General features: G+C 40.6%; 1 protein-coding gene and 1 long non-coding RNA gene across 9 annotated transcripts; one reads left to right on the top strand and one right to left on the bottom strand.

Annotated features, from left to right (window-relative positions):
- The first annotated feature begins 162,200 nt into the window (after positions 1-162,200).
- Positions 162,201-528,354, top strand: nol4lb (nucleolar protein 4-like b). 5 transcript variants are annotated; one of them, XM_072556794.1, is made up of 13 exons: positions 162,240-162,257; positions 163,399-164,275; positions 225,670-225,825; positions 263,746-263,857; positions 263,966-264,075; positions 294,507-294,648; positions 394,884-395,173; positions 429,093-429,209; positions 454,449-454,631; positions 472,591-472,782; positions 494,550-494,669; positions 509,715-509,904; positions 522,790-528,354. In XM_072556794.1, exons 2-13 carry the CDS (start codon positions 163,991-163,993, stop codon positions 522,987-522,989), a joined length of 2,097 nt encoding a protein of 698 aa, XP_072412895.1. In that variant the 5' UTR covers positions 162,240-162,257; positions 163,399-163,990; the 3' UTR covers positions 522,990-528,354. The 5 variants fall into 5 exon arrangements, with proteins under 5 accessions (XP_072412897.1, XP_072412895.1, XP_072412891.1 ...); XM_072556790.1 differs by lacking the exon at positions 162,240-162,257 and adding an exon at positions 484,392-484,550 and having other exon boundaries at positions 522,790-528,353; XM_072556796.1 differs by lacking the exons at positions 429,093-429,209; positions 522,790-528,354 and adding an exon at positions 484,392-484,550 and having other exon boundaries at positions 162,201-162,257; positions 509,715-509,936.
- On the bottom strand, positions 257,264-285,011 carry LOC140463091 (uncharacterized). Of its 4 annotated transcripts, XR_011954609.1 has the most exons (3): positions 284,772-285,011; positions 259,497-259,583; positions 257,264-258,718 (listed from the first exon to the last, which is right to left on the bottom strand). It is a non-coding gene; the product is annotated as an uncharacterized lncRNA (long non-coding RNA). The 4 variants fall into 4 exon arrangements; XR_011954607.1 differs by lacking the exon at positions 259,497-259,583; XR_011954610.1 differs by lacking the exons at positions 259,497-259,583; positions 284,772-285,011 and adding an exon at positions 265,521-265,811.
- Positions 528,355-558,390: the final 30,036 nt, after the last annotated feature.

Raw genomic sequence — 558,390 nt, 5'->3', positions numbered from 1 at the left:
AGTGTTTGGAGCACCTACTGATGAGTACATCACTGCCACATCTCCACACACAAATTCAAACAGGAACAGCAAGCAGGTTTGATGGAAACTGCAACAATGCAGTTGGGACCATGCTGCCTCTGGCACGTGAGCATCTGGTTGCTTCCATGCACAGATTAGCAGCTGCCATGAAGAACCACTTCCAGCTCCCTCAGTGTCTGCAGTTGCTTAGCACTAACTAACTGCACAGCAACAAGGCGATGAGGGATCTTGAACTCTTTCCCCACAAGGAGAAAGGATGATGGCAGTAGGCAGCTGCTGGAGGAGGAACCATATATATATAGGCCCCTCAGAAATTTTCCCTAGGACACCACAGAGATGCTGGGCCTTCCACCAACACCCTGCCTGCCACCCTCAGCCCAGCGGGAGCTGTTGCCTCTCACTTGGGTAGTGTGCTGGAAATCAAGCCCGGTTATGCCTGGAGTCATCACAAAAGTTAAACATTTTTAAAAATATACAGAATTCTTTCATTTAGCTGACTTTCAGACCCAAGTTGACAGAAAGCATGAATGAGATTTTTTGCACTCAACAAGAATATTACAAGTAAATAGACTGTATCTAAAAGGAGGCAAAAGTGAGGACTGCAGATGCTGGAAACCAGAGTTTAGATCAGAGTGGTGCTGGAAAAGCACAGCAGGTCAGGCAGCATCCGAGGAGCAGGAAAATCGACGTTTCAGGCAAAAACCCTTCATCAGGAATAGAGGCAGGAAGCCTCCAGGGTGGAGAGATAAAATGTATCTACAAGGAGACAATTATGAACCACTGACAAATAACTATACTCATTAAAACTCTAACCCCGGCACAGAGACAAACAAGAAAAGAAACATGGATGTTTTGGTGCAGAGGGAGAGACCAGGAAAGCAGTTCAGTGTGTCCTGCAGAGATGATACTTGCATATGAAATAATTACTTCTAAGTGTACTTTCTTCAGATATTTTCACTGATTTGTAGAAAGCACAGAGTCACTGGTTCACACTTATGAAAGGTCACTGACTAATTAATTAAAAGTCATAGCTGATAGCAACTGCTAAAGAAAAATAACTTGTTGTCTTCATGCTTAAAATAGGTTTTGCTGCAGAGAACAGACACAGCTCCTGAGCTGGTGGAGATCTGCAAACTTCTTTCTACCTTGTCCACAGCCCCAAGCTGATCAGCTACTGAAAACAACATAGTTGTTGACAGACAAAAGGCCTTTGCCATTGAGAACTCGTCACTAGGCTACAGACCAAGCAGCTTATTGTTACTGATTGAATGTCCAACTGTGGACACCCTTGCCTCTAACTTATCCACACCTTCTGCAACTACTGTGTGAACCAGTAGCAGTATAAACAGTACCTTTTTAAAATTCATTCATGGGACATGGGCATCCCTGGGTAAGCAAGCATTTACGGCCCATCCCTAGTTACCCTTGAGAAGATAGTAGTGAGCTGCCTTCTTGAACTGCTGCAAACCAATGAGTTGTAGGTAGACCCAAAATGCCTTTAGGGAGAGAATTGCAGAATTTTGACCCAACAAAAGTGAATGAATGGTGATATCTTTCCAAATCAGGATGGTGAGTGGGTTGGAGGTAAACTTGCAGATGGTGGTGTTTCCATGTATTTGCTGTCCTTTCCTTCTAGGTAGAAGTGGTTGTGGATTTTGGAAGTGCTGTCTAAGAATCTTTGACAAATTTGTGGAGGGCATCTTGTAAACATTGCTGCTAATGAGGATCACTGGTGGAGTAGCTGAATATATATGGATGTGGTGTCAATCAAGCAGACTACTTTGTCCTGGATGGTGTCAAACCTCTTGGAGAGTTATTGGAGCTGCACCCATCCAGGCAAGTGGGGAGAATTCCATCACGGTCCTGACTTACACCATGTAGATGGTAGATAGGCTTTGGGGAGTCAGGTGGTGAGTTACTCACTGCAGTATTCCTAGACTTTGACCTGCTTTTATAGCCATTGATGCTGCATTCCTGATGTTGCCTGGTGTGGTCAAGAGTACTTTGGGCCAGCATTTATACTACACATAGTAAAATAATCCCTAGACAGCATGTCTTTCACCAGTACTATATGGCTGTCTGTGTCATGCTGTTGTCTTTTAAGGATTTCTCATTGTTCGAAAGTGAAGCCCTCTCTCCAGGCGTGGTCACAACTGTTTTCAGCTCCATTTTGTACTTGTTATTTACAGCATGATGAAACGAAACAGTGGTTAATCCTCATGCAATGAGCCTTGAGCTCATTCTCTTACCCTTCATGAACCTCCAAAATGTGCACATCCCTTTCTTAGTAACCTTCCCCTTTAACTCCTTTATCTTTGAGGTTCCCCACGTTCCCAATCAACCCATCTATTTAAACCTTCATGCCCCACTTTATCCCCCCAGCCCCAGATGTGTCAAATTAACATCAGTTATAGTAGTGCATTGTCCTCCCATTGAACCAATTACCTCTTTCCCTTCTGTGCTGTATTTGCATCCACTCTCCTTATATTTTGAGTTGTCTCCGTTTCACAATTGGTTTCCTTTTGCATCCAAGCAGACCAGCTCCAATCCACGCAACTAAGATCTCCAGCTTCCCTCTGCAGCAGTAGCTACTGATAACCCCTTCTTGACTTTTAATTCCCCAGAATTAACCTACTTAGAGGTCCAGTTCCTTAAATGCAGAGGTAAGGACCACCTGACCCTAACCATTCCAAGCAGAAGACTGACTGTAGCAAAGTTCCTGGACTGATATTGAATGATGTCCTTGACCTACTGTGCCAGGACCTTCTGACTGAAGGGTGCCTCCCTTGTCTTGACTGAGGATTATCTCTCAGACTATGAGAAATGGCAAGACAATTGAAGTACATGCACTGTGTTTGCCATGATGCCGATATGTGATTGACATGGCACAGTGCTATATAGAAACATGTCTGCCCCCTTAACTGACCACTGCTCACAACTCTGACAAACTGCCTGTCTCTGTGTCTGCAATATATATCAAATCAAGACAGAAACCCTTTGAGTGTTTAAGCTCTGGCTTAGGAGGCAAAGTACAAAAACAGTCAGGCATGCCAGGGCAAGTTAGGGCTGTTGTAAACACCAAAGTCAGCACAATGTGTGTGAACAATAAGAGACCAGTTGAGGATCCGAGAGGTGTAACTTGGTTCAATCTATGAGATCGGTGCCTCTCCCCATGCACAAATGTCCTGGCTGCAGAATTGCCATGAAAGGTGCCAATGCATGCCAAGTTGCAGCAATGAAGAACTGAATTACAGTATACATGCATTGGAGATGTGCTATGATGATGGGGTCAGACTTGTATGTGTTGGATGATGCTAATGTTTGTAGACAGGGGTGCTTGCAGTCACTGCACATGGATCATGCAGTGAGATGTGGAGTAGTCCGAAGTGCATGGTAAAATAAGGCTGTCAGCATGGCTTTGTCAGGAGAGGTCATGTCTGACAAATCTGTTCGAATTCATTGAGGAGGTAACAAGCAAGTTAGACAAGGGAGACCCCTTGGATATGATCCATTTGAATTTCCAGAAGGCTTTTGACAAGGTACTGCACTGAAGGCTGCTAATTTAGGGAAGAGCACGTGGTGTCACAGGCAAGGTACTGACATGGATAGAGGATTAGCTGACTGGCAGAAGGCAAGGTTTTTCAGGATGGCAGCAGATGACTATTGGTGGTCCTGCAGCGGTCAGTGTTGGTGCCACAACTGTTTATTACATTAATGAATATTTGTACATTAATGATCAGGACAAAGGAACTAAGTGCATTGTTGTAAGTTTGCAGATGAGACAAAAGTAGATGAGGGACAGGTAGCATTTAGGAGGTGGGGAGGCTGCAGAAGGGCTTCTACAGGCTAGAAGAGTCGACAAAGAACTGGCAGATGGAATACAATGTGGGAAAATGTGAAATTATGCATTTTACTTGGAAGAAAAGAGGCATAGACTGTTTTCTAAATGGGGAAAGGCTTCAGAAGTTTGAAGCACAGAGGATTTTGCTGGAGATCCAAATTCTGGATTCTCTTTAGGTTCAGTTGGTAGTTAGGAAGGACAATGCAGTGTTAGTGTTCATTTGAAGTGCACTAGAAGGCAACAGCAGGGACATATTGCTGAGGCTGTATGAGGCTCTGGTCAGACCTTTGGTATAATATGAGCAGTTTTCGCTCCCCTATCTAAGGAAGGATCTGCTGGCCTTTGAGCAGGTCCAGAGAAGGTTTAAAAATTGATCTCAGGGTTGAAGGGTTTGTTATATAAGGAGCAGTTAAGGACTGTGGGTCTGTACTTGATGGAGTTTAGAATGATGAGAGGGGGGTCTAATTGAAGCTTACAGAATACTGAAAGAGCTAAAATGTTTCCATTAGTAGAAGATACTATGAGGGCATGGCCTCAGATTGAAGGGATGACCCTTTAGAACTGAGATGAGACAGAATTTCTTCAATCAGACGGTGTTTCACCTGTGGAACTCATTGCCACAGAAGGCTACAGAGGCCAAGTCATTGAGTGTATTTAGGACAGCGGTAAATGGATTCTTGATTAGTAAGGAGATCAAAGGTTATGGAAAGAAGGCAGGAGAATGAGGTTTCAAAACATATCATTATGTTTCGAAATTGAAAGTGAAATTGAACCCAGGTCCCTGGCACTGTGAGGCCACAGTGCTAGCTATTGAGCCACTGAACTGCCCTGAAGGGGAAGGTGCATCTTAATGAGGTAAGATTAGCTAATAATGAGATGTTAATGCATGCTAACACATGCAAATTGTAATCTTTTTCCTCACTAACGAAACTCTCATCACACACACTTGCATGGAAAAGTGATATTTTGCTCTCAACATCGATAAGCTCCTCAATGGACATTTCATGGAATTTTCCCTACATTTTCACCATTGACCACATCATTCAGGGCCAGGAAGATTCCAATGTATATGTTTTGACTTACCTGCTTGTCTCTGACAAGACAGATTTAAATGTATTAAAACATCATCAACATTATGTAAATAATACAGATATACATTGTTTCATCAGTGGTTAGCTGTTAGGATTTGAGCTTTCGGATAATTGTTAGTCACACAACAGGAGCTATCCCATTCCAGTAATCTACTAATTGGATAACAATACCATCTGGTTTCTTATTTTCAGGAATAAACTGACCTACCTGATGTAACAGTGATAAGCAATCAGAGACATTGCAATATTGTTTCATGCATCCTGGAAATACTCAGGCAGATAAAAGCTTATGGCAATGCTCGCTTTCACAACCAGAGGCACTGTTATTTTTACTTTGCTCTGAAGGTGCAATGGTGGCTGAAGTAGATAGCAGATTTCAATGAATACATCCATACTGACGCTGAGATTTCTTGCATACTCTTCTTCATGAGGCTCATATACGTGCATTGATTCCTTATCTTCTGAGGCTCTTGCGGCTCTTCCACTTCCTATTTTCACCACTAAGTTCTTTTTTGTCCCTCCTAGTCTTCCTTTTTGTGTTTTGTCCCAAGAGAATGTCTACAACTGTGCTCTGGGAGCAAGCATTTTGGGAAGAATCCTAGAAGTTATGGCAGATCCCTTTAGCATGCACCTCCCTGTGTAGACTTCAGCCACATTCAGCAATTTCTGAAAATTATGTGAAACACTTCTGCAATTGCTGTAAGTCTGCAGAAATAACACTGCAACTTTATTTATTTCATTTAGCAAAGTCAATTTCAAAAATGAAGTGACTGTCTCTTTACTTGCTGAGTTTGTGATTAATCTACTACTTAATAGGAGACCTGCTCCTTGGTAAGGTGTCACTGTCTGTGTGTCTCTAAAAGTGTATAATGGGTTTCGATGGAGTATTGGATGGCAAGAAAGTAGTTCATGATCTCTTTGGTGGGATGCAACTATGGTTTTTTTTGTGGTGAGGTCTCCCCTGGAAAGCTTGCCAGTACAGTCGCTGTTATATTATGTTTCTCTATATTCTATCACTCACATTGTTGGTCGAACCTCCACGCGGTTCTCACCAGTAACGTCGGCAGGTGAGAGTACTTGTCTTTGAGCAGGTCTGGTTCATTCCATTGCAGGCTAATACAAACATAGAAAAATATGAGACAGTTGTTGACCCATGTGCATCGTAGGTATTATTATTAGTGGTCTGTTTAACAAAAATAGCAGACAGTGTCAGTCTTCCTGAATCAAAGTGGGACCGGATTAAAAATCACCCCACAGGAATGCTAGTGGTGGTATCCTGCACAAAGTGTAATAGCTACACTAGTAAAGTGACAACTGTCTCAATACAGACAAATAACATGAGACACTTTTGCCTTTGTTTGACCCTAAGACTATGATCCAGGCCGGTTGGCGTAGGGATTAGGACAGAGGGTGATGTGACTTCTATTCCAAGTCGTCTCGAAAGTGAAGACCCCAAGCGGCAGATTTTAGTACACTAACAATTTACAATAGCACATTTTGTGAGAGGGATCATTTTAGCCAGGGGAAAAAAGAAAATTCTGATACACCTGAGGAACCTGGAATAATTACACTGTCTTACGAGAAGGATAAGGATTGGGAAATAGTTGGGCAGTATCCACTAGACAGGTTGTTTTGTGACTTTCATAAGTCTCTTTTTCCTAATATGGGAATGTTTAGTAAGCATATAAAGAGTGTGCATAGTTTTAAGAGAATAATTGTTGGATGTTCAAAGTGTAATAAAAAAGATGACTTTCATGCAATTTCATGTCATTACCCTAAATGTAATGGTATGAGGTGTAGAAGTTGGATTGGTTACATTTGATTGTTCTCTATGTGAGGCGGAATTTACCACTAAGATAGGTCTTGGACAGTATGTTCAGCAAAGGCATGCTGAGGTATGCAATAAGAAGCGGAGAGGGACAGTGGTGCATGAAAAGACAAGACATGGAATTTGGTCAAGTGAAGAGATCACATTGTTGCAAGAGTTGGAGATTAATAAAATGATTGCTACCGAATTAAAAAGTAAGACCCCACACAGTGGCTCAGTGGTTAGCACTGCTGCCTCACAGCACCAGGGACCTGGGTTCGATTCCAGCCTCGGGCGACTGTGTGGAGTTTGCACATTCTCCCCGTGTCTATGTGGATTTCCTCCGGGTGCTCCAGTTTCCTCCCACAATCCAAAGATGTGCAGGTTAGGTGAATTGGCCATGCTGAATTGCCTATAGTCTTCATGGATATGTAGGTTAGGTGCATTAGTCAGGGGCAAATATAGAGTAACAGGGGAATGGATCTAGATGGGTTACTCTTCGGGGGTCCGTGTGGACTTGCTGGGCCGAAGAGCCTGTTTCCACATTTAGGGATTCAAATTCTAATAATCAGATATTAGATAAGCAGAGAGCATTGGTGAAAAAGCAGGGTTTAGTAATATGGGTCCCTAGTGATTCTCAGGTTGTGGAGGATGAAGAGGAGGATGGAAATTATGAAATACGTAGTAGGTTAAGTATAGATATAAGTAATAAAAAGGTAGAATGTAATTTTTCAATATCTGTGCATAAAGTTCCCTGAGCATAGGATGGTTGAGGAATTGTTAGATCAGGCCAAAGAATGTGTAGAAGGTAATAAAGGTAAGGGTTTAGTTAGTCAGGGATTGGATTGGATTATCAAGGCTATTGTGGCATTGTGGAACTGTAAAGAAGAGAGGAGAAACCAAGGTGAGTTGACTGGGCAACAGAAAGACAGGAAAGGGAAAGGTGATAGGTCAAATAGTAAGGCTTAGAAGCGTTTTGCTGCAAAATAGTCCCTGTTTAGGCAAACTGAGAATTTGTATAAGGTGAAAGGGATGAAATTAGCCCGACTTGATGGGGGCACCAGCAGCAAGTTTATGTCCTCACAATGGCATGGAGTTAGAAAGGGTGTTTAAGCAGAAGTTATCTAAATGAAATAATAAGGATAGCCTCACTAAACTTATGTCTTATACAGGGATAACGATAGTTGTTGGCCTGATGAAGCTAGTCGAGAATGAGAACATGGAGCGTGCTTTACAGACTATTGATCTGAAAACAGCAGCTGGTCTGGATGACATGGTATTTCATGATAAACTATTGATCCATAAAAATGACGTATCTTGGTTACCAAGGTTATTTTCTCTGTGAGTGAGGACTGGTGTAGTTCCATCGGTATTGAAGAATAGTAGAACCATGTTAATCCTGAAGTTTGAGAATGAAGAGGAATATTGATAATTGAAGGCCAATAACAAGAGGCCCGATTCTACTCTGGATTTTTATCAAGATTATTGCAAGAAAATTGAGTGAAGCAGTGGAATTAAATGGAAGGCAAAAGGGTTTTCTTGCACACACCTCGGAATATAATGAGAATATCGTGATTCTTAATAATATGACGCGAGGAATGAAGAGGAAAAAGTGGGATTTGGCAGTGGTTTTTATTTATTTGGCCAAGGCCTTTGACTCTGTGGGGCAGAGGTTGCTTTTTAAGGCCTAGTTCTTTCAAAGAATTTTATTCAGCTGATAATGGATCTTTATACAAATAATTTTACTGTGATTGAGGGTCATAACTGCAAAACAGTTGCAAAACAGTTGTAAAACAGCAATTCATATTGCTAGGGACGTTAAGCAGGGGGATTCACTGTCCCTGATAATGTTTAATATAGCTTTGGATCCTCTTATAAGTGCACTTGAGGGACAGCATTCAGGCACTTTTATTAATTTTAAGGAGGAATTGTTGCATTGTGCTGTCTTAGCTTTTGTGGATGACATTGCCATGTTGAGGAATGACTAAGAATTTGAAGTTGGTTTTAGATTAGATTTAGATTCTCTACAGTGTGGAAACAGGCTCTTCGGTCCGCCAAGTACACACTGGCCCTCCGAAGTGTAACCTACCTAGACCCATTTCCCTCTGACAAATGCAACCAATACTATGGGCAATTTAGCCTGGTGAATTAACCTAACCTGCACATCTTTGGACTGTGGGAGGAAACCCACGCAGACACGGGGAAAAAGTGCAAACTCCATACAGACAGTCGCCCAAGGCTGGAATCGAACCTGGGACTCTGGTGCTGTGAGGCAGCAGTGCTAACCACTGAGCCACCATGCCACTCCTACCAGTCCACACCGACCCTCCGAAGAGTAACCCACCCAGACCCATTTCCCATTGAGAGGTTTTGTGGAAGTTCAGAACTGTTGATTAACATCAAGAAGAGAAGAGGATTCTTTCTTTCACACTGAAGTAAAACATTTCTATATAATCAGGTGGAAAATCGGAAGATGGAGGAGAGTGAAATACAATTTATAATGCCAGGGGATTAAGAAAAATGTTTGGGGACTCAGATTGATCCATGGATCTGGATTGATGGTGCAAATGTTGAAGGCAAGCTGAGGAGTTGGTCAGAGAATTTAAATCAAGCAGCTTTATGCCCACTGCAGAAGGTGGGCGTCTTTAGGTCGTATTCTATTCCTAGAATTTTCTTTTTGGTTTTATTGGAGGCTTGACAGACCCTCTTGAGGAGTTTGGATTCCTTTAATTGAGGTTTTATTAAAACAACTTTCCATCTTCCATAGTCAATAAGAGATGGGATTTTGTATGCCTGGAATAGGGATGGAGGGCTAGGAATTCCCTGCTTGGAGGTCCAAATTCCGATTGTGATGATGAAACAGCGTGTAGCACTCGAAAGATCAGGAAGATCATTGGATAAAATTGTACATGCCTCATTCCAGTTTAGTAAGGAAGATAACCTCAAGGATATCAAGGCATTTATTAGGTTGAAAGTCCTTCGAGAGATCTACCTGCCTGAAGATGATTGGGAACAACTTGATGGTGAGTCAGATTAAGTTTGTGAATACGTGGAGATGGTGCCCAGTGCTTGCTATAAGAACTGGAGAGAGGTGGGATTTCATAATGCCGAGTAATGTCAGGGTTTGGGGATACAGTATTTTAAAAATGATAAGATCTCAAATATGTGGCTAAGATATATGGCCCATATAAAGTCCTCCAAACTGGTCTGAATTATGTTATTGCGGTATAATTTATACCCAATGAGAACTACTCTCACACATTGACAATCCTTGCTGAATAAGTAGTGTAGGAAATGTAGTGATCCATTGGAGACACTTCCTCATACCTCTGGGTGGTGCCATGGCATTAAAAACATCCAGATTAAGCAGCATAACAGAATTTTGGAGAAGTTATATAAATTTGTTAAGAAATTTGGTTGGATTACATATGTGGAGCCTCATATAGGGACTGGAAGTTAGCCTGATCTTACAGTAGGATAAAAGGCTGGCACAACATCAAGGGCTGAAGCACCTGTACTGTGCTGTACTGTTCTATATTCTATGTTCTATATAAAGGATGGGACAAGAAGACTTTGGAAACCTGATCTGATTTTTCAAAAGGGATCTGAAGTAATAATTGAAGATGTTACAATTCGGTTTGAGAATGAATACAATGCCTTGGAGAAGGCTGAGAAGATCTTCAACAGACATTCAACAAATGTTCTCCACATATGCTAATACCCACCAAAAATAACATCCATTACAACCAACACCAGTGTGTACCCATGCACCATGCATCCCAATTTTTGAGGCAAAATGGCATTTCTGGACTGAAGGAAACAAGTGCAGTGGAGCTGAATTTCAAAGCAATCATCTGAATTTATTGTATAACAAACATTGGGTTTAAAAATATTTTTAAGTTCAGAGTATATATCTTGAGTTTTTAACCACTTTCAATGGGGATTAATTGCAGAGCAGACAGTATAATAGATTTGAATTCCTAGTTTATCAGCAACTTGAAACAAAGAGAAAACAAATCTATAATGTTTAATGTGTTTTTTTTTGTTGTGGAGGGGTTGGGGGAAAGTTCTCCAATGTAATTTTGCAATAATGACCATTCATCAAGAAACATATTCCCTACACCCTGTTAGGCAGATAATAAACTCTTCCCTTTTTGATTGCTTAATTGGCTTTCTGGAAACATAAACATGGGCTCTGATGAGAAGCAATATAGTAAACCCACTCTTCCACCCCACCCCACCCCATCACCCTTCACCTCTGTATTCTATTTATATTCCGCCCACCATCCTGTATGAAAACATAATTAAACATTTAAAGGAGATATTTTATACTTTATCAATCGACAAAAAAAACAAATCAGTAGTGTTATGCAGGGGACATAACCTCTGCTGTTAATGTTAGTAGAAGATATATTTATATATCAAACAATGAGTTCAGAAGGATTGAATTAATAAGCTACAACTGTCAAGATTCTCTGTACTGAAGGAGTTAAGTTAATAAATGCTTTATAAGTTTTTCCTTCCTCTTCATTGTTTTCCTTCCTCTTTCTACTCAATTTATCTTATGTTATTTGTGATTTTACCTCCAGTTAGCATTAGTATTCTTTGTGGAACAGTCTTTCTACAATAATTGTAAATGTAGTTAATATATTTTCATACTAGAATCATAATGCAGAGTTTACTACGTTAGCAGCTATATTTTTCACCTAAAGGAAATAAATCAGCCAATTATCTAACATAAAATCTGAAAGATGACAGATAAATTAATTATATTTATTATATTCTAACAAAACCATTTTAATCATAATTAACATTTATCCCAAACGTAAACCTGCAATTGAAATAAATTCTTGACCTAATAGCATAGCTATAAAATTCTGATGATTAATAGATACCCTTTTAAAACTTAAATTCAATATCATAAATTTATCTGTTGAATTTAACAGGCATTATTATATGGTTTCCCTTTTATCCTGTGAATATTTGCACATAATGCCACAGTTAGGTAATTTCACAGTCTATTCAATGATTGGACTACAGCACTAATTGAACATAATATTGAAATTACAGAATTGTTTTATAACATACCTTACAGTTTCTCCCAGAACTTTCCTCAAATAAGGAGACCAAACCTGCATATAATTCTCCAGATGTGATCTCATAAGACCCTTGTACTAATACATGCAGGAGCCTCCTTGCTCCTGTACTCAAATCCTCATGTTAAGAAGACCAGCATACCAATTGCCTTCTTTAGGGTCAAACTGTGACCAGTTCCTGACTGAAAGCAAAATGACAGGTATGTGCATGTAAACATATCAATTAGGAACAGGAATAAGCCATCTGGCCCCTCAATAAAACACGGCTGATCTGATTATGCCAAATTCCTACCTCACCCTGTTAACCCTTCAACCTCTTGCTTGTCAAAAATCTATCTTAAAAATATTCCGAAGATTTTATTTCCATTGCATTTAGAAGAAGAGTTCGGGAGACTCTCAACCCTTTGAATGAAAAATATTTCATGTCATTTTTGTCTTCAGTGGGTGAATGTTATTTTTCAACAGTGACCCTTAGTTCTAGAATTTATCACAAGAGGAAACAAACTCTCCAAACACACTCTGTCAAGAACTTGTCATTTCAATTGAGCCACCTCTTATTGATCTAAACCTCAGACATAAGCCAGACGTGATCAATCTCTCTTTGTGAAGCAATTTGCCCATTCTAGGTATTAGTAATATGTATGGGCCAAAAGCAGCAGGTGGGACTAGTTTAGTTTGGGATTATGTTCGCCATGGACTGGTTGGACCAAAGGGTCTGTTTCTGTGCTGTATGACTCTATAAATATCTCAGCATTTTAATAAATAAATTAGTTTTAAATAGAGAGTGAAGGCCAATATGCCATTGTGTAACCATAAACAAGATTCAGTATCTTTTGTAATATTTCATCTCCCATGACTTGCTTTTGTTTTCATATTTTTGCTTGTTTCTCATAAAGGTATAAGGTAAAAACAAGGACTGCAGATGCTGGAAACCAGATTCTAGATGAGAGTGGTGCTGGAAATGCGCAGCAGTTCAGGCAGCATCCGAGGAGCAAGAAAATTGATGTTTCGGGCAAAAGCCCTTCATCAGGAATAGAGGCAGAGTGCCTGCAGGATGGAGAGATAAATGAGAGGGGGGTGGGGGTGGGGAGAAAGTAGCATAGAGTAAGAGCTTCAGGGCAGAGGAAATGACTCCCTGAGATCCTCCTCTCTCTACAAGAATCTTGGGGAGTCCCTCTCCCACTGCAACTCCAGGTCATTTCCTCTGCCCTGAAGCTCTTACTCTATGCTACTTTTTCTCCACCCCCATCCTCCTCTCATTTATCTCTCCACCCTGTAGGCACCCTGCCTCTATTCCTGATGAAGGGCTTTTGCCCAAAACGTCGATTTTTCTGCTCCTCAGATGCTGCCTGAACTGCTGAGGTCTTCCAGCACCACTCTAAATTAGAATCTCATGAAGGTATGACTTTTGTTTGGGCTACAACTGTGCAGGTGTCCACCTGCAACCACATCAAGTGGTCATTCTTCATGTCTGAACGTAGACTGACAATTAGTACTGTATTTGACTGAATAGAAGCACAGCTAACTTTGATCCTACAAATTCCTTTGGATAACAATCAAGAAGAGGAGCCTCTCAAAATTTTCTCCTCCAACTCAAGGGTCCTGAGACAATCGCAGTGGTTCAATTACTGCCCAGTTAGCCCGCACAGACTAAGCATTAAATTTGGGGCTTTTATGGTCAATTGTCTTCAGCTACATGTTGCTTAATCCCACTTTACATTGGAATGGGTAGATGGAGAAAATGGACATTATTTAATGGAAGTAACAGAGATCTCAGACACTGGCTGGAGTACCAGCAAGAACTTTTTGAGAAAGGCCTGTCAAAGTAATTGCCAATTAGGTACAACAAGTGTCGATGTGTGGCAGGAAATAGTAACATTGGATATGGTAATTTGTTGTTTCCTGACAGGATACATGTACAGAGGTAATTGTTTGGCAAGGTCAGAGTTTATGAAATGGCTTAAAATTGACAAGTGTTCCACTGACAATTTATATTTTGTTCTGTCGTGTGCACTCTGATCATTTTCAACAGGATAGAATAAATGAAATGCTTGTGTATTCATTCTTTTAGCTGGCTATGCACAAGTGCTGGAAGACACTGGTTACTTATGTCTGGCCCTTACAAGCAAAAATTGTTCTGAGCAGATATATCTTACAGAAGCATGTTTGGAGAGAGCTGTTGAATAGTCCAACTGTTATACTTTTCTCTGAGAACTTTTTAGTGAATTTGCTTATGTTCATGTCATATTTGCTATTTTTAGGACTAACGTTCATGCCATTTATTTCTCAATAATTAAAGATTCACCTGCTGGACCATTTAGTAAGAACACATGAACTTACAAAATTGGAGTAGATGCAGACTATTTGGACCCTCAGCCCTGATTTGCCATTCAATAAGATTATGGTGAATTTTTAGATTAAATTAGATTACCTACAATATGGAAACAGGCGGCCCTTCGGCCTAACACGTCCACACTGACCTTCCGAAGAGCAACTCACCCAGACCCATCTCCCTCTGACTAATGCACCTAACACTATGGGCAATTTAGCATGGCTAATCCACCTGATCTACACATCTTTGGATTGTGGGAGGAAATCAGAGCACCTGAAGAAACCCACAAAGACACAGGGAGAACGTGCAAATTCCACGCAGGAAGTCGTCTGAGGCTGGAATCAAACCCGTGTCCCACCCACCATGCTGCAAACAAACACATTTGTTTGTGTTTCAAATTCCACGTTACCATCTGTACTCGACAACCTTTGATTCCCTTATCTAACACAAACCTATCTTGTTTTGTCTTGAAAAAAATGGAATGACCCTGCCTTCTGAGGCAGAAAGTTCCAAAGTCTCACATCCTGCTGAAAGAAAAAAATTCTGTTCATGTCTGACTGGAAGGCGCAAATTTAAAACAATGCCCTCTAGTTCTGAACTGATACGCAAGAGGAAACATCCACCTTGTCAAGACTATTCAGGATCTTATACACTTCAACTAAGTCACCCCTCACTCTTATAAATTCCAGTGGAAGCAAGCCCAGCCTGTCTATCCTCACAAGGTAAAAACAATGACTGCAGATGCTGGAAACCAGATTTTGGATTAGTGGTGCTGGAAGAGCACAGCAGTTCAGGCAGCATCCGAGGAGCAGTAAAATCAACGTTTTGGGCAAAAGCCCTTCATCAGGAATAAAGGCAGAGAGCCTGAACCCTCACAACGCGCAGCCCTCCCAACCTCACCATCAAGCCAGCAGATAAAGGAGGCGCAGTGGTAGTCTGGCGCACTGACCTCTACACTGCTGAAGCCAAATGCCAACTCGAGGACACATTTTCCTACCGCCCCCTCGACCATGACCCCACCCCATCACCAAACCATCATCTCCCAGACCATACAGAACCTCATCACCTCAGGAGATCTCCCACCCACAGCTTCCAACCTCATAATCCGGGAAACCCGCACTGCCCTCTTTCCAAGATCCACAAGCCTGACCACCCTGGCTGACCCATTGTCTCAGCATGCTCCTGCCCCACTGAACTCATCTCTACCTACCTCAACACTGTCCTATCCCCCCTAATCCAGGAACTCCCCACATACGTGTGAGACACCACCCACGCCCTCCACCTCCTCCAAGATTTCCTTTTCCCTGGCCCCCAATGCTTCATGGATAACCAATCCCTCTATACCTCCATCCGCCATGACCAGGGCCTCCAAGCCCTCCGTTTTTTCCTCTCCCGATGTCCCCAACTGTACCCTTCCACCAACACTCTCAATCATTTGGCTGAACTGGTCCTCACCCTTAACAATTTCTCCTTCGAATTCTCCCACTTCCTCCAGACCAAAGGGGTAGCCATTGGCACATGTATGGGCACCAGCTATGCTGTTTCTTTGTTGGCTACGTAGAACAGTCGATCTTCCGTAATTACACCGGCACCACTCCCCACCTCTTCCTCCGCTACATTGATGACTGCATTGGCGCCACCCCGTGCTCCTGTGAGGAGGTTGAGCAATTCATCAACTTCACTAACACATTCCACCCTAACCTTAAATTTACCTGGACCATCTCTGACACCTTCCTCCCCTTCCTGGACCTCTCCATCTCCATTAATGACAACCGACTTGACACTGACATTTTTTACAAACCCACAGACTCCCACAGCTACCTGGATTACGCCTCTTCCTACCCTACCTCTGGCAAAAATGCCATCCCGTATTCCCAATTCCTCCGCCTCCGCCGTATCTGCTCCCAGGAGGACCAGTTCCACCACAGAATACACCAGGTGGCCTCCTTTTTTAGAGATCACAATTTCCCTTCCCATGTGGTTAAAGATGCCCTCCAACGCATCTCGTCCACATTCCGCACCTCCGCCCTCAGACCCCACCCCTCCAACCGTAACAAGGATAGAACCCCCTCGGTGCTCACCTTCCACCCCACCAACCTTCGCATAAACCAAATCATCCGACAATATTTCCGCCACCTCCAAAAAGACCCCACCACCAGGGATATATTTCCCTCCCCACCCCTTTCCACCTTCCGCAAAGACCGTTCCCTCCATGACTACCTGGTCAGGTCCACACACCCCTTCAACCCACCCTCCCATCCTGGCACCTTCCCCTGCCATCGCAGGAACTGTAAAACCTGCGCCCACACCTCCTCCCTCACCTCCATCCAAGGGCCGAAAGGAGCCTTCCACATCCATCAAAGCTTTACCTGCACATCCACTAATATCATTTATTGTATCTGTTGTTCCCGATGCGGTCTCCTCTACATAGGAGAGACTGGACGCCTCCTAGCAGAGCGCTTTAGGGAACATCTCTGGGACACCCGCACCAATCAACCACACTGACCTGTGGCCCAACATTTCAACTCCCCCCTCCCACTCTGCCGAGGACATGGAGGTCCTGGGCGTCCTTCACTGCCACTCCCTCATCACCAGACGCCTGGAGGAAGAACGCCTCATCTTTCGCCTCAGAACACTTCAACCCCAGGGCATCAATGTGGACTTCAATAGTTTCCTCATTTCCCCTTCCCCCACCTCAACCTAGTTCCAAACTTCCAGCTCAGCACTGTCCCCATGACGTGTCCTGCCTGCCTATCTTCCTTTCCACCTATCCACCCCACCCTCCTCCCTGACCTATCACCTTCATCCCCTCCCCCACTCATCTATTGTACTCTATGCTACTTTCTCCCCACCCCACCCTCCTCTAGTTTATCTCTCCAAGCTTCAGGCTCACTGCCTTTATTCCTGATAAAGGGCTTTTGCCCGAAACGTCAATTTTACTGCTCCTCGGATGCTGCCTGAACTGCTGTGCTCTTCCACCACCACTAATCCAAAAAATGTCTATCCTCACAAGACAACCCGCTTATTGCAGGTATCAAATTAGTATCAAACTGAACCAGGAAATGTAAGATTGTAATGGGTAATTTACCTGAACCTAGATGACCACCCCTCCCCCACCCCAAGTATCTATTTCATTTGAGGAATCTGTTGAAGTTTAGTAAATAATTAACCAGGAAATTTAGATGATTAAAACCTACGGCTTCAGGGCTGATGGCAGAGGATTGGATGACTGCCAACATTACACCATTGCTTAAAATGGGAGAAAGGGATATTATAGGCCAGTTAGCTCAATTTCAGTTTTATGCAAATTATTGGAATTAAATCTATGGGATATGGGGCCCAAAACTGCACACAATACTCCAAAAAGGTCTGACCAGAGTCTTATAAAGTCTTAGAAGTACATCCCTGTTTTTATATTCAAGTACTCTCAAAATAAATGCCAACATTGCATTTGCCTTCCTAACTACTGACTCAACCCACAAGTTTACCTTGAGAGAATCTGAACTAGAACTCTCAAGTTTCTTTGCACTTAAGACTTCTGAATTTTCTCCCCATTTAGAAAATAGTCCATGCCTCTATTCTTCTCACCAAAGTGCATGACCTCACACTTTCCCACATTGTACTCCATCTGCTACTTCATTGCCCACACTCGTAATCCGACCAAATCCTTTTGCAGCCTCCTTGCCTCCTCAAGCTATCTATCCCTCTAGCTATCTTTGTATCATCTGCAAACTTAGCCAGAATGCCGTCAGTTCCTTCATCTAGTTCATTAATGTATAAAGTGAAAAGTTGTTGTCCCAGCACTGAGGCCTGCGGAACACCTCTTGTCACTAGCTGCCATCCTGAGAAAGACCCTTTCATCCACACTGTCTGCTTTCTGCCAGACAGTCAAGTTTCTATCCATGTTAGCACCTTGTCTCTGACACCATGGGCCCTTATCTTACTCAGTAGCCTCATTTGCAGTACCTTAAAGGCCTTCTTGAAGTCCAAATAGATAACATCCATTGGCTCTCCTTGATCTAACATGCTTGTTACTTCCTCAAAGAATTATAGTAGATTTGTCAGGTATGACCTCCTCTTGATGAAACCAGGCTGATTTTGCCCTATTTTACACTTCCAAGTATTCAGAACTCTGATCCTTCACAATGGATTCCAGGATCTCACCCACGATTGAGGTTAGGCTAATTGGTCTGTAATTTTCTATCTTTTTCTTTACTCCCTTTTTAAACGGCGATTTTCCAGTTCTTTGAGAACTTCTCTGACTCTAGCGATTCCTGAAAGATAACCACTAATGCCTCCACTATCCCTTAAGTTATCTCCCTTAGAACCCTGGGGAGTAGTCCATCCACCTTCAGGTCATTCAGTTTTTCCATCACCTTCTCCTTGGTGATGGCCATTATACTCAGCTCTGCCCCCTCGCTCTCTTGAATTTTTGGCCTATTGCTCGTGTCTTCTACTGTGAAGACTGATACATTGTAATTATTCATTTCCTCAGTCATTTCCTTGCTCCCCACTATTATCTCTCCAGCATAATCTTTCAGTGGTCCAATGTCCACTTTTGCTTTTCTTTTGCTCTTTATATATCTTAAGAAACTCTTACAGTCTTCCATGCATGGGATGTGAGCACCACTCACTAAACTAGTGTTTATTAACCATCCTTAATAACTCTGGAGAAGGTGGTAGTAATTTCCTTCTTGAACTTTTGCAGTGCTTGGAGTGTACAGATAGCCATGGTGCTACTAGGAAGGAAGTCCCAGGATTTTAACCCAGTGACAATGGTGGAAAATAGGTACAGTTCCAAGTCAGGATGGTGTGTGACATGGAGGGAACATGCTTGTGGTGGTGTTGCTATGGATCTGCTGCTCTTGTTCCTCTATGTGGTAGAGGTCATCTGGAGGATACTCTCGAAGGAGGTTTTCTGTGTTATTTTAGTGCATCTTGAAGATGATACATATTGTTGTTACTGTACATTTCTGATAAAGGGACTGAACATTGTAGGTTATATATAGGCTATCAATCAAGCAGATACTTTGTGCTGGATAGTGTCAAATTTCTTGAGTATTGCTAGAGCTATATTTATCAAATAACTGGAAGGTATTACATCATGTTCCTCATTTTTGCCTGTGGATGATGCTCAGGTGGTGGGGAGACATCAGGTGAGTAAACACCACAGAATTCTTAGCTTTTGACCTGCTCTTGAAGCTACAATATTTATTTGATTAATCCAGTTTATCTTTTGGTCAATGTTACCCAGAGGGGATTCAGCAATGGTAATACTAGTGAATGTCAATGGATGGTTTTTAGATTCTTTCTTGTTAAAGGTGGTCATTGCCTATGTTTTGTGTGACATGAATGTTACTTACCACTTATCAGCTCAAGCTTAGACGTTGACCAGGTCATATTTTATACGGATATGGAATTTTATATGATATTTCAACAAATAGTGTCGAAGATTGTGCAATCATCATAAACATCCTCACTTCAGATCTCAAAATGCAAAGGTGATCATTGAAGAAGCAACTGAAGATGGTTCAGCTGAGGACACTGCGATGAGAAACTCCTACAGTGATGTCCTGGAGCTGAGATGATTGACCTCCAACATTCACAACCATCTTTCTTTATGCTTTATGATTCCAACCAGTGGAGGGATTTACCCCTGAATCCTATTGAATCCAGTTTTGCTAGGGTTCCTTGATGACATACTTGGCTAAATATTAATGGCAGTGTTAATGCAAGTGCCACTTGATAGCAAAGTCAATGACACCTTCCATCATTTTAGTGATGATTGACAATATACTGATGGGATGGTAATCGTCAAGGTTGGATTTCTTCTGCTTGTTTTGCACAGGACATACTTGGACAATTATCCACATTGCACACATTGTAGCTATATTACAAAAGGGTTAGGAGCACAGCTAGTTCCAGAATGCAAGGCTTTAGTACTGTTGTCAGGGCCCATAGGCTTTGCAATATTCAGTGCTGTCAGCAATTTCGTGTTATTCTGTGGAATGAATTGAATTGGCCAAAGACTGACATCTGTAGCAACTGAGAAATTAGGAGAAATCCAAAATGAATTATCCAGTTGGCACCTCTTGAATTAGGTTTGCTCAATGAGCTGGAAGGTTCATTTCCAGACATTTCATTACCCTACTAGGTAATATATTCAGTGGGCCTCAGGTGAAACAATGCTGAAAATTCCTGCTCTCTATTTATATGTTTGGGTTTCTTTGGGTTGGTGATGTCATCTTCTGTGGTGATGTTATTTCCTGTGGTGAAGTCACTTCCTGTTCCTTTTCTCAGGGGGTGATAGATGGGGTCTAACTCGATGTGTTTGTTGATAGAGTTCCGGTTGGAATGCCATGCTTCTAGGAATTCTCATGCGTGTTTTTGTTTGGCTTGTCCTAGGACGGATGTATTGTCCCAATTGAAGTGGTGTCCTTCCTCATCTGTATGAAAGGATACTAGTGAGAGAGGGTCATGTCTTTTTGTGGCAAGTTGGTGTTCATGTATCCTGGTGGCTAGTTTTCTGCCTGTTTGTCCAATGTAGTGTTTGTTACAGCCCTTGCACGGTATTTTGTAAATTACTTTCGTTTTGCTTGTTGTCTGTATAGGGTCCTTCAAGTTCATTAGCTGCTATTTTAGTGTGTTGGTAGGTTTGTGGACTACCATGATGCCAAGGGGTCTGAGTAGTCTGGCAGTCATTTCTGAGATGTCTTTGATATATGGGAGAGTGGTTAGGGTTTCTGGACATATTTTGTCTGCTTGTTTGGGTTTGTTGCTGAGAAATCGAAGAGCTGTGTTCATTGGGTACCCATTCTTTTTGAATACAGGGTATAGGTGATTTTCCTCTGCTCTGCATAGTTCTTCTGTGTTGTAGTGTATGTTGGCTCATTGAAATAATGTCCTGATGCAGCTTCATTTGTGGATGTTGGGATGATTGCTTCTGTAGTTCAATATTTGGTCTGAATGTGTTGTTTTCCTGTAGACACTGGTTTGAAGTTCTCCATTGGCTGTTCGCTCTACTGTGACATCTAGGAATGGCAGTTTGTTGTTGGTTTCCTCCTCTTTAGTGAATTTTATGCCAGTGAGGGTATTATTGATGGTCTTGAAGGTTTCCTCTAACCTGTTTCATTTAGTGATGACAAAGGTGTCATCCACGTAGCAGACCCAAAGTGCACCTCTGACTGAAGGTGGATGCAAATGAATCAGCCTTGACTTCTGTAATGACATGCTGGGCTCCCCCATCATTGAAGATAGAGATATTTGTGGAACCTTCCCCTCCTATTTCATTGTCTACTGCAATTCGTAACTGGGCGTGGCACGACTGAAGAGCTGATCCTTTGAATGTGGGATCACTTAGCCATGTCTATTACTTGCTGCTTCCACTGCTTTGGCATGCAAGTCATCCTGTTTTGTAAATTCATCGGGTTGACACCTCGTTTTTAGGTATTCCTTGCATGGAACTGATGTCCTGGCTTGTTGGAAATTGTAGTGTGGGAGATGCTAGACCATGAGGTTACAGATTGTGGTGGAATAAAATACAGCTGCTACCAATGGCTTGCAGCATTTCGTGGATGTCCAGTTTTGAACTGCTAGGTCTATTTGATGTCTGTTCTTTTTAAGAGGACAATACTACACAGTACAGTGAAGGAAACCCTTAGTGTGAAGACGTCCATGAAATAGGACTGAGAAGTGATTTAATTTTTATTTTGACATAAACTTTTTATGATATTGTGATTCAAAAGGATCAATATGACTCTTACAAAAAGATACTGAGGCTGGAGAAAACAATTCAGAGACATGATTAAGGGCAGCCTTAGGTTTTAGAACACAAATTTTGAAGGCACGATAAGTTACCTGAATCTATTCTCACTGAGAAAGCAAAGATTATAGAGGCATTTACTAAAATTTTACAGGAATCAAGGAATCCGTTAACTGGATCTCTAAAATTTGCGCAAAATTATGATAGGAAAATCTAAATTTAGCATAAGCAATAACTTAATGACACAAGTCATCAATTTCTGGTGCAGCAAATGTCTTTTCAGGGAAGTAATGTAAAAAGTAATGGGGAGAATTCATCAGAGGTAAGGAACAATTATTCAGTTAGAGAGAAGAAATTTCGTGAGAGAAGCTGAATGTAAAAATCAGCCGCACAGCCCATTGTCTTTCAGAATATTCTCCTATTAAGTAAACAGACTGTCACCATACTTTATTAAAATATTATAGATTACATATGTAGAACATATGCATATTCTATATAAACAGCCAAACCATAGTAAAATAGTTGTATTCGATAAATTGCTTACAGGTATCCTCTGTTTTAAAACAGAAACCCTCTAGACAAATGATAACCATTTGCTCTTCATTCACAGTCACAAAGAGGGTTTGATGCATGTATTTAGGCAGGAATGAAGTCTTTCCACCGTCCATTTCATATTTTCTAATCACCCTTTTCAGAGCTGTTATTACACTCCTCTGGAGCAGGTGGGACTTGAACCTGATCTCCTTACTCACAGGCATGGACACCGCCATTGCACCACAAGAACATGCTCCCCTCAGCCACTTATTCCTTCCTTTATATCCAAAAGTCCACTCACACACAACTGAACTATTTTTTCCCATTACCAAATCGCCTATGGTCATTTTCTTAACCTATTAAACACCAACAGTGATCACCAATGTTTCCAACTGAATAATTTGCAGAGCCAGCTAAAGGCAATGCAAACCCTAAAAAAGTGAGGAGGAGGTGAGGAGTGGAGAATACCATTCATTCTTCTTTTATTTTTCCTAAACAACTTGTCCAGCGATGCTATCGTACATATCTGGAACTTGTATCCAGGTCTCCTTATCACTGTGCCACAAGAACCCAACCCCATTTCATCCTTTTTTCTCTTTTTCTTTTTTTTTATATTTAACTTTACCAGAATGCCAGGCATCCCATTATTCCTAATCTAGACTAGTGGTTGCTGCTACCTGTCTCTTACTGTTTTTAAACTGTTGTTTCAGTAGAGAGGGAGCACTCTTCTGGTGTAGTGGTAGTGTCCCTATCCCTGGCCTTGGAGGCCTGGGTTCAAGCCTGACATGCCCTAGAGGTGTGTAATGACACCTCTGAACAAGTTGATCCAAGATATCTAAGTAACTGAAGATAGTTGTGGTTCTCTACCTCCGAGCCAGGAACTGGGTTCAACTCCCACTTGCTCCAGTCGCGTGGTATATTATCTCTGACCAAGTTGGTTTGGAGAATACATAGTTTAAGTGGAGGAAGGGCTCTTGTAATGCAGTGGTAGTATTCCCATCTGTGGGCTAGAAAGCCTGGGATCAAGTCCCACCTGCTCCAAATGTGTGTAGTAAAATCTCTGAACAGATTGATTGGAAAATACTGTATCTAGTTTAAGTAGACCTTCCAGAGATTCCTTTCACATTTATGTTTTTAGCAGCTTTTATTTTGCGTGCTGTTGATCAGAAGATAGTAACATTTTATACTACAACAAACAACGCATTAAAGAGTAGTAAAAGTTAAATAAAGAGGAGTGTCTGCCTCATAATTATTTTTAGATCACCTATAGTGTGGAAACAGGCCCTTCAGGTCCACACTGACCCTCCGAAGAGCAACCCACCCAGACACATTCCCCTACTACTGCACCTAGCATATGGGGAATTTAGCATGGTCAATTCACTTGAATTGCACATCTTTGGGAGGAAACCAGAACACCCGGAGGAAACCCACGCAGACACAGGGAGAACATGCAAACTCCACACAGACAGTCACCCAAGGCTGGAATCAAACCCAGGTCCCTGGCGCTGCGAGGCAGCAATGCTAACGACTGAGCCACTGTGCCGCCCCAGTTCACAATAATGTTCCAACTTGAATTAAAGTTTCTTCTGTTGTTTTTAATTAGTGCTTTATCTTTGTAAGTATGTTATTTAACTTGTCAGAAGTATATGAAATATTATCAATAAAAAATAGGATCAATTTGATCTGCCTGCCTCCTCACCCTCAATTTGTTACTGAGTGGAATATCAGGAAGGACTGGTGATTGTTTAGAGCATCAGCAGCATGGTTGCAGCATGTTCATATTGCCACTATGCTAGACACCATATTAACAGGTATAATTTGAGTATCAACAGTTACTGCCTCTTTAAAATTCAAATGTCAGATGCCATCAGGACCCTGGTGTGATTTTAATACACCATCATGCATTGAAGGCCCACTACCAGCCTTACCAGAGAACTGTGAAACCATTGGGGTACAGGACCAAAGGAGGTGCTAGGATGTTATTGAGTTTTGTGTTTGATTGATTCTTTTGTGGTCCAAGAGCAGCAGGAATTCTTCTGCAACCCCACTTTAAAAAGGCCTCTCCTCTTCTGGCTCAGGCTTTGCTCTCTCTGAATAGACTTGGCTGTTTGCCGCCATTTCCTGATGTACTTAGATGACTGGAACTGTTGCCCCAGAACCCCATAAACCCACCTTAAAATTCAGATTTCTGACCCAAAAGATCAGTTCCACTAGGTTCCTGAGGAAGTTAGATATTGTATGTTAGTTAAGCCTGGAGTTAAACCTGTCCAGATCGAACACCAATAAGAGAGCCTGACACATATTCCACTGTCCAAGAATGAAGACTCACTGTGACTGACCAAAGGAGTTTATTTTTAGGAAATAATACCTCTTTTAACTAACTATAATAGATGGAAACGATCAAGAATTAGAAGCAAGTGATTCATTAGAACAATGTATTTGAGTATTACTCAGCCAGAATTGCAAAAAATAGGCGTAAAAGCACACCAGAAGTCTAAAATATCTGATTGTCTAATTTGTAAAGTACAATTGAACACTCCTTTAAATTCTGGTGGAAAGAGTCCTCCAAATTGTTCCCACTGATAATTCGTGGGCAGGTTTTAACGTGGGTGAATCCGGCCCTCACTAAGTTGAAAATGATGCATTTATTAAGCATTCAGCCATTTCAGGCAGGCACCTGCAAAACTTAAAGGAATAGTATCTATGATGTCAGCACAACATAGGTGGTCGTATATTGAAAATCACTCCTTTGCTGCCTGAAGTATAAAATTCATCCAATTCTTTTTGCTAATGTGCCCTGTTCTAATGAGAATAAAGGTTCACACACACTCCAAAAGTCCCACAAGAAACAAAACACAAGGAATTCTGTGCAAGAATAAGTGGCATAAATCGACCAACTGCTCCACAAATGCTCCATGTAATTTTCACTGACCATTTGCAACAGATTTCATGACAAATTGATTAATTTTTATCTATTAGGAAAGAGCTTACTTTAAACAGTTGCTATAAATAATGAATAAAAGAAATGATAACGGAGAACAGAATAGCAGTTTTGTGGCCTGCCGTGCTCAATTGCACCATTCTGCTTGTCAGTTTAATGGATGTTTTCCTTACAAATACCAAGAAAGCAGTAACCCACATCCCTTCACTTTTGTGTAGAGAGAGAGACCTGTTTTTCCTGTTGTCAATCAATGTCCTTAGGTTGTGGCTAATCAAGATAGAACAGTAGAATCTTTGGAAATAACTGGTTCAACTAAAATGGGGTAAGTAGACTGGTTTACGACTTCCTGTTTCACAATGCAAGGCCAATATCATTTCACAGATCTCTCAGCAATGATTCACTGGCATTAGATTGTTGTATACAATTCCCAGTATAAAAATCACAAATGTTTTCTTCATAAAACTGGTTGAAGAAATGTTGAGAATAGCGCTTTCATGTTGTTAGTGCTTAACTGTCATTATACTTAAGTGCTATCATTTTGTTTTGAACTGTTTAAGTACTTTTGGCTGTTTGTTCTGCCTTAGGGGAGTACCCAAACTAACCATCTTCAGCTGCTTCATCATGACTTTCCCACCATCATACAGTCAGAAAGAGGAATTGTTGCCGATGACCGTACTATGTTCAGCAAGATTCTTGAAAGGGTTCAGAAAAGATTTACAAAGATGTTGCCAGGGTTGGAGGATCTGAGCTACAGGGAGAGGCTGAACAGGCTGGGGCTGTTTTCTCTGGAGCGTCGGAGGCTGAGGGGTGACCTTATAGAGGTTTACAAAATTATGAGGGGCATGGATAGGATTAATAGACAAAGTCTTTTCCCTGGAGTCGGGGAGTCCAGAATTAGAGGGCATACGTTTAGGGTGAGAGGGGAAAGATATAAAAGAGACCTAAGGGGCAACTTTTTCACGCAGAGGGTAGTACGTGTATGGAATGAGCTGCCAGAGGATGTGGTGGAGGCTGGTACAATTGCAACATTTAAAAGGCATTTGGATGTGTATATGCATAGAAAGGGTTTGGAGGGATATGGGCCGGGTTCTGGCAGGTGGGACTAGATTGGTTAGGATATCTGGTCGGCATGGACGGGTTGGACCAAAGGGTCTGTTTCCATACTGTACACCTCTATGACTCTATGATATACTGAAACAGTCCATGTGCAAATTAAGCAAGACCTGGTCAATATCAAGGCTGGGGCTTACAAATAGTATGTAATATTTGTGCCACACAAGTGGCTGACAATGAACATTCAACAACAGAGAATCTAACATCGCCCTTGACATTCAATGGTATTACCATCACTGAATCCCCACTATCAATGTTCTGGGCGTATTTCCATTGACCAAAAATCACACAGCAAGCAACTCAGCTCCTGAGTCCTTAAACCTTTCCATCATCTAAAAGGCACAAGTTGGGAATGTAATGGAATGCATCCTACTTGCCACGATGAATACAGTTCTATAACACTGACCAACCAGAAAAAAGCAGCCAGCTTGATTGGCATCACGTCCACATTCCCTCCCTTCACCTTGCGCACAGTAACAGCAGTCTGTATGCATTGTATATATTCACCAAAGCACCTTAGACATCATCTTCTAAACCCACAACTGCTTCAATTTAGAAGGACAAAAGCAGCAAATACATGGAAACACTACTTATCTGCAAATTCCTGTCCAGGCCAATCCCCGTCCTGACTCAGAAATATACATCATTCCTTAAGTGTCATTTGGTCAAAACCTTGGAACTCCCTTTCTCATAGCATTGTGAGTATACTGACATCAACTTTACTGCAGCAATTCAAGAAAGCAGCTCATGCCGAGTTTCTTAAGCACAATTAGGGATGGAGAATAAACTAGCAGAGCTCATTTTAATAACTTTGAGAGGCAGTTATTTGAAGAGGTATAGCGGTAATGTCTCTGGACTAGTAATTCAGACCCTTGGCTAATGTTCTCAGGAAACACAATACCACCATGGCAGATGACGAAATTTAAATTCAATAAAAACTGGAATTAAAATCTGGCCTAATCTATAACCATTGTAAATTATTGTAAAACTAAAATCTGGTTTATTCATGCCCTTTAAAGAAGGAAATCTGCCATCCTTACCTGGTCTGGTTTACATGTGATTCCAGACTCCTAGCACTGTGATTGCCTCTTAACTGCCCTTTGAACAATTAGGAAAGATGATAAATGCTGGTCAGCTAACAATACCCACATCCCATGAACGAATAATGAAAAAAAAATCCACAAAGGTAGAAGAGAGAGGGTAACTTGCTCAGGGTCATTTCTAAGCTATTATTATCTCACTCAACTGGTTTTATTTGAGTTTATCTGACGTGCCGGTGTGTCAGCCATGCCAAATGATTTTCATACAACTAATTGAAAACTCAAACTATACTTGCTAGATTTAGTACAGTAGGGGTTGAGAGTTTTGGCAAGTTTGTTTTGGTATTGTTAAGGCCAAAATATTGGAAACCTTTAATTGTAAAATGCAAAATCGGCTTCAAAGCTTAATATATCATTCCATATGAAGAGAACAAACCCAATGAAAAATTATTTTTAGTTGCACCTGTTCCTGGACATTTGATTCTGTGATATTTGCTAACATGATAACCCTCGCTCGTAATTTGTAACCATTATTGTATTTATCTTATAAAGGTTGAATTCCCTCTATGAATTTACTTTACTAATTGGACAGGGTAGACTTGATATTAAATAATCTATAAACTTCACGAGGATGAACTTATCCCATTGCCTCTGAGAAATAAAAAATAGACAATTCATGATAAACGGGAACAGACAATGCCAGTAACACTCAAAAACCAAGCAGCATCTGGTGAAGAGCTGCAACACAACCATTGTCTTATTTTACAACTTCCAGCATTTTTTTACTCCTGTTTGAAATTTACAGCATCGTTTCACATAATTTTCTTGACAGTTTTAGTTATGGTTGCTTCAGTTAAGTGAAATTGGAGTAAGAATCTAAGCATTAAAGTGAAAACAAATTAACCTTATTAATACAGTTACACCTGCACCTTTATCCACAGCTTCAAGACAGTTGTGGCCATGACATTGATCTTTGTTGCTGCATAAAACGGACAGTCGTGAAACAGTACCTTATTTCAAACCCATCTGATTTTCCTTTCCATTGACACCAACTGGATTTGGTTTAAAATGGGCTTCCAATTTTTGGTCTTATTGCCAAAGGCCATTTCACTCCTATGTTACTCCTTTTAAACTTTTATGATAAGAAGTAAAACAAAATCTTTTTACAGAAATGGTATCATAACTCAATTTTGAAATATAAAAGCTTAATTTGATTCAGTTTACCCAGCCATTCCCACAAATATGGGGGGAGCTGCATGCACTAATTTATAAATCACTGGCCTACAGAGGGAACAACCCACCTTAGCCTCAACAGTGAATTCTGTTTTAGTTATGGTCAATTGATAGATTATTTCAATCTGAATTTCAATATAAGTTTGCAGATAACACAAAGAAGGATGGAGAGGCAGGTGGTATGGAGGAATTGGGGAGGCTGCAGAACGAGTTAGGCAGGATAGGAGTCTGAGCTGAAAATGTGTTGCTGGAAAAGCGCAGCAGGTCAGGCAGCATCCAAGGAACAGGAGAATCGACGTTTCGGGCATAAGCCCTTCTTCAGGAAGGGCTTATGCCCGAAACGTCGATTCTCCTGTTCCTTGGATGCTGCCTGACCTGCTGCGCTTTTCCAGCAACACATTTTCAGCTCTGATCTCCAGCGTTTGCAGTCCTCACTTTCTCCTCGAGGATAGGAGTCTGGGCAAAGACATTGCAGATGAAATACAATATGGGAAAGTGTGAGGCTATGTACTTTAGGAGGAAGAGTGGAGACATAATGCATGTTAGTTGGTAGTTAAGAAGACAAAGTCATTTCAAGCAGGCCATATAAGACTCCGGTCAGACCGTATTTGGATTAGGGTGAGCAGTTCTAGGCTGTATATCTAAAGAAGGATATTCTGGTCTTGGAGGAGGTCCAATGGAGGTTTACAAGAATGATCCTGAGATGAAGGGCTTGTTATATGAGGAGCGGTTGAGGATTATGGTTCCATATTTGATGAAGTTCATTGAAACTGAGATGCCTGGATAAAGTAGACATGGAGAAGATGTTTCCACTAGGACGAGAGACTAGGACATGACGGCACAGCCTTGGTGTGAAGGGATGACCCTTTAGAACTGAAATGAGGATGAATTTCTTCAGCCAGACGGTGGTTAATCTGTGGAACACATTGCCAAAGAAGACTGTGAAGGCTGAGTCATTGAGTGCATTTAGGACAGAGTTAGATAGGTTCTAGATTGGTATGGGGATTAAGGGTTACAGGGAGAAGCCAAGGCAATGAGAAACATATTAACCATGGTCAAACGGCAGAGTACACTCCATAGCCTAATTCTTCTCCTTTACTTTATAGGCTTTTGATGTTTTTAATACATATAAAATTTACCTCGTTTGAATGTCCTATTTCTGTGCTGAGACTTCCAGGTATAAACTTTTAAGAATCACTATGATTCTCCAGAAACAGGAACTGTTGTTAGTGAACATTGCCACTGTTGAGAGGAGTGAGAAGGGAGAGCTTAGGAACTGTTAGCAGCTGCAGAGTTCATCCACTGACACAGGTAGAGAGAGCGTGAAACATACATGGGCAGCACAGCAACTGCATTATGCACTTACAACAATAACATGCAAACTGCACTTTCTTATTTTTTTTTCAGATTGACCACAGCAGTGGGGGATATCAATTCTTCATTCTTGGTGATTTCAGGTAGATCCAGGAGGACTGGCAACTCTAACACATACACAGGCACTGGAGGTTGGAGGTTGGTAATTTAGACAGAATTTCACACTTTATTCCAATTAAAGATGACAGAAAACTATTATTTTGGGGTGGAAAGAGAAACTCAATGGTAGCATCCAGCTCTTAATTTTACAAAATTATGCCACGTTCCTTCACGGAAAACTACAGACTTAATTTAGAGGGGAGCACTGTTGGAGCCTGCTGGAGCAAACAAGATAGTGGCCAGGCCGGGAGAATTGTGTGCAGACCATATTTCCAAGTCCCCATGGTGGCAACATTGTCTTGCATTTAGTGTCAAGAGTGGTCCAACACTGGAAACTCACCCACTGGTTTTATAAAAGCAAGGAAGCTCATTAATGAGCCAAGAACCATCCAGCAAACGCTGCTGACATTTCCGGTGGCCTACCAGGTGGGGTCTCTCATTCACAGGTACTGAATTCAGGTGCCAATCCAAGACCCAGAATTAGAAAGGGGACTAAGCTAAAAATGAGTCCTGGCAACCACTACCACCCACTGTTCATCAGTAATGTAACCCATGACATCATCCCATCTGCCATATCCCTCTTTGGTTCTTAGCAAAAACCCCCTTTAAATAAGGCCGAAGTGTATTACAAACACCAGCAATAGCTTGCAGCAGTACTGTTTACATTGAAGATCTGCTACCTCTGATTGGTTGGGAGGATTTCTACTCTACTTGGGCCTTCTTTCATTTTGGAGACCTTATGTTATCTAAGTAATAGCTGCTTACCTTGTAAAGTTGAGCCTCGCACAGAAAAGTGATTCAGAGTTCTCCAACCATCAGGAGCACTGGAACGAAATGAAATGAAATGAAGATGAGGGATTAATGCAAATAGAAAGAGAAATTGATAGATATAGAAATGACTGATGCTGCATCTGGAATATGAGCAGCTATTATTTTGGTTATTCACAGCCTACGGTGCTTCAACAAAGCCAAAATTTGGGAATCTGCAACATTCTGTGCCAATTGATCTTGGTACCCACCCATCACAACTTTTCTCACTGGTATTCTGGAACTGTCCATCATCTGTACTTCTCTCTATTCTCCCAGGTTGCTTGCAGTAGTAGAGAACAATCTATTACGATTCTGGCTATTGAGGGAGTGCAGCGTAGGTTCACGAGGTCAATTCCTGGAATGGCGGGACTACCTTACGCTGAAAGACTGGAGCAACTGGGCTTGTATATCCTTGAGTTTAGAAGACTGAGAGGGGATCTGATTGAGACATATAAGATTATGAAAGGATTGGACACTCTGGCAGCAGGAAACATGTTTCCGCTGATGGGTGAGTGCCGAACCGGACGACACAGCTTAAAAATACAGGGTAGACCATTTAGGACAGAGATGAGGAGAAACTTCTTCACCCAGAGAATGGTGGCTGTGTGGAATGCTCTGCCTCAGAGGGCAGTGGAGGCCCAGTCTCTGGATTCATTTAAGAAAGAGTTGAATAGAGCTCTCAAGGATAGTGGAATCAAGGGTTATGGAGATAAGGCAGGAACAGGATACTGATTAAGGATGATCAGCCGTTATCATATTGAATGGTGGTGCAGGCTCGAAGGGCAGAATGGCCTACTCCTGCACCTATTGTCTATTGTCTATTGTCTAAAGACTCCAGACCAATCCAGAAGAACTGACAATTCTTCTGATTTTATATTCAGAGTCCAGGGGTTAGCCTTTATAATTCCTTTGTAGGGCCCATATTGTTAAGATTAGAAAAGGAGCAAACAGAACTTACTTCCCTTGTTTACAATGAAACCTGCATTTATACCTCACATTGTTGTAATTGAAAGGTCCCAGTTGAAGAGAGAAGATGCTGTTAGGAAATTTCTAATTAATTATGGCTGATGATTTTTACAGTTTTGGGAGTAAAAATTTGTTTGTGGTGCCATTTTAAAGCACAGTATGACAGCATCCCTTGCTGCCTCATGAAAAGATAATACTGTTGGCCATTATCCATGAAACCCACATGGGCTTTCCTGGATAATGGGGCACTGCGCTGTCTGTTCTGGGGAATCAAGGGAGTCTGAATAGCGCTGTTTGACCAAAAGTTTAGTCCTTAGTTTTCAAGGAGTTTTCAACCTTCTTATTCCTCTTGTCAATATCACCTTGCACTTCCCTACTTTGAAATTAAATTGTAAATTTCATATCCATTTACCACTAACAAATTAGTTCAAAATCTTTTGTTTTTGTCAGGTTTGATATTGTTTATAATTTATTTTGATTAAATGTAAATTGCTGATTCTTCTTCAAGGCTCACAATAGTTATTCGAGGGTATTTTAACACCTATGGAGGGAAGCTGGCATTCCACCTTCTGCAGCGCTCCAATTAGAGGTGTTGTCTATTTTAACACCCAGACCTCATTAACATTCCACTAGTCAGTTCCTGCTCAAAACAGGGGTGCAGTACAGTTGGTTAGCAATGAGCCATTGAAGGTTGGGCAGCCTGGAGACTGCCATACCTGCAGCTAGAGAAAATAAAAAGTAAGGCTTGCATTTATATAGTTTTTCATGACCTCAGGATGCCTTGATGCACTTTACACTCAACTTAGTATTATTTTGAATAATACTATTAATGTATTAATGTAGAAATGTCTATTAATGTAGAAAACATGGCAACAAACATGTGCATGGTAAATTCCCATATATAGCAAGGTGATAATGACTAGATGTAATGCTTTTTGTGATATTAACTGAGAGACAAATATTGACCAGGACTTTGGAGATTACTCCCCAAAATAATTCATAAGAACACAATGGGATCTTTACAGCCACCTAAGAAGGCAACCAAGGCAACTTGGTTTAATATCTCCTCCAAAGATAACACTTCCAACAGTAAAGCATTCCCTCAGTATTGTACTTCCGCAGCTTGGTTTTTAATATATGTTCAAGGCTTAAAATGGGAACCCACAGCCTTCCAGATAAGAAGCATGTACAACAGCTAAGCCATGGCTGATGTGTTTAACATAAAGTGTGGAATGTTTGGGTGGGGGTTTTGTGAAATAATGACATGGCACAGCACAGCACCCAACAAAGGCTTTGTTTTGGCTCCTAAAGTAGAACTCCTCATGAGTCTGCAAAGGTAAATTTTAAATCTACAGGACAGAACTTCACTGGATAGTTATTAGATTCTGAGTAGAATGTTCATAATGAAGAAGACTATCTAAACTGTAATGGAGCACAAGGGCATATGCTGTAGAAGAACAAGTAAGCCCAATGGCCCCGTCTGCTCTAACATTCAGTAAAAAAGATGAAGACTGATCTTTTACCTCAACTCAACTTTCTTCCCCATATTCCTTGATTAAGTGTGCAAAATCTATCAATCTCAGCTGTAAATATACTCAACTGAACATCCACAGTTCTCTTGAGTATAGAAATCCTCCAATTTGTCTTGGAGTGAAGATGTTTTTCCTCATCTTAGTTCTAAATGGTTGACCTTTGTACTGAAACTCTGGCCCCTCCAGCCAAGGGAAGCTGCCTCTGAATATCTATCCTGTGACACCATTTGGAATTTTACATGTTTCAATGAGATTACTTCAAATTCTTCTGACTTCTTCATTGAACAGCACTGTGGATCTTCTACACTGACACGAAAGGAAAAGGGAGCCTAGCAAAGTAACCCAGAACACTACAGTGAGCTTGTTATTTTCACTGTGCACCTGTTCATTTAGATACCTCACACATCACAGCAATTCCTTCAAGTCAAATGTTTCAATCATTTTGTCAGCGCTTGAACATTATGCAAAATTATTCATTTTACTTAATTTTTTAAAGAGTCGTTAATGAGACTCTCTTTTTAAATATAAAACAAGAACCATCATATTATTACTGCTATTTCCAAAATAATTTGAACCGTTCTTACACTTACACAAATTACTTTAATAAAGAAAAGCAACCTTTTTTGCTATTAGTTAGAAATAACAGATAGTTTGGAAATGAACTAAGACGTAGTATTCACTTCATTTCTATTAAAGGAATATACCAATATTATGAACAACTGCATCCTCTTTAAATGCATAATTTGAATGTTTTCTTCCCTTTTAAACCTCTCCTTTCACTAATGTTCCATGGGAACCAGTAAACTGCTTACAGCGTTTAGCAAAATGTGCCATGATCAATAATTCAACTCAATAATGACTGTAAAATTAAAGTAAAATAACATACATAAAAATAACATAAAGTTACACATAGTTCATAGTTCTTACATCTACATAAAGGATAGTAGCTATTGACAATCTAGATTTAACCAACGTACCCTACTTTCAACAGGTTTGTGTCCATGATCCCAACAGTACCTAACCTGTTTTCACACATGGAGCCAATGTATCTTCATCAGATTATCAGGAGTAAAGACAACAATTCCAGAACTATTCCCGTTATTACATAGAGAATAAAACATTAATACATAGAAATTGCTCTGGCACTGCAAATGAACCTGAATTGGATAAATTCAAAATCTTTTAACTTTTTAAGGTATTAATTTCAGTACCCTTTCAAGCAGTTTGAACTCAACTAGCCTTACTTTCACTTTGCCTTTTTTTAATCATAATTTATTTATATTATGCTCTGAATAGACATTGTTCACTACTAGGCTACATGTTGGAGTGTTAGTGTCAGTGCAGAAGGTGCCACTTTGGGTGCAAAAGGACATTCTAAAGGATAACACATGCATACAATTCCAGGAGCAGATTATTGCAGATGCTGGAAGCTGTACTGAAAACAACAAATGCTGGAAATCACAGCGAGTCAGGCAGCATCCATGGAGTGAGAGCAAGCTAACGTTTTGAGTCTAGATGACTATTCATCAGAGCTGAAGTGAAGTGTGGAGGGGGTAGCATTTATGCTATAGTTGGATAGTGCAGCGGTGGGGAATAGCACAGAGCGATGAGTATATAGTGCTGGAAGAAAAATGATGTTGTTATTTCACATTAATTGATCAGAATGTGAGAATGGCAATGGTGTATCTAACTGCTAGATTTGAAAGATCAGACAGTGGGGTGGGTTTGATTGGAAAGAGGATATGATGACAGAGAATGTAACAAGTAAAGCTAAAAATAATGCAAAATGAAGAAATATCTCATTTTCAGACTAGGTGCTTTACAGCCTTCTGAATTTCATTACCTTCAAATTGTGAACCAACTCCCATTCCTTTCTCTTCTGGTTTACTTGTTACATTCTCTGTCACCACGTGCTCTCTCCCCTCCCCTCACCACAGTGGGACTGCCTGTTCTTTCAAGTCTAGCAGTTACACACACCATTGTTCTGTCATTCTCATGTTCTGATCAGTTAATCTGAACTATCAACATATTTTCACCCCCACCACTCTACACCCTACTACCATTCCCCAACTATAGCATAAATGCTGCCCCCTCCACACTTCACTTCAGCTCTGATGAAGAGTCATCTAGACTCGAAATGTTAGCTTGCTGTCTCTCCATGGATGCTGCCTGACATGCTGTGTTTGTTGTTTTCCATAGAATTCCACTTTGATGAGGATGTTAATGTAAGCATGTATGCCATAATTATACAGAAAATGCAGCTTGTGAAGTCAGTCACTTGTAACATTGCCATTTTGAATCTCAACACTCCAGCCTATCTCCTAATATAAATGGGTGCAGCTGAATACATGTTCAACAACAAAAGGATCTCAGCCCTCTCAACGGTATTAAAATAACGATCAGTTACTTTCAGATCAGTTGCTGATTGATTTCTAGTGGCCATTCCTGAGTTTATAATTTGTAGCATGTTAGGAAGATTAAAAAGAGATGACACAAAGGAGAATAGGAGGAGGGAGGAAAAGAGAGAAGGATCCTCAGTATGAGGCTTTATCCTGCTGGCTCTTTAAGGATAGTTCTATTTCTTCAACCACAACAAGGAACAGTGTGTGTAAAATCTTCCTTTTTAAACAAAGGCGATTCTCACTGAAATTTGACACATGACAATAATATAAAAAATCAGAATAGAAGTCAACTATATATGACCCCTTTGAGCCTGCTGCACTATTCAGTATGTTTGTGGCTGACCTCTGCCTCAAATTCACTTTCCCGACAAATTCTTTAAGTTCTTTGATTATCTGAGAAACCAAAAATCTGTCTATACCAGCTTGGATATATTGAACAATAAAATACTCTTGAGTACAGAATACCAAATGAATTCCCAGTCCTAAACAAATTCTGGAATTGTGGGCTTGTTCCCTAGATTCCTCAGCTAATGGAAACCATCTTTCAGCATTTACCCAATGAAGCCCTTTCAGAATCTTTTCGGTTTCAATCATTTCCCATTCTTCCAAACTCCAAAGATTACAATTAACTGAAACTCTCAGCTGTTAACACCAGATTTACAGTCTAGAATAGAGTGAGAAGAGATTGCCAGTGACTGCAAACATGATCATAATCATTACATTCTCCACACTGGGAGCAGGGGACATCCTCAAATTGTCTCAGCTCAGAAACAATTCTAAATAAGAGAGATTACTGTCACTCTTTATGCGAGGAAAGCAAAATGCACTGCATTCTCTACAGCCAGAGAGAAGCAGGGAAAGTATGCATTTCACCAGGATGGCAGGTTGACAGGGGCTGGCTACACATGGCTTTGGAGGAGTTATATCTAAACACAGAGATGCAATAGCGAATAACTTTCCTCCAAATCTGCAATTTGGTCATGATCAGCACATTACACAAGTTTAAACTCCACCCCAGTCAGCCACTCCCTCAGTACTGAGTCACCATCTCAAACCAGAGTGTGGCCGATAGATGACAAAAGTTATCCACAGTTCATTTGGCTTATGGCTCCAGTACACAACTCAAGTATGTACAGTATGTACAACATGCCTATACCAAGTCATGCTGTTATATAAAATATCATTGAACAGACAACTGGATTGCTTTGGCAATACATTTGCAATCTGGACCACTCTGGAAATGTTACAGTATTTGGTAGATGTTGATTCATCATGCTTTTGGTATTTATAGTGCCACTGAACCTTATTCACTAAGAATCCCAAATCTTACCGTCAATATGTCATTTGTGATCATAGTGTTCTCTTGCTACAATACTCTAATAAAATGCACCACAAAACAAACATTCCAAACTTTATTGTGCAAACTATACAAAATTTTCTAGTGTGTCCCCAAAGTGCCCATCTTCTGGGTGTCTTTTCCTGTTCTTGTGTCTGTATACAATACTACCCCTGCAAAAGAACTGCTGGAAGACTGCTGACTGTGGACAAGAGAGGCTGCAGAGAGTCTTGTTCAATGACCTCTTGTAGCACTGCCCCTAAATTAGCCAACTTCAGACAGCTTTGGTCCAGTTTTGGTCCCCACACCTCAGGAAGGACATACTGGCACTGGAGCGTGTCCAGCAGTGATTCACACGGATGATCCCTGGAATGAATATGAGGAACGGTTGAGGATCCTGGGATTGTATTCATTGGAGTTTAGAAGATTAAGGGGAGATCTAATAGACACTTACAAGATAATACATGGCTTGGAAAGGGTGGACGCTAGGAAATTGTTTCTGTTAGGCGAGGAGACTAGGACCCGTGGACACAGCCTTAGAATTAGAGGGGGTAAATTCAGAACAGAAATGCGGAGATATTTCTTCAGCCAGAGAGTGGTGGGCCTGTGGAATTCATTGCCGCAGAGTGCAGTGAAGGCTGGGACGCGAAATATCTTCAAGGCAGAAATTGATAAATTCTTGATGTCACAAGGAATTAAGGGCTATGGGGAGAACGCTGGTAAGTGGAGTTGAAATGCCCATCAGCCATGATTGAATGGCGGAGTGCACTCGATGGGCCAAATGGCCTTACTTCCACTCCTATGTCTTATGGTCTTATAGCTCCACCTCAGAACTAACAACGGTTTTCATGATTTGGAGATGCCGGAGTCGGACTGGAGTGTACAAAGTTAAAAATCAAACAACACCAGGTTATAGTCCAACAGGTTTAATTGGAAGCACGCTAGCTTTCGGAGCGACGCTCCTTCATCAGGTGATAGTGGAGGGCTCGATCGTAACACAGAATTTATAGCAAAAATTTACAGTGTGATGTAACTGAAATTATACATTGAAAAATTGATTGTCTGTTAAGCCTTTTGTCTGTTAGAATACAGTGATAGTTTCACTTCTTTCATGTGTAAATCACAAAACCTTTTTTTTAAAGTTGCATTCTCAGGTTAGCTGTTAACAATGGTTATAGCTAGACAATATGTCTAACATATTGTTATGATCGAGCCCTCCACTATCACCTGATGAAGGAGCGTCGCTCCGAAAGCTAGTGTGCTTCCAATTAAACCTGTTGGACTATAACCTGATGTTGTGTGATTTTTAATAACGGTTTTGACTGCCTGGTGGACAGGCAGCAACTACAGCATTTTCAGTGTGGCAATGAAGGAAGGATGAATGGTTTGCACTCTACGGAACATCTGCTAATACTTCAGGCAGTACATTTACAATATTTCAGGGCTGAGAGCAGATTGTTAAATACAATGAGACCGTGCCATTTGAGTACTGACATTGGCAGCCACAACCAGAGCCTGCACGGCATTAAACTATGCTTATAAACTTCAAAAAAGGATCATTAAGCTCCTTGAGGAACTTTTTTAATGGAGGGAAAGAAGTCAATTTTCAAAGCTGATATCATCAAGCCCAAATAGTCCAGTGCATATTCATTTAGTACTCACTTTTCGGGTTTAAAATAAGCAGAATTTCAAGTTTTCTTGTGTTGAAGAGCCCCGTGAATTGGGGCACTTTGTGCTGGATATATGCTTCAATTCACATTTGGTGAGTGCAGGGTGAGGGGAGTATGGAATACTCCTCCTGCAATATGTGAGAAATAAAGGACATTATGCAGGAAGCATGTCCATTTGCAGCTCCTGATTTGCCACATGGAATGCCTGGAGCTGCAGATGGACTCACTTTCGAAGATCCACAAGCCTGAGAATGTCATGAATAACATATTTAGCAAGTTGATCAAATCACCAGTAATGGCCTACACTGTCAGAGAAGGATTGGATGGTGAACAGGAAGATGGGTAAGCCTGGATAGGCAGTACAGGAGTTGCCTGTAGCCGTTTCCCTCTCAAACATACATACCATTTTGGATATTGGTGGGGGATGGCCTCTCAGGGGAAATCAGCAGTAGGAGCCAGATCGGTGGCACTACAACTGGATCTGTTGTACAGCAGGGAGGTCAAAGAGTAGGTGAGGATAGTGGTAGGCGACTCTACAGTCAGGATCACAGGCATTTCTGTGGCTGCAAGCGAGACTCCAGAATGGTGTGTTGCCTCCATGGTTTCAGAATCAAGGATATCTGAGTGGGCACAGGATATTCTGAAGGTGGAGGGTGAGCAGCCAGAGGCTGTGGTCCATATTGGTCCCAACGGTACAGGCAGAAAGAGAGATGAGATCCTGCCTGTAGCCATTTCCCTCTCATACATACATACCATTTTGGATATTGGTGGGGGATGGCCTCTCAGGGGAAATCAGCAGTAGGAGCCGAATCGGTGGCAAATGGAGTTCAGGAAGTTTGGTAGGAAGTTAAAATATAGAGCCTCCAGGATTGTAATTTCTTGATTACTTCCTCTACCACATGTCAGTGAGGCTAGGAATAGCAAGATAGTACAGTTAGACATTTGGCTAAAGAGCTAGTGTCGAAGGAAGGGCTCCAGGTATGCAGATAGAACATAGAACATAGAACATAGAACAATACAGCACAGAACAGGCCCTTCGGCCCACGATGTTGTGCCGAACTTCTAACCTAGATTAAGCACCCATCCATGTACCTATCCAAATGCCGCTTAAAGGTCGCCAATGATTCTGACTCTACCACTCCCACGGGCAGCGCATTCCATGCCCCCACCACTCTCTGGGTAAAGAACCCACCCCTGACATCTCCCCTATACCTTCCACCCTTCACCTTAAATTTATGTCTCCTTGTAACACTCTGTTGTACCCGGGGAAAACGTTTCTGACTTTGGGATATCTTCTGGGGACTTGTACAAGAAGGATAGGTTGCACCTAAACAGCAGGGGCACCAACATCCTGGCAGAGAGATTTGCTAGTGCCACTCAGGAAGGTTTAAATTAGTGTGGTGGGGATGGGTAGGTGGAGGAGACCAGAACAGCAGGTCAGCAATTAATATGACCAAGAAGTAGTCTGAGAATAAAGCCAGTAGGACTATGTGAAAGTACAGACAGGGGGAAGTTATTGAACATTGTGGGACAGGCCGTCTGAAGTATTTTTGTTCTAATGTAAAGATTATGACAGGCAAGGCAGATGAACTTCGTGCTTGGATTAATACATATAACAATGATATTGTAACTACTACAGAGACTTGGTTGAGAGACGGGCAAGACTGGTAGGATTTAGATGTTTCAGGTGTGATAGAGGAGAATGTAAAAAAGGTGGGGGTGTTGCATTACTGATAGGAGAATATATATGGATGGAGGGATCATCCAACAAGGTCATATGGACGGAGCTCAGGAATAGGAAAGATGCAGTAACTTTGATGGTGTTTTACTACAGGCATCCCAATAGCCAGCAGGAGATAGAGGAACAGATATGTCGACAGATTATGAATAAATGTGAAAACAACAGTGTGATTTTTAACTTCCTCTATATTGACTGGGATTCACTTAGTGCCAGGAGCTTAGGTGGGGAAGAATATGTCCAGGATGGTTTTTGAAACAACGTGTAAATAATCCAACTGAGGAAGGGACCACACTAGACTGGTATTGGAAAATAGGCTTGACCAGCTGGTTGGAAGTTCAGTGGGGGAGCATTTTGGGACTATGACCATAATTCTGTAAGTTTTAAGTTACTTATGATAAGGATTAGAGTAGTCCTGGGTGAAAGTACTAAATTGAGGAAGGCGAACTACTACAATATCAGGCAGGAACTGGGGAATGTAGACTATGGCAGCTTTTTGAGGGTAAATCCACAACTGACATATAGGAATCTTGACCAGAGTTCAGGACAAAGCATCTTCCTGTGAAACTGAAGGATAAAGATGGCAAAATTCTTGAACCTTGGATGACAAAAGAAATTAACAGCTTAGTCAAAAAGAAAAAGGAGGCATATGTGAAATATAGGAAACTGAAAACAGACAGAGCCCATGAAGAATACAAAGGCAGCAAGAAAGAACTCAAACAATTATAAGGCTAAAAAGAGGCCATGAAACATCTTTGGCAAACAGGGTTTTGATGTCATTTGGTTGAAGGGTCCCAAAGCGGAAGATGAGACGTTTTCCTCCAGTCGGCCGGTAGTTTGGATTTGGTGGTGGAGGAGGCCCAGGACTTGCATGTCCTTGGCAGAGTTGAAGGGGGAGTTAAAGTGGTCCACCATAGGGCGGTAGGGTTGCTTGGTGTGTGTGTCCCCAAGATGTTCTCTAAAACGTTCCATGAGTTGGCGTCCTGTGCCTCATCTCCCCTCCCCCCCATCTCAACTCAGATCCGACCCTCCAACTTGAACTGTCCCACCTGTCCAGCTTCTTTCCCACCTATCTGTTCCACCCTCTGCTCTGACCTATCACCATCACCCCCCACCTGCATCTACCTATTGCCTTCCCAGCTACCTCCTCCCAGCCCCACCACCCCCCTCCTATTTATCTCTCAGTCTGACAGCTCCCTTCCAACACCACTACCCTCTGCCATACACCCCCTCCCCCCCAACCTCACCCCACCCAAAACATTCCTGATAAAGAGCTTATGCCCGAATCGTCAATTCTCCCACTCCTTGGATGCTGCCTGACCTGCTGTGCTCTCCCAGCGCCACAGTTTTCAATAAATGATTTGGAGGAGAATGTAACCAGCCTGATTAGTAACTTTGCGGATGACACAAAGATTAGGAGAGTTACGATAGTGTGGAGAATTACCAGATGACACAGCAGCATATAGATACGTTGGAGATTTGGGCAGAGAAATGGTAGATAGAGGTTTAATCCAAATAAATGTGAGATGATGCATTTTGGAAGCTCTAGTGCAAGAGGGTGTTTTTAGTAAATGGCAGAATTGTTAGCAGCATCAACATACAGAGGGATCTAGGCAGACAGTTCCACACATCCCTAAAAGTGGCAACACATGTGGATAAGGTAGCGAAGAAGCATGCTTGCCTTTGTCAGTTGGGGGACAGAGAATAAAAATTGGCAAATCATGCTGCAGCTGTATAGAAATTTAGTTACTGGATTAGTGGTGCTGGAAGAGCACAACAGTTCAGGCAGCATCCAAGGAGCAGCGAAATCGACGTTTCGGGCAAAAGCCCTACATTTTGAACATTCTGCACCATTCTGGTCATCACACTGCAAAAAAAGATGTGGAAGCTTTGGAAAGGATACAGAAACAGTTTGCCAGAATGTTGTTTGGTTAGGAGGGCATTAGCCAAGAGAAGAGGTTAGACAAACTTGGTTTGTTTTCACTTGAACATCAAAGGATGAAGATTGACCTGATAGAAGTTTACAAAACTATAACAGGCATGGATGGAATGGATAGTCAGAGTATTTTTCCCAGGGTCGAAATGTTAATTTTTATGGGCCATAGTAAAAAGGGATAAATTTAAAGGAGATGAGAGAAATACTTTTATTGTGCAGAGAGTTGAAAGTGCCCGGAATGCACTGGCAAAAAAGGTAGTATACATGGGTATAATAGCAATGTTTTAGAGCATCTTGACAGATAGATGAATAGGCAGGGAATAGATGGATATGACTGTGTACAGGCAAAAGGTTTTTAGTTTAGAAAGGCATCAGGTATTTGTTCAGTCTTGGTGGGCTGAAGGGCCTGTTCCTGTGCTGTACTGTTCTCTGTTCAAAAGAGAAGGTGTGTAATTGGATGGAAGACAGGAGAGATTAAATGATAAACAGGATAATGTTGCAGAGTACAGGAAGCAGGAGTTCCAGTGCAAAGTAAAAGCATTTGGTAATGGGCCAGGTAATGAAGCAGAAGATAAACCTTGAAGTATAACCATGAAGTATAAATTCATGTCTGAGGAAATGGGGTGCAGGTTATCACCTGAAATTTTCTATATCAATGTTGAGTTTGGAAGGCTGAAAAGTGTTGAATTAAAAAATAGGATATGCCTTGACTTTGAACAGCGTAGGAGGCTGAGATCAGTGTGGGAATGAGGTGGAGAATTAAAATGACAGGCGACCGGAAGTTTGGGGTCACACTTGCAAACTGAAATGATATGTGCTGCAAATATGCCATACCATTTGTGTTTGATCTCCTGAGTGTAGTGGAGACCACAAAATGAGCAATGAACAATTTACAATACTTGCAAAAATACAAGTAATCCTATTTCACCTGAAAGGAGTTTTTAAAATAATTCATTCAGGGGATATAGGCTTTGCAGGCTGGGCCAGCAGTTATTGCCCAACCCTAATTGCCCTTGAGGAGATGACAATGAGCTGCCTTCTTAAACCACTGCTGTCCATTTAGTGTGGGTACACATCCAATGCTGTTCAGAGGGAAATCCAGAATTTTCATTGGCAAGGCAATAGCAGAGTGGTATAGTCAGTGGTTACTTGCCACTTTTCAGCCCAAACCTGGACATTGTTCTGGTCTTGCTGCATTTGGGCATGGACTGCTTTAGTATTTGAGGAGTTGTGAATCATACTGTACATTATGTATCATCAGTGAACATCCTTATTTCTGATCTTTTAATGGAGGGAAGGTCATTGATGAAGCAGTTGGAGATGGTTCAGTTGAGGAAAATACCTTGAGGAACTCCTGTAGTGATATCCTCGAGCTGAAATGACTGATCTCCAATAACTACAGCCATCTTCCTTTGTATTAGGTATGACTCCAACCAGCAGAGAATCTTTGCTCAATTCCCATTGACTCTAGCTTTACTATGGATCCTTGGTGACACATTCAGTGAAACACAGCTCTTGATATCATGAGCAGTTACTTTCATCTCATCTCTGAAATTCAGTTCTTTTGTCCTTGTTTAAACCAAGGATCTGATGAGGTTAGGAGATGAATGGCCCTGAAGGACCCCAAACTGGGTGTCAGTTAAGTAAATGTAGCTTGATAGCACAAATGGCACATTTCATTATTTTAGATTTTTTTTTTAGATTACTTACAGTGTGGAAACAGGCCCTTCGGCCTAACAAGTCCACACTGCCCCGCCGAAGCGTAACCCACCCATACCCCTATATCTACACCTACATCTACATCTACATCTACCCCTTACCTAACACTACGGGCAATTTAGCATGGCCAATTCACCTGATCTGCACATCTTTACTAATCATCTGTATTAGATAGATGGGATGTTAATTGATAGGTTGGATTTGTAATGTTTTGCATCCAGGATATACCTGGACAATTTCCACATTGCCAGGTAGATGCCATTGTTACAGCTGTTCTGGAACAGTTTGGTAGGAGCACAACAAGTTTTGGAGTACTTGTCTTCAGTACCATTTCTGAAATTTTGTCAGGTCCCAATGCCTTCATATTATTAGTGTCTGCAGCCATTACTTAATTTCATGTGGAGTGAATCAAGTTGGTTAAAGACTGGTATCTGTGATGGTGCATCACAGGTGGAGATCAAGATGAACCATCTACTTTGCACTTCTGGCCAAAGATTGTCACAAATACTTCAGCATTATATTTTGCATTGATATGTTGGGCTCCTCCCATCACTGAGAATGAACATATTTGTAGAACCTCTATCTCTAATAAGGTGATTTGGTCACAATCATTTACAACTGGATGTGGCAGGATAACAGAAATTAGATCTGATTCATTGATTGTGGAATCATTTACCTTTGTCTATCATTTGTTGTCCATGCTTTTTTGCACACAAGTAGTCATGTGTTGCAGCTTCAACAGTTTGATGCCCCTTTTTTAGATATCCCAATACTGTTATTGGCATGCTCTCCTACACCTTTCATTGAGCTGGGGTTGATTCCCCAGCTTGATGGTAATGACAGGATTTGGAGTGTTGGATATCGAGAAAGGAAAAGTTATCTCCTACACTAGCTTTGAGAAGGACTGTGTAGTGACTGTAAGGAGGTCAGCTAGGTGGACTTCATAGAATATTAGTTTCCTGATTGGGGCAGTTAATCTGGTCCAATTAGGGAGCTCTGGCTAATAGATATAAACATGAGTGCCAGAGGTTGTGTTCATTCTGAAAACTGTCTCTGAGGTAGTTGGATCAGTGTCAATGACTCTTCACATGTAAATAAAGGCTCACTTCGTGGGTGGCACGGTGGCACAGTGGTTAGCACTGCTACCTCACAGCACCAGAGACTCGGGTTCAATTCCCGCCTCAGGTGACTGACTATGTGGAGTTTGCACATTCTCCCCGTGTCTGAGTGGCTTTCCTCCGGGTGCTCCGCTTTCCTCCCACAGACCAAAAATGTGCAGGTTAGGTGAATTGGCCATGCCAAATTGCCCATAGTGTTAGGTGAAGGGATAAATGTAGGGGAATGGGTCTGGGTGGGTTGCGCAGGAAAATCGACGTTTCAGGCAAAAGCCCCTGATGAAGTGCTTTTTCCCGAAACATTGATTTACCTCCTCCTCGGATGCTACCTGACCTGCTGTGCTTTTTCAGCACCACTCTAATCTTGACTCTAATCTCCAGCATTTGCAGCACCCACTTCTGCTGAGGAGAATATGGGCCAAGTGCAGGGAAATGTGGTTAGTGTAGATATACATTTTGGTCAGCATGGACCAGTTTGGGCCAAAGGGCCGGTCTCCATGCTGTAGGATTCGATGACCCTGTGACTCTACAACCAAGGACTCTGATCTCTGCATTACATACATTTCCCTTGCCATCTTGATGACACTTCTTTAAGTCTGCTTCCATTCTCTATTCCATTCTCACAGTTTCTGTATCTTTGTTCTATCCATTTTGATGATGTTCCTCCTGTAGTTCTGAAATGCCTTATTTTCTCAATCAACAATTGTTTCCACATTCACAACATGGTCAATTCATGTTCATTCCTTTTCCGATACTTCTTCATTCTTCTCTGTCCCAAAAACATGATAGGGTTAACTTGGTCTACATCTTCCACCTCACTGGCCTCCACATTCAACGTATTATCCTCTGCCATTTTGAGCATCTCCAGCTTGACGCACCACCAAACACATCTTTGCATCTCCTTCACTTTCAACATTCCAAAAGCTGCCTTCCTCCATGATAACCTCATCCACTCCTAATCACACTCAGCAACCAATCTGTAATAATTCCACAAAGACTGCTATCCTGTCACCAAATCATCCTATAGTTACACGTGGAGAGTCTTTGCCACTAATCCAGTTTCCTTAGAACCATCTCTCAGAGTGAACAGAACCTCTGACACTCCTGTTTATATCTGCCAGCCAGTGCTCCCTGATTGGACCAGATTATTAGCCCCAATCAGGGAACTCATATTCTATGAGATCCACCTGGCTGATCTCACTGCAATCATTACACCTGTGCCCCTCTGAGTCCAATGTCATAGGCTGATTCTTCTTTTTGTAGCTCCTCCTGGGGCTCAGAGAAATGCATTCTCCTCTTCAGGTGGCAAAGGCATCAATCCACCTGTCCATCTTCAATGTTTGATGAAGAGTGAGAACCCATAGGTTCTGGAGCACTCAAAATGCTGTCAAGGAGTTGGTCATGTTTTGCTCCCACAATATTTGTGAGTTTGTAACTTTCATATGGTCCAAGCTGCGCCTCTCTGAATTTGGACCCCACTCTGGACACTGCATTTACACCTTCAGGGATTCCCTTGATCCCAGCTGCCTGCACCTCCTTTTTTCTGGTCAAAGCCTCAATATCTTTTGTCATCCAGGGTTCCTTTTTCCTGCCAATCTTGCCTCCACCCCCACAGGAACATAGAGACCTTGAACTCTAGCTATCTCACTTTTAAAGGCCTCCCACTTGTCAGAGGTCCCTTTGCCTGCGAACAAACTACTTCATTCAACCCATGCAAGCTCCTGTCTAATTCCATCAAAATTCATCTTGCCCTAATTTAGAACTTGAACCCATGCACCAGCGTTGTCCCTCTCCATAACTATTTTAGAATTAATAAAATTATGGTCACTGGTCCCAATGTGCTCCCCCACTGTCACCTCCATCACATTCCCAGCCCTATTTCCCAAGAACAGTTCAAGTTTTGCCCCTTCCCGAGTAGGACTCTTTATCTCCTGGGTGAAAAAACTTTCCTGAATGCACTTAACAAATTTCACCCCATCTAATCCCTTAACACTCTGGCAATCCCAGTCTATGTTCGAATAATTAAAATCCCCTTCTATGACAAACCTATTGCTCTTGCAAGTCTCCCTAGTCTCCTTGCATATTTGTTCCTCTAATTCTTGTTGACTATTTGGGAGCCTATAGTACAACCCTAATAACATGGAGCGGCATGGTGGCTCAGTGGTCAGCACTGCTGTCTCGCAGCGCCTGGGTTTGATTCCAACCTCGGGTGACTGTCTGCGTGGAGTTTTCACATTCTCCCTGTGTCTGCGTGGGTTTCCTCTGGGTGCACCGGTTTCCTCCCACAGTCCAAAGATGGGCAGGTCAGGTGAATTAGCCAAGCTAAATTGCCCATAGTATTAGGTGCATTAGTCAGAGGGAAATGGGTCTGGCTGGGTTACTCTTCAGAGGGTCAGTACGGACGTGTTGGGCCAAAGGGCCTGTTTCCACACTGTAGGGAATCTAATCAACATAACTGTCTCCTTCTTATTTCTTAGCTCCACCTACAAAGCCTCACTGGATTATCTTTCAGTTATTTCATCTCTGACTACTGCTTACCTTAATCAAAACTCCCAGTGCCCTCCTTCCGTCAAGTCTGTTCTGTCTAAAACATCTCTACCCTGGCACATTAAACTGCCATGAGTATCCTGTTATGCGTACTGGCTAGTTTAACATGGTGGCACTTTCTCAAGTTGTTACTGCTTCTCAGCATTTGCAGCTCCCTCAGCACTACCTTATGGTCCTTATGGTCAAACCCTAAACCTAACCTCATTGGTGATACTCTCCAGGTTATTTCCAGAGCTGAGTGCTAGTGAGAGTAAGAAAAGGGGGATATGGCAGATGAATATGTGGCTAAAGAACTGGGATGCAGGGGGAAGGGATTCAGATTTTTAGATCATTGGGACCTTTTCTGGGGCAGAGGAGGCCTGTTCAAGAGGGACAGGTTGCACCCGAACCGGAGGGGGACCAATATCACGTCGGCCAGGTTTGCTAGTGCTGCAAGGGAGAGTTTAAACTAAAAAAGAAAATGCTGGAAAATCTCAGCAGGTCTGGCAGCATCTGTAAGGAGAGAAAAGAGTTAGACTTGAAACATCAGCTCTTTTCTCTCCTTACAGATGCTGCCAGACCTGCTGAGATTTTCCAGCATTTTCTCTTTTGGTTTCAGATTCCAGCATCCGCAGTAATTTGCTTTTATAGAGAGTTTAAACTAGATTGGCAGGGGGGTGGGATCCTCAACAGCAGGGAGACAAGTGAGAAGATGGAGATACAGTAATCAGAAATAGTATGTTGAAGAGACAGATCAGGCTGGACAACGACAGGGACAAGGAATACCTGTTGGATTAAATTGCATTTATGTCAATGCAAGAGAGCTGACAAGTAAGGCCGATAAACTCAGGGATTGGATAGATACATAGGACTGTGATATGATAGCCATTACAGAAACATGGCTAAGGGAGGTCCCCCTCCAGTTCGGGTGCAACCTGTCCCTCTTGAACAGGCCTCCTCTGCCCCAGAAAAGGTCCCAATGATCTAAAAATCTGAATCCCTTCCCCCTGCATCCCAGTTCTTTAGCCACATATTCATCTGCCATATCCCCCTTTTCTTACTCTCACTAGCACGCAGCACTGGAAATAACCTGGAGATTATCACCAATGAGGTTAGGTTTAGGGTTTGACCATAAGGACCATAAGGTAGTGCTGAGGGAGCTGCAAATGCTGAGAAGCAGTAACAACTTGAGAAAGTGCCACCATGTTAAACTAGCCAGTACGCATAACAGGATACTCATGGTTGCTTGTGAAGTGGGAACTTTATTTGAAATATGAAAATAAAAGCAGTTTGTGAACTGAAATCTTTTGCAACACATACCTGCAATAAAATCAACCCACAGTATGGCTTACACATAGGAAAATGAGCTGTTTTTTTTAGATTACTTACAGTGTGGAAACAGGCCCTTTGGCCCAACAAGTCCACACTGACCCACCGAAGCGCAACCCACCCAGACCCATTGCCCTACATTTACCCCTGCACCTAACACTATGGGCAATTTAGCATGGCCAATTCACCTAACCTGCACAGTTTTGGACTATGGGAGGAAACTGGAGCACCCGGAGGAAACCCACGCAGACACAGGGAGAATGTGCAAACTCCACACAGCCTGAGGCGGGAATTGAACCCGGGTCTCTGGCACTGTGAGGCAGCAGTGCTAACCACTGTGCCACCGTGCCGCCCACAAATGCATTTATAATCGTAAAGAATCTTAACGCAGCTCTAACACAGGGAAAGGATTACAGGGATTTAACTGTATTAAACTACAACATATTTCATTTTTAAGTGAAAGAGGAACTTGGGAAGAAACTGTGTAGCCCTCAAGAATGGGCCTGGGAATTAGGACACATAATGGCCTTGCACCTGTTTCATTCACTGTAGGCAGGCAGTAAACAAACATAATGCCATCTGCATATGACCATGATTGCAGCATGTTAATGGATAATGCTGTTGAATAGCTATAGTAGGAGTAGGCCATTCAGCCCTTTGAGAATACTCCATTGTTCAATATGATCATGGTGATCATCCAAATTAATATCTTCTTCCTGCTTTCTTCTCATATCCTTTAACCACTTTAGTCCTAAGAACCATAATTACATCTTTCTAAAACGTCTTTATTGTTTTGGCGGCAACAGTTTCCTGTAGCAAAGAATTCCATAGGCTAATCACTTCCTAGGTGAAGAAATCTTACCTCATCTCTGTCCTCTAAGGTCTACCCTTTATCCTTAGGCTATGACCCCTGGTTCTGGACTGTACCATGTCTAGCCATTTTAGAATGTTATAAGTTTCTATGATTTTCCTCCCTTATTCTTCTAAACTCCAGTAGATGTGGTTCTAATCCATCCAGTTTCTCTCTGTATACCAGTCCTGCCATCTCAGGAATGTCTGGTGAACGTGCTTTGCACGTACTCCTCAGATAAGGAAACCAAAAATGCGCACAGTCCTGCAAGTGTGGTCTTAACAATGCCCCGTATAGTTGCAGAAAGACATCCATGCACCTGTACTCAAATCTTCTTGCTATAAAAGCCAACATATGGTTTTCCTTCTTCAGCATATGTTACAAATGCATGCTTAATTTCAGTGACTGGTGTACAAAGCCACTGAAGTCTTATTGCATTTACTCTTTTCCCAATCTATCTCCATTCGGGCAATAATCTGCCCACCTGATTTTCCTACCAAAATGAATAATTTCACATTTGTCCAATATTATATTGCATCTGTCATGTATTTGCTCACTTACTTAACATGTCCAAATTTCACTGAAGCTTCTCTGTATCCTTGTCGCAGTATACCATTCCATGCAGCTTTAAGTCATCTGCAAAGTTGGGAATGTGACACGCAGTTTCTTATTCTAAGTCACTTGTGAATAGCTGATCCCTACATCACTAGTCATGGCCTACCACTCAGAGAAAGACTGTCCATTCATGCTCGTTGTTTCTCGTTTGCCATTAGTTTCAATCCATTTCATTACACAACCTCAGGTCCCATGCGTTTTAATTTTACATACAAGTCTCTTATATGGGACCTTATCAAAAGCCTTCTGACAATCCAAGTAAACCACATTCACTGGCTCCCCTTATCCATTCTCCCAGTTACATCCTCAAAAGAATCCAGCAGATTTGTCAAGCGTGACTTCCCCATTGTATAGCCATGCTGACTCTGTCCAATCTTATCGTTACCTTCCAAGTGCTTTACTATTACATCTTTTATAATTCACTCATATTTTTCCTATCACAATGTCAATAATTTACTGTTTCCTCTCTGCCTCCCTTCTTAAACAGTGGGGTTACATTAGCTATCCTCCGCAAATTGTTCCAGAGTCCATTGAAGCTTGGATGAAGATCACCAATCTATCTATTATTCCTGATTGAATAAGGCAACACTGTAGATACAACTCACAATGTATTCCAGTGATATTTTTTTAAACTTGAAGATTTTCTTACACAGTTTCCTTGGTTTCAAGCAGTATCCACTTTCTCCATTTTTAATCCACAAACCAAAACAAAGTGATCTTTTCATGCCTCCATGCCTACAGAGATAAAATGCCTTTTCAAAAAATGTGTTTCATCAAAACTTTGTGACACATAATCAGCAAAACATGAGACATACATCCATCCATTCTCATTCAGCCCTTATACATCTATTCAGAGCAGGCAGTTCATCAGCTCCAATCAGATTTATGGGTCCAGGACTCTATTACATCTCCTGACTGCTTAATTCACACAGTCCCTTGGCACACTACCTGAGGGTTAAAATGCCCTCCTACTTACTATGTATCTAAATAAAAGGAAGAATTAACGATGTGTTGAATGTTCTGTGTTACCTCATTGTTCTCTATAATAAAGTGCATATGAGTTGGTGATTTTTTAATGAGTAAATCCCATATTGTTTATAATATCAACAATTAGCATACTAGGTTCCGAGGATAAAGAGGACGTGGTCTTCTTTTTCTTCAATTGAAAAGTGAGGCTTCATTTTATTAATGCTCAGGCTTCCTCTTGTATCAAAACTTTACTTTCATCTACTCTTTCCTGAATCACCTGTTTTAAAGCTAATTTGAAACACCTTTTCAGTTTGTCCTTGAGCTATTTTGGCCCTACAATCTTGTAAAGCATTTGGGCAACCCATATTTAATCTTTTCATTTAAAAACAATTTGACCTTGATGCAGCCTTAATTGGCTTCTGAGAGACACCTTATAAGTTACATTTCATTTTCTCATATTAGGTGCTAACAGAAAACTAGCTGTAATATTATCCTAAGGAGACATGGGAGAAGCATTCAGATGGACATACATACAGCACTCCAAAAAAAAACTTATTGGAAAGCAGAGATCTGGAATTATCATCACTAAGCCAAAACAAAGCTTTGTACTTCTAACTTTCAAATAGTGACTTGAGACCCAAGAAAGTTTGAATCAGTTTTACTTACTGTTCCTGAGTGCTATGAATACATACTTCTTAATGGGACTGAAACTTATTTAATTTGCATCTGACATTGCATTGATTATCTTAGTCTGCCCTTGTTAATAAACGTAAAAGAAGGAAATTACAATTATATTTCATTGGCAATTATGGGTGTCTAATGTATAGTTGCTCCAAAAGTAAATATTGTGCCTGCAAAATTAATCTGGTTTTAGAATAAGATACTTTATCATAAAGCCAAAATTTGTTGGAACTTTTTTGATATGTAACAGCAACAGGATCTAGTTTGTTATTTTGATGCTCTGTAATAGTTTTTTTTACACAATTTGCCACTGTTTTTTCTTAATACATTTACCTTTTCAAAAGTGAAGCCTAAATAGATTCTTTATAATCTTAGCAAGAGCAATTGGCTTATTAACGTACTGTTGATTAACGGCAGAAATGCGCATCTAACAATGTTAACTTCATAGCACAGGCTTCAATTTTGTTTGGCAGAAGGCCCCTTGAATTGCTGCTAGCAGCAGAGTTTGTTCCATACACCACTGAGATAGGGATCTGACCTGCTCCATTTACACCAGCGGCACATCGCAGCAGCACTGATAACAAATATTTTGCTGTTCAGGAAATATATAGGCATGTTAAAAATTGCAGAAGCACATTTTTGTCATAATATGCTCGTGCTACTGTACTTGAAGCCATATACCAGATCCCAGATTGGGCCTCCAGTTCAGTTAATATAATCAAACATAGTTAAACAAATCAATCATAGCTTGATGGACTGGCTGTATCTTTGTTGCGTTACAAGCAACAGAATGAAACATCTTATATTGAGAAGCTCCTGTGTTTGTAAGATATTAAAGAGAATAAATTGAAAATGTGCATGTATACTGATGGATACTATAACCTGATCTTTGTTTGGTCTGTTTCATTTAGCTGGTCTTTTTATAAGTAATGTTGGCCAGCTGTGCAAGATTCCTGAAGAAGGGATTATGCCTGAAATGTCGATTGTCCTGCTCCTTGGATGCTGCCTGACCTGCTGCGCTTTTCCAGCAACACATTTTTCAGCTGTGCAACAAAAAGACTCAATCCCTACTCTCTCCTTATCCCATCGACATCCTGAAATGATTAGGGTAATTATAAAGGATCTTATCTTGGCAACTCAGTTCCAGTTAGCATGTTCTGGGGGCTGATAATGAGTGTGTGTGATATATTCAAACTGTAAAGGACAGTGAAAAAGTGGACTTGGTCAAATTATAAACTCACAAGTTTGTAACAAATTCTACATGTATGAGCTTGTGAACGTATTTTACCAGCTGTTTTGGGTTGTACCTTTTAAGAAGGTATTGCAACAAAATTGGGGAATACAAATGCTTTGTTGCATGGTATGTAAACAACTAAATATTTGTGTGCTTATCACAGATTTTTCAATTTATCTGTCAGTAGATGCGTTAAAAAAAGCAGAGAATCCTTTCTGATAGCCACATTCATACAGTAATCCTAAGTACAACTTCAGGACAATGGAACCTAAACAACACCAGAACTAAGGGGATATTGTGGAGCTCAGAAATGGATTGCAACAGTCACATGAAACTCATGTCTGCAGGTGATAGACTTAACTGGGTTTCATAACAAAATACATTTCTAAAAAATCAAATGAATAATGTCAGAAATCTGTAAGCCAGTCCACAGCTATAAAGAGAAAATAACAAGTATTTTTGTATACCAGTTTCACCAAAGTAACAGCAATGGACAGAGAGAAGTTGGAAAAAAAAGAGATGGAAATAAATACATGCTAGGGATCTGTAGTTTTTATTGATGTCCAAAGAAAGATTATTGCCAGAGATTTTATAAACTTCATTGATATTTTAATACTATAAATACACTAATATTGAACTGATATTGGGTTCAAACTGGAACAAAAGTGCTTATTATGAAATTCCTTCCTTAGCAGAATTTGTTTTGCAGTCTAAGGTAAGAGATGGGACTGGAAAAGTATGATTTTGTCACCAGAAGGAAGGTCAGCTTTTGTTTAGGTTCACACATAGTTCAGCTCATTAAGTATATATGCATTGGATTGGCAGGGAGCCATTGGCTCAACACACAACTCATTGGTGTTCCAGGGCCACACCTAAAGAGTGGGAAAATTATTGTGGTCAGAGGCATTTCTGTTGCTGCCATTCTCCAGAACAAGGTGACCTTTTCTAACCTGTGAGAAAACAACTGTCAATTCCAATGATATCTCCAACCAGACCTGGATGCCCAACGTGGCTCCAATGTTCCAAAAGAATGAACAATCTACTGTGCTCCATCAGTGCCACTGTATACTTATTGCTATGTCATTAATATCTGGGACATTCCATGGACTAAAATATGAAAAAAAAACTGACTTAAAATGGCTGCTGTATACACCTAACCCGATTGAGCAAAGCTCGTGAACCCAAGAATAAACAAAATCCAATTTGGATTGAAATTAACATGTCATCAATTATCTCTATCTCCTGCATTCACATGTTTATCTTCAGTTTGATTTGCATCTTCTCAAAATTTCACATATTGGAATAAACAACTTGGAATTAACAGCATATTATCCAACTTGAAAAAAAAAGCCAGACACATGAATACACAAGGAATTGTGTTTCAGGCAGCAGTTCTTGGGGATGAGCAGAGGCATTTGTTACAGCAAAATTGAGAGACTCCTTCTTTGCCTGTTTCTCCCTGTTTCCCTCAGTCTCTCTCAAAGACATTGTCTAATAATAAAGCAAATTGGAAAACCATTTACTCACAAGGAACTCAAACACATCTAATGATTTTGCTACAGATGAAGATAATAGCCATCAATTAAATGACCACAATAATTAGCTCCTTCATTTTGACTAGTACTATGTTTTAATTGAAGTGTGATATAACTATGTGCTAAAAAGGATGAAGGTCTTTGTTGCAGTCAAAACAAGGGACCTATTCACTCCTTTGCATCTGGTTGTAATAAGCGACATTCACTTTGGTGGACAATCGATCTAGATACACTCAGAGTCACAATCTGGTGCACATATTATCGAGTGCACCCACAGCCGAGGGTGCACAGCTCTGTCATTGTAACAGCTGATGTCATTGACCTTTAAAAGAGTGCTGAAAACAAGCCCCCTGCTGTCGGGGAATGTAGAGGCAACCAGAAGAACATCTGGCAGAGTTCCCACTATCCTCAGTCTAGAGCTAAAGGTGGAGAAATCTATCCGAGTTCTGTCTGATGTGGTTCTGGTACACCAGTATATGACTACATCCATGGAATGGATGTCAGCCACCATGAAGAACCTGGTACTGCAAAGCAGCCAGCATCTTCCAGATCTGTGCTCAAACCTTGACTCATCACTAGAGTCAGTGATGCATTGGCTAGATGAGAGAGGATCAAGATATTTTGACCTGCTTCCAGCCATTCTCCAGAAGGTCAGATGGATGTCATTGGAGGAGGAGCAATAGTGAGGCACTGAGAGATTTTCATCCCAAGACATTCAAACGGTCCCGACTGCTACACAATCCCTCTGCCAGTGATCCCAGTGCTTATAGGAGGCTGCACTGACAATGGTGCCTCTACAACTATGCGGAAAACCCCAGTGGTTCATGACCCTTAAATTCTCAGACCATCAACCCCCAACCCTTCAACATAGTCATGACAGCTAGTCATGTGCAGGAGCCAGAAGGCTCCCAACTCAGCTGTGGGATTCAGTTAGGTGTATTGTAGGAAGAAAAGGCTTAAGGACCACTGAAATCTAACAGTGGGCCACTGGTATGCATGCAACTCAGATATGGAAGTTTCTTAATTGCACTTCAATATTGTGCCTCAATGTTTGATTGGGCTGTTGTTTGTTGCAATGATTGTATTTATTGAAAGTTGGCATGTGAACTAAACTTTTTCACCGACTTGATGTGAACCTGTCTTTGCTACACTTTTTGTGACTCTATCTGATGCCTTCTTGGAGGAATTTCATCTCGGGAACACTCAGCCTCAGGAATGACACGTGATGTTGCAATTCTGCAACTGTCTTACAATTCTGAAAGAACCCCATACTCTGGCAGGATTGTTGGTGCAGAGCCCCCTATGTGCCGCATATGGCTTTAAACTCATGGCAACCTAATCAGACATGCACAAAGACCTTTGCTTAAGGGTCAGAAAGTAACATTCATGGGACAAACCAGAGCAATGAAACAAAACATGAAAGCTAATCAATTTTGAATGAACTTAGGTCTTGCAAGCATATCATACAGGAGTTTGTTATGGCCATAAGAACGGTTCATGGCTCCTCTCTTTTTTTTATATCCCATCAGCATGTCATACAAATATTTCCTTACCTTTTTAGCATGCTTCAATTAATTTTAGCTCACCAGATCATCAACTAAGTACGGGCAATTCCAAAGGTTCGTTAGATTGGAGTTTTAATAGCCACTTAGAGTCATAGAGTCATAGAGATGTACAGCATGGAAACAGACCCAACCCGTCCATGCCGACCAGATATCCCAACCCAGTCTAGTCCCACCTGCCAGCACCCGACCCATATCCCTCCAAACCCTTCCTATTCACATACCCATCCAAATGCCTCTTAAATGTTGCAATTGTACCAGCCTCCATCACATCCTCTGGCAGCTCATTCCATATACGTACCACCCTCTGCGTGAAAAAGTTGCCCCTTAGGTCTCTTTTATATCTTTCCCCTCTCACCCTAAACCTATGCGCTCTAGATCTGGACTCCCCAATCCCAGGGAAAAGACTTTGCCTATTTATCCTATCCATACCCCTCATAATTTTGTAAACCTCTCTAAGGTCACCCCTCAGCCTCCGACGCTCCTGGGAAAACAGCCCCAGCCTGTTCAGCCTCTCCCTGTAGCTCAGATCCACCAACCCTGGCAACATCCTTATAAATCTTTTCTGAACCCTTTCAAGTTTCACAACATCTTACCAATAGGAAGGAGACCAGAATTGCACACAATATTCCAACAATGGCCTAACCAATGTCCTGTACAGCCACAACATGACCTCCCAACTCCTGTACTCAATACTCTGACCAATAAAGGAAAGCATACCAAACGCCTTCTTCACTATCCTATCTACCTGCGATTCCACTTTCAAGGAGCTATGAACCTGCACTCCAAGGTCTCTTTGTTCAGCAACACTCCCTAGGACCTTACCATCAAGTGTATAAGTCCTGCTAAGATTTGCTTTCCCAAAATGCAGCACCTAACATTTAGCTAAATTAAATTCCATCTGCCACTTCTCAGACCATTGCCCCATCTGGTCCAGATCCTGTTGTAATCTGAGGTAACCGTCTTCGCTGTCCACTATACCTCTGATTTTGGTGTCATCTGCAAACTTACTAACTGTACCTCCTGCTCGCATCCAAATCATTTATGTAAATGACAAAAAGTAGAGGGCCTAGCACCGATTCTTGTGGCACTCCACTGGTCACAGACCTCCAGTCTGAAAAACAACCCTCCACCACCACCCTCTGTCTTCTACCTTTGAGCCAGTTCTGTATCCAAATGGCTAGTTCTCCCTGTATTCCATGAGATCTAACCTTGCTAAGCAGTCTCCCATGGGGAACCTTGTCGAATGCCTGACTGAAGTCAATATAGATCACATCTACCACTCTGCCCTCATCAATCTTCTTTGTTACTTCATCAAAAAACTCAATCACATTTGTGAGACATGATTTCCTACGCACAAAGCCATGTTGACTATCCCGAATCAGTCCTTGCCTTTCCAAATACATGTACATCCTGTCCCTCAGGATTCCCTCCAACAACTTGCCCAACACCGAGGTCAGGCTCACCGGTCTATAGTTCCCTGGCTTGTCCTTACCACCCTTCTTAAACAGTGGCACCACATTTGCCAACCCCCAGTCTTCCGGCACCTCACCTGTGATTATCGATGATACAAATATCTCAGCAAGAGGCCCAGCAATCACCTCTCTAGCTTCCCACAGAGTTCTCTGGTCCACCTGATCAGGTCCTGGGGAATTATCCACCTTTAAACGTTTCAAGACATCCAGCACTTCCTCCTCTGTAATCTGGACATTTTGCAAGATGTCACCATCTATTTCCCTCCAGTCTATATCTTCCATATCCTTTTCCACAGTAAATACTGATGCAAAATATTCATTTAGTATCTCCCCCATTTTCTATGGCTCCACACAAAGGTCGCCTTGCTGATATTTGAGGGGACCTATTCTCTCCCTAGTTACGCTTTTGTCCTTAATATATTTGTAAAAACCCTTTGGATTCTTCTTAATTCTATTTGCCAAAGCTATCTCATGTCCCTGTTTTGCCCTCCTGATTTCCCTCTTAAGTATACTCCTACTTTCTTTATACTCTTTTAAGAATTCACTCAATCTATCCTGTCTGTACTTGACATATGCTTCCTTGTTTTTCTTAACCAAACCCTCAATTTCTTTAGTCATCCAGCATTCCCTATACCTACCAGCCTTCCCTTTCACCCTGACAGGAATATACTTTCTCTGGATTCTTGTTATCTCATTTCTGAAGGCTTCCCATTTTCCAGCCGTCCCTTTACCTGCAAACATCTGCCTCCAATCAGCTTTTGAAAGTTCTTGCCTAATACCGTCCAATTTAGAACTTCAACTTTTAGATCTGGTCTGTCCTTTTCCATCACTATTTTAAAACGAATAGAATTATGGTCACTGGCCCTAAAGTGCCCCCCCACTGACAGTTCAGTCACCTGCCCTGCCTTATTTCCCAAGAGTAGGTCAAGTTTTGCACCTTCTCTAGTAGGTACATCCACATACCGAATGAGAGAATTGTCTTGTACACACTTAAGAAATTCCTCTCCATCTAAACCTTTAACACTATGGCAGTCCCAGTCGATGTTTGGAAAGTTAAAATCCCCTACCATAACCACCATATTATTCTTACAGATAGCTGAGGTCTCCTTACAAGTTTGTTTCTCAATTTCCCTCTGACTATTGGGGGGTCTATAATACAATCCTAATAAGATGATCATCCCTTTCTTATTTCTCAGTTCCACCCAAATAACTTCCCTCGATGAATTTCCAGGAATATCCTCCCTTAGCACAGCCGTAATGCTATCCCTTCTCGACAATGCCACTCCCCCTGCTCTTTTGCCTCCCTTTCAATCCTTTCTGTAGCATTTGTGTCCTGGAACTTTCAGCTGCCAGTCCTGCCCATCCCTGAGCCATGTTTCCGTAATTGCTATGATATCTCAGTCCCATGTTCCTAACCATGCCCTGAGTTCTAATATTTCAAACTTCAAACACACACATGCACAAATCACACAATGAGCTGAAAAAGAAGGTTGGGGATACGAGGAGGAGTACCTGTTAAAGCAGATATAATTTACAGTCACTTCGGAGTATTTGAGTAGTGAGAGTTGCGATTGCTTAGCTGTTGACTAGTTTCCTCGGATTGGCAAAACTGAACTCCAATTCGATGTCCTGAAGTTCTTCACTACTCATTGTTGTTATGGAAAGTTTCCTTTTCACTTGGTATTTTCGGAGCTTAGGTTCAAAGAGTGAAAGGTTGGTAAGGAGAGTGTTTTCCAGATCTTATCCATAAATCCATTTTACTTTGTCTCTCTTTTGCCGCACAGACTGTTGATAAACATCCACCTGTACATTTGTGAGTCTACTCTCCGTTTTCCCAAGCTGAAAACTCTACAAACCAACCTTCATTTGAATATATAAATTCATTTCAATGCATAACTTCCAGAAAGTTGTGAATCAACCAGAAGGAATGTATTTGAGTTTCAGTGCTGTTTCATAACTATATTTTCTCACTTCTTAGCATGCTTGAATTAATTTTAGTTAAGGGGTCAATTGATAGGGGACATAGGTTCAAGGGGTGTGTGGCAGAGGAGGGGGAGTTTAAATGAGGTATGTGAGTCAAACATTTCAAACAAAGGGTATTGAGTGCCTGAAACATGCTGCCAGAAGAGGTGGTGGAAGCAGACAGCAGAACAGCATTCAAGAAACACTTAGATGAATACATGAATAGGAAAGGAATAGAGGGATAAGTGAAGACAGTTTTCGTATGGAAGGGCAAAATGTGTTGGCACAGGCTTGGATGGTTGAAGAGCCTGTTCCTGTGCTGAATTGTTCTTTTCTTTAAATATTAAATTTGGCTCAACCAAGACAGGTGTTCATTGCAGCTATTTCAGTTCAGTAATTGTCTTATTCAAACCCATCTTTAGTCCATGAAAGTCTTAGATATTAAACGCTGAGTATGCATTGTCACCCATCAGTCAGCCCTGCTGCTGACAAAAGAGAGCAAGCCAATAGGGCCCAATGTGAGGTCTAAGGAAAACTGGCACATGTTTGCTGGCTATATCTCTGATGATCACAAACTAGCTGTACAATGAGGGAACAAAATCATTTTCTGTTGATAAATCCTTCTGGTGACCCCAAGAAGGTTTAAGCATCACATGTGTGTAGTCAGTGGACATTTGACCCTGGGGGAACCTGCCAAGGCCTCTCTTTTCTGCGGCTGTCGGAATATGCTATAAAAGTTCCCAGTTGAGTTTTGGAATGACCCACTCGCACAGAAGTTCAATGCCACATTTTATTTCCATGGACACAGACATGGCATTGCCTCCCTAACCCTACAGACATGGTTCATAGAGTCATAGAGGTGTATGGCATGGAAACAGACCCTTCAGTCCAACTTGTCCATGCCAACCAGATATTCTACATTGATCTAGTTCCACTTGCCAGCACTTGGCCCATATCCATCTAAACCCTTCCTATGGATACACCCATCCAGATGCCTTTTAAATGCCTTCATGCAGAAGCTGGCGTATTTGTCTAACTGCTGCCTATAACATATGTATTTGCTTTCAACATTGCTTCTCACCCCTACAATATTTGAATCATAGAGTCATAGAGAGTCATACAGCATAGAAACAGGCACGTTAATGTTTGCTTGCCCCAGCTGTTGCCTTGGCTCCCATCATCATGTGCAGCAAGTCCCTCCCAGACTTTGATCCCTGGATCTCTGGACCGTGTTGCCGCTGCATCTGGACCACTCTCCACTGATTCCTTCACAAGTGAGCCACAGCTAGTGGAACTGCTGAACTTGTTGCCCTAAAATATTGTACTATTCTCGTAATTGTGAAAATATTGCAAGGTTTATTTAGCTTGCTTCTTCCAGAAAACAGTTCCACCAGTCTATAGAATATGTGTCCTTGTATGACTTACTCCTACATTTGGCCAAGCCCTTGGCCGACATGAACCACACCATAGCCAAGCAATTGTGGAGGAACATAGGCTAAGTCTGAACTCTGTATGCAGACATATGCTTGGAAACTGGATCCCTGAATCACACATTGGAATTCATGTATGCACTGCATCTTTCACTCAGATCCAGAGAGCCTGAAGCATGGAGAGATAAGCTAGAGGAGGGTGGGGGTGGGGAGAAAGTAGCATAGAGTACAATAGGTGAGTGGGGGAGGGGGTGAAGGTGATAGGTCGGGGGCGGGGGAACGGTGGAATGGATAGGTGGAAAAGAAGATAGGCAGGTAGGACAAGTCATGGGGACAGTGCTGAGCTGGAAGTTTGGAACTATCTTGAGATACCAGCCTTGTAACCGTGTCTTGCCTTGACATCATCCACAATCTATCATTTCCCTTAGCAGCCAGGATAACCCACCCAAGACAACTGAGGATCCCATATGGATACAGAACCCACCTTTATCAAGACCACATGCCCCAACACACTTTGACACCCTTGTGGACTTGCCCAAAACTCACATACCTCGTGCATTATTCCCTTAGAGTTGCCAGCTGTTGATATGACATTGTCTGCAGGTATCTCTAATAACTTCCTGTCTCTAATTGCTCCACCTAGTTAAACAGTCTTTTTAGAATCTTCTTCATCATTTCACTACAAAAACACAAGCATTCAAGAAATTGTAAATAAAACTTTTATGTGAAGCAGCCCTCTGATTTTTCTCTCTGAATTTTGAGAAATCATCTTTGCACTTTTTTTTTATTGCCTGCAAGATTCCAGAATAATCCTGGAGACTTGGAAACACTTTTCACTTCTCATGCCTTCCCTGGTCACAATATGTCACTTGGCCAGGCCACAACCAAGATTTGACCTCCTTTAGATTGCCTCTGTACTCCATTTATTTATTTATTGACTAATTTGTTGTCAAATGTATTCAATGTAAAATACCATTCTTCTCCATCCTAAGAACCTAGAACTCACATCCTGCTGCATAGCCCACTGCAGTGACCCAAGGTCTTGTTCCAACCATCATCCAACTTCTGTCCACTCTTCAAACCCAATGAAAAGTGAGTACCATTGCCATGCATAGGCGCCATATACATTAACTTAAAATAAGATTTAAAAATAAAACAAGATAACTTAAAGAAAATCCAAGTTCTCCTTCTCCGCTGCTCCAGATCCAATCCAGGCTTCCTAGCCCATGCCAAGCCATAGCCAGATTCTCATCCAGGCTATACAAGCCCATGCCATGCTGCTGTTAGGGCCCCACTCCAGGCTACAACTGCCCACGCCATACTGCTACCAGAGGCCCATTCCGTGCAGAAGTGAGAGTCATGTTCCAGGCTTCACTGGTTAAAATTGTAGCCACACTGCCTCCGAAGATGCCCCATTGCCACTCTGGAATCCATCATTGCAACTTTCCTAAAGAAGAGCTCTGTTTATCAGTTTCAATGAAACTTAAATGAAACATAAAAGAAGGGTAAAAACGAAAAATAAAAAGCGGATGAAGAGGACAAGCCCAGGCACAGAAGCTGCCAACTCCGCCACCATTTTAGACTGAAAATGCTGCCTGACCAGTTCTTTGCTTCAGTACTCTTCCATCTTCAAACATCTCTCCCAGGAAATATACCATCTCTAGAAAGAAATCCAGAAAAGACATACATTTCTCTTGGTTGAGTTTAGACTGTATAAATTGTCCCCTTCTCACTGTCAGGGAAGGCTTCACATGTATCCCACATGAGTTATAGAGTTTTCTTATGGACTGCCCACAACTGATCTGAATTAACCTTGATGAATACTAAATAAACACTGATGTGGAGGTGCCAGTGTTGGACTGGGCTGGTTAAAAATCACACAACACCAGGTTATGGTCCAACAGGCTATTTGGAAGTACAAGCGTTTAGTGCGCTACTCCTTCATCAGGTAGCTAGTGGAGCAGCATCATAGGACACAGAATTTCAAGCAAAAGATCATAATGCCATATATTTGATGCAATATATGGAAAAAACATAGATTGCTGTTAAGTCTTTCATTTTTTAGAATAGGTTGCAGGTTTCAAATCATTAAAAGTAAATCCCAGAACTTCTTTCAAGTCACATTCCTGAGATAACTTAAGGTTTTATAAAAAAAGGTGACATCTCAGCTCAGACAATGCATTAAAGGTGTGAGGTTAGAGTCTGTCTATATTCCAAACTTGAGTCAGACTGGTTCTAGTTCCAAAGCAGGAATTTATAAAATGTCACATGGATTGACTGCCTACAGATTGTGTGCTTTTTGAACAAAATAGAATGTATTTGCAAATACAATTCTGCACATGCAAATTCACTCCGTAGACTTATATGTCTGTGCGTGCATACGAGGGAAAGAGAGAGTGTGTGTGCATGTGTGTGTGTGTGAGTGAGAGAGGGAGATAATATGAGTGTATGTGCATGTGTGTGCTTTAGAGTGTGTACGTGAGTGTGATGGAGTACGTGTGTGTGTGCCTGAGAGACAGCATGTGTATGAGAGCGAGTCTGCGTGAGCGTGTGAGTATGTATGCTTGTGTGTGTGTGTATGTGAGACTGTATAGTGTATTGGGGTCACCTGAAATGTGACATGAACCAACGGTCCCAGTTGAGGCCATCCTCATGGGTACCAAACTTAGTTATCAGCCTCTGCTCAGGCCAGTCTGTGTTGTTGCGTATCTCAAAGTCCGCCTTGGAGGATGGTCACCCGAAAATCCGAGGCCAAATGTCCCTAACTGCTGAAGTGTTCCCTGACTGGGAGTGAACATCCCTGTCTGGTTGTGCGGTGTCCATTCATCCGTTGTCGTAGCATCTGCTTTGTCTCGCCAATATACCATGCCTCGGAGTATCCCTGTCTGCAGTGCATGAGATAGTCAACATTGGCTGAATCACATGAGTCCCTGCCGTGTCCATGGTGGGCATTCAGGGACATTTGGCCTTGGATCTTTGGGTGACCATCCTCAAGGCAGACTTCAGAATACACAGAGTGGCCAAGAAGAGGCTGATAGCCAAGTTTGGTAAGCATGAGGATGGCCTCAACCGGTACTTTGGGTTCATGTCATACTACAGGTGACCCCACTTCACTATATACTCTCAGACACACACTCACACAGAAACACACATACACACAGCCCTTACAGACTCACGCAGACCTTCTCTCAAACACACACTCTCTCTCACTCTGACACGTCTTGCAGTGGTTGCCATGACAGGGTTGTACGGTTGTACGGTCGATATTGTCCTGAAAGCTGGCAGTTTGTTGCGAACAATGGTCTGTTTAAGGTTTGGCAGTTGTTTAAAGGTGAGAAGTTCTTGGCAAGGTGCTCATCCTCATTGATAATGTTTTCTCCTGTCCAGCTAAATACTGGACAACGAAGGGTACCCGATCGGTCGTATCCCATGTCTGTCTCCTGAAGAGGGCATTATAGTTTCTCACTGTGGCACATTGGAACTGGCGATCGATGAGCTCAGCATTGTATCCTCTCTTATGAGGGCATCCTTCGGCACCTTCAGGTGTCCATTGCGTTTTTCCTCATCTGAACAGGTCCTGTGTATGTATAGGGCTTGTCTGTAGGGGATGGCTGTTTTCATATGAGCGGAAGACCGGGAAGTGCGGCATTGTGAGGTTTTGTAGGTTTGTGGTAGAGTGAGGTACTGAGGTACCCATCCTTGATGGAGATATGTGTGTCCAAGAATGAGACAGATACTAAAGAGTAGTCCATGGCAAGTCTGATGATGGGATATAAACTTCTTGATATCACTGTGTAGTTGTTTCAGTGATTGCTCACTATGGGTCCAGAGGAAAAAAATGTTGTCAATATATCTGTTGTGTAGTGCTGATTGGAGATCCTGTGCAACAAAGAAGTCTTGTTCGAACTTGTGCATGAAAATGTTCGCATATTGGGTACAAATTTGGTCACCATGGCTGTTCCATGTGCCACGGTGAAGAACTGGTTGTCAAAGGTGAGGACATTGTGGTCGAAGATGAAGTGGATGAGTTGTAGAATAGTGCTTGAAGAATAGCAGTTGTTGGTATTGAGTTCTGTGACTGGTGCAGTGATGCCATCATCGTTGGGAATGCTGGTGTAGAGTGCCAAAACGTCCAAATCTGCAGTGTTGTGATGGAAGCTGGGGTTCCCCTGTACAATGGGTTTCAAGATGCCCTTGACATAGCCAGAGAGGTTCTCACACTAGGTTCCTGTGCCTGACATGATGGGGCATCCAGTTGTGTTGACTTTGTGTATCTTCGGAAGATAGTACAAGTTCCCTACACGAGAATTACGTGGGATGAGAGTGCATAGGCAACTCTGAAGGACTGGATCAAAAGTCTTGATCAATCTGTTTACTTCATGGGCACGTTCTTTGGTTGGATTTGTGGTTAGTTGCCCGTAGTGTTCCTGGTTGTTCAATCTGTTCTATTCTGAATGACGATGGCTTCTCCTTTGCCTGCTGGTTTGATGACAATGTTGCGATTGGTTTTGAGAGCATGGATGCGTTACATTGTGATCGGGTGATGTTTTGCTCTACCTTGTGAGTGCGGCTGATTAATCTAGCATTTACACATTTCCTGTCTGTTTGAGCAGACAGGAGGAACGCAACGAACACCTGAAGATGCTGAAGGACACCCTCATGAGAACAGGATACGATGGTCAACTCATCGATCGCCAGTTTTGATGTGCTACAACGAGAAACTGTAATGACCTCCTCAGGAGACAGACACGAGATACGACCGATCAGGCACCCTTCATTGTCCAGTACTTCCTGGGAGCGGAGAAACTATGCCACGTTCTTCGCAGCCTGCAACATATTATCAATGAGGAGGAACACCTCACCAAGACCTTTCCAACACATCCACTGCTCACCTTTAAACAAATGCCAAATCTTAAACAGACCATTGTTCATAGCAAACTGCTCAGCCTTCAGGACAACATCAACCACAACACCGTACAACCCTGTCATGGCAACTACTGCAAGACATGTCAGAGTGTCAAGGTGGATACTACTATTACTTGTGGGGACACCACCCAACATGCATGTGGCAGGTACTAGTGATTCAGCCAATGTTGTCAAACTCATACGCTGCAATCAAGGATGCCCTGAGGCATGGTACATTGGCGAGTCAATGCAGACACTACAGCAATGGATGAATGGACACCACACAACAATCACCAGACAGGGATGTTCCCTCCCAGTCAAGGAACACTTCAGCAGTCAGAGACATTTGGCCTTGGATCTTCGAGTGACCATCATCCAAGGCAGACTTCAAAATACACAACAGCATAGAGTGGCCAAGCAGAGGCTAATAGCCAAGTTTGGTATTCATGAGGATGGCTTCAACTGGGATCTTGGGTTCATGTCACACTATAGGTGACCCCACTACTCTAGACACACACACACACACACATTCACACACAAGCACACATATCACACACTCATGCAGACCCTCTCCCATACACATGCTCTCTCTCTGACCATTGTGCACATCCTCTCACAGGCATATATTCAAACACACTCACGCACACACTCGTACACACAAACACACTTACACACACACACATAAGTCTATGGTGTGAATTTGCATTTGTAGAATTGTACTTGCAGATACATTCTATTTTGTTCAAAAAGCACATGATCCGCTGCTGGCATTTTATAAATTGGTTTGCTTTTTGGGTTTTGTTGTTTATTATCTTTGATAGCTTTATAGGTTTGTTAACTGTAGTAGGTTTAGTTTATTTAGTTTTTATGTTGGACGGATCTTGTGACATGAAGGCTCGGCGATTTTGGTTCGAGTTCCTCCTCCCTGGAATTTAAATGTTACAGCAGAAGGTTCTGACTCATGACTTGATTAAGGGGTGTACCTGGAACATCAAGGGGTGTCACTCACCAATTAAGAGGAAAAAGGTACTTTTGAGTCTTAGAAAGGAGAAGGTGGCTGGTTTGTTACAGGAGACACACTTGGATGATAGGGAGCATCTGAAACTATGGCAGAATGGCTTTGATCGGGTTTACTTTTCATCTTTTAATACCAAAAGTAGGGGAGTGGCTATATTGGTCAGGAGGAATCTCCCATTTAAGTTACTAGAGTGTGTTAAAGATACACATGTGAGGTTTGTAATTCTCAAAGCTTTGATAAATGGGGAAGAATATGGTGATTTAAATGTTTATTGCCCTCTGGCCCATTCCCTCAAATTTCTGGTAGATACATTCTCTAGACTGATCAGTCTCGAGTCCTAGTATATCATTATAGGGGGAGATTTTAACTGTCTCATGGATTCCACAATAGACAGGTTGCCCAAAGGTCCCCCCGATACCCTCTGTACAAACTAAACAATTGGTGGATCTGTGTGTGGAGTTAGGGTTGGAAGACATCTGGAGGAGTCTCCACCCGACAGGCAGGGATTTTATGTTTTTTTCCAATCCACACAGAGGTCACACCAGGATTGATTTTTCTGACCCCCCCCAAGGCAACCCTGGACTTGGAGGTATCTTGTACGATTGGTAATATTACACAATCTCTGATTACACTCCAGTGTACCTGTTAAGATTAAGGATGCTATAGTGGGTGTTCCTAGACATTAATTCAGGCTCGGTTAGTAGCCTATCCGTCCTTTAGGAAACTGCCAAAGCCTATGCCGGGGGTTAGTTATTTCCTACTCTGCCAGTAGGAAGCAGCAGAAGGGTGAGCAGCAGCATCTCCTTGAAGCACGGTTGAAGGCAACCGAGAAGGTTTACTTTGACAGGCTCTCGTTGGCTAAGCTACAGAGGATTACGGTGCTGCGGTCTGCATTGAATTCTGTGCTCACGCAGACAGCAAAGCAAAGGTTATATGAGCATGGTGACAAGCTAGGCAAATACTTCGCATATCTCACTAGGAAAAGGAGTACCCCTCAAGCCATTACGGCAATTAGGGAAGGGTCTGGGAACCTAACATGTGATGCTAAAGAGATTAATGTGGCATTTCAGAGATTTTAATCTAAATTATACCAATCTGAGGGCTGTGAGGAGGGGTATGAATCTGATATAGAGAGGAGGGTGCTCAGTGCTAAGAGTATACTTTCTGTCAGCAATTTATGTCATCAATTGACACTTCCCATTTGCTCACAGTGGGAAACAGGCTACCCGCTCTTTCACATCATGCAATTCTGGCAGGATGCCTGAGGCTTATTCAAATGGGAATGGACCTCTTAAAGAAAGGCTGTTACACAGCTAGAAGAAGGACAGTGCAGCAGAATGAATTGCCATGTTGCCACTAGGTCTTCTCATTGCTTCCTGAGGCCTTGATGGAAGAGATCGGGGAAGGACCAAGGAGACCGCAACACCCAGAAAAATTCAAATACCAGGCAGGCCTGAACTGAAGTGCTTGGAAGACGTCAGCATCAGCAACATCATCCCCAGAACAGTGGTTCAATGTAGAAAGAGGTTTATTGAGCTCCTCAGAGATACAAGGATGCGTGCAGCTTCTCATCACTCCATCTCCATTCATAACAGCCACTAACATTCGTCAGAGGAGGCGCACATTGAACATGTACTGAGCATCTTTATTCACCCTGCCACATTGAATGTGTCAGTACCCATTTAAGTCCTCAAAGCAGGCACATGCTATTATATTTATATTACTACCCTCTGACTCACATTATCTTTGTGTTAGTAATCTCCAGAATATAATTTGCTAAATTATTATGTAGATTTTGTGAAACTTCTTTTACATAAATGAGAGTTGAGATCACTGACTATGATATTTATTTCGCCTCATATTGACATTTTACCAAGTGAATAATTTGGTCAAGTCAAATACTGAGTTCACTGACATTTGTGATAACATAGCTTTAGTTAATAACAGAGGAATTGGCAATAAAGTTATGATTTAATTTAATTGACACATTATTTTGGAACCTGCATTTCCTCTGGCACTCCTCTCATCTCAAAATTCTGCCTGTTTATGCACTTCTGGTCTTTTCATCAGAAATTGTCCACAAAAAATAAACCTTTATCTGGTCAGAACACAGTAGAAATATAATTTCTACATTTAGGCAATTAGTAATAATAATTAGATTAGATTAGATTAGATTGCTTACAGTGTGGAAACAGGCCCTTCGGCCCAACAAGTCCACACCGCCCCGCCGAAGCGCAACCCACCTATACCCCTACATTTACCCCTTACCTAACACTATGTGCCATTTAACATGGCCAATTCACCTAACCTGCACATCTTTGGACTGTGGGAGGAAACCGGAGCACCCGGAGGAAACCCACGCAGACACGGGGAGAACGTGCAAACTCCACACAGTCAGTCACCTGAGGTGGGAATTGAACCCAGGTCTTTGGCGCTGTGAGGCAGCAGTGCTAACCACTGTGCCACTGTGGGGTTGTCTCCAAATCATACTGCCTCAACGAGGTACTGGAAACAGCTTACCCAGGCATGCAGTAGCTGGAAATAGCTTACCCAGGCAGGCATTAGCTGGATATAGCTTACCCAGGCAGGCAGTAGCTGGAAATAGCTTACCCAGGCAGGCAGTAGTTTGACAGGATTTCAAGACAGAAGTTCTTGCATCTTCTGAACTCAACTTTTTTCTTCACCTTCATCCTAGTTGCCACAGAATTGTAGTAAAAATAGTTAGGAATGTTTGCCATTATCTTTATGAAGAAACTATATCTAAACAGTGATATTGTTGTATTAATTAAATTGGAATTCATGCATCATTTTACTATTATTGAACATTATTTTTCAATACGTTTGTTCCCTTGAAAATCTTAAATACTCAAAATCATTTCTAGGTCATTTTCAATCCAATCTTTAGAATCCCTTGTCTTTAGAATCCCTCATAATTATAGTTCCTCATCATTTATCCCATCATTCACTTTTTATCTGTACTAGACAAGGATATCTAAGGTCCACTATTGTACAACATACTCAAATAATGTGACTAGTTGTTAATTATTATTATTGAATATTTGCACAGCAAACCGAATGACCTCAATGCAAAGGATTCATGAATAGTCATTGTAAATATCAGGAAGACCAAACTAAGTATAGCATGGATTGATACAAAGTAAAGCAGCCTCTACTTTATGTCAGTCTTAGCCTTTAAATATTGCTGCTGTTTTTATGAATAAAACCATACAATATCAAAACTGTTGACAAGACTAGCAGATATCAAAAGTGTCCCATAATAAGTTTTTTTAAGCTTGCCCTTAAAAAGAGTTGAGTCTCTGCCATAAATATCTGTCGGGCATGGTTTATATCACAACAGGTTAAGTTAGGCACAAGCAGCAAATAAGTGAGCTCCTGACAGGAAGTAGTTATCACATTGCTCTGATGACTATAACATGTTCTTAAATAATGGATTAGGTCTTTTATTCAACAAACATATAAATGATCCTTACATTTACTTTAACAGAAACAAACTATGATTGAAATTATAGTTTGAAATTATTTGAAATTAATTGGAATTATGAAGTCTGATATAATGTACAACTGCAAATTTATTTCTCTTTTGTTATTTAGGAGAGTTAATATTTTAAAATATTACTTATGTTGAAATATTGCACAAATGAACTTAAAGACCATATTACATTTTTGGAAGCATATGACATTTCAAGGCTAAATTGTTTTGTGCTGTTACTGTCATCCAGAAATGTGGTTTCATTTCAACAATTTGTTTTCCTGATTGATTTTGCCACCAAATTCTTTGATGCTAATTTTTGATTTTATTGCACTGGTATTTGTTATTTCAGAATCCATGAAGAAGAAACATCATGAGAATGAGTTTCTTACAATTAAAATCATTTGGTTAGACTGCGAAAGGGTAGAAGGAAGGGATTATTCTGATAGAGAATTCTGGTTTAAAAAAGGCAGCATTAATATGGCAGGAATTTTTTTTGTACCCATATCATATTTTTAAAAAATATTAACTGGTTGCATATTACCCCCACAATGGTAAGAATGAAATTATATCTAAGAATTCCTAAACCCAGCAAAATTTGGAAATTATTCTGATGTCTTTGGTATATATCCTCACAAGTCCTGACATGCAATTTTCACTTATTAATATAACCTTTCCTTAAATTGCGTTTTCTTTGTGGTTCTGAAATCTGCTATGAGCAATACAAATCAATTGAAACAGACTACAAAACCATGCTATTGCTTTATACCTTCGGTCTTCATATGTCAAGCTTGATAACGTGTTCATTGTGTTCAAACAATGATACAGTAAAATCAATCTTGTGACTGTATATTCATAGTTATTTTGCAATATGCTTTTGAAAGTTTTCAGCTACATATGTAGGAAGATATTCAACTTGTTTTATTTATTTAAGTTTGTAAGTCACTATCTGTGAATGAGCTAACCACTATCATTGTTTTCTGAACTTGAAACAACAGAAACTTAAAACTTTAAACAGATAAGTAATCAGAAACAAGGTGTAACTCCTTTCAAACATCACAACAAATGAAATTAAACAATTAATGCAGTGTCTCTACAAATGGGAATATACTATAGAAGGTGACAATCTAAGTGACTAACTGAAAAAAATTAAAACACATTACTTAAGTCGCCAATCAGTTAATGAATGAATCTCATGCATTTACAATGCATGAATGTATGTTTCTGGTGTAGAAAAACATATTTTGTCTCATGAGGGGGTGTTTTTGTCTCTTTATTTACATCTTCCTAGATCTATTTCTTTTTCCTTGTTTCACTCTCCCTGTTTCTTCCCCTGCAGGCACACACAGCCTGACAGTTAAAGAAAGTAAACACTGTTGAATAAAACCCTGGCAGTTATTCAATCTGCTGAAAACAAAGCTTTGTTACTGATTTCCGGTCCCCCATACAAAAGCATAACCTGAAACAGAATCTAGTGGACAGGTATATTCATGCAATTTGTTCAGCCACCCTTAATTCTTAACACAAAAACAGTGGAATGAGTTTCAGTGGGTGGGGTGAAGAAATTAAACTTCTGAAGAACTGGAGAATTTATACATAACTACTGACTATTCCTTTATCTTAGTTAGAACCATTCATTGTTTCTCTATCAAGCTCCTAATTTTTAAATATAAGGCAATTAATACTTTGCTACATTAATGATCATTTGTGAATAATTGAGCAAAGCAACTGATGGAGTGGGAGAGTGGAGGAATGTGATTCTGAAGTTATCTAACAGGAAAGATAGCAGAGTAAGAGTTAATGAAGTAGAAACTGATAGATAAGCCCAAACTTACAACTTTTCTCTTCTGTTTCCCTCTTGCCCATAAACAAAAGTGGAATTGGTAAAAATCTGTTGTGGATTTTTGACTGAAACAAATTAAAATTGCCACGCAGTTTAATTAAATGGCACATTTAATTTCCAACTTTGTGACCATGGTTCCCTGAATAATGGAATGAAGGTTGTTTTCTCTTTTTACTGTTACGATTTTGTTTGAGACATTTTGTATGGTTGAGTGGTCTAGAAGACAAGGGACCATAAATATAAAGTTAATTGCAAGCTATTTAGAGTGGAGAACAAGAGAACCAATTTTAACCAAAGCTTGTGAAGCTTTGAAATACACTACTGGAGTTAGTGCTAAAAAAGATCTACTTGAAACTAACTTAGATGGTCACAGCTCCTCCTGAATACCACAGTACATTGTAAAACTGTCTTCAATTGTTGCTCCTCAATCAACCTTAATATCTGCACCCACTTCCCATGACTCCTTTTCTTGTAAGTGTGAGAGATATAAAACATTTCCTTTCAACTCCTCTCCAGCAAGGTCTCAAACAGTCCTTCCAGGTGAAGCTGCAATTTATGTACACTTCTTTGAATTTAGTATCATGTACTTGTTGCTCACAATGTGAGCTTCATTACACTGGTTTACTACATTCCACTATACCTCCTGCAGGTAAAGGATACCAGCAAAGTACAGGATATTACACCTCTGCTCTAAATAAGTTACTGAACCTGTATGACAGTGAAATAGAATCATGTAGAACTGGAGCCTGGGTTTGTAAGACTTCAGATAAGATGTCCTTTCTTACCATCCCCTCGAGATAGTTATGTTTAATAACACCTGTGCCTTTTCACTCACATGTAGATCTCACATTACGACACTTACAATGGCTTGTCATTTTAATTCTCCACCTTGGTCTCACATGCCCAGCCAAGTCCTTGACCTGTGTAATGTTACAAGTAAGCTTAATACAATTATAAGGAACAACACTTCATATTTCAATTACACATTACACAGCATTTATGGTGAGGTGCTGGTGGTGTTGAGGGGGTGGGGGTTGCTCTGGGAGTTAGGTTAACTGCAGATAGTTGATTTTGTGTCAGCTTCACTGGCAGAGTACAACTTCACATTTGGATCTTCACTTTGGATAATCTGACAGAAAGTGTATACAAACTACTATGTTCTGAATTCTACTAATATCATTATGAAAAATCACAAAGAATATCAATCTACACCTGGCTAATCTTGAGCAATTTGTCACAGTGGTTTCAGGGATGAGGAACTTTAATTATGAAGATAGTTTGGAGAGTTAAAAATGTTTATTGTAGAGAAAGAGGAAAGGTGAGCACTTGGTTAACAGAGATTTGATAGCAATACTCAAAATCATGAGAGAGCTGAACCGGGTAGATAGGAAGTAACTCATGAAACAATAGAAAATAAGACAGCACAGATTTAACGTAATTGGTTAAAGAAGCAAAAACAATGTAGGAAACGCTTTTCATACAGAGAATGGTTAAGATCTGGAATGAACCATTTAAAAATATGTTGGAGAACACTTAGTTGAAGCATTCAAAAATGAATTAGATTGTAATCTGAAAAGGAAGAATACGTAGAGTGATGGGAGGAGGCAGGAGTGAATTGGTCATTCAGGGAGCCAGAGTAGATACAATGGCCAAATGTCCCCATTCTGTGCTGTAACATTTCTGTAATTCTGTCATTATTGTAACAACAATCCTGCACCAGGCTGGATTCCAAAGTAAAAAGATACATTCCTGCTGCCATTGATCCTAAGTTGCAGAAGAATGAGCAAGTCAGCAGTAATTCTGTAATCAAAACTAGAACTCAAGAGAAACACCTGGCATAAAGTGAAAATGATCCTGGAAAAATCAAATGGCTTTTGAAATCAATTGATGGACTAATATTCAAAAAGAGACATTTGGAATTCGACAACTGAAAAATTATCCCTCTTAAATAAATTACTGTGTGTCATTAATTAACCTCTAAAAATTGAAAGAGGGCTTCATTTGATCTCGGCTGAAGGATATTAATTATTCAAAGACAATTGAGTTAAACTCACTCCATTTCCAAATGAAACAGGAAATTTTTCTGATCACTTGAGAATAGAAAAATAAGGAGGATTGACATATGTCAAACATACAGCCCTAGTTCAGTGAACTTGTCTTCGGAACTTTCTACTTTAAAAAGGAACTGGTTCTTCAACCTACTTCAATGGTACAAGAAAATAGGTTACTTTTCCACCACTATGGCAGAATTAGTTATTAGAGGACTCTCAGAACATTAGTGATGTAGCTAAACAGTACCTCCAACTGCTTTTCCTCATTACAAAGATCTTTTCAGAGTTTTTTTTAATCTCTGGACGGGAGAAGGTTCTTTCAGCTCTGGCCCATCAGGACATCCGAGAGAGTTTGGATTCCGAGTGACTTCTGCTTCAGCAGGAGAGTCCTAGCTCCAGTTCATGGCTGATGTGGTGGAGGCAAATTTGGGCTCCTGGCAACGTCTGCGAGTTTGGGCCCAATACGAGACATGGCTGCATTGGTGAGATGGACTTATGGTGATGGCCGAGTCAAGTTTGGGCTGGTGCAGTGCCTGATGGTGTCTGCATTGGTGAGAACTCGTAGCGGTGGGGGCATCAATGGGGGCAAGATAACGCTGAGGAGTGGCAACATTCCTTTCAGCAGTGGTGGCACAGTGAGGGGTTTCGTGCCTGGCCACAAGGCCCATGGTCCATGGCAGAGCACTTAATAAGAGGGACTGTAAAATTGAACACTTTTTCTTTATTTATTCACTTTTCTGCCTTTATGTTTTGTTTTAATTTATTTTTCTGTGTTTTAAGATGACCACTGGAGAGGGGGACACTGGGACACTATACAACACTACACCATCACTACCTTTTGTAACAAAATACACATGTCAATAAATAAATAAAATGAAAGATCAGCTTGAATTTACATGTGGTGGATAATATGTCACCAAAGATAAGCATTCACATCAGTCCAAAAGTGGTTCAAGTCTGAAGTCAGTTAAACTCAGGTCAATGTGTGAGGGACCCTCTAATCAACCATAAAACATGGATACAACCCTCCAGCTATCACCATGGAAATCAGACATATTTCCCATTATCAGGCAGGCACATTCCTCCATCCATTCAACTGATAGTAATTGATTGGCAGAAGGAGAAGAAAATTAAGAAAATAAAATTTTCTGAACCATTGTTTACTGATTAATAACAATTGACCAAACACAGAAGCAAGAAATTCTTCTTACAATTAAAAAAATATATACTTATTCAGAAGGGGCCTAAATTAACAAATGGTCTCCACACTTCTGTAATTCTATTCTAAATATGAAAGAATGCAGAGAAAGAAACTACTATTAAATTCACTAAGCCAGTTTAATCCAGGCACTCTACTTTGGGCAAACCCTACCTCAATGCTTCATTTTTAAATCATGATGTCTAAATTTCTTCCTTTAAAAATAAAAGCATTCTTTTTGATTTGATAATTGCGAAGCAAAAGTGATTTATTTTCTGTTTTAAAGGACATTTTAACTTTGACTTAATCAGGGCACCATGACTTCAAAAATCGTGTATAGCAGAATACTTGCTCTTCTTTAAATAGTGCCATAATTGCCTCAGCAGTCAGATTGAGCCTTATTTTAATGCTATTATCTGAAAGACAGCAGGACCGATTTCAGTCTCTCTGACCATGCAAGTGGGACACTTGTGGTGTCAAAATTGCAGTGTTGGATTTACTGTCCTATTTGCGCTTGCTCCCAAACCATCATTACATGTTTCAGAGTTTTCCTGGATGGTCATGTCAATCAGGACTGATATTTACATAGGGCCCAATCCAATTTTAATGGTTGACTGTGTACAATGGATCCTGCTCTGAATGAAAACTGATGGCCAACAGGAAATGTAGTAAAAGCAATGACTGCAGATGCTGGAAACCAGATTCTGGATTAGTGGTGCTGGAAGAGCACAGCAGTTCAGGCAGCATCCAACGAGCAGTGAAATCGACGTTTCGGGCAAAAGCCCTTCATCAGGAATTTATTCTGCTCGTTGGATGCTGCCTGAACTGCTGTGCTCTTCCAGCACCACTAATCCAACAGGAAATGTAGTCTAGGATAAGAGCAAGTATGAGCAAATGTTTACACCCTTTGCCCAGCCCTCAACAATCAGATCTCCCCTTGAAATAAAATTTCTGCCAGTGAGACTAGCTTCCAGAATACTCAGTATTGCAGTGCGGCATCTATTTAGGATTGGCAGCTCCTAGATGTATGTTAATGAGACCTAACTCTCTCAAGGTATGAAGCAGATGGCCCACTGTTCTTAGCTTAAATCAGAATCCACAACTTTCTGGTGTAGAGGCAAGAGTGTTTATGAACAAAGCTAAGCTAATATTGTGCTTTCAACTAAAATCCAGAAACTTAGCAGCAACTCTTTTTCTGTTTCTGTGAAGTTAATACAGTGATAGAGCCATAGAAATGTACACATGGAAACAGACCCTTCGGTCCAACTCGTCCATGCCAACCAGATATCCCAACCTAATCTAGTCCTACTTGCCAGCACACGGCCCATATCCCTCCAAACCCCTCCTATTCATATACCCATCCAAATGCCTTTTAAATGTTGCAATTGTACCAGCCTCCACCACTTCCTCAGGCAACTCATTCTATACACGTACCACCCTCTGTGTGAAAAAGTTGCCCCGAGGTCTCTTTTATATCTTTGCCCTCTCATCCTAAACCTATGTCCTCTAGTTCTAGACTCCCCAACCCCAGGGAAAAGACTTTGTCTACTTATCCTATCCATGCCCCTCATAATTTTGTAAACCTCTATAAGGTCACCCCTCAGCCTCCGACGCTCCAGGGAAATCTTTTCTGAACCTTTTTAAGTAGTTTGCGTTTATGTGGTATCTTTAATACAATAAAGAAAAGTTATAAAATACAATATCAAACAGGTGGGTTTTAAGTAGGCTTTAGAGGCTACAGAATGGTATAAGATGCAAAAATAATTCCAGCATGTAAAACTACATAGTTAGAAGTCCATAGATGATAAAATGGGGATGGAGCAATTCATAAAAGATTGGTGTTGAAGAACAGTGAATTTGCATGGAAATTTAAAGCTAGAAATTGAAGAATCTAAGGGAGTACAGATCCTACAAATTGTTCATATGAATTGTTACAGTAATGCTATATGTACATTATACATAACTGCCAGCGCTTATAACAATCCGAGAGGAAGTTGCTATAACAGCAGAGGGCGCTAACTGACAAGTCAAAATTGCAGCTCCAACATTTGTCGGAAACCCTCATTTAGTTCCATATTCATGGATGGTACGGTGCCATTGATTTATTAAGCCAATGAAGATTATATATATTTCAGTTACTTTTCTCTAAAAATACAATATGAAAATCCGAAAAACAAGCATTGTTACTTTGCTTTGTAGTTTCTTCATAATTTCCAATTTTAATATGCAGTATTTTGTATCTCTTCTTGTGTAATTGACCACTTTCCAGCTGAGAGGGCAGCTAGTTAGTCTGCTCTTGGGTTTCTGCCAAACACTGCTCTGAATCCAGCTGCTCAGAGGTTGATTCATGTTCCAAATTTTACTCACACTCTCCTTTCTGGGGAATATCTGATCTTTTTTTTTGTGCCTCACACTGGCGTTAAGTAAGAGTAGGGTCTCATCACATGGCAAATTTAGATGGATGTGATTTTTTAATACGATTAGACCAAGGACTAAACGCTTTAGTTGTGAGGAGAAATTAGTAAAAGCAGTTTCACCAGAACAGAGCTCTGATTGAAATATTCAAAATTATGTGTCATGATAATAAGGAAAATAAGCTATTTTCACTGATTTTCATTATTTTCAGCTGATGGGAGAATAATTAGAAATACAATTTTTTTGAAAAAATCATCTAAAGATGAAGGCAAGATTAATAAAAGAAATTCAGATAACTTTTATTCAATGGGATCCCTTACCAGGATTGGTGCTGGAAGCAGAATTATAGCTTCTTTCTTTAAAAAAATCTAATACATATTCAAACAAAAAGAAAGTAGAAAGGAAGGGGAGGGGTCTTTCTGTTCCTGGCACAACAACAGTATTAGTGTATTTTATCCCGCACATTTGGCACTGCAGGGGAATCTTCCCTGGGGTTTCCATTGTCCTAGTATTTACATATTACTGATGTACTAGGCTCCATTTGCAACACATGCTGGGATTGCAGAAATCTGGGATTTCCTGAGCCGGAGTAGTAATACTGGGATACACTTTAAAGTGGGTACGAAGATTTACTGATTCTAAGAAAAGGTAACAGCCTAGCAAGGTTTCATTTTAATCCATTCGAGTATGTGTGTTTGGGAGCAGGTGTAGAAACTAAAAACAGCAAAATTGACAGCATACCTGGAAGCCAGCGTCTGGATTCCAGTTCAGTTTGATAGGATTGTATACAATCAGTTTGGGTACGAGCTTGTCAATCACCATATTGTAATTGCTCTGTAAGAGTGATATTTTGGTGAATCACAGAATTGGTACAGTGCAGAAAGAGACTATTCGACCAAGCATGTCTGCACTAGCTTCCAAATGAGCATTATTATTGAAAGTTGTTCTCCTGACTTTTCCCTATAATCTTACACATTCAAATAATCATCTGATGCCTCTTGAATGCCTCCATTGAACCTGCCTTCACAACCTTGGTGTCATATTTAGGTACTGACAACATATCTGCATCATTGTAAAGACTGCCTATTTTCACCTTTCTTAAATTGCCTGAATCCATACTTGCCTGTATCTACTGCTGAATTACACCGGCACCACTCCCCACCTCTTCCTACGCTACATTGATGATTGCATTGGTGCCACCTTGTGCTCCCGCGAGGAGGTTGAGCAATTCATCAACTTCACCAGCACATTCCACCCTGACCTTAAATTTACCTGGACCATCTCTGACACCTCCTTCCCCTTCCTGGACCTCTCCATCTCCATTAATGACGACCGACTTGACACTGACATTTTTTACAAACCCACCGACTCCCACAGCTACCTGGATTACACCTCTTCCCACCCTACATCTTGCAAAAATGCCATCCCGTTTTCCCAATTCCTCCGCCTCTGCCAGATCTGCTCCCAGGAGGACCAGTTCCACCACAGAACACACCAGATGGCCTCCTTCTTTAGAGACTGCAATTTCCCTTCCCACGTGGTTAAAGATGCCCTCCGACGCATCTCGTCCACATCCCACACCTCCGCCTTCAGACCCCACCCCTCCAACCGTAACAAGGACAGAACGCCCCTGGTGCTCACCTTCCACCCTACCAACCTTCGCATAAACCAAATCACCCGATGACATTTCTGCCACCTCCAAACAGACCCCACCACCAGGGATATATTTCCCTCCCCACCCCTTTCCGCCTTCCGCAAAGACCGTTCCCTCCGCGACTACCTGGTCAGGTCCACGCCCCCAAACAACCCACCCTCCAATCCTGGCACTTTCCCCTGCCACCGCAGGAACTGTAAAACCTGCGCCCACTCCTCCTCCCTCACCTCTATCCAAGGCCCTAAAGGAGCCTTCCACATCCATCAAAGTTTTACTTGCACATCCACTAATATCATTTATTGTATCCGTTGCTCCCGATGTGGTCTCCTCTACATTAGGGAGACTGGGCGCCTCCTAGCAGAGCGCTTTAGGGAACATCTCCGGGACACCCACACCAATCAACCACACTGCCCCGTGGCCCAACATTTCAACTCCCCCTCCCACTCTGCCGAGGACATGGAGGTCCTGGGCCTCCTTCACCGCCGCTCCCTCACCACCAGACGCCTGGAGGAAGAACGCCTCATCTTCCGCCTCGGAACACTGCAACCCGAGGGCATCAATGTGGACTTCAACAGGTTCCTCATTTCCCCTTCCCCCACCTCACCCTAGTTCTAAACTTCCAGCTCAGTAACTGTCCCCATAACTTGTCCGGACTTGTCCTACCTGCCTATCTTCTTTTCCACCTATCCACTCCACCCTCTCCTCCTTAACCTATCACCTTCATCCCCTCCCCCACTCACCCATTGTACTCTATGCTACTTTCTCCCCACCCCCACCCTCCTCTAGCTTATCTCTCCACGCTTCAGGCTCACTGCCTTTATTCCTGATGAAGGGCTTTTGCCCGAAACATCGATTTCGAAGCTACTTGGATGCTGCCTGAACTGCTGTGCTCTTCCAGCACCACTAATCCAGAATCTGGTTCCCAGCATCTGCAGTCATTGTTTTTACCTCGTTGATTTTAACCCTACTGCGAAGCCTCTTGCAAGGATGCCTGCCTTGAAGAAGTTTTCCTCCTCTCTCTGCTGAATCCCTCACTCTAGTCTCTAGTATTATTCAAATTGGAAGAGATTCCAGAGCTCTGAGATGCAAGGAAATCTGGGTGTATTAGTGCATGAATCACAGAAGGTTAGAATTAAGGTACAATAAGCAATCAGGAAAGCTAATAGAATGCTAAATGAAAAGATAACAAGAACTGCAGATGCTGAAAATCAGAAACTAAACCAGAAATTGCTGGAAAATCTCAGCAGGTCTGGTAGCATCTGTGGAGAGAAAGCAGAATTAACGTTTTGGGTCCAGTGGCCCTTCTTCATTAATGATGGTAGCGAGGAAAAGGATGGTATATATGCTGAAGATGGGGTGAAGGAGAGGGGGAAGGAGTGAACAGTAGGTGGAGAGGGAGCCAGAGAGAGAGAGAGAGAAAAGCAGTTGGACAGACAAATGACTTAAGAGCTGCTAATGGTGACCATTAATGGGGACCATTAATGTATTGTTTGTGGTAGCAACCCTCGTGATGACCACATCTGGTATATAGGGGTTGGAGTAAGGACATGGGAGAAGGTGTTTAGGCCCTAACAATATTGAACTTGATATTGAATCCAGGCTGTTGCAGGGTTCCTAAGGAGAAAATTAGGTGTTCTTCCAGCTTGTGCTGAGTTTCACTGGAGCATTGCCGCAAGCCTGAGACAGAGATGTTGGCCATTTCTGCACACATAACCTAAGTGATCTGCAAAGCAGTCACCTAGTCTGATCTTCACTTCCCTGCTTTATCTACTGTATTTGCTGCTTACAATGCAGCCCTCTCTACTTTGGGGAGATGAAGTGCAGACAGGAATGTAGAGTTAAGGCTAAAATCAGATCAACCATGATCTATTGAATGGAGGAACAGGCTCAAAGGGATAAGTGGCCACTCTTGTTCCTTATTCATATGTTCATGTTGTACATTTGTGTAAGTATTGTGGACTGTCACTTTAAAACTCACTTTAAAACTCTGATCATATGACATAATGATTGGCTGATTTGGGCCGACATCTCCCTCTAACCTTATAGAGTGAACGCCTCCATAATAAAACGTCTGCTGTTTAGCACGTTGGCTTCCTAGTTCTTCGTAGAACTTAACAGTTTGTATGTATTTGTTTGTAATATAAATATGAGGTGAAGTTGTAGACTTTTCATTTTGATGCAATTGGGTGTTGCCTGTATGGCCAAGGCTAAAGTTTCTGCCAACCTATCAAAGGCACCCAGAGTCTGCACAGTGATATTTAGCATGAGTGTGGAGTCATTGTATTGGAATTTACGACAGTCTATAGCACTAGCGTCTCTATCTATGGGAAACAACAATTTCCCAGTAGCCTGTGACAATACCTCCCTTGCATTTGATGTGGCTGCTTCAACCTCTGTGCAATCATGGAGATTTCACTTTAGAAGCTTGTTGGTATACTGCATATTGACTGTTGCTGTCTCGTAATCCTGTTCTTCATCAATTGCCCCCAGGTACAAGCATTCATGTCCACCTAGGTTTGAGAGAACTGTGCCATCTAACATGGAATCTCCACAGCTGATCCTGATTAGAGTTTCTGCTCTGGCTCATTTATGATGTGTGAGTCACTGAATGTTTTCTGTCCCCATTAAAGTGTGCGGTGTTACAAGACCTGGGGTAGCATGCTAGAAATTGAGCCCAGAGTCATCAAAATGATGTACCTACTAGAGAATGTTCAAAACTTGACCTACTCTTAGGAAATAGGGTAGTGCAAATGACTGACCTGTCAGTGGGGGAGCACTGGGTAAGCAACCATAATTCTTTTAGTCTTAAAATAATAATGGTAAAGGATAGACAGGATCCAAAAGTTGAAGCTCTAAATTGGAGGAAGGCCAATTTTGATGTTATTAGGCAAGAACTTTCAAAAGTTGATTAGGAGTAGAGGTTTGCGTGTAAAGGGACAACTGGAAAATGGTAAGCCTTTAAAAGTTAGATAACGAGAGTCCAGAGATGTATATCCCTGTTAAGGTGAAAGGCAAAGCTGGTAGATGTAGGGAATGCTGGATGACTAGAGAAATTGAGGGTTTGGTTAAGAAAAAGAAGGAAGCATATGTCAGGTACAGACAGCAGAGATTGAATGAATCCTTAGAAGAGTATAAAGACAATAGAAGTATACTTAAGAGAGAAATCAGGAGGACGAAAAGGGGACATGAGATAGCTTTGGCAAACAGGGTTAAGGAGAATCCAAAGGGATTCCACAAATGCATTAAGGACAAAAGGGTAACTAGGGAGAGAATTGGGCCTGTCAAAGATCAGCAATACAGCCTATGTATGGAACCGCAGGAGGTGAGAGAAGATACTAAATGAGTATTTTGCTTCAGTGTTTACTGTGGCGAGGACATGGAAGATATAGAATGAGGGGAAAGAGATGGTGACATCTTGAAAAATGTCCATAATATAGAGGAGGAGGTGTTGGATGTTGTAAAACGCATAAAAGTGGATGAATCATCAGGACCTGATCAGGTGTACCCTAGAACTCTGTGGGAAGCTAGGGGAGTGATTGCTGGGCCCCTTTCTGAGATACTTGTATCAATAGTCACAGGTGAGGAGCTGCAAGACTGGAGGTTGGCTAACATAGTGCTGCTATTTAAGAAAGGTGGTGAGGAAAAGCTAGGGAACTATCGCCTGTCATTAATGGTGGGCAAGTTGTTGAAGGGAGTCCTGAGGGACAGGATTTAAATGTATTTGGAAAGGCAAGGACTGATTAGGGATAGTCAACATGGCTTTGTGCGTGGGAAGTCATGTCTCACTAACTTGATTGAGTTTTTTGAAGAATTAACAAAGAGGATTGATGAGGGCAGAGTGGTGGACGTGATCTATATGGACTTCAGTAAGGCATTCAACAAGGCTCCCCATGGGAGACTAGTTAGCAAGGTTAGATCTCATGGAGTACAGGGAGAACTAGCCATTTGGATACAGAACTAGCTTGAAGCTGGAAGACTGAGAGTAGTGATGGAGAGTTGCCTTTCTGGAGGTCTGTGACCAATGGTGTGCCACAAGGATCGGTGCAGGGTCCACTGCTTTTTGTCATTTATATAAATGATCTGGATGTGAACATAGGAGGTATAGTTAGTTAGCTTGCAGATGACACCAAACTTGGAGGTGTAGTGAACAGCGAAGAAGGTAATTTCAGAGTACAACAGGATCTTGGTCAGATGGGCCAATGGGCTGAGGTGTGGCAGATGGAGCTTAATTTAGATATATTTGAGGTGCTGAATCAGAGGCAGGAATTATACACTTAATGGTAAGGTCCTAGGGAGTGTTGCTGAACAAAGAGATCTTGGAGTACAGGTTGATAGTTCCTTGAAAGTGGAGTCTCACATAGATAGGATAGTGAAGAAGGAGTTTGGTATGTTTTCCTTTATTGGTTAGAGCATTGGGTATAGGAGTTAGGAGATCATGTTGCAGCTGTATAGGAATTTGGTTAGGCCACTTTTGAAATATTGTGTACAATTCTGGTCTCCCTCCTAACGGAATGATGTTGTGAAACTTGAAAGGGTTCAGAAAAAATTTACAAAGGTGTTGTCAGGGTTGGAGGATTTGAACTATAGGGAGAGTTTGAAAAGGCTAGGGCTGCTTTCCCTAGAGCATCAGAGGCTGAGAGGTTACCTTATAGAGGTTTATAAAATCATGAGGGGCATGGATAGGGATAAATAGACAGGGTCTTTTCCCTGAAGTGAGGGAACTCAGAACTGGAAGGCATAGGTTTAAGTTGAGAGAGGAAAAATTTAAAAGGGACCTAAGAGGCAACTTTTTCGTGCAGAGGATGGTGCAGATATGAAATGAGCTGTCAGAGGAATTAGTGGAGGCTGGTACAATTATACCATTTAAAAGGCATCTGGATGGGTATATGGATAAAAAGAGTTTGGAGGGATTTGGGCCAAGTGCTGACTAGATTAGATTAGGATATCTAGTCGGTATAGACGAGTGGACCAAAGAGTCTCTTTCTGTGCTGTACATCTCTATGACTCTATGACTCTAATTCCAGCCTCTGATGACTGTCTGTGTTGAGTTTGCACATGAAAGTCAGTTTTTTTTTCAAACACAAAGTTCCCAATGTACCTGACTGTCAGACCTAGATTGATGTAAACACAACCAGATTTCTGTACTGAACAGAAATCACTATTTTGTAGAATCATAGAATTCCTACGAAGTGAAAGCAAGCCATTTGGCTATCCAGTCAACATGAACCCTCCAAACAGCATCCCACACAATTCCTGTAACCCTGGATTTCCCAGAGCTAACCTACCTAGCCTGCACATCTGTGGGTACTATGGGCAATTTAGTATACCAATCCACTTAACCTGCACATCTTTGGACAGTCACCCAAGGTTGGAATCAAACCCAGGTACCTGGTGCTGTGAGGCAGCAGTGCTAACCACTAAGCCACCATGCCACCCTTTATTACAAGTAATTAGATTCTGCCAACAGATAAATAGTTTCAAAGCATCACGATATGACATTACTAATTAAAACTCTAATTCTCTTACAAACATTCACATTTACACAGACACAGACAAATAGACAAGGTAATATGGGTTATGGATAGAGGGGGAAAAGAACTGGAAGTAGTCTTTGTTCCCAGGTACTGATGATCATTATGACTTATCTGCTGGAGAATGCATTGCTTCAATTATCTTCCTCCTGATGCTTCCATTGTTTGGTAAGAGGCACAGGTGGCTGGTGCCCCTATAAAATGTTTCTGTTTTATCAGTTGGAAATCACAGTCTACAACAACTGTTCAGGGAAAGTAAACCAGTTTCCTTCATGATTTGGAGATGCCGGTGTTGGACTGGAGTGTACAAAGTTAAAAATCACACAACAACAGGTCATAGTCCAACAGGTTTAATTGGAAGCACTAGCTTTCGGAGCGACGCTCCTTCATCAGGTGATAGTGGAGGGCTCGATCGTAACACAGAATTTATAGCAAAAATTTACAGTGTGATGTAACTGAAATTATACCTTGAAAAATACCTTGATTGTCTGTTGAGTCTTTCATCTGTTCAAAGTGAAACTATCATGGTATTCGAACAGATGAAAGACTCAATCAAGGTATTTTTCAATGTATAATTTCAGTTACATCACACTGTAAATTTTTGCTATAAATTCTGTGCCTTAGAATTGTTTCCTCCACTATCACCCGATGAAGCAGCAGCGCTCCGAAAGCTAGTGCTTCCAATTAAACCTGTTGGACTATAACCTGGTGTTGTGTGATTTTTAACTTGGTTTCCTTCAGGTTTACAGTGAGTTTGGACTGCACAGAATACCAAGAGCTGTCCTGAGCTCGGGAAGAAATGAACATTTCTCAATGTCTATAACTTGTTCCCAGCTCCACACTGTTCAGTTACCTGAGAACTAATCACACAGTTGTTGAGAAACAAAGTTGCCACTGTCATTTATAACTTTGCATGAATCCAGAGACAAATCAACTATTTGTTGTAAGCAAAAGCTGCATCTGTACATCGTAGCTCCAAATAATCTACAACTCAAATTTTAATTATTGCTTCTTCAAACTGTTATTTATGCTGCTTGCCATGGGTGTCAGGCTACTTACTTTTGAAACACTGGTTTCATACATGTCTTTCTCATTTCAGTCCCCAGTTTTTACAAACATAATATAAAAAGATACAGTTCTTATAGCAGATCCGTATTGATGTATAGCTTGAATGTACTTTGACATTTTCTGTCTCTGACAGCCAGACACACCATATTTCTATCAATCTCTAGTGTTTTGTCCCCTGCATATATGTGTCATGTGATTTGTGGATGACCCTCTTCATTTTTCTCTCTTGCCCTGGTGGTACAGTACACTTTTCTCCTATAACTCAGGGAAACAATTGGTGTGGGTGTTTATGAGGACAGGCATGACGTTAGATCATGATGACAGGCAGCAGTAAATGGATAGGTGTAGACCTGAGCATAGAAGAATTAAGGTGTTTGCAGCTTCAAGGTGAGTGGTTGTGAGGAGTGATGTGATGGAGTAGGCTTGAGAAGGTAGAATGAGGGTAGGGTAATTCACACACTAGGCTCAACTCGCCATGGCACTTATATTTCCTAACATGCTCAGGATGCTAAATTACCTTCTGCATTGAACCCTGGAACATAGCACTACGTTCTTGCTGCTAACCTCCTTTGCTACATGTAATCATGCCTCCTTAGTCTCAACTGCGGCTTCTTACTCCCACTGCTCGAGAAGGGTATCTCACTCAGCACATCTGAAAATGCATCATTGAAATGGGGAAAGACCATTGTCCCTCTGGACTTTATTCCTCCAGTTCCAGGCATCTGACAGTCACCTCCATTCCTTCAAGTTGTATTTTTGCAATATCCATCTAAATACTAGAGTTGAGATTGCATCTTATGATTTAACATCACAGCAACTCTTACTGATCAGACAGAAATCTGAAAGTAAAAGGATATTGTGGTGTTAAACTAAAATGTCACTGATATATGTGCTGAACCAATGTAATAACACCCCTGATTAATTAAACAAAAAAAAATTCACTTCTATGAAACAATGGTAGAATGTTAGAAAATCCAAAATTGATGAAAGCGATGACTGACATCATTGAAGTGTAAGTTTTGACTATAATTCTGATGGCTGTAATTTTTAAAATATATATACATTTATTGAAAAGTTTTTTTACAAAAAAGACAACAAGTTATTAAAGTACAAAAGTACAGAAAAGCAGAAATAGTACCACAATATTACAGTAATGTTAACAATAAATTACTCTTCGAGATACAATCATCTCATATTTACTTAACTTAACCCAAGTTAAAATAAACTCAAATTAAATGAAATAATATTAAATTAAGTTACAATCCAATAAAATTAAATTACTTTATATTACACTACGTTACATCACTCCACTTGTTGCACCTCCACCGAAGCTCCCATCCACAGGAGCAACAGTTATTGTACCCATATTTACTAGGTGTCCTCCCCCGGGGTCCCTGGACCACCATATACGGCCCTAGTGGATACATAAAGACCCTAATCAGTCTCGCCGATAGGTCCATGTCTATGTAATTTACAAATGGCTGCCATGTCTTCTATAATTGCTCTGTTCCATGGGGCACCATATTTATTAGATAATCTTGGGGGACGTGCCCCATCACAAGTCTGCGCAAGACCTGGAGGTTTTTCTGACATCCAGTTCATTAGAATGTTCTTCCTCGCACAGTGTGTAAGAATGTTAAATAACCTCTTCCCGTGCTTACCCAGAGAGGGCAGATTCAGTAATCCCAAAAGAAGGGAGACTGGATTCTCCTTAACTTCAATTATGATCACCGTAAAGTTAATGTGCATTGCTGCAACTTTTAAAGACACACATAGGGTAGAATTTTCATCCCAAGGTGCATTGACAAATTTTTTCACTACCAGGCAACAGGAATCTTCCTTCCCCCGGGCTTCTTGGGATAACTGCTGCTCAGCCCACTCAGGTTATGAGGATGAGGGCTGGAGGGCAATAGCCAATTAGACCATTTAAAATGCCAACTGAGGGAACTGCTTACATGCTGATTGCCTTTTCTAAACACTCTAATGCAGTTGGAAACCATAGATAGAATGGTGGTGCTTTCTGACGATCACAGGGGCAAGCCATCAGCCACCCAGTAAAGCAGCCTAGCATGGACCCTCTTCGTTGCAAGGGTCCGAACCGTAACCACGGGCCATCTGTAAAGGGATTGCCCTGCCGCCATGATATCCTAGGAGGTATGTTTATTGTATTATTGACAAACCTTCAGAGGTCAGCTTTATTTTGAGGCCACCTAGAACATTAGGTGCTTATATTGACCACCCTCTATCCTTAACTGGACAGGCCTCTGAGGGTGCAACCTTCCAAAGTGCCTTCACGACCAAACCTGAGTTCCCAAACCAGAATTCAACCAGTGCCAAGCTCAGGGCCTTGGGATTCAACTTCAGACCATAGCATTGGCCAGAATACAAATCATTAGACATCTCACAGCATCCAGGACATGCATCTAATATGCAGATAATGGGTGCCCATCAAGGCTTCTGGTGCAATGGTGCAGTATAAAGTCTCCTGAACTGCTATCACATACCCATCAGAAAACTCAGTGCAGTGTGAAATAGGCACATTTGGGTTATAATTCATAAGAAAAAGACCAAAATTTTGCCTGGAATTCTGAGTCAATAGTGAGCTGCAACTCACTTGGTCATAAAGGGGTGGCCCAGATAATACATTGACAGACTTGTTGAAGCCAATTCCTCAAAAACACAGGTAATATTCATGGAATTTCTTGATATAAAAATGGAATTTGATACTTTCAATCATTTTAAAATAATTTTCCTACACATATGCTAGTTTCTTGGAATGATGATTTGCACACTCACTTTGAATCTCACTGAAAAACACAGATTTGTAAATTGCTTTAAAGTAAAACTTGTATTTACATGAGGAAATTAAATGGAAAGTTAATAGTAATAATGAAAATGTCTAAACAAATGTTGGTTTGTACTCTGTTTCTTAAGAGTAGATTCTGACATTGTCTACTCCCCTAATCTGTTTTATTCAATCTATTTTCCATGTTTTTCCATTAAAGAAAATTTTGCAAATTTAATTACTTCTTTTCCCAAATCATATTAAGTCACCTTTCATAGTCTGCACATAAAACAATCAGAATATAAATTCTTGAACAACAGGAATGTATTTTACTAGTGCAGCTTTCAAGAATATGACGTATTCTTGATCTACGTATTTGTATATTTGAATACTATTGCAAAAGATCAGGATGGAGAATGCTATCTAATTAAAATGCTATCTAAATGTAAGCATGTCTGTGTGAAATCCATTTCTCTAATTTTAATATCTTGATGTGAGAGTTAACATGTTTTGAAAAACTGGATTTTATCCTATAATAATACTATTTGGTAGAATATGAAGCACTTATATCTAAATATTTTAATATTATAAGGAACTGGGGAGCTGAATTAAGCTACTTCATATCTATTTTTAGGATGTAAAGTGATCTCCACAGGGCCCAAAATGTCAGGCATGGAGCACTCCAAACTTCTGAAGAGCAATAGCACTACAATTATTTCAGATCCATCCAGGACATTGGTTTGTGCAAAGGCAGTCAGCCATTAATCCAAAACCTGCTTCAGGTGTGTGTACAGGATGCCTCTTGCAACTCAAGTTTATCTTAATATGATGGATGATGTAGTTCTCTTCAGAAGTTTGGAGTGCTCCATGCCTGACATTTTGGGCCCTATGGAGATCACTTTACGTCCTAAAAATAGATATGAAGTAGCTTAATTCAGCTCCCCAGTTCCTTATGATATTAAAATATTTAGATATAAGTGCTTCATATTCTACCAAATAGTATAAATAAACTCTAAACATTGCATAATCTACAAAAAAAACCTAGCGTCATCATTCTGCTTGGATGATGCTCAAGCTCCTGGATTCAACCCACCCAGTAACTCTTTAAAGATGTTAAATTTTATGAAAAGTTAAGCTGGATGATTGTGAAAAAACTGAAACATTGAACAATCATGAGCACACATTCACAATGACGATATAACTATAGATCATATTCTAGTAAGAAATACTGAAAATATGATTAATAGAACACTGAACACAATTGTGTATTTACCTTAATGAGCTCCTTCATAAGTTTAGTGTTCATTTTAGAAAAATAGTTGAGGATTTTGGGGAAAGAACAAGGTATTTAGAATTAATTGAACATGTTTTAAAGAGCCGACAGACATTTTCTCATTTGTTCAAGGATATAGGTATCACTAGCTAGGCAGTATTTATTGCCCATCTCTAATTGCCCAGAGGGCAGGTAAGAGTCAACTACATTGTTGTAAGTTTGGAGTCCAATGTACAGCAGACCAGGTGAGGACGGTAGATTTCCTTCCCTAATGGATATTAGCGAATCAAATGAGTTTTCGTAACAATCAACAATGGTGTCAATTGGACTCTTCATTTCAGATTTTAAAAAAAAATTCAAATTCACTATCTGTGCTGTGGGGTGGCATGATGGCTCAGTGGTAAGCACTGCTGCCTCACAGCGTCAGCCGCGTTCAATTCCAGCCTTGGGTGACTGTGTGGAGTTTGCACATTGTGTCTGTGTGGGTTTCCTCCAAGTGCTCCGGTTTCCTCCCACAATCCAAAGATGTGCAGGTTAGGTGAATTGGCTATGCTAAATTGCCCAAAGTGTTCAGGGGTGTGTAGGTTAGGTGTATTAGTCAGGGGTAAAATGTAGTGGACTGGGTTTAGGTGGGATGCTCTTCAGAGAGTCAGTGTGGACTTGTTGGGCTGAAGGACCTGTTTCCACACTGTAATGATTCTATGAATTCAGTCATGATACGATTCAAATCTGGGTCCCCAGAACATTACCTGAGTCTCTGGATTAATAGTCTAATAGTAATACCACTAGGCCATTGCCTCCCCATGTGATGAGCAAAATGGCCTCCTTCTCTGCTGTACAACTCTATAGTCATTTTTTGTGCATTTATTTCATACTTCATTACCTATTACTCCAGATCCAAGAATGTAAGTGAATATTATGTATTATCCACCCTTTTACACTTCCATTCCTTGTGACTTAATTTTCTGATGAATTTATTATAATTTGGAAAAAATTTTAAGTTTGCTTTCAAAATATTCAATTTTCACATCATCAAATATATTTGTTTTATAGTGTCCTCTGGCATCAAATGCTGGATTGAAGAGATTTGGAATTTAAACACATGTATATATATTTTTAGATAGCTTTAAAAGGAATATTTTTACTCAATCTCAATCTAATGCTAGAATGTTCAAGGCAGGTTACCTCAGGTGCAAATCATACACAAAGCCAAAATGTCTATTTCACAACAATGTACTTGCAGCAACAATTACCTTGTTGGTTAATTAGAACATATCTACTCAATTGCTTTGTCCTCAAACTTAAAGTTTACAGGCAGTCCCGGTTTGTGAACAAGTTCCGTTCTTGAGTCTGTTTGCAAGTGGATTTGTACACGAGTCAGAAGACAATGCAGGATAATATAAAATTGCCATTCATTGGTACTGGAAGAATTTGTATATTGGATCTTTAAAATTATACCTCTGAACGGGATTGCAATCATAAATATGAGCATTTGTAAGTTGGACGTTCATTAATCAGGGACTGCCATATGTGTTAATATATACCTTTTCAATGACATAGCATGAAATTAAATTGGTAATTATGTGATTAATTCCTTTTTTTGTATTAATTTGTGCTGCACATGCCCACACTGAGTGAACATTGTAAAATTCAGGGGTGCAGACAGTTACATGAGTGCTACATTTAACTGTTCCAAAAATATTGGTCATATTCCATTCAACCTAACAATAGGAGTGGAGTCTGTTGCAACAATTCCAATTGGTTGCTCAGGATAGGTCAGGAGTCACTAAAGAGAAGTTCAAAGGTAATGGACAGTGAGAGAAGAAAATGGTATCTGAGAGAAAAAACAGACTTCATGTTAGGCACGGATGCTTTAACTGTTCTGCCAAAGCAACTGAACTACACATGTTATGTAGATGGGGCTCAGGGAAAACAAGAGTAGTTGGAAACCTCTGTGTATTGATGGCTCAGGCAAGTCTTGGGAACTGTGATGGGAAAAGAAAAAGCCTGCACACAACTAATAGTTCGGCAACATTCTATGTAATGAACACTCAGGGAAGAGCTTGGGGCTGTGGAGAGCTTGAAAGAAACCATGTGTGTAGTTAATAGTTCATTACAGCAGAGACTGTATCCCTCCAACCTCAGTTGAACAATTGCCAAAATGTTTAAACTTTTTTTTAACCCAAACATGATTATGCTGAATAACAATTTGAAGAATGGATTTAAAATATTTGCACCATGCTATATATTGAACTTCAAGCCATCACCAACAGTTGCATTTCAATTTGGCTGTTCCCTCATTGTTCAAGAAGAAAATCATAACTAAAAGATACCTCAAAAATGTGATAATAATCTCATCACATTTAATTATTATTGCAGAAGTAGAACTACAATTTCAGCAACAATTTGTTAATTGAAGTTGTACGTATTAAGTGAAATGTATAAATGTGTGAAATTTAATCTAGCAAATATATATATCAGACATCTTCAATATGCATCTTCAATAGTCCACTGAAAAATATTGATGGAATAGATTTTATCTTATATTTACCACGCAGCAAATAATAAAGGAAGCCTTTTGTGGTAAACATATTTGTACAAATATATATTTCTATTGCATATTTTTAATAGGCATCAGCTGCATTTTTAAATTTCTAGATTACAGCAGTGGCTATTTTTACAGTGGTGATTAACTGCTTTGAGAGACATCCAGTGTTTGTGAAAGTTGCTAAATAAATAAAAGCATTTTTAAAAAAATTTTGACCACTTGTTACAGAAAGATTAGAACCATGCAAAAGATATAAATTAATAGGATGCTTCCAGTCATGTGCTGGTATTCTTACGATAAAAGGCATGAAATAATTACTTAACTAGAAATGATTAAGGGAGGATCAGAACAGATGTGTTCAAAGTTTTTTGAGAGGCTAAACAGTGTAAGATTATTTCCACTATTGATAACAAGGGGAAAGAAATGTTAATGGCATAAAGGGGAATGTTCACAGAATTATTTTCACACCAAGTCATTATTAGATGGAATATATTACTGCAAGTGATTATTGAAATCATGCCAGTCTTAGTATGCTAAAGGAAAATCCATCCTCAATATGGAAAGATCTTCAAGAGTCTGAGGAAAAGCACAAATGTAGGATTAAAGTAAATGGCACTATTTAGAGTTAGTATGGATACAGACATGGTAGACTATCTACAATGATACTCCACTGAATCTTTGATTCATGCAAATCTCTGATATAAATCAAAAAGTGGTGCAGTGATGTGTGACTAAATCGCTGTAAAATTTCAGTCTGAAATAAAATCCAACAGCACTCAGATTTCTGGCGCCATTGCTATTGCAACAACAAAAAAAGAAATTGTTGGAGAAATTTGGTGTTCTGTGAGGAGAAAGCTGAATTAAGGTTTGGGTTTGATGATCCTTCTGCATGAGCCATCTCCTGGACCAATATTGTCGGGCTGGAGACTAGAATGTATGGTTAGAGAAAATTGCTGAGGTTAAGGGTTTTAGAGCATTTTGTTACAAAGATAAGAATTGTAATTTTGGCTCAAGCATAGGGAGAGTCACTGAAGCTGATGAAGACAGAGGGTTTTAGAACCAAGGCTGGAAGAATATATAATTTCACTTCTACAACATAAAATAAAAATACTTTATCTAGTTGCCTAGTTGATCATTTAAACTCATTATTTTATCAAGTTTTAAATAAAAAGATCTATCAACTAGTTTTCTTAAGAAACACAATTTTGGCTTCATTATCCGAACAGGACTGATTCAATAAAAGTGCAATAATTGGTTAAACAAGCAGGAATAGAAAATCACAAATGCTTGTCCCTCTAAATATCCTCAAATCACATACATCCATAATTTTCAGGAAAAGAGAGAAAAAAATTCTCTGTGAAGACTGGTTTTCTAAAAAGAATTATATTGTTTATCCATTCCATGCCTTCAAGAATAATCCATTAAAGTGTAGGATATTCCAGAGTTTGTTGTGCTGATGTTCTGGCATATGTGGTCAAGTTAATAATGAGGCGTGGCTGTCTCTGATGTCTTGCAAACACAGCTTGTTCAGGAAATACAATTTTGAGATGTTCTTTCAATCATTTGTCCAAAAGAACAAGTAGGTCTCACCCTAGATGTGTAGACAGTGTCTTTTTCAGAAATTAGAGTGTTCAGCTGTATGGATTGTTGATTATAAGTTTCCCTTCAACCCATCTTGTTCTTCGCAGGCTTTCCTCGAATTGAAACAGATAAAGCAAGAATCTCTCCAAGCCAGTCAATGTTCAAATAACAAGTAGTTATCAATCGTGTGATTTCTATGAAGCCTTGTTGAAAAAAACCTCTAATGTCCATAGTGAGCTTTCAATGATCTCTTTAAAATGAATCACTTCGGTGTTCACACAAAGTTTAAATAAATTCCTTATTCTTCAAAAAGGTACACCCTCCAAGCAATATTCAATATAATGCTTATCTGTAACAGAGGAAGCCAGGCTTTCAGCTTTGGTGCAGTTAACAGACATTTTCTTCTTCCTTTCCTTCCAGAATAAAATTTTTCTGTAACTAAACTCTTAAGCACAAACTCAATCTTGAGGAATGGTCTTGATGACCCAATTCAGATGCCAGATGCCCGCATTTAGAATTCTCACATTATGGATACATGGTATGACACCACACCGGAACATCAACATACTGTGCACAAAATGGTGGGGCTTGACTTTGAATTTTAATGTCCACACAATTTCTTTTGTTTCAAAAATACCTTTGTTAACATACACAATCATGAAAGCATTTCAGTTCTACATAATAGCATTTGAAGAAATAAACAAACACTGGAGTTTGACTCTATCCAGCAAAAAACCCAAAGCTTGTACAAGACTATAATTACATACATTTGAGTTACTAGGAGGGTCCAATAGCTGAATGGACCCATATATAACTTCAGCAGGAAGACCATAGATGGTGGCCTTTCCCCACTATGCCTTGGTGGCAGCTGCCCTAAGTTTTAATGCATCCCTTAGCACGTACTCCTGCACCTTGGAATGTGCCAGTCAGCAACACTTGGTCTAGACCAAAGACTGTCTTTTACCGAGTTAAATGTTCCTCCAGGCTGATGTTTGTCTTGGTGTGTGTCCCAGGGAACAGAGTCTTGCATCACAGAGCTGCTCAGGATGAACTTTGACAAAAACCACTGCATCTTTTTCTAGACTTCCTTTGCAAAGACACATTCTAGAAGGTGTGTGACAGTCTCAATCTCCCACAGCCACTTTGAGGAGAGCATGGAGTAGCGCAAAGAATCTGAGTGTACATGAAGGGTCTCAGAGGTAGTGTCCTTCTCACCACCATCTTAGCAATGTCCTGATGCTTGTTGGAAAGTTCTAGTGATGAGACATTTTGCCAAATGACTTTGACAGTCTGCTCAGGGAACCACGTGATAGGATCCATCCTCTCCTTTTCCAGCAGTGTCTTGAGGATGCTATATGCTGACCAGTTCCTGATGGACTTAATGCCCACACAATAAATTCAAAATCCCTGTTGTAATGAAACAATGTGTGGCAGGTAGTCAGGGGAGACAGGAAAACAAGGTGAATCACTTCGGGGCATTGTTAACTGGTCTTGTCAATGCAGCAATGAGGCAATGCTTCATCATTTGAGGGCCATTATTCAGATGAGATTTTAAATGGAGACACTGCCTGTTAAGTGGTATGTTAAATATCCTGTGGAACTAATTTACAAAACAATTGGTCAAGATTCCTCTTTATTTACTAATAGGAATGAGTTTAGAATAAAGAGACATGTCACATGTTATGCATTTACAAATTTTGAGAGGTTAACCTCAATCAAGTGCAATTTTCTTAGTCAACTTTGAACTTATAACATGTATTTGTGACACTGCATTTTCAACACTACCATTGAATGCAACACTCACTATGCTGACATGTACAAATACTGCATCCTGTCCTATATAAAATATCATCATAATATTCAACTATAAGTGTTCTTAGAACTGCAATAATCATTATTGTAGAAACACAAAGGGTTTCATTATTAGGTCCTGCTAGGGGTCAGAGCAGAATTGATGATAAGAGGAATCAAAATACCTGCAAAGTTCCCTGGCTCCCTCCCTTTACCCATACACTGATATAGGATTGGTGGAGATGCAGGAAGACTATCTGCCCACATGTGATGATTACCTACCCTTAAGATTAAAAGCTATATTGAGAACGATTAAAGGGGGCTGACAGGGATTTTCCAGTCCACCTCTACGTTCCCATAAGCAGTGGAAACTGGGTTTGCTGACCGGAGGTGGATTTCTGGTGACAGACTGAAGAGCCAATGGTCTGGGGGTGGGGGCTGCTACCTAGGTGCAGCAGCAGCTGTGGGGCACTTTGTAAAAAGGGTCGTTCACTTTGCCCCACTCACAACATACATGCAATTTAGCTTTTAAAAGGTTAGAGACAAAGTACCCCCATTTTGAAATATCGTCTACTTCACTTATTATACGTTGCAGACTGACACTCCTTTTTAAGTGGGAAAGTCTCTGCCTGGCTTTCCTGGTTTGACAGCTCAACTACTCTTCTTACTTAGATGGTAAGCCTGCTTTTTGACTATTATTGGTCACCATCAGGAAAATTTCTTGTTTTCTGACTGTTTTCAAATTGTTTGGATTTATGCCCACATTTCAGCCAAATAGAGGAGTTCAGAAGCTTGCAGAAAAATACCTGCTCAAAATGTCAATAAAGTACCCTCAAGTATTTTCAGATTTTCTTTCAAAACAGTTTTCACAGTAGTAATGAGAGGTGTGCTGTTATTCAGCTCTTGTAAATCTCCATGCCCTCTAACTCGCTTGCAATAATCAGATTCTCAACCATCACACTATACAGCACACTCAGCATTTTCCAAAGCCGGTACTGCTGTATAAGACTTTTTGACTGATAATAGAATGCAGAATGTATGGCAGGTCATGAAATACTGATTGTTCTTGCTCATAATGCTGCTTTCTACACCCAGAGCAAGGTCAGTATATCACTTTCAGTATCATCCTGCATGTTGTTGCTGAAATGCTGTTACACATATTTTTCCCTAATCATGTCTCAGTGTCATTGAAACAACTGTCCCAGGCATGTCAATGGTCCATGGAAGCACCTTCAGTAAGACGTAATGGCTGGCATTGTAGCAGAAGCTGGTTTATTGAAGAAATCAGGCTGTAGTCACATGTCTTCAGTTTGGGGAGATGTGCAGACACTGAGATTTTATGCTAGCAATTTATTAAAAGGTCTCATATGATTTGTGGCTCTGATGTCCCACTGTGAAGCCACTATCGCACAGTTTCAGTTCTCCTAAAACAGTGGGGGTCCCGCACATCATCACAAAAGTTGCAAGCCAATTCCACAAAGGAGCTAATTGCTCCATTAAGTGCCCACTAATTGCAGTCATTTTTGCTGGCTAGATAGCTAGAATTCCAAGTCTAAGAAAAGTGTGTAAAGAAGGAAACAGCTCCTGGCCCTGGCTTTACATTAGTCAATCGTATTTTCCTTACGCAGCACAAATACTTCCAAAGCCACCTGGATGGCACCAAAAATGAGTATTAGCACCTGAGAACATTTTCTGCAATGCTTATTCTGTATGATTAATAACAACTTGCACAGTTAGTTTGTCAGATAAGACCATAAGACCACAAGAAATAGGGACAGGAGTAGGCATTTGGCCCTTTGAGTTTATTCCGCCATTCAATTTGATCATGGCTGAACCGAACTTCCTCACACCCACTTTCTTGCCCTTTCTCCAACTTCTGATACCCCTTCATTTTTGATTCAGTGATCAAGAGTCTATCTCAGCCTTAAATATATACAAGGACTCTGCTTCCACAGCTGTCTGCAGCACACAGTTCCAAAGACTCATAGCTGACAGTCCCTTTGGTGTCCCTTTATTCTGAGACTATGGCCTCTGGTCCTTGCCTTTCCCATGACTAGAAATTCCTCTCAGTATTTACTCTGTCAAGCCCCTTAAGCATCTTACATATTTCAAGGAGATATTTTCAAAGTAGAATTCCAGTCTCTATTGTCTTGAGTATATATTTTTAGTGTTGTCATGCTTCATCAGTACTGATGAACTCATGACTAACAGTGTACTTTAAAGACTGAATTAACTTGTACCAAATAATTGAAGTTGTACTTAAGCAATTAGTAGTTAAAATTTTAAATATCATCACCTTCACGTTTATGGCTCTTTTATTTACAAGTCTCATCTATGACTCTGTCCAAGCGTTCTTACTTCTCTTTCCCCAATTTTCTTCCTTTGCATCTTTTTTCCTTCAGGCAATGTCTCACACTGAATGCACCATAATTGTTGGCAGTCCTCCAGTATCTTTCATGAATAACCATTCTTCATGCATGACCCTGGATAGTGAACTTTCATAGACAGGAGGAATACCATAGACAGGTCTGATCTGTCCTTACTCAATGCTGACAAAAATTCAATGCGACTGGGGCTACTGATAAGTAATTGAGAACAAGAGTTTATTTTTCCCCTCCCTTGCCTGGGGGCATTGAAAAATAGTATATTTAGTGCCAGCCTGGATCAGCGATTAAAGTTGGGTTCTCCCTAATTTACATTATTCTGTACCTCAGAACATTGTGTTCTGAGCAATCAGAAAAGATTCTTTTTTTTGTTTTGCACAAAGCTGAAAAGCTGTTTCCTTTCCCCTGCTGCAGAAACATTTCAATTATTGAATGTGAACCCATTGATGCTCAAGTCTACTTAGCGTGTATTTACATCACAGTGGTAGTGTCACTTTGCACTAAAATACTGTACTTAGTTAGTGTCATGTGAATCTAGACTCAGGGCTGATTTGACTCTACATGAAAGAGAATAATACTGTGTCTTCCATACACGAAAGTGTCTTCCAGAAAATAAAACTATGCTTTTCTGGAGTCAAGATCGAATCTGATTCCAGATTTACACTATAAATTCAGCATTGATGTTAAACCTATGAGCTGTCACTACAGCTGTAGAGTAAAAACAATGACTGCAGATGCTGGAAACCAGATTCTGGATTAGTGGTGCTGGAAGAGCACAGCAGTTCAGGCAGCATCCAAGGAGCAGTAAAATCGACAGTTCAGGCGAAAGCCCTTCATCAGGAATAAAGGCAGAGAGCCTAAAGGGTGGAGAGATAAGCTGGAGGAGGGTGGGGGTGGGGAGAAAGTAGCATAGAGTACAATAGGTGAGTGGGGGAGGGGATGAAGGTGATAGGTCAGAGAGGAGGGTGGAGTGGATAGGTGGAAAAGGAGATAGGCAGGTAGGACAAGTCATGGGGACAGTGCTGAGCTGGAAGTTTAGAACTAGGGTGAGGTGGGGGAAGGGGAAATGAGGAAACTGTTGAAGTCTACATTGATGCCCTGGGGTTGAAGTGTTCCAAGGCGGAAGATGAGGCGTTCTTCCTCCAGGTGTCTGGTGGTGAGGGAGTGGCGGTGAAGGAGGCCCAGGACCTCCATGTCCTCGGCAGAATGGGAGGGGGGAGTTGAAATGTTGGGCCGCGGGGTGGTGTGGTTGATTGGTGCGGGTGTCCTGGAGATGTTCCCTAAAGTGTTCTGCTAGGAGGCGTCCAGTCTCCCCAATGTAGAGGAGACCGCATCGGGAGCAACGGATACAATATATGATATTGGTGGATGTGCAAGTAAAACTTTGATGGATGTGGAAGACTCCTTTAGGGCCTTGGATGGAGGTGAGGGAGGAGGTGTGGGCGCAGGTTTTGCAATTCCTGCGGTGGCAGGGGAAGGTACCAGGATGGGAGGGTGGGTTGTAGGGGGGGTGTGGACCTGACCAGGTAGTCATGGAGGGAACGGTCTTTGCGGGAGGCACCTCTGCACTCAGCCCCCACCCCACCAACTGTAACAAGGACAGAACGCCCCTGGTGCTCACCTTCCACCCTACCAACCTTTGCATAAACCAAATCATCCACCAACATTTCTGCCACCTCCAAAAAGACTCCACCACCAGGGATATATTTCCCTCCCCACCCCTTTCCGCCTTCCGCAAAGACCGTTCCCTCCGTTGCTACCTGGTCAGGTCCACGCCTCCTTACAACCCACCCTTTCATCCTGGCACCTTCCCCTGCCACTGCAGGAATTGCAAAACCTGTGCCCACACCTCCTCCCTCACCTCCATCCAAGGCCCTAAAGGAGTCTTCCACATCCATCAAGGTTTTACCTGCACATCCACCAATATCATTTATTGTATCTGTTGCTCCCGATGCAGTCTCCTCTATATTGGGGAGACTGGACACCTCCTAGCAGAACGCTTTAGGGAACATCTCCGGGACACCTGCACCAATCAACCACACCACCCTGCGGCCCAACATTTCAACTCCCCCCTCCCATTCTGCCGAGGACATGGAGGTCCTGGGCCTCCTTCACCGCCGCTCCCTCACCACCAGACGCCTGGAGGAAGAACGCCTCATCTTCCGCCTTGGAACACTTCAACCCCAGGGCATCAATGTGGACTTCAACAATTTCCTCATTTCCCCTTCCCCCACCTCACCCTAGTTCCAAATTTCCAGCTCAGCACTGACCCCATGACTTGTCCTACCTGCCTATCTTCTTTTCCACCTATCCACTCCATCCTCCTCCCTGACCTATCACCTTCATCCCCCCCCCACTCACCTATTGTACTGTATGCTACTTTCTCCCCACCCCCACCCTCCTCCAGCTTATCTCTCCACCCTTCAGGCTCTCTGCCTTTACTACAGCTGCAGAGTAAATTCAACAGTTAAAATCCGAAGTCCTTCAAAACAAAAGACATTCAATTAAGTCATTTTTATTATACGTATGAGATGTGCAGCATCTCTAGAGATTCACAGCAATTCTGAATTGAAAAAAAAGACTATATAGTGCTTCTATATTTATAGCCAACGAAAAATGTTTGAAGTCTGGCCATTCTTGTCGGAAATGTAGCAGTCAATCTATTCCAAGGAAGCTTCCACAAACAGCAATGACCTGATAATCTAATTTTTTGATTTTGATTGAGAGATAAAGAATGATCAAGCCACTAGATACAACTTCTGTATTCTTGCTCAAAGTAATGCCCTGGGATCTTAAGAGAGGTTGGATGGGACCTTAGTTTTAATGCCTCATCTGAAGGATGGAACCTCTGACAGTATAATCCATTAGTACAACACAACAGGGTTAGATTTGATTTTTGTTCTAGGACTGAAGTCTGAAGTAGGACTTGAACCCTGACACTTGCTGCATTGAGAAACATCAGGCTTATGTTAACGAATAGCGTAAAATAGCATGCTCTGATTTTTTTTTAACACACCATATAATTTGTCCAAATATTACGAGGGAAGGAGTATTAAATGCCTTGACAACTTGGAAGTTCTCTGTGACTGCTTGTTTTCACATCTGAACATCTGATGTACAAAATAGGTGTAGGACTAGAACATTTGGTCCCTCAAGCCTACTCTGACATTCAATTATATAATAGCCAAACTGAGTTTCAAATTCCACATTTTCATCTACCCTCGTAAGACTTGATTCCTTTGCCTAACAAGAATCTATCCATCCTGGTCTTAAAACTTTCTAATGACCTCGACCTCCACTGCCTTCCAAGTCACACAATCCTCTGAAGGGAAAACACATTCTCCTCATCTGAAAGATGACCCCTAATCTTAGTTCTGGACTGCCTCACAAGGGGGAACACCCTTTTCACATCCACCATGTCGAAACCATTCAGGATCTTATACGTTTCAATCAAGACACTGTCTTGTAAACCTCAGTGGAAACAAGCCTAGCCTGTCCAAGCTATCCACAAAGACAACTTGCTTAGTCCAGGTATACTTCCACTGAACTGCCTAAAACATAGTAACATCCTTCCTAAAATAAGGAGATTAAAACTGCACTCGACATCTCAAACAAAAATACAAAAACACAGCAGATGTTAGAAATCTGAAACAAAAAGAGAAATTGATGGACAAACTCAGGAGGTCTATTAGTATCTGGTTTTGAAGAAGGGTGACTGAACCTGAAACATTATCTCTGCTTTTTCTCCATAGATGCTGCTAGACCTGCAAATTTCACCAGCAATTTCTATCCCAATGTTTGAAATGTCACACCAATGATCTACAGAACTGAAGCATAATATTCTTACCCCAATGCTCAATTTCTTTCATAATAAAGGATAGCATCCCATTAGCCTTCTTGATTGTGTGCTGTACTAACTTTTAGTGACTCATACACTAAAACACCTAAATCCCTCTCATGGTTAAATGCAGTTTCTCTTGGAAATGTCATGCACGCTTGCTAATGTGCATCAATGGTGTAAGGAGTGATGTTCAAAGTGTGCTGATAAGCAGACTACTTTGTCCTGGATGTTGTTGAAGCTTTTGAGTGTTGTTGGAGAGGCCTTCATCCAGGCATTCCATCTTACTCCTGACTCATGCTTTATATATGGTCAAAACACTGGAGGAGTCAAGGAGGGATTCAGCTATCTGCTGCAGAATTCTCAACCTCTCATCTGCTCTTTTTGTCAAGGTTTTATATGGTTGGTCTTTTTAGATTAGATTAGATTACTTACAGTGTGGAAATAGGCCCTTCGGCCCAACAAGTCCACACCGCCCCGCCGAAGCACAACCCACCCATACCCCTAACCTAACACTACAGGCAATTTGGCATGGCCAATTCACCTAACCTGCACATCTTGTTAAGTTTCTGTTCAATGTTTCCTCCCAGGATGTTCATAAAATTTTTCAATAATACCAGAGTTTGGGTTTTCAGCCAATGTGACATTCTTACAAAAGCCAGAATAATTTCCTTTCATATCTATTTAATTGATTTTTCATATTGTTTTAGATTTACTGAATTTTGTCTTTTTTGACAGTGTTGTTTAATATTGCATTCTGCCATTCTTTTATCCACTCATCAAAATTTTAAGTGTTGTTTAATCATTAAAATATGCAGAACACTAAATTAATATAGTGCTAATGTGTTAATGTAGCACATATCAATAGAAGTATTTTGTTGGTTAGAAGTTTCAAATCATAACATTTCTATTTGATATCAATACCATATGTGTTGGAAGATACATGTTGTATAAGTGCCATACAATGATTACTTCTAACACAAGAGGATCAAGCCATCTCCCAATATCATTCAATCATAGAATCCCAACAGTGTGGAAGCAGGCCATTCAGTCCATTGAATGCACACTGACCCTCCAAAGAGCATCCCACTCAGAGCTACCAACCCATCCTATCCCTGCAAAACTCCATTTTCCATTCCTAAGCTATCTAGCCTGCATATCTCTGGACACTATGGGCAATTTAGCGTGGTCAATTCACCTAACCTGCACATCTTTGGACTATGGGAGGAAACCAGAGCACCCAGAGGAAACCCACACAGACACAGGGAGAATGTGCAAACACCACACAGACACTTGCCTGAGGCTAGAATTGATTCTGGATCTCTGGCTCTAAGAGATAGTAGTTCTGACTATTGAGCCTTGGTATTCAATGGCATCACTATCATAAAATTTTCTACTGTCAACATTCTTGGAGATCACCATTGACCCAAAACTTAACTGGATCAGTCTACAAGAACAGATTATGTAAGATATATCTATATATGGGTCTTAATTACCACAAGCCTGACAGGTTCTAAATTCACCTACAATATTTCAATTGTCATTGCAGACAGTGACTTCAGGTAGTTCCCTTTAAACTGGTGTTGCCCTAGGATTCCTCAACATTGACATGAATATCACAAAGCCCCATGGCATTAGGTCAAACATAGGTGAAGAGAACTCCTGTTGATTACCACCTACTGCAACCACCAGACCCAGCTGATGAATCAGCACTCCTCCATGTTGAAAACCACTTGGAGGAAACACTGAGGTGGCACGGGCACATACAGAATGTACTCTGGATGGGGGACTTTAATGACCATCATTAACAGTGCCATGGTAGCACCACTAGTCAGGGAACCAACAAGAGGGAAACATCTACTTAACCTATCCTTACCAATCTACTTGTCACGTATGCATTTGTCCATGACAGTATCGATGGGAGTGACTATTGCACAGTCCTTATCAAAACCTTGACAAAATCCTGTCTTAACCCTTCTTCATGTTGTGTAGCACTATCACCATGCTAGTTGGGACAGAATTCAAATAGACGAAAACTGGGCATCCATGAGTTACTGTGGGCTATCAGTAGCAACAGAATTGAGTCTAACCTGAAAGTGTACCTCTTGATCCAACATATCCTCGGTTTTACCAATACCATTCTGCTGGGAGATCAATTCTGATTCTCTTAAAATGTAGGAGGGAGTGCCAAGAGGGGCCCAGATCTACATAAAAATAAGGTGTCAACCTGGTGAAGTTACAAAACAGGGCTGTTTGTATGCCAAAATGCAGATGCAATAGACAGGGCTAAGTGATCCCACAGTCAGTGGTTCAGATCTAATCTCTGCAGTCCTGCCACATCTAGTCATGAAGGTTGATTGACAGTTAACAACTGACAGGAGGTGGAAGCCTCACTAATATCCCTAGTACAACAGGAAAGGTTGAAGCATTTTCAATAATCTTCACCCAAATTTGCCAAGTGTCAATTCTCCTTGGCCTTCTCCTAATGTCCGATCATCACAGATGTCAATCTTCAGACAATTCAATTTGATTAATTCCCTATCAAAAATCAAGTGAACACACTGGATGCTGCAAAGAGTACGAATCCTGGCTATATTCCAGCAATAGTAATGAATACTTTTGCTCTAGAAGTTACCACACTCCTAGCCATTTGTTCCAGTAAAGATATACCACTGGCATCTACCCAACAATATGGAAAACTGCCAAGTTATTCTGTACACAAAAAACAGGATAAATCCAACTCAGCTGATTTCCATCCTATCAGTACTCTTTACTATCCGAAAAGTGGTAACACGGCTAATCAACAGTGCTGTCAAAAATATCTAATACATTGCATCAGTTGTATGACACTTTGAACTTTTACTTATAAATGTTTGTCCTATGTACCTGCCCCACTAGCTATCTGATGAAGGAGCAGCGCTCCGAAAGCTTGTACTTTCAAAACCTTATTAGAATTAGAATCCCTACAGTGTGAAAACAGGCCTTTCGGCCCAACAAGTCCACACCGAACCTCCGAAGAAAAACCCGCCCAGACTCATTCCCCCACCCTATACTTATCTCTGACTAATGCATCTGACCTACACATCCCTGAACACTATAGGCAATTTAGCATAGCCAATTCACCTAACCTGCACATCTTTGGATTGTGGGAGGATACTGGAGCACCCAGTGGAAACCCACGCAGACACTGAGAGAATGTGCAAACTCCGCACAGTCAGTCACTCGAGGCTGGAATCAAACCCAGGTCCCTGGCACTGTGAGGCAGCAGTGCTAACCACTGAGCCACCAGAAACCTGTTGGACTATAACCTGGCGTTGTGTGACTTTTAATATTGTCCACCCCAGTCCAAAACTAGCACCTCCACCTCAAAAAAAACCTGTTCATTGATGCCCAATTTGAGTTTTTCCAGGGCCACAGGGTTCCCGAACATATCCTTGGTTCAAACATGGACAAAAGAGCTGAATTCTAGAGTGAGGTGAAAGTGGCTGTCTTTGACATCAAGGCAGCATTTGACTGAGTGTAGCATCAAGAAACCCGAAAAAAAATGGTGTAAATGGGAATCAGGGGAAAACTCTCTGCTGCTGAAGTCATACCGAACACAAAGGAAGATAGTTATTGGAGGTCCATCATCTCAACTCCAGGATCTGTCTGCAGGACTTCCTTAAGATAGTGTCTTATGCTCAACTACCTTCAGCTGTTTCATTAGTGACCTTCCCTCTGTCATAGGTCAGAAATGGGAATGTTTGCTGATCACTGAACAACATTCAGAACTATTTGCAACACTTCAGATATTGAAGAAATCCATGCCCATATGCAGCATGTCAATGGTACCTTTGGAACTAAGGATGGCATCTGTCAGGTGAGATGATGTTTCAGCTGAATGAAGAGCCCACTTTTGGATGCAGAGGTTTCACCACAGTGGGAGTATAATGCTGCAAGAGAAAATGAAATTTGCAGCTCCAGGATCACATTCATCTCCACCCTCTGCCACCGCTATTCTACTTAATGTTGTTATGGTTTGAAGTGGATCAGGAACTGCCAAGCTAAGATGTTAACAATTTTCTCTTCACAGGAAGTGGTGGCAATGACAGGCTTTAAGGTGACTTTGAGCATACTCTTACAACTTTTCCTTTGGTGCCCTCTCAGTGTTGACCAATTAACAGCAGGGATGAGAAACTGCTGAGGGAGGCAGTTTTTGGATATCCTGCATAATGCCTTGTCCATTGGAACTGGTCCTAAAGGAACAGAGCTTCGATGCTAGTACATGCAGCTTCATGGAAAATACTCATGACTTCCCTTGGTCCACAGGATTGAACATAGGAATTCCAGAGGGAAACATTCAAGGATCTTAATGCAATGTTAGTAGATAGTCCAGATTTCTCTATGGCAGAGAAGGGTGGTTTACACATCAGCCTTGTAGGCCAGGACCTTTATCGCCTTCCACAGATCCTTGTGTCAAAGGCACATTTTCATAGCCTAAAGAAGGCACAGTTGACTTTGTGCTGGACTTCATTGCTGATGGTAGCCCCTTAGGAGAAGTGGCTTCTGAGATAGGGAAAGTGCTGCACATGTTCCAGAGCTACCCTGACTGCACAAATAGTGTGGGAATGTTCACCTGTCCTGGAGAAAACTGGGGGGACGGCTTTTGGTTTGGTGATTTTTAAGAATATACTAAACATTATATATGAAGTGGTAAAAGGTTGAGCATCCTTTTCATGACTTGTGCTGAATGAACCATCATGTAACAGTCATGCAAAAACTGAGGACTGTAGACATCCATGCCAATGAATTTTACTTTTGCCTGGAAGCATCCAAGATTGACAATCTTTCTGTCCAGATGATATTGGATGCTGACACCAGGAACTCGGTCATTTCAGATGAGATGGATGGTGATGTTCAGGTAGATGATAAACAATCACAAATTCTTGTTTGACTCTGATCTGGTTTTAAAAAGAAGTTCATTACAGATCCTCCTCTCAGGACCATGACAAACATATGGTCATACCCAAGTCTCAGAATGGTGTCAATCTTCATTGGACAAACAAAATCAAAATGCTGGAGGACAATCCATATCGATTCATAATTTATTGAATCTAATGTCTTAGTCAGGTTCATACAGGTGAGGAACATTTCTAGATTTTTCTGCAAATAATTTTGCTATATACATCATGTCCATGATGCCCTAGGATGGTAAGAAGTCATACTGGATTTATAGAACAAACTCCTTAGCAACAAGACAAAAGCAGTTCAGGAGGTTTCAGGCCAAAATCTTGCTTGGGAACTCCCTCAACAGATTTCATGGTCAAATTTATCCCTCTTCTTGCAGATCATCACAGTGGTCACATTTTTGAAATTCCTGGAGTGTCCCCTTCATCTCAAAGATGGAGAAGGAGTTGATGGATTTATGATGCAGGATGATAGCATGGTGGACCTTACAAGATATACCTTCTGGCCCATGAGCTTTGTTGATTGACATCTGTTAGATAGTCTGCTTAAACTCATCAATGGTTAATGGATCACTGAGGGAATCTTCCACTGGTGTTGTGGGACATTCTGTTTCCTCCAACATGGTATGCATATTATGTCTAACAGCAAGTATGCAATAAACATTTATGAGACATGCTCACGATATCACCACTCTAAGATCTAACCCGATGGTATAAATGTCTCAGTCTCCATCCTATTGGTACAACTAGCAGCATGACGCAGTAGGGAAGCTGCTACAGTTTGTAACTGAACTGCTCAATGCTAGACCAGACATGGAAGTGCCTGTGATTCTAATATATATGTAGACATCAGTAGTTGTAATAACCATCCTCTGGATATTTCAGTACTACACGATTCTAACTATTATGTTATGTGGGTGGCAAGGTGGCACAGTGGTTAGCACTGCTGCCTCACACTGCCAGAGACCCGGGTTCAATTCCTGCCTCAGGCGACTGACTGTGTGGAGTTTGCACATTCTCCCCATATCTGTGTGGGTTTCCTCCGGGTGCTCCGGTTTCCTCCCACAGTCCAAAGATGTGCAGGTTAGGTGAATTGGCCATGTTGCCCGTAGTGTTAGACGAAGGGGTAAATGTAGGGGAATGGGTGTGGATGGGTTGCGCTTCAGTGGGTCGGTGTGGACTGTTGGGCCAAAGGGCCTGTTTCCACACTGCAAGTAATCTAATCTAAAAAAGGAACTAATTTAAGTATAACCCAGCAAACCATGTTGAAGGCAAAAAAAAGACCATGTCACTTACCTGTGACATTTTGTGGTGGCAGAACTGATCGGGTTGAACAGCCACTTATAAAGAATCAACTCTCAGATCTCAAATATTACAGCAGAATGGCCCCCCATTTCGAAGGAGTTTGAAATTCTCTATCCAAAGAATGGTACAGTCATTCTTGAGGATTTAGGCACCATACTGTGAATGAAGCAGATTTTGTCTGGTCAAATATAGCCCATAGGTCATCTTGGCAGCCAGGAAGAAGTTGCAAATGACATGTCTGACTCCAGAAGCTTTAATCTAATACACCTTTTCCACACCAATTGTTCTTCATGTCACAAATGCATCATTGGATGTCAGCCTTCATTTGGTGGTCTTTTACTAGATATATGAGTGACAGTGCCAGGTAATGTTGGCTGTGTTATGTTACGGTGGCGAACCCTTCTGTTACTTAAACCAAACACCCAGAAAAACTCACCAAGTCTCATAACCTGTTAAAATACGAGTGACAGAGAACTCCCAAACTCCACTATTTAAAGAAAATAATATGAATTTATCCTTTAAATCAAGAAGTTAACATTAAACAACTATTCACAACTCTAAACCCCCTTTCTCTTAACTGGTTAACACCTGCCTCCAACTCTATAATAATATGCTGTTCCAATAAGACACTTATTTAAATTACATCAACTTAATTTCAAAACCATATAGCGGTTGCAGTCTTCGGTGTCTTTCTTCTTCCAGCTGAAGATCTCCTTGAGTTGTCTTCTTTCTTTTTACTGTGAAGATGTTTCATATGAAAGGGTACCTTTAATAGACAGTATTTCAATGTCTTGGGCCTCTCTCTCTCTGAGGTTATGTAAACTTTTGCTATAAATTCTGTGTCTTATGATCTTATACTCTACAGCTACCCATTTGGGGTTACAAACACAGAAACTTCTTTCACTTTCTCTGATAAAGGTACCTGTCAATAAACATCCAGGTTATTTGTGATGTAAGTGGCTTGTCCAATGTTCTCATACCGTCCTCCAATCTTGGTATTGGCTATGAGTCTGATTTTATTACATCATTGACCTTCTAACAGTCCACACAAAATCGTTGAGTCCCGTCAGGTTTGGGAACTAATGTGATTGGCGAACTCCACTCACTCTGACTAGGTTTAATGATACCTTTGTTCAGTATTGCATCCACTTCCTTCTGGACTTGTGTGGCTTTGAAAGGATGAAATCTGTAGGGGTATTATTTTGTCAGGACAGCATTCCCTACTGCCACGTCATGCCCAATAGTATTAGTCCTCTCCATCTTATTCCTGCATATGTCCTCATACTATTGCAACAAACCTTTCAACTGGGTTCTTTGCTCCTGAGACAAATAGTTCATTAACCTATCCCACTTCTCAAGGACTTCCTCATTGTTTAATGTATTTTGAGGCACATTAAATGCCATGACATCTGGATTTGATTCCTCACTCTGCATGGCAGTAATTAATACCTGTTTCTCCAGTTTCCTGTTTCTATTATAAAAAGGTTTCAACATATTCACATGACATACTCAATACACTTTTTTTCTATCCAGCATATTTACCAGATAGTTTACCCGACTTAGCTTTTTCTCAACTTGATAGGGACGAGTAAACCTGGCTTTGAAGGGATCTCCTATCCACTAGTAACAATACTAAAACGTCATCCCCAAGGGAAAACATCTGAATTTCAGAGTTTTTATCTGCCACCTACTTCATTCTATGCCGTGCCCTCTTCAGGTGCTGTTTAGCTAACTCACCTAACCCATTTAAACTCTCCCTCACCTCAGATACATATTCCACGTGTGAGATCTCCGATTTTGGTCCTGTCAATTTTTCTTTAATTAATTTCAAAGGTCCTGTCACTTCATGTCTGAATATTAACTCAAAGGGAGTAAACTGAGTAGATTCATTTGGGGCATCTCTAATGGCAAATAATACGAATGGGATACCTTTATCCCAATCATTCGGGTAATCCTGACAGTATCCTCTTAACATGGCCTTCAGGGTCTGATGCCACCTTTCCAAAGCTCCCTGGGATTCAGGATGATATGCACTTGACTTAAAGTGCGGTGTGCCTAAGCTATCCATGACTTCAATAAACAGCCTCACAGTAAAATTAGACCCTTGGTCTGACTGAATCTCTCTGGATAGCCCATACCACACAATGAAAGCTAAAAACTCCTCCACCATCCTCTTTGCCTTCATACTTTCTAATGGCATTGCCTCTGGAAATCTGGTAGACACAGCCATTATGGTTAGCAAGTACTGGTTCTGACTTTTAGTTTTTGGGAGGTGTCCTACACAACCTGCATGAAAGATTCTTTGAATGCGACAAAGGTGTTGGTTTTATTACTGCCTGTGGCTTACCTACCATTTGGCATGTAGGACATGTACAGCAAAATTTTACCACATCCTTGTGCAGTCAAAGCCAATAGAAGTGCTTTTGTACCTTAGCGTGAGTCTTCCTTACACCTAGGTAGCTGCCTACAGGTAGTTCATGTGCTACCAGTAACACTTCCTGTCTGTATGCCACCGGCAACACAAGCTGGTGCACTTCTGCCCATTTCTCCTCTGCATGGTCTCCATTTTCACCTTAGGATTCTATCTTTAAGATAACTCTCAGGAATACCTTCTGATTCCTTTTCTGAGTATGCATCAATATATATATCTGTTATTATCTCGTCCTTTCTGTTGTAAGTCCATGAGCCATTCAGGACTAAACACTTTTGCCTGATCCTCTGCTTGTTCAGGTTTTCCTGCACCATTACATCAAACAGGCTGTCCGCTAACAACCTCAACTCCTTTGTCTTTCTCTTTAGGTTTTGCTTCGTGCTGTGACTTATGATAATGGGATCTTGTTACTACACAATCTGGAAAATTTTCAGGGTATTTTTCTTTTAACTCCTCAATTCCCTGGTCTTCCTTTGGCTCCTCAACAAGGGGTGTCACTCCCACCTTGAATCCTACTAAATCATTCCCAAGAACAAACTGTATTCCTCGAATTAAGTCTCTGTCAATCACTCTCACTGTTACTTCCCCAGTCTTGATTTGGCTCTTTAACCTGATCTTACACAGGGGAAGAGATCAATCTGAGACTGGTACAGTTGAGAACAGACTCAAGTCAAACAGTCAGGGCAGGCAGGGAGAAGGTAGGACTAATAAATTAAACTGCATTTATTTCAATGAAAAGGGCCTAACAGGGAAGGCAGATGAACTCAGGGCATGGTTAGGAACATGGGACTGGGATATCATAGCAATTATAGAAACATGGCTCAGGAATGCGCAGGACTGGAAGCTTAATGCTACAGGAAGGATAGAAAGTGAGGCAAGAGAGGAGGGGGAGTGGCATTTTTGATAAGGGACAGCATTACAGCTGTGCTGAGGGAGGATATTCCCCGAAATACATCCAGGGAAGTTATTTGGGTGGAACTGAGAAATAAGAAAGAGGTGATAATCTTATTGGGATTGTATTATAGACTTCCTAATAGTCAGAGGGAAATTGAGAAACAAACTTGTAAGGAGATCTCAGCTATTGTAAAAATAATAGGGTGGTTATGGTAGGGGATTTTAACTTTCCAAATATAGACTGGGATTGCCATAGTGTTAAAGGTTGAGATGGAGAGGAATTTGTTAAGTGCGTACAAGACAATTCTCTGATTCAGTATGCGGATGTACCTACTAGAGAAGGTGCAAAGCTTGACCTACTCTTGGAAAATAAGGCAGGGCAGGTGACCGAGATGTCAGTGGGAGGGCACTTTGGGGCCAGTGATCATAATTCTATTAGTTTTAAAATAGTGATGGAAAAGAATAGACCTGATCTAAAAGTTGAAGTTCTAAATTGGAGAAAGGGCCAATTTTGACGGTATTAGGCACGAACTTTTGAAAGCTGATTGGAGGCAGATGTTCTCAGGTAAAGGGACAGCTGGAAAATGGGAAGCCTTCAGAAATGAGATAATGAAAATCCAGAAAAGATATATTCCTGTCAGGGTGAAAGGAAAGACTTCAAAGTTTGGGAGAAGATTTGTAGCTCAGGTGCTTGTTGTTGTGGTTCTGTTCGCCGAGCTGGGAATTTGTGTTGCAGACATTTCGTCCCCTGTTTAGGTGACATCCTCAGTGCTTGGGAGCCTCCTGTGAAGCACTTCTGTGATGTTTCCTCCGGCATTTATAGTGATTTGTCTCTGCCGCTTCCGGTTGTCAGTTCCAGCTATCTGCTGCAGTGGCCGGTATATTGGGTCCAGGTCAATGTGCTTGTTGATTGAATTAGTGGATGAGTGCCATGCCTCTAGGAATTCCCTGGCTGTTCTCTGTTTGGCTTGTCAGATAATAGTAGTGTTGTCCCAGTCGAACTCATGTTGCTTGTCATCTGAGTGTGTGGCTCCGAAGGATAGCTGGTCATGTCGTTTTGTGGCTAGTTGGTGTTCGTGTATACGGATCGTTAGCTGTCTTCCTGTTTGTCCGATGTAGTGTTTTGTGCAGTCCTTGCATGGGATTTTGTACACTACATTAGTTTTGCTCATGTTTGGTATCTGGTCCTTCGTCCTGGTGAGTTGTTGTCTGAGAGTGGCTGTTGGTTTGTGTGCTGTTATGAGTCCTAGTGGTCGCAGTAGTCTGGCTGTCAGTTCAGAAATGTTTTTGATGTATGGTAGTGTGGCTAGTCTTTTGGATTGTGGCATGTCCTCATTCTATTGTCTTTCCCTTAGGCATCTGTTGATGAAATTGCGGGGGTATCCGTTTTTGGCGAATACGTTGTGTTCTTCCTCTTTTTGCAGTTCTGGTGTACTGCAGTGTGTTGTGGCCCTTTTGAACAGAGTCTTGATGCAACTTCTTTTGTGTGTGTTGGGGTGGTTGCTTTCGTAGTTTAGGACTTGGTCTGTGTGTGTGGCTCTCCTGTATACCTTTGTGGTGAATTCTCCGTTCGGTGTTCTCTGTACCATCACGTCTAGGAATGGGAGTTGGTTGTCCTTTTCTTCCTCTCTAGTGAATCAGATTCCTGTGAGTGTGGCATTGATGATCCAGTGTGTGTTTTCTATTTCTGTGTTTTTAATGATTACAAAGGTGTCATCTACATATCTGACCCAGAGTTTGGGTTGAATTTGCGGTAAGACTGTTTGCTCTAACCTTTGCATTACTGCTTCTGCTATGAGTCCAGAGATGTGTGAGCCCATTGGTGTGCCGTTGATTTGTTCATATATTTGGTTGTTGAATGTGAAGTGTGTTGTGAGGCACAGGTCCAGTAGTTTGAGTATGCAGTCTTTGTTGATAGGTTCCCAGTCTTGTTGTCTGTTCTGTATGTCCAGCAGGGGTTGACTATTGTTTCTCTGGCTAGGGTTTTGTCAATAGAGGTGAACAGTGCCGTTAGATCGAATGTTTCTTCCTTGTCTATGTGTATGTTTCTGATGATGTCCAAGAATTCCTGTGTTGATTGTATAGATTGTCTGGATCTGGTGATCAGGTGTTTCAGTTTCTGCTGTAGTTCTTTAGCCAGTTTGTGTGATGATGTCCCTGGTAGTGATACTATGGGTCTGAGTGGGATGTCTGGTTTGTGCACTTTGGGTAGTCCATAGAATCTGGGGGTGTTGTTGCTTTCAGATTTCATTCTCTGTCCGTTTTTTTGCTAGTATGATTATGTTCTTATCGTTTCTTAGTGCTTTTAGTGCTTCCCTCTCCTTGGCATTGAGGTTATGTGTTTGTCTTTTCCTTGTTATCAGGGGTACGATACTTTGTCTCACTGTTTGTTGGATCTCTTCTGTCAGTCCATTGTTTCTGAGTGTGCATTCTAGTGCTGCTAGGAAGTTTGCTGTCTTGGCATCCCTGTGGTTGTAGTTGAGTCCCTCGGCCAGTATTGTTCTTTCCATGTCTGTGAGCTGTCTGTGGGAGAGGTTTCTAACCCACGAGTGTGTTGTGGTGTCCTCTCTATTGTGTGTTAGTTTGGCCATTTTTCTTTTAGTGCCTTTTTTTGTGGTGTGTGGTCCTGTTCTGTACTATGGTGATGGCCTGTTCTATGGTCTGGGTCCATTCCTGATTGGTGGTTTTTGAAATTAACGATTTTTGGTGCGCAATTTCGTGTCTGTATTTGTGTAGTCTGTTGTGTGCGTCTGTAATCATTATCTGGATCATCCTGAATCCATTCTGTCTGGCTGTGTCCCTGGTTTGTGGGTTGTTGACTGGTGGTCTGTATCTGACACATGGTGGAGGGATTCGATTCTTTCGGCATTCGTGCAGGAACCGGAGTTGTTCGTATGTGGCGCTCAGGCGGTTGGCACAGGATTCCCATTTCCTGGCTTGTCTTATGTTTGGGAGAAGATTTGTAGCTCGATGCTCGTCGTTGTGGTTTTGTTCGCCGAGCTGAGTAGCCACACACTCAGATGACAAGCAACATGATTTCGACTGGGACAACACTACTATTATTGGACAAGCCAAACAGAGAACAGCCAGGGAACTCCTAGAGGCATGGCACTCATCCACTGATTCAATCAATAAGCACATTGACCTGGACCCAATATACCAGCCACTGCAGTGGACAGCTGGAACTGACAACCAGAAGCGGCAGAGACAAATCACTGTAAATGCCGGAGGAAACATCACGGAAGCACTTCACAGGAGGCTCCCAAGCACTGAGGATGTCATCTAGACAGGGGACGAAACGTCTGCAACACAAATTCCCAGCTCGGCGAACAGAACCATCACAAAGGAAAGACTGGTAGGTATAGGGAATGCTGGATGATTAAAGAAATTGAGGGTTTGGTTAAGAAAAAGAAGGAAGCATATGTAAGGTATAGACAGGATAGACGAGTGAATCCTTAGAAGAATATAAAGGCAGTAGGAGTATACTTAAGAGGGAAATCAGGAGGGCAAAAAGGGGACATGAGATAGCTTTGGCAAATAGAATTAAGGGGAATCCAAAGGGTCTTTACAAATACATTAAGGACAAAAGGGTAACTAGGGAGAGAATTGGGCCCCTCAAAGATCAGCAAGGCGGCCTTTGTGTGGAGCCACACAAAATGGGGGAGATACTAAATGAGTATTTTGCATTAGTATTTACTGTGGAAAAGGATATGGAAGATATAGACTGTAGGGAAATAGATGGTGACATCTTGCAAAATGTCCAGATTACATAGGAGGAAGTGCTGGATGTCTTGAAATGGGTAACGGTGGATAAATCCCCAGGACCTGATCAGGAGTACCCGAGAACTCTGTGGGAACTCTGTGGGAAGTGATTGCTGGGCCTCTGCTGAGATATTTGTATCATCGATAGTCTCAGGTGAGGTGCCGGAAGACTGGAGGCTGGCTAATGTGGTGCCACTGTTTAAAAAGGGCGGTAAGGACAAGCCAGGGAACTACAGACCGGTGAGACTGACCTCGGTGGTGGGCAAGAGGAAATCCTGAGGGACAGGATGTACATGTATTTGGAAAGGCAACGACTGATTAGGGATAGTCAACATGTCTTTGTGTATGGGAAATCATGTCTCACAAACTTGATTGAGTTTTTTGAAGAAGTAATAAAGAGGATTGATGAGGGCAGAGCAGTAGATGTGATCTATATGGACTTCAGTAAGGCGTTCGACAAGGTTCCCCATGGGAGACTGATTAGCAAGGTTAGATCTCATGGAATACAGGGAGAACTAGACATTTGGATACAGAATTGGCTCAAAGGTAGAAGACAGAGGGTGGTGGTGGAGGGTTGTTTTTCAGACTGGAGGCCTGTGATCAGTGGAGTGCCACAAGGATCGGTGCTGGGTCCTCTACTTTTTGTCTTTAACATAAATGATTGGGATGCGAGCAGAAGAGGTACAGTTAGAAAGTTTGCAGATGACACCAAAATTGGAGGTGTGGTAGACAGTGAAGAGGGTTACTTCAGATTACAACAGGATCTTGATCAGATAGGCCAATGGGCTGAGAAGTGGCAGATGGAATTTAATTTAGCTAAATGCAAGGTGCTGCATTTTGGGAAAGCAAATCTTAGCAGGAGTTGTACACTTAATGGTAAGGTCCTAGGTAGAGTTTTTGAACAAAGAGACCTTGGAGTGCAGGTTCATAGCTCCTTGAAAGTGGAGTCGCAGGTAGACAGGATAGTGAAGAAGGCGTTTGGCATGCTTTCCTTTATTGGTCAGAGTATTGAGTACAGGAGTTGGGAGGTCATGTTGTGGCTGTACAGGACATTGGTTAGGCCACAGTTGGAATATTGCGTGCAATTCTGGTCTCCTCCCTCTCGGAAAGATGTTGTGAAACTTGAAAGGGTTCAGAAAAGATTTACAAGGAAGTTGCCAGGGTTGGAGAATTGAGCTATAAGGAGAGGCTGAACAGGCTGGGACTGTTTTCCCTGGAGCGTCGGAGGCTGAGGGTGACCTTATAGAGGTTTACAAAATTATGAGTGGTATGGATAGGGTAAATAGGCAAAGTCTTTTCCCTGGGGTCGGGGAGTCCAGCACGAGAAGGCATAGGTTTAGGGTGAGAGGGGAAAGATATAAAAGAAACCTAAGGGGCAACCTTTTCACACAGAGGGTGGTATGTGTATGGAATGAACTGCCAGAGGAAGTGGTGGAGGCTGGTACAATTGCAACATTTAAGAGGTATCTGGATGGGTATATGAATAGGAAGGGTTTAGAAGGATATGGGCCGGGTGCTGGCAGGTTGGGATATCTAGTTGGCATGGACAAGTTGGACCGAAGGGTCTGTTTCCATGCTGTACATCTCTATGACTCTATGAATGCTAAATTTCTGTCCATCTAGTCCAAAAAATACCATTCTCTCTAGTATCATGTCAGAAAGAGTATAGATACGTTCATCTCTTATTATTAGAGACTGACTAGAACCTTTATCTATTAAAATTATAACTTCTTTCCCTTCTCTCCTTGTTCTTCCAGAGTAAACTTTACCCACAGAGGAAAAATCTTTTATCAAGATCAGGCTCTAACTCAATACCCAGCCACTGCTTAGGTTGCGCACTCTCCTACAACTTCTTGAATTTTTTGGGATTTGCTTTGCTACTTTCACTAATACCACTGGCTTAGCCTCTTTCACCACATCTTTTCCCACAGTGCCTTTCTTCAATGACCAGCACTGTGACTTTACATGTCCCACCTTACCATAGTGGAACACCTGAGGCCTTTCACCTCCTTTTTACCCTCTTGGACTTCTTTTTCTACCTGTGGTAAACTATTACCGGTGTGCTCTACTCTTTGTTTAATAGTGTAGGATCTCCACTTCTCCCAGTTTCTATCCCTCACAGGATGAAATTCTTGCTGGAAGCTAAATTTTACCTTATGTACCAATGCATATTCATTTGCCATCTCTGCGGCTCTTCTCACTTCTTGAACTTTCTGTTCATCCACACGAATTCTTATCATCTCGGGAAGTGAGTTTTTAAACTCCTCCAGCAGAATAATCTCTCTTAGAGCCTCATAGGTCTTATCTATTTCTAAGGCTACAACCATCTATCAAAATTACTTGTTTAATTCTTTCAAAGTCAACCTAAGTCAGACTTCTCTCCTTTATGCTTCTGAACCTCTGTCTATACGCTTCTGGTACCAATTCATAAGCACTCAAAATAGCCTGTTTGACATCTGTATAATCTCTTGACCCCTCATCTGACAGCGCTGCAAATATCTCACTAGCTCTGTCTTCCAGCTTAGTCTGAACTAGCATTACCCACAAGTTCTCTGACCATCCATCTGCCTAGCCCATTTTTCACATGAAATAAAGAAGGCTTCGACATCTTTCTCATCAAAATGTGGCAATGCTTTAACATATTTGTATACATCACTACCTTGTCTCTTCATCTCCATCCTATTAATTTGACTTTCCTTACTAATTCGCAACTTCTGAAGTTCAAATTCTCTCTATCTTTCTCTTTCTTCTCTCTCTTTGCTCAGCTTTGAACCTTCTCTACCTTTCATTTTCCTCTCTCTCTCTCTCTCTCTTTCTTTCTTCTCTCTCCCTTTCTTGCTCTCTTCTTTCTCTCTTTCTTCTCTCGTGGCACCTCTTTCCCTTTCTTTATCTTCTAACTCAATTTGCCTCAATTGCAATTTAAGTTTTCTAACTTTGCTGCACTTGTCTGTTTCTCTGATACACCTAAATGATTGAAAAACTCCATTACAATTTCAGCTTTCCTTTTGAACCTTGGTTAAATCCAATTATAACCTACTAGCGGATTCTAAAAGTATGTCCTTCCTCTCTCTTTCTAACCTTTCTTCGCAAATTTGGGCAGCATCTTCAAACCCCAGCACCTCTTTAGCAATATTAAGAGCCATTTCCCTCACTTTTCATTTAACCAACCACAAGTAACTGAAATTAAACAAATTGTCTCATCTATGTTTTATTTAAAGATCTAGGACACTAATTGGCAAGTGTTTAAATCTGCTGGGATCTTTCATACATCCAAATCTGTTCAAATCTGTCCACATCTCAGACTGGATCTGTCTAAACTTGTCCAAATCTCGGACCTGAACTGTTCCGACATGGCGGTGAACCCTTCCGTTAATTTAACCAAACACCCAGAAAAACTCACCTCGTCTCATAATCTGTTGAAATATTAGTGACAGAGAACACCCAAATTCCCCTATTTAAAGAAAATAATATCAAATTATTCTTTAAATTGAGAAGTGAACATTAAACAATAACTATTCACAACTCTAAGCCCCTCTTTCTCATAACTGTTCAATACCTGCCTCCAAATCTATAACAATATATAGTTCCAATAAGACACCTATTCAAATTACTTCAACTTAATTTCAAAACCATACAGCAGCTGTCATCTTCGGTGTCTTTCTTCTTCTCACTGAAGATCTCCCTAGGTCATCTTCTCTCTTTTTACTGTGAAGACGTTTCATATGAAAAGGTACCTTTGATAGAGAATGTTTCAATGTCTTGGGTCTCTCTCTCTCTCTCTCGATGGCAGTTGCTCTGACTGAGTTTCAAAATGCCTGCCTTTTTTATATTCCCAACATCAGACCATCTCATTGGTTTGATGTAGGTAAAACAATAAATTCAAACTCAATGGGTTATAGTATCCTGGGGCATAACTTAAATTGATTGGTTAAATTCAAATTGTTGTCAAAACAGCAACCAACTCTATTTCACAGCCAAATGTTACATATTTTTAATTTTCCAGTACACTCTGAGACTGCTCTTGTAAGCTGTCAGTGCAGAACAGCACTCACTCTCAAAAGTACAGTACACGCCTTCAACTTCATAACAGCTGCTTATCTCCGCTTGCGAAAATTGTGGATGTGGGTATCATTGGCATCAAACCAGATCCTGGTTTTATGATAGTGAAAAACATCATGGTCAAGACAGTGGACTTGAGTTGCTCCCAGTATGCCTGGATGGAGATAGTATCAGTGATGTACACCTCCTCCATTGCATATGCAGCATACCTATTTAACATCCAGACTTGGATGGATGAGTTGCAAGTAACATTTGTGATACACAGGTGCCAGATTATGACCATCTCCTACATGAAAGAACCCCATGACACTCAAATGGCATAACCATCACTGAATCCCCCACTATCAACATCGTGGAGGTTACTGTTGACCAGAAACTCATTTGGACCAGCCATAAAGAAGTACACCAGCTACAAGAGCAGATCAAAGGCTAGGATTTTCTGTGTGAAAAAAATCAGCTTCTGTCTCTCAAATCTTCAAGCCACAAGTAAGACGTATGTTGGAATACTACCCACTTGTCTGGAGGTGCTGCTCCAACAACACTGAAGTAGTTTGACATCATCCAGGACAAAGCTACCCACTTGATTATCACTCCATACACCATCTTCAACATTCAATCCCTTTACCACTGATGCACATTGGCAACAATGTGCACCAGCTGCAGATGCACTGCAGTAACTCACCAAGACTCCTCTGACAGCACCTTTCAAAACTTTAGAAGAAGGGCAATAAGTGCATAGGAACACCACCCATCCAAATTACATAATATCCTGATTTCCAGTTATATTGGTTTTCCTTCATTGTTGCTAGTCAAAGTCTTGGACTCTCCCACCTATAACACTGTGGGTGTTTCAATCTCCAAAGTACTGCAGTCATTCAAGAAATTAGCTCACCAGCACCTTCTCAAGGACAATTGGGAATGGCATTCAATGTTGGCCTAATCAGCAGCACCCAATTCCTGTGAACAAACAAGAATTTTTATTTCTAAAGACAGCACAAACAAGGGAAGGCTAGCTTAGTCTGTAAACAGAGCCATGTCCCACAGGCTGGACACTGACATAAATGTTCATTAAAACATTTAAAAACACACCATTGTATTTTGCATAATAAAAGAAATATCCCAACTCCCCTGTAACCATCAGTGTGAAACAATGACTGCAGATGCTGAAAACCAAATACTGGATTAGTGGTGCTGGAAGAGCACAGCAGTTCAGGCAGCATCCAACGAGCAGCGAAATCGATGTTTCGGGCAAAAGCCCTTCATCAGGAATTCCTGATGAAGGGCTTTTGCCCGAAACGTCGATTTCGCTGCTCGTTGGATGCTGCCTGAACTGCTGTGCTCTTCCAGCACCATCAGTGTGAGTCAACCATAGAATAAATAGAACGCCCTCCCCCCTCCTATTGTGGGGGAGTCCAAAACTAGAGGTGAGAGGGAAAAGACTTAAAAGGGATCAAGAGGCCACTACAACAACAACATTTAAAAGGCATCTGGATGGGTACACGGAGTAGGAAGGGTTTAAAGAGATACACGCCAAATGCTGGCAAATGGGACTAGATTTATTTAGGATATCTGATCAGCATGGGCCAATCGAACAAAGGGTCTGTTTGCATGATGTATATCTCCATGACTCTGTTAACACAGTTAAAAATCACACAACACCAGGTAATAGTCTAACAGGTTTATTTGGAAACACTAGCTTTCGGACTGCTATTCCTTCATTAGGTAGCTGTGAAGCAGGATCATAAGTCACAGAATTAATAGCAAAAGATTACAGTGTCATACAGCTAAAATGATATATTGAACAAACTTAGATTGCTGTTAAGTCTTTCATCTTTTAGGATGGGTTGCAGGTTTCAGTTCATTAATATGTCAATCTATTAGCATAGTACTACATTCATAACCACCACAGATAATGTTTCTGGTCCCAGAGAACTAACTTTACACTTGTGGAATGTCAAATTTATCATAATCAGCTGCCATGTTTTATGATATTTAAATTTGTTTATGATATTTCAGTTCCTAGTGCAATCCCATACATATCAATTATTTCTCTTACAGCAAAGGATATTAAAGTATATTTTATTTGCATTGATGAAAATACTTCAATGTAATTGGCTGCCTATCCTGTTTCATGACCTCACTGTTGTTTGACACTTGGAGATTTCCATGGCTTGGTGCTAGATTCAAGCTAACATCAGAAAAAGACAAATCCTTCCAACATAGATTGCTGGAAGTGTATGCTATACAGCTTCCTTCATGGTCAGTAGTGAGCACCATTGCTTTGCTACAGACCACCAATTCCTAGCCTTAAATTTATTGGGCAACACATCTACCAATTTCCACCATCTGGTTGCTGGTTTGTGTTATCCCAAAATCCACAAATGATGTCTGGATACATGGCAATGAAAGTTCCATTGTCCACTTCTAAGCTTGTAGCAAATCCAGAGTCCGATATAATGACATGAATGCTCAGATCCATAGGAAAATTTTGATATTAAACTGATTTGGCAGACAAGATGACAGGGACAGACATAAACTTTTTCATGGAACATAACCCGCATTGTTCTTTCTGAGGATTTAGTTTGTGTTAGAAATTAGGTACTGCAGCCTGAAAAGGTTAAGTACAGCCCCAGTTTTAGATGCTGCCAGTTTTAGATGCTGCCAGCACTCAGGTACATAGAGTACTGGAGACACTGAAGCAGCACAAAGATGAATCATGAGATTATGTAGTGCTGTAACTCTTGCACAGGTTATTAGAAAAGGGAGGCATTGTTGTAGTAGGTACCAGAATCAGAAACATTGGTGATGGTTGAACTGTGAGGAAAAATTCAAATGTACAACTCAGGAAAAAATATGTGCAACTGAAGGAAGTATCGTAGAAGCATAAACAGAAATTTCTGCACAAACTCAGCAAATCTGACAAAATCTGTGGAAAGAAAGCAGCGTTAAAGTTTCAAATCCAGTCACCCTTCTTCAGAACTTTTTTTGTTTTCGTTTCAAATTTCCAACATCTGTAGTTCTTTGTTTTATTACAGTACAGGCAGCCACCAAGTAGATAAAAGTTTAAACTGAGTTTCTCTATTTAGGCATGAGAAAGATTGGAAAGGCAAAGGGTTAATTTTGTGAAGATATTTTCTATGAGCAATTGTTGAATGATTCCTGAAACTGTTTAAAGTGTCTGCATTGTTGAATCCTGTCATTCAGCAACATCATAAATAAAATTTGTGATGATATTCACTGCCCTTCTGTTCCAACACATCAAAGTTGATTCATCTTTCAAAAACAAGATTTTGGAGCACACAACAAAATATAATGGGGGTTAAATTGATCTAAGGCAAAAAACATATAAACAAGAAATTTTAGTAAGTATTTTTATTCTGTTGATTTCAATCTTCTTTCGCTAACTTCAGTTTTGTTTGACAAACAAGGGGCACAGTTTTATCAGTGGCACATCATTTCCATGGTGGAATCAAAGGTGTGTGCTAATTCCAATGTATTGTTTTTACCTATTATCCATGCAATTAAAATTAACATTTAAAAAGTCAGTTCATGCATGGAAACCATATGGTATTGTTTGCTGGGGATGACTTTCAGAGGTGAAATAATGTCAGCCGACAAATACAAGTGATAACAAGCCTCATACAGGGGAGCTTCATATCATGGCCAAACTTTTCCTGGTCAACTCTATAGCCGGTAATATAAGAGATATTGAAAGCATAGAGCATCAAGATATTGGGGCAGAACAGTGGCTCAGTGGTTAGCATAGCTTCCTCCCATCACCAGGGACTCAGGTTTGATTCTAGCTTCAGGCGATGTCTGTGTGGTGTTTGCATATTCTCCGTGTCTGTCTAGGCCTCCTCCCACAATCCAAAGATGTGCAAGTTGGGTGGATTGGCTATGCTAAATTGTCCATAGTGTCCAGGGATATGCAGGCTTGGTGGATTGGCTATGGGAAATTCCTGGCTGGTGGTGAGAAGGGCACTGTCTGTGAGATCCTAATATACTTTCAGACACTCTGCATCACCGCACACTACCCTTGAAGCCGCTGTGGGTGGATTGAGACTGTCACACGTCCTGCTGGAATGTACCTTTGCAAAGGAAGTCTGGAGAAATGGTTTTTGTGGAGGTTTGTCCTTGTTGCAGGACTCTGATTTATGGTCTGTTCCCCGGGATGCATACTAAGACAAACATCGATTGTGCCTGGGATACCATCAACCATATATGGTGAAAGATGTTCTACAGTCTACCCTGTAACCTGTTGCTGTTCCAGAACAAGTTGCTGACCTCGACCAAGTGTTGTGCACTGGCACATTCCAAGGTCCAGGACCATATGCGGAGGGACACACTAAAGCTTGGGGCAGTTGCTGCCACTGTCTAAGGTCTTCCTCCCAAAGTTAAATGGGGGTCTGTGAAGTTTTTGGATTCTCACAATACCTCAAATAATTGTAGATAATATGTTGTATAAATAAGAAATACCTTTTGGTTGCTGGAACTGTCGGAAGAGTCAAACTCCAATGTTTGTTCTCAATATGCAAAAACTATGCAGAACTAAACTGCTCTAGTGACGATGTATGTATATATAGATATTAGTTATGACTAAAGTGGAGATGGCTTGGGTGACTATAGTGATGTAGGCTTAGGGAATATGCCAGACCTGTGCCACATACAGCAATATTGATAGTCTCTCACACCTGATGACCAAACCTTTATGCCCAAAGGAGAGAGAGCAGTGCTCCCATCTGCCCAGTTTCTGCTTTACCTTGGCAATACACCCTGCCCAGAGCAAGGACTTGACCTTGGCCAAGTGTTAGAGACTGGCATATTCCAAGATCCAGGATTACGTGCTGAGGGAGGCGTTGAAGCTTGTGGCAGCTGCCACCAAAACGCAGTGGGGAAAGACTACTGTTTAAGGTCTTTCTGCTAAAGTACAATGGGAGTCTGTTCAGTTCAGACCCTCTCAGTGCCTCAAATGTATGTAAATATTGTCCTGCATAACTAAGAAATGCTTTGGTTAGTTTTTGCAACTTCAGGTAATGCCAAATTCCAATGTTTGTTCTTCGTGTGCAAAAACTTTACAAAACTGCTTCAGTAACTGTGTAAAATTTTTTTTAGTAAAGTATGTTTTTGCAATAATAAAAATCTGTTCTTATCAGTTTAATATCAAAAAATATATAAGTAGTGTCCTGCACAAATAAGAAATGTCTTTGGCCTTTGCAACTGCAGGGGATGTCAGATCCAACATTTGTGTTTCTTGACATGCAAAGAGTGCATAGAACTACTCCAGTACCTGTATATGTACATAAAGGTTTTTATGAATAAAGTATATTTTTGCAATATAAAACAATGTAACATGAAAAAATTTTTGCAGAAATACTAATAGCATGAAAATGTATGGAATCATCATCTAATGATTTTCACTTGATTGTGTTTGTGGAAATGTGATGTTAATTTTTTGCTTTATACATATTTTAATATAATTTATTTTTGAGTTTGGATTTTTAAATTTAAACTAGAGACATACTAGGTTTCTGTGTGTCAAAAAGGGTGTAATGATTAACTTGTAAGTATTTCTGAAGCCATGGTGATTTTGAAAAGAAAATAGTGAGAGAGAGACTTCCGGGAGAGTAATGGATTTTTGTTTACATTGGGAGAATTTTACAAACAAACAAAGTGAACTGCTGTGCATTAGACTCCAGATTAGCAGAGATAGGCATTAGAAGTTAAGGATTTTTTTTTGTTTGATCATGGGATATATCCATTACATGCAAAAGAAAGTTTTTTTTTAGTTTCAATTTGGCAGTTCTGCAGGGTTCTTGGCTGAAGTTGAATGTCAAGAGGACTTTCTCCTCCCTGAAGTTGAATGTGTGAAGCAGTTGTACAGAAAAGAAGAAGATGATTTACAATTGTTAAAAATAGCTGAGCTCAATGCAAGGAATTTAGCGGAATTTCAAGTCCTGAAGTTTTTGGTTAAAACTCTCAATGGATTATTTGAAGGTTAGAAAGTTTAAGCTCAGTGTATGAAGGCTCCAAGAAAAGGTTATCAGATCCTCAAGAATTGGAGTTAAAGCCACAATTTAATTAAATCATATTGGACAATAGATAAAGGAATGCTTTCTGGTGTGATTACTGTAAAGGGGTGCTTTTAAGATTAAATGGTTTATATTTTTATGATGTGTTTCAAAATCTTTCAACATTTGCTGTATGTAAATGGTTGCAGAAAAGTGTGAGCTAGTTCACTTCAGAAGAAGTAACAGGAATGCAGAGTACTGGGCTAATGGTAAAATTCTTGGCAGCTTGGATGAACAGAGAAATTTTGGTGTCCAGGTGCATAAATCCCTGAAAGTTGCCACCAGGTTGATAGGGTTGTTAAGAAGGTATATGGTGTGTTGGCATTTATTGGTAAAGGGATTGAGTTTCGGAGCCACGTGGTCACGTTTCAGCTGTACAAGATACTGGTAAGGCCACACCTAAAGTATTGCGTACAGTTCTGGTAACCACATTATAGGAAGGATGTGGAAACTTTGGAAAGGGTTCAGAGGAGATTTACTAGGATGTTGCCTGGTATGGAAGGAAAGTCTTATGAGGAAAGGCTGAGGGAACTGAGGCTGTTTCATTGGAGAGAAGAAGGTTGAGAGGTGACTTAATCGAGATGTATAAGATAGTCAGAGGGTTAGATAGGATGGACAGTGAAAGCCTTTTTCCTCGGATGGTGAAGGCTAACACGAGGGGACATCGTTTTAGGACAGATTTAGGGGTAGTTTCTTTACTCAGAGAGTAGTACAGGCATAAAATGACCTGCCTGCAACAGTGGTAGACTTGCCGATGTTAAGGACATTTAAATGGGCATTGGACAAATAGATGGATAATAATGGAATGGTGTAGTTTAGATGGGCATCAGATTAATTTCACAGGTCGGCGCAACATTAAGGGCTGCAGAGCCTGTACTACGCTGTAACGTTCTATGTTCTATATGCTAAAACCAAATCTACAACATTGCATGCTTATGTTTCAATGAGAACCAATGTCTCATTAGAACCAAAATAAAATCTATCAAGACAAATTTCATTCTGGGATCTGACTCATCCAGAATTAACATCAGCTAGTATCATAACAAGATTTCAATGGCGCACCCTATACTGGAGAGTAGAATTATTGACAGAAACCTATGGAGTTCTGTTTTTAATTATTCACATACTGACTCCACAAATTTGTGTCAGTTTCAAAGGAGCAACAATGGAAAATGCTGACAGTTTTACCATTAATACAGTTATAAAATTCTAACCAGAAGCTCTTGTGCACAGAATACATCCTTGTCATAGAGTTATAGAGATGTACAGCATGGAAACAGACCCTTCGGTCAAACTCATCCATGCTGACCAGATATCCTAAATTAATCAAGTCCATTTGCCAGCACTTGGCCCATTTTCCAATAAACCTTTTCTATTCAAGTTGGACTCTGAAAGCAAGATTCAGTTATGAATGGTTGTAATATTGACCTCTGACTTTCTGCTTCATACTTCTGCTTAGACACATATATCCATTACTGTTGTTTGGTGCTCTGTTTTGTACCAAGTGTAGCTTTGTCAAACTCACTTTTAAATCATTTGGGATGCATGTCCTTGCTCTACTTGTGAGAATGAAATTGTCAGGATTAGAATGAGGATTTGCTCTAAAATAACTCCACAAACGCTAGTATCCCATCACCAAGTCACCCTTTATTTACACATGGACACTCCTTAACACTTAGCCAGCTCTCTTAGAGCCAACTCTCAGAGATAACAGGATATCTGACACTTTGGTTTTTTTTTTGACTCTCCTGTTTTTATTTTCCTTTTTTAAAAATTTTTCTGAATTTTTAATTACTCCCACATTACCGCCTAACTGCGGTAGTGCTTATTTTTTTCCCTAGCACCCATGTTGTGTGTGTGCAGGTGTGAGACACTGTGAAAGACACAAGGTGTACAAGTCTTTATTCAGTTTCCACCACCAGGAAGAAAAGAAACACCCAAGTGGCCAGTGACAGGGCAATGCTACACTTCTGTTTTTTTTTCTTTTTTTTTTCTTTTTCTTTTTTTTTCTTTGTGGAGGTCCTGGGGAGGGGCCCCAAGGCAAGTCCCAGGCAGCAGCAGTGAGGTAGGCCCCAAGCAGCAACAGGGACAGTCCCCTTCAAGGAGGAGAGTCCTTGCACGTGCACGTACACACACCACACAGTCACACAGCGATCCAATTCCCAAGATAGGCAAAACACTCTAGTGGCCAGTGACAAGCAGTGGCCCTTCACATCAAAGGGCAATGCTACACTTCTGCTTTTATCTGTCAGCCAGTGGTCCCTGATTGGACCAGTTTATCAGCCCCAATCAAGGAACTCATAATCTATGAGATCAACATGGCTGACTTTGTTACAATCACTACATACCCCTTGGAGGTTACCACTAAAAGAAATGACTAACTTAAGAGCAGAAAGTGTGAAAACACACAGTCAGCCTAACTGAATCTCGACTGAAAATAAAGCTGAATGTTACATTTGGAGACCATTTGTTAGAATCAGTTCTGACATAAGTGCTGCTATCCAGCATATTAATTGTAATAAAAAGAAAAGAAATGCACAGCAGGTCAGCAGTAACAGACAGATTATATTGTTCTGGGGTTTTTCTGCTTCATCAGTATAGATTTTAGATACCAATCATTTAAAATTTCCATTTTAATCATAATTGATTTCAGATATCCATCATTTACTATTTCCCCTTTTCTATTTTATCACCTAATGTCTTGTCAGTCTTTTCTAGTTTCAGATCCTGGTGGGTCTGCTGTGTTTTTCTAGCCCTTTCTGTTTCTAATTCAGATTTCCAACATTCACATTGTTATCTGACTTACAGAGTTGTTCATTTCTAAGGGTGTGATGAGAGGTTTTATCAGGTACATTTTCGGAGGGAGTATCCCAATGATAAACTAAAATATCCTGAGGTGAAGATGAGTCATTTTTAAAATTTGTGTTTATGGTGTATAGAAGTGAAGAAGCTCTCTTTATGTTAAATTGGTTGCCTTTGCTGTGTCATTACAATCTTTGCTTGCATACTTTCTGCAGAGAACAGAGGCTGTTTTACGGGTTATTTTTTAAAATTTGTTTATATAAATGTTATTCTAAAAGACAGTTCCAAATTGTAAAACTGTTGTATACATATTAGAAAAAAAGTTTAACATATTAATTATTTGCTTGCTAATTTTGAAAGAGAGCAGTATTAACTCTTAATGGTAGTTTTAATAGTAATCCATATAAAACACATAATGCATTAATTGTCATTCTGGTTCAGGAAGAGATGAACTATCCAATAAGTATTTCACAGGGGTTCCATTATTATATATTAATGCCTCTCAGTAATGGGCTAGTTTCTGAATTTCAAATGATGGGTTGTTGCAGAAATGATTTAACACAGTATCAAATGGGAAGACTGCTAGGGAATTCATTTGTCTGAACTATTAGAGATGGCATGGACTGTCTTCTACTCCTAATACTGATGTGCACACTGTCCCATCTGAAATTTGGAAATTCAAGTACATAACATAAAACAACAGCATTTTTAAGGAAAATTTTGAATTTAAACAATATAAATTATTCAAGATAACTTTTCCAGTAATGGCCAACAAATTCCTTAAATGTGGCAGATTTTATTTTAGAGGGCAACCGATCATTCAAATTTATGCCTATGTTAATAAAACATTATCATCCACTGATCAGCAACATAATGCTAAAGTTCTGCTTGCAAGTATTATTACCTACTGACCTGATGAGGCTGCAATAGAATAATTGTGAGGTACTTTTCTCACCTATTCCAGTATTTTCAAGCAATTTTATACAAGTGTTTAAAGTGCTACCAAACCTGACCCTGAAACATAGATGATAGTTCATATTTTCACTTTACCGCAGTCTTAACAACACAATAGAAATTTAGCTTGCAGAGGCTGACATGGAATATTTAGAAAACATTTTTTCCATACTGGAACAATCCAAACTGAGGAACTGAAATTCTCAGTTTGTAAGCATGTTGAGTTTTAGCAGTTTCTAATTCTCAGCAAATGGGAATATATGATAAAAAGACGTGTTGAAGATCATATAGAATAGAATAGAATATCCTTTGTAGTCACATGTACTCCATTGTAGAAGTACAGTGAAAAGCTTTTACAATATCTGTCTCTTATGGTGCCATCTTAAGTACAAGTACCGAGGTAAAAATCAGGGATACAAAAGAGGAATACAATATATTTGCATTACTTTACAGAGCTTAAAAAATAAGTTAGAAATAAGATATCATTAAAAGATTGACATTACAGTCAGGTAAAAAATTTCAAATAAACATTACATTGCAGCAGCTCAGTGTGGGGCCTCTGCACGAAGTCTGACCACCTGTGCCAGACCCCAGTCCAACAGCTGTCCCTGCTCCGCTCCAAGCCTATGACCACTCTGTACCAGCACTCAGCTGCTCCAAGGTACGTTCCAAAGCAAATTGGACTTCCTTAATTGAAGAGGTCATCAGAATTCTGTATTTGCTCTCATGGATGAGCAGGCAGTAAAGATAATACTAGAGATGGGCAACACGATTATAATGACTGCATGGAGGTTAAGAGACAAGAGGAATAATGCACCATGGTCACAGTCACAGAGAATATCGTTACTGACTTTATCTATAGCTGCTTTAGTTCTCTGCATGGAGTGCACTATAAGTGGATGTTTTATTTATTTACTGATGAGAACACTTATTGCTGTTCTTTTGTTGTCCTTGATGAAGATTCAAACAGAGAGTTATTGAAAAGGTGGGCATAAATCTGAGATGTGCCAAAGCTTCATTGGAAAAGAAAGTGAGATTGAAGGTTGGGCAGTGCTTAACAAGAATAGAGAGAACATGCTGTGTTTTTTGGAGGAAATGCATGACAATAGTAGATTTGAAGGGGACGATAACTGATGGCAGGGGTATTTTTTACAATGTCATTTAGAATGGTGCCAGAAAGAATGCTATGTGGGCAAAAGTCTTGTTTGGCTGGATTGTACATGTACAGTAAAGATTTGATATTCTGTATTTTTATTTGTTCTTGGGAGATGGGTATTGCTGACTAAGCCAGCATTTGCTGTTCATCCTTATTGCCTGGACGGTAGTTGAGTGTCAGCGACATTACTGGTAGACTAGACCAGATAAGGATGCCAGAGTTTCATCTTTAGAGAACATTAAATGAAGCAGATGGGTTTTATGATAATGGTTACATGGCTGTCATTAGGCTAGCTTTTCAACATTGCATTTAAATTTCACTATCTGGCTTCACGGGATTCAAACCCATGTCCCCAGCTGAGAAGCTGAAGTGATGCATCCAGTGATAGTTATGGCTGTGCTGGAGAGAAAGGCCCAGATACGATCATAGTATTCTGGAGTGTCATGCACATCTGCACTCCATCGCTACAGATATTGGCCCTCAAAACCAAATCCAGGGCAAGATATGGGAGAAGGAGTCTTGGCCATGGTTCAGGTGCCATATCTTCACATAGAAACAGGGCAGTGCAAGGAAGCATGCAGCTTAAGGAGGACGCACCCCAAATCCCTTGGTAGTGTAAACTCAAGAGACTGCAGAGGTGGATGGGCTCTCCACATCCACCCTTCCAATCATTAGAGGTTCAGGCTGGGAGAGACCATTTTTCCTCAAGCAAGAACCCTCAGCATCTCTGGACCATTCAGACAAAATCATCCCCACAGTTGCCCCACTAAACTTTCATAGTCAATGCATTCCACTTTGGAGCAGGCTCCCTCCAATCTGTGCCATAGGAGAGCTCATTGAGTTGTGCAGGAGGAGAATGGAAGAAAGGTTACATAAGGGGCATATGGAGCCCACAGCTGACATTTATGTTCCCAGTTTGAGTTTGTGATAAAGGATTATTTTCCATCATTCCTGTGATTGTCCATGTCTCTATGTAGGGCTTAGATAATTTGTTGCACCCTGCAGCATCACTCCTTGGTCCCAAGGATGTGCTGTGGTAGAGGATAAACAATAACATCATGTGGGAGCAGAGTTAGCAATGTATGCGCAGGACACTGGCTCAATTCAACACCTTAGACCCTCACCCTTCAACACTGATTACTGCTCAGCTGGCTGCTTCAATGGGAGTGTCTGTCTCAGGCAGTGATGGTGTTAGGAAGGTGCAAAACTGTATACAGCGAGGTTCAATGTTGCATGGTAGCCAGGGAAAACAAAGCTTGCTACCTTGTGTCATTAATATTTCATGTGTGTGATGCCAGTGTTCTTCTCCAGCGAATGTCCAATGACCAGTTATGGATGCACTTCTTTACCCCTCCCATTGCAAGTGCTTTTATTCAGGATGTCCTCCTGGAATTGCACAATTACTGTGTGCATCATAAGGGAAATGGTTACAAGCTGTTTTCTGCCATTGCCTTTCAGCCCGAGTGTTAACCTGTCACTGAGAGCACCAAATCATCCTTTCGGGGTTCCCACTCTGACAACGTCATAGTTTTCACACTTTTTCATGTCATCAACAAAGACAACCCGCTTCACATTCACCCTGGCAAACCCACCTGCCCTTCCCTCTTAACATCAATAAACAATGGTAATGGGACGACAATGAAATATTCCCCTTGGTCAACATGACCGGCCAGCCCCAGACAATACAAGTATAAACTCCTGACTGGTGGCCACACATATCCCCCAACAATGGCACACTTCACCAACACCCCACCTGGCCCCCATGGAGGTGAAGAACTGACCATGACCTGCTTCTTGAAGTACAAAGGCACAAACCCACTGTGCAAAGCTACCCTGACCAAATGGCTGTCATGATGAATGCCTGGCTGGAATGGGAAGCTGTCTTGACTAACTGCAATGGATTCTCCATGAAGTCAATGTAGATAACTCCCTTAAGACTTTCAGACATGTCCCACTGCTTGCTATAGATGATTTGAGCTTGGTGCAAATACTCCAGCCACGTAGTACAAGAGGTAGCCTGGCATTGCTCACTGATGTATGTGAAGATGTAAGTGCCCTTGACTGAGTACTGCTACACAGCACGGCTGCCTGCCTTATGTGACCGTATCAACTGTTATTGGAAGGCACTGGAGAGCAAAAGTTATAGTCATAAAGCCTTCGGTCCAACTAGCCCACGGTGACCATGTTCCCAAACTAAACTAGTTCCACCTGCCTGCACCTGGCCCATATCCCTTCAAATCTTTCCTATTCATGTACTTATCCAAAAGTTTTTTAAACAGTATAACTGTATCTGTATTCACCACTTCCTCTAGCAGTTCATTTCACACTCTAAACACTCTGTTAAAAGTTGCCCCTTACATCCTTTTTAAATCTTTATCTCTCACCTTAAAAATATACCCCCAAGTTTTGAACACCACCCTCCCCCGCACCCCCCGCCCAACTTAGGGAAAAGACCTTTGCGATTTACCTTATCTATGCTCCTTTATGATTTTATAAACCTCTGTAAGGTCACCTCTCAACCTCCTATGCTCCAGTGAAAAAAGTCCCAGCTTATTTTTATAACTCAAACCTTCCATTCCCTGAAATACCCTGAATAATTTTTTCAAACCGTCTCCAGTTCAATAATAATTTTCCTATAAGAGGAACTGCCACAGTACTCCAGAAGAGGCCTCGCACCAGTAGACTAAGTGAATGCATGGGAGCAGCATGGGAGCAGCACTTGTAGGCAGCTTGACCTACACTATGGATTGTGTGGCCTCTTCCTGTGCTACTACTATACCCAATGCAGTGTGTACTGCTGGCTGCTGTGTGCCCTGCTTCGTATGTGTGAAATAGCAGTGTGAAATGCTAGAACATTGTGTAGCTGTCAGAATAGTGGCACTAGGTCCCTAAAAGCTGGGCATCAGTGCTCATGACAAAAGGATGTGTGAAAGGGGCCTCAGGAATCATGTTCTGTTCCCCAGTTTGGTCAGGGGCAACAAGGAGGTCAACTAGAGCAAGCAGCGAGCTGAACTTACTAGATCCCCACTATGATTTCCCTGTCGAGATTTCCTGATGGCTAGTTTTACGGCCTACTTTATAAAATTGCAACCTGTGGTGAACTGCCTTGTTGACAAATCGTTTTGCAAGCAATCAAGGGTGCCAATTGAGAACTTGCCACTCCCTCGTGAGAATAGGGATGTTGCAGCAGGATGTAACTATATCAAGACAACCCTCTTGACCAATTCAACCACATATCCCATATAGCTCACATCATTCATCTGCTTCCATGATAGTGCACAACACCACTAATTGGGTGAATTGGTACTACTTTCATTTTTCATGGGTCAAAATCTTGTGGGTTTAAATCCCACACCAGTACTGTAAAAATTAAGTACTAAAAGAATGCTACATTGTTGGAGAAGATTTAAAGTATTATTCACATGGATATTGAAGGCGACATGGTAAAATTGAAGAATAGAAGCAAATTTTGCCCTGGCACAGTATACATTTTCTTGTTTACCTGCATTATAGCAGGTATTATCACCACAGCTTTCAACTTTGCTTGGGTATAAAATGGGCAGCAGTAGACCAACTTCCCATCATATATCTCTCCTGAATATTTTTAATGTGTTTAACAGGTAACTTAATTTACACCGACTCCCAAGTGAAAAGTTCAACCCCATAGTGATGTGTTTTGAGATAAAATGATTTACTATTTGCACAATTTTACATCTACAGTAGGTCACATTCTTGCTATGCATCATATTTTTGAATTAATAGATTCAATAGCTATATCTCAGTTAAAATTTAACTTTGGTTTATATTAATTTATTTTGTGACATAATCTTAATTCTAAAAATAGGCAACCTATTTTTAATAATTTAATACCTAAAGTAGGCAATAGAAGAAGCATCCTGCTATTTTGTGTAACATATAAAACCTCTCTACTTGCCATTTGATATAGGATGTAGATATTCCTTAGCTTTCATATTAGCTGTGACTAAACCTGAAGCTCAATTTATTCATAATAATTAAAGACTATTTTATTGGGAGAAGTTTGACAATTTGTATACACACACAGTATTGGCAATTCAGCTATGGAGGTTACTGGTCCTTTTAGGATGTTCCATGTTAGGATTAATGGATGGAAAATCATGTGCACGCTGGTGAATTTGCAATAGTAAATAGCTAAAGTTCCTGATATCCATATAAGCCAATTCTCTAAGCTCGTAGCACAATTTTCTAAAATGTATCCTATGGTTTACTTCTATTTTGTTTTTAGCACTGTTTCTTCATGTAAAATTTAAAAAAACATTGTCAATATGTGTAATCATATTTACATTCTTATAACGGAACTTACATAAAACTTTTAAAGAAATGGACATTGAGCAGGAAATAATGGGATTCAGAAGTGATCAAAGCAAGTGCTTTAATAACAAGTGGTTCCTACTGTTTAGGCTCAGGATAGTGAGCTATGTGTCTCTTCCATATTTCAGCATACCACCTGAATTATTGTCCTTGGGTTCTGGATGGTGATTTTTGAGAAGTAGCACATACCCCAGTTCCTGTGATACATGTGTGAAATTTATGGACCTTGATACCAGCAATGATCAACTCTACTGTTAAGGATAAAATTAATGTCATTTTATGCTCACTCGAACCCCAGAGGGTCTTAATGGGGAGATAAGAGAATCAGAAAGAATTTCAAGCTATGCTTATCTAAATGCAATTATGGTGACTCCAGAAAATTATACTGAGCAGAATTACATTGCAAAATCATACCATCCAGCAGTAGGTCAAACTAACTCATCTTGTGATGAAACTCACATCATAATGCGGGGAAAGCACATGGTGAATTTTGTTGCGCAATGGCAGAATAGCCACATCAAAGTATCAGTAATCAACAATGATATTGATGCTTGACCTATGCAAACCATTTATCCCGTCCAAAGGATCAGAATCATCAGGTGGCCTCATTTTCATCATGATTCAAGTTTCATATTGAAAATTAAGACTAAGCACGCTTTTACTTTTTTGATTCATGTTAAGTTTCTGAGCTGCTTGAATTAGCCCGAGGATGTTTTCTGTTGAGGAAAACTGTTAGTAGGTCAATTAAATACAGAAAATCCTTTGTATATCAAATAAGAAAGTTTGGAGTAATACATTAATTCTGAAATAGTAAACAGGACTATTATTCAAGAGAGACAGATTTCATATACTCCATCAATTAAAGAAATGGAAATGATATTTCCCAAATATAAGGAACATAGCCACTGTCAATAAGGCACAATATTTGGCTTTTATGACTTACATAATGTAGATGAAATCCATATTTCTAGCTCAAAATTTCAAACAGAACATACCGTGTATTGTTTTAATTAAATAAGATGGGTGGTACAGTAGCATAGTGATTATGTTACCGTACTCCTAATCCAGATGTCTTAAATAATGTCTTAAATAATGAGTTGAGAGTGTGGTGTTGGAAAAGCACAGCCAGTCAGGCAGCATCCGAGGAGCAGACAAATCGACATTTTGGGCATAAGTCCTTCAACAGGAATGAGGCTTGTGGATCAGGGGGCTGAGAGATAAATGGGACAGGGTGGAGCTTTGGGGGTGGGGGAGGGGAGCTAACTGAAAGTGAAATAGGTAGATGAAGGTGGGGGAGAAAGTGATTAAGCAGAGAGGAGGGTGGAGTGGATAGATGGGAAAGGCAATGGACAGATCAAGAGGGCGGTGCTGAATTTGAGGCTTTGCACTGGGATAATGTCGGGGGAGGGGAGCTGAGGAAACTGGTGAAATCCACATTAATCCTGTGTGGTTGCAGGGTCCCAAGGCGGAAGATGAGGCGTTCTTCCTCCAGGTGTCGGGTGGTTCGGGTTTGTCAATGGATGAGGCCCAGGATCTGCATGTCCTCGGTGGAGTGGGAGGGGAAGATGAAGTGTCCAGCCACGGGGCAGTGTGGTTGATTGGTGCAGACATGATCTCTGAAATGATCCACAAATTGGCATCCACACTGTAGAGGAGACCAGATTGGGTGCAACAGATACAGTAGATGACATTGGTGGAGGTGGAGGTAAATTTCTATTGGATGTGGAAGGATCCTTTGGGGCTTTGGACAGAGGTGAGAGGGGAGATGTCAGCACAGGTTTTGCACTTCCTGCGGTGGCAGGGCAAAGTGCCGGGAGTGGGGTGTGGCTGGTGGTGGGGTGTGGATCTGACGAGGGAGTTGAAGAGGGAGTCTCTCCAGAACGCTGATAGGGGTGGGGAGAAAATATATCCCTAGTTGGGGAGTCTATTTGTAGATGGGAGAAATGGCGGAGGATGATGCGATGAGTACAGAGATTGGTGGGGTGAAGGGTGAGGACTAGAGGAGGTCTGTTCTTGTTGCGTTGGGAGGGGTGGGGTTCAAGGGCAGAGGTGCAGGAAGTGGAAGAGATGTGCTGGAGGCATCATCACCCATGTGAGAGGGGAAATTGTGATCTTTGAAGAAGGAGGCCATTTGGGATTCTCTAAGGTGGAATTGGTCATCTTGGGAACAGATGCGGTGGAAGCGGTGAAATTGGGAACAAGGGATGGCGTTTTTACAGGAGGTAGAGTGGGAGGAGATGTAGTCCAGGTAGCAGTGGGAGTTGGTGGGTTTGTAGTCGATGTCCATGGTTAGTCAGTTGCCGGAGATGGAGCTGGAGAAGTCCAGGAAGGGCAAGGAGATGCCTGAGATGGTCCAGGTGAATTTGAGGTCAGGGTGAAAGGTGTTAGTCAAGTTGATGAACTGTTCAACCTCCTCGTGGGAGCACGAACTGACACTGATAACAATGGGCGATGCTGCTGGTGCAACTGTGGATGATGGCCTGTTCCACGTACCTGACAAAGAGGCAGGCATAGCTGTGGCCCACATAACTGCCCATGGCTACCCCTTTGGTTTGGATGAAGTGGGAGGATTGGAAGGAGAAGTTATTAAAGGTGAGGACCAGTTCAGCCAGGCGGATGAGGGTGTCAGCAGAAGGGTACTGGTTGGGACAGCATGAGAGGAACAAACAGAGGGCTTGGAGGCCTTCGTTGTGGCAGACAGATGTATACAGGGACTGGATGTCCATGGTGAAGATAAGGCTTAAGGGGACGGGGAAACGAAAGTCTTGGAGGAGGTGGAGGGTGTGTGGTGTCCTGAATGTAGGTGGAAGTTCCTGCACTTAAGGGGACAGGACAGTGTCAAGGTATGCAGAGATGAGTTCAGTGGTACAGGAGCAGGCTGAGACAATGGGTCGACCAGGGAAATCAGGTTTGTGGATCTTTGGTAGCAGGTAGAATCGGGTGGTACTGGGTTCGCAGACGATGAGGTTGGAGGCCAACTTGTTGATTGTTTCAGAGAACACCTCTGGGACACCCGCACCAACCAACCCCACGGTCCTGTGGTTGAACATTTCAACGGCATTCCCCCCGCCCCCTACCAAGGGCAGGAAGGTCCTGGGCCTCCTCCATCAACAAACTCAAACCACCCGATGCTTGGAGGAAGAACGCCTCATCTTCCACCTTGGGACCCTGCAACCACATGGGATTAATGTGGATTTCACCAATTTCCTCAGTTCCCCATCCCCTGCATTACCCCAGACCCAAGCTTCAAACTCAGCACCACCCTCTTGACCTGTCCATCGCCTTTCCCATCTTTTTGCTTCACCATCCTCTCTGACCTTCTCCCCCACATTCACCTACCTATTGCATTCCCAACTACATTCCCCCCAGCCCCACCCCCTCCCATTTATCTCTCAGCCCCCCAGCCAATAAGCCTCATTCCTGATGAAGGGCTTTTGCCTGAAATGTCAATTCTCCTGCTCCTCGGATGCTGCCTGACCAGCTGTACTTTTCCAGCACCACTTTCCTCTACTCAGATCTCCAGCATTTGCAATCCACACTTTCTCCTAGTCTTAAATAATGATCCAGATATGAGTTCTAATCCAATCTTTGGCAGCTGGGGATTTAAATTTGATTAATTAAATTAATCTGGGATAAAAATGAATATTAGTAATGGTAACTGTAAAACGATCAGATTCTCATAAAAACCGATCTGGTCTACTCATGCCATTTAGGGAAGGGAATCTGCCTTTCCTACCTAGTCTACTTAATAAATGACTTTAGACACAGACAATGCGGCTGACTTTTCATTGCGCTCAAATGGTCAAGAAAGCTATTCAGTTGCATTAACTCACTGTGAAAAATTTAAAGAGGAGTAAAATCAGATGGCCAACCCAATATCAACACATGCACTAGACATGAAAAAAGCACTCTCAATCTTGTTGGCACTGCAAAGTCCTCCTCTCTAACTTCTCAGGAGATCTGCTAAGATTGGGAGAGCAGTCCCATAAAGTAATCATGCAACAGCCTGAATTGGTCATACTTGCTGAATCATACATTTCAGCTAATATCCCTAATGCCTCCTTCAACCTCCTTGAATTTAGCCCAATCGACCAGTCTAATGATAATCATGATTGCCAGTTGTTGGAAAATCCCATCTAGTTCACTAATGCCCTTTAGGGAAAGAAACTGCCTTCCTTATCTGGTCTGGCCTACATGTGACTCCAGATGCACAGCAATGTGGTTAACACTCCACTGCCCTCTAGGCAATTAAGGATGGGTAATAAATGGTGGCCAGTGATGCCCACATCCTGTGAATGATGCTGTAAACATGACATGTGTACAGCCTATACAGCCCTGTACCTGGGGGAAATCCAGGTCCATTTCCAAAGCCCACTGCCCAGGCTGCAGCAATGATCTCGTCACAGGCAAATCCAGATGAAGTGGTGTGGTCTGGCACAAATTGCTTTAACAACAGCCTTGATACATTTCTGGATTGGAGTTTGTGAGTTCCCACAAAGATCCCCAGTGGATCCTTGTAAGCAGTCAGTTGCATGAAGGTTTAGCGCAGCTGTCACCACAATAACCACTGGGATAGGATGGCCACCCACTCCTTTAGATAACAGGTCCCACTCCAATAGTTGGTATAGCTCACTGATGATGTCCTGGGACATCCTCAGTCTGTAGCAACACTGCACCTTGCTCACTTGGAGGAAACAGCATTGAGGATGATTGACTCTGCGTTTCCTATATACCATCTACACTGTGAGAGGACCTTCAGCTGCAGCTTCCTCGTGTGTAAGTCATTAGGCAGCCACTGAAGGTTGCTGCTGAGGTTGGGCTTGCTAATGCATCTGTTACTCCTCAATTTATCTGTGCCTTCATTGACCTCTTTCAATTGTGACTTCATTTTCCAAATTTACACCCTGAATCCCAGTTGTACAGCTTAGTCATGCCAACAATCATGCTGCATAGTCCCTTCCAACAAAGCCAGATTGAAGGTAACCAATGATTAACTCCCCTTCCACATACAGTAATTCATGTCCTCCAATCCTTACCACTCTTTATATTATTGACTTTACATCCTTCACAATTCTCTCTTCTGCATCCAAGAATGCTGCCTCTACAAAACGTAAATTGTGTTCACTAACTCCTCACCCCAGCAGTGGCTCTTGATAAATACCTTAATTTTCACTGAGCTGATCTCACACAGGACTGATTGTGGTCCACCCCCAACTAGCTTCAATGGACAGCCTGGACTGATGGGGGATGGGCGTCTGACTAATCTCTTTGCATTTCTCAGAATGACTTACCAAGAATTCCCTGACCGATTGCACTGGACCAATAGAACTACTTGTAATAATTCAGATCTCCTGACTCTGACTGCTGATCATGTTTGAGTCCCTGGACAATCTTGGATAATGCCTTTGGCTTACTGTGCTGGAACTGCCTAATTAAATGTTACGTCCCAAGGTCTGCCTTGGAGGATGGTCACCCGAAGATCAGAGGCCAAATGTCCCTGACCTCTAAGGTGGACTTCGGGACATGCAACAATGCAGAGTGGCCAAGCAGAGGCTGATAGCCAAGTTGGGTACTCATGAACATAGCTGAAAATGTGTTGCTGGAAAAGTGCAGCAGGTCAGGCAGCATCCAAGGAACAGGAGAATCGACGTTTCGGGCATAAGCCCTTCTTCAGGAATGAGGAAAGTGTGTCCAGCAGGCTAAGATAAAAGGTAGGGAGGAGGAACTTGGGGGAGGGGCGTTGGAAATGCGGCAGGTGGAAGGAGGTCAAGGTGAGGGTGATAGGCTGGAGTGGGGTGGGGGGCGGAGAGGTCAGGAAGAAGATTGCAGGTTAGGAAGGCGGTGCTGAGTTCGAGGGATTTGACTGAGACAAGATGGGGGGAGGGGAAATGAGGAAACTGGAGAAATCTGAGTTCATCCCTTGTGGTTGGAGGGTTCCTAGGTGGAAGATGAGGCGCCCTTCCTCCAACCGTCGTGTTGCTATGGTCTGGCGATGGAGGAATCCAAGGACCCGCATGTCCTTGGTGGAGTGGGAGGGAGAGTTGAAGTGTTGAGCTACGGGGTGGTTGAATTGGTTGGTCCGGGTGTCCCAGAGGTGTTCTCTGAAACGTTCCGCAAGTAGGCGGCCTGTCTCCCCAATATAGAGGAGGCCACATCGGGTGCAGCGGATGCAATAGATGATGTGTGTGGAGGTGCAGGTGAATTTGTGGCGGATATGGAAGTATCCCTTAGGGCCTTGGAGGGAAGTAAGGGGGGAGGTATGGGCGCAAGTTTTGCATTTCTTGTGGTTGCAGGAGAAGGTGCCGGGAGTAGAGGTTGGGTTGGTAGGGGGTGTTGACCTGACAAGGGAGTCACGGAGGGAGTGGTCTTTTCGGAACGCTGATATGGGAGGGAAGGGAAATATATCCCTGGTGGTGGGCTCCATTTGGAGGTGGCGGAAATGACGGCGGATTTACGCTGTACATGGAGGTTGGTGGGGTAGTAGGTAAGGACCAGTGGGGTTCTGTCCTGGTGGCGATTGGAGGGGCGGGGCTCAAGGGCGGAGGAGCGGGAAGTGGAAGAGATGCGGTGGAAGCAGCATCAACCACGTCTGGGGGGAAATTGCTGTCCTTGAAGAAGGAGGCCATCTGGGTTGTACGGTTTTGGAACTGGTCCTCCTGGGAGCAGATGCGGCGGAGACGAAGGAATTGGGAATAGGGATGGCGTTTTTACAGGGGGCAGAGTGGGAGGAGATGTAGTCTAGGTAGCTGTGGGAGTCGGTCGGTTTATAATAAATGTCCGTGTTGATTCGGTTGCCCGAGATAGAAATGGAGAGGTCTAGGAAGGGGAGGTAGGAGCCTGAGATGGTCCAGGTGAATTTGAGGTCGGGGTGGAAGGTGTTGGGGGTAAAGTGGATGAACTGTTCAACCTCCTTGTGGGAGCACGAGACAGCGCCGATACAGTCATCGATGTAGCGGAGGAAAAGGTGGAGGATGGTGCCAGTGTAGCTGCGGAAGATGGACTGTTCCACATATCCTAAGAAGAGGCAGGCATAGCTGGGGTCCATGCGGGTGCCCATGGCTACTCCTTTGGTTTGGAGGAAGTGAGAGGATTGGAAAGAGAAGTTGTTCAGTCAGTCGAAGGAGGGTGTCAGTGGAAGGGTACTGGTTGGGTCGGCGGGAAAGGAAGAACCGGAGGGCTTTGAGTCCTTCGTGATGGGGGATGGAGGTGTACAGGTACTGGATGTCCATAGTAAAGATAAGGTGTTGGGGACCGGGGAAGCGAAAATCGTGGAGGGCGTGGGTGGTGTCCTGAACGTCGGTGGGGAGTTCTTGGACTAAGGGGGACAGGACTGTGTCGAGGTATGCAGAGATGAGTTCGATGGGGCAGGAGCAGGCTGAGACAATGGGTCGGCCGGGGCAGTCAGGTTTGTGGATTTTGGGCAGGAGGTAGAAACGGGCAGTGCGGGGTTGTGGGACTATGAGGTTGGAGGCGGTGGATGAGAGATCCCCTGAGGTGATTAGGTTATGGATGGTCTGGGAGATGATGGTTTGATGGTGGGAGGTGGGGTCATGGTTAAGGGGGCAGTAGGAGGAGGTGTCTGCGATCTGGCGTTTAGCCTCAGCGGTGTAAAGGTCAGTGCGCCAAACTACTACCGCGCCTCCCTTGTCTGCTGGTTTGATAGTGAGGTTGGGGTTGGAACAGAGGGAGTGGAGGGCTGCACGTTCCGAGGGTGAGAGGTTGGAGTGGGTGAGAGGGGTGGAGAAGTTGAGGTGGTTAATGTCGTGGTGGCAGTTGGCTAATAAGAGTTCGAGGGCGGGTAAGAGGCCAGCACGGGGTGTCCAGGTGGATGGGGTGTGTTGGAGGTGGGAGAAGGGGTCGTCACAGGGTGGGCGAGAGTCTTGGTTGAAGAAATAGGCGCGGAGGTGAAGGCGGCGGAAGAATTGTTCCATGTCACGCTGCGTGTTGAACTCGTTAATCCGAGAGCGTAGGGGAATGAAGGTCAGGCCTCTGCTGAGGACTGATCTTTCATCCTCAGAGAGAGGTAGTTCTGGAGGGATGATGAAAACATGGCATGGCTGGGAGCTAGGAACTGGTGTGGGGCTGGAGCTGGGAGTGGGGCGGGGTTGGGCGTGGGGACGGGGACGGAGATCGGCGTTGGGGCGGAGTTGGGTGTAGTGACGGAGATCGCCGTGGGGGCGGGGTTAGGCATGGTGACAGGGATCGGCGTGGGGGTGGAGTTAAATGTGGTGACGGAGATCGGCATGGGGGCGGAGACACATGCGGCGTTGTGGTCGTGCAGGTTAGTGATGTCACTGGGGGCGGAAGTGGCTGCGGCGACAGCAAACCAGGGGGCGGAAGTGGCTGTGGCGACGACAGAGACAGTGTTATTCCCGATAGCCGTGGAGGCCGCGAATCTGTCGGCGATGGTCTTCCTGGCGATCGTGGAGGTGGTTGTCTGGGCGGCGATCGCGGAGGCTGCGAGGTCGGTGGGGGCGGAAGTGACGTCATGGTCCGCAGCGGCGGTTGTTGCTGGAACAGTTGAGGAATCCAAAGTGTGGGGGTAAGTACATGAAAGTTTTTGGTACTTACTGTCTTTAATTTCCGATCTGGCTAGGAAGAAATGTTTGTTTAGTGTATGGATTCTTCTGTGGATGAAGAACAGTAGAGGACCTTTACAGGTCTGTGAGAGTGTTGTCCTGAGCTGGGGTAGGGCTGATGCAGGGAATGTAGGTAGCGGCGCATGGCTGCAAGCGTGGAGCGGAGGATCTGGAGGGAGGTCTGTTGCTGGAGGCTTCGGATTTGTTGGAGGTACAGGTTGTCCTGGTTGGGTCCAAATTTTGTTGGTTGGAACGTAGTCCGGAGTCCGTGTGGGATCAGCCGGTTCCGTAGGCAGGTGCTGAGGAAGGAGATGTGGCTGTAGTAGCGAGTCTGTTTGAGAACGTGGCTGAAGAGCTTCTGTGCAGAGGAGATGACCTGAGGTGTGCAGTGACAGAGGGACTCATTGAAATCCTTGTAGAGGGAGGAAGAGAGCTTCTTCAAGGAAGGCATCCTTGTAAGAGGATTCGCAGTCGGTTAAAATCTTCGAGGAGAAAGTGAGGACTGCATATGCTGGAGATCAGAGCTGAAAATGTGTTGCTGGAAAAGCGCAGCAGGTCAGGCAGCATCCAAGGAACAGCAGAATCGACCTTTCGGGCATAAGCCCTTCAGTCCATCTTCCGCAGCTACACTGGCACCACCCCCCACCTTTTCCTCCGCTACATCGATGACTGTATTGGCGCTGCCTCATGCTCCCATGAGGAGGTTGAACAGTTCATCCACTTTACCAACACCTTCCACCCCGACCTCAAATTCACTTGGACCGTCTCAGGCTCCTCCCTCCCCTTCCTAGACCTTTCCATTTCTATCTCTGGCGACCGAATCAACACGGACATTTATTATAAAACGACCGACTCCCACAGCTACCTAGACTACACCTCCTCCCATCCTGCCCCTATAAAAACGCCATCCCTATTCCCAATTCCTTCGTCTCCGCCGCATCTGCTCCCAGGAGGACCAGTTCCAAAACCGTACAACCCAGATGGCCTCCTTCTTCAAGGACCGCAATTTCCCCCCAGACGTGGTCGACGATACCCTCCACCATATCTCCTCCACTTCACGGCCCTCCGCCCTTGAGCCCCGCCCCTCCAATCGCCACCAGGACAGAACCCCATTGGTCCTCACCTACCACCCCACCAACCTCCATGTACAGCGTATCATCCGCCGTCATTTCCGCCACCTCCAAATGGACCCCACCACCAGGGATATATTTCCCTTCCCTCCCCTATCAGCGTTCCGAAAAGACCACTCCCTCCGTGACTCCCTCGTCAGGTCCACATCCCCCATCAACCAAACCTCCACTCCCGGCACCTTCCCCTGCAACCACAAGAAATGCAAAACTTGCGCCCACACTTCCCCCCTTACTTCCCTCCAAGGCCCCAAGGGATCCTTCCATATTTGCCACAAATTCACCTGCACCTCCACACACATCATCTATTGCATCCGCTGCACCCGATGTGGCCTCCTCTGTATTGGGGAGACAGGCCGCCTTCTTGCGGAACGTTTCAGAGAACACCTCTGGGACACCCAGACCAACCAACACAACCACCCCGTAGCTCAACACTTCAACTCCCCCTCCCACTCCACCAAGGACATGCAGGTCCTTGGATTCCTCCATCGCCAGACCATAGCAACACGACGGTTGGAGGAAGAGCGCCTCATCTTCCACCTAGGAACCCTCCAACCACAAGGGATGAACTCAGATTTCTCCAGTTTCCTCATTTCCCCTCCCCCCACCTTGTCTCAGTCAAATCCCTCGAACTCAGCACTGCCTTCCTAACCTGCAATCTTCTTCCTGACCTCTCCGCCCCCACCCCACTCCGGCCTATCACCCTCACCTTGACCTCCTTCCACCTATCGCATTTCCAACGTCCCTCCCCCAAGTTCCTCCTCCCTACCTTTTATCTTAGCCTGCTGGACACACTTTCCTCATTCCTGAAGAAGGGCTTATGCCTGAAACGTCGATTCTCCTGTTCCTTGGATGCTGCCTAACCTGCTGCGCTTTTCCAGCAACACATTTTCAGCTCTGATCTCCAGCATCTGCAGTCCTCACTTCCTACTCATGAACATAGAATATATAGAACATAGAACATTACAGCGCAGTACAGGCCCTTCGGCCCTCGATGTTGTGCCGTCCTGTCATACCAATCTGAAGCCCATCCCACCTACACTATTCCATGTACGTCCATATGCTTGTCCAATGACGATTTAAATGCATTTAAAGTTGGCGAATCTACTACCGATGCAGGCAAAGCATTCCATACCCTTACTATTCTCTGAGTAAAGAAACTACCTCTGACATCTGTCTTATACCTATCTCCCCTCACTTTAAAGTTGTGTCCCCTCATGTTTACCGTCCCCATACTTGGAAAAAGGCTCTCCCTGTCCACCCTATCTAACTCTCTGATTATCTTGTATGTCTCTATTAAGTCACCTCTCAACCTTCTTCTCTCTAATGAGAACAGCCTCAAGGCCCTCAGCCTTTCCTTGTAAGACGTTCCTTCCATACCAGGCAACATCCTAGTATATCACCTCTGCACCCTTTCCAAAGCTTCCACATCCCTCTTATAATGCGATGACCAGAACTGTACACAATACTCCAAGTGCGGCCACACCAGAGCTTTGTACAGCTGCAGCATAACCTCCTGGTTCCGGAACTCAATCCCTCTATTAATAAAGACCAAAACACTATATGCCTTTTTAACAACCCTCTCAATCTGGGTTGCAACTTTCAGGGATCTGTGTACATGGACACTGAGATCTCTCTGCTCATCTGCACTCCCAAGAATCCTACCATTAGCCCAGTACTTTGCATTCTGATTATTCCGGCCAAAGTGTATCACCTCACACTTGTCCACATTAAACTCCATTTGCCACCTCTCAGCCCAGCTCTGCATCATATCTATGTTTCTCTGCAACCTGCTACATCCTTTGTCACTATCCACAACTCCATCGACCTTAGTGTCGTCTGCAAATTTACTGACCCACCCTTCTAAGCCCTCATCCAGGTCATTTACAAAAATGACGAACAACAGTGGACCCAATACCGACCCTTGCGGTATGCCGCTAGTAACTGGATACCAAGATGAACATATTCCATCAACTACAACCCTCTGTTTTCTTTCAGCAAGTCAATTACTGATCCAAACTGCTATGTCTCCCACAATCTCATTCCTCCGCATTTTGTATAATAGCCTACTGTGGGGAACCTTATCGAATGCCTTGCTGAAATCCATATCCACCACATCAACCGGTTTACTCTCATCTACCTGTTTGGTCACTTTGTCAAAAAAGTCAATAAGATTCGTTAGGCATGACCTACCCTTCACAAAACCGTGCTGACTGTCCCTGATCAGATTATTCTTTTCTAGATGGTTATAAATCCTATCTCTTATAACCTTTTCCAATGCTTTATGAACAACTGAAGTGAGACTCACTGGTCTGTAATTACCAGGGTTGTCTCTACTACCCTTTTTGAACAAGGGAACCACATTTGCTATCCTCCAATCCTCAGGCACTATTCCTGTAGACAATGATGATTTGAAGATCAATGCCAAAAGCTTGTCAATCTCTTCCCATGCTTCCCAGAGGATCCAAGAATAGATCCCATCCGGCCCAGGGGACTTGTCTATTTTCACACTCTGCAGTATTTCTAATACCTCTTTCTTGTGAACCTCAATCTCTTCTAGTCTAGATGCAAGTATCTCTGTATCTTCCTCGCCAACATTTTCATTTTCTATAGTAAACACTGTCGAAAAATATTTATTTAGTGCTTCCACTATCTCCTCTGACTCCACACACAACTTCCCACTATTATCCTTGATTGGCCCTAATTTAACTCTTGTCACTCTTTTATTCCTGACATACCTATAGAAAGCCTTAGGGTTAACCCTGATCCTTTCCGCCAACAACTTCTCATGTCTCCTCCTGGATCTTCTGAGCTCCCTTTTTAGGTCTTTCCTAACTTCCTTGTAACCCTCAAGCGCCCGAGCTGAGTTTTCACATTTTGTCCTAACATAAGCCTTCTTCTTCTTCTTGACCAGGGATTCCACTTCCTTAGTAAACCACGGCTCACGCGTTCTATATCTTCCTCCCTGCCTGACAGGTACATACTTATCTAGGACACACAGGAGCTTTTCCTTGAATAAGCTCTACATTTTTAATGTGCTCATCCCCTGCAGTTTCCTTCCCCATTCTACGCTTTCTAAATCTTTCCTAATTGCATCGTAATTTCCCTTCCCCCAGCTGTAACTCTTGCTCGGTGGAGTACACCTACCCCTTTCCATCACTAAAGTAAACCTGACAGAATTGTGATCGCTGTCTCCAAAGTGCTCACCTACTTCCAAATCTAACACCTGGCCAGGCTCGTTACCCAGTACTAAATTTAAAGTGGCTTCGCCCCTTGTAGGCCTATCTACATACTGTGTCAGGAAGCCCTCCTGCACACACTGGACAAAAACTGACCCATCTATAGTAATCGTACTGTAGTGATCCCAATCAATATTTGGATAGTTGAAGTCCCCCATGACAACTACCCTGCCTCTCTCACTCCTATCGAGAATCATCTTTGCTATCCTTTCCTCTGCATCTCTGGGACTATTCGGAGGCCTATAGAAAACTCCCAGCATGGTGACTTCTCCTTTCCTGTTTCTAACCTCAGCCCATATTACCTCAGTTAACAAGTCCCCAAACATCCTTTCTACAACTGTAATATTGTCCCTGATCAACAATGCCACACCTACCCCTCTTTTACCATCTTCTCTGTTCTTACTGAAACATCTGAATCACAGAACCTGCAACAGCCATTCCTGTCCCTGCTCTATCCATGTCTCCGTAATGGCCACAACATCGAAGTCCCAGGTACCAACCCACGGTGCCAGTTCATCCACTTTATTTTGGATGTTCCTCGTGTTGAAGTACACACACTTCAAACCAGGTTCTCGCTTGCTAGTGTCAGATACTTGATTTGGAAACTCCCTACTCTCATCCTCTTCTGTACCTGTCCTACAATTTTGGTTCCCATCCCCCTGCTGTATTAGTTTAAATCCACCTTAATAGTTTTAGTGAATTTCCCACCCAGGATATTGGTACCCCTTGGTTTAGATGAAGACCATCCTGCTTGTAGAGGTCCCACCTACCCCAGAAAGAGCTCCAATTATCCAAAAACCCAAAACCCTCCCTCCTGCACCTTCCCTGTAGCCACGTGTTCAACTCCTTTCTCTCCCTATTCCTCACCTCACTAGCACATGGCACGGGCAGCAAACCAGAGAAAACAACTGTTTGTCTTAGCTCTAAGCTTCCATCCTAGCTCCCTGAATTTCTGCCTCAGGTCCCCATCTCTCTTCCGACCTATGTCGTTGGTGCCAATGCGGACACTACTTGGGGCTGCTCTCCCTGCCCCCGAAGGATCCCAAAAACACGATCAGAGACATCACAGACCCTGGCACCCGGGAGGCAACACACCAACCGTGAGTCTCTCTCGTCCTCACAGAACCTCCTATTTGTCCCCCTAACTATCCAGTCCCCAATAACTACTGCTCTGCTCCTCTTCCCCCTTCCCTTCTGAGCAGCAGGTGCCCCACTGCTTTCCCCTGGTCAGTCATCCCCCCCCAAAAGTACCCAAAACGGTACACTTATTGTTGAGGGGAATGGCCACAGGGGATCCCTGCACTGCCTGCTGGTTCCCTTTCTGTCCCCTAACTGTCACCCATCTGTCTTTTTCTTTTATCTGGGGAGTGACTACCTCTCTGTAAGTCCTGTCAATAACCCCCTCTGCCTCCCGAATGACTGAAGTTCATCCAACTCCAGCTCCAGTTCCCTAACACAGTTTTCGAGGAGCTGGTGTTGGGTGCACTTCCCACAGATGTAGTCAGAAGGGACACTAGTGGTGACCCTTACTTTCCACATTCTGCAGGAGGAACATTCCACTGCCATACACTCCATTCCCACTGTTCTAACTCCCAAAGTGACTACTAAAAAAAAGGATTAGGAAATAAACTATTTACCTTACCTTGTCAATCTGGCTCCCACACCTTTTTTTTAGGTTAGAGGAGGAGGCTGGGTGGGAGACACTAACCGAATAGTGTCTCGGGTAACGCAACCACAACCTGTTCTACTTACCCTTCCCAGAAGTCCTTTGCTCGCTCCTCCCTTGCTAGCCTGAAGGTAAGAAGTTTAAATATACTTATCGGCCTTCCCAACATTCACCTCAGACCAACGTCACCTCCTCCCGGCTCTCGCTGCTCCGAAGTGTCCGAAGATGGCCTCAACTGGGACCTTGGGTTCATGTCAAACTACAGGTGACCTCACTACACTATATACTCACACACATGCGCACATGTACACACACAAGCACACAAACGCGCATACACACTCCTACATACTCACACACTCACGTAGACCCGCTCTCACCTACATGCTTTCTCTCAGACACACACACACATACACACCATATACTCATACCCACACCCTCTCACAGGCTTATACTCCATCACACTCATACACACACTCTACCAAGCATGCACACATGCAAACACACTCTCACACGCTCTCTCTCTCTCTCTCTCACACACACACAGATATACATATTAGTCTTTGGGGTGAATTAGTATTTGCAGCATTGTAATTGACGATGCATTCTATTTTGTTCAAGAAGTACACATTCTGCAGGCAATAACTGCAAGCAGTCAATCTGTGTAACATTTTATAAATTCCTACTTTGGAAATAGAACCAGTCTGACTCAAGATTGGGATACACACCAACTCTAACCTTACTCTTTAAAGCATTGTCTGAGCTGAGATTTCACCTTTTTTTATAAAACCTTAAGTTATCTCGAGAATGTGACAGGAACGGAGGTCTGGGAGTTATATATTAATGAACAGAAACCTGCAATGCATTCTAAAAGATTAAAGACTTAACAGCAATCTAGGTTTGTTCAATATATCGTTTCAGCTGCCTGACACTGAGATCTTTTACTATAAATTCTGTGTCTTATGATCCTGCTTCACATCTACCTAATGAAGAAGCAGTGCTCTGAAAGCTAGTACTTCCAAATAAATTTGTTGGACTATAACATGGTGTTTGATTCTTAACTTTGTCCACCCAGTCCAACATTGGCACCTCCACATCATTGATATAAATGACAAACATAAGAGGATCCAGAACTGCTCACTATAAAACACTGCTGGTGTCAGGCCTCCAGTTCAAAACGCAACCCTGCACAACCACTCTCTGCCTCCTGCCATTAAGCCAATTAGGTATCCAATTGGCAAGCTCACCTTGAACCCTGTGTGATCTAACTTTACTAATTAGTCTACCATGCGGATACTTGTCAAAGGCTTCACTAAAATCCAAATAAACAATGTCTATTGCTCTGCCATCATCAATCTTTTTCCTCAAGAAACTCAATCAAGCGTGTGAGACATGATTTTCCTCACACAAAACCATGCTGACTATCCCTAATCAATTCTTGCCTTCCTTATGTCCATAAATCCTATCTTTTACAATCACCTCCAACAATTTACCCACAACTGAAGTCAGACTCACAGGTTTACAGTTCCTTGGTTTCTCCTTACAACCTTTATTAAACAAAGGTACAACATTAGTCACCCTCCAGTCAACAGGCACCTCACCTGTAGATATAGATGGATGCAAATATTTCTGCAAGGGATCTCGCAATTTCCTCCCTTTTTTCCCACAACCTCTGGGAGACATTAGATCAGGTGCTGGAGATTTATCCACCTTTATATTCTGTAAGGCCCCCGAACTTCCTCTTCTGTGATGTGAACTGTTTTTAAAACACCAAAGTTTATTTCTCTGTATTCTCCAGGCTCCATTTCTTTCTCTAAAGCCCAGAACATTGAGCTGCCAGTCTTGTCCATCTCTCAGCCATTTAGATAAGGAAAGTTTCTGTCATAGCTATGATGTCCCAATCCCACATTCTTAAACATGAGTTCATTAGCCTTACCTGCAAGAGCCATTGTATTGACTTCATTGTGGGGAAACAAAATGAATCAGTGATATATATAGATAGATAGTCTTGCTTTTGCAATCGGTTGGACAAATTATCACACATTTGAGAAAAATGAGATTCGAAGACTCTAAGGTGCTGAGATGACAATTAGTCAATTCGCTGCTCATTACTCTTGATGTCATTTAATGCACTTTCTAGTTGATCAGCGGAGGCAACTGTGGTAACTTTGGAAACGAAAGTCAGTCCAACTGTACTACATACGCAGCAAAAGGTTTATACATATGTACTGAAATTGAAAGAAATAACCCGTTTTGAATTTTAACAGATTCGCTGAAAACAGAGTTGGACTGATTGTTATTAGTGAAAAAAAAATGAAGGTATATTAGTGTGAAAAGCAGCATGGAGCAGAGGTATCCTGGGGCATCAGTTGCTCCATTGCTGTCCCCTGAGCAAGGCTCCTTGCAGGAGCCCTGGAGTCCTGCTTGAGATCTAATTTGAACAGAAGATGAACTCTATTTAAGTGATTTCTTGTCACTCAAAATGGCGCTGGATTGTGGTGACACAACACTTTTAACTGTTACTTCCTCGATATATGTGACAATAAAACAAAAATAATAAAATCCTTCAATATCTTTCACAGATTAATCAGTCACTGCCCTAATGCCTTTATAGGTGCATGATTGAAAGATCCCACATAAGTTACCAGTCACTCCCTGAAAGGAGTCAATTGCTTAGACATTTAGTGCTGCAGTGACTCTCATAGACACCGAGGAGGGTGCCTCACACTCCTGAAGCCTTCAGATCCCACTTTAACAACTTGCATAATTGCCTCACAGTGTCCTGGAGTATAAGGAACATGTGTTGACACTGCGCCTTGTTTGTCTTCAGGAAATGGAGTTAGGCAAAAATCTCTATTCCCCACTGTGACCCCTGCAGCTACAATCGCTTCCTGAGCTGGATTTATCTCAGACCCTGTCGCAGCTCACTGCTGCTCCTGGGCTTGCCATCAGTCCTGTACCTCCTCCCTCTGCCTTCACCTTCTTGGCAAGGCAGCCATGCAATCCCACTCCTCCAGCAGCTGTGTAAATCATATTTCTTGTTATGATCTGCATTAAGAACATTAGAAGTGGAAGAAATTTGCAGCTGTGGTATCAATTATTGGTAGCATACCCTCTAGATGAATGCTGCACACGTACCTCCACACAGTGAGACATGCTGCATCCCAATAATGAGGGCTGTGTCATCTCCAGCCTCAGCATGTGCACTGACCCAGTGAAGGTGGTGCACCAGCTGAGTGACAAGCACATTACACCAAGTAAAGACTTCCTGCTGCACTCTGACCCCGCTTTCCATCTCATTTCAGTCTTCAGTGTTCTACTGTCCAGTAGATCTGGAGCCTGTGCTTTCAAGCATCAAATTGACACTCACACCGTCTTCCCTGGGTGTTGTTCCAGCCATTTACAAGTTTCACTGAGCATCTAAATAACAGCAATGCCAGGTAATATGGTGAACACTGTCAGGACTGAGTTCCACTAAGTCATCAGGTTATCACACCTTCGAGAGTCTGCATGTCCCCTTTTGCCAAGCATTACTCAGACCACCCATGTGGAAACTTGCCACATTGAACTTCGCCTCTAACTTTTTCCTTACCCTCAAGCCCCATAATTACATCTGGCTGATATCGACTGTGATCACTACCAATAATACAGCCGTATAGCCCACTATGTCCTCTGATACTGTACTAATGCTCATAACTTGACGTTCACCCATCACTGCCCTTGTCCCCACATCAACACATGCCTCTGCTTCTGACCCCAGCCTTGATTGCCCAAACCCTTTATGTAAAGAGCCCACCCCATTCCTGTGGACAGATAATTATTGACAAGCACAAAAGCAGCTTGACAGTATGTCTCCACAAAATAGCATGTCAATACTGCAGCACTGATAGCCTTTACTTATAGCCTCTGGAGGAAAAACCATTCACTAACAGGCATAGCATGGTATGGCACACTGATGTGACTATGCAGAAAGCTGCTAAGTGAATGAGCAGTAAGACAGTAAGCAAACAGCCTTTGAGATGCAGCCTAGTACAATGTGAGCTAGTTGTCTACTTCTGCATGCAAAATAACCTTGCAGAAGCCTTTCAATGCTAGATACTGGTGCACCCTGAAATACAGGTATCAACTTCCTACGCATCCTACAAGTGGATTGGAGAGGTGCCTTGGGGAACTTCCTGAGGAGTTGGCATTTGTCAGTTGCCAATGTTAGTGGACAAAATGTTAGTGGTGACTATGGGTCATTCTCTGAGATTCTGCTGTGCAGTGACCAACTTGGAGGTTATTTGCAGTCAGTGGTGAGCTGAGATCCCTACATAATCACTCTAACTTCCATGTCAAGATTTCTCAGACTAGTTTGCGTGCCATGGGTAGTATGATTGAAAGCTGCATATTAATGAGGGAAGAGCTGCAGTTGATCAGTTTGTTAACAAGCAACAAAGTCTTTAGCTGTAACTCATCACTGCGCAGTTAGAATCTTGCCTTGATGCCTGGAACCTAGCCAAAAGATGCTGTGAATTGTTCCTGATGTTACAATAGGTCTACTTGGACTTCCCTAGTGATTTTGCCACATTTCTCACCATTGTTCAGGCTCCTATAAATTCTATCTAATACATCTCAATTCTAATCATACATGACTTCTTGATATTACTTGTTAATACAGTAACACAGAGCTACAACTTCCTTTGCGTTTATGGGGATGCATTTACAAACATCAGATACATTTGCATATTGCCATTAACAGTGTCAATACAGGTGTAATTTCAGGTGCAATTTCCCATCCGTGATAAGGCTCAGTCTAAATGAACAAACAGAATTTTATAAATATAAAATACTCAATGGCAATCATGTAACCTATTGATTGTTGTAACAACCTACCTGGTTCAATAATGTCATTTAGGCAAGGCACTCTGCCTTGTTTACCTGGCCTATCTATGACTCCGCATCCACAGTATTGTGTTTGGCTCTTTACTGGGCAATTAGGGATGGACAATAAATGTTGACTGGCGAGTGACACCTGCAGTGATTATAACGTAGTCAGCAAGATCGACCTAAGTTCTCTAGGCAGAAGTGAGGACTGCAGATGCTGGAAACCAGAGTTTAGATTAAAGTGGTGCTGGAAAGGCTCAGCAGGTCAGGCAGCTTCCGAGGAGCAGGAAAATTGACATTTCGAGCAAAAGCCCTTCTGTTAACCTGGTCCAATCAGGGAGCCCTGGCTGACAAAAATAAACAGGAGTGTCTTCAGGGAGAGGTGGGCGCCTCAGGGAGTGGAGTGTATTATTTCCCCCTGCAACTCTACTTTGATTTAAACTCTGCCCTCCCCTTCACAGTTTAATCACACAGCATTGCCCTTTGAGAAGGGCACTGCTTGTCACTGGCCACTTGGGTGTTTCCTTTCTTCCTGGAGGTGGAATATAAATAATTATTTACATACTTGTTGTTTTTCACTGTGTCCGACACACAAGACATGGATGCTGGGGAAAAATGAGCACTACTGCTATCAGGTGGTAGTGTAGGGGAAAGAAGAAGAAAAAAGAACAGGAGTGTCAGACATCCTGTTCATTCTGAGAGCTGGCACTGAGGGAGCTAAAAAAAGGTGTATTCAGGGAGAGGTGGGCACTGCAGGGAGTGGACTATTTTAATTCCCCCAAGATTAGAGTGGTGCTGGAAAAGCACAGCAGGTCAGGCAGCATCCAAGGAGCAGGGAAAATCGACGTTTTGGGCAAAAGCCCTTCATAAGGGCTTTTCCAGCACTGCTCTAATCTTGACTCTAATCTCCAGCATCTGCAGTACCCACTCCCACCCTGTTTAGGCAGTAGTATGGGGAGAAAAAAGAAAAAAAACACAGGCGTGTCAGAGATTCTGTTCACTCTGAGAGCTGGCACTGAGGAAGCCAGACCAGTGTCAAGTACTATACGTATGTAAATAAAGGGTGATTTGGTGATGGATACCAGCCTCTGTGGAGTTATTTCAACACCAACATCCCATCAACAAATAAAAAGAAATAATTGAAAGTTTCTATTGTCAGACTACAATGTTACATTTCCCTGTTAAAATATATTTTCAAAGCTATTGAATTATTTATAATCACCATCTGAACTGTAAGAATACAACACATCATGAACTCAATTCCAGGATCTTTTTTATCTGCATATTGTAAATAGTCCTATGTCTGCACACATTTCCTGTCTACAAATTTGTACATCTGTTGTCACTTATTTGTCATAGTTCTGTCACAACACCTTCCTTCTTCATAAATTCCTACATTCACGTGAGCATTGAAAACTATCGATGTAGATTTTCCATCCTGTAATTCTACTCTCCTACCAATGGTGACACTGGAGTGCTTAAGACTTGCATCTCCAGCTCTTCAGCCTACAATACCAAGGAAAATTGTAGCTCCAATCACTTCTACTGATCAAATTGACAATGGATTTTCTTCTTGACTATAAATAACATAAAATCTATGTTTACACAAAGAAAATAGATAGAATATTTGTAAGAATAAAAAAAATTTGCATTCTCTGCACCAATTATTTCAAGTCCTCTACTATCACCGCTTTGCTGAAAAGCCATCCCGGTCCTGACTCCTTATATTTCCTGCATTATGAAAAATTAATATTTAATATTACTTGAGAACTTATGTTTTGATGGATTGAAGGAAATAGATTTTTTCAGTTGGTATGGATACCTAAGTTTTTTTAATGGACATTTTGGACTTTGGAATTTTGTTTTAACAATGAAACTTAGAAACAACATGGTTCCAGCTAATTGCTGGACTTGTTTGATGGAGGTTCCCCATTCAGAGTTTATGACTAGGAGAGGGTTCCTTTCTGTTTGAATTATGTTTTGTATGCAGCTGGAGATTTGGTTTTCAGTTGGGGCAAAATCTGCCTTTTTGAAATACCCTACTGTGAATTCAGTGTCAAATTTGATTGTCCTCTTGAGACTTTCTCCCCATGTCTGCATGGGTTTCCATTGGATGCACTTGTTTCTTCCCACAATCTAAACATGTGCAGGTTTGGTGGATTGTCCATGCTAAATTGTCCCATATTGTCCAGGGATATGCAGGCTAGGGAGATTAGCCTCTCGATATAGCGTTTCCTGAATATGCTGTATCTGCCAAGATCCCAGAGATGACTGCACATGCTTAGCAGGCTGTCTATGTGTGCCAGAAAGCCAGGTCAACTGACATCTGAACATGCCAAACTTTCACCTTTCTTACTTAACAAAATAACCATTATTGGTTTGAGCTGTTTCTTTTTCTTTAAAGTTAATCTCTGCAAAGTGATAAAGCTCTTCTTTTTCTCTTTTAATTGGTGTGGGTTATTTATCAAGGTAAATATTTATACTTCACATTACAAATTATAAATCAATAGTTTTGTGATTTTAAAAGAAACATTTTTTTGTTGTATCTTTTTATACCAAGTCAACTCTAGAGGAAGCATTTGACTGACAATATTAGTATTGATGAAGGCACGAAAAGTAACATTAGCAAATTTGCTGATGACACAAAGCTGGGTGGCAGGGTGAAATGTGAGGAGGATGTTATGAGAATACAGGGTGACTTGGACAGGCTATGAGTGGACGGATGCATGACAGATGCAGTTTAATGTTGATAAATGTGTGGTTATCTACTTTTGTGGCAAGAACAGGAAGGCAGATTACTATCTAAAAGGAGTCACGTTAGGTAAAGAGGAAGTACAATGAGACCTAGGTGTTCTTCTACATCAGTCAATGAAAGCAAACATGCAGGTACAGTAGGCAGTGAAGAAAGCTAATAGCATGCTGGCCTTCATAACAAGTGGAATTGAGTATAGAAGCAAAGAGGTCCTTCTGCAGCTGTACAGGGCCCTGGTGAGACTGCACCTGGAATACTGTGTGCCGTTTTGGTCTCCAAATTTGAGGAAAGATATTCTGGCTATTGAGGGAGTGCAGCATCAGTTCATAAGGTCAACTCCCGAAATGGCGGGACTAGCTTATGCTGAAAGATTCGAGCCACTGGGCTCGTCTACACTTGAGTTTAGAAGGTTAAGAGGGGATCTGATTGAGACGTATAAGATTACTAAAGGATTGGACACTCTGGAGGCAGGAAGCATGCTTCCGCTGATGGGTGAGTCCAGAACCAGAGGACACAGTTTAAAAATAAAGGGTAGGCCATTTAGAACAGAGTTGAGGAGAAAATTCTTCACCCAGAGAGTAGTGAATATATGGAATGCTCTACCCCAGAAGGTAGTGGAGGCCAAGTCTCTGGATACTTTCAAGAAAGAGATGGATAGAGCTCTTAAAGATAGTGGTTATGGTGATAAGGCAGGAAAAGGATATTGACTGTGGATGATCAGCCAGGATCATAATGAATGGTGGTGCTGTCTCAAAGGACCGAATGGCCTAGTCCTGTACCTATTGTCTATTGACCATATTGGGGTCTGGGTAAACAATGTAAATTTACATTGTGACTCACAGAGTAGTGGAAATGAACTGTGACATATTGAAGCAGAATAAGGCTGTTCGGCCTATTGAGTTGCTCTGCTATTCGATCATGACTAACTAGAGAGTACACTTCTTCCAACTCAGTCGTAACATAAAACTGGAGGCTGTCAGCACAATAATATGCTGACAACATGTAATTGGAACTGGGGTAATGACAATTAAAAGAGGATTGATGCCATGTTTCTTGTGTGCTGCTGAACCAAAATGTCTATGACAGTTGCTAAGACATTTCTGGAGATGAAAGATTTATCCTTGAGTGATTTACAAGGAATTGATAAGGTTAGGTTATTAGAATTGCTAAAAAAGCAGTTAGAATTAAAAGCAGGGGCTAAGAAAGCACTCACAATTGTGATAATAGCACAGAATTTGAATTTAAAACAATGAAAAGGTAATTTCAAATCAATTTAGATGGTAGTTCAGTAGAGCCAGCTAGAATCCAATTGAAGATACAGAAGCTTGAACTAGAAAAGTAAATGAGAAAACTTGAATACAATTAAGAATTGAGAAAACCGGAAGATAGAAGAGTGGAGGCAGAAAACAAAAGAAACAAAAAGGAAAATAAAAGACATTTTACAAAGATGGAATTCCTGTGTGGAGTTTGCACTTTCTCCCCATGTCTGCATGGGTTTCCATTGGGTGTACTGGTTTTTTTCTCACAGTCTAAAGATGTGCAGATTAAGTGAATTGTCCATGCTAAACTGTTGCATTTTGTCCAGGGATATGCAGGCAAGGAAGGTTAGCCATGGTAAATGTGGGGCTATCGATATAGGGTCAAGAATTGGGTCTGAGCGGGATGCTCTTTGGAACGTAGATGCAGACTATATGGGCCAAGTAGCTTCTTTCCATATTGTAGGGATTCTATGAAATGGAATTGCAAAGAGAAAGAATAGGAAAATTAAACAATCAGAAGAGAGAAAAGGCTTGACAAAGAGCATACCATCTTAGAAAGCTGGAATGGAGAAAAAAAAATGCCTCAGAGACTTTAAGGAATGCTCCAGCAGGGATCTCAATCAAAGACCAGTGAGTAGATGTTTACAGTTTTGCAAACTCTTCCAAACTTTGATGAAAGGAACATAGAAGAACTTTTCATATTGCTTGAAGAAATAGTGAAACCAATGAAGTGTCTTAAATGCGCAATCTCTTATCCTGAGACTGTGGTGGTCTCAGACTTTCCCAAAAGGATAAACAACTTTCCACATCTTTCACTGTCATAACCCAAAAAAAGTTTTATATTTTCAGAAGGTTTGCCTCTCATTCTTCAAAATTCCACAGAGCATACATATATACTGATCACAAACCCTTAGACTTTGTGAAAAAAAATTTAAAAATGGTAGACAGTATAGAGTTTGTTATTACAACTTTATCAAATAAATATTGTCCATACTGTGAGGAAGAACAATGTAATTGCTGATGCTTTGCCAGGAATATAACTTAATTCGAATTATCCATATTTCAAGAAGAAAACAGCGTTTACTTGCAATGGGTGAATGAGAATGAGTGAGTACTTATTTCCTAATACACTTTTCAAATATATATATACATCTTATTTTGTTACACTTTGGAAGGAAATGCATTTGAAAATAGTGTTACTTTGGACATTAGAACTTATGTTAACAGGGAGGAACTTCTCCAAAATTTCATGATTTCAGCTGTTGCTGGGTATGTCTGCTGGAGATCACCTAGCTGGTGTTTATGACTGGGAGAGAATTAGGTTTTTTTTGTTTGAATAGTGCTTTGCATGCAGTTGGAGATGGGTTGGCTTTCAGTTAGGGGAAAGCCTACTGAGCAAAAAACTGCCCAACTTGCCTTTCTGAAACACTCTTGCTGGTAGCCAAGTGTGAAACCTGATTGTCTTCTTGATGCTTGCCTGGAAGATTTCTCCTTACTGTTTTCCTGAGTAAGCTGCAGCTGTGAATATCTCAGAAAAAAAATGCACACCTAGTGCTTTGCCTATATGTGACAGAATGCCAGAATGGCAGCCATCTGAACATTCCATACTTTGTCCTTTATTTCTTCAAGAAATAACCATTATTGACCAAGGTGTTTATTTTCCCAAAGTTAATCTCTACAGAGAAACAAATCCATTTTCCCCTTTACTTGAAATATGCATGTTGGCTTATTTTGAGGTGTTAACATTGTGTGTCAACTAGTGTTGTGTCTTCATGAAATAAGTTTTGTTTTACAATGTCATAGAGTCATAAAGCACGGAAACAGACCATTCAGTCCAACCAGTCCATGCCAAACATAATCCCCAAAGAAACTAGTCCCACCTGTCTGCTCCTGGCCCATATCCCGCCAAACTTTTTCTATTCATGTACATATCCAAATGTATTTTAAACAATGAAAGTATGCCCACATCCACCACTTCCTCAGGAAGTTAATTCCACATATGAATCACCCTCAAAAGAATTGCCCATCATGTCTTTTTCCTCTCTCCTTAAAAATGTACTTGCTAATCATGAAATTCTCCATCCTAGGGAAAAGACAACTACCATTAACCCTAAAAACCCTTCATTAAAAAAGGTCATTGGACCTGAAACATTAATTCTGCTTCCTCTCCACAGATGCTACCAGACCTGCTGAGTTTTCCCAGAAATTTCTGTTTTTGTGTCAACAACATTAAGTTTATTAAATAAACTTGGTTGATGGATCTTTTTATTCTAAATCTACTATAGAGGAAACACACTATAGGCCAAATGGGGAACTGAGTAAAACAATTAAATTTACACTGTCACCCATGCAGAAGTGAGACTAGAGAAAGCTAGTGTATACCTTCCATCTTGGTCATAACAATTGTTACAGGAATCATTCAAGTAGAGAATAAATGACAAACTCTTGCACAGTTTTATTAATTGGGTATGTGTGGGGCATTAATTCAAAATTTGAACATTATTCAGAATGGCATGGTCGAGATACATGTAATATGGAAACTGCATCTTGTGATTTTAAAGTATGATAGCATTCTAGGATTCAGTACATACAGCAATTACTCCTGGGAATAATTGCAAGGCAATAAACTAAACAAGATGTTCATCCTGTCCACACAAATTGCTAGCATATAGCTTAACTAGCTCATGGTTGACATCTGATCCCGGAGATTAGATTATTTCCCTGAGTTCATTTGAGGTTATCTTTTTAAAAACATATATAGTGTATAGTTCATGTTGTGGAGTAGTTTTGTTTTGTTTGGTTCATTATCTTATCTATTAACAGCTTCTCGATGCCAACACATACTGCCAGCCTGCTGCACATGTGATGATGCCTGAAGAAAACAAACGGTTGTGGCACAATTGCTGAAAATTTATCAATAAATCATTTCTAACTGACGATCAGGACAGAATTAAAACACATGTTAATGGCCAAAAGTAAAATGGACATAAAATAAGGTAACAAATGTCACACTTTATTAGTAAATTCATCAACATATCTGTTGCGATCAGCAGAATTTCTGTTAACATTTCTAAAAGTAAAACTCACGTAGAATAGGACATGCTAACGTACAAAGGATACCGTATAATGTAATATTAGACTTAAACAAAGTTGGGACTAGAAACATTATTAGGAAATAGTTGTCAATATGTTGACTCTGCGGGGATCCAGTCCACTCTCGTGCGTTTGATCATTTAATTATTTTCTCGTGAGAGTGACAGCTATACCGCGCGGGCAACTTCAGTTCTACAAATAAGCTTCTGACAAAACACTACTCAAAGCATGTTAGAACTATGGATTTGCACTCAGCTAATGTTTACGGCAATGCAGCCATGGCAACAGACGAACGGTCATTTCCAGGTTAGTTGGATGTTCTATTTACTAGGAGAAGCAGAGTCTAAACTGCCTATCCTACTTGTCCACGTAATCTATCAATGATCATCATTGCTGTGTCCGCTAAAACCTAGTAACAACATCTTAAATATAGCTTTAAATAAGAAATGCAATTATAATAATTTTTAAAGAGTCAACACTTCCGATTTCTCTAATTCACTTCAAATTTGTTAATTTTAAATGAATTGTTTAGGCTCGTTTTCCTACTTACAATATATTTAATGAACAGAAACGTCTACAATAACTTTTTAAATTAATAAAAACACAGACTGAAAATTTGCCTCTGAAGTGCTATATGGCAAATTCATATTTAATTAGGACACTGAATTACATAGATTCTCACACTTAGACCGAATTTTTATATTTTCAAACCAAAGATTTGAGAAATGGAAGTGTGACAAGAGAGGTTGTAAACCCTGAATGTGTGTTCTGGATCATATTTTGTCATTAACATGTACAATCAGCTGGAATGATGAGCATTAAATTGTCCATATTCTTAAATTAGTAGATTCAAGAGGAAAGAACAGAGAGTATATCTTTCAAATGCATATCTAAATCTAAAAATATTCCTAGCACATCTATCAGTGTCGTCCATACAATACTTACTTCCAGAGGGCATACTAACGATGCTCTACACGGGTTTAACAAAAAAAATGCAATTTTAAATTCTATATTCTAAACTAAAGGCAATGTGCTTTGTTGCAGACTAGAGGTGCAGTGCGCAGTAAGAAGAGCCTAAACCCTGAGGACTGGCCCCTCTTGCTCCATTCTCAGCCTGCGCAGGCGCACTCCACCGCATTCCTAAATGGGACATCTGGCCGTGACATCATTGATTGGCCGTCACCCGAGAAACTTTTGTCACTGCGTCCAATCAGGTCAGCGGGTGAGAAAAGGAAGAGGAAAGGGGGTTGGACCAGGAACAGAGACCCCTCTGGAGGCGCATTTCCAACAGTGTACCATCACCTAGAGCGGTTCATCCGGACCCTAGGGCCAGCCCCCAACCTCTCAAATCCAGCCTATCCAACCTGCAACAAGCTGTAGTTCACTACTAGATTCGCTGCTTCAATCGCAGTGACCATGCCCGGCCATCAGATTTATTGATCCGGACGATCTCTGTAAGCTTGTGTTGCAATTTTATTTAGGGGGCGGTGAGGAGATTCTCCGCGACAAAAAAAACCACCGAAGCGCTCACTCACTGAGCCCATTTTCTCTCCTTTTTTTTTGAAAGGGGTATTTTTACGAAGGTGTAAAGATCCTCCACGCCCCCCCCCCTCCCCTTCCCCAACCTCCTTTCTACATGGCGAACAAAGCGATCGATTGGGAGTGCAGCGGGGATCGCGACATGTACGGTCACTTTCAGGACTGGTGTCTGAGGACCTACGGGGATTCGGGTAAAACAAAGACGGTCACTCGGAAAAAATACGACCGGATTGTGCAGCTCCTGAGCGGAGTAGAGCTCAGCTCGGTCGATAATGCCAAATTCAAATTTTGGGTGAAATCGAAGGGATTCCAGCTGGGGATGGGCGATCAGAAAAAGGGTGCTGCCGGAAAACCAGCGGTGTACGTACCAGTAAAAACAACGGTTAGTCTCCAGAGTGGGAAATTTATTTATTTATATCTGGTCAATAAATGTTTTGTCTGTCTTAAAGTCTGATAGTTACTGTGCTGTGTTAATTTTACATTTGAGGCGGCCCTCTCTCCGGCTGTCACGTACTGATTTGCATGACTGCTTAATGTTGAACACCTGGCCACTGTCTCCGGGTAAAAATAAGGTAAATGAAAGGTCGTTCCAAATTTTAGAACCCGACATCTGATCTTAAATTATTGTTGGATCGTTTCGGAAGAAAACAAATAGTTGTTATGAACTCCGAATGAAGATGAAATCTATAGCTCGATATGTTAATTGAACTGCAAAATAATATTGCAAAATAAAAAGAACTGCGGATGCTGGAAATCAGAAACGAAAACAGAAATTGATGGAAAAGCTCAGCAGTTCTGGCAGCATCTGTGGAGAGAAATCACAGTTAACATTTCGGTCCAGTGACCCTCAGAATGATATTGCAAGTTTGTTTGAGTTTCCAAAATTACGTCCTTGCCGGCATAGAACAGAATCTATTTGTAAGAGGAATTAAGTTGTGATTCGTCAATTTCCTTTTGTTTTTTGGGAGGGTCTGCGAAACAACTGATAAAAATTTATTCGGGATGCAAAACAAAATGAAGAGCACTGAGCTGTTCTGGAATACTATTCTGCAGTGATGTGCTGTCGCGATGCCTTCTGGCACACATCGACTGTTTCCTGCTCTCTGTACCCGTCAGTCTGTATTTTTCTCTATCTCTCTACTAGTTTATTTCTATAATGCTTTTATATACATTTCCCTCGTGTTTATTTTTATGTTTGACCGTCTCCCCCTGTCTCTGTTCCATCTTCGCCTCGTTTTTGTTATTATTCAGTGCCATCTTAAGTGGCATGGTTTATGACTAGTCTCCACCTCACTGTCTGACATATAGTACTCGTGTCAGTTAGATCTTCCGTTTTCTTATTTGGGAGAAGACGGGATCCTTTCGCTTTATGTAAAACGAGCGGCAGTTTCATAAGAGGAACACGAGGGGGATTTAAAAGTCAATCATATTGATCTTTAAAAATAGTGCCCAACCATGTTGTTAATTTCCATTCTGTTTCGTTGTTTCGTCTTGTTTTAATTAACCCCACCCCCTCCTATTTATTCAGCATTTTCCATGGCTTGCAGTAGTCACTAATGAGTCTGCATTAGCATTGTCCTGGCCAGGTACATTGCACTTCGATGAGCGGTGCAAAACACCTAGTTGATTAGTTCATTATAATTAGTTAAATGAGCCAGTCCTCGGAGAGCAGAACAGTGGAAACCACAAGTGAAAAACAGAAATACGCCTGGGACTAAAACGAATTAATAGGGGAAATTTGGAACCAAATCTCAATGGTTTTGTTTCTGAATTGATATTTTTGTTTATCGAGGTATAAACATTATCGACACATAATGGATATATGTAGGTACATTGATTTAACGCTAACCTTTTGCTTATTTCAAAAGTAATCACGAAATAGGTAACAGACAGTATAGAAGTCAGGTTGCGGTACATTGATGTACTTCGTTGCTTGGCAACAAGCTCTTGCGTCCCAGCTCATGATTCTGCAGGAGGCCAAATGGATAGTGACAAATTGTGCACTTCATTATTATAGAAGGCTATCTTAAATAAGTGTTATTTCGGCTGGAAGTATATACACTTTTTAAAAAGTTAGGTTTTATGCGCAAGCAGTTATTAAATATTGACAATAGAAATGAACCATGCGAACAGTGTGCTGGTGTTTGCTCTTTGACAGATGTTATTGTGTCTTTGCTGTTAAGTACTTAAACGTACCGATTCAGTTTGGTTGTCTGAAGTCAAGTAGATTTCCGGGGATCTTTTGCATAGTTTACAAATTAGATCAGTGATCTACAGGCTCGAAAACGGTTAGTTTTGTTTCCGAGCTGATACGTTCAAGCTTTAGCGCTCAGAGCTACTGTTTTGAGAGTTGGAGGCAGTGTGTGATAAGCTGAGGGAAAAAAAAATGTTTGGTGTAAGGGGCTAGTATCCTATCTGAAGCAGAAGCGAGGCACTAACATCTCGCAATGATCTTGTCACGGAATTAGATTTTATATGCAGACATCGATTTAGATTCAACAGTTGAGTTAAGAAGACTACTTAATTAAGAGGATAAGTTAAAGGAAAACACTTTCCTGCAGAGGTAAGACATGGACACTTTAGTGTGACTGAATGAGTCAAGTTCCGCACCTATTATATAGGATTGGGGATTTTTACTGCTGTTTAGAGGATCTCTATCCAGGGTTCCATTGGTTTTATAACATCAAGCGCCAAATGTCATTTAAAAAAAAATATATGCTGGGATTTGGGAGTGTTTCCAGAACGTTAGGAATGTGACTGCGTGATCCCTCCATTTATAATTAGACCCATTGCTTAACGACCACCAAAAAGTCTAATGCAGTAAGCACACAAATTTCACTAACTTTTCAGTTGCTATGAGAAATGGGAATCAGTGGCCTTCATCATGCCAAATCCAACTCAGCTAGTACCTGAGCAACAACTTTGTACCAACACATTCAGTTATCCTACATTTTTATTTATATGTCGGCTAAGTAAATACTGTATACAGAAAGATTTGAGGTCACGCTGTCAGCGCGTTTTTTTTTCTATCACTGATTCACACATCTCTCATGATTATGTAATGCATCTATTTGATTCGACAAAGATAAAATCGACGTTTACACTAAACTATATTTATCGCAACATACTGTCTCGATTTGTATACGAATCTGTCCAAATAACACTAAGGCGATTTTGAATACAGAGATAAAATTATATTCGTACACCTCTTTTGAAATCCTGACATGCACAATATATGGAACTATTGCTCGGAGCTGCTCTTTGCACAGCTCCACATTGCATGCTGTGGGATTACAGCTCGCCTACCAGGATCCTACTTCTCATCTAGACACTGGCGTTACCATAGAGACACTCATTACCTGTCTGCTGGCAGAGCGGACCCAGGCACTCGGCTCCAGTCGCTTTTTCAGGAATTAACTTTAATGGGAGTCTTGCGATCATGTTTTTTTTCCCCTTCCACAGCGCGCTCTTTACGGTTGTGCACAGGACAAATGACCCAATGTGGCTAATTAAACAAATACGAAGGAGCGACAATAGGAGCACCCAAACACAGCAGTAGGACAAATTTGACTGCCACAACTCGTCGAGGCCCTTACATTCCACAATAGTCACCAAAAAATAATCAATTTGGCCCAATTAACCCGACAGAATGACATGACAAGTGGACAAAAAGCAAGTCTGCTCGGGTGGGGGGAAAAACAATATAAAAATAAATATTCTTTATGAATCATACATAAACGAAATGAAACCGTATACATAGAAAACGGAAATTCCAGAACAGTAAGTAAAAATTGGAATTATAATCGTGCATTATTTAAAAACTCACATTCAAAAGGCCAACTTTCCTCTCCACGTTTCCGGGCACAGCGACTCTTCCAGGTTGATGAGAAATTAATTTTTCGTCAATGGTCATATTGAAAGTCCAAACAGGACCTGGGCCTAAATAGACAAAAAAAAAACAAATTCAGGAAAAGTCAACTTTAAAAATATATTCATCAGCTATTCAGACAACGGAGGCGAAACAAGACTGCAAGATAACATTTCAGGTTTAAGAATGTTTCAGGATGCATACTCCCGTCTTTTGTTGAGTGGTATTTCGTAGAGTGCTCTGCAAAATTTACTAAATATATGAAGGGCAGAAATAATAGTTTGAAAGAAGTAACAAACTCCAAGACTGATAGAATTAAACACGCCAGATTTTGAAGAACGCAGGGAAACAGAAAAAAACTCCATGGACGTGTTAAGTTGTCTCTGGGAACCCCTCCTGGGACGGTGTGGTGCCTCTCATCCCGCAGTTCCTTACTTAATATCGCCATTCCAGTATCAGAAAAAAAATAAAAACAAAAGTAGAGTATGTATCACCTTAAATAGATATGACAAAACATAATGGAGGCTTCAAATGTTCATAATAAAACAGGAAATGCTGTATATTCTCATCAGGCCTGGTAATATCTATGTAGAGAAACAAGTTACCATTTGGAAGATGTCATGTCTGACTCCAAACATTACCTTTGTTTCTCCACAGGTGAGGCAGACCTGCTGTGTTTCTCCAACATTTTCTGAAAAAATATGAATACGTAATAGATGTTTTGCAAGTGAAAGGTGGAAAGATGAGAAGAATGAAAGAGAAGGTCTGTGAAAAGGTGAAACGAAAGAGAGATCAAATAACAGAAAACATCTTGTAAAGCCAAAGTGCCAAGTAAAGAAATAAAAGATGTCTGTAGAAAGGTGTGAATGGGAGGATAGCTACTGTCTGAATGGAGTGGGGTGGGGTAGAATGAAGCCAGAGAGAAAGAACAAAATCGGTTAGAAATAACAAACTAAATTGTTGAACATCTCTGTTGAGTCCAGAAATGATGATTTGCTATTCCTCAAGTTTGAATTGAGGTTCATTTGAAACAGGCCAAGGGCAGAAAGATGAGAGCAGAAACAAGGTAGACATTATTTTTCTCAATTTCTGGCCTTGGCCTTCAGCAATGTTCCAGTAAGATAAACAAACACAAGCTTGAATAACAGCATTTCAGAACAGTACCGGAATCACTGTTTAAAAATAAAGGACCTCCTATTTAAGACAGAGATGAGGAAAATTTTTAAAACTTTATTGAATGTTGGAGCAGGCTCAAGTGGCTGAGTGGCCTAGTCCTACTTTTAATTCATACCTGTCTTTTGACTAAGCACTTAGCCTTCAAGAGTCAATACAAACAATTTTAGATCATAATCTCTGTCCCCACTTCATTTTGTGGTTTTATTTGTGCTGGTTTGTTTTTCTCTTTTTTTTTCCTTTTAATAATTCATTTACTCTGCATTTATATGGATGGTGTCTAGTACCATCTGTGGAGAGAGAAACAGAGTCAGTGTTTCAAGTCGAACTGAAGGAAGCTGGGGAGGTGATGGGTTTTATGTTATTGAAAAAGAGAGAAGGAAGAGCAAGTAGAACAGATGGTAGCAGTGCCCAAAGCAAAAAGCAAAGGGAATGCTAATGGTACTGGAGAAGAGACGTAGAGATACAGTTTCTTCAATTCTGAAGAAGTCATATTGGACAAGAAATGTTAACTTTGTCTCTCACCAGATGCTACCAGATCTGTAGCATTTCTCCAGCATCCTGTTTTTACTTCTGTTCACACATCCTCTCTTTTCTGCTTCTTCGCACTCTCTACTGTCACTTACTCAAAACCAATTACAAGTCTAACTTTGCTCATTCTCTGATCAATTGAGAAGGTCACAGACCTGAGGCATTAACGCTGTTTTTTATTCCATGGATTCTGTCAGACCTGCTGAGTATTTTTGGCATTTTGTTTTTTTTTTGTCAGATACCTTTTGTTTAGATTAGATTAGATTACTTACAGTGTGGAAACAGGCCCTTCGGCCCAACAAGTCCACACCGCCCCGCCGATGCGCAACCCACCCATATCCCTACGTCTACCCCTTACCTACACTACAGACAATTTAGGATGGCCAATTCACCTGACCTGCACATCTTTGGCCTGTGGGAGGAAACCGGAGCACCCGGAGGAAACCCGCGCAGACACAGGGAGAATGTGCAAACTCCACACAGTCAGTCGCCTGAGGCGGGAATTGAACCCGGGTCTCTGGCGCTGTGAGGCAGCAGTGCTAACCACTGTGCCACCGTGCCGCCCACAAATCCTGGTTTAAAATCCTGGTTCTTCATTTAAAGAAAATGCATCAACCTGGAATTAGTATGATATTCCTTTGTAGCAGTTTTAGGAGACATTTAACCCATTCATATGGTTAGTCATTGCATTACGTTAAACATTGAGGAAAACAATCTCATAGCTTTAAGCATTTGTTTGTGATACCAACAGTCATTTTCAGCTTACACAGCCCTCCTCTTGTAAATTATAAAACAATGATGCTTCTTACTTTATTTCTGAGATTGTATCATTTGGATTATTACTTTAATTTAAAATAAAGTTATAAAGTTGTAGAGATGTACAGCACGGGAGCAGACACTTCGGTCCAACTCATCCATGCCGACCAGATATTCTAACCTAATTTAGTCCTACCTGCCAGCACCTGGCCCATATCCTTCTAAACCTATCCTATTCAAACACCTATCCAGATGCCTTTTAAATGTTGCAATTGTATTAGCCTCCACCACGTCCTCTGGCAGCTCGTTCCATACACGTATACACCCTGCGTGAAAAAGTTGCCCCTTAGGTCTCTTTTATATTTTTCCCCTCTCAACCTAAACGTATGCCCTCTGGTTCTGGACTTCCCCTCCCCCCCAGGGAAAATACTTTATCTATTTATCCTATCCATGCCCCTCATGATTTTATAAACCTCTATAAGGTCACCCCTCAGCTCCAGGGAAAACAGCCCCAGCCTGTTCAATCTCTTCCTATAGCTCAAATCCTCCAACCCTGGCAACATCCTTGTAATCTTTTCTGAACCCTTTCAAGTTTCACAACATCCTTCCAATAGGAAGGAGACCAGAATTGCATGCAATATTCCAACAGTGGCTAACCAATGTCCTGTACAGCCGCAACATGACTGCCCAACTCGTGTACTGATACTCTGACCAATAAAGGAGAGCATACCAAATGCCGCCTTCTCTATCCGATCTACCTGCGATTCTACTTCCAAGGAACTATGAACCCGCACTCCAAGGTCTCTGTTCAGCAACACTCCCTAGGACCTTACCATTAAATGTATAAGTCCTGCTAAGATTTACTTTCCCAAAAGGCACCCCTCAAATTTATCTAAATTAAATTCCATCTGCCACTTCTCAGCCCATTGGCCCATCTGATCAAGATCCCGTTGTAATCTGAGGTAACCTTCTTCACTGTCCACGACACCTTCAATTTTAGTGTCATCTGCAAACTTATTAATGTTTAATGTTAAATGTTTAAATATTCAAAATCAAGGAAAATTATTGTGAGCCAGATATTAGCTTCTCTGGGATTTGAGTAATATCAAGTGATATGGTTGAACTACCTATTTCACCTGGTGCAAAGTATTTGAGTGGATTTAAACACATAATGACATGAAATAGCAAGGTCAATGCAAAAAATGTCCAGAAGGTCATAAAGTGACCTGTGTGAGAGAGAAACAGCAGATAAATGGGAGCAGTGGTTGTAACCTGCAATGGTGAAGTTTATACTGTGCCAGGAAGATTCATCATCAGCAACTTTCTGTTGTAAGACAGTAGACAAGTATAAAATCAAATTTGTTGTGTATGGGGTACCTTCTCAGCAATTTTGTTGGTAGCTGAAGAAGACAATTTGTGAGTGGCAGATCCTGCCATAATTTTTTTTATTCATTCATGGGCCAGCATTTATTGCATATCCCGAAATGCTGTTAGTGCAAGAGTTGTTTGCTAGCTATTTCAAAGGGCAATTAACAGTGAACAACATTGCTGTGGATTTGGAGTTACATGCATCAGACCAGGTTAGGATGGCAGTTCTCCTTCTCTAAAAGACATCAGTAAACCAGCTGGGCTTTTACAACAATTACTAAATAGTTAGCATAAGGTTTTACATTTGCCATGGTGGTTTTCAGATCTGTATGCAAGAACATTACCTGGATTACTAATCTAACAATACCACCATGCCATCAACTCCACTAGTTCCCACAGGTGTCATTGAGGGTTATTGTTCTGATGTGTCCGTTGTCAAGCTGATGTCATCACAGATTGTCACAGTGGAACACGGAGATGATGTTGTCATTTTTTTTGTTGTGACCCAGGAGCAAGAGTAGATCTTTAGGACCTTCATATCATAGTTGGAAGAACTTTTAAAGGATAAGATGGACTGCAGCAGTTCAAGAAGGCAGCTCACCACCACCTTCTCAAAGGCAATTAAAGATGGGCAATAAAATGCTGGCCAGCCAGTGATGCCCACATTCCACAAAAAATGAATTAAAAAAAAGACTCTACACGCTGGAAATCAGAAACAAAAACAGAAATTGCTGGAAAAACTCAGTAGGTCTGAAAGCACCTATGGAGACACAGCAAAGTTAATGTTTTAGATCCAGTTCTGAAGAAGGGTCACTGGACCGAAACATTAACTCAGCTTTGACTCCACAGATGATGAGAGACCTCCTGAGTATTTCCAGCATTGTCTATTTTTGCTCTTGAAGATCCCAGCTAACTCACTACACAATCGTACAGTTGGAGAGTCACACAGCACAGAAGAGGGCCTTAAGCCCATTGAGTTTGCAATAACTTAGCTTGCACTAATCCCACTTTGCAGCATTTGGTCCATAGCCATTAAGTGCTCATCTGTTTACTTTTTAAAGATTGTGCGCATTCATTCCTCTACTACCGTCCCAGGCAATGCATTCCAGATTCCCACCACCCTCTGGATTAAAAATGCTTTCCTCCGATCCCTTCAAAACCTCCTGCCCTTCACCCTAAAATTATACCCCCTTGCTATTAGCTCTTCAACTAAGGGGAACAGCTACTTTGTATCCACTTTGCCCATGCCCTTCATAATCTTGTACACCTGTTAGATCGCCCTCAGTGTTCTCTGCTCCAAAGAAAACAGCCTAAGCCTCTGCCTGTAAAATGTTCCATCTCAAGCAACACCTTAGTGAATCTCCTCTGTACCAAATGCAATCACAATCTTCCTACAGCGAGATGACCAGAACTGGACATGGTACTCCAGCAGTGGCCTAACCAAAGTTTTGGACAGCTTCAACATAGCAATCCTGCTCTTATAATCAAATCCACGACTAATAAAGCCAAGTTTCCCATATGTCTTCTTAACTACCCTATTAATCTATGCTGTCATCTTCAGGGATCTGTGAATAAGCACCCCAACATCTCTCTATTCTACTGAGTTCCCTAGTCTCCTACCATTCATTAAGTATTGCCTTGTCTTGTTATGTCAAAATTGCATCACCTCACATTTTTCAGGGTTAACTTCCATCTGCCTCTGATCTACCCATTTGCCAACAAGAGCTGGAGTATGTCTTACTGCAACTGTACAAGGTGCTGATGAAACCATATATGGAATACTGTGAGCAGCTTTGATCCTCTTGTGTAAGGAAAGACATCATTTCATTGGAGGCAGTTCAGAGAAGGTTCACTGGGATGATCCCCAAAATGGAGGAATTGTCTTATCAGCAGAGGCTAAACAAGTTGGGAAGTTTAAAAGAATGAAAGGTGAACTCGTGAAAACATATCGGATTCTTAGGGGCTTAAAAGGGTAAATGCTGAGAGGATGTTTCCTCTCATGGGAGAGTCTGGGACTGGCGGGATAATCAAAAAAAAGGATGCCAATTTGAAAGTGAAATGAAGAGAAATTTCTTCTCTCCAAGGGTAGAGAGACTTTGGAACTCCATGCCATAGAGAGCTGTGGGGGCAGAGTCCGTGTACATATTTAAGGCTGAAATAGATAGATTGTTAATTAGGAGGGGAGTCGAGGATTATAAAGAAAATGCAAGAAAGTGGATGTGAGGAATGTTGAATCAGCCATGAACCTGTTGAATGATAGACAGATCTGATCCAATTTCTTAGATCTTGCGACCAGCCCACCTAAATCTTCCTGTAACCTAACACCACCTTCCTCACTAGCAACCATTGGGCCAATTTTCATATTAGCTACAAATAAACATATCATCCCCCTTTATCACAAAGAATAAGGGACCCAGCACTGATCTCTGGATTCTGGCCTCCACTTACACAAAAGCCTCCTATCACTGCTAATTATTTCCTCCCAGTCAGCTAATTTTCCCAATTTGCCAAGTTATCCTGGATCCCATGTGTAATCAGTTTCCCATTGTCAGAGACGTTGCTCAAATCCACATAAACTGCACTAGCCTCATCTACATATCTGATCACCTAGAAACATAGGGCCATAGAGATGTACAGCATGGAAACAGACTCTTCGGTCCAACCTGTCCATGCCGACCAGATATCCCAACCCAATCTAGTCCCACCTGCCAGCACCTAGCCCATATCCCTCCAAATCCTTCCTACTCATATACCCATCCAAATGCCTTTGAAATGTTGCAATTATACCAGACTCCACCACTTCCTCTGGCAGCTCATTCCATACACATACCACCCTCTGTGTGAAAAAGTTGCCCCTTAGGTCCCTTTCATATCTTTCCCCTCTCACCCTAAATCTATGCCCTCTAGTTCTGGACTCCCCAACCCCAGGGAAAAGACTTTGTCTATTTATCCTATCCTTGCCCCTCATGATTTTGTAAACCTCTATAAGGTCACCCCTCAGCCTCCGACACTCCAGGGAAAACAGCCCCAGCTCCTATCAAATTCATTAAACATGACTTCCCGCTGACAAACCTATGTTGACTATTCCTGGTCAAACCTTGCCTCTCCAACTGGGGATTCATTCTTTCCTTCAAATTTTCTCCAACAGTTTCTGTCCCATTTGACTCACTGGTCTGTCATTCCCTGGTTTATCTCTACCACAATTTTTAAAAAGTGGAACTACTTTAGCTATCCTTTAGTCTTCTGGGACCCCCTCCCTGTAGCTAGATAGGATTTTAAAAGTTGAGTCAGAGTCGCTGTAAAATCCTCTTTTGTCTTATACAGCAGCCTGGGATGTATCGCATCCTGATCTGGGGAATTGTCCACTTTAAGGCTGCCAAAACCTCCAATTCCTCCTCCCTCACTATGTAATCTGCTGAAAAACCTCACAGTCCCTCCTCCTACATCCTCCTCCTCCCAAATGAAGACAGATGTGAAGTACTTATTAATACCTTGCCAATGTCATTTGGTTCCATAGATTGCTCCCTTGGTCCTTAATTGGTCCTACTCTTACCCTGGTTATCCTCTTCCCTTTAATACGTTTATAGATAACTAGGGATTCTCCCTTTCCTTCGTGTCCTTCTTTGTTCACCAAATTGCTTTCTTAAGATTTCCCCTGCAAAACCTATATTTCATTAGGGCTCCCATTGATTGGCTCCCTTTGTACCTGCTAAAAGGATCTCTTTGCTTTCTTATCCAGTCCTGAATATTTTGAAGCATCGAGCGTTCTCTGAACTTCTGGCTTGTACATTTCACCCTTAAGGGAGCTCCATTTCCTTTTGAACACCAGTGTAGATTCTGCTGTAGATTTTCCCACAGGAAGCTGTTCCCAGTCTACTTTGGTCAGATCCTGACTTATTTTACATAAAATCTGCCTAACCCGAATCCAAAAATTTTTTTTGTAGACCAACGATTTCCTTTTCCATATGGACACTATCAATAAAATGTTCCCCCAGTGCCAACTTGAACACCCTATTTGGCTTCATTCCCTAGAATTATGTCCAGCTCTGTACCATCTCTTGTTGGACCTTCTGCACATTGACATAAAAGGATTTCCTGAACACACTTCAAGAAATCCATTCCCTCGAAACACTTTACATTATGAATATCCCAAATAATGTTGGGAATTTGAAAACCCCAATATAATTATCCTATTATTATAATTTTTATACGCTTCAGTATATTGTTTACATATCTGCTGCTCTGTTGTCTGCTGACTTTTTGGAGACCAACAATATACTGTCAGCAATGTGAATGCCACCATTTGTTCCCAAACTCTACTCGCAAAGCCTTGTTTAAAGATCCTTCCAAGATACCATCCCTTCTTACTGCAGTAATTGACTCCTTAATTAATAATGCAACAACACCTCCTCTTTTACACCCTTCCCTGTCTTGCCTGAAGATCCTGCACCTTGAACTCCTGCCTCTCCCTGAACCACATCTTCATGATGGCAATACTATCATCATTTTACAGGACAATCCACACCCTTAATTCATCTGTTTTACCTATAATACTTATTGCATCAAAGTAATCCAATCTTGCCTTATTCCCTTGAAACTGAACATGGCTGAGGTCTCTCTATCTTGCTGTCTTTACTATAGTACAGTGTGGCTCTGTTGTATTAACACTCTGTGTCATACCCATCCTTCCGCCTCTACTGTTGAACCAGTGGCATAGGCAGCATGGTGGCTCAGTGGTTAGCACTGCTACCTGACAGCACCAGGGGTTTGATTCCAGTTTCAGGCAACTGTTGGTGTGGAGGTTGTATGTTCTCCCCATGTCTGTGTGGGTTTACTCTGAGTGGTCCGATTTCCTCCGACAGTCCAAAGATGTACACGTTAAGTGGATTAGCTGTGCTAAATTGCCCATAGTGTCCAGGGATGTGTAGTTTAGGTGGATTACCCATGGGAAATGGAGAGTTACAGGGATAGGGTAGGGGGTGGTTCTGGGTGGAATGCTCTTTTGAGGGTCAGTGTGTGCTTGGTGGGCTGAATGGCCTTCATCCACGCAGTAGGGATTCTATAATGAAAACCTACCTGCAAGGATGTTGGTCCCATACTGCTTCAGGTGCAGACCATTCCACTTGTACAGGTCATACTTTCCCCTGAAACGGTCCCAGTGATCCAGGATTCTAAAACCCTCACCCTTACACCAACTCTTGACCAACATGTTTATCTGCACTATTCTCTTACTTCGCTAGAATGTGACACTAGAGATTACAACTTTTGAGGTCCTGTTTTTTAAGCCACTGCCTAAATCCCTGAATTCTTGTTGCAAGACGTCATCCTTCATTTTATCTTTATCATTGGTACCAGCACATATTATGACTTCTGTCTTATCTCACTCCCACTTGGGATGCCCTGTAGCTCTTCAGTGACATTTCTGATCCTGGCCCTGGAAGGCAACACATCCTCTTGGAGTCACTTTTGCCATCGTAGAAATGCCTGTCTGTTCCCCTAACTGTTCCTATCACGAACACTCCTGCTTTCTTCTCCCTATACTCCTGTACAATAGGCTGTTTGTGGTGCCAGAAGGTTGACTCTGGCCAGAGTCCCTTGAGGAGCATGCCTAATCAGTTTCCAAAATGGAAAACTATTTTGTGAGTGGGACCTCAGGGGAATCCTACATTTTCTGCCTGTTTCTCTTGGACTATTCCTTTCTTTCATCCTTGAGGTGCAGTGTAACCACCTTTCAAAATGTGTTATCCATGTAACTCAGGAGAAAGTGAGGACTGCAGATGTTGGAGCTCAGAGTCGAGGAATTCCTGATGGAGGGCTTATGTCTGAAACGTCGATTCTCCTGCTCTTCAGATGTTGCCTGGCCTGCAGTGCCTTTCCAGCACTACAAATGTAACTCTCTGCCTCACATATGCTAATTCTTAAGTATGTGACTATCTTCCATGCAGCAAACATGCCCAAATTAGCAAATGAATAATTAATGAATTCCAACATTCTCAGCGCTTTGCATTCATTACTTCATTCTTCCACGAAATGCCCAGCATAACTTTCCACACACTGAAGTTGCTGAACTTCTCTTCTTGATAGCTGCAAAAGTTATTCATGTTTCAAAGTCATCCAAAAAGTGTAGGATATACAGGCTTCATAAATCAACATGTGGAACATAGAGGAAAGTGAGGACTGCAGATGTTGGAGATCAGATTCGAATGCTGATGAAGGGTTTGTGCCTGAAACGTCGATTCTCCGGCTCCTCGGATGCTGCCTGACCTGCTGTGCTTTTCCAGCACCACAGTCTTGAATCTGGATCATAGCGTCAGCTTGATATTTTTTCATACATGTCGCACAAGCTCACCAAAGGTGGGAGCTGCTTCTTCAATGCGTTTATCAAATTCTGCATCAAGAATTCTGCATCAAATTCTGCATCCATCACATGTGGACGCTAAATAGTGTAATCTGCTAATTTGCCAAGTCCAGACACGTAGAACTAATTTAGTTTGGGATTATGGTCAGCATGGACTAGTTAGACTGAAGGGTCTGTTTATTGCTGTACGACTGTATGACTCCATTTCCAGCAAGGTATTGTCGACTGCGATCAGGGATGGAGGTGTCACACCTGCACCATGACTACAATTTTCTTGATGCCTACAATCAGGGAGAAGAAACTTACAGGCATGGGAGAGTCAATGCATGAGTCTTTTAGCTGATTGCTTAGTGAGCAGAAAGGCACCAGGCAAGAATGGTATTTTGGCTGAACTATTCATGAACCAAGTGAACAGTTCTATTGGCATATCTATTGGTCTTCCCTTCTCTGGTCAAAGAGAGGATTAATTTTATAGGGTACTAATGATGCAAAATCAGAATATTATATTACAATGAAGGCAACAAAGGAGTGCCATTAGGAAGACCACCACTATAGTCACATTGAAAAGGTTCCATCTACTTGCAGGTCAAGTGCATCTATAAACACTGCAGTTTCCATGCTGGCAGTTTGCTGGCATATGCAAGCTACAAGAGAAGTGTAAATAACAGAACATATCTCTTTGGCTTACATTTGCAGATCTCACTAACATATTCAAGATTGTTAGCAGAACAGGACTGTATGAGATTTTGTGAAAAATTTGGCTGTTCATCAAAACACCAGTTTCATCCATTTTTTTCATGACAACATGCACTATTCTGTACAATTTGATAGCAGCATTTCAAACAGTTTCAAGACAAAAAAAAGACAAAAACAGGCTGTTCCTGAGCCACTTTATTTTTCTACATGTTCCTAATTTTTGCATTCTGTCCAGTTAAAAAAGGGGTTTATCTGCATACTAGATCAGATGGACAAGCTCTACATACCATCCAAAGTGACAGTGGAGACAAAAATACAGCATGGCTTGATCAGAGAACTTCTCCACACTGGTAATGCTGCTGTATTTGCTCACATGGAGTCAGGAAGATTATAAATACCCAACTGAAAGACGAGGTGCTGATCCTTAAGTTTTACTAGAATAGTGTATTAGGCTGAGGTTAGAATAGGAGTGGAAGCAAGAATTTAAATGGGAAGTTACAAAATGCTCAGGGACACTCTTATGTGTGACCTTGTTCAGTAAAATGATCACCCAGTCTGCATTTGTTCTCTCCTTTATAGTAGAATCTGTAGAGTTAGCAGTGAATTTATTGTCCTAAATTCAAGTAAGTACAAGTAAATCTTTTTATCATTAGGAAGGAACACCTGGATGCTAGGAGGTGAGGTGTTGAATAAACAAGTGATGCATTGCTTGTGCTTGCAAGAAAAGGTGGGTTGATGGATGAGTGAACCAGGGAATTGTGGAGAGAACGGCCCATTTGGAATGCTGGAATGGGAGGAGAAAATATGTTTGGTGGTAGCTTTGCATTGGAGCTGGCATAAATGATGAATGATGTTGGGGTTGGTGAATGAATGATAGGAAAAGAGGAATCTTTTATGGTCTGGGAGCATGGGGATCGAAGAGGGCAGAATATATGAAATAGAACGTACATGATTGAGTTGCCTGTAAACCATGTTTCCAATGAAAAACATTTTTTTGTTTAAGGGAAATAGTAGACATATTGAAGTACTGGCATAGAAAATATAATGAAAAGAACATGAAAAGAATATGGCAAAATCTGGGAGCGTCCTTCCAGGAAGTTGGATGGGAGGAAGTGTAAATAAGTTAATTGTGGGAATCATCGGCCATTACGCCAGATATTGATCAGCACCCTATATTCTGAACAGGAGATAAGTAAGTTTTGGAAGATGGTGATGGACAATTTGAAGTTGAGGGAGGGGTAAAAATTTGGAGCAAAGTGAGTGTTATCTTTTGTGATTTGGTAGAAAAGCAACTATATCTAAATATAAGTGTAAATAGTGATGTAAAGTTACTCAGACTGGAACAAAGAATTTCCATATAATTCACAAAAAGGCAGGCATAACTAGGACCTTTTCAGTTTCCCATAGCAACGCCAGTTATTTAGGGCAAGTGAATAGAGTCAAAGGAGATGTAGTTCAACTTAAGAACAACTTCAGCAATGAGGAACAGGGTCATTCAGGAAGAACCGGAGGGCACAAAAACTGTCCCAGTGAGGGCTAGTGGTATGGGGGACTGGATTCCTGTGGTGAAAAGGAATCAGATTAGGACAATTTAAACTAGGCAGCATGGTGGCTCAGCTGTTAGCACTGTTGCCTCATAGCTCTGAGGCCCCAGGTTCAATTCCACCCTCAGGTGACTGTGTGTGTGTAAAACTTGCACATTCCCCCTGTATCTGTGTGGGGATTCTCCGGTTTCCTCCCACAGTCCAAAGATGTGCAGGTTAGGTGGATTGACCACGCTGAATTGCCCATAGTGTCAGGGATGTGTAAGTTAGATGGATTAGCCATGGGAAATGCAAAGCTACAGGGATAGGGTCGGGCAGTGAGTATGGGTGGGAAGCTCTTTGGAGAGTCAGTGTGGACGTGTTGGGCCGAAGGGCACGTTGCACACTGTTGGGATTCTATGATAGAAATTGGAAAAGTAGCAGGGATCCAAGGATAAGAGAAGAGAAAGTTGAGCTGAGACAGGAATAAATTCGATGGGGAAAAGTGATCTGAAATTATATATCAACCACAGCATGAGTCAAATGATGCCAAAATGTACTTAGTGAGACATCAATGTCTAACTGGATTTTAAGGAGTCTAAAAATATTGAAAAATGACATATTAAAAGAGTTTTTTTTAGATTAGATTACTTACAGTGTGGAAACAGGCCCTTCGGCCCAACAAGTCCACACCGCCCATGCCGAAGCGTAACCCACCCATACCCCTACATCTACATCTACCCCTTACCTAACACTACGGGCAATTTAGCATGGCCAATTCACCTGACCTGCACATCTTTGGACTGTGGGAGGAAACCGGAGCACCCGGAGGAAACCCACGCAGACACGGGGAGAACGTGCAAACTCCACACAGTCAGTCGCCTGAGGCGGGAATTGAACCCGGGTCTCCGGCGCTGTGAGGCAGCAGTGCTAACCATTGTGCCACCGTGCCGCCCACAAGTTGATAAGTCCTTGGTAGTGTAATGCTGGTCTGTCAACTCCATGTCATGGACCACGGATGCACGTTTGAGATAACAATTATATATGATAGCAATCATAGCAAAACCTACTTTTCAATATTTGTAGACAACATTTCCAAATATTTCCCTGGGCCAGCTTGGAGAAAAGAAATGTAATTTGCAAGTGAGCTTCAGGATGGATAAGTATGAGGTAATATATTTTGGTGGGAAGAATAAAGTGCACAGAAGTTAGTTTTTAACATAAATGTCTAAATGGGATATAGAAGCAGAGAGAGCCAGGGGGATAGATACTTACATTGTTAATAGCCTTACAAACCTGCATTGTTACTATTTTTAAAAAAATGGACACCAGGGTTCATTCCTAGGCAGAAATAGAAAGCAGAGAGATTGTGCTAAACCTCCACAGAAGATTAGTTAGCCCGTACTTGAAATATTGTGAACAGTCTTGTCTCAAGATTATAAAATAAGGTGTAGGCACACTAGGGGAGGGGTAAATTAAACATATTTATTAGTATGATACCTGAGGTGAGAAATTATACATAACAGGAAAGATTGAACTGACTGGGATTCAACTCTCAAAGAGAAGGCCATATTATTTGAAAGAAATCTTTTAAGATACCGAAAGGATTTGATAGAGCAGAAGTAGAGAAATGCTTCCACTTGCATGGGTGATCAAAATCGGAGGATATAAATATAAGCTAGTCACTAGTACCAATAGGGAATTGAAGAGGAGCATATTTATCCTGCAATTAATGAGAATGTGGAACTTGCTATCACAAGAAATGAATGAATCAAATAACATGGATGTTTAGTATGTATTTAAGAGGGAAATCAGGAGGGCAAAAATGAGACAAGAGATAGTTTTAGCAAATAATTTAAGGAGAATCCAAAAAGATTCTACAAATACATTAAGGCCAAAAGATTAACTAGGGAGAGAAAAGGGCCCTTTAAAGATCAACAAGGCCGTCTATTTGTGGAACCAAAGAAGATGGTATAGATACTAAACAAATATTTTGTGTTAGAACTTACTGTGGAGAAGGACCTGGAAACTAGGGAACTTGGAGATATAAATAGTCATGTCTTGAAATATTACAGAGGAAGAGGCAGTACTGAAGGTCTTAAAACACATAAAGATAGATAAATCTCAGGGACCTGATCAAGTGCATCCTAAAACTTTTGTTGCAAGCTTGAGAAGAGATTGCTGGGCCCTTGATGTGACATTTGCATCACTGACAGCCATGGGTGAGGTACCAGAAGATGGTGGTTAATTTGATGCCATTATTTTAAAAAGGTGTAAGGAAAACCAGGGAACTGTAGACTGGTGAGTCTTACGTCAGTGTGGGTGAGTTATTGGAGAGGGTTCTGAGAGACAGGATTTACATGCATTTGGAAAGCCAAAGACTGATTAGGGATAGTCAACATGGCCTTTGTGTGTGGAAATTCTTTCTCACGAATGGTTGAGTTTTTTGAAGAGGCAACAAAAGAGATTGATGGAGGCACAGTGGTGGGCATTATCAATATGGATTTCAGCAAGGCATTAAACAAGGATCTGCATTGTAGACAGGTTAGCAAAATTAGACCACATGGAATCCAGATGATGAAGCTAGCCAATTGGATACAAAATTGGCTTGAAGGTAGGAGACAGAGGGTGGTGGTGGAGGCTTGTGACCAGCAATGTGCCACACAGATCGGCGCTGGGTCCACTGCTATTTGACATTTATATAAATGATTTGGATATCAATATAGGAGAGATAGTTAGTAAGCTTACAGATGACACCAAAATTGGTTGTATAGTGGATAGTGAAAAAGATTATCGCAGAGTACAATAGGACCTTGGCAGATGGGCAAATAGGCCGAGAAGTGATAGATGGAGTTTAATTTAGATAAACGTGAGGCGCTGCATTTTGGTAAGGCAAACAGGGCAAGACTTATACAATTAATGGTAGGGCCCTGGGGAGTGTTGCTGAACAAAGAGGCCGAGAGGTGCAGGTGCATAGTTCCTTGAAAATGGAGTCGCAGGTGGACAGGTTGGTGAGGAAGAGGTTTGGCATGCTTGCCTCACTGGTCAGAATATTGAGTATAAGAGTTGGGATGTCATGTTGCAGCTGTACAAGACACTGGTGAGGCCACTTTAAGAATATTACATTCAATTTTGGTCTCCTTGCTGTAGGAAAGGTATTGTTAAACTTGAAAGGGTTCTGAAAATATTTTCAAGGATGTTGGTGGGATTGAAGGGTTTGAGTTCCAGAGAGAGGCTAGGGCTTTTTACCCTGGAATGTCAGAGGCTGAGGGGTAACCTTTCAGAGGTTTATTAAAATCATGAGATGCATGGATAGGGTGACTAGTGAAGGTCTTTTTCCCAGGAAAATGGGGGTCCAACACTAAAGGGCATTGTTTTATGATGAGGGAGAAAGATTTAAAAGGGTTTTAAGGGGAACATTTTTCATGCAGAGGGTGGTTCATATATGGAATGAGCTACCAGAGGTGGTGGTGCCGGTGGGTTCAATTACAACATTCAAAAGGCATCTGGATGGGTTCATGAATAGGAGAGGTTTAGAGCACGAGGGGCTAAATGCTGGCAGATGGGACTAGATCAGTTTAGGATATCTGGTTGGTGTGCACAAAAGTTGGACTGAAGGATGTGTTTCTATGCTGTATATCTCTATATTTAAAGGGAAGTTAGATAAGTATGTGGGGGCAAATGAATAAATCAATAGGTTTGACGAAGCAGGGTGGGAGGAGGTTTATCTGGAGCCTAGCATTAAATCATACGTGAATCTTCGAAGGGAAGGGAAGCCAAGAGATATGTTTCTGTGCTGTAACACTATTTAAGAACTACATTTCAAATTGGAGACTGGACAATCTGTTCTTTATTAGATTTAAGATTTTCAGTGGCATTTGGGCTGTTCTTTTACTATTTTGGGTTTTTAATTGTGTCTGTGTAGAGATTTGTACATGAGCTAATGTATACAGACCACTACAGCTTAAAGATGCCTCTTTGGTCTGCTCTCAAAGCCACATTATGTGAGAAGCCTTAAGTTCACATTTGATATTGATATAATTTTTCATTATATTTTAAGCTGCTATTAATCATTCAAATCAAATGTCAGCCACAGCTTTTATTTGGCATTTACCAAATTGTTGACTCATACTTGTTGCCAGAATCAATGCTAACAATGTTGTAATTTCTCTGTAATACATTTTCACATTTAAAACAGCAATTTAGTAAACATAGACCACTTCAGTCTTTACCAATACAGTAATTATTAAATCATACATGGATCTTTTAAGGGAAGGTAAGAAGCGCAGGTATTTTCCTAGCAGGAAGGAAAATCACAGGTCAGAACATTCTGTATTACTCTGGCAGACATCCTTGACAAAGGTTTAAAGCAAAACCGGAGAGATCAACTAATAAGGTCATTGTTCAGGAGTGGTATTTGAGACAAGGGAATCTTAAGAAAGTGAGAAAATGATGTAGGAGCTAGGTTATTTGAACTGAAATATTCTCTCAATGTTACCAATTTTTAAGTACAAACTCAAACATAACTCAGGAGTGTCATACTTACCTTGATAACTGCTATCTTTATAAATAGAAAAAAATCAGAGTGCAGAGTTTCTGATCATGGAGACCAACCACAATTTCAGCTTGTCAAACTGGCACCAGCACATATGACATTTCCTGAGGCAGGGACCTGTTAAATTTGTTTCTTTTTTCTTTTGGAGTGCTATCAAGTATTTTAAAAATGTCTTTGAGTTATTTGTATTCCCTGACAGTTCCAAAACTCCCTGGCTGAATGAAATAGTTGACATCTGGCGATGTGTACAAAATATCACAATGGAGGATCTATGAATTTGTACACTACTAAAGCTTGCCAAACGCTCAATGTGGTAAAGTGAGGTCATTGCAGCTGCTTGTGTTGGAGGTGATAGGGATGAAGAAAGGAAGATAATGGCCTAGATTTCATTGCCAAATGGCAAAATTTAATGCCCACATCCTCATTAATACGTAAATTACTCAGCTAACTGTGACAAGGACGCAATAGCTCATGAATAGCAAATCAACACAGGTTATTGGATGATTTGCACTGCTTGGCGGTTAGCCCCACAAAACTCAACCTCAACCTTACTTGAGTTCCAAAAATTCCTGCATTTTCGAATTAAACTTGGCCTAGAAAGTTGAAAGTAGTAATTAAAGAACCCCCTTTTTTTAAGTGATGAGGTTAATGTTCCTGAAATGCTTTTCAAAAAAGAGATAAATGGAGAACTTTGGGGAGGGAGGAGTTGAATCAGTCACTCCATTCTCAGCTTAAAAAAAAGTACTCATGATCAAAGTCTATAACTTTACAAAACCATAAGAACCTAACTGTTTAAACCTAAGCTTATGAAGCTGGGAAATATGTGCATGTAATCATGAAATAACAATTAGATTAGATTCCCTACAGTGTGGAAACAGGCTCTTCGGCCCAACAAGTCCTCACTGACCCTCCGACGAGTAACCCATCCAGAACCATTCCCTTCCGACTAATGCACCTAACACTATGGGCAATTAAGAATGGCCAATTCACCTGACCTGTACATTTTTGGACTGTGGGAGGAAATCGGAGCACCTGGAGGAAACCCACGAGGACATGGGGAGAATGTGCAAACTCTCTACATACAAATATTATTTTCAGTCCTACAAATGTTAAATTACATTGCACAGTATTAGAGGCTGCATGTCACAGTTTTGGATATTTCATAAGCATGTATTCCTATTTTACAATCTTACACAGACAGACAAAGTAAACAATCAACCCTTGGTTACAACATCTGAATATCCTTACATTTTAATATAACAGCCATTTATCTGTAAGATGAAACAGACAACAGTTTTACCTGTTGCAAATATCTATTTCATAATTCATGTTTCAGAATCGAATTTTTTAGTTTTTGGAAATAAAGTTTTAACTGTAGATAAATGGGTTGGGGCATCTGAATGGGAAACTGATGAGTATTCTTAAATATTTTTTAAAAATTTATTTGTGGGGTGTGGCCAACATTTATTGCCCTTCTCTAGTTGCCCATGAGGAGGTGGTGGTGAGCTGCCTTCCTGAACTGCGGCAGTCCACCTGTTGGGGGTTCACCCATAATGCCCTTGGGAAGGGAATTCCAGCAGTGAAGGAACAACAATATATTTGCAAGTCAGGATGTTGAGTGGCATGGAGGGGAACTTAAAGGTTGTAGTGTTCCCATGTATCTGTTGTCATTGTCTTTCTAGATAGAAGTGATTGTGAGTTTGGAAGTTGCTGTCTGCGGATCTTTGGTGAACGTCTGCAGTGTATCTTGTAGGCAGTACACACTGTAGCTACTGAGAGTCAGTGATGGAGAGAGTGGATGCTTGTGGATGTAGTGCCAATCAAGTAGGCTACTTTGTCCTGGATGGTGTCAAGCTTCTTGAGTGTTGTTGGGCTGCACTCATCCAGGCACGTGGGGGATATTCAATCACATTCCTGACTTGTGCATTGTAGATAGTAGACAGGTTTTGGGGAGTCAGGAGGTGAATTATGTACTGCAGTATTCCTAGTCTCTGATCTGCTCTTGTAGCTACTGTGTTTATATGCTGAGTCCTATGAGTTTCTGGTCAATGATAACCCCCAGGATGTTGATAGTTGGGGATTCAGTGATGGTACCACCATTGAAAGAGCATTGGTTAGATTGTCTCTTATTAGTGATGGTGATAGCCTGGCATTTGTGTGGCATGACTGTTACTTGCCACTTGTCAGCCTAAGGCTGTATATTGTTACATTTGAACATGGAGAAAGTGAGGATTGCAGATGCAGGAGGAGATCAGAGCTTAAAAATTTGTTGCTGGAAAAGCACAGCAGGTCAGGCAGCATCAAAGGAGAAGGAGAATCGACGTTTCGGGCATAAGCCCTTCTTCAGGAATGAGGAGAGTGTGCCAAGCAGGCTAAGATAAAAGGTAGGGAGGAGGGACTTGGGGGAGGGGCGTTGGGAATGCGATAGGTGGAAGGAGGTTAAGGTGAGGGTGATAGGCCAGAGAGGGGTGGGGGCGGAGAGGACGGGAAGAAGATTGCAGGCAAGAAGGCAGTGCTGAGTCTGAGGGCTGGGACTGAGAAAAGGTGGGGGGAGGGGAAGTGAGGAAGCTGGAGAAATCAGCATTCATCCCCTGTGGCTGGAGGGTTCCTAGGCGGAAGATGAGTCGCTCTTCCTCCAGGCGTTGTGTTGCCATGGTCTGGCGATGGAGGAGGCCAAGGACCTGCATGTCCTTGGCGGAGTGGGAGGGGGAGTTAAAGTGTTCAGCCACGGGGCGGTTGGGTTGGTTGGTGCGGGTGTCCCAGAGGTGTTGTCTGAAACATTCCGCAAATAGGCGGCCCGTCTCCCCAATGTATAGGAGGCCACATCGGGTGCACCCGCACCAACCAACCCAACCGCCCTTAAACAGTAAAACTGTTTTCCTTGTAAATGGTGTCATCAGACCCCTTCAATCCAACTGCATCAGAGCAGCCTCAATTTAAAGTCTCATATGAAAAATGGTGCTTCCAGCAGTGTAACACTGAAGTTTCAGCTTTGACTTTTGTGCTCAAGTCCTGGAGTGACTTGAATCCACAATCTTCTGACTCAGAGGTGAGAGTGTTTTAAACTGAGCCACAGTTGACAGTAAATTAGTAACAGTATTAATGTTTGTTAGTTTCATTATCAAGGTTAAGGATATGCAAACGGGGGACTTTGATTGATTATATATTTTAGCTTGTATGAAGAGATATTTTCCAATTGGAGTGAGTCTACTTTTGGGTCAGAAGGTCTGAGTTCAAGTCTTACCTCTCCCAGCCATAGAGTCGTAGAGATGTACAGTGTGGAAACAGACCCTTCGGTCCAACCCGTCCATATCGGCCAGATTTCTCAACCCAATCTCGTCCCACCTGCCAGCACGCAGCCGATATCCCTCCAAACCCTTCCTATTCATATACCCATCCAAATGCCTTTTAAATGTTGCAATTGTACTAGCCTCCACCACTTCCTCTGGCAGCTCATTCCATACACATACTACCCTCTGTGTGAAACAGTTGCCCCTTAGGTCCCTTTTATATCTTTCCCCTTTCACCCGAAACCTATGCCCTCTAGTTCTGGACTCCCCGACTCCAGGGAAAAGACTTTATCTATCCATGCCCCTCATGATTTTGTAAACCTCTATGAGGTCACCCCTCGGCCCCTGATTTTCTGGGGAAAACAGCCCCAGCCTGTTCAGCCTCTCCCTAAAGCTCAAATCCTCCAACCCTGGCAACATCCTTGTGAATTTTTTCTGAACCCTTTCACGTTTCACAACATCTTTCAGATAGGAAGGAGACCAGAATTGCCTAAGTGGCCAAAGCAATGTCCTGTACAGCTGCAACATGACATCCCAACTCCTGTACTCAATACTCTGACCAATAATGGAAAGCATACCAAACGCCTTCGTCACTATCCTATCTTCCTGCGACTCCACTTTCAAGGAGCTATGAACTTGCACTTCAAGGTCTCTTTGTTCAGCAACACTTTCTAGGACCTTACTATTAAGTGTATAAGTCCTGCTAAGATTTGCTTTCCTAAAATGCAGCACCTCACCCCGTATTATCATATTTCTAAACAGGTCGATTAAAAATAATAGACATACGTCTATGATACTGAAGATTGCTCAGGGAGGAGGCAAACATTTATAATGTTGCATTCTCTAAATAAATCTAATATTATGTTAAATATTGGTTTGTGGTTTCTGACTGCTTAATCTGACTTCAGAATAAATTAGTATGGTTGGAGAATGGATGCTTAAAACTGAAGAATGGATGAAAAAAAAACAGACGGATGATTGTCGTCTCAGTTAACTTTGTGAAGAATGCCTGAAAACAAGTGTAAATTGTCAGGGTATGATGACCCATTGAATTTGAATGCTATGATTATGACCTGTAAAAAATGAAGCAGATATACAGACACAAGTTATGTTCTTGTCAGAGATAAAACAAGTATAGCCTTGACATTTCCAACAAAATGTAAAATCAGAAGCCAAATATTTTGTGGGTTGAATGTTGTTATATTTGGTTTTGGTATGTCAACTTTGTTTGAGATTACTAGCTGTCACCAAATGAGTCTTAATAAGAAGAGGCTCTTACCTTAAATAAGATGTAGTTTATTGTATTTTTGCAATCAGGAACAAGTTGTAACTTCTACATTATTACCAAAGTTATTGGATGACCTCGGATTTCCTCTTTGCTTTAAAAGATCCTTAGATTTGTCATTTATACATCTGTATAAGTGGTAACTTCTACATCCAGATAAACAATCTGATAACACACGTGTATGTGTGTTATAACACCTTGTATCAAGCTTAAAATTAGTGATCTGTCCATTGACACAAACAGGTGTTGTAAAGCTCAGGTCAGTTGGATCACCACTTTCTCCAAGAAAAGCACAGGGTATATTTTTTAATGGTGGTGGCTCTACCACATTAATATCTTTGCATGAGTCATTTGACATTTGACATTTTCCCATTTTCAATGAGCAAATTGATAATTTCATACCTTTCATGGCAAATAAACAATGTTGGTCCTTTTCCATTACTTTGCCAAATAAAGCCTGGTGCTTGCAATCTTACAAATTCTTTCCCCTGAATCTTATCTTGTCCCCAGTCTCAATGACCGCCTGTCATTGATGTTATTCTGTGATTATAAAGATTTTCTCTATCAAGATTGACTCAGGTAGATTACAATGTAGCCTTTACTTATTTCTATTTAATTATTTCTAGATATCCTTTGCAATGACTTAGGGTATATCAGAATCTAATGATCATAGTACAGTTCACATTGAGATATTTATCAACAGAATATTCATAAATAACATAAATTCACAATGTAATATAAAAGTTTGTGTAATCATCGATGAAGCACAGAAATACAGAAAGTAGGAGCAGGAGTAGGCCATTTGGCTCTTTGAGCCTGCTCCACTGTTCAATATGATCATGGATGATCAGCCAATTTAGTACCCTGTTCCCTCTTTACCCCCATACCCTTTGATCTCTTAGCCCTAAAACCTATACCTAATTCCTTCTTGAAAGCATTCAATCTTTTGACATCAACAATTTTGTGTAGCAGAGAATTCGACAGGCTCACCCCTCTCTAGGTGAAGTAACTTCTCCTCATCTCAGACCTTAGACTGTGATCCCGAGTTCTGCACACCCAATCTTTGAGAATATCCTTCCTGTTTTTATCCTGTCCAGTCCCAATAGCACTTTATAGGTTTCGATGAGATCTCCTCCTCATTCTTCTAACATCCAGTGAATACAGTGCTAACCAATTCAGTCTCTCTTTATACATCAGTCCCGCCATCCCATCAAGCAGTCTGGTAAAATTTTACTGTATTCTTTCCTTAGCTTGAATATGCTTCCTCAGATAAAGAGACACAAACTGTACACAATATTCCAGGCGTGATCTCAGTTCGGTCTCTACTCCTGCACTCAATCCTCTCACTATGAAGGCCGGTGTATCATTTGCTGCCTTCACTGCCTGCTGCTCCTGTAAGTTTATTTTCAGTGCTGGTGTACAAGGACACCCAGGTCTCATTGCATGTCCCCCTTTTCCAATCTATCAACAATCTGCCTTCTTCTTTTTGCTACCAAAGTGGATAACCTTATTTTTATCCATATTTATACTTTATCTGCCATGCATTTGCAACTCACTCAACTCATCAAAATCAACTGAAGCATCTCTGCATCCTCCTCACAGATCACTCTTCCATCCAGATTGTGTTGTTTGCAAACTTGGAAACATCACATTCAATTTTCTCATTTAACTCATTTATTTATATTGTGAATAGCTGGGACCCAAATATTGACCCCTGTGGTCCCCCATTAGTCACTGCTTGCCACTCAAAAAAGTCAATTTGTTTCAACTCTGTTTTATGTCTGCCAATCAGTTCTCTATCTATGTCATAAACAACAATGCAATCATGGTTATAAAATAATGCAAGACATAGATAAAGTGGATAGGAAGTTCCAATGCCTAGAGCAGAGAGATCAATAACTGTGATACATAGATTTAAAATAACTGGTAGAATGATTAGAGGCAACTTAAGAAATGCTTTTGCCCAGAGGGTGGGACATGGAGGGTTCTGCAACTCACTGACTCATTGGATGATGAATGCAGAAATCCCATCTCGCCTTTTAAAAAAATACATAAATACACACTTAGCATTATGACCCACTATAAACCAAAAGCTGGAAAAGTATGATGAGGCTGGTAAACTGATTCTCAGCTGGCAGAGACATCAGAGACTGCATTTGGTCTCCTTCTATATTGTAACCTTTCTATATTTCTATAATTACAGTTCTACAGATACTGTTCCCACTACCTCATCATTTATATCTTTCCGATGCTCTGATTGTATTGAGCATTAATAATAGTGTTCCATAAAGATACTTCACTTCTTTTTCTGATATTGTCTAAAGGTACATAGAATGCTAAAGATTCAAAGTAAAGCATTCTTACATTTCACTGACTTAAATCTGCGGAGATGAAGGCATGATTGCAATGACATTGGGAAGGTGAAGGCTTAGTGGTCTTATCGCTAGCCTATTAATCCAGACACCCAGTAATGTTCTGGGAACCTGGGTTTGAATCCTGGCATGGCAGATGGGAGAAGCTGAATTCAATAAAAATTTGAAATTAGAAATCTAATGGTGACCATGAACCCATTGTTCATTGTCAGGAAAAGCCTATCTGATTCACTAACGTCCTTTAGGAAAAGACACTGCCTTCCTTAACTGGTCTACCTACATATATGATTCCAGACCCCCAAAAATGTAGCTGACTCTCAATTGTCCTCAAGGCAATTGGGGATGGACAATGAATGAGGAGAAAGTGAGGACTGCAGATGCTGGAGATCAGAGCTTAAAAATGTGTTGCTGGAAAAGCGCAGCAGGTCAGGCAGCATCAAAGAACAGGAGAATCGACGTTTCGGGCATAAGCCCTTCCTATTCCTTTGATGCTGCCTGACCTGCTGCTTTTTTCCAGCAACACATTTTTAAGCTAAGATGGACAATGAATGCCTGCTTAGCAAGCATCACCCAGATCCTGTGAAGGAATTTAAAAACAACTACCCTCAATCCCATACTCCTTAATTTTTCATGCTAATTTCTTATTTGGGACCTTACTGAAAGTCTTCTGAAAGTCGAAGTAAACCACATCCACTGGCTTCCTCCAACCAACATACTAGTTACATCCTCAAAAAATTTCAATAAAATTGTCAAACATTTCGTAACTGTCCAACACTGTCCAAACTTGTTACTGTTTTCCAAGAGCTCTTTTAGACCTTTTATAATGGACTCTAGCATTTTCTCCACGTTATTGATGTCAGGATAGGCAGCCTATAATTCCCTGTTTTCTCTTTACCTCCTTTTTCAAATAGTGGGCTACTATTCCATATTCTATAGAATATTGAAAGACAACCACCAATGTATCCACTATTTGCAGGACTGCTTAAATACTTTGGGACGTAGATTAAGTCCTGGAGATTTATTAGCTTTTGATCCCATTTTCCTTTAACTGTGATTTTCTTCAGTTCCTTCCACTCACGAAACCTGTGTATTCTCCAACATTTTTGTTATGTTATTTGCGTCCTCTTTTGTAAAGACAGAACCAAAGTAAATACTTAGCTTGTCTACCATATCTTTTTAACCCATTGTAACATCCCTTAATTTGAATTGTAATTTATCTGAACAAATCATTTTCTTTTTAAAAAAAATCATTCGTGGGATGTGGATGTCACAGACTGGGCCAGCATTTATTTCCCATCCCTAGCTGCCCAGAGTTAAGAGTCAACCACCATTGCTGTGGGTCTGGAGTGAAATGTAGGCCATACCAGGAAAGGCTGGCAGTGAACTAGAGAAGATTTTCCTGACAATTGACAATAGATTCACAGTCATCATTAGACTCTTAATTCTTGATATTTATTGATATCAAATTCCACCATCTTCTGTGGCAGGTTTTGAACCTAGGTCCCCCAGAACATTACCCGGGTCTCAGTGATCACTCCAGCTGAACCTTCCAGCTCAGCAAACAAACTTACATCCATAACTCCACTGAACCACTGCCTCCCTTTCACCACAGCCTTTGAAGTTTTATAACCCATTTCTATGTCCCCACAAGCCTGCTCTCATACTGTATTGTCTCCCTCTCAATCAGTTCCTTTGTCCTCTTTTGCAGAAATCTAAATTGTTCTAAATCTTCAGGTCTGCTGCTGGTTTTGACCAATTTGTAAGTCACTTCCTTGGATCTAAAAGTATGCCTATTTCCCTTCTAAGCTATGGTCAGGCCACCTTTCCTGTTTTATTGTTGTGCCAGACAGGAGTGAACAAGTGTTGTAGTTCCTTCATGCACTCTTTCAATGTTTGCCATTGTCTATCCAGTGTTACCCTTTAAGTAACTTTCTAGTCTCAGAACCAACTACATCACTCTCCATCTTAATGAATTCTACCATGTTATTGTCACTCTTTCCCAAGACACCCATGTAGCTTGACTCCCAATCATTCCTTTCTGATTATCCAATCTAGGATGGCCTATTTTCTAGCTTCCTCAACATATTGACCAGAAAATTATCCTGTACGTACTGGAGGAATTCCTCCTCTACAATATTGTTACTGATTACCCAATCTACATGCAGATTAAAGTCACCATAACTACAGCTATACTTTTATTGCATGCTTATTATCTAATTTCTTGCTTAATGCCTCCCCTAACATTTCCACTACAATTTGGTGGTAATGGTTCAGAAGTTGTGGAATTCTATCCATAGCCCCCACTAGTGTTTTCTGCCCTTTGGTATTTTCAAGCTCTAACAATACAGATTCCACTTCCTTCCTCACTAGTGCATTAATTTCTTCTTTAACCATCAATGCTACCACACTTCCTTTTCCTTTTTGTCTATCCTTCTGAAAAACTTAAAACCCTTCGAAACTCTGTTCCTACACCTGGCCAATGTGCAGCCATGTTTTCAAAATCCTAACTATACCATACTCGTTAATATCTTTTTGCATGACTAATCATACTTTTTTTGCGAATTCTCTTTGCATTATAACAGAAGGCAATAAGGATTATCTTGTTTTAATATTTTTAGTCCCATTTACATTATTTTGCATTGTGGCCCTGTTTGAATCTCATTCTTGAAGTCTTTACCTATCACTTTTCTTAGTTCCCAATCTGATTTTTTTTTGTTTTTGCCCTTGTTTCTCTCTTCTGTTTCTCTGTTTAGGTTTTCATCCCCGGGTCAACTTAGTTTAAACCCTTCCAAACCACACTAGCAAATACTCCTCTGGGACATCAGTTCTGGTCCTTCCCAGGTGTAACTCATGCAGCTTATAAATGCCCCAGGAATATGAAACCCTCTCCAGCCACGTAGTCATCTGATATACGGTACTATTTTCACTCTGACTAGCATGTAGCACTGGCAGCAATCCTGAGAACAACACCTTTTGAGGTCTTGCTTTCTAATTTGCTTTATACTCTATTTATTCTGCTTTAATTACCTCATATTTATTATCTACATTGTTGATACTGATGTGTACCAGGACTTCTGGTTGTTCATGGTCCCATTGTAGAATGTCCTGTAGTAGCGCTGAAATATCCTTGACCCTAGCACCCAGAAGGCATATGCTACCCTGGAGTTTCATCTGTGGTCAAAAAAAATCTATCTATTCCCCTTGAGGTTGAATCCTTTATTACAATAGTATTCCCATGCTTGTTCCTCCCCTCCCATGCAGTAAAGCCAACAATGATGCAATTAATTTGGTTGTTGCTACCTTTCTCTGAGGACATTTCCCCCAACAGTATCCAAAGTAGTAATTCTGTTTTGGAGGGAATAGTCACAGGGGATTCCTGCACTGATTGCCTAGTTCTCTCATTCTGCTTGGTGGCCATCAATTTTCTCCCTTGCTGTGGTGTCTCAGCATGCTGAGCGACCATCTCTCAGTATGTGCTATCCATGATACTCCAAGCCTTGTGGATGCTCTACAGTGTCCCCAGCTGCTGCTCCAGCTCCAAAACTCAGGCTTCCAGGAACTGCAGCTAGAGATACTTCCAGCATACATTCTGGTCCTGGACACCAAAACTGTGCCCGACTTCCCACTTAGCGAAAGAGCAGCACACTTATACTTGACTTCTCCTTCCATGACTTACCCTTTTAATTAAACCCTTAGGTTGCACTTAAAATCAAATGATATTAATTACACTAGTGCTCTTCTTCTCTGGGCCTCTGCATTATTGGCCTTATAAGCTTGAAGTGGTAAAACTGGTCTCAATACTTACTTGACCTTACTCACCCAGTCAGCTGCTTTGTCTTTCCCCCTGTCACCTTTTGACACCCTTCCCAGACTGCTCCATTGCAGTGTTGACTGTGGGACACTCATCCCAGAATGCTTCACTGTGATGCTACTGAAGGACACATTTTCTGGACCGCTTCACTGCGATCAGTTGTGGGGCACTCTTCATAAAGCTCAACAAGCTCATGAAAATGTAAAACTTTTTAATTACCATTGTTAGAGCCAATAAAATTAATGTTATGTTTAAATGTATAGAGGACTCTCAGGCCAAATCCCTCCCACTTGTATATCACTTTGCCACCTGTGGTGGAACTGGACAGGACAAACCCAGGAACAGTAATGAGGTGTCTGGGATATTGTCTGTAAGGTATTATTCCATGAGTATAGCCATGGCAGTTGTTGCTTATCTCATCTGTGAGACAACTCTCCCAATTTTGACGCAAGCCCCCTAACGTCTGTAAGGAAAACTTTGGAGTGTGGGCAGGGCTATTTTTAGCATTGTTGCTTCCAGTGTCTAGATTGATGCTGTCTTGTCAAATCAGTTTCATTCCTTTTATTAGACTTAATAATAGTTTCATCCAACTAAGTGGCTTGCAAGGGTATTTCAGGGGGCATTCAAGACTGAATATCATTGCTGTGGATCTGGAATCACATCTAGGTTTGGAGTCATACGTATATCATGACAGGTGAGAACGGCAGATTTCCTTCACGATCCAGATATATTTTACAACAAAGGATTAATTGTCATTTTATATTAGATTTTAATTTCAGGTGTGTTAACTAAATTCAGGTTTCACCATCTACCACAGTGGGATTTGAATCTGTGTTACAAATTCTCAGAATAACTGTCTACCATATTCTGGTCTTTAGCAATCTCGGGGGAATGTAGATGCCTGCTTTGAGTGCCTCATGGTAGTTATCACATGATAATGGCAAGCCAGGAAGCATATTAATGTGATATTACATTCCTATTCCAAATCTTTTACATACAAGAGAACAAAAGATGTGGCAATAATCCCTGACTAACTGAAACTCAAGATTAGAGTGGTGCTGGAAAAGCACAGCAGGTCAGGCAGCATCCGAGGAGCAGGAAAATCGACATTTTGGGCAAAGCCCTTCATCCTGATGAAGGGCTTTTGCCTGAAATGTCGATTTTCCTGCTCCTCGGATGCTGCCTGACCTGCTGTGCTTTTCCAGCACCACTCTAATATTGACTCTGATCTCCAGCATCTGCAGTCCTCACTTTCGCCTAAATGAAACTCACCTTCACCCCACTAAGGACCGCTTCTCTTTCACTTTCCCATGTGGCAATTTGTTTGAAGCACATGCACTATGTTTGCCATGTGAACTGCTGGCATATGCCATAGGTTAGGTGTTGACATACCACACAGTGCAAGTCCACCCCATTGACTGTTCGGTGCTCCCCACTGACGCCTACCACTCCCTCTGCTCTAAAAGGAAATGCAAGCTACAGATGCTGCCAGCCTGTAACGAAGCACTGAGAATCTTTGTGCTAAAGAAACAATGTGATCCAGACAGAGCTGACCATCACATTGATACCCTCACTAAGTTACAGCTCAGGAAATGTTCCATCAATTTTCTTGGGGAAAGGGAAAGGAGAATTTAATAATATGATAAACATGGTAAGTTAGGGCTTTAATAAGATGCAAATGCATGAAAATAAGATAGTTGCTGCTCAGTAATAATATTCTGAAGCTACCATGCAAACAAAAAAAATTCTGTTTCAAGATTCATTCTCTCAGTATTTTCTTATCTTTCTCACTATTGCTCCTGCCAGATTAAGGAGAAGACTATTCTGCCCATTGTCCTTGCATTGTGCTAGTCTCTTATTGGTATGTATGTGAGTTATTTAACTGAGTGATGTTCCTTCATCATCATCTTCTCAGGAGAGTGTTGTTTCCATACCACTTGTTGTTGCCATGGTAGTTGTTTCTCATTGATTTTCACTGCCACCTCTGCCTTTCAATTTGACTAGAGATAGTGTGGAGATGATGCATGGTGTTGAATTTCCCAATTCTTTATGAAGCAGCTGAATTCTTCTCTTGTGAACTTGGCACTGCTCTCACTCATCACAATATCTGGAATGCTAAACAACTGACCTGTACTTTAAGGCATTCTACAATTCCCCTTGTCGGTGTTGAAGACAGCGGGTCTATCTCTTAGTTGTCAGATTATCAGTTTGTGAGACAAGATTATCAGTTCTTGTGAGTGAGAAAGTCTACTCCCAGTTTCATCTGTGATCTGCCTGGAATGTGTCATTAATGGCTATCTAGATTGCGCAGCTTGGTACTCATTATGACTACACTGGCTGATATGGTACAGCTCATGTTTGGTCATTAAATTGCATCTCTTGCCTTCCTTGGATTTGATTTAATTCCTCAGTGGCTTGCATACGTGTGCTTTCGAATCCCCCCTCAACCCCTTCGGAATAATGACTTTATTTTCTATTAGCAGCCACCTTCAGCTGCTAATTCATCTCTGTAAACCTAATGTGCTCTCATGACTATAGAAATGTCCTTTATCCTTTCATCGCTAAATCGATGAATGTTTGGGAAATTTGCTTCATGTTGGAAAGTTTGATCGAGATAAGCAAAGCACTTAGCTATAAAATTAAATGCATCTCATGGATTGAACAGAACATGTTAAGCAGCTATTTCATGGTGGAATTGAAAGATTTCATACTTGGTCCAATCATTTGCCACTTCCTTCATAGGGAGTGCTGCTCCTGACAACATATCAGCGATATGATTATTTCCCTTGTTTGTCTGTCATATCACATACATAGTTTCTCTATAACAGGAATAGCATTTTTTGCAGATACTTTGGAGACTCAAATGTCACTTTATCTTTTCTAAGTGGTATCGAGAGAAATATACAGAAGCAAACACAACAGACAAGTATGTTTTCTCGATCTGAGCACAGCCACATTCTGTTTGCATTAACACTCTGGATGCAAAAGTAACAGGTTAGGTTAAAAAAAAATGAAAGAACTGCAGATGCTGGAAATCAGAAACTAAAACAGAAATTGATGGAAAATCTCAGCAGATCTGGCAGTATATGTTGAGAAAAATCAGAGTTCCATAAGACATAGGAGCAGAAATTAGGCCATTCAGCTCATCAAATCTGCTCCACCATTAAATCATGGCTGATAAGTTTCTCAACCTCATTCTCCCGCTTTCTCCCCAAAATCCTTGGTTCCTTTGACAATCAAGAACCTATGTACCTCTGTCTTAAATATACGTAATGATCTAGCCTCCACAGTCTTCTATGGCAATGAATTGCATAAATTCACCACTTTCTGGCTGAAAAAGTTTCTCCTTATCTCCATTCTAAGGCTGTGCCCTTGGGTCCTAGTCTCTTCTGCCAATGGAAACATCTTCCCAACGTCCACTCTATCCAGTTAACATTCCAGGTCCAGTGACTCCTCTTCACAACAGGTCAGGGTTGCTCCAAGTACTGTTTTGCTAGCATCACATTGTGGTCTTAACTTACATCTTCCATTGTGTCCCTATTTTTATTGATTAGCAAATAAGAATATCACTTTCTCATGTTATCTGTGTTGATACTCCTGTAGAGCCACAAAAATGTGAAATTGTATGCACAACGATCTATATCTCCTGAACTACACCCAGAACCTTGTTTAAAAAAAAACTGCTGCTTTCACCCAGATACATTTTATAGTAATCGTCACTTCCAGGGTAATGAAAATGTTTGCCTGTGGAAGTTATAGGAAAGTTCCTTCTTGGCATTGGGTAGTGAGATATCTTCAGAATTTTATCTACATCCTTTAGGTCAATGTATACTGTCAGCCTTCCAGGTTTTTTCACTGCTACCATGCTTTCAATCTTTACTGTAGGAATTGTCACTGTATTAATCACTCCTTTCTTTTCCAGCTCTATTATCTTGTCTTCCAGGCTGACCTTGAAGGCAGATTGAACTTTCCTCTCCAGATGCTGAATTGGTCTTACACTCTCATCTTCTTCAGGAAGACTCGCTAAATCTGTAAACACTTAATTGTATTTCCCTAGGATCTGTTCAAGTTAATGGTTTAGTGTGCTGCAATACATTGCAAATCTCTTTTGGTATATTGAGGGTTACCAGACCAAGTTTAGGACATTTCTCTTGGTTAGAATGAGTGACTTTTGCCTGTTTGTCTATGATCTGGAACTCCAGATCTTCAATCATATTGCAATGAGCTCTTGAAATGATTCTTCCTCCTGGCACACACATGTATGCTGCCACCATATAGCTTCAATCCTACCATTGTGGACTTAATTTTTGGATCAGCGTTGAGCTACTTTACACAGGTCTTGAGGTCATAAGGCTGTTTGAAGTGTCAATATGCTCCTTCTGCATTCATCATTCAACAATTTCAAACCATTTATTATGAATCGACCTGACTGAATCAACCTGCCATTTGGTATAGAGTGATTTGTCAGAACATTTGGCTGATATATCTCCAGTGGTTGCCTGAGCAAACTTGATGTGTTTCCTTCTGGCCAAACATTTGTGTGCAAAATGATTTAGCTTCTTCAGTGAGAACTCTGTCTTCCCTTCATTTGTGTATATTCTCTGCAGTATTTGTAACATATTCTTTGTCTGTGATCATTTTGCCCTTTCAGCATGAAATGTCTATCAGCAAAATGGAAGGCCTGGTCTTTTCTGACATAAATATGCACTAGTTGCTGATTTACAATCTAAGCACTTATGCACATGCTGATCACTTTCCTGAAATTACATTTCTCCTCTCTGTGCTTTTATCATGCAACCTCATTCGTAGTATAACACTGTCTTTATTTAGTTCACTTAATTTAGATAAATTTCACTGAATTTGGAAAACAGTGTGAATGCAGTCAGATATTTCTTATTGTACTCTCTTATCTTGAATCCTAATACTTGACATATATCATTCACATTATACATTTATTTGGGACTCAAAATTTCTGCTGTTTCTTTTGTTCCTTGCACAGATTTAGGAATCTTACAAATCACTTTCTAGCAGTCTCTTCCAACAGTGGTAAAACTCTAGCTCTTTATAACTATTCCAACTTGTTGCAATCTCATGGTTTTGCTACTGAGTGGAAAAACCACCAGTTGTTTCACATCACTTTTCATTTTGACTGGGGTGCGAGAGGATTGTTTGCAGTTACTGTGTCTTACCCAGTGCTTTCAGCTATACTGGTTTCTCTGTTCCTTCTTCTGTGGCTTCCTGTCACTTTTAGAATCTTTACCAGCTCAAAACATTTCAATGTTTTGCTCATAGTGTCTGTGTTTCAATATAGCTGTTTGACACTTAATCTCATGTCCTTTCTTCCACTATGTTTCAACATCAGAACAAAATCTAGTTTGCATTTTGTCTATATTGAATTAGTTGTAAGATGGATGCTTGCAACAAGTGTTGCAGGTAGATGTCACATGGCTACAGCAAACCAGGAGACACAGTAGTACAGTATTGCATTTCTATCGGAAACACCATGTTGCTGTTAACCTGAATTTCTGGATTAGATTAGATTAGATTAGATTACTTACAGTGTGGAAACAGGCCCTTCGGCCCAACAAGTCCACACCGCCCCGCCGAAGCGTAACCCACCCATACCCCTACCCCTACATCTACCCCTTACCTAACACTACGGGCAATTTAGCATGGCCAATTCACCTAACCTGCACATCTTTGGACTGTGGGAGGAAACCGGAGCACCCGGAGGAAACCCACGCAGACACGGGGAGAACGTGCAAACTCCACACAGTCAGTCGCCTGAGGCGGGAATTGAACCCGGGTCTCAGGCGCTGTAAGGCAGCAGTGCTGACCACTGTGCCACCGTGCCGCCCACTAGGAGAAAGTGAGGACTGCAGATGCTGGAGATCAGAGTCAAAAAGTGTGGTGCTAAAAAGCACAACCGGCCAGGCAGCATCTGAGGAGCAGGAGTGTCGATGTTTCAAGCATAAACACTTCATCAGAAAAGTGGGGGTGGGGAGTGGAGGCAAGGGGGCTGGGAAATGAATGGGAGGGAGGTTGAGCTGAGGGGGGAAGGTAGATAAGAATGTGATAGGTGGATAAAGGTGGGGGGATGATGGAGATAGGGTGGAGCAGATAGGGGGGAAGAAAGATGGACAGGTAGGACAGTTCAAGAGGGTGGTACCGAGTTGGAGGATTGGATCTGGGATAAGGCGGAGGAAGGGGAGATGAGGAAACTGGTGAAATTGACATTGATTCCCAAGGCAGATGAGACGTTATCCCTCCAGTTGTCAGATGGCTAGGATTTACTGGTGGAGGAGGCCCAGGACTTGCACATCCTTGGCAGAATAGGAGGGGGAGTTAAGTGTTCGACCACAGGGCAATGGGGTTTTTTGGTGTAGGTGTCCTGGCGATGTTCTCTGAAATGTTCCACAAATTGGCGTCCTGTCTCCCCAGTGTAGAGGAGACAATGTTAAGAGCAACCGACACAGTAGATGAGGTGTTCGGAGGTGCGGACTTGGACTACTCCTCCTCCCACCGCCTCCCCCACCCCCCCCAACCCCCCCCCCCCCCCCCCCCCAACTTTGTAAAATGCTATGCCTTAATCCCAGTTCCTCTACCTGTGCTGCAATTGCTCCCAAGAACACCAACACAAATAGGCAGGAGGCTGGAAGAACACAGCAAGCCAGGAGGCATCAGGAGATGCAGAAATTGATGATTCGGGTGTAACACTTCTTTCGCACTGGGGGTTGCTGTGGGTCGAGCTGCAGATAAAGGGGGAGATGAAAGCAGGGTGGTTACGTAGGGATAGATGAAGACAGGTAGAGCAGACGACCTAGTTAATCAATGGGAGGAGTTAATTCGGTTGGTGGCAGGGAGCAGCGGACGGGAAAGGGTGTGGCTGGGAAAGGAGTTGGGGAATGGGAAGGGAGGTTATTTGAAATTGGAGAACTCAACATTGAGTCATCCGACTTGTAGGATGCCCAGGTTGAAGACAGGGTGTTGTTCCTCCAATTGGAGCTGTAGTTTGTTTTGGCAATGGACGAGGCCAAGGATGGTCATGTCGGAAAGGGAGTGGTGGGCAGATTGAAATGGCCGGTGACTGGAAAGTCCAGTTGGCCCCTGCAGGCCCAGCTGCGATGCTTGGTGAGCTGTTCCCTGAGTTTATGTTTGATCTCCCTAATGTCGAGAAGACCATATTAGAAGCACCTGATGCAGTAAACGAGATTGGAAGGGAGGTAGGTGAATCTTTATTTCATCTAGAAGGACTGTCTGGAGCCCTGGATGGAGGTAAGGGTGGTGGTGTACCGGCAAATTTTGCATTGGTTCTGATTGCAAGGGAAGGTACATGGGGATTTGGTGGCGGTGGCAGCATGAACCAAGGACTGTCGGAGGGACCGTTTCTTGCGGAATGCAGTGAGGGGTGGGGAGGAGAAAATGTGGGGGTCTATTTGGATTTGGCGGATGTGTTTGAGGATGATGCGTTGGATGCAGAGACTAATGGGTGGTAGGTGAGGACAAGGGGACTCTGTCTTTATTGTGTTGGGAGGGGTGGTTTAGAGTGGTGGATTGGGGAATGGAGGTGGTGCGGCAGAGGGCTGTCTGGATGATGGAAGGAGGAAAGGCACGTTGTTCAAAATAGATGGACAGCTGGGATGCTCGCAAGTGGAATGTCTCCTTGTCCGAGCAGATGTGGCGGTGGTGGAGGAACTAAGAGAATGGGATGGAGTTCTTGCAGGATACTGGGTGGGAGGAGGTGTAGTCCAGGTAGTTATGGGAGCCTGTAGGTTTGTAGTAGACATCCGTCTGGAGGCTGTCGCTGCAGATGGAAATGCTGAGGTCAAGAAAGGATTGAAAGGTGTCCGAGATGGACCAAGCGAATTTGAGGGCGGGGTGGAAGTTGTGGGCAAAGTCGATGAACTTGCTCAGTTCAGCCTGGGTGCAAGACGCTGCACCGATGCAGTCGTCGATGTAATGGTGGAAGAGTTGGGATACAGTGCCTGTGTAGGTGCTGAAGAGAGATTGCTCAATATAGCCATTCCACTCATGATCATCCCAGATGTCCTCCTATTTTGAACAACGTGCCTTTCCTCCTTCCATCATCCAGACAGCCTTCTACCGCAGTACCTCCATTTCCCACTCCACCACTCTAAACCTCCCCTCCCAAAGCAATAAAGACAGAATCCCCTTGTCCTCACTTCTGCTAACTCCAAATGGACCCCACCATCAAGAACATTTTCCCCTCCCCACTCCTCTCTGCCTTTCGCAAGGACCGTTCCCTCCAACACTCCTTGGTTCACACCACCCCCTCCACCAAAACCCCCAGGTACCTTCCCCTACAACCAGAAAAGATGCAAAACTTGCCAGTAAGCCACCCCCATCACCTCCATCCAGGGCTCCAAACAGTCCTTCCAGGTGAGATAAAGGTTCATCTGCCTCTCTCCCAACTTAGTTTACTGCATCAGGTGCTCCTGATATTGTCTTCTCTACATCAGGGAGACCAAACATAAACTCAGGGAACAGCTCACCAAGCATTGCAGCTGGGCCTGCAGGGGCTGACTGGACCTCCCAGTCACCAGCCATTTCAATCTGCCCACCGCTCCCTTTCCGACATGACCATCCTTGGCCTCGTCCACTGCCAAAACAAACTACAGATACTATTGGAAGAACAACACCTTATCTTCCACCTGGGCATCCTACAGCTCCGAGGACTCAACATTGAGTTCTCCAATTTCAAATAAACCCACTCCCCATCCCCCAACTTCCTTCCCAGCCCTTTCCCTTCCCTTGTATTGTTCCCTGCCACCAACCGGATTCATTCCTTCCATTGATTAATTAGGTTGTACCCTCTACTTGTCTTCACCTATCCCCACCATCACCCTGTCCCCACCTGCCCCTTTATCTGCAGCTCCCACCACACCCACCCCCAGTTCAGAAGAAGAGTTACACCCGAAACTTTGACTTCTGCAAGTCTTAAAGCTTCCTGGCTTGGTGTGTTCTTCCAGCCTCCTGCCTGTCTACTTTGGATTCTATAATCTGCAGTTTTTCTAACTCTACCCAGGAAGACCATTTCCACTCCTGAACATCCCAGATGGCCTTCTACTTCAAGGACCGCAATTTCCTCTACCATGTGGTCGACAATGCCCTCAAATGCATTTCCTCCACTTCCTGCACCTCTGCCCTTGAACCCTAGCCCTCCAAATGCAACAAGGTCAGAACCCCGCCGCCCCCCCCCACCATACCAATTTCTGGATACAACACATCATCCTCCGCCATTTCCATCACCTACAGTCGGACCCCACCACCAGAAATATTTTCCTCCCCACCCCTTTCAGCATTCCGCATTCCGCACTCCGCACAGACCATTCCCTCCGCAACTCCACTGCACGGACCAACATTAGGTCCACGGCACCAACAACCCACCCTCCACTCCCAGCACCTTCCCCTGCCACTGCAAGAGGTGTAAAACCTGTGCCTACACCTCCCATCTCACCTCCATCCATAGCCCAAAAGGATCCTTCCATATCTAGCAAAGATTTTCCTGCACATCCAAACACCTCATCTACTCTGTCCATTGCTCTCAATGTGGAATGTTTCACAGAACATCTCCGGGACACATGTACCAAACAACCCCACCGCCCTGTGGCCAAACACTTCAACTCCCCCTCCCACTCCGCCAAGGACATGCAAGTCCTGGGCCTCCTCCACTGCGAAATCCTAGCCACCTAATGACTGGAGGAAGAACACCTCATTTTTCGCCTTGAGACCCTCCCGCTAAAAGGAATCGATGTTGATTTCACCAGTTCCTTCATCTCCCCTTCCCACAACTTACCCCAGATCCAACCCTCCATCTTGGCAACCCCTCTCTACCTGTCCATCTTCCTTCCCACTATACACTCCACCCTCCAATCTGACCTATCACCATCACCACCCTCACCTTTATCCATCTATCGCATTCCTAGCTACCTTCTACCCCAGCCCCACTCCTTTCCATTTATTTCTCAGCCCCCTTGGGCCCACCCCACATTCCTGATGAAGAGCTTATGCACAAAATGTGGATTCTTCTGCTTCTTTTTCCCCTCTGGATTACAAGTCCAGTGATATTACCATTATACCACCACCTCCGTAAATACAAAACAACTAGATAACAGCATCCGTCTCCCACAATATGACTTGCACATAATTCAACACCATATTAATAATAACATAAGAGTGAATAATACTTTGAATTTTGCAGTGATGCTATAATAAATCGAAGGTAAAGCCTGAACCATCTCTTAAATGAAGCAGACTCTGTGAAAGAGTCATTGTGCTTCATTGGACTGTCGGGTGCCCTATTTTGGATGCTTTAAACAATTTTTCACATAATACATTCGGAAATAAGTGTTTCAAATTAAAGTTAGTTCACAGTTTTAAGATCCCTGGACCAAACTAAGCAGCTGCTGAGACAAAGGGTGCATTCAGTAGGTGAATTATTTTGATGAAAATAATGGACAAGGGTATGGGGAAAGCAGGAGATTGGCACTAGGTAAGGGATGCTTGTTTGATGAGCACATGCTTTCAGAATGAGCCGAATGTGTGCTTCTGTGTAACATATTAATAAGCCGGGCAGTACACGTAATCCATGTCCAGGACACTACCTACTTCATTGAATTCTCATGAACTCCAATCAGACATTCATATCTATAGTCGGGGGAATATTTTGGGTCGGCTTCAGAGAATGCATTTTTAGGGGTTGTTTGGGGTGATGGCGAGAGCCAACTCCTCGGGCTATCAGGCACTCATGGCTATAGGGTGAAATCGAGAGAAAGCTGTGAACTTGGGGAGAGAAGAACTGAGCCAATCCGAAAAAAGGTCTGACTTCTACATTTAAATATGAGTTTGCTATTTAACACTTACGCAGAGAGTACTTTAGAGAACGTTTTAAGGAGATAATTTTGGCTGCATTATGTTGTTCAATACGTGTATTCTATATAACAAACTGACTTTTTATACATTGATCTCGTTACACCAGAATGTTCTGTCATTTCCACTTGCTGGGAGATTGGAGAATGGATATATGGGGAAAGATAGAGGGGGTTATTTTCATTGCCTTAGCTAGTTAGCAATGGGACTGAAATTAACGTCTCATTTTTGCTCACGCTTTGCCTGTTCTTGTGTTGTAAGAGATGTTACATGTGGAATATTTACGTCCAGAACCTACGACGAAATTAGACCTTTAGAAGGTTACGCAGTATTAATGGAGGGCGTACACTTTACACATTCCAACCACTGCAAGTCGGCATAAGGTAAAAAAGCAGCTGAACCAGCTCTCCTTTAAAGGAACCGCTGAAGGGAGCTTGGGAAGCATTTGAAAGGAGTTCTACAGCTTGCCCCAGGAGAAATCTTCCCAGCTGCTTGCAGTTCCTTTACCAACCTCCTCCCCTCCCCCAACTCCGCACTGCTTTCTCGCATCCTTTCTTAAAACTCATTATCCGCCCTCTCCGAATTAAAATTTAACGGAGTGTTGGATAAGTATTTACGGCTAGCTGTGCAGAAATGAAATGAAATGATCCCGAACTATTAAATTAATTCGGACGTCCCAGTAAAAGCAATCGGCTAGGCAGAACATTCACACGTCCCGCAAGATATCTTGATATCTAAATGTTGTCTGCGATAATCAGTTCATGAAAGTGAGGATGCATTGTTTCATTTCCTGTTAATGAACACTGCTGGTTAATTCTGGCATGGCAGAAATGTAGAATTTGACTGATCATTGCCACTGAACCCAAAAGAGTATCCAAAGTAAATCTAAAATAGCTATCACATTTTACAAAATAGACAGGGAGGAGGCTGGAAGAACACAGCAGGCCAGGCAGCATCGGGAGGTGCAGAAGTCGACGGGTTACACCCGAAACATCGACTTCTGCACCTCCCGATGCTGCCTGGGCCTGCTGTGTTCTTCCAGTTTCCTGCCTGTCTATTTTGGATTCCAGCATCTGCAGTTTTTTTTGTCGCCATCCCTTTTTACAAAATTGACACCAGATTCAAACTGGAGTAACCTAAGTGTAATGTTGATGTCAAGCGAACTGCTTAAGATTGATTCTATTAAGAGTATTTTAAAAGCTATAGACATAATTCACCTCAGCTGGCTGCACGGCTGCTATGCAGGGATGCACAACATTGGTTGAGGTTGTCGTGAGGCGTTCTCCTTCTCAACCTTTCCCCTTGCCTGAACTGTGGTGCCCATCTAGGCGAAAGTGAGGACTGCAGATGCTGGAGATCAGAGTCCAAAGTGTGGTGCTGGAAAAGTACAGCAGGTCAGGCAGCATCTGAGGAACAGGAGAATCCACGTTTAGGCAGGAGCCCTTCATCAGGTAGTTAAACCATTACCAACTACCTCTCTCTAATAAGAGAGCACTGTATGGTGACTTTTTAAAAGTTTAACAGCTGCCTGAATAAAAAGTTTTGATAGGCCCCTACAAATAAAGCATGACCAATATTTAATAGCAATATATAAGTTCTACTAAAAGATTCTGCTGTTCAGCTGAAACATTTGGGGCAATTACAATTAATATATGTTCTAAAAACTAAACAAAACAATTCCACAATTAGAATAATGTTTGGATAACTATCCACAAGTGTGAGGTGATGTATTTTGGGAGGTTAAAAAGGCAAGTATACAGTAAATAGTGGCAGCCTTAGGAGTATTGATATACAGTGGGATTTTTGAGTACAAGTCCATAGCTCTCTGAAAGTGCATAAAGTCGTAAAGAAGGCATATGACATGCTTGTCTTCATTGGTCAGGACAATGAATATAAAAATGGGCAAGTCAGTTGTAGCTATAAAAATACTTCAGTTATGCCACATTTAGAGTATTGAGTGTAGTTCTGGTCACCACACAATAAGAAGCATGTGAAAGCTTTGGAGAGAGTGCAGAAGAGGTTAACCAGGATGTTGCTTGGATTGGCATGAATTAGCTATAAGAAGAGGTTGGACAAATTTTCATTGACTTTGCTAGAGATTCGGAGGCCGAGCGGCGACCTGATGGAAGTGTATAAAATTATGAGCTATTTTTGAGGTTGGATAGTCAAGAGTCTTTTTTTCAAGGGTAGAAATGCCAAATACTAGTAGGCATAGGTTTAAAGTTGGAGGGGAAAAGTTTAAAGGAGATGTGCAAGGCATGTTTTTCTACAGAGGATGATTGGTGCCTGGAAAGGTAGTAGAAGCAGATACGATCGTAACACTTAAGAAGTATTCAGACAGACATGAACAGGGAAAGAACAGAGGGATATGGGCCATTTGCAGGCAATTGAGATTAGTTTAGAATGGCATAATTGACACCGAAATGGTGGGTCGAAGGGCCTGTCCCTGTGCTGTACTGTTCTATGTCCTTGTTCTATTACTGAAAAGGGACTTCATTTAGTGTATCAGGATTGGGGTGCGTACATAAATGAGCAGCATGCACTCACTCCCTGTGTATGAAGTCAAACTGACCTTTGAGAACACAGCTGTGATTACTTGATTGTCTTGGTGACAGGTGTCTAGTTTGTAGAAACTGCAAAATTGGCATGGATTACAAAACAGATTCAGCATGAAATCAATCAAAAATATTGCACTTAAAACTCCCAATATGATAATATCCCCAAAAGAAAATAAGCTTTTTACATTCATAAATAGATGAAAAGAAACAAATTTCTACCTGACAGCTCTTACTGTGCAGGGATGATTGTGTTTTCTTGTATCAACATCTTCTATAGTTTTAGTCAGTTGTAGCTGAGATGTCAGCGGGCCTGTATAAACATTTTACCTATATATTAGTGTATTAAAATCTTACCTCTGCGCACACTTTATTTCAGTTTTTCAATATAAAAATTCCTAAATTCACATTCATGATTGAATTTGCTCAGAGAAATTAATCACACCTCTTCCCAATGGAGATGTTCCAGCACCACGCATGGATGCAGCTTGTTATTGCAGTAAGACACCTTTAAATAGACAGTTTTAATCATAAACATGGCCTGGTAATTTCAAATAAAACTTTTAAAATATTAAAAGGGGGCTGAATTGTATTGAATCATACAGCACAGAAGGAGGGCATTCGGCCTTTTGTGGTTTTGTGGACACTCTGAAAGTTACACTCAATTAGTTTCATGCCCCTGCTCTTGTCCCATTCACCTACTTTGTCTCTTTTACAAGTATATTGTTACTACTGAATGAGGAGTGATCGGGGCTCCCCTCTATTGTTGAACTCCCACTTATTCAGTTGCAGCAATGCTTTTTAACTTCTGTTTTAGCATATATCACACTTCAAATATATGTCACTCTGCGCAAATCAAAAAAGAGCCATGATTATTGACTTTCCTTTATCACAAGCACTGAATATTTCTTCTTGTATACTTCATCTTACATTGTGGTTAATGTTAAGAGGCCTGTAAACCACTTGCAGTAGTGAATTTCTTTCACTTATTATTTCTCATCTCCAAACATTACTGATCCTTCATCCTGATTGCTAGAACCAAGGTCATCTCTAACTATTTCATCAATGATATCCTTGATTAACCATACTATCCTTCCACCTATACCGAGCTTCGTCTTCTTCTTAATATTTAGGACCCGACTCCTGTCATTCCTGGCATGTTTTCATAATGGTTATCAGTTCATATTTATTTAACTCAAAAGTGCTATCAATTTGTTTACTACATGAATGCTACGTGCATTCAGATTCAGATATAGAGTCCTTACTTTTGTCTTTTTGTTCTCTTTCTAATATCTAATTTAGATTGGTGGTGTATTCTGAGGTTTATTTTCCTTATTCTTTCTGCCACTCTCTGACCTTCATTTCCGATAATTCTATTTGGCTCACTTGACTCTTCCCTTCAATTTCCAGCTTGATTTCTTACTTCTTACTTGTTTAAAACCCTTTCTACTGCCTTAGTTATACAGTTCGCTAGAACATATATCCCAGCATGATTCAGGTCAGACGATTCCAACAGTACAACTCCAAATTTCCCCAGTATTGATGCCACTGCCTCTGCACTGTGAGATCCAAAAGGGTTAATTTGTTCTGCTGACCTGTAAGAAATTGGATGCCCCAGTGGTAGGATGATATCTTTCTCTGTCTTGCAGGTAGAATGTAAAAAAAAATTACATTGTCATCTCCTATTCAGAATCAATAGGAATATGGTAATTAAAAATCTGACTCCACCCTGCAGTTTAAAAAAAAATGATTTACACCAGATGTTGCCATTAAGGAATGATCTAAATTACATTGTTTCTGGAAATGGTCAAGTCACTGCATTGTGTCTTGAGTGCCATGTGACTATGGGGGAGCGGCTGGGGGTTGTCTTGTGGGCATTACTTACTGTGATGTCAAAAATTTGTATAAAGAAGAACTGGTCCCTTTGTTCAGAGATATCTCTTGACATGGCTTTTGCAAACATTGCAAAGTGGGTTAACGGTTCCTCTAAAGCTTGTACTTGCTTAATACATGTTCACAGAAGTTGGCATATTGCAGTTGCATCAAGTGTGTAAGAATCTCAATAAAAAGAACTTAACAAATGGAACCCACTTTTCCCACACCTGTCTTTCAGCCACATATTTATTTAACTGTTCTTATGAGCCCTCTGCTAATTGCAACCCAGCTCAATGGGACCTATCTCACCATTGTCTGCCAATACACTATTAGAATTTGTTAACCTTATCAATCACAAAATTAACTGTTACTTTTAATGACAATTTTGTTGTGTTTATTAAATGCTGATATCACTTACAAGTTAAAGTTATTTACTTTTAAAATGCATTTAGGGGATGTAGGCTTTCTTGGATGGTCAAACATTGTTGCCCATCTCTAACCTTAAGAACTTGGTGGTGAACTGCCTTCTTGAACCACTGAAATCCAAATGGTAGAGAAATACCATTTGGGTAAGTTTTGAGATAAGACCAATGGGAGAGGATTCTGGGATTTGGGAGCATTGAGAAGAGAGACTTGTGTTGCAAACATCGGTGATGATTCTGGGATTAGGATATAATTGAAGTGTGATTTTTGGAATTTGTGATTATTGAGGGAGAATTCCTGGATCTGGAAGTGAGTGTCAAGATTCAGCATAATTTAACAGCACAGTGACTTTGTGGTTAGTACTAATCCTCACAGCACCAGGGATCTTGGTTCACATATGTTTTTGATAAGGGGCTGAATCCACTACTTTTCATCATTTATATAAATGATTTGGATGTGAGCATAAGAGGTATCGTTAGTAACTTTGTAGATGACACCAAAATTGGAGGTATAATGGATAGTGAAGAAGGTTACCTCAGATTACAACGGGATCTTGATCAGATGGGCCAATGGGCTGAGAAGTGGCAGATGGAGTTTAATTCAGATAAATGTGGGGTGCTGCATTTTGGAAAAGCAAATCTTAGCAGGACTTATACATTTAATGATAAGGTCCGTGGGAGTGTTGCTGAACAAAGAGACCTTGGACTGCAGGTTCATACATCCTTGAAAGTGGAGTCGCAGGTAGATAGGATAGTGAAGAGGGCATTTGGTATGCTTTCCTTTATTGATCAGAGTATTGAGTACAGGCATTGGGAGGTTATGCTGCCGCTGTACAGGACATTGATTAGGCCACTGTTGGAATATTGCATACAATTTGGGTTTTCTTCCTATTGGAAGGATGTTGTGAAACTTGAAAGGGTTCATAAAAGATTCACAAGGATGTTGCTAGGGTTGGAGGATTTGAGCTATAGGGAGAGTTTGAATAAGTTAGGGCTGTTTTCCCTGGAGTGTCGAAGGCTGAGGAGGTTTATAAAATCATGAGGCGTATGGATAGGATAAATAGACAAAGTCTTTTCCCTGGGGTGGGGGAGTCCAGAACTAGAGGGCATAGGTTTAAGGTGAGAGGGGAAAGATATAAAAGAGACCTAAGGGACAACTTTTTCATTCAGAGGGTGGTACGTGTATGGAATGAGCTGCCAGAGGAAGTGGTGGAGGCTAGTACAGTTGCAACATTTAAAAGGTATCTGGATGGGTATATGAATAGGAAAGATTTGGAGGGATATAGGCCGGATGTTGGCAGGTGGGACTAGATTGGTTTGAAATATCTGGTCGACATGGACAAGTTGGAATGAAGGTCTGTTTCCATGCTGTACATCTCTATGACAGCATTACGGCTGTACATAGGGAAGATTTTCCTGGGAATGCATCCAGGGAAGTTATTTGGGTCGGACTCAGAACTAAGAAAGGGACAATCACCTTATTGAGATTGCATTATAGACGCCCCAATACTCAGCGGGAAACTGAGAACAGATTTGTGAGGAGATCTCAGCTATCTGTAAGAGTAATACGGTAGTTAAGGTAAAGAATTTTAATTTTCCAAATATATATTAGGACTGCCAAAGAATTAAGGATTTAGATGGAGAGGAATTTGTTAATTGTGTACAATGAAAAAAAAAGTCAAAACAACAGCAGTTTTAAAAGGGAGAAAAGGAAGCACATGCTGAGTTCAGTGCAGAAGAGAGAGAGAGAGAGAGAAAACTGACACCATAGTGAATCTGCACAGTTACTGCCTTTGCTGTTTGAATTCATGTATCGCTCGACATCGGAGTGCGTCTGGGAAAATTAACAAACAGTGAAACTCATAACTGATACAACTGAGACGTGTATAGTTTTAAGTGTGGACTACAGAAAGTTTGCAGTAGTGAGTAGAGTATTGATATGTTTTTGGAGATATGTCTCTTGATTAAATTTAAAATATAAGCTATGACTATTAATTTAACCTGGAGCAGTGTTTTGTAGAGGAATAAGATGGTGTTATTTTCTGGATATGCACTTCTTGTCAGAGTCACACAGAGATGAGTTAACTCCAGGAAAGGTAAGAGAGGTAGTCAGTTCGTGCTGGAGTCTTCTGTGGGTATCCCCATTTCAAACAAGTATGCTGTTTTGGAAAATGGAGAGGGTGATCAATTCACAGCTGAACGTAGCATGAACAGCCAAGTTTCTGATATTGAGACTGGCTCTAATGTAATGAGGGGTTTGTCAGGTTTCAAGAGATCAATTGGGTTAGGGGACTCGCTAGTCGAGGTACAGACAGACGTTTCTGTGGCTAGCAGCAAAATATCAGAATGGTGTGTTGCTTCCCTGGTGCCAGGATCAAGGATGTCTCAGAGAGGGTGCAGAATGTTTCAAGGGGGAGAGAGGCCAGAAAGAGGTCATAGTCCACATTGGAACCAACGACATAGGAAGGGAAAAGGTTGAGATTCTGAAGGGAGATTACAGAGAGTTAGGCAGGAATTTAAAAAGGTCCTTGAGAGTAGTAATATCTGGATTACTCCTGGTGCTACGAGCTAGTGAAGACAAGAATAGGAGGATAGAGCAGATGAATGCATGGCTGAGGAGCTGATGTATGGGCGAAGGATTCACATTTTTGGATCATTGCAATCTCTTTTGGGTAGAAGTGACCTGTACAAGAAGGACAGATTGCACCTAAATTGGAAAGGGATGAATATTCTGGCAGGGAGATTTACCAGAGCTGCTCGGGAGGATTTAAACGAGTAAGAGAGGGGGGGGGAAAGGGAGATAGTGAGGAAAGAGATCAATCTGAAACTGATACAGTTGAGAACAGAAGCGAGTCAAATAGTCAGGGCAAGCAGGGACAAGGTAGGACTAATAAATTAAACTGCATTTATTTCAATGCAAGGGACCTAACAGGGAAGGCAGATGAACTCAGGGCATGGTTAGGAACATGGGACTGGGATATCATTAGCAATTACAGAAACATGGCTCAGGGATGGGCAGGACTGGTAGCTTAGTGTCCCAGGATACAAATGCTACAGTTAGGATAGAAAGTGAGGCAAGAGAGGAGAGGGAGTGGCATTTTTGATAAGGAATAGCATTACAGCTGTGCTGAGGAAGGATATTCCTGGAAATACATCCAGGGAAGTTATTTGAGTGGAACTGAGAAATAAGAAAGGAATAACCACCTTATTGGGATTGTATTATAGTCCCCTTAATAGTCAGAGGGAAATTGAGAAACAAATTTGTAAGGAGATCTCAGCTATCTGTAAGAATAATAGAGGGGTTATGGTAGGGGATTTTAACTTTCCAAACATAGACTGGGACTGCCATAGTGTTAAGGGTTTAGATGGAGAGGAATTTGTTAAGTGTGTACAAGAAAATTTGCTGATTCAGTATGTGGATGTACCTACTAGAGAAGGTGCAAAACTTGACCTACTCTTGGGAAATAAGGCAGGGCAGGTGACTGAGGTGTCAGTGGGGGGGGGGGGGGGGGCATTTTGGGGCAGGGACCATAATTCAAGTTGTTTTAAAATAGTGCTGGAAAAGGATAGACCAGATCAAAAAGTTGAAGTTCTAAATTGGAGAAACACCAATTTTGATGGGGGGTATTAGGCAAGAACTTTCAAAAGCTAGTTGGATCAGATGTTCGCAGGTAAAGGGAGGCTGGAAAATGAGGAGCCTTCAGATATGAGATAATGAGAATTCAGAGAAAGTATATTCCTGTTAGGGTGAAAGGAAAGGCTACTAGGTATAGGGAATGCTGGATGACTAAAGAAATTGAGGGTTTGGATAAGAAAAAGAAGGAAACATATTTAAGGTATAGATAGGAGAGATCGAGTGAATCCTTACAAGAGTATAAAGGCAGTAGGAGTATACTTAAGAGGGAAATCAGGAGGGTAAAAAGGGGACATGAGATAGCTTTGGCAAATAGAATTAAGGAGAATCCAAAGGGGTTTTACAAATACGTTAAGGACAAAATGGTAACTAGGGAGAAAATAGGGCCCTTCAAAGATCAGCAAGGCAGCCTTTGTGTAGAGCTGCAGAAAATGGGGGAGATACTAAATGAGTATTTTGAATCAGTATTTACTGTGGCAAAGGATATGGAAGATATAGAATGTAGGGAAATAGATGGTGACACCTTGAAAAATGTCCATATTACAGAGGAGGAAGTAATAGATGCCTAGTAACGTATAAAGGTGGATAAATTCCCCAGGACCTGATCAGGTATATCCGAGAACTCTGTGCGAAGCTAGAGGAGTGATTGCTGGGCCTCTTGCTGAGATATCTGTTTCATCTATAGTCACAGGTGAGGTGCTGGAAGACTGGAGGTTGGCTAACATGGTGCCACTGTTTAAGAAGGGTGGTAAGGACAAGCCAGGGAACTATAGACCAGTGAGCCTGATGTCAGTGGTGGGCAAGTTGTTGGAGGGAATCCTGAGGGACAGGACAAATATGTATTTGGAAAGGCAAGGACTGATTAGGGATAGTCAACATGTCTTTGTGCTTGGGAAATCATGTCTCACAAACTGGATTGAGATTTTTGAAGAAGTAACAAAGAGGATTGATGAGTGCAGAGCGGTATATGTGATCTAGATGGACTTCAGTAAGGCGTTCAACAAGGTTCCCCATGGGACACTGGTTAGCAAGGTTAGATCTCAGGAAATACAGGGAGAACTAGCCATTTGGATGCAGAACTGGCTCAAAGGTAGAAGACAGAGGGTGGTGATGGAGGGTTGTTTTTCAGACTAGAGGCCTGTGACCAGTGGAGTGCCACAAGGATCGGTGCTGGGTCGTCTACTTTTCGTTAATTATATAAATGATTTGGATGTGAGCATAAGAGATATGGTTAGTAAATATGCAGATGACACCAAACTTGGAGGTGTAGTGGACAGCGAAGAGGGTTACCTTTGATTACAACAGGATCTTGATCAGATGGGCTAATGGACTGAGAAGTGGCAGATGGAGTTTAATTCAGATAAATGTAAGGTGCTGCATTTTGGGAAAGCAAAGCTTAGCAGGACTTATATACTTAATGGTCTTAGGGAGTGTTGCTGAACAAAGAGACCTTGGAGTGCAGGTTCATAGCTCCTTGAAAGTGGAGTCGCAGGTAGATAGGATAGTGAAGAAGACGTTTGGTATGCTTTCCATTATTGGTCAGAGTATTGGGTACAGGAGTTGGGAGGTCATGCGGCAGCTGTACAGGACATTGATTCGGCCACTGTTGGAATATTGCATGCAATTCTGGTCTCCTTCCTATTGGAAGGATGTTGTGAAATTTGAAAGGGTTCAGAAAAGATTTACAAGGATGTTGCCAGGGTTGGAGGATTTGAGCTATAAGGAGGGGCTGAACAGGCTGGGGCTGTTTTCCCTGTAGCCTCGGAGGTTGAGGGGTGACCTTATCGAGATTTACAAAATTATGAGGGGCATGGATAGGATTAATAGACAGCGTCTTTTCCCTGGGGTGGGGGAGTCCAGAACTAGAGGGCATAGATTTATGGTGAGAGGGGAAAGATATAAAAGAGACCTAAGGGGCAGTTTTTTCATGCAGAGGGTGGTATGTGTATGGAATGAGTTGCCAGAGGAAATGGTGGAGGCTGGTACAGTTACAACATTTAAGAGGCATTTGGATGGGTATATGAATAGGAAGGGTTTGGAGGGATATGGGCCAGGTGCTGGCAGGTGTAACTAAATTGGGTTGGGATATCTGGTCGTCATGAACGGGTTGGATCGAAGGATCTATGTTCTGTGCTGTACATGTCAATTACATTATGACTCTAAGAAAATTTTCTGATTCAGTCAGTGGGTTTACCTACTAGAGAAGGTGCAAAACTTGACCTACCCTTGGGAAATAAGGCAGAGCAGGTGACTGAGGTGTCAGTGGGAGAGCACTTTGGGGCCAGTGAACATAACTCTAATAGTCTTAAAATAGTAATGGCGAAGGACAGACTGGATCTAAAAGTTGAAGTTCTATGTTGGAGGAAGGCCAATTTTGATGTTTTTAGGCAAGAACTTTAAAAAGTTGATTGGGGGCAGATGTTCACAGGTAACGGGACGACTGGAAAATGGGAAGCCTTTAAAAATGAGGCAACAAGAGTCCAGAGACAGTATATTCCTGTTGGGGTGAAAGGCAAGGCTGGTAGGTGTAGGGAATACTGGATGACTAGAGAAATTGAGGTTTGGTTAAGAAAAAGAAGGAAGCATATGTCAGATACAGACAACAGAGATCGTGTGATTCCTTGTAAGAGTATAAAAGCAGTAGAAGTATATTTAAGAGGGAAATCAGGAGGATAAAAAGGGAGCATGAGAAGGCTTTGGCAAACAGGGTTAAGGAGAATCCAAACAAATTCCACAAGTATATTAAGGACAAATGGGTAACTCGGGAGAGAACTGAGTCCCTCAAAGATTAGCAAGGCAGCCTATGTGGGGAAAGAGATGGTGACATCTTGAAAAATGTCCATATAACACAGGTGGTGATGCTGGATGTCTTAAACGCATAAAAGTGGATAAATCACCAGGACCTGATCAGGTGTACCCTAGAACTCTGTGAGAAGTTAGAGAGATGATTGCTGAGTCCCTTGCTGAGATATATGCATCATTGATAGTCACAGGCGAGGTGCTGGAAGACTGGAAGTTGGCTAATATGGTGCCAATATTTAGGAAAGGTGGTAAGGAAAAGTTAGGGAACTATAGACCAGTGAATCTGACATCGGTGATGAGCAAGTTGTTGGAGGGAATCCTGAGGGACAGGACAAAGATGTATTTGGAAAGGCAAGGACTGATTAGGGACAGTCAGCATGGCTCTGTGCATGGGAAATCATGTCTCATGAACTTGATTGAGTTTTTTGAAGAAGTAACAAAGAGGATTGATGAGGGCAGAGCAGTGGACATGATCTATATGGACTTCCGTAAGGCATTCAACAAGTTTGCTCATGGTAGCCTGGTTGGCAAGGCTAGATCTCATGCAACACAGGGAGAACTAGCCATTTGGATACAGAACTGGCTTGAAGTTGGAAGACAGAGGATGGTGGTGGTGGAGGGTTGCCTTTCAGACTGGAGGCCTGTGACCAGTGGTGTGTCACAAGGATCGGTGCTGGGTCCTCTGGTTTATGTCATTTATATAAATGATTTGCATGTGAATGTAGGAGGTATAGTTAGTTAGTTTGCAGATGACACCAAAATTGGAGGTGTACTGGACAGCACAGAAGGACAGCATTGTACTTCAGAGTACAATGGGATCTTGATCAGATGGAGTTTAATTTAGATAAAAATGAGGTGCTGTTTTGGAAAGGCAAATCTGAGCAGGACTTAAGGTCCTGGGGAATGTTGTTGAACAAAGAGACCTTGGAGTGCAGGTTCATAGTTTCTTGAAAGTGGAATCTCAGGAAGATAGGATAGTGAAGAAGGCATTTGGTATGCTTTCCTTTATTGGTCAGAGTATTGAGTATAGGAGTTGGGAGGTCATATTGCAACTCTACAGGACATTGCTTAGGCCACTTTTGGAATATTGCGTGCAATTCTGGTCTCCCTCCTATCAGAAGGATGTTGTGAAAATTGAAAAAGGTTCAGAAAAGATTTCCAAGGATGTTGCCAGCGTTGGAGATTTGAGCTTTAGGGAGAGGCTGACTAGGGTGGGACTGTGTTCCCTGGAGTCTTGGAGGCTGAGGGGGGTGACCTTTTAGAGGTTTATAAAATCATGAGGGGCATGGATAAGATAAATAGACAAGGTCAAGATTTGAGTGGCGCTGGAAAGGCACAGCAGGTCAGGTGGCATCCAAGGAGCAGGAGCTGGCAAAAGCCCTTCATCAGGATTGAGGCTGGGAGCCTTAGGGGTGGAGAGATAAATTGGAGGGGGGTGGGGCTGGGGAGAAGGTGACTGCACTCTCAGCTACCTTCTCCCCAGCCTCACCATCCTTCCATTTATCTCTCTACCCCTAAGGCTTCCAGCCTTATTCCTGATGAAAGGCTTTTGCCCGAAACATCGATTTGCTCCTCGGATGCTGTTGACCTGCTGAGCTGTTACAGCACCACTCTAATCTTGACTCTAATCTCTAGCATCTGCAGTACCCACTTTTGCCTGAATAATTAAGGTCTTTTCTCTGGGGTGGGAGAGTTCAGAACTAGAAAGCACGGGTTTAAGTTGAGAGGGGAAACATTTAAAAGGGACCTAAGGGGCAACATTTTTGCACAGAGGGTGGTGCATGTATGGAATGAGCTGCCAGAGGAAGTGATGGAAGATGGTACAATTACAACATTTAAAAGGCATCTGGATGGGTAGTTGAATAGGAAGGGTTTAGAGGGATTTGGGCCCAGTGCTGACTAATGGGACTAGATTAGGCTAGGATATCTGGTTGGCATGGACGAGTGGACCGAAGGATCTGTTTCCATGCTGCACATCTCTATGACTCTCTGACTCTAATTTCAGCCTCTAACAACTGTATGTGTGGAGTTTGCACATTCTCCCTTGTCTATATGGGTTTTCTCCCACAGTCCAAAGATGTGCAGGTTAGGTGGATTGGCCATGTTAAGTTGCCCATGTTGTCCATGTTATGTTGTCCAGGGTTGTGCAGGATCGATAGAAATGCAGGGTTACATGTATAGGGTTGGGGGCGGTGGGGGGATGCTGGGCCTGGCTGGGAGGCTGTTGGACAGTTGATGTGGACTTGATGGACCAAATGACCTATTTCTATATGGTAAGGATTCTATGATAATTGAAGAGGGAGCACTGGAGTATTGTGGAGCAAACAGTCTAGCAGTATTTGACTACAATCAAACAAAATGACAAGTCTAACAACCTGTGAGAGAGGGGAACCAATAGGATGGGTCTAGAAGTACTGGTGGCCTTTTATGAACTATTGGGTGCAAACTCATCATCATCCTTCCTAACTCATCAACATTGCCTTTGGGTTTCCTGCTATTTCTTCCATCATTTGTCAGTGTTTACTTTCTTATTGTTAACAAGGCCGAAAACTTATGTTAGATTCTTTAAAAGTATTGGACAGAAAATCATAAGCTAGTCTACAAAAGATCCTGATATGCACATTTTTCACAAACACTTCTAGCAGATATTGCTGTGTGTTGGACATAACGGAGAATTACATTTTTAATAAATGAAAGAAATACCTAACATATCTGAATATACTTTGACTTTTTTCAAAGATACTTTGGCACACCTATCAAATCTTTTTGGTGTGGAGATTGTATGGTGGGAAATTACGCAAAATGTTATGCTCAGATATAACATTACTGAAAGTTCTCATCAGCGGCTTTCTGGTATTAATATCTGGGTGAGGCCCATACCTTTGAAACATGCTAAGGCCTTAAAGTAAAATTTTAAAATAAATGTATTAAAAAGACAAAGTAAATGTTTTTGTACTATTTAAATATTCTTCATTTTCTTTAAAATCGTTTGTTTAGATGTATAAAATTTCAATTACTTCGAAATAAAAATGGAAGCCAGGAGCTTTACGAAATTATCATTAGGGGTGATTTAATTGGTGCATCAATATACTGTCTTGGGAAAAGTTTACGCACACTTTACTCATTTTCAAATACTGACATAAAGCTATTCATTATAATGTGCTGGCATATGTTTTATTTTGATCTCAAATCATAATAATGCAAAACTGCTTTATGTTTGTCATACAGGCACTTGGAAAGAATCTACTTTTGCATTTAGTTTTCTCCAGTCTCCTGGATCTCCAATCTTGTCCTCTTGCATGCTCTCTTAGTAAGGACTTCTATTATGGCACTTGTAGTCCAAAGTTCTTTATTTTCTTTAAAGCAGTTAGATGACATATTTACACAACAAATATCAGCAAATCTGTTGTTATTTTAAAATATGGTTATTTCAAGCATTTCTTTGTTTACACTTGAATGTTGTTTGATTTGATATTTTTAGATGCTTTCAAAATTACATGTTTTTGCATATGAATTCTATAGTCCCCAACAAAATCAAAATTTAAAAGTCAGTAGTCAGATGATCCAAATAAATATTTTGGCAAAGTTAGTGTTCTGTTGCAGGAAGTAAAATTTGTTTAGAAGATCATTTATAATCTGTTACTTGTGCAAATTGCAGCTTGAATTCTTGCTTAAATTGTGAATCTTTAACTATTAGAAACATTGATAGATTTAATTGTTCTATCTCAGAATATTGACAATATTGTCAAAACCACTGAATGTATATCTATATTTTTTATTATCTCTTAAAGAACAAGATTTTCCAATTCCCTATTTATTAATTTTGGCACAGAATGATTGCAGCACAGAGGAAGGCACTTTGGTCTGTAGTGTCTGTGTTGGCTCCCTGAAGGAACAGTTGTCACTCACTGCCATCTTCCCATGGTCCTGCACATTGTTCCTTTTCAGAAAATAATCAAATTTCCTCCAATGCCTGAATTGAACCTGTGATCATCACACTTTCAAGTAGTGCATTCCATGTCCTAACCACTTTTTTCTGTGTGAATTTCTGCTTTTCTCATGTCACTGGTGATTTAGTTGGTAATGACCTGACACCTGCACTCTCTTTCTCTTTATCCTCTCACCAGTGGGAACAGTTTTTCCCTATCTAATGTGTTGAGCCCCTCATGATTTTGAATAACTCTATCAAATGTCCTCTCAATCTTCTCTTCAAGGGAAACCATTTCAGCTTCTCTAATCTATCTACGTAACCAAAGTTCATCATTCATGAAACTATTCTTATGTATCTTTTTTGCCACCTCTTCAATGCCTTTTTGTTTATCCTCAAGTGTACACTCAAGTCTAGATGTACTCCAGTTGAAGCTAAACCAGAGTTCTATAACATAACTTTATAAACTATAGTTTGCAGTTCTGTGCTTGTAACTTTAATAGTCTGTCTTGAAGTTCTAATACTTCTCAGAACCAATAAATTCTGCTTCTAAGAAAATAAGCATTTTAAGATGTCATTAAAATTTTAACAGTCATAAGAAAATAATAGCACTGATCATATGCAGGTAAATGTGCCCCACTGCCTTATCAATAACAATAAGATGAATGTTTGATCCACAGCTGTTGATCAGAACACCAGGAATAGTTCTTGCTTTTCTTTTGAATTATGCCTTGGGATCTGAATTGGTAAAAGCAGGCCATGATTTGATCTCATCTAAAATAGAGCACCAGTGGAAATGCAAGATCCTGTAGGTACTGAGCATGGGTGTCAGTACAGATGAAATGCCAAATCCTGGAGTAGGGCTTGAAGCCACAACATTGAGTTAGATAGAGAGAATGTTGCCAATTGATGCAAACCAGTACTTATAAAGGGACACTACTGTCAGTTTTGTGAATGCTCATATTCAGCGGCCCCAAGGTTCCCTCTCTCCTCAATTTGAATATATGATTGAAAAATAAAAGTGGTGACTATATTTCAAACATACTCGATTGACTGTAAAACTATTTAGGTCATGAACGGTGCTATTTAAATGTATGTCTACTTATGGTATAGTACAATGTATCATACACATTGTTCGGTTAGGCTGTTTAAGGCTGTAATTAATTGAAGGTCGACAATTAAGCATGAAGCTGCTGGGGAGGGGTATAAATTAGAAATTATTTAAGCGAAAAATAGTGACTGATGTGATTGATGAGCCATTAAATTCGCAATCCTGCAATTTCTTAGTCTGATACATTTTACATATGAAAATTGTCATTTACATAAACTCAGGCTAAATTTGAATTAATAGCACACTAAAATATATATCTACCTTCAGTCCATATTAACAAAATGTTTTTAAATGATTTAAAATAATGAAAAAATTCAATTCTGTTCCCATTGATCCATCATATTTAACTTGTATCAAATACATATCACATGAAACATTTGAAATACTCTGCACGAAACTCAACATAGCTACAATTATTTCGGAGACAAAATGAGTAAATCACATGCTGGAGATGTGATTAACTTCTATGTTGTTGGCAACATAGTATATTTATGTTATGCATTAGCCAACTAATGTGTGGCTTAGGTAGCACCGGAAAACAAAATGTGATGATTTAAAAATTAAACGTGAATTAATGTATTCGAGGTTCTAATAGATTTGAAGTTAAATATTTACTGTTCGCGCCTGAAATTTCGGCCAATGAAAATGGTTACAGCAAATTAGAAGACATCCTCTGTGCCAAATGGCTGCACAATGAGATAAACAGTACTCAAGGTAGAGTCGTAAAGTCATAGAGACGTACAGCATGGAAACAGACCCTTCGGCCCAAACCGTCCATGCGGACCAGATATCCCAACCCAATCTAGTTACCTGTCAGCACCTGGCCCATGTCCCTCCAAATCTTTCCTATTCATATACCCATCCAAATATCTCCTTAAATGTTGCAGTTGTACCAGCCTCCACCACATCGTCTGGCAGCTCATTCCATACACGTACCACCCTCTGTGTGAAAAAGTTGCCCCTTAGGTCTCTTTTATATCTTTCCCCTCTCACCATAAACCTATGCCGTCTAGTTCTGGACTCCCCGACCCCAGGGAAAACACTTTGTCTATTTATCCTATCCATGCCCCTCATAATTTTGTAAACCTCTAGAAGGTCACCCCTCAGCCTCCGACGCTCCAGGGAAAACAGCCCCAGCCTGTTCAGGCTCTCCCAAAAGCTCAAATCCTCCTACCCTGGCAACATCCTTGTAAATCTTTTCTGAACCCTTTCAAGTTTTACAACATCTTTCCGATAGGAAAGAGACCAGAATTGCAAGCAGTATTCCGACAGTGGCCTAACCAATGTCCTGTACAGCCGCAACATGACCTCCCAACTCCTGTACTCAATACTCTGACCAATAAAGGAAAGCATACCAAACGCCGCCTTCACTATCCTATCTACCTGCAACTCCACTTTCAAGGAGCTATGAACCTGCTCTCCAAGGTCTCCCCGCTCAGCAACAGTCCCCAGGACCCAAATATTAAGTGTATAAGTCCTGCTAAGATTTGCTTTCCACCTTGCACTTATCTGAATTAAACTCCACCTGCCACTTCTCAGCCCATTGGCTCATCTGGTCCAGATCCTGTTGTAATCTGAGGTAACGCTCTTTGCTGTCCACTACACCTCCAATTTTGGTGTCATCTGCAAACTTACTAACTGTACCTCTTATGCTCGCATCCAAATCATTTATGTAAATGACAAAAAGTAGAGGACCCAGCAGCGATCCTTGTGGCACTCCACTGATCACAGGCCTCCAGTCTGAAAAACAACCCTCCACCATCACCCTCTGTCTTCTACCTTTGAGCCAATTCTGTATCCAAATGGCTAGTTCTCCCTGTATTCCATGAGATCTAACTTTGCTAATCAGTCTCCCATGGGGAACCTTGTCGAACGCCTAACTGAAGTCCATATAGATCACATCTACTGCTCTGCCCTCATCAATCTTCTTTGTTACTTCAAAAAACTCAATCAAGTTTGTGAGACATGATTTTCTACACACAAAGCCATGTTGACTATCCCTAATCAGTCTTTGCCTTTCCAAATATATGTATATCCTGTCCCTCAGGATTCCCTCTGACAACTTGCCCATCACTAACATCAGGCTCACCAGTCTATAGTTCCCTGGCTTGTCTTTACCGCCCTTCTTAAACAGTGGCAACACTTTTGCCAACTTCCAGTCTTCCGGCACCTCACCTGTGACTATCAATGATACAAATATCTAAGCAAGAGGCCCAGCAATCACTTCTCTAGCTTCCCACAGAGTTCTCGGGTACACCTGATCAGGTCCTGGGATTTATCCACCTTTAACCATTTCAAGACATCCAGCACTTCATCCTCTGTAATCTGGACATTTTGCAAGATGTCACCATCTATTTCCCTCCAGTCTATATCTTCCATATCCTTTTCCACAGTAAATACTGATGCAAAATATTCATTTAGTAATCTCCCATTTTCTGTGGCTCCACACAAAAGCTGCCTTGCTGATCTTTGAGGGGCCCTATTCTCTCCCTAGTTACCCTTTTGTCCTTAATATATTTGTAAAAGCCTTTTGGATTCTCCTTAATTTTATTTACTTAGAAATCTTGTTTTTACTTTCGATGGAAATTTACTGAAGGCGCAAATTAGATTGCAATGTAGTCTTTGTACATTCTATCTCCGTCTTGCTGCAATCTGCATTTGATATTTTAAAAAAAACAAAACTGTGGATGCTGGAAATGCGAAACAAAGCAGAAAGTACAAGAAGTTGTTCGTGAGAAGAGTTGAGTCACGAGTAGAAAAGTTAGCTCTTTTTCCGCTACTGTGGCTGCCAGACCTGTCGAGTTTCTCTGGCATTTTCTGTTGTTACCACAATCTGAACGGTAAAACGAGTGTCTGCTTGGTTTGTGATAACTGTTACTAACTAGCTGAATACACACATCCAGCTATGGTGGTGCAGTGTAAGATATTTCTGAAATGATTACTGCTGGTGAATGTTGTAATGTCCTTTCACAGACTGGAGATGGAGTCACAGCTAAAGAAAGCATCTCTCTGAAACGTGTGGCTGTGGTGGAGGATTTTTTCGACATCATTTATTCTATGCACGTGGAAACAGGAACGGAGACTGCGAAGACGGCAAAACACGCCGGACAGAAGCGGACTTACAAAGCGGTGAGCAAACCCTTCAAGAATTATTGTATTCAAATGAATGTTCCCGTAGTCCCGCAGATGCAGTTCTGGGTTATTTTACTCATTTTATATATTGTTTGCTACATTATTGCAGTATACCTGAAAGGAATCAAGCGTTTAATGGCTTTGAAACATTCCCGAACACTATATGATTTCTAAATAAAAACCGAAAGAACGGTGGATACTGTAAACTAGAAACAAAGAAGTTGTTGGAAAAGATCTGGCAACGTCGGTGAAGAGAAATCAGAGTTAACGTTTTGTGACTTTTCCTCAGAACTATATAATTTATGTCGCATTTGGTAACATTAATATTGAAACCTTATTGTCATAATTAACTACAAAACCAATTTAAACATTTTCATATTAGCTTTATTCAAACTGTGCGCCTAGTCAGATGTACTGACTTGAGGCAGGACGTCACGTCAGCTCTGATGAAGAGTCATCTAGAGTTAGCTCCAGGGATGCTGCCTGACCCAGCAATTTTTCTGTTATCAGTACAGATTCCAGCATCTGTAGTAATTTGCTCCTCCTTTCCCACTTAGAAGGCGGGAGAGAAACTACATTGCCACGAATGTCTTGATATATGCACTGTTGCTGTTCCTTTAAAATACACCAATCTGAGCAACAAATACGAAAGCGCTTCTTGTTATAATACAAACTAAAATAATTGAATTTCTTCACACCATATTCAGAGTCTATCCTATCATTGATTCGGAGTTTAGCATTTTATGAACAGAAATTACATTACGTTGTAAAATTGCTGGCTGAGCTGGTAGATTTGTCCTCCGATGTTTTGTCACCATATTAAGTAATATCATTAGTAAACCTTAGATGAATATAGATTTGGATCCCATTTACTGATCTCTCAGAAACAGAACCGAAAATGATATCACGTACCACAATAAACCAAGACACACAAATAGCAAGCGGGACAGAACACTTAAGCTTCACCAGACTCTCACTGATGATGTTACCTAGCATGGTGAGGAAACATCTGAGAACAAATCTACCAGCTCAGCAAGCAAATTTACAACCTGATCCACAACCTGAGTTACAAATCTTCTCCAAAATTGCAGAAATCACATTAGTTAAAGTCCTGCCATTCGTGGATGTTTTTTTTTCCTGGAAACCCAGCCAATACTGAATTCACAGAAGGTGAATGTATTTTATAACAGAAGTTGGTTGAATAGGTTCTGACAACCCAACATTTTATGTATAGTAGATAACAGAAGATAAAATTCAATGGATTTTCTACTGAGAAATAGTGTGGTAAATGAGTAATGTATAATCGACAATCATAAGGCTGTCTGGCAGAAGGCTAGAGGTAAGGTTGGATGTTTACTGGAAGGTGGAGAGTATGGGAGAGGTGTAGATGTTGACATAGCAATAAATTTTTTATAAATGTATGTTTTGACGGATTTGCCTTTTGTTTTGTAGTTTGTAAAGTTCTAGATGCGAAGCAAAACCAGTGTTAGCCACTCTGCTTTCCATGCTTTTTAAAATTATAGTTGCTTTTTTCCCCAATTGTTCAGCTACTTTCATGGGGCCAGCCATAGTCTATGCTGAATGTGGCTGCAACCCCTTCTCGCTCATACTCATTCACAATCTAACAGGACTGCACTATACAGTATACCTAATCTCTGGAAATCATTACAATGAGGTAGGGCCCACGTGCAAAATGGCAGCAGTTGCGTGGTATGCACTCAGTGCTGGAAGTACAGTTTCAGCGCATCATCAACACATCTTATGGCTGAATCGTACTTTTCCTGGCTAAGTTCAAGTTGTGTCAAGTTTTTTGGAGGGCTTGATGCCACAAACCATCTAACTAAACTCGCCTCACAAATTACCTACAACGCTTCTATGGTTTCTTTCTTATTTGTCTTCAGCCCCAACTTACCATGTGCCATTCCTAGAAATAACTCGCCACCTTGGATATTCTGGCATTAACTGGCATCCCTGGCACCTATGCCATCTTTAAAAGTCCACTGTGCACCTGGTAAAGCACTGTTTGTCCGGGGCCACCTTGCACAGTTACTGACATTTGCCCTGGACATGGCAGAAGGAGAAACTGGCATCCCACTTTACAGGCTGGGTCCTGAAGATTATGCTGGACAGGATGCTGCTATCTCAGGACTTCCTTCTCCCTCCAACAACAGCATGCCATGATCCTTCCAGCCTGGTTCAAGTCTGTCACGCGTGGTAAAACAGTCTCATCTGTTTTAGGAATGCCCAGCATTGTAGGAAGAAGGTAAATGACCCCCACTCCTCTAGTATATGTTCAACCATCTTGTCTCTGCTTTGTCATACTTACTATCTCTCCCACTGCATTCCCACCAAGATTCATTATCTACCACTCTCACTATTCCCTTTAACATCTTTCCAATTGCTCTCTCTCAACCCAATCTATGACACTACTCACTCAGTATGTCCTCTGTGCTACCCCTTCACTCATTCAGGACACCTCATCACATGCACCACCAGTAATTGGTGTGGCACCCTGTTGCATCTCCAGTAATACTGCCGCACTGTCATTCCATGAGGAAAAAAGCCCACATTAGGGGAGAAAGACAGTCAAGATGGGTGGTGTGCTGCTCATCACTTGGCTCCTGGGGAAGCTGATCCTGATTCTGACACTCTAATGAGGCCTGGACTACTATTAGAGGATGCTTTTAACTTACTGTCTGGGAACCTGTGAACACAAGCTATTTCTCTGATGGAGGCCTGCTGACAATTATGACAAGTTTTTTGGTTTTGTGTTTCCACTAAATGGCATGGCAAGACAGCAGTAATATGAGCGTGGTGTTTTGCGTTGAGAGGGCAATGTGCAAAACACCAAGGGAAGACCTGGATGAGATATAGCTCAAGCTGTTGAGAGAGGTAAAGGAAGAAATATCAGGGGTCCTGGCAGTAATTTTCAAATCCTCTCTGACCACAGGTGAGGTGCCAGAGAACTGGAGGACTTCTAATGATGTCCCATTATTAAAAATTGAAGGGAGGGACAACCCAAGAAATTATAGGACAGTAAGTATAAATTTAGTACTGGGGAAGTTACTTGAAAAAAGAACTGAGTAACAGAATACATCTGCACTTGGAGAAGTGTGGATAGTCATCAAGCATTTGTTAAGGCAAAGTCAAACTTTATAAATTTGATTAAATTATTTGAGGAGATAACAAGGGCTGTTGATGTGGGTAATGCATTTGATGTATTTGACGTGATCTGGTCTATCATGGCAAACCAGTTAATAAGATAAGTGCCTATGGTATCCAAAGTGAACTGGCATGTTGGCCAAAACTGGCTGAGAGGCAAGAGTAGTGGACGATGATGGAGAGAGATTTCTGTGACAAGAAGTCTGTTTCCAGTGGAATTCTGCAGGCCTTTGTGCTGTATCCCTTCTGTTTGTAGTGTCCATTAGTTACTTGGACTTAATTGTAGAGGGTATGAGGGTGACATGAAAATTGGTGGGATGGTCGATAGTGAGGAAGATAGGCATTATGTGCAGGACGATATTGATAGATTGGTCAGTTGGGCAGAACAATGATAAATGGTATTCAATCCACAAAAGTGTGAGACATTACACAAGGCAGGGACCACACGGTGAATTATCTTGGTGTGCATACCCACAGATCTCTGAAGGTAGCAAAGCAGTTAGGCAAGGTACTTAAGAAGACCTATTAGCTGAGGTGCAGGATAGATGAGCAAGTAGATCAGTAGGTAGCCAGAGGATTGGGGAATCTTTAAAAACCAGCAGAGCATAACTAAAAAAGGAATAGTGGGGAATATGAAATATGAGTGAGCTAGCTAGTAATATAAAAGAAGATTGCAAGAGCTTTTGTTAGCTATCTAAACAGTAATCAGGAAAATTTGCATAATTTTTCATAATGGAAGACACCAGTAAATACCAGTACTTCATCTTGAAGGGGTAGAGATGAGTAGTGGCCATCTCTAAGGAAGCTGAAAGGTTTGAAGATGGTTAAAACACCTGGACCACAGAGTTGTCCAGCATGGAAACAGACCCTTTGGTCCAATTTGTTCATGCTGACCAGATATCCAAAATTAATTTAGTCTCATTTCCCAGTATTTGTTCCATATTCCTCAAACCCCTTCCTATTCAAATAGCCATATGGATGCCTTTTAAATGTTATAATTGTACCAGCCTCCACCACTTCCTCTCTGGCAGCTCATTCCATACTTAATACCACTCTCTGCATGAATAAGTTGCCCCTGAGGTCACATTTAAATCTTTCCCCCCCCCTCACCTTCAATCTAAGCCTTCTAGTTTTAGACTGCTCTCCCTTGGGAGAAAGGCCTTAGCTATTTACCTATCCATGCCACTCATGATTTTATAAACCTTCTTAAGAACATAAGAAATGGGAGCATGAGTAGACCACCTGGCCCATCAAACCTGCTTTACCATTCCATAAGATCATGGCTGATCTTTTTGTGGACTCTGCGACATTCACCTACCTGCTCACAATAACATTTAATTTCTTTACTATTCAAAAATCTATCTACCTTTGCCTTAAAAAATTCAACAAGGTAGCCTCAACTGCTTCTCTGGGGAGGGAATTCCACGAATTCACAACACTTTTGGTGAAGAAGTTCCTCTCAACTCAATCCTGAATCTGCTCCCCCTTATGTTGAGACTACACTCCTGAACCCTAGTTTCACCCACCAGTGGAAACAACCTTACTGCTTCGATCTTATCTATTCCCTTCATAATTATGTGTTTCTATAAGATCACCCCTCATTCTTCTAAATTTCAATAAGCACAGTCCCAGTCTCCTCAATCTCTCCCGGTAAGTCAATTGGGAAGTAGTGACCATAATACAATAAGCTTCAATCTGCAATTTGAGAGGGAAAGGGTACAATCGGAAGTGACAATATTTCTGTTGAATAAAGGGAACTATGGAGCTATGAGGGAGGAGCTGGCCAAAGTTCAATGGTGCAATACCTTAGCAGGGATGACAGTGGAGGAACAATGGCAGATATTTCTATGTATAATGCAGAAGATGCTGGATCAGTTCATTCCAAAAAGGAAGAAAGATCCTAGGAGGAGGTATGGGTGGCCATGGCTGACGAGGGAAGTTAAGAAACATTTAAAGTTAAAAGAGAAAAAGTACAACATGGCAAAGGTAAGTGGGAAAACGGAGGACTGGGAAGCTTTTAAAGAACAACAGAGGATTACGAAGAAGGAAATATGCAGAGAAAAAATGAGGTACGAAGGTAAACTGGCCAAAAATATAAAGGAGGATAGTAAAAGCTTTTTTAGGTATGTGAAAGGCAAAAAAATGGTTAAGACTAAAATTGGGCTCTTGAAGACAGAAACAGGGGAACAAAGAAATGGCAGAAAAATTAATTGGTACTTCAGATCTGTGTTCACTGGGGAAGACACAAGCAATCTCCCTGAGGTAACAGTGGCTGAAGGACCTGAACTTAAGGGAATTTATATTTGCCAGGAATTGGTGTTGGAGAGACTGTTAGGTCTGAAGGTTGATAAGTCCCCGGGGCCTGATGGTACTGAAGGAGGTGGCTCGAGAAATCGTGGATGCGTTGGTGAGTATTTTCCAGAGTTCGATAGATTCGGGATCAGTTCCTGCGGATTGGAGGGTGGCTAATGATGTCCCACTTTTTAAGAAAGGTGGGAGAGAGAAAGCAGGAAATTATAGGCCAGTCAGTCTGACCTCAGTGGTGGGAAAGATGCTGGAGTCTATTATAAAGGATGAAATTACGACACACCTGGATAGTAGTAACAGGACAGGTCAGAGTCAGCATGGATTTATGAAGGGGAAATCATGCTCGACTAATCTTCTGGAATTTTTTGAGGATGTAACTCTGAAGATGGATGAGGGAGATCCAGTAGATGTAGTGTACCTGGACTTTCAGAAAGCTTTTGATAAAGTCCCACATAGGAGGTTAGTGAGCAAAATTAGGGCGCATGGCATTGGGGGCAAAGTACTAACTTGGATTGAAAGTTGGTTGGCTGATAGGAAACAAAGAGTAGTGATAAACGGCTCTATTTCGGAATGGCAGGCAGTGACCAGCGGGGTAGCGCAGGAATCAGTGCTGGGACCGCAGCTTTTTACAATATATGTTAATGATATAGAAGATGGTATTAGTAATAACATTAGCAAATTTGCTGATGATACTAAGCTGAGTGGCAGGGTGAAATGTGAGGAGGATGTTAGGAGATTACAGGGTGACCTGGATAGGTTAGGTGAGTGGTCAGATGCATGGCAGATGCAGTTTAATGTGGATATAATGTGTTATAATGTGGATCCACTTTGTTGGCAAGAACAGGAAGGCAGATTACTACCTAAATGGAATTAATTTAGGTAAAGGGGCAGTACAAAGAGATCTGGGTGTTCTTGTACACCAGTCAATGAAGGTAAGCATGCAGGTATAGCAGGTAGTGAAGAAGGCTAATAGTGTGCTGGCCTTCATAACAAGAGGGATTGAGTATAGAAGCAAAGAGGCTCTTCTGCAGCTGTACAGGGCCCTGGTGAGACCACACCTGGAGTACTGTGTGCAGTTCTGGTCTCCAAATTTGAGGAAGGACATTCTGGCTATTGAGGGAGTGCAGCGTAGGTTCACAAGGTCAATTCCTGGAATGGCGGGACTACCTTACGCTGAAAGACTGGAGCGACTGGGCTTGTATACCCTTGAGGAGAAAGTGAGGACTGCAGATGCTGGAGATCAGAGCTGAAAATGTGTTGCTGGAAAAGCGCAGCAGGTCAGACGGCATCCAAGGAGCAGGAGAATCAACGTTTGGGCCCCTCCCCCAAGTCCCTCCTCCCTACCTTTTATCTTAGCCTGCTTGGCACACTTTCCTCATTCCTGAAGAAGGGCTCATACCTGAAATGTCGATTCTCCTGCTCCTTGGATGCTGCCTGATCTGCTGCACTTTTCCAGAAACACATTTTCAGCTTGTATACCCTTGAGTTTAGAAGACTGAGAGGGGATATGATTGAGACATATAAGATTATTAAAGGGTTGGACACTCTGGAGGCAGGAAACATGTTTCAGCTGATGGGTGAGTGCGAACCAGAGGACACAGCTTAAAAATATGGGGTAGACCATTTAGGACAGAGATGAGGAGAAACTTCTTCACCCAGAGAATGGTGGCTGTGTGGAATGCTCTCCCCCAGAGGGCAGTGGAGGCCCAGGCTCTGGATTCATTTAAGAAAGAATTGGGCAGAGCGCTCAAGGATAGTGGAATCAAGGGTTATGGAGATAAGGCAGGAACAGGATACTGATTAAGGATGATCAGCCATGATTATATCGAATGGTGGTGTAGGCTCTAAGGGTAGAATGGCCTACTCCTGCACCTATTGTCTATTGTCTATCTATTATCTATTGTCTCTCAATTACGGAATCAACCCAGTGGACCTCCTCTGCCACCCTGCAAATATATCCTTTCTCAAATAAGGAGATCAAAACTGTACTTCAAATGTGCCCTTACCAGAAGCCTAAATAGTTGGTGCACAACCTCTCTATTTGTAAGCTCCATTCCACTAGCAATGAGGACGGTCTTCAATTTGCCACCTTAATTACATGCTGCACATTCAAACCAACATTTTGTGACTCATGCACAAGGACACTCAGGTTCCCCTGCACAGTAGCATGCTGCTAGGTCACCCCACAGCCTCCAATACTCCAGGGAAAATAGTCCCAGTCTATTCAGTCTCTCCCTGTAGCCCATACCCTCCAACACTGGCAACATTCTTGTAAATCTTTTCTGCATCCTTTCATGTTTAACAAGGTATTTGCTAAAGCAGAGAGACCAGAATTGAATGCAGTATTCCAAAGGTGGCCTAACCAATGCCTGTACAGTTGCAACATGACATTCCAACTCCTATACTCAATGCACTGACCAATAGTACAAGATAAAATAGGGTAAGTCAGCACGGCTTCGAGAAGGGATAGTCATGCCTGAAGGAGGTAACAAGCAAATCAGACAAGAGAGAGCCAGTGGATGTGATCTATTTGGATTTCCAGAAGACCTTTGACAAGGTGCTGCATAAGAGGCTGCTGAATAAGTTAAGAGCCCATGATGTTTGAGGCATGGTACTGGCATGGACAGAGGGTTGACTGATTGGCAGAAGGCAGATAATATGGCTAAAGGGGTCTTTTTCAGGATGGCAGCCAGTGACTAGTGGAGTTCTACAGGTTAGGACCAGAAATATTTACATTATATATTAGCTATCTTGACAAAGGAACTGAGGGCATTGTTGCTAAGTTTGCAGATGACACAAAGATTGGTGGAGGGGCAGGTCATGTTGAGGAAGCAGGGAGGCTGCAGAAGAACTTGGATAGGCTAGGAGAGTGGGAAAGAAGTGGCAGATAGAATACAAAATGGGAAAACGTGAGGCTTTGTATTTTAGTAGAAAGAATAGAGGCATAGACTATTTTTTTAAATTGGGAGAGGCTTTGGAAATCTGAAGCACAAAGGGAATTAGAAGTCCTAGTTCAGATTCTCTTCAGGTTAACACATGCACTTTCAGTTGGTAGTTGGAAAGGTAAATGCACTGTTAGCATTCGTTTCAAGACGGTTAGAATACAAAAGCAGAAATGTAGTGCTAAGTCTGTATATGGCTGTACTCAGACTGTATTTGGAATAATCAGAGCAGTTTGGGCCCTATATCAAAGCAAGTATGAACTTGCTTCAGAGGGTGTCCAGAGGAGGTTTACAAGAATGATCCTGGGGATGAAGGGCTTGTCATATGGGGAGCAGTTGAGGTCTCTGGGTCTGTACTTGATGGATTTTAGAAGGGTAATGAAGGATCTGATTGAAACTTACAGGATACTGAGAGACAAAACTTGACCTACTCTTGGGAAATAAGGCAGGGCAAGTAACTGAGGTGTCAGTGGGCCAGCCACCATAATTCTATTAGTTTTAAAATAGTGATGGAAAAGGAGAGACCAGATCTAAAAGTTGACGTTCTAAATTGGAGGATGGATAATTTTGATGGTATTAGGCGGGAATTTTCAAAAGCTGATTGGGGGCAGACGTTCGCAGACAGACGGCTGGAAAATGGGAAGCCTTCAGAAATGGGATGACGAGATCCAAAGACAGTATGTTCCTGTTAGGCTGAAAGGAAAGACTGGTAGGTGTAGGGAATGTTGGATGTCACAAAGCTAGTCCCTTTTTTCGAAAAGCTGTTCCTTTTCTCAAGGATACTGTGTCCTTGGTTTTTCTCAGAGGGGTCATAAACCAGCTCCCGGCTCAGAGGTGACTAAGCTTCATACAGAGACTAATGGGTATTGAGAGGCTTTTTTGTTTATATGTAAACACATGAGACTTCAGACCAAAGTGGTCATGTTTTAGAAGTGACCTGTACAATGAAAGAAGAGTGGTCAGCTCTCTAGCTGAGCAGTTCAGTCCAGAACTAGTTAGGAGTTCAGCTGTGGACTGTGTGAACAGGCTGCAAAAACTCTCTCCTTCTGCCCTTCTAATGTCAACCTGTAAGCATTTGTTCCATTTTTACTGTTTTTTTAAGGAGGTTTGCTTATTAGGACTGTTGTGTGCATTCAGAACTGCATAATTAAGTCTAGTTTGGATAGAATGAGTTCTGTAGGGATTCTTTGTGTTTCATAGTGTAAATTTGTGAATACATTTTTGTCTATTTTAAAACCTGGTAGTCAACGTAGCTAACTTACTCCAGGTAATTTTCACAGTACACTCACCGAAACAAATTGCAAAGTTATGGTCTGGGCCGCCTGCTTAAGAATGTTTTCAATGGTCTGGCCTAGTCCATAACAGATTGGGGGCGCTTTGCAGGATTTCAAACAGCGAATGATAGTTGCTAGTGTCTGTATTTTGGGTGTTGCTTTGGTTGGGTAGACAAAGCTTGGGATAGTAATAGCTCTTTCAGTCACCAAACATTTTCTGGAAGTGGAGGCGTTGACCTTGGAAGGTTTGCAAAATGTGAATAAGACCAAGCTGCAGGAATTAGTGGACACGCTGCAATTAGAGCTGCCTGCTTCTGTGAGGAAAGGAGAGATCATTGCAGCAGTAGCTCAGTATTTAAACTTGCTGGAGAAACCATAAGAATCTGTAGAGATAGAAAGAATTCAATTGGAAATCAAGCAGCTTGAGTTAGAGGCAAGAGATCAGGAAAGGGCAACAGAAATGAAACAGTTTGAGTTATGATTAAAATCAGAAGATGGGAAAAAGAGAAAGCAGAAGAGAGGGAAAAAGAGCAACAGAAGAGAAAGAGAGAGCAGCAGAAGAGAGAGAAAAAGTGTGTGTTTGAACTTCAGAAACTGACACTTAAAAAGGAAAGTCAGCCTTAAAAGGCTGGAGATAAAGGCTGAAGGTAACTTTAATGAGGGAGAGTGAGGAGGAGCAAGCCCCTGGTATTCAGGACCCTAGTGAGAAACTGTTTAAGTATGTTCTAGCATTGCCTAAATTCGATGAGAAGGATGTGGAGGCCTTTTTCATCTCATTTGAAAAGGTAGCTAAACAAATGCAGTGGCCAGTGACAATGTTGATTTTGTTGATCCAAACAAAACTTGGAGGTAGGGCTAGTGAGGTATTCACATCATTATCAGAGGAGGTATCTGGGAGTGTGAGGAAGTGAAAAAAGCCATTTTAAGTGCATATGAGCTTGTACCAGAACTCTATAGACAATGTCTCAGGAATCTAAAGAGGAACCCAGGCCAAACCTACATTGAGTTCGAAACGATCAAACAGAGTCAAACCTGTGATGCCCTTAGTGAGGTAATTATTTTGGAGGAATTCAAAAATTCACTACCTGAAGTAGTATGAACTCATGTGAAAGAGCACAGAGTTAAAACAGCAAGGTTAGCAGCTGAAGTGGCTGCTGATCATGAGCTGGTCCATAAAACTTGGTGTGGCTTCCAGAATCAATTTCAATCCATGAGGGATAGAAACTGGGGCAAAGAGGCGTCCTCACGTGGAAAGGGAAAGATAGATCTCAGTGAAGATCATAAGGATAACTTACCACAGGGTAAAAAAGAAACCCTCGAGGGGGACAAAGAAGTTAAAAAGCTCCAGTGTTTTCATTGTAATAAAGTGGGCCACACAAAATCACAGTGTTGGTGGGCTTGGAGAAAGCCAGATATAGGAAATCTGGACAAGCCTGGGAGTTTTGTTAGAGTAGTAACAAAAAGCACAAGGGAAGTTAGACAATTGCCTCAGAGTGTACAAGATGATCAGAGGTTGATTAAGGAGTAAGTGCCAGACCTGCTTAAAAAATATACATGCAAGGGTAAAGTTTATTCACATAGGCCAGGAATAGCAGATAAAGAGGTTACAATATTAAGGGACACAGGATCCTCTCAGTCTGTGATGCTGAAGGATGAGGAGATATGTACTCGAAGGACTATTGCCAGAAAAGGTACTCATAACAGGAATTCATGGTGAGACAAAAAGTACTCAGTTATGTAAAATGAGGTCAGAAAGTCCAGAGAGGAGTGGAGAATTTGTGGTAGGAGTACTAGACAAACTCTCAGCTCCAGGAATACAATTTGTCCTTGTAAATGATATAGCTGATTCACCGGTAGGCATGCTGCCTACTCTAGTTGAAAAACCAATGGAGACGCAGGCAACTGAAGAAATGAAAGATGTTTGTCCAGCAATTTTTCCAGATTGTGTGATCACAAGATCACAGAGGCACAAGGTGAAGCAGGAGAGATCAAAAAGCACAGATAAGGAAGCTGACATAGCTTTGTCCGAGAATTTTTTTGATCAGATAAGTGGGACAGAGCAGGAGCAACTAGGTAAACATGCAAGTATCTTTAGTTCTGCTGAGCTGATTGAGTTACAGCAAAAAGATGAGAAGTTAAAGCAGTTGTATCAAAAGGCATATATAGAGAATGAGAGTGAGTGCATCCCTTTGTATTATTACTTAACAAATGATGTCTTAATGAGGAAATGGAGACCATCATTCAAGTGGATGAGAAATAGGCAGAAGTTCATCAACTTGCTTTGCCAGTAGGGTGTAGAAAGGAGGTGATGCGAGTGGCACATGAGCTACCACTTGAAGGTCATTTATAAGTGAGGAAAACACAGGCTAAAATGCAAAGGCATTTTTACTGGCCTGGACTACACAAGGATGTAGTTAAATTTTGCCAGATGTTTCATACATGTCAGCTAATGGGAAAACCACAGGCAGTAATAAAACCTTCACCTTTTATACCTATTCCAGCATTTAGTAAACTTTTCACAAGAGTCTTGACTGTGTAGGTGCCCTACCTCAAACAAAAACTGGGAATAGGTATTTATTAACAATAATGAATGTGTCGACTAGATTTCAGAGGCATTCCCATTATGCAATATCACAGCTAAAAGGGTTGGAGAAGAATTACTTACATTTTTTATTAGATACAGACTACCAACAGAGATCCAGTCAGATCAAGAATCAAATCACATCCAAACTATTCAAGTTTATGGATAACTTGGGAATAAAGCAATTCAAATCTACTGCGTACCATTCAGAATCTCAGGGAGCGCTAGAGAGATGGCATCGAACACTGAAGACCATGTTGAGGTCTTACGGTCAGGATTATCCAGATGATTGGGATAAGGGAGTTCCGTTTGTACTGTTTGCGATCAGAGATGCACCGAATGGATCGACTAAATTCAGTCCATTTAAATTAATTTTTAGCCATGAAGTAAGAGGACCGTTAAAATTGATTAAGGAGAAATAATAAGTCAGAATTCAGAGACCACCTATTTGGACTATGTGTCAAATTTTAGAGAACAATTAAATAGAGCTGGAGAGTTGGTGAGACAGCATTTAAAAGTATCACAACATACAATGAAACAGGAAGCAGATAAGAAATCACAAATTTGCAATTGAGGATAATGTATTTGTTTTATGATTTGGAGATGCCGGTGTTGGACTGGGGTGTATAAAGTTAAAAATCACACAACACCAGGTTATAGTCCTACAGATTTAATTGGAAGCACTAGCTTTCGGAGCGCCGCTCCTTCATCAGGTGGTTGTGGAGGACACAATTGTAAGGCACAGAATTTATAGCAAAAATTTATAATGTGATGTAACTGAAATTATAAATTGAAAAATACCTTGATTGTCTATTGATTCTTTCATCTGTTCGAATACCATGATAGTTTCACTTCTTTCATGTGTAAATCACAAAACTTTTTTTTTAAAGTTGCATGCTCAGGTTAACTGTAACAATTGGTGTTAGCTAGACAATATGTTGAAGGTGTTAGCCCCCTGTGTTCATGCCATGATGTTTAGATTGATTGATTCTCATCTAAAAAATGAGATAACAGCGTTTTACATGAATTCATGCAGTTTTTGAGCAAAGTACAATGTAACTCTGCAAGTACAAATTCACCCCACAAACGTATATGCATATGTGTGCATGTGGGTCTTTGTGTGTGTGTGTGTGTGTGTCTGTCTGTCTGGGTTGGGGGGTTGAGTGTGAGAGAGTGTATATGTGTGTGTGTGTGTGTATGTGAGTGCAGAAGTGTCTTAAGTCTGTGAGAGGGTGCATGTATGAGTGTGGGAGTGTGCTTCCAATTAAACCTGTTGGACAATAACCTGGTGTTGTGTGATTTGTATTTGTTTTACTTCCAGTAACAGGTGTGCCTTTAAAAGCAAGATTTAGTGGACTGTATCAAATTGAGAGGAAACTGAGTGAGGTGAACTACTTGATAAGAACTCCAGACAGGAAGAAATCTCACAGAATGTGTCATGTGAATATGCTCAAAAGGTATTTTGATAGGGAAGGAAAGCAAGAGGAGAAGGTGTTAATGATTACAGCACAGAAGGAAGAACCAAGTTCAGAGGATTCTGAATTGGACATTCCTCAAATCAAGTTGGACAGTGAGCAAGTTGTCAAACATTGGGATGAATTATTGAGTTACCTTCCACAAGAAAATTGAAATGACCTGAAAAAGTTATTACTATGATATGGGGAGATATGCAGAAATAAACAGGGAAATACTAACCAAATGTACATGATGTAGATATAGGAGATGCTGTTCCGACTAATCAACACCCTTATAGGAATAACCCTCTAAAGCTGGCACAGGTTCAGAAGGAGATAGAACACTTGCCATAAGATGGCATAAATCGAAGTGAGTTACAGTGACTGGAGCCCACCCATAGTCGTGGTGCCAAAGCTAGATGGTACCCAACTGTTATGTGTGGGTGTTGGAGGCTGAGGGATGATTTTATAGAGGTATATAAAATCATGAGGGGCATGGATAGGATAAACAGACAAAGTCTTTTCCCTGGGGTGGGGGAGTCCAGAACTAGAGGGCATAGGTTTAGGGTGAGAGGGGAAAGATATAAAAGAGACCTAAGGTGCAACTTTTTCACGCAGCGTGTGGTACGTATATGGAATGAACTGCCAGAGGAAGTGGTGGAGGCTGGCACAATTGCAACATTTCGAGTCCTAGAGATGTACAGCATGGAAACAGACCCCTCAGTCCAACCCGTCCATGCCGACCAGATATCACAACCCAAACTAGTTCCACCTGCCAGTACCCAGCCCATATCCCTCCAAACCCTTCCTATTCATATACATGTCCAAATGCCTCTTAAATGTTGCAATTGTACCAGCCTCCACCACATCCTCTGGCAGCTCATTCCATACACATACCACCCTCTGCGTGAAAACGTTGTCTCTTAGGTCTCTTTTATATCTTTCCCCTCTCACCCTAAACCTATGCCCTCTAGTTCTGGACTCCCCCACCCCAGGGAAAAGACGCTGTCTATTTATCCTATCCATGCCCCTCATAATTTTGTAAACCTCTATAAGGTCACCCCTCAGCTTCTGACGCTCCAGGGAAAACAGCCCCAGCTTGTTCAGCCTCTCCGTATAGCTCAGATCCTCCAACCCTGGCAACATCCTTGTAAATCTTTTCTGAACCATTTCAAGTTTCACAACATCTTTCCGATAGGAAGGAGACCAGAATTGCACACAATATTCCAACACTGGCCTAACCAATGTCCTGTGCAGCTGCAACATGACCTCCCAACTCCTGTACTCAATACTCTGACCAAATGCCTTCTTCACTATCCTATCTACCTGCGACTCCACTTTCAAGGAGCTATGAACCTGCAGTCCAAGGTCTCTTTGTTCAGCAACACTCCCTAGGACCTTACCATAAAGTGTATAAATCCTGCTAAGATTTGTTTTCCTAAGATGCAGCACCTCGCATTTATCTGAATTAAACTCCATCTGCCACTTCTCAGCCCATTGGCCCATCTGATCCAGATCCTGTTGTAATCTGAGGTAACCTTCTTTGCTGTCCACTACACCTCCAATTTTGGTGTCATCTGCAAACTTACTAACTGTAACTTAAAAGGCATTTGGATGGGTTTTTTAATAGGAAGGATTTGGAGGGATATTGTCCAGGTGCTGGCAGGTGGGACTGGATTGCGTTGGGATATCTGGTCGGCATGGATGAGTTGGACCGAAGAGTCTGTTTCTGTGCTGTACATCTCTATGATTTTATGATTATCTCAAAATCAATGCCGTTAAAAAGACTGATGCTTATCCAATTCCACGGTTGGAGGACAATGTTGAAATAATGGGACAAGCAACTGACATTTCTAAGTTGGGCTTGCTCAGAGGCTACTGGCAAGTACCTCGGTTAGAGAGAGCAAAGGCAATTTCGGATTTTGTAACACCAAATGGACTACATCAGTTCAAAGTCATGCCATTTGGTATGACTTCAGAGACTGTGTTGTTTATACTGATGACCTGGTGATTTTTAGTCACTCCTGGAAAGAACATTTACAGTATTTATCAAATTCGTTCAATCGACTTCAGAAGGCAGGCTTGCTGGTAAACCTAGCTAAAAGTGAATTTGCCAAAGCCCAAGTCACCTTCCTGGGCCATGTTATTGGACACAGACACAGGCTGTGAAAAATGAAAGTAATTGTGGCATTTCCCACACTGTCGATGAAAAAAAGCAGTACGATTCCTGGGATTGAGTGGATTTTACTGAACGTTTCTGCAGAACTTTAGCAGTGTGGCTGCTCCACTCACCGAATTGTTAAAAAAGGGCAAGAAGTTTCAGTGGACAGCGGACTGTCAAAAAGCATTTGACAGCCTAAAAACTGTGTTAACCACTGCCCAGTATTAGCCACACCGGATTACATGAAGCCCTTTAATGTGGCTATCGATGCCAGTGATGCAGGTGTCGGTGCAGTGCTCCTACAGGAGGATGACAAGGGGAAAGAAAGACCCATTGGGTATTTTTCCAGGAAGTTGAACATTCATCAACAGAATTATTCAACGGTGGAGAAAAAGACTTTGAGCTTAGTGTTGGCATTACAACACTTCCATGTTTATATTACCAGCAATGCATCTGAGACAATCATGTACACTGATCAAAACCCACTGGCATTTGGGAAAATTTAAGGACAAAATTGTCAGACTGTGGAGCTTCTTGTTGTAGCCGTACAATTTGATAATTGTGCATGTGGCAGGTCACGAAAACATTATTGCTATTATCAAGACTCGGATGAGATACGGAGGCATTCCGTGGCGGGTATGCCACGGCCTGAATTCTCATGTGGTTGTGCATGTTTGCATGTGTATAGTTAGTATAGTGCAGATGTGTGTTTTAGACTACTAACCAGTTTGTTTTTGAAGGGTTTTTAAAAATGAAGCCATCTTTTGATATTGATGGTTTTGTTTTCAAGCGGGGAGGTGTCACAAAGCTCATCCCTTTTTTCTAAAAGCTGTTCGTTTTCTGAAGGATATTGTATCCTTGGTTTGTTTTCAGAGGGGTCATAAACCAGTTCTCGCCTCAGAGGTGACTAGTTTTGGTACAGAGATTAAAGGGTATTGAGAGGCCTTTTTGTTTTTATGTAAACAGGTGAGACTTCAGGTTAAAGTGGTCACTTTTTAGAAGTGACCTGTATAATGAAAGAGGAGTGGTCAGCTATCTAGCTGAGCAGTTCAGGCCAGAACTAGTTAGGAGTTCAGCTGTGGACTGTGTGAACCGGCTGCAAAAACTCTCTCTTCTTCTGCCCTTGTAAATTCAACCTGTAAGCATTTGTTCCATTTTACTGTTTTTTTAGGCGGTTTGCTTATTAGGATTGTTGTATATATTTGGAACAGCATAATTAAGTCTAGTTTGGATAGACTGAGTTCTGAAGGGGTTCTTTGTTCCGTTCTTTGCGTTTCACTGCGTAATTTTGTGAATAAAGTTTTGTCTGTTTTTAAAACCTGGTAGTCAACCTAGCTAACTTACTCTGGGTAATTTTCACTGTACACTTACCAAAACAAATTGTAAAGTTACGGTCTGGGCTGCCTACTTAAGAATGTTTTGAGTGGTCTGGCATCGTCCATAACACTGGATGACTAGAGTAATTGAGGGTTTGGTTAAGAAAAAGAAAGAAGCATTATGTCAGGTATAGACAGGATAGATTGAGTGAATCCTTCAAAGAGTATAAAGGCAATAGGAGTATACTTAAGAGAGAGATCAGGAGGGAAAAAGGGGGACATGAGATAGCTTTGGCAAATAGAGTTAAAGAGAATCCAAAAGATTTTTACAAATACATTAAGGACAAATGAGTAACTAGGGAGAGAATAGGGCCCATCAAAGATCTGCAAGGCGTCATTTGTGTGAAGCTGCATGAGATGGGGTAGATACTAAACAAGTATTTTGCATCAGTGTTTACTGTGGAGAAGGACATGCAAGATATAGAATGTAGGGAAGTAGATGGTGACATCTTGAAAAATGTCCATATGACACAAAAGGAAGTGCTGGATGCCTAGAAATGTATAAAAGTGGATAAGTCCCCAGGACCCAATCAGGTGTAACCTAGAATTCTGCTGGAAGCTAGGGAAGTGATTGCTAGGTCCCTTGTTGAGAATTTTGTATCATTGATAGTTACAGGTGAGGTGGCAGAAGACTGGAGGTTGGCTAACGTGGTGCCACTATTTAAGAACAGTGGTCAGGACAAGCCAGGACCGGTGAGCCTGACATCGGTGGTGGGTAAGTTGTAGGAGGGAATCCTGAGGGACAGGATGTACATGTATTTGGAAAGGCAAGACTAATTAAGGATAGTCAGCATGGCTTTGTGCATGGGAAATCACGTCTCATGGATTTGATTGAGTTTTTTGAAGAAGTAACAAAGAGGATTGATGAGAGCAGTGCTGTAGACGTGATCTATATGGACTTTAGTAAGGCATTTGACAAGGTTCCCCATGGGAGACTAGTTAGCAAAGTTAGATCTCATGGAATACAGGGAGAACTAGCCATTTGGATACAGAATTGGCTCAAAGATAGAAGACAGAGGTAGTAGTGAAGGGTTGTTTTTCAAACTGGAGGCCTGTGACCAGTGGAGTGCCACAAGGATTGGTGCTGGGTCCACTACTTTTCATCATTTATATATAAATGATTTGGTTGCGAGCATAAGAGGTATAGTTAGTAAATATGCAGATGACACTAAATTTGGAGGTGTAGTGGACAGTGAAGAAGGTTACCACAGATTACAAAGGAATCTTGATCAGAATGGGCCAATGGGCTGAGAAGTGGCAGATGAAGTTTAATTTAGATAAATGTGAGGTGCTGTACTTTGGGAAAGCAAATCATCGCAGGACTTATACACCTATCGGTAAGGTGCTAGGGAGTGTTGCTGAACAAAGAGACCTTGGAGTGCAGGTTCATAGCACCTTGGAACGAGATTTATTGGTAGATAGGATAGTGAAAAGGCATTTGGTATGCTTTCCTTTATTGGTCAGACTATTGAGTGCAGGAGTTGGGAGGTCATGTTGCAGCTGTACAGGACTTGATTAGGTCACTTTTGTAATATTGCATGTAATTCTAGTCTCCTTCCTATCAGAAAGATGTTACCACCAGTGCCACATGCTAGTGTGGCAAGGAATAGAATGTTGGGCAAAAGAATGCATGGCTAAAGAACTGGTGCAGAGGGCAGGGTTTCAGGTTCTTGGATTATTGGGACCTCTTCTGGGACAAGGGTAACCTGTAAAAGAGGGATGAGTTGCGCCTAAACTGGAGGGGAACCAATATCCTCACAGGGAGGTTCGCTAGTGCTACTTGGGAGGGTTTAAACTAGAGTGACGGGGGAGGTGGGGGGGCGGGGAGGGTTGGGAACCAGAGCAGCAGTTCAGTAAGTGGAGAAATTGAGGGAAAGGTACATGTTAGGACTGTAAATCAGAAAGAAAGGACAGGCAGAGACAAGTAAAGAAAGGTACATGTTAGGACTGTAAATCAGAAAGAAAGGACAGGCAGAGACAAGTAAATGAACATGATGGGCTGAAGTGTGTTTATTTCAATGCAAATATTATAGCTAAGGCAGTTGAGCTTAAAGCCTAGGTCAGGACATGGGACGATGAAGTTGTAGACATTACAGAAACTTGGTTGAGGGGGGACAGGGCTGGCTGCTCAACGTTCCAAGGTTTCGTTGTTTTAGATGAGATAGAAAGGAGGGTAAAACAAGTGGAGGAGTTATATTACTAATTAGGGAGAATGTTAAGTCTGTACTCGGGGAGGACATATTGAAGCACCCATTCACTGAGGCAATATGGGTAGAGCTCAAAAATAATATGTGTGCAATCAGATGGGTATAATATGATAGGATTATACTATAGGCTCCCAACTGCCTCTAAGACATTGTGGAACAAATATATAAGCAGATTATGGAAATATGCAATAAAAACATAGAGTTGTTATAGTGGCTGACTTTAACTTCTCCAGTATTGATAGGGACTCTCTTAGAGCAAGAGGCTTAGAAGAGGCAGAATTTGTTCAGAGCATCCAAGACAGTTTCTTGAAACAGTATGTGGATAGTCCAACTGGAGGAGGGGCCAGACTGGATTTTGTATTGGCTAATGAACCTGGCCGAGTGTTTTGAAAATGGTGATCATAACACCTTAAGTTCAAAGACAGCTATGAATAAGGCTAAGTCAGGACCTTGCGAGAAGATATTAAATTGGAGGAGAGCAAATTACATAAGTATTAGACAGGGGCTGGGAGTGTTAATTGGGAGGAGCTGTTATTAGGCAAGTCCATATTTGACATTGTTTGAAGACTTACTGATGAGAGTTCAGGACTGACGTGTACCAGTGAGGAGGTAGGACAAGGATGGCTTGTTAAGGGATTCTTGGATAACGAGGAAGGTTGTGAATTTAGTCAAAAGGGAAAAAGAAGTATATATAACATTTAGGAAGCTAAAACCAGACATGGCCAATGAGCAATATAAAGAAAGTCCTCAAGTAGGGAATTCGGAGAGCAAGAATGGTCCATGAAATGACCTTGGCAAGTAGGGTTAAAGAGAATCCAAGGCATTCTATACTTAGTTTAAAAACAAGAGAATAACTAGGAGAAGGTAGAAGGTAGAACTACTCAAGGATAAAGGAAGGAACTTGAGCTTGGAGGCAGAAGATTGGGGTGAGTACTTTGCATCAGTATTCACCCAGGAGAAGGATATTGAGGACAGAGAAATTTGTGTGGAGCATGCTAATATGCTAGGGCATTTTGAGATCAAGATAGAAGTGTGTTGGGTCTCTTGAAGATTGTTAAGATGAATACAACCCCCGGGCCCAGGTTATTGAGAGAGAGAAAAGAGGAGACTGCTGGGGCCTTGACCAAGATCTTTGTGTCTTCGTCAGCCACCGGAGTGGTCCTAGAGGACTGGCAAGCAGCTAAATATTGTTTCTCTTTTCACTAAGGGAAGTAGGGATAATTCAGGAAAGTTTAGATTTTGACTCTTGCATCTTGTTGCATTTGGCAGCACTTGGCCCATATCCTTCTAAACTCTTCCTATTCATATACCCATCCAGATGCCTTTTAAGTGTTGTAATTATACCAGCCTTCACTACTTCCTCTGGCACCTCAATCCATACATGTACCGTCCTCTGCTTGAAAATGTTGCCTCTTAGGTCCCTTTTAAATCTTTCCCATCTCACCTTAAACCTATGCCCTCTAGTTCTGGACTCCCCCACCCCAGGGAAAAGACCTTGTCTATTTACCCTATCCATGCCCCTCATGATTTTATAAACCTCTGTAAGGTCACCCTCAGATTCCAACACTCTAGGGAAAACAGCTCCAACCTATTCAGCCTCTCCCTATAGCTCAAACCCTCCAACTTTGGCAATATCCTTGTAAATCTTTTCTGAACCCTTTCATTTTCACAACATCCTTCTTATAAGAGGGAGACCAGAATTGCACACAATATTCCAAAAGTGGCCTAAGCAACGTCCTGTAGAGCTGCAACATGACCTCCCAACTCCTATACTCAATGCCCTGTCAATAAAGGAAAGCATACTAAATGCCGTCTTCACTATCCTATTTACCTGCGATTCTACTTTCAAGGAGCTATGAACCTGCACCCCAAGGTCTCTTTGTTCAGCAACACTCCCTAGGACCTTACCATTAAGTGTATACGTCCTGCTCTGATTTGCTTTTCCAAAATACAGCACCTTGCATTTGTCTAAAATAAACTCCATCTGCCTCTCCTTGGCCCATCTGAACAAGAACCCATTGTAATCTGAGGTAACCTTCTTTGCTGTCCACTACACCTCCAATTTTGGTATCATCTGCAAACTTACTAACTATACCTCCTATGTTTACATCCAAATATTGCATTTTGGGAGATCAAATGTTAAGGAAAAATATATCCAGTTAATGACAGCACCCTGAACAGCATTGATGCATGGAAGTATCTTGGGTTTCAAGTCCATAGCTCCCTGAAAGTGGCCGTGTAAGTAGACAAGGTTCTAAAGAAGGCATGTGGCATGCTTGCGTTTATTGGTCGGGGAATTGAGTACAAGAGTGAGGATCCATCTTGCAAATGTTTTTGACTTAAAACGTACTTAAAACATACTTAAAACATTGCATTCAAATCTGTTCACCACATTACTGGAAGGATGTGGAGGCTTTGGAGGGGGTGCAGAGAGGTATACCAGGATGTTAGGAGAAAGTGAAGGCTGCAGATGCTGGAGATCAGAGTTGAGAGTGCAGTGCTGGATAAGCACAGCAGGTCAGGCAGCATCTGAGGAACAGGGGAATCGACATTTCGGGCATAAGCCCTTCATCAGGAATGTTTTAGCCCTGATGAAGGGCTTATACCTGAAACGTCAATTCTCCTGCTCCTCGGATGCAGGCTGGCCTGCTGTGCTTATCCAGCACCACACTCTATACCAGGATGTTGCCTGGATTAGAGGGCATAAGCTAAAAAGAGAGGCTGGAAAAACTCTAGTTGCTTTCTCTGGACTAGCGGAGGCAGAGGGCAGACTTGATAGAAATTTATAAAATTATGAGATGCATAAATAGGGTTGACAATCTGAACCTTTTTCCCAGAGTTGAAATGACTAATGCTAGGGGGAAAGTTCAAAGGAGACGTAAGGGGCAAGTTTCCCACACAGATGGTAGAAGTCTGGAACCTGCTGTCAGGGGCGATGGTGGAAGCAAATACGATAAGGGCATTTAAGGGATTTTCATACAATCTCATGAATATACAAGGAATGGAAGGACATGGACCAAGGGCAGGCAGAAAGGATTAGTTTAATTTGGTGTCATGTTTGGCACAACATTGTGGGCTAGCGGGCCAGTTCCTGTGCTGTACAATTCTGTGTTCTACAAGGGTTAAGAAATATGTCAGCTGTGATCAAATGGCGGAGCAGACTCAATGCTCCAATGCCTTATGGTCTTAAGTCGCTATGTTGGAACTGTATAAAATGTAGGTAAGGCCACAACTTGAATACTGCATGTTCTGGTCACTACATTATAAGAAGGAGAATGCAGAGGAGATTGACCAGGGTGTTGCCTGAGCTGGAAATATTGGATAGGGTGGGGTTGTTTACTTGGAGCCGCAAAAGCTGAGAGGGTACCAGATAGAAATGAATAAAATTAATGGAAGTGTTTAGAAAGACACTTCTTCCATTGGTGGAGGGGGGGTCAATACAAGGAAGCACAGAATTAAGGTAAGAGGTAGAAAGCTTAGAGGACAGTTGGGGAGAAATGTTTTCACTTAGAGGGTGGTGAGAGACTAGAGCTCACTGCCTGAAAGGGTAGTTGAGTCAGAATCTCTCACAATATGTAATCAGTATTTTGATAATAGTATGCACTGCTAAAAAATGGGATTTGTCTTGTCAGATTTTTGATGATTCAATGAATGACAAGACATTAGGAAATTCAGAGGAACAAGGGGTGTTGGAATGCTTGTCCACAGATTCCTAACGGTGCAGGACAGATTAATTGAGTAGTTAAAAAGGAATACAGAATGCTTCCCTTTATCAGATGTGGCACTTATTATAAAAGCAGGGAGGTCATGTTGGAGCTGTACAGACTTTGCTTAAGCCACAGCTGGAGTACTGTGTGCAGTTCTGACATTACAGAAAGGATGTGATTGCACAGGAGGGGCTGCAAAGGAGATTCACCAGGATGTTGCCTGGAATGGAGCATTTCAGCTTTGAAGAGAGGCTAGATAAGCTCAGATTGTTCTTCTCCGGAGCAGAGAAGGCTGAAGCGTTTAAATGAGGGGCATAGACAGTAAATAGAAAACAGCTATTCCCCTTAGCTGAAGGGTCAATTTAAGGGACATAATTTTAAAGACAGGAAGCTTAGATGCAATTTGAGGGAAAATGATTTCACTAAGACAGGAGGGTAGTGAGGCAGGAAACCTCAGCCTTTTAGAAAACACTTGGATAAGCACTTGAGTATAATAACAAGGCTATGGGCCTAGTGTGAGAAAGTGGGACTAGTGTAGGTATTAGCATATCTTTAGTGATAAATACCTAATGGACGAAAAGGCTCTTCTGTACTGTATAATTCTATGACTGGCATGGACATGATGGGCTAAATAAACATCTGTGTGTCTCAGGTTCTGAAAGGCAATTTCGTTCAAGATTTAAGTGTTTCATTAAAAGTCACTAGCTTTCAATTCATTGGCTGGATTAGGAAAAAAAAAGAATTAATGCAGATCTTTCAATCAAACTTTGGGGATAGGTGGATGTAATTGCGCGAACAATTGAAACACCTGCAATATTATATCCTAATTAAGCTTTAAAGGTAAGAATCTCAGAACAAAAAAAAATCTATTGATAGCTTTGAGGGTTTTTACTATTTGGAAGGAAGCTTGATTTAATTTATCCTGGAAAATAATGTAAATCAGAATTAAACTTGAAGTTAATCAAATGAAGGTATCTTTTTCAGTAAAATGCTACTGTTTGCCTCTTTGTTTTTCACAAATTTGCTTAACCACATGCTTTCCATATGCTATTTTGCCCAATTGCTCACTTATTTGCTTTTTCCAGGAACACAACAAAATGCAGGAAATGTCTAAAAATTGAAAAAAAAGGGCCTCAAAAAAAGACCGGGCAGAAACTTATAGGGTCTGAGCAATGTGAGCTATAATGAGATGTGTGGCAAAATTGATCGACAAATGCAGTGAGGTCCATCTTGACATCGGGAGCAACACGTAATACCTGTTATGACTTTCACAAGTGTCATGGTAACATTCACATTGGCAGCAGCAATATGCCGTTTGACGGGGAATAACATTTGTTAAACGCCTTGTTAGCATCAAACTTGCTCATGAACACCCCACCTCCCATCTTATCAAACTTGCCAAACAGCTAGATATCAGGAAAACTTGACAAATAATTCGGAGCGAGCGCCTGGCAGACTCAGCTCACTGCTTGCTCTGAACAAGCTCCATGTTGAAAACAGGGCACTTATTTAGAAGTAGAAGATAGAAACAGAGTAGCCATTCAGTCCTTGAGCCTGCTCTCCTATTCATTAAAATTGTGGCTAATCATCCAACTCAACAGTCTGTTCCAGCTTTTCCCCGCTATCCTTTGATCTCTTCAGCCCCAAGTGCTATATCCAACTCCTTCTTGAAATCATACAATGTTCTGACTTCAACTGCTTATTTCCACTATCTCACCACTCTCTGGTGAAGAAATTTCTCCTCCTCTCAATCCCAAATGATTTACCCCAAATCCTTAAGACTGTGACCACTGGTTTTGGTCAACATCTCAGGACATGCTCATGGCTACCCACGACGATAGATAGTGACAACGCCAGCCTTTAAAAACCCTCATGGTACATCTCTGATCTATCTACAGGATGCTTCTACATTTCAATGTCGCATCTCAGCCTGCTGCAGCAACTATCATTTGTATACTGCTGCAAGGACACTGTGCTTATAACGATGTTATTCTTGTTCCTGTTCAGATGTGGTACAGCAAACTTGTATAGTTTCTCCACACCCCAGAAATGATCTTAACGCTTCAGGAATCTAACATTTTCTCTCCTGGACCATTTCTCCAGCTACCTATTCATCTGCTCTGTCTTTCTATCTTGCATGCAGCCTTGAGCCCACTGAATGGTCCTCTGGCTAGCAATGGCTGCTACTGTCCAAAGGCACTACTTGCTCTCACCAATCTTTCTCAGCTCTCACTGGGGCCTTTCTGAATGGCTCCACTACCTAAAGACCACACTTATCTGATTGTAAGGACACATGTGTATTCTTCTGTGCTTACTGTCCAGTCGCAGCATCAGTAGTGGGCCCCTTTTCTGGCCGTACTGTTGAGTCTGCCAAATTGCCAGTCCTCTGACTGATTGACAAGATGCAGCTCAGGGTCCTACTGACCACCAATGCAGGGGTTTTTTTGCCTTTTGGCCTGGTAGCAAAACAGCCACCACCAACAGTAAACATGGGGCTCCAGATGCTTTTTCTTGGATGATGTCATACTACTTAGATGTTGTTATATTTATATAAGCAAGTTGAGGGTATTCCATCACATTGTTGACTTGTGCTTGCGGCTGCTGGACAGACTTTGGGGATTCAAAAGACACATTGCTTGCTGCAGAGTGAGAAGCATCTCACCAACTTTTGTAGCTACCAGCATTCATATGGCTGGGTCCAATTCAGTTTCTGGCCAAGGTAATCTCGAGATGTTCTTGATGAAGGATTCATTAACAGCAATGCATTTGAACATCAAAGGGAGATGTTTAGATTCTCTCTTGTTGGAAACGGTCATAGCCCAACCAAACCTGACTCTTGTCGAGATCTTATATTTAAAGACAATTATGAAATAATGGGGCAAACCATATTGTGTTGTTATGAAATCAGACTCATCATGGCAGAACAAGAGACACTATGATTTGCTTATTGGAATCAAATTAAGAAAAGGAAATGAAGTAACTCCCACATAATGAATATGAAAAATTATGGTATCATGAACTTTGGCAGCTATGTATTGGCACATGTTTAAGCTTAAGGAGAAATAATTGAATATTTGTGTTTTGAGGAAAGTTCACTGAACCCACAATGTTAATTCTGATTTTTCTCCACAGATGCTGCCAGAGCATTCAGAGCAATTTGTATTTTTGTTTGTAATTGAATATTCCCCTTACTAAACTAACAACGGATCTGATTTCCAAGTGGAGTAAGCATGTTCTGAATTAGGAGCAAGAAAAATTCATAAAAGTCTTAGTTGCAAAATCTGCAAGTATTTTAACAGTTTTTATCAAAATATTAGAAAGAATGCAATCTATTAACATAACAAATACTAAGCGTGTATTTTGGTTTTCATCAGGTAGTTGGATTCTAAAATAACTTTCTTGGCACTTCATCATGAAGTAATTGTGCCTAAATTTTCACTTATCCTTCAATACAAAAGTTTCCGATAATATGTATCTACATTACCATTGGCCATGCATGAAAGAAAGAATAATAGAATAGGTTAAATATGAAATGTGGCAGCCAATTTTTGAATCGCAAATAGCAACAATACATTTAATGACTGGATATCTGTTTCTGGGATGTTAATTGAGAGATAAATATTAGCTGCACAAAACTCCTCTAGGTCGTCTTTGTAATAATGGCAGGGGAATTTATAAACCTACCTGAAGGAGCAGATGGAGCCTTAGTTTCATGGTTCAATTATGTCAGCCTTGATTTTTGTGCACAAGTCCTGGGCTGAGACTTAAAAAAAAATTCTGATCTGATTGCACTGAAAACATATTAACTGAGCTGTAGTTTACACTGTCTTTGTGTGCCTCTTTCACATAAGGAGCAGTGTATCTTAACATTACAACTGCAGTTAACATTATCTTTTGTTTAAAAAAAAGCAACAAAATGCTCACTTTCCAACATCTCTCTTAACCCTTATATGGCCTGTGTTGTAAGATTGCTCGTCTGACATGTAGTATTGAATGATTCAAAACTTCCTTCAGTTAAGTATAGATAAGACTGAAGCCATCAGCCTAGGCCTTCCAGTAAGAACACTGGTGAATCCTATCAATGTTCATCATTAAATATATTAAGTTATATACTAATGCCAGATGTCTGCATATGCACAGCAAAACTGTTGTCCAATTTGACCTGCTCCTCCACAAGCTTTGTGATACTGGTATCTCAGGGAAAGATTTGGAATTGAAATACATATAGTGGTGTGAATTTCCAATATTTATCCAACATACGCTCACTAAATAAGCTTGGAAAATCTTCTTCATTCAAATGTGATTGGAATTTTAGTCAGCATTGAAGTCATAAATTACTTTCAAAGGACTTCCATGGCACTGAAAATTAACTTTTACAAGTGTGAAGCCTCATCACTTGACATTTCATTTTGTTTAAATCTCTGCTATTAACAGAAAATAAATTTGTGGGTAGCACGGTGGCGCAGTGGTTAGCACTGCTGCCTCACAGTGCCAGAGACCCGGGTTCAATTCCCGCCTCAGGCGACTGTGTGGAGTTTGCACATTCTCCCCGTGTCTGCGTGGGTTTCCTCCAGGGTGCTCCGGTTTCCTCCCACAGTCCAAAAATGTGCAGATTAGGTGAATTGGCCATGCTAAATTGCCCATAGCGTTAGGTGCAGGGGTAAATGTAGGGGAATGGGTCTGGGTGGGTGCGCTTCAGCGGGTCCGTGTGGACTTGTTGGGCTGAAGGGCCTGTTTCCACACTGTAAGTAATCTAAGTAAAATGAAAATAAAGTTTCCAATCTTTTACCTCTTCTTATTTTATCTCTCTTTCCATCTATTTCATTTACTGTACACTATTTACAATTGTATAAATATTATATGTGTGACTCACTGAGACTTTTACAATTCAATTGCCTGAGAAGATACGCGATTGTCCCACTCAGACTGGTCCCAGATCCCCTGTAGAAGGAACTGTTTCAAATTCCTAATGGCCAGAAGTTGCCATTTAAAGGCACAAAAGTCTGGGCAGTTGTTAAGTGCAACTCACGCTAACATCTTCATTCACCACTGAAAGCAAAATCTTCACCATTATCTTCAATTCTTGTCACAACATCTATACTGTTGCTGCAAATTTCATCCCTTTCTCAGATCCACTCATCAATCGCTCAGGTCCTAGGCGACTTACATCAGCCCCAAGTCCAATTCTCATCTTCCTATTAAATCCTTTTATAGCCTCATCCAACCTCACCTTTGTGACTCAAATCAACCAACCTGTCAGGCCTCTAAAAGCTGCATAGTATGAAATTTCCTTCCTAAGATATACCACTTCTCTATCTGCACTTCCTCTTTTTAAGATCCTCCTTAAAATTCACCTCTTTCACCAAGACTTTGGTCTCCCTTCCAATATTTCTTTATCTTCTTCAGTGTTCACTTTTGGCTGATAAACATCCCATAGCACTTCATAGTTATCTAAAATAATGACACCGTATAAGTGCAAATTGTTATCGTAACATCAACTATATTTGAATGAGTTAAATAAGGTTAACAATTTTACATTAGTATCAAAATGAGATTAACCAAATAACCAAGTATTTGATCCATTGATATTGCTATTCTTCATAGGCTTAGCTATGTACATTTACAACCCTTTGTATGAAAGGGTTATCCTCATCTCAGTCCTAAATGATTGGCCCCTTATCTTGAGACTGAGTCCCTGTGTTCTACATTCCCCAATCTGTGGAAACAACTTTTCAACTTTCTGGTGAATCTCTTCTTTATCCCCTCCAGTGTAATCATGTCCTTTCTAAAGTGTTGCAACCAGAAATGCACAATACTCCATTGTGGCCCACCCAATGTTATATAAAGCTTCATAATAACTTCCAAGCCTTTGGATTCAATGCCTTGACTATTCAAGGCAAGTATCCTATATACTTTCTTCACCACTTTATCTAGCTATCCTGTTGCCTTCAAGGGTCTATGGACATGTACAGCAAGACCTTTCTAATCATCTGTACTTCCAAGGGTTCTACTGTTCAATGTGCAGTCCCTTACCTTGTTAGTCCTCCCACAATGCATATCTCTTCACAACTTTCAGGATTAAATAGCTATGTAGCTACAGCGGTCCAAAAGGTGCAATTCATTTTATTGATGCTACTAGGTACATTCTTGTAATTTAATAATTATTTGTTTAACTATTTTCAAAGGTCTTGCCGCAACATTTAAAGGGATAGAGCATTAACCCATATAAATATGTTGAACTAGCGAATAAATTAATTTACTTTGTTAAAATTGGTTATGTATGTGTAATTTATTATTGCAGTCAACCAGTGAACTGCATGGCTTCTGAAAGTCTGTTAGGTATGTTTGCAAGGCATTTGCCAAAAGTCTGCATTGCTGAATATGTTGGAGGCTCATTGGCTTCAAGCCGGAGTAATGGCAGCTGGAGTAATGTTCACGTGTTTAATAATTGCACAGAATTACCACTCAAATAGCCCTAACAGACTGCTGTAGTTCTTTATTGCACACCTTTGTTGTACAGTATGCTCTCCCTGGTCCCTCTATTTTGAGTGTCAAACAATAAGCAATTATGAAATCTTCTGGCTCTCTACTTCAAAGTTACCTGTCAGCACTCACCAAGTCAACTAACACTGGGAATGACTGTTGGCGCAATTTATTTTTATCATTTTTCACAGTTTTTGACTCATATATTCAGGGGTATACCTCGCAAAATAATTTACTTCTATATAGTTGCAAATTGTCTGCCCTCCCTTAGCTGTGGAATTATTGGTTTATACTTCTACAGGGAATATGTGAACAATATTTTCATGCATGCAGATTAATATAAAATATCTTGGGTAAGGAATAACTATTCCCATAGGTAAAGGAGTTTTATGTATACTTGAAATCAAAGGTCTATGTTGGTCTGGTTGGTATTTTAAGTCAGAATGGCACTAATATGGTATCCTCCGCACTGATCAGCCACAGGATGGTGCCTAAAATATTTGAGTTCAGACTCTAAATGTTAGTCATTATCTATATTTCACTAACTATAATTTTGAATTATTTTCCTTCCCAATTCTAATTAACTAATATAATTCAGGCTATCTACTTTAAATTTCCTCCAGTTCTAACCTGCTGGTTTTGGAGGATTGTAATTTATGAGCACCTAAGTGAAATTAGTAGATGTTTAGGGATTGTCAGGTGCTTTGCCCTTTTTGTTTTCATCAACATCCATTTAAATCAAAGTCATGAAAACCATTAATGAGCCTCAACAGATATTCTTCAAAGAGAAGTACTATAAATGCTGGAAATTTGACATAAAAACAGTAATGTTGTACACAGTCAGTAGATATGCCAATATGTGTGAAGAGTAGATATTTAAAGTTTCAGGTGATTGCTACCATCAGCACTAGAAAAAAAGAACAACAATTTATTCTTATATAGCATCTCTAATATATTCAAAAAATCCAAAGCATTTCAGAAGAACATTTTAACCAAAGGATAACCCTGTGCTATATAAGGACATGCCATGACAGAGGTTCAAAAGGTTGGTCAAAAAAAGTAGATCTGAGGAATATCTTACAGGAGAAAATTGAAGTAGAAAGGTGGATGGAAAGATGGAGGAAAAAGGAATTCTAGAGCTTATGGCCAAGGCAATTGAAGGGAAGGCCACCATTGGTGGAATAATTATAAAATCAAACAGACATGAGATTAGAATGAAAGAATCATAGATATCTCAGAGCATAGTGGGCTTGGTGAAGATTACAGAGATAGAGAGAAGCATGGTCAGTCAGGAATTTTAAAGTCAACGTGAGAATTTTAAAGTCAAGGTGTTGCTTAACAAGGAGTCAGTGGAGGTCAGCAAGCATGGGTTGTTAGGAGAATGGGGTTTCTTGCAAGTTAAGACATAGTTAAGGCAAGTTAAGCACAATTTTGCATGACCTCAAGTTGAGGGAGACCAGATAGAAGAGAAATGGAATAGTTAGAGGTTGAGACCTTTTCCAATTCAGGTGAGGGCTTATTAACCTGAATTGCTAACGGTCTAATCTTTCTTGTTGAATGTCAAGACTGCTTTTAATCATGCTAGTATAAGCATGATGATTAGGAGGGAGGAATTTGATGGGTGTTATAAAGCAAAGGTTGAACCCCCACTCTGAGAACTAAAACCAAAACATCCAAAGAGGAGCGCCTCGCCCTATAATCTATAAAAAGAATATGAAAAGTGGTGTAACCTGCTTCTCAGCAACTTCTAGTGATTAAATAAAATAAATCCCTGACACCCATTTTAAAATCAATAAATAACAATTTATTTATCTAACTCTGACAGTGAAGAAATGAACTAAACTAGTAACACACCAAATAAATCCCTTCCATCTACTAACTAATCCTGAATTAAGCAAGATTCTAATGGTAGGTTGCTTCAATAACTACAAGTCTCACTCATACACAAAAGAAAAATAGAATTTAGTCTTGAAATTATAGCCAGGTTACATGTCTTCTGGAATTTTCAGTGCCTTCTTCCATTGTTTTTCTGTCAAGTGTGCCTCCTCTGATTCTTCTGTCAGCAATGCAGTTTTCCGTTGTTTCTTCATAGTTAGTACCATTATTTGGATGATGCTTTCTCTAATACTTAGATGACTGTAAGAGTCAATTTCTCTCTTGACAGCTGAGAGCTGTTAACTCTGGATGGCACTGGAATCTTTGACCAACTGTCTCCTTTTTTATACCTTTGATGACAAATCAATTTCTTACAGTAGCATTGGTCCTTTGTTGTCAAAACCATCAGATTTAAATTTAAAGGTGTTTGGAATCTATGGGCCTGATTCACATTGATTGGCTAAATTCAAAAGACTATTATCTTGGTAAAAATGCTACTTGGCATGCTAACTGAATGGTCTTTCAATACAAATGTTTTAATTTGGGTACTCTCTGTGCATCTGCAAATGGTCCAGCTGCTGCTGCTCACCGAAATTTTAAATCTTTAAGCCCTGAAATAACACAATCTTTTAAAGGGTCCATGCCATGCTGCTGCCATGCCAACCTCCCTCCCACCCCCCAGCATTTTACAAACACCACATTCTAATTTCCTTCTTGCCAATTCACAATTACTCCACCCAACTTTGCAACAATATGTGCGGTTTGGTCCATAAACTGAAGGCTGTCAAGAGCTGTGGAGCAGTAGAAACAGTGTGAAACATTGCTCCTTTCTTTTTCCACTATGCTAATATTTCAATCAGTTCTGAAATTAAAAGGTTGCAGCAACACGAAACACATTTGAATCACACTAAACCACACTGTAAACAGAACAATCATATATTCTACTGCATGGAGCACAAATTTTGCTTTTTTTATATAACACTTATAACAGAGTAAAATGTGCTAAGCTTCCCTTGTTATATGCCTTACAGAAAAAAAGGTACACTACAATAAACATCTCACTACATCAATGCATATAGTATAAATCCTGGGTTGGAAAAGAGGTCCACAAGAATCTATATCCTGTTACAAAATAGTCCTTTATGAAGCTGGCAGCAAAGCAGTCACATTGTTCTTTGCATCAACTCATCACTTGCACATCCAACTTTTGCAGGCCCTGCATCATTATCCTGTGTTTCACTGTATGCTTTCATATCTATATCACTATATATTTTTGTCTATATCTGAAACAATACTTGCCTTAAAAGGGAATAATTATTGCTTTTCAGATGCATGTTGCTGACTACATAGTTCCTCGTGATCTGTGAAAAAGGAAAATGTAAAGTACATTGATAACATTCTCCACTTGCATTTGTATTACCATTGCAAACCTGTTAAGTACAGATGCATTAATGTAACATTTGTTTTCTTGAAAATTAATGGTCGCTTCTGGAAGGGTGCACTGTTATGACCCTTATACAGTTTGCAGATTTAGTTATGAAAATAAGTGTGGTTAGAATAGGTTGACCTAACACTTGAGAAACTTCTTTCAGACTTCCTAATAGCAGCAGAGTGTAAGTCAGAGTTCTTCAATATTTTCCACACATTATTATAACTTGATAACCTGAGTGTTAATCTGATTTTCTTATTTCATAATTGATGTGATAACTATACTATTAAAAGAAGATTCTCAACTTGGATTATAAATTATTGGTGCATCAGAAATCTCTAACATCTATATGCAAATAAGTTAAAGCTATGCATTTTTATATTAAGATACCTGCTTTCTTACAAATTATGTGGTTAATCAAAGCATTAATTTTATTATTTTTTAAAATCCTGTCATGGGATGGAGATGTCTTCAGAAAGGCCAATAGTTGTTGCCCATCCCTAACTACCCTTGAGGTTATTTGTACAATGAAAGAAACAAATAAGTCAGTTTTTACACATCAACTTATGATGATTCAGTTTCTTGATAGAACAATCAGAGCTAGTATTTAACTTTCAGGTTTTTATATAAATTGACAATAAAAAGAATCTATCTTTTTGCAGTACATTTTCTTCAAACTCAAGATTTCTGTAAATATAATGAACACTAACATTGAAATAAAAACAAAGAACTGCGGATACTGTAAACCAGAAACAAAAACAGAAGTTGCTGGAAAAGCCCAGGAGGTCTCGCAGCATCTGTGAAGAGAAATCACAGAGTTAACGTTTCGGGTCTGATGATGCTTTCTCACAACTGCAACGTTAATACAAACGTTGAAATAATTGGATCCTATATAAAATGTTTGCTTAGTTGAAACAACATTTAATCAATATCTATCAATGAAAGTAACAATGCTATTTAGCATTCATTTTTATTAATCATTTGGTTCTGAACTTAACAAATGAGAACTTGTTTTATATATCAGTAAAACAAAAGCATAACCTTTGAAGATTATCAGCATGTATATGGCTTAAAGTAGTTGATTTAAAGATGACAATGACTGCATTTGTTCTGAATGGAAGATTTGAAACAGTCTTCAAATTCCAGATCAGTGTCAAGCAAAGCTGTTCCAGAGCCCTATAATATTTAAAACTCACCTAAAATATTAACTGTTCTCTGAGCAGTCTGTGGAGAGAAAGCAGAGTTAATGTTGTGGGTATAGTAATCCTTTCTTTAGAATGCATTCTCAGTTCTAAAGAAGAGTCACTGGACCCAAAATGTCAACTCTGCTTTCTCTCAACAGATGCCAGACCTGCTGAATTTTTCTAGAGATGTAAAGTCTAATTGTTGGTATCTAAATTTTCAAATCAGCTGGTCATTGTAAGCCTTTTAATGTTTAGGATTTTTGTCTCCACGTGTAAATTATTTACATGGTTACAAGAATGCTAAGGTCAAGGCTTTGGTTATGCTTTGTCATTTTAAACACAGGAGATTTATGATTGATGCCAAGTCTGATGTTGGACAGGACTAGATTCTCCAAATAAATTGCTTTTGAAACACTGAAATCTAAATGAATCTTTCATTTGCTGAGGGCAAACAAGCAGAACTTTAATGTTTTGATAGGTAGGGCTATTTTTCTTTCTACATACTCAAACATTCTATTTTACTACATTTCATTATGCAAATACAGTTAAATGACCCTTATTATGAAGAGCATGTGGTGCATAAAATATTGCTTTGCACTGGTCGGTTTGTATTCTTATTCATGCATTGTAACTTTATTTCCCCCACACAGAGATTAGGAAATACTTGCCATGGGAAACAATGAAGGAAATCAAGTGGTCTTTTAAAAAAATGTCCAGAAATAATTGCCCAGACTTTCCAGTGATCAGACAGTCGTTTTAGCAGAAAAGTGTACTTGGGCAAGGGGACCCTGAGGAATCCCCAGCACAGCAAACTCCAAGGGAATTGCCTTGGAAACTGAGGATTCTATTCGGCTATTTCCCGATGCCTAGAACCCTTTGAAAAAAATTCAATGTAAAATCAGGGAATTCTGCTGCAGGTAAGTAAGTAGTCTCCTAGGAAAAGGTAGACGATTTAAAAAGCTTGTCTAACCCTTCAGTGAGTATTAAACTGACCCCCAAGTCACTACACTTCTTCTAGACCCTTTGTATTCCCCAGACACGATTACTACCGCCCCCACCCCCGTACCCTCAGGACACAACAAACTCCTCCCTGAGTTTCTCTTCCCCTGCTGTTGGACCGAAACCCATCACGGAGGACCCGATTCACGTTCCCCCGCCCTATGATGCTGGCCCTTTGATTCAGAATATGGCAAATGGCTGCTGTGAAAAAGGCAGAGTGGTTTACCTTCCAACTGTTAGTCTGCGCCATAAGGGACCTCTGGATTTGTATTTCTGGAGGAGCCCTGATCGGAAACTTATGTCAGAAATTGGGAACTCTTCCGCTATATGAAAAAAGAACAGAGTGGCAATCTACGTCTGATCTCCACTCCTCGGGAAATCTGGCTCACGACAAATTGTTTAACAAAGTTTAAACATTTTGGTTTTCAATTGTTAAATGCTTGTTAATTATATCTTGATGTATCGTTGAAATAAAAACTGTATTTAAAAGATCTCAAATTTATCTAGGGAAGATTTTGGAATGTCGATGTGCTGTTATCGTGATGCAAACCAAAATGTTACGCGTGCCATTGCAATTACTAGTTTATGATGTTGAAATCAGGTTTATAAGTCTGCTGCAAAAGCACAAATCAAGTTCTTTATGTGGGATGAGGCGAGTTCCAATTAAGGAGAATAACTCTCCAGTTGTAAAATCAATAAAATGCTGCATAGCTGTACTAGAATTATCGAGTTCAGTGCTAGCAATAATGGGGAAAAGTCATTCATGAACTCTACAAACGGATTGAAACTTTGCCACCATTTGTCAGATGAGCATCAGGGCAGAGTTCCACTCTGCTACATAATTTATTTGTTCAAATTATTTTGATATTGTTAAATGGTTCTCTCCATGAAATGTCACTCTCTCGTTCCCATGTCCAACCTTTTTAATCTCCAAAATCCTTAAATTTATTATCTCCTGTAAATCTAGAAACTTCACACTTGAAACCCTCTGATCATATTTTTGACTGCACCTGCCACATTTCTTTAAAGGGCTCGTGAAAGTCATAAATATCAAAATAATATGACCACATGGTCTCTCCTTAACCTTCTCCACCTGCCTGCCACATTTAAAATGTTGACCATACTATTCTCTTTCCGTGCCTGTTCCATATCATTCAATAGGGTGGAACTGCTCTCCTGGTTCTATTGTTACCTTTTTGATCAAAGTTAGTGGATCAAGTGCAGTGGCTTCTTTTTGCACTCCTGCGTAGTCAGTTGCCTTTGGTGTCCCCTGAGGATCTATCTTTGCCGCTTTCATATTTCTGATCTACATGCTATCCTTTGGTGATATCACCCAAAAACAGACCACCAGTTTCACAGTGTGTACTGACAAAACCTGGCTCTGCCTCACCGCCACCTCTCTCCAATCCATCATTGCCAATAAATAGGAAGATTGCTCAATGTATTTTACATCTGACATCCAATCCTGGATGAACAGAAAACTCCTCCAATGTAATATTGAAATAAATTGTCTTTGGTGCAAACTCCATTCCCTAGATATCAGCTCCAGCTCTCACTATCACTAAGCAGCAGACTTTCATCTGCACAACATTAGACACACCCCTGCCACAGGCTATCTGCTGCTTATCCATTCCTTTGTTACCCTCTTGACCTTCCACATGCTAGCTTCTATAAATTTAAAATCATCTAAATCTTTACTGCCCATGTCTTTATTTGTACCAAGACCCATTCCCATCAACTGTGAGTCCAGTGACCCTTCAGTAGAACACCCGCTGAGTTTCTCCAGCACTTTTTGTTTTTGTCACGTAACTTCATAGTCATAGACTCATATAGCACAGAAACAGACACAATGTTCCAACTTGTCCATACTGACCAGAAATCACAATCAGACCTAGTACTATTTGCCAGCATTTGGCCCATATCTCTCTAAATGCTTCATAATCATATGTCCATCTAGATGCCTTTTAAATGTTGTAATTGTACTTGCCTCCAAAACTTCCTCTGGCAGCTCGTTCCATTAACACACAATCCTCTGTGTGAAGAAGTTCCCCCTCAGGTCCTTTTAAAATCTTTCCCCTCTCACTTTAAAGGTATACCCTCTAGTGTTGGTCTCCCCCACACTAGGAAAAGGACCTTGGCTATTCACCCTATTCATGATTTTTGCTGTTTGAAAATATGATAAACATAAAATATAAAATGTACAGATCGTGCATTTGAAGTAGCCAATTACTTTGCTTTCAATAAACATCACTTTCACTCATAATATTTTGTGAAGTTGAAATTATTTATCATTTCATAGTTTTTTTTCAGTATTCTGCTTCAGTTCTCAAACATTATTGGAATTGGCATCAACAAAGCAATATTTTCAACCAAGTTTCTACGAACAATGAACAAAATTATTTTAAACCTTGCAATAATCATGTAAGAATATCTGCAACTCAGCTATAATTGCTTATATTTAAAGTGATTTCACTGAGTGAACCTGAACAATAAATCATATGGTGTAGTAATAAATTGTTTAAATCATTCCAAGATGTATTTGGTTTCTGTAGCAACCAGTGAAATCTTTAACTGCAGCAACAATTTTATTTTAATCTACAAACACTAACACCCAATGGTTACACAGACCTAGTGTTGAAATGGCAGGTGTTTAATAAGCGTGAAGAAAGGTTCCTTGTCTGTCCAGCACTATTTTATGCCTTCAATTACAGATTGCCTTTGTAAATCAAATAGTAGTTTCATTCTAACTAAAATATTCTCCATTTCTCAAAACCAGATTGCTGAGACATATGCATTTCTCCCAAGAGAAGCAGTGACCAGGTTTTTGATGAGCTGCACAGAATGTCAAAAACGAATGCACATAAACCCGAATGGTGTGGACTCAAAAGGTAAATGCTGGATATTTATTGAACATTTTTTTTAATGGAATAGTTAACTTTCTTTCTGCCATGTGTAAAAGATAAATAATAATGCAGTTTATTTTATACATTTTTCAGAAAATGAAAGACCTTCCTCACTGGCTGGCGTGATAGATTATAATATGCCCATTACTGCCACATACTTGAAGCAGATGAAACTCCAGTTTATGAGTACACCTCATCACCTGGTAAGTTTGACAAATAATGATGACAATTCATACTACTTTTAGTTATATTAATAATTTAAATGGTTTAATTGAAAAACATCCATTTAATACAACGTTTTATAATTACCTTGGATAAATTTGAAATATTGTCACAAAGAACCGTCTATGGTTTCTTTGGGCCAATTAAAAACTACGTGCCTGCATAATTTTGTATGGAAAGTATGCCAAAATGGTTTACATTCATGTTTTCTTTGTTGAGTGAATAACATATTTACAGACAGGATTAAACAATTACACTTTTACTGTTTTAGCATTTTATTGATTGCTGTGATGATTTAAAAAAAATAAATAATATTTAATTTACCAGTCCATTGTATTAAAAATAAACATGGAAAACTGGAAAGCCTTTCTTGTATTAGTATGACAAAAAAAATGCATAAACATTTTTTCCACTAGTAGGAAAGTCTAGGAACTGAGACCACAGCCTCAGTCAGAGTGAAGGGATGACTCTTTAGAATAGCGATGAGGAAGAATTAATTCAGCTGGAGAGTGGTGAATGTGTGGAATTCATTGTCACAGAAGGATATGAATGCCAACAGATTCAATGTATTTAAGACAGAGATAGATATATTCTTGATTAGTAAGCGGATCCAAGGTTCCAGGAAGAAGGCAGAGAATGATGTTGAAAAACATATCAGCCATGATCAAATGGTGGAGCAGACTTGATGATGTGAATGGCCTAATTCTGCTCCTATATCTTATGGCCTGATGACTGGTCTTCCTCTTTTGTTTTGTTCTTGCTATACAACTATTGCCCAATTTCAAATGTAATATTCCCAGAGGCCTGGGAGCAGGTCAAAGGGGTAAAGGGAAATATAGAGGAGCTTTAAGCCAGGAGCAAATAAGTTATGTCATAGAAGAGGCAAGAAATATTAAAAACAAAATACACTTGTATGTTTATCTAATAAAGTTCATGTTTCATAGCAGCTGAATAACAAGGTATTTTTGCATTTTCACACGGTATAGTTTGAGATAAGTTATTTATTATATATAAAATCAGGTAGTTGTTTGAGTCAAGCTTGCCCTCTTGTGTTTAAGATTTGTAATTAGTGCATTTATTTTAAAACAATATACATTTCAATTGTTCATAGAAATTTTTACACTTATTTCTTGATAATTTTGGCAAATTTCTGCTTGAAATGTATTTTAAAAAGTTGTGAAATACAATGCACATCTCAATGCTGTCAGTTGAAGTCACTTAACCAGAATTTCAAACAAAATTAAATAATTGTACAACAATGATTACCTTGGCAATTTTTAGACAGCTTTACAATCTTTTCTAAAGTGGTTCGTGATTCCTATGGCCTCAGCAGCACACAAAGTCACTATATTTGCTATTATTATGGAAGTTAAGGCATAATTCAATTGATAAAATAACAAAGAACATTTGGAAGAACATGACATACCTCTATATACAGTAAGTCCCTATTTTCAGTTGTCTCATTTTGCAGCATTTTCCTGTCACATTGCAGATATAATAGGAAAGGATCAATGTGTACACTTAACATTGGAACTTTTGCTTGATCATTATTTAACACCAGGGCTGACTTTGTTTTGGAATGGGCTTTTGTGCTGCCTCAAACACACGCAAAAGCTTGATTCTCTTAATAATCTCTTGCCTGGCCAATTTTCTTTCTCCCTTTTCTTTCATCCTGACCATCCCACACCCCCCTGCTTGATAGTTATATTACGATCAATGTACGATCATGTCTAGGAAGCAAAAGAAACAGAAATAAAGCTAGAATTAAAAACAAGTGATATGAGAGAAAGAAACAACTAAAGATGTATTAAAATTTAATAATAACTAAATTCTAATAAATTCAATTTAAAATGGAGACTCTCCACACTTATGAAATTAAAGTTTGAAACTATATATTGTATGTATCTATGTCATTAAAAATTCACTTCTATCTTAATGTATCATTTTAACTTATTTTGGGTGTATTTACTTGTTACATTCTGCAATTTCATGTCCTTTGTGTTTATGGAAACGTATCAATGGTTCAGTTAGTTCAGTTGGTTGGAGGGCTGTATAGTGATGCCAACAGCACACGTTCAATAGGACTGAGATGAGGAGAAATTTCTTCACTCAGAGGATTGCGAATTTTTGAAATTCAGTACTCTGGAGAATTTCGTTGAGTTCAGTAATTGAATACATTAAAGATAGAGATCAATAGATTTACAGATATTAAAAACAGTAAATGATATGGGGCTTGTGTAGAAAATGGCAATGAGGTAGACCCAAGTTTATCTCAGCTAGAATGGAAACCAAACCCTGTTAAGGGTGTTAATCAGATCCATGTGCTAGCTTTCTAGCTAACTAAACTAACTTGCACCCAATTATCAAGCAAACTTATTAAAGTATACAATGGAACAGTTACCAATGAAACTCGATGCAAATTCAAGAAACATCGCTTTATCTTTTATTACTCTATAGCCTTCTGGGCTCAATATTGAGTTCAACAACTTTATATTGCAACATCTGCCTCCATCTTGTTCTATGTTTTCTTCTGGCTTATTTATTTCTTTATCCCTTCATGCTGTATTCATGTATTTTATATGGCTTCTATATACAGATTCTGGATACAACTTTTATTTCTTTACTATATCATTACCATTCTCTGACTGTAACATCGTGAAGTTTTTCATTAGTTAATGTTTCAGCACCTCCACCCGAACAGACTTGTATTTTTCTTCTATTTTCTCCCACCTTATACTAACTTAACATCTCTTATGTTTCTGTCTGTCTTCAGTTTTGGTGAAAAATCATTAATTTGAAATGTTAGTTCAGTTTCTCTTTACGGACGTTGCTTGATCTGCTCAGTATTTTCAGCATTTTTTTTTTGTTTTTATTTCAGCATATGTATCTTGTAATGACCACTGACCCAGATGCAGTACAGTAAGGGAAATTTGGAATGTCTTTAAAATGTCTGTGGAATTTGTAATTATTTGTGAGAACTCTTGAGAAGGATCAGTGCATGTATCAATTTTAAAGGGATTAATTATAATTTTCTTGGATAATTAATACTTACCCTTACAACCTGGATCTGGAAGCAGAACCAAAGAAAGTTAACATGCAAAAACCATGTGTCTGGCAAACATAAACAGAAGCTGCACACAGAAAAGAAAGCTACAAGCAGAGAAGCTAGGGCAGAGGACGGGGAAGCAGGAAATGGTGAAAGCTATCAATCCAAAATGCAGACATTGAAGAGAAAGTAGTCAGAGACAGAAAGAGGAGCACAGAATGTTCCTATGTTTTTGTGTTTGGTCAAGAAGAAGACATGATCTGTTCAAAGTAGTGTGCAACTGGCAAAAAACGAATAAAACTTTGATAGCTTCATGAATAGCGCAGAAATGCAAATGTGTGTGCTTGCCTGGCCAGAAAGTGAACATAACTGTTATTAGTTTAAAAAAAAATCTTTGGAACATTGCACTATAAGGATTGAAATAACCTGAAAAATATTAGGTTTATAGAACTGTATCTCTCTGATGATAATTGTGTCCATGTAAATGAAAAAGTGAACAAAGGACCCTTTACCTACCCTGCATGAATAAAGAAAACACAAAAGAGAAACTATTTAGCTCATAAAGCTCCATTTCTGTGGAAGTAGCAGGAGCAAATCCTGGAGTTGAGTCCAGCAAGGGGAAGCGAGTCCTGGAGCGGAGGTCTACAAGAAGAAGCTGGTCCCCGTGCAGAGGCTGGCACAGGGAAGAGAGTGACAGAGAAACTTGAAGCAGCTGAGAGCTGGTGCAGAGTGCACTGGAGGCTTGGAGCGAAGCAGGAATGGGCTGGGGTCTGGCGCAGGCAGTCAGACCATGTGTGGAAGCCCCTGTAATGTTTATTTGTGATTTGTTTATCTGACAGTAGTACCTATTCCTATAACAATGTCTTATTTCTAACTTATACGATGAATCATTGTAAAGTAATGAAACTATTTTTCTTTTTTATTCCTCTTTTTGTGTCCAAGATTTGTACCTAGGTACTTGTACCTAGGATGGCCACAGCAGGTGAAATTGTAAAACTTTTCACTGTCCTCCTGTACTTTTGTACTTGAGTGCACGTGACAATAAGGGATATTCTAGGATGTAGGTTTGCTTGCTGAGCTGTAGGTTTGATATCCAGACGTTTCGTTACCTGGCTAGGTAACATCATCAGTGGCGACCTCCAAGTGAAGCGAAGCTGTTGTTTCCTGCTTTCTATTTATATCTTTCTCCTGGATGGGGTTCCTGGGGTTTGTGGTGATGTCATTTCCTGTTCGTTTTCTGAGGGATTGATAGATGGCATCTAGGTCTATGTGTTTTGATTATGGCGTTGTGGTTGGAGCGCCAGGCCTCTAGGAATACTCTGGCATGCCTTTGTTCAGCGTGTCCCAGGATAGATGTGTTGTCCCAGTCGAAATGGTGGTTTTTTTTCATCCGTGTGTAGGGCTACGAGGAAGAGAGGGTCGTGTCTTTTTGTGGCTAGCTGGTGTTCGTGTATCCTGATGGCTAACTTTCTTCCTGTTTGTCCTACGTAGTGTTTGTGGCAGTCCTTGCAAGGAATTTTGTAGGTGACATTGGTTTTGTCCATGGGATGTACTGGGTCTTTTAAGTTTGTTAGTTACAATGCGCAGTGCGCAAAAAATACAATGCGCAGATTCCTCAAGAACAAACCACGACAAGCAGACCAAACACAGCCAGAAACCCTAACCACTTTTCCATACATCAAAGAAGTTTCAGAAATGACAGCCAGACTACTAAGACCCCTCTGAATCATAGTAGCACACAAACCCACCAACACTCTCAAACAAAAACTAACAAACTTAAAAGACCCAGTACATCCCATGGACAAAACCAACGTCATCTACAAAATTCCTTGCAAAGACTGCCACAAACACTACATAGGACAAACAGGAAGAAAGTTAGCCACCAGGATACACGAACACCAGCTAGCCACAAAATGACACAACCCTCTCTCAGTGTAGCCCTACACACGGATGAAAAAAGCCACCATTTCGACTGGGACAACACATCTATCCGGGGACAGGCTAAGCAAAGGCATGCCAGAGAATTCCTAGAGGCCTGGCACTCCAACCACGACGCCATAAACATAGACCTAGATGCCATCTATCAACCCCTCAGAAAACAAACAGGAAATGATATCACCACAAACCCAGGAACCCCATCTAGGAGAAAGATATAAATAGAAAACAGGAGACAACAGCTTCGCTTCACTCTGAGGTCGCCACTGATGATGTTACCTAGCCAGGTAACAAAACGCCTGGAAATCAAACCTACAGCTCAGCGAGCAAACCTACACACTAAATCTCAACCTGAGCTACAAACCTTCACAAACCTTGCAAAGGATATTCTAATTCTAATGTACTTGGGAGTTTCATGTGATGTACCTTTGTTCCAGCAAAAACTCTCCCAGTAAGATGGCAGTGGAGTAGGGTTTCTGAGCCCACAGCTCACCCACTCGGTCTGCTTTTCCTTTTGTTCTTTTTTCTCCTCTTCTATGTTTAATCTTTTATTTTATTTACTTCTCTGTTGAAGAACTTGGTTGTGGTGACAGCATCAACTGTGGTCAGTAAGTGAGCCCTGCACGGACTCATTACTGTGGACGAGGTGAGTTTGAGATCCTGGCAGCTTTTATATCAACGAGGCAGTCCTAGTGCTGAATCATGGCTGCTGTGGTGGAGGCGGGTGTGAATTCCTAGTGGCATCCATCTCCAGCTCAGATTCATGGAGGTGGTGGCAGAGGTGAGTTTGGGCCCAGTATGGAACCCGGTGGTATTGGCGAGGTAGGCCTGAAGCAAACTCTTTGTGTCAGTGGAGGAGAGTTTGGGCTGGAGCAGTACCTGGTGGCATTGGTGGCGTCTGCATTGGCAAGGTCCAGCGAGGACTCATAGTGGCAATGGCATCAGTGGAGGTGAGATGGTGCTGAAGACACAACTTGCATTCCAATGAAATCATCATGGCAAAAGGGGGCTTGTGCCTGGCCACCAGGCCCATGGCCCATCGTGGAGCATTTAATAAGGAGGAGCATTTAATAAGAAAGATGAACACTTTTATTTTTCTGCCTTTATATTCTATGTTTTGATTTATTTTTCTGTATTTTAAGATGGCACTAGAGAGTGACTACACTTCACAACATTTTTCACTGTATTTTGTGACAAAATACGCAAGATAATAAATAAATCAAATCAATTATACCAATCTACCTTTCTATTTAAAATATATTTTGCCTGTTAATTCATGTTTGATTTGTACTGGTGCTGATTTGTGTTAAAGTCTACAATACAAAGAACCCTGTTGGTAATTTCTACATATGCAGGTCATTCAGTAAATTTGAATATTTTGATTTACGCGATAAGTTTATCCTGTGTGAAATGTAACAAAAATTGGGGTTAGATCTGGGATATGAACCCAGAGATTGAAGTTCAAGAAATTTTTCAGAATTTAAACAAGATTTCACATTTGGTGTTGCTATATTGAACTAGGAAATTGACATGAATATCTTTGAAACTCAAGCCTTTGCTGAAAGGAAAGTTCTGACTCAGAGTTGTGAATAGTTGCAAAAAGATGATTCACAGGCTGTAGTAGAGCTCGTGGGGATTAATGTGTGATTGGGGGCTAAAAGGGTCTGTATCCTTGAAGTCTTGGTAGGTATTTGAAGTTCGAGGAGGAAAGGATCAAATCTGTCAGTGCCCAACTGCAACTGGCCAGAATTAAAAAGGGTAAAACTAAGCAAGCTTAACTTAGAGAGAAATTATCAAGAGAGGAAACATGTCAAAATGGAACGTTAGTTCGGATTTCACAAACTTAAGGTACTGAGGGGATATGAAGCTTCCTCAAAGAGAAATTTTCTTAATTTTGATTTAATTAGCAACTTCTACTACCTCATTTTAGTGAGAATGGACTGGGAATATACTGTGTCCTTCAAGAAATTCACCACAAATCTGAATTTGTGTAAAGAACAGTGGGCTATGCTTCGATAAATTATTTTAGAAAGGAAGGCTTTGGATTTATCTCAGCAGAGCACTTGTGTGATTATGTGAAAGTAAAAACTGCAGTACCGAATGCATCTGAGTTGATGCCAGAGGCCCACAGACAGAAATTTAGAAGCTTGATAAAGAGAACATGTCTGACCCATTTTGCTTCTGAAAGAGGGTCATATCAGGTTTGAATGGTTAACTCTGTTCTTCTCACCACAGATGCTCCTGAGTTTCTCCAGCATTTTCTATGTTTGTTTCAGACTTTCAACATCCATAGTATTTTGTTTTTACTTGATGACTTTACTTACATGCTTTACTGCTGATTTCTGTGACACTGGCAAACTTTCAGTTTTCTTATAACTTTCCCCTGACTGTAGTAGAAATGTGGATTACAGAATGATTACCATGGCTTCTATTGATTAGATTTCTTTTCAGGCAAATGATCTGCATGACACTAATAGCATTTCCCTTCGGTCTTCAGTAGATATATTAGTGTGTTTTGTCTCTTTACACCAGCTGCAATCACATACTTCTCTTTTCCATCTTGTCCACCTATCACAAGGATCTCCTGATTAGCAGTGATCGCTCCAAATGTCCTGTCTTGTGTTATTATGACTCACTTTGTGTTGATTTTCTATTGATTTGATACTAATGACAGTCTTAAACAAATGAAACCTTTGGAGCAGTTCTGAACACTAACTCATAACATGAGCAACCTGTTGTAGATTGTGGGGTTATTTTGAAAGAAACATAAAAATGTTGAGCCTATTGATCATAGGAATCATTACCTAGCTTAACACATTGCAAACGTATTTGCAACGTGTCTTCAGAATCTGTATACTTGTAGCATTCAGTGCTAGATTATATGGGGACTGACTTCATTCCTAGAAATATTTTCAACATTTCTGACAAACAGTGGATCACTGTCAGGCACCATCACCTCTGGCAACCCACAAGTAGGAAGTCAACTTTTCAAATTTGCAAAAGTTTTTTCACTTGTGGTATAAACTCAGCATTTATCCACCTGCTGTACATATCCACCAAAATAAGGAATTCTGTCATCTATTTCAAAGAAATCAACAAATACTTATTTGCATGATTTCCTTGTGTTGGACCAATGAACTTTGGATGCATTATTTCTCATTCTAGAGACATACTTTTCAATAATTCTTCAATATCTCTGCCTAATTTTGGATACCAAAACCAGTTTCTTGCTACCACTTTCATACAGACAATCCCTGTGTGCTTTTGATGTTGTTTCCCCAACAATCTTTCACTAGAATTTGGTGGAATACTATAAATAAACCCCAGCGGTTACAGCATTGATAAACACCATTCATTTCTATGTGTGAGATAGTGCTGTTGTTTCTCATCACGCTGTTCAGGCCATCCATTCATGAAATAATTGAGCATTTCACTGAGCACTACATCCCTGGGACCTTCTTAACTAATTTCTCTGGAAAACAATGGCATGTCATTTATATATGGAAAGTAATGTACGAGTTACAAGCTAAGAACGAATCAGTCTTCATAGAAAATCTCAAGTGCATCCACATTATAATGACCTACCGACTAAATTTCTGATTATTAACATTGTACCAAGGAGTCATTAAAATCAAATCCACTTCTGAAGTCATGTTACTGCGAGATCGTAGCCTGTCTTTGAACCAAATATGAATTTAAGGACTTGGTGGTTAATTAACAAAGTGAATTTTCTATCATACAGGTAGTTGAAGAATTTTGTAATACCACCTGAATGCGGCACAGTGGCTCAGTGATTAGCACTGCTACCTCATAGCACCAGGGACCCAGGTTTGATTCCACCTTCAGATGACTGTGTGAAGTTTGCACATTCTCCCCATATCTGCAGGAACTTCCTCTGGATTTTTCCCACAAAGTGAAATTAGGTGGATTGGCCATGCTAAATTGCCCGTACTATTCAGGGATGTACACGTTGGGTGGATTAGCCTTGGGGAATGCAGGGTTACAGAGATAGGAAGAAAACTGGGTCTGGGTCTGGGTCTGGGTGGAATGCTCTTCAGAGGGTCAGTATGGCCTGCTTCAATACTGTAGGGATTTTATGTTCTGTGATGATTATGTTTCTGTCTCACCTTGAGTGACATCACTCTGGCTTCATTGATGAACGTGAAGCAGAAACAACAGGTCTTTCAATCCACACAATCTTCTATTACGATCTTGAATAACATAGGGGAGTGGTGATGGCCTAGTGGTATCACTGTTGGACTGTTAGTCCAGAGATCTAGGTAATGTTATAGGGACCTGGATTCAAATCCCGCCATGGTGATGGTAGAATTTGAATTTAATAAAAAAAAACTCTGGACTTAAGAGCTTAATGATGACCATGAAACCATTGTTGATTGTCAGAATGACCTTTAGAGAAGGAAATTGTCATCCTTACCTGGTCTGGCCCACATGTGACTCCAGATCCACAGCAATATGGTTGACTCTTAACAATTAAGGATGGGCAATAAATGCTGGCTCAGCCTAATCAGTCCTTGCCTTTCCAAATTTGTGTAAATCCTGTCCTTCAGGATTCCCTCCAAAAACTTGCCCACCACTGACATCAGGCTCACCAGTCTATAGTTCCCCAGATTGTCGTTACCACCTTTCTGAAATAATGATACCATGTTAACCAACCTTACCTGTGACTATCAATGATACAAATTTCTCAGCAAGGGACCCAGCAATTACTTCCCTAGCTTCCCACAGAGTTCTAGGGTACACCTGATCAGGTTTTGGCGATTTATCCACCTTTATGCATTTCAAGACTTCCAGCACCACCTCCTCTGTCATATGGACATTTTTCAAGATGTCACATAAATGCAAGGTGCTGCATTTTGGGAAAGCAAAGCTTAGCAGGACTTATACACTTAATGGTAAGGTCCTAGGGAGTGCTTTTGAACAAAGAGACCTTGGAGTGCAGGTTCATAACTCCTTGAAAGCAGAGTCACAGGTAGATAGGATAGTGAAGAACGTGTTTGGTGTGCTTTCTTTTATTGGTCAGAATATTGAGTCCAGGGGTTGGGAGATCATGTTGTGTCTGTACAGGACATTGGTTAGGCCATTGTTGGAATATTGCATGCAATTCTGGTCTCTTTCCTCTTGGAAAGATGTTGTGAAACTTGAAAGGGTTCAGAAAAGATTTACAAGGATATTGCCAGGTTGGGGGATTTGAGCTGTAGGGAGAGGCCGAACAGGCTGGGGCTGTTTTCTCTGGAGCATTGGAGGTTGAAGGGTGACCATATAGAGGTTTACAAAATCATGAGGGGCATGGATAGGATAAATAGTCAAAGTCTTTTCCTTGGGGTGGGGGAGTCCAGAACTAGAGGGCATAGGTTTAGGGTGAGAGGGAAAAGATATAAAAGAGACCTAAGGGGCAACTTTCTCACACAGAGGATGGTATTGCAACATTTAAGAGGCATTTGGATGGGTATATGAATAGGAAGGGTTTGGAGGGATATGGGCCAGGTGCTGGCAGGTGGGACAGAATTGGGTTGGGATATCTGATTGGCATGGACGGGTTGGACCGAAGGGTCGGTTTCCATGCTGTACATCTCTATGACCCTATTTCCCCACATTCTATATCTTCCAGATCATTCTCCACAGTAAACACTGATGCAAAACACTCATTTAGTATCTCCCGCGGCTCCACACAAAGGCTGTCTTGTTGATCTTTGAGGGGCCCTATTTGTTCCCTAGTTATCCTTTTGTCCTTAATGTATTTGTAAAAACCCTTTAGATACTCCTTAACCCTATATGCCAAAGCTATCTCATGTCCCCTTTTTCCCCTGCTGATTTCCCTCTTGAGTGTACTCCTACTGTCTTTATACTCTTCCAAGGATTCACCTAATCTCTCCTGTCTATACCTGACATATGCTTCCTTCTTTTTCTTAAGCAAACCTTCAATTTCTCTAGTTATCCAGCATTCCCTACACCTGTCATCCTTTCCTTTCATCCGAACAGGAATATACTATCACTAGACTCTCGTTATCTCACTTGTGAAGGCTTCTCATTTTCCAGCTGTCCCTTTACCTGGGAACATCTGCCCCCAATCAGCTTTTGAAAGTTCTTGCCTAAAACCGTCAAAATTAGCCTTCCTCCAATTTAGAACTTCAACTTTTAGATCTGCTCTATCCTTTTCCATCACTATTTTAAAACTACTTGAAATATGGTCGCTGGCCCCAAAGTGCTACCCCACTGACACCTCAGTCACCTGCCCTGCCTTATTTCCCAAGACTAGGTCAAGTTTAGCACCTTCTCTAGTAGGTACATCCACATACTGAATTAGAAAATTTTCTTGTATACACTTAACAAATTCCTTTCCATTTAAATCCTTAACACTATGGCAGTCCCAGTCTATGTTTGGAAAGTTAAAATTCCCTACAATAACCACCCTATTTTTCTTACAGATAACTGAAATCTCCTTACAAATTTGTTTCTCAATTTCCCTCTGACTATTCGGGGGTCTATAATACAATCCCAGTAAGGTGATCATCACTTACTTATTTCTCATTCCCACCCAAATAACTTCCCTGGATGTATTTCTGGGAATATCCTCCCTAAATACAGCTGTAATGCTACCTCGTATCAAAAATGTGGCTCCCCCTCCTCTCTTGCCTCCCTTTCTATCCCTCCCGTAACATTTGCATCCTGGGACATAAAGCTGCCAGTCCTATCCATCCCTGGGCCATGTTTCTGTAATTGCTTTGATATCCCAGTCCCATGTTCCTAACCATGCTCTGAGTTCATCTGTCTTCCCTGCAAGACCCTTTGCATTGAAGTAAATGCAGTTTAATTTATCAGTCCTACCTTGTTCTCTACTTTGTTCCTGTCTGCCCTGACTGTTTGACTCGCTTCTTTTCTCAACTGTTCCAGTGTAGGATTGATCTCTTTCCTCATTACTTCCCTGCCCCCTGACCCATGGTCCACCCCCACCACGCCCACCCCCCAAATAGCTTAAATCCTCCTGAGCAGCTCTAGCAAATCTCCCTGCAGGTATATTGGTCTCCTTCCAATTCAGGTGCAATCCATCCTTCTTGTACAGGTCGCTTCTACCCCAGAAGAGATGCCAATGATCCAAAAGTGTGAATTGTTCTCCCATACACCAGCTCCACAGCCATGCATTCATCTGCTCTATCCTCCTATTCCTACCCTTACTAGCTTCTAGCACCAGGAGTTACCCAGATATTACTACCATCAAGGACCTCCTTTTTAAATTCCTGCCTAACTTTCTATATTCTCCCTTCAGAATCTCATCCTTTTCCCTTCCCATGTCTAAGGTTCCAATGTGTACAATGACCTCCTGCTGGTCCCTCTCCCCTTTGAGAACATTCTGCACCCTCTCTGAGATATCCTTGATTCTGGCACCAGGGAGGCAACACACCATTCTAAATTTTCGCTGTATTCATGGCTTTGTGCATGGGAAATCATGTCTCACGAACCTGATTGAGTTTTTTGAAAAAGTAACAGAGGATCGGTGAGGGCAGAGCGGTGGACGTGATCTATTATCAGTAAGGCATTTGACAATGTTCCCCGTGGGAGACTGGTTAGCAAGGTTGGATCTCATGGAATATGGGGAGAACTAGCCATTTGGATACAGAACTGGATCAAAGGTAGAAGACAGAGGGTGGTGGTGGAGGGTTGTTTTTCAGACTGGAGGCCTGTGACCAGTGGTGTGCCACAAGGATCGGCGCTGGATCCACTACTTTTCATCATTTATATAAATGATTTGGATAAGAACTTAGGAGATATAGTTAGTAAGTTTTCAATGACACCAAAATTGAAAGTGTAGTGGACAGCGAGGAAGTTTACTTCAGATTACTGTGGGATCTTGATCAAATGGGCCAATGGGCTGAGGTGTGGCAGATGGAGTTTAATTTAGATAAATGTGAGGTGCTGCATTTGGGAAAGCAAATCTTAGCAGGACTTATACACTTAATGGTAAGGTCTTAGGGAGCATTGCCTAACGAAGGGACCTTGGAGTGCAAGTTCAGAGCTCCTTGAAAGTAGATTCACAGGTAGGTGGGATAGTGAAGAAGGTGTTTGCTATGCTTTCCTTTATTGGTCAGAGCATTGAGTATAGGAGTTAGGAGGTTATGTTGTGGCTGTACGACGTTAGTTCAGTCACTTTTGGAATACTGCATGCAATTCTGGTCTCCTTCCTATTGGAAGGATGTTGTGAAACTTGAAAGGGTTCAGAAAAGATTTACAAGGATGTTGCCAGGGTTGGAGGATTTGAGCTATGGGGAGAGGTCGAATAGGCTGTTTTCCCTGGACCGTCGAAGGCTATGGAGTGACCTCATAGGCTTTATAAAATCATAAGGGGCATGGATAGTATAAATAGACAAAGTATGTTCTCTGGGATTGGGGAGTCCAGAATTGGAAGGCATAGGTTTAGGGTGAGAGGGGAAAGATATAAAAGGGATCTAAGGGGCAACTTTTCCATGCAAAGAGTGGTGCGTGTTTGGAATGAGCTGCCGGAGGAAGTGATGAAGGCTGGTACAATTGCAACATTTAAAAGGCATTTGGATGGGCATATGAATAGGAAGGTTTTAGAGAGATATGGGCCAAGTGCTGGCAAGTGGGACTACATTAGGTTAAGATATCTGATCGGCATGGACTAGGGTTTGTTTTCGTGATGTACATCTCTATGACTCTGTGACCCTATGATGCTTTCATCCTGTAAATGAAAAAACACAACTCCAGTGGTGAGATATCTCACACTAAAACCAGTTATTTCTTGGGATCAGAGTGCTATCGTTAGTCAGTATTTTCTTCACATTTAAATGCCTTTTGGCAGTCTAGAGGCACATCCAAGCTATTTCATCTTTGAACAGTTGGTACAGTATGTTAGCTAAGTCCGGTTGAAGTTAAGATGAAATCAAATCATCCCTGTGAATGTTGTAATTTATTCTTTAGTCACCAGTCTCTTTGCTTTCAAAGTAGACTCATCTTTATCCTGTGTTAGATGGATATCTTCATCTATTTGGTGAGGAGGTCATACTTTTGAAGCTGATTTTGCATTATACTCATGGATTTCACTCCCTTCCCTTATTGTCATTTCTCTGTGGTGTTTTGGAATAGAAAAGACTCTCACTCTCTGTTTACTTGGTCACACTGTTGCAAATGTCGGTAAGGGGTAGATGCAGGGGTATGGGTGGGTTGCGCTTCGGCGGGGCAGTGTGGACTTGTTGGGCCGAAGGGCCTGTTTCCACACTGTAAGTAATCTAATCTAATCTAATCTAATCTAAAAACCACTGTTCACAACTCTCAACTGAACTGCAATCATACTTTAAGGTTCTTATGGCACAGTGGTAACATCCCTATCTCTGAACCAGAAGGACTCAATATAGAAAGATGTAGGCAAAGGGGTTCAAGCTGAATTGAAAGTGGCTGCTAATGAAATCAATGCAGCATTCAGCCAAGTATTGCATCAAGGTGACTGAGTAAAATTGAAGTTAGTGGGAATAAGGAGGAAAGCTCTCCAAAGCCTGGAGCCATATTTAAAATATGGGAAGATGGTTGTGGTTGCTGGAAGCCTATCACTTGAGCCGAAAGACATTGCTCAGGAGGTCGTCAGAACAATGTCCTAGGCCTATTCATTTTTAACTGTTTCACCAATGAACTTCCTTCCATCATATGGGAATGTGCAGCAATTATTGCAAAGTGTTCAGTTTCATTCAGCATTTCTCAAATAATAAAGCATTTCTGCATGCAGCAGGACCAGGACTACATTTACGCTTGGGCTATTAAGTGGCACATAAAATTGACACCACATAAATGCCAGGTGCCAATCATTTTCAAGAGGGAACCTTGAAAGACAAGGAGTCAAGGGTTCTGGGGTGCAGATAGAAAATGTAGATGACACCACAACAAGATCAGTTGTGGTGGAATAGATTTGTGAAATCGAATGGTGGAATAGATTTGAAAATTCAAATAGTCTAGTCCTGCTCCAAAGTTCTGTATTCCTAACAGGCTCACTTTAACATTCAACAACATTATGGTAATTGAATTCTCTACAGTCACATCCTCGGGATCACCATTCAGCACACACTCAACTGGACCAGGCAAGACATGTGACTATGAGAGTTGAAAAGTGTGGCGCTGGAAAAGCACAGCAGGTCAGGCAACATCCAAAGTTCAGGAAAATCAATGTTTCGGGCATAAGCCCTGTATCAGGATTGTGGGGGGGAGGGGGGAGGGGACTGAGAGATAAATGGGGGGGGGGGGTTGTGGGCTTGGGACTGGGGGAAGTTAGCTGGGAGGGCGATAGGTATATTGCAGGTGGGGGGGGGGTGATGGTGATAGGTCGGAGTAGAGTGGACAGGTGGGAAGAAAGATGGACAGGTAGGACAGTTCAAGAGGGCGGTTCCAAGTTGGAGGATTGGATCTGGGATGAGATGGTGGGAGGGGAGTTGACGAAACTGGTGAATCGTTGTTGCTGCCATGTGGTTGGAGTGTCCTAAGGTGGAAGATGAGGCGTTCTTCCTCCAGGTGTCGAGTAGCTAGATTTTGGCGGTGGAAGAGGCCCAGGATTTGGATGTCCTTGGCGGAATGGGAAGGGGAGTTGAAGTGTTCAGCCACAGGGTGGTGGGGTTGCTTGGTGAATGTGTCCCGGAGATGTTCTCAGAAACGTTCCGCGTGTTGGCATCCTATCTTCCCAATGTAGAGGAGGCCACATCAAGAGCAATGGACACAGTAGATGAGGTGTTTGCACGTGCAGGAAAATCTCTGCCAGATGTGGAAGGTTTCTTTGGGCCCTTGGATGGAGCTGTGGGCTTAGGCTTTACCAAGGGAAGGTGCCGGGAGTAGAGGGTGGGTTGGTGGGGGGGTGGGGGCGTGGACCTAACAAGGGAGTAACATAGGGGCTCTGTGAAATGCTGATAGGGGCGGGGAGGGAAATATGTCTCTCATGGTGGGGTCTGACTGTAGGTGGCAGAAATGGCAGAGGATGATGTGCTGTATCTGGAGATTGGTGGGGTGGAAGTTGAGGACTCAGGGGATTCTATCCTTGTCAGGGCAGAGGAGACAACCTGGGGGGTGCAGTGAGAGAGAGAGACTCACTGCGAGTCAAAGGATACGGCAGGATATAGATCAGTTCCAGTTATGGACGGAGAAATGGCAGATGGAGTTTAATCCGGGTAAGTGTGAAGTCATAGAAGTTTCGCACAGAAACAGACCCTTCGGTCCACTTGTCCATGCCAACCCATATATACTAAATTAATCCAGTTCCATTTGCCAGCACTTGGCCTATATACCTCTAAACCCTTCCTATTCTTGTACCTATCCAGACGCCTCTTAAAAGGTTGTAATGGTATCAGCCTCCACCACCTTCACTGGCTGCTCATTCCATACATGCACCACCCTCTGCATGAAAATGTTGCCCCTCAGGTCCTTTTTAAATCTTTCCTGTCTCACCTATGCCCTTTCATTTTAGACTCCCCTACCTTGATGAAAATATCTTGACTATTTACCCGATATTTTATAAACCTCTGTAAAGATACGCCTCAGCTTCTGACACTCCAGGGAAAATAATCCCAGTTTATTCAGCCTCTTCCTATAGCTCAAACACTTCAACTATGGCAACATCCTTGTAAATCTTTTCTGCACCCTTTCATGTTTCACAGCATCTTTCCTATGGCAGGGAGACCAAACTGAATGCAGTATTCCAAAAGTGGCCTAACCAATGTCATGAGGTAAAAACAATGACTGCAGATGCTGGAAAGCAAATACTGGATTAGTGGAGCTGGAAGAGCACAGCAGTTCAGGCAGCATCCAACGAGCAGCGAAATCGACGTTTTGGGCAGGGCATCAATGTGGACTTCAACAGCTTCCTCATTTCCCCTTCCCCCACCTCATCCTAGTTTCAAACTTCCAGCTCAGCACTGTCTCCTTGACTTGTCCGGACTTGTCGAACCTGCCTATCTCCTTTTCCACCTATCCACTCTACCCTCTCCTCCTTGACCTATCACCTTCATCTCCTCCCCCACTCACCCATTGTACTCTATGCTACTCTCTCCCCACCCCCACCCTCCTCTAGCTTATCTCTCCATGCTTCAGGCTCACTGCCTTTATTCCTGATGAAGGGCTTTTGCCCGAAACGTCGATTTCGCTGCTCGTTGGATGCTGCCTGAACTGCTGTGCTCTTCCAGCACCACTAATCCAGTATAACCAATGTCATGTACAGCCGCAACATGACCTCCCAACTCCTAAACTCAATACACTGACCAATAAAGGCAAACACCTTCTTCACTACCCTGTGGGCGGCACGGTGGCACAGTGGTTAGCACTGCTGCCTCACAGCGCCGGAGACCCGGGTTCATTTCCCGCCTCAGGCGACTAACTGTGTGGAGTTTGCACGTTCTCCCCGTGTCTGCGTGGGTTTCCTCCGGGTGCTCCGGTTTCCTCCCACAGTCACAAAGATGTGCAGGTCAGGTGAATTGGCTATGCTAAATTGCCCGTAGTGTTAGGTAAGGGGTAGATGTAGATGTAGGGGTATGGGTGGGTTACGCTTCGGCGGGGCGGTGTGGACTTGTTGGGCCGAAGGGCCTGTTTCCACACTGTAAGTAATCTAATCTAATCTGTCTATCTGCGACTCCTCTTTCAATGAACTATGAACCAGCAATCCAAGGTCTCTTTGTTCAGGAACACTTGCCTTACCCTGCCATTAAGTGTACAAGTCCTGCCCTGATTTGCCTTTCCAAAATGCAGCACCTCACATTTGTCTCAATTAAACTCCCATCTGCCACTACTCAGCCCATTTGCTCATCTGATCAAGATCCCGCTGTAATCTGAGCTAACCCTCTTTGCTGCATTACACCACCAATTTTGCTGTCATCTGCAAACTTACTAACCATACCTCTTATATTCTTATCCAACTCATTTATATAAATGACAAAAAGCAGTGGACCCGATGCCAATTCATGTGGCACATCATTGGTCACAGGCTTCCTGTCTGAAAAGCAACCCTACACCACCACCTTGTGTCTCCTACCTTCGAGCTAATCTTGTGTCCAATGGCTAGCCCTCCCTGTATTCTATGTGATCTAACCTTGCTAACCAGTCTACCATGCAGAACCTTGTCGAACGCCTTGGTGAAGTGCATGCAGACAATGTCTACGACTCTGCCCTCATCAATCAACTTCGTCACTTCTTCAAAAACTCAATCAAGTTAGTGGGACATGATTTCCAATGCACAAAGCCATGTCGGCTATCCCCAATAAGTCCTTGCCTTTCCAAATACATGTAAATTCTATCCTTCATAATCCCCTCCAACAACTTGCTCACCACTGATGTCAGACTCATCAGATTATAGTTCCCTCACTTTTCCTTACCATCCTTTTTAAATAATGGCACCATGTTATCCAACCTCCAATCTTCTAGCATCTCACCTGTGCCTATCGATGATACAAATATCTCTGCAAGGACCCCAGCAATCACTTCCCTAGCTCCCCATAAATTCTAGCAAACACCTGATCAGGTCCAGGGAGTTATCCACTTTTATGCATTTTCTGGACTTCAAGAAGGCATGAAAGGCTAGTGAAATGACAGTCTCATGTCAAATGTAATTTAATGCACAGAAGTATGAGCTGATACATTTTAGTAAGAAAAATACGAGGGCATGTGAAATAAAAGATACATTTCTAAAAGACTGCAGAAGGAGAGGAGCCCAAGGGTCTGTGTGCACAAATCATTGAGGATGGAAGGACACATTAAGAATGTTATTAATAAAGTATAAGGAATCCATAAGATCATAAGAAACAGGAACAGGAGTAGGCTGTTTGGCCTATCAGGTCTGCTCTGCTTTTCAGCAGAACCTTAGCTGATCTGACATTTTTCATGTTTGTTTTCCTGAAATCCTTGATTCCCTTACTGAACAAGGACTCTACCTCCACAGCTGTCTGTGGCAATGAGTTCTAAAGACTCTCAATCCTTTGAGAGAACAAATTCCTCTTCATCTCAGTCTTAAATTGGCACCCCTTAAATGACGAGACTATGCCCTTTTGTCCTAATCTCTCCCCTGAGGGGAAACATCCTCTCAGTATTTATCCTGTCAAGCCCCTTAAGAATTAAATGTTTCTCAATGAGATCACCCCTTATTCTTCGAAATTCCACTGAATAGAGTCCCAAACCTTATGCTTAACTTTTACACATAAGACGATACCTTCATTCCAGGGATCATCCTCGTGAACCTTCTCTGAACTGCTGCCAATGAGATAATAACTTGCCCTTAAATAAGGGGATCAAAACTGCTCACAGTAGTCCACTCGTAAACACTGAACTTTACTAGTAGGGTGTAGAATACAAAGGCAAGGAATTATGATGAACCTTTTATAATACAGTTTAGGTCTCAATTGGAATATTGTGTCCATTTCTGGGTATCACCCTTCAGAAAGAATGAGGAGAGGGAGTGTGGAAAGGTTTATCATAATAAAATAAATAAATAAAGAACTTCTGTTGTATGGATAGACAAGAGAAAGTGGGCATCCAAACCAAGTGGGGCCTGGACAGAGAGTCAAGAATCAGATTTGAAATATATGGTAAACGATTCAAAGAAGACAATTTTTTTTATAGAGTATATGGTTAAGATGTGGACTGTACTGCCTGAGAGCTTGGTAGAGGAACATTCAATCATAATGTTCAAAACAAAATTGATAAAGATCTGAAAAGTAAAACAAAATTGCCTCAGGTAAGGACAGCGAAATGGGACTAGTGGAATTGCAGTTGAAAAGAGCAAGGTAGCACAGTCGTGGTTGGCCAGATGGCCTTTTGTGTTGTTATCATTCTATAATAACTTTATGTTTATAATGTATTGAACTGTATTACTTTCATGCTGGAAGAAATTTTATCCCCCAAAATAACATGTTACTGTTAAATGTGCATATTAAGTTTTAAATTATCAGCCTTTTTTCTTTCCTTGCAACTTTTTTATGTTGCCACATTACTGAATTTTTAATGTAAGTGAAAAAGCTCTTGTAGAAAAGTAAAAATGTCTGTACAGTACTTTGAAAACAGTAAACTTGATTGTTGTTGGTGTACATTTTTCTATATGCCAAACATCAAATGTAAACTAATTTCACACATCTAACCATTTTTAATGAGTTTGCCTGGTTCTACTCCTAACTTTTCTTCTGTAAATCCTTCTGCCTATGGTTAAACAATATTACGATATAAACTATATTTTATTGTGTACAACCAATATGAAAGCTACAATCAGAAAATAGGGTTTTTGGAAAATAGGGTTTTGGAAACTGCAGAAAATTTGCTGTTTTGCCTAGTTTAGATACATTAATTCAGACTGTACATAGCAAAAATAGCAAATTTCATTTTGAGAAGAAAAGCATTAAAGTAACAACTTCGTCTGGCATCGTACCCTAAAGACACGTATAAAAAAAAGTGAGATGATTTTGTTTTACTTTTTTTTTAGTGGTGGTGGTGATGGAAGTCCTGGGGAGGGGCCCCAAGGCAAGCCCCAGGCAGCAACAGGGAGGCAGGCCCCAAGCAGCAACAGGAACAGTCCTCGCACAGTCACAGAAATGGTCCAATTTCTCCAGAAGGGAAGGAAACACTCGAGTGGATGATTTTGTTTTAATTCCCCATTGATCTTTGCCCATTGGTTCTGACCTGCCCCTAATCCTTTATTGCCTGCTGGAGACTTACCTGCTTCCCGTCCCTGTGCGGCCGAGTGGCAGGTCAACCAATCCCTGACAATTCGACGGTCCACCCTCTTCCACCGGTTGCTAAGGCCGAGCTCCCCATCTCGAGTTGCTATGGGCGCGGCCCCTCCTCCGGTTGCTAAGGGCTATGCCCCGCCCCTCTCCGGGCTGCCCCTTGCTCCGAGACCGCCAGACTGCGAGCTATGGTGGCCAGTGGCTGCCAAATGAGCCGCGCCGTACGGCTGAGTGCGTGACGTCAACGCCCGCCTTCATCCCAATCCCCATCCCCATCTGTCAGCTCGGGTTTTCGGTTCGGTTTTACTCGGCTCGGCTCGGCTCCGTCTGTCGCCAGCTTCTTCCCACTCTTCATTCCCCCCCGCCCCCACGACAACCTCCACGATCACCAATCTGCCTTCACCAGGATCCCTCCGCTCGGGACGTCCTCACATCCATTCCCACCACCACCACCCCCCCTCCTTTTACAAACCCGCCAGGGAGCCGCCGACCGTCCCGTCCCCCTCCGTCCACCACCTACAACACCCTCCCTGTCCCCCCCCACCCCCCGACTCCCCTTACCACCAACCCCAACACTTCAGAGCTCAGCCAGCGGCGCATTAGGTGAGTGCCTGCGCAGGGCGATCTTCAGGGAGAAGTGGAGTAAGTGGGAGCAGCTTCGGATCTGCCAGTGTGTTGTGAGGGAGGGAGAAGGAGAGGGAGCCCTGGACTAGACTTGGCTTTAAAATGCAATGACCTGATCCATTTTGTCTAAGAAGCGCATGCTTGGCCGAAATAAAAGCTTACTTATTAAATGGCATTCTTGTCTGCATTGGAGATCGCGAGGAAGTCTGATTGCTTGACAAAAATCCGATCGATTCAAAGAAAATGCTGTGTATTTTTGTAAAACTATCCTTTGCTTTCTTTTTTTTTGTTTTATACCCTATGATTATGTCTAAACACGATTTTTTTCTTTCATTTTGATCCGCTCAAATTAAATCCTTCATAGTTTAATTAACGAAATAAAGAAGGGATCAGCCCTTCGTTCTACCTCTTCATTTCTATCCTTACAGCAAAGCCTAAGCATATATTTAAATTATTTTTGCCTTTCATTATCACAGCGTAAAGGCCGGCTTTTGCAGGAGTCATGATTAGATTATTCCGTGTTATCTACAATTCCCTTTAAAAAGTTACTCTTCTCCAATGATTCTGTCGCGTTTACCGAAAAGAAAACGGTACAGATCGATCAAACTGCTGCAGCCTCATCAATCCATTACTGAATATTCATTTTATAAATTGATTTCTTGCCCACTGTCTTTTCCAAATCAAGCCCATCGCAGGGTTTGTTAAATATATCGTCTACATGACATTGTGCAGTATAATGCTACATCAACTTTTACACTGGCCGCCCAGACAGAAAGCTACTGTAATTTATACATGTGGTTTTGCAAGTGCACGCTGTAATGGTAATTTGTAGTGTACTGTATGAGTTTTTTGGGAAATGTGTGACTGATTTGATATTGGAAAATTGGGAAAGGGATTTTGTTTCAGGAAGATAAATTAGTTTACAATTTGGGCTGAAAGCAACTATAATATTAAACTAGGAAATAACTTCCACACATATTGAATTGCTTCTTGTTCTTAGTTGCAGTGCAGAGTTAACATTGGATTCCGTCTGAGAATTCTCAAACATCTAACAATTTAATGTTACAGAATTTTTCTTCTTCCAACAGTTTTTTTTTCTCTGTGAAAACTATTTGCAGAATAGATTTGTTGCTTGTTCTATAATTTGGTTTCACTTCACAAGCAAAATATTATGAGATGTATACAGTCTCTAACGTAAATAGAATGCTTTTAGAATTATATTGTGTTTATGCTTTATTTGTGAGGTTGAGATTTTTGGGAAAGTACTTATTGTTGCTTGTTACGAAATAGAGAGGGAGTACCCTGCTTTTTGCAAGCCTTTAATGCAGAAAGGAAACTTGTATTCATGTAGTTGTACTATCATGTCGCTCAGGACATTTCTATACATTTCGCATCTATTGATTTATTGATGTCACATGTACCAAGATCTAGTGAAAAGTGTTGTTTACATTCTATACAAGCAGATCGTACCACACAAAGTGCATCAGGGTAGCAGATTGGAGTACAGAATACAGTGTTACAGCTGCAGAGAAGGTGCAGAAAGAGAGATCAGAACTAACATTTGAAAGGTCTGTTCAAAAGTCTCACAACAGTGGGGAAGAAGCTGTTCCTGAATCTATTCATATGCACATTCAAACTTTTATATCTTCTGCCTGATGGAAGAGGATGGAAGAGAGTATAACTGGGGTAGGAGGAGTCTTTGATTATGTTGGTTGCTTTCCTGAGACAGCAGAAAGTATGGATGGAGTCAATGGATGGAAGGCTGGATTGCATGATGAACTGGGCTGTGGTGACGATTCTTTGTAGTTTCTTGCAGTCTTGGGAAGAGTAGATTCAATATCATTGCAGTGATGCATCCAGATAGGATGCTTTCTATGGTACATCTATAAAAGTTGGTAAGAGTCCTTGTGGACATGCTAAATTTCTTTTATCTCCTGAGGAAGTAGAGACGTTGTTATACTTTCTTGACTGTCGCATCCATGTGAGTGGGCCAGGACAGATTGTTGGTGATCATCATTCCCATGAACTTGACGCTGTCACGTATCTCCACCTCAGCACCATTGATTTAGATAGGGGCATGCCCTTCACTCTGCCTCCTGAAGTAAATGACCAGTTCCTTCATTTTGCTGATGTTGATGGAGAGATTGAGTACTTAGCGGTATAAATATAACAATCTCTTTGAACATAAGATTCTAAGTTTCAGTTATTCTAATCTGGTGGTGCAGTTATACAAACAGCTTTTTTAAAAGAAAGGCTTCTGAGTTGAACTTTTTCTTGTTAGAGTTGCGTGACTACAGATTGGTCCAGAACTTGGTAGCATGCTGCTTGCATATCTTTATTATCTTATAAATTAGTTGTGATACTTTTTTCTCCTTTGCACTGAATTTTGCTAGATGTCTCACGAGGGAAGATCCAGGCTAATTTATCAGGAAACCAGTGTGAAAGGCCAAGGCCAATACTACAAGACATCACCAGGTCAAAATAAACAGGACAGACATAGAGCAATGTGAACAGTTAGTGGGTTAGTGAAATAAAGCTTCAGTTTTAAAATTGTAGATTATGAGAGGAAGTAACACAGAGGAATGTGCACTAATAGGTTACATAATACAAAGGTCATTTTCTATTTTGCCTCTCTGAATAAACTACTAAAACTGTGACTTTTTTATGATAACTTAGACTACCACAGTTGATTAAGTAATATAGCTGTAGAAACAAAAAAGCACACCTTTGATCACTAAGTAGTTGAAAATTAGAGTCACAGTGGAAATATGAGTTTTTCACAGAACTCTATTACAGTGCAATAGAAATGAATGGATGAAATAAAATGATTGTAACTGGCCCTTAAACTGAATTTGCTGTGTTCAGATTTGTTTTTGTACTGGTAGGCTGTATTTAAATATTATTAACTTGCACTGAGACTAAGAAATAAATCACTTGAACAGCTTATACACTGCACAGTGCAATCTTGTTATCACCTACTTGTTATTAATCAGTCAGCATTCATTTTCATTGTGATAGAATGGAAATTGTTTTTACTGTTTGTAATTTACATCTTACTGGAGAGGAAATATTTAAGTCAGGTTAATATATAGGCTGATCTACAAAATCCATGCTTGTCTTTTATATATCCATAATCTTCTACGTAACCATTAATATATAGCCATCTATGGTAAGGACTGTTGCTCAAAGATTGGAACATAGTCAGTCTTGATATTGCAGTACCAGAAATTAACAGAATAATGGTTGTTTAGACAGTTATTTTTCAATATGAGAGTTGGTATATTGAATATGGTACCTCATTGAATGCTGTTGAGAAAGTTTAACTAGAGTTATTCAGGAAAAAAAAGCAGCATGTATGTTCTCCGAGGATCTCAAAGTGCTTGCAACTAAAGAAAAAGGAGAGGAAGTCATGAATTTATATAGTGCTTTTCACAACAACATGATGTGCCGACTGTTTTATAGCCAAGGAAGTACTGAATTGTCATCGCTGTTGCAATGTAGGAAACATGGGGGTCACTTCATGCTCAGCAAGTTTGTACAAAGCAGCAAAATGATACTGAGCAAATAATTTGTCTTTTTGATGTTCTCTGATCCTTTAACAGTTTGCAACTTCTTGACCCTAACTATCTCATTCTTAGAACCCTTGCCCAATTTGTCTGCACATTCACACCCCATCAGGATAGTCTGTGGTGTACACTTCTTCACTGAATTGTGGCTCACCTAGTCCTCATCCACCACCATTCCCATTTGCCTGATACAAGTTGTTCTCACATTGAACAACTTCTCTTCACTTACTTACTCCACTTAAAAGTTTATAGGAAGCTGCAAGAGTCCAAGCTATTTGTATGTTTTAATGGGATATATGGTCATTTTTTTTTGTCCCTGCTCACCTTCCTCACTATTTTTTCCAGGACTTGCCCTGAACTGGAAAATTTAATCAACCTTGTTTCCAAATTCCATCCTCTTCTCACCTTCACAGGGTCATCTCCAGACTTTGTTTCTATTCCATGATTTCTCTTTCTCCATTTTTGGGGAACAGCTATCAATTTGAATTCACCATAATCCAAGCAATTCCTATAGTTACCATGATACATTTTCTCACACTGTATTTCCTGGAAGAACTCTATTCCATGTTGTCATTTTCCTTGTCTCTGTCACACCTATGATGGAATGCAATCTTTTAATACTTCTGATATGTCTTCCTTTTTTCTCAAGCAGAAATTCACCCCCCCCACCCCCACCCCCACCCCCACCCAATATGATTAACAAGGCTCTGACTGTCTCCGTTCCTTTTCATACATTTTGTTGTCAACACTTCCCTACTCTCCTAGAACTATAATAGGGCAGCAATTCGTCATCTGCATTCAGCAGATGATTGTCCACCATATTGGTCACTTCCAGCATGATGCGACTATCTTCTCTTCCACATTCAGCATTTTGAAAGGAATATGATGTCCATGATATCCTGATCTATTTCTCAATCGCCCCCATCTACCCCCAACTCATTCTTCCCCTTCTCTTCAGCACGGTGGCACAGTGGTTAGCACTGCTGCCTCACAGCGCCAGAAACCCGGGTTCAATTCCCACCTCAGGCGACTGACTGTGTGGAGTTTGCACGTTCTCCTCGTGGCTGTGTGGGTTTCCTCTGGGTGCTCCGGTTTCCTCCCACAGTCCAAAGATGTGCAGGTCAGGTGAATTGGCCATGCTAAATTGCCCGTAGTATTAGGTAAGGGGTAAATGTAGGGGTGGGTTGCGCTTCGGCGGGTCGATGTGGATTTGTTGGGCCGAAGGGCCTGTTTCCACACTGTAAGTAATCTAATCTAATCTAATCTAAAAACCTTTGCAAGCACAAGATACACAGAGACTGTAGCATGTTTTATCCTTCTGTCACACTAATCTTTGCCTTACCTTGCTGCTTTTGTCCTTACTGGTTTTGTCGTCATGCCTCTTTTCACTGATGGACAACAGATCTTCTTGAATCTGCCACTCTCACTTCTGCAGGCATGCTTTATTGTTTCTTTTTTATTTATCCATTACCACTCCCTTTGCCTCTGCAACATACTTTTTTTTGGTTAATCTCTCCTGCCTTCCAGCTTATCACAAATTATCTCTTTTGTTCTCCTTTTACTTCTATTACCTAAATCTCTAATTTATCCTATCCTTGATGATAGATCATCAACCTGAAAATTAACTCGGGTTCTCTCTTGATACATGCTGTCTGGCCTGCTGTCCGTTTTCTGCTTTTATTTTAGCTTTTATTCACCCACTGCATGAAACGTCTAATTAATTTCCTATTATCTTGAGGGAGAACTGAGTGGAGCACCTATGCTTTGCACTAGTGTTCAAGGAAACATAAAGAATAAATATGAGGGTATGCTGTCATGAACTTTTAAAATTAGGACAAAGGAAGTGTTGGAGTAGGCCAGCTACTTGTTTTTCTGTTATAGGACACTGATGATGTGAGAGACCAGAAGAAGGAAAAATTCAAGGATAACCCTCAAAATAAGATGGGTGCTTGAATTGAATCGTTCACAGAAGTAACTTAACAAGCCACAGAACATAAGGGAGCTGTAGAATAATTCAAGCAATCCTAATAATTTCAAGAATTCCTGTTATGTTAATTCTGCCCCGAATTATATTGAGTTTTGGACTGATTCTGAATGAAAAGTTAAGAGCAGTGGTAATCTGACAAGCAGTGTAAGGAGGAGTTTTCTTTCACAGTTTTGATGTCAAGAATGCATTCGCTAGCTGTGACTGGGACGAGACTGTTGTTAATGATACATAATGAATTGGGATGTTTGCATACATGCACTAGTATCTGCAAACCATGCATCTGCTTACAGATAATGTTTTGAGATTGTGTAAGCATGTTAGCAGAGCATATTTCCTTCCCTAAAGGACATTAGTGAACTAGATTGGTTTTTCCTGACAATTGGCAATAGTTTCATGGTCATCGTTAGACTATTAATCCCAGATTTTTTATTGACTTCATATGCCCCCATCTGCCGTGGTGGATTTCCAACCCAGGTCCCCAGGACATTACCTGGATCTGTGGATTAATAGTCTAGTGATAGTACCACGAGACCATCACCTCCCCTGTAATTAGCAGTAAATGTCAATTAGCAGATAGTATATTTTATTAGAGGAAGTCTGTAGTATGTTGACATGCTGAGGAAATTGATATACTGTGAGATTTTTTTGAATGTCTTCAGTATGCTAAAATATTTAATGAGTTACCTGATCGAACAACCTTTTAAGTAATTTCAATAAGGATAGTACAGTTATTTTTCTTTTCTTCACTATGCTTTCTTTAATGGATTTGAATCTTAGTCAGTTATTAAGTATTACTTCCTTTGGATTTAAGTAATGGTTTATGAGTCCAGCAGGGCATTGCCAGATGTGAAAAAAGTTTGGATGTTCTTTGTAAATGGCCCAAGTCTTGTAAACTTAAATCTTCCTAGGCAGTCCCTTACAATTGAGGATGAATTGCTTCCACTTTGGTTTGATGGGTCCTGAGATGGCTGGTAAGTCCACTGCATGACCTGAGGACTGCCACGTGCAAGCAGATAAGGAGTGTGTGCTATCTTGCACCCCTGACTTCTCCTTTGTGTGTCGCTGAAGAAGTCTCTCAATGTTTTTAGTGCTTTCCGAAATGAATCTTTTCAGCCTTGGTTGTTTATAACTCAAAGCTCCTGTAAATTGGTGAGGATGCTTGATCCGTTCATTGATGTTTTGAGGACGTTTCTGCTGTCCTCCTGTGAGTCTCCTGCTGTAACAGAGCTCTGAGGTGAACAGTTGTTTCAAGATGTCCAGCATGTGAACAAAGCTGTTTTTGAATGATTATCATCTCAATGCTAATTAATTTCATCATCTATGTCTGCCTTTATCTAGATTAAGCTGCCAAATTACTGAAAATGACTTACGTTTTCCAGGATTTTGGCATAATCCTAATGCATGGAGGCAGTAAATCAGGGAGAGGAAGATGAGAGGGTAGTTCTGTACTGTTAGAAACTGGCTCGAAGATGTCCTTCGTTTTAATGTTCAGTGGACGATATTCAGCAGATCTCAACTATTTTAAACAATCAACTCAATCCCAAACAGTGACAGGAACTTCTTTATTTTCTTCGTTTTCTGTATTTTTCTTTCTTTTGGGACTGTTGAGCATTCAGTCTAGTGGAAGTGAAGAATCATAAGCATTGCAAAGTTTTGTCAAGTGTTGCATTTGTAGGATATGCACTGCTGAATTTTCCTTTTTATTTTGAAGTGATTTTCTTGCATTTGTGAGGTGAGCTTTCTCGCACCTGGTTCAAAAGCTGGAACAATGACAATTGTAGTTTATAGATTGGAGTGAGCCAGCCTTGGAATGCAAATCCATAAGTATGGTTACAAGCCAATCATCTTAATTGTTACATTCTCTCCTTAGTAATGAAAAACTTTTAAGATTTCATTTTGCGTAACTATTGTGAATTTTGCTGCCTTGAAAATGGGTCTTGTGATATACACTTACATATAGCCATTGTATTACCATAGCAACCTAAGCATAAATACCACTAGAACAGATCAAATGCATAATTTATATGAAGATTCTTGAAGTCTTTCTAACCTGTCTCCAGAGAGGTTTGTTCTCAGAACACTAATGTCTGTCATCATTTACATAGAAAAAGGGGTAATGGTGGCAATAAGTAAACCAGTTGAATCCTCTATGTTGTAAGCTGTAAGGTACCTTTAGGATTCGTTGAATGATTGAAACTGCAGCCATTTAAAAATTGCACTTTTGAAATGTATATATTATACCAGTTTCTTGAAATGTCCTTTGAGATGTCTGAGGTCATAAGACATTTAAGAGACATGAGAATGTCTAGCTTGGTACTATTTGTATATTAATCTTACCCTTGAGAACATATTTCTTCTCAACAAATATGATTAAGTAATATTACATAGGAAGATTCTTTTTTTAAAGTTCTAATCTTGTAATATTACATTTTTCAATGTGAATGGAATTTTGAGAGTTAAGGAGGGGTAATGAAAGACTTAGCCAAGGTATTTAAGCCAGCAAATTGCTTTGACATTGTTTGGAAATATTTTGTTGAAACGCTGTAGGGAATGTAAAGTACTTGCAAGTAAATGTATTTTTTTAAAACAGTGAGATCAATATGTTGAGTATTTATAGGCAGAGCTGTAATTAGTAAACATGCAGATACACAGAAAGTAGAATGAATAGTTAGCCTATTGCCTCCCTGAACAGCCTACATCTATGAGCTAACATCTGTGTGGGTATGGTGTTTGCTAACCTGCCTATCTTTAAGCCTATTGAGTATTTTAATGGCCTGTTTCTACCGCTGCCACAATAATATATGTGGCTTAGAAAGGTGGAAAGAAGGAGCCAGCCCACTCTTTGTCCTACTTAGTCCCAGAACATCTCCTTTACCCTCCCTTAAGTTGATAATTGCTCCCCTACCAAAAGATCTGACTAATCTGCAAATCAGGCGTCTATGGATTTTCTTCCTTGAGACAACATTTGGTTTGGTCCCCTGCTGGGACTACTCAGCTACTAGCCAATCAGATTGACTGGCAGTGCTTGAGGACAGATTTCCATTCCCTGATGGGCGGGAGTTTCAATTGCTATGTGACAACTATTCCTAAAGTCAGTCACTCAGGACCAACTTTTCTAATGGGAGCATGGGCAGTGTTGTCTGTCCCCTTGTAAGATTCACCTACTATTCTCGGCAGCTTATAGAAGCAGTTTTTTAACTACAAGTAGATTACAGAAGCACTGATTTCAATCTCCTCCCACTTTCTGAGGCACTTTGTCCCTTACTTCCCACCCAGCCCCATACTTAAGTGACATTTCGCATTCTTGATGAATAGCTTATGACAAATCCCAATGCTATATTGTTCAAGAAACCAGATTATTTGTGCTAGCAGGACTTTTACAGAGTAGTATGTGAATCTACATACTCATGGCTGCCTTTTCACCCAATGTACATTTTCAGATACTGTTTCTGCCTGGCCATGCCATTGAGTGCTGACAACATTTAGTGAATTATAAGTGAATTTAATTACTAGATGTTGGTTGTCATGAGTGAATTTTCTCTTGCAGGATGAAAGTTCAGTGAGCAGCGATGATTTTGATATGAGTGACGCCACATGGATTTCAGCTGACCAGTGTATGAACTCTGATTTAAGCCCCAGTCAAGAAGAAAGAATGCACAGTCCACAGAATCTGCATAACCAGGAATATGGTAAGTGTAAAATTAAATAATAAAATCAAGCAAGAAACTAGGATTATTGCGAAACATTTTTGTGGTTATTTAATATGGATACTGCCTTGTGTATGAAAAGAAGAAACAAAACTTGCAATTTTATAGTCTTTGCAGGGCTTTTCAAAGCGCTTCTCAAGCAATTAGTTATTTCAAAGCGCAGTCACTGTTGTAGTGTTGGGAAATACAGCAGCCAATTTGTACACTGCAAGGCTCCAAATATAGTATTATGTTATTTGATTAGATAGTCTGTTCTTATAATTTTGACTGTTGGACAAATGCTATCCGGGATACTGAGAAAATTCTCTTCTGTTTTCTCAGTGGTTCCACACAATCTTGAGAGAAGATGAGGCATCAGTTTAATATTTTATCCATAAAGTGTACCTTCACACTTCCCCTGTACTACATTGAAATGTCAGTCTGGAATACTGGTACTCAAATCTTTGAAAGCTATGACTATTTGACGCAAAGGCAGGAATGCTGTTGTTGTGGTTCTGTTCGCCGAGCTGGGAATTTGTCTTGCAAAAGTTTTGTCCCCTGTCTAGGTGACATCCTCAGTGCTTGGGAGCCTCCTGTGAAGCACTTCTGTGCTGTTTCCTCCGGCATTTATAGTGGCCTGTCTCTGCCGCTTCCGGTTGTCAGTTCGAGCTGTCCGTTGTAGTGGCCGGTATATTGGGTGCAGGTCGATGTGTTTCTTGATAGAGTCTGTGGATGAGTGCCATGCCTGTAGGAATTCCCTGGCTGTTCTCTGTTTGGCTTGCCCTATAATGGTAGTGTTGTCCCAGTCGAATTCATGTTGATTGTCGTCTGTGTGTGTGGCTACTAAGGATAGCTGGTCGTGTCGTTTCGTGGCTAGTTGGTGTTCGTGTGTACGGATCGTTAACTGTCTTCCTGTTTGTCCGATGTAGTGTTTTCTGCAGTCCTTGCATGGGATTTTGTACACTACATTAGTTTTGCTCATGTTGGGTATCGGGTCTCTCGTTCTGGTGAGTTGTTGTCTGAGCGTGGCTGTTGGTTTGTGTGCTGTTGTGAGTCCTAGTGGTTGCAGTAGTCTGGCTGTCAGTTCAGAAATGCTCCTGATGTATGGTAGTGTGGCTAGTCCTTTGGGTTGTGGCATGTCCTCGTTCCGTTGTCTCTCCCTTAGGCATCTGTTGATGAAATTGCGAGGGTATCCGTTTTTGGCGAATACTTTGTATAGGTGTTCCTCTTTCTCTTTTTGTAGTTCTGGTGTGCTGCAGTGTGTTGTGGCCCTTTTGAATAGTGTCCTGATGCAACTTTGTTTGTGTGTGTTGGGGTGGTTGCTTTCATAGTTTAGGACTTGGTCTGTGTGTGGCTTTCCTGTAAACCTTTGTGGTGAATTCTCCGTTTGGTGTTCTCTGTACCATCACGTCTAGGAATGGGAGTTGGTTGTCCTTTTCTTCCTCTCTAGTGAATCGGATTCCTGTGAGTGTGGCGTTGTTGATCTGGTGTGTGTTCTCTATTTCTGTGTTTTTAATTATTACAAAGGTGTCATCCATGTATCTGACCCAGAGTTTGGGTTGAATTTGTGATAAGACTGTTTGTTCTAACCTTTGCATTACTGCTTCTGCTATGAGTCCAGAGATCGGTGAGCCCATGGGTATTCCGTTGATTTGTTCGTATATTTGGTTGTTGAATGTGAAGTGTGTTGTGAGGCACAAGTCCAGTAGTTTAAGTATGCCGTCTTTGTTGATGCTGTCACTGGACCATGGCTAATATAAAATAAATTCTGTTGCATTCAAATATTTCTTTTTTTTATCCTCTACCTCTGCTACCTTGCTCAAGATACTGGACTTTTTTTGTTGAAAAATATATTAGAATTAACTCACCGTGTGAAGGAAAAATGATCAGTTTTTTTAATCCTCTTTCCTTTTTGTAGACATTTCTTAAAACATGACACATGGTTAATTGAATTTGAAACATATTTTCTGTAGTTTTATAAGTACATTTCTAAAGGAAGCAGGGTTCTTGTAAGCAAAGATTTTTTTTGAGGGATGTAGGAATATTTTCAAATGAAAATATTGTTACTTACTGAGCCAGATAAAATGTTGAAACTTTACAGTGGCTTTAGACCTCTTCAAGAAGTTCACAAACCCACACATTCTAGTTGTCTAATGATTGACTCAGCACTGCCTTCTTGTGTGATGTTAAGTCTGATCTCCTTGGGAGAGATTGGCTCCAGGATTAGAAACATAGAAACATAGAAGATAGGAGTAGGAGGAGGCCTTCAGCCCTTTGAGCCTCCTCTGCCATTCATCTAACTCAGTTGCTTAATCCTGCTTTCTCCACGTAACCTTTGATCCCATTCACTCCAAGTGCTCTTGAATGCATTCAATGTTTTGGCATCAACTACTTCCTGTGGTGATGAAATCCACAGGCTTACCACTCTTTGGGTGAAGAAATGTCTCCCCCTCTCTGTCCTAAATGGTCCACTCAGAATCCTCAGATCCTCTGATGCGGCCCGATTGGGAACATCCTCCCTGCATCTGCCTTGTCTAGTTCTGTTAGAATTTTATAAATCTCTATGACATCCCCCCCCCTTTCTTGATATACTTGATAATCTTTTACGTAACCAAGACCAGTTAAGGATACTTGAGTCCTTTTGAATGGTTTATTGTCAAGCCTACTTCAATCATGGTGAAATAACTCCACAGAAGTTAGTATCCTGTCACCAACTCACCTTGTATTTATATGTGGAAAGTCCTTCACACTGGTCCATCTCTCTCAGAGCCAACTCTGAGTGTCTGAATGTTTTGCTCCTGCACCATTTGAGAAATTGTGGCCTTCATATTGTCCAAGTACTTGACCAAAGCTGTTACTCCTACTTGTACTTTATATGTCACTGGTCCTGATCTTGCAATGACCAAGCTTGCCCTTGCAGGTCCATTTCCCTGATCCCTACACCAAACCTTATCTCCTACAGTAAACAGTCTCTCTCGCTTGGTGGAGTTCACTCCACCGCACCCCACCCCATGAGTGTTGATCCTGTAATCAAATGGGAACCAGGACATTTTGGTATCTAGCAAAGCTGTAAGCAATTTCTTTAAGCCTGCCTTCAAAGTTGGATTGGTGTTTATGCTGGGCCATTGGAAGATGGATGGCGTGGAGCTGTCCTTTTATGTTGAATCCCATTTGACTTTAGGGATTACTGAAATTCCTTGCAAGTAAATGATGGCCTGTTGGCCTGTTATCTGTGACCGAAACTTCCAGACATGCATGTAATGCAAAAGATATGCGCAATGTTTTCAGCTGTTCTTCCCATGTTTGATGAAGGAACTATATGCATGTCCAACCACTTTGAGTGGGCATATAAAATGACTAAGAACATTGAGTCCATACAACAACCTGCATAGTTGATGTGTAACCAAGTTCAGGATTTACTGGCCATTCCCACGAATGTGGGGTGCTGCTGGCAGTAATTTTTGTCCTTGTTGGCATTCTGGGCACTGCCAACACAGCTGTGTCTGCATCCTGTGTCAGTCATAACTTCTTGCCAATATCCTCATTTTGGAGAGCCTGGGATGACTCTGATGTACTTCAGCCAGAACCTTTGCTTGGGAGACTCACTCTTGCTTCCTATAATAATATGTTGTCCACTACTGTGTTTTGGTCTCTCTGGGTACAAAAAGTTTCAATTTTGGTTGTGACAGCCCTATAATTTTCCCCATCACCCTCCATAGTCATATACTGTCAGCTGTGACTGGAAGTGTGTCCAGAAAATTTAAAGGCATTCTAGATTCTTGCAGTGATGGCACTCCTGGCAATTATCTGCCAGCAGGAGGCAGCTCAATGCATTGGCATTCACTACTTGGTCTCTCAGATGTTGTTCCAATTTATAGTTGTACACATTTTAATATTAGAGCCCACCACTGAATTTGGTCTGAAGCTATGGGTGGCATTGCCTTGTCCTCTTTAAGTACACCTAGTAGAGGTTTGTGGTCTGTTATTATTGCAAATTTGTGTTCATAAAGGTATTGGTGGAACTTCCTGACTCCAGATAGGACCACCAAACCTTTCTTTTCTATCTGGGTATATTTACACTCTGCATTAGTCATAGCCATGGATGCATATGTTACTGGGGATTCTTCTCCATTGGGCCACAATGAGCCAACACTACCCAATGCTGTATTAGATGGCATCGCATGTCAATGCCAGATCTCGCTTGGGATCATAATGTGCCAAACTCCTTAAAGGATCATAGCTGTTACTTCATTTCCCTGAAAGTTATGGCTTGATTACACAACCATTTCGAAGGCTGACCCTTTTTTAAAGAGTTGACACAAAAGATGTCAGGATTGAGGCCAAGTTATGTATGAAAGGAGCTTGGAAAGTAAGGCAGACCTTACCGGAATGTCACATAGTCTCTCTGTACTCACTGTAAACAAGGTTTTGGGATTTGCATTTTAATCCTCTTCAAAGAGCTGACTCCATTTCCTATCTCTGCTAGCATCAATGAATGGAAATGGCTTTTGACACATTGCCCCCTCTCCCTTGCTGAAAGTATTCCTGACACAAATCAGTCAGGCAGACATCTTAGATTTGTCAACAGCCACCATTTTATATCAGCACAGCTTTGTCATTGAGTTTATAAATAAGGAAAAGCAAGAGAGACTGGCAACATCAATACAGTTTGAAAATATTTAATATTGAACACGCACACAGAATCACACATGAACAGACATTCACAGACACACACAATCTCACACACACAGAGATACAAACACCTTCAAAGAGCTGTCTCCATTTCCTATCTTGCAAGGGAATTCATGTTTTGACGATGCATTCATGCAGGACAGTAAATGGCTTTTGAGACTTTCCCCATTGTGACAGAAATTCAGCCCCAATCTGAAACTTGAAGATATGTAACAGAACAGAAATGAACCAGCAGCTTTCTGTGTTCCTGCTCCCAGTGTAACATTTGACCGTTTCGTTTATCTTGTCTTCAGTCTAACACCTAACAAGGATCACTTCACAGATCCAATAACAGATCCCCAGGAGTGAGTTACAGACTGGAATCTAATTGAAGGGTTTATGGTTTATATACAGAATAACAGATCCCTAGGAGTGAGGGACAGACTGGAATCTAATCGAGGGGTTTAGGGTTTATATTAAGCATATCAGCTACCCGGGCGGCACGGTGGCACTGCTGCCTCACAGCGCCAGAGACCCGGGTTCAAATCCCGCCTCGGGCAACTGTCTGTGTGGAGTTTGCACATTCTCCCTGTGTCTGCATGGGTTTCCTCCGGACGCACCAGTTTTCTCCCACAGTCTAAAGATGTGCAGGCTAGGTGAGTTGGCCATGCTAAATTGCCTGTAGTGTTAGGTGAAGGGGTAAATGTGAGGGAATGGGTCTGGGTGGGTTGCTGTTCAGAGGGTCAATGTGGACTTGTTGGGCCGAAGGGCCTGTTTCCACACTATACGTAATCTAATCTAATCTAAAAAAAAACTTTCCATGAGCTGGTGAATTATTATGAAAGACCTGAGCTCCAGTGCAGGTATGGGAGGTAGGGCACCTTTGATTGCCCACACTTCATCTTCCAACAGATGTAACCTCATCTTGTCAACTCTGTAGCTCAAATAGGTAATTGAGGTGCCAGGAACATACATTTTCCCTTCTTTGGCAATTTGGGCTGGACCTTGCAAAATGGGGCAGCATGGTGGCTCAGTGATTAGCACTGCTGCCTCACAGTGCCAGAGACCTGGGTTCAATTCCCGCCTTGGACAACTGTCTATGTGGAGTTTGCACATTCTCCCCGTGTCACCGTGGGTTTCCTCCGGGTGCTCCGGTTTCCTCCCGCAGTCCAAAGGTGTGCAGGTTAGGTGAATTGGCCAAGCTAAATTGCCCATAGTACTAGGTGCATTAGTCAGGAGTAAATGTAGGGGAATGGGACTGGGTGGATTGCTCTTCAGAAGGTCGGTGTGGACCTGTTGGGCCGTAAGGCCTGTTTCCACACTGAACGGAATCTAATCTAATTTAAAATGTTCTTCGTTGTCCCCTAAAACATTGCACAAGCTGACGATACCCCAAATGACGGTCTTGTATAAACTCTTATGGATATTAAATGTGGCATACGTCTGGGAATCCTCATCTAACCGCAGTTGCAAGTACGTATTGCTTGTGTCCATCTTTGTGACGGACAGCTACGCCCTGTTCAGCTTTGCATATAAACACTCTGTGAGGGATTTGGTAATTATCCAGCTGTGAAAAGCAATTTACCATTTGTTTAAAATCCCCACAATGGCAAACTGATCCATTGTGCTTCAAAATTGGTACAACCGGTGCTGCCCATTCTGGAAACTGGATTGGTTTGATTCCTTCGCTTTTCAATTTCTGCCTCTACTTTTGCCCATAAGGCATATGGCACTGGGCAGGCCTTGCAGAATTGTGGAATTGCTTTCTGGTCAACATGCCAGGTGGCCTAATCTCTTCTGATAATCCCTCGACCTTCCTGAAAGATTTTCAGGTACTCAATTAGCACTATACTCAGGAAGCCATTTTCTTTTTTTTAATAGATATTTTTATTGAAAATTTAATGTGTTTTACAAGTTTACAAAAGAAAAATAAAAATAAAAAAAACTCAAGTATAAACATTGATATACAATTATATCTTAAATAAATAATAACCAAAATCTATCAAACGGAAAAAAAAAGAAATATCGAGAGAAAAAAAATCAAAACTCAAGTAACTACTCATCTAGCTTACAACTAACCAGAGTATATGGTTATCTCTTACATTATTCAAGAGAGAAAAAAAAGGCACGGTGGCACAGTGGTTAGCACTGCTGCCTCACAGCGCCAGAGACCCGGGTTCAATTCCCGCCTCAGGCGACTGACTGTGTGGAGTTTGCACGTTCTCCCAGTGTCTGCGTGGGTTTCCTCCGGGTGCTCCGGTTTCCTCCCACAGTCCAAAGATGTGCAGGTCAGGTGAATTGGCCATGCTAAATTGCCCGTAGTGTTAGGTAAGGTGTAGATGTAGGGGTATGGGTGGGTTGCGCTTCAGCAGGGCGGTGTGGACTTGTTGGGCCGAAGGGCCTGTTTCCACACTGTAAGTAATCTAATCTAATCTAATAACACAGAAATTGAGTAGTGAAATACATGCTCAGAATGTGTTAACATCAGATCACAACAAAACCCGTATTTGTGCGGGATTCCTCTCCCAAGGCGCCCGGACCAGCCAGGTCCACCATCTCAATTAAATAAAAGCCCTTGTTAGGATGACCAAAATATCTGTATTTGTGTAATTCAAGAAGGGCTGCCATATTTTATGGAATAATTCGGTTTTTTTGGGTGCACCATATTTGTAAGGAAGTCAGGGGGAATATATTCCAGAATTATTCTGTTGTAGGTCCACTAATTGTCAGAAGGCCAGTTGTTTTTCATCTGCCCCAATGTTATATGCCCAGGAAAAAAAATGCATTCTTTCCATATACTGGGCAAGGGTTGAATAACTCAAACTTCCCAAATAACAGCACGATGCCAGAACTGCATACCCAAACTCAAAGATGATTGTCGCACGCGAGTTTCTTCAGGAGGGTGCTTTACTCTCAGCCCCATTGAAATAACTCCACAGAGACCAGTAGCAGTTACCAAGTTACCCTTTATTTTGACATGAGAAGGTCCTTGACACTGGTCCACTCCCTCACAGCCAGCTCTGAGTGTCTGAATGTCTAACACTCTTCTTTTTATATCTGTAGGCCTAATTGGGGCTGTTAATTTTGACCAATCGGGGAACTTATTCTATGAGGTCCACCTGGTTGACCTAATTACAATGACTATACATGGGAGCCCAAGGTGCTGGACTGTGGTAATATGTTAGTAGCCTCTACCTTTACATCAGATAACTTTGCTATAATGGGGAAATTATTGTGGTACTGAATGGGGAGTAGAAAATGTATCATTTCTGTGCTAGTAAGCTACTTGCTTAAAATCAGAGTAACTGTGCATTTGTTCTTCTTGACTTGCACATGGCTGTGTGTGTAGCTGGTATATCAGTTGCAGGATTAATCCAGAGACCCAGGCAATGGTCTAGGGAGCCAGGTTCAGATCCTCCACCCTACCCACTTCCCCAGCAGACCTGACTATCTGAATTTCTTGTCACCTTGGCACCCTACACCATCTATGTTTTGGAAGGAGCCCTAATTGGAATCTTCTGCCAGAAATGCACAACTCTTTCATTTTGTAAACAAAACTGAGGAAAGTGGCAATCTATGTGTGATTTCCACTCCTTTTAAAATCCAGTCCATTGTATTCTCAGTAAGAGCATGTGCATTTCATAACAAAGAGAAATTACAACCATGAAGGTTTTTCAAGTTATATTTTTTCATGTGTCTATGAAATAAATAAAATTCATAATTTGTTAATATTACCAACACTGGCATATCAAATTGGGACATTAGACCATTTTATTTTGTGTTGGTGAGATTTTAAAGTGATTGTTACTCAGGGAAATCCATGCAGTGAAGAGGAAATGCAATGAGAGACTAGGAATGCTAGTCACTTCCTGTTTAATGAATAGCCTCTTTAACTACTAGGAGTTCAAATGTGAAATATCATTAAAAATGTTCAGCAGCGAATTTCTTATGCATTTTGATTTGTAGTGGACTATTTTGAAAAGTACTATTTAATGTTTATCATTTCTATATTTTGTCAGATTGAGGTATAATTGAAGTTATGCAATCAAAATAGAAATCGCATTCAATTTTTTTCAAAACATATCACAATGAGAGATACAATATTAAATAAAAATAGAAATATTCTTAATGTCTCTAGGCACTCACATTCAAAAGCTAATATAAATGATCAGGATTTTCTGTCTATTACCTGTTACATTATGACCAGTATATTACATATTTGGGTCCTGTAGCAGATACTTGAAGGCCGAGCGTGTAGGTTCAGTTTTTTTCCATAGTCTCAGTGCATGCTAAATGTGATAGCAGTTCATCCATTATTGTATTAGACTAATTTACTGAAAAATTAATCACCTAATTGGCATGACGTTAAAATTATTACATGCTCATTGAATTTGAAAAAAGAGGCCTATTTACCTACAGCCATGCAAAATTTCCTCAAAATGTGAGAACATCTTTTGTCTTTATCCCAAACATTCTGAATCAATTGCCTGATTTTGATTGCTCTATGTCTACAATAGTCTTCAAGTATTTGCTTAAGAACATACTTTATTGATTTATTTACTCCTCTCTCACCAAGACTTTCCTTTATTTTAATTATTTACATGATTATGAAATGTGTTTTGCTTCTTTTATTCTCTTGGTGAATTTGATGAAACAGTTACTGGTGTACAATTGTTCAGAGGACATCTACATTATGAAAAGACTTCCATTCGACCAGGTAGTTGTTCAATTCTACCAGCCAAGGCCAGTAGTGCAGACATTGTAGAATAAAGTACTGAGGCAAAAGTATTCCTAGGAATCAAGGTTAGCTCTGTATATCATGTAACATGTTTTATTCTGTATATTGTGTATTATAAACTTGCTCCCTTGGAATAAAAATGAAAAACCCTGAAAATAATCAGCAAATCCGTCTGCACCTGCCATGAGAGAGAAACCTTCACAGTTTAGATACAGATTGTTCATCAGGAAAATGACACATTTGATGTTTTTTTTCCCAGATACTATAGACTTGCCATATATTTACAGTATTATTCCAGACAAATAGGCAATGTATTAAATGAATATCATTAGAGAATGAAAAATAATAATTTATAAATGTAAAATACGAAACCTGAAACAGTGGCACAACATGACTTATTTTCAAATTTTTCTGAACACTTGAAATATTTAAACAGTTTTAGGTGTGTTTTGCCAATATGAATATAAGAAAATAAATTCAAGGTTTTTGTTTAGAAATAAAGAATGATTTACTGATCAGGTATTTAGTTGATCAAAATCTGAAGGAAGTAAGATTTATTAGACTTGATTATATTATCTATAGCTTTGCTGCAATCCACTAACAATAAATTGTGACTTTTTTTCAATTGTATGAAGTAAAATTAAAACATAAAAGCTGAACTAGACCAATCAGCTCCTGGAGTCTGCACGAATGTTCAGTTTGATTATATATGGTTTTTGCCTAAACAACATCTACCTTTCTTTTTCCCTTCCCCTATACCCATGGTTACCAAAATCTACCAATTTCGGTCCTGAAAATTTTATTTAGATTTTGGAACAGAGTTCCAAGTTTCTACTACTGTTAATGTGAAAAGATACTTCTAACTGGTTTCATAACAACTTTTAAAATATAGTTCGTGTGTGGATTGCACTTCCTGAGGAAGTGGTGAATGTGGACACAGTAACAACATTTAAAAGATACTTGGATTAGTACATGTATAGGGAAGGTTTGGAGGAACTTGAGCCAGGAGCAGGCAGGTGGGACGTGTTTAGTTTGGGACTATGTTCAGTATGGACTGGTTAGACTGAAGGGTCTGTTTCTGTGTTCTATCATTCCATGAATCTGTGCACCATCCTTTGATCGTAGGATGTGGTTATCAAATTCCTTAGTTTTAAATAGATTAGATCATAATGAATCCTTCTAAAGTCAAGGAAGTGCAAGACAATTTTGTGCAACCTAATGTCACAATATAGCCCTTTAAGCTCCGGTGTCTTTCTGATGAATCTGTACTTAATGCTTGTTAGAGGCAATATCTTCCTCAATTTTCGTGTTGAAAACTGAACACAATCCTCCAGGTGGAATCTGAGCCAGGCCTTGTTAAAACAAAAGCATTGTTTCTTCACTTTTAAAAAAATTCTTATTCTGTTTATAAAGGTTGTTATTTCATCAGTTTTTTCTGTATATGTGCTCTAGTTTTAAGTGATTTGAAACATGGATGCCTAAATCTCTTTGCTCTTCCACAGCTCCTAACACTTTAAAATTGAACATTCCAATTTTATCTGTTTCAGAATCAAAGTGGATGACCTAACATTTCTGTATTCTGAACTTTTTCTTATCCTAGTTTTATTCACTCACTTAGTCTTTAACTTTTTACTTCCATTGACATTTTACTCTGTGTTCTAACTCATTGCTATCTGTAAAAGGGAAACTCAACTCTCTATTCTTTCATTTCATTCATTAACATATATATAATAAAATGTTCTATCCTTGTACAGATCCTTAAGGAAAACACAAGGATGATACAAAGAATCTGCAGAGGGATATAGACAGATTAAGTATTTAGTTAAAAACTTGGCAGATGAAATATCATCTGGAGATACACAAGGTTGTGTACTTTAGCAAGAAGAATAGAGGAACTGACTTTTATTTAAATGGAGAAAGACTGCAGAAATCTACAGAATGGAAGGATTTGGGAGTCCTCGTCTGTGAATCACAACAAAACTAGCATGCTAGCTTAGCAGGTAATAGGGAAAGCAAGAGGAATATTGGCCTTTATTTCAAAGGGTATAAAAGAACATAAAATAGGGAGGTCTTGCTAAAACTATAAAACTATAAATTAATATAAGTTTAATGTCCAATATTAATTAAATTGGACAATGTGCTAGTCAGTCTATCGCTAAAATACTATGAACAGTTTTGGGCTCTTTATCTAAGGATGTATAAACTGGCATTGGAGGCAGTCCACAAAAGGTTCACTAGGCTAAAGCAGCTATAGAGAGACTGACTAATGAAGAGAGGTTGAGGCATAGACTTAATGGGCTTATACTCTTATAGTCTAAAGCCACAAATCACATCCTGTCAACGAGAGAAGTAATCTTTTTATCCCTAAATATTTTACCTCCCAATCAATTATTGACTCATTCCATTAGCATTACTTTTGTGTTACCTAGCTAACCTTTGTGTTCTTTTGATAATCTGTTAGGCAGGACCAAATCAGATACCTTCTGAAAGTCTACTTAGATGACATGCATAAGTGCTATCCTAACCTTTATGTAATATGAGTATTGCTGTCAGGACCAGTATTTGCTGCCTGCCCCTATTTGTCCTTCAATAGGCGGTGGTAAGCTGCTTTCTTAACTACTGCTGCCTCTGAGGTATTATTGCACCCAGATTGCTGTTCGGGAGTTCCAGGGTTGTTGACTCACCAAAAATGAAGGAGCAACAATATAATTTCAAGTCAGAATACTGTGTGGCTTGGAGGAGAGCTTGCATTTGGTGTTCACAGCCATCTACTGGCTTTATTGTTCTAGGTGGTAGAGGTTGGTGATAGGTGTTTTTGAGGGAGGCTTGGTGAGTTGCTGCAGTGCATTTTGTAGATGGTACATGCTGCTGTCATTTTGAATTAGTAATAGCAAGTGCTTTTAGTCTTCAGTACTACACCTAGGCGTTGTCAGAGCTCTCAGCCTTATAGTATCCAGTGAGTTCAATCATGTTTTGATATTTCTTGAAGTGAAGCAAAGTGTCTGAAGACTCGCATCTGTGATGGTTAGATATCAGGAGGACCCTGAAACAGATCATCTAATGGGCACTTCTGGCTGAAAATGGTTACAAATTTATCATCTTTGTTACTTATATTAACACATTGGACTATGCCATCATTGGGTAGACATCTGTTCATAAATCTCCCACTCTTTGTTTTATTGTTTACTATCACTCATTGGGGTGGCAGGACTGCAGAGTATTGATCTGATCCATTGGCTGTGGGATCACTTAGTTCTGTAAAAGCTCCTTCTACAGATTAGCATTCATATAGTCCCTTATTGTAGCTTCGGCAATTGGTACCTTTTTATATATCTAATGTTGCACTTGACATACTGTCCTGCACTCATAAATTGGACCAGAGCTGATCCCCTGCATGTTAGCAATAGTACTTTGAATGATATACTGGCTGTATATACTGGTCTGATATACTGGTCTCAGAACTCATAGTTGCTCAGTTTTATGCTGCTGGATCTGGTTCTGATCTTTGCTATTTCTACCAGGCCTTTTATGAACAGATGCTTCTGTGACACATGGGTTGTTGAGGTGAAATAAAGTAAATTATCCCCATTATTTGTTCTCTCACCACCTGGCAGGTATATCCTTAAGGATTCTGGAAGCTCAGTCAGCAGATGTGTTACTAAGTCATTCTTCTTCATCGATGTTGAATCCCCTAACCTAAGAGCATATTCTGTGTTTCTATTACTGTCAATGTTTTTCCAAGTGATTCAGGTGTACTGTTACATCAGCTAAAGAAGGGCATTAGGTGCCATCAGCAGGTTTATTTCTCTGTGTTTGACCTGATGCCATATGGCTTGACGGAGTGTGGAAGCAATGTTGAGGCTTCTTAGGTCATTATCTTCCAAAAGTATAACATTGTCCTGCCACTTCTGGTGGAACTCAACTCTCCTGATGGTGAGCCAGGACATCCCCAGAGATAATGATGGAGGAATCTGGACATTGACTATGTCGGTCTGTTGTTTGGTTGACCTGTAGGAGACTTCTCTCAATTTTGATATGTTCCCTGCTGTTAGTGAGGAAGATTTTGCAGCACCGGTTGGTCAGGTTTTATTATTGAAGCTGTTGTCCTGGGTTAGTCCATTAGTTGTATTCTTCATCCACTTTACTCAGCTGAGTAAACTCATGCCGTCTTAGAGGGAAGTTCAGCATCAACCATGTTCCTATGCTTGTTACCTTGTGAAAACTTTCAACTGGATTAATCAGACATGCCCTATCCTTCACAAATCATTACTGTCTTTGCTGTTTGTATAAATGTTCATTCATGCTGTCTCTGATGATAGACCTAGCAGTACTCTCACAATTGATGTTAAACTGGTAGTTACCATAGGCTGTATTTTCACATGGGCTTTGGGTCCCTGATTTTGGTACAAAATACTTGCTGCAGGAAAGACCAGCTTGGCAATCTTCCAGGGGATAAACTCCTGCTTGACTCTGAGCTTGTACTCCCAAGATAGGGAGCAAGACTTTCGATATTCTGGGCCCAATCGGAGGGTTAGCAGCTATGAAGCATTAGCAATGCAACCTGGAAAGGTAGGCGCTGGTGAGGGAGGTTGGGCACCCTCCATGACTTGTGCAGCAGTGCAGGAGTTAACAAAATTGAAGCCAGACAGTCCATCAGAATGGAGGAAAACCTGACTGCACTGAATCAGGATAGGCTATAGTGATGAGCCGTTATTATTGAGGCCCTGACTTGGAACTTCTGATTCCAAATGGTCCCCTAACCCTGCCATCTTCCATTAAACTGGCTGTTGCTTCAGTTAGCAGGAAGATGGTTTACTGACAGTAAAATGCAATAAGGCTTCAAAATAATCTTGATTTAGGATTTTGATCTCCCTAATGATCTGCCTGCTCCCATGATACAGGCAGCTTATCCTCTTCCCAACACAAAACTGGTCAGTTTCCCTTACAGCAAGACTGTGTCAAGGAGCTAACCCGATGTGACACCCCTCCCCCCTCCATATCTCATTGCCTCCATCACCCCATCAACTCCATGCCAACAAGAAGAGGAACAACACTAACAGTACCAGCAACAGCAGGCACAACATCAACACAAGCATGCCTTCCCTTCAGTCATATGCTACTCCGCAGGACAGAAAGAATTGTCCCAGACGTCTACCTCCAGGGAAGTGCAACCTCTGCCGCAAAGTCAACAGTCAGAGGATCAGCTCTTTCAACATGTGTATGGACTAGTGCTTTAGGAGTCTTAGGCTTCAATGACAAATCAATTCTAATATTGCAGATTTCTGGTAAAAGATCTTCTTCCCATTGGACCGGATGGACATGCGTAACTAGTCATACAGTCATCCAGCCCAAAATGGCTGCCACTTGAGGGCTATCTACCCACTCCAATACCCCAACCTTTCTAACATGACTACTCCTCCCTGAGATTGTGTGATGCCTTCTCTCAGAAGGAGAAAAAGAAGAGAGAGAGCTGTTCAAATGGCTTGCGTGGAGAGGAGAGAAAGAAGGTAACTGTGAAGCATGGATGTGAGATGGCAATAGAATGAAGGTGTACATGAACATTTGCTGTCCAGGTATGGGTATGAAGAGGTGCCCAGAGAGGAAGGAATGTTGTGTTAGAAAGAAAAATGGAAATATAGGAACAGGGGTTTGGCCTAATATCTGGCACTTTGAGCCTCCTCCACCCTTCAATGTGATCATAACTGTTCATCCAACTCACTGCCCTGTTCTAGCTATAGGAACATAGAAAAACTATCTGAGGAGCTTTGTGCAGAAGAACGCTGAGAAGGTCAGAGTATGAGGCTTAGTACCCGAAAGTGTTGTGCACTCCTGAAGCCTCTTGGTGCACCATTTTGAGACTGGAGGTACCACAATTCTGCTCCTGACTTCCTCAGTCTTTTCCATGCACACTTTCTTGATATAAGAAGCTGTTCTCTTCCTCCCATCCCTGGAAAAGATCACTCCTCAGAATTTGTATCCTCTGCAGTTGGAGTTTTCCCAGGTCTCCTCTCCATTCTGTGGTAGCACTAAACTTAGGAATCTATTTTCTGTCGAGCCTTTTTGACCTATGTTGGGATATCTTGAGTTAGAAATCCTTCAACAGATTTGGTATATCATCCTGCTCATCCACTCTGATTGTTCAGGAAAACTGGAAGTAGGATACTAATACTGTAGTGCATTTGGAGTGCTACAGAAAATCTGCCCAAGTATTATATAGGTTCTCAACAGACTTCAGGATCTGATATTTGCCAGGAATTAAGACTTAAAAATTCTACTCGTGCCTCTATTTAGAAATCCAACAATCTCCTTCGCCTTTTTGTCAGCCATCTCAATTTCTCCAGTCACTTTCAAGTTTTGTGTATTTAGCCACTTAGATCTATCCTGCGTTTCTTTAAAATTATGCAATTTTGTTTACATTTCCTCTTCTTATTATTTCTATCGGAATATATTTCTCACATTTAACTTGATCTGCCATGGGTCTTCCCATTGCATTCATCTGTCTATATTCTTGAGTCTTTTACTATTAATTTTATTGTTTATTTCATTTCAGAGTGTCATCCTTTTGAATTATTCCCTGAAGCCTAAGTCCAGGTTAATAACATTGGATCTATCAAAAGCAGCAGTGGTTCTGATGGTAAAGCCTGGGAGAAACCACTTTATGCTGAAAAACAAAGTCTAACACTGCTCAGTGCTTTTCATCCCTCATGCAGTTTCATAACCACAGTACCACAACCCTTTTAATCTAATGGACTTCAAGCCTATTATGTGATTCATTATCAAAAGCCAATGGAAGTTTATGCATATATAAACTACACTCGCCTTCCAGTTGTTTCAGCGACAAGCTCAATCAAGTTACTCAACTTTCCTTTATCCAATCAGTCCATGCTGGCTTGGCTGTTGTTTATGAAGTCATTTTATTTCCAAGTAACAATTCATTTTGTATCTAATCATAGCTGTTCAAAGTTTTCCATCACTGGCCTATAGTCACTGGATTTATCCACATCCTCTCCATCACTACAACAATGGTGGATAAGTCCAGAGATTGGAAGTCCTATTCCCAAACATGGCACCTACCATTTTTACAGGAACTGGAAATGATAGTGGGGTCACATTTCATGCATTTCTGGAGGCAGCCTGCCTGTAGAAATCAACAGTTACCTCCACATCTTTTAATTTTGGTGGCACAGGTGTCTGAAGAATAATATGCTTTGACTAGACTGGTAAGAACAAATCTGAACATCATGGATTTGTTTGAATAGTCAGGCTATCCTGTAGGAAAAGTATTGCTATCGTCCCAGGACATCTATGAGAGGGATAAGGAACTCTTTGAGAAGAGGTAGGATGCCCAGTGGAATTACAAATTTTATGCATAATTGTTTATACATTTTTTATGCACACACCGCCTAACAAGTTCATTGAAGCTGTCAAAAATGCCTGTCAAAAGTTAATAAGAACAGAAAATGCTGGAGTAACTCATTAGGCCTTTTAGCATCTATGGAAAGAGAAACATAGTTGCCATTTCCAGTCCAATATGATTTCTTCAGAGTCATATTGGTCTTGAAGTGCCACACTTGCTGAAATTCTCCAACACTTCCTGTTTTTATTTCAGATTTCCAGTATTTGGCTTTTATAAAAGTGTCAAGAGGAACTGCCGAAAGCAGCTTTCAAGGGGAGCTAACAAACTGCTGAGGTATTTAGAGGACCTGCCCTTTAAACATTTGGGAAAAAATGTTTGGCCTGTCTCTTTAAAAAAATATCCTGCTTTTCTGTTTCACTCAGTTGGACTCCGTTGCCAGATTAATGCTGCATGCCTGCTTTCTCGTCCAATTGGGTACCTGCCATTTCTGTGTGAGATTGACAGCTATAAGTAGCTATATGTCCTTTTGAAATGGGGCGTGAAGTCCTGCTTTGTTTGTTGTAAGGGTTGTAGAAATTTAAATGTAGTAGATGGCTTTCTATGACAGAGCTTTTTTTAAAAATGTCTGCAAAAGACACAGGATTTTGCAATATTTCATTTCAGAAAGGGTCTTGAGATCTGCTTATGGTGAATACTGGGTGAGTTGGTCTGGTAGATGTAAATGGTATACGTTGGCATGGATTGTAATAACTTGGCATTAACTTGACTAAGCTGTTTTAAACGGCCTTTGTTTGAGCAGAGGGACATAATTTAACATAGACGATATGCAGGGTGATGGGGTGGGTAGAAGGGCATAGGTTCAATTGGAGGGTACAAGGGGTTATGGTGGGTGAGCAGAGGGGCTTTGGTTGGCGTGGCAGTTATGAGGGGCTACGGGGAAAGAGGGGCACAGATTGGAATTAAGTATGATTATAGAGGTTGATCGAGAAGCAAATGTGGGCATTAGGTTATGCAGGGTTATCTACATGAGTGGAGGGACAGAAGTTAGCATAGAGCATATGAGGGGTACATGGTACATGAGGACGAGTTTAGCATGGAGGGCATGTGGAGTCTTTCAGAATGGGAGGGAGATGTATTGAGGGAGACTTTCTATCTTTGCACCCATTCTGGTGTTTCCCAGCCAGTCTCCCAGGAAATCCCGACATCCTGGAATGAAAACCCCAGCCTTGCGGCAAAGAGTCGTACAGCGTGGGAATAGACTCTTATTCAACCAGTCCATACTAACCAAAATCCCAAACTAAACGTGTCCCATATCCCTCCAAACCTCTAATCCATGTACTTATCTCAATGTCTTTTAAACATTGTAACTGTACCTGCATCCAGCACTTCCTCTGGAAGTTCATTCCACACACGAACCACTCCATAAAAAAAAATGTCCTTATGTCTTTAAATTCTCCTAGGGAAAAGACACTGGGTCAAAGGCTGGCAAATGGTACTAGATTTATTTAGGATATCCGGTTGACATGGGCAAGTTGGACTGAAGGGTCTGTTTCTGTGCTGTATATATCTATGACTCTGTCTATACTCCTCATGATTTTAGAAACCATTATAAAGCCACTCTCAACCTTGTCCCCTCCAGTGAAAAATGTCCCATCCTATCCATGCCTCTCTTTATAACTCAAACTTTCCATTTCTAGCACTGGCACTTGTTCCCAGGTCAGGTTTGCAGAGAAAGTGTCCTATCCATGTTCCTGAACTGAGAGTAAAAATGAAGTTGTAACTTTTTCACTTTTCTAGTCCTCTGGCACTGTTCCTTACGGTGTTTTAGAAGATTGAGGACAGAGCCTCCATGTTTGTACTCCTAGCAGATTCCATCTCAACTTTGACTGCTGCCAATCGATTTTTATCCTATCCAATTTCTCTACTACTCCTTTCTTTACTATGATATTGGTGGCAACTGTTTTCTTGGAGGAGATAGATTTAAAGTGCTCATTTATTGCCTTCCATAAGGTCCTTAATTACCTCATTCTTCCTTTTGCACTCATTTTTGCGATGTATGTGATCGGAATGCCAGAAATCCATTGCCAATCCTCACATTTCCATGGAAGAAAAAAGAAAAAATTGTAATTACATAGTTAATCATGAATTCAAGGTGTCCCAAACAGTTGGAGACAAATATAGATGCAGTTATAATATATGGAAAGTATATTGTATTACATCAAATTCCAACAAACCAGTATCAAAGAAATCTATACCATTTGTTTATGAAATAAAAAGGGTGAATGTCATCATAACTCCTCCTTCTAAAAATATTTTTAAAAACTATCACTTAAAATTATACAGTGCTTCTCTTTTATTGTGTCTTTCATTTTATACTGAATGCATAGGAGCCAACATTAATGAACGTTAAAGCAAAAGAAAAAGTGGAAATGTCATTAATGACACTCGTTATTTAAAATGAAGTGCATATGAAGAGTGCAATGTTACTGTATTAAGTAAAATCTACCATTTTCTCAGTGTGGGTGATGCTGACAAGGATGTGTTTATTGACCATTCCTAATTGCTCTAATCAGCTCCAACAGCACTTTGGTGAGCATATGTGACAGCCAACTTGAGTACAGCAATGTCTTCCTGTAGGAGAAATGACCAGTTAATTTTTATTTGAGTGAAGTATGTGGACCAATTGGAATAATTATTTAGTGCTTTTCAAATAGTGAGATGAAATTCTCTGATATCCACCTGAATAGAAAGTCCTGACAGTATAGCCCTCTCTCAATATTGCACTCCAATGTCAGTCTGTATTATGAGAGACTACCTTCTACCTCTGAAGCAAGAGAGTGACTAATAAAGCCAATGTGACACAGTAAAAATTGGGCTTTGCATTTCATGATGAGTTTTAAACGTGATGCTTAGCATGCCTGAATCCTGGTTGGCAGATTAACTATTAACTGTAATATTTAACTGGTTTTAATGGATGAATAAACAGAAAATTATATTCCTGACAGAACATAGGCGTAGTCATCACATATGCCCTTCAAACGCCTGAAACGTCGATTCTCCTGCTCCTTGGATGCTGCCTGACCTGCTGTACTTTTCCAGCAACACATTTTTCAGCTCTGATCTCCAGCATCTGCAATCCTCACTTTCTCTTAGTCATCACATACAGAACCACAGACTTAACTCAACACAACTTAATCGATTACACTTAAGAACACAATGTAAAGGCACAAACCTGGGAAGTTTCACATGGAGTGGGGTAATAAAGACTCAGATCCATGATTATGATAAATAAATTTCCAGTGTCAACTGTGCCATTGGTGAGAAACACAATCAATGTTAGGCTGAGGGAGGTTCGAGGTTCACTTCAGATTGCAGTCATGGATCTCCTAGTGGCTGATTTTTAAAAAAAGGCTGTTTAGCCCTGTTATCTCAGTTATATAACAGTGAATGGCCAATTAGACCTAATTAAATGGGTATAACAAAATAAGTGTTTATTTGTAATATTAAAAATTGTACTGGGAAATTGAAAAAATTTAACAGCACGACCAGATAAGCTCCTCTTGATATTTGGCTGAGTGTTATGTTGCCAAGACACCGGGCGATGCTCTTGCACTTGCATAAATAATGCCAAGAAATCTTTTGTAGCTATACGAGCACTAAAAGGTAGCTGAATTTCACATTCGAAAGATAGTATTTCCAATATTGTAACATTTCTTCGGCCCTTTAATGAAGTGTCAGCCTAAATTATGTGAAGTTTAACATTCCATGTTTGTTCAGGTAAGTCATCTTTTACAATTGTTCTTCAATTCCATTTTCTGCTGAACTACCTCAGCAATAAAGGATTTCCAGAAATAACTTGATTTTGGAGGAGATCACACTATTTGAACTGTTCAAGATTTAATTAAATTCATTTTTTTAAAGAATTTTTGTTCATTATTTGGTGTCATATTGAATTACCATGAATATGGGATACCAATATGACACAACATGTGAAGTATTTTGGAAGCAGCACTAAAGGGATTATGGCACTTCAGTCAATCAATCTGCTTCACTATGCATCAGGTCAAGACCTAACTCTAGTCTTACATTACAAACATTTAGTGAGAATTGGAAACTGCCATGTTCCAGCTTGCAGGGTGAAAACACTCTATGATTGATGTTGGTTTGTTATTGCAATGTTAATGTTGCATCTTTTTCTTGAATTAATTTACTTTGGACTATCATTGCAAACCAGGCTTTAGTTGCTATTCTAAATTTTACTGTGCAGTGTACATTATAATAGAGATTATCCGCTAAAATTTATTGCCGCAACCCAGTTAAATATTTGATGTCATTCCCAGGGAAGTATAGATTTGAATGAAGTAATGTGTGAACTGGAAAAGCCAAATCAGATTCTAAAATAAACTGTTTGGGTCCAGAGTTTAATCTGACAATATTACTTGACTGTGGTTGGTTCATTTAATTTTTCAACGTGTAATTTTTCGAGATTGTTAAGACAATGTGCTTGAATTTGATGAAGGTCAAATTAAGAAGTGTTAGAAAATCAGCCTGGACTAGATTTTCCCAAAAGTTGGCTGCTTTGGAGAGTTTCATGGACTACTTCTCTCCATAAAATCCAGTGAGTTTTCTTGTGAAATTTTATGCTGCTCATTTAATTATCTTTGTAACACATCAACATGGCATTGCTCTCATGTAATCTGGAATTCATCATCAGTGCAAGTGCACACCATTGCTGGGACGTTTTGGGTTTCCCACCACCAATGCCATATTTAAAGCATAACTGTTCAAATGATACAAACCAGAAATTTCCTTTAATAGTTCTAGTATGAAATGCTTACAGAAAGGTGGAGGTTCTGATGAAGGGCTTTTGCCCAAAATGTTGATTTTCCTGCTCCTCGGATGCTGCGTGGTCTGGTTTCCAGCATCTGTAGTCCTTGTTTTTACCTATCAGAGCTCAAAATGTTAACTGTCTTTTTCTCTCCACAGAAACTGCCAAACATAATGAGTTTCTCCAGCATTTTCTGTATTTGTTTAAGAAATTCTCCAGTCTTGACACATTGAGATTGTATCATTTTAGGAAAAAATGTATTCAATGAATAAACCGAATTTCACCAGTCCTTTTATGTTCATAGCTTCAATACTGTTCATAGCTAAATTGGATCACAGAAGTATATATTATGATTACTGTTTTAAATAAGAATGAAATGATACTTTAAACTATTTTGAGAAATGTAAGGCCACCTCTACGGAAAGACATTTTGCAAATATCAGGGTACATGTTTCTGGTCTCTGCTGTTTTGTTCACATACTTAAATTTGTATGTTTAATTTCTACATGAATGCTATTTCTATCTGTTTTAACTTAAAACCACTATCCCCAAATGTTTTTACTGTCAAATATTAACCAGATTCTTTAATCTTGGAAAAACAATGCTGTCTGCAGATTTTATTCTCGGTTGAGAATTTATAGGTTAGCGTCTTCGGCAATCCTTCAGGGTTGAAGGGTGACTTTCTTCAACTCAAGGGGCATGAGTTCTGCAACGGCTGAATAGTCCAATCTTGGAGCCATGGCCTCTGCCACAGATGGGGCAGGTGATGTTTGATCAGTCAGCTGTGTGAGGGATGCATTAGATTCTGCGAGCGATCTCCACTGCTTGATCTTGGTTTCTGAAAGTTGTATTTGGTGACACTTGAAGTAGTTGTTGGCTTCATGGATACTTCTTCTCCAGTTTGTCCATTCTTGGGCAAGTGATTCCCACAAGATGGTGGGGATGTTGTATTTGCCTATGTAGTCTTTCAAGGTGTCCTTGTCATATTTCCTCTGCCCTCTGATGATTGCTTACCATACAGAGCTTGGAGTAAAGCACTTTAGGGAATCCTACATTGGGCCTACAGACAATGTGGCCTGCCCATCGCAGCTGGTCATGCATAACCACTGTCTCGATACTGGGCATATTGTCCTGGGAGAAGACACTCACATTGATATGCCTATTCTGCTAGTGGATGTACAGGATTTTGTGAAGGCAATGCTAATGATAACTCTGCAGTGGTTAGAGGTGTTTGCTGTACAGGATCCATGTTTCTGATCTTACAAAAGGGTGGGGACCATGGCTGCTATGTAGGCCATGAGCTTAGTGCTAGCTTTGAGGTCACTGTTCCTCAGACATCCAAAGACTGTTCTGTTGCATTGAAGTCAATGTTGGATTTCGTAATCAAGTTTGCTTGCCCCGAGGTATGGATAATGATCTGTGTTGTCCAGTGGCTCACTGTGTACTTTGATGATCAGGAATGTATTGTGACAGGAGCAGGCTAATAAGAATCTTTGTTTTCCGGATGTTCAGTCTGAGATCCTTGATGATGGTTTGTAGCTCAGCCTCTTGAGTGTGCCTGGCATTGACTGCAGTTCTGGTCTGAAGGCATCGAAGGTTGAACAATTTCCCATTCATCCTGTAGGTAAGCTCCAATCTGGCAGGGAATTTCATGTAAATGGGATGGAGTGTTGTGACAAAGAAGATGGAGAATAACATTGGAGAGGGATAAGGAACATTGGAGAAATTGTACAGTCCTGCTTGACCCCAGATTGCACTTGTACTTAGTCTGTGGTTGTTCCATTGATGAGGATCACAGTTTGCATGTCACTATGAAGCAGATGGAGAACCATGACTAATTTCTAGGGGCAGCCAAATTTGTGCTGGATATCACACAATTCCTCACAGTTGACAGTTGAAGGTTTTTGTGAGATCAAAGAAGGCCATGTACAGAGGTTGATGCTGTCCCTGCAATTTTCTTGAATTTGTTGTGCAAGAAAAATATGTCAGTTGTGCCTCTACATTGAGAGTTAATATTGTTGCACCAGAGATCCTGGGCCATGATGGTAGTGTGACATTCAGCTCTCTCATTCTTGGAGTTGTTCAGAAGGGTCCTGATGTTCCAGATCCCAAAATTAATTTGGAAGAATGATGAGGGTTTGGCTGGAAGATGTATGTACATGGAATCATTGATTAAGGGGTGGCCATTGCACACCAACCATCACATGGTCCCAATGAAGCGAGATCTTCACCCAATGGCAGGAAAATCCTAGGTCACTGGAGAACAGGATCTGCTGTGGGATGGGAATCTTAACAAATATTCATCTTGCACCAATCACTACCATGGTGGAGTGGAAGGTGAACTCCATGAAGGTGACAACCAGCACTGTCTGGATGTTGGAATGGTCCCAGGCCACTCTCCAGCCTGATCTCCAGTGGCAGCAGTTTAACAATCGCTGAGTGCACTGGGGATGTCGGTCTCATTGGGTTGAGAGATGTGTGTTGCTGGAGATTTGTCCTAAGCTGACTTTGTCTGTCAGATCTGACCTTGCCATGTCTCAGTATAATGATCCAACACTGCTGTGTCTCAGTGACAGGGTTTCCTTTCCACATCCAGCGCAGGAAATAGCAGAGAGCTCACCTTGGTAGTTACAGTGCTGAGCTGCAGGCTTGCAGGTCCAAGAATGAGATCTTGCAGGCCGACTAGTGAGCCAACAGTGCAAACTCCAGCCACACAATTTAGACAAATAATAAATATGCATGTCACAGTGCCTAAGCACGAGCAGCCGGAAGGTATGCAGGCCTGGTGGGAGAGGGCATAGCTTTGCTGGGTGGCTAGAGGGGCATAAATTGACAGTAATATCAGGGACTCATAGGTGGTAGGAACATGGTAGCCTGCAGGACTTGAGTGCTGAAAGGGAAATAGGTTGGCTGCAGGCTATGCAAGATTATGGGAAGTGCTTGGGAAGGATAAGGTAGCCTGGTTTTGCACTGATATGGCTTGGATTCTGTGTTGGAGAATGAGCAGTTGTGAGGGATGAGCCCTGGAGGGGATGTTTTTCAAATAAAGAATTTATGTATGTTAAAAGAGCACTGAGATAGTCCTGTTCCATAACCTACCTCTGCTCCACTGATTGCTGTGCCAGCCTCTAAGGTCTTGCCAGGGTGGCAGGCCCAACTCCCATTTCAGCCCTCCATCCATGGAACATCCAGGATACCTTTTCCTGAGTCTGGTTTGCAGAGTAAGCAATTGTCCCAGCGTTGTTGACCAGGCAGCAAAATGTCAGGCTGGTTACCATTTCCACGATCTGAGCTGGAAATTAGGAGCAAGCAGAACCATCAAGACACGATGGAGTGCTTGTAGCTGAGATATAAAGTCTAGAATTCTAATGGAAGATTTTAATCAGAATAGATTATATTGTTATATAGAGACAAAGAGCAGAACATTGAACAGTAATTTATGAGACTAGTAAGCATGCCTCAGTTGTATATTGTTGGAACCAATCTTGAAATTTTCATGCAACTTCAAAAGAAGAGATGGAGGATTTTGCTTTGGTTCATTTCAACATGAAATTTCAACATGCCATTTCAACATTGTTTCTCTCAATCATTACGAGTATATAGCAATTTTAGGAGAAGGCAGGCAGACAAGGAACATCTGGTAATGGCACATCCAGTTTAAATATATGCTTTAACTGAATAGGAAAAGGAAAAAAAATGGAAAAATCTAAGAATGTCTGTCTTTCTTAGATTTTTCCATTTTTTTTTCCTTTTCCTATTCAGTTAAAGCATATATTTAATCTGGATGTGCCATTACCAGATGCTCCTTTCTACTGCTTTGTCATAGCTTTTTCTGAACTCTGCTGCTAAAGCCAGCAGAGCTTTCAACTTAAATACAGTTTGGAAAAGAGCTTTTCAATTACAATAATTATTTTGGATAAAGCACATGAGGTAGATAAGTTATCAAAACTAACAATGCTTCATCATTTCAGCTTCATCACTTCTGATGCTTACAGGTTTTGGATACTGAAGTCACTTTGGATATTTTTGTTAATTTTCCTTATGTATATTCAGTGTACTAATGCAAAATATTTCAAAAGTAAGCCAAAAAGTCCCAGCTGTTAAAAATGTGCTTTCTTGGATTCACTGTACCATGTTTTGTAATTTATTTTAATTGGCATATTTTTATTATTAACAGCAAATTGTGTTAAATTTATTGTGAACATTATTTTTGTAGTTAAAATCAGTATTTATTTTTCATATTGCCTAGAGTGATATTATTTTAGAATGTTGTATATTACCCAGGCTATTTGACTTAACCGTCAAAAGCAATTACCAGACTAATAATAATAAAACCCATAGGGCCCATACAATATTCATAAAATGAATCCAGCTGTTACTTTTGTAGTATCCTAGGCAAAGACTAAAAATATGTTTTCTTTGAATATGTTCTTCCTCTATTCTCAGTCAATTATCATTTAGGATAAATGTACTAAAAGATTGGGAAATATGCTTGGCAGTTTAAAATAAAAATGGTAAGTGCTGGAAGCAGCTGTAATGTATTAAGTTATAAATGAAACATAACCCACATAATTAGAATTATAAGCCTAATTACTAAATTAAAGTCAGGAGAAAAATTAAAGATGATGAAATGGACTGCCGCATATTGCAGTTTCGTTGGACATTTCTTTTAAAAATATCACTAAATAATGTCAGCAAAATGCACATTGAAGCACTAAATTAATGTTTCAATGTCCTGTACTTCTGGATTAATGACAGAAAATCTTAACCTTGACATTAGACCTTTAAATAAATTTCACAAACTAGAAACTATTGTGGGAACATTGTTCGAGGACTAAATTGAATAAGACAATTTCTGTAAAGATAGATTTTGTTGCCATTATTCTTCTGAATATAGGGAACTTGTGCACTGCTGTATAAATTAAAACAAGAAATGTAGTAAGCTGCCAAGTAACACAAAAGTCTATTTGTTCGTATCAAGGTTGTGAGTGTAATATTTCAATGGCTTATACATTCTTCACAAATACTATCTGGGGAGTGATTGTGGAGGAGAATTTATGTGTCAAACTGAATCTTTCCTACTGGCAACAGAGAGAACTGGAATTCTTGAGACAGGAGTTTTCATGTAGAAAAGGCATCAAAGGATTTACTAAAATATGAAATGTAGTTTGTATTTTCCTGGATTAAGGTTTGCTACTGTTCAATTGTACAACTGCCTGTGGACTTCACCTGACTCACAGGGCAGGAAATGTTTGGCACCAAATGAATTGACTTAGATTTGTTTTCTTCTTTCTGAAGTAAGGTGAAGAGTTCAGAGCTGAAATAGCCATATGTATGCTTAAATTAGTGTGAATGAAACAAAGATAAAAATGTGCACCCTTGTTATGGTGGTGAATAGATGTCCAATAGTTGTGCCCGACCGGCTGTTTTTGATTAGTAAGGTACACATGCAAATATTATGACAAGGTTTTGAGAAAGTATTTAATACAACAGTGATTTAGCTTTTCTTTCTATCCTACAGCAATGGAAATTGTTTCTATTTTTACAGTTAAATTGCAAGTCAGTTAAAGTAAGACCCCAAAAATGGTCACATAAAGAGATAGACAATAACTAAATGGAGTTGACCAGTATGGAAATATTGCTAATTCTGATTACATATATTGAAACCCAGAATGTAAAAGTTCAAGAAACTTAAGCTGTAAAGAAGAAAATCTGCTTTTGTTATCCTCATTATCATGTAGATAGATACATCTTAATTTTATTATTGCTAATCCAAATCTTGACTGTTGGTAGCATATTCTATTTAGCATAAATTTACTCCCTTTATAAACACATTCCATAGGACTTGAAGTGTGAAATCTCCACCACATAACTCAATTACAACAGGTAGCTGCAGGATCTTTCCACTATAATTCTACACAATTATTGTTTTATTTCGCAGAATCCCTACAGTGTGGAAACAGGCCATTTGGCCCACACCAACCCTCCGAAGGGTAACCAATCCAGACCCATTCCCCTATCTCTATTACTCTATATTTCCCCTGACTTATTCACCTAACCTACACAACCCTGAACACTATGGGGCAATTTAGCTAACCTGCACATCTTTGGATTGTCGGAGGAAACCGGAGCACCTGGAGGAAACTCATGCAGACATAGGAAGAATGTACAAACTTCACACAGACAGTCAAGAGAACAAAGAAAAATACAGCACAGGAACAGGCCCTTCGGCCCTTCAAGCCTGTGCCAATCCAGATCCTCTTTCTAAACTTGTTGCCTATTTTCTAATGATCTGTATCCCTCTATTCCCTGCCCATTCATGTATATGTTTAGATACATCTTAAACAAAGCTATCGTGCCTTCCTGTACCACCTCTGCTGGCAACGCGTTCCAGGCACCTACCACCCTCTGCATAAAGAACTCTCCATGTATATCTCCCTTAAACTTCCCCCCTCACTTGAATTTGTGACTGCTAGTAATTGGGAAAAGGCTTCTTGATATCTACCCTGTCTATACCTCTCATGATTTTGTAGACCTCAATCAGGTCCCCCCTCAACCTCCGTTTCTCTAATGAAAATAACCCTTATCTACTCAACCTCTCTTCATAGCAAGTTCCCTCCATACCAGACAGCATTCTGGTGAACCTCCTCTGCACCCTCTCCAAAGCATCCATATCCTTTTGATCGCCCGAGGCTGCAATCGAACCCAGGTCCCTTGTGCTGTGAGGCAGCAGTGTGCACTGAACCACTGTGCTGTTCAGAAAGGTAAAAACAATGACTGCAGATGCTGGAAACCAGATTCTGGATTAGTGGTGCTGGAAGAGCACAGCAGTTCAGGCAGCATCCAAGTAGCTTCGAAATCAACGTTTCGGGCAAAAGCTGCTGTTCAGCACACTGAACCGCTGTGCTGTCCCAAAACACCATTTCTGTTTTATTTGAAAGCAGACTTACACTGTGAATTGCCAATTTATCTGAAGCAGAATTGCATTTTACTGTAGTTTTTAAACAAAATTGTGATCTGTGGTTCAATCTGTTTCTTTTTCAAAGAACATTTCAAATAATTTTATAACACTCTTACATCTCATAGCATTGATAATTTGAAAAATTATTGTATTAAAACTTCATTGCCAATATTATCTAATAAGCGTATAGGCTAAGGATTGCTTAATGTATTTGTATCACAGTCCTCTTTCTGTGAATTTCCAAGGTATTTGTTTGTTTATTTTAATGAACAAACGGTATTATTAAAATGATGATAAGTATGTCAAATGAAGTTGGGGTGGCACGGTGGTTCAATGGTTAGCACTGCTGCCTCACAGCGCCAGGGACCTAGGTTTGATTCTAGTCTCGGGCAATGGTCTGTGTGGAATTTGCATATTTTCCCTGTGTCTGTGTGGGTTTCCTCTGGGTGCTCCAGTTTCCTCCCACAGTCCAAAGATCTGACGGTCAGGTGAATGGGCCATGCTAAGTTGCCCATAATATTAGGTACATTAGTCAGAGGGAAATGGATCTGGGTGGGTTACTCTTTGGAAGGTGGTGTGGACTTGTTGGGCCAAATGGCCTGTTTCCACGCTGAAGGGAATCTAATACAAAATTTAAATATTGGATCACAAACATTGAAAATAGTGTTTGGCTTTAACTATTTACTTTGGACCTTAACTCCATAATGTAGTGATTCTTTGGAAAATTGTTTTCTTTTAGACCTTTTTCTCCCCAGCATTATGTTCACTAGGATCATCATATATTTGTCTTGAACACATGCACTTTGTTGTTAGCCTGCTTGACTAGTAATATCGGCAAATACTTCACATTAAACTCCCCCGGACGCTATATCGGTGAGGCCCTGATATGGAATAGCAACCTCGTAAGTACTATTCTGCAGTAATTGAGACATCTAATTTAAAAGCAGAGATCTTTAGCTGGTTAATATTTCCCACGTTAGAGTTGGTAATGTTTGTGTAACCAGGACATATATTTTAGCTACAATTATTGAACATGTACTTCGAGAACAGATTTGCAGGTTCTGTATCGACAAAGTTAACAGTAAGAAGACACTGAAATATTGGTCTGTTGTTTTAATTGTAAGGCAGCCAGCTGCTCACTTCTTTGTTTGAGATGCAATGAACAAGTATTCCACCCAGCTTCCATTGATTTTATCATCACATGTAGACTTCTACCTTCCACTCTTGAAAGTCAGCTCAGCAAAGAATTGCTGTTCGTGTGTAAGTAGAATGATAAGGACTGCTGATAATATTTTGGCCAAGCAGGATGGGAAATGTAACATCCTGAGTACACCCAAACTGAATGGTTGTGCCTCTGAGGTCAAAGAACAAAGCATCACGAAGATCTTAACAGCATGATCTAACGCAATGAGGCAATGACTCTGGAATGATGCCCAGCCTTTAACATACTGAAGATAGTACCAACATATGGCTGTTTTATGAGTCACAGTGCGTTGAACTTTCAAAAGGTCAAAAATCAGTACAGAGTCTTGAAAGTTTTCAGCCCTTTCAGTGTGTTAAAAGTAAATTGTTATATTGTGATAATAAGATGGTCACTTTTAATGTTTTAAAAATTTCATAGTAATATTCAGAGTTTACAGTGCTGAAAGTAAATCATCTGCGTATGTTCTGGAAATTATGAGCATAGTGTCTGCAATTCCTATGCATTAAAACTAGTAGTTAGCAAACAGTTGGCAGATGTGTGTTATTTTCTCCTGCAGTATTGAGGTGTGTCAGTGACTTTGTGCTTACATATAGCCATACAGCTGTTCTGAAAACATATACAAGTTAAAATCAACAGGATCTTCAGTTTTGGAATAAATAAAAAACCTTGTCCTAGCAATGATGCTCTGTGTTTGTCAACCCTTTATGTAATATGCTGCAGAGTTCAGTTTTCAAGGATTTATAAAGAATTTAAATTACTTAATAATTAATATGATTTGGAAGTGCAGGAGTTGGACTGGGGTGTACAAAGTTAAAAATCACACAACACCGGGCTATAGTCCAACAGGATTATTTGGAAGCACTACCTTTTGGAGTGCTGCACCTTCATCAGGGTATTGTGGAGTATAAGATGTGGATAATAAGATCTTATACTGTACAACCACCTGATCAAGGAGCAGCACTCTAAAAGCTAATGCATCCAAATAGACCTGTTAGTCTATAACCCAGTTTTTATGATTTTTAACTTAATACTTAACATTCATCAAATTATTTGACATTGACTTCTGATTTTACACACACTTTTCTCTGAGCGTGATACTGCAGCAAAAGATTTAATTGCTTTCTACCAGGGCTTGCAGAGATTAACCATCCAGACAAAAAAAAACTACACCTGCCAATTTTTTCTGGCCAACCTTCAGTTGATGGATCCTGCAAAACTACTTGGGTGCAAGAAGCTTTGGAGGGAAGAACACAGAATAACTGCACAGAAAACATGCTTTCTTTTTACAGTTCTGAGGGTAGGTATGCATGGCTTCAGCTTGGTATGATAGTGAATTGGTATGGTGGCAGTTGTGTGGGATGGCATGTGGTAAGTCAGCAAGGTTGCTGCTAATATGTGGCAAGGTGGTTGCTGGATAGGCTGATGGTTAGCAGATGGTTGAGATGGGTAGCCAAGTTAAGTCAGTAGCAGCTTCACATCAGGAGCTATTTGGGTCAGCTCGAGGGAAGAATTGGGGATGGATGGGATTTCGGTCAGGTTGATGATTTGAGTCAGGCGGTCAGGGAAGGGAGTTGGAAGGTCACTGGAGTTGTGTGGTGGAGTCTAATCAGGTTGTTGGGGCGTGACGTTGAAGGGTAATTGTGCACCAGTTGGTAAGTCGAGGTGTCAAGTTGGAGACAATTTCAGAGAGTCCCTCTGTTCAGACGTTTAGAGTTTCTATGCAATTCCCAGTGAATCTGTACATCAGGACATCTGAAGGGCCCTAATGTGTATCTCTGGTCATAGCTGCAGCTACTCAAACCAGAAATCTGGGCCCTTGAAATATTCAGCACATGATTTGAGACAATCATCTAACTTAACTTTTGTACTTTAAAAATACCATGGTTTTCAGATAGGACAGTGTCATGACAGTCACCTCTAATTTCCCAAAATATAACTAGCAAAAGGCAATGAGTTTTATTTCAGGACAGTTTGGACAGATTTCAGTACATCCCAGGCAAGAAAATGTTCCTGTGGGAGGGAAATTTCAGTTAGAAACTAAATTCACAAAGTTACCAGTGCATTAGTAACAATTCGGTGCACAACTGTGAGTGTGGATAGATAATATGTTAAAAATTTATTGTCACTGTTATGTGCAATATTTTTGAAGAAACTTCAATACGATGCAGACCCTACAATTTCTCATTGCTAGCTCCCAATAAATGTTTTGTTGATGCTTCCCATGTATAAAAGCCACCCTCTTAATCAGACTTTGTTTTATAAACTACAGCTAATTAGGAGGCACTTGACTTCAAGCGGCCATGCGAATATTACATACTGCACTATCTTTATTGGTATCTCCAAACATTGTCATCAAATAAACCCAACTTTGTAAACTTTTAACTCCCATTCACTGTCTTCAAATTGATCCTGTAAGTTTATTTCCTGCTTCAAATTGATCCTGTAAGTTTATTTCCTGCTGCTGGAACTGAACTACATTGAGTTCAGTTGCTAAGAATCAATTTAATTCAAGGTAATCAATTTAATTGGCATTTATGCAACATACATCTAATCATTTGAAATAGTCCTACCCCACAAGGACAAACTGGATGCTAGTTCTGCCACTTCATTGTGTTGCCTGTTGCTATGAAATAGCAACATGTTAGTTACAGGAGATAATGAAGGAAATTGCAAGACATGCTCAAAATGTCAGAAACATTGGAGATTAGATTGCAAGTAATATTGTGCAGAGACTCTGCACTTCAGATAAAGAATATCATGACCAATTAATGCTATGCTATTAATCTAGGAAGTCCAAACAATCAATTGGAGTATTTCAGGAATTTGAAAACTGAGTGAAATAAATTTAAGAGGAAAGTGGAAAAATATGGAGCCTGGGTCCAGAATTGATGTAAAAAATACTGTAAAGCTGGGCAGAATGTGCTACATCATCCTGATCTGCTGTGCTGTGCAAAATTGGAGCTTTCAGCTAGACAATGTGCCCAATGCTGAGTAACTGGGGAAACAGGAGCAGTCTTCAGAGAAGGAAGAGGAGCTGAGGACATTGTGGAGAAGAAAGCTTTCCTTGTCCATGACCGAGCTCAGCTACATCAGGTGTTACAAGTCAAATAGGACCCGATTGATACCCGGTTCCAGGAAATGAGAGCTGGATGCAGCAGACCATCAGAGGGTGTAATTTTGCTGTTGGACAAGGTTTTTGGAGGCAATTTACATTTTAGAGGCAACCTACTGCCACCGACCATTTGTTTGTATTTGCTCTTGGTGTCCAAATTCTTGCCTCTATATAATGTGATTTTTTTTAGATTAGAGTAGATTAGATTAGATTACTTACAGTGTGGAAACAGGCCCTTCGGCCCAACAAGTCCACACCGCCCCGCCGAAGCGCAACCCACCCATACCCCTACATCTACCCCTTACCTAACACTACGGGCAATTTAGCATGGCCAATTCACCTAACCTGCACATCTTTGGAGTGTGGGAGGAAACCGGAGCACCCGGAGGAAACCCACGCAGACATGGGGAGAATGTGCAAACTCCACACAGAGAGTCACCTGAGGCGGGAATTGAACCCGGGTCTCTGGTGCTGTGAGGCAGCAGTGCTAACCACTGTGCCACCGTGCCGCCCATGGACAATGACAAAATGCAGGTGTTCAATGTTGTATGGTTACAGAACAGCAGTGACTTAGAGAGGGTGTATGGATGGGATATAGCTAAGGACAGGTAAACTGTGTGGCCTGGTGGTTAAACAATGAGTAGAATGAGAGAATAGAGTTGTATATGTGAAGGAGTGTCAGCCATGCTAGCCATAGTGTGGGTGCTGTGCCATTACATTGCTGGTAAGAAACAATGCCAGACTGCTAAAGCTCATCTTATGTGCACAGCAGCCTTTCAAAATTGCATGAGCACAAAGGATGCTGGTTTGTTGGCAGATTTTATGGTGAGTGGGCAAGTTCTGAAAACAGTGTGGTAGGTGGAGGTGAAATTGGATTTTCAGGACGTTGTTAGGGTGAGGTGAGTTTGGTAAGATGCAGTGAGAAACCTCAACTAGTTTCAAAGAAATGCTCCAAAACTCAACTCACAATTTGCCAGAAACATAAGATTCAATCCACCTTCTTTTAGATTCACTGATTTAACACCAGAATTTCAATCCGTCAAACCTGTGACATTTTACGTTTAAATTTTTTTTGAGCATACTGAAATATGCATCTAATATGTAAAGCCTTTCCTCTATGCTCCCCACTATGTCCCTCCCCCAAAATTCCAGGTCATAGTTTGAAAACAGTTCTTGCTGAGATTTGATAATGCAGCTATGGGTACTTGCTGAATTTCCAATGATTGCTGAGCCACGATAGTGACTTGCTTTCAAAAAATATTTACATTGATTATAAAGCATTCAGGACATTTTGGACACTCAGAAGTTGTGAAAGGCGCTATATAAATGCAATTTTCTTAGTTGACTACTTGTAATTTAGTTGACTACTTGTAATACAGTTACGTGTAGCATGGAGCAGTAGAAGGGAAACCCAGCTGCTTAAAAATGTTAAATTTGTCTTTACTTTGTGGCAAACCACATTCTTATAATCAGTATTCACTTCCTTTTTTCTGTTTTAGTAAGTGACCGTCATTCTCTGTAATGTTTTGATCTGACTACTTAATTCCTACAATGTGCTTACTGGATAGCAATCCATGTCTGTGAATTTTATTAAAAGGCAGTAGCTGGATGAAGTCATCAAGACCAGTCTAATGCTTTTATTAAGAGTTGGGACTAATCAAAAGTTCTGGACATTTCCTTCTATATGTTTCACAGAAAAGGTTTGCTTCCAGCCTCGGGAGTTTGCACATTCTCCCCGTGTCTGCATGGGTTTCCTCCGCGTGCTCCGGTTTCCTCCCACAGTCCAAAGATGTGTGGACCAGGTGAATTGGCCATGCTAAATTGCCCATAGTGTTAGCTACATTTGTCAGAGGGAAATGGGTCTGGGTGGATTACTCTTCAGAGGATCGGTGTGGACTGGTTGGATTTAAGGGCCTGTTTCCACACTATAGGGAATCTAATCTAATCTAAATATAGGAACATCATAAGTGGAAACAGTCTTCCATTTTATCTATTATACAGCATTGTAATTGTATGCAATACTGTGATTAGGATCAAAATACTGAGTATTAATGACTGCTACTTGTATTAATCTGTAGTTGACCTCTGTATGTGAGTGGTGGCAGAAAAAGAGCAAATAGTGCAAAGAATGGAAATTGGAGCCAATTTTTCATATTACCCAGCCTAAATTGCCTCTGAGGAGATGGCAGTGATGGGCTTTCTTGAGCTACTGAAGTTCATGTGGTGTAGAACCGTTGCAGTGCCATAAGGCAGGGTTCAAGCATTTTGACCTAACAGCAGTGAGCTTATTTCTAGGCTAGGATAGTGCATTATTCCTTTGTAATTCCTTCATGGGATGTGCATTCTGTTTATAGTTGAAGGGGAATTGCAGCTCATGGTATTCCCAAACACCTCTTGCCCTAGCTTTTCTAGGTAGAGGTCAAGGGTTTTGAAGATATAGTTGAAGGACTTTTTGTCTTGGATGATATTAAGCTTTTAGTATGCTTTTTGAAGCTACGCCCATCCAGGAAAGTGAAGACTATTTCATTGCATTACCACTGTTACTTGTAGGATTTGGAGAGTCAGTAGATGCATTACTTGCTGCAGACTTCATAACCTGATCTGGTGTTGTATAACTGAGGTTGTAATTAGATTAGAATAGATTACTTACAGTGTGGAAACAGGCCCTTCGGCCCAACAAGTCCACACCGCCCCGCCGAAGCGCAACCCACCCATACCCCTACATCTACCCCTTACCTACACTACGGACAATTTAGGATGGCCAATTCACCTGACCTGCACGTCTTTGGACTGTGGGAGGAAACCGGACCACCCGGAGGAAACCCACGCAGACACGGGGAGAACGTGCAAACTCCACACAGTCAGTCGCCTGAGGCGGGATAACTTCTTGCTGTTGTATCGTTGAGGAGTATATTATCTCTCTTAAGTTCCATTACTCCACTAGTCGCAACATATATTAAAAAAACATACACACTTTGTTTTTGAAATAAGTGTGCCACATTTCAAATTAAGGCAAAATGTGTCTACAGAGGGCATGTACATGTGCAATGGTTATTAAGTTGTGGAATAGCTCATGAGACATTCAAGACACAGCATTGGTACAGAGAACCAAATAGCCACATACGAGCCATAATGATTACTGTGGTTAGAAAATTCCTGCAATGTGGTGAAGTTAGAATATTCTGGCATGCCACTGTTGTTATTTGAGTGGTAAAACAGATCAAACTGATGATACAGCTGAATTTTGCATCAATGACTTGTTTAATGCATCTGTTAACTAATATTGTGTACGTTCTCTACAGTAGTCTAATAAAAGTAAACAGTATAAATATTGAGGACAATAACATCCTTTCGTATGTGTTCCTAAAGCTAATGCTGCAGCATTGCAACTGCTGCCAAAGAGAGGTGCTTTCCACTTCCACTTTTGCTAAGATAATGGTAGTACTGTGCGTTATGTTTGGAAGTACTTTGTAGAGCGGTTCCCAACAAAAACGGAGGGAACAGGATTTAGGGACCCAATTTTGCATGAGATATAATATAGCACTTCAGTAATATGTGGTTGAAAGGTTCCATTTCCTCTTTTGAAGGACATTACTAAGTTCATCAAAGGAAACTATCTGCATCTATAGACATGTTTCTCACGCAGCCTGCCACCAGGAAGCAACTTGGGTTTTCTTCCCTTTGCTAACTGTACTATGTAATGTAAATTCTACATTAGCTGAAGGGTACCAATGCTATTGATTGTTTAAAGTAAAGGCATGATTGCTGTAGATTTAATATTTAGCAGCTACAATGTTCTTCAATGGTCTGTGGAATTTGCTGTGATTGGTGTGCCCATTTGACTACAGTATAACCTCTCTTTAACCTACATGCATGTTTTGTGTGTTTATATTGTGGGTAGAGATTTGAATTTTCGGTTTAACATCTGCATAAGTATAGCACACACAGTAGTTAAGAGTGTTAAACTTATGTACTTATGAATTTACGAATTAGAATTTCTACCATTAGTTATGGTTGTAGAATGTCCTGTCTGTGCTCGTAAAATAGTCAGTTTTATATAATTGTAGAATCATTTACACGTTTGCAGAATTTGCAGCTGCATTGTTGACAATTCTGACAATTATAACCTGTGGAGAGATGATAAGGCAGCTTGTAAGATATGCAAGGGGTTCAAACTAGCTAACTAACTAGTACTGTTTTATATCCACAAATGGCTTTAGGTTTTCTGAACTTAGCTGCTCACCCACCATTTTGACTTTGGAATGTTAAAATTTCTGAAATGTGAGAAATTAATCTTTTGTTTTCTAAATGAATACCCCTGTAATTATAGCCTTTGGACATTAGTCTGAATGTTTTATTGTTGGGGTAGGGCTTCTGACTGCTGCTCCAATTTTGCCAGGATCATGATCAACTTTTCAGTTTAATTTTGTTAGCAATGCAGTGCAGGCTTCTGGCTGGAACCACAATTCCAAAAGGGCTGACTGCTGGGGAGGAAAGTCTAGTGATCAGAGGTGGGAAGGAAGATGATACTGAATGGCCCATTGCAGTTCCCATTACATCAATGCAGGATCAGAAGAGTACGAGCCAAAATTAAACAAGACTCTGAGAAAGAATAAGAACTGCTGTTAAAGTTGCCTTCGCTGAAGTCTTTAAAAAAAGTGTTGTGTCTGAGGACAGGAAGGGCTACCCAATAGATAGCTGTATAAACCTTTTAGCTTTTTAACTGCATGCCAAGGTCTACTACTATTGTTATTTATTTGGCTTTTTCCCTGCTTAGGTCGGATGGGTGTGGGGGAAATCTTAGTGAATCTGCCTGATCTTCCACGACAATATTTACTACCATATAGTAAAAGTACACATCAAGAACCTTCCCCTTTCTCTGATTCTGTTCTATTGATGATTTATTATTTTATAACATTTTTGAATATTTTCTGCTGAGTTAAGTCTAGTTTCCAACCAAAAGGCACATAGGTGTGAAATCCTGTAGCTAAAATCAAACAAAGATGTGAGTGCCAACAGATGTGGAAGCTAATGCTTATGGAGTACACATAGAAGGTTATACAGCACTACATAGCATTTTCTTTTACATTTTACTATTTTTATACATACATATCCGAAAGTTTTATAGAGTAAATTGTACTTAGAGACATGATAAGGTCTCATATTTTGGGATGGGTGTTTAATTAGCTTACTAACTATTATAAAACAATAGATTTTTATCACAAACAGACAAATTGCTGAGGAAACTTAGCAAGTCTGGCAGCAGCTGTGGAAAGAAAGCAGAGGTATTGTTTCAAGGCAAGTGACTTTTCATCAGAACAGATTTTTATCCCTTATGTAATTTTTTATTCAGATTTTTGACATTGCATTTTAGCTGTTCCACAATAGAGTGCAATAATTTGACAGAAGAAATGTGCAGCCTATGTACAACTGCTAAAGATTCCCAATTAATACTAAAGCTTGTTAAGAGCTGGAAAATAATGTTAATGTGAGAAGTGTTTTGAAGATTCATGTGATTAACGATAGTTCTTTCATGGATTAGGTATGAACAATGTTTGGGTAAGTATGAGAAAATGATAACAATTATTCAGTAAGTAGGAACTGAGACAGTAGAAATTTACTGTAACTTCATCTTTATTATTTTTAACAGATTCAAAAATGCCAGTTCCACTCCAATGACAAATTATGCACGTGCATTCACATTCCACTTCATGCCTGATAAGGATAAATAATCAATTCTAATAACTTTAAGGTTATACAAAAAATTACAAGATTTACAAGGATCTTACTGGGAATGGAGGGCTTGAGTTATAAGGAGAAGTTGGATAGGCTGAGATCTTTTTTGCCAGAGCGTAGGAGGCTGAGGGGTGACATTTATTGAGGTTTAAAAAAAATCATGAGAGGCATAGATAAGGTGAATAGCCAAGATAATTTCTCCAGGATAGGGAGCCCATAACTAGAGGGCATAGGTTTAAAGTGAAAAGGAAAAGTTTTGAAAGGGACCTGAAGGGCAACGTTTTCACAAAGTGGTGATGCGTATATGGAATGAGCTGCCAGAGGAAGTGGTAGAGGCAAGTAAAATTACAATATTTAAAAGACACTTGGACATGTACGTGGATAGGCTTAGAGAGGTATGAGCTAAATGCAGGCAAATGGGACAAGTTCAGTTTTGGAAACCTGGTCGGCATGGAGGAGGAGTTGGGCCAAAGGGTCTGTTTCCATGCTGTATGACTCTAAAACATAGACATTAATCAGATTACATTGAATAATTCTTTTTCTGCTATGATTATTGTGTATTTGGTAAATCATTTAGTCTTTTGTTTAAGACACAAACCCAGTCTCTGGAAATTAATTATTCACAAAGTCTGTGATTGGTTATTCATGTCAAAGTGTGGCACTGGAAAAGCGCAGCAGGTCAGGCAGCATCCAAGGAGCAGGAGAATCGACGTTTTGGGCATAAGCACTTCTTCAGAAATGTGGGGGATAGCGATGGATGGGAAAGGGGGCTGAGAGGTAAATAGAGTGGGGCTGGGGAGAAGGTAGCATGGAAGATGATAAGTAGATGCGGGTGGGGCTGATAGGTGGAATGGGAAGGTGGAGCAGATAGGTGGGCAGGAAGTTGGACAGGTAGGACAGTTCAAGAGGGCGGTGCCAAGTTGGCTCTGGGATGGGGTGGGATGGGGGGAGGGAGATGAGGAAACTGGTGAAATCAGTGTTGATGCAGTGTGGTTGGAGGGTCCCAAAGGGGAGGTGAGGCGTTCTTCCTCCAGTCGTCGGATGACTTGGATTTGGCAGTGGAGGAGTCCCAGGACTGGAATGTCCTTGGTAGACTGAGAGGAGGAGTTGAAGTGGTTGGCCATAGGGTGATGGGGTTGTTTGGTGTGTGTGTCCCAGAGATGTTCCCTGAAACAATCTGCAAGTTGGCATTCTGTCTCCCCGATGTAGAGGAGACCACATTAAGAGCAATGGACACAAAAGATGAGAAGTTTGCATTTGCAGGAAAATCTCTGCTGGATGTGGAAGGATCCTTTGGGCAGAGGTGGAGGGCCAGGTGTGGGCACAGGTTATACACCTTTTGCAGCAGCAAGGGAAGGTGTCAGGAGTGGAGGGTGGGTTGGTCGGGGTGTGGACCTAATGAGGAAATTTGGAGGGAATGGTCTGTGTGGAATGCTGATAGTGATGGGGAGGGAAATTTATCTCTGGTCGTGGCGTCTGATTGTAGGTGATGGAAATGGTGGTGGATAATATGCTGTATGCGGAGATTAGTCGGGTGGAAGGTAAGGACCGGGGTGGGGGGGGGGTCTATCCATACTGCAGTTGAAGGGGTGGATTCAAGGTCCGAGGTGCAAGAAGTGGAGAAGAGGCACTGGAGGGCATTGTTGACCACGTGGGAGGGAAAATTGCAGTCCTTGAAATAGGTGGCTGTCTGGAATGTCCTGGAGTGGACTTGCTCCACCTGGGAACAGAAACCGAAGAGGCGAAGGAACTGGGAGTAAGGGATAGTGCTTTTACATGACAGTTGGTGGGAGGAGGTCAAGTAGAGGTAGCTGTGGGAGTCTGTGGATTTGAAGTAGATGTCTGTATTGAGTCAGTCGCTTGGACTGAGAGGTTCAGGAAGGGGAAGAAGGTGTCTGAGATAGTCCAGGTGAACTTGAGGTCAGGGTGGAAAGTGTTCATGACGTTGATGAACTGTTCAACCTCCATGTGGGAGCACAAGGTGCCACCGATACAGTCATCAATGTAATGGAGGAAAAGGCGGGAAATGGTGCCAGTGTAACTGTGGAAAGTGGACTGTTCCACATATCTGAGAAAGGGCAAGCATAGCTGGGGCCCATGTGGGTGCCTGTGGCTACCCCTTTGGTCTGAAGGAAGTGGGAGGATTTGAAGGAGAAGTTATGGAAGGTGAGGACCAGTTCCACCAATGTGTCTGGTTAGGAACCATTGGAGTAACTATTGGGGATCATCAGTGAGTTTAATATTCCTGTGTGTTGAATACAGAATATAGAAAGGCAGATTTGATTCGGCTGTCTTTTACATGTTGTAATAGCATCAATCAGCTTTGTATCATTGTTGAATAGGTTTTGTTTCTATAATACCTCAATAATTTTGTTGTATAGAAAAGGTGTTTAAGGACTTTTTATTCTGAACATAATATAGATAAAGTATACAATTGCCCATGTTGGTAACTGAGTAAAACATTTAAACGTATGCAGTGATCAATGGAGTAATGGAACTAGAGAAACAATGTACACCACCAACTTTAATCATAACATAAAATTGGGACATATGTGGGAAAACCCAAAGTCGGAACCATATAATTGGGAGTGAAGTATAATAATTGAAAAATATGAGTTTCGATTTTAATGCTTTTACATGTATTTGTAGTCTGCAGATGTAGAATCCTCAATTTCTATTCACCATATGTATGGAATCTAGACATATATGAGTACATCTACTACTAACAGCATGTCGAGATCTGATGAAAAATAGGCAATCTACCATAGCCAACACAAGGATTCAGAAAAGTCAATGATTATTATATTATAAATCAATGAAGGCTGTTTTGACATCTGTCCTCTAACTCATTGTTCCAAGTATTGAAATAGTTTTAGATGCTATGACCAGGAAATAGAAATTGATGAATATAACAGAATTAATCATGAATATTAAAGTTCCTTTTAATACTTTTTGTCTTGATGTTGGCTCCAATGTTTTCATACTTAATAGTCAAAATTATCTTATTTATTTATTGCCTTCAACGAAAGGACTTGTCCTACTTACTCCTGAAGCCTACCTTGTTGATTTTGCTTTACCAGGAGAAAGTTATCTTTCATAATACAGTGTGGTTAGAGTTCCAAAGAGTAAATTGGAACCAAATGTATCTCTCACATTTCAATCAAGAAGCATAACCTTTAGCTTTCTGAAAAAAAGTTGCATTGTATTTACTGCATCATGGCAATTTGCATGAATAACATGTCTATGAAATGCTCCTTTATTGCACTTGTATACAGTAAATCCTGACAAAGTCACTAAGGACATGCAATTGTCACTTGAATGTTTTGAGAAACAATACAGTTAAGCGATGCCAAGCAAATATCTTCCTGAGGTTTCTTGACAAATAGGAACACATTTAAAAATGTTGTTAGGTTCTGTAAAATTTACTGGAAACAGCAAATACTAAATCATTGTACCCGCTAAAATGAAATATTTTACATTGTTAAATTCCTACATTGGTAAATGAAATAACTTTTAAAACAGAGTAAGTTTAAAAATATGAAAAAAAACTGCAATTTGTTACTTTCAATATACCTTCCCATTGGTGATCCTGCTCCCTGATGTGCCTGAAAGCTACAGACTTTCCTTGACCCTCCAAGTTATGGCCCTTCTTTACTCCTTGACCTCTGGCTGCAGCCTCTTCCCACCCTAACCACTGGGTTGCAACTTTGCAGACTGTCACAGGAGTTCCGACTGGAATTTTACACTGCTTAGAGAATTACTTGCCTGCAGTCTGACTTCTGTCCTTCTCGGGAACAGGGCCTTGTTGTCTTGAAGTGCCAACTCACTATCTGTATGAATTACTGTTCATGATGAAGCTTGCTGCTACCATTCTCTTTTAATGTAGGAAATGGCATTGTTTGCTTGGTTGAAATAGTTTTACAATTCATTGGAGTATTCTTCCTTGTTAAGTGTTTCTTTTGTCATGTTCTTAATTTTCAGCACTTCCCTGCTGCTGACTTTTCTGTATGAGCAGGTAACTTTAAGCTCAGTCTGACAATCTTACATCACTGCTTACCGTGTGTGATAAGCATTGCAATCAAATCTGGACTGTTGCCTGCAATTATTTGGGCAAGCCTAGTCACTACACTACATGAACAGCTGCTCAAAATGAAAGGTGCTGCTGCCATCCTCTGTAAGTGTAAGAAACTCTAGGGCCTGCTTGGTCTAGCGTAGTAGAGAAAAACAATTTTCTGATCTAACCAAAAGAATCTCTTGTAATTAACAGAGACAGTTTATTGCATTGTGTAACAAAGCTTTTCACTGTGCCTTGGTACACGTCACAATAAATTCAATTCAATTCAACTAGTTATGGGTTACGTTGCTGTAATAGATATTGTTACAGAAACTTTGAGGAAAACTAGATGCTAGGCCCATTTCCTTCGAGATCCAAATCTATTCTACCCATAAGTTAAACATGGCATTATCATGTTGAGTGGTACTGATGGCAGTCTTTGGTATTAACCCTTTCAGACCCTGTCAAACTCATATACAAGTCCCAGTACCACCAAGAGCTGTCAGATAGCCAGCTGTTCTTTCGTCCTAGCACTGCCACTGTTGTTACTGCAACTGGCCTGCATCAGAGGGTCGTGATGTGGCTAATTCCATTCAGGCTCACTCAGGCCATTCATGCAGGCCCTAGCAAGGTGTGGGATGCCTGGATAAGGATGCAATGACAACAGCAGGGTGTTCCTTTAATCTTGCTCCCAGCAATTCATGACCATCAAGCTCACCTCTCCCCTCAAGACCTCAAGGGGACTGCCAGAATATATTACCAGCCTTCCTGTTTGATGAAGTGCCCACCTTGAGGCAGGAAGGAGCCCTTAAACTGTCATCAATTAATCACTTAACTGCCTTAATTCGAATAATGTACAGAATGACTCTGTGCTACCTTTCCCTGTGGTGGTGATGAGAAGCTGACGTGCATATTGATTTCCTATTGTCCCACCCAGTTTTATGCCCCTCCTTCACTCCTGTCTTCAAGCCGACTTCCTGGGGCCCATAAACGTCCAACCATAACCCCTCAATCATACTTAATTACTTAAAACACATGTCCTTTCAACTAATCTTAACTGTTGAGAAATACTTCCATAGCCTACATGGCAGAAATATGCCATTGAGGTATAATTTTGGGAGCTGTCCCATCTTTGGGTTTCGCAATTGTAAAATGGTCACCAGCCCCCACTCAAGTGGGAACATGCAACACTGCTTGCCAAATTAAGCACTCAAAATCTGGCCAATAGTGCCACTAGCGTAAAACACTCAACATAAAATGTGAAAGGGAACCTTACTGGTATGTAAATAGTGAGAAGTAGTGGTGAGAAGTAGGGTGAAACCTTTTAGAGACACAGGGTGATATATGTTTAGATGCGCTGGATAAAGCTAGAATACCCGATGAGTATTATACTCTGCCTCACAGTTTAGCAAAGAAGCTGCTGATAAAATATTGTCAGAAGGGACAGGGTGGATAAGTTAACGGGAAAAAAATTAGTAAATGCTGTGTGCTGGATAGACTGGCTGTATTTAGAAGGGGTAAGACATTGAGTTAAATGTCTTTCCACATTGCTGAAGAAAGTGGGAATGGAGATTTTTTGAAAGGAGGACTTGCCATGATCTTCCAGTTTTTCCTAGATATAGGATAGCTTTCAGAGAATTAGAGAACAACAATGCAACGGATATTCCTAATAATTGCAAACTCAGATTTCTCCAGTTTCCTCATTTCCCCTCACCCCACCTTGTCTCAGTCAAATCCCTCGAACTCAGCACCGCCTTCCTAATCTGCAATCTTCTTCTTGACCTCTCCGCCCCCACCCCCACTCCAGCCTAGCACCCTCACCTTAATCTCCTTCCACCTATCGCATTTCCAACGCCCCTCCCCAAGTCCCTCCTCCCTACCTTTTATCTTAGCCTGCTGGACACACTTTCCTCATTCCTGAAGAAGGGCTCATACCCGAAACGTCGATTCTCCTGCTCCTTGGATGCTTCCCAACCTGCACTTTTCCAGCAACACATTTTCAGCTCTGATCTCCAGCATCTGCAGTCCTCACTTTCTCCTCACGAATTTGTAACAGGCAGATTAGGTTTGACTAATATCGTTACATTTTGTAATGTAACATGTAATGATGAAAATGGGATGCATGTTGGATAGATGGATTTTATGGAAACATTTGTCAAAGTGTACCATATGAAAGACTGGTATTTGTAGTGTGCATTAATGTTCTAAATATGAATATAGGAAATGTAATCAGGTTTGCAGGAGACAAAAATTGGTAGTGTGGTAAATATTGAAAAGACAAGCTTTAGAATGTAGGACAATATAGATGGGTGGGTCAGGTGGGCAGAACAGTGGAAAATGGAATTTAGTCCAGGAAAGTGTGAAGTGATGCATTTTGGGAGGGCTCACAAGACAAGGGAATGTTCAAGTGAATGTGTCCTTTTGGCTTGGAATCTCAAATGCAGGGTAAAATTTCAAAACATGCTGATAATACCAAACTTGGAGGTAAAGAGATGCTGAAGATAATTTAAATTGGCTGCAACAGGACATAAGCTTGCAGAATGGATATTCAAATGGAAGATGGAATTTAATAGAGAAGTATGAGATGTTGCAAGGTAGCTAGGATTTGAAGAGAAGATATAGATTTTATGACTCAGTTCTACGGAGCCTACATGGATGGGAGGACCTTGGTCCATTGGCACAAATCCTTGAAGGGGGCAGAGCAATGTCAAGTGAATAACTAACAAAGCTAATGCAGTCTTGGGTCTTAGAATTAGAGCTACTGAATTGTGTAAATAAATTAAAGCTGTTCTGATTAGCTGGTGGTACAAGGATTAGGACACAGATTTAAGATTTTGGGCAAGATTTGTCAGTGGATGTGAGGAGACATTTTTTGCAGTGAGTAGTAATAACTGGGAACTTGTTTTCTACAAGTTTCCTAGTTTGTAGAAGCAAAGTTAATTAATAATGTCAAAAAAAGATTAGTTGACCACCTCAGGCAAATAAACGTGCAAGGCTACAGAGATAAAGCACAGAATGGGACTAATGGATTGGTCTGCAGAGGAGCCCCACATGGACTAGTGGGCCAAATAGCTTCCTATGCTTTATGGCTATGACTCTATACTTTGTGATTGGGAATGCAATCATGCAGTTAGGGAACTTCCAGCTTAGATTGCTTTTGTGAGTACAAAAGACATCTGATGCTCCTTTGTAATCTATAGAAATAACTGAACACCCTCTTTTTCAAGAGGTTTTTAGCTTCTGTTACCCATGGAACAGATTGAAGCCCACACTGCACAGACTCATATAAACTTCCCACTTAAAATGGCACTGATGTTCCTAAATTTTTTTTAAAAAACTGCTTGCAATTATACAGCACCTTGCACAACCTTAGGATATGTAAAAGGTTTATAGTCAATGAAATGATTTTGGAAATGTAGTCATTATGGCAATGTACATAATAGAACCCAGATTCTATACTAAAAAGGGATTTTGCCAGAAACAGCAGACTGTTTTGTCAGTCCAGTACAATGGAGCTAGCTACATCATTGGGATTAATGGAGTTCTAACGTGACAGATCTGTGTTTGAGACTGTTACCTCTTAATTAAACTGAGGCGAGGGCACTTGAAATCAGCCCTTTTTGTGGTTACAGTATCAAATAAAAGAAATATAGATACACATGAAACACTGTCTCTTATTTATCATTTAAATGCACACATCAGGTACAACCATACTGTTTGCTTTTGAACATTGCAACAAAATTAAGTCAGTCAACCCAATGCATTACAAGTCATTGACTGACCTAAAGCTATTCATCCAGTTTTTAATTTTCTATCTAGTTTTTCCAGACCATTTGTCCCACTTCTAAGAATGTTAGCTCTTGCTGGAATATGGCTTTACATATGCCTGTTACCCACTCTGTCCTCACTCAGTTAAATATTTGTCATGTTTGAAACTAAGCTATTTAACCATTAAATATTCCGACAAAGCTCTTTTGATAGCCATACACAAGATCCGTTCACCAAGTAAGTTGAAGCAAGATGTTTGTCCATTTTTTGACTGCCTGATTTAGGGACTATAGAGAAGTATTTTTTCTGCCAAGGTTATAACTATTCAGCATAAATGGGAATCCCATTGTAGTGTGCTCTTGTGACCATTACCTCTGGGCCAGCAGGCCTGGGTTCAACCCCACTTGCTCCAGTAGCATGTAATAACAACCCTGAACAAGCTGATTAGAAAATATCTGGAGACCAAATTATGGGGATCATAAGATTTCAGTGACTGTATCCTTACCTCTGAGTTAATAGCATTTCTGAACAGGTTGATTATAAAATATTTTGAGATCAGATTGTTTGGAATCTTCTGGGTTTAAGAGCTGAGTCATTGAAAGGAATATTTTGGTCATTCTTTTAGAATTAGTTATAATAGAATCCCTGCAGTGTGAAAACAGGCCATTCAGCCCAACAAGTCCACAATGATCCGCTGAAGAGCATCTCACCCAGTTCCCTACTCTGTCCCTATAACCTTGCATTTCCAATGGCTCAACCACATAGGTTGCACATTCCTGGACACTATGGGCAATTTAGCATAGCCAATCCATCTAACATGTATATTTTTGGATTGTGGGAGGAAAGCAGAGCACCCAAAGGAAACCCACACAGGTGCGGGAAGAATGTACAATCATCACATAGACAGTCACTCGTAGGTGGAATCGAACCTGGGTCCCTGCCCTGTGAGGGAGCAGTGCAAACTGCTGACCCACCATGCTACTATGTGCACCTTTCATACTGCAGTTAAAAACAGTTGCTAAAATGTATGTGAGGATAACAGTATTTTATCCCTTGGGAGATACTGTTGCTCAAGCTGCAACATTTTGGCATTTCCATTTGGAATCAAGTGCAAATTATAATTTTCACAAAATTCATGATGGGTTATCTGATTGGTCAAGTCTTAGCCAGGCTATTATATGAATCATCTCTTAGTGATTGAGCAGTTCATGCTGAACATTGGTATTATGAACCTTACTGGAGCAATTTATCCTGTTTCGTAAAGATATGCCAGTGAATACAAGTGCAGAATTTATAATGGATTCTAAGAAACCATTCCACCCTCCTATTTAAAGAAATGACCGTGGAAATTGAATTGTTGAACTGAACATCTACAAGGATTTAACTGAATCAAAATTATTTTTTAAAAAAATCATAATTCTATAATTAATGATCCTGAATTCTATTGGATAAGGCATAATTCAACTGGTTGCAATCAAAGGGCAGGCTGTAAGTCAATTCAAATACATCAGGATTTACTTATTAATTCAGTTTAAGATTTAAAAACGCATATCTATTTTAGTTAGGCAGGGACTATTGAGGCCTGGGCAACTTCAGATTTTAACTATAGTCCCATTTTCTCTTTGGAAGTATGTATTCGCAATGTGAGATAGATGGACTGGAACCTCTGGGGATGTGGAGATCACAACTGGTATAAATCCTTTTATATAAACACTGCCCACATGGTGTTCACCTGTTTTTCTTGCCTCGATATCTTGGATCACCGAAACCTACTCTGACATTTTAGCTTTCCTTGCTTCTTCTCAGTTTATCTTCCTTAACTTTTCACATACTCTTAGTGTTCTGTGTATATATTTTATTTATCTTATTATGCTGTTTGTCTTTTAAGCATCTTTTGTTCCCCATTCAAGCTCATTGCAGATAATTTGGGGTTTTTTTTTCCCTATTCTTTGTTCTATTCATTTTGAATTTTGACAACTTCTTCTGTTATTTCTCAGTCCTGTGGAAGATCTTGCTGCAACAGTCAATTTTGATTTTTCAATGATTGCTACCTGACTTATTGAATATTTCTAGAATTTTCAGTTTCACTTTCTGATGTTGCACATTTCCAAAGATATACTTTCTTATTTGTTTTCTGCATATCAGAAATTGGAAAAAATGATAACATCACTGTATTCTAAATTACTTTTATTAAATCAAAACATGGCCATACAATAGAGTCATAGAGATGTACAGCATGGAAACAGACCCTTCGGTCCAACCTGTCCATGCCGATCAGATATCCCAACCCAATCTAGTCCCACCTGCCAGTACCCGGCCCATATCCCTCCAAACCCTCAACCAGCACCGCTAAAAACTTATCTCATTGCTTTTTGGTGGGACCTTGCAGTTCATCCATTAATCTTGTGTTATAATAGTAATACCATTCCAAAGTACTTCTTTGCAGTAAAGTGCTTTGGGATGGCTCGGAACTATGAAAAGCACTAACTTCTTAAACTTCATATATGTGTTACTTGGCACATTTCTGTCATGTCAACTTGGTCACTCAGTTGAGCCCCATTTGATGAACAGTTATGATTTACTGGAATTGCATCCTTTCTTGTTTACACATCCATGTCATGCACATTCATCTTCTAGATGTTGTTTTGTCTTTTCTTAAAATTTAGGTGATAGCCAATGGGTTTTCAGTCAATTGTGTTTTTTCCCACTCTGTGCTTCATCGCATCACAGGGGTCCAGTGTAACATGACATAAACTTAGGTAAAGAGTCATTCCACTCAGGGGAGGAGGGAGAATGAGAAAGCTGGTCAGAGGGATGAAAAAAGATCATGTTGGATTGCTTTGTTCCCTTAATCAGAGGGCAGGTCTTGTGCAACAAAACACTGCTGAGGAAAAGAACCCCACAACACCAGGTTATAGTCCAACAGGTTTAATTGGAAGCACACTAGCTTTTGGAGTGTCGCTCCTTCAGGTGGTGAAGGAGCGACGCTCTGAAAGCTGGAGTGCTTCCATTTAAACCTGTTGGACTATAACCTGGTGTTGTATGATTTTTAACTTTGTACACCCCAGTCCAACACCAGCATCTCCAAATCATGAGGAAAAGAATGTAAGCATGTTACGTACAGTGCTTTACCTCTATTTCAGAACATCTTCATGGAAAAAAAACAAGAAATATAAATGCAGGAAATTTGAAGTATAAACACAAAATTGAGGAAATATACACTAGGCCTGGCAGTAATGGTGAAGAGAGAAGCAAAGTTAATGCTTCATGTCTAAGACCTTTCATCACAGGACAAACAATCAACTAGATTTTACTGGGGCATTGGTATCCTTTATGACAGGTCATAAAAACAGGGATAACCACACCTTAGTCATTTGAGGGCCCCAACTGTTATTTAATGTTCATTTTGCAGTTAATGAGCTGCCTTTGGGGCTTCAGTCCTTTTAAAGAATGTGATCCTGCTTTGAAGAGGTGGTGGATGATCGGGCGTATAGAACGGTGGCTGTTGCTTGAACTGTATCCAGTTAAAATACTTCAGAAGTAGGTGAATGGGGCCAAGGGTTGGGGTCAGGAAATGGGCAGAATAGTGTCAGACCAGGCAACCAATGTTCTTTGGTGACTTTGAGTTCCTGGTCTACTTGTTGCAAAATGATGGCCTGTGCTAAGAGGGCACCTCCAGATGGATGTTCCTCCCTCTCCTCTACCTGCAATAGCAGATTGCAGCTCTTTCCAGAGTGGAGGATCTCCTAATGGCTCTCCAACTGCAGGAGCTTACCCTCTGACTACGAATTGGCCAGCCCAGGTGGAATCGGGTCAAATGAGTACTCCCAACATTGTGCATGGTTGGGGACCTATGTTTGACCCCAATGTCAGTGCCCTAACCCAAAATAGAAAATCCTGTTCAATGTATTATTTTAATATCCATAAACTTTTGTTAGGAAAGGATATCAAGCGATATGGATGCAAGATGGGGAAATGGAGTAGTGGGGGTCTAGATTAGGGTGTTGCTGGGAAAGCACAGCAGGTCAGGCAGCATCTGAGGAGCAGGAAAATCGATGTGTCGGGCAAAAGCCCTTCATCAGGACTGAAGGCAGGGAGCCTCCAGGGTGGAGAGATAAATGGGAGGGTGGTGGGGGTGTGGAGAAGGTAGCAAAGAGTACAGTTGGTGGATGGGGGTGGGGATTGAGGTAATAGGTCAGAGGGAAGGGTGGAGCGGATGGGTGGGAAGGAAGATTGGCAGGTAGGACAGGTCATGAGGATGGTGCTGAGCTGGAAGGTTGGAACTAGGGTAAGGTGGGGGAAAGGGAAATGAGGAAACTGGTGAAGTCCACATTGATGCCCTAGGGTTGAAATGTTCTGAGGCGGAAGATGAGGCGTTCTTCATCCAGGCGTCGGGTGGTGAGTGACCAGCAGTGGAGGAGGCTGAGGACCTGCATGTCCTTGGCAAAGTGGGAGGGGAAGTTGAAATGTTGGGTCATGGGGTGGTGGGGTTGGTTGGTCCGGGTGTCCTGGATGTGTTCCCTAAAGCGCTCTGCGAGAAGGCGTCCATTCTCCCCAGTGTAGAGGAGACCACATTGGGAGCAACGGATACAATAAATGACATCTGTGGATGTGCAGGTGAAACTTTGATGGATGTGGAAGGCTCCTTTGGGGCCTTGGATGGAGGTGAGGGGGGGAGGTGAGGGCGCAGTTTTGCAATTCCAGTGGTGGCAGGGTGCGTTGTAGGGGGGTGTGGACCTGATCAGGTAGTCATGGAGTTCCTGGAATAGGGGGGATAGGACAGTATCGAGGTAGGTAGAGATGAGTTTGGTGAGGCAGGAGCATGGTGAGACAGTGGGTTGGCCAGTGTGGTCAAGCTTGTGGATCTTGGGAAGGAGGTAGAATCGGGCGGTGCAGGGTTCCCGGATTACAAGGTTGGAAGCTGTGGGTGGGAGTTCTTGATTTTCCTGCTCCTTGGTTGCTGCCTGACCTGCTGTGCTTTTCCAGCACTACTCTAATCTAGACTCTGATTTCCAGCATCTGCAATCCTCACTTTTGCCCAAATGGAGTAGTGGTACAAACTAAGAGAATGGCAGAAAAATATTGAGGGACTGCATATCTACTCACATTCTTATATTCCTTTGTCATTGACTCAAGTCTGCAATTCCCTGACTCTTCCGCTCTATATAATAAACTATGGGTATATGTTAGCTTTTCAGAACGTTGAACTGTATCATTTTGGTAGATTTATAATGGTGTCATGTTTTCCTCTGGTTGTCTGTACACTAAGGTTTTGCTTCCTCACATTTTTATTTGTAAAATTTTTGATTTCCACTACTAGAAATTGAAGTCTTCTAACTTTGTTCCACAACACCAACTATTTGAGTTTTGCAAGCAGAGGGAGGCAAGGTAGATTTGCATGCACCTTTCACAAATTGCTTGCCTGCAGTTGCCCTTACCCCCAAGACAAGGCCATGACAGACACTGGGAAAAAGATAACTTCCTAGACTCTGCCCTCCTGCCAGCAGCAACTAAGGTCATCTGGAGCAATGAATGTTTATGCCTTATTCCAAGCTTCATGGGGGTGGGGGATTGTGAGGGTTTGTCAATAACATCAGTCAGCCTGCAATACACACATCTATCAAATAGTCACTGCATTGTTTGTCAATTCAAACATGGTCATCAATTTACTTATAGGCAAACTTACAACAGAATGAGAGAATGCTTGTTTTTTTGCACATTAAATGAGCCTCTGAATGTCAGATATTATTCGTAGTTTCCATTTGGCGATTTGAATTCTGCAAACAATGCTGTGTCTTCACAAATTGTAAGGAGTTCCACCTTAATGTGGAGATGATCAGTGACCTATAGCACTGGATGACTTTAATCCATGCCAATTTTCCAGGCTATGCCTATCCTGTTTGATGAAGAAAGCTGATCAGAAGAATAGATCCCACGATATGAAATTACCCACTTGCAACAGTAGTATAATTGTAAGGAGTAAAGATAAATAAAAAATAAATCTACTTGAAGCAGCACCTGTAGATTTATTGTCTATCATAAAGAGTTTTCCATTGAGAGAGGCCAGGAAATAGATGGAGCATCAAGAAACCAATTTGAAAGTAAATATAGCAAAAAATCCTGACATAGAAAACATAGCAAATAGAAGCAGGAATACGTCATTTGGCCCTTTAAACCTCACTCTAAAATTTAGTAAAATCATGGCTGAAATGATTGGAATCCACACTTCTGTCTGTTTCCCCCATTACCTTTGACTCCATTGTCTACCAAAATATGCAACTTTGCCTTGAATAAAGTCAGTGAGATAGATTCTACTGCTTTCTAGGAAAGGAAATTCCACAGATTAATGACACTCGGCGAGGGTGGGGGGAGTGGGGGGGTGGTGGTGGAATTCTCCTCATCTCTGCCTTAAAGTGATGTCATCTTTTTAGACTGTTGCCAAGTTCTAATCTCCCCCATAAGATGAAACCTCATCCCAGTATCCACCCTGTCAAATTCCACCCTATCAAATACTGTATGTTGCAGTAAGATCACCTCTCATTTTAATAAAGCCCAACTTATTCAATCCTCTTCAAAATAAACCGTTCAACGCAGGAATGAGTCAAATGAACGTTCTATGATATGCTTCTAATACAGTTATATATTCTTTTCAAATAAGGAGACTATAACTTTACACTGGTACTTTAACTGTGGTCCCAGCAGTACAGATTTAGTAAAACTTACCTATTTTTATACTCTGTTTCTTTTGCAATAAATATTCCAATGCCTTCCCAAACATATGCAACCCAACCTTCTGTGATTCATGTATCGGGAGACTCCGATTCCTCTGCACCACCAAGTTCAGCAACCTCTGTCAATTTAAATAGTATATTACTTTTCTTTCTGCAAATTTCCTAGAAGATACCACCATTGAAATAGCTTTGGAGACAGAACGAGTTGTACACCAAACTCTTACACACAATGGGTTTTCCACTTCAGTGCTCCTATTGAGCAACTAAGGCACTTATTTGCTGACAATTAAAAGTAATAAAAGCTGTAATCATTTGCTGGAAGTGCAAATGTTTTCAACATGCTTTCCTAGTGTATATTGGTTGCACTAAGGTGGAAAGTATCAGTCAAGAACTCCACTCAATGTGAGCAAGCCCCCAGTATTCTGAATAGTTATATTCACATGTTCAATGTAACAGTGAAGGTTACAACAGATGTAGGTGATTCAGCCTGTCTTCACAAATATTGTTCTCTGTCGAGATTGTGTTGCTACAGAAGTACAGCAGGTTAGGCAGCATCTGAGGAGCAGGAGATTCGACATTTCAGGCATAAACCCTTCTCCTCCTCTCTCTACAAAGATCTGCAGCCCTCACTCCCTCTTAATATTGTTCTCTGTACGCATTCGACAAATATAGATACTCAAAACTCTCTGGCACAATTGAAATAAAGTGTCATGAGCTTAAGTCCCTAAAGGTGGTACATACACCTGTCCAAAGCACAGGATTAATGTTCTTGATAGTCTATGATGCATGTTTCATGGATTTTAAGCCAGTGTTTCTGCAGACGTGACAATACTAGCTGAAGGGAATCTTGCTCTGCACTTACTTGTACTACTTCATAAACTGGAATTTTCCAGTCAGCAGGAGGTCTCCATAGTGCAGATGAAAAACAGCCAGTTAAATTAGTGCTTCAATTCAACCTACTACAAAATCACTTGTTGAGTCATAACTGCAACTACTGTCCATGCTGTGGAGGACTTACCCCTCCACAGTCAAAGCAGGGAACTGTGGCCTTTTAATCTCTTTTATTACTTGATCTCTATTGGGGCATCCAACGAGTAACTCCTAGAAGGTCCCCCATATGCTCCCAGCCTTGTGAACCCATTCGCCATCATTAGCCAATACTGAAAAAGTGATTGCCAGGTGACTATTCCTATTTCGTTAAGGGTTTGGTCCCTGAATTTGATCCTGAAAAATTGAAAATTTGTGTCAATGTGCTTGAACTCTGAAGCTGGTCTTCATTTTTATTCTTTTGCATTATATTAAGAGCAATACCTCACCTATGAACACCGCATAGAGTCATAGAGTCACATGGAACAATAGAGGTCCTTCAGCCAATTGAGTCTGTGTCGACCTATCTTTCCCAAAATACTCCGGATGCTGGAGAACACAAACTGAAATTCAATTGGTCTGGCACCATCTGTGGTGAGAACACACAATTAATGTTTTGGATCCAGTGATCCTTCAGTTCTGGAGACCATCTGTAAGTTTCTCTCCAAGCCAGGTGCCATCCTGAAACATATTGCTGTTCCTTTAGTATGGTTGGGACACAATCCTGAAACTCCCTCCCTAACAGCATTGTGGATCTATCTACGCCAGATGCATTGCCATTGTTTTAGAAGGTAGCGCATCACCACCTAAGCATGGGCAACAAACAGCCAGTAATACCAATATCCCATGAATGAAAAAAGACCTGTCTGCTGAACTTGAGTGCATGCTGCTTCAAGCAGATTTGGATACCTGTCACCTTTGCAGACCTTATCAGGTCATTGAATCTTTTCCAACATGGGATGCAGATCTTCCTGGTCAGTCTTCTACTGCTGACTGGATTTCATTTTCAGAATGCCGAGCACACCATCTCTCTCTTCTTAGCACTTGCTTCCATTAACACCTCACAGAGACATATTAGAACCTCCCAAATATAAACTTACTCTCAAAAGTAAAATACCACAGTTGCTGGAAATAGAAGAAAATGTTGGTGACATTCAGCATGGCAGACAGCATCAGGAGGGAGTGGAAAGTATTTTGCTGAGCAGGTACCCATTGACATAACTCCACAGAGGCCAGTATTCCGTCACCAAGTCACCATGTGGAGAGTCCTTGACACTGATCTAACTCAGAGCCAGCTGCTCTTATCTGTCAGCTGGGGCTCCCTGAATGGGGCTGTAAATCTGGTCCAGTCAGAAAACTGATATTCTATGAGGTCAACCAGGCTGACTTTGTTACAATCACTACATCCATAATTTACATTTCAGTGCTATAATAAATACAGATTAAAGATTGGTTACATGCAGCAGATCTGTTAGAATCTATTTAAAAAATAATAAGTTAACATTTTGAGGCTATATCTTTAATGACAACTCAAAATAGAAGGAAACAAAGAATTCCTATAAATGGATGATCAAAGCATAGAGGGCTGGGTTAAAAATGAGCATGTAAAAATACAAGGTAAGTTGATTGTAGTTGCAGAGAAAATGTTGAAGAAAAAATAGCCAGCAAAGAAGTTTCATATAAAGTGGTTCAAAGTGATGGGTGATGCACTGCTCACTTGCAAGAAAATAAGATGAGGTGCTTCATATTGTAGAATTGTGAATCAGAGCATGTTAGAAATAAGGTAGTGATGTGGTGTCATGAAGGCATAGCTTAAGTAGAGGATTTTGATATTTTTGAAAGCAGTGAAAAAAAACTAGCGTGGCATAGAATTCAAAAAAGGGGAATTGCAGGGTTACGAACACAGCACTGCAATCGTGTAGCAGAGGAAGCAGGAACAGCACATCTGGTTGCTGTAGCAATACCATAAAGAGTGCAAACAAGGTCTTGGGATATATTCCAGAGAAATGGTTTATTATTTACCTCATGCATGGAACGTAGGCTGTGTCAGCAATGCCAGCACTTTTGGCCTTCCTAATTGCCTTGGAAAAATGAATCACCTTGAGTTGTTGCATTTAACACAGTGAAGATATTCGTAGAATAGAAGTCAGAAAAAAATAAGACAGATTTATGCAGAACCCTTGTTGGATCACATATGGAGTGCTGTTCAAATCCAACCACATTCCACCCCCTACCCCCCCACCCCACCCCCACCCCCACCCCCATCATTGCACAAGTGTTTTAGAAGCAACATGGGAGCAAGATGAAAAAAATTACAAGGGTGATAACAGAACTGAGAGGAATGGTTCAACAGAGTGAGACTTCTTACTTGAAAAACGAGGGGAGTGAGAAGGGACATGACTCAGGTGTTTATGAAGTACTTCAATATTGTAGGCAGAGTGGGAACCTTAGTATAAGATAGTCATTAAAAATAAGTTGAGGAAAAACTTCTTTATTCAGAGTGGTAAAAATGAGGAACTTTTCACATGGAGTGGTTGAGGCAGTTAGATAGGTACAGTTAAGAGGAAGCTCAATAAGTGCATGAAGAGGAAGTATCGAAGAACATACTGATTGAATGCGATAATGTCAGGTCATAGAAGACTTGTGGGACTAAGTAGCTTGTTGCTATACATAATTTTGCTAACAACGGTGATTCAAATAATTCACCTTTTTTGTGCTATGTTTCCATCTATGATTTTACCAGGGCTGAATATGTGTTAGATTCAAATCTGTTGAAATGTAGGCTAACTACGAATAGATAAATGCAGTAAAATCATAAAGCTGTCCATATTTGCAGTTGCTATCTCAATTTCTGCTACAATATTTCCTCTAAATTCACCATATTCACGATCTTGCCTAACTTCTATATAATCTGTCATTCATATTCATCGCCTCACCTTTCCCATGTTCTCTGTAATCCTGTGAACTCAGTTACAGGGGGTGGTGGAAGATAGCTGGGAAGGTAATAAATAGATGCAGGTGAGGAATGACAGTGAGGGGAGGGTGGAGTGGATTGGTGGAAAGGAAGATGGACAGGTAAGACAGTTTAAGAGGACAGTGCTGAGTTCAAGGATTGGATCTGGGATGAGGTAGGGGGAGGGGTGGTACAGAGATTAGGAAACTAGTGAAGTCGATGCTGATGCCATGTGGTTGAAGGGTTCCAAGGCAGAAGATGAGGCATTCTTGAGGTGGCCCAGGACTTGCATGTCTTTGGTGGAGAGGGACATGCCCTTTGGTCTGAAGAAATTGGGTGATTGAAAGAAGATATTGTTGAGGGTGAAGCCCAGTTCCACCAGTTGAATTAATGTGTCGATGAAGGGGTACTGATTCGGTGGGTGGGAGAGGAAGAAAGTTAGTAAGTTTGCAGATGACATCAAAATTGGAGGTATAGTGGACAGCAAAGAAAGTTACATCAGATTACAATGGGATCTTGATCAGATGGGCCAGTTGGCTGAGATGTGGCAGATGAAGTTTAATTCCGATAAATGTGAGATGCTGCATTTTGGGAAGCAAACTTTAGCAAGACTTATACACTTGATGGTAAGGTCCTCGAGAGTGTTGCTGAACAAAGAGACCTTGGAGTGCAGTTTTTAAGCTCCTTGAAAGTGGAGTCGCAGGTAGATAGGATAGTGAAGAAGGCGTTTAGTATGCTTCTGTTTATTGGTCAGAGTATTGAGTACAGGAGTTGGGAGGTCATGTTGGAAGGATGTTGTGAAACTTGAAAGGATTGAGAAAAGATTTACAAGGATGCTGCCAGGGTTGGAAGATTTGATCTATAAGGAGAGGTTGAATAGGCTAGGGCTGTTTTCCCTGGAGTGTCAGAGGCAGAGGGGTGACCTTATAGAGGTTTATAAAATCATGAGGGGCATGGATAGGATAAATAGTCAAAGTCTTTTACCTGGGGTGGGGGAATCCAGAACTAGAGGGCATAGGTTTAGGGTGAGAGGGGAAAGATATAAAAAGACCTAAGGGGCAACTTTTTCATGTAGAAAATGGAACGTGTATGGAATGAGCTGCCAGCGGAAGTATTGGAGGCTGGTACAATTGCAACATTTAAAAGACATTTGGATAGGTATATGAATAGGAAAGGTTTGGAGGGATATTGGCCGGGTGCTGGCAGGTGGGACACATAGGGTTGGGATATCTGGTCAGCATGGACGGGTTGGACCGAAGGATCTGTTTTCATGCTGTATATCTCTATGACTGCAACAAGGATATAACTTCCCTGGTCATCACCTTCCACCCCACTAGTCCCCGGACACATTGCATTATTCTCTACCATTTCTGCTACCCACAATCAGATCCCACCACCAGATATATTTCCCTCCACATCCCTATCTGTGTTCTGCAGAAATCATTCCCTCCATTACTCCCTCATTCGGTCCACGCCCTCCCACCAACCCACCCTCCATACCTGACATTTTCCCTTGCCGCCACAAGAGGTGTAAAACCTGCAGCCACACCTCCGTCCAAGGCCCCAAAGGATCTTTTCACATCCAGCAGAGATTTTCCTGCATATCCAAATACCTCATCCACTGTGTTCGTTGCTGTTGATGTGGTCTCTTCTACATTGGGGAGATAGGATGCCAATTTGCAAAACATTTCAGGGAACATCTCTGGGACATCCACACCAAACAACCCCACCACCCTGTGGCCGACCACTTCAACTCCCACTTCGCCCAGGATGTGCAAGTCTTGGGCCTCCTCCATCGCCAAATCCAAGCCACATGATGAATGGAGGAAGAATGCCTCATCTTTTGCGTTGGGACTGTTCAACCACATGGCATCAATATTGACTTCACTAGTTTCCTAATCTCCCCTCCCCCCACCTCATCCCAAATCCAACCCTCTAACTCAAAACCGCCCTCATGATTGTTCACTTGTCTAACTTCATTCCCACCTATCTGCTCCACCCTCCACTCGGACCTATCACTATCATCCCCACCTGCATCTACCTGACATCTTCCCACTACTTTTCCCCCGCCACCCCCACCCTCCTATTTATCTCTCACCCTCCTACTTATCTCTCAGCGCCCCACACACACACACACACACCTGCTATGCTTTTCCAGCACCACATTTTTCAATTCACTTCTCTGAAATCATATTAGTTCATTAAATGGCTCTCCTTACATACTACCCTTCTCCCTTTCCAGACTAATTTCACCAATGCCTCCCTCCACCAATCCATACCATCCTCAACTATGGCTATTTATCCTTCAAAAACTGTTGCTCCATCTGCAAGTTCCCTGAATCCCTATAATCAGATTTTGAACTCCCAGATTTGCCCTAACTGAAGCCACAATTGATGTTCCTTTAATTGTGCCATAGTTTGTAATCTCCCCTTAACTTATCTGCAGCTTGGAACATGCTTGATTATATAATCCTATACCAGTACCTACACAATTTTTCATTATCTAACATGATGGTATTACTCTTGCTTGTTTTGACTGACTTATGGCAGCACAGCCAAAATGTTTCAAACAATGTTAAGTCCCCTCTCTATCTCTGGACACCTCTCCAGTGCTCTAGTTCCACCCTGCCCAACCTAGTACTCAAGCCTCCAGTGTGTTCTCACTAGACTACTTGATGCCTGTGCATTTACTTTTTTTGGGCCTTGACTCTGGAAATTATTCTGTAAATCTCTTTGACTCTCCAGCTTGCACTGCTCCTTTAGAATTGTTGAAAACTACCAGTTTTACGAGCCTGTCCTAGCCTCTCTTTCTTTGGCTCAGTATCCGTTACATTTTCCTTGTACTTTGGTGAAGTCCTCTCGGGTGTTTTCCTTTGATTAAAAGCTTTATACACGCAGATGATGTGTCAATTGCAATTGGTAGTAAAAATGGAAGATGCATACATAATTTTGCAAAGAACAGTGATTCAAATAATTCACCTTTTATCTCCAATTTCTGCTCACTTTTTTCTTTTTCATCATTCTTATAATGATGGTAATTAGAGATATTTTAATAATTAGCTAGGTTCAAAAAAGTCATAATAAAAAATTTTGTCAAAGTCCCGCTTTGTTTCAGAAATAATGGCTAACTGAGGTTTTGGTATTGAGCAGTACAGTATCTAACAATATATCACATTATTGAAACATTTATCTTACCATCCAAAGTTAGCTTATGCTGTCATGAATATCTTGATTGTGAAATGAGAGGATGATTTGTACTAAATCAAAAATCCAGCAGAACCATGGGTGTTATGTAATCATTAAAATCCAGTAGCCCAGTTTTTAGTTTGCATTTCTTATTGAAGTGTTCACATCAAAACCTTGTAATTCGTTCCTTTTGGACCCTGTCAGAATTTTAAAGTTATTTTATTATTGTTTTGCAGCTGTTACATGCAAATCTAAGACAATAAAGATTGGTTAATTGAGATTTTGATTCCAGTGACTAGAACACTGCCCTGCAATTTTAATTATGTTGAACCTTGCCATCATATTTCCTACCCCTCATGAAATAAATCCATTAACTAGAGCACAGTTTTGTTTAAAAGCTTTCATTATTCATAATTTATATTTAAATTTGATTGAATATTAACATTTCCACAGTAGGAGTAACTGCACTCAATATACAAAGGGTAACCCATAATTTATTTTGCAATCAGAGATTTGCTTTGGAGGCCAGATATCATAAAACTGTTTATCTCTCTCAAAGTGAAATGAAAAAAAAATCAAATTATCAGGTACATTTTGCCCTTTAAATTTAAGTTCAAAAATGGAATGACTGAAATCTTTGTGAGAACTATTTTAATTGTGTATATTAGAAGAGGAACATCTGTATGACTGTTTCAGTGTTAGGAATAGTCAGGGACTTAGTAACATATTAACATTCCATGTAGGAAGGCACATTGTTTGCTATTTAAGAGCTAAAACTAAAGCTGTTTGTTCCAACAATTAAAAATAGTCGCAGCTCTGATACAGCAACATTTGGGACAATGATATCCCTTCAGTCATTGTATGTACATGTAGCAATGCACTCATTTATGACCCTGAAGCTAAGCACTGGTTGACACTCTTGTTACATCAATGTTTCAACAACAAGAACTTATATATCATTTTTAACATATTAAAGGATTCTATTAGTATTGTAACACAAAATATGACTGAGGCACATAAGATGGTGTTAGGTTTGATGACCAAATTACTTGGCCCAGGAGTTAGGATTTAAAGAGTATCTTAAAGAAGGAAAACAACTTCGACTGGGATGGAGATTTAAGGTAGGGATTCAGAGCTTAGGTCCGAGCAACTGAAGATGCAGCTTTTAGAGGTGGAATGATTAAAATCAAGGATTCTGAAGTGGCCAAAATTAGAAAACCTTTCATTTCTCAAAGAGTTGTTGGGGCTCAGCGAGATTCCAAGGATAGCCCATGGAGGAATTTGAAAACAAGAATGAAAATTCTAAAATTAAGACTTTACTAGATTGGATGCCAGTGTAGTTCAAGTAGTGCTGGGGCAATATGTGGATGGGATTTGACATATGTTAAGACTTGGGCAGCAGAATTTTGGGATGACTTGAAGCTGAGGGAGGGCGGAAGAGCATTTTGGCAGTTTTTAGCTGGATATTTAAATGGAATGTCTTGCAAAAGAAAATAATTTGAAATTGAGAAAAATGACAGCTTGTTGATGTGAAAAGAAAACAAAAAGCTTGTTTTCTAACCACAAAGTGAGCAATCAGAAGGTATAGGAAACGTAGGTAAATTTATGAACATAAGGATTGGAGTGGTCCACGGTTGTTCTTGGCAGAGCATATGGCAGCACTTCCACTTTGTGCTTACTGGACATATTGCTGTCATTAAGACAAACTACTCTAAGAAAGAGAGAAGTTACATTTATTTAGCATCTTTCATGATGCCAGGATGTTCCAAAGTGCTTTACAAATAATTAAATGCTCTTAAAGGTTAGTGTGCTGCAATGTAGAAAAATACTGCAGCTACATTGTGTAGCATAAGGTTCTACAAACACCAATCAAATAAATGACTAAATAATCTGATTTGCTCATATTTGTTGAGAGATAAATGTTAGATAATGCACTAGGTGAACTCTCTCTCTCTGTCCTTGAAATGGTGCCGCGAGATCTGTTCCATCCAGCGAATCGAGCAGATGGGAGCTGAAAATGAGAGTTCTGTTGACAATGCAGCAGTCCCTCATTAATGCACCAGAGTGTCAGACTGGATTTACGTTTAAGTTTCTCAAGTCCAGTTTCACCCCAAAGCTATCTGACTAGTAACAAGAAAGCTATTGCTAAGGAAAACCAAAAGTGCTCTCTGTACTTTGTACACTAATATCTATAGTATTTGCAAAACAGTTTTGTTTCAATAGCAGATATGGTATAAATATATATGGTGGCCTGATCTGGCACTAAAACATAGCTGAAACCCTTTATAGAAGTAAGTCACACTCTGCTTACCTTTCAGCTGGATTCTTTATTACTAATTTACAGCTGAATGTTTAATGCCTTTTTGCTGCTGAAGTTGCTTCATACAACCACTGAAACTGTTTTGTAAATGCAGTTTTGATTCAAAACCTTCCCTCTAAGTCACAGATTTGAAATGGAGTAAGCTACTATCAAGCTGGATTTAATGTGCTTATATATGCTGCAGTGTGGTGCAACTCTGAATCGTGCCCACAAATTGCCTTTCTAGCAATCCTGATATTGTCCATGTTACAGAGGAGACACAGAGTGGAGTTTAATCACATTCCCCAGAGGGAAGGTCGATGTCTGCACAGTCTCCTGGTGAGTAGATTAATGCCGAGATTAACAGAGATGTAGAAGCAGATCAGTTCCCATTTCTTTGGCTAGACAATGCTGCATTTTGTATATGTGCATGTGTGTGTAGGAGGGGTGAGGGTTGGAGGCAAAGCAGGAGGTGGAGGTCTGGAAAAAACAGATAAATTGAATTAATACATAAAAATAAAAAAAAGTAAAAGATGTGAATATTCAACTTTAAAAGACATATTTGATCTGTTAGCAGTTAATTAAAAGGGACCATTATTGGAGCATTCAGGCTGACTAAGCTCTCTTCGTATTTGCAGCAAAGGTCCTTTCCTTTAATCTTTAATTACTGGTGCTGAACAGACCTACTTTAATTATCATAAACACAAGTTCGTGGGTTCATTGGCAGTTAAGGAGTTCAAATTCTGTGTATTAGACCTGAAGCAATTTTCATCCATTGGAACTATGATGGGGATTTGAAGGCATTGAGCAGCTCTGCTTAAATCTTATTATTCTGTGTAGTGTTCAGTTCAGAATAACAATCTGGGAATGAATCCAGAATATTAAAACATCAATAAGCAAAGTAAACAACACTCTATAGTAACATGAAATTTGAAGATGCATTGCCATTAAGCAGTCAGGGTCTCAAACATATGTATACCTTGCCCCACTGAATCTTGAAGATAAGGGAATAGCTAAATTGGAGGGCACAAAAAAATCCTACCTTTTTATATCTTATTATCTACATGGGTTCGATTCATAGATGACTGAAAAATGTTGGGTTACCATCTTCTGCATAATATCGTGTGCAGAGGTAAACAACTCTGTCTATATAGTTTAAAATTACATACAAATTCAACTGCAGTCATAATCAATTTCCTCTTAATGAGGACAGTCTCAAACTCAACTTGATGTACAGAACAGATTAAACACCTTTAACTAGCGTGAACAGATTCAGACCTAATGCAGAATGAGCAAACTGTAAATGTGATGCAAATTAAGTAATTTGTGTAAATAGTGTATACTAAACATTTCCAAAGTACACTACATAATTTACAGATCATGCATACAGCATTGATAGATGAGAAATATTGAAATGGCAAGTTCTGTTACTTGCATAATAGTAGATTCTTGCAGTAAGAGCCATATTAAATAATATGCTCTATCCTGATGTCTGGATAGATTGGCACAAGGTAAACAGCTGTATTGATTATATTCACAAAGTTTTCTGTCTATGGGCAAATATTATAAATAGTTAAGTGAAATCATACAATGGTTACAGCATAGAAAGAGGTCCTTCAGCTTCTGAGTTGAGAGCAACTGAGTTGGTCCTACTCTCCCACTCTGTCAGGCAGTGCATTCCAGATCCTAACTTGGAGGTGTTTGCATTTTTACTTAGGCTGACTGGCATTTAGAAATATATACGATCAAGGCCCATTGTAGAGATTTGTTCAAAAAAAACAAGCCTGAAGCCTCAGTGCATTACTGAGGGAATGCTGCACTTGATGGACTTGCTGTCTTTCTGATGAGACATCACATCCAAAATTCCAACTTCTGTTTAGATTAGATTCCCTACAGTGTGGAAACAGGTCCTTCGGCCCAACAAGTCCACACCGACCCTCCAAAGAGTAACCCACCCAGACTCTCTGACTACAGGCAATTTAGTATGGCCAGTTCACCTGACCTGCACATCTTTGGACTGTGGGAGGAAACCTGAGCACCCGGAGGAAACCCACGCAGACACGGGGAGAATGTGCAAACTCCACAGACAGTTGCCCGAGGCTGGAATCGAACCTGGGACCCTGGTGCTGTGAGGCAGCAGTGCTAGCCACCGTGCCACCCCTGTCTTGGGTAAATGTGAAAAAAATGCATTACGTTATTCAGGACAAAGGGCTTCTGATGTCCTGGCTAAGCAACATAACTAAAACAACTTTATCTCCTATTTGTCAATTCAAATCTTGTGTAAAATTTGGCTTGTATTACTACTGTGGGTACAGTTCGGATGTATACTGGTGTTGCTGTCTATATATTTTAAATATTCCTCAGAATTCCTTAGCCTGCAACGACCAAACAAAAACAAATTTGAAAGGTGTATTTAAACCAAGTGATAGTTTTTGTTGACAAGTTTTTGTTGGTAAATAGTTTAATTTACCAAGCCTGAAGTTAGAGTCATAGCACAGAAACAAACTCTTTCATCCAACTTGTTCATGCCAATCAGACATCCCAATCTGTCCTAGTTCTGTTTGCCAGCCTTTGGCCCATATTCGCTTAAACCCTTCCTATTCATATACTCATATAGATGTCTTTTAAATCTTGTGCCCGCCTCTACCAGTTCCTCTGGGAGCTTGTTCCATACACTCACTACCATCTGCTTGAGAATGTTATTCCTGAGGTCCTTTTCAATCTTTCCCCTCACCTTAAACCTATGCCATCTAGTTTTGGACACCCCCACACTAGGGAAAAGACCTTAACCCTATCTATGTGCCTTATGATTTTATAAACCTCTCTAAGGTCATCCCTCAGTCTCTGACCCACCTATTCAGCCTCTCCCTATAACCCAAACCCTCCAGTGCCAGCAACATTCTTGTAAATCTTTTCTGCACCCTCTCAAGTTTAACAACCTCCTTCCTTTGGAAGAGCAACCAGAATTGTACGCAATATTCTAAAAGTGGCTCACCAATGTCCTGTACAGCCACAATATGATGTCCCAACTCCTATACTTAGTGTTCTGACCAGTGAAGGCAAGCATGCCAAACGGTTTCTTCAGCAACCTGTCTACCTGCACCTCTAGGTCTCTTAGTTCGGCATTGCAACCTACCCAGGGTCCTTCCATTAAGTCCTGGCCTGGTTTGCCTTACCAAAGTTTTGTACTGTAATTCAGGCCAGAGCTCTTGCTGTGGCTTAGCTATCATCTCATCTAGAAGTTTGGCTAAATGCTGCAAAATGCAAAATCTCTGACCATTTGAAAATATTTCACTATAAAATACCTACTCTGTCAGATCACAAAATTTGAAATGCCTATCCAGACCAGATTTGTTGGTCATTTTGCAGTCGTCAAATACTGTTCAATAGAAACCTTTTTTTATTGAGAAGCAAGCTATTTTGCAGCAGTTTAGAAACTGTTTCACTACAGATCAGCTCTTAGTGAATATGTAAGATTGTTGTCAGTGTCTACATTAAGGTACATTCTGTAAAAGGTATATTTACATTATAGAATAGGACTTTATTAGCTAGCAGTCTGAATATGGTAATGTTTTGTAACTTTCTAATAATAATAATTTGCCAAAGCAATCTCCTCAATGGAGAAAAACCCTGCAATACACACTGCAAAGTGATATGATCAGAAGAATAGGTCACTTCCCTCTAATCCCATTCCTCATTTAACTGGAATGGTTGTTTTGAAAAGAACACGCTTTTACATGCTGCAAAATAACAGATAATGAGATAGATTTTCTTAGACCATTAAAAAGATGAGAATAGTTTTTAATTGTACTTAATCCAGTCAATGTGAAGGAATAAAATGGTTAGATTTTCACACATATTCAATGTTCAAATGCATACAGATCACAGAGACAGACAGATGAATCCTGAAGAATTGAAGCGGTATACAGTTGTTGAACGTTGCTGACTTGGCTTCTCATTGAATTTAGTGATTCTGGAGCTTTCAGCTGATAAATCTGTTGCTTTTGTCATGAGGTGGTTTAAAGTTGAAGTCAGGCAATTTATCAATTCTTCTGGAGACAACATTCTTTAAAGTCTCTAAGGCACCCAGGCAATCAAAATCAACAGGCAGGTTTTGAAAACGTGAGAGCTGAATGCAGAGAAAGAAAAATAACCCCCTCCCCTCCCCAGGACTTCTTGCATCAGTGTCTCAGTTGCTTGCCCTGTTTTGCAGAGAAAGCAAGTACATAAATACACAAAGAATTGTCTTGTCACGTAACCTCCCTCCAACTGCCCAGTGATCCAAATGCAGTCATGGCTAGCATTTTTAAATTGTGAATTGATCATGGCTGAAAATTTCTTAGCCAGGGCCCCATTTTCTGAGTGATTAAGTCTAGTAGTTTGTCTACACCCAGTTGATTGTTTCAACACTATAATGGGATAAGAGGTGAATCTCCCATTCATGTCTTTATAAGTCACGGTTCCTGGTCCAGCCTTTCAGACAGGTTGGCTTTAGTTTTAATTGGTTTTTGGGATGCAGAAGGTACAGCAATGAAAATTTGTAGCCACCTTTGACTATTTGTGTTTGAAAAAAATTGAATTGGGGTTTCAATTTTTTAGTGCACTCTGAATTTTATATTTACAAGCATGACTTAATAATAACTGCATATTCCCTAAAATAAAGTGCTTTTTCTTTGCTGTGTCCCATATATGGTTATGTAAAGAATATAATTTATAAGGCTAATGAATTTTTACATAGAATTACACCTTTGGCTCAGTGGTCTATGTCAATATATTTGCTCTACTGTGAGCCTCTACTTCAGTCAATATTATTTACATAGCCCTTGTTCCTTTGTCCCTGATGTAATTTCTGACTGTCCATCAGTACATCTATGTTCCACACTGTAATTACTCTAAGGCTAATGATGTTTTTCTTGCAATATTTGGTTATAAATTGGACAAAAAGGCTGGATTTGTGGGCAAGAATTCTGTCTTCTGGATACATTTACTACACTTACATCAGAATGTTAAATCATGCTGAATATATTGATCTTCCTAAATGAAAATACATTGTTCTAGAAGTGAAGCAGAAGGTGGAATCTTACCAGGCTTTAAATGCTTAGGGCTGTGGTGAGATGTGAAGCACAATCAGGTGAGATGTTAGATGAGGCCCATCTTGGTATTGAGATCATTGAGTCACATCTTGTATGCATGGTGATATTCTTGCCGGGGGTGCTGTGTTCCCAATTTATGCTCCATATTGCTCAGTAAATGCTTCGTTAATAGGCCAACACACAACTGTTTGCCATCTTGTCAATCTTGCCATACAAATTAACCATCAGCAAATTCAACAGGAAAAAACAAAATGGGTTCTTGTCAGGTTCAACTCATCACTTTCTCAAACACTGGGCACCAGCATCATGGACTCGCTCCATGGGCAGCAGCCACACATTGACATCCAATGTGTGACAGTCTCTATGAACCTTTGTGGACTCTTCTGCACTTCAAAGCTGCACATTGAGCTGCACCAGCATTATATTGCTACAGCAAGGATACTTTTGCACTCACGAACATGCACCTAACTCCTGGACCAGACCAAGCTGTATTTCTGGTGCCTCTCTCATTCTGTGCCTAGCAGTATACTCACAGCACCCCAGCCTTGCAATTCCTTGTTTTGCCTTTTTGTGCATTGCAACCTTAGCCAGAGATTCAGGGTTCTATTATTATTGTCTTGCCATTCCATTTAGCACAGACACAAAGCTAGAAATCTTTCCACGGTTGTCAGCGTTCAAGGGAATACCTTTGCTCAGGGGATCCCAGATCCTTTGCTGAAAGGGGTGAGGAACTGAATGACGGGTAGCATACCACCTGTCTTGATTCTTTCTGTCCTATTGTGGGTTGTTTTCCTCCTGGAATGAGAGAAATGCAGGTATTATTGGAGATGAAAGCGGCTTAGAATTATAAACTTAAAAGCAAAATGATGTAATAGCAAAAAAGAAAGATTGATTCAGATGGAGGCCAGATCTGTCACAAAAGTCAACTAACAGCTGAAACATGAATATGCCCTTTTCTCTCTCAGGTGGCTGATCTGCTTTGTATTTCCCATATTTTCTGCTTTTTATTACAACATTGTTGCTTGACAGAGTAAGATTCAATTCAAGTAAGGAACTTTTCATTTTGGTAGTTTATTTTGCTGGTTTCTGGCTAACTGGTACAAGCAAAAACTGCACTTATTTTGCACTTTTGGTTTCATGTTATTTGACTTCTGATCCTACTGGTGGAAGTTCATTGGCAAGGCACCTAGCCCCAAATTATACATTTATTAGGAAAGAGCTGAGAGTAAGGCAACATAGGATCTGGTTTTAATTTTTATCCATTACTTATTGGTGAGGCTATCTGCGGGGAATGTGTATGTTGTATTTAATGAAGTTTTATTCATTTTATGCTACTGACTTTGTCAAGGCAGGTTAGGTTAGCTGTGGGATTATGTTGCAAACAAGACAGCTTTTTAGCTTTAATTGTTAAGCGATCGATTTATATTTGACAGCAGGCTTACTGGTACAGTACTGCAATAAGGAAAAAAAAATCTATTCACTGACACTTATTTCATAACCCTTTTTGTCAGCAATGAGTGAAGTGTACTGATATCTCTCTAATGGTAATGAAATGAACCTGGAAATATTTCCTTTTCAGTGAAAGCTATGTAGAACATGGCTGTTTTGACCTAGCAGTGGTCTATTTAGGACCCTTTTTGACTTTTACAAAATATGAAAGTTAGTTTGCATGCTGTAATTGTTTTAAGGATAATGTCACTCCAAGTGGAAACAGTATAAACAAATCACGATATTTGTATAATTTCAACTCTGTTACAATCTTGAATGAAATATTTTCCCTTGAGTCTAATTTGTTTGCCAAGTATTTAGTGCATAAATGGGTAAATAATTAAGTTTAGGTCTGAAATGGCTACCCATGATATTTGGTGTGATAATTAAACAGATCTCTACATGGCATCAAAACTTCTAATAAAAACCTTCACAAGGATGCAGCGTTAATATTAATGCTGTGTATTAACATTAAATGCAGCATATCAAGCAGATAAGCCTAGCTTCTATAGAAGTAAGTACATCATCCTGGCTTGGAAATATATCACTGTTCCTTCAGTGTTGTTGGGACAAAATCCTGGTGGTCCTTTCCAACTGCATTGTCTACCTACAGCAGATGGACTGCAGAATTCAAGGAGGCAGCTCACCAACCTCTTCTCAAAAGCAAGTAGGAACGGCTAATAAATGCCTCACGAGCTACTGACACCTATATCCCACAAATAAATAAAAGATGTGTATGGTATAAAAGTCAACATGTGATGGTGAATCTATGTAATACCTGAATAAATCCACACTGTTGCCTTACATAAATATTCTGAATAGAAGTTGGAATGGATAACACCAATACAATGAATCCTAGTATCGTCACGTTGATTGTGCAATAAGTCAGTAGACAAACCAGGTCCGTTCATCATTTGCAAGACAGCCTGACAACACTACCACTAGAATTATGCAAAATTGTGTGTACTTTGGACTACACAGGTAGAGCAAGGAGTTTGATGCAATAGAAAGGGCAAAATGCCGATTCTTTATTATGCACTTTATGCAAGGAGGCACAGATATTACAAAACATGGACAAACTGAAATCATTTTCATTGGATCAGAAGAGATTATAGTTTGATTAAGCAGAAGTGTTGAAAATTGTGAAAGGATGGAACAGAATATGGAAGTAGATTTTTTCCAGCAGTTGAGTAGTCTAAAATGAGAAGACAATTTTTAAAAAAGATTTTAGGGAAGAGAGAAGAAACATTTTTACACAGCCGTGACAGTAACAGTAATCAATTGAAACAGAGAGCGTTTAATTATTAAAGAATAGTCTAGTTGATGAAAAACAAAAGATGCGAAGAGATATGGGAATTGGATGGGCATGTGGGATTAAGACAATAATTCTTAATCTATAAGGGAATAGTTCTGAAGGGCTCCGTATTCATGTAACATTGGCTGCGCCCATTGTACTGATGTGACAGTCTGTGTGCAGTGACAATAAATTCTGCCTTAGCTTTTGAAGGGAGCAAAACTCCAAAATTACTTATAGTAATTTTGCCTGACTTATACTTATTTCTATCATGCAATAAACCTCCTTATCATTAAAGAACAGGGTCTCTTTGGAAGATATACTAAATTGGTGTATCCTCTACTACTAACCTGTAAAATAGGGTTGATAATAATGAGGAAATATTGGGGAAATCCATTCTGACACCAAGTAAGAGTGTCCATAAGAGGCAATAAGCTGCATGCACTATATGGGGTATGCACTATATGCAGTCACTAGAGTCTGGATAGCAGAAATAGTGGCTCTTGTTGAAAGATTTACTTTTTAAAAAATACATGTTAAGTGAAATTGCTTGTCCTGTGATTCCAATCTGATTATTATTTGTTATTTAAAAAGTCTGACAGTCTTTTAGAGCAACCTCTTTTGGATGGGTTTTATTTTGTACAAGTGAAATTCAGATTTGACAAAAATTTCCTCTTTTTAATGAAGAACTGTAAAATGTTTGATTTTCTCTGTTATCAATAGCCTGCTAATGAAGCTGCAAAAATGTGAGGTACATTGTGGCAGTGTAGAGATTATATGATGGAATAGTACAGTGGTTACGACAGTTAAAATATTGCAATGCACTAACAATTAGTGGCTATAAAATGTGCAAGAATGTATTGCTAATTAGGGGTATGGCAGTGTAGTGGTTAAAAGGGGTAGAGATCTGTAGTAGTTACAGTGGCTTTTATTGTTTCATAGTTAGAACAAATATGATAATCTTCTGGTTTTAAAGTGGTGCCAAATAAATTGTCTCTGGACCAGTATTCCAGAAATGGAATTAATTGTCTTGAAAACATACTTAAGAAGTTGAAGTCACCAATAATAACTTGTATTTATATAGCAGCTTTAATGTAATGATAGTTTCAAGGTGCTTCATCAGAGCTTTCTGAAACAAAGTATATGACAGTGAACCACATGAAATGTTTAGTTAGATGACCAAAAGCCTGAATTGCATTTATATTGTACTTTTCACACCCATTGGACATTTTAAAGTGACGTATAACCACTGAAGTTATTTTCAAAGTGTAGTCATCTTTGTGAAATAGGAAACAAGAAAGCCATTTTATGCTGAGTAAGCTCCCACAAGCAATAATATGGTAATGACCAGATAATCTGTTTTTGTGTTGTTGTTTGTCTTGGCCATTAATGATCCCACATTGTGGGTAACTCCTTGCTCTTCTTAGAAAAAATGCCAAGAGATCATTACATTCACCCAAGCAGACAGATGTAACTTCAGTATTTCATCTGAAATGTAACACCTCTGACAGTGCAGTGCTCCCTCAATACTGCACAGGAATGTCAATCTTGATTTTTATTTGTGGTTGTTCCCTGAAGTGGGACTTAAATCTGGAATCTTGTGATTTATGCTACAAACTGAGTCATGGCTGACATTCTTAGTCAAAAAGGTGAGTTAAGAAGAAGTCAAACTCATGAGCTCCATGTCTGCTGTTGACGTAAGTAAATGTCAACTCCATTATGTAGGGAAAGGGAAATAAGAGAAGTTACAGAGTGATTGAGGACTACTTGTGCCAGATTTCTATGCATTGCATAGAGCCACTAAATCTTCATTTTCGGGTAGTTTTGGCAGGCAGTTTCCAAGCAGATGTTTTTATAATTGCCACTACTTTATCAGCATTGCCAGAGGTTTCCCTAACCAAAGTAAGAATTCCAAATCTGGGTGATTCATGTTTCTTAACAAGGAGAAAGTGAGGACTGCAGATGGTGGAGATCAGAATCAAGAGTGTGGTGCTGGAAACGCACACAAGTCAGGCAGCATCAGAGGAGCAGGAAGTGCTTATGCCCGAAACATCATTTCTCCTGCTTGTTGGATGCTGCCTGACCTGCTGTGCGTTTCCAGCACCACACACTCAATTCTGATTCAGATACATGCATATTGAAGCCCACTGAAGGCCTCCAAATTGTCAAAGCATTAAACATGAAATGTAATTTTGTTGGAAAGTCACACCTTTGATCTGGTTTTGGACTTCATGCCCTTCTTTGGAACTACACTGTGGTTTCTGATGGGTGCTCCTGTTGAATCTGTCGTCAGCAATGGATATTCATCTTGAATATTTTAAATGATCCCATTCACTGGGTTTAGAACAGATTAGTGAATGAATCAAAATGTTGGATGGTAGTCCCATCCCACCGTATCAATGCCATCAAAAATAACTTTCCAGATTTTTCAGCACATACACTTCCTGATAGGGAATAAGGTACATTTGGTGTATGTTGACCCAAAATGCCTTTTAGAGAGCGAGTTGAAGGAGAGTTCAAGGGGCAGGATACCCCTAAGAATTGTGATAAAGGTATCTAGGATTTTGGCTGAGAGGAGTGAGTTTATGATTATTTTTGTGTATCTGTGTGAGTGTGGTGGATTGTCACTTTAAAAGTCTGATCATGTGATTATTTTAGAAGGAAACCGGTTAATCTAACACTATTGTCTGTGGAGCAGTTGCCTCCTTAATTAAGTTTCTGATGTTGCTAAACACTTAGGCCTCCTCGTCTTTGTTGAAATGTAACAATTATGACTATGTTAGGCTGTTGTTTGACTAGGCAGTGAATAACTCTCCCAATTTTGGCACAAGTTCTCAGGTGTTAATGAGGCAGACTTTGATCACCTGGGCTGCGTTTGAGCAGTTCTGTGCCAAGGTCAGTGCCAAGTGTCTGTCTGGTTTTATTCTTATTATGCTTTGTCATAGTGCTATGATACAACTCAGTGACTTGCTAACCCATTGAGAGAGCATTTAAGAGTCAGCCATGTTACTATGTCTGTAGAGTCATGTAGAAGCTAGATCGGGTAAAGGTTTTCTGATTGATTGAATGATGGTGGTGCCAATTTGACAATAATGGCTACCATTCTTGTTAATAGCTTTTAATTCCAGATTCAATTTTTCAAATAAATTTAAATGCTCAAGATTTCAGTATCTCCAGGTCCTTAGTTCTGGTCTTCAGGTTTCCAGGGGGTCTTGTTGCACATTGTTGTGTCTCTATCAGAAGCTCTGATTTCATGTCCCAATTGCCCCTGGAGAAGTGTGATTCCATGCATGAACATGTTGATTAAAAATACTTTTTAGTTGCCAGTTCAATAGGTTAACCACTATGCTACTACTATTCCCTGTCAAATCAGTTTAAATACAAGTTTGAAAAGCTGTTCTGATTTGCTGTAAGGTATGAAAATAAATGTAAATTTTGAAATCAGCATTCTGAGAAAGAAGGAAATGTGTGCCAGACTATACTATAGAGCTTAAATTAATGCAATTTTACTGATTTAGGAACTAAAAAAACAAAGTGGAGATATTGTACGAGGTTGTACAATATTTTCTTCCATTCTTTGCTAGCTGTGTCTTGTCTTACTTACAGTGGCTAGCAGGCTATGAGCTCATGTATGAGCATTACACATTTATATGACCAGTCATAACTCGGAAATTTTGAAGGGAGAAGGTCAGTAATCCAGATTGAAAATCATCACCGAGGAAAGACCCGAGGCCTAGTCTGACAGCCAAGGACATTTTTCACTGTTAGTTCTTCAGACCTTCTTATTGGCTGAGCTGAGGACAGAAGCACTGTTACTATGGCAACGCCTGCTCTACTGCAGGCATGAAGACTTGCTTTTGCTGTCTTGCAGAGGGATAAACCAACTTAATCCCAGGGTGCAGAGTCAGTGAAAAGGTTGGACCACCCCTGAGGGACATTGTGGCAAGTGCAGTGAAGGAATTAGCAACTGCAACCACTGATGTTAAGGGCAAGCGAAGGAAATCACTATGTTGTCAGCATGTCTGGAGTTGAATAAAAAATGAGACTATTACAAGTCTAGCCACTATACTTTGGAACAGCTTTTCAGACAGTAGGAAACAGAGTGACTTAGGCATTTTGTTTCATATATTGATACTTACAAATAAAAAAAATTGTAGAAATAAACAAAAATAAATAAAGATTGAACTATCTATATGCATTTGCTGATTGATTAAAATATTTTGTAGTGTTCCCAGCCCAAAATCATTTTTGATGACAAAACAAGAATGGAAATGTATCTATTATAATGTTAATAATTATACAAAGGAATGAGAAAATTGTAACACATTTCTGTCTTGAAAAATATGTGTTGCAAAAGCTTTTTTATTATTTATTTTACAGTGCAAAAATACTACCGTAGTCCTATAAAGGGTAAATTATGCAAAACTGCTTCTGCATCAATGAATAAATAAACAGCTTGCAGAATAGAGTGGGAGGACCATAAGGCATGACAGGTTTCTTAATAATGTCCTACAAGCATTTGGTTTATCATGCTAAAATAAATAGATATCTGCAATGAATTATAACATTGTCATTATTTAATTGTTCTAGTATAATGGTGGGATTCCATTGGAGTCCTGGCCTGTGACATTAAAAGGTCTCTTAAGACTTGGTCTGAATACAATTTCAATATATCGGTCTCTCATCAGAACCCATGAGCACTTGCTCCTAGCACAGTGTGCAGGTGTCTATAAGGCATTCTGCAAGTGATAGATTATCTCTCATGGGTACTGTCTCCGGGTCTTAGCACTCAGAGCAATTTGCAAGCAGAGTTCCCTCTGAACAACATGCATTGCAGACAATACCCACACACTTCTGGCATGATAAAGACTCTCGTATGTCAAAGTGACATTTAGCTTCCACTGGAGTCTGACATACATTGTCAAACTAGGCAGTTGGGGAGGGGAAGTGGGAGTGTTATGGAGCAAACAAGTTTGACAGTTGTTTTGTACCATTTTCTATTAGAATTCTAATGAAAATTTCACAGCGGGCATCTGGGTCAACTGTTTAACTCAGCTCAATTAAAATTAATATTTCAAACCTTAGTGGGAAAAGGAGTAGAAGGAAGTATTTAAGCTCAGTTGACCAGAGAAAAAAATTTGCAGTTTAGAATTTGGCACTGTGCCTACTCACTTGAGAATGACACAGCTTTCCGGTTGTGGATTTTCATCTTTGCCTTAGAGGAATTAGACTAGGTTTAGTTCTTCTGCTTGAATGAATCTTCTACTCTAATAAGTTGTTGGCATAACTATAAATGAATGTATGGGTATTCTACTTCACTTCCATATCAACACCTTCTGGTGCGTAATGTACTATAACATTCCCTCCTATAGTTTTTTTTCTGTTGTTCTGTTACAAGACTGTTCATCAGATCATTAACAACAAAGTATTTTTAAAAACCACAATGCAATAGCATACTTCCTGCTTAAGTAAACTGCTGGATAATTTATTAGGGGAACATCCAGTGTGGTTGCCCATCAAAATTAAGGTTCCTGTTTTTCAGTTCTTTTTAAGCTAGAGCATTTCAAAATAGATTGGGGAGATGATTTTAGCTTACTTACCTGAGGAAAGGGAGCACAGAGATGATTAAAATTGACCAGTGGATTTGTCACATTGACATTGTACACCATTCCTGTTGTCCCCTTCTTTTCTAATCTGCTTTTTTTAGCAGATGACAAAGACAGTCTTGAAATGAGCAGGTTTAGGCCTACACACATTAATAAGCCCTGATTGTAACTTTGAACAGATATCTGATGTGTGAAGTTATTAATCGTAAAGTCAGGATCTGGGATCAGGAAAGTAATTTTTATTTTACTTTTCTTATGGAACCAGATGTACTTTGCTACACCAGATGCCTCCACATTCTACCCCCATAGTAAACCTCACACAAGACCCATCCAAAGCCCATTCTCTGATCTACCTTTTTGTCAGTGAGATTTTTTTGGTGCTGGACATTGCTCTCTTGCCATTCAAAAATTTACTTCATTCACCAATCAGCTGCTATTTCTTGTTTGTCCAGGTGGTAAGCTGACTGGTAGCGATGCAGATGAGGTCCAAGGGTAATAGAATATTTACAGCACAGCGGGAGACCTTTTGGCCCATTGTATTTGTATTGACTCTCTGCAACAGCAACACACCAGGCCTCACCCCATTCCTTTGGTATTCCATCTGTTTTTTTTATATGAATAATTGGCCAATTCTCTTTAGAAAGCCTCAAATTAATCTGCTCCCCCTCCCCATCATACTCTTAGTCAGAACTCTGAGATCTTTAACATTAGCTACATTAAAGAAAAGCTTTCCCCTATTTGTGCTTGCTTCTTTTCCCCGTCAATTTAAATTTTCCCTTGAGGATTGTCTCCGTAACCATTGTGTCCAGATGCCTCATGATTATGAACATTTCTACCAAATTTCCTTGTTATTTATTCTTCTCTAAGATGAGCTTTGTAATTTATCCATGCCTCTGCTTACAATGTTCAGGATCTTGTATGCCTTATTAATCACTCTCTCAACCTTTAAGAGGTTGTGCAACATACACCCCCAGGTTTCTTTTTCCTTGCATCCTCTTTAGAATTGTTTTATCATTTTATATTGCATCTCTTCTTCATTCTTATGGCCCAGTGACTCAGTGAGGCACTGCTGCCTCACAGCACCAGGGTCCCTGGTTCAATTCCAGCCTTGGGTGACTGAGTTTGCACATTCTCCCCGTGTCTGCCTGGGTTTCCTCTGGGTGCTCCAGTTTCCTCCCACAGTCCAAAGGTGTGCAAGTCCGGTGAATTGGCCATGCTAAATTGCCCATAGTGTTAGGTGCATTAGTAAGTGGGAAATGGTCTGCGTGGATTATTCTTCGGAGGGTTAGTTTGGACTGATTGGGCTGAAGGGCCTGTTGCCACACTGTAGGGAATCTAAAAAAATCAATCAGTCATACCTCCCTGCAATATTTTTCATCTGCCACTTGTCTACTTGTGAACTGCTTGAGGACTATTCTCCTCACAATTCACAATATTTCCAAATTGTGCCCTGTGTACCCAAGTCCTAGATAGTAGATAAAGCAGCAACACTGACCACTGAGGAACCTTCTCCAGACAGAAATACCATTTATTTCAACTTTGTTTCCTGTCACTCAGCCAATTTCTTTTCTATGCTGTTACTGTCCCTTTTATGTTATGATCTGTGCCTCTGTTGACAAACGTGTTGTTTGGAAGTTTATAAAATGATGAAGTTATATATAAGACAACTTTTGAAAGTTGTCATATCCATCACATTACTCTCATTAACCATATCTGTTACGTGGTCAAAAAACTCAAGTAAGTAAATTAAACACTGTTTTCCTTTAACAAATGCTTGATGGATTTGATCCACATTTGTTCATATTTTGTTCCAAGTTATAATTTTTATAAGCTTTCCCCATCACCAAAGTTAAACTGAATGGTATGTAATCATTATGTTTTTCTGTGCCCCTTTTTAGAAATGGATGTAACATTTTGAAATAATCCAGTCCTCTGGCATAATCATTATATCCAAGAAACAAAGACGATTATGGCCAGTGCTTCCATGGTCTCCATTTTTAGTTCCTTCAGTATGCGTGGGTGTGTCTCATATAGTCGACCTGGCTACTTAAGGGCTTAAGGGTGAGAAGGTTAACTTAGAACTTGCCTACCATTGACTTAATCAAGAATGGGGTTGGAAAATGTGACAGAAGGGATTTAAGAAGACACTAGTCTCTCCAGCTGGCATCTTGCCACGAAATAATAGTCATCCCACAACCAGCAGCGCCGCCACCACAACGTAAGCCTTAGGTTCTGTGGTAATAAATAAGGATGATGGGGATCTCTGATACTTGAAGTCAAAAGCGGGAATATGGGATATTAAGAAGACATATGGAACACTTGCTTTCATCAGTCGTGGCATAGAGTATAAGAGGTAGGAGGTAATGTTGGAGTTGTACAGACCATTGATCAGGCCACAACTGGAGTACTGTGTGCAATTCTGATCACCTCATTACAGGAAGGAAGTGATAGCACCAGAGGGAATACAGAGGAGGTTAATTAAGATGTTGCCTGGAATGGAGAAATTGAGCTATTAGGAGAGACTACACAGGCTTGGATTGTTTTCCTTGGAGCAGAGAAGATTGAGGGGGAAGCATGATTGAAGCGGATAAGATTATGATCAATATGGACAGGATGAATAGAGAGCAGCTGTTCCCCTTGGTTGCACGGTCAATCATGAGAGGGCATAGTTTTAGGGCAAGGAGCAGGAGATTCAGAGGGGATTTGGGAAAAAGTTTTTTCACTCAGGTGACGGGAATCTGGAATGGACTGCCTGGGAAGGCAGTGGAGGCCAGAAATCTTACAATCTTTAAAAAATATTTGGAGGAGTACTTCTGATATCATAACATTCAAGGAAATGGGACAAGTGCAGGATATTGGGATTAGCTGTGGTAGCTATGTCAGTGCAGGCTTGTTGGGCTGAAGGATCTTTGATGCATGAATCTTTGAATTTAGAAGCTTGTGCTTGCTGTTGATACAGGAAATATATGCTATTTGTACTGTTTCCGTTTTACAGATCTTTTTATGTTTCTCAGCATTACTTATAATTACTGTGTTTTCATTTTAAGTTTTGCATGGTGGTGTAGTAGTGGTCACTGGATCAGTATTCCAGGAGATCAAGCTAATGCTCTGGGGATGTAGCTTCAAATCCCACCCCATCAGCTAGTGGAATTTGAACTCGATTAATAAAAGCTATGATGTAAAAGTAGCCTTGGTGATTGTGATTATGACGGTTGTCATCAATTCAAGCTGCCTGGTTAAAATTACTTCAGTTATGAGGATAAATGGGAGAAGTTGAGACTTTACCTTGGAGAGGAGAAGACTGAGATTACCTGAGTATCGAAGAAGAGTCATGGGGCCTGAAACATAACTTGTTTTCTCCACAGATGCAGCCAGATCTGTTTAGTTTCTTCAGAACTGTTTTTATTTCAAATCTTCCTCTCATTTTGAATTCATAACTTTTTTCTGCTAGAATTACAACGTTGTCCCCTAACTCAGCCACTGGGTTCATACGTCCTTTTTGTTTTGACTTTTGTTTGTTTTAATATTTGAAGTCTCATCGTGAATATGTGCTTAGAGGCAGGAACTCTTAAAGTAGGATCAGACTCATGTGATGTCCTCTCTGAATTCCTTCTAGCACTCATTGTGTGATAGTGACTAGTCTTGGCTCATAAATTTCCATGATAACCCAGCTGCAAATAGGACCCAGCAATGTGCAATGAGCAGCAGCACATAGGCAAATATCTGTTCTGCACAATGCTTTGTTTTGATATCACTAACATGTTTTTTTTCCAAATTACTGGTTTTAAATTGAAACTGCTTCTACAAGCAAATAATTTCCATGATAACCAGTTGTGATTAAGAGCTAGCTGCTTCATAACATAAAGTATTACATTTTATTGCAATCTAGTTGATGTATTGTACTGAGATTTCCAGAAGGCATTTGATAAAGTGCAATATCAAAGGTTATTGCAGAAAGTAAAAACACGTGGGTGGCATATTGACATGCATAGAAGATTGGTTGTCTAACAGGAAGTGGAGGGTAAGAATAAATGGCTCTTTTTCAGGCTGGCAGGATGTCACAGGCAGTGTGTCATTTAGGTCATGCTGGTGATGACAACTCTTTATAATTTATATAAATGATTTGGTGAAGGGACGAAAGGTATAGTGGCTAAATTTGCTGATGACAGAAAGATAGGCAGCAAAGTAATTTGTGAAGAGGGCATAACAAGTTTACAAAGACATACTATGGGAAATTGTGCAATTGTCCACTTTGCAGGAAGAATAATAAAGAAGCATATTATCTAAATCATTACAGCTTGCAAAGTTCTGATGTACAGCAAGCTCTAGGTGACCAAGTGCATGAATCACAGAAGGTTAATACATAGGTACAGCATGTAATCAAGAAAGCAAACAGAATGTTTGGTTTATTGTGAGGGCAACTGAAGGCAGGAAGGGCAGGTTATGCTTGAGTTATACAGTGCATTAATGAAACAACTCTAGAGTACTGTATTCAGAACTTATCACCATATTTATGGAAGAATGTTAATACATTAGAAGCAATTAAGAGAAGATTTACAAGACTAATACCTGGAATGAGCAGACTGTGTTATGAGGAAAGGTGACACGGGCTAAGCTTGATCCATTTGGAGTTTAGGAAAACCAGGGTGACTTATTTGAAACATATATAAGGTACTGAGGAGACTTGACCTGGTGGATATGGAAAGCATATTTCATCTTGTGGTGGAGTCTAGACTCAGGGTCATTTTTAAAAAAAATTAAGTGATCATCCATTTAAGACAGGGATAAGGAAAATAGTTTTCTCTCAGATTATTGTCAAGCTTTGGAATTCCCTTCGTCAACTAACAGTGGATGCAGAATCTTTAATTTTTTTTTCTGACAGAAGTAGATTAAAAAAAAGGAATGAATGATTAGTGGAGATATGCAGGAATGTAGAGTTGAGGTTAAAATCAGATCAACCGTGGTCTTCACATTTTCTCATCAACTTGTTCATAGATGTTATTCCACACCTCTGGGGCAGATGGGCTTGAACCCAGGTCTCAGGGAATTAAGGAGGATGCAAGAACAGAATTTGAGGAGATAGAATGTGAAGTTCTTGAGTAGATTGATGTTAGAAGCAAGGAGGTATTGGAGGTTCTGACGGATTTAAAAGTGGACAAATCTTCAAACCATGAGTTATATCTTAGGCTGTTGTGGGAGATGAGGGAGGATGCTGCCTGACCTGATGTGTCTTTCCAGTACCACACTCTTGGCAGTAGGATCTCCCGCATCTGCAGTCTTCACTTTCTCTTAGGAAGTTACAGGGTCCCAGACCCAAAATTTTAATTCCTCTCTGCCACAGTCGAGGTGCCAAAGGATTGGAGGCCAGCTAATGTGGTTCCACTTTACAAGAAGGATGGTAGAGTTAGTCCAAGGAACTTTCGACCAGTGAATTTAACATCAGTGGTCGAGAAACTGTTGGAGAAAATCTTGAAAGAGAAAAATAATCTCCATTTAGAGAGGCAGTGTTTGATCAGGAATAGTCAGTATGGCTTTGTCAGAGTGAGGTCATACCTAGCAAATCTGGTGGATGTTTTTGAGGAAGGGACCAAGTGTTTGGTTGAGAGTTGAGCAGTTGATGTAATTTTTATGTATTAAGCAAGGCCTTTGACAAGGTCCCATATGGAAAAGTAATAAGTATGGTCAAAGCTCATGGGATCCAGAGTAACTTGCCAAGATGGATAAATGAATCCAAAATTGCCTTAGTTTTAGGAGACAGAAAATGATGGTGGCAGACTGTATTTGTGTAACTGGACCACTGTTTTGTGGTGTACCACAGTGCTCAGTGCTGGGTCTCTTTTATATTTGTGATATTCATAAATGATGAAGATGAGAGGGATGATAAATAAGTTTGTGGATGCTATGAAGACAGGTTTGGTGGTTGACAGTGAGAAGGAAGTTATTTGGATACAGGAATATGTGGATGTTTTGCTCAGATGGGCAGATCAGTTGCAAATTGATAAATATGAGGTGATGCACTTTCGAAGAAGGAATAAGACGAGGAAGTACCTCAATGAATGAAAAGACACTAGGAAGCTTGGAGGAACAGAGGGATCTTGGGGTGCTTGACCACTGATCTCTGAGGGTGGCAGGATAGGTTAATAGGTTAAAGAAGGCATACTTGCCTTTATCACTCATGGCATAGATTATAAGAGCAGGGAGGTCATGTTGGAGCTGCATAGAACTTTGGTTAGGTCACAGCTGGAATACTGTATGCAGTTCTGATCACCATACTATAGGAAGGATGTGATTGCACCTCGTCTGTTACTGCATAATTCTATGATTCTGCTACCTCAGAGTGCACCACAGAGCCATAGGTTTATTGAATGGCAGAGCAGAGCAATACCCTATTCTTTTGCTTTGTTCTTATGTTTATACCTGCAGTTCTGGAGCTTATTAATTTTTGAATAAATATATTTTAATCATATTGAAATTGGCAATTATGAGAATTGCACTGTATTTATCATCTACTGAAATTATTGTCAAATATTGATTCTAATTTTTTATGGGGTTGTACGAATTTTCAGACTGAGATGTCTAATGCAGGCAAAATATTGCAAATGCCGGAAATCTGAAATAAAAACAGACAATGTTGGAGAAACTCAACAGGTCTGGCAGCATCTGTGGAGAGAGAAACAAAACTAATGTTCCATGTCCTAAATGATTTCTTCGTGTTCCAAAGAAGAATCCTATCACATAATGCCTGACATTGGGCAGTAAAGCTTAGAGAACTAGGAAGAAATTATCTTGATTAGAGATTATTTTTACAAACTGGCTTTAATATGTCAATGTTTGAGCTGCTGGTAGAACTTATCCCTATCTGCCTCATAAATTGGGCCTGTTTCTGTTTTACATGCATTTGAATTAAAATCATGTGTGCATAATTTTTTGAACAATGTCGCCAGGAGGAGAAACTTGCAGTCAACACTCAGCATTTTGGAAAATTGGCCCTATTGTGTTCAAAGTTTGTGAGAAGATTTGTAGCTTGGGTGCTCGTTGTTGTGGTTCTGTTCGCCGAGCTGGGAATTTGTGTTGTAGACGTTTCGTCCCCTGTCTAGGTGACATCCTCAGTGCTTGGGAGCCTCCTATGAAGCGCTTCTGTGATGTTTCCTCCGGCATTTATAGTGGTTTGTCTCTGCCGCTTCTGGTTGTCAGTTCCAGCTGTCCGCTGCAGTGGCCGATGTATTGGGTCCAGGTCGATGTGCTTGTTGATTGAATCAGTGGATGAGTGCCATGCCTCTAGGAATTCCCTGGCTGTTCTCTATTTGGCTTGTCCTATAATAGTAGTGTTGTCCCAGTCGAACTCATGTTGCTTGTCATCTGCGTGTGTGGCAACTGGTCGTGTCGTTTCGTGGTTAGTTGGTGTTCATGGATACAGATCGTTAGCTGTTCTCCTGTTTGTCCTATGTAGTGTTTTGTGCAGTCCTTGCATGGGGTTTTTGTACACTACGTTGGTTCTGCTCATACTGGGTATCGGATCCTTTATCCTGATGAGTTGTTGTCTGAGAGTGGCTGTTGGTTTGTGTGCTGTTATGAGTCCTAGTGGTCGTAGTAGTCTGGCTGTCAGTTCAGAAATGTTCTTGATGTATGGTAACGTGGCTAGTCATTTGGGTTGTGGCATGTCCTCATTCCGTTGTCTTTCCCTTAGGCATCTGTTGATGAAATTGCGGGGGTATCGTTTTTGGCGAATATGTTGTAGAGGTGTTCTTCTTCCTCTTTTTGCAGTTTTGGTGTGCTGCACTGTGTTGTGGCCCTTTTGAACATTGTCTTGAGGCAACTTCTTTTGTGTGTGTTGGGGTGGTTGCTTTCATAGTTCAGGACTTGGTCTGTGTGTGTGGCTTTCCTGTACACCTTTGTAGTGAATTCTCCATTCGGTGTTCTCTGTACCATCACGTCTAGGAATGGGAGTTGGTTGTCCTTTTCTTCCTCTCTAGTGAATCGGATTCCTGTGAGTGTGGCGTTGATGATCCGGTTTGTGTTCTCTATTTCTGTGTTTTTAATGATTACAAAGGTGTCATCCACATATCTGACCCAGAGTTTGGGTTGAATTTGCAGTAAGACTGCACACACACTGGATCATCAACCCCACACTCACAGGAATCCGATTCACTAGAGAGGAAGAGAAGGACAACCAACTCCCATTCCTAGACGTGATGGTACAGAGAACACCGAACGGAGAATTCACCACAAAGGTGTACAGGAAAGCCACACACACAGACCAAGTCCTGAACTACGAAAGCAACCACCCCAACACACACAAAAGAAGTTGCATCAAGATACTGTTCAAAAGGGCCACAACACACTGCAGCACACCAGAACTGCAAAAAGAGGATGAAGAACACCTCTACAACGTATTCACCAAAAACGGATACCCCCGCAATTTCATCAACAGATGCCTAAGGGAAAGACAACGGAATGAGGACATGCCACAACCCAAAGGACTAGCCACGTTACCATACATCAAGAACATTTCTGAACTGACAGCCAGACTACTACGACCACTAGGACTCATAACAGCACACAAACCAACAGCCACTCTCAGACAACAACTCACCAGGACGAAGGACCCGATACCCAGCAAGAGCAAAACCAATGTAGTGTACAAAATCCCATGCAAGGACTGCACAAAACACTATATAGGACAAACAGGAAGACAGCTAACGTTCCGTATCCATGAATACCAACTAGCCAAGAAACGACACGACCAGCTATCCTTAGTAGCCACACACACAGATGACACGCAACATGAGTTGAACTGGGACAACACTACTATTATAGGACAAGCCAAACAGAGAACAGCTAGGGAATTCCTAGAGGCATGGCATTCAATCCACAGATTCTATCAACAAACACATCGACCTGGACCCAATATACCGGCCACTGCAGCGGACAGCTGGAACTGACAACCAGAAGCGGCAGAGACAAACCACTATAAATGCCGGAGGAAACATCACAGAAGCGCTTCACAGGAGGCTCCCAAGCACTGAGGATGTCATCTAGACAAGGGACGAAACGTCTGCAACACAAATTCCCAGCTCGGCGAACAGAACCACAACATTGGCCCTATTATTTTTATTAAATGAGCAGAGGAAATATTTCCAAGCAAATGTGCTGTGGAATGATCTACTACTCTGTTTGAAACTGGCTAATGGGAAGGAAACAGGAGAATTAATTTCAGTGCCTGAGCTAAGCTGATCCACTGAGGACATTTACTGATTTACCAGGCACCTAGCCTCACATAAGGGAGTATACCTACCACATGTATCTGACTATCTTGCATTTGGTTTCAGATATAACTGCAAGACAATGTGGCAATGCATCTGGTCATAAATAGTATAAAAGTGGTAAAAGGAGTAGGGCCAATGAGAAACCAGAAAGAGAACTTATGGCCTAGAGGCAGTGGACACAGCTGAGGTGTTAAATGAATACTTTGCATCTGTGAAAGAGGGAGATGGTACTGAAAGTTGACAAAAGTTGACCTGATGAGATGCATCCAAAGATTTTGAAAGAAGTGAGAGTGGACTTTGTAGGTACTCTGGCCATAACCTGTCAGCCTTCCCTCAACTTGGAGGTGTCAGAAAACTGAAAAATAGCGAACATTGTGGCCTTTTTCAAGAAAGGTTGTAAGAACTAGCCGTGCAATTTCAGAAAAGTCAGTTTAATTTCCGTGTTGGGGGAAGCTTCTAAAAACAATGATTAGGGATAGATTAGTAGTCACATGGAAAAAGAGTTAATTGGGAAGAGTCAGCATTGATTTTCAAAGGGCAAATTGTTTTTAACTAATTTGATGGAGCATTTTGAAGAGTGACCAGATGGCTTGATGAGAGTCGCGCTGTTGATGTAGTGTACATGGACTTCCAGACGTGTTTGATACAATGCCCCAGTGTGAAGTGTCACAATGTTGGTCTTTTTACAAGGTTACTATGCCCTTCGGTTTTTTTATCCCCCAGAGAGGAGCTAATGGGCCAGGCTCCAACTAGACTAGGTTTGAAAGGTTTATTGGGGCCCTTTTTGTTTACTCCTAATAAATAATGCCTTCGACATAAGGCTTTCATGTCTTAAAAAATACAGTATAATCCAAGGGCAGTGGCCAGCTAGCTCGCGCACTCCCTCTCTCACTCTTTTCGGAACAACATCATGAAGTCAGGAAGGTCTGTCTGCTTTCTATTTCTGTTCTGTGTGTTTCATTCTGTAATTTTGTAAATAAATTCTATTTGTTTAAAACCTAGCAGTCCGCTCAGCTAATTCACTCTGGGAATATCCGCTATACACTTACCCAAAACAAATAGCAAAGTTACGGTCTGGACTACCTGCTTAAAAATGTTCTGAGGTGTCTGGCATGGTCCATAACAGAAGAATGTTATGAATTATGAGATAAAAGGTACTGTAGCGATTTGGCTGAATGATAGGTAACATAGTGATTAATGCATATTTTTCAGGCTGGACAAAGGTTTATTGTCAAATTCCCCAGGGTTGGTATTGGGGTCGTAGGAAGAATTGTAAACTGATCTCCAAAAAAACTTAGACAATTTGAAGAAGTAGGCAGATAGAAGTGGGAATTCTCTGGGGTTCAATGCAGAGAATGTCTGGTGATGCATTTTGGTAGGAAGAACATTCAAAGACAGTATAAAATAGGGTGTACAATTCTAAAAGGAGTGCAAAAGCAGAGGGACCTGGGTGTATATGTGCACAGATTATTGGAAGTCACAGAACATGTTGAGAAAGCAATTAATAAAGAAAGCAGTATCCCCAACTTTATTAATAAGGGCCATAGCATAGAAAAGTAAGGAGGTGATAAGCTTGCAGAAGATGCTCGTTAGACCTCAACTGGAGTATTCTATATAGTTCTAGGCACGACAGTATAGGAAGGATGTGAAAGCATTGAAGAGAGTGTAGAAGCGATTTACAGGAGTGATTCCAGGGTTGAGAAATTTTAGTTTTGAGGATAGATTGAAAACTTTGTGACTGTTGGAGAGGAGGAGGCTAGGAAGAGATCTGATAGAGGTTTTCAAAAACATGAGCAAGCTTGACAGAATAGATTGTGAGAAGCTGTTCCCACTCCTAAAAGGGTCAAGAATCAAAAGACACAGGTTTGAAGTGATTTGCAGAATGCGATTCGAAATAAAAAGCATTTTTTATGTAACAAGTATTAAGGAAATGGAATGCACTGCATAGGAACATGTGGAGGAGGTAAGTTTACTTGAGGTATTCAAAAGAGTATTTGATGATTATTTGAATAGAAATAATGTGCAAAGGTATGGAGGGGGCGATCAGGAAATTGGCAATAAGTAATAATGTGCATTTGAGCTAGTACAGATATGATTGGCTGACGGTCCTTCTGCACTATAAAACTTGTGATTTTCATTAGACAAGCAACAGGAAATTGGAAAGTTGGCTAATCTGAAGTGATAGGAGAAATTGAGGACTGCAGATGCTGGAGATCAGAGCTGAAAAATGTGTTGCTGGAAAAGCGCAGCAGATCAGGCAGCATCCAAGGAGCAGGAGAATCGGCTTTTTGGGCATGAGCCCTTCTTCAGGAATTCGGGCTCATGCCCGAAACGTCGATTCTCCTGCTTCTTGGATGATGCCTGACATGCTGTGCTTTTCCAGCAACACATTTTTCAGCTCTAATCTGAAGTGAAACTGTTGTCCAATTTTTATGCAAAAGAAATCTTGCTTACGGTTTAAATAATATAAATTGTTCATACTCTAGTTTCTAATGATTACATTGATGTAAAACTGTGAAGATTATAACACTGTATTCATTATTTTAATGTAACATGGCCCATTTCACAGCAGCTGTCCTTGTTTTTACTGTAGTATCATCTATTAATTCTTCATTACCACTGTCAGGAGGGAGGTATTATCAGGACCCATGCACATAGTGACATTGAATTAGCTCAGAATATAGCCAAAATCTTTCATGTACAACCTAATATTCATTTTTTTGCATTACACTGATGTAGTATTTTCCTACAAGCTGGCTGTTCTAAACTACATTTCAATTTTACATGTACTAAATACAGGACAGCAGTAGTAAAGTACATATTTAGAAATATTGTCCAACTGATTTTATATAGCTTTCCACTTACTGGTGGGCATTTAGTTTTGAATAATATCTTTTGAGGAAGCTAATTGTATTTTAGAGCAATGAACACAGTTACATCATGAGCAGTGGTTCATAGAACATAGAAAAATACAGCGCAGTACAGGCCCTTCAGCCCTCGATGTTGCGCCGACTGAAGCCTACCTAACCTACACTAGCCCAATAACATCCATATGCTTGTCCAATGCCCGCTTAAATGACCATAAAGAGGGAGAGTCCACCACTGCTACTGGCAGGGCATTCCATGAACTCACAACCCGCTGAGTAAAAAATCTACCCCTAACATCTGTCCTATACCTACCACCCCTTAATTTAAAGCTGTGTCCCCTAGTAACAGCTGACTCCATACGCGGAAAAAGGTTCTCACTGTCAACCTTATCTAAACCCCTAATCATCTTGTACACCTCTATCAAATCTCCCCTAAACCTTCTTTTCTCCAATGAGAAAAGTCCCAAGTGCCTCAGCCTTTCTTCATACGATCTTCCTACCATGCCAGGCAACATCCTGGTAAACCTCCTCTGCACCCTTTCCAGTGCCTCCACATCCTTCCTGTAGTATGGCGACCAAAACTGCACACAATACTCCAGATGAGGCCGCACCAGAGTCTTATTTTGGATAAAATGAACTGAAGTTCGTTGTGGTTCATCTATTTCTCTGTCCTCTGTAACTGGTGTCTTAACTAAATTTAGGAGAAAGTGAGAACTGCAGATGCTGGAGATCAGAATCAAAAAGTGTGGTGCTGGAAAAGCACAGCTGGTCAGGCAACATTTGAGGAGTAGGAGAGTTGACATTTCAAGCATAAGCTCTTCTTCAGAACGAGATCTGTATGACTCCGTTTCATTAATAAATGATTAATGTACCAGATTTCTATCTAGAAGGACAAAGGTAGCAGACATGTGGGAGTATCACCACCCTTCCAAGCCACACACTTTTGTGACTTGAAACTGTATCATTAGTTTCTCTTTATTGTCACTAGCTCAAAACCCTGAACTTTCCTAATGGCATTGTGGATGCACATGTACCATCTGGACTGCAGTAAGTATAAGAAAGTGACTCGGCACCACCTTTTCAGGAACATAGGAACAGGAAATGCCACTCAGCCTATTGAGCCTGCTCCACCATTTAGTATGATCATGGTTGGTTGTATATTTCAGTTCATTTTATCCAAAATATGCAGTACACTTTGTCATTGGAATTCGAAATCGATGAATCTCTATTTTAATCATACTCAAAGACTGAGCCTCTATAGGCTTCTGTGCTGGACAATTCCAAAGATTCACAGCATTCTGAGTAAATGTATTGCTCCTCATCTCTGTCCTAAATGTCGACACCCATATTTTTGAGTGTGTCCCCTGGTTGAGCGATAGGTGGAAGGAGGTTAAGGTGAGGGTGATAGGCCAGAGAGGTCGGGAAGAAGATTGCAGGTCAAGAAGGCGGTGCTGAGTCCGAGGGTTGGGACTGAGATAAGGTGGGGAGAGGGGAAATGAGGAAGCTGGAGAAATCTGCATTCATCCCTTGTGGTTGGAGGGTTCCTAGGCGGAAGATGAGGCGCTCTTCCTCCAGGCGTCATGTTGTCATGGTCTGTCTCATCACCTCCTCAAAGAACTCAATAAGATTTGTGAGGCATGACCTGCCCCTCTCAAAGCCATGCTAACTGCCTTTAATCACACTATTCTTTTCTAAAGTCATGAATCCTATTCCTCAGAATTACTTCCAAAACCTTGCTGACCACAGAGATAAGACTTATCTACAGAACATGAATCACAAGAAGCTAGGATCCAAGTTAAGCTGGTAATAAGGAAAACAAGTAGAATGTTCGTCTTTATTTCAAGCTGAATGCTATGTAAAATTAGGCAAGCTTTGCTAAAACTATAAAGGCAGTAGTCAGATTACAGCTGAAATACTGGGAAATGTTTTGAGCTCCTTATCCAAGGGAAGATATGCACAGTTATATCACTGTTCTGCAGATGTTGGTCTGGTGGTCTTCACGGTTGATGGGAAAGATGTTCCCAATGACTGGGGAGTCCAGAACCTGGGGTTACAGTTTAATGATACACGGTAGATCGTTTATGATTGAGATGAAGAGACAATTCTTCACCCAGAGAGTGGTGAACCAGTGGAATTCTCTGCCACAGAAAGCAGTTGAGGCCAAACCATTAAATCTTTTCAAGAAGAAGTTTGGTATGAAATAAATCATATTTGGTATGAAATAAATCAAATAGTATCAGGAAAAAGGAGGTACAGGGTACTGAGTTGGATGATCAACTAACGGTCATATTGAATGGTGAAGCAGGCTTGAAGTGCCTACTCCTGTTCCTATTTTCTATGTTTTTATGACAGGACGGAGTTTACCGTTGCTGTTTCCAGTGCTTAATCAACACTAGGTTGTCTATTGGTTTCATTCCTTTTTGGAGATGTTTTTGCAGTTGATATAACTGAATGGCTTGCAAAGCATTTCAGAGCATCTGAAGAGCAGGTGAAATGATGAAGGGCTTATGCCTGAAACATCGATTCTCCTGCTCCTCGGATGATGCCTGACCTGCTGTGCTTTTTCAGCACCACACTCTCAACTCTGACCTCCGTCATCTGCAGTCCTCACTTTCTTCTATGCCATTTCAGAGAGCAATAAAGAGTCGACCACATTGCCATAGCTCTGGGGTCACATACAGACCAGACAAACTGAGGTTGCCAGATTTTCTTCCCTAAAAGACATTCATGAAATCCAAGGGATTTTTACAATAATCAGCAATGGTTTCACAGTCATCATTAGACTTTTAATTTCAGATTTTCTTAAATACAGATTCCACCATTTGCCATGATGGGATTTAAATCAGGGTTCAACACCAATTACCACCAATGCCATTGCCTGCTCCTCCTCCTATGGAAGGCTATACCAAAAGCTTGCTGAAAATCCAAGTATGTGTCATTGGCTCCCCTTTTTCAATTTTATTTGTAACTTTCTGAAAAAACTCCACCAAATTTGTCATGCTGACTATACCCAACCAAACCAATATTATCCAAGTGTCCATTTATCACATCCTTTCACATGGATTATAGCTGTCAAAAAGCTGAAAGAGATGTGCAATAAATACTAACCTGGTCAGATAGGCCAAGACAAACTTCCAGGTGTCAATCAGACTTACCTCGAGATGGAGATCCTGTTTATGTAGAAAAGTTGCATGCAGTCAAGTTAAAATCCAAATTGCCAGCTCAACCTACAAAATACACTCCAGATAATATTGAGATCAAAGCTTCCTGCTCTACATCGCATTATGGTACAATTCCACTGTACCAAAATGGACAATAATGTCTTGATAGCCTTGTTAAGAAAAATGAAGCTTTGATGAGTGATGTGACTTTCTACTATTTATTATTATCAACATAGACTGCATTTTTGTTATCTCACATTATTCTTAAAGTATAGAGCATTTTGAAAATTTCTCTTTTTTTGTGAGTTATGAATCTAATATCTGTTGGCTGTTAGCTAAATCTATTTTACCTTATGAATGTATAGTGAGACATGAGGCCATTTATTATATTGTATATTTGTTTTATGTTTCTAAGCATTTAAATAAAGTTTTCAGAATGTTACAAAACAGTGTTGAAAGCATATCAAATGTAAGTGGCCTCTTGATTTAATGAACAATGTTAATTACATTGAAAGTGTTCATTAGATGTGCTGTAGTGCTATGCTACCCAAACATACAAAGCAACATTCTTGGCAAAAGTCCCAGTGGCACACTTATTCAATTTGTTGGATTTGCCAATGACTGCATAAATTAAGAAGCCTTGTAATTTGTTATGTTTCAGAATAGTTTTCTGATACATAGTAGTTCATATCGCCATAAGATATGGATTTAAGGTGGGATTGACTAACTAAATGGTTTTGCATAGAATTTGACAGAGTCTATAAAATAGAAACATGGGATCCCGCTGATTATATCAGTAGTATGTTCAAGTTTGTGCTCCTCTGTGAGAGTCTTTTGCTCGAATTACATCTTCCAACTCTATCCCCATAAACTTCACCCTCAATTATTCATCAAGTATCTTCTTAAATGTTTCAATAATATCCATGTGACAGCATGTCCAACATTCTTAGCTCTCTCTGTGCAAAGCAATTCCTCTGATTTCCTTTATTTAATGCTTTCACAATTATCATATATTTGTGCCCATTGTTTTATACTTGTCCACAGATGTCCACTTGTTTTCTGTATTTATCTAGTCAAATCCAAAGAAAACCCAGTTTGTTCAACCTTTGCTGGTTGTACATCTTCTGAATTGTGGTTTCATTCCTATAAATCTTTGCTGCATCTTCTTTTGTGCCTTATCAATAATGGTAGGGGATTTCAACTTTCCAAACATAGCCTGAGACAGTTATAAGATTAATGGTTTGGTGGAGGAATTTTTTAAGCGTGTACAAGAAAGCTTTCTTCTTCAATGCAGGTGTACCTACTAGAGAAGGAGAAATATTTGACCTTCTGTTGGGAAATAAGGCAGAACAAGTGACTAAGGTGTCAGTGGGGGGGCACTTTGGGGCAAGTGATCATAATTCTATTAGTCTTAAAGTAGTGATGGAAAACGATAGAACTGATCAAAAAGTTGAAGTTCTAAATTGGAGTCAGACCCCATTTTGATGGTATTAGACAAGAACGTTTAAAAGTTGATTGGAGGAGGCTATTTGCAGGTAAACGGATGGTTAGGAAGCCTTTAAAAATAAGATTACAAGAGTTCAGAAACAGTTTGTTCCTGTTAGTGTGAAGGGCAAGGTTGGCAGGTGTAAAGAATGCTGAATACCTAGAGAAATTGAGGCTCTAGTCAAGAAAAAGAAGGCAGCTTATGTCAGGTATCAGCAGCTGAGATTGAGTGAATCTCTAGAGGAGTATAAAGGCAGTAGGAATATTCTTCAGAGGGAAATCAGGAGGGCAAAAGGGGATGTAAGATGATTTTGGTAAATGGACTTAAGGAGAATTCAAAGAGATTACATAAGTATATTAAGAGTACATTAAGCAAAAGAGTAACTAGGCAGAGAATAGGGGCCCTCAAAGATCAATGTGTGGTGACATAGGAGCTGGGTGAGATACTAAACAAATATTTCATGGCAGTATTTACTGTGGAGAAGAATATAGCCGCTAGGGAACTTAGGGAAATAAATAGTGATGACTTGAAAAGAGTTCATATTACAGAAGAGGAGGTGCTGGAGATCTTAAAGGTACATAAACTCCCAGGACCTGATCAGAACTTTGTGGGAAGCTAGGGAAGACACTGCTGGGCCCCTTGCTGAGATAGTTATATAATCAATAGCCGCAAGTGAGGTGTCAGAAGACTGGAGGTTGACTAATGTGATGCCAGTACTTAAGAAAGACCATAAGGAGTAGCCAAGGACCTAAAGACCGGTGAACCTTACAATCAATGGGAGTATGTTGTTGGAGGGACTCAGAGGGGCAGGATTTACAAATGTTTGGAGAGGCAAAGACTGATTAGGGATAGTCACCATGGTTTTGTGCATGAGAAATTGTATCTCTCTTACTTGATTTAAGTTTTTTTGAAGAGCTGACAAAGAAGATTATTGAAGGCTGAGTGATCAATGTCTATATGGACTTCAGCAAAGCGTTTGATGAGGTTCCATATGGTAGACTGGTTAGTAAGGTTAGATCACATGGGATTCAAGAGCACTGGCCAACTGGATAAAAAATGGTTTGAAGTAGGAGACAGAGAGTGATTGAAGAGGGTTGCTTTTCAGACTGGAGGCCTGTGACAAGCGGTGCACCAGGCTGGGTTCACTGCTTTTCATCATTTGTAGAAGTGATTTGGATATCAGTATGGGAGGCATGGTTAGTAAGTTTGCAGATGACACTGTTATGGACTAGACAAAAGCCCCTCAAAATATATTAAAAAGATAAGCCTAGACCTTAACGTTTTCTTATTTTAAAGGTAAATATAAGGTTTTGCATTCCAGATGCAATTCAATAGGTCAAACTACTCAACTTTAAGCAAAACACACTTTATTTTTGCACTGCTGTTAAAATACAGACAAAATAAAAAGAAAAGAGTTGACTTAATGATAAGTCTAATGAAACATTTAACAAAATGATATATATTAACTATTACTAATTAACTGTTCCAATGTAGTAACACCCCATAAACACACCCTTGGCAAAGGTAAATTCAGTAAGATAGACTGTCTCACATGCAATTCTAACAGTGGGAAAAGAACCCTAGCTATTAGCTGTAACAAAGAGATGAATAAGAGCATTCCCAACCAGCTTCAAGACCCCAGCAACTGTTGAAAGCTAAAACAAAAAAGTGCTAATTCTGTGGGAGCTTGACCCCATCCATTTAGGCTGATTTTATTGGTCCAACTTTAAAAAGGCCTCCCAAACTTTATTAGCTTTGAACAGATCGCTCTGTACCTTTGTCTCAACCTTTCTTCATAAAAGAAACCAGGACAAAATACATCTCTTAAAGCCATTGTATCATCACAACACCAAAGTAGGTGGTATAGTGAATATTAAAGAAGATTATGTCAGAGTGCAAGAGACCTTGATCAGATGGGCCAATTGTCTGAGGAGTGGCAGATGAAGTTTAATTTTGAGAAATGTGAGGTGATGCATTTTGGTAAAGCTAACCAGGATATAACTTATACAGTTAAGTCGTGCCCTAGGGAGGGAGTAATGATGAGAAAAGTAACCTAGGGGTTCAGGTGAAGTCATTCTTTGAAAGTGAAGTCACAGGTGGACAGGGTGGTGAATAAGGTGTTTGGCATGCTTGCCTTCATTGGTCAGAACATTAGAGTATAGGAGTTTGGACATCATCTTGCAGCTGTACAGGATATTAGTGAGGCCACTTCTATACTACATACAATTCTGGCTGTCCTACTATAGGAAGGATGTTGTTAAACTTGAGAGGGTGCAAAAGAAAGATTTACAGGAGTGTTGCTGGGATTGAAGCATTTGAGTTATCAGGAGAGGCTAAATAATGTGGGGCTTTTCTCCCCCATCAGAAACTGAGGGGTGATCTTATACACTTTTTTTAAATCATGAGGGGCATAGATAGGATGAGTGCCAAGGTTCTTTTCCTGGAGTGGGAAGTCCAAACCGAAAGGGCATAAGTTTATGGTAAGAGGGGCAAATTTTAAAAACATCCTAAGTGGTAACTTTTTCATGCAGAGGATGGTATGTGTATGGAACGAGCTGCCAGAAGAAGTGGTGGAGGCATGTACAATTACAACTTTCAAAAGGCAGCTGGATAGGTATGCGAATAGGAATAGTTTAGAGAGAAATGGGCCAAATGCTGGCAAATGGGACTAGGTCAGATTGGGATGTCTGGCCGGCACAGATGAATTGGGCCGAAAGGGTCTGTTTCCATGCTATATGACTCTGTGATTCTATATTTGCAAACAGTGTTAACAGAACTATAATTTAACTCACTTTTCCACTGCTGTATTATATTCCTCCATAGAAGTAATTTATTTTCACATGCTACAGTCTTGACAGTTTATGTTTCGAGTATTTAGTTTCTTAGGAATATGTGTACCATCAGACAGAGGAGCCATTTGGTCTATCAGGTCTGCTCCTTCATTCAATGAGATCATGGCTGCTATGATAATCTTCAACTCCACTTTTCTGCCTCATCTCCATTACCCTTAATTCTGATTAGCAATCTGAATATATTTAACAACCAAGCCCTGACAGTGCTCTCTAGTAGAGGATTTCACACATCCACTGACCTCTAAAGAAAAGTGTCCTCCTCATATCTGACTTAAATGGGAAACCCCTTACTGTGAGATTATGCCCTCCGGTCCTAGACTTTCCCACAATGGGAAACACAGCATCATCCTGTCAAGCCACTAAAGAATGTTATATATTTGACTTAAGATTGCCTCTCATTCTTCTTGAGTACGGACCCAACTTACTCAACTTCTCATAAGATTATTCTCCCCTACCCAGGATTAACCAGTGAACCTTCACTAGACTGCCTCTGATGCCAGTTTATCTCCCCTTCAATAAGGGAACCAAATCTGTTTACACTATTCCAGGTGTGGTCTGACTAATCTTTCTTTATAGTTTTAGCAAGACCTCCCAGTTTTATTCTCCATTCTCTTTAAAATAATTAATAAACATTCCGTTTGCCTTCCCTATTACCTGCTGAACTCAGATGCTAGCTTTTTGTGATACATGTATGAGGACTTCCAAATCCCTCCATGCTACAGTTTTCTGCAGACATTTCCCATTTAAATAATATTCATCTCTTTTATTCTTCCTGCCAAAGTGGATTTCCTCACATTTTGTAACTTTATATTCCTTTTGCTAACATTTTATGCACTCACTCAACAACCTATGAACCGTCTATAGACTGTTTAGCATCCTCATTACTTGCTTTCCCACCTATTTAAGCAGCAGCTGCAAATTTGACGATAGTACATTCCTTGATTTTTCCACTCCTGCAAAACTTAGATTCCCCCTGTTCAAATAACAAGTGACTCCTTAATCCTCCTGCCAAAGTCAAGCATCGGCTGCTGATGAGGTGAAAATTAGGAAAATGCAGACATTTTCGGACATGACACCAAAATTGGTGGAATAGTGGACAGTGAAAAGATATCTAAGATTACAACGGGACCTTGATCAATTGCGCCAGTTGGCTGAGGAATGACCGATTAATTCAGATAAATGCAAAGTGTTGCACTTTGGCAGAACTGACACGGTTAATTAGATTAGATTAGATTAGATTACTTACAGTGTGGAAACAGGCCCTTCGGCCCAACAAGTCCACACCGCCCCACCGAAGCGTAACCCACCCATACCCCTACATCTACATTTACCCCTTACCTAACACTGTGGGCAATTTAGCATGGCCAATTCACCTGGCCTGCACATCTTTGGCCTGTGGGAGGAAACCGGAGCACCCGGAGGAAACCCACGCAGACACGGGGAGAACGTGCAAACTCCACACAGTCAGTCGCCTGAGGCGGGAATTGAACCCGGGTCTCAGGCGCTGTGAGGCAGCAGTGCTAACCACTGTGCCACCGTGCCGCCCATAATGGTAGTGTGCTGGTGAGTGTTGACAAACGGAGAAACCTAGGGGTACAGGTACATAGTTCCTTGAAAATGGTGTCACTGCTAGACACAGTGGTGAAGGAGGCATTTGGCACGTTATATTCATCGGTCAAAACATTGAGGACAAAAGTTGGGAGCATAATTTTACAACTGTTCATGACATTGGTGAGTATAGTCCTGGTTACCCTGCTAAAGGAAGGAAAAGTGAAAGGGTGCAAAAAAGATTTACAAGGAAGTTAAGGAGACTAGAAGGTTTGAGTTGTAAGGAGAGGCTGGATAGGCTGGGGCTCTTTTTTTTTCCCTGGAGTGCAGGAGGAGTGACCTTAAAATCACGAGGGCCATAGATAAGGTGAATAGTCAAGGTCATTTCCAGAGGAAGTGGTACAGACAAAACAGTTATAACACTTAAAAGACATTTGGACATATGCATGGATGGGTAAGGTTTAGAGGGATATGGGCCAAACGCAGGCAAATTGGATTAGTTTGGTTTAGGAAATCTGGTTAGCATGGAGGAGTTGGGCTGAAGGGTGTATTTCCGTGCTGTATGACACAATGATATTTGACTGTAATAGGATTTTAAAGTTTATACATGCTAATCAGTGAAGAGCTAAATTTTTAAAAAATCACAAACTAGCCTTGAACTAAAAAGGAGACTGTTTAATGTTGTGGTAAGCCTCCTTGCTTTCATTGGAGGATTTGACAAAAGTCATCTGAATGGAGCTTATTCAAAAATGCTTGAATGTTGTAGAATCAATCAAATTTCCCTTCCACATGGAACAAAATTCACGTGGAATTCTTTACCAGTCAGACACTCTTCTCTGTCAGTTTCGTGCCTACATGGTGAAAGTTGAAATGACCTTCATGTGCAAAGACTTGAGCAAAAAAAAAAGCAGATAATGTTGTAATGTTGGAAAAACTCAATACACTACACAGCATCTCTGGAGAGAGAAAAACAGGTTAATGTTTGCCAGAATGGGAGTACTTGCAGAACAGGAAAAATTGGATGAAAGGAAAGAAGAAAATTGGCAATCAGAAATTAGATTCAAGGCAGCAATGTGAAAAGGGATGATGATACAAGACAAAAGAAGATGGCAATAGGATGAATAAAGAAGTAAACAAATAAAAGATACGTCCAGAGGTCATATCTGTCAGTAAAATAGAATTAACATAGAGCTGCCATTGAAAAAACAAAAACACAAAAAGAGAGGTAAAACAAGGAAAATAAGTGTTATGATCTGAAAGTTCTGAAATTATTATTGAATCTGGAAGGTTATAACATGCCCAGTTGAAAGATGTGCTCGAGCATGACCTTACACTGAGGTTCATTGGAATAGTATGGGAGGCCAAGGGCAGAGCGGTCAGAATGTCGTGGGGAAGAGAATTAAAATATTGAGCCAAAAATTCAGAATCACAGTTAAGCAGTATGCAGGATTATGTGAATGAAGTCCAAATAGAGGTTCTTGAATACGTCACTCAATTTGGCAAGACCAACGTACCACTTAATTTTTTTTTGTAGTATTCAGGTGATTTGTTAAAGTGTGTGGCACTTTCAATTTTTTGCTTTACTTGAGGAAACTAAGAAGGGCCAACTTATGCACAGTTTGTATGTGAACATTTAGTTAGTACACAATTTAAAGGGAATATCAACAAAAATGTTGTCAGGTTATTCAGATTATTTGCTTTTGTGGTATTTCAAGGTGAAATAAAAATGAGTAGAATTCTTTTTAGTTTATTCAGAGGTCACGAATGCAAAAAAATCTATAGAAATCAGGGAGAAGTGTTTAATACCTGCAAGTTTATTATTTTAATTTGAAAGGAATGTTATTAACAAACAGAAATGGGAAAAACAATCAATATTTTTATTTCCTACATCTTTTCAAATTCATATTCAGAAACTGCTTTGGGCTGGTCTCTTGGGATCACCTGAATCTAGCAATGTATTGCCTCAAATCATTTCAATGATCTCTGCAGAATATATATAGTAAAACAACAGGGTAGGGACAAATTTGTTCAATTGGTTTGGCTTTAAGTTTATGCCTATCTTCTGTTAACTACCTCATGATCATAAGTGACAGTGGGAAGGGAATGGAGGCTGTGGGAGGAAAGCAGTAAAGTAAGAAAAGGCCCAACCTTTTGCCTGTTCAGTACATATTATTGATAATTAAGATACATACAAGATATTCTGTATGGCCAGGTTTTCTTTAACTCATGGTACTGTGTGTGAGATAGAGGAGTATTCATTGTTCTACTTAATGAATTTGGAACCTTTCTCAATGGGAATCATGGGCACAGATTCAGGCTTTGCCACTGCAAAGTGCATTGCGGAGAAGCTTCTCTCGTTATATATCATGAATAAAAGCCATTAGAACAGTTGTTTATGTCTTGTGTGTAGTTTTAGGATCTACATTACCCTGCTTCAGAGAAGGTTTACCAAGATGTTGACTGGGCCGGAGAGTTTTAGTTATGAAGAGTGACTGCATAGATTATGATTGTTTTCCTTGAAGCGGAAGAGACTGAGAGGGGACATGATTGAAATGTATAAAACTAATGAGGGGCATAGACAGGATAGGCAAGGAGAAACATTTCCCCAGAGTGGAAGGATCAATGACAAGGACGTCGATTTAGGTTGAGGGGCTGGAGGTTTGGAGGTGATGGAGAAAGATTTCACCTGGATGATGGTAGGAAGCTGGAACTCACTGCCTGAAGGGTCATAGAGACAGAAATCTCAACATTTAAGATGTATTTGGATGTATGCCTGCAATGCCGAGGTATGCAAAGCTATGGGCCAAGTGCTGGAAAATGGAATTAGAATAGGTAGGTGATTGTTTTTGGCTGGTGCAGCCTTGATGAGCCAAAGGACCTTTAACTGTGCAGTAGACCTCTATGACTGTATAACACAGTATTGAATTCATCTGTTTTTAAATGAGTTAAGAGGAAATGTTAAATTTCAGTAAATAAATCTGTCAACTGGTTACATAGTTGTTTTTACCAGTGGAGATGTAATTTTAAAATAACTTCAGGCAACATTAATCTATATTTAAAGAAGAAATCTGCTCTTGAAGTGTTTTTATCAATGACCTGTTGTTCTTATCAGATGATTCATCTTCAGAATGCTACAGCGGAAATGGCTCTACTACTCTGAATCCTGCAACATCAAACAGTACACAGGGAGACAGTACATTCCCAGAGATAAATGGAAATAGCTCCACTGGCCTAGACTACAGTGCTGGCCCAGATGACCAGCCAGTCAACCTCAGCGAGCGGCTTCAACCTGGTCAAATGGATAATGGCAATATAGATGGGCAAAGAAACCGGGTTAAATACACTGGAAAAACAACCTCCAATGTCAGATTGAACAGGGACACAAGAGACTATGGGAATAAGGTATGGTCTTTTTAAATTTTATTGAATACCAAAATTTACAATAGAAACTAACTGTGCAAATAAAAGGGCTAGTACTTTCATTGAGCTAGTTATGAAATCCACATCCATAACTTAATCATCTGAACTGAAAGTAATGAACAGATTTTAAAACAACTTGTGGTTATTTCTATGTTAGTAGTTTGTTAACTACAACATTTTAACATTGGGAATTGTGGCAATCTATATCATTAATTTCTTATTGGGAAAAGCTGTGGGTCAGCATGAGATCTAAATTGAACAGAGTAATTTGAACTTACTTGCATTTGGCCCAACTTTAGGAAATGTCAAGATCACTTCAGGCCAATTCTGTAGATATCAGATAGTACTACAGTATTCACCTCTGATTTGATGCATGACCAAATGAACATGAGGACCATTGTATTTTTGGTCTTTCAAAGTGTGCTTCATCCAAAGCATAGTACATTATTCCAAGCAGCAACTCATAACCTGACATAATGTACACTAATGCAGGTTTTGGGTACAGGTGCATAAAAAGGACTATACATGTAAAGTATTTGACAAGGAAATGATTACTCCATGATGCCATGAGTCTTCTAGATGGCCCTAGATTTAATACAACAAAGTCAGCCAAGCTGTACCCACACTTTTACTTTTCTATGCCAGGCCCTTAAACTATCTGTAGCTTTTTTGATTCTCATGGACATCCATACCTCGGTAGGTCACAACTTCTGCTGATAATTACAGTCACTACTAACATCCAGGATTTGCAGCCTTGTTAAATACAAAGAAAAGATTAGAGTGGTGCTGGAAAAGCATAGCAAATCAGGCAGCATCCGAGGAGCAGGGCAACTGACATTTTGAGCAAAAGCCCTTCTATAGGAATCCTAATGAAGGGCTTTTGCCCAAAATGTTGATTTTCCTGCTCCTCGGATGCTGCCTGACCTGCTGTGCTTTTCCAGCACCACTCTAATCTTAACTCTAAATCCCAGCATCTGCAATACCCATTTCTGCTTAAATACAAAGAAAAGTCTAGTGTCAGAGGGGTAGGAGGGTACGATTGAGTTTTGTTGTTAAGTTGCTCCAGCAGCTTTGACCCAGTGCATAAAAACTTTTTTTCTCCCCTTTTGTTCATGACAAACTGGTGTAACAGGCTTGACCAACATTGATTGATTGTCCTGGAGAAGGTGGTGGTGAGCTGCCTTCTTAGACTACCTGTACTTGAGTTCTTGGTGTGGGCTATTAGGAAGGTGATCCAGAATTTTGACCCAGAGATGGTGAAAGAACGATGATATTGTTCCAAGTCAAAATGGTTTGCAGGTGGTGATGTTCCTATGCATCTGTTGGCCTTACCTTCCTAGTACAGGAAGTACAGGTTTGGAATATGATGTCATAGGAACGTTGGTGAGCTGCTGCAGTGCATCCTGTAGATGCGGCACATTGTTGTAGCGTGCATTGGTGGTGAAGGGATTGAAAGGTAAATGTGATGGATGTGGTACCAGTTAAGCAAACTGCTTTGCCCTGGATAATATCAAGTTTCATGAATATTGTTGGAACTGCACGCATTCAGGCAAGTGGGGATTATTTAATCAAATATGTGCCTTGTAGTTGGTGACAAGGACTGGAGAGACAGGAAATGAGTTACTTACTGTGGAATTCCAAGCCTCTGACCTGCTTCTGTCTGCACATTATGTCTATGGGTGGTCTAGTTCATTTTCTGGTCAATGGTAACCCCAGGATGTTAATAGTAAGGATTGAGCAATGATAATACCATTGACACTCAAGTGGCAGTGATTATATTCTCTTTTGTTGGAGATGGTCATTGCCTGTCACTTGTGTAGCGTGAATGTTACCTCTGTAAAGATCATATCTTTTGATTTTTCGGTATTTTTGGTTATGGACTGAACTGGGAAAATGACTATTTTAAAAAGCAAGGATTGTGGAAAGGATTATTACACTTCTAAGAGCAAGTGACCTGATACTCATTGTAAATGCAGTTTACACTGCTGTTTGATCAGGCAGTGAAGGAGGTTACTACTGACAACCTGAAATCAAGAGGTGTGTATGAATGAAGATTCAATAAGCTGTTGATTGGTCTGAGGAATGGTTACCAGTTGATGAAAAAGGCCTTCCACCTGCAAACAGCAATGTGAATGGCTCCCAGGTAGCTGAGCAGCTTAGGGGCATGAGTATTTGGGCAGAGGATATTGAACCTCCAGAAAGGAAGAAATTGTCCTTGAACCTGAAGAAAATCAATTTAATTAACCATACCATTTCAGAAGCTGTGGTTCTTAGACAATAAGTTAAAAATGTTATGAATGTGAACCAGTTGCCCTGTGCTTCTTGCAAACAAGTGAAAGCATCCGGAGTAGGAAGATTGAGGAGCAGCAGGACCTGATAACCCAAATCAGCAAACCCCGTGGACAGGAACCATTGAACTGTCATCTCAACCATACCTTCAACCATTTTTTTTTTGTTTTTCTGAATGCATTTGAAGAGAGAATTTTATAAGGGACTTTGTGTTTTAACTGTTACTTACATGGTGATTCTTTACCCACAGCTAAAATCTATTTATCAGTAATAAATAGTGATCATTGTTAAGTACAGAAACCTGGTCCATGTTTTCTGTCAACCTGGTCTAAGAGACAGGTTAATTGGGAAAATTTTGCGTACTTCTATAAAATCTTTAATTTCTGTGACAAAAGAGCAAATATGGTGTTGATTTCCAGTGGGCTACCCTAGTATGGCATAACGTTTCCAGTGTTCAGCCCAAGCCTGAATATTGGCTAGGTCTTAACTGCTTATGGACAGTGACCTCTTCTGTATGTGAGGAGTCGTGACTGTTGCTAGACATTGTGCAATCATCAGAGAACATTCCCACTTCCAAGGGAAGAAAATTGATGAAGCAACTGAAGATAGTGATGCCTTCGACTGTACTCTGAGGAAATCATGCAGCAATGTCCTGGAACAAAGATGATTTGAGCTGTAACAACCACAACCATTTTCTTTTGTGCTAGCTTGCAAATACAGAGTATTCTCCTCTTGATTCCCAATTACTCTAGTTCTGCTAAGATTCCTTGATGTCACACTCAATCAAGTGCTTGGTGTCTAGGGCAGTCATAGGGGAATGGGTCTTCAGCGGGTCAGTGTGGACTTGTTGGGCCGAAGGGCCTGTTTCACACTGTAAGTGATCTAATCTTAAAAAAAATCTAATCTGGAGTTCAGCTCTTCTGTCTACATTTGGACCAAGGCTGTAATGAGATCAGGAGCCAAGTGCGCTGGCAGAACTTAAACTAAACATAAGTGAAAAAGTTTTTACTTTGTCAGTACTGACTGATAGCACTGTCTTTGACCCCTTTAATCACTTTGCTGACAGTGGCCTGACAGAATGTAATTGGCCAGTTTGGATTCATCCTCCTTATTATAGGCAGGATGCACCTGAGCAATTTTCCACATATTTAGAGATATGTTGTAACTGTACTGGACTACAGCTAGTTCTGAAGCACAAATCTTCAGTACTGTTGCTGGAATGTTGTCAGAGTCCATAGCATTTTCAGTATTTAGCGTCTTTAGCCAGTTCTTTTGATATAATGTGACATGCATCAATATGGTTTTGACACTAGTGGTTCTGTGCAAGTTATATGCAAGTGTTCTTCTGACTATTCCTCTTTACTCTCTTGATCCCTGAAGAGGTATCTTTCCCTTCAAGGGCTGCTATAACTCTCAGTGAAATACGCTTGAACGTGTTAAAAAGAGAAAATAAGGAAGGAAAGAAAATAATAAAATTAAATTGAAATACAAAACATTGCATCCAACTAGGTGCAACAAAAGGAAACCAAAAATGCCAAAACCATGAGCATGAGTCTTAAAGCAATAGAAGGTCACTTTCCTCAGCTCGCTCCAGTGACACCGTATTGCTGGAGCAAGCAATTGTCAAATTTGGCACGTTGAAGTCCTGCCTTGATTAACATATTTTTTGATGGTTAAATGAGGCATTCATATTCCAGCATCAAGAAAACACTGAGCAGCACACTCTGTGCATAATTATAACCCTCGGTCTCTGCATTCAACTTTTCGTGACCATGAATCATGTGCATGGGAAAAGATAATCAATCCTGGTGTTTCTTAATGAAGTATATATGAAAACTGGCTTCTAATCACGCATGTTCAAAATGCACGGCTGACATTGGAATGACACTTCACAATCCTTGATTGTATTTTTAATCCATGAAAGTGTACTTGAGAATATTTACATTCTTAAAGCTTGCATCCATTGCCTTTCAACATGTTAAAAAGGAAGTGACTTCATATTTTGTTCATTTCTGACCTGGGTCTGGAAATTTGCAAGCAACTGTGAACTGAGAAAAATTCCCTCACCAAGTGGAGACAGTTTTAATCAGCTGAACATTCACCTACTCAGGATAATGACCTCTTGTGAACAGCTTAAGCCCAGCAAATCACATTGAATCTTCACAACAGAATGTTTACTTTTATATTTGTAGGATTGTGTTCCTATACGTTTAGTACGTCTTAGTCTCTTTATTAAATGAAATGCTGATATGAATTACTTCAAGCTTAGCAGATGACAAATTATGTTATAAGTGTATAACAATAAAAATGAAAAGGGGAAAGTAAGCGAGTGATTTCCTGTTATGCCAATCTAATGCTTGTTATATTGGCAAACCAGGCCCAAATGTATAGCTATTTTGAGAAATTGTTCACAATTTCAGAAGCAACCTAACTGGCCTAATGGAAGAAGCTAATTGTTGGAGAAGAAAAATGCAATTTAACTTGAAAGGGTGATAGACAATTAGAGGGGAGTATTACAAAAAGTCAGCATGCTTTTGGAAAGCCTTAAAAAGCAACTCAATTTATTTTACCAAGTTAGAAAGACCAGGGGTTAAGAATTGATGGACAAAATTGAGGAAGAACTTTATTTGAAGAGATGAATCTGTGGATAAGTGAGGAAATAGCTGAGGATTTGACCTTATGCTCCTTTACAGCAAGTATTTGAGCCAAAGATGACAGTTGCTGTTATTGTCTGTACTATCATAAAAGTTTACATCATAACTCCTTGCAACAGTTGGTAACTGTCAGGATCTGCTTCTTGTCTGACTTGACATATCAAGAAAATAGATTTCCATTTAATTCCCAAGTTGTGTTGCTAAAGCCCATGGAAACTGTCAGTGGTATTTTAATTGGTGGCACCAATCAAATGATGGTTGCTAATTTTAAGGCACATTGTGATTAGGCTTATGAGAAATCTTCTGGCATGATGATTACTTAGCCATTTGTATCTTAGATTGCTACCACTGAGTGTCTGCTGACACAATCTTTGTCAGTAACAGATATCCCTATCTGTGTATATGCCAAAGCAGGACCATTCATCTGTCTGCAGATGCAGAAGTATGTATTTTCATGGGAAGCACAGAACACAACTCAGATGTCCTAACCTGTCTCTTCAACATGTCAATTCCCTTTAATTTTAGTGTTAGCAGTTGAAGACACAAATACTAATAAAAATGTAAATGCCAACAGTGAGAGAAATCTAACATGAAGGGATACATACATAATGCTCCCTTCCTGTAATATATGGTCTTCCTGTCAACTTTCTTGACTTGGTATCTAGCGTGGATCTTATACATCCAATAGCCATCACGAGGTAAATTCACAAAAGATTAAAGATTGATCTGTAGAATACAGAGAGGTCCCGATTTACAAACATCCAATTTACAAACGCAATCCCTTACAGGAGTGTATTTTTAAAGATCTGGCATGTGAACATTTCCTGCACTATGAACACCTGCTTTATATTATCTTGCCTGTGTTCCAGTTTGTGTACAAATCAAAACTTGTGAATAGAATCACAAGTGGAACTTCTTTGCAACCCAGAGACCGCCTGTACATGCATTTTATCCAATTTTTCCATTGCTGCTTGTTATCTTGGGTTAGTCACTGAATCATAACAGAAGGAGGACATTCAGTCCATTAAGTCTCTGCAGACTATCTCTCCACAGATGTTATCAGATCTATGGAATTTCTTCAGCACTTTCTGTTTATGTTTCAGATCTCCAGCATCTATGGATATTTGCAAACCAGACATTAATTTTCTGTGCATGTTTATAGCCGTGCATGTTTATTTTCTTTTTAAATAATTCATCATCTCCACACTTCCACCACCACCATCTTCTCCCCGCTACCCCCAGAGAAAATAAGTTCCAGGTCATAATCAGTTTATTTGTAAAATGGTTCTTCCTCACATCACCCCCACCTCTTCATTTTCTGTATCCTTAGTCCTTGTACCACCAGTTAATTGAAACAAATGTTCTTTATCTTCCTTACTATAAAACTATCACAATCTTGTACACTTCTATTATACCTCCCCTTAATCAACTTTCCTTCAAAGTGGACTGCAGCTTCTCCAACCTAACCTTGTAAATAAAATACTTCATCCCTGGAACCAAGATGGTAATTCTCCTCTGTGCCCTTTCAAAGACCCTCAAGTTCTTCTAAAGTGTTTTGACCTGACCAGACACTATATTCTAGTTGTGGCTTAGCTGGAGCTTTATGTGTGTTCAACATAACTTCCCTGTTTTTGTACTCAATAGCTATGTTTAGGAAACCAAAACCTAAACTGCTTTGCTAAATTCCTTGAAGTGCCTACTTCAAGGGGCTGTGCATGTGGACCCAGGGTCACTTTGTTCCCTTGTGTAGAACTGTGCCATCGAGCCTATATCATTTCTCCCTATTCGTTCTACCAAAATTAATTGACATATTTCTCTCCAAAATTCTCATCTGCAGTGTGAATGCTTGTTCTGCTAACCTATTCATGTACTAGCCAATGTAGCCCCCTTATTAAAAAATGGAGTGAAAGAGATAAAAAGCAGCCGTCTACAGACCAGCAAGCTTAACATCTGTCATTTGGAAAATGTTAAAGTCTATGATAAAGGATCTGAGCAAAGCATTTCAAAATACAAAATCAAATAAAGTGGAATCAGTGTGGCTTCATGCTTGCCAAATTTATTAGAATTATTCGAGGAGATAGCAAGCAGGATAAATAAAGGGGAAATCAGTAAATCTAATACATTTGTATTTTCAAAAGGCTGCTTAATAAAAGCCCATGGTGTAGAGATTGTACATTAGCGTGGATAGAGGATTGCCTAGCAAGAAGACAGAAAGCTGTGATGAAGGGGACATTTTCAGAATGGCAACTCCTAACTAGTGAAGAGCCACAATGATCAGTAGTGAGGACAAAATTATTTACTTAAAATTAATGGCTTGGATGAGGGATGTGAATGTACTACTGCCATTTTGTGGATGACACTCAAAATAGGTGGCAAGACAAGTAGTGAGGATAACACAAAATGTCCACAGAGGGATATAAACAGGTTAAATGAGTGGGAAAAACATGACAGATGGAATATAGGGCTGAATCTTACTTCTGTTTTTGGCTGTGTCAATTTTGTCAAGCTTCATGGATGTTTTCACTTAGTAAGGTTGAGCAAGTTTTCTCACCACATCTTTCCAGACTTTCCTAATTAGCTTGCCTCTATGGCACCCCTCACCTCTGATTTGAGCCCCATTCTACCTCTTTCCCTTGCTTCAATAGCTTGTCACTGAAAGGATATCCTGGAATGGACTGGCGTTCTTGGTGTTGTGCCATATTTAAATGGCCATAGAGCACCTGGACAAGCACTCTCAGTCCAGAGCTCACCTGCATATCCCTGACATTCGCCTTAGATTTGGCAATTGATGCCTGCTTCGTCAACAGGAATATGGCACCAGACCCTGCCAGTGTAGGAAGAAAGTCAATGACCTTTCTACTATACCGTGTAAATGGCATCATTTTTCCTCTGATATCTTGCACTCATTCTATCTGTGCTTCTGCACCACCTCTCATCTGGGCTCATGCTCTACCACTCTTGCCCAGATTGTTCAGGCCCCCATAAGATTCTGCCCATAATGTGGGGAAATGAGAGTTTATGCACTTTGGCAGGAAGATTACAAGAGCTGAGTATTATTTGAATTGGGAAAGCTTGCAGCACAGAGGATTTGCGTATCCTTGTGCCCGCATCACAAAAGATTAGTATCTAAGTTCAGTGGGTAACAGGGAAGGCAAATGGACTGTTGGCCTTTACTTCAAAGAGAATGCTAAAACTACACAAAACACTTGTTAGACTGCACTTAGTATGCCGTGAACTGCTTTTGTCCCCTTATTTAAGGAAAACTGCATTAGCATTGAAGGCACTGTATTAATTCTGGGCATGGAAGATTTTCTTAGGACAGATTAGGTTAGTTGGGCTAGTACTCTTTGGAGTTTAGGCAAATGAGAGGAAACATTATTGAAATAATTAAGATTCTTAGGAGACTTGATAGGGAAAAGGAATTCCTTCTGTCAGAGGGTAGTTAATCTATGGAGTTATTTACTGTTGAGGCTAGGTCATTAAGCATATGCGAAGCTGAGATAGACCGATGTTTGATATGTAAGGGAATCGAGGGTTAAGGGGAATAGGCAGAAAAGTAAGGTTGATAGAGGTCAGCCTTTGGGGAGTCAGGAGATAAGTTACTCACCACATAATTCCGAATGTCAAATGTGCTCTTACAACCATAGTATTTAAAAAACTGGCCCAGTTCAGTTCCTGATCAATGATAAGCCTTTGAATGTTGATAGTAGGGGATTCATCAGTTGTACTGTCACTAAATGTCATGGTGTGATTGTTAGGTGCATTCTTGTTGGAGGTGGCCTTTGTCTGGAACATGTGTGCAGTGTGAATGTTGCTTGTAGTTTATTAGTTCAAGTCTGGATGTTGTTCATGTCTTGCTGCATATGGACATGAATTGTCTCAATGTTTGAGTAGTTACAAATAGTGCTGAACATTTTGCAATTATATAATCCCTGCAGTGCAGATAGTAGTAATTTGCTTCGTTGTGTTGCACAGACCCTCTGAACAGCATCTAATGATGGAGGGAAGAACATTGATGAGCAGCTGAAGGTGGCCAGGGATTACACTGAGGAACTCTTGCGGTGATGTCCCAAAATAGAAATGATTGACCTCCAAAAACCACAGCTATCTTCTTTTGCTTTTGGTATGACTCCAAACAACAGAATGTTCATTGATTCCAATTGACTCCAGTTTTACTTGGACTACTTGATCAAATTCTGCCTTGATATCAGAATCATAGAGGTTTACAGCATGGAAAGAGGCCTTTCCGTCCAACTTGTCCATGCCGCCCAATTTTCAAATTAAACTAGTCTCCTTTGTCTGCATCCATATCCCTCTATCCTATCCAGGTATCTGTCTAAATGTTTATTAAATGATAAAATTACTTTCACCTCAATCAATACCTCCTGGCAGCCTGTTCCAGACATTTACCACCCTCTGTGTGAAAAAATACCCCTTCTGGACCTTTTTAATAGGGCAGCTATTCTCATCTCACCTCTGGCGATCAGCTGTTCTGTTCATATTTGAACCAAGGCTGCAAAGAGCTGAGGGCATGATTGGACTTTGTGCAACCCAAACCTAGTGTTGTGGTGCAGATTGTTGCTGAGCACATGCCATTTTATAATGCTATTGATGACCTTTTTCTTCACTTTAGTGATGATCAAGAGTAAACTGATGGGGCAGTAATTAATTGGCTTAGATAGATTTTTCTTGCTTTCATTGTACAAGATATGCCTAAGTAATTTTCCATATTGCAAGGTAGATGATAGTGCTATAGCTGTACTGGAACAGGTTTCCTAGGGATGCAGCTAATTCTAGAGTACAAGTTTTCAGTACTTCTGCCAGTGTTTGCCAAAATGTTGCCACGAACCACAGTCACCCCAATTTCCATTGTTTTCATCTGTTTCTTAATATTGCATGAACTGACCCTTTGGGAGCAGCACTGTCTACCATCTCCTATTCTGAAAAACAGATAATTATTACAGCCTCATATTGCTTCTCCCAATTAATTTTTTTCTCCAAGCTGACACTGACCATTTTATTCCGTGAGTTTTGATTTTGTTAATCAGCATTTTATTGGTACCTTTTGTCAAATGCTTTCATAAAATCCATCTATGCCACTTGCACTGTATTCTATTCAGTAAAATTCTTTGTTACATCAAAAAAGCCATAAGTAAAGGACAGTGTATTTTTTTTACACGTTTGTGCTGGCCTTATTTTATTAAATAAAGTGCCTGAACAGCACTGTGCCCATCAAGTTATGTCAAGAGGCAACTTCCTGATTTCAGTGCCGCTATATTATGCTGCTTCATCTTGTAGATTAGATTACCTACAGTGTGGAAACAGGCCCTTCGGCCCAACCAGTCCACACCGACCCTCCAAAGAGTAACCCAACTAACACTATGGGCAATTTACCTGATATGCACATTTTTGGACTATGGTAGGAAACTGGAGCACGCGGCAGAAACCCACGCAGACACGGGGAGAATGTGCAATCTCCACACAGACAGTCGCCCGAGGCTGGAATTGAACCAGGGACCCTGGTGCTGTGAGGCAGCAGTGCTAACCACTGAGCCACCGTGCCGCTGTGTTGTAATATTACAACACCTGTTCTGTGGTACATGGGGTACCATGTTTATGTACTAACAAATTATATATATGATCAACTGCTTCATTATTCAAACCTAACAACCGAAGATTTACACACTTTGATCATTATTGTTACCTGGAATATCATGGCCGTTAGCATAGAAACATGCGATTCTGTCCAACTAGTCTATGGTAGTATTTTCAAACCTCCTCCCACTCCATGTCATCCTGTCATTATATCCTTCAGTTCCTTTTTCCTTCATGTACATATTTCGTTTTCTTGTAAATGTTATTCACCTCAGTCACTTTATGTGGTAGCAGGTTTCATATTCTAATCATTCTATGGGAAATAAGCAGTCCCCTGAATATTTTATTGGACTTATTTATAAGTATTTTACAATTAAGACTAATAGTGGAAATATCTTCTCCAATCTACTATATCAAACTGCTTCATAATTTTAGAGATCTTCATTAATCATATTTTGGTCTTTCTGTCTAGAGAAGAGTCTGAACCAGTACAGTCTTTCTTGATAGTTATAAACGCTTGATAGTTATAATAGCTATAAAGGAGTTGACCTCCTTCCATGTCCCTGTACATCATTTCTGACCCTCCTTCAAATTCTCCATATCTGTTTTGTGATATGGTGGACATAATTGTGCTCAGACCTGATTTACCATAGGGAGGAGGGAGTCATTTTCCTGTGAATTGGATTGATCTGTCGTCTGAAAATATCAAATATTGTGTAGGGAAGAACAATGGCAGTGATTTTCAGGGACAGCATCACTATAAGTGAATGACGCAATAGAATCTGATCTTCTTTTGGAACAATTACGATCAGTCTATAGTAAACCTAGTCATTTGAAGAACCCATAGTATTGTAAATTGACTGTAAGCTTTGCAAAACCAATACTAATATCTCTAGCTGCTGTTATGTGAATCTCAGACAGTATACATGACAATAAGTCCAGCATTGACTCCATCAGAAAACAATCTCCTCATATCAATAGTTGCATAATAAAGCCAACGAACTTGACAGCTGTTTCATCATTTCTCAACGCATCATGAGACTATGATAGACAAATTATTACACTCAGTAAATTTAAATAACTACACTATCAATTCAAGTGCTGAGTGCAAAATTGGATTGTGTGCTCAGTAAGCCTTGTGCAATGATAGAATTTTGTGTTCATTGAGACTTATTGTAACACTCTTTTTTTGCGGAAATCTGTTAATGTGTTTTTGAACTTTATTGCTGTAACCACCAAATCATAGTTTGTTCCTTTTGCATCACACCTCTAGAAAAATTTCTAAAATATATCCGTAATAGCAATATGCTTATTGCCTTTCCAGGGTCTATTTCGATGATGGTGGTCCTCATTTGATCTACTCGTCCAACTGATAAATTACAGGATTATAAAGTCATAGTCCTTTAAATGACAATGCATCTGAAAATAACGTATGCAAAATTATAAAGAAGTCCCAATTCCTACTATGCCCAAGGAGTTTTCACACGTGCACAAAGAATCAATATGCATACAAAGGGCAGGACAGACAGTGGATGCTCAGCCCAGCATTCCAGATTCTTTGGTGGCCATTGAAGAGGTAGTAATATGCTTGCTTGTTTGTGTGGCCCGAAAACATGAGCACAAGACTGAAAACTGTGCTGACACTCAAGCCTCACGACCCCCAGGCTCATCACATAAGTTAAAGATTTAATCAAATTACTCAGGTTAACAGAAAATACTAACCAAGTTTTTCTACTTAACGTGAGCTATTATTTATTCGAAATAAATCAACTCTAAATTCATGCCAACAAAAGTATATATTATTAACGTAAAATGAATGAGCTGAAACTCTAATCTCTTTGTTAAACCCTGATAAGCACACAGACAAATATACAAACATGAAGGCTATTGATACCGACCAAATTATTGGGGAAACAACTTGATGTTACTAGTCCACAGGATTTGATAAGGTGTCCCTTTGGTTTCTTCCAGGACATTGTTATCTGATCTCCTTAATTCCATACTCTTTAGAAGGCACAACATGGCTGACACACCAATTGTACTGTCTTTAGTCATTGGCAAAGGCAATATAATACAGCAATTGGTGGAAGAGAATAGCAGTCTTTAGGTTTTTGTAGCTTTTTCTGTTGCAGTCTGGAAGCTTCTATCCCTGTGTTGTTTGCACACTCTCTGTTCATTTGCCCAGAAGGCATTCAGAGAGTAGTTGTGATGCTGATAACTCCTGGCCTCCACAGTTGATCCTGATTTCACAGACCAACACACCCACAGAGCTATGATATCTTTGACATCTTCTTCCCCCACCATTGCTTGAACAAAGCAACAATGTAAACACAACTCACAATGAGTTCCAGTAACAAAAACAGAAATTGCTGGAAAAGCTCAGCAGGTCTGACAGCATCTATAAAAAGCAATCAGATTTAATGTTTCGGGTTCGGGATCCTTCCTCAGAACAGGTTCCAGTTCCAGTAACATGTTTTTAAAAGTGCAACAACTCCTTCCACATTGCTGGTTTAAAGTAATACTGTTCCCATTTTGGTCTGCAGTTGAAAATAAAGAAAAATAAAAATATGTAGTTTTTACACAATCTATTTTCACAACTGAAATTTCCCATCCCTGAGCCTATATTTTTGAATCTTTTCTGCACTCTGACATCTTTCCTAAAGTGTGACAACCAGAACTGGACACAATGTTCCAGCTCAAGCCAAATAGAATCTTGTACATGTTTAACATAACCTTCTTGTTCTTGTATTTTATACTCCTATTAATAAAAGCTAGGAAACTGTATAATTCATTAACTGTGCTTTCTAGCTGTTCTGTCACCTTTACTCCCTTTACAGGAACTCCCCGATTTACGAACATTTAACTTACAAAAGCTCATACTTACCAACACGTCTCATACAGGGATATAATTTTAAGGACCTGACATATGAACAATTCCCTGTACTTATGAATGCTCCATTATATTGTCCTGCATTTGTTCCAAATTGTGTATAAATTAACTTGCGAGTGGAATCCAGAACAGAACCCATTCATATCCTATACGTATTTAAACATAGGTCCCTTTGAACATGCTCCCCCTTTATTGTGTTCCATTTATTTTATATTATTTCACCACATTCTTCCTAACAATATGAATGATTTTACATTTCTCTGCATTGAACGTCATCTGCAACTTATATACCAATTCTACCAACTTGTCTATGCCCTTTTGAACACCATCCTGTTCACTGTTCATAATACTTTCAAGTTTCAAGTATGCTGGAATGCTTGATAGTGTGCCTGAACACCAAGGTTTTAATGGTTAGTATATATCAGGACAATCAAATGTTTCAACGTTGACAACTTGGAAACTCCACTACATACCTTTCTCCAGCCTCAAAAACATCCATGACTCACTACTGTCAGTTTCCTGTCACTCAATTAATTTCACATCCATTTTGCTACTTGTCCTTTTATTCCATGAGACTATAAGTTTATTTACAAATTTGTTGTACAAATGGCTTTACTGTGCATTTATTTTGACAGAACAAAGCATGATATTTAAATATGGACCTAATAGAACACTTAAGTCACAGAAACAATCCAAACGTGAATGGGCTATTGACTAAGTGAAGGTCACAAAGTTCTACTTTTAATTGTTTGACTCATAAATATTTCACTGGGAAAGGGAGCTCTAATTTAATCCCATAATAGTACATGGCAATAATGGAATTGCATAAATTACCATGGTTGGAATCAATTTGCAAACTCAGGGAAAGCCCAAGAAAGAGTTGTTTATGTTGAAGAAATTTAGACGTTATCAGTAACCGTTCCTAGTCTCTTATAATTTGTAGGTAAGTTTTCCATAATTTTAGATAAGTCAGTGATCTGCAAAAAGAGGTAAAACTTTGCACATTTACCTGTAGGCTTCTAAAATTTATGATGTATTGTGTATTAATTATATATATGTAATAACTCAGGAAGCCTGACTGGAAAGAAACATTGTTTATTGTTGAAAACAAAAATAAAGTCAGTACTCAAAGCATACAAAGGCTAGTCCCAGCTCAGGACAGATAATTCTGCAGACCCATTCCTGCGTCTCTTTTTTTAATTCGATGAAGAAGTGTTCTTACACACATCCAATTTTTTTTTCCCATCATCAAATCACTGTGACTTTTTTTTAGCCACTAATACTGCCAGTAAATCACCCACGTTGTAATTAGATAGTTACATGCAAAGCCTGTTAAGGGCAATGCAAACCATCAAAAGTGAGGAAGAGATAGGAAGAATGCAATGGGACCAAGTCAAAATGGAAATGAAGTCATAGAGATGTACAGCATAGAAACAGGCTAGGTGCATTAGCCATGGGAAATGCAGGATTAAAGGAATGGTTGGGGGTTGGGACTGGATGGAGGGATTCAATTATTCTATGATCCAGAATTGTTATCACACAAAACCGAATGGCTTTCCCACCATGAGATCACCATGATTTTTTTTCCCAGCTACTAACCACCACCGGTAAATCACACGTGCAGTCATGGAGACATACAATCATAGAGATGTACAGCATAGAATCAGACCCTTCGATCCAACTTGTCCATGCCAACCAGATATCCCAACCCAATCTAGTCCCACCTGCCAGCACCCGGCCCATATCACTCCAAACCTTTCCTATTCATAGCCACATCCAGATGCCTTTTAAATGTTGCAATTGTACTAGCCTCTACCATTTCCTCTGGCAGCTCATTCCATACACATACAACCCTCTGTGTGAAAAGGTTGCCCCTTAGGTCTCTTTTATATCTTTCCCCTATCACTCTAAACTTATTCCTTCTAGTTCTGGACTCCCCACCCCAGGGAAAAGACTTTGTCTATTTATCTTATCCATGCCCCCCCCATGATTTTATAACCTTTATAAGGTCACCCCTCAGCCTCCAACACTCCAGGGAAAACAGCCCTGGCCTATTCACCCTCTCCCTTGGTAACATCCTTTTAAATCTTTTCTGAACCCTTTCAAGTTTCACAACATCTTTCCGATAGAAAGGAGACCAGCATTGCATGCAATATTCCAAAAGTGGCCTAACCAATATCCTGTACAGCCGCAACATGACCTCCCAACTCCTGTACTCAATACTCTGACCAATAAAGGAAAGCATACCAAACGCCTGCTTCACTATCCTAACAACCTGCAACTCCACTTTCATGGAGCTATGAACCTGCATTCCAAGGTCTCTTTGTTCAACAATACTTCCTCAGACCTTAACCGTTAATTGTATAAGTCCTGCTAAAATTTGCTTATCCAAAATGCACCACCTCACATTTATCTAAATTAAACTCCCATCTACCACTTTTCAGTCCATTGGTCCATCTGATCAAGATCCCGTTGTAATTTGAGGTAACTTTCTTCGCTAAGCCCATTATGGGCAGCGCAAACCATCAAAAGTGAGGGAGGGAAGGGAAAGTGGGAAGGTGCTACATCAAATGGAGATTGAGGGGGAAATAAAGCATTACATCCCCCGTGGTGCCCATCTCTCTCTAAAGACATCAAGAGCATTGATGGACACCACTTGTTCCCTCTCCAGTGACATCTGAGCATGAATGTAACTGTGGAAGAGGGGCAGACACTGGATCGCCTTCTATTTTACTATTTCCATAAGTGTTATCGTACACAATCAAACAGCTTTCCCATTAGCAAATCACTGTGGTGTGTTTTAAACAATTAACTGCCACCAGTAAATCATCCATGTCGCCAAGTAAATAATTACAAGCCAAGCCCACTACATGCAATACAAACCATCAATGTGAGGGGAAAGGTAGTGAGAGAGGGAAGGGGCTAAATCAAAATGGAATGCATTTTTTTTTTATTTTACTTTCCTTACCGAAAGTGCAATCTCACACAACTGAGCATCTTTCTAATCAACAAAATTACCATGACTCTTGTTTTTTCCCCTTTTTTAACTACCATTTAACAAGCCAAGCTCACTATGGGCAATAGAAACCATCAAAAATGAGGGGTAGGTAGGGAGAGGGGGCAGAGCATAAATCAAATGGAATGTGTCTGCTTTTTTATACGCAGAAGTCCAACTTAGTGACTTTGTCAACACCAAAACCACAAACTTTTTATTTGATTTTTTTTCCACTTTTTAAACTACTAATCACCAGCAGTAATCACTTGTGTAGCCAATTACATATTTACAAGCAAAGCCCATAATGGACAGTACAAGGCATCAAAAGTGAGGGGAGGTAGGGAGAGCAGGAAGGAGCTAAATCAAAAAGGAATGTGTCTGATTTGTTGAATTTTCTAATCAACCTGCTCAGAGATGTTATTACACACCCCTGTAACAGGTGGGACTTGAAGGTCGGCTTCCTGGCTTAGAGGTAGAGGTACTGCCACTGTTCCACAGTAGCCTACAGGTCTATGTTTTGTATGCAATGGATCTGCTTTTTTTCAAAACCTGTTTTCTAATTAACCTGCTCGGAGATGTCATTACACCCCTCTGGAAAAGATGGGACTAAAACCCGGGCCTCGGCTGAAAGTTAGGGATATTACTACTGCACCACAAAGTGTGATGGCCAGAAATTGAACCCAGATCAACTGTTTAAAAGGCAGCTATGCTCGCCACTACACCACATCGCTCACGTGGATCTGATTTATGTATTTTTCATAAATATTTATGTTTTACTTTCTAATGAACTTGTTCAGAGTTGCTATCGTACACCCATGGAGCAGGTGGGATTTTAACTTAGGTGTGCTGATCCAGAGAGAGGGACACTACCACTGGACCATAAGAGCCTTGGGTCTGCTTTATTTTTATTTTTCCTGTTTGGCCTTTTTTTGGTTTTTTTTGCCGTTTTTTCCAATCAAGCTGGTTAGAAATGTCATTACACCCCTCTGAAGGCAGGTGCAATTTGAACCCAGGCTTCCTGGTCCAGAGTAAGGACACTACCTCTATACCACAAGAGACCCTCCACACCACCTTTTTGTTTGCATGTATGCCTTCTTTATGCAGGACTCAAGTGATGAGTTCCAGCTGGGCAGGACATTGCCTATTAGATTTTGAACTAGAGGCATTCGGGTTTTGATGTGTGTCTATGAGGCGTTTAATTATTAGCTTGTCAGTATTTGTGGAGCCATGTTATTTTTAAACTTATATGAGAGCATGAGTTCTGTGTAATAAAGGGAATTTGTTTGCATTGGCAGGATAGCATTTTTATGAATGGACAAACTAAACATTGAGGACAATGAACTTGCTTTTTATTTAAAGGGATTTGTTTTTGCTGAGAAAAAAAGGCCAACGTTTAGAAAACTTTTGTTTGCAGAACAGTTTCTTCTGGAGAAAGAAGTTGGTTCAGAGAAGTTAGAAGATAGGTTACTTGCGCACAAGGATTTATAATTTGAAAGCTCCAAACCAGAAGTGTTTGGTTGGAGCTTCAAAGGGGAAATTCAAATCTGAGAAAATGTAAACTCACTTGTATGACTAATCAAGGAAGAGGCTATCAAACCCTCAAGTAAAGGAATTGCAAGAAACTGTTAAGTTGAACCAATAGATAAAGTAGAGAAGTGAACCCTCTTTCAGGAATACTGTGTGCAGTTCTGGCCTCCCTGCTATAGGAAGGGTGTTTTAAAACTTGAACGGGTTCAGGACAGATTCACAAGCATGTTGCCAGATTTGGAAGGTTTGAGGTATAGGGAGAGGCTGAATAGGCTGGGGCTACTTTTCCTATAATGTCGGAGACTGAGGGGTGACATTATAGATGTTTATAAAATCATGAGAGGCATGAATGGGGTAAGTAGAAATGTCTTTTCCCTGGTGTGGGAGGGCATAGGTTTAAGTAAGAGGGGAAAGATTTAAAAAGGACCTAAGGTGTGACATTTTCATATAGACGGTGGTGCATGTACGGAATGAGCTGCTAGAAGAAATGGTGGAAGCTGACACAATGACAACATTTAAAAGACACCTGGATGGGTATATGAATAGGAAGGATTTAGAGGGATATGGGCCAAATGCTGGCAAATGGGACTAGGTTGGGTTAGGATATCTGGTCAGCATTGACGAGTTGGACCAAAGGGTCTGTTTTGAACTGCATATCTCTGTGTCTCTATGACTCTATTTGGTGTATTGAGTATTTACATTTGATTTTGTTGGGATATAAATGTATTTTACTGTCTGTTTTTAAATCTTTCAAATTGTGTTTTATGTAAGTAGTTTGATTAATTCTATTTTATGTTTTCTTTTGTGTGAAAAACTTCTGTTTTATTGCTAAAAACAAATTTGCAGCATTGCATATTTGAAAGACCAGCAAAATGCTATTAGTTAAGTTAGAAAACAAATATGATCCATCAAGCTATGTTTAAATCTAAGTTCTGACTTGTCCGGTAATTACATCAGCTCAGCTCATAATAAAATGCACGTACTAGACTAATACTCTATTGGTAGACTATGGCACTATAAAGGTGATGGCTTTTGGAATAAGTGTTAAATCAAGGCCATATTTCCTTGATCATGTGGGTGTAGTACATCCTATAGAATTATTAAAGAAAGCCCAAGGAATTTACGAGGTGAACTGGCCAATATTCTTTCATCAACCAGAAACAGAAAACACAAATCATGTTATGATGCCGAATGCAATTTGAATATAATATTTCCCAAAATAATGACTCTATTTCCTGAAAATCACTCAATGGCCAAAATTTTATTTTGTGCTAGGATTCCCACCCACCATCAGTGTAAATTTCAGGAGCAAACCCATTCCTGTTCTGCAGTCATTTAAGACTTGTCAAGATTTGCTAAGACAGCAGAAGCAGCAGGATAGGATGTATTTGGGCTCCTGGGTCTGTGCGCTCCCACTTGCCTGGTCGGCAGCAACCTTTTTTATTTCTTCACTTACCTTTCTTATCAAATTCAATTTTTCTTTCTGCGGCTGTGGTAAAGGAATGTGGCAGTGGACCTGGTCCATTTCCTTGTGTCCGCGGTAGCTGTGGCTTGAACAATGGGTTCAGTGTGAGGCAGCGTGAGACTAAGTGATGGTCCCTTAGTCCTTGGAAGTTGGGGCAGGACCCGGTACTCGGGAGTTGTGAGGTTATTATAGATGGCTTCGGAATCGGCGACTTGGTTGGTCCTTTCCATTCTCCTGGTGGTGATGCAGCAGCTTCAGCTTCATTGATGGCTGCATGGTGGGTCCTGTCAGAGATCCTTGCACCGGAGGCATTCCTCCCTGTGGCTTCGGTGGCGTCATCCCGTAACCACTTCAGAAATCCAGGAGCTGTGGAGGGAACAGAAAATGAACTTTGCCAGCTGAACAAAAAGCTTTAGTATGGAGATATGGGTGACTGTTCACTGTCATTTGAGTGTCTGTAAGGGTATTGCTGGGAAAGAAAAGCATAAATCTTTCTTTCTGATGTTGACAATGAGATCATTTCCAATAGTTTTCTTTTGTCTATTGTAATATAGATTGTCTTTTGACTAATAAATTTTTATTTCCTTTTGTTAAATGTACATTATCTCCCTCTTGTGAATATGATCAATTCATTAATGCCATGATACCCAAAATTATACATACAAGTTACAGTCTATCAAGCTAGGTTTCACTCTTGGTTCTAACTTATCCTGTATTATCAGCGGCTGGGATCATAACATTAGTTCTTTCCTCAACATACTACTCTAGAAAACTTTCTCATACAGAGTCCCTCCTCAGTATTATTGCTTATTAGATTTACCCAATCCATATAGAGATTGATGTCACTTATGATTACTGCATTACCCTTGTTACATTCACCTCTGAATTAGTTATCACAATCCTGTTGCCAGGAAACCCCAGATCCATTCCCAGATAAGGAAGGAAAGTCCTAGTGTTCTCAAAATTGTGCACATGGATCATTAAAGATTAACATTTTCACATGATCATTGTTGCAGGTTGCTATAGAATAGAATCCCTACAGTGTAGCAACAGGCCATTTGGCCCAACAAGTCCACACTGCCCCTCGAAAGAGTATGCCGCCCCGACTCATTCCTCTACCTTACAACCTTCAATTTCCCATGATTAATGCACCTAGTCTACACATCCCTGAACACTATGGGCAGTTTTAGCATGGCCAATACACCTAACCTACACATCTTTGGATTATCAATGAACATCAACAGATCCCAGATTTGTAATGGAAACACATAGGTACCTGTTGAGATCAAGGGCTTGCTCCATCCACCATCATTTCCAATACTGTACACAAAATCTTTTTCATTTAATTAATTTAACAGTTTTTGCTGTGGATTGACACTATATTAAAGTTTTTGCAGTTCACTGACAAATACCTTATTTGGATACAACTCTCTTAACATAGATCCTATCAGATCATTTTAAGAAAGCCGATTCTTTTTCCTGTCATTGAATGACAATATTTTTATTACCTAAAATAGAACAGGCTAATACTTGCACCCACTTTCAAATTACCGTAGGGCTTATCACTCCTGAGGAAGAATGTAGCCGTCTTTCTTGGGAAATACAGCTTCTGTTTTGTTGGTCTCTGGAGATTTGTGGTTTTTCTTTGCTTCCTGCAGACTTAGTTCCAGTTCAGAGGCGACATTTTGCAATAACATAAATTGCATGATTTTTCAGCCAGCTATTCTAGGCATGAAACAATGTAGTAAAATTCCCCTTTATCATTTGCTTTCATGCTTCTAAACTTATTTTTTAAAATACATATTATTGTCTAATGTAGCAATGTTTATATAGCTTGCCTCCAGAGCTTCTGACACAGTAGCAGCTCTTCAATTCGTTTAAAAACTGACAGGAGCTTCCTTTGTGTCATGTTGCACTCAAAGCTCCAAGGTCTTTTCACTTGTCTGTAGTGAAATATATACTTTTACTATGATGTTGACAATTGCCTACAGGTTAAGTTTGAGATTCAAGCTGAATTTGGATTTGTTGAAAAGCAACATGTTGTAGCATCACCTATCTTTAGTTAAATAAAACTCTAATTAATTTTAAGAAGATATTAGGAAGCAAATATCAGCTTTATTATAGTATATGGTTTTCTTCTATAGATAAATGCAAAATAGATCATCATAGTTACCACATTCAATTTTACTATTTGACTTACTGATAACTGGGAAATTGCAGTTATTAGTGATGTTGGTTTTGAAGAAAACAATACCAAATATTTTAGCCTGAAAATTAACTCTGGTAATATTCATGAACAAATGCTTTGAAGTATTTGCATAACAAATCATTTTCTAATTTAATGCCAATTTAAAATTGTAAGTAATATTTCAGGACTATTTATGAATTTACCTGCTTATACAACCAGCACGTTTCTGGGGTTTAACTTGTTTAAATCCAACAATAAAGCATTCTGTCTCAGTATTAGAAAATGACATTCTTTGGTTAGATGTAGTTAATCAACAAAGAGAATTTGACAGACAATGTGATGTACTTATTCCACTTTTGTTCTGATCTTGAGATTATAATTTTAGACAAATCTAATGAAAGACTTGTATGTTTACAAAATCATCATAGTGATGGGGATGTGCTCAAAGCTAATACTACTCCATGTTGTATTGTCATTTTCTGTACATTAATCCACTTTTGTCCTGAGATAAAAGTCATTAAAACTTGACTTGGTGAGCTAAATGAACTGAAATTTGGCATAGTTATTATGGGACTGATCTTGTGACCTTCAAGGTGAAAATCATAGACAGTTGATGCAATTGATGGATAATATTAGGTTGCACTTTTAATGACAGGAAGATGTATTTTTTAGTCATTTAGGAGGGTGCATACACAAAACACCTCATTATTTTGCTGCGGTTCACCATCTCATCGATAGAGAGATTACCTTTGATTGAATAAGCAACCAGTTAAACTGCTCTAATATCTCTACTAATGCTCCTTTCCAACCAAGAGCAGGGAAATTCTGCACTACTAGCTGTTTGATTTTCCCTTCTGCCCCCAAAACAAGAGTTAACGTCCAGAAGGCGACAATCAAATTTGTTACCCTTTACTCTGGAAAACTACAGAAATAATTTAAGTTACTTAAGTTAGGAATCCATTTAGTAGTTTAAAAGTTCATTTCATTCAAGTTTTATAGAAAAAAGATTTGAAGCAAAATGGCAATATTACAGAATATTTTAAAAATATTGAACTGCATATTAATGTACAAAGATTATCATATTGCAGGTGTCACATTTTGTTACAAGTGTAAAATAATGCTATGATAAATTTTTACCCAGCATGAGCTATAAATTAGTGGGGTAGAAAATCAGGCATTGATGGAACTTATTTCTCAAAGTTAAGATTATTTTACTGTTAAGATAATCTTAACTTTTAGAAATAAGTTATCCTTTTAAGGCCATAAATTGTAATTGTTAAGTAAATAAAATTGAGGGAATTTTGATCAATTATTTTACCATTTGGTGACAATACTATGCATTGGAATTTGTTCGACTGGAGATCAAGAATGTATAGTTCAATTCAAGAGAAACTTTATGAATTTAGGTGCAGACATCCAATACATTTGTTACCCTATTATGGCTACTGATCCTAATGAAAACTTCTGATGAGAGGAGAGGCAGTCATTCTTCTAAATTTGATGGGGTACTAAAGTTTACAAACAATTTCTAAAACTCGTGCAGAGCTTCCATCTGACATGTCAACCTTTATGATAATTATAACAAGCTTCACAAGTTCCCATGAGCTTACAAGAAAGGGGTCATTTTCACCCTAATTGAAAGATCCATGTTAAATTTTAGCAAAATGCTTCCAATATAGATATAGACTATTCTAGATTGGTTTTTTTGTGCATTCCTCGAGACTAAATTATGGATTTTGTAATATCGTAAAAAAGGACATCGGCAATGATGATAGGTAACCAATATTTTTATTTTAGCTAGCATTAACTTTCATAGCCCAACTTGCATTCTGTGTATAAGTTTTAACTTCATGTGTGTTATGCGTTTGCATGAAAAATGATTGAAATATACCAGAGTTAAGGAATTGAAATCTACATCACAATATATACATTGTTTGTTTATACACATGTGAATTCTAATGCAAGTTATATCATTTTGAAGATTGCTAAAAAGAGATTTGAAGCCAAAGTTGAACACAACAATTTATATACCATAAGAAGTAGGTACTCATTAGTTGGCCTGTGGTTGGCATGGTGAATGCAACACGAGATATTACCTCTGTTATTAATGATTACATTCAAGGCACATTGACTCTGATTTATCAGGATGTTGCATTGGAGATGCTTCAGTGATTGCCTGTCTCCATTGCCCTTTTCTCAGTTACACAGATGCAATGTGTGCACACGTTCTTTTTGCCAACTAAGATTAGGATTTTTGTGTGAATAAATGTATCTTCAACAACATGCAAATGAATCACACCATGATCCCAATGGATCATCTTAAATTGGTCTCCAACACAACTCTTAACACAGTCAAGATTATTTTTTAAATGTTGTCAACCAGTAGAATCACATCTGATGTTGAACATTACACTCTGAATTTTGCAATCACAAACTGGTTGAGCACGGTCAACACATCTCCCACTGGAGGCAATGAAACAGACATGTGGTATGATCTGGTTCATCGGTCACTGGAACATATGACCTACAAATCTTTCATCAATCTCTGTGCTTCTGACATTCATACACCACATTCCTCATTTATATGGTAAGCAGAGCATCTTTTAGGCTTGATAGCAACATCCTCAATTAAGAATTCCACACGAATGTTCAAAATAGCAGGGGATGGCTAGCTTCACCTGTTTCTCAAGGTTTTGAGACACCTTCCCTTGCAGGACAATCTGAGAAAACTGGGCACCCTTCAGCATTAAAAGCACCTTGGGTCCTTCCATGAATTTGTTTGATATCCAGCAATTAATGATTTGTTCAGTGTAGCCATTATTATTCAGGATGATTTTGTTATGCCATATCTCAACTTCAAGCTTACACAATGAGAAGGAGGCTAGCGTTCCATTGCCAATCAGGCTGATTTTGTAGCTCATGTAATTGGAGCTAGCTTGTAGCTTGTAAGAATTGTGACATGTATATTGACAGGTGAACATAAGATTCTGATAGATAGTAGTATAAAATACCCATTGACAAATTTCTTACCTAGCACATTGAGGAAGGGGACCTGTTTTTACTGCTTCATTTCAAAGATGAGTTTGATGGATGGAATCTATTAAGATTTGTCAGGAAGTTCTTAGATGCAGCTACAAATTCAGAAGAAAGCATTTCAAATGTAGGCTCTGTTTTCTAGTCTGACTCTTATTGTCTAGTGCCAGGCACCTTTTTTTTCCCCCATATTCCTGCACACCATTGCAATTCAAGAAACTACCGAATGCCCTCTTGAATGCCTGAATTGAACTTGTCTCCATCACTTGCCTCCAGGAGGTGCATTCCAGACCCTAACTATTTGCTGTGTGAAAAAGATTTTTCTCACATCACCTTTATTTGTTTTACACATCACTTTAAATCTATGCCGTCGCATTCTTCTTTCTTTTATGAGTTGAAACTGTTTCACCCTATCTACTCTGCCCAGCCCACTCATGATTTTGAAAGCCTCAATCAGATCTCTTTTCAGCTTTCTTTCCAGGGACAACAGTCCCAGCTTCCTCAATCTACCCTATTGCTGAAGTTTCTCATATCTGGAACCATTCTAGTGAATTACTTCTTTATTCTATCCATTGCATTCACATCTTTCCCATAATGTGGCACACACAACAATGCACAATGCTGCAGCTGAGGTCTAACAAGTATCTTGCATAAGTTCAACACCACTTTCTTACCCTTGTGCCCCTAGTAATAAAGGGGAGAACAGTGTATACTTTATTTACCACTTTCCCCCCATGTCTTGCCACCTTTATTGATTTGTTCACATTTACACCCAGGCCTCTCTGTTCCTGCACCTCTGAACTGCAGATTCAAGGATTATAAATGTGTCTTTCAGTTTTCTATAACAGGCAGATTACAGATCATACTCAACCAGCCAGAGCTTTTAAAACCTAAGACAAAACATTCACTGTTAACTATGATTTGGCAATTGGGCAGTGCTTGTTTAACAATCCAGCATTCACTAATAGTTAAATTAACAACTATTGATGATCAATTGAATTTGTAACATAACACATTTTACTTGTTAAGAGTGACATACTTTCTTATCCAGGGATCCATTCTCAGCAAGCAGAAGGAATACCTTCAAATTATGTATTTTTTGATTTACCAGAGACCTTGGAAATGTTATAGTTTCCTTACTGCTTTTTGCATGGCAACACCTGAGCCAATCAGACTTGGCTTATAAACACTCCACTTTCCGGTAGTATAAATTGTTAGTTTGAAATTTGTCTTTCTTGCATTTGTCACGATGAGTGCAAAATGAAAATCTCAGCAACATGCATTTTTCAGTGGCACATTCTAATCTTTGTGCCGTCAATGTATATGTGCTTTTTGTTTTTACTGAGTTGTCAACTTTTTTTTGTACATTTTGATATGTTCTGGCAAGTGTTGTATACCATATATAAAAGGGCAGGCATAATGGGCTGAAATACTTCCTTCTACACTATAATAATTCGTTGATTTTGTGATTTCCTTGCATACCTTAATATGCTCAATCCCCTGCTCAAATTGACTTTTGAGATGAAAAGCAGTCTAACGTGCTCCCTTGCATCAATATGCTAATTGAGAAATTCACCAATGGGTTGTCAGTAAAACCACCACCATCAGCAGTCATTTTCCATGTTGGCATTCATTTAAATCTTTGTGCTACAATATTGGCCTTACATTGACATTGTAAATAGTCATTTGCTCACCTTGCAAGCTTGATGCAGAAATACAGCGCATCAAAGCTACTGTATGGGACAGGGGCTATCCTGATCAAATCTTTATTCACCGTATTTCATGTAAGCTCACCAATGGGCAAAAATCACTATTTTTGAATCTAAAAAGTGCCTCGTCTTTCCCAAATAACTATAGAAAAGCAAGTATCTCAAACATTTGAACAGGGAGCCCTTTCATGCTCCTACTTTGCCCTGGCTATGAGTGATGGTCTTCATTAACAGTATACAGCTGCCAGTCCAAAAAGGTGCTCAGCCTACAGTACAATTGAACTAGATTTCGACCTCTGCTATTGGTGCCAAAGACAGTGGTACATGCTCTAACTGCCTATGTGACAGCAGCTGCTGAATGAGTCAAAATTTAATTCTTCACAAGAATTATATGTTATTCATAACATTTGTGAAAGTACATTACAAAACATTTCCTGTTGAAAATTACAGAATATGCAACAAAATTCAACTTGGCTTCATAGCATGTATACTCTTAGGTACCTCAATATAATTGTAAGACCTTCAATATTCCGTGGCAGGCATACAGACCAAGAGCAAATCCTTTCAAACTGAAAATTACAGAATTTGCAATAAAAATAAACATTTTTCTCCATGTACCACATTCCAGTAAGAGGTATCTCAATGCAATTTCAATACTTGTGACTTTCACAATGTATAGTCAATGTCAGGCATATAGCCTGAGGGGCTCAACAGTTGCTAACACCTTGGCTGAAAGGCCTTAATTGATCAGCTTTCCCCTTTGCAGCTCTGCTGTTACTGTCCAGGCTTCAGTGCATCCCTCAGCATGTTGTATTGGACATTGGAACATGCCAGTATACAACATTAGTTTGAGGACAGCTTTTTGCACTGGAAGACCGGCAAGTTTCTGACAGACCAAAGAGCTCAATGCCTGGAAAACTGTAGCCATCCTGTCTTTGCCTAATCACCTATATTGGCTTTGACCCTATGCCTGGCTGTTACATCAAACCAAATCTTGCCAAAGTCAGCTCTATAATCCATACTTCCATCAAGGAATTTCCATGCTGGAATCTCAGCTTCACTAAGGTTTTAAAGACAATAAAAGTAGATAAATTTGAAGTTTTGCTGTGATCTGTATGTTAATTTCAGACCAATCTTCGATATTAATTGTCATCAACCAGTGACCTCCATGCACATGGCAGGTATAAAGCCCCATTCCTAACCCATGGCATCCCTTTTCTGAATCCAGACATTCAGCTATTTATTAAGATCTCTTGTTTTGCCATGGGAAATAAATTTCAAACACCTATTCCATTGTGAAAATCCTGACTGCTCCCATGATAACTGAATGCACTGTATTAGAAGCAGGTGCAAGAGTAGATAAATTACTGTAGTAAAACTTGAATGGCTTTAATAATAAAATTGAGTAATATAATATGATATAAATGAAGGCAAGGTACAGTGTTCATTTATTTTGCACTTCCTTTTAACATGGATCTATAAAATTCTCACACTTCAGAATCTGGCAGATTTATAAAGCTGACCTTTAAAAAAAACTGTGGAATATAAATTGATTCTTGTCCCCATTTTCAAAGGCATAAAAAGTGACCATATCTATGTTGCAACCAGTCCTCCAGTGAGGTTCCTCAATTTGTTCCAGATCCAGATGGGATACCCCAAATTGTTAAGCTCCAATTTGAGGAATTGGCTCCCCTTCTTTATTCACCTAGCCCCTCAGTTAACCTACGTTTTCTAATCAGCATGTTCAGAGATATTATTATACACCTCCGGACTGGGTGGAACTTGAACCTAGACTTCTCAGGCTAGGTGCAGGGACTTTACCACCGCACCATAAAAGGGCCTTAACCCCTCAGTTAATTGCAACAAGGTTAATTTAAAACAGAATATTTCCCTTGTTGATAACCTTTTCTGAATTTAGGCTTAAAAAGGATCCAATTTAACTAGGTTATATATCTATTAACTACTAAATGTGAGAAGAAATACATAACATACATAGACACAGATTAGAAGTGAGCCCACAAAAAAATCTAAAAGATATAATAAATAGTCTCTGGATTGCTTATAATGAGTAGGTAGTAAAACGATGATAATTGGGCGGCTGATTTTGAATAGATAGTGGAGCATTGACAATTGATTTGAGATTCTTGCTTCTGCAGGTTGCTCTGCAACTGACTTGCTAATGCGCTTCCAGCACTAAGAGTTAAAAATCACACAACACTAGGTTATAGTTCAACACTAGCTTTCAGAGCGATGCATCTTCATCAGGTAGCTGATGGAACAGGATCATAAGAGTTCTACAGCTACCTGATGAAGGAGCAGTGCTCCGAAAACTAGTGCTTCCAAGTAAACCTGATGGACTATAATCTGGTGTTGTGTGATTTTTAACTTTGTCCCCCCCCCAGACCAATACCGGCTCCTCCACATCAGCACAAAGAGCAATAAATTATTTTACTTGCAATAAAGGAATCATTAAGTGATGTTTTATCAAGTAATTTTCATTGCACACCAGCACTCAAACCCAGCCTAGTATACGTGAGTATCTCAGTCCACAAGTGCACTTGAACTACTCAGCCCACTAGCATAGATCGACTCGCTTTTAGCACCTGTCCCTGTGTATTTTTAAAGGAGAAAACATTAACATGTCTGTCATCCAGACTGCAGTCTTTTGTCCCATTATCTTCACAGTGTGAAATACTCAAAGGAGCTACACAAAACAGAAGGACATGGTGGGATATGTTGAGATTCTAGGGCATGGCAATTTTAAAAAAATGGTTTTGGATGCTTTGAAAAGCATTAAGGTGGACAGATGGGATCTATCCTAGAATGCTGAGCGCGGCAGGTGAGGAAATTGCTGTGGCCTTCTACACAATCTTTGTATCCTCTTTAGTCACAGGTGTAGACCCAGAGGATTGGCGAATAGACAACATTGCTCTTCTTAAACACAGGCACAACAGGGATAATCCAGGAAATTACAGGCCAGTGAATCTTTCTTCATTCTAAGAGAAGTTATTGGAGAGGATTCTTAGGGATGGGATTTACTCACATTTGGAAAAACATGGACTTATTAGCAATAGGTGGCATGGCTTTGTGCTGAGAGGTTGTGTCTCTCAAACTTGATCAAGTTTTTTGAGGAAGTGATAAAGATGATGGATGAAGGCAGGATGGTAGATGTTGTCCAAATAAACTTTAGCAAGTCTTTCACAAGGTCACTCATGGCAGACTAATACAGAAAGTAAAGTCATATGGGATCCACAGTGAGATGGTAAGATGGATACAGAACTGGCTTAGTCATAGAAGCCATGATGTGGAGGGGCTGGTGTTGGACTGGGGTGGACAAAGTTAAAAATCACACAACTCCAGGAGCAGTGCTCTGAAAAGTTGTACTTTTAAATAAACCTGTTGGACTATAACCTGGTGTTGTGTGATTTTTAACGAGTAGCTGCGAAAGGGTGCTTTTTTTCAAACTAGAGATCTATGGCCACTGGTGTTCTGCAGGGATCAATGTTGAGACCCCTATTGGTTATACAATATAAAAGTAATTTCGAGGAGAATATAGCTGGGCTGACTAATAAGTTTGTGATGGTACAAAGATTGGAGAGCTGTGGATAGTAAGGAGGATTTTCCAAAGATACAGCAGGATAGAGTTAGGCTGGAGATTTGGTGGAGAAATGGCAGATGAAATTTAATCTGGACAAATGCGAGGTGATGCATTTTGGGACATCTAATGCAGGAGGAAAGTATTCAGTAAATGGCAGAATGCTTAATAGTCAAAACAGACAGTGGGATTTAAGCAAACAGGTCTCCAGTTTCCTGAAAGTAGCAACCCAAATGGATACGGTGGTCAAGAAGGCATACAGCATGTTTACCTTCATCAATCAGACTGTAGATTATAAAAATTGGCAAATCATATTGCAATAGTGTATAACTTTAGTCAGGCCACATTCAGAATATTGTGTATGGTCTGGTCACCACACCACCAGAAGGATGTGGCAACTTTAGAGAGGGTACAGAAAAGGAATACCAGGATGTTACAAGGTGGAGGATATTAGCTCTGAGGAAAGACTGTACAAACCTGGTCGTCAAACGATGAGAGTCAACCTGATAGAAGTTTACAAAATTATGAGAGGCATGCAGAGAGGATAGCTGGAATCTTTTTCCCAGGTTAGAAATGTCAATTGCTTGGAGACATAGATTTAAGGTAAAAGGAGATAAGTTTAAAGGGGACATGAGAGGTAAATGTTTCACACAGAGGGTGGTAAATGCCTGGAATGCGCTAACAGAGGAGGTGGTGGAGGTGGTGGAGATGGATACAATAACTAAATTTAAGAGACATCTTGACAGATATATTAAGAATTAGGGAATAGAGGGCTACAGGCTGCATAGAGGCAATAAGGTTTTAGTTTAGAAAGGCATCATGTGTCAGGGCAGTCTTGGTGAGCTGAAATGCCAGTTCCTGTGCTGTACTGTCCTTTATTACAGTTCAGCTTGTTGTACATTTCTCTGATTGAAACTTCTTTAGTACACTCATGTATGACATTGCAGACAGCCACCGAATGTACTCCACAATTAACTTTTAGCTATGTCAGTCCTCTTTTATTGAAACACATGTTGGAATGAATAACTCAGAATGTCGATAGGTGATTGAGGCATATGATCTGGGGTTATGACGTGTAAGCCACAACAGCCTATGCAATGTGGCTATTACTTTGGCACAGGTGGCCTAGGCATCAATGTACCCAACTGAGATTTTTATCACACACAAACAAAGGGCCTTGAATCTGTTTTAGCTACTCAATACTTTCCAAACCCCCTCCAACCACGGGAAATTGAGAAGACTTGTATGGCTTCCAAGTACTGCAGCCTCAGCAATTTCCACCACCAATAATGGTGACATTTAAAATTCCATTTTAAACCAGTGTAGTAAATTATGAAGAACTTGAGTGATCCTCTTGGCTCCATAGTTCTCCTGAATGTCATCAATGGCCTACAAGACCTGGGCTTTTCTAATTACTGGAAACATATTGCCTCATAGTAAATGTACCCTTGAAACTTTATTTGATAACATTTTTTAATGTTTCTCATTTTTAAAGCCATGGATAATGATAGTTAAGAAATATTTCATAGTGCATGTACAGTCAAAGCTATTTTGCAATTTTAATTTTTTTAGTGAAGACGGCAATTGATAGCAGTACCATTATAAATGTTACCTTGGAACGCACATTATGCAGTATTGTATGTGCTAGTAAAAAGTAGCAATTGAAACCAGACAAATGCAGATTAACTAGAAAGAAGTAGAGATAGTATAACTGTTTCTTCCAGTCAAAGTAAAACTTTGGAACAACATGTATTCAGATATTAAAGATAATCAAATTTCACATTTAAAAGTAGTTTTTAATAATAAAAATTTAATACTGGCATCTATTTCATAGTTTGTTTTTCTTTGTAGGGATTGCTACAATCTTTCTCAGTTCAATGCTCAAAATGGTGCAAATGCAATTTTGCAGAAACACTGTTTAGGAGCATTCTATACTTGTGTAACAAAAGACAAAAATATCATGCGGTGAGCTGAATTATCTGTTATTCTCTCTTCTGTCACAGCCGGATGTTTCATTAAGTAAAGCGAGTAAATCCCAAAAGTGACAGACTGGAGTCAAAGCAGCCATGGAACTTGAACCCATTGCCAGCTGCCAGGGAAGCAGCTGTTCTGTTGACTGTCCTGTCAAATCTTTTAAAAGGAATGGTTTACTTTATCAGAGTCATATTACATGAATTTCAAGGTAATAGTTCCTGAGACAGAACATCCACCTTCATACCAAAAATCTAACTCTGCATTTCCTGTCAGTTTATTTTTGCATAATAAATGGCGATGGCCACATTTATAATGCTACACCTTATGCAAACCGTTCACACTGTAGCACGGCCTTCTTCCAGTGGAGGGGTGTCAGTGCCACCACTGGTTGGAGAGTGTAATTACTGTGACAAATTGAAGATCAGAAATTACACAGAAAACAATACAAAAGTTAAAACATACAAAATAGTTATCTCTCTCTCTAACCCCACTTCAACTGAAGACCATAATGATTCAGGTGACTTCAAGTGAATCATGTATCCAGCATCACAAGAAAACAGCTAATAATATAGAAACATTTTTGCTTGCTATTTCTGTTACGCTGTATGTCATTAAAATTAATGAGTAACACAGTAACCATAAATCCTTTTAATCTATTTGTTTTAAAAATGACATTATACCTTCTCTCACCCTATTCAACAAGCAGTCTAAAGTCTAAAACAAAATTCTTATCATAAACCAAAAGCGAAGATAGTGTATATAGATAATATACAAATGCCAGAATAGTGAAATTAATTATCAAGTTAATAAATGCTAATATTATTGTTTTCAAGTCATTCCCTATGTAATGTCAGCTGGACTCCCTGAAAATCAATTATTTAATGTTTCCAAGGGTTAAATATCCTTTGGCAATGCAGTACATAAAAAGTTAGCATGAAATTGCTTTGTACACTTTTATTTATTAGCCTGTTTAAATTAAATGGGCTCTTGACCACAGTAAAATAAGAACAGACAGAAATTAATGCAATGCATTAAGTAATGCCTTACCAGAATAAGTTAAACTCAACTTTCAGTCACCAGAGTGGCTGTGACCTCAGAGAGCTCGAGGTGATCTGAAACTACTAATCCTAATGCATTAAGGCAAAGAGATGCCAAGAACTATTAACTTCTTATAGAGGATTAAAGAAGATGTAGACCCAATAAGCATCACAAGAAAACCTCACAGCTCCAAAACCCTTTGTTCAAAATGGCGAGGTACTTCTCGCAGAGAGGGTGAAACAAGGATAAAACTAAAAAGAGAGACTAATAGGTAAGGACATATAAAAACAAGTAGCATAAACAAACTTGTGACATTAAAGAGCAGCTAAGCTGATTCAACAACAAATGAATCATTAAACGTATATAATAGAAATTCAATGTAAATAATAAGGGTCACGAGAAAAGTCAAACTGGGCCACTGGCAATAAACAAGCAAAACTAAAAGTGAATGGGGAAAATAATGTAAAACAGGCAAACTCTATGAATGTTGTATCCTATCCTTACTACCAAAAAAAATTAAGATTTTCAGGGTTGGATTTTTGTTTGGAGGTGAGACTCAGGAGATCGGTTCAATTTTGGGTCACAAACCCATCTCTGTCAATGGTCTGCTGAAAGCAGGATTTTCTGAGTGTCAGGAGGTTGGACATCCAATTAAGCAGATTTAATGTGGGAATGGAGAAGGACTTATTCTACCATGGGCATGTTAAAAGACCACCTTCACCCCATCTCAATTCAGAATGTAAGAATTTGGTCCAATATATTTGTTACTCAAAAATGCTTGGCATCCCTCAAAAAGTAAACATGGACCAGGAGTTTCCCTTTTTCAGGCTGTGTAGGGCTGGTTATGTCAATGTCAATAACTAGTCACCTCTGTCTCTGAGAAAACTTGCAATATTGACACTGATCATATTGTTAAAATCTGACCAGCAAGCTTCTCATCCTATTACAGACCTCGATAGTGGAATCCCAGATTGCCAGAAGCTGCTGGCCAGTCAGAGGCCAGCAGCCTCTGGGTCCAAAAGACTGTTGGTTGAGGCCTATTTTCATGGGATCCAATGGCAAGAAGGTAGGTCTATTTCTTTTTCTTATGTGGTGGTGGTCAAGGGGAGAGGGGTGTCAGGGGGTTGAAGATTAAAGGGGCAGAAGGGTGGCTTTCAGAGGTCATGTCATTACCTACCTCTGTGCATCCAACATCCTTCAGATTGGGCCAAATGAAGATCATCCTCTCAACCCAACAGGCCAGTCACCCTAGTTACTGAGTTGGGAAACTACCTACGGGTCTTGCCTGCTGGGAAAACAGCCAGTTGAGATGTTAAACTGAGGCCCTTAACTGATCATTTGGCCCTTATGTGGTCAAGTATCCAATGTCACTCAAGGGCTGATTTGCCAATTATTTGCTTCACTCTCCACCCCTCTTCACACCTCCAGGAAGGAGAAAATTGGTCATTGAGTTCTAGTACAACATGAAAAACAGAGATTGGTGTTGTTATTTTAATGAAACTGCTTGGATATGCTATGACACATCACCAAGGCAAATGGGATTTGAATCTGGACCTTCTGGCCCAGAAGTAGGGATATTAATGCTGCTCCACAAAATCCTTTAATTAACTCAATAAACATGTTAAATATGAAAGACCTGCAAAACTATTTTCAGGGAAAATGTGATAGTACTTTCAGATTCAAAGATTGAGTTATCTACTTTTTATTTGAAATGAGTGGAAATATATGTCAAAAAAGCATATACATTATAGAGTTGCAAATAGAAATAATTTATTTGTGAACCAGATACAAAAGCAAAACTGAATTAAAAATGCTTGTCAAAAGCTCAGTACAATATAGGGAGAACAAGAATTTTAACCTGTTAAATTCTGAGAGGTTGTGTGTATCAGAACACAATTCTGCTTAACTCCAAGAACTGTAAAGAGATTCTTTTTGTGAGAATTGTAAATTGGGAGAGTCAAAGTTAAGGCAGGACACATATCAATAAGAAAACTCATGGCATTCATGTCTTTTATTAATCAAGGCATAGAATAGAAGGGTAGCGGGTAGTGGGGTTATTCTGGAACTTTACAAATGTTTAGTCTGGCCATAACTTGAGCATTGTATGCAGTTCTGGTCATCTTATATAAAGGAGATGGCTGCACTGGAGAGGATGTAATGAAGATTTATGTCTGGCCACACATACCTCAAGACCAATAGCAATATGGTTGACTTGCAACTACATTCTGAAATGGCCTAACAGGCCTTTGTCAGTTATTTCTAACCACTAACATATTTCAAAGAAGGAATGGAATCAGATGGACAACTTGACAATGATTAAGGCATAGAAACGATAGCAGCAAACTCAGCCATGTTGACCCCACAAAGTCCTCTTTACCAACATCTGGGGTTAATACCAAAATTAGGAGTGTTATCTCACAGACTAGTCAAGAATGCCATAATTACGGAATCCTGCTTTGCCACAGTGATATACAGTTGGGAGGGTGTTGCCCTGGGAGCCCTCAACACTGACTCAGGACACCATGAAGTTTTATGGCACCAGGTCAAATGTGGGCAAGGAAAACTACTGATTATCATCTAATGCTTCCCCTTAGCTGGTGAATCGGTGCTTCTCCATGTTGAACAACGTTTGGAGGAAGCACAGACAGTAATGTAATCTGGATGGATGACTTAAATACCCATCACCAAGAGTGACTCAGCAGCACCACTATTGCTGAAAATGTTCATCAGGTTCTGCTGAATATAGCTGCTGGACTGGTTCTGCATCAGTTGGTGAGAGAAGAATCAAGAGGGAAAAACATACTTGACCTCAACATCACCAGTTTATCTGTCACAGATGAATCTGTCCATCACAGTATTAGAAGGAGTGTCCATCGCACAGTCCTTGTGGAGACAGAGTCCCGTCTTCGTGTTAAAGGTATCATCTGTCATGTTGTAGTGCCACTATCACCATGCCAAACAGGATAGACTTCAAATAGACCTCGCAACTTAAGACTGAGCATCCATGAGGTACTATGGGCCATCAGCAGTAGAAAAAGCACAATTCCTGAACATCATTTCCTATCATATTCCTATTACCTTCAAGCCAGAGGAGATCAATGCTGGTTCAATTAAAAGTGCATGAGTGCATGCCTGGAGTGGCACCAGACATTCCTAAAAAACAGGGTATCAAAAGTGATGAAGCTAAAAAACAGGACTGCTTGTGTGCCAAACAGCATAACCATAAGCAATAACTGATGGACAAAAGTGATTCCACAACCAGCAGATGAGGTCAAAGCTCTACAGTACTATCACATTTAGTTAGGAATAGTAGTGAACAAATAGTCAACTCACTAAAAAAGGAAGCTTCACAAAAATTGCAATCCTCAGTGGTGAGAGATTGCAGCACATCAGCACTAAAGATTTTTTAACAATCTTTAGCCAGAAGTGCTGAGCGGATGATCCACTTTAGCCTCCTCCAGAATTCCCAAGTGGTACAAGTGAAAACATGCAGCCAGTTTGATTGACACCATGTGATATCAAGAAATGACTACAGACACTGAATGCTGCAAAGGCTTTGGGCCCTGACAACATTCTGGCAATAATACTGAGGAAGTGTGCTCTAGAACTTGCCATGCCCTTGGCCAAACTATTCCAGTATAGCTACAATGCTGCCATCTATCTGTCAAGTTGGAAAATGGCCCAGCTATGTCCTGTACATAAAAAGCGAGACAAATTCAACCCAGCCAATTGCCACCATATCCGTCTACTCTTGATCATCAGTAAAATAATGGAAATGGTCATCAATAGTGCTGTCAAGCAGCACTTGCTCACAGACGCTTAGTTTGGATTCTATCAGGGTTACTGAGCTTATGACCTCATTACAGCCTTGCTCAAACATAAACAAAACAGTTGAACACTAAAGGTGTTTTGAGAGAGACTGCCATCACATCAAGGTCACATCTGACTTGATTGTGGCATCAAGGACCCAGCAAAGCCCCCAGTGAGAATCAGGGAAAAATCCCTCTACTGGATAGAGTCATAGCTAACAGAAAGGAAGATAGCTGTGGTAATTGTCACTCAGGCATCTTAGCTCTAGAATCTCTCTGTAGGAGTAACTAAGGGTAGAATCCTATGTGCAGCCACTTCCAGCTGCTTCATTAATGACCATCCTTTTATCATAAAGTCGAAGTGAGGATGTTTGTAGATGATTGCACAGTGTTCATGACCATTTGAGCTCCTCAGATATTGAAGCAGCCCATGGCCAAATGCAGCAATACCTGGACAATATCGAGATTTGGGTTGACATGTTGCAGGCAACATTTCATACTACACAAATGGCGTGAAATGAACATTTCCAGCAAGAGACAATCTAACTATTACCTTATGACATTCAATAGCATTGCAATGCCAAAACCCCCACTATCAGCATCCTGGGGATTATTGTTAGCCAAAAACTGAATTTGACTTGTCATATAAACACTGTGTTTGAAGAGCTGGTCAGAGGTTAGGAATCCTGCAATGAGTAACTCACTGCCTGATTCCCTAAACTATGGTACACCATCTACAAAAACAAATCAGGACTGTGATAGAATATTCTCCACTTGCTTAGATGAATGCAGCTCAAATAACATTCAGAAAGCTTGACACCATTCATGGAGTTATAGAGTCATACGGCACAGACCCTTTGGTCCAACCAGTCCATGCCGAACATAATCCCATACTAAACTAGTCTTACCTGCCTGCTCCTGCTCCATATACCTCCAAACCTTTCTTCTTCATGTATCAAATGTCTTTTAAGCATTGTGATTGTACCTGCATCCACCACTTCCTCAGAAAGTTCATTCCACATGCGAGGTACCAACTGTGTAAAATAAATTTACCCCTTATTTCTTTTTGAAATTTCTCTCCTCCCACCTTAAAAATATGCCCCCTAGTCTTGAAATTCCCAATCTTATAGAAAAGACAACTACCATCAACTTGATCTATACCTTTCATTGTTTTATAAACTTCTATCAGGTCACCTCTAAACCTCCTACGCTCCAGTGGAAAAAAAACTCCCAGCTTATCCAGCCTTTCTTTCTAACTCAAACCTTCCACACCTGGCAACATCCTGGTAAAACTCTTCTGAACCTTCTCCAGCTTGATAATATCCTTCCCGTAACAGGATGATCAGAACTGGACACAGTATTCCGGAAGAGGCCTCACCAATGTCCTGTACAAACTCAAGATAACGTCTCACCTCCTAGACTCAAAGATCCGAGCAATGGAGGCAAGTGCGCCAAAAGTATTTATAATAACCCTGTCTATGTGTGACACAAACCTTAAAGAATTATATACCTACACCCCAGGGGCCTCTGTTCTAAGCCCTACCCTTATTTGTTGTACCAAAATGCGATACCTCACATTTATCCAGATTGAATCCCATCTGCCATTTCTCAGCCCATTAAGCCATTTGATCAACATCCTTTTGTAATCTTAGAAAACCTTCTTCACGGTCTATTGTGCCAACAACTTTGGTGTCATTTGCAAACTTACTAACCATGCCTTCTATATTCTCATCCAAATCATTTATATAAATGACAAACAAAATTAGGACCCAGAACCAATCCCTGTGGAACACTGCTGGTCACAGGCCTCCAGTCCGCAAAGCAACCCTCCACCATTACTCTCTATCTCCTACCATTAAACCAATTATGTATCTAATTGGCAAGCTCACCCTGAATCCCATGTGATCTAACTTTACTAATTAGTCTTACCATGTGGAACCTTGTCAAAAGCTTTACTGAAATCAAAATAAACAATGTCTACTGCTCTGCCATCATCAACCTTTTTGGTAACTTCGTCAACAAACTCAATCAAGTTTGTGAGACATTATTTTCCTCAGACAAAACCATGCTGACTATCCCTATCAATTTTTGCTTCTCTTAATGTCCATAGATCTTATCTTTTATAATCACCTCCAACAATTTACCTGCAATTGAAGTCAGACTCACAGGTCTATAGTTCCCCAGTTTCTCCTTACAACCTTCCTTAAACTAAGGTACAATATTAGCCACCCTCCAGTCATAGGCACTTAATCGGTAGTTATAGATGATGCAAATATTTCTTCAAGGGGTCTCATAATTTCCTCCCTTTCTTCCCACAATGTTTGGGGATACCTTAGATCAGGTCCTGGAGATTTATCCAACTTTATATTCTCTAAGACCTCCTGAACCATCTCTGCTATGATGTGAACTGTTTTTAAAACATCAAAATGTATTGCTCTGTGTTCTCTAGACTCCATTTCATTCTCCACAGTGAAAACTAGCACATAATATTCATTTAATATTTCTCTCATCTCCTGGGGTTCATCACAAAGATAATCTCTTTGATCTTTAAGAGTCCCTGCCCTCTTTCTGGTTACTCTATTGCTCTTAATGTATTTGTAGAATACATAGAACATTATAGCGCATTACAGGCCCTTCGGTCCTCCTTGTTGCGTCAACCTGTGAAAATAATCTGATGCCCATGTAATCTACACTGTTCTATTATTATCCTTATGTATGTCCAATGCCCATTTAAATGTTCTTAATGTCGACGAGTCTACTATTGCAGGCAGAGAACGCCCCTACTGTTCTCTGAGTAAAGAAACTATCCCTAATATCTGTCCTAAATCTATCACCCCTCAATTTAAAGCTATGTACCCTCATGTTAGCCTTCACCATCCAAGGAAAAGGGCTCTCATTGTCCACCCTATCTAACCCTCTGATTATCTTATACATCGCGATTAAGTCACCTGTCAACCTTCCTCTCTCCAACGAAAACAGCCTCAGTTCCCTCAGCCTTTCCTCGTAAGACCTTCCTTCCATACCAGCAAACATCCTAGTAAATCTCCTCTGAACCCTTTCAAAAACTTCCACATCCTTCCTATAATGTGGTGACCAGGACTGTATGTGCAATATTTTAGGTGCGGCCTTACCAGTGTCTTGTACAGCTGAAGCGTGACCTCATGGCTCCAAACTCAATCCTCCTATCAATAAATGCCAATACACCATATGCCTCTTAACAACCCTATTAACCTGGGTGGCAACTTCCAGGGATTTATGCGCCTGGACACCGAGATCTCTCTGTTCATCTACACTGCCAAGAATTTTACCATTAGCCCAGCACTCTGTATTCTTGTTATTTCTTCTGAAGTGAACTACCTCACACTTTTCTGCCTTAAACACTATTTGCCACTTTTCAGCCCAGCTATGCATCTTATCTATGTCCCTCTGTAACCTACAACATCCTTTGGCGCTATCCCCAACTCTGCCTACCTTAGTGTCATCCATAAATTTACTAATCGATCCTTCTACGCCCACATCCAGATCATTTATAAAAATGACAAACAGCAGTGTCCCCAAAACAGATCCTTGTGGCACACCACTGGTAATTGAGCTCCAGGATGAACATTTCCCATCAACCACGACCCTCTGTCTTCTTTCAGCTTGCCAATTTCTGATCCAAACAGCTCAATCCCGAAACTCCATATTTTTGTGCAATAGCCTACTGTGTGGAACCTTATCAAATGCCTTTCTGAAGTCCATATACACCACATCAACTGCTTTACCCTCATCCACCTGTTTGGTCACCTTCTCAAAGAACTTAATAAGGTTAGTGAGGCAAAACCTACCCTTCACAAAACCATGTTGAGTATCCCTAATCAAATTATTCCTTCCCAGATGCTTGTAAATCCTATCTCTTATAACCTTTTCCAACACCTTACCCACAACCGAAGTAAAGCTCACTGTCTATAATTACCAGCATGTCCTGACTCCCCTTCTTAAACAAGGAAACAACATTTGTTATCCTCCAGTCTTGTGGCACTACTCCTGTTGACGATGATGACCTAAAGATCGAAGCCAAAGGCTCTGCAATCTCCTCCATGGCTTTCCAGAGAATGAGGATAAATCCCATCCAGCCCAGGGGTCTTATCCATTTTCAGATCTTCCAATTTCTTTGGATTATCCTTAACCTTATCTGCCATTGCTATCTCATATCCCCTCTTTGTCTTCCTGATTTCTCTCTTAAGAATGCCCCAACACTCTTTATATTGATTAAAAATCAATCGAACCAAGTTGGCTCTATCTAGAATAAGATTCTCATTTATTCTTGACTAGAACCTCAATATCTTTATTCATCCATTGTTCCTTCACCTTACCCTTCACTCTAACAGGAACAAAATGCCTCTGAACTCTGGTTGTCACACTCTTGAGGGCCTTCAATGTGTCAAACGTCCTTTTACCTGGGAAGAGTCTACTCCAATCAACTTGTGAAAATTTTTGTCTAATACCATTAAAATTTGCCTTACTCCAATTAAAATCTTTAACTTTTATAGAAGGCTTATCCTTTTCCATAACCATTTTGAAACTAATAGAATTATGATCGCTAGACCCAAAGTGTTCCCCCACTTTTACTTCAAGACAAAGCATTGCACTTGATTGATATCACATCCACAAGCTTTCAATTGTTCCATTACCAACACTCAACAGTAACCGTGTGTACGTGTGTACCATCTGTAAGATATTCTATAGCAATTCACCAAGACTCTTTCGACAACACCTCTTAAACCCACGACTATTGCCCTTATCCTTCCGGGTACATGGCAACGTGACCACCTGTAAGTTTCCCTGCAAGCCACTCACAATCTTGCCTTGGAAATATATTGCCGATTCTTGAGGTACACTGGGACAAAATACAGGCTTCACTCTGTAAAGACATTATGAATCTACTTACACCAAGTGGACTACAATAGTTCAAAATGGCAATTCAAGGACAATGAGGGACAAGTAATAAATGCAGTTCCAGCCAGTGATGTCCACGTCCCTTGAATTAATAAATTTTAAAATTAGATCTTTTCATCTAGGTATTTGCAGGGGCTGGAATACATTACCTGAAAGGAGAGTAGAGACAGAAACCCTCAACTCTTTTAACAGGTGTCTGGATGCGCACCTCAAGCGTTGGAACCTACAAGGCTACGGACCAAATGCTAAGCAGTATAATTAGGCTGGTTGGCTCATTTATCAGTTCGTTTAGGCAAGATCAGCCAAGTGGCCTTTTACTTTTGTGTCATAAATGCTCTATGATTCTTTGATCCTTTAAAGGCTATGTTTAGCAAGCCAAATTTCATATCTGTTTAACTGAAAAGAGCTAGATCCTGGAGTGTCGGAAATTGTGGCTAGTAAATTGATTGACAACTGCAGTGAAAGTGAAAAGTTATTATTTATGTGAAGAGTCATAGAGGTCTATGGCAGAGTAAAAGGCTCTTTGACCAATTGTGTCCATGCTAGTCAAAAACAGCTGCCTTACTATTAAATCCATTTTCAGCATTTGGCTCCTCGCCTTACCATCGCAAGGGTACATCTGAATATTTTTTAAGTGTTATGAGACTTTCTACCTCTACTACCCTTACAGGCAGTGAGTTCTAGATTCCCATCACCCTTTGGGTGAAACATTTTCCCTCATATCTCCTGTGAAGATCACAGGAGGATCACTTCTATAAAGAGTGATCAGAGGTTAGGCTCCCTTAAATAGTGAACTCAATCTTAAAAATAATGAGACTATTCTCAAAGCTCAACTTTAACTTGCAACTAAAACTCAAGTTCTACTTCAAGAATTTCAAAAACCTTGTAAGCTAGAGCTTGGGTTGAAATACAGGTTACCGATGATCTAATTGAATGATATAAGTTTATTCTATCAATAGAATAGGCTGAATGGTCTCCTCCTGTTCTATGCCCATATGCGCGGTCTTTACTGCCATTAGTGGGAGCAAGCAAAAAAAAGGTTTCTGTGTCCAAGCTAAAAATATTTGGCCAATGTACTTATAGATGAAGTAAGACACAAAAGTGAGTTACTGAAGTAGCACAAAATCAAACTCATATAATTTGTGAATTATTTGAAGACCAAAGGCAGTTTAAAATTAGCATAATTTTGTTCAGTAAGTTCATAAAAACAAAACTGTTTTATGGGAAATTATAATAAATGTTATGAACATATCACTACAAAAGCTTATAGGAGAGTTAAAATAGTTAGATAGTCCTTGGATTATAATATCTTTCTCCTGGGAGACATTTACTGCTATTTTCTGTAATCAGTGCTCCAGCCAACCATTCATGCTGCCACTTTATTGTTTAAAATGTAGTCACATACTGTGAAGTATATTATTGAACTCTGACAATTCAATGACAGCTAAGATACATGTGTTTTTTTTAGTATGCAAAAGTTTTCAAAACTTGTTTATAATGGATGGTAGGAGTGAGTTACAAGTCAGTTACACAATTAAGACTTCCAAGAAAATGCTATAAACTACCAGAACAAACCTTGAGCAGCTTATAAATGTCACATCAACCTTGAAGTTGTGTATCCCATAACTCACCCTATTCTGCATGTTGTTTCTTTTAAAATAATTTACATTTTAAAGTTTTAAGGGTAATTAACTCTAATAATACAGAGTTATTTGAAGCAGAAACAAGAAATGTTGAGAAACACAATGGGTCAAACAATATTAATAAAAAGAACTGACAGGTTAACATTTGGTTTTATGTACTCTGTCAGATGACTGCACATTTATTTGTATTTCATGGACTCCTTAGTCTTTGTGTTATGACATCACTGAATGCTAACTAGTTTGTTTGAACTTATGTAGAATAACAAATTCAGTGGAATTCAAACCCAGAAATGCATAAACATGTTAAATAAACAAAATCAGTGAAAAACATTATCAATTGGTTTTTTCTGAATGGGATAAGCTACCATTTGTCGGATTACTTATCAAAACTTGCTGGTATATTTCTAGCCATGAAAGATGAAGGACATGTACCAAACAATCCATTTACATGATGGGGTGAGGATTATCTTCATTTGGTAGACGATTGCTGATTGCTGTGAACCCCATTCCTTCAGAGACAGGTTCGACCTCAAGTGATCCACAAAAAACTGCCATGTGATATTATAGGGTTTTTTGGCATTGACACATGTTGCCAAGCTGATGTAGCCATTGGTCATCGTAATAGGGCACATCAGCTCACACAATAGTGTTATTTCTATCTTCCAACAATTAGTGACTCCAAAGTGTGCCATTTAGTGTTTAAGACCTTCATACCACCACTTCCAGTTATTCTTGAACTGGGACCTTGGCATTCCACTGGTGATCTAAGGAAACATTTATAATTTTTACAGATGTCATGTGACACTGATGGTTACAATAAGGTCCCTAGTCACAGTTGGCAATAACAAAGGTAAAAGAGATGCAGTAGAGACCAGAGTAATGGAAATGCAGAATTTTAGGTGGTTTGTATGATTATAAAAATAGGGAAGGATAAAGCTGTGCAGGTCAGCTTTATACTGTGCTAGCAAGTATTGATGTTGGGCTATATATTGATTTGTGGAACCAGTTGATGACTCATTTCGCAATGGCAGAGTGCAGAGCAGTAAATGAGTTGACACTATGTAAATGATGTATTGCATGCATTGCATCTGATAGGCAAGGGTTACATTATTATCATTCATTGATGGGATGTAGGCATTAGTGGGCTAGGCCAGCATATATTGCCCATCCCTATTTGCCCTAGACTACAATGCTGTGGGTCTGGTGTCACACTTTCGCCAGACCGGGTAAAGACAACAGATTTCCCTCCTAAAGGACATTTATGAACCTATTACGTTTTTCTGATGATCGACAAATGTTTCATGGTCATCCTGAGACTCTTACCTTCAGATTTTTATTACTGAATTGAATTTCACTAATTGCCATGGTGGTATTGTATCCAGGTCTCCAGAATGTGGATAAACATGTTAAATAAGTATGTGTTGTGTCTATTTTTATGTCATATATTGATGATTTTCATGTTGTCATAGAGATGTGCAGCACAAAAACAGACCCTTCGGTCCAACTCGTCCATGCCGATCAGATATCCCAACCCAATCTAGTCCCGCTTGCCAGCACCCAGCCCATATCCCTCCAAACCCTTTCTATTCATATACCCGTCCAATTGCCTTTTAAATGTTGCAATTGTACCAGCCTCCATCACTTGTTCTGGCAGCTCATGCCATACACATACCACCCTCTGCATGAAAATGTTGCCCCTGAGGTCTCTTTTATATCTTTCCCCTCTCACCCTAAACCTATGCCCTCTAGTTCTGGACTTGCCCCATCCTAGGGAAAATACTTTGTCTATTTATCCTATCCATGCCCCTCATGATTTTATAAATCTCTATAAGGTCTCCCCTCAGCCTCCAACGCACCAGAGAAAACAGCTCCAGCCTTTCCAACCTCTCCCCATAGCTCAAATTCTCCATCCCTGGCAAAATCACTGTAAATCTTTTTTGAACGCACTCAAGTTTCACAACATCCTTCTGGTAGGAAGGAGACCAGAATTGCACACAATATATCAAAAGTGGCCTAACCAATGTCCTGTGCAGCTGCAACATAACCTCCTAACTCCTGTACTCAATACACTGACCAATAAAGAAAGGCATACCAAATACCTTTTTCACTACCCTATCTACCTGTGACTCCACTTTCAAGGAGCTATGAACCAGCACTCCAAGGTCACTTTGTTCAGCAGAACTCCCTAGGACCTTAACACCATTAAGTGTATAAGTCCTGCAAAGATTTGCTTTCCCTAAATGCATTACCTCACATTTATCTAAATAAAATTCCATCTGCCATTCCTCAGCCAATTAGCCCATCTGATCAGGATCCTGTTGTAATCTGAGGTAAACTTCTTCACTGTCCACTACTCTTGCAATTTTGGTGTCATCTGCAAACTTACTAACAAAAAGTAATGGACCCAGCACTGATCCTTGTGGCACTCCACTGGTCACAGGCCTCCAGTCTGGCAAAAACCCTTCACCACCACTCTCTGTCTTCTACCTTTGAGCCAGTTCTATATCCAAATATCCTGTATTCCATGTGATCTAACCTTGCTAACTAGTCTCCCATGGGGAGCCTTGTCAAACGCCTTACTAAAGTCCATATAGATCATTTCTATTGCTCTGCCCTCATCAATCCTCTTTGTTACTTCAAAAAACTCAATCAACTTTGTGAGACATGACTTCCCATGCACAAAGTCATGCTGACTATCCCGAATTTGCGTTTCCAAATACATGTACATCCCGTTCCTCAGGATTCCTTCAAACAACTTGCCCACCACCAATGTCAGGCTTACCGGTCTATAGTTCCCTGGCTTGTCCTTACCACTTTTCTTAAACAGTGGCACCACATTTGTCAACCCCCAATCTTCCGGCACCTCACCTGTGACTATCAGTGATACAAATATCTCAGCAAAGAGGCCTAACAATCACCTCTTTAGCTTCCCACAGAGTTCTAGGGTACACCTGATCAGGTCTTGGAGATTTATCCACTCTTATGCGTTTTAAGACATCCAGCTCTTCCTCCTCTGTAATATGTAGTATGACTGTTTTTAGTGCTTGTTTTTCAAAATTGTTTCCTTTAATATCTTTAATATTTCTGTTGTAAATGTTGGTGTATGCATGCTTTTGTCCGAGTGAAAGGGGTGTCCAAAAAATAGTTTGAGGAAATAATTTGATAAAGTTTCATTGTACGTGCTGGTTTATGTACTTGCTGCTTTGCAAAAAAAAAATCTATTGGATGTCAATTCTTGGCTTTCTACTAATTAAGCGTCATTTAGTGGTGATTCATGTTATGTGTGTTTTACCCATATTAGTTTGGATTTTATGCACCAACCAACTACTTTTGCCAACATGGTTTTGTTTGTCTTGTTTTTGTGCAATGTTTTGAAGGTATGACACTTATTAAAATATAAAGTCACAGAAGATGAATTTTCAGTTGTGACAGCTTTGAAATATATGTAACTTGATGGCTATGTGATAGAGGAACTTCTATTTTTAGATAGTTGGCCAGATCAGCACTCATTTTCAGCATTTGCAGTTGTGAGTACGTACGTGCAAACTTACACCTCAAATCTAGATGTTTTTTCTTTGTTCAGAGTTTTGAGGCATCGCTTGCAAGGCCATCATTTATTACCTATACATAATTGATCTTCTTGAATGCTGCAGTCCATGTGTTGGATGTGTTGTCGCAGTTCTATTGGGGAGAATGTTCTAAGATATTAGCTGAACAGTGATAAAGGAGTGGTGATATGTTTCCGAGTTTGGATGGAGAGGATGTACAGGTCTTGATGTGCTCCATGCATCTGCTTCCCTTATTCTTCTAAGAGGTACAAGTCATAGGTTAGGGAGGTGCTGTTGAAGGATCATTGCAACTTGCTAAACTGTATCTTGTAGATAATCCACACTGTAGCCATGGAGTACTGTTGCTGAAGGGAGTGAATGTTGGAGATGGTCAGTGCCATGCCAATTAAGTGATTGATTGATTTATTGTTGGAACATGTGCTGAGATACACTGAAAAGTGTTGTTTTGCATGCTATACCAACAGACTGTACCATACAAAGTACATCAGGGTAGCTGAACCAAGCACAGAATACAGTGTTACCGCCACAGAGAAGGTGCAGAGAGAGTGATCAGAATTAATATTTGAAAGGTCCGTTCAAAAGTCTGATAACAGTGGGGAAGAAGTTGTTCTTGAATCTGTTTGTACATGTATTCAAACTTTTATACCTTCTGATTAACAAAAGAGAGTGGAAAAGTGTATAGCTGGGGTAGGAAAGGTCTTGACTTACGTTGGCTGCTTTCCTGAGGCAGCAGGAAATACAGGTGGAGTCAGTGGATGGAAGACTGGTTCGTGTGATAGAGTGGGCTCTATTCACAACTCTCTGTAGTTTCTTGCAGTTTTGCAAAGAGCAGATGTCATACCAAGCTGTGATGCACCCAGATAGGATGCTTTCTGTGGTGTATGTATAAAAATTGGTAAGAGTCCTTGTGGACATGCTGAATGTTTTTAGCACCCTGAGGAAGTAGGGGCATAGTTGTATTTTCTTGACCATCGCATCAATGTGGGTGGACTAGGACAGATTGATGATCATCATTGCCATGAACATGACAGACTCGACCATCTCCAACTCAGTACTATTGATGCAGACAGGGGCGCCACTCTGCCTCCTGAAGTCAGTGACCAGCTTCTTCATTTTGCTGACGTCGATGGAGAAACTGTAGTCTTTACACCATGCAGCTAAGCATTTGATCTCTTTCCATTATCCTGTCTCATCGCTGTTTGAGATCCAAATTACAATGGTGGTGTCATGAGCAAACTTGTAAATGGCGTTGGGGCGGAATTTGGCCACACGGTCTTGAGTGTATAAGGATTAGTAGGGAGGAGTACTGCAACCTTGTGATGTACTGGTGTTGAGGATTATTTTGGGGGAGTTGATACTTTTTCTTACTGATTGCAGTCTGTGGCTCAGGAAGTCGAGGATTTCCAGTTACAGAGAGGGGAAGTTGAGACCTAAGTTTTGTAGTTTAGAGGTCAGTTTGTTTGCAATTATGGTGTTGAAGGTGGAACTGTAGTCAATAATTAGGAGCCTGATGTAGGTATTCTTTTTATCCACATGTTCCAAGGGTGAGTGTAGGGCCAGGGAGATGGCATCTGTTGTGAAACTGTTGTGTCGGTAGGCTAATTGCAAAGGATAAAGGCAATTTGGTAGGCTGGAGTTCATGTGTGTTATGACAAACCTCTCAAAGCACTTTATAATTATGGAGGTCAGAACCATCAGGTGGTAGTATTTGAGGCATGTAGCATAATTTTTCTTTGGCACCACAATGAGCATGGTCTTCTTGAAGCAGGTGGGGACTTAGATCATAACAAGGAGAGGTTAAAGATGTATGTAAATACTCCCACCAGCTGGTCCACACAGGATGTGAGTGCACAGCCAGGGATTGTCTCTGAGCTGGTCACTTTTCATGGGTTCACTTTCAAGAAGGCCAATCTGACTTCCGCCACGGTGACCATGGGTACAGGTGCATCCGAGGCTGTTGAGATAGATGACATATTTGCATTGATCATCAGTTCAAAGCAAGCATAGAGTGCATTGAGCTCATCTGGTAGGGATGTGTTGTTGACCATGATTCTGTTTGACATCACTTTGTAGCCCATTATCTCATGTAAGCCTTGCCACAAACAGCGGGTGTCAGTGTGTTTGGTCTGGGTCTCAAGCTTTGTTTGATATCGCCCCTTGGCATCTCTGGCCTTACAGAGGTTACTTAAATTTCCTGTATAGGTCACAGTTGTCCGACTTGTATGCCTCAGACCTGGACTTCAGAGGGAGTGGATCTCCCAGATCATAAGATGTTTCCACTTGGGGAACATTCGGATTAACTTCTTTGGCACGCTGTCTCTTGCTCACTTACTAATGAAGTCTGTAATAATGGCATAGGAGAAAGTGAGGACTGCAGATGCTGGAGATCAGAGCTGAAAATGTGTTGCTGGAAAAGCGCAGCAGGTCAGGCAGCATCCAAGGAGCAGGAGAATCGACGTTTCGGGCATGAGCCCTTCTTCAGGAATAGTGGCATACTGAAGTAGTGGCATAGGCTGTCAGCTGTATTCTTGAATGTGGACCAATCACTGACTCTAAGCAGTCCCATAGAAGCTCTTCCATTGCCTCAAACAAACGTTACACTACTTTCTCTACTGGGTCCTCACGCTTCAATTTCTGCTTGTAAATCAGAAGGAGGAGCACTGCGTTGTAATCTGATTTTCCAAAATGCCAATGGAAGATGAAGCTGTAGGCATCTTTGATGGTTATATAGCAATGGTCACAGATGTTCGGTCCTTTGTTGGGACAGGAGATGTGTTGATGGTATTTTGGTAGCACGGTCCTGAGTTTGGTAAAAACAATGACTGCAGATGCTGAAAACCAAATACTGGATTAGTGGTGCTGGAAGAGCACAGCAGTTCAGGCAGCATCCAACGAGCAGCGAAATCAACGTTTCGGGCAAACGTCCCTCATCAGGAGTTTGGCCTGCTCAACGTCACCGGCTACAATTAACAAGACTTTGGGCTATTCTGTCTCAAGAGAGTTTATAGCATTCAGTACTTATAGAGTCATAGGCATGTACAGCATGGAAACAGATCCTTCGGTCCAACCCCTCCATGCCGACCAGGTATCCCAACCCAATCTAGTCCCACCTGCCAGCACCTGGCCCATATCCCTCCAAACCCTTCCTATTCATATACCCATCCAAATGTCTTTTAAGTGTTGCAATTGTACCAGCCTCCACCACTTCCTCTATCAGTTCATTCCATACACGTACCACCCTCTGTGTGAAACAGTTGCCCCTTAGGTCTCTTTTATATCTTTCCCCTCTCACCCTAAACCTATGCCCTCTAGTTCTGGACTCCCTGACCCCAGGGAAAAGACTTTGTCTATTTACCCTATCTATGCCCTTCATAATTTTGTAAACCTCTATAAGGTCACCCCTCAAACTCTGATGCTCCAGAGGAAACAACCCCAGCCTGTTCAGCCTCTCCTTATAGCTCAAATCCTCCAAACCTGGCAACATCCTTGTAAATCTTTTCTGAACCCTTTCAAGTTTCACAACATCTTTCCGATAGGAATGAGACCAGAAATGCACGCAATATTCCAACAGTGGCCTAACCAATATCCTGTACAGCCACAACATGACCTCCCAACTCCTGTACTCAATACACTGACCAATAAATGAAAGCACACCAAACACCTTCTTCACTATCCTATCTACCTGCAACTCCACTTTCAAGGAGCTATGAACCTGCACTCCAAGGTCTCTTTGTTCAGCAACACTCCCTTGAACCTTACCATTTAGTGTAAGGATGCCAAGCATTCCATTTAGGAAGTGGGAAACCCTCAGGTTGTAAGGTACAGTCAGGTCTAACAGGAGTGAGGCATGTCTCTGTGAAACAGAGCACACAGCAGTCTCTGAATTCCCTTTGGAAGCGGAGTCTAGATTTACGTTCATCCATTTTGTTCTCCATGACTTGGTCATTTGCCAGGATTATGCTGGATAGGGGGATCTTGAAATCCCAAAGTTTCAGACTTACCTGAAGTCCAGCACATCTCCCATGTTTCCGAGGTAGGTGGCTGCGCCTAGTCAATCTGGATGTCAGTGAGGGATGTCTGCTTCTCCCATTGGGGTCTTGTGCTCCAACTGTGGCCTTTGGCATTCCAGGGCAACTTGTGGCCAGTTCGGACAGGCCTCCTCGAGTCGGGTCACCGTGAGGTCGGATCTTGTTCCCATGCTGGATGGCTCTCAGTTCTGGGTTACCATGCCATCAGGAGATCAGGTCTGCAAGAGGCCGGACAGCATCTGGGCTTGCAGTTCCAGAATCGGCAAGGTAAGTCAGTATGTCCAATGGGGTTCTAGGCAACAGTGTCATTCACAAAAGCTCCAGTGGATCTTACAGCCAGTTTGGTTGGGCTTCCTCAATGTTGAGTCACTGAGCGATCAGGTCTTGTTCCCACCCTGGTCAGACCTCTGTTCCAGGTTTCTGTGAGGAGGTCAGGCTTGCAGTCCCAATATCAGCAATCGAGGCTCGTTGGTCGTAAATCTTTAAAACTTAAAGTAGATATAAGAAAATGTTGTTTGTAATTCTGATAGACTTAGAATTGAGGTTTAGAAGAGCAGAACGATTATAAGATGTGTAAGAATAAGATCTGCTGTAGACAACAAACAAAATGTCATCATATTCTGGCATCATTTTGAAAGTGTGCTGCTTTGGCCATGATGTCCTTGAGATTGTAGTGTATAATTGGAATTGTACTTATCCAAGCAAGTGAAGATCAATCCGGCTTCTAACATGCACCTCTTAGTTGGTGGACATAAGATCATAAAACATCAGAGCAGAAATTAGGCTATTCGGCCCATTGATTCTGCTCCACCATTCAATCATGGCTGATAGGTTTTTCAAACCCATTTTCTGCTTTCTCCTTGTAACCTTTGATCCCCTTGGCAATCAAGAACTCATCTAACTCATCTATACTCAGTGACCAGGCCTCCACAGCCCTCCATGGCAGTGAATTCCACAGATTCACCACTCTCTTGACTGAAGAAGTTTCTCCTTTTCACTGTTCTAAAGAGTTTTCCCTTTACTCTAAGGCTGTGTCCTCAGGACGTCGCGTCTCCTGCCAATGGAATCATCTTCCCAACATTCACTCTGTCCAGGCCATTAGTATTCTGTAAGTTTTTGTAAGACAGCATTTGGTGAGTTCAGGATTTGACTCACTCCCTGTAAAATATTCAGCTTCAGACCTGATAAGCGGTGATAGTCTCTAGGTGACTTAAAGTTTTTGGTCAATGATGGTACCAGGATATTAATAGAATTTGATAGTGGTTGTGCTATTGAATGTCAAAGGGAAGTAGTTAGGCTCTTTCTTGTTGGAATAAGTCACTGCCTGCATATGTGGTGTTAGCATAAATGTTGCTTGATGCCTTTCAGCCCAAGCCTAAAAGTTGCCCTGCTGTAAACTGGTAGATTACAGTGGCACAGTGGTTAGCACTGCTGCCTCACAGCGCCGGAGACCCGGGTTCAATTCCCGCCTCAGGCGACTGACTGTGTGGAGTTTGCACATTCTCCCCGTGTCTGCGTGGGTTTCCTGCGGGTGCTCCGGTTTCCTCCCACACTCCAAAGATGTGCAGGTCAGGTGAATTGGCCATGCTAAATTGCCCGTAGTGTTAGGTAAGGGGTTGATGTAGATGTAGATGTAGGGGTATGGGTGGGTACGCTTCGGCGGGGCGGTGTGGACTTGTTGGGCCGAAGGGCCTGTTTCCACACTGTAAGTAATCTAATCTAAAAAAAATCTAATCTAAATCTAATCTAATCTAATCTAATCTAATCTAATCTAATCTAATCTAATCTATTATCCAGCAAGTTTTTAAAGGAACTGAGGACTGCATTCATCAGTGAGCGTCCTCACTTTTGGCCTTAACATGAAGTTAAGGTCATTAAGAAATAGCTAGAACATTGTCATTAGGCACAAGGGCTCTTGTGGCACAGTAGCAGTGTTCTTGCCTCTAAGCCAGGTGAGCTTTATTCAAGTCCCACCTGCTCCACAGGCGTCAAATAACATCTCTGAACATGATGATTAGAAAATATCTGTTCTGAGTAACATCTCGTATGTTGTCTTGCAGCTGAGAAAATTGATTTCTGTCAATTGTGATTGTTTTCTTTTGTGGCTTTTATGATTCCAGCCAGTGTGGAGTTTCCCTCGTCTCCAAATGACTTTAGTTTTTCTCAGATTTTAATAAATGTTCATGTAAACCTAGTTTAAAGAAAGATATTTACTGATCCCTGAGGCATTTTCTGTCACCTGGAACATGGTATGATGAAGAATCTAATTATTACATAATATTTTGAACTGTGATTGTCTATGGTCTCTATTGAAATGTCTATAATAAGGATTTTGAACCTTGGATCAAATCCAGTTTTACCACACCTAAAATTATGACTCCGTCATTGACAACAGCAGGTTCCTTCAATAAAGAGCAATGAGCCGGAAAACTTGCATGTAATTGTAGTTCGTGGGATAAGTCAATAATATTTTGCATCACCATAGGTTGTAGTATATTTGAGATAAAACGAGCATTTGGATTTGCCCAAGATTAGGTCTTAAAAATTTAACTCTTTATCAGATGTCTCTTGGTGAGAGTGTTTAAACAAGGGAGTGCTAAGCTGTAAACTTTCATGATTTGAACTTGTTTGATCCCCCTGCTTTTCATTGACCATGAAATTAACCTTCCTGTCTTCTATTGCTTAGGGTCATGTGCAAGCCTTCACTGAACCTGTTAATGTAGGTTAGTCATCCAGTGTACACAATTTCAGAACTCACTTTCGAAAGATTGAATGAGAGAATGAATTTAGTTGCAGCCTTGATTCTTTTGAGTTCAAAATGGATTTATCTTGAAATGCTAATTGATGAGGTTACTGGAAAAGGAGTGAGAAATTAGGAATACTGACCTCTACACCCAAATTTCCTTTATGTACACATGATGGAAATCTCATCCGTTAGGAGTACATGTGAAAAACTTGGGAGCCAGATTTTCCACTTTTAGTGATTGCAAATCATGCACCTCGCATGCCGGGCACTTTATTGTTCACATTGTGATGATCCTATGGCTTTAAGAAGTGCATTTTGTCCTTTTTTTTAAATGAAGAAAGGTTGAGATAGAGGTACCAAGCAATTTGCTCAAAGCCAATAAAGTAAACAGTTTGGGAAGCCTTGGGTTTTTTTAGGTTAGAACAATAGAAGCAATCTCAATAGATGGGGTCAAGCGCCCACAGAACCAAGAGTTTTTGTTTTACCTTTCAGCAGTTGCTGGGGTGGATGTGAAGTTCTTATCCCACTCTCTGTTACAGCTAAAAGCTGAGGTTGTCCTCCTGCTGCTGGAATTGCATGTGAGACAAACTATTTTACTGAATTTGCCAAGGGTGTCTTTATGGGATATTGCTATATTGGAATATTTAATTAGTAGTTTACATAAATATTATTGTGTTCAGCATTCCAATAGAGTTATTGTTAATCTAGTTGTTCTTTTTTTATTTTGTCTGTATTTTAACTGTTGTGTAGTTTGACCAATCTAATTTCATCTGGAATTTAATGCCCTACACTTACCTTTAAAATACAAAAAATTTGGGTTGAGGCTATCTTCTTAATATAATTGGATGAGGGTTTTTACCTGATCCATAACAGTGTCATGTGCGACAGCTAACCCTGTTATAGTTGTTATAACTCTGTTTTATCCTGTTGTAAACCTTGTTGACAACACCACAGTAAAAGAATAAAAAGAATATATAGTGAGCAATTGATCATTAAGTTCACAATTTGCAATCAACAAACACTACGTTCCTTCTAAGGTGCATGCTTGTACTTTATAGATGCTCACAAGTCGTCCTATGTTTGGTAATGTATATACAACAGTGGCTTCACAAAAAAATTAAAAGGGTTCCATACTTTGAAGAGACCATGCACCAAACAACAGCTGTAACAATGAAACACGGCACTTCACTTTGGATAATATATGCATATTTCATATAAAATAGCAGCCTTTTTGCAAAACTACTGTACTTGCAAAGCAGCAACATTTTTATTAATGCTATGAGAACAGCTGAAGGTCCAAAATTCCAACCAGCAAGGTTAACAAGAGTTTGAACAAAGATAAGATGCATTAGAAAATGGGAATGAAGTAATGCAAAACTTGGGTTTTTAAAAGCCGTTGAGTGTACACAGTAATGGAGAATAAGAGGGAAACACAGTTTCACTGTTGTCAGATGATTGATTTTCAAATACTGGTGATGGTTACAAGGAACTAAAATGTGGATTATTTGAAGCTTCAAAGAAACAAGAGAATAAGAGTCAGCACACTGACTGTTGTACCAATTGAAAAGAAATATCAAGGCAAAGAGGAATCTCTTGCAAAATGGCAAACTTTTTTTTCAAAAAATGAGCCTCATGTGGTGCAGTGATACACAGGAGGCCTGGGTTCAGGTCTTACCTACTCCAGGGTTGTGTAATAACATCTCTGAACAGGGTGATTCAAAAAGTAGGTATAACCACTCCAAATGTGCTTATGCTACTCACAAGTCATGAAATATAATTTGCTTCAAAGGACCTTGTCTTTAGGCAAGCAAAGATAATATACTTCTCAATAAATAACACTTCATGTTATTCAATCGGATGTACGCATATTAAGTCTCCATGGTTATCTCCTACTTAATTGACATTGTTGAGACACAATCATTATCAGTTACAGTAAGAATTGGTTTAGACTTGGTTGACATGTGTGAAGCAAGAGGTCTCTGGATTGATAATAATAGGTCTTGGAACCTCACCTTAATAATAAGGGATTGTTGCCAAACTTGCTGTTCTTCCATAGACCATAAGATGCAGCAGCTGAATTAACCCATTTAGCAATTGAGTCTGCTGTGCCATTCAATCTTAGTTAGCCTCCTCGCAGCAATGAGTTCCACAGATTCACCACCCTCTAGCTGATGAAGTTCTACCTCCTCTCAGTTTTGAAGGGTCATCCCTTCACTCTGAGGCCGTGGCCTTGGATCCTAGTCTCTCCGACTAGTGGAAACATCGTCTTCATGTCCATTCTATTCGGGCCTTCTCATATTCTGTATGATTCAATCAGATCCAACCCTTATCCTACTAAACACCATCAGGACAGAACCAGAGACCTCAGTTGCTCTTCATATGACAAACCCTTCATGCCTGGGATCGGTTTTGGAAACCTCCTCTGGACTGTTTCCCATACCAGGACATAATTCCCTAGATATCGGGCCCAGAACTGCCCACAGTATTCCAAATACAGTCTGACTCGAGCATTCTATAGCAGCAGCAGTATATCTCTGCTCTTGTATTCAAGCTGTCTTGAACTGAATGCTAACATTGCATTTGCCTTCCTAGAAACCAACTGAACCTGCTTGTTAACCTTAAGGAAATCCTGAGATAGGTCCCAAGTACTTTTGTGCTTCAGATTTCTGAAGTCTTTTCCTGTTTAGAAAATGGTCTATTCCTCTATTCTTCCTACCAAAGTGCAAAACCTCATATTATTCCACATTGTATTCCATCTGCCACTTCTTTGCCCACTGACCTAGTCTGCCCCAAGTCATTCGTCAGCACTTCCTCAACACTGCCTGTCCCTCCACCTATCATTGTGTCATCTGCAAACTTAGTAACTATGCCCTTAATTCCTTCTTCTAGATTGTTAATATATAATATGAATAGTTGTGGTCCCAATACTGACCACCATGGAACTCCACTAGTCAGCTGCTGACATCCAGAGAAGACCCCTTTATCCCTGTCCTCTGCCTTCGCAAGCCACAAGTCAGTCAATCCTTTATCCATGCCAGTACCTTGCTCCTATCACCATGGGTTCTCGTCTTATTGTGTCACCTTCTGGAAATCCAAGCAGATGATGTCCGTTGACTCTCCTTTGTCTAACTTGCTCATTATTGTCCTCTCAGTATTCTAATGGAGTTGTCAGGCATGACCTCCCCGTGATGAAGCTGTGCTGACTCTGCCTTATTTTATCATGCACTTCCAATTACACAGAAATCTTATCCTTTATAATGAACTCTAAAAACTTACCAACAACTAAGGTCAGGCTAACTAGCATGTAGTTTCCTGTCTTCTGCTTCCTTCCTTTCTTAAACAAGGTTGTTACATCAGCTATTTTCCGGTCATCTCAGACTCTCCTTGACTCCAGTGATCCCTGAAAGATTGACACCAATGTCTCTACAGACTCCTCAGCTGCTTTCTTCAGAATGCTGAGATGTAGTCCACCTGATCCAGGTGACTTCTCCACCTTCAGACCTTTCAGCTTCCCCAGCACATTCTCGTAGTGATGGCCACTACATTTCACTTCTGCCTTCGACTTTCTGGAAGTACTGATATGCGGCTGGTGTCTTCCATGGGCTGCTTTACCTACAGAAAACAAATTTGGGCTTCTGCTGCAGGTGTGCCCTAGGAAGGAGGCATGGTTTTCAGTAGTACTCCTGTGTCCACAGGAAGGATTTTTCCAGCATAATTTTGTTTAGTAGCTAAGTAGATCATTGAAAAATCTTGAGTAGGGAAGTATGACATAAAGGGCTCCTATAAATATTGAGCCCATAAATTTGGTAGTAGAGACCAACCCTGAGAAGATTGGGCACAGGCATTGTTACTTCTAAACTGATATGTTTGACTCCACTGTTATACCTAATAAGTGGGCATAGCAATGATAAATTTCTACTCCAGTAATGTAGAACAACATACCAGCTTGACAAAGAGCAAATCACTTCCATCTATCATATGTTGTCAATACTGTTCTTGTTTCACAAGAACAGAAATTGCTAGAAAATCTCAGCAGGTCTGGCAGCATCTGTGCAGAGAAATAAGATTTAATGCTTTTCGGGTTGAGTGATCCTTCCTCAGAATGCTTTTCCAACAATGTCGTTTATGTTTCTAATTTACTGCATCCTCAGTTATTTTGGTTTTCATTTTGTTCTTGTGAAAGTTGTAGGTACAACAGAACTTGTTTCTGTTTAACAAATGAGCAAGAAGACCCTTGATAACATCAAGCAAAGGATCAATAAATACTTTTTGATATCATTTATGCCATTTTGTTGTGTATTTTCTGCTTGATCAAAAGTCTCAGTAGGTTGGTGTTTCAAATTCCTATTCACGTGAATACATAACCTGTGCTAAATATGAGAGAGTAATACACTAAGGTTAAGGTTTTGTCCATAGATACAATGTTAAACTGATAACCAATATGCTGTTCCACTTTTCCATACAGCTATTAAAGCTCCCATTCACTATTTACAGATGAGCAATGATTTTTTTCCTCTGGGAAATCACTGTTTCAAGCAACACTGTAAACTAATCAACTGTTCTTTCATCCTCATAATAGCCATTTTCATCAAAGCAAACTTTTACAAAATTTACCAAAAGAGAAGCAATAATCCAATGGATATGAAATGCTTTGTGATATACTTTTTTGATTGTTCCTCTTTAAAATGTACTATTGTGTATAAACTGAAAACAGCACATGAAAGAATGGCTAACATTGTAACAGTTCCCTTCATTGGAATCACTAAACCCTGGTTTTCTTTAAATTATGATGTGACCTGCTGTTAACTTCCAACATTTCCTGTTTGTATTTCAGAATTGTTTATGTTTAGATTTTGTGTTGCAAGAAATATTTTCCTTCTAAATCCCACTTTATTTTTTTCCTCAAATTTTCAAATTAACTGTTCACATTGGTCCAATCTCCTAGTGAAATGTCCATTTTTCACATGTAAATTTAGTCAGTAGCTTAGATATGTTATTTGACATTAAGAGATTTCATGATTCTACCCTCACACAGCAACCACTGAACACTCCCGTGTTGGCTTCTGGATGGAGATCAGGAATGGACCATCTGAACAATTATTCCCCTCCTTTGTCTCACACTGAGGCTAACTGCCACTTCCTTACCACTAATTTAGCTAAGGTGACAAAATCAACACGGTCAGGAGGTTCAACACAGTACTTTCCTAATTTATTTGGTTGAGCCATTTTCAGTAGTGGAGCCATTGGGAAAATTAGTTCATTTCATTTTTATACCTCCTATGTTTGACTTTTGCATTGACTTTACCATTGTCATCAGAGCATCACACTATGAAAAATTAAAACATCTAAATTTAGAGTGCAGCTTCTTCTGTCAGTTACATAGCAGTAATAGTTCATGAAAATGACTCTTAAGTACTGTATATACCTTGTAAAATCAGGACCTGCCAAACTAACTCTGTCAAAATCATGTATTTAACTTGATTAGAATATCTATCTATTACTGTAGTATCATAAAAAAGATTTCGTCTTTAAAAGTTTTAATTAAATCTGATGACTTTTATTTTCATTCCAGTCTCCACCTTACAGCTCAGGAAGTTACGACTCTAGCAGAAATGAGCTTTCAGGAAGTTGTCCAGAAGATCTGTCAATCAGCAGAGGTGGGGACGATGACGATGACGATCATGATGACCATGAAGACAGTGAGAAGATCAATGACTCTGAGGGAATGGATCCTGAAAGGCTAAAAGCATTCAATGTAAGAACAATGCTTCTGTATACATTTACATAGAACATAGAATGTTACAGCACAGTACAGGGCGTTCGGTCCTCGATGTGCCAACCTGTGAAAATAATCTGATGCCATATAATCTACACCATTCCATCATTATCCATACGTATATCCAATGCCCATTTAAATGCTCTTAAAGTCGACGAGACTACTACTGTTGCAGGCAGGACGTACCACGCCCCTACTGTTCTCTGAGTAAAGAAACTACCCCTGATATCTGTCCTAAATCTATCACCCCTCAATTTAAAGCTATGTCCCCTCGTGTTAGCCTTCACCATCTGAGGAGAAAGGGTGGACAGTGAGAGCCTATCTAACCCTCTGATTATCTTATACGTCTCAATTAAGTCACATCTCAACCTCCTTCTTTCCAACAAAAACAGCTCAGTTCCCTCAGCCTTTTCTTGTAAGACCTTCTGTCCATACCAGGCAACATCCTAGTAAATCTCCTCTCAACCCTTTCCAAAGCTTCCACATCCTTCCTATAATGCGGTGACCAGAACTGAATGCAATACTCCAGGTGCGGCCTTACCAGTGTCTTGTACAGCTGAAGCGTGACCTCGTGACTCCAAAACTCAATCCCCTGCCAATAAACGCCAACACACCATATGCCTTCTTAACAGCCCTATCAACCTTGGGTGGCAACTTTCAGGGGTTTATGCACCAGGACACCAAAGTATCTCTGTTCATCTACACTGCCAAGAATTTTACTATTAGCCCAATACTTTGCATTCCTGTTATTTCTTCTGAAGTGAACTACCTCACACTTTTCCGCATTAAACTCCATTTGCCACTTCTCAGCCCAGCTCTGCATCTTATCTGTGTCCCTCTGTAACCTACAACATCTTTTGGCACTATCCACAACTCTGCCTACCTTAGTGTCATCCACAAACTTACTAACCCATCCTCTGCGCCCATATCCAGGTCATTTATAAAAATGACAAACAGCAGTGGCCCCAAAACAGATCCTTGCAGCACACCACTGGTAACTGAGCTCCGGAATGAACATTTCCCATCAACCACAACCCTCTGTCTTCTTTCAGCTAACCAATTTCTGATCCAGTTCACTAAATCACCTTTGATCCCGAAGCTCCATAGCCTACTGTGTGGAGTCTTATCAAACACCTTACTGAAGTCCACATACACCAAATCAACCGCTTTACTTTCATCCACCTGTTTTGTCACCTTTTCAAAGAACTCAATAAGTTGCAAGGCACTTTTCTGAAAAATCTGGCCTGTACAGTCCATCACAGCTAAGGTCTTTTTTAAGTGAATCACTTTTCCTTAGTATTCTTTTCCACAGAAAAGAATCCAAGTCCCCATGGAATTAAGTTCTTAGGTCTTAACTAAAACTAAAATTCATTTCTTCACTAGAATAAAGCTAAAACATTTTCATCAATAGATGCCTATCCTTCTTAGATCACTGGAGGAAAGAAATTAAAACTGATGATGGAATAGGTTTATCTAGACCCAATATATTTCCTATGTTGAAGGACACCATGTTGTCTGGAATGGTAACTCCAGTTGTAATGTTGTGGGTCAGCTCAGTTGGTAGTATGGCTTTTTTGCAAAGTAGGATGCTGTTAGCAGTGCAGGTTTAATTCCTGTACTGGCTGGGGTCATCATGAAGGTAACACCTTTTTGATCTTACCCTTAATGTTAAATTCACTATCAATCATCTGTCTTTCTAATGAGAACTCTGAAACAATGGCAACTTTATCTTTACCTTGAAGGATCCTTGGTGATTTACTGCAAAGCATCTCGTAGATGGTGCACAATGCTGTCGCTGTGCATCAGTGGAGGAGGCAAAGAGGAGTCAGTGAATGGTACTGTACTTGGACTTTCAGAAGGCATTGATAAGGTTCCATATCATAGCTTAAAGCTTTTGGTGTAGGTGATGATGCTTGGCATGGATAGAAGACTGGCTGGCTGGCAGAAAACAAAATATACATGATAGTCTTTGTCAGTTTGGCAGGATATGACGAATAGAGTCTCTCAGGGATCTGTTTTGGGACCTCAAAGTTTTACATATTACACCAGTATCTTAGATGAAGGGAGATGAGGTATAATAGCTACATTCACAGATGACATGAAATAGGTAGGAAAGTATGATGTGAAGAAGACATCGGAAGATTTTAATTAACTTTTTTATTCACTCATGAGTGTTGCTGGCTGGGCAAGCATTAATTACCTGTCCCTAGTTGCCCTTGAGATGGTGGTGGTGAGCTGCCTTCTTGAACCATTGCAGTCTGTGTATGATAGGTAGACCCACTATGCTGCTAGGGAGGGACTTCCAGGATTTTGACCCATTGACACTAAAAGAATGGCAATATATTTCCAAGTCAAATTGTTGAATGGCTTGGAAGGAAACTTGCTGAGGTTGGTTTTCCCATTGTTATGGACCAGACCAGACGAGACCTGCCAAAATGTGTTGTGGAGATAGCCGAGGCCCTAACTTTTTTTTTATTGTAAGGTGTCGTGCTCCAGATATGACTCAATTGGTCTACCACTGAGCTTTATTCAAAACACACCTTTATTGTTATAAAACAGTTAAAATACAGCAAAAGGAAGAATTGGCATAACTTGATTCTATGGAAATACTTAACAATGTATTATCAATGTATTATTTAACTACTAATCATCAACTGTTCCAATATAGGCAACATTCTATAAATACACCCTTTGGCAGAAATGCAATTCAGCAAAACCGTTATCATTCTCACTTCTTGTCTCTCTCCAGAAGAAATAAGCAATCTGCCCCTTTTGATTTTTATCATTATCTAAGACTTCACTGTAGCAGCAGAGAACTTCAGCTTTTAGCTCCAGCAGCCAGCAGAAACTTTCTCACTAATTGAAAATAAAATTAAAAGCCTTCTTGGTCTGTGTGAGCCGTGACTCCACCCATTCATGATTCTGTTGTCTAAACACTCAGGGAGAACACAAAGCTGTTTACCATCTGCCTATTTGAAGGAGACATTTTGGAACCACTCTAACAATACCCCTCTACAAGAGAAATAGGACAGAATCCATCTCTTAAAGGCACAGTACCATCACACCATATATCTGCTACCCTTGTCCTTCTGCATGGAAATGGTTATTGGTTTAAAATATGCTATCTTAGTATTGTGCAGTGCATTGTGGCTAGTACACACTCCTACTACTGAGTATTAGTGATGGAGTGACTGAGGATGTGGTGCTAATCAAGTTGGCTGCTTTATCCTTGATGGTGTCAAGCTTCTTTGTGTTGGTGGAGCTGCATTTATCCAGGCAGGTGGGGAGTATTCCATCATAACCCTGCCTTGTGTTTTGTAGTTGGTGGACTGGCTTTGGGGAGTCAGGAGATGAGTTACTCACTGCAGTATTCCTACTCTCTGACTTGCTCTTGCAGTCACTGTATTTATATGGTGAGTCCAGTTCAGTTTCTGGTCAATGGTACCCTTCAAGGTTTGGATAATGGGGGATTCAGTGCTTGCCATGCCATTGAATGTCTAGAAGCAGTGGCTATGTTGTCTGTTATTGGAGATGGTCATTTACACCACTCAAGTGCCAGTCTATGTTAGATTAGATTAGATTAGATTACTTACAGTGTGGAAACAGGCCCTTCGGCCCAACAAGTCCACACCGCCCCGCCGAAGCGCAACCCACCCATACCCCTACATCTACATCTACCCCTTACCTAACACTACGGGCAATTTAGCATGGCCAATTCACCTGACCTGCACATCTTTAGACTGTGGGAGGAAACCGGAGCACCCGGAGGAAACCCACGCAGACACTGGGAGAACGTGCAAACTCCACACAGTCAGTACTGAGGCGGGAATTGAACCCGGGTCTCTGGTGCTGTGAGGCAGCAGTGCTAACCACTGTGCCACCGTGCCACCCTATGTTATTTGGCACTTTTCAGCACAAGCCTTGATATTGTTGCCTGTGAAGTTTTCCATCCAGACACTTTATTACCAGCCTCCCAGATTACCTTGATCCACGACAATTCACCTGCCATTGCAATAGAACCATGGCAGGTGCCTTCTCCCTAGCCCTACACTGATCCCTGGAACATCTCGAGAACAAAGGTACCTACATCAGGCTCCTATTTATTGATCTTAGCTCCGCCTTCAATCACCATAATTCCAACCAAACGCATCTCCAAACTCTGAGACCCACGACTCTGCTCCCCCTCTGCAACTAGATCCTCGACTTCCTAACCCACAGACTGCAATCAGTAAGCATAGGCGACACCACCCCCTCAACACAGGTGCCCTGCAAGGCTCCATACTGAATTCCTTACTATACTCCTTACACACTCACAACTGTGTGGCCAAATTGAGCTCTAACTCCATTTACAAATTTGCTGATAACACCACCATAGTGGATCAGATCTCAAATGACGATGAGACAATATACAGGAAAGAGATAGTCAGCTTAGTGGCACGGTGTAAAGACAACAGTCTCTCCCTCAACTAAATAAAGAGCTGGTCATTGACTTCGGGAAGTGGGGTGGAGAACATGCTCCTCTCTGTATCACTGGTGCTGAGGTGGAGATGATCAAGAGCTTCAAATTGCTAGGAGTAAATATCACCAACACTCTATCCTGGACTATCCATGTCGATGCTACAAGCAAGAAAGCCCACCAACACCCCAACTTCCTCAGAAGGCGAAGGAAATTAAGCATGTCCACAATGACTTTCACCAATTATTATAGGTGCATCATAGAAAGCAGCCAGTCACAGCATGGTATGACAACTGCTCTGTCCAAGACCACAAGAAATTACAAAGAGTTGTGAAAGCAGCCCTGTCCATCGTGAAAACCAGCCCTCCATCCATTGACTTCATCTACATATTCCACTGCCTCAGGAATGAAGCCAGTATAATCAAAGATCCCTCCCATCCTGGTTATACTCTTTTCCAACCTCTTCCATCAGGTTTTTCTTACCTTTTCAGCACAGGACTTAGCTGGATTGTTTTCCACGTGGTTGTGTAAATGCCAGTGTTGTAGTTGTAATGGAACAATTGGCTAGGGGTGTTTCTGTAGCTCAAATCTTCAGGACTGATTCGAGAAAATTGACAGCAGCTATAACCTTTGCAATATCCAGTGTCTTCAGCCACTTCTTGAAGTTACATGAAGTGAATGGAAGTGATGCTGGGGACTGCAAGAGGAATTTGAGATGGATCAACTACCAGGCAATTCAGACTCGAGATGAATGTGAATGCTTCAACTCCGTCATTTGCTCTGATGTGTTGACTGTCTGTGTTGACTATGGGATTATTTGTTGCGTCTCCACCTCGTGTTAACTGTTTAGTTGTTCACCACTATTTCTGATAGTATGTCACAGGACTGCAGAGCTTACGTCTGGCTTGAGATAATGAGGTTACAGATTATGGGTGAGTGTAATTCTGCTTTTGCTGATGGCCCACAGTGTCTCATTGATATCCAGTTTGGATTTGCTAGATGAGCTTGGGGAAAACATCAGAAGTCACATGACACCAGGTTATAGTCCAACAGGTTTATTTGAAATCACATGCTTTCGGAACACTACTCCTTCGATAAGTGAAGTGTTGAAGGAGTAGTGCTTCAAAAGCTTGTGATTGCAAATAAGCCTGTTGGACTATAACCTGATGTTGTGTGACTTCTGATTTTGTCCACCCCAGTCCAACACTTGCACCTCCACATCATAACATGAGGGAAGGTATCCTCAGTGTGAAGACAGAAAGACCCTCTTCCATAACAATAACGTGATTGGCACTCCTACTGCCATGGATGGGTGCATCTTTGATGGATAATTTGATGAGAACGTCAAGCAGATTGTTGCGTGTCTCACCATTGCCCCAGACCCAGCCTAGTAACTATCTGCGAGGAGAAAGTGAGGACTGCAGATGCTGGAGATCAGAGCTGAAAATGTGTTGCTGGAAAAGCGCAGCAGGTCAGGCAGCATCCAAGGAACAGGAGAATCGACGTTTCGGGCATAAGCCCTTCTTCAGGAATGAGGAAAGTGTGTCCAGCAGGCTAAGATAAAAGGTGGGGAGGAGGGACTTGGGGGAGGGGCGTTGGAAATGCGATAGGTGGAAGGAGGTCAAGGTGAGGGTGATAGGCCGGAGTGGGTTGGGGGCGGAGAGGTCAGGAAGAAGATTGCAGGTTAGGAAGGCGGTGCTGAGTTCGAGGGATTTGACTGAAACAAGGCGGGGGGAGGGGAAATGAGGAAACTGGAGAAATCTGAGTTCATCCCTTGTGGTTGGACGATTCCTAGGCGGAAGATGAGGCGCTCTTCCTCCAACCGTCGTGTGGCTATGGTCTGACGATGGAGGAGTCCAAGGACCTGCATGTCCTAGGTGGAGTGGGAGGGGGAGTTGAAGTGTTGAGCTACGGGGTGGTTGGGTTGGTTGGTCCGGGTGTCCCAGAGGTGTTCTCTGAAACGTTCCGCAAGTAGGCGGCCTGTCTCTCCAATATAGAGGAGGCCACATCGGGTGCAGCGGATGCAATAGATGATGTGTGTGGAGGTGCAGGTGAATTTGTGGCAGATATGGAAGTATCCCTTGGGGCCTTGGAGGGAAGTAAGGGGGTAGGTGTGGACGCAAGTTTTGCATTTCTTGTGGTTGCAGGGGAAGGTGCCGGGAGTGGAGGTTGGGTTGGTGGGGGGTGTGGACATGACAAGGGAGTCACTGAGGGAGTGGTCTTTTCAGAATGCTGATAGGGGAGGGAAGGGAAATATATCTCTGGTGGTGGACTCCTCCATCGTCAGACGGTTGGAGGAAGAGCGCCTCATCTTCCGCCTAGGGACCCTCCAACCACAAGGGATGAACTCAGATTTCTCCAGTTTTCTCATTTCCCCTCCCCCCACCTTGTCTCAGTCAAATCCCTCGAACTAAGCACTGCCTTCCTAACCTGCAGTCTTCTTCCTGACCTCTCCGCCCCCACCCCACTCCGACCTATCACCCTCACCTTGACCTCCTTCCACCTATCGCATGTCCAACGCCCCTCCCCTAAGTCCCTCCTCCCTACCTTTTATCTTAGCCTGCTGGACACACTTTCTTCATTCCTGAAGAAGGGCTCATACCCAAAACGTCGATTCTCCTGTTCCTTGCCTGCCCTGCTGCGCTTTTCCCGCAACACATTTTCAGCTAGTAACTATCTGCTTCAGGACTAAGCCAGTTTGATCGGTAGTGAGGCTACAAAGCCACATTTTACTAGTGGGCAATGAAGTACCACACCCCAAACTGTTCATTCTATCTCCTTGATACCCTCAATGTATTCTCAAAGGGGTTCAACAAGAAGGAGTACTAATTGATCAGACACATTTGGGGAGAGGACAGGACACAGTATTTAGCAGAAGATTTCCTTGTCCATGTTTGACCTGATGCCATGACACTTTTGCTACTTCAGAAGACAGTTAAGACATTTGTAGGCCACACCAGGTCTGGGCCACAGGTATCTTTCCCTAAAGGATGTTGGTGAAGTCGATGTATTTTTGCAACAATTGACATTGTTTACCTTGTCACCATTAGGGTAGCTTTTAATTCAAGATTTTATTGTATTAAGATTTCTACTATGGTGAGATGCTAATTCCTTATCATCGAAACATTAGCCTAGTATTTTGAATTACTAATCAAGTGACATCAACACTTCATCATTGCCTTTCCCAGCTATGCAAATAACAAACTGAAAGTTCTGGAAATCTGAATTAAAACAGAAAATAATGAAAATACATAGTAGGCTAACATCTACAAGAATCGAGGTAAGTTAGGGTGTGATCTTTTTCTCAAAATTGTGTATTTTGACAACAGATCTACACATAAGGTATGGATCTATCTAACTTCTGTTATAGATGTTGATGTGCATGTTATAAGTTTCAGCATTTTCTGCTTCATCTAATATACTTTAATTGGATGGCAGACCATGCAAAGTTTTGCAGCCAGTGTTCTCTGATAGCTTTTCTGAAATTTTTCAATCTTTAGGGAGTAAATATTTAAGTATGATTTTTATTAGGGTTGTTTGTGTTTCTGTTTACTATAACTGGTTTACAGCTAGACTTTACTTTGGCTTGATATACCGAGAACCAAATTAACTGCAGTGTGTGGCTACTAGCCTTTCAGTTTGTTTTGTGTCTGCAAACAAACTTTCATTTATCTGAATTACAACCTGACTTTGAGATAGCCTGTTTAGTTCAGCCACCCAGGATTAGTTTACATGAAATGAACCAGAGCTACGATTTACATTGGCTTGGCTGAGTTTAGCTAAGCTAAACCTGTTTATTTGAGCGGAACCACCACTTGGCTTCACAATATCTCCTTTTGGTTTAGGTATAGATTCCTCCAAGAGTTCAATTCCAAATTGATGAAGAACTAAGCTTTCATAGTCGTACCAGCTGATTTGAGTTGAACTGGAATGCACCAGAATGGCTTGCATATTATACTCAGCACTGGTCTCGGAGATCAAGTCAGATTGGGCATTCTTTCAGTAACAATTGCAATTTTGCATAGGCAAATACTATTATGTTAATATCAAGTGTTATAGCACATTTCAGAATGCAGTAGAAAATATAATGGCTATGTTCAATATTAGCACAAAACCATGGGGCAGAAATTTGTTGCAGAGTCAGTAATATGGTAATCTCAAAAATTAGAGCAATTCTTGAAGGAAAGAAGAAAGGGCTTCTTGCTGAAATGGTTGAAATGAGATGCATAGTTCAGTCTATTCTGGCATTGTTGCTACAATACTGTTTCTTGCAATTTATTTTTGGATAACTAGAATTCAAATGGGTGGACTTTGGTAGATGAGCCTTTGTGTTAAGTTTAGTTAGGGTATTTTACTGCACAGGTGCCATAACCTTATCCTTTCTTTAACTGATATCCATATGGTGCACAGGATAACAATCAGAAACAGGACTTTTTTCCAGCCGTAATTGAAAGGCACTGAAGTCAATTGTAGCACCTTTACCTTTGAATCTATGGTCGTTAAAGTCCATCTCAACTACTCACTGAGTCATTAGGAAAAATATTTAATATTTTGATATACCAAACATGTAAAAGCTATAAATATGAAATTATAAATAATGACCAAAAAAAATCTTTATTCCATTCAGACAGTGCCAGATAATTGTTATATTTTGTCCATCATCATATATACCCAATATATATTTCGATGTATTGGGACTTCATTTAAGTAATTTGGTGAACCATCACTCGTTGCACCAGCGGGCAACCGATTAAAAAAAGATTCACTTCCTGAAATGATTTGGGTTTATCCATCTTAAAATACTGCACTCTTTCCAAAGACTCATATCACCCATCATGTGGAGGACTAAAATTGGACAAAGTAATTCGACTGAGTCCTGACAAAGGTCTTGTACAAAAGCCAATTGTATTCAACCTCCGTTGCCTAAACTAGCTTTTTGTTCACAGCATTGCACATGAACCTTCTGTAAGCTACACTAGAGACCCAGCTCACTCACCTTCTCTATCTTCTTTAATATTTTCTCTAATTGGTGCATGTTTATTGAGCATTCAGTGTCATTTTTTCAAAGTAAACATCAGAGATATTTGCCACATTTACTGTATAGGATCATAGAAAACATAATACAGAAACAAGCCAATAAGCTTCTGATGCATGAAGCAGCTAAAATATGTACAGTTATGTGAGCATTGTGAAAATGTCTGTCATATCCAGAGATCATTTCATAAAAAAAGAACATTAGAAAAATCACAATTGAACAGTTTTAAAGTTTATCACTGTTTCAGTACTGATCTTGAGATTATTGATCTTAAGGCTCCAATGCAGGTTATATCTAAAATGTTATAAAATGGCCTTAAAAGTACTCAGGTATCATTGTTCTTATATCTGTATTCAAATTGAGTGAACAGAAAACTTAATGCAAATGAATTTTAAAGGAATGTGAGAAAACTTAACCCTTTCGTGGCCTTTATCAATGCTGAAGAGGTAATAAAGCAAGAAACAGTTGCCAAGTAGCAGTGAAGAAAATGGAAAATGCAAATTTAAGGTTTACACCAAGTTGACCTGTCCCTATTTACGCCATCCTTATATTGCATCAAATTGTTGCGTAAAATAGATAATGTAGTATGAAGACAATTCCTCGCTGTTTGGTATGATAGTGAATGCCTACAAATAGTGAGTAACAACTTGCCATTTAGTTGATGACCATCTTGTCTTATTCCAATATCTTTGAAAGAATGGCATGCAATTATTGCAATACTTCTGAAGAATAGTTTAACTTAATGATGTGTCAAGTTTCACCTGTGAGCCTGTTTTAACATCCTGATTTGAGCATTTAATCTTACTCAAGCAGTCATTGCCTGCCAGTTTGAGATCTCTATGCATATGGCTGAAAATGTGGCTATCCACATACTCAAAACGGGGCACAAGTGATTTTTGATACAACCTGCATACCTAGCCTCTTCTATTTGCCTTCTTTCTTTGTTACCCAGCATCTAAGGTAGAAGGTCTCCAACAGGATGTCCCGTGTTTTCATACTTTACCCAAAAATGACGACTATAAAGAATTGGCATTGTACCTCAGAATTGAGAAGTAGGAGGCTGGAAGAACACAGGTAGCATCAGGAGGTGGAGAAATCAGTGTTTCAAGTGTAACTGAAATGTTAACTTCTCCACCTCCCAATGCTGCTTGGCTTGCTGTGTTCTTCCAACCTCCTGTTTGTCTACCTTTAATTTCAGCATCTGCAATTTTTTTTATCTCAGTTGTAGGTCAGGAAACATTTTGTACCAGCAGGACATAGATGTGGTTAGGAAGAGCATCAAAACCTCCCAAACTCTTCTTTTATAAAGATAGGCAATACTGTAAAACCTAGGGGGAGGCAATGCCTTATGGTATTATCATTAGACTATTAATCCAGAGACCTAGATAATGATCTCCAGCATCTGCAGTTCTCACTAACTCCAATATTCTGTGAATCCTAGTTCAAATTTTGGCAGATGGTTGCATTTGAATTTAACAAAAATCTTTGGAGGTAAAAACAATGACTGCAGATGCTGGAAACTAGATTCTGGAATAGAGTGGTGCTGGAAAAGCACAGCAGTTCAGGCAGCATCCGAGGAACAGGAAAATCGACATTTCGGGCAAAAGCCCTCCATCAGGAATACAGGCAGAGTGCCTGAAGAGTGGAGAGATAAATGAGAGGAGGGTGGGGGTGGGGAGAAAGCACTGAGGACGAGCAATCAGTCCTCAGCAAAGGACTCACCTTCATCCCCCTCTGTCCACGCATCAATGAATTTAATACAGGCCGTGACGTGAAACACTTCTTCCGCCGCCTCCGCTTCCGAGCTTACTTTTCCAGTCAGGACTCCCGCCCACCTTCCGAGGACCCCTTCACCCGCCGGCTCCACCCCCACTCCCAGCTCCACACCCACACCAGGCCCTAGCTCCCAGCCCTGCCGAGTTTTCACCATCCCTCCAGACCTTCCCCTCACTGCGGACGAACGATCAGTCCTCAGCAAAGGACTCACATTCATCCCCCTCCACCCACGCATCACTGAGCTTAATACATGTCGTGACGTCGAACACTTCTTCCTCCACCTCCGAGCTTACTTTTACAATCAGGACTCCAGCCCACCTTCTGAGGACCCCTTCGCCCGCTCCTCCTCCCACCCTACCTCCTGCAAAAATGCCGTCCCATATTCCCAATTCCTCTGCCTCTGCCGTATCTGCTCCCAGGAGGACCAGTTCCACCACAGAACACACCAGATGGTCTCCTTCTTTAGAGACCGCAATTTCCCTTCCCACGTGGTTGAAGATACCCTCCAACGCATCTCGTCCACATTCTGCACCTCCACCCTCAGACCCCATCCCTCCAACCTAACAAGGACAGAACCCCCCTGGTGCTCACCTTCCACCCTACCAACCTTCACATAAACCAAATCATCTGACAACATTTTTGCCACCTCCAAAAAGACCCCACCACAAGGATATATTTCCCTCCCCACCCCTTTCCGCCTTCCGCAAAGACCGTTCCCTCTGTGACTACCTGGTCAGGTCCACGCCCCCCAACAATCCACTCTCCCGTCCTGGCACCTTCCCCTGCCACCGCAGGAATTGCAAAACCTGCGCCCACACCTCCTCCCTCACCTCCATCCAAGGCCCCAAAGGAGCCTTCCACATCCATCAAAGTTTTACCTGCACATCCACCAATATCATTTATTGTATCTGTTGCTCCTAATGCTGTCTCCCCTACGTTAGGGAGACTGGGCACCTCCTAGCAGAGCGCTTTAGGGAACATCTCTGGGACACCCGCACTAATCAACCACACCGCCCTGTGGCCCAGCATTTCAACTCCCCCTCCCACTCAGCTGAGGACATGGAGGTCCTGGTCCTCCTTCACCGCTGCTCCCTCACCACCTGACGCCTGGAAGAAGAGTGCCTCATCTTCAACCTCGGAACAGTTCAACCCCAGGGCATCAATGTGGACTTCACCAATTTCCTCATTTCCCCTTCCCCCACCTCACCTCAGTTCCAAACTTCCAGCTCAGCATTGTCTCCATGACTTGTCCTACCTGCCTATTTTCCTTTCCACCTATCTACTCCACCCTCCTCTCTGACCTATCACCTTCATCACCACCCCCACTATTGTACTCTGCTGCTTTCTCCCCACACCCACCCTCCTCTCATTTATCGCTCCACTCTTCAGGCACTCTGCCTGTATTCCTGATGAAGGGCTTTTGCCTGAAACGTCGATTTTCCTGCTCCTCGGATGCTGCCTGAACTGCTGTGCTTTTCCAGCACCACTCTATTCCAAAAATCTTTGGAGTTAAAGGACTAATGATGACCATGAAACTATTGTCAACTGCCTTAAAAACTCATCTGGTTCACTATTGTCCTTTAGTGAAGGAAACTACTGAGTTTAACTGATTCTGCTTACATGTGATTCCAGACTCTCAGCAATGTGGTTGATTCCTAACTGCCCTCTGGGCAATTAGGGATGGCAATAAATGCTGGCCTGGCCAATGATGCCTACATCTTGAATGAATAATGTTTAGGTAAGAAGGTCTGGTAACATTCGTAGAGAGAGAAACAGAGTTGATATTTCATCAGGACAATATCCACACGGCGACTGCAACAGTGGACTAGAGGATTTCTCTATAACTTGTCTTTCTCACTGCTAGATGTATTTTCACAATGTTCTATTATGAGGTTTTAAAGCAATATATGCAATATTTCTCAGTGAAGTGCTTGGAGCTCATTCAATGTATTGCTGTAACAGTTGTTTTAGAATGAATATTATTGTCATTTCTTCAAAATTTGAGGAAAAAATCTAATTGAATTCCAAAGTTTCATAATTACAACAAAGCTTAAACAGTTATGTTCCACACTGCAAACCCTTGAAAAGTTAGGTTGATCTTCCATATTACTGGGATTTCTGGAAATACTGGATTTCTGGGATACTGGAAATTCCTGTTATACCACTGCAGGAATAGTTGACCTACCGTAAAGGAGGAGGGAACACCTGACAGGCAATCATTCCCTAATGACTTGTTCTGATTGGCATTAATAATTGACTGATGACCATCCAACAGTCAGCGGAGTTTGGCTGAAAAAGATGAAAGAAAAGTGTTGGAGGGAATCTTACCCTCAAGGTAGACAGAAGTGAAAAGGTAAATTTTGTAATTGTTGACATTATGAATTAGTGGTACACCTCATGATAAACTTACCATATTAACTAAACAGAAGCAAACAAATAATTAAAATAGTTTTCATGTATTTTCTTTGCTGAGCTAGCATATATACTGTTGACAATAATACGTAAAACATGAATTCAGTGAAGCCAGCAAATAAATTGAAGTACACCAAACTACATACAAAAACATCTTTCAAGTAATTATTTTACATTATTAATAGTTTAAGAATAATTTGTCATATTTGAAACTAATTTTAAAGGCTGGATTGGCTTTTTGGAGGCAGGAATTGTGAGGTAGATTGGATTTTGAATCACAAACCCACCCGCAACTTGAAACAGACAGTAGACATTTTTCACTAAATTGAGAAGCTAGTTATCTATAGATGGGTCTACTGTCCAATGAGACAAGAAGGGTACAAGGATCCAGAAGGCCAGTCAAAAAGTGGGCCAAGTAGTGACTTGCTTCAGGAACCATTGTTGCAGCTGCAGTTTGCACATAAATGTTTTAGGACAAAAGTTGGAGAAGGTTAAAATATCGCACGTTTCAAATATCAGTGCAGGATATGGAACCTGGGACAGGATAACACATTCTCAGCAATTATTTTTTGTATAATGGGTCAAGAGCCCTTTTAAATGCTCAACCTCTTCATCGCCACTTCAAATAGCATCATTTCACTAAGCTCATAGCTGACTCAAGCAACTTGTTGAGAATCAGACCAACTCCACATAAGAAAGAGTCCATCTCCGTTGCGAAAGATTACTGGGGTTGGATCCTCAATGAGCCAACAATGATATAAAGCTCCTCATTGTTTGGAGCTGACTTAATCTGAACATTGCTGTTCCCTAATCCTCAAAAAAACAATGAAGGCGGAAATAAGGTCGAAGTCCTGGTCATGTTCCACTGTGTCTCAACTTTGGTTCAGTTAGCTGCAATGCATGTTTCTGTTTCCTTTCATCCTGAGAACTAGTGTCAATGAGTCAAGTATATTTTTTATAACTTGTTTGTCATTTGCATGCCTTTGTACTTCCCTTCCACATAACTTTTAATTGCAATTTAATGATTACATTTCTCCACTTTTAGCAAAGGATTTCCATTTAAAACTTTGCAAGAAAGCAACTAAATTGATTACTGTGCAATTTCTACTATCAGTTGGCATCATCTGCTCCCTCGACCATGACCCCACCCCATCACCAAACCATCATCTCCCAGACCATACAGAACCTCATCACCTCAGGAGATCTCCCACCCACAGCTTCCAACCTCATAGTCCAGGAACCCCGCACTGCCTGGTTCTCCCTCCTTCCCAAGATCCACAAGCCTGACCACCCTGGCCGACCCATTGTCTCAGCATGCTCCTGCCCCACTAAACTCATCTATACCTACCTTGACACTGTCCTATCTCCCCTAGTCCAGGAACTCCCCACATACGTTCGAGACACCACCCACGCCCTCCACCTCCTCCAAGACTTCCGTTTCCCCGACCCCCAACGCTTTATCTTCACTATGGATATCCAATCCCTCTACACCTCCATTCGCCATGATCAGGGCCTCCAAGCCCTCCGTTTTTTCCTCTCCAGACGTCCCCAACAGTACCCTTCCACTGACACTCTCATTCGTTTGGCCGAACTGGTCCTCACCCTTAACAATTTCTCCTTTGAATCCTCCCACTTCCTCCAGACCAAAGGCGTAGCCATGGGCACACGTATGGGCCCCAGCTATGCCTGTCTCTTTGTTGGCTATGTAGAACAGTTGATTTTCCGTAATTACACCGGCACCACTCCCCACCTCTTCCTCCGCTTCATTGATGACTGCATTGGCGCCACCTCATGCTCCCGCGAGGAGGTTGAGCAATTCATCATCTTCACCAACACATTCAACCCTGACCTTAAATTTACCTGGACCATCTCTGACACCTCGCTCCCCTTCCTGGACCTCTCCATCTCCATTAGTGACGACCGACTTGACACTGACATTTTTTACAAACCCACCGACTCCCATAGCTACCTGGATTACACCTCTTCCCACCCTATCTCTTGCAAAAATGCCATCCCGTACTCCCAATTTCCCTGCCTCCGCCGTATCTGCTCCCAGGAGGACCAGTTCCACCATCGAACACACCAGATGGCCTCCTTCTTTAGAGACCACAATTTCCCTTCCCACGTGGTTAAAGATGCCCTCCAACGCATCTCGTCCACATCCCGCACCTCCGCCCTCAGACCCCACCCCTCCAACCGTAACAAGGACAGAACGCCCCTGGTGCTCACCTTCCACCCTACAAACCTTCACATCAACCAAATCATCCACCGACATTTCCGCCACCTCTAAAAAGACCCCACAACCAGGGATATATTTCCCTCCCCACCCCTTTTCGCCTTCCGCAAAGATAGTTACCTCCGTGACTACCTGGTCAGGTCCACACCCCCTACGACCCACCCTCCCATTCTGGCACTTTCCCCTGCCACCGCAGGAACTGTAAAACCTGTGCCCACACCTCCTCCCTCACCTCTATCCAAGGCCCTAAAGGAGCCTTCCACATCCATCAAAGTTTCACCTGTACATCCACTAATATCATTTATTGTATCCGTTGCTCCCGATGTGGTCTCCTCTACATTGGGGAGACTGGGCGCCTCCTAGCAGAGCGCTTTAGGGAACATCTCCGAGACACCCGCACCAATCAACCAAACCGCCCCGTGGCCCAACATTTCAACTCCCCCTCCCACTCTGCCGAGGACATGGAGGTCCTAGGCCTCCTTCACCGCCGCTCCCTCATCACCAGATGCCTGGAGGAAGAACGCCTCATCTTCCGCCTCCGAACACTTCAACCCCAGGGCATCAATGTGGACTTCAACAGCTTCCTCATTTCCCCTTCCCCCACCTCATCCTAGTTTCAAACTTCCAGCTCAGTAACTGTCTCCTTGACTTGTCCGGACTTGTCCGATCTGCCTATCTTCTTTTCCACCTATCCACTCCACCCTCTCCTCCTTGACCTATCACCTTCATCTCCTCCCCCACTCACCCATTGTACTCTATGCTACTTTCTCCCCACCCCCACCCTCCTCTAGCTTATCTCTCCACGCTTCAGGCTCACTGCCTTTATTCCTGATGAAGGGCTTTTGCCCGAAACGTCGATTTCGCTGCTCGTTGGATGCTGCCTGAACTTCTGTGCTCTTCCAGCACCACTAATCCAGTATTTGGTTTTCAACATCTGCATTCATTGTTTTTACCTTGTTAGCACCATAGTCTACAAGTAACTTGTCCACTTTAGAAGAAGATAAACAGAAAATTCTCTATTACTGATGGAAACAACAAGGTGTTGTAAAACAAAACGGAACGTATAAATAAATATATTTTTCTTCAATAAGCTTCATATTGTGAAAAAATGAAATTCCTAGTTTCACATGAAGCTATATGGATTCACTTGACTACTTCCACCCACTCACTCTGAAAGTGGGTGAACAGGCAGAGGGGAGGTATGTGGAAATGAGTGGAGGTGCCCACACAACATGGTGCTAGGTTTGGGAGAAGGTGACTCCTAGCAATCTTGACACCCTGTGCCCAATGGTGATTGGTGACCCCCCTGCCCCCAGTGGCAAGGCTGCCCCAACTCTTCTTTGAATCCACGACCCCCCATAGTTCCTCAACAGTGGGGGAGGTGAATGTATGATTATGGTCTCAGCAGTCGTAATCACTTCCAGAAATGCTGCATGGAATGAAGAGTCTGTGGCTGTAATCGCTGAGAGGCATTAAATCCTTCCAGCTTGGGACCCTGACAGATATTGAATCAGGTCATAGCATCCCAACTAAATGGAGATGGATTTGTCCAGTCTTAGTGTACATGGCTTCTGCATTTTGAAATTAAGCAAAGGTAGCAATGAGATAGAATAACAAGAGAGGCAGCTTATATTTATAAGGTGCAGTAAAATATCACAAGGCATGTTGAAACTAGGGGCTAAACTGGTGGATTGAGAAGTTTAAAAAAGGATGTTAATGTGCATTCCTTTTGGATAAAGATGATTGGATTCATGACTCCAAAAGAATACTAGTAGAAGGATTTGAAGCAGGTATATTATTTTATGTTTTGCCACTAATACACAGTGAAAGTTTCACCTCCATAGCTGCTACAACCCAATATTAGTTCTGGTCAGGATTTCTGAAATACCTTCTTCAGTTGATTTAGAATGTTGTTATTGTAGAATTTCCTCACCCTGCCTGCTTGTTCTATCATACATATAAAATGGTTTTAATAATATTGAAGATATTTGTGACTTTGTAAAATATTTTCTTTTGCCAACAGATGTTTGTGAGGCTGTTTGTTGATGAAAATCTTGACCGAATGGTTCCCATTTCAAAACAGCCCAAAGAAAAGATTCAAGCTATCATTGAGTCATGCAGCCGACAGTTCCCTGAATTTCAGGAGCGAGCCCGAAAGCGCATTCGCACTTACCTCAAGTCCTGCAGGCGAATGAAAAAAAATGGCATTGAACTGGTGAGAAGTCTTCATGCTAAAGCAAGATTTCAGCGTGTCCGGTTATGTCATTTACAAACTAGAGTGATATCAAAACCGTATGTTTCTATTTTCCAACGTGCTTATTCAATAAGGAAGCACTTGGTCAACTAGATTAATTTTAAAGATTTGTAATCATTTTTCGAGTGTGTATTTAAAATACATCCTTGTACCTCAAGCTGATACATTTTTTTCTCATTGTTTGTCAAAGATGCTTTGAAGTCAGCTAACATTGCCATGACTAGATTAACTGCAGTTCCAGTTGTGATAGTTAACTAATATCATGTGACAGAGTGCCAGAAATTGTCTGGGAAGAGAGTTCTGGCTTTAAATAACAATAAGCTTAAAGTCTCTTCAGTATGCCCAGATCATACACACTGTATCTAGAGATCATTGTTTTCAATGTTCATTTGAAAATGAGTGTTATTGCTAAAGCTTGCATGTCGCAATACTTTACATTTGGTCAGCCCAGCAAATATAAAGCATTCCACGAAAGAAGTTCTTTATGAAATAGAAAATTGTCCATTGATGAGCATAACAATTATTAAAGGTAACTACAGTAGTTATAAGGAATGCTAATTTTGAATGGCTTGGTAATTTGGGGTAACTTAAACCTCCTTCCAAAATTCCAGTATCTGTCAGGAATAAAGTTAGGAAATGAAGTTAAAATTAAGTGACAGGATATCACCCCCAAACCTGCTGACTGCTATTTTAAATTGCAAAGTCCAAGGACATCTGCCTGAAGGTAGTGTGGTCCTTACAGATCATGTAGCAATTACAGCATCACGGCCTGAATGGAATATTGCCCCAAGATCTATGCGTGCAAGTGTTTGTTCCTTCCCTGCCAGACTTTGCTTACTAGAACAAGAGCTGTAGCCAGAGAATTTTTTTCTCACTTTCTTGCTCACAGACCAAGCATTTGTTGCAACGCAGCATTGGCAGGGAGGTAGCAGTAGGTTCCCTCTCTATACTCAAGAGTTTGAAAATGATCCATTGCACAGGATATCTTAAGGCAAAAATGGAAATCTTCTCCAGAATACTCTGTGTGAGTACAGTTATGAATTGGAAATCATCATATCACTGTGGCAGAGTGTTCCATTCATGCAGTGGTGGAATACAACTTCTGATTTGTTGAACTTTGATGCTAGTAATCATAAGAAACCAAATAATCAGGATGAAAGGACATGTATCACAGAAAGCACCATACTGTCAATTTCTTGAAGTTAGTGAAATGAAAGACAAAATGTGAAAGTAGAGAGGAGCTACCCTCACTTAATAGTATATTTTTCATTCGATTGTTAATGGAACTTTTATCTGTCCTCCTGCACAGCTTGCACAGATCCCAACAAAAACAGTTGTACATTGAAATTCAGATTTGGTCAGGAAAATGGATTGCTGATTTAGTATGGATCAAAACTAGTTTTGGATACTGTTGGGGGTGTGGGTGACTTACCAGCAGTAAGCCATGGGGTACAGGTCTCTGGCACAGGGTCTGTCCCTGTTGCTCAGAAAGGAAGGGGAGAGAGGAGCAGAGCATCAGTCATTGGGGAATCCATAGTTAGGGGGACAGATAGGAAGTTCTGTGGGACTCATGGTTGGTGTGTTCCCTCGCAAGTGCCAGGGTTGATGATGTCTCTGATCATGTTTTTGGGATTCTTGAGGAGATGGGGGAGCAGCCCCAAGTTGTGATCCACATAAGCACTAATGACATAATTAGGAAAAGGGAAGGGGAATTAAGGCAGAAACACAAGGAGCTAGAGTGAAAGCTTGGAGAGAGAACAGAGTTATTATCTCTGGTTTGTTGCCCTTGCCATGTGCTAGCTACACGAGGAATAAGGAGAGGAGTTGAACACGTGGCTATAGGAATGGTGCAGGAAGGAGGGCTTCAGCTACCTAGATAATTGGGGCTCATTCTGGTGGGACCTCTACAAACAGGATGGTCTACACCTGAACCAGAGGGGTACCAATATCCGTGGGGGAAGGTTTGCTAATGCTCTTTGGGTGGGTTTAAACTAATTCGGCAGGGGGATGAGAACATAAATTGTAGTTCCAGTCTCCAGGAGGTTCAGAGTAATGAGGTCAGAAATATGGTTGCAAGGTAGCAAGAGTGCACCAGCAAACAGGAAGGTGGTTTGTGTGTGTCTGCTTCAACGCCAGGAGCATCCAGAATAAGATGAGTGAAGTTGCAGCATGCGTTGGTACCTGGAACTTCAATGTTGGGGCCATTTCAGAGACATGGATAGAGCAGGGACAGGAATGGTTGTTGCAGGTTATGGGATTTAGATGTTTCAGTAAGAACAGAGAAGATGGTAAAAGGGGGGGAGTTGTGGCATTGTTAGTCAAGGACAGTATTACGGTGGCAGAAAGGACTTGTCTACTGGGCCGAGGTTAGAAACAGGACAGGAAAGGTCACCCTGTTGGGAGTTTTCTATAGGCCTCCAAATAGTTCCAGAGATGTAGAGGAAAAGATTGCAAAGATTATTCTGGATAGGAGCGAGAGTAACAGTGTAGGTGTTATGGAGGACTTTAACTTTCCAAATATTGACTGGAAATACTATAGTTTGAGTACTTTAAATGGGTCCGTTTTTGTCTAGTGTGTGCAAGAGGGTTTCCTGACACAGTATGTAGATAAGCCAGAAAGAGGCAAAGCCACATTGGATTTGGTACTGGGTAATGAACCTGACCAGGTGTTAGATTTGAAGGTCGGTGAGCACTTTTGTGATAGTGACTACAATTTGGTTATGTTTACTTTAGCAAAGAAAAGGCATAGGTATTCTTACCACAGCGCAAGATTATAACTGGGGAAAAGGCAACTATGATGTGATTTGGCAAGATTTAGGATGCATAGGATGGGGAAAGAAACTGCAGGGGATGGACACAATTGAAATGTGGAGCTTATTCAAGGAACAGCTATTGTGTGTCTTTGATAAGTATGTACCTGTCAGGCAGCGAGGAAGTTGTTGAGCATGGGAGCCATGGTTTACTAAGGAAATTGAATCTCTTGTCAAGAGGAAGAAGAAGGCTTATGTTAGGGTGAGACGTGAAGGCTCAATTAGGGCTCTTGAGAGTTACCAGCTATCCAGAAAAGGCCTAAAGAGAGAGTTAAGAAGAGCTAAGAGGAGTTATGAGAAGTGGTTAGCAGATAGAATCAAGGAAAACCCTAAAGCTTTCTATAGGTATATCGGGTATAAAAGAATGACTAGAGTAAGATTAGGGACAATCAAGGATAGTAGTGGGAAGTTGTGTATGGAGTCCAAGGAGATAGTGGAAGTGCTAAATGAATATTTTTCATCGTCTTTTTCCAGTGCGAATACCAATGTTGTCGAGGAGAATACTGAGACACAGGTTACTAGACTAAACGGGATTGAGGTTCACAAGGAGGAGGTATTAGCAATTCTGGAAAGTGTGAAAATAAATAAGCCCCCTAGGCCAGATGAGATTTATCCTATGATAAGTCAGGGAGGAGATTGCAGAGCATTTGGCTTTGATCTTTATGCCATCATTGTTTACAGGAATAGTGCCAGAAGACTAGAGGAAAGCAGATGTTGTCCCCTTGTTCAAGAAGAGGAGTAGAGACAACTCTGGTAATTATAAACCAGTGAGCCTCACTTCGGTTGTGGGTAAAGTGTTGGAAAAGGCTATAAGAGATAAGGCTATAATCCTCTAGAAAGGAATAAGTTGATTAGGGATAGTCAACATTGTTTTATGAAGGGTAGGTCATGCCTCACAAACCTTATTGAGTTCTTTGAGAAGGTGATCAACAGGTAGATGAGGGTAAAGTGGGTGATGTGGTGTATATGGATTTCAGTAAGGTGTTTTATAAGGATCCCCACGGTAGGCTATTGCACAAAATACGGAGGCATAGGATTGAGGGTGATTTAGCTATTGGATCAGAAATTAGTTAGCTGACTGAAGATAGTTGATGGGAAATATTCATCTTTGAGTTCAGTTCTAGTGGTGTACCGCAAGGATCTGTTTTAGGGCCACTGCTGTTTGTCATTTTTATAAATGACCTGGATGAGGGCATAGAAGGATGGGTTAGTAAATTTGCAGATGACACTAAGGTCACTGGAGTTGTGAACGTGGCGAAGGATGTTGCAGGTTACAAAGGGATATAGATAAGCTGCAGAGTTGAGCTGAGAGGTGGCAAATGGAGTTTAATGTGGAAAAGTGTGACATGAGTCACTTTGGAAGGAGCAACAGGAAAAGAGTACTGGGCTAATAGTAAGATTCTTGGCCATGTAGGTGAGCAGAGAGATCTTGGTGTTCGTGTAAATAGATCCCTGAAGGTTGCCACCCAGGTTGATAGGGTGGTTAAGAAGGCATACGCTGTGTTAGCTTTTATTGGTAGAAGGATTGAGTTTCGGAGTCACAAGGTCATGTTGCAGCTGTACAATTTCGAGTGCAGCCGCAGTTGGAGTATTGCGTACTGTTCTGGTCACCACATTATAGAAAAGATGTGGAAGCTTTGGAAAGAGTTCAGAGGCAATTTACTAGGATGATGCCTGGTATGGATGGAATATCTAATGAGGAAAGGCTGAGGGACTTGAGGTTGCTTTCATTAGAGAGAAGAAGGTTGAGAGGTGACTTAATTGAGACATATAAGATAATCAGAGGGTTAGATAGGATGGGCACTGAGATCCTTTTTCCTTGGATGGTGATGGCTAGCACAAGGGGGCATAGCTTTAAATTGAAGGGTGATAGATATAGGACAGATGTCAAAAGTGGATTCTTTACTCAGAGAGTCGTAGGTGTATGGAATGCCCTGCACGCAACTGTAGTAGACTCGCCAACTTTAGGGGCATTTAAATGGTCATTGGATAAACATATGGATGAAAATGGAATAGTTTAGGAGAGATAGGCTTTAGATTGGTTCCACAAGTCGGCGCAACATCAAGGGCCGAAGGGCCTGTACTGTGCTGTAATGTTCTTTATTCTAAAACCTGATAAAGCTATGTTCTGACTGGGTGGCATTTGTAACGTTATGTTATATCAGTGCACCTTAAAAACTGAGAAATGCATTTTGTGTTTTAAGTTTTACTATTTGGCCTGGTTGAGTAACTATACATGAAACTTAATAAACTGCTGTCAGTGTGAAGGTGAGCATTTTTTTAAAAAAGGTGAGGTAATCAGAACGCTAATTAAAACCTAATTTTGATAGATTCAGTGGTGAACGAAATTGAAGAATTGTGTGTTTATGTATAGTAATGCAACATGTTGTGGAATTTTGTAGGACTGGATATTATGTGTCCCTGCCAAACATCATTTTTGGTGGAGGGTATGAAATACAGGTTGGATGACTAACCCACCTCCTACCCACCACCCTGGAGCTGTCCCCCATAATATAGAGTGGGCAGGGGCCAAAGTCCGCAGCCTATAAATAAATAATTTGGAACCCTGCCAGAGGTATCATAATGATTTGCAGCTATATATATAGACAGTACAAATGAGTCAATATTTCATTGCTTAGGTCTTGAATCTAAGTAATTCATGCCTAAACTTGTCCAACAGATTCATATGCAGTGATGATATTTGCTGACCATGGGCCTGCCGAACATCCCACCAGTGCATAGTAACAAGTTGTGGTGCTGCTAGAACAGCTGGAGCTGTCAGCCAATCAGATTGACTAGCAGCTCCAAAAAGTGGGACTTTCTCCCACTGAGAGATGGAAGTCTCACTATCCAATAAAACTAATGGAAACATATGCTGAATTATCTCAAAACTACCCTATGTGGGGCATCCCAAAGTGGGGGTTGAAACTCCATGTGGCATCATGAGCTGATATTTTGCAGGTGAAAATTCTAAAGCAGCAATGGTTGTCTTGGAGTTCTGCATTCCCTGTTTTCCCACTATCTTCTCCCTGATCTCATCACTAGTTTACATTGTCAACATAAGATGCATTTTAATTACATGGGATTATGTGGGTTTTTGAACTACTGATTTAGAAATCTCATTCTACAAGTATATCAGTTTGTAACTAAGACATAATCCAAATTGTTTTTGATTACTTGGGTTCTAATATTTGGTATTTTATTAATTGTGTATTGTCCATGTTATGTGTATACTACATGTTCAATTCCCTCTCATAAAACTGGGAATTTCTCATTCAGTTTCTTTTTGCAAAATAAATGAAAGCAAAAGGTTTTAATGAATATGTTACTAGTTTTTTTTAAAAATATCTTTATTTCAAAAAAAATCATCTCGTGCAAAGTGGGGGTTTAAATCCAAGCACTGCATTCTCTATTTGTTACAGAGCTATTTTTGAGTGACTATTTTCTTTAGGAAAAGATAAATTGTTTTCTTCACCTTTTAGAGCAACTGAATCTAAAAATGAATAAACAGTTAGAATCTTCTTTTGGTACAGTCTCACCACTCCCAAACTCAAGTCATAGGAAAAAGGAACAAGCCAAAAGTAGGTCATCCAGTCCTTCAAGCATTCTTTGTTATTCAGCTTTTTCAAATGGTATATTAACTTCATTTAGCTGGCTTAGCTCTATCCGTTAACACCCATGGCTAACAAAAATGTATTAATCTCAGTCTTGAAAGCTCCAGTTGTCCTAGTACCAACACTTTTTGAAACAATGTAGTCTAATCCTCTGATTAAAATCTAGGTTAAATGCAACTGCTAATATCTTCACAATAACCGATCATGACTTCATTGGGAATGCCAAAAAGAAAGGTCATCGGGTATTGGAATTTGGGCAGAAAATAGTAAATTGGGAGTCTAGTGTGAATTGAGTTATTTAAAAGGTAGAGTGCTATTGAAAGTAATCCAGCTCGTAAGAACTATTAACAGAAGGCACTGTTAAAGAATTGTGACCTATATAACTAAGTACTATGCCATGTGTTGATCATGTTGTACAAATTGAAGCTGTTGGATTGCTCATGGAGCCACCTTGTAGGGCGTGGATTCCCTGATATTGGCAAGTGTGATGTTTGCTGTTCTGGCAGAATGTGCCTTGGGACAAAAATTATTTGCAATTATTTCCACTAAGACGCCAGCAACAACACATTCTCGTATGAACTTTACTTTTCTTCTGTTCGCATTGGGCTGAATCTCTTTTGCTTTGAAACTTGTTCTCAACCATGAACATGAATTCTGTACCCATGAAGCTCTTTAGGAACGTGTCTATATTAGAGGCTTTAACAAACTATCTGATGTAATTGGGTTGTCGAAGATGCATATCATTGGGATTGGTGGATGTTGTTGACATATTAAGTGGCTATATATTGAGTTTATTTAGTAATGGTTTTCTTTGAAGCTTGCCCATTTTCTTTTTTGGAACTCTCCTACAACCAGTTTTCCCCCTCTGTCAGTTTCAGCACACCAAGTCATGGTCCATTCTGAGTGGAGCTTGTTGTCTTCTCTCTTTCCACTCTTGATAGTGATCAGTGGCCAGTGGGAGAATTCTGTCCATTTGGCACTTTAAAGTTCACTAAGATTAAAAGCTCTGCTGGACAGTGGATTAAAACTATCTGCTTTCCTGTCTGTGTCCTTACTTTCCACTGTAAATATTTGGTCGTGTGAGTGGCAATATACTTGATCATTGATTAATGTCTTATCCTTCAAGATCTTGTTTGTGCACCCAGATTAATTTTTACAAACTGCTGTCACGTTGTCGTTAGAGGCACTGTTATCCCACTCTCACTGAGAGTTCTCCCACATTTTAGTATGTGACAGCATAGTTACTTCCCAAAACTTCTTTATCTTTTCTGTCCTCCACCCATGCCCTGCCACTCACCCATCCCATTTTCTCATCTTACTGTGAAGGCACAGAAGTATTACTGAGCCACAAATCAGTTGACCATACCAGTTGACCTGGTATCCTGATCAAGTGTATTGGGTTAATGACCATCACCTTGACTGTGAAGGAAATAATATTTTGTCAAACCCTTTGCCACCCTTAATTGGCATCCAAGCTTGTTTGCTATTCAGTTATTGGATAGTGATTTGAAGTAGGGGTATGACAGATGTCCTACCTTAGCCCAAATGTAGAAACTAATAGACTATCTTTTCTGTTTTTTGATTGCAATGCAGTTATGTGGCCAGACTGATGTGATACTTGATGAATGAACCCAGCTAACTGCTCTACACTTGGAAAAAGTTGCATAGACTCTCAAATACGTGTAGAGGTTTAGTTTATTGAAAGATAGTCAGTTTTGATGGAAGTGTTGAGGTTAGGGTTTTGGAATCAAATTAAAACCATCCATTTACTTTGTACAAATGCAACAAGTTAGTTTTTTCTGCTAAATCGAACTGTATGTTATCATCAAATGACCATGTACATCATGGAGCAATGGTAACCAGGATTATACTGAACCTGGTGATATGAGATCAGCTCCCAATGTTTGTTACTAATGCTTACTTTTATTGGTCAATGCATTGAGTATAGGAGTTGGGAGGTCATGTTGTGGCTGTGCAGGACATTGGTTCGGCCACATTTGGAATACTGCATGCAATTCTGGTCTCCCTGCTGAAGGAAGGATGTAGTAAAATTTGAATGGGTTCAGAAAAGGTTTACAAGGATGTTACCATGGTTGGAGGGTTTGAGATAAAGGGAGAAGCTGAATCGGCTGGGACTATTTTCCTTGGAGTTTCAGAAGCTGAGGAGTAACTTTATAGAGGTTTATAAAATCATGAGGGGCATAGATAAGGTGAATAGCCAAGATATTTTCCCTGGGGTGGGGATAGAAGGCATAGGTTTAAGGTGAGAGGGGAAAGATTTAAAAGGGACCTCCGGGGCAACTTCTTCACACACCACCCTCTGTATGTATGGAATGAGCTGCCAGAGGAAGTGGTGGAAGCTGGTACAATGACAACATTTAAAAGGCATCTGGATGGGTATATGAATAGCAAGGGTTTAGAGGGATATGGGCCAAATGCTGGCAAATGGAACTCGATTAATTTAGGATATTTGGTCGGCATGGACGAGTTAGACTGAAGGGTCTGTTTTCATGCTGTACAGTTCTGTGAGTCTGTGTGTTCTCATTTTCCTCTTGCATAGTGAGAGATTCTTAACGGACAACTGCAGATACAAATGAGTTAAGTAGGTATCTGCACCATGAAAAGTTTCTGAGAAGCAAGTATCAGACAACAATTATTGACATAGGTTAGTTTAACTTTGTTTCAAAATAGTTTGTACAGTTTTATCCTTAAGAAACAGTTAACAATTGAATTTTGATATTATTTTCACTTTTACTTCTCTTTAACTAGGATCCCAGAATTACAAGCATTCTTTTAAAAAAAATGCACTTTGTAATTTGCAAGTGCCACAGAATGCAATACTCTAAGGTGTGTTGTACTCTGGAACTGAAAATGTTCATAATTTATCAAATTTAGACCTATAATCATTTTTTTCTAAATTTGGATATCTTGGCTGCCATTCAAATTTGTTGACTATTAAATTTTACCCGACGAAATGTTCATTTCTTTTTTATTCTAAGCTAAAATTTAATACAATTAAAACATCAAATGAAGTGAGATAATGCTGTATAAAGCAATTAACTCTTTCACTGAGTTTTAAAACAATAACTATCTTTCCTCATGCGAGTTAAAAAACAGCAATGCGCACCTCAGTGAAACATTTTTCCATTTTCTACAGCCCTTTTTGCCAGCTTCTTGATGTGATGAACTTGAAATTAATCAGACAGCAAACAATCTCAATCAAGACATGGGGTCATCAGGTTATTGCAATAAATTTTAAAGAACGTTAGTAAGTTATTTAAAAGATTAACTAGCAGAATTTGTATTGAGTGGTAAGTTTGCTACTGAATTTTGTAAAGGTATTGCCTGATATTAAGATAATCATTTCATCCATCATATCTCATGCAGGTGACTTTGGGTTACTGCTGCTTAGTATGGATAATGGAAGTTTCTATTTTTTATGACGATGATTATTGTTACTGAATATGATAAACTTTCACAAAATACTTTTCAGCCTCAATTGAAGTACTATGTCCAATTCTGGACACCATATTTTAGGAAGACTGTAAAGAAGGTGCAAAAAGGTTCAGGAAGAATGGTTGAGAACATCAGTTACCTGGAAGATTGGATAATCTGGAGCTTTTCTTCTTTGGGTAAAGGAAGATTGAGGAGATTTGATAGAGATGCTCAAAATTATGACAGGTCTGGACAGGTTGGATGGAGAGAAACCTTTCCAGTGACAGAAACATCCTGAACCAAGAAGCAACAGTTTCATAAGGAAACGCTTTTTTTACACAGTGTCTGATTAGAATCTGGAATACACTGCCTGAGAATATAGTGCATAGAGTATCAATCAAGGCTTTCAAAAGAGAATTGAGTAATTACCTGAAGAGAAAACTGTTGCAGAATGGGGAAAAGGTCGGAATGGGACCAGGTTCAAGAGAGCTATGATGTGCAGGTCCCAGTGTTGGACTGGGGTGGACAAAATAAAAAATTAGGAGAAAGTGAGGACTGCAGATCCTGGAGATCAGAGCTGAAAATGTGTTGCTGGAAAAGCGCAGCAGGTCAGGCAGCATCCAAGGAGCAGGAGAATCGACATTTCGGGCATGAGCCCTTCTTCAGGAAGGATTCCTGAAGAAGGGCTCATGCCCGAAACGACAATTCTCCTGCTCCTTGGATGCTGCCTGACCTGCTGTGCTTTTCCAGCAAAATAAAAAATTACACAACATCAGGTTATAGTCCAACAGGTTTATTTGGAAGTATGAGCTTTCAGAGTGCTGCTCCATCGTTAGGTAGCTAGGACATATACAATATGCCAAATAGCCTCCCTCTGTGCTATAACTATTCCCTGATTGTTTCTGAGACCAAACAAATATTTCCAAACCCCAATATCTTGAGTTTTAAAAAGACTCTGGTTCTGCCTCATTGTGGAACAGATACCAATTAAATTAACAGAAGATGATTCCCAAATTACCTTTGATTTTTATTAGTTGTACAGCTCTGGAAAACAAATGTGTTTGTGGTAAAAAAAACTTTGAAAACAGGATCTTTGGTTCCTGCCACTTCCAAGTCTCTAAACAGTAAGAACAATGTTATGATTTATCCATCAGTAGGTGTACTGGATTGCTCATCACTCAGACTTGAATTATTCACAGAAGTATTGAACCTGTCACTGGAGAGCTCCAATATGCTTATGTTAGTGAAGTGTAAGATTGCAATTGTTCTGATCCAAATTTTGATGTTGGAGTAAATGCCACATTTGTGCTCTAGATCTCCTGTAACCAATAGCAACCACAAAGTAATGCAGCTATGGCCAGCAGCATAAGATGCCAAGTTTTCATGGAGCCAGCAGTACTAGTAGGTCATGTATAAAAGCATGTAAAATGGTCCATGAGGCAAAGCTAAAGCATTTCAGTTAGGCCTGATAATTGTTTTAATTAAATCAGTATGATGCTATAAAGTCACAAAACCAGTGATTGCAAATGTAGAAACAAATCATTCTCATTAACTTCTTTCACATTTTGTCAACCTTGCCACATTTAATAGAAATTTTCAAACATAGGCGTAAAAGGAGTAGTGTTGTGATAAAATCAGCTTGCAATTCAAACAAGGGTAATTGCACCTGCATTTGTCCATTTATCCTCGCCCTCCCTTTTTATTTCTTTAGGCGTCTCGCCTACATGCCTCCTCTTTCAGACAGGAAGACAGGGAAGAGGGAGCCTCCAACTTCTTCATGACTGCTGTCGCTGGTTCAGCTCCTTCTTCAACCAACAGGAAGCGTGCTTGCTGGAGGGTGAGACGGACATCTGGTTTTTCTTCCTCTGAGGTGAGACGCTGCGTTTCGCGAGGCGGCCCACCCAGAGTTCCCTCTGAAATATTCTTGTGTAGCTGGTGGGTGTGAGTTTCAAAACTCCCTTGGATTGAAACCTGCTGTTACACATGTGAGAAGCAAACATAATATCAACAATAAGTGTAGTGTCAGAGCAATGTGGATTCATTGTTCTCTTGTCCCCCTCCCCCTCCAGTTAGAACCATCACTTTTTTTTTAGTTAAAAATCACACAACACCAGGTTATAGTCCACCAGATTATCACACCAGGTGGTTGTCCTGAAGAAGGAGCTGCGCTCTGAAAGCTAGTGCTTCCAAATAAACCTGTTGGACTGTAACCTGGTGTTGTGTGATTTTTAACTTTGTCCCCCCCAGTACAACACCAGCATCTCCACATCATGGTTTTTTTAAACTTTTTTTCCCTGCTGTGTTGGTATAGAAGCCTGGCTGCAAAGTTGATTATCAGTTGAGGCTAGGAGAGCATGACAGACGTAGCCTGCTTTGTTATGTCTAAAGCATGTCTATCATACTTCAAAGCACTGAAGTGTATGTATTAAAAAAAGAATAAAAGCTGTTGTTTTCTGACATTTTTCTGACCTTAATGATCTGGCTCCCAAACAGAAAGGCCAGGGAATTACAAACATCTGCTGATCTAGGAAGGTGTTCCTCAACAAGTAGCCATAAGAATACAGATTAAATACTGTTTTAAATTAGCAATTTAATATCACAATCCACAGTAGTTTAGATCACCAGTTACCTGACACGATACCACTTAGATCAGTTGGTGTTAGTTAATGATTGTATGCTCAGGCAAATGGCAGGAAAAAAATACTTCTTGAAAATCAGAGGCAAAAGCATAGATTGATACATTCTTTAAGGACAGATTTTCATCGTGGCAGGGATGCTTATTTTAAATGAAGGACTGTAAGAACTGGCAGTAAATCCAAAGGAACTTTGTTGGTATATTTGTCTTCTTTCCTCTTGTGTATAAATCTGTGCAACCAAAGCAGACTTTATTCTAGACATTTAAATTTAGATTTCGGGGGAATGATATCTCCCAATGGGGATCTTGACCTTGGCACAGCTAAACTTGGATCCTTTATCCCACCAGCAGCCTCATCCATTGATAACTGCAACAACTGATACTTATGTAGTTTTTTAAATAAAACTAACCATCTAAAGGAGCATTATAAATCAATATATGACACATAAGGAGGTATTAGGCTAGGTGACAAAAAGCTTCGTCAAAGATTTTAACAAGTGTTTTCAATGAAAAAAAGCATGGTAGAGGGGTGGAGAGGTGTAGTAATGAATGTGAAAGCTTGGAGCCGAAGCAACCAAAGGCAAAATCACAGTGATGGAGCATTTATGACTGGAAATGGACAAGAGGCTAGAATTAAAAGAGTGGAGATCTCTCAGAGGGTGAGTAGTTGGAGGAGATTACAGATGTAAAAGGGACAAGGCTAAGGAAGGATTTGGACACAAGAATAAGAATTGTAAAACTGAAATGTTGCTTAACTGTGAACAAATGTAGGTCAGTGAGCACAGTGGTGATAGGGGAATAGAACTTGCTGTGCGTTAAGACTTGGGCAGCAGCGTTTTAGATGACGTTTAGCTAATGGAAGGTAGAATGTGGAAGACCAACAAGGAATCTGTCAGAATAGTTGAGTTTAGAAGTCATGAAAATAAACTAAAAAAAATGATATTGCAGAAAAATAAAGGAAAATAACTTAGCAGTGTAAACACCAGCATTTGAATCAGATATATTACTCTCCAAATCAGTTGAAGAGGCATCAATATAAAAAAAAGCATGGGCATTTCTCTGTGTTAGAAATCGACCCACATTTTCTTTTAGGGATTCAAAGAACACCTTTCTTCATTCACTTCACACATATTTACCCAGAAATGTTTTGGATGTTAGTGGAGATTTCTACTAATCCTACATATGACCTAGTTCTATCCTCACAATCTGCAGTGTCTGTGAGCGGGTGAAGCAGCAGAAAAGCACTTTAACCAATTAGACAGAAATATCTTCACACAGCCATACAGACTGCAAACCAGAAGGCAAAATACATTAAATCTAAAGATCCACTTGATTTGCACTCCTTAGCTCTTCCAAACTTATGGCCTCAGCTGCGAGATATGTTTGCAAGACAGTGAGAATGAGAATCAAATATACCTGGTGTGGTCTACAGGAAAAAAAAGGTAAGATTGTAGAGGAAGAGGAGTGACGTTAATGATTAAAAATACTTTCACTCTAATGATAAGAAAGTGTATAATGAGGTAAACAAGCAGTAGAGACCTTTTAAGTGAGATAAAGGAATAGAAGCTGATTTGTGTATGGCTCAACCCATAACAACTGTGAAATGTAGTTTATACAAATGCATAGAGAAGCATATATTAAAAGCAGATTGATTTTGATCGGGAGTTTTAACTTTTAAATCGTTTGGGATAAGCAAACTAGCACATCATAAAAATTGTGAATTTCTTGAGGACGTCCAGAATAGTTTTCTGCGACAGTTCATGCTAGAGCCAACATAGGTTCATGTCATATTAGCTTTAGTAATTAACTAACAGCCAAACAGTGCAAGAACATTTGTCTAATGGCAATCATAATAATTGTTTAAGATTCGTTCATGGGATGCTGGCATCACTGGTTAGGCCAGCATTTATAGGACTAGACAGGGTAGTGTGGGTAGAATTGAGGAACCGCTAAGGTAAAAGAAACGATAGTTGGAGTTATGTATAGGCCTCCAAGCAGTAGTCAGGAGCTGGGGCATAAGATACACCAGGAGATAGAAAGGTGTGTAGGAAAGGCAATGTTACAGTGATTGTGGAGGATTTTGATATGCAGGTGGACTAGGAAAATCAGGGTAGTAGTGGGTTGCAAGAAAAGGAATTTATGGAATATCTACAAGATAGCTTTTTGGAGCAACTTGTGGTGGAGCCCATGAGGGAACAGACAATGCTGGAAGTAGTGTTGTGCAATAAGGCAGACTTGATAAGGATCTTAAGGTGAAGGAACCCTTAGGAGGCAGTGATCATAATATAGTTGAATTTACTCTGCAATTTGAGAGGAACAGGATAGAAACAAAGATAATAGTATTTCAGCTGAATAAAGGCAACTACAGAAGCATGAGGTAGGAGCTGGGTCGAATTGACTGGGAGAGCAGCCCCACAGGAAAGACAGTGGAACAGCAATGGCAGGAGTTTCTGGGATTAACTCAGGAGACACAGCTGAGATTCGTCCTGAGGAAAAAGAAGCATGGTACAGGGTCGATGAGGCAACCATGGAAGTCAGGGAGAGCATAAAAGCAGAAGAGAAAACATATAATGTGGTAAAGGGCAGTGGGAGACCAGAGGTTTAGGAAGCTTACAGAAACCAACAAAGGCCATCAAAAAAAGAAATAAGGAGGGAGAAGATTAAATATGAGGTTAAGCTAGTCAATAATATAAAGGAAGACTGTAAGAGTTTCTTTAGATATATAAAGGGCAAAAGAGAGGCAAAAGTGAACATTGGGTGGCTGAAAAATGACGCTGAAGAGATAGTAGAAAGATGCTAGAAAAACTGAATGGCCTGAAGGTGGATAAATCACCTTGACCAGATGGACTACACCCCAGTATTCTAAGGGAGATAGCTGAAGAGATAGTGGAGAAGTTATTGATAAAGACTGAAAAATTGCTTATGTGACACCCTTCTTTAAAAAGGGAGTGAGGCAGAAGACAGAAATTTACAGACCAATTGGTTGTGGGTAAGATCCTGGAATCCATTGTGAAGTATTCTGAATACTTGGAAGTGTATGGTAAAATAGGGCAAAGTCAACATGGTTTCATCAAGGGAAGGTCATTCCTGACAAATCTGCTAGAATTATTTGAGGAAGTAACTAGCAGGTTAGACCAAGGAGAGACAATGGATGTTATCTACCTGGACTTCCAGAAAGCCTTTGACAATGTGCCATACAGGAGGTTACTGAGTAAGATCAAGGCCAATGGTGTCAGAGGCAAGGTGCTAGCATTGATAAAAGCTTGGCTGTCTTGCAGGAAGCTGAGAGTGGGGATAAAAGGATCCTTCTCAGCTAGTGACAAGTTGTGTTCTGCAGGACTCTGTTGGGATCACAACCTTTCACTTTACACATTAATGATCTAGATGATGGAACTGAGGGCATTCTGGCTAGGTTTGCGAATGATACAAAAATAAGTAGCATTGAGGAGGTGGGCAGGCTGCAGAAGAATTTAGACAAGTTAGAGGGAGTGGGCAAAGAAATGGCAGATGGAGTACGATATGGGAAAGTGTGAGGTCATGCACTTTGGTAGGAAGAATAGAGGACTATTTTCTAAATGGGGAGAAAATTCAGAAGTCTGAAGTGCAAAGAGACTTCGGAGTTCTAGTCCAGGATTCTCTCAAGGTTGAGTCGTTAGTTAGGAAGGCAAATGCAATGTTGGTATTTATTTTAAGAGGACTTAAATATAAAAGCAGGGACATCTTCTGAGACTCAATAAGGCTTTGGTCAGTCCACTTTTGAAGTGTTGTGTACAGTTTTGGGCCTCATATCTCAGGAAGGATGTACTAGCCCTGGAGTGTGTTCAAAGAGGTTCATGAGAATGGTCCCAGGAATGAAAAGCTTAACATATGAAGAACATTTGAGGGGTCTGAGTCTGTACTCAATGGACATTAGAAGGATGGGGGGGGGGGATCTAATTGAAACGTACAGAATACTGAATGACCTGGACAGAGTGGATGTTGGGAAGATCTTTCCATTGGTAGGAGAGACTGGGACCAGAGGGCACAGCCTTAGAGTAAAGGGAAGATCTTTTAGAACAGAGATAAGAAGAAACTCCTTCAGGCAGAGATTGGTGAATCTATGGAATTCACTTCCACAGAAGGCTGTGGAGGACAAGTTATTGAGTGTATTTAAGACTGAGATAGATAGGTTCTTAAGTATCAAGGGGATCAAGGGTTACAAAGGAGAAGGCAGGAGAATATGGATAAGACTCAATGGGGTGAATGGCTTAATTTCTGCTCCTATATCTTATAGTCTTATAGATGCAGGAAAGATGTTCCTGATGACCAGGGAATCTAGAACCAGGGGTCACCTCTAAGGATATGGGGTAAACCGTTTAAGACTGATTTGAGGAGAAATTTCTTCACCCAGTAAGTGTTGAGCCTGTGGAATTCTCTGCTACAGAAAACAATTGAGGCCAAAATATTGTCTGTTTTCATGGAGGCGTTAGATATAATATGTGAAGGTTAAAGGGATCAAAGGATGTGGAGGAGATTTGGGAACAGGAGATTTGGGAACAGGAGATTTGAGTTAGGTGATCAGCCATGATCGTAATGAATAGCCTACTCCTGCTCCAATTTTCTACGTTTATCGCCCATTCCTTATTTCCCTGGCGAAGATGGTGCGACCTGCCTTCTTAAACTGCTGTAGGGGTGTAGGGACACCAATGGCACTATTTGGAGGGAAGTTCCAGGATCTTGACTCAACAACAGTGAATGAACAGTGACATAGTTCCAAGTCAGGATTGTGTGTACTTTGGAGGGGAGCTTGCAGATGTTTCCCATGCGTCTGCTGCTTTTGTCCTGGTTGGTGAGGGTGATGGACTGGAAGATGTTATTGAAGGAGCCTTGGTGAATCACTGTACTGCATCTTGTAGATGGTACACATGCTGCCATTGCGCATTTGTGAGGAAGGGAGTAAAAGTTGAAGCTGGTAGGTAAGGCACCAATCAAGCAGGCTTCTTCATTCTTGGTGGTGTAGAGCTTGCTGAGTATTATTGGATCATTCCAGGCAAGTGGAGATTATTCCATTACTTCTCACTTGTGCCTTGTAGATGATGGACAGGCTTTGGGAAGTTAGGAGGTCACTTACTCCCTGTAGAATTCCTGCCTTCTGACTTTCTCTCATTGCCACAGTATTTATATTGCTGCCCGAGTACAATTTCTGTCTAATGTAATCCCCAGAATTTTGGTAATATGGGATTCAGTGATGGAAAGTATTTCGGTATGGAAATAAACTTGCAAATGATATCAAAACCAACACAAATATTCTTTGCAATTGTTAGGAAAAAAGAGGCTGATATGAAATATCATTGGTCCCTTTGAAAATTGCTGATACTGTCAGTGAAAATCAGGAAAGGATAGATATGTTGAGCATGCTTGACATCTCATAGTGACACACATATCCTAAGTAAGCAAATATTGAATCAGGTGAAGGGACTCACCAAAATTATTTTAAGCAAAAGTATTGTAAAAAGAAAATAATGGCACAATAGAGTGCTAACTCCCCAGGACCAGATGGTTTCTGCTGTGTTGTGTTTTAAGAAAGTAGTTGGAAACACTATAATCTTCCAAAATTCTCTTGTTTCAGGAACTATTCCTTTTGATTGAAAAATTGTGTATGCCACCCTCTAATTTAAGAAACTTAGAGAGGGAAACCAGGAAATTATGAAGGAATTCAGCTACTATCTGTTGTCAGGAAATTACTAGAGTCTATATTGAGATTCAAATACAGCCCACATGTCTTTGAAAACTGTAGAAAGCAGTAGTGAAGAAGACATTCCAAGCAGAAAACTTGTGGAGTGATTTAAAAACAAATAAATAACTGATTAAGGGCATCAGCAAGTAGATAAGAAAATAAAGAACACAGTCATATCAACTATGATCTTATCAAATGGCAGAATAGCCTCAAGCGATCAAATGGCCGAGTCCTGCATTATGCAGCTAGCTATATAGGAATTAGAAGTGGCACACTGAGTTTTCCTTTGAGTTTGAGGCTGTGAAGAGTTTTGTGATGTCCTACGGTTACAATAGTGTGTCATATAAATGCATTTTTTTCTCCTTCCCAATAAAGGAGTAATTTAAATCAGAAAGCAGTTATTTATTGATACCAAACTTAAGCTTTACCCATATGATAATTTAGCAGGTGGAAAAAGGAGATGGTGTTAGGAAGTTACCATCAGGTCCTGAGGAAAAACAAATTCAAGTAGGATAGTGTGCAGTGAGAAAACAGGGTTGGAAAAGGTGGAAGATGGTATGTGGATGTCTTTTGAGGAGTAAAGTAGCAATGTTCATAGGAGTGCAGTTGTACTGATATGCTAGAAGATAAAGATAAAGGACAAAAAAAAAGTTTCAGGACTAAAAGATATTGCCTTTCAAATATTAGGTTGTGGTTTTATTCTGTTCACAAGGTTGAGAATTATCCACAGATTTGAAAGCAGTATTCTTTTTTTTTTAAAACACTGAGCGCTCTAAGGAATTGAGTTGTTGAAGAGAGCGAAATGATTAAACTAAGGTTATAGGATCCATTTTTAACAGAGAAGAAGAAATATAAGGAAAAAAATGTGATGTTGTATTTTCGTTACCTCAGTGAAGTGCTTGTGAAATATAGCTTGTGAAATATGGATGGGTGCTTAATCTAGGATAGAAGTTCGGCACAACATCGTGGGCCGAAGGGCCTGTTCTGTGCTGTATTGTTCTATGTTCTATGTTCTATAGTAACTTTTGCACGTAGGGATAATAGTGACCAGTCTACACACAACAATGTCCCATATTTAAGCTTTAGTGTTGTTGAGGAATATGGACCAAGATATCTCTACTGTTGTTCTTAAAATAGTGCCATAGCATCTTTCTGAACCTACTACAGAAATCAAATTTTATTTCAGTTTCACATTTCATTCAAAAGTCAGCACCTCTACCAATGTGTTATTGTGTCAAAACTATAACAGTGATTATGCATGAATGTCTTGGAATATGGAATAAATTCACATTCTCCTTACGCAAAGGTGAGAGTGGTACCACTGAGCCAAGGCACATGTGCTTGAGTGGGAGTTTAATTTGAGACTGAGGAGATTATGTGCATCCAATTATTGATTAAAACAGAGGGCTAGGAGTGACTCATTTGTCTTGACTAGAATTGGTTCAGTACCTGTTAAGAAAAATGAGAACAAACATCTTAAAAGTAAAATATAAGGTCTTTATATTAGAAAAGAAGTATGGCTTGTAATATTGGCACCACAGTCTGTAGGATTACTTACAATTTATGATTACCTTTTTTCTGACTGCATCCAATGTATAATATTCTTTTGTTGAGTGAATAAGTGCAACACCAGCAACTTGTGTTTATGTAGTATCTTTAATGTACTAAGCCATCCCAAAGAATATCACAGTGTATAATTAAATAAAATTTGATGCTGAGTCAAATACGAAGATATCAGGGAAGGTGTCCAAAAGCTTAGTCAAAGAATTAGGTTTTAAAGGAGGAAAGACAATAACAGAAATGGAGAGGTTTGGGAAGGGAATTCTTGAGTTTAAGACTCAGGCATGTGAAGGCACAACCACCAAAAATGGAATGATTAAGATTGGGATGTTCAAGAAGCCAGAATTAGAGGAGTACTGATATCCTTAACAGTTGTGAGACTGGAGGAAGTAATAAAGGAAAGTGCAATGCCATTGAGGAATGTAAAAACAAAGATGAGTACCGTATTGCAAAGGTGAGGCATTGCTTAACTGGTGTCCAGTCCAGTCTAATGATGAATGAGATCTGTTGTGAGTGAGGATGAAGGGAATCCTCATTTTCTCGTGTTACAGATATAGAACATGGAACATCCATATTGACCCACGCTTCAGATTTCCTTGCTTTTTGTGAAGAAAGATCTTCTGTTTGATGTCTGCTGGACTCCTAATCCTCTAAGACAATCTAATCAAAAGTTTAAATTTTGCAGCTGATAATTTATTGATGGGATTCCCCACATTAGTATTTTGTAGTAGAGCATGTACATATGTTTACCCACCACTGTCTTTTATCCCCACAATCATCAGGCTTACAAAATTCATCTTATCACTACTTCCTTGTTTACCTACTCTTTTGTTCAACATGTTTCAGAGAAATCTTGTTGATCTCCTATGCTTTAGGAAATTAATTCCCCTGGTAGGAGAGTCAAGGAAGTGGAGATCATCCATGATAACTGTTTGATGGAGTAGGTTCGACAGGTCGTACGGCCTGTGCTCCTGCTCTTTTTTTTATGTGTTTTGAGTAAGAACAATGGAATACAGGTACAGGGTTTGTCCATTTAGAAAATTATTAACCACTTTGTGAAAAAAGAGATTTTCCATGGATTCTTGATTAGTGAAGAAGCGTAGTCAATGGTTCTTGTATATCCCAGGGTGCTCTGGTGAGAAATAATTTGACAGACTATCTGTATTGACAAAACTGGCAACATATCAAGAAAAACTATTGTGCCTGGAAATTACCAAGAGAGTCTATAACAGTGTTACTCAATTTACAACAGTTCTATATTTGTCTGTTAAAGTAACAGTGAAGGAGATCTGATTCATAATATGTTTAGGATTCACACAATATCATCGCTCAGTGTAATTTCCGGACTTTGACTTTCCAGTTCATGCTCTATCTCTCTCAATAAATGACATGACTCACCAAGATAATTTATATGGTGATTTTACCTCACCAAAGAAATCCAGGTCTGATCAGTAGCCTGTTACAAATTTATTTTGAGGTCACAAGTTTTGAAAATTTGTCATTATTAACATCGGCAAGCAAGTCCTGACAAATACTTTATCTGGCAATTTGGCCCTTCATCAGTACCTTTTACCTTCCCATACTACAGTACATAATCTAGATTCTAGAACAGTCAGTGATGTTTCAGAGAATATCTCAGTTTAGATATGAATAAAAGGAGCTACATTTAATTTCCAAGATCACAAGTTGGTTCCTCTGTAGTTAAATGCGTCTTGTTTTGGTCACTGAAAGCAAGCACATGATTCCTGAGGAAAGCGCATGTGAGATCTGTTTATGTTGTTGAGCAATTGAACAGGATTCCTTTAGTGGCCTGATTAAAGGAGCCATTATCTTGAGTACAGAGAGTATCCTTCACAGCAGCACTTGTGATTGACCAGGTCTGTATTGATCCATAGTCATTTAGCCTTGAGTGATTCGTTGTACAATATTCAACTTGTCTATCCTTTTCTTCTCTGTAGTCACGACCCACCCCTCCTCATTTGACCTCAGCTATGGCAGAAAATATTCTGGCTGCTGCATGTGAGAGCGAAAGCAGGAAAGCTGCAAAACGGATGCGACTGGAAGCATATCAACTGCAGGTACTATTCATACTTAGCTGCTTGAGAGGGTTGCAAGACAAGGGGGAGCAGTTGTACTTCAGTTGTATTGAACCTGGGTCACACCTGAGCTAAACTATTCCATTCACTTCAGGAACGATGGATTGGCCTTGGCGGGCATATGGTGCAGATTCACCAGAAACGTGCCAGGGCACAGAGGGTTAAGTTATGAGGAAAGGTTGCATAAATGTCGGTTACATTATTTTTGAGTATAGGAGATTGAGATATTTTTTAAAATGAAGGATTTGATGGAGGGAACTAATTCCTCTGGTCAAGAAAGTGGAGAAAATCAGACATAATAATATTGAATGGTGGAGTAGGCTTGAGGGGTTGTACAGCCTATGCTTCTGCTTTTTTTAAAATATTCTGAGTTAGAACAATGGAACACAGTTTAAAATTAGCAATAGGCCATTCAAGAACAAAATCAGAAAGCAGGTTCTCACAAAAAGATTGTAGAAATTTAGAACGCAATTCCCCAAATTATTGTGAATACTTGAGCAACTGATGCTTTCAAAACTAAAATTCTATTATTTGCTGAGGGCATCAAGGAAATTGGAGCAAAGACAGGTAAAGAGCCATGGTCTATATGAATGACAGAGCTGAACTGATGTCCTGCTGCTGTACATTTATTCTCATGCTGGATGAAGTAGCGTTTACAGTCCCTTATGAGACATTTTGTTCTCAATTCCAATTATTCTGGGCTGTTTTTATAGAAAGTCTTCCAGAATTAAAAAAAAATTTCATACTGCAGTTTACATTATTTTGCATCACGGCCAATTACAGATGATCCTTTTGGTATACAAACCTTATCCCAGAATCAACAAATATCAAAATGCGGTGGTGCAAATTTGATGAATTTTTTAAGAGAGCAAATAAAGAAAGATTGTGAATTGATAAAAAGTGAACATAATAGTGAAGCAGACTCAATGGATTTGGAGAAATGACAGAGGTATTGGTTCAAAATAATTCACTCCAGTAGAACACTCCACCCATAATGGACCGCATAGCCTCTTCTGTAATTTCAGTGATTCCATGCTATACAGTTTGTAAAAGCACATTAAGTGACTGATTTAACACAAAGAGAACCAGAGATACTTGGATCACAAGACTCGCAGCAATGCTGTGTCTATACAATGATCCAAGAATTGTATTAAATGAAAAAAGCCCTTTAGTCAGTTCAGTCTCAATCTTCCGGAATATCAATTTGACTGTCGTCTCATTACAGAATCTAGCTGATTCTTAAATGAGATAAGAGTTTTACTCCTAATTATTCTTTCTGACAACATATTACAAACTGAAAAGAACTACGTCAGTTCTGAATTTGTCCCAATTTGTTTGGGATTTATGCTGTCTTCTTTTGTTCTGTATTTTGTTGTATTGGAAAATATTACTGCAGAGTAACTTTTCACTACTGTACTAAATGTATATATTCTTTTTGGAAACTGGACAGTGTTAGTCAAAAGAAATATTGCTAGTTGATCTGAGAATATTTTATATACTGAAAAGAAAACATATGAAGCACTGAAGGCTTAAGATCTATAGTTCAGCATGTTGTTTCTCATAGCTTTTCCCTCAGAAACTGTTCATTAGCATAATTGATTTTCTTGCATTATTTAGATTAGATTAGGTTACTTACAGTGTGAAAACAGGCCCTTCAGACTAACAAGTCCACACCTACCTTCCGAAGATCAACCCACTCACACCCATTCCCCTACATTTACCCCTTCACCTAACACTATGGGCAATTTAGCATGGCCAATTCACCTAATCTGCACATTTTTGGACTGTGGGAGGAAACCAGTGCACCCGGAGGAAACCCATGCAGACATGGGGAGAATGTGCAAACTCCACACAGATAGTTGCCTGAGGCGGGAATTGAACCCGGGTCTCTGGTGCTGTGAGGCAGCAGTGCTAACCACTGTGCCACCGTGCCACCCATAAAAGAAATAAAGAGACGCGGGCTCGTCTGGGATGTGAACCCGGGACCTCTCGCAAGTTTGCGCAGTAGAAGACCCTAAGCGAGAATCATATGCCTAGACTAATGAGCCAAATAGCATCCAGATAGCCAGATTATCTCCAAGGCCTCCATAATCCTCTTACGTCATGTTCCAAAACTGTACACTGTACTAGTGGAGAAGTTATAGCCAAGGACAGTACTGCTTCAGTGTGGTATCTAGAAGATTGAAAGCATCTGATTTAATGATATAAACCCATATCCCATTTGCACTGTTATTGCTTATTACACTGCTCAGACTTGGTGAATACAAGCCAACTAACACATCTTGAGGCTTTTTAATTTTTCCGTGGCACATTATCTTCAAGTCTTCTATTTTTAGCTTGAGCACTTGTTTGTTTTCAACTGCATTTGCTACGAATCAGACAGGTCTAAATCCTGTTGAACTATCCTTGTAAAATCTAGTCTGTGATCTTCCAATTCCTCAGTACCCTAACTTGGTGTCATCAGTATGTTCTCCTTCTTGCATTAAGGTTGATTTTCCTGACTTGTTACAAGGTCTGCTGTTAGAGCTGGAATGATCATTTCAAAATTCCATCCACAATCCACATGATTGGTGAAAGATGTAGAATTGATAATCATTGGATTATAGAACAATTTAAAAACAAAATATTAATTATTTTAGGAAACAAAAAGCCTGGAGGAAGGGGGCTCTGAAATCAAGGAGTTCACCGACCTAAAACTAGTTACTGATAAATAATTACAAATACATTGCTCAGAAAAAAATATACAAATTCATTGAGCTACATTGTTGAAATATTTGACATCAATTAATATGTTTCATATAGTACACTTGCTATCTTTTAATATTTTTAAATACCATCAACTGATATTTTTCATATTGTGCTATGATCTGCATTTTAGTAGATTGCTGATAGGGTTGTGGTAATGGTGACTATGCAACAATCATTGACTGTTGTAAAAACACATCTCATTCACTAATGAAAAGGAAATCTGTGATCCTGACCTGGGGTTTGGCATACATGTGACCTCAGGCCCAGAGCAATATGGTTCACTCTTAATTATCTATAAAATGGCTTAGCAAGCCACTTGATTACGGGCAATTTGAGATGGGCAATAAATACTGGCCATGTCCCATTAAAAACTAGAAAGAAAAACAAAACGTTTGTAAGTTTAGGTCTGTGATCAATAATACCTCTAAGATGTAAGCTTGACACCAGCTTTGTAAGGCACCCGGACCCTCAAATTCACCTGGTACAGGAGAGTGGCCCTCTAAGTGCAATATGTGTGCAAAGATGACACCCTGCACCTAGAGAAAACCAGCTACGTTCTGCCCAGGCTGCAGCACTAACCTCTTCTGCTTTTAACCCAGTTCCTTCTGTATCCATTGTCACCTTTTTAAGAGGGATCCACAGCAAACTCCATCTCACCAGTGTCAGGATTCAAGGTTCCTGGGTGAAACAACCCTGAATTGGGAACACCTGAGGTGAAAGAGGTTGCTGGGTATCAGAAGAGTCATTGGTGGCTTACCCTTCAAAAGGCTGCTCACGTTCCTCCATACAGTGAGACATGCTGTCCTCTGACAACAAGGGCCATATCTGCATTGTTCATTCAGCTAGAGCCTCAGCATGTGCACCAATTTGGTGAAGGTGCTGCACTGGCTAAGTGACCAGCCCATTACATCAAAAGGGAGTGTCTCTGTACTCCAAATCTCTTTGTAACCCTGACCTACATCAATCCTTAAACTCTTCATTGCGTTCAGTACAGATTATCATTAAACTTGCATGACAGATGATGAAGTGATGGTGTGTACCTCCCACAGCACCCTTGGAAATTGCATGTATTATGCAGCTATAGCCCAGCTATCTGTACAGCAATATTGAGGTACTCTTCAGTGCCAACACACAAACAGGTTGCTGACTAGCTCCCTGACTAGTGATGACTGTGAATGGACCAAGTGAGCAAATGATAGTGTCCAAGCCTCTGGAATGTGTACGGATTGTGCCCGTGATTGATTTTAATGGGTCCTCCTAACCTTTCACCAGCATTAGCGTCTTTTTAAGACATTGGTACTAACTGTAGTATTATTGAGATGCCATTGTTCAATTTGCCTTTGCCCAGTGTATAAACCCTGAGGATGTTCACCCTACTTGCATAACAAATGGGTTATTTTGTGACTTAAAATTAAATGTAGCTGGGATTTACAAATGACTGCTTTATGTATTTGTTTTTTAAAGTCCCCCCATCCAGCAACCGTGAATGCCACACTTTTGCCCATCAAACTGACACCAACTCTTCCACCTCCCATGTTTCCCCAGCCATTTTCTAGTAGCATTCTGCATTTAACAAACAGCAAGTGATGGCAGGAAATGCAGCTCACAGTGACCATCATCAGCATTGGAGCCTGCCTCTGCAAATTCCTCTGTTTTCCACCATCCAGCCTTGACTGTCCCACCCCTTTTGGAATTGAAACCCCCACCACCCTTACTGACCGCCTGTACACTCATACCCTGCTTAACAAACAACAGATGGATCCCAACACCCAAACCTCTAAACAAACGAACATCCCCTACACATAACTGAGCATTCCTCTGACCGCTGTCTTTGCAGCTCCCTGACTAGTGATGACTGTGAATGGGCCAAGTGAGCAAATGATAGTGTCCAAGCCTCTGGAATGTGTATGGATTGTGCCCGTGATTGATTTTAATGGGCCCTCCTAACTGACATCACCCTCCCTTGGCTGAAGTGAACGTTGGCCTCCACCCAATTTCCGACATGAACCTTTAGTTGACTTAGCATGTAGTGTTTTTCACGCACAGGCATCCAGAATTTGCTGTAGCTGTTATGTTGATGTTTTGGCCTGTCATATATGAAGGCTTCCCACCCCTTCCTGGACACATCCCCACTGACAAGCAACCTGTTTGTGTGTTGGCACTGAAGAATACCTCAATATTGCTGTACAGATAGCTGGGCTATAGCTGAACTGCCAGTGTGCTAACAGGCAAGTCAAGGCATGAGTACTGCTAGCATGAATGTAGATGTTAAGAAAGCAAGCAAGTAGCCCTTAGATGCATTCTGGTCTAATCTATGAGCTAGATGCTTGTACTTGTGTGCAAAGTGTCTGTGCTCCAATCTTTCAATTCTAGTTGCCAGTGCTTAATGCAATGTAGATACATACTTCCTAAACGGCCTGTTGGAGAGGTTGGCAGACATTGGCTCCCATTATCTGTGGCTAGTGCCCATGGATCATGTCCTGAATGCTGCTTCATGCTGAAGTTACCAGGTGGTCACTTTGATTTCCATATTGAGTTCTCTTGATGCCTAGCTTCTTTGGCGCATTTGATAAAATGGGAAGCTGAATATTAATTAGATGTTTTATGTTGAACGCCAGGAGATGGGAGAGGTACTAACTGAATATTTTTATTGTGGAGAAAGAAATGGAGTGTAAAGAATGCAGAGAAATAGACTTTGATGTTTTAAAAACAGTTCACATTACAGAAGAAGTTCGGGAGATCTTAGAGAATGTAACGGTGGATAAATCTCTGGGACCTTTAATTGGGGACTTGCTGTTGCCTAGTGAGACACCTTCCATTCCACTTGTCAAAAGTATAAAAGATGGAGCAAGATGTTCCCAAGGTAGAAGTCAGCCTCACCAGACCTCTCATCTGACTCTTGTCACAAATCATAGTCCACGTTACTTAGACCCTTAGAAGATTCTGTACTCTTTGTTGAATTCCATGACATTTCATGAGAAATTCTGATTTCACAACCGTAGACATTCAGAGCATTCAGTTTAAACTAATTGGCACAGAAGTCAGGAGAAATTAAGAGAGTTCTTTTTATACAGCAACTGGTTATGCTCTGGCTGACTTAAACTGATAGAGTCAGAAAACAATCAGTTGCAAGTTTCAAAAGCAAATTTGATATATACTGAGGAAGATATATTTTGTGTGACTGTGGGGTGAAAGTTGGAGAATGGGCTTAATTATATTGTTCTCTCAAAGAGAGAGTAAGTACACTGTACGTAGAACATCCCCTTGTGCTCTGATGCTATAAATGTCAGAATATTTTCTTGTTACCATGAGCATCTTTTCAAGGCCTACAAAGCCACTCAGAGATACATCTGGTATTTATAGTTGTTGAGGATCATGTAAGGACATGTGGGCAAAAAGACTGCCTTGTGTGAACCTCTGAATGATCACCAAACAAGACCTCAGTATACATAAAATGAGTCTCGGCATCCCTCAACTAAACTGATGGAAGTTGTTGTGTCTGATTTTAGAGAAGTTGCCATTCTGTTGAAATTCTCAAGGAGCATCCATGACTAAACAAGCAAAAATAATCTATACAGAATCAATGCCAATGGCAACAGAAGAGTTTTCCGTACAGGCATGTGTGTGGTCAAAATCATTTAGTGTAGCTCCAAGGCAAGACCCAGAGGATACAGTTTGCAGCCAAAGCAGTTATGTTTCCATTCTGGCAATTGACCTAACAGCTTATCCCACAGATTTACTACAGTGACAGCAGTCAGAAGAAAACATCAGACTGTACATAAATCAGAATTATTTTGAGGTTGTACCCAGTCTGAGATAACAGCTATTCTGTAACTCAAATACTGGATTACTTACAAGAATTTTTAAATTTAACATCAGCAAACAGACATTCTCTGTCAAAAAATGACTGTGGTCTCAAAATTCTAACTACTTAAATAGGTAAGAACATGAATTGAGTTCCATACAGTTGTCAAATTTCTGCCCCATTTGTGCTGTTCACAGAAGTCCCAACAGGACAAACATGGGCATACTTCAGCTCCCTAGCAAGGGCTATGCCTGAGACAGATCCTAGCCATTCATCAGAATTTCATCCACTCTCCTCTCAATGTCCTTTTTTTGTTGGGAGCTGAAGTCCTGATGTTCAGAGTTGCATTTGAAAACCCAAGTCCGAATCACCTACTGGCAGCAATCCCAATGACTCATTCACTGCAGCCACTTACCTTCCAAATTGTCCCTTTTTTACTCACATTTCTCTCTCACTTTTAATGCTCCTAAGTTCACTAATGTGGGAGAGAAACAGATTTTTATTGAAGAATCACCTCATAGATTCTGCCTATCTCACATACCTTGCTCTGATTGCCACTATGTTCTCATCCTCCCCAGTGACCAATGTGCCCATGCCTAGGACCCCCTGAAGGCATGGGCTCCAGTGATTAGTAGTGTGTGCACATCCTTTCTTGGATCCTGGTTCCTGCGTGACTCTCTCATTTGGGACTCTCCGGTCCCAAACTGAATTTCCATGTTATATTATCTGAAGTCCCAGAACAAATTCTCAAGTTATTCTCTCAGGTCCTGGACCTAACTCTTGTGCTAACATGATGGGCCAAATGGCCTCCTTCTGCTACCCAACATTTTTATGAAGTTATATCAATTCCCCCAGACCTGATTTTCCTGGGTCATTAGCTAAGGTCCAGGAAATAAGTGCGAAGTTATATTACTTGTTTTGTATCAATGAGTTCTTGAAGCTCTATCCATCGATGTAAAGCAGTAACATAACAGCACAGTAATGTATTTCAGTGATTATTCCAAGACCTGCTAGATTTTGCTAATTCACAAACATCATCACAAATGTAAAACATGTCTCTGTAACTGGATTAATTATATGCATAGTGCACAGGCCATATTTGCTTGTCTCTCACATGACAATTAGTCAATTGTTTAATTTTCTGTTGATTACACTTTGCAATCAGTGATTCTTTATGGTGGGTGAATCATCACTTAAGCATACAGAAATGCTACAGAAATATTCGCTCGAGTGCTGGCTTATTGTACCAACTCCTAGAAATGCAGGAACATTTAAATTATCTATTTCACTAATGTATCCAGATTTTCTATTCACAATTGTACTTGTTGAAATGTTTTTATAACCATGAGTCACTGAATTGCATATTGTTTATGATTGCTTTCTAAAAATAATTTCACATAGTAAAGAAAACCTGGATGCTGTTGTGTTGTCATAAAGATAATAATCGCCATTATTCTTACTTAATTCCTATCTTTCAAAGCTCACAAACTTTCTACCCAATTCTCTTACATTTTCTCTTTGATTGGATGGCCTGCACCCCTAATGTTGTAAAGTATGATTACATTAGATAAGGTTACTTTAGATTAGATTAGATTAGATTACTTACAGTGTGGAAACAGGCCCTTCGGCCCAACGAGTCCACACCGACCCGCTGAAGCGCACCCACCCAGACCCATTCCCCTACATTTACCCCTGCACCTAACACTACGGGCAATAGAGGATACACTAGGGATATTATTTTGCAAATTTTCCTGCATCTAAAAAAGTGTCAGCAGGGTGGAAGTTAGTAAATATGACACCATTTTCAAGAAAACTGGGAGACCAAGAATTGAGAATGGCTGGCCAGTTAGCCTGGCACCATTTGTCAGGAAAATGCTAGAATCCATTATTAACTGCGCTGAGAAAAGCTATGCCTTCAGTTGCCTGGATCCAAAGCTCCCAGAGTACCTTCCTAAACGTTTCAATCTTTGTCACTCTTTTACCTTTTTTCAAGATGTTCCTTACAAATTTACTACCTCTCTGACCAAGTTTTTGGTCGTCTGCCCTAATGTCTTTATATGGGTCTTACATTTTGTCTGATAATGGTCCTGTGAAGCATGTTGGGGTGTTTTATTATGTTGGAAGCAGTAAATAAATACAACTTGTCACTACGGTTGAAAACATTTGTATTGGTTCTGTCCAATTCTGGGAAGGGAACATTGGGGTCTGTCAGTGGGGGTGGTAAAGCTCCTGGATGCTTTCAAAAGAGTATTAGAAGTTTTCTTGAAATTGAGTGTTTTTTTTGAAGGATTAATCATCCCATTTCTGCACTACAATGACCTGTGATTCTATAATCAACTATTATCAAGAATGTGCATGCTTTGAGATATTTTGATTTGGTTCAGAAACTAAGTTGCTTTTCATTTCTGCACACGGAGATAATTTAGTATGCAAATAAATAAAAATAATGTGAATTTAAGAGAGCTGCTTTGAAAGGTTGACTGCAGCTATGTATTATATCAGACTGCAACATTAAATTTACTCCTTCCTTTTAAATGCTTTAACTGTGCCAAATACTTGTTAATTTTTAAAATGTTAATTGATAAAATTGATTGCAGCTTCATACAGATTCATGGAATATTATTTGGATTAGGGGAAGGTTTTGTTCATGTTACATTCCAGTATTATACAACATCAGTTGGTGAAGATCATGTAAATAGCAAAGACAAAGGCTCTGGGAGAGGATTCCCCATCAATAATCGAAGCTGCATGTGTCTCAACAGTTAATCCAGGATCTGGGACCTACCATAAGTCAGCCATGTTAATGGTTTTCCTTATTTGGATAAACAGGTGCTTTGTGATGAACTAATTATCCTCCAGTGCCAAGAATCTTATTCTTAGATATGTTCAGACTAGCTAATTTTCTATTTAACTAAAACCCTTATCTGTCTTCCTGTTTTTGAAAGAACAATGTTTCTAGGATACGTGTACCTCATTAATTTTGTTCTATTGAAAGTTGGCCAGAATGATTCTTCAGGAGGACCAATGCTTTCTCTTCAATAGGCAGCTATTGTGTCACTTGATGCAGTTCAATGATGATACGTAAGACTGTTTATTTCTTTAAACTGACCTAAAATTAAAATATTGTAAACATGTGGAATGTGTTTTCATGTGCTATCATGTAAAACAACTAAAGCTGAGCATTTTCAAGCCTTACAACTGTGTGCATCACCGCTTAACTGTTTTACTGTGCCTTATGTCACTGCTATGTTGTGAGTCATGCAAATACAGTGGAATTAATTTATCAGCAGCAACTTATATTTAAGTAGCATTTTTAATGTAATTAAATGTCACAAGGCACTCCACAGTAGCATTATGTAACAAAGCTAGTCCCTTTTTTTTCCTAAAAGCTGTTCCTTGGCTCAAGGAGACTCTGTCCTTGATTTTTTTCAGAGGAGTAATAAACCAGGCTGAGCTCCGATCAGTCTGGTTTGGTACAGAGATGAAAAGGATTTTGATGAAAAGGATGTAAACAGATGAGACTCCAGGCCAAAGTGGTCATATTTTAGAAGTGACCTGAATACATTTTTGTCTGTTTTTTAAAATCTCTAGTCAACTTAGCTATCTTACTCTGGGTAATTTTCACTACACACTTACCGAAACAAATTGCAAAACTCTAATCTGGGGCTGCCTGCTTAAGAGTGTTTTGAGTGGTCTGGCCTAGTCCATAACAGTTATTAAACACAGGATGACATTGAACTACAAAACTACACTGTGAAAACAGGCCATTTGGCCCAACAAGTTCACACCGACCCTCCGAAGAGTAACCCACCCAGACCCATTCCCCTGCCTTATTACTCCACATTTATTCTTGACTAATGCACCTAACCTACACATCACTATGGGCAATTTAGCATGTCCAATTCACCTAACGTGCAATTCTTTGGACTGTTGGAGGAAACCAGAGCACCCAGAGGAAATCCACGCAGACACAGGGAGAATGTGCAAACTCCATTCAGGCAGTCACCCAAGGCTGGAATCAAACTTGCCCCCTGGTGCTGTGAGGCAGCAGTGCTAACCACTGAGCCACTGTCGTCACCCACAATGCCAGAGATATTAGGTCAGATAACCAAAAGGAGGAAAGTATGGTGCAGAAATAAGAATGGAGATTATTCCAAAGCTTGGGAGTCTGAGCAAATGAAGGCATGGTCATCAGTGGTATAGCAGTTATTACTGAGGATGCACTAGAGAAGAACAGATATCTTCAAGGATCATGGAACTAGAGGAAATTACAGAGATAGGATATAGGCCTGGAAGGATTCAAAAACAAGCATTAAATTTTTAAAATCAGGATGTTGGTTGATTGGGAGACAGTGTCATTCAGCAAGCACAGGGGTGACATTGTGCAGTAAAGTCTGTTGACCTAAGACATAGCAGAGTTTAGATGATGTCAATTTTACAGACCATCCAGGAGTACACTGGACTAGTTGACATGAATGGTAATTAAATGTGTATTTCAGCTGCAAGTGAACTGAAATGGACAAATTGAAGTAATGTTAGAGAGGAGGAAACAGGCAGTCTTGGTTGTAGTACGAATATAAATTTGGAAACTCAGATGTGACACCAAGATTGTAAACAGACGAACTTAATTCCAAATTGTTGCCAGTAAGAGGGTTGGAGTTGGTAGCTCAGGAATAGAGTTGGGAATGGGGATTGAAAGCAATTGCTTCAGTCATTAGGCATGAATTGGATTATAATGTGAGAGAGTAGCACATCATCAGGCCAGTGTCTCATCCTGATCAATCTTGATCCAATGGCAAAACAAATCAAGCTGATTGGTGAGAATTTCTGAGAAACTTAATGAGAAAATTAATACTGTGTCTTCAGGTGATGTTAACAAGTTGGAGCTTGTAGATGAGATCTAGGCAGTGGCTAAAGATGGATCCTTGGGGGCGATGATGCTGTAAGAATATGGAAATAGGCAGAAGGCATAGCAAATAAACCTCTATCTAGATATGAATCAGACCCAGGTGAAAGTTACCCAGCTGGGGACAGCAGAGAGCCATTGAAGGAGAATGTGTAGTTGACTTTATCAAAGGGAGTTTCAGAAGAGTAAGGATGGAAAGCTTACTGTTGTCAAGTCACTTAGGATGTATCCTCCTGCTAAGTTTGTTTTTCCTTTCTAATTTCAGAAGAGATTGCACTGATGTAATTGTGATTTGAAATGTGTGATTTATATATATTTAATACCATTTACTTTAGAATTTGGATTTTGAATTTCTGATATGTTTATCACAAAAACCAGATCTGCAGCATTGCGTGCTTGTATTCTGGTGAAAGATCACTTTTTCTAAATTTAAAAAAAAAGCAAAAATATAGTTTATCAAGCTTGATTTCAGCCTGGGATTTGAATGGTCCAGTAATAACATAAGTTAAAATCATAACTGTAACTGCTTCCCACGTCTTTATGTCCAAATTTCAATAATAACTGATTTGAAATAAAATATCTGCTATATACAAAACACAAATTGCTAATATTTTCCAGCAATTTCTGTTTTCGTTTCAGATTTCCAGCATCCATAGTTATTTCAGGTTTTTTTTTGTCTGCTGTACATGCAAGCTGTGCATAAGAAGATGCCACAAACAGCAAGTGAATGACTAGCCAATTAATTTGTCAATAAGGTGGGCACATGCAATCAAACATGAGAAAATGCCTTTCAAACAGTTCTATGGAATCCTTAATAGGATTATTGTCGGAAAGATAGACACATGCTCAATTTAATACCTTGCCCAAAAGACAACATTCTCAACAAAAGAATACTTATTAATCATTTCTAAAGTACTGAAGTCTTAGAGCTGGCCTTGAATCTCCACCAAGGGTTTTACCAACTGAAGCAAACTAATAAACCATTTAGCATAAAATTTCTGTCCCACAGATGTAAAATGATTGTGATTTTGAAGCTGGGGAAATGTGTGTAGTGCTACATATGTTTCATTCTGCTTAATGATTATTGAGCATTCTCACACAGAACATTACTTTGAGGAGTTCATGTATTCAAAAATGCTGTATCAGATTGCTAAAGATAAAGAGGTTTGAAATTGAAATAAATGAACAGGGAATCATAAGTGCTGTGCAATTTAACTTTCCAGCAGAGATTTTGTTTTATGTATAATTTGGAGAAACGTTGTCTCTAATTTTATGAGCTAGCTTCTAGCCAATTCATTGGATCTGTGGGAGTGAACAGTACATTACACAAATCTGTGTTACCAGCAGAGCCTACTCTACCATGAAGAGTGAGATCTATCTAGGGTGGCACGGTGGCTCAGTGGTTAGCACTGTTGCCTCATAGCAGCAGGGTCCTAGGTTCAATTCCAGCCTCGGGTGACTGTCTGTGTGGAGTTTGAACATTCTCTGCATGGGTTTCCTCCGGGTGCTCCGGTTTCCTCCCACAGTCCAAAGATGTGCAGGCCAGGTGAATTGGCCATGGTAAATTGTCCATAGTGTGAGGTGCATTAGTCAGAGGGAAATTGATCTGGGTGGGTTACTCTTCAGACGGTCGGTGTGGAATGGTTGGGCCAAAGGCCCTGTTTCCACACTGTAGGTAATCTAATTGAATCCACGTTGGAGGTGAAATTAGCTTTTCAACCTCCTATATTTATGGATTATATTAGTATTGTACCTCCCTGTTTTTAAAATGTAATTTTCTGCAATAATTTCTTGTGAGCGTTCATTTTTAAAGTTCTGTTTCCAACATAGAATCTTAGTAGATGACTGCATGAATCCCAAGTAGTTCTGTATCACTTTAGAGTTTATTCTGCATCAAGCGATGATTTTTATATCTTCATGATGTTCCAGGCACCTTAGGGCCAGTAAATTATTATGATGCGTAAGTCCTGTGAAATGGGCAAAATTTGTATGTAAAAAAATCTTTCAAACAGCAAAATGATCAATTGCAGTTTAGGAGAGGTATGCTTACAGCTTGGTTCTAAAAAGTATAGATAATAATAACACAATTGATCACTTTAAATAGGAAATCGATGGATCTTTGCAAACCAACAGCACAAGGTATAGAACAAAGACTAGTGAATGGAGTTAGAATAGACCAGGAAATCAAACCTGATGCAGTCGAATGGCGTAACAGGCTAGAGGGGCTAAAGGTCTACTTTTTTATATCGATGTTAATGTGGTAATTATATTCTGGTGAATGTCTGCTTTAAAATAGAAAGAGGGATTTTATAGAGATGTGTTTATCATTCATTTGGTAATATCAGTATCTGTAATTTCTAGGCTTTAGTGCTTTGACAGTAGCTGAGCTACATGTGTGGGGCCTCACCATGTAGAATCTATATGCTCTCCAAAGAGCACATATAGAAATCAGTGAGCTGGAGCACTTGACATATCTCACATTATTTGCAAAGCCTTACAAATACTGTACACCAACTCGACTAAAGAATAGTGCTTATTACGAGGGAAACTAATGGTGAGAAACAACATACATAAATAACACTTTATGTGCTAATGTGCCTGACAAATAGAATTTTTAACTGAACTTTCAAACAATGATGATGGGGAAATGCTTATTATTATCTATTGCATCATCACATGATAAAGTCTGAACTGGTGCGTGGAATAGCCTGGAAACTCTTATTCTGTCATAACCAACAAGATCAGTTTCAAAACATGATGGAATCAAAGCAGGGTATTAAAAGCCACAATGAATTTACTTTAGAATGACCAATAAGGCTATCCTTTCTAAATAAATTTTCTGGATAATTGGGCTATCTTATGATTTGTTTTGAACTTAGAGTGCACAGATATCAATTCATGGAGATATTAGAGAGGATTTATGATTTATCAATAAAATGCAACATTTACTTCAACATAGTAAATAACATGTTTTGATAGTGTGTATATGAAAAGGGAGCTGTTATGTGGAGGTCTATATAGATTTCACCAATTTGTCAGTCTTTTGAGTTGAGACATTGATTGTCCTAATTGGCAAGGAGGGAGGTTGGTAAATTTTCATATTGCATGTTTCTGCTAACATTTATATTTGAATGTTTATTACAAGGATTTAATTTTGCAGTAATCTCAATGAGTTAATGAATAGTTTCTGCTAAGGTGGGCCTGAAAACTGTAGTTCAGAAGTCAATGATACAGCAGTCTTGTGTATTTAACTGACTGAGAAGTCTGGTATAGTGTAAGTTGACATTGGTACTTGATGCTTAAACTGCAGAGCATTAGTTTCAGAATATATCTTCATAGTGGATACAAAAGCTAGGGCCTGATCACTGACAACAATTTTGATTAATGTGAAGACACTCACACAAGTATTAAATAGAAAAAAAAAGTAGATTTAAAGGAAATATGTAATGATGAAAGCTCTTTTAGGCTGCATGTTACTAGCAGTCTAGAAATGCAGATTTTATTTTTTGTAAAGTCTACAGACAATCCAAAGATTTATTAATGCTATTTTGCTGTCCCTTTGCTTTAGGATGAACCTATTGCACTAGATAAACATACTCAACAAGCCAGGGAGACTGCTCAGCTTGCCCACAACACTTATTCACTGCCAGCTGCTTCCTACTCTCAAGATCAGATGTATATCAATGGTGGACTGAACTACAGTTACCGTGGTTATGGAGGAATAGGAGGTGGACTGCAAACTGGCACCCTCAGCAATGGTATGGAAATTATAACAGCTGATTGTCATTGACTGGTTTTAGTTATCCTTTGCTGCGCTTAAAATTATGCAATCCCATGTAAAGCAAAGATTCTTTCATCAGTGTTATATATTTTTAAAAAGAAATCAAACTGTGTATTTTAAGTTGATTTTATATTTCCTTGCACAAATAGATGATAAATCTTTCTATAGATCTGCATCTGCCATTTAATAGCAGATTTAATTAGGTTAAGATAAAATTAAATTATTGTCAAGTAACCCATAATTTAGACAAAAATATTTAGAACAAGCATCCAGTACTTTTATCACCAATAACCAATAATTCTGAAAATAAGCACTGTCATTGGATTTTCAGTTCTCTGAGTTAGAGCACTAAAGATTGCATTTATCTGTCAACCTGGTTTGTAATAGCTTTCCTAAACCAACATTTTGATGCATTGTTGTCTGGAGAATAATACAGACCATTAGTAGAGGCAGTGAAGACCAAGAGTTCTAGGATATAGATGGGAACTAGTTTCCAGGCAGATCCAAATCCTTTGGTGACAACTTTCTGCAGATGTGCATTCTGCCAGTCTTAATGCACCACAGAAGAATATTGCTTAGTCTACAACACCCTTATCTTGCAAAATGGAGTTTTGTGATGTTCCAAATCCCCAGGTAAATGATGATCACTTTATTGGATTGTCCACCAATTTAGTAATTTATTTTCATCAAATTAATAACACACTTCTTAACAAAACAATCTGTTTGATATGATTTTATGTCCTGAAGACGTTTGGATTGGAAAGATTTCAAGAAATCAATGTATCATGAGCATATAGGAATTTCTGATATTGAGAGGAGGGATCCTCTTGATTTTGTTCCATATAATTGGTGCTCGAGGGTGTAGAAGTCCTTCCCATTGGAGGTTTTTGTGGAGCTGTATTATGTGAGCTTGTGAAATGTAAGATGCAATCAGTTGCATCCTGGATCTTCAGAAAACCAGACATTGTGTAAAAATTTCAAAATCACACAACACCAGGCTTATTTGGAAGTGCATGTTTTCGGAGTGCTGCTCTTTCATCAGATAGCTAGTGGGACAGGATCATAGGACACAGAATTTATAGCAAAAGATCAAAATGTCATACAACTGATGTGATGTATTGAACAAACCTGGATGTTGAGTCTTTAATCACATAGAATGGGGATGCAGGTTTCAATTGATTAAAAGAATGTGTAAAAGAGGACATGATTTGGAGAGGCTGTTGTTGAACTTGTGTTGAACAGTGTACAAAGTTAAACATCACACAACACCAGGTTATAGTCCAACAGGTTCATTTGGAAGCACTAGCTTATGGAGTGCTGTTCCTTCATCAGGTGGTTGTCGAGAATAAGATTGTAAGACACAGAATTTATAGCAAAAGTTTACAGTGTGATGTAACTGAAATTATATGTTGATAAAGACCTGGATTGTTTGTTAAGTCTCTCATCTTTTAGAATGACCATGTTGGTTTCAGTTCTTTCATATGCAAATTGCAAAACTTTTTTTAAAAGTTACATTCTCAAGTGCATTGTAAACCTTTGCTATAAATTCTTGTCTTACAGTTGAGAGCTAGGTTGTTCTCAGTGCACCATTTTTCCAAGTCTCCCACCTCCTGTCAGTAGGGAGCTGAGTATGCACCCCGGGGGCCTCCAGTGTTGAGTGTTACTGAGGATGAAATACTGTCCCCAATCTTCACTGTTTATGGCCTGTGGGTCAGGAAACTGAGGATCCAGATACAGAGAGTGGGGCTTAGTCCAAGATCACTAAGTTTAGTAATCAGCCTTGAGGGGTGAATAGTGTTTAAAGCTAAACTGTATTCAATGAGTAGGATTCTTATGTAGCTGTTCTTGGTATCGAGATGTTCTAGGGAGGAGTGAAGGGCAGGTGGTATGGCATCTGATGTGGATCTGTTAGTCCGATAGGTAAGTTGGAGTGGGTCAAGAATAGTGGGGAGGCTGGAATTGATTAATGCCATGACCAGCCTTTCAAAACATTTCATGATTTGGAGATGCTGGTATCGGACTGGGGTGTGCAAAGTTAAAAAAAATCACACAACACCAGGTTAATTGGAAATATTCATGATCACCAAATTCTGAACATTGTCCCTAATCTAAATATTTTCCTTTCAAAGGAAAAGTAAAAGTTATGGTTTTAACACTCAAGATTGCTCTGTGATCCAAGTAAGTTATTGGGAGAGGATCTAAGTGGAGTATACGTCCTGTCCTTTTACAGAGAGAGAGGAAAATCATAAAACTTGTCATTCAAGGTAATACAGCAGATAGAAAATGGATTAATCACAGCCATGAAATGTCAGGAAAAAATGTTGGTGAGGAAAATACTAAAATAACTAAGTTGTAAATAAGCTTTGAAAGTACAAAATATTTCAGATTTCTGAAGAAAAAAATACCTTGCCCATTTAAAACTTAATTCAAATTACTGCCTGAAATACAATATTTCACTATCCAAAGCTAGCAATACATTTGCCACCTCATTTATTTAAATATATTCTTCTTCAGGAACAGTCTTGGATAAGAAAGTACCATTATGTAAATTTGGTTTAAGAATTTTTTTTAAAAAGAAGAAAGCTGAACATAGATTTATAATAAGTGGTATGATCATGCAAACATTTAATGGTCTATTTTGAAAGGATAATGCTTGTTAAAATGGCAAGGAGAAATTTGATGTGTGTACCAATGGTACCATGGAAATTTCCAGGCTTGTACATTTCACCATTTTTAAATTACTCAATATAGAAAAAAACAAAACAGTTGGAGACCGAATATCTGCTCTCATGCTCCCGTATACTAACACTGGAAAAAAACCTCCTGGAGTTCTAATAAGAATAGATGTTACTTGGTCCATCACCTGCGTATTAGTAAAATGCAATTATTTGAGAAGAGGTCAGCGATTTATAGTGTTTTTGGGTTTTGAAAGCAGAATACCTCAGGGATTAACTGTTCTTATGCTACCTTAATCCTGTTCAGCGAGGCCTTGATGATGTGTGAGATGAGAGTGGCATTACTCAGGTGACTATTAATCCTACCCCTCTTAATGTGAGTGGATTCATTGTTGGGAGCAGATGCATCATTCACGGGGGCCTGCACATTAGATGTTAATGGCATTAACATTTGTTCTGTGTCTCACGTTTTCAGTAGAAACAGCTAAAGATTTACCATCAGTGATGTGCAATCAGCTGAAACATTACTGTGTCGTCTGAGGTCAATGAGGTTTAGATTTGTAACTAATAAATGAAACTAAATATGTAACCATGCTTAATCACTTAACGTAGATTTCACATGTAATTTTTGTGCCATTATTTTGGAACACGTCGTTGTTGCAGAAAGGACAAAGGGCTTAATTATATTTATGTGCTAACATCATATCAGGAATTTTCACAGCTAGTAAATGTAAATTTATTTGCAGTTTTCAAAATTAGCAGCAAGTAGACTGAAGGATAAAACATATGTCTTGGTTTATAGGAAGCTTTCATTTAGACAAAGCAATTATTTCACAGAATCAATTCCTTTACAATCCACGGGTTATAGAACATAGAACATAGAACATTACAGCGCAGTACAGGCCCTTCGGCCCTCGATGTTGCGCCGATCAAAGCACCCCTAACCTACACTAAGCCACTATCCTGCATATACCTATCCAATGTCCGCTTAAATACCCATAAAGAGGGAGAGTCCACTACTGCTACTGGCAGGGCATTCCATGAACTTACGACTCGCTGAGTGAAGAACCTACCCCTAACATCAGTCCTATATCTACCCCCCCTTAATTTAAAGCTATGCCCCCTTGTAATAGCTGACTCCATACGTGGAAAAAGGTTCTCACTGTCAACCCGATCTAACCCCCTAATCATCTTGTACACCTCTATCAAATCACCCCTAAACCTTCTTTTCTCCAATGAAAACAACCCCAAGTGCCTCAGCCTTTCCTCATAGGATTTTCCTACCATACCAGGCAACATCCTGGTAAACTTCCTCTGCACCCGTTCCAGTGCCTCCACATCCTTCCTATAGTATGGCGACCAAAACTGCACACAATATTCCAGATGCGGCCACACCAGAGTCTTATACAACTGCAGCATGACCTCAGGACTCCGGAACTCAATTCCTCTACCAATAAAAGCCAGTACGCCATATGCCTTCTTCACTGCACTATTTACCTGGGTGGCAACTTTCAGAGATCTGTGTACATGGACACCAAGATCCCTCTGCTCTTCCACACTACCAAGTAGTCTACCATTAGCCCAGTAATCCATCTTTTTATTACTCTTACCAAAGTGAATCACTTCACACTTAGCTACATTGAACTCCATTTGCCACCTTTCTGCCCAGCTCTGCAGCTTCTCTATATCCCGCTGTAACCTGCCATATCCTTCCTCACTGTCTACAACTCCTCCGACTTTCGTATCATCCGCAAACTTGCTCACCCAACCTTCTAACCCTTCCTCCAGGTCATTTATAAAAATGACAAACAGCAATGGTCCAAAAACAGATCCTTGCGGAACACCGCTAGTGACGGCACTCCAAGATGAACCTTTGCCATCAACTACTACCCTCTGTCTTCTTCCAGAGAGCCAATTCCTAATCCAAACCTCCAACTCACCTTCAATGCCATATCTCTGTATTTTCTGCAGTAGCCTACCATGGGGGACCTTATCAAACGCCTTACTAAAATCCATATATACCACATCTACCGCTTTCCCCTCATCTACCTCCTTAGTCACCTTCTCAAAGAATTCAATAAGGTTTGTGAGGCACGACCTGCCCTTCACAAAACCATGCTGACTATCCTTGATCACATCACTCTTATCCAGATGTGCATAAATCCTATCCCTTACAATTCTCTCTAAGACTTTGCCCACAACAGAAGTGAGACTCACTGGCCTATAGTTACTAGGATTATCCCTACTCCCCTTCTTGACCAAGGGAACCACGTTTGCTAGCCTCCAGTCCTCTGGCACTACTCCTGTCGACAAAGAGGACACAAAAATCAAGGCCAATGGCTCTGCAATCTCCTCCCTTGCTTCCCAGAGAATCCTAGGATAAATACCATCAGGCCCAGGGGACTTATCTATTTTCACCCTTGCCAGAATTTCCAACACCTCTTCTCTACATATCTCAAAGCCATCCATTCTACTTATTCGTGCCTCAGTATTTATATCGACAACAATGTCCTGTTCCTGAGTGAATACTGACGAAAAGTATTCATTCAGCGCCTCCCCAATCTCTTCAGCCTCCACACGCAACTTCCCATTACTATCCTTGATTGGACCTATTCCTTCCCTAGTCATTCTTTTATTCCTAACATACCTATAGAAAGCCTTAGGGTTTTCGCTAATCCTACCAACTAAGGACCTTTCATGTCCCCTCCTTGCTGCTCTTAGCTCTCTCTTCAGGTCCTTCCGGGCTACCTTATAACTCTCAATTGCCCCTATTGAACCTTCACGCCTCATCTTTACAAAGGCCGCCCTCTTCCGTTTAACAAGGGATTCCAACTCCTTATTAAACCACGGCTCCCTCACACGACCCTTTCCTCCCTGCCTGATAGGTACGTACTTATCAAGGACACTCAATAGTTGCTCCTTGAACAAGTTCCACATATCAATTACGCTCTTGCCTTGGAATCTACTTTTCCAATCCACACATCCTAAGTCATGCCTCAACGCATCATAATTTCCCTGCCCCCAGCTATAACTCTTGCCCTGTAGTACACACTTATCCCTCTCCATCACGAGAGTAAAAATCACTCTCCTGCACACATTGCACAAACACTGACCCATCTAACGAACTTGAGCTATAGCTTTCCCAATCAATATCAGGAAAGTTAAAGTCTCCCATAACAATCACCCTATTACTGTCGCTCTTCTCCTGAATCATCTTCACAATCCTTTCTTCAACGATTCTAGGACTATTAGGAGGCCTGTAAAAGACTCCTAACAGGGTGACCTCACCTCTCCTATTCCTAACCTCCACCCAAACTACCTCAGATGGCAAATCTTCGTCCATCTTCCTTTCCACCGCTGTAATACTATCTTTGACAAGCAAAGCCACAACCCCCCCTCTTTTGCCCCCACCTCTGACCCTACTAAAACATTTAAACCCTGGAACCTGCAACAGCCAATCCTGTCCCTGATCTAGCCATGTCTCCGTAATAGCCACAACATCGAAGTCCCAGGTACCAACCCACGCTGCGAGTTCACCTACCTTATTTCGTATACTTCTGGCATTAAAGTACACACACTTCAAGCCACTCTTCTGTTTACAGGCACCCTCCTTTAAGATTGATGCCATATTCCTAACCTCCCTACACTCCAGGTCCTGCACCCTAAAGCTACAGTCTGGGTTCCCATGCCCCTGCAGAGTTAGTTTAAACCCCCCCCAAGAGCACTAGCAAACCTCCCCCCAAGGATACTGGTGCCCCTCAGGTTCAGGTGCAGACCATCCTGTTTATAGAGGTCCCACCTTCCCCAGAAAGAACCCCAGTTATCCAAGTACCGAAATCCCTCCCTCCTGCACCATCCCTGTAGCCACGCATTTAACTCTTCTCTCTCCCTATTCCTCGACTCTCTATCACGTGGCACGGGTAACAAACCAGAGACAACAACTGGTCTGCTTGTTGTTACACTGCTTGTCTTTATTTTAACGAGTTTGGTCAGAGTGCGTCGACCACTTTTGAATATCTAACAATGGGGAACAAACGGATTCCCTGATCATAACACCATGACTGCCTTGCTATTCTATCATAAAAATTTTATTTTGAATTAAAGTTGCCCTGAAGGATCTGGAAATCAAGATGCTGAATTTTCCCAGTCCCTGAACAATGTTGGCGATGGTGAGACCGTTAGGAAAATACAGTGAATGGAAAAGTCAGACTCTTCATACCCAAGGAAATAAAGTCCAACTTCCCAAATACAGTCAAAATGACTAGATAAGAATTTTGCTCGGGTGGGGAATTAACATTATAGTATTCCCTCATACTTCTCTCTTCCCTGCCATTGAATAGAAACTAAACAGAATAAATTCCCAACACGAAAGGCTGAGCTTGGATGCGGCAGCTGCAGATCACTGGCATCCTCTCTGGACCGCCATCTTAGACAGCATTCCAAATATCTCAGGGTGTGCTGCATGGGCAGTGATCACCCACACACTATCTAAAATGGCTGACATTTACCAAGCACCAGGCTCATCATATCATCACAGCACATCTCCAACTTATAGCACCACTTCAATACTGAGCTTTGGAGCTCACCAAGCCTTTCATTTGCAATACTGCTGTCAGGCTGCTTTGTGTGCAAGTACAGGCACACGTCACCCATTGGAACAGGATTTGCTTTCTTGGCACTCACTCACTTCAAACTTACTTAGATGCAATTGTGTGTCACAAATTGCCCTACCCATAAGTTCACTGGGGACTTTCATCAGTCTTAATTAGATCAGAACCCCTGCAGATAAGAGTCCAGAGAGCTGAAATGTTATGCAAATAAGCAGTTTCTCACATAAGTTCATCTTAGTCAGGAATATTAAATAGACATGTGGAAGAAATATTGAGACTTGGACTCATGCAGTTATGGCAGATTATTTAATCCAATTAGTGGAAAGAATTACATTACAGCACGTGTCTGAAAGTTTTCAAACAACAGTTTATAATTAAATGCAAAAATAATCCTATGGTGTTGCAGTGTTGTATTTTAGGTTACACCTCCCATTTGTCTGTTTAATATAAATAACTTTAATCAGAAATGTGTAGAAACTGCTTATTTCAAGCCTCTGAGCTGCATCTTCATCTTGGTTTCTGATCTAATGAGGATGGATGAAAACCCCACAGAGAGGCCTGAGAATGTAACAAAGTACTGAATAAGAGTTAAGTTTAACTTGTTTGTTCATCTACAAATGCTGTAAAGAATGTATCCTGCAGACTGCGTTGGATTAGCACACTGAAGGTGAATCATCGGAGATGAACAGCTCAGTATTTGTAATGAGAGGAAAGCCAATGACAGTGTCCAAGTATCAAAGGATTTATAAGTTGACTGTTCACGGGGCTTATTGCTCAATTTGAGATCACTGCTATTGGCCATATCTTTTGATATTCTTCAAATAGCAGCTTTTCAGAAGTGGATGTGCTTCATTCACAAATCTTATGCCCTAAAATTATATACAGTTCATTTTTATCACATGATTACTGTTACTACATAGGCAAAATTCACTTCTTTTTGAAAAAAAAACTGACTCAAAAACTAGTTTTAGCAACCATGGGAAAAGGAATAAATTATTCAGCCACTGCACAAAGAAGCCACCCAGTTAGCACCTACGTGGAGATGTTTGACCAGGAAAGACCAAGCTCAGTGAGAACAATCAGGAGATCAAGGATCTCCTCGGCAGCCAACCAAAGTTTCCACTAAAACTCGATTGAAAGGAAATAGGCCTACAGGTAAGTGAAGGGCGAGGAGCACCAAAGAACCTGTTACCTTAGGTGGTGGGTAGAAGAAGAGGTCATCAGCAGCTTATCAACAACCATGACGGAAAGGCGTCTCTGGTCCAGAATACACAGGGACTTACTCCACAGAGTTTAAAAAGAAAGAGCTTCCCTCAAAAGACCAAGAGACAGTGAACGCTCACTGGAGACAGCAATTCTCAACGATAATACAGCCTGAAATGCAAGTACTCCTAGAACAAAGAGAAGGTTTAGGTTGAATGGGGAAAGATATAAAAGAGACCTAAGGGGCAATTTTTTCACTCAGAGGGTGGTAAGGGAAGGGAATGAGCTGCCAGAGGAAGTAGTGGAGGCTGGTACAATTGCAACATTTAAAAGGCATCTGGATGGGTATATGAATAGGAAGGGTTTGGAGTGATATGGGCTGGGTACTGGCAGGTGGGACTAGATTGGGTTGGAATATCTGGTCGGCATGAATGGGTTGGACCGAAGAGTCTGATTCTGTGCTGTACATTTCTATGACTCTGAAGAACAAAGAAAATGTACAGCCCAGGAACAGGCTCTTCGGCCCCCCCAAGCCTGAGCCGATCCAAATATACTGTCTAAACCTGTTGCCCAGTTCCTAAGTACCTGTATCCCTCTGCTCCACACCTACTTATGCAATCGCCCAGATGCATCTTAAATGTATCTACCGTGCCTGCCTCTACCACCTCTGCTGGCAAAGTGTTCCAGACACCCACCACCCTGTCACACATGACCCGCTGCCATATCAGCTCACCTTCAATCTGCATTGGGTCAAAAAAAAAGTCATGCAATTGTAACAGTGTGAGACTGCTAGCTTCACCTATTATAATTTTTGAGATACCCTGGAACCACAGGAGACCTACCATGTACATTGACCAACGATTGCAGACTTGCAACAGATAGAAGCAGAGAACCCATTGACAGATTTCTCAGTTAACAAATCAAGGAAAGGGGCTTACTTGTTTGTTCCATTTCAGTAGTAAACGTGAGAACTGAAGGAGAATTACTGGACCTGGAATGTTGATTCTACTTTCTTGCCACAGATGCTGCCAAACCTACTGAGTTTCTCCAGCAATTTCTGTTTCTCTTATGGAATTTATTAAAGTATATAAATAAATTATTCTTTTAAAATACCTATTCAAGTGGGGCATCCATATATCAAAAGTATTCAAAGGGTGGTCTTTACATCCAAGACAGGCTTCTCATGGTGACCAGTGTAAATATTAGCAAGAGCTGGGCCTAAAGGAGATGCTATGTGAATACATAGTGCTGTTGAAATAAAATTCAGGTGAGAGAGTTGCTAAGCACAAGTTCAATAATAATAAAAAAAAACTGGTTGCAATCTAAAATGCCATAATATAATAACTAACATTTACACTGGACCTTTTTTGAGTAGCATATTGGTGAAGAAGCTGGCATATCAAAACAGCACATGGTTATCCCAAAAGTGAAGGAATCCTTAACAGTATATGTGGAAAGCTCATTTAAAACCAGTTGCTACAGCTTGCTGAATCATTTGATCAATTCATGGGGTGCAGGACAGTCGTACATAAAATATGTTTTAAAGGGACATTAGTTTAAATGTCGTGGGCAGCCCATGTTTGGATACAATGAGCCATGAGGCTATGAAATCCTAGCATACCCTGTTAGGAGTCTTTTACAGGCCTCCTAATAGTCCTAGAATCGTTGAAGAAAGGATTGCGAAGATGATTCAGGAGAAGAGTGACAGTAATAGGGTGGTTGTTATGGGGGACTTTAACTTTCCTGATATTGATTGGGAAAGCTATAGCTCAAGTTTGTTAGATGGGTCAGTGTTTGTCCAATGTGTGCAGGAGAGTTTCCTGACACAATATGTAGATAAGCCAACAAGAGGTGAGGCCATACTGGATTTGGTTCTGGGTAACGAACCAGGCCAGGTAGTGGAACTAGAGGTAGGTGAGCACTTTGGGGACAGTGACCACAATTCGGTGATTTTTACTCTAGTGATGGAGAGGGATAAGTGTGTACTACAGGGCAAGAGTTATAGCTGGGGGCAGGGAAATTATGATGCGGTGAGGCATGACTTAGGATGCGTGGATTGGAAAAGTAGATTCCAAGGCAAGAGCGTAATTGATATGTGGAGCTTGTTCAAGGAGCAACTATTGAGTGTCCTTGATAAGTACGTACCTATCAGGCAGGGAGGAAAGGGTCGTGTGAGGGAGCCGTGGTTTAATAAGGAATTGGAATCCCTTGTTAAACGGAAGAGGGCGGCCTTTGTAAAGATGAGGCGTGAAGGTTCAATAGGGGCGATTGAGAGTTATAAGGTAGCCCGGAAGGACCTGAAGAGAGAGCTAAGAGCAGCAAGGAGGGAACATGAAAGGTCCTTAGTTGGTAGGATTAGGGAAAACCCTAAGGCTTTCTATAGGTATGTTAGGAATAAAAGAATGACTAGGGAAGGAATAGGTCCAATCAAGGATAGTAATGGGAAGTTGCGTGTGGAGGCTGAAGAGATTGGGGAGGCACTGAATGAATACTTTTCGTCAGTATTCACTCAGGAACAGGACATTGTTGTCGATATGAATACTGAGGCACGAATAAGTAGAATGGATGGCTTTGAGATATGTAGAGAAGAGGTGTTGGAAATTCTGGCAAGGGTGAAAATAGATAAGTCCCCTGGGCCTGATGGCATTTATCCTAGGATTCTCTGGGAAGCAAGGGAGGAGATTGCAGAGCCATTGGCCTTGATTTTTGTGTCCTCTTTGTCTACAGGAGTAGTGCCAGAGGACTGGAGGCTAGCAAACGTGGTTCCCTTGTTCAAGAAGGGGAGTAGGGATAATCCTAGTAACTATAGGCCAGTGAGTCTCACTTCTGTTGTGGGCAAAGTCTTAGAGAGAATTGTAAGGGATAGGATTTATGCACATCTGGATAAGAGTGATGTGATCAAGGATAGTCAGCATGGTTTTGTGAAGGGCAGGTCGTGCCTCACAAACCTTATTGAATTCTTTGAGAAGGTGACTAAGGAGGTAGATGAGGGGAAAGCGGTAGATGTGGTATATATGGACTTTAGTAAGGCGTTTGATAAGGTCCCCCATGGTAGGCTACTGCAGAAAATACAGAGATATGGCATTGAGGGTGAGTTTGAGGTTTGGATTAGGAATTGGCTGGCTGGAAGAAGACAGAGGGTAGTAGTTGATGGCAAAGGTTCATCTTGGAGTGCCGTCACTAGCGGTGTTCCGCAAGGATCTGTTTTGGGACCATTGCTGTTTGTCATTTTTATAAATGACCTGGAGGAAGGGTTAGAAGGTTGGGTGAGCAAGTTTGCGGATGATACGAAAGTCGGAGGAGTTGTAGACAGTGAGGAACGATGTGGCAGGTTACAGCGGGATATAGAGAAGCTGCAGAGCTGGGCAGAAAGGTGGCAAATGGAGTTCAATGTAGGTAAGTGTGAGGTGATTCACTTTGGTAAGAGTAACAAAAAGATGGGGTACTGGGCTAATGGTCGGATACTTGGTAGTGTGGAAGAGCAGAGGGATCTTGGTGTCCATGTACACAGATCTCTGAAAGTTGCCACCCAGGTAAATAGTGCAGTGAAGAAGGCATATGGCGTACTGGCTTTTATTGGTAGAGGAATTGAGTTCCGGAGTCCTGAGGTCATGCTGCAGTTGTATAAGACTCTGGTACGGCCGCATCTGGAATATTGTGTGCAGTTTTGGTCGCCATACTATAGGAAGGATGTGGAGGCACTGGAACGGGTGCAGAGGAAGTTTACCAGGATGTTGCCTGGTATGGTAGGAAGATCCTATGAGCAAAGGCTGAGGCACTTGGGGTTGTTTTCATTGGAGAAAAGAAGGTTTGGGGGTGACTTGATAGAGGTGTACAAGATGATTAGGGGGTTAGATAGGGTTGACAGTGAGAACCTTTTTCCACGTATGGAGTCAGCTATTACAAGGGGGCATAGCTTTAAATTAAGTGGGGGTAGATATAGGACTGATGTTAGGGGTAGGTTCTTCACTCAGCGAGTCGTAAGTTCATGGAATGCCCTGCCAGTAGCAGTGGTGGACTCTCCCTCTTTATGGGTATTTAAGCGGGCATTGGATAGGTATATGGAGGATAGTGGGTTAGTGTAGGTTAGGTGGGCTTTGATCGGCGCAACATCGAGGGCCGAAGGGCCTGTACTGCGCTGTATTCTTCTATGTTCTATATCACCTGCTGAGCATTCCCAGCCTTCTCTGTGATATTTTGTTTTCATGTTTGTGTTGCAAAAGGGTTAAACTTGACATATACAAATACATGTTTAAAATTTTCACCATTAAATTTCACCTCTCAACTTACAAGAATGTTTTGGTCAGTAATACTGCTGTGTATGTTAAAATATTTACAAGGCAAGGTAATGAGTTCATTTCTTAATCCTTTCAGGTCCAACAGATCTCAGCATGAAGGCACTTGCCTCAAACTCGGCTTCATCCAACACAAACAACAGGAGTGTACCAGCAGCACAGCTCAGTCCAACAGAAATTAATGCGGTCCGGCAGCTCATTGCTGGCTACAGAGAGTCAGCAGCCTTCCTCCTCCGCTCCGCAGATGAACTGGAAAACCTCATTTTACAACAAAATTGACTCTTGTCAGCATAGTCCTAATGATAAAACCCCATATCCTGTAGTTATCCAGTTCAAAACTGGATATTGGGGGAAGATTCCTCTTGTTACAAGATGGCCATTAACCCATTGCTGCTATGGAAGTGATAACGCCACCAACCTTTAACCTCAGACCTTCATCAGGACCAGGTGGGAGAGTAAGTAAGTCTTCAACCCAAGGACCTCATTCACCAGAGAATATTTGTTTTCTTAGCTGGCAGCATAAACTGAAAGATTTGACACGTGCAAGGACTCCATTCCTTTCACAGGCAGGTGTAGTTCCTGACCATCTGCCATACAAAACCCACATAGCATTCAATTCCCAGGTGCAATACCTAGTGACGCTGCTAATAGAAATAACCTAGAGTGGACCTTCTGGAAGAACAATAGAGGAGTTGATCTCTCTTGGTTTGTGTTAATTCTGGTCATCAGTTTCAAGTATGAGGATAGTAGCATCATATGTACATCCATTATTCACTTAACTCAAAACGATCTTAGAACAAGCTGACTTTTTTTTGCTCCTTTTGAAATCTAAACATTTAGCCACTGATTAGAACGTGTAATGAAGGCTGCGATATATTAACGTAGCAACTAATAGAGACGATAGGTGATCCACACTCAATAAAACATCTGGTATTAAAGTTGATTATCAAGTAATTAGGCCAAAGGTGAATTTGGGTGAAATTTGTGAACAAGAGACACAACCGGAGTTGAAAGGTAATGAAATACTGCACATTTCATTATAATTAATGAACTGCACTTTTTAAGAAATGCAGCCATTTTGAGCTCACCTACATGGATTGGTATATTAGATGAATGACCTGAAGAATTGTCATGTGTTCTGATATTAGAAAGTGCCCAAGAAAAAAAAAGCATTTGTAACCTATAATCATGTTTTTGTACACATAACTGGGTGTTCCATAAGACTACAAAACTTAATGTTCATCATGACTGGTTTCACGTCAGCCTTTTATTAACATTTCCAATATTTCCAAGTGACCATAGTATAAATGCAGAGTCAGGACTCAGCTTGACTCTAAAGAGCCTCTGGCTGACTGCCTGGAGAAATGACCACATCTGTTTAAATTTTGACACCCCAGAATGTCATTCAGTAACAAAGCAATTGTGTCAAGAAAAGTGCACTGGTATGCCTTGGACTTATTGGACACCTAAAGAATGATATGGTGTAGATGCTGACATTTTCAATAACATTTGTAATTTGACTGCTGAGAAATGTCACACACAAACATAAGTATAGACTCAAAGGACTGCCAGAGGAAGCATTTCAGCAAGTCAATGTAAATGGGTTGCATTTATAGTCAGCCAATACCCAAGTGGTACCTTTTGCAAGCAGTTATCCATTTTTGTAAGCAGAATCCCAAAGTCCAGTTGCAATCCATCTGCTCATGAAGCCACTTCAAATGTTTTTCTCTTCATTTACAGTCAAATGCAGGATTTGAAATTAAGCAAGATTAACTTTTTGTCTCTTCAGTAAATTAAAGTGGATCGTGAAATCTTTCAGAACTCAGGTAGCAATTTATACCAACCTAGTTTTTTTACTATTTTTTAAAAAGTGAATACTATGAAACAGAAATTGTTATTTTATACTTTTATCTCATTTTTAAATAGTTACCATTAACTTAAAATAATTATTGTATATCTTTATATTGTTAGAAACAAGCACTGTGTTTGAAAAGCCTCAAATTTGGTTCTCAAAAGGTTAAAAACTTTCTTCACTGGCACCAAGCTGTATAAATATGAACAAGTTGGCTCCAGGAAGGTATTAACCTATATTTTAGGTTTGTTTTCCTGCAGTGATATTGTTTGAGTTTCTTTCAGGTTAACAATTCTCATGGATGATCGAGAACAGGACTCTTTGTTCAAGGATGTGCTTATTAGCTACAGAAATATTTACCTGAGACAAAGAATCATATTCATGAGATAGTCTTTTAGAGAAGGCAACAGGGCTGTCTACATAAAAGAGAGGCCCAAGCAAGATGTGAAAGTTGCTAAATCTGCATCCAAATGTCACATGCTTGTTTGCTTTCCAAAGAACTCTATTAAACACCTACTTACTGTGAAAAACTTGGTGTTGCTCTGAAGTCCTAAAGGATACATTTTTTGAAAAGGGTCAAATTCTTACAACTTAAAAACATACCAAATGAGTAAAGAATAGGCATGACCTAATTTGCTGCCTGTTTGTAACATTTACCCTATCTTTGGAGCAAACCTCAGATGTACTTGGTCAAAAGATTGCTTAACGATGTGGTTATCCAGATACTGTTAAATATACTCGCTATTAATGTTTAACCACACTTAGAAAAGGCTATGAGATACCTCTACCTCAGTTTTCCCTTCATTATTAGTGAACATCGCCATGATTTGGAACTTCGTGTCAATCCTCATAGAATGACTGATCCAGGAAACAATTAGCTAGAATTGTTGCTCACTCATTGTTCCCTTACATGTCATTAAATTATTGCTTTCATTTTACTTCTTGGAAGACAGCCGGAGACTACAAATACATACATTTGAATTTAGCTACAACCTATTTGCAAGGGCATTGAAAGCTTGCAGTCTTTGAGTGGATGTTTCAGTAATATCCTCAGTAATTATGACAGTTTATCATACTGGAGAAACGTATAAAAAACAGTACCAGCATTGATATTCAATGTTTACTCATATATATATATATATCTAAAAATATTCAGGAAACAAATAATCATGACACCACAAAGTAATACACACTTAGATTTTTGATAGAATTATTGAGGTGCTACTGCACATTTTCATTATTGAGATATATTGTTATGTACTTTTTTGGGCTCCAACCATCCAACATCTTGTGAATGAACATTCTTCTAAACAAGGGTGAAATAATCCTCAAACAGATCATCATCCATTTTGGATCACAAGAGTAGTCCAAATGTTTTCTTAAATAGTGAAAAAGAACAGCTGAACTTCTAAGAGATGAAAGAGTTCATGTACATAGATCATTAAAACATACTTTTCAGTCACAAGAAAAAAAAGTCCAATGATAATACAATGTTCACCTTTCTGCAGAGCAGGGCTTTACAAACTTGTCAACCCATGTGGAGGTTGTGAGCTACAATGGCTGTTGTGGACCTCTTATTGAATTATAACAGCTGCATTCCTGCTGTAATAGATATGCTCCCACTTTCACAGGCTTCCTTCTGCTCTCCTAGATCTCCCTGTTGCCCATCACAAATACCATGTAGGGGATTGCAACATTTTCCAGCCTTACAATGGCAACAAAAAAAATTTAGGAAGCACCGTTCTAGAATATAAAGTCAGCGTACTACATCTTAGGACATTTGGGCTTTGGAAAGAGGAAAGAACATTCCAAGGCTATAAGGGTTACATTATGAGTACTCACTGAAGTAAGGCTATTGTGATATGGTTGAGAATTATAGGATTTTGAAAGGAATTGATGGTTAAAAGAGAGAAATATTTTCACTAGTGAAGAACTCTCAGACATACAGATATTGCCTGAAAATCAGAGCCAGGCCTTTCAGAAGAGTTAAAGAAATTTTCTTCTCACAATGTGTATGAGGAGTGTGAAACTTTCTCAAAACGCTGTCATTACTGACTCAATTCGTAACTTTCAATCTGATAAAATCCTTTTCCCAGAAAAAGAACCTAAAGCGAGTAAAAGGCAAATTATGCCAGACATCAGCCATGACCTCATTGAATGAAGGAACATGCTTTAGGGACGAAATCACTTCGAGTTCCTATGTTGCTACTGTGGTGCCACACTGAGAACTACTTAGCAAACACATTCTGTGTTGAAGTTTTTTTTTAAGTCAAATTTTTCCACTACATCTACATCATCATTTGGACCATTTACTATTCATCATCAGGTAGATTATCAAATTTGTTTCAAAATCATTATTTTAGTAATGATTTATGAATTTAGAGTTCTTCATCCATATTGAAAATGCTACTATCCTCATAACAGTTTAATTGTACAGACAACTGGCACAAACACATTTTGAATCAGTGGTCATTTCCACCACTGTGATAGCTCTGTTGAAAGGCGTTGGAAGCTTAATATAACCTCATTCATATACTTTCGGGACCTCTTTCAGGCCAAAGAGCAGGTATCTGTTCTTTGGCTTCTGTTTTATGCTAATTGTCCATGTGAGTGATTTGTATATGACAAAATGTTACTTTTCTTCGTAGTGGGGAGGGTATATTTTTATGTACAGGATGTTGCTAAGTTTTGTTCTGTGGGTCGTTGTCCTTAGCAGTTCCAGAGGAAAAAAATAGGCAAAAGACAATCTTAGCCCCCTTTGATGCTGTGATTTACTTTTTCTTAAGTGCAGCTATTGAGTAAAACTGGGGGACCACTAAGTATTTTTCAGCCATAACTTAAAGTCACTGAAATGTTGTTGCACAATGATAATGAGTAGTTCTGAGGACTATATGTAATTATACGGTCATCAAAGATCTAAAACCTTTGAGTGTAGACTTTTTAAAATTCTAGTTGTTAGCCTGTTTACCTTATTGATCTACTGAACTATTGTACCCTTATGCAGAAAGTGCTGACCAGACGGAAAACATTTTCTGAATAGAAACTACTGAGTGGCACTGAACAATGCTAGCTGTCCTGCTGCAGAAGTAATTTTCTGTAGGATTCAGAGGTTTAATAACCATTAACTGGCTAGAAGTTGATTATTATACAGTTGCAATCAACAAATTAACTGGATGTTGTTAACAAACAACAAAATAGCGGTGCTTTCAATTTATTTTGACTGGGAAGAGGAGAATCCAGTTCCTTAACTGTTTGTACCTAATACCAATGTGAACTTTGTATTTCCTTCTGATTTTTGACTCAGTGAAAGTGTGGCTGTTTACATGTACAGATTTTCTGATTTGTGTTCTCTGATACCCTGTATTAATGCTGTAGAGAAAAAAAAACAAAATAACCCAAATTCTTTTAATATTTATTGCATATACACAGTGAATATGTTTTCCAATACATGTGGCTAATATTTTGATTCGTGTCTATAAACGTAAAACAACTGAGTTCTTGGTATTTTTTGTTTGCTAAATGAATAGCATGAGCAGTTCTACTTACATATCACTAATTATGAACCAATGATCTTGCTGGAGCTGTCAGCTGTAGCAAAATGCATTGGTTTCATTATACTCTGTGAAATATTCTTTGAACTATATACATATGAAATGGAGTACTAATAAAACCAATATGCTGTGTATCAGACAGAATACTTAGATGTAATATTCTTTATTATTGTAGTGCTGTGTTTCGTTCATTAATGTGAACAGTTGTAGCTGAGAAATAGGATGCCTCTCTCGACCTGAGTGACAAATCAAACATAATTTCTGACTGATGCTTTTGTACAAGTTGTATAACTGCTGCATGTTGCAAGCAAAAGGTTGATACGCATAAATTGTATAATTTCTCCACTCACTTCTTTCAGATTTCCTTTAAACTAACTTCCCACTATTAGGAGGTTCATGTTTGGAGAGGCCACTGCATCTCAACATCTCTTTAACCATTGAAAGTCCTGCTGTACTGCAGGATAGGTGTCCCCATCATCTTATGGGTTATGGACATCATTATACATTCGTAGTCACAGAACCAAAACTTGAGATGGTGGGGATTTGTACGAACAAGTGATTCTCAGGCAGCAACACCTATATAACACAATACCCCAAGGCAATTCACAGGTGGAAGAGGTGAATTTTAAGAGAGCAAAGTGCAGTAGAAAGGCAGGAGCTAGAGTGTATTCTGGAGTTTACAGCTAGGCAGCTGAAGGCTCTGATGGAGTGATTAAAATCAAAGATGTTCAAGATGACAGATTGGAGGGCTAGTATCTCAGAGGGTAACAGCATTCAAAGAGATTACAGCGACAGGGAAGCAAAGCCATGAAAGAATTTGTAAACAGGTTTGAGAATTTGGAAATCAAAGCATTGCTTGATCAGGATCCCATGAAGGTCAGAAAGCAGAGATAATAGGGAAAGGGGGTCTGAGGGCAAGTAATGATATAGGCAGAGTTTGGCCAGGCTCAAATTTAGAAGAAAGCAAAGAGGAATACAGTTGGATAATCACATTTAAGTCAGAGAAGAGGAGATTGTTTTTGAAGCACTGCCTCATCCAGTACAGGCAGTCCTGTTGTAATGAGTCTTTCACTAATGCAAATTGGCTGTAACACAATTGAGCGAATAGGGAACAATTTTTTTGAGATGCAAACTTTTTATCATGGCTATAAAGCAATTAAATCAACACTAGGTGTATTTGTATTCCCTGATTTTTGTATAGCACGAGGTCACATAAGACTGCAACTATCACATAATAGCTGAACTACCTGTATTCAATAATGCATCGTTTTCTCCTCTTCACATCTTCCCTGACCCTATCTATCTGGATGTGGATGTCCACTCGATTGTTTTAATTACAGAATACCTGATACAGATACAAGATCCTATATCCGAAATGCTCCGGACCAGCTGTTTTTCGAAATTCTGAACTTTGCGGTTTTCAGAATGTGACTGTTTAATGGTGAAATTTTTAAAAATCTTATCGGAGAAGCAGATTTCAAACTAAGAATGTGCTTGGCCAAGCCCCCTCCATATTGCATCTGAGTGACACTCATCAAGGGGGTGTTGCCTTGGGAGCGTTCACAGAGAAACCCCAGGCCTGTTGGTGCTTGGCCACACCATGTCACATTGGAGTGACACATATCAAGTGGGTGTCGACCTGGGTTAACTTTTCTCGCCAAACAACCTCATTAATGAGAAAACACTTCACAAAAAAAAACTTCGGATTTCGGAGCTTTTCGGTTTTTGGATGTTCGGATAAAGGACCTTGTAACTGTATAAGGAGGTCTGGAACACGAGACAATTATTCATGAATAACTAGCAGTGGAACAGGTTTGTAAACTTTCAGGTGCACACCTCAGAAAGAGACAGTTATTTAGCAGACTAAAAATCCTCTTTAAAAGCTGATGCCCTCTTAATTTTTTTTCACTCCTTTTGACTTTTCCCTTTTACGAAGTTGAGATCACAAAAATGGCAGAAGTAATTACATAGGACTACATCAACACATTGCAAATACCATACAGCACAATTTTATCACATCCTCTAACATTTCTTCTAACAGACATGAAAAAGGAGGTTTATGCAGGTATAATACAGAACATGACAAAAAAAATGAACTTCAAAATAATCAATTGGTACGTTCAACTCATATGCATATCATAGACCCCACCATAAACATTTGTTACCTTGTAACAAACAAAGTCCATTACAGCAATCATCTTAGGCTGACCTAGACTGTTTCTATTCTCCACTTGTAACTCAGTCCATATACTCACCCCTACAGCAACCTGAAATTCAGCTTCAAACCTGACCTTTCCAAAAATGCACACATCACAAAAATGAATAAGAAAAAAATGTTTCATAATGAGACTTGCCAATGCACATGTGGGTTTTATAATTCTTTTTGTCCACAAAGCTACCAGAAGTGAGTGCTAATTACAACCAAAGCCATCTGGGACCCAGGTAAATGAAGGGAATTATGTCTTAACCAAAGATCGAGAATCTTGCAAGAATACAGATAGGGGATTAGGAAAGAGCATGAATTGGAGAAAAGTCTATGTGAAATTAGAAACAAAAAATAAAATACAGAAAGACTGGATTCAGAGAGGACCATGAGAATGCAAAACAGTAAAATTGGACTTTTTAAAATCCAAAATAATTCACACTCTGAAATTTTATCGTTTATGTTTTGAGCAAGGGTATTTGATTGGCAAGTATCAATTATCATGTTGAAAGGGCACCTGTCATGTAAATTACATAACTAGATTTGACTTTCTGAAGTTAATGGGGAATTAATGCATAATTTCAGCAACTTCATGAAAACAATTATGGGATACTTACTTCATGCAGCTAATTTTGCAATTAATGGGATCCCTAATCCTCACTACATTGGTGACCAATTTATACATTACTAACACCATCCATCATTTGACTAATATATTTTCAATGATTTCAGGTGTAATATGTATTACAAGTTTTTTTTGCTAAGTATCTGATGCAGAGGTGGAAGTTGGATCACAGCAAAAAAAATTGTCTAAAGTTTATGATTTTATATAGTCATTAAGTATCCAATCAGCACATCACCTAGCATTTACAATTGTAATGACTGTCTAAACTTTAGGATTTTAGGTAATTTTTTGTTGTGTATGCCAACTTTCACCTCTACAGTATGTTGTAATTTTCTGAAGCTTATTGCATTTACGTTGTAGAAAAACAGATCCCAAGAGAATGTCAGCATATTTTTCACCTCCACCACATCTCTTGAATACACTTTGGGATTTTGTCCAGTGGATCAGAATTTCCAAGCCTGGGAAATAGTGAGAAAACTGCTGTGTACCAGACAGTTTAAGATCAAATTGCAACAGACATGGTACGAAATGATGTTTGCATACAGGATTTACACATCCTGTGCACTGGATGCGAGATTGCTTTTAGTCTAAAATTTCAAGAGAAAGCAAACTTACAGCAAAGTCCACTACGATAATTAGTACGTTGGCAAGAAAACCATGGTCCATCTCCCAGTCTGCACGGAATGACTGTGGGATATTGGCAACTTATAAGTAATTTGATATAAATGATACAGTGTGGAACAAAGAAGACTGAAATTTTACGACTGCTTTAAATTGATGGACATGAATTGATAAAGTTTAAAAAAATACTGTTAGAAATAAATTATATTCATATGCCATCCTTAATGCAGTAAACAGCCAAGATATTGAACAAATCATGCAACAGATACTGAACAATAGTTTAAAAAAAAGAGAGAAGAGCCAAAATGCAAATATGGTCAAAATAGAAAATTTCATAAGCTTTTAAAAATGTGGAATGAACAGTAGCTAGAAGAAGGGCTTAATAAAGTGCTTGTGTGTAGGGCCTAGATTGCTGAAGGTGTTGCTGCTGATTTTAAACAAAAGTCAGAAAGGGTTATACAAAAGCAGCTGGACTTAGCAAAGCGTGTGGGGGGAGGTGGCACCTAGGTGAACAAATTCTGATCCACTGGACAAAATCCCAAAATGTATTCAAGAGATGTGGTGGAGGTGAAAAATACGTTGACATTCTCTTGGGATTTGTTTTTCTACAACGTAAATGCAATAAGCTTCAGAAAATTACAACATACTGTAGAGGTGAAAGTTGGCATACACAACAAAAAATAGTTGCAGAACTAAAATTTTAAAAAGGACAACAGTGTGCATTGATGACATATTCCAACAACTTGCATTTCAACAATATATTTTAAAATACAGTATTCAGGTATCCCAGGGAACTTCACAAGAGCATGATCAGAAAATTACATTCCAAAGTGGGTCAGTGTCAATTTAGGACAGCTGGCCAAATGGTTGTTCAGAGGTAGGTTTTTAATAATTTCTTAAAGAAATGAGAGAGTTAGAGAGATTTAGGAAGGAAATTCCAAAGATTGAAGTCTAGGGATCTGAAGACATGATGACCAATATTGGGGAAACAGAAAAGAGGCCAGAATTAGATGAGCATAAATATCAGAATTGTATGGGAGCTAAGTAAGACAGGGAGAACAGTGAATGAGATTCCTTAAGTTTGGATCTAAGCAGCAGGATTTTGAATCTTGTGAAGCTTATACATGGTGTAGGGGGCCTGGTGACCAGGAAAGCATTGGTTCAATCAGAATCAACTATTCCAGTCAGGCATGGATGATGGTTTCAATGCTGGGTAAACTGAGGCAGGGCAGAGTCAGGCAATGTTAAAGATAGAATTAACTGCCATAGAAGTGGGTAAGATTTGGGGCGAGAGGCTGAGCTCAGGGTTGCAAAAGTCTGGTTCTACTTTAGACAGGTAGATTATGGAGTCAATGGGTAGGGAACGGAAAATGAAATGAAACAGAATATGATGGCATTATTCTAAAACTATTTAATTGGAGAAAAATTATAAGTTGTACAAAACTAATTCTGTCAGACATACAGCATAAAATCAGAGGTGAAGGAGGAGTTGAAGATTGATGAGTTAAGGTACATGTGCAATCTAACATATTTAGAGATTGTGTCAGGAGGAGCAGAAATAGAAAATAGTCAAAGATAGCACTCTTAGGAAACTCAAGAGGTAACAGTGCAGGGACCCAGATGAAATTACAGGAGGCTCTTCTGCTAAGGCAGGACAAATCAGAACAGAATCAGAATGCCATCCCATTAGAAAACTGTGAAATATTGGATGGTGGTGGAATTGTCAAATATGGCAAAGGTTGAAGACAGGTCAAAGAGAATGAAGATCGCAAAATTTGCAAAGTGTTAGTTCTCTCCCCTTGCTTTGCACTTCATGTCACTCATTTATTTGCCCCAAAAGACTCATTTCACAACAGATTGCTATTTTAATCTTATTGCAGGCACTTCAAAAAAATCAGTATACTCCACGAAAATTCTACATTACATGCTTTCCTCATTCTAAGTTTTGATATGTTGAAATAATTAAAGGAACAAAGCTTTAAATGCTCATTACCTAATCAGAAATATTAAAGTTTGGTGGAGTGGGTGGATCTATATTCTTGACAATGCATGCACCAAACTGACAATGTGCATTGACTATGTTGATGGCCAAATTATTTTAAAAACTGGTTGCTTCTCATGTATATGTCATCACAAGCAAATAGTAGGTATCATTTGTTCAAGTTTCCAAATCTAACCTTTATTTTTCTTGCCATTTCCAAGTATTCTGCTCACTATTGTTATCCCTTCAAGGCTCAACGTTAGGAAACTAAATAGCTTGGAGTTAAACCCTCTGGCACAGGAATTGACCTACTTACTTCCAGTACCAACTCTTGCAGAGCTATATAGTGGAAATATGAACATAACTCTCCCTGCACAAGACCTACATAACTGCAAGTTGCTATTGATATTTTTGGACAGTTCAGTTAAGAGAGAACAGTATGATCAACGTGAAGGTGGCTTTTTGCAATAGTAATTCAAGTTTATCCAAGTTATCAGTAGTCAGAGGAGTTATTTGTTAGAGTTCTGGAGTGGTTGCTGACAGAAAAAGGTTGGATGCAAATATCTAGTCCAAGGATAGATTATTTCCTGAAAATGGTTTGTATTACAACCACTTCTTACTCATCAAAACATGGTTTGCATATTCAATCCAGCATACAGCTACAGCATCTGATGTGCTTAAAGTTTGTGTCCCCTACTAGTAACAACTGAAATATTTGGAGCTGATGGTCTCATTTCTGGAAGAAATCCAATGGCATGTACTAAATTTCAAAGAAAATATTTGCCGCATCTCTCACATTCTCAACATAATTTTCATTTTACTGTCATTTGCAGTGCCAGAGAACAGGTAACTTACTGTATTGTTTCCCTATCCAATTTCAGCACAGGTGATGACTTTCCAAGCAGTATATCCAATATTATAATGTACCACTTATCAAAAAGTGATAAGTAAATTCCATTTGTAAAACGTTGTGGATGCAGAGGGAAGCAGGCAGCAGTACATCCAAATTTCTTAGTTTGAGCGAAGACACACAACTGTCTGTATTTGCAATGTACATACCTAGATAGCAAGTGCTGTAATAAAGGTTTGCTGCATTCTTCAGTACTAAATGACCCATTTCCGATCCTTGTAAATGGAAGTGAGCTTGAGTATCATAGCATGATAGTTGCAAATCATCAGAATATCACACCATTTCATGGTGGCATAGTGGTAGTAAACAAACTACTGGAAAGAAAATCCTCACTGAAGATTAGACAGACTTGGATAATAATCTGGGTGACCAGCAGGATAGGGTACGATGGGATGATCAGTCATGATTGTATTGAATGGCAGAGCAGGGTCAAAAGGCTCAATGGCCTAAACCTGTGCCTATGTTTCCAAGGTGTAGGAACAAAAGCTCACCTATCAAGCCTGCTCCACCATTCAGTCAGATCATGGTTGGCCTGATGATCCTTAATTCATGTTCCGTGGGCATTCAGTTCAGACGGTTAGAGCCTGGTGTTAATAATGCTACTGTCATGGGTTCTGTTCCCATATTAGGGCAGCACAGTGGCAAAGTGGTTAGCACTGCTGCCTCACAGCACTCGGGACCCATGTTCAGTTCCATCTTTGGGTGACTGCAAAATCCACATATTCTCCCAGAATCTGTTTGGGTTTCTGTCAGGTTTCCTCCCAGTTGAAAGATGTACGGGTTACATGAATGAGACATGCTAAATTGCCCCCAAAGTTTCCAGTGACATATAGGCTGGGTGTGTGGCATTAGCCTTGGTAGATGTGCAGTTATAGAGTGGGGGACTCTCTGGAATGCTCTTCAGAGAGTCAGTCTCGACTTGATGGGACAAATGGCCTCTGGCTGCAGTGTTGGAATCCGATGAACACCATTTTTTGCATTTTCCCCTAAAACCTCGATTCCCAAAATGATTAAAAATCAGTTTATCTCAGCCTTGAAATTTCTTAAGGACTCAGCCTCTACACCTCTCTGTAGTTAAAAGAAATTCCATAGATTCACTGCCCTCAGAGAAGAAATTCCTCTCCATCTTTGTCTTAAACGGGCAACCCTCTATTTGGAGATTGTCTCTTCTCGTCCTACATTCCCACAAGGAGAAACAATCTCTCCATTTCTACTCTGTCAACATCACCAAGAATGTTGTGTTTCAAAAACATCACCTCTCATGCTTCTGAAAAATCCCTGGCGGATAGGATCAAGGATAACCCCAAGGCATTCTATGCATATGTGAGAAACCTGAGAATGACGAGAACGAGGGTAGGTCCGATCAAGGACAGTGGTGGGAGACTGTGTATTGAGTCGGAAGAGATAGGAGAGGTCTTGAACAAGTACTTCTCTTCAGTATTTACGAACGAGAGGGACCGTATTGTTGAAGAGGAGAGTGTGAAACGGACTGATAAGCTAGAAGAGGAAGGAAGGAAGATGTGAACAACTTGAGGATAGACAAGTCCCCCGGGCCTGACGGGATATATCCTAGGATTATGTGGGAAGCAAGAGAGGAAATTGCAGTACCGTTGGCAATGATCTTCTCGTCTTCACTGGCAACTGGGGTGGTACCAGGGGACTGGAGAGTAGCGAATGTTGTGCCCCTGTTCAAAAAAGGGAATAGGGATAACCCCGGGAATTACAGGCCAGTTAGTCTTACTTCTGTAGCAGGCAAAGTAATGGAAAGGGTACTGAGGGATAGGATTTACGAGTATCTGGAAAGACACTGCTTGATTAGGGACAGCCAGCACGGATTTGTGAAGGGTAGGTCTTGCCTTACAAGTCTTATTGAATTCTTCGAGGAGGTGACCAAGCATGTGGATGAGGGTAGAGCAGTGGATGTAGTGTACATGGATTTTAGTAAGGCATTTGATAAGGTTCCCCATGGTAGGCTTATGCGGAAAGTCAGGAGGCATGGGATAGAGGGAAATTTGGCCAATTGGATAGAAAACTGGCTAACCGGTAGAAGTCAGAGAGTGGTGGTAGATGGTAAATATTCAGCATGGAGTCCAGTTACAAGTGGAGTTCCGCAGGGATCAGTTCTGGGTCCTCTGCTGTTTGTAATTTTTATTAATGACTTAGATGAGGGAGTCGAAGGGTGGGTCAGTAAATTTGCAGATGATACAAAGATAGGTGGAGTTGTGGACAGTGAGGAGGGCTGTTGTCGGCTGCAGAGGGACTTAGATAGGATGCAGAGCTGGGCTGAGGAGTGGCAGATGGAGTTCAACCCTGCCAAGTGTGAGGTTGTCCATTTTGGAAGAACAAATAAGAATGCGGAATACAGGGTTAATGGTAGGGTTCTTGGTCAGGTGGAGGAACAGAGGGATCTTGGGGTCTATGTACATAGATCTTTGAAGGTTGCCACTCAGGTGGATAGAGTTTGTAAGAAGGCCTATGGAGTATTATCGTTCATTAGCAGAGGGATTGAATTCAAGAGTCGTGAGGTGATGTTGCAACTGTACAGGACTTTGGTTAGGCCACATTTGGAGTACTGTGTGCAGTTCTGGTCGCCTCACTTTAGGAAAGATGTGGAAGCTTTGGAGAGGGTGCAGAGAAGATTTACCAGGATGTTGCCTGGAATGGAGGATAGGTACGAGGATAGGTTGAGAGTTCTCGGCCTTTTCTCGTTGGAACGGCGAAGGATGAGGGGTGACTTGATCGAGGTTTATAAGATGATCAGAGGAATAGATAGAGTAGACAGTCAGAAACTTTTCCCCCGGGTACAACAGAGTGTTACAAGGGGACATAAATTTAAGGTGAAGGGTGGAAGGTATAGGGGAGATGTCAGGGGTGGGTTCTTTACCCAGAGAGTGGTGGGGGCATGGAATGCGCTGCCCGAGGGAGTGGTAGAGTCAGATTCATTGGCGACCTTTAAGCGGCATTTGGATAGGTACATGGATGGGTGCTTAATCTAGGATAGAAGTTCGGCACAACATCGTGGGCCGAAGGGCCTGTTCTGTGCTGTATTGTTCTATGTTCTATAAATTCTGGAACAAATAATACAAGCCCAATCTATTCATATGAAAATGGGAGAAAGAAAAAGAAAAAAAGGTCAAACAGACAAAGGGATTGCTGATGATAGGCTAGGAGAGGCATAAATACTGAATGGGTGCTAATAGGAAGTGCGAATAATTGGAAATGAATTGATTGCACTAGGAGCAACATGTACAGAACAGGACTTGGGAGTGTAGTAGTGGGTAATGAACTTGGAAGGTGGTGCCCTAAAATTGTTAAACTCAATGTTGAGTCCTGAGGTCTGTAAAAGGTACCTGGGTGGAAGATGAGGTGTTCCTTCGTCTTGCTTTGAGCTTTGTTGGAACACTGCAGCAGGCCTCAGACAGAAATATTGGCAGAGAATGCAGTGATGTCTTGAAGTGGCAGGCAACCAGAAGCTCAAAATTATTTGGCAATAGTGCATTCACTTCCGTCATCCAAGTTATTAATGTATTTGTAAATAGTTGCGTCGCCAACACGGATCTCTGTTTCACCCCATTAGTTACAGATTTTCATCCTGAAAATGCCTACCTTATTCCAATCTTGTCATCTATTAGTTAGCCACCCTCATGTTCAGAATATTCTTAATACCATGAGCTCTTAAGTAGCATTATATGCAGTACCTTATCAAAAATCTTTTTTTGAAACTCTAAATATATTACATTTCCTCTTTACCTATCTTGCTTAGGACTTGCTCAAAGAATAAAATTCCACTATGTATGTCAGGCATGACTGCCCTTTAATCAATCCATGATTCTGCTCAGTTGTATCAATAATGCTGAAAGCCAATATCAATACAGGAGTTCATGCCAACATGTTACCACTATGCATCCTAAAACATATGAACCTCTACAAGTGGAGCTCTGTGATAAAACCTACAAAAGACTACCTGTCAGCATCTAATTGTCAATTCCATACAGTGGCACAATCACATAGCAGTGCTAATATGCAAATTTAGTTGGGATTCCCGAAACCATCCACCTGATAAATACCAATGCCCCCGCAATGGCAGAACTATCAATATATACAGACCTCTGTATCATTTCCATTCCAAGTGCTAAGGGGAGTGACCCATTTTACTTTGTCCCATCATCCATGCTCAATCTAGCAGAACATATGGCACGTACCAAGAAGTGTCAAGCAACAAAACAGGATTTTTTGTATTGAACTGCTCCATTTTTGTGCAATGCAGATGGAGAACAGATGATCATCCACACAATTTATACTTAGAATGCAATGCGTGTGACCTTGCCTGGCAACCAACTGCCCAACCATTTTTCTTCAATGACAAAGAAAAATGGAAGACATGCACAGCCAAGCAGAAGGTAGAGAACTACCATACAGTAATACCTGGATACCAGCCAAGCTTTCCAAGATATGCAATCAGCCCAGGACATAGGAAGTCATTACAAATCATGGTGCTAATTTGTTAATGAACAGAAGCCAGCTCAGACCAATGTACAATACTTCAAATCATGCACTGGAGTGAAAAGAAAGCTCTAATTATGATTAAGTGAAAGCAACCAGTTGCAAGATATCCAAATAGTTAACTAAGAACAACATGCATTTCTCCATTTGGGTCTATGATCACCAAATTGGGGCAAGTTGTCAAACCTCTAAAACACTTTGTCAAAATTTAAGTTATTAATGCCACTCACACTGTTTTTACACATTTGTATTATTGTTAAATTGACATGATGTACCTCTCTTTAGGATTGCATTTTTTTTAAAAAAGCGCAGTGTGTCGCAAAATACGTGATATAATATTACCACTGTATCGTGACATCTGATCTAGTGGCATAAAGCTTGCAGTTGCCATTCTAGTGAGCTGTTTTCTTGCAACATGTCAAGCCTGAGACAAGCCTGCTGCTGTATAATCGGAATTGTTTAACTTGAGCCCAGGCATGCACCTGGCAGTGACTGGCACATCTGTACACAGCAAGAGAAAGCAAGGACTGCAGATGCTGGAGATCAGAGTTGAGTGTGTGTTGCTGGGAAAGCGCAGCAGGTCAGGCAGCATCCAAGAGCAGAAGAATTGACGTTTCAGGCATAAGCCCTTCATCAGGAACACAGGTACATAGCAGGTATATTGGATTAACAGGTGCTTTAATAAATATTTATTGTGTTCTTCAGCACTGATACCCACAGGTTATTAATGTTACAGAGATAACGCAAGTATCACAGCAAGATATTGGCAAATCATCAACATACCTTGCCACATCACATCATCTGTACATTTAAAAAAGTTTAAAAAGTAGTATAGGTTGTCCTTTTAGCTTTCGTTTTTACCTATTCTTTGTTCAATGATGACCTTATTAAGCATTCAGATGTTATTCATTATGAGGGATAGATGAAACTTAGAGCAAAACTATATTGCAATTTAGAATTTGTAATTACGACAGCAGAATGGTAATGTTATTGGACTATAAATCAGAGATCTGGGGGACACTAGTTAAAATCCCATCACAACATTTGGAGGAATTAAAATTGGTGAACCCTATTAATGCAGACCATGAAGCTACCATATTGTCCAGAACCCATCTTGATTTATAGACTGAGTAATAGATATCCTCAGCTTATCTCCAACCCCAGACCCACAGTTACAGAATGTCAATGAACCAATCTCTGAACAGGGCTCAAAATAATTTGATTTCTCAAGGGGCCCTTTCTCAGTATCACTAAGTTCTCTAGTGGGTGATGCAGTCACTTAGTAATAATACCTTTGACATTTGTTTTGGCATGTGCAGGATTTGGACTTACAAAGAAGCCATATTAGAACCCATTGTATCCTCAATAATAATACACTCCATTAAACTTTAAACCATAACACAAAAGAAAAACATTAATTTCTAAGACACAAAATAACAGGCATCAGCAACAATTTGAGGGAAAAAATTTGAGACTTAAAAGCATACAGTACAGAACAGATCCTTCATCCCATCGAGTCAAAAAAAACTAAATCTACATTACTCCTACTTTTCATCACTTGGCCCATGGTTTTGAATGTTACAACATTGCAAATGCTCATCATCTTAAAGGTTGTGAGGTTTCTTGCCTCAACTGCTATAGAGGGATGGAGGGAATGATGGAGAGAAGGGAACTATGAGGACAAAGGAGAGAGAAGACCCGTGAGAAGGACAGTTGCTGTCTGGGGTGGGGGGTCTACTCAGAAAAAGCCATTACTCTAAAAACTTTCCACAGACATGGTCTTAGAAATGAATATGTAATTGGTTATCTAATACTGGTATTACACCTCAAGGAATTCATAGTATATAAAAGTTTGAAAACAAATAAAAAATTACTTTTCTAAACATTTGCAATATTGTAGAATGAAGTGTTCATTATTATATCCAATACTTCTCCCCAAATAGAAGCTGTTGAACTCCCACAACTTTAATCTAGAAATCACAACACTAGGTTATAACCCAACAGGTTTATTCAGAAGCACTAGCTTTCAAGGCACTGCTTCTTGGACAACCATCCAACAAAGCAGCAGCGCTCCGAAAGCTAGTGCTTCTTATTAAACCTGTTGGACTATATCCTGGTGTTGTGTAATTTTTAAACTTTGTCCACCCCAGTCCAATAGGGGCTCCTCTGAATCACAGCTTTAATCTAGAGATTCAACATTAATTTGAAAGAACCCCACTTCATTTTGGCAACTCCAGTTAGGTGTTTTTTCTTCAAAAAAAAATTTCAAACCAGCTCATCCATTTTGCAGCCCCAATCCCACCATTTCCCCTCTTCACCTTCCCTCCTCTTCCCACATCTCCCATAAAGCCTTCTCTCCTTTGCTCTTCCACACCAGCACAGCACCCCTTTCCTCATCTCCCTTCCTCCTTTACCTCCTACCTTTACTTCTCCCTTTTCTTCCCCTGTTGAGTTATTTCTTCCCCATCCAACAGCAGCTCCCTTTCTCTTGTGCCCTCTCAGGTCCTCTCTTTATCCCCAACACCTTTGTCCTCCTCCTGTAGCTCACCTTTCCTCCATTTTCCTTGCAGCTCCTTATCATGCCCCAGGATTCCCCTCTCCCTTTTCATCCTGTCGCAGTTCCTCCCAAGTGACCAAAGTGCTGCCATCAATTATCAAAGAAGTCAAAGACTTTAAGCTTCTCAAGGGCAGATGTCTCAGTTTCCAGCTCTAAAAATGGAGTCTCGGTACTCTATTTTCCAAACAAATTTAGGAGGATGAATTGGATGACTTCTCAACGGATTATAAACCAGCTGAATTTTTAAACATAATCTTAAGTAGTCACAATTCCTGACAGTCATAAACTTAGGCATTTGACTTACAACAAATGCAGTCAGCTGGTCATGTGACTTCCATGTCTTAATAATATCCTAAATGTCCTTTTTAAAAAAGTCCATACTCCTCAAATACATTAATTTTCACAAGCTTTTAATTACAGTGCTCAAATAAAAACATTGTTTTGAAAGTTTTTCCATGATCAATGGGGATAAAATACAGTCTTGAGGAACTCAATACCCATACCTAAGATTGGTTCTATAGCATTACTTCACAAACTGATGGATATTGGAACAGTGATATTGCAGCCAAGTCCCATTCTCACATGAACAACATACTCAAACAGAAGTCTCAGCTCTTCAGACAATGTAGTCCCTGCCACATTTATTTAGGCTTGGCCAAATCACTGGTATGATAAATGAAGATACATGAAATCACCTTTGGGAATGTTACATGGGTGCACGTTGCAATGGAAGCCATATACTAAAGGTGGAAGCATAAAGGAAGAAATAATGAGAGTTCCTCAGAGAAGCATGACAAAAATCAAGGGTGATTTTAATCTCTATAGACTGGAAAAATCATTCTTTTGTTCATTCAATTACAGAATCTGGATATCATTGGTTAGGCAACATTTATTGTCCACCCCCAATATTCCTGGAGAAGGTGATAGCAAGCTCCTTTTTTGAACTGCAGCAGTCTTTGGGATGTGAAGACACTCAGTATTGTTAAGAAAGGAGTGGCCCAGTGACAGTGAGGGAATGGTGATACAGTTCCACATCTATTCAGGATGGTGAATGGTTTGGGCAGGAATTTAAAGGTCTTTCCATGGGTAGAGATAGCCTGAATAAAGAGTCAGTTCAATGGAGTTGGGTTAGTTTCTTGTAACTGTACAGTCCAGACCAAACTGGAGCAAAGTTACACTAAAGCTGATATTGTAAAACCCCATTTTGCATTCAATTTGAGGGAGAGAGGAGTGGGTCTGTGACTAATAGATTTAACATCAGTAAGAACAATGAGGGCACAAATGTTGGTTAACTGCTGAATTAGAGTTATTAAATCATAGAAATGTACAGCATGGAAACACACCCTTCGGTCCAACCCATTCGTGCCAATCAGATATCCCAACCCAAACTAGTCCCACCTGCCAGCATCCGACCAGTATCCCTCCAACCCTTCCTATTCATATACCTATCCAAATGTCTCTTAAATGTTGCAATTGTACCAGCCTCCACCACTTCTTCTGGCAGCTCATTCCATACACGTACCACTCTCTGCATGAAAAAGCTGCCCCTTTGGTCTCTTTTATATCTTTCCCCTCTGACCCTAAACCTATGCCCTCTAGTTCTGGATTCCCCGACCCCAGGGAAAAGACTTTGTCTATTTACCCTATCCATGACCCTCAATTTTGTAACCTCTATAAGGCCACCCCTCAACCTTCGATGCTCCCAGAGAAAACAGCCCCAGCCTGTTCAGCCTCTCCCTGTAGCTCAAATCCTCCAACCCTGGCAACATCCTTGCAGACCTTTACTGAACCCTTTCAAGTTTCACTACATCTTTCCGATAGGAAGGAGACCAGAATTGCACGCAATATTCCAACAGTGGCCTAACCAATGTCCTGTACAGCTGCAACATGACCTCCCAACTCCTGTACTCCATACTCTGACCAATAAAGGAAAGCATACCAAACGCCTTTTTCACTATCCTAGCTACCTGCGACTCCACTTTCAAGGAGCTATGAACCTGCACTCCAAGGTCTCTTTGTTCAGCAACACTCCCTAGGACCTTACCATTAAGTGTATAAGTCCAGCTGAGATTTCCTTTCCCAAAATGCAGCACCTCGCATTTATCAGAATAGAGTTTACTCCATCTATCACTTCTCGGCCCATTGGCCCATCTGGTCAAGATCTTGTTGTAATCTGAGGTAACCCTCTTCGCTGTCCACTATACCTCCAATTTTGGTGTCATCTGCAAAGTTACTAACCATACCTGTTATGCTCACATCCAAATAATGTATTTAAAGATAACAAGTAGAGGACCCAGCATCGACCCTTGTGGCACTCCACTGGTCACAGGCCTCCAGTCTGAAAAACAACCCTTCACCACCACCCTCTGTCTTCTACCTTTGAGCCAGTTCTGTATCCAAATGGCTAGTTCTCCCTGTATTCCGAGAGATCTAACCTTGCTAATCAGTCTCCCATGGGGAACTTTGTCGAACGCCTTACTGAAGTCCATATAGATCACATCTACTGCTCTGCACTCATCAATCCTCTTTGTTACTTCTTCGAAAAACTCAAATCAAGTTTGAGAGACATGATTTCCCATGCACAAAGCCATGTTGACTATCCCTAATCCATCCTTGCCTTTCCAAATACACATACATCCTGTCCCTCAGGATTCCCTCCAACAACTTGTCCAGCACTGATGTCAGACTCATTGGTCTATAGTTCCCTGGCTTGTCCTTACCACCCTTCTTAAACAGTGGCACCATGTTAGCCAAACTCCAATCTTCCAGCATCTCACCTGTGACTATCGATGATACAAATATCTCAGTAAGATGCCCAGCAATCACTTCTCTAGCTTCTCAGAGTTCTAGGGTACACCTGATCAGGTCCTGGGGATTTATCCATCTTTATGCGCTTCAAGACATCCAGCACTTCCTCCTCTGTAATGACATTTTGCAAGGTGTCACCATCTATTTCCCTACAGTCTATATCTTCCATATCCTTTTCCACAGTAAATACTGATGGAAAATATTCATTTAGTATCTCCCCCATTTTCTGCAGCTTCACACAAAGGTCACCTTGCTGATCGGAGGGGCCCAATTTTCTCCCTAGTTACCCTTTTGTCCTTAACATATTTGTAAAAACCCTTTTCTCCTTAATTCTATTTGCCAAAGCTATCTCATGTCCCCGTTTTGCCCTCCTGATTTCCCTCTTCAGTATACTCCTACTTTCTTTATACTCTAAGGATTCACTCGATCTATCCTGTCTATACCTTACATATGCTTTCTTCATTTTCGTAAGCAAATCTTCAATTTCTGTAGTTATCCAGCATTCCCTATACCTACCAGCCTTTCTTTTCACCCTAACAAGAATCTACTTTCTCTGGACTCTCGTTATCTCATTTCTGAAGGCTTCCCATTTTCCAGCCGTCCCTTTACCTGCAAACATTTGCCCCCAACAGCTTTTGAAAGTTCTTGCTTAATACCGTCAAAATTGGTCTTTCTCCGATTTAGAACTTCAACTTTTAGATCTGGTCTATCCTTTTCCAGCACTATTTTAAAACGAATAGAATTATGGTGCTGGCCCCAAAGTGCTCCCCCACTGACACCTCAGTCACCTGCCCTGCCTTATTTCCCTAGAGTAGGTCGAGTTTTGCACCTTCTCTAGTAGGTACATCCACATACTGAATTAGAAAGTTTTCTTGTACACACAAATTCCTCTCCATCTAAACCCTTAACATTACTGCAGTCCCAGTCTATGTTTGGAAAGTTAAAATCCCCTACCATAATCACCCTATTATTTTTACAGATAGCAGAGATCTCCTTACAAATTTGTTTCTCAATTTCCCTCTGACTATTAGGGGGTCTATAATACAATCCCAATAAGGTGATCATCCCTTCCTTATTTCTCAGTTCCACCCAAATAACTTCCCTGGATGTATTTCCAGGAATATCCTACCTGATAAGAGATAGCTGTAATGCTATCCCTTATCAAAATGGCCACTCCCCATACTCTTTTGCCTTCCTTTCTATCCTTCCTGTAGAATTTGAATCCTGGAACATTAAGCTGCCAGTCCTGCCCATCCGTGAGCCATGTTTCTGTAATTGCTATAATCCCAATCCCATGTTCCTAACCATGTCCTGAGTTCATCTGCCTTCCCTGTTCGGCCCCTTGCATTGAAATAAATGCAGTTTAATTTATTAGTCCTACCTTGTCCCTGCCTGCCCTGACTGACTTGCTTCTGTTCTCAACTGTATCAGTCTCAGATTGATCTCTTTCCTCACTATCTCCCTGGGTCCCACTCCCCCCACCTTACTAGTTTAAATCCTCCCGAGCAGCTCCAGTAAATCTCCCTGCCAGTGTATTAGTCCCTTTCCCATTTAGGTGCAATCCGTCCTTCTTGTACAGGTCACTTCTACCCTAAAAGAGCTTGCAATGATCCAAAAATGTGAATCATTCTCCCATACACCAGCTCCTCGGCCACGCATTCATCTGCTGTATCCTCCTATTCCTACCCTCACTAGTTCATAGCAGCGGGAGTAATCCAGATATAACTACTCTTGAGGAGCTCCTTTTTAAATTCCTGCCTCTCTGTAATCTGCCTTCAGAATCTCAACCTTTTTCCTTCCTATGTCATTGGTTCCAATGTGGACAAGGACCTCTCACCCCCATGAGAGCATTCTGCACCCTCTCAGAGACATCCTTGATCCTGGCACCAGGAAAGCAACACACCATTCTGAATTTTTTGCTGCTGGCCACAGAAACACCTGTCTGTACCTCCGACTAGAGAATCCCCTAACACAATTGATCTCTTGGAACCCAACATACCCCTCATTGCATTAGAGCCAGTCTCAATACCAGAAACGTGGCTGTTCATGCTACGTTTCCCTGAGAATCCATTCCCCTCACCACCACCCCACCCCAACATTTTCCAAAACAGCATTCTTGTTTGAAATGGGTACAGCCACAAAAGACACCTGCACTAGCTTTCCTAGAGTTAACCTATCTCTGTGACTGCATCTGAGACTTTTCCCCCTTACTATAACTGCCATCCATCACATACTGTTGTTGTTGCAAATTCCTCATTGCTTCTAACTGTCTCTCCAACTGATCCACTCGATCTGATAAGATTTGCAGCCAACAGCATTTATGGCAGATATAATCTGCTGTAATCCTTAAACGCTCCTTAAACTCCCACATCTGACAAGAAGCACATTTCACTCCCCTAAAGGCCATTTTTGCTTCTTCACAATTTATAGACCCAGAAAATAACAGTTTTATTTCTACACAAACACTGCCTGAGGTTAAATTAATAGTTATGGCTTATATTTTAAGTTTAATCAAGAGACACATCTCCAAAAACATATAATCATGAAAGAACCCACTCTCCTCACTACTGCAGACTTTCTGTAGGTCACACTTAAAACAATACACTTATCTGCTTCTGTGCTGTGAACTTCGTTTAACAGTTCCTCCAAGATCAGTTGTGAATTTCACCGTTAATTAATTTTCCCAGATGCACTCCAATGTCCAGCAATACATGAATTCAAACAGCAAAGGCAGTGTCAGTTTCTTTCTCTCCTGCACTGACCTCACCATGTGCTTTTGTCTGTTCTTCTCCCTTTTAAAACTGTTGTTTTGACTTATTTTTCTCCAAAGTTCCAAAACAATGCAACAGCATATGAAACAGCAATTGCTGCTCCTGAAATTCGAGGAAGTCACCTCTAACACCTAAATTACCTCAAAAAAGGAGCAGCTGTTCCAGCCAGAAAGTTTTCCCATCCTCCATCTTGGATTACCCAGAATCCTTTTTTTTTGCTCAGACATTGCTCAATAGAGATACTATGGCAGATATTTTTTAGGAGATATTGCAAAATCCATAGAATAGATGCATTCCAATGAGGAAAAAAAAATTCCAAGGTGTAGAGGATACAAGCAACATTCCAGAAACAGTAGGAAGATGAAGCAATGGAAGGGAGGGAGGAAAGCACCAGAAAAGTAACAGTGACTAAATTGTCAAGGGCTACATGTTGATAGCAACCCATGTCTGGTGGACCTTATCATACAATTTTAAAAGTGGTTCGAGAGATAATTGACACGGTGGCTGTGGTTTTCCAAAATTCCCTACATTTAGAGAAGGTTCCATTGGATTGTAAGATAGTGAATGGAACACCTTTATTCAAGAAGGGGAAATGCTTAAAGCAGGAAACTACAGGCCAGCTAGCTAGCTGTGATGGGAATATTTAGAAACTATTGTTGAAGATCAGCTGAGCACATAGCTGAGTTCCAGGCAATCAGGCAGGGTGAAAGGGTACTAATGGGTAACCAAACATATTGGAAGTTCTTTGAGGAAGCAAGATGTACTGTGCATAAAGAGGAAAAGGTGGACATGCTGTACTTAGATTTGAGAAGGTGTTTGATGCAGTGCCAAATCAAAGTGATTAGACTAAAAAGGCTAATCGTGTAGTAGTTAAGATCTTGGCATTCATGTAAGATTGGCTAGCAAGAAAGAAACAGGAAGAACATAGCAAGCCAGGCAGCATCGGGAAGTGGAGAAGTCAACATTTCAGGTGTAACACTACTTCACGACTGGGGATTGGGTGTAAGGGAAGCTGTAGATAAAGAGGGTGGGGAGGAGGGGTTTGGGTGGGGAGAGTGGCAGAGTGGTAAGGTTAACACAGGTAGAGGGTACAATGTGGTTGGTCAGTAGAGAAATGAATCCGATTGGTAGTTGGAAGGGTCAGTCAGATGAATGGAAGGGAGGGGGAGGAGCTGGAACAGGAGTCAGGGGGTGGGAAAGGAGGTTATTTGAAATTAGAGAAATCAATGTTGAGTCCACTGGGTTGAAGGCTGTCCAGGCAGAAGATGAGGTTTTGTTCATCCAATTTGCAGTCTGATTCACTGTGGCAATGGAGGAGGCAGAGGCCGGTCTTCTCAGAAAGGGAGTGGGAAAGGGAATTAAAATGGATGGCGACTGGGCAGTCAGGTAGGCCCTGGCTGAGATGCTCGGCGAAACATGCCAAGTTATCATTTGGTCTCACCACCGGACATCTCAGCCACCTCGTTCCCATTTCTCTGCCCAATCTTTCTTTCCAGCAACTAACCAGATCTATTCCATACATCTTCCAACCAGGTCGTACCCTCTACCTGTGTTCACCTATCTCTATCTCACCACTCAAACCCTCTCCCCAGCCAAGCTCTCCTTACACCCACCCCCAGTCCTGAAGAAGGGTTACACCCGAAACGTTGACTTCTCCACCTCCTGGTGCTGCCTGGCTTGCTGAGTTCTTCCAGCCTCCTGCTGGTCTACTTTGGATTCCAGCATCTGCAGTTTTTTTTGTCTCTAGAACAGTAAGCATAACTTTCTCAAGTTCTGATTGGCATGATGCTACATTTACGACTTGTGTCAAATAGCTGCTAATGTTGATGAAAAAAGATAGAAATTTAAATGAAGGCATAAGGAGATTACAAAAATAGATAGGTAAGTGGGTCAAGATCTAGTACATGGAATATGATGTGGAAAAATGTGCGATTATCCATTTCACAGGGAAAACTGAAGCAAATAAACTAAATGGTGACAGATTGCAGAGCTCAGATGGAAAGGGGTTGAGGTGTCCTTGTGTATTAATGACAAAAGGTAAGTTCAGTAAGTGATTGGGGAAGCTAAAATAATGTTAAGATAAAGCTGGGGGAATGTTAAGATAAAGCCAAGATCAGCAGGACTTCAGGGTAATTAGCCCTGGATTATTTCTGTACGACATCCCATTGAGAGTGGGAATAGGACATAAGGCCAGATTAATGACCATCTGAGGAAATGGTACAGGGATTCAGATTTTTGGATCTTAGAGATCTGTTCTTGGGGGTTGCAACTGAACTGGAAGGGGACCAATATCCTGGAGATTTGCCTGTACTACTCAGGAGACTTTTTAAAAACTATGTGGAGGGTGGGGGGGGGGAAGGTGGGGATCTCAAGCAGAAGTGAAAAAGAGAAAGTTGAGGATGGTTCGGAAGTTAAAAGGTAGTGTGTTAAATACACAAGCTAGGGCAACAGCATGACAGAGAACAAGGTAAGACTGAAGAATTAAACTGCATTTATTTCAATACAAGAGGCCTGACAGGTAAGGTAGATGAACTCACAGCACAGATGGGAACATGGGACTGGGCTATCATAGATATTACAGAAACATGGTCAAAGGAGGGACAGGACTGGCAGTTCAAGGTTCCAGGATATAGATGCTACAGGAAGGATAGGAAGGGAGGTAAGAGATGAGTGGATGAGTGATGCTTTTCATTAAGGAACACACCGCTGCTGTACTGACAGTGAATTTTCCTGGAGGATTGTCTAATGAAGCTACATTGGTGGCACTGAAAAATAAAAGGGGGATGATCACTTTCATGGGATTGTACTATAAGCCCACCAAGAGTCAGCAGGAAAGTGAGGAACAGATGTGTCAGGAGATCTTGGGTATCTGTAAACAACAAAAGGGTTGTAATAGTATAGAATTTTAAATTTGCCAACATAGATTGCCAACTGCCATAGTGTAACGGGTTTAGATGGGGAGGCATTTGTTAAGTGTGGTCAGGAAGATGTACTCACTAGGGAAGCAGCAGAACTTGACCTCTTTAGAAATAGGGAAAGTGACTGAGGTGTTAATTTGGGGCAGGGCGGGGTTGAGCAAAGAAGCACTTTTTGAGACTATTTAAGACTGGTGACCATAATTCAATTAGCTTTAAAAGAGTTATGGAAAAGGATCTTGTATAAAAATTAAACATTCTAAATTGGAGCAAGGCCACATTTGACAGTTTTAGACGAACTTTCAAAAGCTGATTGGGTTAGGCTGTTCACAGGTAAAGAGATGCTAGGCAAGTGGGAGCCTTTCAAAAGTGAGATAATGAGAGTTCAAAGACTGTGTTCCTATTGCAGTGATGGGCAAGGCTGATATGAGTATAGAACAAGAGATAACTAGAGAGTTTGAGGCTCTGGTTAAGACAAAGAGAGAGGCAAATGTCAGGTATAGACAGCTGGAATCAAGTGAAATCCCTTGAGGAGGAGGAGGGGCATACTCAAGGAGGAAATAAGGAGGGGAGGAAGAGGTTATTAAATAGGCTTGGCAGATAATGTTAAGAAGAATTCAAAGGGATTCTGCAAGTAAGAGCAAAACAGCAGCTAGGAAGAGAATAAGGTCCTTTAAAGATCAACATCTTTACCATGTTGGTAAAACCAGAGATGGACAAGATACTAAACAAACATTTCACGTTGCATTTATGTGACGACAGACATGGAAGCTGGGGAAATAAACAGTGACATCTTGAAAACAGTCCACATTGCAGAAAACGATGTATTGGAGGATATAACATGCATAAAGGTAGATAAATCCCCAGGATCTGATCAAGTGTATACTTGGACATTGTGAGGAGCTAGGAAGAAATTGTGGATCCCCTAACAGAGATATTTATATCATCTACACCCACGGGGGTGAGGTGCCCAAAGACTGGAGGGTGGTAACATTATGCCTTTATGTAAGGAAGGCTGCAAAGAAAATTCAGGAAACTATTGACTGGTGAGTTTGAGATGAGTAGTGGCTAAACTCTTAGAGGGGGGATTCTGAGAGACAAGATCTACATCCATTTGGAGGAGTAAGAACTAATTAGGGATAATGTTGTGGAGATGTCAGTGTTGGACTAGGGTGGACAAGGTTAAAAACCTGGTGTTGTGTAATTTTTAACATTTGATTAGGAATTATCATGCATGGGAAATAGTGTGTCACTAATTTGATTTTTTTGAGAATGTGACCAAAAAGATAGATAAGTGCAGTGGTAGATGTTGATTACATGGATTTAGCAAGACTTTTGACAAGGTTCTGCATGGTAGGTTGTTGACGAAGGTTGAATCTTTCTGGATCGAGGGAGAACGAACCAATTGGATAAAAGGTTGTCTGCGTATGAGATAAAGGGTGGTGGTAGAGGGTTGTTTTCAGACTGGAAGCCTGTGACCAGCAGTGTTCCTCAGGGATTGGTCTGGCTCCACTGTTGTTTGACATTTACAAAAATTATTTGCATGAGAACATAGGAAGCATGGTTAGTAAGTTTGTGGACGAAACCAGAATTGGTGGTAAAGTATACAGTGAAGACATTTATCTAAATGTACAACAGGACCTTAAGCGGCTGGGCCAATGGGCCAAAGAGATAAATGCAAGGTGTTGCATTTTGGTAAAACAAACCAGGGTAGGACTTACATAGTTAATGGTAGGGCCCTGGGAAGTGTTGTCAAACAGAGAGACTCAAGGGTTCAGATACCTAATTCATTGGAAGTGGCGTCACAGGTAGACAGGGTGGTAAAGGCGGCATTTGGCATGCTTGCCTTTTCAGAGCACTTAGTGTCGGAGTTGGGATATCATGTTTCAGCTGTACAGGGCCTTGGTGAGGCCACTTCTGAAGTACTGCATAAAGTTTTGGTTGCCCTGCTATAGGATGTTTATTAAATCGGAAAGGTTGCAGAAAATACTAACAAGAATGCTAATGGGACTGGAAGGTTTGAGTTATAAGGAGAGGCTGGAAGTTTTTCCCCTGGAGTGTAGGTTTATAAGATCATGAGGGGCATAGATAAAGTGAACAGTAAAAGGGTAGGGGAGTTCAAAACTGGAGGACAAAAGTTTAGGTGAGAGGGGAAAGATTTAAAAGGGACATGAGGGGCAACCTTTTCCATACGCAGGGTGGTGCATAAATGGAATGAACTGCCAGAGGAAGTGGAAGATGTAGATACAGTTACATTTAAAAGACATTTGGACAAGTACATGAATAGTTAAGTTTTGGAGGAATATGAGCCAAATGCAGGCAAATGGAACTAGCTGAGTTTAGGAAACCTGGTTGGCATGGATGAGTTGGACCAAAGGGTCTGTTTCTGTGTTTGCATATGTTGTGGACGAGACCCCCTCAAAATATATTAAGAACAACGCCCTAATTTTATTTTAAAACTAAATGTCAGATGCTGTGTTCTACATGCAACTCAACTTGCCAAACTACTCAATGTTAAGCAAAACACAATTTATTCAAACAAACACTCTAGTTAAAATACAAAAGAAAAAAAACCCTGGAATAACTTAAATGATTGGAAAACTTAACAGAATAATAGATACAATAACTATTATTAATTAACTGTTCAATATAGTAACATCCCATAAACACATCCTTGACAAAAAGGCAAATTCATAAAACAGATTTTGTCTCTCATGCAATCCAGCAGCCCAGAAAGAGAACCCCCATCTTTTGTCTTTAATTGAGAGGGGGATAAATAACGTCCGCTTCATCAAAACCTCAATGACAACTGTTGCTGAGAAAACCAAAAAACCGAAAGTGCCTGGTTCTGTGGGTGGGAGCTTGACCACACCTACTCAGGCTACTTCTATTGTTCCAACTTCAAAAAAGAACACCCAAGGCTCCACAAGTTGTTTATCTTCTCAAATTGCTCACCATCTGTCCCCTAATCTCTCGCTCTCTCTCTCTCTATAAAAGAAACCAGGACAAAACATCCCTCTTTTGAAGTACTGCATACAGTTCTGGTCACCACATTATCAGAAGGATGTGGATGCTTTGGAGAGGGTGCAGAGGAGATTCACCAGGATGTTGCCTGATATGGAGGGTGCTAGCTATGAAGAGAGGTTGAGGGGGGAACCTGATTGAGGTCTACAAAATCATGAGGGGTATAGACAGGGCGGATAGCAAGAAACGTTTCCCCCTGCTCCCCCCCAAGAGTGGGGAAACTCAATTACTAGGGGTCACGAGTTGAAGGTAAAAGGGGAAAAGCTTAAGGGAGATATGCATGGAAAGTTCTTTACTGAGAGGGTGGTGGGTGTCTGGAACTCATTGCCAGCGGAAGGCACGATAACGTCATTTAAGATGTATCTAGACAGATACATAAATGGGCAGGGAGCAGAGGGATACAGATCCTTAGAAAACAGGTGACTGGTTAAGATAGAGGATCTATATTGGCGCAGGCTTGGAGGGCCAAACGGCCTGAACCTGTGCTGTAATTTTCTTTGTTCTTGTCCTCTTAAAGCTATAGCATTGTCACAAATGACTCTACATTATGGTTATGAATTTAATACAAAATAGGTGGTTATGCTTCCACAGTACAGGGCATTGTTAGTATCATATCTAGAACACTGCAAATTACTGGTTTCATTATTTAGGGAATTGAGTAAATGCAGAAGAAGTGGTTCAAAAAAGGCTTACGAGAATGATATCTAGAATTGAAAGGTGGTCTCATTAAGAAAGGTTAGACAGACTACGCTTGTATCTACTAAAATTTAGCAGAATGAAAATATGACTTCATTAAAACAAAAATCTAATGTGTGGTGGAGGAAGAGAAGGGTTCAAAGTGTGTGTGGAGAGAGGAGGTTTCCTCCCATTGGAGAATCCAGAGCTATGGGTCACCATTTAAAAGTAAGGTATTGCTCATTTTAATTCAGGAGATGTGGGCTGTGAAGGGCTTTTGCCCGAAACGTCGATTTCGCTGCTCGTTGGATGCTGCCTGAACTGCTGTGCTCTTCCAGCACCACTAATCCTGTGTTGAATGTCTAGCCACCCTTCACTCTGTACTGATGAGCTGCCTTGTTGAACCACTGAAGTACATATGGTGTCAAGACACTCAATGCGATTAGGGAGGCGGTTCCAAGATTTTGACCAGCACAGATGAGGCAGTTTGGAATTCTTCCTCAAAAGACAGGTCAACCACATAAAAACTAGGTTAAACAGGTCAGAAGTTGGGATATTCTACCATGCTAATTCATCTCCAGACTCCCCTTATGCAGTGGTCAGGAGTGTAATCATATTGCCCCCCACACTTGAATGAGTACAACTTCAACAACACTAAAAGCTTGAAAATACAGAACAAAACAGCCTGCTTCAATGGCATCCCAAAGCACCATCTTAAATAGTGATTCCCTCCACCAATGGTGTATAATGGCACCAAGATATACTGCAGAAACAGCTATGCCTTCTTGGAAAACGGCTTCTAAAACTGCTACCATCAGCAAATTGAAGAACAAAGGCACCAGATTCATGGGAGCACCACTGCTTGCCAGTTCCTGTTCAAGTCACTCATTAGCCTGACTTGGAAATCTAACCGCTGTTCCCTCATTATTGCTGGTTCAAAATCATGGAACTCCCTGCCTAACAGAATCGCGACTGAGCCAACACAATGAAAGAAACAATTCAGAAGGCAGCTCACCACAACTTTCTAAGATGCAGTTAGAGATAGACAATTACTGCTGACAGCATTGTCACAGCTCAGAAATGAATAAAAATATAGATTTGCGCAGGTTTCTAAACTTAAATTCAGGTCTAAGTTAACTGAAATATACTAATTTTGTTTTTTTTGTTATGCAAGGAAGGAATGGATGTTGTTTTACAGTAGGGTTGACAACTGAAATCACTGACTAAGCACAGATGTGGCTACAACAAGTCTGTTTTAGTGATATGCACCAATTATCATCTAAAATATTTTAGACACATCAGCACAATACCAGTAAACATTCTTCTTTGAGACAATTTACTCAAAATATCTGTTAATTAATCAAGTGAAACACTTAATCAAAGTAGACTTCTACATTCTGCTTTTCTCTTACCATTTTATCAATAATGTGGAGTACCAAAATTAAATGCCCAGCAAAATACATTAATTGTTGAACCAGAAATGCAAGATTGAGAAATAACTGCATATGTTGATTGTTAAATGTACTGGTCAACCTTTTCTTTGGAAGAATCAGAAGAATGCATCTCTCGTACTATACAGAATCTTGAATGTAAAAATGCTTATAGTTAAACTTATTTTGAAAGAAAACCCTATATATACTACAGTAAGAGCAGCTGTGCAAGATTTTCACACTCTTGTCATTAGAAATGCTAGTGCCAAATCTGATTGGTTTATTTTCTAATTCATCTGGTTTCTGTTAATTAGCTATTACTGAAAAGAAAGACATCGGATGTAATCTAGCTCACTAGAACTCGCTTAAATATGATCAGGTCCCCTTGTACTTTTATCTTTATTTTCAGAACTGCCATTCAACTCCAACTAATTAATATCCTCAATCCATCAACAATGGTAAAAACAAGCCTTATTTTAGTAGTTTAGCTCAACAACTTTGGGCGGCATGGTGGCACAGTGGTTAGCACTGCTGCCTCACAGCGCCAGAGACCTGGGTTCAATTCCTGCCTCAGGCGACTGACTGTGTGGAGTTTGCACATTCTCCCCGTGTCTGCGTGGGTTTCCTCCGGGTGCTCCGGTTTCCTCCCACAGTCCAAAGATGTGCAGGTCAGGTGAATTGGCCATGCTAAATTGCCCGTAGTGTTAGGTAAGGGGTAGATGTAGGGGTATGGGTGGGTTGCGCTTCGGCGGGGCGGTGTGGACTTGTTGGGCCGAAGGGCCTGTTTCCACACTGTAAGTAATCTAATCTAATCGAAACTTCAGTGAAGTTTGTGGAATTTGCAGCTTTAAGATCAGTTCAGTCATGTCTCTGTTCAAGTAACGTACAAAAGCAAGCACAGGTCTAAACACAGATTTTGATTTATAAATCCATGATACACAAAGAACTACATAACAGACTTTATGAAGAAACAAAACTAGATTTCTCATTTTCAGCATTATCACTGAACACGGGATAGGGGAGTCCAAAATTAGAGGGCATAGGTTTAAGGTGAGAGGGGGAAGATTTAAAAAAGGGACCGGAGGGGCAACTTTTGATGCAGAGATAATGAATGCATGGAATAAGCTGCCAGAGGATGTGGTGGAAGCGGCTACAACTAAAAGGCATCTGGAATGGTACATGAACAGGTAGGGTTTAGAGGGATGGCAAATGCTGGCAAATGGGACTAGATCGGTTTAGGCTATCTGGTCAGTGTAGATGAGTTGGACTGAAGGGTCTGTTTCTGTGCTGTATAACTCTATGGTTTAATAAGAAATAGTGGCAAAGTTATAAACCAGAAGTTCAAAAAGTAAATTCTTTTAACCTTCTAAGACCCTCAAATAAGAATCTGAAAAAGATATAACATATATCTAAGCACTTCAGAGAAAAGTAGATGCTGAGCAACAGCATTAGTTTGAAGAGATGACCAATAACCATCAGATAGGATTGAAGGCAGTGTTTTAAAATAGGAAGAGGCATAGTAATGCAGAAGGCAGTTGCTCCAGACAATATAGCTATGGTGGTTGAAGGATAGGTACTGATGGTAGAAGCAATGTATATCAGAACTATGTAAAATAACAGTGAATGAGATTACAGAGATCAGGAAGAGCCAGATCGTAAAAGATAGAGGATTTAAAGATATATATCATGTTCAATCATTTAAATTTGGAAACATTATAAAATTAACATCTATATATAAAATAATTTACATAATGGCATTAGAGACAGCTTATCCGCAGCACAACTAGAAAATGCATACAAGTTAGCATCAACATAAACGGATCTTGATCAGATGGGTCAATGGGCTGAAAAATGGCAGATGGAGTTCAATCTGGATAAACTAGAGGTATTGCATTTTGGTACAACAAATGATGTAGGGTTTATTAATATACAAATAATGATGCAACTTTGGGTACTGTTGTAGAACAGAGGGACCTAGGGGTTCAGGTACATAATTGTTTGAAGTTTGATCACCTAAAGACAGTAGTGAAAAAGGCATTTGCCTTCATTGCTAACTCCTTTAGTATCGGAGTTGGGAAGTCATGATCATGTTGTACAGGACATTGCTGATGCTTCTTGAAGAATACCATGCCCAGTTCTGGTCACCCAGTTATAGGAAGGATGTTATTAATCTGGAGAGGATTCAGAAAAGATTTACCAGGATGTTGCCACATATGGAAGACTTGAGTTATAAAGAAAGCCTGAATAGGTTGGGATATTTTTCCACTGCAGCGTAGCAGGTTGAGAGGCCACCTTGTAGAATGAGGGGTATAGGTAGAGTTAATGGTAGTTGTCTTTTTCCCAGGATTGGGGGCTTCAAGGCTAAGGCACATTTTTAAGGTGAGGGAAAAGAGATTTTAAAAAAAGACTTTAGGAACAATATTTTGTTCTTTTTACACAGATGGTAGTTCAGGTGTGGAATGAATTTCTGAGGAAGTGGGGGGGACGTGGGTACAATTATAACATTTAAAAGATGTTTTGATAAGTGGTTTGGAGGTATATGGGTCAGGAGCAGGCAGGTGGGACTAGTTTAGTTTGGGATTATGTTCGGCACAGACTGGTTGGACTGAAGGGTTTGTTTCCATACTGTTTGACTCCAAATTCATCTTCATTGCTTTTGAAAGCATACTAAAGTAATTTTTGCCCAGAAGACAGTTAAATTAACACGTGGTTTCAGGAGGCTAGCTTGGAGTCTACTAATTTAGAAAAAGAACGATGGGTGACTTGACTGACGTACAATATCCTGAATGGTCTTGACAAGTGAACATGGCAAGGATGTTTCCTCTCGTGGGTCATTTTAAAACTATATGGCACTATTTTAGAGTCAGGCTTGATCCTTTTATGGCAGAGATGAGGAATTATTTTTAAAACTGAGCACAGCGTTTGGCAAACTGCATCAGAAGGCAACTGAGGTGGGTCATTAAGTATTTTTAAGATAAGGAGAGACAGATTCTTGTTCGGCAAGGGAATGAAAGGTTACTGGGGCTAGATGGGAATGTAGAATTTGAAAAACAGAACAGCTATAATCTTATGATGGCAGAGCTGGCTCAAAGGGCAGAATAGTCCACTTTTATTCCAATTTTTTATGAACAACTTTAAGGTTAACCAAAAAGGAAAATGCATATCATTCCTCAGCCTTGATACCATTTACATTTGCCCTTATCTAGAAGGCAAACCCAAAAATTTCAAATGAGACCAAGGAGTTGAAGATGAAG

Source organism: Chiloscyllium punctatum, chromosome 37 (assembly GCF_047496795.1).
Source record: "Chiloscyllium punctatum isolate Juve2018m chromosome 37, sChiPun1.3, whole genome shotgun sequence".
Lineage (NCBI taxonomy): Eukaryota > Metazoa > Chordata > Chondrichthyes > Orectolobiformes > Hemiscylliidae > Chiloscyllium > Chiloscyllium punctatum.
Note: the sequence above shows the minus strand (reverse complement) of the source record. Positions and strands in the feature narration are given on the sequence as shown.

Bases quoted from the DNA above. Each gene is read 5' to 3' on its own strand.
- nol4lb (XM_072556790.1), top strand. From the start codon at position 163,991: ATGGCGAACAAAGCGATCGATTGGGAGTGCAGCGGGGATCGCGACATG. The intron at 264,076-294,506 runs GTAAGTTTGACA...TTTCTCTTGCAG, and splicing joins TGAGTACACCTCATCACCTG to GATGAAAGTTCAGTGAGCAG. The intron at 454,632-472,590 runs GTAAGAACAATG...TTTTGCCAACAG, and splicing joins AAAGGCTAAAAGCATTCAAT to ATGTTTGTGAGGCTGTTTGT.